The sequence below is a fragment of the Dermochelys coriacea genome, chromosome 10 (genome assembly GCF_009764565.3).
Source record: "Dermochelys coriacea isolate rDerCor1 chromosome 10, rDerCor1.pri.v4, whole genome shotgun sequence".
NCBI lineage: Eukaryota > Metazoa > Chordata > Testudines > Dermochelyidae > Dermochelys > Dermochelys coriacea.
Window position 1 is genome coordinate 85,820,150 of NC_050077.1, and position 488,077 is coordinate 86,308,226.

The window sequence follows — 488,077 nt, forward strand, 5'->3', positions numbered from 1 at the left end:
TCCCACCTCTGGCCTCTCTGTCTCTGGTATCAGCGCCCTAGTGGCAAACGCAGTTTATTCCCCTTCCCAGGGGATTGGAGGGTAGCTGCAGGCATGCTGGGGATCGAGGGGTGCCTGGGGGAAGGGCCAACGGAGGGTCCCTTGCTGAGAGCTCTCCTGTTCTCTCCTGCAGCCTGTGCTCTGGGATCTGATCCAAGGAGGAGCGGGTTCCCCGGTGCTGGAAGTCCTTGTGCAGGTACTGACCCCGCTCAGCAGGGCCTGGGAGCTATTTCCACTCCCTCCCTGACAAGAGCCCCTCCCCACAGCCCCAGATTCCATAGATGCCCCTGGGTAAGGCGGGTGCCCTGTACTCCAGTAAGACACTTGCCACTTTCCTGCAGCCCATGCACCTTGCCCTGGCACTAGCTCTTGTGTTTGATGGGGATTCCAGCCTACTCGGCTTGCTGGGCCCTGCCCTGGCCACGCAGCTCCGTGGGCCCCGCTGTGATGCTCTGTCCTTCCCCACAGGAATACCTGCAGATGCCGCAGGAAAATTTCCAGCAGCTGCTGCTGTCGGCGGAGAGCGAGGCAGTGCATTGCTTCCTGTCCCTGCTGCACTGCTCCTGGTCTTCGCTGCAGGTGGGCAGCATGCACCTGGGGGATGGGGAGGGAGGTCACTGGTGCCTTAGAGATGACGGTGCATTGTGGCCACTGACCCACGTTAGGGGGTCTCCTCGTGTGGACATGGGGGGAGCTGCCACAGTGTGGGGAGCCCTAACCGGCTGATCCCGCAGGTTCCCATGTCGGATGAGCAGGCGCTGCAGTCTCTCGCCTCGCAGCTGAAGGACCGGTTCCCCCAGCTCACCCCGCAGCTCTTCGTTGACCTGTCGCAGTTCATACCGTTCATGGTCGTGTCCGACATCATGAGGGTCCCACCTGCCCTGCTGGCCAATGAGAGCGTGTGAGTGAGGCCCTGGAACGTTCCCCCATAACACCCCCTGCCTCAGCCCTAGACCCTTCTCACCCCAAACTGCCCCACAACTCTGAGCCCCTGACACCTGGTAATGCCACTCCCACGGTGAGCCCCAGTGCCCCGCATGCCGCATAACCCACTCACCCTGCCCCCCATGGCCTGTAGTGTGCCCTGGTCCCCTCACACACCCACCAGATCAGCCACCAGCACTTGGTCACGCAGCCCCTGCTCTGACCCCCAGCTCTGAGCCCCCTGCACCTGGTCACGCAGCCCCTGCTCTGACCCCCAGCTCTGAGCCCCCTGCACTGGTCATGCAGCCCCTGCTCTGACCCCCAGCTCTGAGCCCCCTGCACCTGGTCAGGCAGCCCCTGCTCTGACCCCCAGCTCCCCCATGGCCTGCCTTGCAGAGGCCGTTCTGTCCAGTCCAGCATAGGGGTGCTCCAGGGCTGAGGAGTGGGTACTGGGGTGCCTCCTGGGGATGCTGGGGGAGGGGAGCCAAGCCAGCTTGGCAGTGGGCGGGCTGAGTTCAGTGGGGTTCTCTCTAGGCCATGCCGGCTCTAACGTGCCGCCCCCTCCAGCTTAGCTGCTCTGGGGAGTCACAGCGCCCACATGAAGCTGGTGCAGAAAAGTGCCTTTGCCAAGCTGCTGCTGCAGGTTCAGCTCCTCGGGGCTGTGCCCATGTGGCGCCCAGGCTTCCTCCCCACCATCCAGCCGCTGCTGCCTCACCTGCCACTTCATCGCTTTGTGCAGCTCAGTCCTCAGCAGGTGGGATGCAGCATCGTCCAGCCAGAGGGCCCAGCGGCTCAGCAGTGTCAGAGCTATGGCCCCATGACAAAGTCACCGCTGGTGGGGGGCTGATCCCATGTCTGTTCTGTCCTGGGCCAGTGGCTCTGTCGCAGGGGGCCATTTCTGTATCACTCCCTACCTCCCAGGCTCAGTCCCAGTGTTCGCTCATCCCCAGGCCTCAGGAGCCTCCCTTCCAGGCCCTGCACCCCCATGAGCTGAGACCCCTCCAGGCCCTGCACCTCCATGAGCTGGGACCCCTCCAGGCCCTGCACACCAAGGGCTGGGATCCCCCCATGCCCTGTGCGACGGTGTTGCCTGTGGAAACCCGCTGAGGTCACTTAATCCGGGTGAACTGCAAACAGAACGGGGCAGACAAACCCCAGACACTGGTGGTTATTCCAATACTTAGATTTACCCAGCCAGCACAAAACAGCTTCTATAGCACCTTCCTGGTTACTCAGATGTCCAAATCATGCAGTTCCCTTAAAGTATCCAGCCTCAGGCCTCCATCCAGACACACCTGTCAAACATAGGATGATAAATTCTGAAAATCTTATTTCATCACATAAAAGCAAAGGTTCTCCTGACCCCAAGGGACCAAGCCCCAGACTCTGGTCAAATGATAACTCAGATCTTACCCCAAATACACGCTTATAGTCACTTCTTACTAACTAAACTAACATTTATTAAAAAAGAAAAGAGAAAGATAGTGTTGGTTAAAAGATCAATATACAGACAGACTTGAGTTCAATTCTTGAGGTTCAGATACACGGCAGAGATGAGCTTGTAGTTCCCGAAATAGAAATAGTCCATAGGTTATAGTCCAATGTCCATATTCAGGGTGACTTCAGTCAGTGACTGGGGATCTCAATCCTTATGGCCTAAGGTTCCCCTTCTTGAAACCCAAAGCAGATCTGAGATGAAGAAGGATCGTGTCCCAGGGTTTTTATACATTTCCTGCACCTTTTGGCCTGAGAAAACAATAGACTTAACTTTCCTTCTTCCAAACATCATGGCAATTAGCACAGGAAAATTTATTCATTAAACAGTTCAGATACAGTTTATCACAACCTTCAAAGAGACAGAGACAATAATACTATTTCACTCGAGTATCTTCCTAAATACTAATACTCCTTTTTTTAAATCTTTGAATCAAAGCTATAGCCATAGACAAGACTTGTTTGCTTACATCACAAGACCTGAGCAAAATCTACTCTTCTATCTCTAACAATGCAGGCTGCATTTCAAAGCTCTCTTCATTTCCATCTCTTCCTAACCAGTCTCTAAAGTTTGGCCATGGGTCAGGTCAGTCTGTGAGTTGATTAACTCTTTCTGGCTCTGTCACCGTTCAATGAGACGTATTACACTCATAACGTCACACTGTGCACCCCAAAGGCTGGGATCCCCCACTTCCCAGGAGCCTCACCTCCAGGCTCTGCACCCCCAAGGGCTGGGATCCCCCCATGCCCCTGGCAGTTGAGTATTGCAGAGGATTTGGTGGTGATGCCCCTTGAGTGCACTAGGGCTGTCTCTGCTGCACAGATCCAGGGGCTAGCAGACGGTTGGCAGGATGTCCGGCTGGGGCTGGGCCAGGGGCGCCATGTGGCACATAGCTTGATAAACATGCGCCGTGGGGCTGGTGAGGAGCAGGTGCACAGGTGAGAGGAGCCCGCGGGGGCTTGGGGAAGTCATGTCATTGCTGCAAGGCCTGAGGGGGGTCGTGGGGCTTGTGTTGCCATGTAGGGGTCGTGTCATCATGTGGGGTTTGTGTCATTGTGGGGAGGTTGTGGGAGTCGTGTCATCACTGCAAGGCCCGGGGGGGGGTGTTCGTGTTGTCACTGCAGGGCACGTGTGTGTGTGTGTGTGTTTGTGTCGTCACTGCAGGGCCCGGGGGGTGCGGAGGGGTCGTGTCATCACTGCAGGGCCCGGGGGTGTGTGTGTGTGTGTGTTCGTGTCATCATTGCAGGGCCTGTGGGGTGCGGGGGAGTATTTCATGTCGTCGCTGCAGGGCCCATGGCGTGGGGTGAGGGGTCGTGTTGTTGTTGCAGGGCCCATGGGGGGAGTCAGGTCATCACTACAGGGCCCGTGGGGGGTCAGGGTGATGCCATTCTTTGGGGCAGGCTCACTCGTGGGGCCAGGCTCCTGCCCCCAATTAAGGGACTTCTCTTCACTCTCCAGGTTGGGGGTCCATGCTTGCTATCTGAGCCCTGAAGAGCTGCAGGCCCTGGCCCACTGCGTTACCCCTTGGGGCCGGTGGAGCAGAGCCTGCTAGCATGTGCTGCCAATGGGGTGCTGCGGGGGCTCCTGTGTGTGCGCCAGCAACATGACTGTCCTGCCCCGAGCCATGGGGCCAGCAGGACATAGGCCCAGGCCTAGCCTCCCTCTGGGAGGGAGCAAAAGCCCCTTGGAAGCCAGCCTCGGGGCAGAGCCAGTGCCAAGTGGCGAGGCAGAGAAGTCATCAGGGCCGGGGCTGGGCTCCGCATACCATCATGCCCGGAGCCCAGGGGCCGTAGCATGAAGGGCTTGGCTCGGGGGGCTGCTGGGGTGAAGGCTGAGTGGCCAGGGCCTGTGTTGGTTGGCTCTTGCTCTGAGCTGCGGGGGAACATGGCTGACAGGCAAACTGCTGGCTGAGCTGGCTCTGTTTGCAGGGGTTTAAAACTTCTCCAAGGCACAAATCCTTTGTCCTTGGATGATTCGCTGCCGCCACCAAGTTTCAGAGTAGCAGCCGTGTTAGTCTGTATTCGCAAAAAGAAAAGAAGGACTTGTGGCACCTTAGAGACTAACAAATTTATTTGAGCATAAGCTTTCGTGAACTACAGCTCACTTCATCGGATGCATCCGATGAAGTGAGCTGTAGCTCACGAAAGCTTATGCTCAAATAAATTTGTTAGTCTCTAAGGTGCCACAAGTCCTCCTTTTCTTTTCACCAGCAGCGGGGGGGGGGGGGGAAGGAGGAAAACCTTTCATGGTGCCAAGCAAGGTAGGCTATTTCCAGCAGTTCACAAGAACATCTGAGGAACAGTGGGGGGTGGGGTGGGGGGGAGAAATAACATGGGGAAATAGTTTTACTTTGTGTAATGACTCATCCACTCCCAGTCTCTATTCAAGCCTCAGTTAATTGTATCCAGTTTGCAAATTAATTCCAATTCAGCAGTCTCTCCTTGGAGTCTGTTTTTGAAGTTTTTTTCTTGAAGGATAGCCACCCTCAGGTCTGTAATCGAGTGACCAGACAGATTGAAGTGTTCTCCAACTGGTTTTTGAATGTTATAATTCTTGACGTCTGATTTGTGTCCATTTATTCTTTTATGTAGAGACTGTCCAGTTTGACCAATGTACATGGCAGAGGGGCATTGCTGGTACATAACGGCATATATCACATTGGTAGATGCGCAGGTGAATGAGCCTCTGATAGTGTGACTGATGTGATTAGGCCCTATGATGATGTCCCCTGAATAGATATGTGGACAGAGTTGGCAACAGGCTTTGTTGCAAGGATAGGTTCCTGGGTTAGTGGTTCTGTTGTGTGGTGTGTGGTTGCTGGTGAGTATTTGCTTCAGATTGGGGGGCTGTCTGTAAGCAAGGACTGGCCTGTCTCCCAAGATCTGTGAGAGTGATGGGTCGTCCTTCAGGATAGGTTGTAGATCCTTGATGATGCGTTGGAGAGGTTTTAGTTGGGGGCTGAAGGTGATGGCTAGTGGCGTTCTGTTATTTTCTTTGTTGGGCCTGTCCTGTAGTAGGTGACTTCTGGGTACTCTTCTGGCTCTGTCAATCTGTTTCTTCACTTCAGCAGCTGGGTATTGTAGTTGTAGGAATGCATGATAGAGATCTTGTAGGTGTTTGTCTCTGTCTGAGGGTTTGGAGCAAATGCAGTTATATCGTAGAGCTTGGCTGTAGATAATGGATTGTGTGGTGTGATCTGGGTGAAAGCTAGAGGCATGTAGGTAGGAATAGTGGTCAGTAGGTTTCCGATATAGGGTGGTGTTTATGTGACCAGCGCGTAGTAGCACCGTAGTGTCAAGGAAGTGGATCTCTTGTGTGGACTGGTCCAGGCTGAGGTTGACGGTGGGATGGAAATTGTTGAAATCATGGTGGAATTCCTCAAGGGCTTCTTTTCCATGGGTCCAGATGATGAAGATGTCTTCAATGTAGCGCAAGTAGAGTAGGGGCATTAGGGGACGAGAGCTGAGGAAGCATTGTTCTAAGTCAGCCATAAAAATGTTGGCATACTGTGGGGCCATGCGGGTACCCATGCGGGTACCCAGCCACCACCAAGTGATTTAGACAAAGAATGAGGGAAAGGACCACTCGGAATTCCTATTCCCCCAAAATATCCTCCCAAGCCCTACACCTCCCCTCCTGCTTGCAGGTCGCCTACGCGCTGGCGGGTTTGTTGCGCTCTGCCAGCCTGGCTGCTGTCTGGCCGCGGGAGCTGCATGCTTGGCGAGGCATTGTTCCAGAGCTGGGGGCGAGGTTCCTGCAGCGCATGTCAGCCACACAGGTCAGAGCTGTCCTTCAAGAACTGCAGGCTGCACACCTGGCACCTGCCCAGGTGAGTACACAGCCTGCTCACTCTCCCTGAGCCCCAATGCCTCCTGCTGTCTCTCATACCTGGAGCCGCACCTGGGCACCAGGTCACACCATGCAGCAGGGACGTGGTCTGAGGCAGGCACGTCTGGGACACACTGCTGGCTGCTAGAGGCCCTGTGTGGGGAAGGAGGGTGACCAGCCCAGCCTAGCCCAGCCACCTGGAGCCTTCATGGGCTTGCCAAGGTGCTCCATGTACCAGGGCATACCAGGAGCTCACTGTGTGCAGGGCACACATTGCTCTGTACAGGCCGCCCTGCCCACGGGCAGCTGGACATCACCACCCACTCTGGCAAAGATCAGGGAGCTGAGTGCTCGGGCGGAACCACAGGATCAGTGCTACACCCCCAGTTTTGGAACAGTCCCCCAAAGGGGCTCACTCACCCTTCAGGGTTGGCCGTGCAGCCTCCCTGCCTCTGGAGACTGAACCTCTGGGGCTCCAGCCCTCCTGCTTCACAGCGTGAGCTCTGCCCATTGAGTCCAACTACAACAGCCTGTCAGAGACTTGCCCACTCTGCAGAGACTAAGCACCTCGCCCAGCAGCTGCAGGGACACACACGCTGTGAAAACAATCGGGTTATAGTCACCTGGACACAGCCTAAGAAGGCCTTCAGGCAGCACAGAGAAATGAAGGTCCATGCTGGTCAGCCCAGAACACTTCACCAGCCCTGCTGCCGTGAAGCCCAGTTTCAGGCTCAGTCTGTCTCTCTCAGGCCTGGTCTGTGCTAGAAAATCAGGTTGGTTTAACTGCATCAGCCAAGAGTGTGAAAAGTTCACCCCCCTGAGTTAAGCCAACCTGGGTCCCGGTGTAGACAGTGCCTCCTGGGTAGATGGATTCCTACCCAAGGGAGAACCCCTGCATCGGGTCAACAGTGTCTGCACTGAAGCGCTGCAGGGGCACAGCTGGGCTGCTGGAGCGTTGGAAGTGGAGACAAGCTCGGTCTGAGCTCCTTCGTCAGGTCCCTGGTGAGAGCCTCGACTCCCTCCAGCAGCCGGCTCCTGTCCTTGCACCTTCTCCAGTCTTTGGGCTCGAGCTGGCACTTTGTGGGGAACTTCAGCTCCCTTGGGGTCCACATCAGTGACCTGGCAATTGGGTTTCCATGGAGATGAGGTGGGGCCCTGAGGGCAGACAGTTTTCCCCCCTCCCCCTCCCAGTAGCCATGCAAAATACAGGGGAAACTGAGGCACACATTGGATTCAAGACAGTATTACAGAAAATTCCCACTCTATCACACATACCAATGGCCCTGCCAAGCCGCCCAATGCTGCAGCCTGGGCAACCACATACAGACTGTCACAGAGTTACCAGGCAATGCTCTGGAACTACTTCATAGGAAGCCAGTTAGGGCTCTGGGGGGAGCCTTTTTTTTTTTTTGAGCAGACTGTCTTCAGGGCAAGAAGCTTACACAGCTTTGACCTTCCTGGGGCTGAACTTGGAGCATTCAGCATCCCCTTTTTACACCGTGCTCTTCCCACCTTGAGTCCGCCCAGGCGGGGTCCTGGGGAAGCCAGAGGGTCCTGCACCCCAACTCCGCAGTCAGACGTGACTCTCAGCCAACCAGTAAAACAGAAGGTTTATTAGAAGACAGGAACATGGTTTAAAACAGAGCTTGTAGGTACAGAGAACAGGACCCCTTAGTCAGGTCCATTTTGGGGGACAGGGAGGCCAGAGCCCCATTTGGGCCTCCCTCCATTTTCCCAGACAGCTTTAAACTGAAACTTTTCAGCCCCTCCTTTTGCCTTTGTTTTTGTTTCCCACCTGCCGGAAGGCCACCTGATTTTTTTGTTTTTTAACACCTTTAGTTGGCACCTTTGCAGAGGAGGGGCCCAGGCTATCAGTTGCCAGGAGCCAGAGTGTTGGCCATTTTCTGTGCAGATTCCTGCCCACTAGGGCTTTGCAACAATCACACACCCTTATTCTACCACCTAGATACTTAAGAAATGCATAGGGGAAACTGAGGCACCTACCCATTATTCAGAGAAAACATTAAGAACAGTTCCACTTCATCACACTGACCCTGATGCCACAGGACTGTGCAGGGGTCCCTGCCCTGCAAGCTGCCTCTGGCCTGGCCCGCAGCCCTAGGCTAGGGTTCCGCCTTCCAGCTCTTCAGAGCTCATCTTTTCTTCCAGGCGTCTGTGCTGCTCACACAGGCTGTCTGGACCGAGAATGTGAGTGTGGGGCTCTCCCCAGACCAGCCACCCCGACTCCCCTGAAGTGCTCTGCAGGGTGGGAGCATGCCCAGTGTCCGTAGCCTTAGATGTGATGCCCCCCTCTCTCATGCCCTGTTAAAATTTCCCTCTGCTTTGGTAGTGGCCTTCCACCCCTAGGCCCCCCACTGGCACCCTCAGGCCCCAACCCTCCCTGCTGTGGGCACAGACCCTTATGCCCCCCCAGCCCTCCCTGCTCTGGGCACAGCCCCCTTGCCCCCCCCTCCTAGCTCTAGGATGGACACCCCCCAGTCTCGCACCTCCCCCCTCCGAATCTCCTCCTCTGTTGTTTGTCTGGCAGGTGACAGAGGGTGTGGTGAGCAGGCTGTGCCCCCTGCTGCCAGGCCTTGGGCCCGAGTCCCTCCAGGCCATTCCCACTCCCACCCTGGCCCAGGCGTGTGAATGCTGGGCCACTGCTCTGCCTCTGCTCTCAGCCCCCCAGAAGGCAGCCCTGCTGCAGGCTCTGCAGGTACCTGGGGGCTGGAGGGGACACTGAGGGCTGTAGGGCAGAGAGGAGAGGGTCTGGGGATGTTGGGCTGGGGGGCAGAGATCGGGGCACTGGAGGTGCAGAGTGGGCAGGACCTGGGGGGGGGTATTGAGGGGCCTGCACAGATAGCTGTGCCAAGCCTGCTCCCTATGCAGCAGGACCTGGCTCTCGCTCTACCCGCCAGGCCCATGGTGCCATATTCTGCTCGGTCACAGGCTCTGTCTCCCCCGCAGAGGCTCAGCCGTGAGCAGCCGGCCCGGAGCATCTGTCCAGACTGCCTCCTGTCCTTGGCACCCCTCAAACTCCTGCGCCTGGAGGCAGCGACTCTGCTGGGGCAGAGCGGCCGGTTCTGGGAGCTGCCCTGGTCCCAGCAGCAGGTAACATGCTGTCGCCAGGTTTGGAGGGGGGAGCCAAGCTCCCAGGGCAGAGCCGGGCTGAGGGCTCTGGGCTGCTGTGCCTGGCTGACCCCTCCCCTCCCTGCTTCTCCACAGGCTCAGTTCCTCTGGAGGAAGGTTGAAGCTGGCACCAATGTGAGCCAGGGTACGATTCGGTGAGGCACCGTGGCGTCTGGCCTCACCAGGGCTTGCTCTGCTCGAGTGGGGTGGTGGATGAGGTGCTGTCTGATGCTGTCCCCTTGGCAGGGCGCTGGGGACTCTGGTGGCTGGCATGGGCTGTGCCAACCTGCAGCAGTTCAGTCGGAGGGCGGATTTCCTGGGGGTTCTCCAGGTTCTCTATGCGTGTCCCAGCAACCTGCCTGGGAGCCTGGTAAGAAATGAGTCGCTCACTGTGACCCTGGCCTGGACGTCCGGTGCCCTCTGCACTGTGATGGCACCCCCAACCCCGCTCTGAGACATGTGTTGTGGACCCCTGCCCTGGCCGGGTCCAGGCGAGGCTGTGTGTCTCCTTTGCCTAGCCTCACTTTGTATCCTCAGAGGCGGTGTGTCCGGGAGGAAATCTGCAGGCGGCCGGTACTCTCCGGGGCGGAGCTAGTGTGGCTGGGACCAAAGTTCCTCATGGATTTACCGTAGGTTGTCCTGCTGATTCACCTGCCTGCTGCCATGGGGCATTAACAGCTGCAGGAAGAGTGCTGGGTGCTGAGCCGGTCCCCCTTCCTCTCCCACCTGGGTAACCCCCCCCCACACACCTGACTTGCATACCCCTCCCTGCTCTCACTAGTACCCCCGCCAGCCATGCATGGATACCCCCTGCACTGGGACCGCTGCTTGGTGTCACAGATCTGATTGGGTGCCCCCTGCTGGCTACCACCACACTGTTGTGCGGGAAGTCCAAACCTGCAGGGTCCACCCCTGCCCCAAGCTTGGAGTCCCTAGGCAGACTCTAGGGTACAGGCCCGCAGTCTGGCCAGATGCCTGATTCCCACGGGTGCAGTGCTGACTGTGCAGACCCCCCTGCTGGAGGTCACCCCAGAGGGTGGCCTGCTGAGGACGAGGAAGCTCCCGGCAGTCTGAGCACAGACACACAAGGACACAGAGCCCAACACGTCTCTGCTCTTGGCATTCAATTCCCAGGAGGCAGATGGGGAGTTCGCCCCCAGGACCACTGAGTCTGAGCCATCAGAGCCAGGATTGCGAGTCCCAGCTCTGCCTGAGCACCCCACACCCTGGGGACTGGATTCCGGGAGGCTTGAACTGCCCAGGGACCTAGCGGCCTGGTCCCTTCGCAGCAGCCTGGCGGGAGCTGAGAAGGGGAGTGTGACAGACCCCACTGAGGCTCTGTGCTAAGGTAGCCCCAGCCCTTGGCCCTGCTAGTCGGCCACGGTAGGGCAGAGGGCTTTAAAAGGGGGAGGCTACAGTCATCAAGGGGGACGCTCTGGTATGGGAAGGTCTGGAGTGGCTCCTGAAGCAGCAGGAGGAGCCCCCACACCAGACATGTCCCCCCCCACCCCTCATGAGAAGCCCAGCAAGCCCAGGGGGGGGCAAGCCCAGGAGGGAGTTACTGGCGGTGACTTGGCCAGAAGGACTTCAGGAAAGCTGCTCTCCAGGCACCCTTGAGGTTAGATGGCACTATGCTGGAGGCTCCTGTCTCCAGAGGGAGGAGACAGCTCACCGGCCCTGGGCGCCATACCCCTCGCCTTCCTGGTGCCGAGGGCAAAGGCCAGGCACAGCCGGGAGCCGGCTTCCCCCAGCCGCCGGCCCAGCCAGTATAGCCCCAGAGCCTGTGGGGAGCAGTCCCCACAGGACCCTTGCCTTGGTGCCCCAGACCTGTGGGTGCGTTTCCTGAGTGCCTGCTGGGCCCTGCCTTGGGCCCTGCCCCACCCGACCCTGCACTTCTCTGTCCCAGCCCCTACCCTCCACCCCTTGCCTGGCTCTGCCCCACCCCATCCCAGGCCCCACCCCATCCCAACCAGAGTCCTGCCCTGCTTCATGCCCTGCCCTGCTGTATTCTTGGCCTTTTCCGTCACCTGGCTCTGCCCTGGCCCATCATGGGCCCTGCCCCCCACTGGGCCTTGCTTCCCCCCCACCCAGGCCCTGCCGGTTGCAGTGAGGCGTCTCTGACTCTTTCAGAGTGAAGCTTGTGGACAAACTGCCCAACAGCTCAGTCAGGCTGATTTTGGACTATGTGAGCAGTCGCCCGCAGAGCCTGCTGGCACTGCCACCCCACCGCCGGGCTGCCCTGGCCCACAGGGCCCTGCGCCTCCTGGTAAGGAGGGAGGGGTTCACGGCAGGCAGCTGCAGGGAGGGCAGGGCAGGGCCTGACCCATTCTGCCCCCTTTCCTGCCAGCAAGCGCCGACCGAGACCGAGATCCCAGGCGAAGTTCTGGACCTTCTGGGCCCGCTGCTGGGGTTCCTAGACAAAGGGCTGCTGCCCACATCCAGCCCGAGAGCCTGCTGCTGCACCTGGAGGAGCTGCAAGTGGCCTGCCTGGCAGAGGGGTTTGCTCAGGAGCTGGGGAGGCTGCTGCTGACGGAGCGGGTGCTAGGGTAAGTTGGGCCCCAGCCCTGCGCAGCCAGCCCCGGGGCCACTCGCTGCCTCTTCCTGCCTCACCCTGCTCTTCCCACGCACCCCACCGCAGCACTGGAACCTCCCTTCCCTCCGTCTCCCTGCCTGTCCTTCTGCCCATCCCTCTGTTCCTCCCGCACTTCATCCCTCTCCCAGGTCTGTCCCTCCGCCCGTCCCCTCCCTCCGTCTCCCTGCCTGTCCTTCTGCCCATCCCTCCATTCCTCCCGCACTTCATCCCTCTCTCAGGTCTGTCCCTCTGCCCATCCCCTCCCTCTGTCTCCCTGCCTGTCCTTCTGCCCATCCCACCATTCCTCCCGCACTTCCTCCCTCTCCCTGGTCTGTCCCTCCGCCCTCCCCTCCCTCCGTCTCCCTGCCTGTCCTTCTGCCCATCCCTCCATTCCTCCCGCACTTCCTCCCTCTCCCTGGTCTGTCCCTCCGCCCATCCCCTCCTTCCATCTCCCTGTCTGTCCTTCTGCCCATCCCTCTGTTCCTCCTGCACTTCATCCCTCTCTCAGGTCTGTCCCTCCGCCCATCCCCTCCCTCCGTCTCCCTGCCTGTCCTTCTGCCCATCCCTCCATTCCTCCCGCACTTCCTCCCTCTCCCAGGTCTGTCCCTCCGCCCGTCCCCTCCCTCCGTCTCCCTGCCTGTCCTTCTGCCCATCCCTCCATTCCTCCCGCACTTCATCCCTCTCTCAGGTCTGTCCCTCTGCCCATCCCCTCCCTCTGTCTCCCTGCCTGTCCTTCTGCCCATCCCTCCATTCCTCCCGCACTTCCTCCCTCTCCCTGGTCTGTCCCTCCGCCCTCCCCTCCCTCCGTCTCCCTGCCTGTCCTTCTGCCCATCCCTCCATTCCTCCCGCACTTCCTCCCTCTCCCTGGTCTGTCCCTCCGCCCATCCCCTCCCTCCGTCTCCCTGCCTGTCCTTCTGCCCATCCCTCCATTCCTCCCGCACTTCCTCCCTCTCCCTGGTCTGTCCCTCCGCCCGTCCCCTCCCTCTGTCTCCCTGCCTGTCCTTCTGCCCATCCCTCCATTCCTCCTACACTTCCTCCCTCTCCCTGGTCTGTCCCTCCGCCCATCCCCTCCCTCCGTCTCCTTGCCTGTCCTTCTGCCTATCCCTCTGTTCCTCCCGCACTTCATCCCTCTCTCAGGTCTGTCCCTCCGCCCGTCCCCTCCCTCCGTCTCCCTGCCTGTCCTTCTGCCCATCCCTCTGTTCTTCCCGCACTTCGTCCCCCTCCTCGGTCTGTCCCTCCGCCCGTCCCCTCCCTCCGTCTCCCTGCCTGTCCTTCTGCCCATCCCTCTGTTCCTCCCGCACTTCGTCCCTCTTCCTGATCTGTCTCTTTGCCCATCCCGTCGCCCCATCTGTCCCTTCGCCCCATCCCTCTGCCCATCCCTCCATTCCTCCCACACTTTGTCCCTCCGCCCTTCCTGGGTCTCCTCACCCTGCCTGTGCTTCACCCTGTCACCCCATTGCCCTGTCCCTCCACCCACCCCACACCAGCTGCACCCGATCCCTTTGCGTGTCCCATACTGGCCAGGCTGGTCCCTGCCCTCCACTCCCCACACATCTTGTGCTGGGGCCCACCCCTCTCCTCTGTCCTGGGCCCCTCATGCCAGCTGGGCTGTGCCCTGCCCTGCCACCCCCCATGCCGTGCCGTGTCCTGCCCTCCCCTTCACCCACACATCCTGTGCTGTGCCCCCCCTGTGTCCTACACTAGCCACCTGTTCAGGTGGGTGCTGCAGCAAGCTCCATGCTCAGCCCTGCTCACTCTTCTGTCCCCCAGGAGGTGCGGAGCAGAGACACCCTGAAGCAACTGCTGCAGAGCCAGCGGGAGTGGGAGCAGAGTGAGCCAGGCCGGCTGTAACAAACCCCTGGTGCCCAGGGAAGGGTGAGTAGCCGGAAGGAGGCGCTGGTGGCCTGGCTGGTGAGGAGCAGCCTGGTGGGGTGACAAGGTGAGACTGCGGGGTCACACAGCCCTACTTGCACTGCTGGTGCTTGGCCCATCCCCTCCCCCAGCACAGTACCATCACCTTTCCTGCTCCCCTGGGCAGCCCACCCCAGGGGATGCCATCTCCATGTGTCCTTCCCCTTTATTTAGGCCTTATTTCCAGCCTGACTTTATCCAGCTCCAGCTGCCAGACCAGAAGGCTGATCCCAGCTAGGTCAGTGCCCCCATGAGGGCTTCCCTGGAGGTGGGTGGGGAGGGGGTGTTTGCCTGGGTCCCCTGTTTGACAGGGCCCCCAAACCTGGTGACGTTACGACCTGGTGCATGGGGATGCAGCACCATTGAGGTTTGCCCGGTGGCCCCTCTCTCGTCATGATGGATGGATGGCCAGCCAATCATGAGTGGTGCTGCGAACTTCTGCCCCGGGTCGCAACACCTGCAAGGTGGGTGCTGGGCCCAGTCCCACAGAACAGGAGCCGCCTCAGCAGGTGAGTGCAGGCCAGGCCCCCTTTCAGACCTGCCTCCCAACACACTCTCCAGGGGCTCTCCTCAGGGGTGATAGGTTTGGGCGGGGGCGGAAACTCAGTTTCAGATTTTGCTCTGGGCCCCGCAAAATCTCTGTGCATCCCTGATCACCACCACCGCACTGGACCAGACCATGGGGTCCACCTAGCCCGGTCCCGCCTGCGCTGGTATCTGGTGCACGGTTCGCTTTGGGGCTGGGCTATGGGGTGGGGGAGAGCCTGGGGTGGTGACCAGCCCTGCTCCATGTCCCTCTCCAGCTGGGCTCCAGGACATCGCTCTGTCCCCACTCGCCCCTGAGCAAATCCGGGCGCTGACCCCCCTGGCCATCGCGGTGATCCCTGCACCCAAATTCACTGTGAGTTGCAGCCCTGCTTGTGCCCACAAAACCCCTTCTTCCTGCACTGCCATGTGGCTGGGACCTAGCTCCAGCATAATGAACCACAAAGCTGAATTCTGTCTGGGGACAAAGGAATCAAGTCTAAGGAGGTGGGGATTGGGACCTCTGCCACGGGCAGGGCTTGCGGGGGCCGGGGAGTGGGATTCCCCCCACCCACTGGGCAGAGCTCAGTGGGGCAAGGAGCTGGGATTCCCCCTGTGGGCAGAGCTCAAGGAGCTTGGTCCCACCCCAAGCAAAGTTCAAGGGGCAGGGGGCTGGAACCCTTCCATGGGCAGAGCTCAGGGGAGCAGGGGGCTGGGACCCACCCACCCTGTGGGCAGAGCTCAAGGGGACAGGGGGCTGGGATCCTCCCATGGGCAGTGCTTTGGGGAGCAGAGGGGTGGGACCTCCCCCCCACATGGACAGAGCTCAGGGGAGCAGGGGGCTGGGATCCACCCCGCTTGGACAGTGCTTGGGGGAGCAGAGGGCTGGGAGCTCCCCCACACATGGGCAGAGCTTGGGGGCACAGGGGGCTGGGACCCCCCCCACCCCATGGGCAGAGCTCAGGGGGACAGGGGGCTGAGATCCTCCCATGGGCAGTGTTTGGGGGAGCAGAGGGATGGGACCTCCCCCCCACATGGGCAGAGCTCGGGGGGGGGGCAGAGGGCTGGGATCCACCCCCCATGGACACTGCTTGGGGGAGAGGAGGGCTGGGAGCTCCCCCCAACATGGGCAGAGCTCGGGGTGGGCAGGGCTGGGACCTCCCCCCTCACATGGGCAGAGCTCGGGGGGGGCAGGGGGCTGGGACCCCTCATGGGCAGAGCCAGGGCACTAGGGGGTTAGCCCCGTGGTAGTTCTGCTGACCCAGGTACTGTTCCAGCGGTTCTGTGCTGCGTGTGCTGTGATGCTCCGGCTCCACAGGTGGTTTTCAGCTCAGCCCAGTTGCTGGGCTTCACCAGCGCTCAGGCCTCAGCTGTGACCCCCAGCAGCACGCGCGGCTCAGCACCGAGAAGAGGTGCGCAGTGGCCAGTGCCCAGTACGAGGGGGAGGTCGCCCAGGATTGTAGGGGTGAGAGTTCAGCTCCTCGCACCCCCCGCCCACACCTATCCCCACCCCCTGCCCCCAACAGCTTCTCCTGAATGTTCCCAGCCGTGCCCCACATGCCACTGCCCTCTCCCTCTGGCGAGCTCGCAGACGCCCTGTGACAGGCATCCACCTCCCCTCTGGGACTGGGTGGCAGGACACACAGACTGGTCTCAGGGGTATAGACTAGCAGGCCCCGTGTATCATGTGATTGCAGGGCTGGGGTATTGCCCTGGGATTCACCCTTTGCCACAGGATTGGGCCCAGCCTCTCATCCCTGCTGAAGAGTCAGCCCTTGAGCCCCCAGGCCCACCCCACAGAGCCTGGCATCAGCCCCCACGTGTGTGGTTGTGTCTGCGTGTGCTCAGGGGGCTGAGCATGCCCATGGGCTGCGTGTGCAGTTGTCTGTGTGCCCAGGGGGCTGGGCATGCCCATGGGCTGAGCATGCGATCATGTCTGCATGTGCCCGGGGGGCTGGGTGTGCAGTTGTGTTTGCGTGTGCCCGGGGGGCTGGGCGTGCACGCATGGGCAGGCAGGGCATTTCCATGACCACAGACTAAGGACGTGTGCCGTGGTGTTAGGGACGGTGGCGGCACAAGGCCCAGGGCTCCGGGAGGAGGCAGCTGTGCGCTAATGTTCCTTTTCCTCCTGCAGGTAGGAATCACGCCCGGCCCCATCCTGGCCCCAGCGCCTTGGCACTGCTCTGTCTGATGTACAGCCTTGGGTGAGAGGCGGCTGGGCCCTGTGTTTATAATAAACCCTTCAGCCTGCTGCCAGCTGTGCTCGCTGATCCTGCCGCGAGCGCCACCACCGCTGCCTGGATCGGGAGGCGCCGGCACCTGCAGCTGGCTCAGCCAGGGAGCTGCAGCCTCTGCCACTGAGCCAGTCTACAGGGCCTGGCCTGGAGCCCTCTCCTTAAGCAGGGCCAGGAATGGGCTCAGGGCGTCCCAGCCAGGGGCCAAGGGCCCTGGGAAGCTGAGACAGGAGCCCCAGAGGAGGCTGGGAGCTAAGAACCAGCCAGAGCCAGGCTTACAGCAGCAGAGGTTTATGGCGGCTGATGCAGTGCATTGTGGGTAACACAACACACCAGTCAGGCTCCAGGGAGGGGGATGGGGGGGCTCCGGGGATGGGACCCATCCAGACAGAGCTCGCGTTTAGTGCCTGAACTGAGGAACAGGCGAGGGGATGCGGATTTCCTGGCCCCTCTCCAGCCGCCGCTCACAGTCGATCAGGTAGTTCACTCCATCTATCACCAGCTGCACCAGCTCCACCTGAGGCAGGAACACAGAGCCTGAGTCAGGCGCCTCCTCTTCCCGCAGCCCAGGGGCCACGGCTGAAGCCAGTAGCCCTCTGTGCCCACACAGCACTTCCTTGGTAGCCCTCCCCGAGCACGGCCTGGCTCCTGTAAGGCGCTGGGCATGCAGTGATGCTACTACCTGGGCACAGCAGGCCCTGCACACCCATAAGCACGGGACATCCTTGGCTGTGGTAATCGCAGGTGGCACCCGCAGCTCAGCCTAGGCCCCCCGTGCCAGAGGACACCATTCCAGACAGCAGCATAGCACCCTCATTCCTTCACAGCCCTCCGCTTGGCTCCGTCCGTGGGCCAGGAGCCCAATGCTTCCCTCAGCTGGCTGGGCTGCAGTTTGCCCTCCTCCCCCATGCAGACAGGCGAGCGCTTGCATTCTGCACCACCTTGCTGGCAGTGCCCTCCCGTGCCAGACTTTGCCAGAACATCGACCCAGGCAGGTACCTCAGATTTTCCCAGGCGATCCAGATTGGAGATGTCAAAGGTGCTGCCAGTGGTGGCCGTGTCCACCCCGCCCGTCCCACGCTTCTGCAGCCGCAGGTTCTCCAGGATCTTGGCGAATCGGGTGTCCTGGAAATGCAGAGAGGCGTTGGGTCAATGCCTTGTGAGGGAGACTGGGTCCCTGCTGAGGCAGTTGAGGAGAGCAGGGCTGGGGCCTCTGGAGCTAGGAGCCTGGAGAGGCTGCCAGGCCTGGGTGTGGGACAGGGGAGCCCAGCCAATGAGAGTGGGGAGTCTCTTCCCTGTAGGGCCCTTTGATGAGAGCGCAGGGAAGCCCTGCCGTAGGGATTGTTCCCAGAGATGGGACGCAATCTGGTCTGTGGCTGGGCCCAGGGCCACCTCGGATCTGTGTCAGATGGAGCTGTCTGCACTGCTCCTCACGCCAAGCAGCTGCTGTATCTGTCCCATAACTTTGAGAGAAGCCCCAAATCCCGGGACCCTCAATGGGTGTTCTCCTGGCTTTGTGAGGTCTGACCTGCCCCTAGGCTCAGCCCTGCTCTGAGCAGCTACAGCTGCAGTTGTACCTTGCTCAGCAGCGGCAGTTTGATGTGGACCCCTGCACGCAGCCCAGTGCCCAGGTTGGACGGACACGTCAGGATGTAGCCTAGCCTCTCGTTCCACATGAACTCCCAGCCTCGCTCCTGGATTAGTCTCTCCACCTGGAACCCAAGAAACAAGTGCAGGTCAGCCTCCCGGTCAGCTCTCCCAGCACTGCCCAAACAAAGCCTGGACCGGCTGCTACAGAGCTTGGGGCTCAGCAGCCCCTCCAGTGTGAGCCACTGACACTGGGCACTGTGGGCTGAGCCTACCCCGCAGAGGGCCATTTCACTGGGCAAACCGGGAAGGTCAGGCCGGGGTGGACTTGTGCTCACCTCCTTCAGGCCCTTGCAGAACCTCTCAAAGACCCGCTTCATGTTGCCGCCCTTCTCCATGGAGATGAGGCGGGTGTGATCCTCCTCGTTGATCCAGATCAGGAAGGTCTTCTCGTTATTGTGCCTGGGGGAGAGGACAGTTTGTCAGCATCCAGAGCCACAGCTGGGCTGGTCAGATGCTGGGCAGCTCACAGGCAGGAAGTGCCCAGCAAGGGTCAGCCCCTGTGACAGACTAATGGTGGGAGACTCTTGGGCCAGCTCTGGCTTGCAGGTGGCACCGCCATCTGGGAGGAAAGCATTGATACAGCCCGCTGGGGAGCCAGCGAGGTCCCAGCAACCAGGCCAAGCCTGCATGCCGTCTGGGCCGAGAGCCCTGATCCTGCCCCTGCTGGAACGGAGCCAGCTAGATCCCAGCAGCTGCAGCCAAACCCTGACAGCTACACGGCAGTTAAACAGTCACACACCCCCAGCCAGTGGGCTCAGGCTAGCCACGATGTGTAAGTGCAGTGGGGACACTCCCTAAGGCAGCATGTCTCAAACAGCCACCAGTGCATTTGTCTGCAGCCACAAAACTCCACAGCATGGTCAGAGATTGGGGGGGAGCAAAGCCACGGCCCCTCCTGGCAGCACACAGCTATTGCTCCTGACTAGCTGTTCCCAAGGCAGTGGGATGTGCCACCTTGGGGTTTGCGCTGGCACCACCAGCAGGGTCGATGCCCTGCACCACGCAGCCTCCCCAGGGCCTCTGGGCAGTGCCTCTGGAGACACGAGGGGCCAGTGTGTGCGGCTCCAGAAGCAGCTCTTGTCCATGGAGGTGGCTATAGTGTTTGGTCACTGGGGCTCCCCCGAGCAGCTCCCCCACTCCAACCTGCCCAGGGCATGGGGAGCTTGGGACACTGCAAGTGACTGGTGAGTTCCCCCCCACCTTCCCCGGGGCCATGGGCTCTCGCTGAAGGGTTGCAGGGGGCAGGCAGAGAGAGGTTTGTCAGAGCAGCCACCAGCAAGAGTTGGCGGCCGCACCTTGAGGCCACCAAAAAATTGGTTGTTAGAATCCCTGGGCTAAGGGGTCTGGGAGAGCCAAGTTTGGCCCCTACAGCACAAAGAAGCCACAAATGATTTCTCTTGGAAAAGCAAGCGCCTTGCTGGGGCCTGGTTGTAAGGGGCGGGGGCAGCAGGGGTATGAGACGTGTGGGGTGTGAGTTTATATGCATTTGCCTACTGCCAAGTGTAAACATGTAGGAATGATTCTAGGCCATGCTCACAGACTAGGGGACTCTTCTGGGAAGCAGGGCTCTGAAAAGAGGTGGGCGTCCTGGTCAGCTGAACAAGAGCTCTTAGTGCGATGCTTTGGCCAAACGGGCTAATGCGATGTTGGGATACATAAACGGGCAAATCTCACATCAGAGTAGAGAGGGTTTTTAACATCTGTATCTGGCACTGGTGGAGTTCTGTCCAGTTCTGGTGCCCACTGTTCAAGAAGAATGTTGATCAGTTGGAGGGGGTCAGAGAAGAGCCCCGAGACTGATTAACAGGTTAGAAACCTGCCTGGTAGTGAGTGAGTGGTGACATTGAAGGGCTTAGATAACTTCCAGTTGATCGCTCTGATGATAAAGTCAGCCCTCAGGAGTGTTTGAACTGGGTGTATGGAGGAGGATGAGAAAGATGATGGGAGGGGGGTTGTAGAGAGGGGGATGTGGTCATGGTGGGCGGGTGGAGGCCATGTGTTATGGGGGGCTGGTTGTAGAGGGAAGTGGCTATAAGGGTGTGTGTGTGGAGGGGAATGGGGGGGTAATAGGAGGTGTAGTTCTGGGTATTGTGCTGCCTTGTGTGGCCACGGCAACTGGCTAAGGGCAGTGCCTGGAGTCCTATTGGTATTTCTGCCAGGCCCCTTTGCCCCACAGGCTGTGTGCTGTCAGCTGCCCAGATGAAAGCAGTGGATCCATACCAGATTCCTCGGGCATCGGGCCAGTCCCGGGCCATTCCTGATGCCGTCAGTAAGGGGGAGACGGGCTTGTCAAAGAGGAAGTGATCCTGCGAAAGGAGGTGGGGTGTGATCAAGACACCCACAAGTAGCGTTCCCAGGGGATACCCTGCCCAGACCCTGAGCTCTGGCCTCTGCCCTCCCCTGTGCCCCTTCTGATCAGCTCCCCAATCCAGGGCGGACCCAGCTGCCTTTGTGGCCTGCAAGTTGCACTCTGGGAGCTGGGAACATCAGGGGCAATCTGTGCTGTAATCACTGGGCAGGGCCAACTCCCAGCAAGATCGACAGTGGCTGTCCCTAAGGATCCCCTTCATTAGAATCCACTCTGGGGCTGGAACTGCTCTGGAGCCCCAAGAGGCTATGGCTGGATCTGCCCGGAATTGCCCCAGGTCCAGAGGCTGCAGGGCCCAGCAGGATGCTGGCAGCACCCATGAGGCCAATCATAGGGAGACAAGGAGTGGGAAGTGCTGCAGGAGGTGCTGGGCTGCAGGGTCCGTGGCCCTTGGGACTAAGCAGCATGGCTGTGTTATTCCCCTCTGCAGCCAGCACGCTGTGGAGCCAGCTAGATCCCAGCAGCTGTGCCCAAGCGTGCGCACAGTCCGGGAAGAGAGCACCAAGCCAGCCTGCTGCAGAGCCAGCAGTGCAGCAGATACCATCTGCCATGCAGGACAGGGAACCTGGGTGGGGCAGGCCGGGGTAGCCACTGAGGAGTGTGAAGGGCAGGTGGACAGAGGGTGGGAGGGGGATGCAGGCAGTGGCAGGGAGAAGAAATGGGCAGAAGCTGAGCTAGTATTTCTGGGGTTCTTTCTCCAGGGCACCTGCCAGTTTTGGCCCATCTGTGTCATACCCTTCCCCTGCCTCCAGCAGCCCCATGGCTGGCCCTGGCCCTGTCCCACTCCCTGGAATGGCCCTGATGCGTGTGTCCCCCATCACCCCATGTGGTTGCTCACATCAATGAGCTGCTGCTGCTCCTTCTCCGTCATCTCGCTGAGGCGATAGTACCGGCCGGCCAGGTCTCCTGTTAGGCCGCTCAGGGCATCCACAGTCACCTTCTCCACCTCTCTCCTCTCAGCGCGGGTGCAGGCGGGGGGCAGGCTGAGCCCGCGGATGCTGCGCCCTGTCCGGACCCGCGATGATAGGACGTAGCGCTCATCGAAGTAGCCGGACTTAATCTGGGGGTAGAAATGGGCTGTGGGAGGTGACAGTCCCAAGATGGGAGCGAGCCTGGATCATCAGTGAGGAGCAGATGGGGTGGGGAAGGGAAGCCAATCCTGGCTGGTAAGAGCTGGGTCAGTCCTTGTCTGAAAAGCCCCTCAGATGGTGAGATGTGGGGGTTACAATGTGTTCCCCCTCCCCTGCGCCCCCAGGGCTGCACCAGCATCTGCAGCAAGTGCCTTGGGACTGAAACAAGTGTTGGACTGCTGATTTTTTTGCCAAAAGACTCATGCCTGAGGGTGAGTTGGTGGAGTCACATTATGTGTGGGTGGAGCCTAATGATAAGTGGGTGGAGCCAGGAGTTTTGCCCTCAATTTCCCATTCTGCCCAGTTAGGGGTTAGAGCAGTGTCCTCCCTGGTGCCAGGGGTACTGGGCTCTGATTGTGCCTGTATGTCACATTTTGGGGTGCAACCCAGACCGGCAAAAGGGCAGTTATGGGCTAGCACCATTAACTGCCCACAGGGCTGGGCTGCACAACTAGGTGCTTGTAAGGTTTCCCAGGGCTTTTGACTTTCCCTACGGGAGCTTCCCTGTCCAACTTTCCCCTTGGTGGGTTCCCCTCCAGGACAGCTCCTTATGCACTTTGCAGCAGAATCTGCCCTCTGCTCATCTGCAAACTCTGGCAGCTGACAAGTGGGATAGTGTCCTCAGTCCTAGGTACTAACTTCCAGCTCTGAACGTGAGCGACTTTCCTCCGCTCCATGGCCCCCCACATCCGAAAGCACACTGCTTTCTTCTGCTAGCCAGAGCTAGACATTTCTTCCCTCCCCCAAGCAGTCTGGGTCTTCCCCATGCCCTTAAGGGTCCCAGAACTATATTCCATTTCACCATAGGGTCCGACGTTCACAGCCTGAGTCACGGGTCAGCCGGCATTTCCCAGCAGCATTTCCGTAGGAATGCAGGCCAACATCCTGTCTAAGCCTTCCCGCTTAGCCAGAGGTATAGGAATTTTATATCTGCCCAATGCCAGGCATTCTCCCTCCCGGCCAGGTAACATGCCAGTCTCTCTGACCATTCTTTCCCTGGCCAGAGAAATCTGGGCACTGGGTCCCTGCTCCTGTGCATTCTTTGCCATTCACCTTGGTAATGGTCATAAATTCCACAGCCACTGTCTCTGAGTCAGGCCTCACAAAATTAACGAGGGGCCCCGCAGGCTTCTCTGTGTTAATGACAGCTGCAGTGATCTGGGTTGGGCAGGGTGTGGGCTTATCTTCTCTTAGTTTAGAGCCGTTATTGCTGGTAGCCCCTTCTTGGACTGTGCTCCGGAAGAGGGGGCCTGTGATGGTGGTTTCTAGCAAGGGAGCAAGACTGGGGAGGTGAGTGCCTGGGCTCCCAACCCCCCTTTCTCTTCCCAGGGACAAAATGCCTCCCTCACTTAACACTGGGCTCCTGCCCTTTCCTCTGCGGCTTGCACTCATTGGCCGCGCCGGCTTGTGCACAAGAATCAGCCGGAGGTGCTGTTTTGGGGACAGGCCAGGGATTTATCCCAAATAGCTTGTTTGGCTTCTTCAGAACATTGCTCCTGTGCAAAAAGATCAAACAGCTGTTCACAGCCCTCTGCCTCCTTCCCCTTGCCCCCAGTTTCATCAGACCACATGGCTTATACACACCATCTCCAGGACTCAGCTTGTCCTTCATTCTGAGGTTTCAAAATGTTCTCCTCACCTCAGGAGCCACTGAGCCTATGCAGTGTGGCCTCTGTCAATTCTCCATCGTTCAATGCTTGTGTAATTTCCGTTCCATTAAAAACATGTAAAGCTGCCCCGAGTAACTGCTACGGAACATTGGGCCCTTATGAACCTCCCAGCTGGGTGCTCCTTGGGGAGAGAGAGCCCCTGTGAGCTCTGTCCATGGCTTCCCCTCATGTCCAGGCTCTGCAGTCTCTCCTCCTTTGTCGGTGGCTCCAGGGATCACTGGTGCACAGCTGCTACTGCTCTTTGGCTCCGCTGTCCATGTCCCATTGTTGGTATTCACACTCTCCCTCCCTTTGTTCTGGTTCCTATTTCTGCTATTCTCTTGCTGCTTTCTCAGCATCTCTTGTTAGGGCTTTTTGCTCCTTTCCTACCTTAGCTAGCTCCAGCAATGGTTTTAAATGCCCTTTGTTCTGTAGTTCTCATGCCCAAAATAGACACAATAACCCTGTAACCTTTCTCTGACTGCTCCCAGCCTGAGCACTTGACAATCACTTACACGGTTTTACCAGTACTTAGAGTGGAAAATTTCAGTCCACACAGCAAGCCAGGTGCAAATCTTGTTTGACTACGAAACGATGACAGCTTGGCGTACAACTCAGACCAGTGAGAGGTTGGCTCACCGCTTGTTCCGTAACCCCGTAAAATGCTCTGATGCTGTAGCTCCCTGTCTGGACCCTCCCAGCCAGCAGACAAGCCCGCAACTCTGACTCCAGCAGCTGGTTTGTTACACCCCAGCCACTCTCTGTTCTCCACCAGCCTTGGTGACTGTTCACCAAGTCCCCCCAGTCCCAAATTTCGTCAAAACTGTCTGCCCTGAAGCGTCCAGCCCTCTCCTGGAACGTTCAGAGGAGTAATAAGATCTGTTGGTCTGTTGAAGAGACAAAAGCACAGCAGCTTGTTGCTTTAACTGAAGCTAACAAGCACCTCAAGTCAAACACAGCACTGGGCTGGCCTAGACTCCAAGTAAAACGTGTATTTAATCACAAGATCAGTTGTAGTGAGTTCCAGTGTAAGGGATAAAATCAGAAATGGCTACAAGCGAATAAAACACGTGGTAGTGACTAAGACTTACCACCACTCCAGCTTTGGATCAAGGTCAGATTTTTACCGCACATCCTTCCAGCAAGAGGCTGCCGCCCCTGGGGGAGGGGTTCTCACAAAGTTCAATGTGCTCAATTCCTTTGTCTTCTTCAGTGAACAATCACTGGGGGCTCTTTGCCCCTCTCTTCGCTAGCCCAGTGAACTACTGAACTGGCCCCTCTCAGGGTCCCGTGCCCCAGCTGCAGGAAAGGTGCCATGGAGTCTGATGAAGAAGACTCCATGCTGGTTTCTTCTCACTGCTGCTTTCTACAACACAAATTGATCTGTCCCTACAGCCTCCGATAGGCCAGTGAAGACCACTTGATGGTGATTGTTAATTGTGATTGCACCTGGAGGGAGGGAGGTCAGCCTTTCCTTTGTCTGGCAAACACCTGTTTACCCACTGCCAGGCCTGTCTGCTTGAACCATACCGTAGTGCCATAGTTCCTTTCCATTTCCTTTCCCTTGGGTGTTTATGGTACATGCTCCATGCAAGACTATTATTGCTCAGCGTGTTATCGATTTTCCAATGACACCTGACACAACACTATTAGATACAGGTTAGGACATAAGGGAGTTAGGGACACTGCAGAGGTCAGGCCAGCTAGAATCATTACCTGACACCAGTGAGCCCTGGCCCTCTGGCACTGGGATGCTCTTAAGGCTACAGCGTTTGACCCCAGGGTGTTACGCACCTTACTGGCATCCAGGTCCGTGGGGTGTTTCATGGTCCGTGGGTTGTAACCATTGTGTCTCTCCTGAATCACAGGGTCAAATAGGTCTGCAAACACCTGGCAACAAGGCAGGGATTAGAGAGAAGTCCTGGGGAGCAGGGGGCCATCTGCCTGCTGGGGGATAGGCCTACTATCCATTCTGTGCCTGGCCCAGCAGTGCAGGGAAAGGGGAGATGGCCTGTCCCTGCAGCACTGTCCTGCAGCCCGAGTGCTCCCTAGTGCATCTTCCATGTAGGGTCCAGTGCATCTTGTAATGCTGACCTTCCCTCCACCCAATGGGCCTGTGGGCCTCACAGGCATTGCAGCTTAGCTGCAGCCTCTTCCCAGGGAGAGGCCAGTGGAGATAGGGATTGCAGAGCAGGGACAGAGAAGAAACTGACTGGGTGAATGCACAGGGCACAGGCAGGCCAGGAACCCAGGGGAGTTCAGAGATGGCGCAGCAAAGACTCTGCCTGGGACAGAAATGAGGATGTGGCAGCAAAACACTAATCATCCCAGCCACCCCCAGCAATGTCCTAAACCAAGCCTTGCTCCCTCCTCCCCAGAGCACTGCAACCCCCAGAGCCCCAGTGCACCCTCCTACCTCCATGTCTACCCCTCCAGTGCTGCAACCCCTGCCAATGGGGGGTTATGGGGTTAGAGTGTAGGGTCCCTGCACAGTGGTGGGGGTGTTTATGGGGTTAGAGTGTAGGGCATTCACAGGCAGTGATGGGGCGTGTATGTGTTTACAATATGGGGGCCTGCGCAGTAATGAGTGGTTAAGGGGTTAGAATTTAGGGACATCCCTTAAAGTAGTGGGGCGTAATGGATTTAGAATAATAGAATTATAGAAATGAAGGGCTAAAGGGACCTCAAGAAGTCATCATGTCCAGCCCCCTGTGCTGACGCAGGACTGAGTAAACCTAGACCAGCCCTGACAGGTGTTGTCCAACCTGCTCTTAAAAACCTCCAGTGATGGAGATTCCACAACCTTCCTTCCAACCTCTGGAAGCCTGTTCTAGAACTTAAACACCCTGAGAGTTAGAAAGTTTTTCCTTATATTTAACCTAAATCTCCCTGGCTGCAGATTAAGCCCAACACTTCTTGTCCTACCTTTGGTGGACATGCAGAGCCATTGATCCCCATCCTCTGTATAACAGCCCTTCACGCAATTGAAGCCTGTAATCGGGTCCCCCTCAGTCTTCTTTTCTCAAGACTAAACATGCCCAGTTTTCTTAACCTTTCCTCACAGGTAATAAGAATGGGAAGACTGGGTCAGACCAAAGGTCCATCCAGCCCAGTGTCCTGTCTTCCAACAGCGGCCAATGCCAGGTGCCACAAAGGGAATGAACAGAACAGGGAATCACCAAGTGATCCATCCCCTGTCACCCATTCCCAGCTTCTGGCAAACAGAGGCTAGGGACACCATCCCTGTCCATCCTGACTAATAGCCATTGATGGACCTATCCTCCATGAACTTATCTAGTTCTTTTTTGAACCCTGTTATAGTCTTGGCCTTCACAACATCCTCTTGCAAGGAGTTCCTCAGGTTGACTGTGCATTGTAAGAAGAATTGCTTCCTTTTGTTTGTTTTAAACCTGCTGCCTATTAATTTCATTAGGTAGCCCCTAATTCTTGTGTTATGAGAAGGAGTAAATAGCATGTCCTTATTTACTTTCTCCACACCAGTCATGATGTTCTAGACTTTGATCAGATCCCCCCTTAGCCGTCTCTTTTCCAAGCTGAAAAGTCCCAATCTTATTAATCTCTCCTCATACGGAAGCCGTTCCATTCCCCTCATCATTTTTTTTTTGGCCTTTTCTGAACCTTTTTCAATTCCAGTATATCTTTTTTGAGATGGGGCATCCACATCTGCATGCAGTATTCAAGATGTGGGCGTACCATGCATTTATATAGAAGCAATATGATATTTTCTGTCTTATCTATCCCTTTCTGAATGATTCCCAATATTCTGTTCACTTTTTTGACTGCGGCTGCACATTGAGTGGATGTTTTCAGAGAACTATCCACAATGATGCCAAAGTCAGGTTTTCTAAACCTTTCTCATTTTTGTTGCTCTCCTCTGGAGTCTCTCCAATTTGTCCACATCTTTCCTAGACGTGGTGCCCAGAAGTGGACACAGTGCTCCAGCTGGGAGAATCTCACCAGAACGAACAATTACCTCCCATGTCTTACATACAACACTCCTGTTAATACACCCCAGAATGGTATTAGCTTATTTTCAACTTCATCATATTGGTGACTCACATTTAGTTTGTGATCCACCACAGGATCAGAGCCGCTCAAGGAACCAGAACAGCTGTGCCACACCCAGCCACCACAGGTTGCACCTGGTGAGCCCACGCTTCTTCATGGGGTCAGAGTGCAAGGAACCCCGTGTGGTGACTGGGGCGGGGTGGTGGTTACGGGATTTGAATGAAGGGAAGCCCTGTCTGGTGACTGGGGCTGGGGGGGAAGCCCCATGTGGTGACTGGGGCAGGGATTATGGGTTTAGAATGAAGGGAAGTCCTGTGTGGTGACTGGGGTGGGGGAGAGAAGCCCCATGTGGTGACTGGAATGGGGGGAAAGGGGGAAGCCATGTGTGGTGACCAGGGTGTGGTGGTAGTTATGGGGGGTCAGAATGAAGGGAAGCCCGGTGTGGGTGTGGGGTGGATTTATGGGGTCAGAATGTAGGGCAGGGAAGAAGCACGTGTCAATACCTCTGGCCTGCCCTTTGGCCAGCATCAGTGGTTGGTATAGGTTAATGTTCAACAAGGCAGACATGCCTTTAGTTTAGAACAAGTTCCCCAGATTCTAATAAACCAGGAACCACTTGAAGGAGCAGCCAATGGCCCATCTAGCTCACTACTGGACTCCATGTTAATGGGCTGGAATCCCTCTCCCCTCCCCCCACCCCGCCTCTTGAGCCCCATTGGGTCAGAGGTATAGCCCTTACAGTGCCCAGTGCTGGGTGTGTCCGGAAGGATCAGATGTCCCATAATGCACCTGCTTGTGCAGTGCTTTTCTGGAGATGGGCAGGTCATCCTGACCCCAGCTGGTGACCCCTGGGCCCTTAAAGCAGGAGGGCTAGGAGCCCATGTCCTTGCAGATGCTATTCTCCATCAGGTAAATGTCTGACGGTCAGAGGTCACAGTGTGTTGAGGCCAAGGAGATGCATGCTCAAGCTACGGGTGATGGTGCAGGGCTCGCAAGTGCTGTGGGCGTGAGATGCTGTCTGGCTGAGGCTGGGGGTTTTGTGCTACTAAGATTATTATGCAACGCTTTAGAGTTGCTCTGCAGCTCTGGCAGCTGCTCACCTCGTAGGACTCTTCATCACCAGCTACCATGCCCACAGTCTTAATGAAGGGATGCCCAGGATTGTCCACGCCTGTCTGGATGCACTGGTCCAGGGTCCAGCTATTGGGGGTGGTTTTATCGCAGAGCTGGGCGTAGATGGCAGGGGTCAGGTTACTTGCCATGCAGTTGTTGTGTTTCCGGAGATCTGGATATTCGGCGCTGTGGGGAGACCAGAACATGGGGAATGTTTAACCCTCTGGGCTGGAGCACTGGCCTTTTTTGGATATCAGTGTGTCCTGCTCGTGTGTCAGGGCACTGGGATCTGCTCCCTCTAGGCTTTCCACGTCCTCCGCCCCCAGTGGAGAGGAGGCCTCAGTGGAGGGAATACCACGTCAGCCAAGATTGCTGCTGGCCCCTGCAGACTGATGGTAGCCTAGCTGAAGCAGCAAGCTCATGGCTTCCCATATGTGAATGCCAAGGATCTCCTTCTCTGGCCCCATGCAAGGCACTGGCTCCTCTCACCTCCTTCCAGCTCCAGTCTCACTGCTACCTCCTCTGGCCTTGCTCCACCTCACTCTCTCCTGCACTCCACAGTGACTCTTGCCCCTACCTCCCCTGCACTGCCCCGTGCCAAGAATTGCCTCCCTGCACTGAGGTGCTGGACTCCACCCCTCTCTGCTCAGCCTCTACTCCCAAGTCACTTCCACCAGGCGCAAACACAACCAACTCCTCCCTGGCCTGCCCCTCTGTAAGCACCTCTGGGCGGAGGCTGTGTTCCCCTGTCCCACACAGCGCTGAGATCACTGTTGGGGCAAAACAGAATAAATGTCTTTCCACTCACCATCCATGTGTCAAGAAAAGGGGAGCCCAGGTTGGGCTAGTGGGGGGCTGCAGGGCAGGAGTGAGGAGAATGGGCAAAAAGGGTGCTGGGGCTGCTCTGGCAGGAGAACCCAGCCCAGGTTTTCTGAAGGCTTTAAGAATTTGGGAGCTTCCATTTTGGTTTATTTCTCCTCAGATCCATATTTTCTTCTCTTCCAGTCAATAGAATTAGGTGTCCAGCCTGCTCTCCACAAGCCCACTAGCCCCCGTCTGCATCTTTAGCCATCCACGGCTTTTGAAAATCTGCCCCCACATTCTATGTGTTTTGTACAGGGTCAAGCACATGGATGGTTCCTAATAGGGATACATCTGTGAGCCACTGCCCCTGGGGTCCCTGCACCCCTTGGCTCCTTTGTTGAGGTTACCTGCTGATGTCTGGGCAGGAAGGAAGGGATGAGCAGAAGGACAGAGAAGGAGCCAGTGACCCCAATCTGCAGCTGTCAAGAACTGCTCCCAATGGTGCAGTTTATTTCATTAGGGAGATGCTTGCCTTTAATCAGCTTAACAAGAGTTCTTCTCTTGACCTCATTCTCGGCTTAGAGAAGCTTTGTGCTTTTCCTGTGTTCACTGGGGGCTTGGCAGGGAGGGCACCTGGCCACAGCCTCTGTGAGCTGAACCCTTCCTCCTGGTAATGGGGCAATCTGAGCCAGGCACCTGTTAGCTCAGACAAAAGGGCGAAGGGCTTGACATGAGTCTTTCAGTGCTAGAAAGCGGCTGCCGTGGGTCACGGGGCCAGTCTCCATCCTGGAGAGCATAACCTGTCCCCGGCCCCCATTGTAGGTACGCTGATCCTAGTCGGGGGTGACAGAGGTTCCCAGAGCATTCCCATTCCTAGGAAAATGCGCACAGAGGTGGCCGGTGATTCCCACTGCAAACAGTGTGTTCTAGCCCCGTGAGGGCCACCTCGTCAGGCTATTGGAGGGAAGCTGGGTGGGAGCTGGATGCTGGGGGGCCAGAGCTCAGCAGACGTTGGCCCGCTGAGGTAGGTTCCTGGTATTTGGGAGCAGCATGCTTTACTTCAGCACAGGCGCTGCCCTCTGGGCATGGCGTATTTGTAGCAGTCACAGTCCTCTTCTGTCGCTGCCTCCCCCACCTGGCATCCAATACAATGCACAGCTCTGTGAGTGCAGTCGCCTCCACTGTGGGGCCCCAGGAATGTGTCTGCCTCTCTCGCCTACATGGGAACAGTGGGTCCTCTGGCTGGGCAAGGCCCTGCAACTTCTCTGAATCCAGGGTGGGGAGAAAGGGAGGGACAGCTTCTGCTGACTGCTCTGAGCAGACACCACTGGCCACGGGCTAACTGCTCCATAGGGGGACTAAATCCAGTCTGCTCCAGGCTGAGCGCTCTTTCTTCTCATATGGCCTCAAGCTGGCAGGAGTAGGGGCTGGCAGGAGTAAAGCTGGTCCAGACCATCTCAGCTCCAAGAAGAGTGTGCCGCACCCTGCAGCATAGCCTGGCTGGTTCCAGTGTTCCTCACACTGGTGTTTGCCCTCTGCCACAAGCTAGCTATTGCCCCATGTACAACCTGACACACCTTGTCATGGACACACGCTGCTGGTCCCAGATGTGCATCCACAGCCTCTTCCCCATGACATTGTGAATTCTAGCTGGGCAGATTCCCCAGGGGAAGAGCGGGGAGCCCCCGGCCCTTTCAGTGTCTGCAGAGCTGGTGGAGCAGCTCCAGCCGGGGCTGGACATTTCAGCAGAATGCAGCTTCTTGTAAGGCGTTAAGGGCTCCACTTGTAAAGAGCTGCCAAAGGAAACCATCTGCAGGGCACACATAGATTCATAGATTCATAGATACTAAGGTCAGAAGGGACCATTCTGATCATCTAGTCCGACCTCCTGCACAGTGCAGGCCACAGAATCTCACCCACCCACTCCTACGAAAAACCTCACCTATGTCGGAGCTATTGAAGTCCTTAAATCATGATTTAAAGACTTCAAGGAGCAGAGAAGCCTCCCTCAAGTCAACCATGCCCCATGCTACAGAGGAAGGCGTAAAACCTCCAGGGCCTCTCCATCTGTCCTGGAGGAAAATTCCTTCCCGACCCCAAATATGGCGATCAGCTAAACCCTGAGCATATGGGCAAGATTCACCAGCCAGATACTACAGAAAATTCTTTCCTGGGTAACTCAGATCCCATCCATCTAATATCCCATCTCAGGGGATTTGGCCTATTTACCCACACGTTTTGATTAGTCCTACAAAACCCATGGAGTGTGCCAAGTACTCCTCCTGAGCCCCCTGCTGGCACCTGTTCATTGTGTACTATCTGTCCGTCACAGCCACAGAGCTCGCCTGTACGAAGCGGGTCACGAACTGATACTGTCAATCTCCTAGGAGAAAGCATCATGGCATCTGGGGCTCCAGTTACTGGCTGCTGAATACTGGGGGGACCCCCCATTTGACCTTTGCAGGGTTGCCTGTCCCAAACAATCTTGACTCAGTCCCCCAAATCAGGAGATTGTGTTAAATCTCCTTTTCAGCCATAATACATATTGGGTTCTTGTACTTTGGCTTGTGGTCTGTGAGCCTTTGGGGTCCTGTTCAAGGCAAGGCCAAGTCAATAAGTATAGGGCAATTCTCAACAAAGGAGCTTATTTTTGGAATTTCATGTACACTCCCCCATCATAGATCATTAGAAAGCTTCTGTTATGTATGTTTCGATGAGGTATGATGTGGAGCTGTTGAGTGGTGGCATAAGCCTGTAGGTGAGGTGAAACAACGGTACCCAAAATAAAAGACATTTTTTGCACAGTTACAGAGACTGCAACATGATTGTGACTGCCGTTATTACTGGTCAGTTTCAAAACCTTAATATGGGGTTTGGGTCAATACTACTAAATAATATATCAAAAGATTTGTGTTGGTTTTCTATCAACAAGTTTTTTTTCTCAGAAATTAAGCTGTTTAGCACGTGGCAAAAGTGGTGAATATCAACATTTTGCAATATACTAACATGAAATATTTTCACAACACATATTTTTAATTGTCAAAGGATCTCACGAGTGATTACAATAGTTTTCTATATTTTTCAACTGAAATTTGCTGACCAGTTCAGCGTCACACTGAATATTGTGAACCAGTAGCCATAGATTACATGTTCTTAGTTTGTACTGCATAGTGGATAGATGTAAATATACATGAACTTATCTAATGTAATCTTCTCCAGCTGTAAGCTTTGCTCCATACAAAATAACATCTAGTCTGCCTGGCAAAAGGTTTTAGTTTGTAATTGCCTATGCATGCAATACTAGCCTTTGAAATATTCTAGAAACTAGCTTTGTAATTCAGTGATATTTTTAGGCACAGGTCAGCATTAGTGTTGGAGATGACAATTCACAGCTGCATATTGCACTTGGATCAAAGTGCTCACTAAACAAAAATGGCAAGTTGGATACTAACATACAGATTTGTGCTAATTTAGATCTGTATATTGTACAAAATGAAATATAACAATATTCTCTGGGACTTCTACCTCAACAGGGAAGTTATAATATATGAAGACATGGAGGATACAAGCCCCTTAAAGCTTACATCAAAGAGAGAAAAGGAGTACTTGTGGCACCTTAGAGACTAACAAATTTATTAGAGCATAAGCTTTCGTGAGCTACAGCTCACTTCATCGGATGCAGCTCACGAAAGCTTATGCTCTAATAAATTTGTTAGTCTCTAAGGTGCCACAAGTACTCCTTTTCTTTTTGCGAATACAGACTAACACGGCTGCTACTCTGAAACCTATCAAAGAGAGAGACTCTTCACAAACTTTGAATATGTGTTATCAGTCAAGAAAATTAAAAGAAGGCAAAACTGTCAAAAGCCACCAGTGCTAGTCAGAATTTGGTGATGCCAGCAGCAGAAAGCAGGAGAAGTGAATTCTATTGGTGGCTGCAGGATGAGTTTTCTAGTTTAGATGATATGCCACCAATGCTCTCTCCTGGGGGGTGCTTTCAGAAATACACAAGGAAGTTGAATTTGGCACATGTCAGAGTTGTATTGAACCCAGGAAAGACAAATTCTGAATCTGGTCAGAGAGCAACCTGTTCACCCACTTCTATAGCCACCTGAGCAAGCACATCTTCCAGCAACTGGTCCTATTGCAGTGCTTTGCCTGAGAGAAACCCACAAGGGCAAATTTCATAAAATAGAAACATTTGAGAGAACAATCTGAGAGGAGATGGTGACATGTTGCTCAGAATATCTGGGAAAGACAAACTGCATCCTTAGCAATCAAATCACTCACCATGACTTTCTTCCTACTTTAGTAAAACTAATCATAAAGCAAAACCATCCAGTTACACTGCAACAATAGTCAACTTGTGATATGGCATTTTCTGAGCTGATTGAAGAGAGACAATGAGCTTATGTACAACAAGATCCTTCATGTCCAAGCGCCTTCAAAGATATAAAGCCCTACTTTCCTAAGATGTGGAAACTACACACTATTACAGGCAAGGTGAAAAACACTATATATGGTTCTGCAATTTCAGTCCATGCACAGCATGGACAAGGCAAGTCCACCATTGTTCTATGCAGCACAATAACATTAGCTGGTATAATCTGAAGCAAGAACTTTATCTACAAAACATTTGGATGACTTTTTTTCTGGTGAGTGAGCCTGACAAAATGCTTTCAAATGAAGAAGTGGCTTTGAATAGTACCACTTTAATCCTTTGGTCTGAAATAGGCAAAATGAAATCCTCTGAATATTATCCAAAGCCAGGTGATTGTAGTCTACAGAGATGAGTCACTTTTGTGCCCTAACTGGTGCAAGATTTTGTCCTTTCTTTGACAGATAAAGAGGCACATAATTCAGCCAGCAATGAGCATCCAGAGTGCATAGTATTTAACAGTTCCAAAAGTATCACATGAATGCTCATAAGCCTTGCTGCACAGCCACACTGCGAGTCTGGGTCTTCCAATTGGACAAACCCTGAGCAGATCAGTAGTGACTACAGGGCTCTGGGGGCCAGACTGAAGGGGCAGGGGCACAGGCTGTGTTCATGTCCATCCTTCCAGCTGAGGGTAAGGGCCCAGGCAGGGAAATGAACATCCTGGAGATGAATGCTTGGCTATGCAGATAGTGTTGATGGGACAACTTTGACTTCCTTGACAATGGGATGCAGTTCTGAAAGGAAGGTCAGGTGCATCCCATCTCTTCGCAGCAGACCAAGAGGCACCAACTAGCAAGTTAGTGAGGAGGGCTGTAAACTAGGTTCAAAGGGGACAGATGACAAAAGCCTTTAAAAAAGATGACTGTAAGAGAGGGTTGAATGTTGGGGTGGGGTGGAGCGTATGGGAAATTACAATAGAAGCATCAAGAAAGAAATCAATAAGGGAATCTGCTCAACATCTTAGATGTCTATATGCAAAATAAAGGAGTATGGGGAAAAACTGGAAGTATTAGTACATCATTTAGCTTATGATTTAATTAGCATCACAGAGGCTTGATGGGATAAGTCTCATGACTGGAAGATTGGTATAAAGGGGTATAGCTTGTTCAGGAAGGACAGGTGGGGTAAAAAGGGAGGTGGTGTTGCATTGTACATCAAGCATATACACTCTTTCTGAGATCCAGAAAGAGGTGGGAGGTAGACCAGTTGAGTAAAAAGGGGTAAATAAGCATGACACTGTGGTAGGGGTGTACTGTGCACCACCAAATCAGTCACAGGAGGTGGATGAGGCATTTCTAGAACAAATAACAGAAATTTCCCAAACACAAGGCCTGGACTCTACCTATCCAGACAGCTGTTGGAAAAGTTGTATGGCAAAACACAATGTCCAATAAGTTCTTATAATGTTGGGGCCTCTGTGTGTCAATCCCCATGGAGCAGAGAGATGTTAATTAGGGTGAAGGGCTGAGCTTCAACAGAAGATGTTATGATCTTCCCAACAGGAAAGGTTGAGTGATACCAGATGGACTCTTGTGGCTTGTTGCAGCTGGAAGTTCCCTATGGACCTTCAACAAGAGGACAAAAGACTTTTGTCGTGGTTCTGCCTCCTCCCGGTGAAAATGCATCAAGCAAGAGACTCCTCCCATCAACTGAGCTTTGCAGCTGAAGGCATGTGGGAAAAGGAGAACACAACCCCTAAAAAGAAGGAACTGATTATCCCTGCTGCTTGGACTATGTATGTATAGGGGTTGCCTTGAGGCAAAAGCAAGAGATCCCCAGCCACTTAGGTTGGGTTAACACTAAAGGACAAATAGAGCTGACTGATTATAGAAGCTTCTATTACCTCTAGAAACCGAAACTAACTCATTTGTCTGTTTGCTTGCTTTAACTTTGTAAATAATGCTCTGATTTTCTTTTCCTATTTGGTTAATCTGTATGGGATTGACTACAAGTACTGTCTTTGATGTGAGATCTAAGGTGCAACTGACCTGGGGTAAGTGACTGGTCCTTTGGGACTTGGGTAACCAGAATATTACTCAAAAAGAACAGGAGTACTTATATCTTCATAGATTCATAGAAACTAAGGTCAGAAGGGACCATTCTGATCATCTAGTCCGACCTCCTGCACAAAGCAGGCCACAGAATCTCACCCACCCACTCCTACGAAAAACCTCACCTATGTCTGAGCTATTGAAGTCCTCAAATTGTGGTTTAAAGACTTCAAGGAGCAGAGAATCCTCCCTCAAGTGACCCGTGCCCCATGCTATAGAGGAAGGATAAAAACCTGCAGGGCTTCTTCCAATCTGCCCTGGAGGAAAATTCCTTCCCGACCCCAAATATGGCGATCAGCTAAACCCTGAGCATATGGGCAAGATTCACCAGCCAGATACTACAGAAAATTCTTTCCTGGGTAACTCAGATCCCATCCATCTAATATCCCATCTCAGGGGATAAGGCCTATTTACTCTGAATATTTAAAGATCAATTAATTACCAAAATCACATTATCCCATCATACCATCTCCTCCATAAACTTATCGAGTAGAATCTTAAAGCCAGATAGATCTTTTGCCCCCACTGCTTCCCTTGGAAGGCTATTCCAAAACTTCACTCTCTGATGGTTAGATACCTTCATCTAATTTCAAGTCTAAACTTCCTGGTGGCCAGTTTATACCCATTTGTTCTTGTGTCCACATTGGTGCTGAGCTGAAATAATTCCTCTCCCTCTCCAATATTTATCCCTCTGATACATTTATAGAGAGCAATCATATCTCCCCTCAACCTTCTTTTAGTTAGGCTAAGCAAACCAAGCTCCTTAAGTCTCCTTTTGTAAGACAAGTTTTCCATTCCTCGGATCATCCTAGTTAGCCCTTCTCTGTACCTGCTCCAGTTTGAATTCATCCTTTTTAAACATGGGAGACCAGAACTGCACACAGTATTCTAGGTGAGGTCTCACCAGTGCCTTGTATAATGGTACTAAAACCTCCTTATCCCTACTGGAAATGCCTCTCCTGATGCATCCCAAAACCGCATTAGCTTTTTTCACAGCCATATCACATTGGCAGCTCATAGTCATCCTATGATCAACCAATACTCCAAGGTCCTTCTCCTCTTCCATTACTTCTAATTGATGCATCCCCAGCTTATAACTAAAATTCTTGTTATTAATCCCTAAATGCGTAACCTTACACTTCTCACTATTAAATTTCATCCTATTACTATTACTCCAGTTTACAAGGTCATCCATATCCTCCTGTATAATATCCCAATCCTTCTCTGAATTGGCAATACCTCCCAGCTTTGTATCATCTGCAAACTTTATTAGCACACTCCCACTTTTTGTGCCAAGGTCAGTAATAAAAAGATTAAATAAGATTGGTCCCAAAACTGATCCCTGAGGAACTCCACTGGTAACCTCCCTCCAACCTGACAGTTCGCCTTTCAGTAGGACCCTTTAATCAATTCCTTATCCACCTTTTGATGTTCATATTGATCTTCTTACTATATCTTCCATTCTATGCATCCGATGAAGTGGGCTGTAGCCCACGAAAGCTTACGCTCAAATAAATTTGTTAGTCTCTAAGTTGCCAAAAGTACTCCTGTTCTTTTTGCGGATACAGCCTAACACGGCTGCTACTCTGAAACCTGTCTGAATATTGCTGTGATCCTTTGTGATGGATGGACTCTTACACCAAGGCAGGCTCATCTAGGTGGTGAGATAGCTTAGAGCACCCAAGGGGACTGTCTATGGCTTCATGTTCAAGCTGTCACAGTGCCTCAGGGGTTTATATTTGGTAATTAGTTGGTGCAATCTAAGTACTGTATAGAAATCATTGCCAGTCTGGAGTTTGTGCCCTGGTTCCTAACAGCCTGTCCTGAGGTTGGTACTTATGCTCTTGAATCAGCAGGCAGCGTTGCGTTGCATTGCCTTAGTCCTCCTACATTAGCATGAACCCCTGTGACGTTATGAGTGTAATATCTATACCTTATTCCCTGATAACCAGAAACTTCTATGCCTAAACTCTGTACCGTTTTCTTTTTACTTCAACATTATCTTAATAAAATTATAATATCTCATTGAAAGGTGACAGGGTCAGAAAGAGTTAATTAACTCCCAGACTGACCTGACCCATGGCCGAACTTTAGAGACTGGTTAGGAAGAGATGGAAATGAAGAGAGCTTTGAAATGCAGCCTGCATTGTTAGAGATAGAAGAGTAGATGTTTGCTCAGGTCTTGTGATGTAAGCAAACAAGTCTTGTCTATGGCTATAGCTTTGATTCAAAGATCAAAAAAGGAATATTAACATTAACAATTAACATTTAGGAAGATACTTGAGTGAAATAGTATTATTGTCTCTGTCTCTTTGAAGGTTGTGATAAACTGTATCTGAACTGTTTAATGGATAAATTATCCTATGCTAATTGCCATGATGTTTGGAAGAAGGAAAGTTAAGCCTATTGTTTTCTCAGGCCAAAAGGCTGCAGGAAATGTATAAAAACCTTGGGACATGATCCTTCTTCATCTCAGATCTGCTTTGGGTTTCAAGAGGGGGAAACCTTAAGTCATAAGGATTGAGATCCCCAGTCACTGACTGGAGTCACCCTGAATATGGACATTGGACTATAACCTATGGACTATTTCTACAAGCTCATCTCTGCCGTGTATCTGAACCTCAAGAATTGAATTCAAGTCTGTATGTATTTTGATCTTTTAACCAACACTCTCTTTTCTTTTTTAATAAATGTTAGTTTAGTTAATAAGAATTGGCTATAAGCGTGTATTTTGGGTAAGATCTGAGTTATCATTTGACCTGGGTCTGGGGCTTGGTCCTTTGGGATCAGGAGAACCTTTTCTTTTATATGATGAAATAAGATTTTCAGAATTTAACATCCTATGTTTGACAGGTGTGTCTGGATGGAGGCCTGAGGCTGGATACTTTAGGGGAACTGCATTTGGATGTCTGAGTAACCAGGGAGGTGCTATAGAAGCCGTTTTGTGCTGGCTGGGTAAATCTAAGTATTGGAATATCCACCAGTGTGTGGAGTTTGTCTGCCCCATTCTTTTTGCAGTTCACCCTGATTGACCACAGCGGGCTCCCATGGGCAGCACCGTCACAACCCCTCACTCATGTCTTTCCCTAGTGGCCCCAAACACAGCCCTGACATGCTGGAGGTGGTAGGGGGCAGAGATTTGGGTGAGAGCACTTGGGCCAGTCATTGAGGGCAGGGGTGAAGGTGGGGAGAGGGTTCTTAGGAAAGCAAGCCAGACCAGGAGCACACGTTCCAGTCATAGGATGATCAGGGTGACAAGATAGCAAGTGTGGAAAAATAGTTGCCTATATAAGACAGCCCCTAATGTTAGGGCATCTGGTCATCCTAGCAGTGGGCCATGTGGATAACTCATGGCTGCTCTGTCCAGCTATGGGACCTTTCCCATGCTGTCTCAGGGCCTATGCCTTTCAAAGTATGTATAGTGCCCATGCCCCAGCTACCAGCCTAGAGCCAGAGGGTTAAAAGAGACCCAAGGATCACCTACTCTAACCCTCAAAGAGTCGAAGGCTGCCTGTCACCTCCACGCCCCGGCCTGTGGAAAGTCCTCCCCCAAGGGTCAAGCTCATCGTGCAGGAACTACAGCTTCTTCAGAGCCTGGCTCCAGCCCCCTGGGAGCTAAGGCCCAGCCCTCCCCAGGGCCACTCCCAGGGCCAGGGGCTGCTCCAGGGGCCCTGGGAGCATGAAACAGGGATAGACCTTGCTGCAGCCAGGTGGGCTCAGCCAGAGTCTGCAGGGAGGAGAGGTGTGCTGAGGCAGGAGGTGCTCTTAGCTCCAAGGCACAGAGAACTCCCTTGCCCAAGGTCTGTAACCCACAGACCTTGGGGTGGAAGGAAGGGGGGGATCCCAGGCCGATCTTCTGCCCCAATCACTAGCACCCATAGGTGCTGGAATGAGGGTGCTGGGAGGCTACCACACCCCCTGGCTTGCAGTAGTTTCCATCCCACACAGGGTTACCGTTTGGTTCAATGGCTCTCAGCCCCCCACAGTACAAACGGTTCCAGCCCCCTGCAGCCGCTGCCGGCCAGGACTCCAGCCCCTGCTAGCACTCCAGGAGCTTTTCAGCCAAGGCAATCTCCAGCCAGAGGTGAGCCCCCACAAAACGATCCAGCCTCCCCGCAGAGCGTCCCCAGCGCCGCCAGACCCTGCCTCTGGCGCAGGGCCGCAGCCACCCGCCCGGCCCCTGTACGCTGGGCAGGCGAGGGCAGGGGCAGGGGCAGGCCCCGCGCCGGGCGGGTTACCCAGCCAGCCAGCAGGCGCCGGGGGAGGAGAGCCGTCCAGTCCCGTCCGGCTCCAGGTGCGCTCCCGCCTGCGCTGCCCGGCCTGCCTGGGGCAAAGCGCTGCTCCGCTGGGGGACAAAGCGGGGCGCCGGGAGCTGCAGCCGGCATAGCCGGCCCGCCTGCCGCATTCTGCGGGCAGGGCTCAGCGCCCGGGGTTCCAGGCGCTTTAATCCGGATCAGCGGGTGATCCCTGGCCCCATATGCTCCTCCTGAGCATCCCGGTCCCGGAGCTTTCCCGGCCGGGAGCCAGGACGGCTCCGACCTTACCCCGAGGGAGACGCAGCGGAGCTGGGCTGGGGATATTCCCCGAGGGGCCCGGGGCAGACATTGGTCCCTCTCCGCCGCAGCCGCCGGGGGAGGCGCAGCCCGAGCTCTGCAGCAGCTACGTGAGGGCTCGGGAGCCAGCCGCAGCCCGCGCTGCCTGCAGGGAGCCAGGCCAGCTGGGACCGACTCTTCTCGGGGGCAGTCCGGGGCTGGGCTTCTTCCCACCCCAACCCCCACGGGCCGGAGCGCCGATCAGCCCGCCCTGCCCCCAAAGCGTCTGCGCCCCCCGCACCCAGCCCAGGGCGCTTTCCCCAGGCTCCAAGGGCGCCCCCTCCCCACACTGGGAGAGCGAAGCCCCCCTCTAGCTTTTGCACGAAGCCCAGGGAGGGTCCCGGCCGAGCAGCGAGCCCTGCCTGGTACCTTGGTGGATAGCGGCGCCGCTGCCTCTCGCCAGCGCTGACAGCGTCCTGGGTGAGCAGGAATCCGGTGGCCAGAGACCCGGCTCCCACCACGGCCAGGAGGCCGGCGGATTTGCGAGCGCACAGGACGCGGGCGAACGTGCCAGCCATGCTGCTGGAGCGGGGCGCTAGGAGCTCGGGGAGGCAGCCGGGGAGCGCTGGAGCCAGGCGCGGAGAGTGCGAGAGAGACGGGGGGGGGGGCAGGATGTGATGGAAATAGGAACCGCTCCGCACAGGGGTGGGGGCGGGCAGGAGAGGAGATTACAGCGAGCCGCAGTGAGCTCAGGACCGCAACGTGCCAGCCTGGCCGCCCCAGCCTGCAACAGGCAGCCTGCCCCCCACGCCCCGCGGTCCCGGGCACTGCCCCCTGCACCCGCCAGCCACAGCCCCTCGCCGCGCCCCCTGCGGCCCCGGCCCCTGCACCCCCCCTCCCCGCTCCCCCTGCGGCCCTGGCCACTGCCCCTCCCCACAGCCCCTCCCCGCACCCCCTACGACCCCAGCCACTGCAATCCCACTCCGCAGCCCCTGGCCTCTCCCGTCCGCTGCCCCGGCCATTGCCCCCTGCACCCCCCCCAACAGCCCCTATCCCTCTCTCCCCGCCCCCGCCCCTCCCCGCGCCCCCTACGGCCCCGGCCACTGCACCGCCCTCCGCAGCCCCTCGCTGCTCCTCCTGCACCCCCCGCCACAGCCCCTCCCTGCGGCCCCTGGAGCCCCCCCTGTTTTGTTGCCCTCCCCCCACCCCCTGCAGTGTTGCCCTGCCGGTGCTTAGGGGACCGGAGCCGTCCGGCCCCGGGGATGTTCGCTGCCCGGGTCTCTCGGGGCAGGACCGGGGGCCGCCTGGGGGCTCGGCGCTTGGCGGCGGTTTCCTGGTGCGGGCGCCTGGGTCAGCACCCGGGCTGTGGACAGCGCAGCAGGGCTGGCCGGCGAGCCGGGCCCGGGAGCTGAGAGCGGCCGGGGGAGACGGGCTCGGGGCTGCGGGGAGGCTCAGAGCTGGAGGCGGGATGCGACACTGGGCGAGCCCCGTGGCCCGCGCCATCCGCCCCCCTGGTCCTGCTCTGCTGGCCCTGCTTAGCGCACTGCGGGGCCGAGCTGCCCCTGGGCGAGGGCAGGCTGGGGAGTCTGTGCTGGGGGGCAGGGTCGGTGCGGAAGGCGGCCGGAGCAAAGTCCAAACGCAGAACTGAGCTAATAAAACACACCTAGAAACCGCTTTCCAGCCAGGCCCTGGGCAAGCCCTGCCATGGTGCCAGACGGCTGGCTGAGCTGACCACCCCCCTTGTGCCACGAGTCTTGCGGGGGGACATAGAATCGCAGGCCTGGAAGGGATCTCCAGAGATCTCCAGTCCAGTCCCCTGCACGCCTGACAGGACTAAGTATCATCTAGACCAGCCCTGGCAGATGTTTGTCCGACCTGCTCTTAAAAACCTCCAGTGAGGGAGATTCCACCACCGCCCTGGGCTATTTATTCCAGTGTTTAACCACCCCGAGAGTCAAGGAGTTTTTCCTAATCTCCAGCCTAACCCTCCCTTGCTGCAATTGGAGCCCATTGCTTCTGGTCCTGTCCTCAGAGGTTAAGGAGAAGAATTTTCCTCCCTGCTCCTTGTAATGGCCGTTTATGTATTTGAGGACTATTCTCATGTCCCCTCTCAGTCTCCTCTTCTCCAGACTAAACAAACCCAATTTTTTCAAGCTTCCCTCACAGGTCAGGTCTTTTAGAGCTTTAATCGGTTTTGTTGCTCTTCTCTGGACGTTCTCCAATTTGTCCCCATCGTTCCTGGAGTGAGGCACCCAGAACGGGCCAAGGCCCAATGAGCACGGTATGGAGCAAGAATGACTTCTCATGCCTTGCTTACAGCGCTCCTGCTAATACAGCCCAGAAGGATGTTCGCTTTTTTTGCAACAGTGTTACATTGTTGACTCATATTAAACTTGTGATCCACTGTGACCCCCGATTCCTGTCCTCAGGACTCCTTCCTAGGCAGTCATTTCCTTTACCATAAGCAGCTGTGGAGTTTTCCCATAGGCAGGGACCTGACTCCTTCCAGCCCTGCAGTTGCCCTGGCAAGTTTCTCTGTTTCTGAGTCTATTGCTGCTTATTGACCTGCCAAAATGTTGTGGGGCTTTGGCACTTCTAAAAAATTGGCTCAGTGTGTCTTGATTGGCACACACAAAAGTGGAGGCACTCAGCAATACAGGTGACAGTGCAATGACATTTGCCCTCTGAATGTGCTGCCACTGTAGAGCTCCAGGGAGAGCTCACATGCCTTACCCGCCCCGCCCCATGGCAGACTGCGCTGCACTGCAGTGAGCCATGGAGGGAGGATGCTTATGCCCCTCTGCTCCAACATTGTAGAGCCCTGAGGCTGTTCTATGGTGCTCCTCGGGACCAGGTCAGCTCTTGGTCGTTCATGTATCAGGGAGCTTACAGCCAGATTTGTGCCCCACTCCAAGATGTACCAGGCAACAAGTCTCTTTCTGCAGCGGTGCAGCAGTCCCAACCCCTACAGCAACTGCAACTGCTCTTTGTGCTCCACCCCCAGCTCCTAGCAGTGGAGCCGTTTCTCCCTGAGCCATTTTCCTAGGAGCCTAGGAAATGAGGGAGGTGGGAAGGAAGGGGATCAGGTGATGGTTGGAAAGAGTGGAGGAAGAAAGAAGATGGGAGATCTCAGCCCTGGATACTTGGGAAAGGAGGCTGCTGGTGTGGGAGGCAGATTTTGCCTGATAATGTTCATTTTGCAATTTGCACAGAGCAAATTCAGAGGGGAAAGAAGGTGTAAATGTTTAACCAGGAGGACAATTGGAACAATTTCCCAAGGGTTTTGGTGGAATCACCATTACTGACTATTTTAAAATCAAAATTGGATGTTTTTTGTTTCAAATATATGCTCTGGTTAAAAGGGACTTATTTTGGGGCAGATCTCTGGCCTGTGCTATATGGGAGGTCAGCCTAGATGATCACAGTGGTCCCTTTGGGTCTTGGAGTCTGTGAATCCATGTAGAGGGCAGAGCAGAGATGGCTGCTCTTAGGGGAACATGGGGATACTGTACTTCAGGAGGCTGAGTCTCTCCTGGGGCTGGTTAGCATGCCTGGAGAGTGCACACACTGCACACCCATTAGAATGGCATACATTTCTCCCCAGAGCACTGGCCCCACTTCACAGGCAGTGCAGAGGGGAGGTCTCACCCCTTTCCTACCTATTCCCACCCTTTTCTGGGTGATTTGCTCCCAAGAGGGAGCCAGGACTTAGCTGTGTCTTGTCACAAGGCTGGGACTAGGGGAAAATTGGTATGAAACAGCCAACAAGACTGGGAGCCCTCTGGGGCAGGGACTCTCTGTCACTGTGTTTGTGCAGTATTATCAGCACAGCAGGTCCTCCTGATGGTGGCTGGGACCTCTAGGCGCCATGATAATAAAATAATAGTTAACAAGATGTGTGCTTGTCTTTTCATCTACAGTTCCTGTGTGGCTTTCCTTTTCAGACTGCAAGCGCCGTGTAAGCTTTTCAGTGGAGCCTCTACCTGGCGCTTCAGCCTCCTGTGTCTCTTCTCTAATCCCCGTGGCAGTTTGTAAGGTGTGCAGTGCTGCTGGACAGTTGGCTAAGGGAATGAATTATTTATTTCAAATGTCACCTCTGTCTTTTACACAAAAGGTGGGAGCCTGGTTCATAACACTCCCTCATACTTGTCCATTTATCTTTGTGTGATAAGCAAAATAATCCATTCCTCTTATGGAGCTACCTTATCAGCCAGCTGAGTAATATTGCAACATTCCTATCTCTCCTGAGTTCTCCTCTGCTTCATCTCTCTCCCTCTGTTACACACATACCCTATGGTCTGGCTCTTCCCCTGCCCCATAGTGGGTCACACCTACCCCTCTGTCACCCCAGACCCTTCTCCCCTGAGACGTGAGCTGCAGGTATCACACTTCCTTTCTTCCTCTCTGTGGTACCTATCTGGGACATGCCTTTCAGAAATAACATCCTCTCTTTCTCTCTCACTGGATTAAAAATGCACAATGAGGGTAAGATAGAGCAGAACTTCAGGATATGAGTGGCATTAGTTACTTTACTTAATTAAAGTCAGCACTGAGACAGAACTGTGTCTGTCTTTGCTCTGTTCCAGCGACCTTGGTTCTTTCTGCTTAGGTTCTTCTATTTGCATTTCTTGATAAACTGCTGCTCTAAGGTGTGTCTGAGCCATGTTTACCTGTTGGCAGGTGCATGTAGGTGGTTGCTGTCACGTAGTTACAATGACCTTTGGCATCAAGTGCAAGTGCGTGGTAGGAGCTGAAAGCTGCCAACTTGGCTTGGCCTTAATGAGAAACTCAGCATGGAGGAGAGAGAAAATCTGGATTTACTAGTTAGTTTGGTGACTGCCTCTGACTACTAACTTCCGCTAATGCCCTTCTCTCTACTGTTACCTTGTCCTCCCTCCTCCCACTAGGTCTGTTTCCTCACCTGTTGCATATTGTCTCAAACCTTGGCTGTGACCTCTCTGGGGTAGGGGTTGTCTCTTAGCCCTGTGGTAGTTCTCTTTATCTGGAGTATTTTATGCATATTTAAAGGATCATGAATTTATCAGTTAATAAAGAGGTTGCCAACTGTAGTACATTTGTTAATAGAAACCCAGATTCTGTCATATTAACTCAGTTTATTAGGTGAGTTGTATTTACAGAGTCACCTGGAAAATACCAACATTGACAATTGCTTGGTGTAATTAATTCTGAGACAAACTTGGCAGACCAGGGCACTATTGTACAGTTATGGATACCAACCATGAGCCATAACTACTCTCTTGGTGGCTTTATTGTCAAATACATCAACAATTAATGTTAACTTATTTCTGATAGTTTATTGTCAGCATTTTACATCCAGAAATGATGGAGCAAGTAGTGTTCCTTTTGTGCCTGATCCTACTCCCCTGAGGTCAGAGTGAGCTTTACCATAATGCCTTAGAACAGCGGGCCAAACTATGGGGTGGGCCTCCCAAGAGAGGCATGGGAATGTGTCCAGGAAGGCACAAGCTCTGTGCCCCCCCCCTTTTTTTTTGTTAAGAACTCTGGTTGTCAGTCCCGGGTGGCTGGGCTCATGCAGAAGGGCTGTGCACACCCAGGAGGTGAGGACAGCTGGAGCCCCGCCACTCTGGGACTGAAAACCAGTGACCCACTGCCCTGGGCTAGGGCTCTCCTCCTCCCTTCCCCTGTCAATCCCTCACCGGGAGACAGTGGGGCTATGGCTGTCAGTCCTGGGGTGGCAGTAGCAGCGCAGAAGTAAGGGTGGCAATGGGATGCTAAGTCTGCTGTAAAAAGTGATGAGAAATATCAATTTCCATGTTGCCTCCCTTACTTCTGTGCTGCTGCTGGCTTGGCTCTGCCTTCAGAGCTGGGTGCCTGGTCAGCAGCCACTGCTCTCTGCTCTGCCTTCAGAGCTGGCTGGCGGTATATGTACTTGGTGTGTGGGGGAGACGGGGGAAGGTGTGTAAACAGCTGCAGAGACAAAGAAGAGGGGCCCAAGCAAATAAGTTTGAGAACCATTGCCTTAGAGTATATATATGCAGACAGCATATAGAGAGAGAGTGTTCATGTATATAAACAGTGCAGACTATTGCACATAGGAATTGTTATGCCATACATAGCTGGAGAGTTACAATAAGAAAGGCAGCCCGTCTTGAGGTGAGGACATCAAGAGATAAAGAATCCACAACTTTCACTGGAAGCTTGTTTCAAAAGTTAAATACCCTCACTGCTGAAAATCTGTACTAATTGTAATTTGAATTTGTCTGGCTTCAGCGTCCAGCCATAGGTTCTTGCTATGCCTTTTTCCACTAGGTGAAAGAGACCTTTAAGATCTGATGTTTTCTCCCTGTGAAGATACTCATACCTAAACAAATCACTTCTCAATCTTCTTTTTGATAAGTTAAGCAGACTGAGTTCCTTCAGTTACTCATTGTAAAGCATTTTTTCCAGCCCCCAAATATTATTGTGCCTCTCCACTATCACTTTAAAAATGTGCACACCAGAATTGGATGCAGTGTTCCAGTATTGGGGTCTCACCAATACCATACAGAGGCATCCGATGAAGTGGGTATTCACCCACGAAAGCTTATGCTCCAATATGTCTGTTAGTCTGTTAAGGTGCCACAGGATTCTTTGCCGCTTTTACAGATCCAGACTAACATGGCTACCCCTCTGATATAGAAGCACAGTCACCTCCCTATTCCTATTCATGATCCCCCTGTCCTATGGATGTATAGCCAAGGATTGCATTATCTGTTTTTGCCACTGCATCGCATTGGGAGCTCATGTTCAGCTGCTGGTCCATTATGACCCCTAAATCCTTCTCAGAGACACTGCTTTCCAGGATACAGTCCCCCATTCTGTAGGTATGGTAGGCATTCTCTGTACCTCTGTATGACCTTACCTTTGGCTGTATTAAAACACATTTGATTTGAATAGAAGCAGCTTACCAAGCAAGCCAAGTTTGCTCTATATGACTATCCTGTCCCCATTATTGTTTACCAATCCACCAAACTTTGTGGTATTCATAAATTTTTTCAACAGTGATTTTATATTTATTTCCGAAGCATTGATAAAAATGTTGAATACCATCAAACCTAAAATGGACCCCCCCACACTTGAAACACCCCACTTGAACCCCACTTAAAACACCCCATTCAGTGATGATTTCCCATTGACAACTAATTTATTGAGATCTGTCAGCCAGTTCTTAATCAATTTTACATGTGCTTTATTGATATTGTATGATGTAAGTTTTTAACAGAATGTTGTGTGATACTAAGTCAAATGCCTTACCAAAGCCTAAGTATATATGTCAACACAGTTAGCTTTGTCACCCAAATTTGTAATCTGATCAAAGAATGAAATTATGTTCATTTGACAAGACCTGTTTTCCTTTATTGATTGAATCCTGTATACATTTTTCAATTATTTTGCCTGAGACTGATGCAGTGGTGAGCTGGAGCCAGTTCGCACTGGTTTGCTAGAACCGGTTGTTAAATTTAGAAGCCCTTTTAGAACCGGTTGTCCTGTGAGGGCTTCTAAATTTAACCACTGGCCAAAAGTGGTGCCTTAGGCACTGACTCCATGGGTGCTCCAGGGCTGGAGCACCCATGAGGAAAATTTGGTGGGTGCAGAGCCCCCATCGGCAGCTCTCCGCCCTGCACCCAGCCCCAGCTCACCTCCATTCCGCCTCCTCCCCTGAACGCGTGCCCCACTCTGCTTCTCCGCCCCCCCCCCCCGGCTTCCTGTGAATCAGCTGTTCGTGCGGGAAGCCTGGGAGGGCTGAGAAGCAGGCGGTGGCTTCGCACTCAGGCCCACGGAGATGAGCTGTGGCGGGGGGGGGGCGCAAAGAGGGCCACCTGCGCCACAGCAGGTAACCCGGGGTGGGCCATGCAGGGGAACTGCTCCCCACCCCAGCTCACCTCCAGAGGGTATTGGGGATGTTAAGGAAAGTGGGGGGGTTGGATGGGGCAGGAGTCCCGGGGGGCAGGGGTGGGCCACAATCCCCTTGTGGGGTGAGGAGGGAACCAGTTGTTAAGATTTTGGCAGCTCATCACTGGACTGATGCCATGCTGACTGGCAACCTAAGTCATCCTGCTTGTCCTTGTTGAATCTTGGCACAACATTACCAATCTTCCAGCCTCCTGGAATTCCCCAGTATTCCCAGATGTATTAAAAAATCACATAAATGGGCCAGAGATTTCTTCCATCAACTCTATTAGGACTCTTAGGTGTAAGTTATCTAGCTGAATGTAAGATCTTGGTCTCTGCTTGGTCAGAAATGTAATTACCTGTTTTCACAGCAGATGGAGGATTTCATGTCCAAAGACTCTTACTTTTCCCAAACTTTGCTCCACCTTAAATACAAGACTGTAACGCACATACTCTAAAAACCCTAAAATGAAGAGATGGGGTATATTGAAGGCTTATAAATCCTGAGATATGTTGCTATTTGAGCAGTGACTGCCTTCTGAGTTCTGAGAGTACAGAACCTCTGTTAGATGGGGTGGGATCTGAGTTACTACAGAGAATTCTTTCCTGGGTATCTGGCTGGTGAATCTTGCCCACATGCTCAGGGTTCAGCTGATCGCCATATTTGGGGTCGGGAAGGAATTTTCCTCCAGGGCAGATTGGAAGAGGCCCTGGGGGTTTTTCGCCTTCCTCTGTAGCATGGGGCACAGAAGTGAAAGTAAGCCGGCACATCCCGATATGACGTACCGGCAAGCCGGTGCCCCAAGCCCTTTAAATTGCCTCCAGAGCCCCGCTGCTGAAGCCCTGGGGTAGCGGCTGCAGGGCTCCGGCAGCTATTTAATGGGCCCAGGCCTCCCGTTTCTACCTTCACTGGTTACTTAGAAGTCCCTTTAAATAGCTGCTGGGGCCCCGCCATTACTACAGGGCTCTTGGGGTTATTTAAAGGACTGGGGCAGTAGAGGCAGGGAAGCCGCAGGTCTTTAAATAGCCCCCAGAGCCCTGGGGTAGCAGGGGCTCCAGGGGCTATTTAAAGGGCCAGGGCTCCAGCTGCCTCTGCCGCCCTGGTCCTTTAAATAGCCACTGGAGCCACGCCACTTCTCCAGGGCTCCAGCGGCTAATTAAAGGTCAGGGGCAATAGAAGCAGGGGAGCCCCGGGCCCTTTAAATAGCCCCCAGAGCCCTGGGCTGCTGCTACTACCCCGGTGGGGGAGGGCAGGAGGAGGAGGAGGAGAAGGGGGGACACTTACCTTACAGGGTAGGCTGGGGCTGGCTCTGGCTCTGACCCGCTCAGCCCAGCCCTTCCATCCTAGGCCCTGCCCCTTCCGGGGGCCAGAGCTGGCCCCAGTGTACCGGTAAGTCACTCGACTTACTTTCACCCCTGAGAAAATATGACCTATGAGGGAAGATTTAAAAAATTGGTTTTCAAGGAGGAGGGAGGAAAATTCTTCTCCTTAACCTCTGAGGATAGGATAAGAAGCAATGGGCTTAAATTGCAGCAAGGGAGGTTTAGGCTGGAGATTAGGAAAAACTTCCAAACTATCAGGGTGGTTAAGCACTGGAATAAATTGCCTAGGGAAGTTGTGGAATCTCCATCATTGGAGATTTTTAAGAGCAGGTTAGAAAAACACCTGTCAGGGATGTTCTAGACCAGTGCTTCTCAAGCTATCTGATGTGGGGGACCGGCAATTTTTTTTCCAATGTGCACGCAGACTGGCAGCTGATTGCTCACAGACCAGCATCAGTCCGTGGACCAGCACTTTGAGTAGCACTGGTCTAGATAATACTTAGTCCTGCCAGGAGTGCAGGGGAATGGACTAGATGACCTCTTGAGGTCCCTTCCAGTTCTATGATTCTATGATGTATCTAGGCATAAAAAACAAGATTTATGGATCAATTCACTCAGCCCTCTAGTGGTAGAAAGTAGTCTTGAGAAGGGTTGCAGAAGGATGATGAACGCATCCGATGAAGTGAGCTGTAGCTCACGAAAGCTTATGCTTTAACAAATTTGTTAGTCTCTAAGGTGCCACAAGTCCTCCTTTTCTTTTTGCGAACCTACAACCCTCTCTCAATGGGGCGGGGGTGGGGAATCAGAGCCAGTGAGCACCACACAACTAAAAACTATCTAAAAACTATTTCCCCATGCTAATTCCCCCCCCCCCCTGCTGTTACTCACACCTTCTTGTCAACTGTTTGAAATGGGCCATCCTGATTATCACCACAAAAGCTTTTTTTCTCTTGCGGATAATAGCCCACCTTAATTGATGGGTCTCGTTAGGAGTCGGTATAGCAACCCCCATTTTTTCATGTTCTCTGTATCTATCTCTATCTATCTATCTATCTATCTCTTCCCACTGTATTTTCCACTGCATGCATCCGATGAAGTGGGCTGTAGCCCACAAAAGCTTATGCTCAAATAAATTGGTTAGTCTCTAAGGTGCCACAAGTCCTCCTCGTTCTTTACACAAAAAATAGGCTCTGCTGGCCTGGCTACACAAGGGAAAGCACACTTTCTAGGTAGCTTCATCTGATTGCAACTTTAAAACAGACCCACCCACATATATATTTGCATTCAGTAGAAAAGGATGCATGGTTTTACATCAGGAAAATAACACTAAGAAAAGTTTGGTATGACAAACTTTGCCCTTGTAATACATTTGTTAAGATAAAGACAGTAGCCGCTTCAGAATGTTCACACACACAAGTTATTTTAATGCAATTATATATTTTCTTTTTTTAGAATAAATGTATACTAATGTTATCAATCACATGATGTCAGTGCTAGTTTTTATTCTTAGATATCAGCCTGTTGCTAGATACCTTGTGACTAGAATCAGCTATTTGGAGACAGAGGGATTGTCACTTCTGGTCACATTTAGCTTTCCATCTGTGAAAGGCTGCTTTCTGCGTGTAGACCCGCAATTGCTAGGAGTGTATTTCAGTTCTGTTGTGCACAGTATAAGCCGCAGCGTACTAAGATACTCCAACATCTCAGGACCACACTTTGAAGATAGGTGCCAAAGGAAAACAGTTCAACATAAGGGGTCAATTTTTCCCCAGTCAGGGCTACAGTGTTTTGTACCCTCATCTCTCCACTGGACAAAATTTTCTCCGGTCCACCCAGGAGGCGGACCCCCCTCCAGGAGGAGGATGGGGGGTCCTGAGGCGCCCCCTCTCCAGGGTAGTGGTGGGGGGGGTGAGGCGCCCCCTCTCCAGGAGGGCGGTGGGGGGGTCTGAGGCGCCCCTTTCTAGGCGGGGGATGGGCAGGGGCTCTGAGGCGGCTCCCTTCTGGCACTACCCGGTTCAGCCGCCACGGCTCTGCGGCCCAACCAGCCTCACCCCCTTCATGTCCCGCCCCCGCCTCTGCTCATTGGCTGCATGTGACAGTAAACACGCTGCGATTGGCTAGCAATGGCTGACAGGTTAGGTTGCGCCCGGAGGGTGGCAGGTGAGTGCGGGGAAATGGCTGCGCTCTGCGATTCAGAGCAGTAATGGAGCCGCGTGCCGCGGGGCCGGTCCCGGGAAACTGGACGGGGAGGGGGGAGGTCGGTCGGTCCCGGTCCCGGTGGGAAGGGGGGAGATTGGTCGGTCCCGGCCCGCCGGGGTGAGCAGGGGTCGATCGATCCTGGGGGGGACGGGGAGGGGGGAGGTCGGTCGGTCCCAGGCCGTCGGGGGGAGGCCGGGGTCGGTCCCGGGGCGGAGTGAGGAGGGGGTTGGTCGGTCGGTCCCGGGGGGGGGGCCCGAGGCGGCGGGGCGGGGACGGGGAAGGGGATGAGGCCGGGGTCGGTCCCGAGGAGGGGGTTGGTCCCGGGGGGGGCCCGAGGCGGCAGGCCGGGGTCGGTCCCGGGGCGGAGTGAGGAGGGGGTTGGTCGGTCGGCCCCGGGGGGGGGCCCGAGGCGGCGGGGCGGGGACGGGGAAGGGGATGAGGCCGGGGTCGGTCCCGAGGAGGGGGTTGGTCCCGGGGGGGGCCCGAGGCGGCAGGCCGGGGTCGGTCCCGGGGCGGAGTGAGGAGGGGGTTGGTCGGTCCCGGGAGGGGTCCTGATGCGGCGGGGGGGGTCGGTCCCAGGGCAGGGCGGGGGGTTGGTCCTGGGCCGTCGCTGCTGCGTGTGGAGGGAGGGCGCGGTTTTGGCGGGGCTGAGGGACTATGTCTGGGGCGGGGGCGCGGTGTACCCGGGGCCCCAGCTAGCTCGCAGACCCTCGCCGCCGGCCACGGGGTGTGGTTTGGGGTTGTCCCCCACCTCAGTCAGAGGCTGGGGGAGCAGGTCACCCTGGCCTCCACTGGCTGCGCCCCTTGGTGCCGGCCTCTGGCCACCTCTGCTCCCTTCACTCCTTTCCTCTTGCGCTCGCTACCTCTGCATCTCCCAGAGCTCTGGCCGGTTTGGGGAGCCAGGAGGTGTGAGCTGGGCACCAGGCTCATGGCTTTATAGGAGGACGCTCCCTATTATCCGCAGCCTGACAGTCACTGCCTGGGTTGCTGCTGAAGCCCTCTGGGATTCTTTGAGATGGGGGGGAGCTGATCCCCCAACAGTCTTTCAGGGCTCTCCTCTGAAACAGCTGTCATTCACCTGCGGACTGGCCAGCTTTTGAAGGGTATCGGTGCCAAAAACTGCTATAATGGGCTTCCTCCGCTGTCAAAGTCTCTCAAGCATGAAATCAATAATACTCAAGTTTAACAGAGGTTTGAAATTCCATTAAATGCACAACAAACAATTTCTGCTGTGCCACAACACTGCAAACTGCTCCAGTCCTGCTACTCTGGAATCTCTTTGTTAGGTCTTTATTTGACCCTCATGAGGTTAACTTAAAATAGTAGGAGAATTGGGCTCTTACTGCAAAGGTTGACACTAGTGGACAGTCCAGAACATATGTAACTTGAGCCCATCCCCTTCAATCTGCAGGCCCTCTTACATTTTCCTGTTCAAATCTTTATTGGTGTAGACAAATCTTTGAGTGGGCTAAGACTTGTGAGGGGTTTGTGTGGAGAGAGCCCTTGTTCAAATTTCTAATTGTGGACTTGCTTAGTGTTCAGTGGTTTGGAGTGCATCACCAGAGTGGCAGAAGAATCAGCATAACCAAGATTCAGGCAAACCCGGGTGGTGTGTGAAGCTGAAGGAGAAATACTTTGCATTTATTTTGAAAGTAGCAATGACCTTCCTTGACAGGTTTTGAGAAGTCAGGTGTGTCCAGGGTCTTCCCCCTGAAGCGATGTCCTTTTTGGAGCACTGTGTGCTGTTGTCTTTGCTGAGAAGATCAGTAAGGTTAGAAACCAAGCCTTACCCTATGCCGTGGCCCGCTTCCTACGCGGTATGGGTGTGGTCAAGGAAGGGGCCCTTCTCTCCACTTTGAATGGCAGGGAGCAGCGGTTCGGGGTCCCTTTAGCTCTCCAGAAAAAACAGTGAAGTTCCACTCCTGTTGGGAGGAACAGCAGTGGCAGCAGGGGTCCTCTCCTGCCTTGGCAGAGAGGAAGGAATGGCAATAAGGGGTGGTGGTTACCCCAGCAATGAAGGCGTGTCTGTCTGAGGAGAGCAGTGTGTCTAGCCACTTCTTCTTCCCCTTCCACATGGACCTTCTCTAGTCTAGGATTTAAAGTTATGATATTAACATGTTGGGTAACGTTACACTCTTAAATCCTAGTCTAGACAAGGCCAAACAGTTCTCTGCTAGTGGTGTTGGTGAGGCCCCCAAAGTTTTGGGTCATGGAGTTCACTACCCCATTGAGGTGCCTGCAACAGTTCACCTCCTGAGCTAATATAGACTGTGCAGATTTCAGCAGACATCACTACATCTGCTACTCATTTTACCTCTTTTAGGTTTGTCCTCACAATCATGAGGGCTAGAAACTCATTTTTAAATGAAAGCTGAAATGCTGAAGGTATCCTGTGACTTCAGGAGCTGGGGTTTTAGGCCTATAATCTATGCCTTTAAGATGGCTTTGGTTAGAGCGACACTCTTGGACCAAACAAAAATATCAAGTTGAGAGCAGAAAGCATCTGCTGCCTTTGCTGAGTTGGATTGTGTCTCATGCTGGTGCATGCTGGTGATCTTTCATGGGGAGAGGGACTTGGAATTATAACCTGCAAATGGGGCCCTTATCAATGAACCAATTATCAATACTTCCTTTTGTGGGAATGCCCACTCGACTATTTTATTATTAAGCATTTATATTATGTTAGTGCTTAAAGGAAATGAAGAATGGCCTAGTGTGGATAAGGCACTACCGGTGGAGTCAAGAGACCTGGATTAAATTCCCAGCTCAGTCAGACGTCCTCTGCGACTCTGGATAAGTCGCTTTCTCTGCCCTGTGTTACAGAGCTATTGTGAAGATCAAGTCTTCAAATGATTGAGAGGCTTAGATGCTGTGGTAGTGAGGGCTATATAAATACCAAGACAGGAATGCTGCAATCAGGGTGTGTGGTCCCATACAGAGACTGTTTCTGTCCTGGAGATTTTATGATCGAGAAGACCAAGGTGGATTTGATTTAAATGAAATTGATTTTAATCATGATTTAAATCACTAGTCACAAAGACTCGATTTAATCATGGATTTCTACATAAAAGTGCATTCTTGTTGGTTGTTATAACCTTAATACATAGTCTTCACAACTCGGCGATAGATGAGACCCAAACTGGGTCTCTCTTATGGCCTGCTGCCATTATAGGTTTTCCCTTCTAGTGAGAGAATGGTATGGTAGATCTCAATCAATGAAGGCTACACTCGAGAAAGACCTCAAGACTTCTGGAATATGCTGCTCAAACAGTTTCACTTTTGTTTCTGCTGCCTGTCCCTCCCTTCTCACATTTATCTCCAGACTTCTTCTCCTTGTCCAGATCGATTCCACCCCTAACAATCTTCTATTCAGTGAACTTTTTGAAACTTTGCACTTTTAGAGAGAGGTAAGAGATTGACTCTGTGTACACAAATTTGCAGAGGGACAGTAGGGTTGAGGTCTGTTATTTCTCAGCTCTGTATAGTTGTTTGTTTGTTTTTTATTTAAAAACATTTTTGCTGTTAACAAGCATGTTATCTCTGGAGACACAAATCCACAGTTTGAGAACTGCAAAACTAAGCATCTCTGATGGTATCTTCTAGACGTAGCACTGAGTCCCATTGGGTAGATAGAAAGATTAACCTAAATAATCTATACAGAAGCCCCTGGAGCCCCATAAAATTGGGTCTCTAATCTGTGAACGATTGGAATTTATTTACAAAACTTTTTTTAAACATTACATGAATATATTGTCTCATACTATAGAATTAGAAATTATAATACCTATTCCATGATGAGATATCTTTGAGCTATCATGTATCTTATCTTTAGATGGGTTTTTTCCTCAAAAAGCATTTTATTAAAAAATCCAATTTAAATTAAAAAAAATTATTTTTTTTTTAAAATCATTGATTTTTATCCACCCTGGAGAAGACACACATTGACAAAGTGTTGGCAATGGCTATATAATACAAAAGCAATTGCATATGGTGTGCCATGGTTCCACCTCTGCTAGAGAAAAAGATCTTGAAGCCAAGGATTAATCCAGTTACATGGTTTCAGGCCTTCATTTTCTGGGAGAGGGTATCTGATAGAAACTTTACATGGGGCTGATGTTGGTGTCAGTGTAATGGGTGCCCAATTGTCTTTGCAGACTGCTGGATGAAATTATCCCAGTCTGTAGATCATGGTGATGTAAATTTTATCTAAATTAAGTGCAGTGCATTCCCTTAAAAAATGTCTGTCTCCTACTCCTGTCTACTTCTCACTGCTTCATTGTAACTGGTGGAGTATCAGAGGGAGTGCTAATATCCACCGGGCATCATCAGTTTGTCACTGATGCTACTCAGAGCAGGTCTAGATGACATGGTGGTAAAAGAGCCAGTGGCGGCCCGGGCTCTGCTGGTGCACCTACTGTAGCTATCGTTGTTGGAGCTGGGCTGGCAGTGTTCATGCAATGATGAGAGGAGTTTTAGGGGTTGGAGTGGGTTAAGGTGACATGGAGGCCTGGAGACGGAGGCGGCTGCATATAACAGCTCTCTGGGGTTTGGTCTGGCCCTAGCATAGTAATAGTTATCCACCTAGAGGAGAGCCAACTTGCTGCTGCTGCTGCTGGCTGCTTCTTGCTCTTCTCAATCTGTGTTCCCCTTGACCTTAGTGCAGCATTTGACATGGTGGCCCACTCTCTTCTCTCGAACTCGGCTTTCTATGGTGCTTCTGTTCCTGGCTCTCTCCCCTCTGTCTCCATAATTATAGTTCCTGTGCACCAAAATCCTTCCTTTATGGAATCCTACTAGGTTAAATTCTTGGGCCTTTGCATTCTGTCTACCTGCTCACTCTCTGTCATCACTTTATAATTCTAAAGAATACCTACTGCTTATACTCAACTGTACCTATCTTCCAGCAGCTTTAATAATTCCACACGCTGGGCCGTCTTGGCCTGGTAAAATTATGGCTTCATCTCTTGCGAGCTAAATGTCTGAGCCTATAGTAACTCTCCTGAGTAAGAGAAACCTCCTCAAGTACCAGTCCATCTCTTCTATCACCCATTTGCATTCACTGCAAATTATAACAAACCAAATTAAGCTATATGGGTGTAAAGCACTCTTCTACTGATTTGAGTCTCCACGCAGGAAGGCTGCACTGAATTAATTAAATTGATTTTGATTGCTGTGATTTCTCTGTGAAACCTGGGTCTCCTAGATAGGAGTCTGCAGAAGTGGAGAGTAGTTGAGTTGTTTCCTGGTCACGGCCCATTTAATGTGTGTGGAAGGCTTGTGGCGCCGTGAAACTACTTTTAAAGTAATGGTCCAAGATTGCAGCCAGACAGAATGGATGAAAATAACAATTATTTAAAGAACAACCGTGTTGGATTTAAAGCTATTTTTAATTGAACCTTTTTAAAAATTTGTGTTTAAACTGTGTGGAAAAACTATGCCTGCCTGGGGAGTGCATACAAAGGGGTGCCTATTTTTTTGTAATTGAGCTCTAAGTGACCTACTTATGATTTAGATCTCAGGAAATCTTGACTTCCAGTCACATGCTCTAAATATTGCTTCCCATTCTCCATGGGGTGTCTTGAAATTCTGCTACCCCCCACCATGCTAACTTAACTGCCTTGTGTGATTTGTCTTTTTGTTTTTTTTGTAGGCCTTCCTGACTGGCGAAGGGATTGAAGCTTGGGGATTGGGAAGCAGTTTTCATTCTCTCCTTAGCTCCCCCCCACCCTCTTGAGTATCAGCTGGTGTCCTCAAGGATGGGAGATTGATGTAGTCAGCAGTCTGGAACGTACAGCATTGTAAGGGCTAAGTTTCATCACATCCAGCTCATTAACTTCCGCAATGACACCATTCCCCTCCCAACTAGTGCAGATGGATTAATTGCATATTGGAGGTGCCTGTTTGAAATGGCACTGGATGCTGTGCTCCCCCAGCCTGCTCTTGGGGCACTAATATCATTGGCTTCTGCCCCCACCCAGCCTAAAGTCGTCTTCCTCCAGCCCCAGGCACCTTCCACCAGTACTGCTATTACATTCCTGGGTTCATTCACACAGCACTAGTCCGGTCCCACCCACCCTAGGCTCTCTTCGGTAGCATCAGCCCTGGCTTGCTCCCCATTGTGGGTTCTTTTTTATCCTGGTTTGTACATGATGATTCCAGAGCGGGATGGTCGGCCACCCAGGCTGTAATGTCGTCCCTGACGACCTCCCATGAGAGCGAGAACTCCACTCCCAGGTTTTTTGTTGGTACCAGAGATGATGAGACAGACTTTCTGGGATCAAACATGAAGACAGATGAGATCGATTTCTTTGAGGACGATGAGGAGTCAGAGTCGGTAAGTAGGTCCTGATGCTATGGAGTGGGGTGCTTGTGTGTGTCCCATGTCCAGCTTTCTTCTCAGTTGCTTAGTTTTTACATGTGTGGTTACTTTTGAGGTTCCAGGATGTCACAACCTGCAGGCCATACAGACCAGGCAGTGTACATAGTAGTATGGAAATGTCCTAGATCCGCATCACTAAGGCTATGATTTTCTCACAGAGATCATGGAAGCCATGGAATTGGTGACTTCCTCTTCAGCTCCTGGGAGCTGCAGGGTCTCTCTGGCAGGGCCCCCCTGTAGCTCCTGGCTGCAGCAAGGGAACCCTGGAGTTCCAGGCCACCTGCGATGGGGCCCCCAGAGCTCTGAGCTGTCCAGGGGTGATGGGGGGAGCCCGGAGCTGAGCCCCCCATTTTGTCACAGATATTTTTAGCAAAAGTTATGAACAGATCTCAGGCTTCCATGAGTTTTTCTTTATTGCCCGTGACCTTTCCATGACTTTTACTAAAAATATCCATGACAAAAATCTTAGCCTTACCCAACACCAAATGCAGCACGATTGCTCCACTGTTCTCCACGTAATGCTCGGGCAAATTCTAGGGTTTTCTCTTTCAGGTCCTTTAAATCGTGGTAGCAACAGGGTGGGCCTGGCTGCTTCACCTTTATATTGGATCATAGATCATCTGTACCCTGATATTACAGGCTGCAGAAAAGAGTAATCTCCTTCTGCTTGTGACTGCTTTCTTTTGCCTCTGTTTGCAAACCCCCTGACTGGCCTCTCTCCCAACCTCCTTTGTAAGTGGCATTAATTCAGAGGCACAGGCACTGCTGTACCTTTTCCTTCCTTTGGAGCTCTATTACCCCTTTATCGTTCTTAGTTACTTGAAGAAATTCACCATGAATTTCCATGCATTTCAATTTCCACCATGCAGACAGATGGCACTGAAGTTACCACATGATGGTGTTTTCTGTGTGGCGCTGGCTGGGGGCCCTCTGGGGGGCTTTGCAGGACTTCCATCTGTAGCTTTATGGGTTCTGACCCTTTGGCCTCGGGTGTGTGATATGGGTTGAGCCTCTGAGGGTTAATGCAGACAAGTCTTGTACCATAAATAGAAGGGGGAGCTGTGTTCACATGAAGTGTGGTGAGGGACTGGATGGGAATAAGCAGAATGTTTTCTTATGTGAAAATGATGAAGTAGCTCCCTAGAGATTTCTCTGTCTCTCTTGCTGCTGGAGGGAGGGTGTCAAAACTGACAGGGTTTCAAGATGTTTTCTTGATATCTGGTTTATTAATGTGGTGGTTGGGGGCATAAGGGATTTGAATCTCTTGATCTCTCCTCTTGCCATATTGTCCTGGATTGTAGTGTTCATGTCACTGCTTCATATTTGCCTGGGGCACATAAGATCCTAGATGGAGGTTGCAGAGCATTTCCTATTGTAAGTATTTCCTTTAACATATTGGTGTGGGTCAGTGACCATTACAAGGAGAAGAGAGAAAAATTGTTCTCCTTAACCCCTGAAGATAGGACAAGAAGCAATGGGCTTAAATTGCAGCAAGGGTGATTTAAATTGCAGCAAGGTTGGACATTAGGAAAAATTTCCCAACTGTCAGGGTGGCTAAGTACTGGAATAAAGTGCCTAGGGAAGTTGTGGAATCTCCATCATTGGAGATTTTTAATAGCAGGTTAGACAAACACCTGTCAGAGATAGTCTAGATAATACTTAGTCCTTCCATGAGTGTGCAGGGAACTGGACCAGCCCTTCCAGCCCTGCGATTCTATGATTCTGTCTCTTCTAAATACCCCAGAAGCTTATTGTCAAAATCCTTCTAAACTAATAAGATGGTGTGACGTTATTGACATAACCTGGGACCGTATAGATTATGGGCATCAAGCAGACCTGACACCAACTTGTCTGGGTGTCACCCAGAAGCATAGCATAAGTTTGAAATACAGACAGTACAGAGCCAATATTCATACCTTCAACTATAAAAATGGTACACACATACAGATAACATAATCATAACCAACAAACCATAACCTTGTTTTAGATACCTCATTTGACCCTCTTTATATAAGATTTTTTGCCACTACAGGACCTTGGTTGCAACAATGATCTATATGTTCCCAGTTATGTCAATAGCATCACAGATGGTTTCTCTGAAGATCCCATTTGTGCAGGATTCTGACTCCCGGGTCTAAGCTCTTTATTAAGAGACCAGTAGAACTCCTCTGACTCTTTTAATGGTTTTTACCCTTGCGGCCAGTGATAGTGGGAGTAGAGTGCTAGCCAAGCCCCTTACCGAATGCTACTCCCATGTGTAGATGTTGACCCTTGAACGTTCCAGTCAGTCCCTACTCTTTCCTTGCTTCTGTTGGCAAAGAAGCTCCCCGCAGGAGGCTGGCCTCATCATCTCTGCTCCAGTCCTTCTAAAAGCATACTGCCATGCCTCATCAGGTAGAAACATTGGCACAACAAGGGCCAAGCTATTTAAAAAACAGTCATTCTAGCAGCTGCACTGGCTGTGACTGCTGGAGTCAGGTTTGCAGAGAATTCTCATTCTGACTCCTAGTTTTCATACACTCTTAATCTGAAACATTTGCATTTATCTGAATTCTCCTGTTTGTGGTATCTTGTCATAGGGGACTTAAAAAAAAAAAAAAAAAAAAAAAAAAGAGAGAGAGAGAGAGAAAAGGGATGGGAGGGGTGTTTGCGCAAATTTTCTTGAGTTCTTTTGGTGTTACTGGAGGGGAATAGGGGAGGAAGTTACCCACAGTTTTTAAGAATAAAAAAAAAATTATAAGCATTTTTGCAGATTCAGCCCATGAACTTTTTGGTAAAACTGCTTTTAAAGATGGCAGTTCCTAACTGCAGAATGAGTGCTGTGTGGAAAGGAGCATGTGCAAATCCTCATGCTTGTCCATGGTCTGTGTTTACTTGGCTGTGTATGTGCTTGTGTCACCAATGTGTATGTGTGCAAATCACTTTTTGCATGTGTATGCAAAGAGGAGATGTTAGAACCACATATTAGATCTCTCCTTTTATAAGCTTGTAATGCTTTAGAGAGTGACTCTGATGCTAGTTTCAGAGTAGCAGCCGTGTTAGTCTGTATTCGCAAAAAGAAAAGGAGTACTTGTGGCACCTTAGAGACTAACACATTTATTAGAGCATAAGCTTTCGTGAGCTACAGCTCACTTCATCGGATGCTAGTGTAGGTGTTCAGAGATAGGAGGGAGAATCTTCCGTGTGCTGGAGAATCGGGTGTTTTAATATGCTTTTAATAGTTTCCACCTGCTGAATCCTGTGTCGTGGGTGGGATCTAAAGAGAGAATGAAGCATGTGTGTGGGTTGGGGAAAGCCCCATGTCTGTTCACAATTGCTGCCTCTATATGCCATTTGCAATTTGAATACATTGAGCAAGCTGGCTCAATAACAAGCTTCCTGCTTCTCCCCTCAGCCTCCAGAACGGCAGATTGTGGTCGGAATCTGTGCCATGACCAAAAAGTCCAAGTCAAAGCCCATGACCCAGATCCTGGAACGTCTGTGCAAGTTTGAGTACATCACAGTGGTGATCATGGGTGAAGATGTCATTCTGAACGAGCCAGTGGAGAACTGGCCTCCTTGTGACTGCCTCATTTCCTTCCACTCTAAAGGTAAAGGTCTGTGGCAGCCCCTGCCCCATAGGCCTGGCAGCAGGGAACTTGCATTAATAGCACCTTTTGCTGTTTTTCAGGATTCCCTCTGGATAAGGCAGTTGCTTACGCCAAGTTGTGCAATCCGTTTCTGATTAATGACCTTGATATGCAGTATTACATCCAGGACAGGTAGGGGTTCAGTGCCTGGAGAATCTCCTTCCTTCCCTTCCTTCAGGGTGAACTGCCTGGCTGACTCCTGGTCTCCCTCAGAGTGCTGTACAAATGCTGCTGCTGCTTCACCTTCCATGTACTAGTGGGGGTAGAATGGATGGAGGGGCCTTGGTTGCCTCTATTTAGCAGGTTTCTGGGACATGATCTCCTCATAACTTCCAGGTGGGATGATGTAAGGGGAAGGAATGGACTTGCTCTGATGGAAGCAGGTGTATTTTGATATTTCCTGATTAGTACAGTGTGTGGGAGGGGCAGAGTGAAGTAGGACAAGGGAGTGAGCTCACACAATGAGAGATTGGAGTGATTAGTGAGGACAGATCAGATCCTGGTGTATGGAAGCAGGGAGTGGCAGCAGCAAGGGCAGGTGAGATTCTGGGGATGGGGTGGGAACAGCCAACATTTTTGTAGCTAAGTGCCAAAAGGTTAGACTCCTGGAGACTTAGCACTTACTTAGGGGGTCTGAGCACTTGCAACTCCCAGGAACACCAGCTGATTTGTGGGTGCCCAACGCCTAACAAATTCAGGCTGTATATCTAAATATGGATTTAGAGGTCAGAGTAGGCAGCAAGGTTTGAAAACTTTGGCCTTGGATGTTTAGGGGCTAGAGTGTCACACCCAGCCCTCCCCTCCAAATTTGCATTCCCAAAACGCTGCCCTGGAGTTGTGTGACTGACATGCCCTCAAGCTCTGATTGGCAGATGCAAAGAAGGTAGTTATTGGTGTGAAAACCATAGCTTCCCCATTTGGGACCCATGAGTGTGAGGACTTTGCTGCTGTTGGGTGTCCCTGACCAGGGTGGAGGTTTCTTGTGGTATGGTCTCTACCACGCTTACTTGTTGCTGTCCAGTGCTGGAGGGTGTCGAAGGTGGTGCTCTGCTGTGCCTAGGTGTCCAGGTTGGGTGGGTGCTGGTGAGTAGGATGGGCACCCAGCTACCATTAGATTGTGACAAAGTGGGAATATTTTGTAATATTTTTGAGTCCTGTTTGTGCCTCAGTTTCCCCTATATGCTACATTGTTACCCAGTGAGGTGGAAAAGGACTGTTTGCTCTCAGGGCAGGCTGAGTGACATAGGTCAGGGTGCTGCCCAGCTGTCTGGGCCTTAGTCTCCATATCAGTGGAGCATCTGAGAAGCCAGTGGCAAATCCAGTTGCCAGGACGTTGACACCTAGCAAGCAATGACCCAGAGGGATATGGACTTCCCCACCTCTACTTAGGGAAGCTGAACAACAACCCCCAGCTTGAGATCAAAGGACAGGAGAGGCATGAGGTGGGGGATAAGAGCTGGCAGCTGAAAGGAGTTGGGGCTCTCACCTGGTCTGATGCAGGAGATCAGACAGCAAGACAGACTGAGCTTGAACCAAGGGGTTCACTGCAGCATGGCTGGGCTTGGGCTGGCCAGAATGGACTGTGCTTTAACCTTCAGTTCTCTATACTACCCTAAAGCCTCCCTAAGCTGTGTTCCAATTGATTAATAAACCTGACTGTTTTTAGAAAGTTGTGAGTGTCACTACAAATGCTGGGTGAGGTGCATTAATTCCCTAAGAGTGTACAAGTCTCCATCAGGAGTCTGAGTTGGACTTGCTGCATGGTGCTTACGGTGGGAAGCAGGGGGGCTGCAGGCTCAGAGGTACAGTCTTAGGAGGTGGGGAAGCTCCGTGGCTTACCCTGGAGGAAGAGTGAGACCCCCTAGGAGATCTGGCACACTGAAGGCCAAGAGACCTCCAAGAGACCGGGAGCCATAGCACTAGTCCTGTGGATCCATGACATAGGCATCCTAAAAAAAGAAAAGGAGTACCCGTGGCACCTTAGAGACTAACAAATTTATTAGAGCATAAGCTTTTGTGAGCTACAGCTCACTTCATCGGATGCAAGTGAGCTGTAGCTCACGAAAGCTTATGCTCTAATAAATTTGTTAGTCTCTAAGGTGCCACGGGTACTCCTTTTCTTTTTGCGAATACAGACTAACACGGCTGCTACTCTGAAATAGGCATCCTAGTTCAGGATGGGCAATGCTTTGCTGCTCACAGGCATTCCAATCAGGGATGGGAGGTAGACATCTCTGGGCAGGTGCATGGCCTCTCTTAGTGTCATGACTGGGGCTTGGGCAGTCAGGCGCAGTGGTCACACAATGTGGCATGCTTAGTGACAAGAGTAATGGCTGTTAGAGGCTAGGAACAGCTCCGACAGTCAGGAACCAGGGGTCAGAGCTGGGGTCAGGAATCCAAGAGCAAGCCGAGAGGCAGATCCATTGCTACAGCTGGCAAGGGGGTCCACCTTGCTGCATAGGCATTCCTGGAACTCCTCTTGGGCTTCAGTGGGACGGCTGGACCAATAAGGGACCTCAAGGAAATCTGTTGGTCTGGGCTTTCAAGGTGTAACTTCCTGTCATGTCTGTCTATGTGGTGATGCCTGTGGTCCTACCATGGCTCCCGGGTGGTGGCATGAGAGTGCCAGCCATCCTGCAGACCTGGGTTCTAGTCCCATCCATTCTGAATCTCAAACATAGACCTTGTTGTATTCTCTCTACTTAGTGATAAATCTCCAAGTTTTGTGTCGAGGTCACAGCCATGACCTTTCTGCCTATTGTGTTGGCTGCCGCTGACTTCTTGCCCTGTCCCTGCAGGCGAGAAGTGTACCGGATCCTGCAGGAAGAGGGCATAGACTTGCCCCGCTATGCTGTGCTTAATCGAGATCCTGATAAGCCGGATGGTGAGTGTACCCAGGAGGCAGTGGGTGTGACAGATGGCAAGTTCATCTTCCCAGAGAGCTCCGCTTTAGGTGGCTTGGCCTCGGAAGAGTCTGGGAATAGAGCTCGGGTACACAGGGATACTGATGCTTCTCAATCTCCATTTACAAACAAACTAGTGTGCCTGGCTCCCCTGTCTGCCCTTGGTTACCAAGGCCTCAGAGGGCCAGCCTGATGCTATTCCCAAGTATCCTGTGCAGCACACCCCAAATGCCTGGGCAGTGTGGCTGTGATCAGAGCTGACTCCACCAAAGGAGTGCTGCCAAGGATGGTGCTAAAAGGGACTTGCTGTTAAAGATCAGACCTTAGTGGCAAGCCTGAACAGACATGATTCGCAGTCTATGCTGCTGACCTGGATGTGGGGTAGAGGAATGAGGTGGGGAGGGAGTGGTGAGCTGGATCCTCTGAAGCGGGCTTTCCTCTTTCCTGACCTGCTCCTGCTGTGCTTTGTCTGCAGAGTGCAACCTAGTAGAGGGAGAGGACCAAGTGGAGGTGAATGGAGCCGTTTTCCCAAAGCCGTTTGTAGAGAAGCCAGTCAGTGCGGAGGATCACAATGTTTATATTTACTACCCAACTTCGGCAGGTGGGGGCAGCCAGAGGCTCTTCCGGAAGGTGAGGGGAACTCCATTTGCCACTGGCCATTGACTGTGGGGTAGACACTACAGAGCGTGCCTGTCGGCCTATAGATAGAACTCCCATGTGCCTTGAGGCCAGAGGTGCACCACCGGAAGGAAAGTCCTTGGGTCTAGGAAATGGTTGTGGGGCCTCCTGGAGGGAGTGGTGGGGGAATCTGGTTTCAAGCTGACTGAGATTTTGTTGCTTGTTAAATGCAAACACCTATTAATGCCATGTTAAGAACGTGTTGTTAAATCACAGTGAGTCAGGAATTGCTGAAGAAACGGTTCCAGCAGCAGTGCCTATGTGCTCAATCACACCACACACAGTAATAGAACAGCCCAAAAAAACCCTAGTAGATTTAAAAAAAAAAAAAATGTTGCTCAAGTGCTCATCCCATCAACATGATCACTAGAGGTCATGGATAGTACCAGCTAATGCAGTTTTCATTCAGGATGCCTTAGCACCCAAACTTCATGCTGGGTGTATCTACGCTACAGAATTAACTCCAGTAGTCTACCCTTGAATGATTTCCTTGGAGGTTAACCTATCACGAGGGAGAGTGTCCACCCTACAGAATAACAGCTGAGTGCTGGTGGATCCATGTTGGAGCTCTGCTCACTTGTGTGGCAGTGCTAGGACTTCTGGAGGCACATCTAAAGGTTTCCTACCCTGCACATCACCAATCCCTCTATGAATACTGTGTCTCACCCTGGTGCGCACTCTGCTCTTCACGTCTGGTGTCACTCTTGAGGCTTTACTTGTTTGTTTTTATCCCTTCCCCCATGCTTTGTCTGGTTTTGTTTAGCTTGTGCATTCTTTAGGGCAGGGAGCACCTTTTCCTCCAGGTTTTAAATATGCCTAGCACAATCCAAATACTAAATTGTCAAACAAAGACTATTTAAGTACTATTCAAGTACTCCTTTTCTTTTTGCGAATACAGACTAACACGGCTGCTACTCTGAAACCAAAGACTATTTAATGACAGTTAAGGTTGCATCAGAATATGCTCCACCCACCCAAAACCTTCACAACATGGAAATAGGTTGGGGGAAAGACTTGTGCATTTTTTTTTCCCACCTTTATATTGCCTACAGTGCTGTTAACGCTACACTCCAGCACTCCATATGGCTTTCACTTCTTTTCCTAGTAGCAGCCATGTTAGTCTGTATTCGCAAAAAGAAAAGGAGTACTTGTGGCACCTTAGAGACTAACAAATTTATTAGAGCATAAGCTTTCGTGAGCTATAGCTCACTTCATTGGATGCATTCACCAGCGTATCAAAGATGCACAATAATTCATTTACTTCTGTATCAACTTGTATCAATAGATGACCACATCTGACTCCCACGTTCCATGCAGCGAGGAAGTTATTCTGCCTTAGCAAAGTTGAGGGCACTGCTGAAATTTTGCATTAATGACTTCTTGTTTTTGCATTTCCCTGACTGACATCTAAGTTGGGGGTTTATTGTCTTAGTCAATGATATGAGTAGTGAACTGCATGGGAATTTAAACAGAGGATAGATGAGGTTAGGTTTGAACTTTTGGTCTCCTTTTTTTTGCCCTCAGAAGTGAGTGGTGGTGTTCACATATGACAGATTTGCTGTCAAATTGGCAAGTTTGGCATAGCACATGAACTTTCAGTTATGGGTAAAAAGTTATAAAATGCTCTATAGACAAGCGTGGCAATTGTATAGCTGGTATTTTGAGCAATTGGTGCATTAAGAGCAGCAATTTGGCTGGAGTGCTGTAGGTTTCTTGCAGAAGGAGATACAAAAAGGTGAGATGTGAAAATGCCAAGAGGTGATTTTTGAGCTCTTGTTCTCTCTGTATTGAGTTACTTTTCCTCAAACCACCAAGAAATTCAAATAGTGTCAATTTACATTTTGTGGATTGGTTTTTATCATATCAATACAATTTTTTTAAAAAGTAAAAGTTTAAAGTTTCCTTTAAATTGAAAACTTGTGACTTAGTATGAATTATGGAGTTAATACTAGCACCTTCATAACTACAATATGTGGCAGCTATTATCCAATAAGTTCTTTTAATGTGCTGGGGACAATGTCTTGTTTCAGCAGGTGGAGGAAGTAATTAGGGGACAGCCACTTTAGATTTGATTCTGACAGACATAGAGGAATTGGAATTAGTTGTGATTGAAGGTTGAAGGCATTTTGGATAAAAGTGATCATGACATGATAGATTTAATGGTTCAAAGGAAAGGAAGGAGTGAGAGCAGCAGAATGATGATGGATTTCAAAAATACAGAATTTACAGACTCAGAATTGGTAGATTTTCTTTTCATGGGACCTTACCTAAGGGGAAAAGTTGTTCAGGAGAGCTGACAGTTTCTCATAGATAATAACGGCAGAACAGCAAAAAGGAAACCTATAAAATGTGGAAACATGGACAAATTGCTAAGGATAAGTATGAAAGAATAGCACAAGAATGTAGTGACCGAATTGGAAAGGCTATGGCACAAAATGCATTATCTACAGCATGGGACATAAAAGGACATAAGAAGAAGAGGTTCTATAAATATATTAGGAGCAAGAGAAAAATAAAAGTGTAGGTCCACTATTTAGCAAGGAAGGAGACCTAATAACAGATGATGTCAGAAAGGCTGAGAGAAAAGCAGTACTTGTGGCACCTTAGAGACTAACAAATTTATTAGAGCATAAGCTTTCGTGAGCTACAGCTCACTTCATCGGATGCTGAGGTGTTTAATGTCTAACTTGCTTCAGGCCTCACTAAAAAGGTTAATTGTGACCAGATGCTTAGCACAATTAACATTTAACAACGAGAAAGGAATGCAAGCCAGAATAGGGAGCGAACAGGTTAAAGAATATTAAGGTAAATTAGATGTATTCAAGTTGTCAGGGCCTGACCAAATTCATCCTCGGGTACTAGTTGAAGCAATCTTGGAATTGTTAGCGATTATCTTCGAGAACTCATGGAGGATGGGTGAGGTGCCAGGGAATGGAAAAGGTCAAACACAGAGTCTGCCTTTAAAAAGGGGAACAAAGAGTACATAGGGAATTATAGACCAGCCAACTTAACTTGATACCTGGAAAGATACTGGAACATATGATTAAAACATCAATTTGTAAGCTCCTGGAGGATAGAGTAATAATAACAGTCCATATGAATTTATCAAGAACAAATCACACTAAACCAACCTAATTTCCAAACCCATGAGGGATTGTCTGGGTTTACTTGGCCTTGCCTCAGTGCTGCAGACTGGATTAGATGACCTCTTGAGGTCCCTTACACTCTTGCATTTCTGTGATTTCATACCCAGTTTCAAGGGTCCCATTCCATTCCCTTTTGCTGCAGCCTTTTGGATTAGGTTGTTCCCAAGGAAATGCTATTGCTTACATTTCCAAGCTCTTGTGTGGCTGAATTTGATTTTATTTAAACTTCCCATTTAGCTCGTTGTTAGGCAGAGTCCAAACAGTGGAACACTTTATCATGAAAGAGGAGAGTTTGAAGGGAAAGTACTTTTCCCTGTGTGCTGCTAGGTGGCTTGCTGTGTGTTTATATGAGAGAGAGACACTTATCCACCGTCAAGCAGACTGACAAACTAATAAGTGCTGTTAGGGTGCCTGGCCTGTGTGGTTCTTCACTCTTTTTTTCCCCCTGCAGCAATGGATCCTGCATGAGCATATTTTAGCTCACACTGAACACCTCCCTTTTTACCTCCTTTTGAGGTTCTCTTCATCTTTTGTTTTCAGATCGGTAGCCGGAGCAGTGTTTACTCTCCTGAAAGCAGTGTACGGAAAACAGGCTCGTACATTTACGAGGAGTTCATGCCTACAGATGGCACTGATGTCAAGGTGAGGAGAAGGCTGGAGTGAAAGTGAGGGATGGCTGCCTCCTTGGCCAGACCTTGGGCAGCTGTGGTCTTAGTAGTCTAAGAACTCTGCTGAGAACTCTTTGGAGTGTTCCCTCCGGAGAGTCACTGACATCTCTGCCTGATCAGGGTGAGGATTTAATGCTTGTCTGCTTCAGACATTTAAAGAGGAGAGTGTGTGGCACCAAACCTCCTTCCACTTCTCCATATGTCTGCAGCCCAGCTGTGTCCTGGTGGGTTCCAGTTAGTTTGTCTGCTCAGCTGTAACTTTTTGGAACCTGGCTAGATAATCCGGTGATACAGGCCACCTAGCTCACCACTGTCTCTGCCCAGGTGTACACAGTTGGGCCGGATTATGCCCATGCGGAAGCCCGGAAGTCCCCTGCTCTGGACGGGAAGGTTGAACGGGACAGTGAGGGGAAAGAAATCCGCTATCCGGTCATGCTGACTGCCATGGAGAAGTTAGTTGCCAGGAAAGTCTGTGTTGCCTTTAAGGTTTGTGCATCTCCCATTCTGTAAGAGTAACAGACTGTTCCCTGAAACATCCTGTTTGTGCCCCAGGCATCCACTTATGCCACAGCCTGTCACCCCAGTGGCCCGGACACCCCTGTGGCCAAGGTCTGTAACCAGTCAGGAAAGCTGAGGGGACACAGGGGTGGGGGGAGGAAGGGAGCGGCTCAAAAGTTTTCTGTGTTCTCAACTACATGTAGGCTGAGAACATTTAGCCTGCTTGTGTTACATTGGTTGGTGTCACTCTCTAACTTGTGGCCTGCCATCTGCTACTCCTCTGGCCTGTCCCTTCCTTCACTACTCTTTCTCACTCTCATGTACATTTTGGTGCGTGTTTTCCATCACTTTTTCAGTGTCTGTTTTGCTGTTGGGCCTGTGTACATTAGATGCTTTTTGGCATTGCTACCCCCTGGTTTTGGTCCAGTGCCTGCATGTGGAACTGCTCCTTGCGTTTCTCAGGGGTTCAGCACCAGTGTGGTTGCACCATTTAGAGCCTGTCTTGAAAACCTCTTCCTCTGTACCATTAGAGTAATAATGTGGATGGGAGACCCAATCATTGCAGCTGCACTGATTCAGCTGTCTCTCTTGATGCACACATCCAGACATGTTCTTCAGCCATGGTCACTATTCCGATGCCATTATCACAGCAGCCACCGACACTGTCCACGCCACTTGGCCCCTTCAGACTACCACACGTGGTCCCCCCCACCCCCCCCCATCTGCACTCATGGAACTGTTGAGACCCACTGCGGAGCTCTTGGTTCCATACTCCAATTCCCTGCTGCTCTCTGGTCCCCTGGACACCCAAGTCCTACCTTCTCTGGCAGATGAATGTCTCCTGCTCCTTCCTGAGTGGCACACTTCTTCCACACGATTTGCACTGCCAGCACTGTCTGCTCCACCCCTACCAGACCCACTGAGGCAGATTAGGTTTTGAGGGGCCCTGGACCAGAGCAAGTCGGGGGGGCCCCCTCGCCACCCCTTCCGCCTGCAGTCTCTTTCTGCCCGCCCCCCCCCCCCCCAGCGTTCCTGCCAGGGAGTGGGATCTGGTCGCGGGGGCTTCCCGTGCTCTGTGGCAGGAGAGGCAGGCAGGTTGGGGTGCGGGGGTGCCCATTTTTCCAGGGCCCCAAATTGGCCATGGCCTCTGGGCATGGGCCCTGTTGGCCCAGTGGGTAATCTGCCACTGCAGACCCATCCTCTGAGTCTGAGTGCTTCTTGGAGCCAGATCCCTCCTTTTCACTTGCCCAGTCTCACAGTCCAGATCCCAGGTGCCTACCACCGTATCCTCATTGAGCCATGGTTCCCTCCGGGGTCTGCCACTGCACAGCGGCCCATATGCTTGGTCCTACTAGCCTCCATGGGACCTGTACTGGACCATAGTGTGCCACTGGTGGCATCCTGCCGAGTATCTGCTACCTGCACCGCATCCTCCTCTGTTTATTGTGAAGGGGAGGAAGACATAGTGCAACTGGTACTTTGGGTTCCTGTTGGAGCCTGTTCGTTGCCAGATGAGGCACTGATCCTGCTCTCCCTCTCCTCACCTGATTACCGTAAATAATACCACAACCTGCTTCGTCACGTGGCCTTAGCTTTTGGGCTCATGCGGGAGGAGATCCAGGATAAACACTACCAGCTCCTGGACCTCCTACAACCACCAGGACCTTCACCAGACTGCCCTCCTCATCCAGGAAGCTATCCTGCAACTAGCACAGATGGTCTGGCATATACCAGCCTACTGTGCCCCTACCGCCAAGCACTTGGAGAGAGGCGATACTTTGTCCTGTCTAAAGGCACGGACTTCCTTTTCACGCACCCACCTCCCAACTCGCTGGTGGTTCATGCAGCGATCAAACATGCTCGCCAATACCACCTCAAGTCACTTCTCTGGACAGGGCAGCCAAGTAGTTGGACCTTTTGGATAGGAAGGTCTACTCTTCTGTGGGACTGCAGTTCGGTATTACCAACTACCAGACCCTGTTGGAGAAATATGACTTCCTCCCATATTCAAAGCTTTCAGAGTTTCAGGCTTTTCTACTGCCAGACAAACAGCAAGACTTCCAGGTGCTGCTGGACGAAGGTCAACTGCTCACCAAGGTGAGCCTCCAGACAGCTGTACGTGCTGCCGACACTGCATTATACTCATTGGCGACTGGCATAGTACTCCGTCACAACTCCTGTCTCTAGTTGTCTGGGCTCCCTAAGGAGGTCCAGGCCATTCTTGAGGATACTGGAGCAGCATCGACCCGCACGGGCCTCTTATACCCTTGGAAGCATCCATGGACAAGGCACAATGCACGTGCGCGTCAAAGGACATAGTTACAATACAAAACTGTTCTGGCTGCAGTGCATGGCATGAGTGCACATCCACATTTGGAATTCAGACCAGGACCACATATCTCGAAGAACCTCCAGTTACTGGTAAGTAGCCTCCTTTTTCTAGCTCTTGTGGTTGAGGAGAAAAGCTTGTGGGAAAACAGTTCCACACAAATGTCATGGCTGTGGAATTGCAGAACATATGGGACCCTGTCTGTATGGAACCAAACCTATCCACAAGTTCCCCACTTTTGAGCTATATGCCAGTGAGACCAGGAGTCGGACAGCGTCTGAGGGGTTACGGACCAAATGAATTGGGCTATGTATTGGTATTGTTATGACCTAGCAGACATTCATGTACATTTTGGAGATGTCCAGTGCACTCAGCTGAGACTTAAGACAGATTACATAGTAGTTGTGCTGTCTTCATCATAGGACTTTGTAATGCTGCTTCTTAGAGCTCTGTATGTGGCTTTTTCCCTCAGCTGAGGTTTGAGCTCAAAGGACTTAGAGCAAGAGTGTAGTCATTTCTCATAGACTCTTGACATGGCACCCAGAGATTATGCTGCTTGTGACTGCTGTCTGCTGTCCTGGTTCACTTACTCATGGTGCAGACCCTTGATTTGACAGGTGTGAATTGATCTGACAGGCTTATCTGAAAGGGCCAATTTCTGGCAAGTAACTCCTCGATCTCTTTCTCCCAGAATCCATGAAGTGTGTGTATCGGTGGTGTGGGGGTGCTGAAGCAAGAGAGTCCTAGCCTTCCTGCCAGAGAAAGCAGAGCTTGGAAGGCCTCTGAGGAGCCAAGTTGCACAGTGTATTGGCTTGGCCTGTGCTGCAAAGTCCTCTTTCACAGCTGCTGGGCTGCGCCGGGCCTGTGCTACCTGCCCCATACCCTGAGATTTTGGGGAGGTTTGTCTGAATCCCTTGCCCTTTGTTTCCTTCTCATGCAGCAGACAGTGTGTGGGTTCGACCTTCTGCGGGCGAATGGCCACTCCTTTGTCTGTGATGTGAATGGGTTCAGCTTTGTGAAGAACTCCATGAAGTATTATGATGACTGCGCCAAAATTCTTGGGTATGTAAAGAGCTAAAGCCCGGGCGTGTGCGTGCGTGTGTGTGAGGGAACTCCTCCAAGTATGTTGTATAACCCTGCTCGCCTTATGTTGGAGAGTTCGGCAAACTGCTCAGCAGGGAACAATTGCTTTGTATTTGAAACTTGTATGTGCTTAGGATGGGGAAGCTCCAGGTGTAAGGGGTTAATTTCTCTCAGATGCAGATTTGCCAGCCGATATTGGTATCTTCAACTGTAGATGAGTTGGCCTTCTTATAACCTACGAACCCAGCTACTGTACTGGAGATACTTGGAAAGTGTTTGTTTGGCCTGATGCAAAGGATGCCAACACCTGCCACACTCTGGAGCTCTCCTGCTGGGTCTGTGATGTGACAAATCTGACTTGAGAGTGTGTGCAGGACTAAAGGAAGCATCGTCTGTGGCATAATGGGTTTTGAGCAAGGCTATGGTGGAGGGGGATTCTAGGGGAGCTTGTCACTAGGTGCAGATTGCTAAGGGAATGGAATTCCTGTGTTCTGGTCTGTTCCAGGAATATAATCATGCGGGAATTGGCTCCCCAGTTCCAGATTCCCTGGTCCATCCCAACGGAGGCAGAGGATATTCCCATTGTCCCCACAACTTCAGGCACTATGTGAGTATCTGTTAGCTCCAGCAAAGGGTGCCCCCATGGGTAGCCAAGGATTGCCATGCTCCCCCTGAGCATTGTGCTTTCCCTCCAAGCATTTGGGTCTGTGCAGAACACAGAGACTGTAAGGCACTAGAGAGACCTAACCAAGCTAGGGGAGGGCAGCACAATGAAGGATGAAATTGAGTGTTGAGAAATGCAAACTAATGCACATTGGAGGAATAATATGAACCACTCGTATGTCTTCAAGGGTTCTAAAGTAACGATATCCACTCAGGGAAGGGACATGGGTGTCATGGTGACAGCTGCGTGAGCCCCCTGCTCAGTGTGCAGCTGCAGTCAAAACAAACCTGGTAGGATACTGAGGAAATGGGATGGATAACAATATGGTGAAAGTATCATGATGCCATTATATAATCTGTGAGATGTCTTCATTTAGAATACTGTGGTCAGTTCTGGTCACCCTGTCGTAAAAAGGTTGTACCAGAAATAGATAGAGTGTAGAGAGGGGTGATGATGAACAGGCGCCTGACAAAACTGTCCTGTGAAGAGAGAGAGAAGATTGGAATTGATTACCTTAGAGAGGAGACAAATAGGAGGGTAGGATAAAAATATACAAAATAATGACTGATCTGGAGAAGGTAGAACAGGAACTTCTCTTATTCTTGTATTCTGGGAAAGGTTGTCGAGAACAGTCAATGAAATTGAAAGGTGGCAAATCTGAAGTTGATGAAAGGAAATATTTTTTTCACACAAGACAGCCTTTAGAATTCAGTGCCACAATTGCATATTGTGGCAAAGTGCTGCATAGGACTCAAAAAAAAGACTGGCCATTTATATGGATAAGCACAGCCAGAGTTACTGTGGTAATTATTGAAAAGTTTTGGAAGCAATGTCATCGCTCCTGCTTCTGGACATAAGCTGGCCTAACTAATGGGGATCAGAGGAAACTGGCTCTGGGGCAGGCTGTCCCAGAACTGCCTGGTGCATGGTTTTTCCGTTTGGTCCTGGCCAAAGGCAGAGGCCGGTATCTCAGTGGTCTGGTCCAGTCTGGCCATTCCTGTGTTCCCAAAGTGGGATTGTGCACTTCCTGAAAGCAGTTTGGCACAGTCCAAAGTCCTGTTCCTACAGCTGCCCTAACATCTGGCCCAGCTCACGCCACCAGAATCTCCTGCTGCTTCATGCTTGCACATCAACTTGTGAATTCTGTGACTCTGTCTGCTGTGGTGTTAATGTGGCTGTAGCATTTTGACTCCTATCCTGCAGGCTCTGAACTTGTGTGCCAGTCTGGGTTGGGGTTACCGCATCTGATGATGGGGATTCTCCCAGATCTGATGTAGGATTTCTAATACTGAAGCAGACTTCTGAGATCATGGGGGCGAAAGGGGTTTCCACGAGACTGGGATCTGTCTCCTTGTGTTGGTGTTGGTGTAGGTGTTGGAATGGGAAACGGAGGAATATATGGAAAGGGTGCTGTCTCCTGACGGCGTATGCTTTTTGGTTTCTCCCACGCTAGGATGGAGCTGCGCTGTGTTATTGCAGTGATACGGCATGGAGACCGCACCCCCAAGCAGAAGATGAAGATGGAGGTTAAGCACTCTAGGTAATGGGGTGCAGCAGAAGGGGTATGGACTCTTGCAGTCAAGAGAAATTATAGGTAGAGGGCTTAGCTGCTGAGGTCATGGACCAAGCATGAGAGCCCACTGCATGGGAAGTGGTGCTTTCTCTCGCTCCATTCAGAGCTAATACCTTTCACTCAGTCAATCTAGCCTGCCCCAGGAAGCTCCTGCATTTTCCATGCAAGCACTGGGAGAGGGCAGCTCGGGATGAAGGCTTGTTCGAAGTAGATTCCAAGATTTTGGAATTTCTGCTGGCACTTGCAAAGGGAAGGGCCCCTGTCAAGGAGAGAAACCATTGGCTACTCTTTCCTTCTCCTAGTACAGGCTGAAAGCACCTGTTTTCCTGGAAATTCTCGGGGCAGGAATGAGTCTGTAGACATGCCAGCTCTCACTAAAGAGGCATAGCTGGGTATGTAGGGATGACCATCCTATTGGCATGAGAAGAACTGAAAATCTGACTAGGTCTGTCTGTCTGTTTAGGTTCTTCGAATTATTTGAGAAATACGATGGCTACAAGACGGGGAAGCTGAAGCTGAAGAAACCAGAGCAGCTGCAGGTGAGGGGAAGATCTCCCTGGGGTCACTGTACAGAAGACCTGGGTGATCTGGATCCCAGAGAAAGCTTTACGTGGGGATGGTCAATGGGAGGAGCACTACCTGAGCACTCTCCCCATCACATACACAGCAGGTCATGTCACTAGCTTCCAGCAGGAACTGCTCATGGGCAAGAACCTGAGGAAAGATGAACTGCTGTAGAATCACAATAATGTCAGTCCTGCTGCTCTCCCATCGCGGTGCTGTCTTGGTGAGAGAGCGCCTCAAACTTTGACAACTGGAGGAATTGAAGGCTTGTGTTTGTTTCTGAGCAGGACAGAGCTGCAACCTGAAAGTGGAAGAAACCAGAACTGGTCCTAACTTATCCCAGCTAAAGCTGTGTCTTGGACAATAAAAATGTCCCCACAGATGAATGTGGGAAACCGTTTCAATGATGTGAGCGGCCATGGGGCTAGGTGCATGCTATCTGAGTGCCTATCCTCCCTGGGTCACTGGAAGGAGAGTGGGTGACTGTGGGGCTGGGTGTCCATAGCCTTGGGGCACTGGAAGGGTAGGGGGTGCAAGCTTTCTGGGTACATGATAGATGGTGCTTGTTATCCCTGACAGGAAGTGCTGGATATTGCACGCCTGCTAGTGGTAGAGTTGGGAACTCACAATGACTGTGAGATCGAGGAGAGGAAGTCCAAACTGGAGCAACTAAAAACTGTCCTGGAAATGTGAGTAAGAGCAAGTTACGTGAGCTGGAAGCTCATGTTAGGGCTACCTACTCCCTGGCAGATAATAGTGCAGCTACAGAAGGAAGACGAGTTACTGAAGCACTGTGTACTGGTCATGTCCTGCCTGGCCAGTCCCCTAGGGGTGAGAGAGGCTGTAGCCTCCTTGTAGGCAGCAGTATCTGGAGGATGACACCAGTGAGGCTTGCTCTGAAACTCAAGCACCACTTCTTATTTTTTGGGCACTGTAAGCATGTCGTCTCCTGGCTTTCGTGTAGAAAGGCCCAGCACCCTGACCTAGCAATGCTCTTGTGACAATAGGGAACTTCCACTGCTGGAGAAAAGGAAAAATCATCCCCTTGATGTACAGCACTTGTGCATATAATGTCCTCTGTCTAGAGATCTGCAAATGGAATGGAGGTAGCTTTGCTCAGTGAGGTTGTTCTAGCACCAAGAGTGCAACAAAAGGAAAACTGAAACCTTGATGTGGGCCTGGTGAATCAGGTACCTCTGCGAGGCAAACAAGGCCAAATCCAGAATAGCCTATGGGGCCAACATAACAGGTGACATGGTGGTCTTATGGCACCTCCTAACATGCAGAAGCCCAAATCTAATAAGTAGACCAGATTTCACCTTGTTTGGGCCTAGGAGGCAGAACTATGGGACCTTGTATTTATCTGTCAAAGGTATAGATAGAAATTAGTGTCCAGAGGGCTTCAAAGACTCTTAATTTCTGAGTCCAAAAAAGTCTTCTGTTTTCAGACCATTTTGTTAAATGAGGCAGCAGGCAAACCTGCCAGCTTTGTATGCTGGGTCACAGATGTAGAGCACCAGTGCATAACTTGGCCACTTAGTGGTGCTGCCAGGAAATGAGCACGTCCAAGGACTGTAAGAAGGGCATTGCAGGGAGCTTGAATGTCCCTGGCTATGGGGCCAGGATATTGATTTCTCTCCCTTTTTGACAGGTACGGACATTTCTCTGGCATTAACCGCAAGGTGCAGCTAACCTACCTGCCTCGTGGATACCCAAAAGCTTCCAGTGAAGATGAAGGTTAAAAAGCCCACACACACTCCCTCTGACTGGTTCTAATCCCTGGGGCTCAGTACCTGTATGCTACTCTGTCACCCCAGCTTGGACTGCACCTTTGGGGTGGTGGGAACTGAGCAGAGTGCTGGTCAGAAGGACGAATGCATGCCTCATCTGCCACTATGGCAAGGCCTAGTGGAGCTAACGCGTGAATGCTTTATACCATACCCCCATCCCTTGGGGCGGATTGGCGTTCACATGCTCTGTCTTTAACTTCTGTCATTAAGACTGGAAATTTGACCCTTATGTCCCCAAAATCCAGAGCCTCCTAATCATGCACTCACTGAAGTCCATTAGACAGGCTCTCGTTGATCCAGCACCCACTGAAATCATGCCCATGCTGAGACTCCTCTGCCACTGCGCTGTAGGCCACCTGGTCTCTGGAGCTTGTGCCCCTATTTTACAGTATGGTGACTGCCTGTTTATCTGTTTTAGATGCCCGTAAGGAGCCCTCCCAATCTCTGCTACTGGTGCTGAAATGGGGTGGAGAGCTGACCCCAGCAGGAAGGGTCCAGGCAGAAGAGCTTGGTCGGGCCTTTCGCTGTATGTACCCTGGAGGCCAAGGTGAGCTTTCCCTCTTGTGCTGCTCATCAGTTCTGGTCTCTGGCTGTACACAGAGGCCACACATAGCCTGCTAATCACCATTGGTGACTGGATGCATGCATGCATCTGAATACTTTATCTTGATTAGGCTCTAGTAGCATATGTGGCTCAGGGCTGCACCACTGCTTTAATTCAGCAACTATTTCTGTTCTGTGTTTGGAAAGAAGAAGGATGATGTGGTTGTGTCACATGAGGATGACTAACTACTTTCCAGTCCATTGTAACAGAGGAGGATGTTAAACAACATCTACTAGGGATAAATGTTTTAAAATCCAGCAGGTCTTGAGAACTTGCACCCAAGAGTCCTAAAAGAGTTGGCTGAGGAGATCTCTAACCTGCTGATGTGAACTTCCAATAAATCTTGGAATACTGGGAAAATTCCAGAAGACTGGAAGAGTGCTAATGTGCCAATTAGAGAAAAAAGGGAAAGTGGGATGACCTGGGTGACTATAGGCTAGTTACCATTATTGAAGAAGTAGACTAGGAATATAATTAATGCCAATCAACCTAGTTTTATAGAGAATAGGTCTTGTCAAACAAACCTCTGATTTCAGTCTTTGATAGTGCAAGTTTGGTTAATAAAGGTAACTGGATAGATACAAGACTTTGTACCACACAACATTCTGATTTGAAAAATTAGCAGTATGTAGCATTCATAGAACACACACTAAATGGATTAAGAACTGAGTGACAGATGTCAAAAAGTGGTGGTCAATGGGGAAATCATCATCAAGTGGGGGTATTTCTAATGGAATGCTGTAGGAATTGGTGGAAGTCAACTTTTCCATCAATACTTCTGGAAACACTGCTGATAAAACTTTGTGGATGACACAGATTGGTGGTGTGGTCAATAATAATAGGACAGTCACAAAAGCTGTCCGGATAGCTTGGTATCATTCAATGAAAATGCACTTAAATACAACCAAATACAAAGTTATACATCTGGGAGCAAGGAATGCAGATCATGCCTGCAGAGTTGGGTCTATATTCTAGAAAGCAATGACTCTGAAAAGGATTGAGGGGTCACACTGGACAAGCAACTGAATATAAGTTCCCAATGTCCCAATACAGTCTCTCACATTATTCTTGCCAGCAAGTTAAAAAAAAAATATGGATTGGATGAAAGGACTATAAGGTGGATAGAAAACTGGCTAGATTGTCCGGCTCAACAGGCAGTGATCAACTGCTCAGTGTCTAATTGGTGGCTGGTATCAAGTAGAGTGCCCCAGGGTTCAGTCCTGGGGCCAGTTCAACATCTTTATTAATGATCTGGATAATGGGATGAATTGTGAATTTGCTGAGGGTACAGGTGATACTAAGCTTGGGGGAGAGGAAGATATGCTGGAGGGTAGGGATAGGGTCCAGAGTGACCTAGACAAATTGGAGGATTGGGCCAAAAGAAATCTGATGAGGTTCAACAAGGACAAGTGCAGAATCCTGCACTTAGGACAGAAGAATCCTATGCACTGCTACAGGCTGAGGACCAACTGGCTAAGCAGCAGTTCTGCAGAAAAGGACCTGGGGATTACAGTGGATGAGAAGCTGGATATGAGTCAAGTGTGCCCTTGTTGCCAAGAAGGCTAATGGCATATTGGGCTGCATTAGTAAGAGCATTACCAGCAGATTGAGGGAAGTGATTATTCCCCTCTATTCGGCACTGGTGAGGCCACATCTGGAGTATTGCATCCAATTTTGGGCTCCCCACTACAGAAAGGATGTGGACAAATTGGAGAGTCCAGCGGAGGGCAATGAAAGGGCTGGGGCACGTGAATTATGAGGAGACGTTGAGGGAACTGGGCTTGTTTAGTCTGCAGAAGAGAAGAGTGAGGTGGGATTTGATATCAGCCTTCAAGTACCTGAAGGGGGTTTTAAAGAGGATGGAGCTTGGCTGTTCTCAGTGGTGGTAGATGACAGAAAAGCAGCAATGGTCTCAAGTTGCAGTGGGGGAGGTCTAGGTTAGTGTGATGTTATTGTCATAACCTGTGACCATATAGATCATTGTTGCAAGCACTGTTATATATTTGCAGCAAATATTGTACAAAGGTTGTCGTGTAAGGTGTCTATGGAAAGGTTATCTGATATCTGTGCAAGCAGTTTGCTGTAACTGAAGGGTGTAAAAGTAATTTGATCAAGGAAGTTTCAGTTCCTAACCGCCAGAAATTTTCTGTTGTGAATGGATCCATTGACATTTTTTTTTCCTTTTGAAAGATCCCATGTGGATAGCTTTAAGACGATCTCAGATGAAGTAAAAGCTATTAAGGAATTTAAACAGCCCTATGGTCAAGTGGCTGTGTTTGGCCAGCTTGTTGGAAAGACAATGGTGTTGGAACAGGAATGTCTCCATGCTAATTCTTTAAGTGAGCAGCCTGTGCTTCAGGGTCTAAGGACAGATTTGGTTACTAGTGTTTCAGAGCAGAACAGTTTTATGGCTGAATGCTTAAGGATGTAGGGAAGAGCAACCAAACTCTCTCTCTCAAGGTCTTTGGATTTGTGTGGTATCTCTTTAAGACACAGTCCAGCCTTGAAATTGGTAGCAGCTGAGAATTTAAAAGCTCGTGTTTGTGTTGATGCAAATTACCTGACTGACTGACAGGAAGAGGAAAGACTTGCTAATAGCTGCAGAGAGTCCTGTGGCACCTTGTAGACTAAACCCACGAAAGCTTATGCTCCAATACGTCTGTTAGGCCATTTCTACCCTACCCGCGGGATTGGCGGGTAGTGATCAATCTATCGGGGATCGATTTATCGCATCTAGCGTAGATGTGATAAATCGATCCCCGATCGCTCTGCCGTTGACTCCGGAATTCCACCACGGTGACAGGTGGAAGCGGAGTTGACGGGGGAGCGGCCATGAGGACACAAAGTAAGTGATTCTAAGTCGATCTAAGGTACGTCGACTTCAGCTACGCTATTCTGGTAGCTGAAGTTGCGTATCTTAGATAGATTTCTCCCCCTCCCCCCCCGCCCCCGCTAAGTGTAGACCAGGCCTAAAGTCTATAAGGTGCCACAGGACTCTGCTGCTTTTACAGATCCAGATGAACACGGTTACCCCTCTGATACTTGCTAATAGCTGTTAGCACAAAAAGCACACCCAATCAGCCAGTAAATTCTGTTAAGCAAGAGAAATCAGGGTTTGATCCTACAGGACAAGGAGAAAAAAGAAAACTTAATTTGGCAAAGGAAGCCACAGATTAACCCTAAAATGCCAAAACACGAATGGTATTGAGCCAAAGATATGGCATGACAAAAATGATTGTAAATGGACACTTGCAATGGATTTGTGGCTATTGCTAATGGTAAATTTTGTAACTAATGTATTGCTGTTACCAAGAACTGTAAGAATGTACAATGTGCCTAATCTTTTGGAAGATGCATAAAAACGCATGTTAAAAGGCCTTGTAATGCTGGTGTTTCAGTTAGTGCCTGTAAACAGTCTTGGAACTTTTCACAGGAGAAAAGACATTCCAAACCTAATGTGCTATATGAGAGGGGAAACCGAGGCACACCACCATATTGCTTTCACAGCTAAATGCCAAGATTCCTGTATTATGAACAACATTTAATATCTACATTGAGTCAATATTCATTGGGTTCCAAACACTTGCCAGAGTTTGTGTAGATAAAGTAGCTATGTTCTGTAGCTCTTGGCAAGATCACATAGACATACAGGAACCATGCTGCAAGAGCAGATCCAATCCAATATTAGTCTACTCAAGTTTTACCTTGAGTTTATAAAAGGATTCAATCATGCTATTGAACATGGTTTTGATAAACCATTTCTGTTATATCCAAATACTAGCTGTAGTGAGACAGAACCAAGAATGGGGAGCTCTTGGGATGCAGTCAGTGATGTTTGTGTCATCCCTTCCTGCATCAATTTTGCATTGGGGTGTGACGTTACTGTGACCATATAAATAATTGTTGCAAATGCTGTTATATATTTACAGCAAATATTGTACAAAGGTTGTTGTGTAAGGTGTCTATGGAGAGGTTATAATTTGCTGATTATGATTATGCTATCTGTATGGGTGTATCATTTTTGTAGCTGAAGTTATGAATATTGGCTACGTACTTGTATATCAATGAGTTTTGATTCTAAGTAGCCTCAGTGAAGGTCAGCTTCTTGAGAAGGGACTATTCTTAGAAAGTGCCCAATCAAGAAACACTTAGCTGACAGTGAACTTTGGGAGAGGCCAATCCACATCTGAGCTTTCCTGGGAACGTTCAAACTAACAGGTAAACAATGGCATCTGCCTTTTAAGAACAGAGCCATGCATGGACATGTGGCTTGCCCATGTGACTCCAGGCTCTATCTTGCTGCTCTGATCGTCCACAGGGCAGAGGATATAAAAGGCTGCTGCATCTCCTCCATTTTGTCTTCAATCCTGTTTCTTGCCTCTGGAGGAACTTTGTTCAGCACTTCAGTTTATAGCAAAGGACTGAATGACCCATCCCAGCTGTGGATGTACTCCAGAGACTTGATTTGAACCTGCAGTTTATTCTATCACTGCTACAAGCCTGAACCAATAACTTTGTCATTATTGTATGTAGTTGATTTCATTTAATCAGTTATAGCTCTCAACTATATTTCTTTTTATAAATAAACCTTTAGATTTTAGATTCTAAAGGATTGTCAACAGGATGATCTGTGGGTAAGATCTAACTTGTATATTGGTCTGGGGCTTTAGGATCAAGAGAACCTTTTTTTTCTTTTACTGGGATATTGGTTTTCATAACCATTCATCCACATAACGAGTGGTACTGGTGTGATGCAGAGAAACTGGAGTGTATAAGGTAGTTGCTTGTATGACTTTTATGATTAGCCAGTGGGGTAAAACTAAAGTCCTCTCTCTCTCTGGCTGGTTTGGTTTGCCTTGGTGTGAAAGGAACCCCAACCTTGGGTGATTTTTACATTTGTATATAGACTTTGGTGAGACTGATACTGGAACACTGCATTTAGTTCCGGTATCCACAATTTAAAAAGAATAATGGAAAAATTGGTGGACGTGTAGAAGAGAGCCACAAAAATGATTTGATGGCTGGAGAAAATGGCCTATAGTGAGACTTAAGGAGCTCATTCTGTTTAGCTTATCAAAAAGAAGACTGAGAGGTGACTTGATCTACAGGGTTCTTTAATGTAACCAAGAAAGGCAGAACAAGAACCAGTGTCTGGAAGCTGAAGCCAGACAAATTCAAATGAGAAATCAGACCATTTTTGTTTAGTAGTGAAGGTGATTAGCCATTGGAACAAAGTGTCAAGGGGGAAGTAGTGGATAAGGTGGGTTCATAAATGGTTGGAAAATTGTTCCCAGAGGGTAATTGACTATGAACCACTGATAAACTTGAAGGGCATATTGAGTGGGGTCCAGCAGGGATTGGTTCTGCTCTGTTTCTGTTCAATCTCCATCAGTGATTTAGAAAATGGCATAGAGAATACACTTAACATAAGAACATAAAAATGGCCATACTGGGTCAGACCAAAGGTCCATCTAGCCCAGTATCCTGTCTTCCAACAGCAGCCAAAGTCAGGTGCTTCAGAGAGAATGAACAGAACACTTAATCATCAAGTGATCCATACCTGTCACCCATTCCCAACTAATGGCAACAGAGTTTAGGGGACACTTCTGAGTATGGTTTTGCATCCCTGCCCATTCTGGCTAATAGCTATGGATTTACCCTCCATGAACTTATCTAGTTGTTCTTTTGAACGCTGTTATAGTCTTGGTCTTCACAATGGCAAAGAGTCTTCTTCTGGCAAAGAGTTCCACAGGTTGACTGCACTGTGAGAAGAAATACTTCCTTTCTTCTTCAAGTGCATGCTCATATCAATTCCAAGTAGGTAGGTAGGTAGAGTGTGTGTGTGTGTGTGTGAGTGCATGGCTGTTGGAAACTTTTTCCCTAGCAGCTACCCATCAGGTCGGCTGTGGAGCCCCCTGCAGTGGCGCCGATATGGTGCTCTATATACGACCCTGCCGACTCGACCCCCCCCCCTCCCCCACAGTTCCTCCTTACCGCCAGTGACAGTTGCTGGAACAGTGGTCCCTTGCTAGCAAGTGTCCCACTAATCCCTAGCTCTTCTACTTATCTTTGTGTATAGTTACCCATTGTTAGCTAATCGTTCTTAGTTTTTAATTGTAGTCATTAGTGGTTGAGGGGAATTCCCCTCCAACGCGTGCCCCGCAGGGCTCCAGGGCTTCGAACCCTGTAGCTGCTGCTTCAAGTCTATGCCCACGGGCGACCCCCACGACTCCTGCCTTCAGCATCTGGGAGAAGCCCATCAGTCAGACAAGTGCAAGATCTGCAAGGCCTTCAAGCCTCGCACTAGGAAAGAGAGGGACATTCGATTTAAAACAACTCCTGTGGAGTCAGCCCTCTATCTGCAGCAGGACCCGGCCCCGAGCACCTTGGTGCAGAGTGCTCCTCTGGTGGTGCTATCCATGGTACCGAAAAAGGACTTGGCATGCCTACCCAGGGGCCGGCAGTCTCCTGGGCCTCAAAAGGGTTCACCCCGGCACCGCTCTCATTCACCAGGTGCTGTATTCAAGATGTGGGTGTACCATGGATTTATATAGAGGCAACATTATATTTTTCTGTCTTATTATCTATCCCTTTGTTAATGATTCCCAACATTCTGTTAGCTTTTTTTGCCTGCTGCTGCACATTGAATGGATGTTTTCAGAGAACTATCTACAATGACTCCAAGATCTCTCTCAAGTGGTAACAGCTAATTATGACCCCATCATTTTATAGATATAGTTAGAATTATGTTTTCCGGTGTGTATTACTTTTCATTTATCAACATTGAATTTCATCTGCCATTTTGTTGCCCACTAATCAAGTTTTGTGAGATCCCTTTGTAGCTCTTCATAGTTTGCTTTGGATTTAACTATCTTGAGTAGTATTGTATTATTTGCAAATTTTGCCACCTCACTATTTACCCCTTTTTCCAGATCATTTATGAATATGTTGAACAGCACTGGCCGCAGTACAGATCCCTGAGAGATCCGTTCTGAAAACTGACTATTTATTTCTACCGTTTGTTTCCTGTCTTTTAACCTCTTACTGATCCATGAGAGGATCTTCCCTCTTATCCCATGACTGCTTACTATGCTTAACAGCCTTTGGTGAGGGACTTTGTCACAGGCTTTCTGAAAATCTAAGTACACTATATTCACTGGATGTCCCTAGTCCACATGCTTGTTGACCCCCTCAAAGAATTGTAATAGACTTGTGAGGCATGATTTTCCTTTACAAAAACCATGTTCACCCCCTCCCAACAAATCATGTTCATCTGTATGTTTGATAATTCTGTTCTTTACTATAGTTTCAACCTAATGAAGTTAGGTTTACCAGCCTGTAATTTCCAGGATTGCCTCTGGAGCCTTTTTTAAAACGTATAAAGTTTGCGGACGATACCAAGCTGGGAGGGGTTGCAAGTACTTTGGAGGATAGGATTAAAATTTTAAAATGATCTGGAGAAATGGTCTGAAGTAAATAGGATGAAATTCAATAAGGACAAATGCAAAGTACTCCACTTGCGAAGGAACAATCAGTTGTACATGTACACAATGGGAAATGACTGCCTAGGAAGGAGTTCTGCGGAAAGGGACCTGCGGGTCATAGTGGATCACAAGCTAAATATGAATCAACAGAGTAACGCTGTTGCAAAAAAAGCAAACCTAATACTGGGATGTGTTATCAGAAGTCTTGTAAGCAAGTCATGAGAAGTAATTCTTCCGCTCTACTCTGTGCTGATAAGGTCTCAACTGGAGTTCTGGGTGCCACATTTCAGAAACAATGTGGACAAATTGAAGAAAGTCCAGAGAAGAGCAACAAAAACGATTAAAGCTATAGAAGACCTGACCTATGACGGAAGCTTGAAAAAATTGGGTTGGTTTGTTGTGGAGAAGAGGAGACTGAGAGGGGACATGGCAACCGTTTTCAAGTATATAAAAGATTGTTACAAGGAGGAGGGAGAAAAATTGTTTTTCTTAACCTCTGAGGCTAGGACAAGAAGCAATGGGCTTAAATTGCAGCAAGGGTGGTTTAGGTTGGACATTAGGAAAAATTTCCTAACAGTCAGGGTAGTTAAGCACTGGAACAAATTGTGGCATCTCAGTCATTGGAGGCTTTTTAAAAACAGGTTAGACAAATACATGTTGGGGATGGTCTAGTTATTACATAGCCCTGTCTGGAGTACAGGGGACTGGACTAGATGATCTCTCAAGATCTCTTCCAGTCTTACTCTTCTATGTTTCTCTGTGTCTTGATTTTTTCAAATCAAGACTGGTACATTTCTGGAAGATACTTTCATCAAGCACAAGTTATTGGGTTCCATGCAGGGGTGGCTTCAGATATATACAGGAAGTGAGACTTGATGATCTAATGGTCCCTTCTGGCCTTAAACTCTGAGAGTCCATTAAAAATGCTTGACTTCGGACTGGCTGGCTCCAGCTTTGTGTGCACAAGGTATCTTCATGTGCCTGCACAGTGAGATGTTTGCCATTCTTGTTCTGATGTGCAGGCTTGCATGCTGTTTCCAAGAGCCTTGCTGCTTCGCTACTGTAGTTTATGAAGTCTGTAAATATACATAGTGCTGCAGTTTACAGTATAATGGAAACCAGTGGGAGTCAGACAAACCTGGAGACAATAAGGGCTATGCTGGTGCAACTAGAGTACGTAACTAATTCCGGCATCTCTTCTCTGCCTCTCATCCTGTAACAGTCTTGTCTCCTTTAAGAAAAGGCTTTCTGATGTGTAGTCCCTAGGAAATGTGTGTAATTACACGAGTAGGTAGAGAGCAAGCCCTGCAGGGAGAAGAGGGGGGGAAAAAAATAAAAGCTAGGTCCTGTTGTGTACTCAAAATGAGACCTGGGGGAGAGCAGGTTGTCTCTCCACTGTGAGACCTGCCGGGAACAGCAGTGGCACTTAAGTTTCTGCTGGCAAGGACCTGGGTGTGGAGTCTGAGTGTGTATATGGTCAGAAGCTGGTGAGAGGGGCAGGGACTGCCTGGTGCTATGGTGGGCCCCTGAAGCCAAGAGATGTAATGACTACGGCTATGTTTTAGTCACGAGTATTTTTAGTAAAAGTCATGGACAGGTCATGGGCCGTAAACAAAAATTCATGGGCCTGTGACCCGTCCATGACTTTTTTTTTTTTTTTTTTTTTTTTTACTAAAAATACCTGCCCTGACTAAAACTTGGCCAGAAGGACACGGGTGCTTGGGGGTGGGGGGGTGGGACAGGACCCCTGTGGTGTCATGCAGACAAAACTACACAGGATCGTTTTAGGGAACAAGGCAAAGATGCCACGTTTATTTTGATAACAATTTGATCTATAACCACTAGCTCATACATCTCCTCCCCCCCCCCCCCCCCCCCACACACACGTTCTACAGCTGCTGGATAGTTACCACTCCTGAACGTAGCTTGAGTTCGTGGCTTGGGATCGTAGCTCGTGGTGGCTAACTGGCCAGGAAAGCCGGGCTGGATCTCTGTCGGGCATGCACTAGGATGCCGCTCCATGTTGGCAGCAGAACGTTACCCTCCAAAGTCTTCCATCTCAGCCATCGTTTTTGTAGGCTTTAGTTTGAATCAAGAGTCTATAGGTCTTGCTGTGTCACACTGCCTCTGGGTTCGGTGTGATCGATCACCCATCAATGGCAGACATGACTTTCAGCCTGGGACCTGGCTTTGATGTTCCTTCAATTGTACCTTTTTGTCAGGGCTGTTGTCTGCATCTACAGCCTTTGGTGTTTACACTTTATTTCATCAGGACGGGCTGGGGCTTGAGGTTGATTCCATCATCCATACATACCTCATTCGCACATCTAAACTAATAAGATTACATCAGTGTTTTGCAAAATGAAGGTTGCAGCAGGCTTTTACAAAATGGAGTGAGCATTTTAAAATGGAGTTTGTTACAATATGGACAAGTATAATGAATGGCAAACAGTGAGCAGAAGTTATAATGTTGAAATAGTGCAAGTTTCAGTGATTTAAGCAGCAATTGGATTGAAAGTGAAATTTACAAGGGCAGCTGGCTGAACAGCTATGGCTCTTAATAAGCATCTTAATTGTCAATTAGCTAGTTATTGGGGTGACCGATTTTATGAATGGATGTTGTTTCATTCATAAAACTTTTCTTATGAACAATTTCATTTATCCGTTCTACAGCAGATGCTGGAGGAGCGGGGAGCTGGGCTGTGGCGTGTGGCCTGGGACCCCTGCTGGTACCGGTGGGGGGAGTTTGGCAGAGGCTTCCTACTTGTCTCCACATCCCTGCAGCTCCTAGGCGGCAGAGGCTCCACTGCTCCCGCCACAAGTGCTGGCTGCCGCAGCAACCATTGGCTGGGAACTGCAGCCAATGGGAGTGGGTCTGCAGGCAGTGCGCGACATGGAGACCCCTCTGCCATCTAGGAGCTGCGGGGGTTCATGCTAGTGGGAGCTGGGGGGCCCCCCCACCCCAAGGTAAGCATTCCCCAACCCCTGCCCCTAGCCCTGAGCCCCCTCCCATACACCCAAACTGCTGCTACTGGCCCTGGGGCTGCCCAGCTTGCACCGTCCTGGAGCTAGCACCAGCCACTGTAGAAGTCACGGAAAGTAATGGAATCCTTGACTTCCATGACAGACTCGCAGCTTTAGTAATGACTGGTCACTGTCCCTAGAAAGAGGGCTGTGGAAGACGGAGGACATGCATGGACAGAAAGGGGTTTGTAATGTAAATAGAAGTTAATTTAGTCTGTTAATAAACCAGACCCAGGAAGAGAAGATTTTATTTGCAACTCTAGTCATACAGTGTGTGATTTCCACCCCCCCCCCCGACCCTCTGAGGCTCTGGTAGAGACGGGTGCTCCCCTGATGACACTGGGTAAACTGACCCTGAAGTTTGTCGTTCAGGGGCTTGTAATGGGCTGTCAATAGGAATGGCTCTGAGTATCCAGGTGTCTTCTTTAGCCCCTAATCATTGACTCAGGGGTTTGTTCCCTTCAAGTAATTAAGGGCTGTAGTGGGTTTGTGGTCATTCCTCCCCCTTTGGCTCAGTGGGAGGCCCCTGCGCCTCACTAAAAGGACCCACTCTAATAGCAGTAACTTGTTGACGCCAACCCTTCCTGGATATGATTTTCTCTGCTCCCTGGCCCAGTCCAGCTAGGACTACATGGATTGGTCCCATCCTGCAGTGGATCAGTAGAACTCTTAGCCTGTTTTTTCAGCCTGTGCCAGGGCCTTCCCTATCACAGCTGCATTCTGTGCAAACCCAAAGACTGAGTAAGTGTGTATGTGACTGAACTTTGCAGAGAACTGTCACTGTCTCAGGAATGACAGGTTTCAGAGTAGCAGCCGTGTTAGTCTGTATTCGCAAAAAGAAAAGGACTACTTGTGGCACCTTAGAGACTAAAAAATTTATTAGAGCATAAGCTTTCGTGAGCTACAGCTCACTTGAATGTATCTGTTCCCTAAAGGAGTAGAATTTTGGAGGTGCATTTAACTCCGACAGATCCTAGCAGCTGACAGCTGTTGGTATTTGAAAGTTGTGTTTGAGTCTCTGCTCTCTGTTCCAGGTGACTATGCTGGCTTCCCAGGGTGTGGCCTGCTCAGACTGCATAGCACCTACCGTCATGACCTCAAGATCTATGCTTCAGATGAGGGCAGGGTTCAGATGACGGCAGCAGCTTTTGCAAAGGTGACTCCTCTCTTATGGCATCTGCGCAGTTCACAGCCATGTCTGCTGCGGCCCAGATAACCCAGAGGTGGTTCTTGGCTGTAGTGCTGATGGCCAGCAGCAAAGGATCTACACCATCTGGTGCTGCTACAAAACTCAACTAGATAGGTCTTAATAATGATTTTCCTTTTAAAGCAGGCCCAGGTGATATGCAGGGTGAACTCTCCTGTGGGTAACCCCTTTGCTGTTCTAATGGGGGTGTCTGAGACTGTCCACACTTCACAGAGACTGTACATTTGCATGGGGCAGCACTGGCAATGCAATATGACCCTCATATTTCTGCTGCATTTGACAGCACTGGATCAGTAGTTGAAGCCTGGTAATGAATCAGTCAGATCCCTGGCGGAGTTATTCATCTGGTATCCTGGGTGTGCATGATGCCAGAGCCATTTGTATGCTTCTAGGTATTTGTTGCTTAGAAGGTTATTTCTCAGAGGACCGCTTAGTTTAAGGCAGGATGGCCAGCTGTGGCTCATGAGCTGCATGTGGCTTTTTTACATTAAAATGCGACTCACGGAGCCCCTCCCTCCATTCTCTGCTTACCAGATTGGGCGGGAGCTTGGGGGTTCTGCCCTGTGGCAGGGTGGTGGGGTTAGGGGCTTCTGATCTCAGGGCTTCAGCCCCACAGAGAGAGTCTGCCAGAGCTTGAGGCTTTAGCCCCACTCCTGCTGAAGCCCCAAACCCCAGCGGGCACTTCCTGTGGGGACTGAAGCCCCGAGCCCCGGCAGGCATGCCCCAGCTCTCGAACTTCTGAAGATTTTCATACGAGGCTTGGAGACTCAGTAAGTTTGGCCACCCCTAGTTTAAGGTTTGTGTCTCTGGTAACCACTTGGTTGTAAATGGGCAGTGAAATGTTCCAAATGACAGTGTGGGGTAGGGATCAGGTTGGGAGTGTCTGTGGATACCATGCAGACAAATGGGAAATCCTAGTGTCTTCTGGAATCTGATTTGCAAGGAGCTTTCATTGTATAAATGATTCCACCCCTTTAGAAGTCAGTGACTCAAGGGTGCATTAGGCAGCCAAGGACTGCTCCAGCCAAAACCAACAACAGTTCTTTGGCACTTTCCTAAACACTGTTAAAACCATCCTCAGCAGCTAGGATTTCATTTGGTGACTTGAAGGAGAAACTAGTCATGAAATTTGCTAGAAAGTGTGCTGGCTTGTGTTCCACTGAGCTGAAATCCTCTCCTGTTCTGCTCTAGGGTCTCCTGGCTCTGGAGGGAGAGCTAACCCCCATCTTGGTGCAAATGGTAAAAAGTGCCAATATGAATGGGCTGTTGGACAGTGATAGCGACTCCCTCAGCAGCTGCCAGCACAGAGTGAAGGCACGGCTGCATGAAATCATGCAGAAGGATGCCAAGTTCTGCGAGGAGGATTATGAAAAGGTAACATAAGAACGGCCATACTGAGTCAGACCAAAGATCCATCTAGCCCAGTAAGCTGTCTTCCAACCATGGCCAATGTCAGGTGCCCCAGAGGGAATGAACAGAACAGGTAATCATCAAGTGGTCCATCCCCTGTCACCCATTCCCAGCTTCTGGCAAACTGAGGCCAGGGATACCATCCCTGGCCATCCTGGATAATAGCCATTGATGGACCTATCCTCCATGAATTTATCTAGTGGTTTTTTTTTTTTTTTTTTTTTTTTTTTGAACCTTGTTATGGTCTTGGCCTTCACAGCATCGTCTGGCAAAGAGTTCCACAGGTTAACTATATGGTGTCTGAAGAAATACTTTTGTTTGTTTTTAAATCTGCTGCCTATTAATTTCATTTGGTGACCCCTAGCTCTTGTGTTATGAGAAGGAGTAAATAACAATTCCTTATTTACACCAGTCATGATTTTATAGGTCTCTATCGTATTCCCCCCTTAGTCATCTCTTTTCCAAGCTGAAAAATCCCATTCTAATTATACAGAAGCTGTTCCATACCCCTAATCGCTTTTGTTGCCCTTTTCTGAACCTTTTCCAATTCCAATATATATTTTTTGAGATGGGGCGACCACATCTGCACGCAGTATTCAAGATGGGTGTACCACAGATTTATATAGAGGCAATATATTTTCTGTCTTATTATCGATCCTTTTCTGAATCATTCCCAATATTCTGATAGCTTTTTTGATGGCTGTCGCACATTTGAGCAGATGGTTTCAGAGAACTCTCCACAATGACTCCAAGAGCTCTCTTGAATGGTAACAGCTTGTTTAGACCCCATCATTTTATATGTAAGGATTATGTTTTCCACTGTGCATTTGCATTTATCAACATTGAATTTCATCTGCCATTTTGTTGTCCACTCACCCAGGTTTTTGAGATCCCTTTGTAATTCTTCAGTCTGAGACTTAACTATCTTGAGTAGTTTTGTATCATCTGCAAATTTTGCCACCTCAGTTTACCCCATTTTCCAGATTGCTTAAAAATATGTTGAATAGTACTTTTCCCAGTACAGACTCCTGGGGGACACCACTATTTACCTCTCTCCATTCTGAAAACTGACTATGTATTCCTGCCCTTTGTTTCCTATCTTTTTTTCACCAGTTACTGATCTACAAGAGGACCTTCTCTTATCTCATGACCGCTTACTTTGCTTAAGAGCCTTTGGTGATGGACCTTGTCAAAGGCTTTCTGAAAATCTAAGTACACTATATCCACTAGATCCCCCTTGTCCACATGCTTGTTGACCCCCCTCAGAGAATTCTAGTAGATTGGTGAGGTATGATTTCCTTTTACAAAAAACATGTTGACTGTTCCCCAACAAATTTATGTTGATGTATATGTCTGACAATTCTGTTCTTTACTATAGTTTCAACCAGTTTGCCTGGTACTGAAGTCAGGCTTACCAGCCTGTAACTGCTGGGATCACCTCTAAAGCCCTGTTTAAAAATTGGGGTCACGTGAACTATCCTGCAGTCATTTGGTACATTTGATTTAAATGATAGGTTACAAACCACAGTTAATAGTTCTGCAGTTTCACATTTGAGTTCCTTCAGAACGCTTGGGTAAATACCATCTGGTCTTGGTGACTTATTTAATTTATCAATTTTGTTTCAAAACCTCCTCTAATGACACGTCAGTCTGGGACTGAGCCATCCCAGATCTTGCTGAATCTGGAAAAACCTAATGTGCCAGTATTAAAAAGGATGAACTGAGTGGTTCTAGTTCAGACAGCCTAACATTGAGCCAGGCAAAATGTGGAAAGGCCGATACGGGATGTAATCAGTGAAGAATTAGTTAGTTAATTCCAGTCAACATGATTTTATGGGAAGTAGCTAACCCAATATCGCTTTCTAATGAGCTTACAAGTCTGGTTGACAAAGGTAATAGTTTTGAGATAATATACTTAGACTTCCGTAAGGCACTTGGCTTAGTCCCATGTGACATGATTAAAAGATTAACACTGTACAGAACCAATGTAGCCCATATTAAATGGGTTCAAAATTTGTCTCCTACATCTCAAAAAGAAATTGTAAATGGGGACCCATTCTGTGGGGTCCCTCGGATCTGTTCTTTACTCAGTGCTAATCGCTATCTTTACCTGTGATCTAGCAGAAAGTATAAAATAATTACTGGTAAAGTTTGCAGGGGTCACAGAAATTGGTGGAAAGGTAAATAATGGTGGGGTCAATTCTACAGAGGGATCTGAATCGTGGTAAGCTGGGCTTCTTTGAACAGCATGCATTTTAGTACATCTAAATGTAAAAGTTACACATGTAGGAACAAAGAATGTAGTGGGTCATGCTTCTGGGAATGGGGAGTATTTTGGAAAGCAGTGACTCTGAAAGGGACTTTAGGTCCTAGTGGATACCAGCTGGACATGAATTTCCAGGGCCTTGCACTGGTTAAGAGAACAAACGCAATCCTTTGGATGCATAAGCAAGAGAATATCAAGTAGGTGAGGTGCTGTTACCCCTATATGCAGACCATTAAAGATCACTGTGTCCAGTTCTGGTGTCAACACTTTAAAAAGGATGTTGATGATAAATTGGAGAGGTTCAGAATGATTTGAGGTCTGGAAAACCTGCTTACAGTGAGAAACTAAAATAAGCTCAATCTATTTATTTAGTTTTTCCAAGAGAAGGTTTTTGATGGTGTGATCACTATCTTCAAGTAACTGCCCGGGGAAAAGGCTCGTGATAGTAGAGGACTCTTCAATGTGGCAGACAAAGGCATATCCCAATCCAGTGGCTGGAAGCTGAAGCTAGAGGAATTCAGACTAGAAATAAGGGTGTAAATTGTCAACAGTCAGAGTAATTAACAATTGAACAACTTGCTGGGTGATATGGTGGTTTCTCCATCACTTCGATTCTTTTTGAATTAAGACCAGATATCTTTTTCTAAAGGATCTGTTAGCCAGAATTATAGGCTGATGCAGGGACCACAGGGTGAAATTCTCTGGCCTCTGTTATGGGGGTGCTCCAAGTAGATTATCATAATTCTCTTCTGGCCTTAAAATCTGACTCTTGAATCTTATTCTGCATGTCATTGCCCATGTCCCAGAAGGGCAGAGACAGGATTCTGACAGTGTTTTATCTTAGTGATGGTGGTGGCCTAAATGCAGTGATTCCCCCCTCACTGCCATATGTCACATGTGCATACACATCTTATCAGGGCCGGGCCACAGGTGGCTTGTGTACACTGGTCAGTTATTCACTTGTGGTCAGGAGACAGTAGCGGAGTCGGGGTTAAATTGGGTCAGGGTACCATAAAATGATAGCCAGTTATCACTGGTGCATCCGCAGGTGTTTGATGAGACCGATCTGAGATCCATAGATCTTGTCTCAATTGAGACATTCATTTCCCAGTGGAAGGGGCGGATCTGGATCATAGAGTCAGGCTGTGCCACGTTCTTTCCTTTCCTGTTTCCTGTTGTCTCCGTTGATCTCAAAATACTGGGATCTTTTTTCATTTTGGTTAGTCAAGGGCATCCCAAGAGTTGTCAATATTGCACTTCTTCATGTTAATTTTGAGGGTGTCTTTGAAGTGCTTCCCCCGCCCCCCCATATCAATTGGCCATGGCTCAATTGTGAGAACATGACCTGCTTCGGGAGTCAATTTTGTGGCATTCAAAGAACGTTCATTGGGCATTCAGCCCAACAGAGTTGGTGGTGAATGATCATAGCTTCAATGCTGGAGGTTTTGCCTTGGGACTGAACACTGATGTTGGTGTGTTGGGCATCCCACTTGGTTTGGAAGATCTTGCAGAGGCACCGTTGATGGTATCCTTCAAGACTCTTGAGTCTACTGTACATGACCTTAGTTTTGGCACCGTCATGTCTACTGTACATGACCTTAGTTTTGGCACCGTACAAGAGAGCAGGGATAACAGCCTGGTACACGAGAAGCTTGGCTTGATTCTTGATGTCACAATCTTCGTAGACACGTTTTCTAAAGCAGCACTGGCACATTGAGGGTGGTGGTGAATTTTCTTGTCGGTGTTGGCTTTCTGCTACAGATAGCACTTACTTTACCTCAGCAGCTCGACAGTCTCCAGGGTCTCGATTGATCTGAATTATGGGAGCAGGATCCTGGTGATATGGAGCCTGTTGGAGTGTATTAGTTTTCTTGGTGTTTAATGTGAGGCCAAGTTGGTTGTATGCCTTTGTTGGCCTCTTCCTCTCTGAGGTGAAGGGGACTTCCTTCCCACACAAGCATCGGGCCTCTTCCTCACAGGTCTACTTGGAGCAGTCATGGCTTCTGTGCATGGGAAGTAAAATAATCAAGCCTGGATCCAGCCCACTCCATGTACGTTGACAGGACCCAGACTCCTCTGTACTAATGAAGCACCTGGCAACACTTGCCCTCATCAGCATCTGATGCCCTGGGAATAAAGCATGGTACTCAACGTGGGGATCAGGGACAGATCCTAGAGGTTATGACCACTATTCCTTTTCTTACAACTAGACTGGGGGAGGGTCCCCCAAACGTTTTTCTCTTGTAACCTGAGATCTCAAAATGGAAGAAGCCAAGACCCAGTAGAGAAAAGGAAATGGCTTCTGTCAAAGTTGCTTCCCCACTCTGAACTCTAGGGTACAGATGTGGGGACCTGCATGGAAAAACTCCCTAAGCTTATTTTTACTAGCTTAGGTTAAAACTTCCCCAAGGTACAAATTATTTTACCTTTTGTCCCTGGACCTTATTGCTGCCACCACCAAGTGTCTAACAAATAACAGGGAAAGAGCCCACTTGGAATAGTCTTTCTCCCCCAAAATCCCCCCAAGCCCTACACCCCCTTTCCTGGGGAAGGCTTGATACAAATCCTCACCAATTTGCATAGGTGAACACAGACCCAAACCCTTGGATTTTAAGAACAATGAAAAAGCAATCAGGTTCTTAAAAGAAGAATTTTAATTAAAGAAAAAATAACAATCACCTCTGTAAAATCAGGATGGTAAATACCTTACAGGATAGTCACATTCAAAACATAGAGAATCCCTCTAGGCAAAACCTTAAGTTACAAAAAGACACAAAAACGGGAATATACATTCCATTCAGCACAACTTATTTTATCTGCCATTTAAACAAAACAGAATCTAATGCATATCTAACTAGATTGCTTATTAACTCTTTATAGGAGTTCTGACCTGCGTTCCTGCTCTGGTCCCGACAAAAAGCAACACATGGAGAAAACCCTTTGTTCCCCCCCTCCCCGCAGCTTTGAAAGTATCTTGTCTCCTCATTGGTCATTTTGGTCAGGTGCCAGCGAGGTTATCCTAGCTTCTTAACCCTTTACAGATGAAAGGGTTTTTCCTCTGGCCAGGAGGGATTTAAAGGTGTTTACCCTTCCCTTTATATTTATGACCGCCTCTCACCTATGAATACCACCTAGCTCCTCTTGGAAGGTCTCTGCTGTACCATAGAGAGAGACTTTTGCCGACAGGCCAGGTGTGTCTTGGAGGGTCACGGAAGCGTATGCTGTTGGTGGTGGGTGTGTAGGATTAGTTTGTCAGTTGCACACCATTTCCAGAAGCTTAATTGCTGGGGCTGGGCTGGATGCTCTGTACTCTCTATATGCATAGACACTAACCTTTTTGTGTTCTCTTTACTCTGCAGTTAGCACCTACAGGCAGCATCTCGCTGGTCAACTCCATGACTTTCATCCAGAACCCAGTAGAGATCTGTGACAAGGTGTTTGCCCTGATCGAGAACCTCACTTCCCAGATATGCAAACGTCTGGAAGATCCCAAATCTGCAGGTGAGCAGCTGGGCTTGGGAAGAGGGTTGTCCAGAGCAGAACCCTCTAGATTGGTCTGTGCAAGCAAGAGCTCTGAGCTGTATAAATATGTGTCTGCAGTAAAGAGGCCTAGAAAACGCACACTTGGAGAGAGGCTTGGCTAATGCATGAAGGGAGCAGTTGGACTCAGCTGAGCAGCATAGTTCAGCTCCGGTGGAGGAGCCTTCGAAAGCATGGTAGAAAGCTCCAGTTCTTTAAAATTATATATATCGAGTCTGGTCTTCATGCTGTTAATCTGGAAGCTCCCATTCTATTTTGAACCATGTTCTGGAAAGCTGTAATGCCAAGGAGCCGGATTGCTCTGTGTTCAAGGTGTTAGTGATTACTGTTAGCAATGCAGACTTCTTGGGTGTGACTGGGTTTTCCTAGCCCATTTGTGGTATTTGCTATGAGGCTGTAGGTCTTTCTGTATTTTTCATTTCCCGGCTGGAATCCCAGTTATTGGAAACACGTGCAATCTTGTCAGTTGAAACTCAAATAAGAGTAGCCTGGGTGTGAACATAGAATCATAGCAATATGGGGCTGGAAGTGACCTCAAAGTCATCAAGTCCAGCCCACTGCACTGAGGCAGGACCAAGTAAACCTAGACCAGCCCTGACAGGTGTATGTCCAACCTGTTCTTAAAAACCTCCAATGAGGGAGATTCCACAACCGCCATCGGAAGCCTTATTCCGGAGCTTAACTATTGTTTAAGCGAGAGATTTTCCTAATATCTAATCTAAATTTCCCTTGTTGCAGATTAAGCCTATTTCTTCTTGTCCTACCTTTTAGTGGACATGCAGAACAAATGATCCCAGTCCTCCTTTATAAGAGCCATTATCATATTTGGAGACTTATCAGGTCCCCCCTCAGTCTTCTTTTCTCAAGACTAAACGTACTTGCTGTTTTAACTTTTTCTCATAAATCAGGATCTCTAAATCTTTTATCATTTTTGTTGCTCTATTTTGTAGTCTCTCCATTTTGTCCACCTCTTCCTAAAGTGTGGTGCCCAGAATGGACACACTACTCCAAATGAGACCTCACCAGTACCAAGTAGAGCAGGACAGTTACCTCTTTTATGATTGCATATGTCAGTTATGTTTAATACACCTTAGAGTGATATTAGCCTGTTTTGCAACTGCTTCACATTTTTGACTTGTGTTTAATTTGTGATCTGCTAGAACCCTCATCCTCCCCCGCCCCCCCGGCCCTGATTCTTTTCAGCAGTACTACCACCTAGCCAGTTATTTCTCATTTTGTAGTTGTGCATTTGGTTGGATTTTTTTTTTTCCTTAAGTAAAGTACTTTGGTGGTTTCATTTTATTGATTTCAGACCAGTTCTCCAATTTGTTAAGGTTGTTTTGAATTCTGATCCTGTCCTCCAAAGTGCTTGCAACCCCTCCCAGCTTGGTGTCATCTGCAGACTTTATAAGCATACTCTCCACTCCATTATCCAAGTAATTAATTAAAATATTGAATAGTACCTACCCAGGACTGAACCCTGTGGGATCCCACTAGATACATCATAGAATATTAGGGTTGGAAGAGACCTCAGGAGGTCATCTAGTCCAATCCCCTGCTCAAAGCAGGACCAACACCAACTAAATCATCCCAGCCAAGGCTTTGTAAGCCGGGCCTTAAAAACCTCTAAGGATGGAGATTCCACCACCTCCCTCGGTAACCCATTCCAGTGCTTCACCACCCTCCCAGTTTGACTATGACTGATTTGATAACTGCTTTATGAGTACGGTCTTTCAACCAGTTGTGCACCCACCTCATAGTAATTTCATCTAGACCACATTTCCCTAGTTTGCTTATGAGAATGTCATGTGTGACTGTGACAAAAGCCTTACTAAAATCAAGATACATCCTGTCTACTGGTTCTCTTCCCCCCACCAGGTCATAATCCTTTCAAAGAAGGAAATTGGGTTGGTTTGGCATAGTTTATTCTTGACAAATCCATGCTGGCTATTGCTTATAACCCTATTGTCCTCCAGGAGCATAAAAATTGATTGTTGAATAATTACCAGGTATCGAAGATAGGCTGACTATTCTATCATGCTTCAGGACCTGCTTTTAGTATGTCTACACTGCACTTTAAAACCTGCAGCAGTGAGTCTCGGAGCCTGGGTTTGTAGCTCTCAGGCTCCTGCTAAGGCACTAAAAAGAGCTGTGTAAACATCTGGGCTCAGGCTGGAGCTCAGGCTCTGAAGCCTGGGGTCATGGGTGTGTTTCTCCAGCCCAAGTATGGACGTCTACAGGGCTCTTTTTAGTACAAGCCTGAGCCTGTAGCCCCGGCTCTGAGACTCTGTACTGCAGGTTTTCAAACAGTGTAGAGAGAGCCTCTGTTCTCCTTTTTTAAAACATATTTGTTTTGTTCTTGCTGCTCTTTAGACCTGCAGCTGTACCACAGTGAGACTTTGGAGTTGATGCTGCAACGCTGGAGCAAGTTGGAGAGAGATTTCCGCATGAAGAATGGACGCTATGACATCAGCAAGATCCCTGATATCTATGACTGCATCAAATATGATGTACAACACAATTGCACTCTGAAGCTGGAGGGCACTGCTGAACTCTTCAAAGTCTCCAAAGCCTTGGCAGATGTGATCATACCCCAGGTACAGTCTGGCTCGACTCTTTCCCCTCTCTCCTAGGAGTGGCGCTCGCTCTCAATAGTGGAAGTGTCGAGCATGGGTCTCACAAAGGGATGTGTCTTCAGGCCCGTGTTAGGTTTCCCCACTGTGTGAGCAAAAACCAGGAAGTGATTGGTTGGTGTTTATAAGAAGATTTCACTGTATTGAGTCGTTCCTACTTCTTCTGCATTTTATCACTTGTGGGAGCAAGGCAGCTACTCTGCAAGCCACCCATATCTTCTAGAGAGCATTGTCCACTGGGTCAGCTTGTTTCTTCCTTGCCCTCTTTTCCTAGCCTTGGAACCTTTCTGGCTAAGGTAAGTAGCCCTAACTACCTTACAGTTCCTTCTAAGCACTGAAGGTGCAGAAAGCTTAGATCATACACAGTGTTCCGCGTGCTTATCTTGTTGGATTTTTTTCTTTTGCCATTTAGGGGCAAATTTTGTTTATAGTTAAATTATCAGCCAACTAATCTGATTTCTTAAATGAAAAGTGAAGAAGATGAGATGTCCATCAGGCATGGGCTTCCTCTGGACTACCACGAGCAGGAGGGTAGGCTCCCTCACAACCTCACTGTCAAGGGAGACTCTTCAGGCCTGCTAAGCTAAGGTTAGCCCATGTACAAGTCCAGTGTCAATGTACAGGATTGGCCTGCAGAGAGGGGAAGGCTGCCTCAGACCCCAGCTGGTGGAAAGGCTCTTCAGGCCCAGTTGATTAAGTCTGGCTATCAAGTTAAGGATCTGCTCCCGATTTAAGATCCCTGGATAAGTCCAGCTCAACCTAGCAAACCTGGCTGTATGCCTAAAGTGGCTCCTGAAACGTCAGAGGCCATTGTCTACCTCTAGAACCAAAGCATGGATCCAGCCAGCATGAGGATCCAACCCCTTTGAGTAGGAAGTGTCCCTTATCTAGTGATTCTGTGCCCACATAGGACTATTTAGGCTGAGGCCCTGGACCTGTCCTGTTCAATTGAGCCTGGTATTGCAGGTGTAATACACTGTGATCTTTAGAGAATTGCTTTTACTGGCTATGTGCCCAGTATGGGGACGTGAGCATCCTTGCTGAGATCTTTCTACCAGTGGAAATTGGGAATCACATTGCAAACTTCTAATTGAGTTCAGGATGGTGGATTTCTGTTATAGGATGGAGTCTTAATGATGGTCTTCCTGTCTGGTCATGTTAACATGTAAACTCTTGATGCCCTGCTTGTCTAGGAGAGGGTTTTCCCCTTTGATGCCCTGTCTTTCAGGCCCCCTCCTTGAAAGTCAAGAGTGGGACAGAATCCATTTATAGACTCTCTTACTACCAGAAGCCTCGGCAATCAGTTTATTAGGTTCTAAAGCTGTGTTCCCTTATTCCAAGAAGGGCCCGTTGTGGTTCTGTTTGGTTCCTAGCCTATCCCCAAGGGCTCAGCTGTGCCACAGAAATTCAACCTCCAAGGATTGGGTTTGAGAATCTAGCACTGGGGGTCTAACCCACTCAAAAACTGATGCCTGGCTCATGTCTGAGGACATGAGGTGATAGACACCGACTCCATGGGTGCTGAGGAGCTGGAGCACCCACAGGGAGAACTTAGCGGGCGCTCCGCACTCACTGGCAGCCAAGCTCTCCCTGCCCCCTCCTCCTCCCTCGAGCATGGCGTCGTCGCTCCTCCCCCTCCTAGCGCTTCCAGCCTGCCGCCTAACAGCTGTTTGGCGGCGCTTAGGACTTTCCGGGAGGAATGGGGATGTGGCACGCTCAGGGAAGGAGGTGGTAAAGAGGTGGGGCAGGGGTGGGGACTTGAGGGAAGGGGATGGAATCGGGGTGAGGCCGGGGTGGGGACAGGAGCGGAGGGGAAGTCGGTGCCTATGCATGAGGCTATGATACAGCCTTTTCCCCACCTAGTCTTTTTGTTCTAAGGCATCTTATGGATCCAAAGGCTTCACTATTCTGCCATCTTCACAGAAAAACAAGCCTCAGAGGATCTCAGACTCAAAGGATATGATGAATCGCTCCACAAGGGGCTGCCTGTTGGCTTCAGAGTTTTTCTGCAGCTGTCACCACTTGACTGGCCCTCTTAAGGTGAGCTGGGCTCAGCCTTCTCTGCGATGGAGCAGTTCCCCCAGCTGATCCTGACTAGCTGGGAGTCAAGAGGCTCAAGTCAATTATCAGATCCAAGTGCAGAAGAGTAGGGTGGCCTTCATCAGGGTTTGGATAGTTGCTGGAGGGAGAGTCCCTCCTGTGACTGACCCTGAAGGGAGAGGGCAGCAGGAGAGGAGGAGGCACTTGTGGCAGGGATGGAAAAAGGCCATCACTCAGACAGCCTGGAAATAGACTTGGAATAAGGATCCTGCCTGGGGAGAATCTGATTTGGGAAAGGACTTTGGGATGAAGCCCTGAGGGTAGAAGCCAAACCTGCAGGAAGAAAGTCCAGAGGTCTGTGAGTGAGAGGGGCAGCCCAGGAGGGGTGGAAGACCCTGTTTTATGCTCTGATCAGAGTCTGCTTCTTGCCAGGGTCTCCCTGAGAGCAGGTGGACCTGTCACAGGACTGTTAATGCTAGGAGGGAGATGCTGTGCCACAGCAGGCCACACGGAGTTGCAGGGAAGATGCACTGCTGCCTCAGCAGCCCTATTGCAAAGGTGAGAAGAGATGCTGGGAACTCTCCCCTTGTGTAGGAAAGGATCCACGGAGAAGAATGTGCTGTCAATCCAATTTGGACCTACTGCTATTGGTGAGGGGCCATGAAACATACTTTGATATCCTCTGGATCTGGCCACATGAATGTGCTAATGGCTGTTTGTCTCTGACCTCTCCATAAGAGGGAATATGAGCAGACCATTTGTGTTTTCAGAGCTACTGACCTCAGATTTATCTGCTTAAAAACCAGGAAGTAAATGTTTCAATTCTGATTCTGGAGTGGCTCCAGCATGAAATACACAGCAATCCGGAGCATCTGTGCTAAGCATATCTAGATACCATAGAATTTTTAGCACTGTTATTGTGTCTTTTGTAGTCCGCATATGGATAGTAGAAACCCCTAAGACCTCCCATTTTCTGCTTTACCAAACCCTTCTTGGAGCTGATGGAGTACACAGGGTCTGGTGGACAGTCAGGCCCAGAAATTGACAAGAGCTTCTGTAAAAAAGCTTTGATTCCTCCCATCAGAAATGCACTGTATCAAGGTTTTTATTTGTAATATAAATAAAAACCTCAATACAGTGCATTCCAGATGGGAAGAATCACGGGGGGGGAGCGGTTTAAAAAGAAAAATCACTAAGCTTAAGGGTGTGTGAGGTTTGCTGCTTGGTTGTAATACAAATAAAAGCTTGCCAGCTATCATACAGTGTTGGCAATTGGAGCACCTGGCATGGGGCAAATGACTGTCTGACTGTATTAACACCCTGGAGGACATAGTACTTGTTATCAGGTTTCAAAGGCAGAGCTCAAATTTCCAGAGGTGTTCGAGAGGTACTCACCCTTCTGTGCAATAGTAATATCAAAACTTTAGTCTTGAGAGATGGCCATTTTCAGATCTTAATCTATCTCACTGAACATAACCTCTGGAGTCCAGGAAGAGCTCTACCAATAAAACTGCATCTTACCTTTGGCCTTTCTTTGGCAGCAAGTGTTCCATTAAATGCCTGGCTTTCATGAATGTCTGGGTGTCTTCATCTGTGTCCATACTTGACCTTCAGTAGGGTATGCAGATGATTTGTCTCTAGTCTTTTATATAAACAGACACTTTCATCCACACTTAGGTTTGGCGGTGAAGCCTTGATATTTTCCAAACCTGCCAAACTTTCCTGTTGTGAATGGGTTTGTTACTTGTGCAGTTACATGATAACTTTAAGATCAGGCTATGTCTAAAGCCTCAGCACAGCTGTTCATGCCTGTACCAGGGTCTCATCTACCAGAGGGAGATAAATTATTGACAGGCTCTTTGAGCAGAGTTTTTATTCAATACCACAAGTGCTCTTTTCAAAGTCTCTATCTTGATTTTTATCTGCTTTTTTGCAACTGGGGTAAATAGCAACTAATAGAGCTGGGCAAATAGTTGATTTTTTCAGTTTGATTCAGATCCCTTCTGAAAATAGATCTTGTCAAAACTAACTTGATACCTTTTTATGGGGAGAGGGATGAGATTACATGTTTGGTTGACAGAGGTAATAGTGTTGACATACTTCTATAAGGCATTTTATTTGCACAGCATGACATTTTAATTAAATACTAAAATAATATAAAATTAACATATACATATAAAATGATGGGGTCTAAATTAGCTGTTGCCACTCAAAAAAGAGATTTTGGAGTCATTGTGGATAGTTCTCTGAAAACATCCACTCAATATGCAGCGGCAGTCAAAAAAGCGAACAGAATCTTGGGCATCATTAATAAAGGGATTTGATGATGATACAGAAAATATCATATTGCCTCTATATAAATCTATGGTACGCCCACATCTTGAATACTGCTTGCAGATGTGGACACCCCATCTCAAAAAAGATGTATTGGAATTGGAAAAGGTTGAGAAAAGGGCAACAAAAATGATTAGGGGTATGGAATGGCTGCCGTATGAGGAGAAAGTAATAAGACTGGGACTTTTCAGCTTGGAAAAGAGACTACTAAAGGGAGATATGATCGAGGTCTAGAAAATCATGACTGGTGGGGAGAAAGTAAATAAGGACGTGTTGATTACTCCTCATAACACAAGAACTAGGGGTCGCCAAATGAAATTAACAGGCAGCAGGTTTAAAACAAACAAAAGGAAGTATTTCTTCACACAGCGCACAGTCAACCTGTGGAACTCCTTGCTGGAGAATGTTGTGAAGTCCAAGACTATAACAGGGTTCAAAATAGCAGTAGATAAATTCACGGAGGATAGGTCCATCAATTAGTATTTGCCAGGATGGGCAGGGATGGTGTCATTAGTGTCTGTTTGCCAGAAGCTGGGAATGATCGAAGGGAATGAATCACTTGATTACCTGTCTGTTCGTTGCCTCTGGGACAACTGGCATTGGCCACTGTCGGAAGACAGGATACAGGGCTAGATGGACCTTTGGTCTGACCCAGTATGGCTGTTCTTATGTTCTAACATTGCCCACATTAAATGGATTTAAAAACTGGCTGGCTGATTAGGTCTCAAAACATGATTGTAAATGGTGAATCATCCTCAAATGGGAATGTTTCCAGTGGGGGTCCTGCAGGGATCGATTCTTGGCCCTATCCTATTTAACATTGTTATGAATGACTTGGAAGGAAAAAACATAAAGTTTGCAGATGACACAAAAATTGGGGGAGTGGTAAATAACGAAAAGGACAGGTCACTGTTCAGAGAAATCTGGATTGCTTGGTAAACTGGGTGCAAGCAAACAACATGTGTTTTAATATGGCTGAATGTTAGTGTATACATCTAGGAACAAAGAATATAGGCCATACTTACAGGGTGAAGGGTTCTATCTTGTTAATCAGTGACTCTGGAAAAAAAAATATGGGGGTTGGGGTGAATAATCAGCTGAACATGAATCATAGGCAATTTATTCCAGTGCTTAACCACCCTGACAGGAAGTTTTTCCTAATATCCAACCTGGCTCTCCCTTGCTGCAATTTAAGCCCATTTCTTCTTGTCCTATCCTCAAAGGTTAAGGAGAACAGTTTTTTTTTCTCCCTCCTTCTTGTAACAGCCTTTTACATACTTGAAAACTGTTGTCATGTCCCCTCTCGGTCCTCTCTCTTCTCCAGACTGAACAAACCCAATTTTTTCAATCTTCCCTCATAAGTCATGGTTTTTAGACCTTTAATCATTTTTGTCGCTCTTCTCAGGATTCTCTCCAAATTGTCTACATCTTTCTTGAAATGTGGCACCCAGAACTAGACACAATACTCCAGTTGAGGCCTAATCAGTGCAGAGTGGAAGGGAAGAATTATTTCTTGTGCCTTGCTTACAGCACGCCTGCTAATACATCCCAGAATGATGTTTGCTTTTTTGCAACTGTTTTACACTGTTTGACTCATATTTAGCTTGTGGTTCACTATGACCCCCAGATCCCTTTCTGCAGTACTCCTTCCTAGGCAGTCATTTCCCATTCTGTATGTGTGCAACTGATTGTTCCTTCATAAATGGAGTACTTTGCATTTGTCCTTATTGAATTTCAACCTATTTACTTAAGACCCATTCTCCAGTTTGTCCAGATCATTTTGAATTTTAATCCTATCCTCCAAAGCACTTGCAACCCCTCCCAGCTTGGTATCATCCCCAGACTTTATAAGTGCACTCTCTATGCCATTATCTAAATCACTGATGAGGATATTAAACAGAATTGGACCCAGAACTGATCCCTGCGGAACCCCATTCGTTTTGCCCTTCCAGCATGACTGTGAACCACTGATAACTACTCTCTGGGAACGGTTTTCCAACCAGTTTTGCACCCGCCTTATAGTAGCTCCATCTAGATTGCATTTCCCTAGTTTGAGAGGTCATGCAAGACAGTATCAAAAGCTTTACTAAAGTCAAGATATAACAAGTCTACCGCTTCCCCCCCCCCCCCCAAAAAAAAAAAAAAAGCTTTCCTTGACAGGGTAAAGAGACTTATCAGGTTGGTTTGACGCGATTTGTTCTTGACAAATCCATGCTGACTTTTACTTATCACCTTATTATTTTCTAGGTGTCTGCAAATTGATAGCTTAATTATTTGCTCTATTATCTTTCTGGGTACAGAAGTTAAGCTGACTGGTCTGTAATTCCCTGGGTTGTCCTTATTTCCCTTTTTATATATTGGTACTATATTTGCCCTTTTCCAGTCTTCTGGAATCTCTCCAGTCTTTGATGACTTTTCAAAGATAATCGCTAATGGCTCAGATATCTCCTCAGTCAGCTCCTTGAGTATTCTAGGATGCACTTCATCAGGCCCTGGTGATTTGAAGACATCTAATTTGTCTAAGTTTTAACTTGTTCCCTGTTTTAGCCTCATCTGATCCTACCTCATTTTCACTGGTATTCACTATGTTAGATGTCTAGTCATCGCCAACCTTCTTGATGAAAACCGAAACAAAGAAGTCATTAAGCATCTCTGCCATTTCCACATTTTCTGTTATTGTTTTTCCCCCTTCATTGAATAACGGTCCTACCCTGTGCTTGGTCTTCCTCTTGCTTCTAATGTATTTGTAGAATGTTTTCTTGTTACCCTTTATGTCACTAGCTAGTTTGATCTTGTTTTGTGCCTTGGCCTCTCTAATTTTGTTCCTATATACTTGTGTTTGTTTATATTCATCCTTTGTCATTTGACCTAGTTTTCACTTTTTGTAGGACTTTTTTTTTGGATTTTTAGGTCATCGAAGAATTCAGGATTACTTTCAAATTCTCAACCAGTTCCTCCCTATTTGTCAAAATCAAATCTAGAACAGCCTCTCCCCAGTAGCTTTCTCCATCTTCTGAAATAAAAAATGGTCTCCAATACATTCCAAGAATGTATTGGATAATCTGTACCCTGCGGTGGTGTTTTCCACAACAGATGCTGGGTCGCTGAAGTCCGCCCCTCACCACCAAGTCCTGGGCTTTGGGTGAGTTTGTTCTTTGTTTTTAAAAAAAAAAAAAAAAAAAAAAAAAGCTGCCGCCTCCTCTCCGTCCTGCTTAGCTGGTCGGTAGTTGGGTCCGGCCACGACACCCCCTTGGTTTTTTACCCCTTTTACCTTTACCCAGCGCCTCTCAATGAGTCTGTCTCCTGTTTCCCTCTCAACCCCCGTCCAAGCGTGTCCATTTTTAATATATGCCCAGTGTGACACTATGGCCAAAAGAGAGAATGATCCTGGGATGCATAGTCAAGGGAAAGTTGAGTAGGAGTAGAGAAATTATTTTACCTGTGTATTTGACAGTGGTGCGACCACTGCTGGAATGCTACATCCAGTTCTGGTGCCCACAATTTAAGGATGTTGATAAATTGGAGAGGGTTCAGAAAAGTCATGAGAATGATTAAAGGGTTAGAAAACCTGCCTTCTTGTGATAGACTAAAGAAGCTCAATCTATTTAGCTTAACAAAGAGAAGGATAAGGGATGACTTGAATACAGTCTGTAAGTATCTACATGGGGAACAAATATTTAATAATTGGCGAATCAATCTAGCAGAGAAAGGTATAACATGATCCAGTGGCTGGAAACTGAAGCTTGACAAATTCAGACTGGGAATAAGGCATACATTTTTAACAGTGAGGGTAATTAACAATTGGAACAATTTAGCAAGGGTCATGGAGGATTCTCCATCACTGACCATTTTTAAATCAAGATCGGATGTTTTTCTAAAGCTCTGCTCTCAGAATTATTGTGGGGAAAGTCTGTGGCCCGTGCTATACAGGGAGGTCAGACTAGATGATCACAATGGTCCTTTTAGGCCTGAAATCTGATTCTCCGTATCAGGCAGAGGAGGGACTTGAACTGGGGACTTCCTCATCCCAGCGGTAGGGGAAATCTCCTCCCTTCCCACTCCCCCAGGCCATCTGGAGAATCTAGACCTTTACTTTTGTCAAAATGCCTAAAGTCGAAACACAGACCTTTGTCAGGTTGATTTTAATATTACCAAAGCACTCTTCTTTGGTTCAGTCAAAATTATTTGGCTACCAAAATTATTGGACACCCCCCCCAAAAAACCCCAAACAAACCAACACCCCAAAACAAAAATTACCCGCTTATCTTTTCCCACCCTGGAAAATGCACTTTGTTCATGGCTTTGACCCAAGGACAAGCAAGAGCTAACATCAATAACACAGATCTTTTCCTTTGCTAAGAGCAGGAATGTCTCTTGATAGTCTATTGACTTGGTGATCTTTCAGATATTGGTTACATTGGTACCTAGTTGCTGTCACTAGCCATGATTGAAGGTTGACTGTTCTGTTGTTCAATTTCCTGGGTCTTAAGATGACTAAGAAGTCTTGCTCCTTGAGGTGGGCATCTCCATTCAGGTCTGAATTTTCTCTGGTCATCTGCTTGACTCTGAAATGCAGGAACACTTCTCATAAGGGTGATGCTGTGCTCTGGACAAGCCTGTTGAAAAGCAGGAGTTGCTGATCAATCAGATCTCCTTTTCAGAGGTGTGGGTTTAAAATTCCCAGATGAAAGGATGTGTCTGAGGGAGGTTGGGACCACCTCCCCTTGCATGCACTCAGAGCCATGCATGAAGGGAGGGGTGGGGTGGGGAAAGGGTAAGTGGCTCCTGGGGACACTGCTTGCTCATATATTCTGGAAGCTTGCAGTGGAGGAGCCTCAATTGCACAAGTGTGGATATTCAGAGGCTCATCTTGAAGGAATCTGGTTACATGCAAGAAGCCTTCATTATCTGTATAAGGATCTGGCCCTAAGAAGCCAGTGTCAGTGTCTGTCTGGTGGGTACCAGTGACATAAGGAAGGATAGGAGAGAGATCCTGGAAGCCAAATTTAGGCTGCTAGGGAAGAGATTAAGTGCAGGATTTCAATGGTAGCATTTTCTGAAATGATTCCAGTTCCACACACAAGGCTAGTTAGACAGGCAGAACTGCAGGGTCTCAATGTGTGAATGAGACAATGATGTAGGAAGGAAAGATTCAGGTTTATTTGGAACTGTTGGGAAAGGTGGAGCCTGTAGAGGAAGGATGGGGTCCATCTAAACCAAAATGGAACCAGACTGCTGGCATGTAAAATTAAAAAGGCCATAGAGGAGTTCTTAAACTAAGGTGTGAGGGAAGCTGACAGGTGCAGAGGAGCATACGGTTCAGACAGAAATCTCCCATAGGGGAGGACCTATTAATGGGGATTCTCTATCCTAGTAAAGAGGAGAGTTTAGAAGTTGGTAAAGTAAAAGTAGGAATTGAAGAGAAACAGTCAAATGAAAGAGTCCCAATTCAATATCATATGAAGGCAGACAACTTAAAAGTGACAAACGTTTTAAGTGCTTTATATGCGTTTATATGCATATTCCTAGAAGTCTAAATACTAAGATGGATGAACTTGAGTGCCTGGTATGATATGAATAGCCTCATTTAGTGGAATCTCAGAAACATGGTGGAATGATGACAATCAGTCGGACACTGTAATACCAGGGTGCAAAATATATAGAAATGATAATCTAGATCATGCTGGTGAAGGAGTGGCACTATATTTATTTGAAAGAAAGCATAGTCAAATATAGTAAAATTGTTAAATGAATAAACTGCACCGTATAATCGCTAGGGATAGAAATTACATGCTTGAATAATAAGAGTGTAGCAGTAGGAACATACTACCAACCACCTGACCAGGATGGTGACAGTAATTGTGAACTGCTTAGGGAGATTAGAGCGGCTATAAACATAGAAAACTCGGTAATAATGCATGGTTTCAACTATCCCCATATTGACAGGGTATATGTCCCCTCAGGACAGGATGCAGAGATAACGTTTCTTGACACCTTTAAATGACTGTTTCTTGGAGCAGCTAATCCTGGAACCCACAAGGCAGGAGCCATTTCTTGATTCACTCCTAAGTGGAGCATAGTCTCTGATCCAAGAAGAAAAGGAGTACTTGTGGCACCTTAGAGACTAACAAATTTATTATATGCATCCGATGAAGTGAGCTGTAGCTCACGAAAGCTTATGCTCTAATAAATTTGTTAGTCTCTAAGGTGCCACAAGTACTCCTTTTCTTTTTGCGAATACAGACTAACACGGCTGCTACTCTGAAACCTCTGATCCAAGAGGTGATTATAACTGAACTGCTTGCTAATAGTGACCATAATATAATTTAAATTATAACATGCTTGGTCGGGGGAATGGGGAAATACCAAAGAAACCCACCACAGTAGCATTTAACTTCAGAAAGGGAAATGACACAAAAATGAGGAAGTTAGTTAAAAATAAATTAAAAGGAACAGGCACAAAAGTGAAAAGCCAGCAAACTGCATGGAAGCTTTTTAAAAACACCATACTAGAGGCTCAAACTTTACCCCAAATTAAAAAGAATAGAAGGATAAAAAAAATGGCTACACAATAGAGTAAAACAAGTAGTTAGAGGCAAAAAGGATCATTTAAAAATTTGGAAGTAAAATCCTACTGAGGAAAATAGAAAAGAGCATAAACTCTGGCTAGTCAAGATTAAACATATAATTAGGAAGGCCAAAAAAGAATTTGAAGAGCAACTAGCAAAAGACTCCAAAAAATTTAAATACATCAGAAGCAGGAAGCCTTCCAAACAGTCATTGGGGCCACTGGATGATCAACGTGCTAAAGAATCATTAAAGGAAGACAAGGCCATTGCAGAGAATATAAATGAATTTTTTGCATTGGTCTTCCTGCAGAGAATGTAAGGGAGATTCCATAAATACTAAGGTCAGAAGGGACCATTCTGATCATCTAGTCCGACCTTCTGCACAACGCAGGCCACAGAATCTCACCCACCCACTCCTACGAAAAACCTCACCTATGTCTGAGCTATTGAAGTCCTCAATTCGTGGTTTAAAGACTTCAAGGAGCAGAGAAGCCTCCCTCAAGTCACCATGCTACAGAGGAAGGCGAAAAACCTCCAGGGCTTCTTCCAATCTGCCCTGGAGGAAAATTCCTTCCCGACCCCAAATATGGCGATCAGCTAAACCCTGAGCATATGGGCTAGATTCACCAGCCAGATACTACAGAAAATTCTTTCCTGGGTAACTCGGATCCCATCCATGTAATATCCCATCTCAGGGGATTAGTCCTATTTACCCTGAATATTTAAAGATCAATTACTTACCAAAATCACATTATCCCATCATACCATCTCCTCCATAAACTTATCGAGTAGAGTCTTAAAGCCAGATAGATCTTTTGCCCCCACTGCTTCCCTTGGAAGGCTATTCCAAAACTTCACTCCTCTGATGGTTAGAAACCTTTGTCTAATTTCAAGTCTAAACTTCCTGGTGGCCAGTTTATACTCATTTGTTCTTGTGTCCACATTGGTGCTGAGCTTAAATAATTCCTCTCCCTCTCCAGTATTTATCCCTCTGATATATTTATAGAGAGCAATCGTATCTCCCCTCAACCTTCTTTTAGTTAGGCTAAACAAGCCAAGCTCCTTAAGTCTCCTTTCATAAGACAAGTTTTCCATTCCTCGGATCATCCTAGTTAGCCCTTCTCTGTACCTGCTCCAGTTTGAATTCATCCTTTTTAAACATGGGAGACCAGAACTGCACACAGTATTCCAGGTGAGGTCTCACCAGTGCCTTGTATAATGGTACTAAAACCTCCTTATCCCTACTGGAAATGCCTCTCCTTATGCATCCCAAAACCGCATTAGCTTTTTTCAAAGCCATATCACATTGGCAGCTCATAGTCATCCTATGATCAACCAATACTCCAAGGTCCTTCTCCTCTTCCGTTACTTCTAATTGATGCGTCCCCAATTTATAACTAAAATTCTTATTATTAATCCCTAAATGCATAACCTTACACTTCTCACTATTAAATTTCATCCTATTACTATTACTCCAGTTTACAAGGTCATCCAGATTCTCCTGTAAAATATCCCGATCCTTCTCCGAATTGGCAATACCTCCCAGCTTTGTATAATCTGCAAACTTTATTAGCACACTCCCACTTTTTGTGCCAAGGTCAGTAATAAAAAGATTAAATAAGATTGGTCCCAAAACTGATCCCTGAGGAACTCCACTGGTAACCTCCGTCCAACCTGACAGTTCGCCTTTCAGTAGGGCCCATTGCAGTCTCCCCTTTAACCAATTCCTTATCCACCTTTTGATGTTCATATTGATCCCCATCTTCTCCAATTTAAGTAATAATTCCCCATGTGGCATGGTATCAAATGCCTTATTGAAATCTAGGTAAAGTAAATCCACTGCATTTCCTTTATCTAAAAAATCTGTTACTTTTTCAAAAAAGGAGATCAGATTGGTTTGGCACGATCTACCTTTTGTAAAACCATGTTGTATTTTTTCCCATTTTACCATTGACTTCAATGTCCTTAACTAATTCCTCCTTCAAAATTTTTTCAAGAACCTTGCATACTACAGATGTCAAACTAACTGGCCTGTAGTTACCCGGATCACTTTTTTTTTCCTTTCTTAAAAATAGGAACTATATTAGCAATTCTCCAATCATTCGGTACTACTCCTGAGTTTACAGATTCATTAAAAATTCTTGCTAATGGGCTTGCAATTTCAGGTGCCGATTCCTTTAATATTCTTGGATGAAGATTATCTGGGCCCCCCGATTTAGTCCCATTAAGCTGTTTCAGTTTTGCTTCTACCTCAGATATGGTAATATCTACCTCCATATCCTCATTCCCATTTGTCATGCTACCATTATCCCCAAGATCCTCTTTAGCCTTATTAAAGACTGAGGCAAAGTATTTGTTTAGATATTGGGCCATGCCTAGATTATCTTTAACCTCCACTCCATCCTCAGTGTTTAGCGGCCCCACTTCTTTCTTAGTTTTCTTCTTATTTATATGGCTATAGAACCTTTTACTATTGGTTTTAATTCCCTTTGCAAGGTCCAACTCTACTCGACTTTTAGTCTGTCTCACTTTATCCCTACATGTTCTGACCTCAATTATGTAGCTTTCCTTGCTGATCCCTCCCATCTTCCACTCCCTGTATGCTTTCTGCTTCTTCTTAATCAGCTCTCTAAGATGCTTGCTCATCCAGCTTGGTCTACAACTCCTTCCTATGAATTTTTTCCCCTTTCTTGGGATACAGGCTTCCGATAGCTTCTGCAGCTTTGATTTAAAGTAATCCCAGGCCTCCTCTACCTTTAGATCCATAAATTCTTCAGTCCAATCCACTTCCCTAACTAATTTCCTTAATTTTTGAAACTCAGCCCTTTTGAAATCAAAAGTCTAGTTGCAGATTTATTTTTGTTAATCCTTCCATTTAGTTTGAACTGAATTAGCTCATGATCACTTGAGCCAAGATTGTCCCCTACAACCATTTCTTCTATGAGGTCCTTGCTACTCACCAAAATTAAATCTAAAATGGCATCCCCTCTAGTCGGTTCAGCAACTACTTGATGAAGGAATCCATCAGCTATCGCATCTAGGAAAATCTGAGCCCTATTATTATTACTAGCACTGGTCCTCCAGTCTATATCTGGGAAGTTTAAAGTCTCCCTTGATCACGCAGTTTTCATTAGCATTTACTTTATTAAAAACATTAAAAAGGGCTCTATCCATATCCAAATTAGATCCCGGAGGTCTATAGCAAACTCCAAGCACTATCGTAGGAGAGGCTTTACTAGTTATCTTCCCCAATGTAATTTTTGCCCACACGGACTCTGTCTTATCCATTGCATCGCTTCTTATTTCTTTACATTCTACCTCATCATTGATATACAATGCTACTCCACCACCTTTACCTTTGTTTCTGTCTTTCCTAAACAGCACATACCCTTCAATACCTGTAGTCCAGTCATGACTACTATTCCACCATGTTTCTATTATCCGTATAATATCTGGTTTCACTTAGAATCATAGAATATCAGGGTTGGAAGGGACCCCAGAAGGTCATCTAGTCCAACCCCCTGCTCAAAGCAGGACCAAGTCCCAGTTAAATCATCCTAGCCAGGGCTTTGTCAAGCCTGACCTTAAAAACCTCTAAGGAAGGAGATTCTACCACCTCCCTAGGTAACGCATTCCAGTGTTTCACCACCCTCTTAGTGAAAAAGTTTTTCCTAATATCCAATCTAAACCTCCCCCATTGCAACTTGAGACCATTACTCCTCGTTCTGTCATCTGCTACCATTGAGAACAGTCTAGAGCCATCCTCTTTGAAACCCCCTTTCAGGTAGTTGAAAGCAGCTATCAAATCCCCCCTCATTCTTCTCTTCTGCAGACTAAACAATCCCAGCTCCCTCAGCCTCTCCTCATAAGTCATGTGCTCTAGACCCCTAATCATTTTTGTTGCCCTTCGCTGTACTCTTTCCAATTTATCCACATCCTTCTTGTAGTGTGGGGCCCAAAACTGGACACAGTACTCCAGATGAGGCCTCACCAGTGTCGAATAGAGGGGAACGATCACGTCCCTCGATCTGCTCGCTATGCCCCTACTTATACATCCCAAAATGCCATTGGCCTTCTTGGCAACAAGGGCACACTGCTGACTCATATCCAGCTTCTCGTCCACTGTCACCCCTAGGTCCTTTTCCGCAGAACTGCTGCCGAGCCATTCGGTCCCTAGTCTGTAGCGGTGCATTGGATTCTTCCATCCTAAGTGCAGGACCCTGCACTTATCCTTATGAACCTCATTAGATTTCTTTTGGCCCAATCCTCCAATTTGTCTAGGTCCTTCTGTATCCTATCCCTCCCCTCCAGCGTATCTACCAATCCTCCCAGTTTAGTATCATCCGCAAATTTGCTGAGAGTGCAATCCACACCATCCTCCAGATCATTTATGAAGATATTGAACAAAACGGGCCCCAGGACCGACCCCTGGGGCACTCCACTTGACACCGGCTGCCAACTAGACATGGAGCCATTGATCACTACCCGTTGAGCCCGACAATCTAGCCAGCTTTCTACCCACCTTATAGTGCATTCATCCAGCCCATACTTCCTTAACTTGCTGACAAGATGCTGTGGGAGACCGTGTCAAAAGCTTTGCTAAAGTCAAGAAACAATACATCCACTGCTTTCCCTTCATCCACAGAACCAGTAATCTCATCATAAAAGGCGATTAGATTAGTCAGGCATGACCTTCCCTTGGTGAATCCATGCTGACTGTTCCTGATCACTTTCCTCTCCTCTAAGTGCTTCAGGATTGATTCTTTGAGGACCTGCTCCATGATTTTTCCAGGGACTGAGGTGAGGCTGACTGGCCTGTAATTCCCAGGATCCTCCTTCTTCCCTTTTTTAAAGATGGGCACTACATTAGCCTTTTTCCAGTCATCCGGGACTTCCCCCGTTCGCCACGAGTTTTCAAAGATAATGGCCAAGGGCTCTGCAATCACAGCCGCCAATTCCTTCAGCACTCTCGGATGCAATTCGTCCGGCCCCATGGACTTGTGCACGTCCAGCTTTTCTAAATAGTCCCTAACCACCTCTATCTCTACAGAGGGCTGGCCATCTCTTCCCCATTTTGTGATGCCCAGCACAGCAGTCTGGGAGCTGACCTTGTTAGTGAAAACAGAGGCAAAAAAAAGCATTGAGTACATTAGCTTTTTCCACATCCTCTGTCACTAGCTTGCCTCCCTCATTCAGTAAGGGGCCCACACTTTCCTTGGCTTTCTTCTTGTTGCCAACATACCTGAAGAAACCCTTCTTGTTACTCTTGACATCTCTTGCTAGTGCTCCTGCACTAGTAGCTCTAGTTCCTCCATTTTGTTACCTAGGCTCCTCGCATTGGTGTACAAACATCTTAATTTTTGCTGTTTGGCCTCGCTCACATTTTGTACCCTATTAGGCACAGTCATTCTACAGCCAGTATAACCTATTAGACTAGTATCCACACCACCCTCGCTCCTTATATATATTCTCCTACCCACGGCTGTATCCTTTCTTACTTCGTCTTCTTCCCTCTCAATGCTAAAATCTGGCGTGGAGATTACCTGGACATCTCCCAACCATCTCCCCCGAATTCCTAGTTTAAAGCTCTCTTTATCAGTTGTGCCCGCCTTGATCCTAGAAGTCTGTTTCCTTCCCTACTCAGATGAAGTCCATCCCGAGAGAACTGTCCTCTGTCTGTGAATGCCTCCCAGTGGCCATACATCCCAAAGCCCTCCTTATAGCACCACTGCCTAAGCCATCTGTTGACAGTCATAATCTTGTCACACCTTTGCCCTTCTCTAGGAACAGGAAGGATCCCACTAAAGATCACCTGAGCCTCAATTTCCTTAAGCATCTTCCCCAGCCTAGCATAGTCTCCCTTAATACTTTCCAGCGAGAATCTATCCGTATCATTTGTTCCCACATGAAGGATAATTAGGGGATTCTTTCCCGCTCCCTTTAGGATCCTTTTCAACCTCAGGTCTACATCCCGTATCTTAGCATCCGGAAGACAGCACACCCTTCTATTCTCTGGATTAGCTCTAGTTACAGGCCTGTCAGCTCTTCTCAATAAAGAGTCCCTGATCACATAGACCTGCCTTTTCCTGGTGACGGTGCTATTCTCCAGTCTCTCCCCTGTTCCCTCTGGCTGCAAGTTCTTTCCATTCCTGTTTTCCCTTATAATCCTCTTCAACCCATCCTGTATCCTCCTGGGGCTCATATTTGGTGTAGTCTCCCTTGACTCTTCCGCTTTTCATAGATTCATAGATACTAAGGTCAGAAGGGACCATTCTGATCATCTAGTCCGACCTCCTGCACAGCGCAGGCCACAGAATCTCACCCACCCACTCCTATGAAAAACCTCACCTATAGGTTTTCCTATAGGACTAGCCTCTCTTCTCTTCTTCCTTACCCTTCCACCTTCAATAAGTACCTGCTGAGCCCCTTATTCATTTTCCAACTCTGCAAACCTGTTCCTAAGCTCTATTTCTCCTTCACTCGCCCTTCTTTTCCTCTGCCTGGTTCTTTTAGTCACATGCTTCCACCGACCACTTTCCTCACCCATTCTCCCCTCAAAATTCCACAGCCCTGCTTCCATCTGTGAGTCTGAGCTTTTCCCTTCAGATACCTCATATCTTTGTTCCATCATCTGCTCAAACCCCTTCCTAAACTCAATGAGACTTTCCACCTGCATCTCCAAGCCTCGGATCTTTTCCTCCATCAACTCTATCAGACGGCATTTCATGCAGAAAAAACTCTTACCAGGTCCCCCCTCCAGGATCATGTACATACCACAGCTTCCACATCCAGTCATCCTCAATGTGTCTTCCACTACAGGAGTCACTCCCACAGCTGCCTCTGTATCTGTCATCACCTACGTCCTGTTAATCTGGGAAACACAAGCCACGCCAAAAAGACCACTCCCCCCAGCAAAAGCAAACCCCAAACAAGCACCGCAATACAAACTCCCACTCAAACTCCCCTGTTTACAGCTCTGTTTGCTAGCTCCTGTGCCACTGCAGCTGTCTGAGCCACTTCCACTCTTGAGCCATTCTTTTTAGGTGACAGATCTGAGGAAATGTCCCAGATGGACATGTCAATAGAGGCGGGTTTGTAACACATTGGTAAATTAAACAGTAATAAGTCACCAGCACCAGATGGTATTCACCCAAAAGTTCTGAAGGAACCCAAATATTACATTGTAGAACTATTAACTGTGGTATGTACCCTATCACTTAAATCCACTTCTGTGCTAGCTGACTGGAGGATAGCTAATGGGATGCCAATTTTTAAAAATGGCTCCTGGCAATTACAGGCTGGTAAACTTAACTTCAGTACCAGGCAATTTTGGTTGAAACTATAGTAAAGAACAGTGTTCTGATATGTGTCTGATAATTCTGTTTGTTTGGAAAAGAGTTAACACTGCTTTTGTAAAGGGAAATCATGCCTCCCCAATCTATTGGAATGCTTTGAGGGGGTCAAGAAGCATGTGGGCAAGAGTGATTCAGTGAATCTAGTGTAGCTGGACTTTCAGAAAGCCTTTGACAAGGTCCCTCATCAAAGGCTCTTGAGCAAAGTAAGCAGTGATGGGAGGAGAGGGAAGGTCCTGTCATGGATCAGTAACTGGCTAAAAGACAAAACACAGGGTAGGAATAAATGGTCCGTTCTCAGAATGGAGAGAGGTAAATAGTGGTGTCCCCCAGGGGTCTGTAGTGGGACCGGTGTTGTTCAACATGATCATAAACGATCTTGAAAAAGAAGTAAACATTGAGGTGGCAAAGTTTGCAGATGATACAAAATTACCCAAGATAAGTCCAAAGCACTCTGTGAAGAGTTACAAAGGGATCTCACAAAAGTGGGTGAGTGGCAAGAAAATGACAGATGAAATTAAAAGTTGATAAATACAAAGCAATGCACATTGGAAAACATAATCCCAGCTATATATACAAAATGGTCTAAATTAGCTATTACCATTCAAGAAAGAGATCTTGGAGTCCTTGTGGATGGTTCTCTGAACCATTTGCTCAATGTGCAATGGCAGTCATAAAAGCTAACCATGTTAGGAACCATTAGGAAAGGGATATGTATGACAAAAAATATCAATAATGCCAATATATAAAGTCATGGTATGCCCATACCTGGAATACTGTGTGTGGTTCTGGACTCCACATCTCAGAAAACACATATTGGAAATGGAAAAGGTACAGAAAAGGGCCACAAAAATGATTAAGGGTGTGGAATACCTTCCATCTGAAGAGAGATTAACAAGACTGGGACTATTCATCTTGGAAAAGAGACAGTTAAGGATGGGTATTATAGAGGTCTATAAAATCGTGAAAGGTGTGGAGAAAGCGAATAAGGAAGTGTTATTTACCCCTTTACATAACACACAAAGCAGGGGTCATCCAATGAAATAAATAGGCAGCAGGTTTCAAATAAACATTCACACAACGCTCAACCAACCTGTGGAACTCCTTGCCAGAGGATGTTGTAAAGGCCAAAAGTATAATTGGACTAAAAAAAGATTAGAGAAGTTCATGGAGGATACTCTATCAGCCAAGATGGTCAGGGCTGCAACCTCATTCTCTGGGTGTCCCTAGGCCTCTGACTGCCAGATGTGGGGCTAAATGACAGGGAATGGATCACTTGATGATTACCTGTACTGTTCATTCCCTCTGAAGCTCCTGGCATTGGCTGCTATCTGAAGACAGGATCCTGGGCTAGATGGACCATTGGTCTGACCCAGTATGGCTGCTGTTATGTTCTGTTCTTTCTGTTACTATTGCAGGAATATGGGATTAATAAGGAGGAAAAGCTAGAGATTGCTATAGGCTTCTGTCTTCCTCTCATCAAGAAGATCCAGTTGGACCTACAAAGAACCCATGAGGATGAATCTGTCAACAAGCTGCACCCCTTGTAAGGACCTTGCTGCATGTTGGCACTGGTCGGGGACACTCTGTGCCCTGAGAAGGCCATGCCATACGTTGACCTAGATGGATCAACCAGTGATGTTAAATGAAGGCAGTAGTGCATCGTTGCGGGGAGAGGGAGTGTTGCTGCCTTTATCAGAATGTGCAGGGGGAGCAGGTGTTTGGTTGGGGAGAGGACTACACCATTCCTACAGGCCTGTTCCTTAGGATGCTGTGTAGCAGGCAACTTGCTCTTCGCATCTTGCTCTGCCTCCGCTACCATGAAACGTGGGTGTATTTATCTCTGCAGAATTATTTCACTCTGTTAGGCATGCATGTTTGAGAGAGTCCATATGAACTACATTGTGAATAACACTGGGGCTGGTTTCGTTTAGGTACTCAAGAGGAGTCCTGTCCCCAGGTCGCCATGTACGGACACGGTTATACTTCACCAGCGAGAGCCATGTACATTCCCTGCTCAGCATCTTCCGCTATGGGGGGCTCTTGGATGTAAGTGTGCCAGCCGTACTACAGGGTAAACCTCCCCCTTTCTTCATCAGCCCTGTCTAGGGTGAACAATGTGTGGCTGCAGATTACCCCTTCTAGCTAACTCCCCACCAATGACTCATACCACTGGCTTCTGCCCAGCGCTATCTCTGCTGTGTTTGCATGTTGGGGCTTATTTTCATCTTTGGCAGGTGGAGGGTGGTTTTTGCTAAGGGTGTGATTCTTGCTCCATGTTCTTGCTGAATAATACCTCATTCCAAGACCAGCCCCACTGATTTTAGTGGGGAACCCGGTGGGAGTCTGATTTTGGTGGCATAGCTCATGGAGTGCTCCCCACCCTGCTCTTGGAAGGGAAGGGAAGCTGATTCCTCTTGAGCAGGGCCAAGCTCCGCTCTAGAGACTTTCTTTTGGTTCCAAGTCAATGACTCAAAGTTCCCTGGAGTAAGTGAGCTGGAATTGCAGCTACTCTAAAGTGGGTGCATAACTGGTTGGAAAGCTGTTCCCAGAGAATAGTTATCGGTGGTTCACAATCAAACTGGAAGGGCATATCGAGTGGGGTCCTGCAGGGGTCAGTTCTGGGTCCAGTTCTGTTCAATATCTTCATCAATGATTTAGATAATGGCATAGAGAGTGCACTTATAAAGTCTGGGGATGATACCGAGCTGGGAAGGGTTGCAAGTGTTTTGGAGGATAGGATTAAAATTCAAAATGATCTGGACAAACTGGAGAAAGGCCTAAAGTAAATATGATAAAATTCACTAAAGACAAATGCAGGCTACTCCACTTAGGAAGGAACAATCAGTTGCACACATGCACAATAGGAAATGACTGCCTAGGAAGGAATCCTGCAGAAAGGGATCCGGGAGTCAGTGGATTACAAACTAAATAGGAGTCAGAGTAATGCTGTTGCAAAAAAAGCAAACATTCTGGGATGTATTAGATTCATAGATACTAAGGTCAGAAGGGACCATTCTGATCATCTAGTCCGACCTCCTGCACAGCGCAGGCCACAGAATCTCACCCACCCACTCCTACGAAAAACCTCACCTATGTCTGAGCTATTGAAGTCCTCAAATCGTGGTTTAAAGACTTCAAGGAGCAGAGAAGCCTCCCTCAAGTGACCAGTGCCCCATGCTACAGAGGAAGGTGAAAAAGCTCCAGGGCAGATTGGAGAGGCCCTGGAGGAAAATTCCTTCCCGACCCCAAATATGGCGATCAGCTAAACCCTGAGCATATGGGCAAGATTCACCAGCCAGATACTACAGAAAATTCTTTCCTGGGTAACTCAGATCCCATCCATGTAATATCCCATCTCGGGGGATTAGGCCTATTTACTCTGAATATTTAAAGATCAATTACTTACCAAAATCACATTATCCCATCATACCATCTCCTCCATAAACTTATCGAGTAGAATCTTAAAGCCAGGTAGATCTTTTGCCCCCACTGCTTCCCTTGGAAGGCTATTCCAAAACTTCACTCCTCTGATGGTTAGAAACCTTTGTCTAATTTCAAGTCTAAACTTCCTGGTGGCCAGTTTATACCCATTTGTTCTTGTGTCCACATTGGTGCTGAGCTTAAATAATTCCTCTCCCTCTCCAGTATTTATCCCTCTGATATATTTATAGAGAGCAATCGTATCTCCCCTCAACCTTCTTTTAGTTAGGCTAAACAAGCCAAGCTCCTTAAGTCTCCTTTCTTAAGACAAGTTTTCCATTCCTCGGATCATCCTAGTTAGCCCTTCTCTGTACCTGCTCCAGTTTGAATTCATCCTTTTTAAACATGGGAGACCAGAACTGCACACAGTATTCTAGGTGAGGTCTCACCAGTGCCTTGTATAATAGTACTAAAACCTCCTTATCCCTACTGGAAATGCCTCTCCTGATGCATCCCAAAACTGCATTAGCTTTTTTCACAGCCATATCACATTGGCAGCTCATAGTCATCCTATGATCAACCAATACTCCAAGGTCCTTCTCCTCTTCCGTTACTTCTAATTGATGCATCCCCAGCTTATAACTAAAATTCTTGTTATTAATCCCTAAATGCGTAACCTTACACTTCTCACTATTAAATTTCATCCTATTACTATTACTCCAGTTTACAAGGTCATCCAGATGCTCCTGTATAATAGCCCGATCCTTCTCTGAATTGGCAATACCTCCCAGCTTTGTATCATCTGCAAACTTTATTAGCACACTCTCACTTTTTGTGCCAAGGTCAGTAATAAAAAGATTAAATAAGATTGGTCCCAAAACCAATCCCTGAGGAACTCCACTGGTAACCTCCCTCCAACCTGACAGTTCGCCTTTCAGTAGGACCCGTTGCAGTCTCCCCTTTAACCAATTCCTTATCCACCTTTTGATGTTCATATTGATCCCCATCTTCTCCAATTTAAGTAATAATTCCCCATGTGGCATGGTATCAAATGCCTTACTGAAATCTAGATAAATTAGATCCACTGCGTTTCCTTTATCTAAAATATCTGTTACTTTTTCAAAAGATTGGTTTGGCACGATCTACCTTTTGTAAAACCATGTTGTATTTTGTCCCATTTACCATTGACTTCAATGTTCTTAACTAATTTCTCCTTCAAAATTTTTTCCAGGACCTTACATACTATAGATGTCAAACTAACTGGCCTATAGTTACCCGGATCACTTTTTTTTCCCTTTCTTAAAAATAGGAACTATATTAGCAATTCTCCAATCATTCAGTACAACTCCTGAGTTTACAGATTCATTAAAAATTCTTGCTAATGGGCTTGCAATTTCAGATGCCAATTCCTTTAATATTCTTGGATGAAGATTATCTGGGCCCCCCCGATTTAGTCCCATTAAGCTGTTTCAGTTTTGCTTCTACCTCAGATATGGTAATATCTACCTCCATATCCTCATTCCCATTTGTCATGCTACCATTGTCCCTAAGATCCTCTTTAGCCTTTTTAAAGACTGAGGCAAAGTATTTGTTTAGATATTGGGCCATGCCTAGATTATCTTTAACCTCCACTCCATCCTCAGTGTTTAGCGGGAGTGTCATAAGCAAGACACAAGAAGAATTCTTCCGCTCTACTCCATGCTGATTACGCCTTAACAGGAGAATTCTAGAACACTAGAATTGTAGTTCTGGGCGCCACATTTCAGAAAAGATGTGGACAAATTGGAGAAAGTCCAGAGAAGAGCAACAAAAATGATGAAAGGTCTAGAAAACGTGACCTTTGAGGGAAAATTGAATAAATTGGGGTTGTTTAGTCTGGAGAAGAGAAGACTAAGGGGAAGCATGAGTGTTCAAGTACATAAAAGGTTGTTACAAGGAGAAGGGAGAAAAATTGTTCTCCTTAACTTTTGAGGATAGGACCAGAAGCAATGGGCTTAAATTGCAGCAAGGGAGGGTTGGGTTGGACATTAGGAAAAACTTCCTAACAGTCAGGGTGATTAAGCACTGGAATAAATTGCCCAGGGAGGTTGTGGAATCTCAGTCATTGGAGATTTTTAAGAACAGGTTAGACAAACACCTGTCAGGGATGGTCTAAATGATATTTAGTCCTGCCTTGAGTGCAGGGGACTGGACTAGATAACCGCTCCAGGTCCCTTCCATTCCTATGATTCTTTGTATGAGTGGGTCCCTTCAGTGAGAAGGAAATGGAAGGGCCTGGCATTTGGAGACGGAGCCCTGTCTCTCCTTTGATAAGAGTAGAGCCTAGAATTTCACATCACCACAGAGCTTGAATCGGAGAAATCTTTCCCCGAGCCTCGATGGTTGGTTGGCTCTATATACACTCTCTCTTTCTCTCTCTCTCCCTCCCTCCCTGTGGGTATTAGAAGGGCTAAAAAGTGCACTACCTCACAAACAGCTGATTGTGTTCTTTGGTTCGCTTTTGTCTCCTATCGTGCTATTTCTAGAAGGTTTGCATGTGTTAGGGCTTATTGAGCAGGTTCAGGTTCATGTGCCTGTGGCAGCTCTCTGTATCTGAGGAAAGTGGCCATATGTGACTTTGACCAGGAAGTTAGATAATGTGCAGGGTGTTTTTCTTACACTCCCCATCCCCTGTGGTATCAGGGGATACTGTATTGCGGGGCATGCTACCTTGGGGGCATGGCTGTGCCCTGGTGAGAGCTCGGGGGACACCATGCTGCCCTTCCCATCTCACAATGGCATGTCCAAAGTGTTCTCCAGTTTTTCCATACATCATACCCTTTTATAAGAGCAACCCTCCTTCCTTTCCATTCTTCCCCCTCCATTTTCTTACTGCTTCTTGCAAATATTTCATTCTGCAGACCACCATTTGAGAACCAACATATTAGGGAAGCTGTTATTGGTTATGCTCCATTTCTCAGCATGACATTAGCGGGTAGCCTGCTGCTGGATGTGCTAACATCTGAACACTGGCTGTAACTGTAGTCTGAGTGTCCCTTCCCGCCATCATTTCTTTCTGTAAACTCCTCTCCCTCCGTGTGAGGTTCTATCTGCAGATTATCTGAGTGAGGTGTTTCTGTGCTGACAGGGATGTTACACTGTGGAGAGGAAATCCTCTCAGACCCGTTTCACTTAGTGCTGCCAGTTGTCTGCCATTGCTTATCCCATGCGACTGTTTATGTGTATGTATCAGGAGTCCAAGGACCAGCAGTGGAAGAGAGCCATGGACTATTTGAGTGCTATCTCAGAACTGAACTACATGACCCAGATTGTTATCATGCTCTACGAGGACAACAACAAGGTGAGGGATCTAGAACTAGAATAAAATCTTTCCTCCTGTGATGTGAGACAGTGGCCACCAGGATCCAGCACTCTGTCTTTGCCCAGGTGACAAGGTACTGGCATTGGTGGGCCTCCTGTCATACCAGGCAGTGAGCCCCCAAAACTGATTGCACATTTTCTTTCTGAAATGTGAGATGGGGAGTCTCCTGAGCTGAAGAGCCTAGGGCCAACAGTTCCCATCTGGCGAAGAATCTGTAGACCAGAATCCTTCCTTTAGTTAAGGGGATTTTGAATTGATATTTAAAAATACCTGCTTCTGAGCAGCCGCTTCCAGTCACAGCGTTAATCTATGACTAGCTGAATCTATGATCAGACACCTCTGCTATCTGCTCCTTTGGCTGGGAGCATCCCAGAGGTGCTGGAGGCCAGACGTAACAGCCTTTTATTAGTGGTGGTCTTTGACCACTGGGGAAAAAGAGAGAATACCCCCCTCTTCTCCCAGTGCATTGTTAGAAGAGACCGCATCATCTGTAAGTGGTTGGAGTAGAGCACTTGGGGTCAGACCTGTTGTAATAGGTTGGCTGTGCTCTTCCACTGACCCACAGTGTTATCAGGTGTTGGAACTCTGTAGGGAAAGGTTAACTGAGCCCTTCTGACTCATTGTGGCAGCTACCACTCGTTAACCCACCCTTGATTTAGGGGGAGTGAGTGTGGCCCTCTGGTTAGTGGAATGTAGGGGCTGAGCTCTCCTAGGGGAGAATAGCCCAGCTATGGCATTTGTGGCTAATATTGTGTTAACTTATCGATAAAGATAAATTAATCACTGAGCTAAAAAGTAGTGGTTGCCTAGGTATAAGTGAACATGACCTAATTACATTTGTTATCTGTAAACAGAATATTGTCCTAACCAGTAATATATTTACTTGGCACTTTGAAAGAGCCAATTTCCCAAGCTGAAAACAATTATGCTTAAAATTATGATTAACAGTGATTTAGTAGGAAAAACTTCAAACAACATGAATGATAATTGGAAGTTGTTTAAAAATTCTTTTAGTAGATGCCCAAAAAATCAAAATTCCCCAATCACAGAAAAATTTATCCTGATTTAAAAAGGGAAAAGAGAAGAGCACTATGGAATTGCATGCACAAATGGAAAAATGGGGAGGTTGACAGCAATGACTTAAATGATGGGTTTGAGGCAGGAATCACTGGATGAAATTCTATGGCTTGCATTATACAGAAGGTCAGACAGGTGATCATAATGATCCCTTCTGGCCTTAAAATCTATTAAATTAGCAGTCCTTAGAAAGGGATGGATAATAAGACAGAAAATATCATGTTGCCTCTATATAAATCCATGGTACGCCCACATCTTGAATACTGCATGCAGATGTGGTTGCCCCTTCTCAAAAAAGTTATATTGGATTGGAAAAGGTTGAAGAAGGGCAACAAAAATGATTAGTTTCAGAGTAGCAGCCATGTTAGTTTGTATCCATAAAAAGAAAAGGAGTACTTGTGGCACCTTAGAGACTAACAAATTTATTAGAGCATAAGCTTTTGTGAGCTACAGCATCCGATGAAGTGAGCTGTAGCTCACGAAAGCTTATGCTCTAATAAATTTGTTAGTCTCTAAGGTGCCACAAGTCCTCCTTTTTAAAAAAAAAAAAAAAAAAAATTATGGGTATGAACAGCTTCCATATGAGGAGAGAGTAATAAGACTGGGACTTTTCAGCTTGGAAAAGAGACGACTGGGGGATATGATTGAGGTCTAGAAAATCATGACTGGTGTGGAGAAAGTAAATAAGGATGTGCTATTTACTCCTTCTCATAACACAAGAACTAGGAGTCACCAAATGAAATTAATAGGCAGCAGGTTTAAAACAAGCACAAGGAAGTATTTCTTCATACAACGCACAGTCAACCTGTGGAACTCCTTGCTGGAGAATGTTGTGAAGGCCAAGACTATAACAGGGTTCAAAAAAGAACTAGATAAATTCATGCAGGATAGATCTATCAATGACTATTAGCCAGAATGGACAGGGATGGTGTCATTAGTGTCTGTTTGCCAGAAGCTGGGAATGGGTGACAGGAGATGGATCACTTGAAGATTACCTGTTCTGTTCATTCCCTCGGTGGCACCTGGCACTGGCCATTGTCAGAAGACAGGATACTGGGCTAGATGGATCTTTGGTCTGACAATTTTTCATTGTGAAATGCGGACAGTTGATATGGGATGCCAGAGGAATCAATGCCAAAAGTCTGTAGCCAATAGGATTCAGAGGACAATAACAGAATTTTTTAAATATTCAGGAAAAAATTCTAGCAATGGTGTAAGTCTGCACTAGATAGAGATGATAAAATTGCTAGTAATAATGCAGAAAAGACAGAAGTATTCAATAAATATCTTTGTTCACTATTTGAAAAAAAGAGCCAATGGCTGGAAGCTGAAAGTTGACAAATACAAACTAGAGTATAAGGTGGGAAGTTTTTAACAGTCAGGGTAATTTAACCCTTGAAACAACTTGCCCAGTGATGTGGTGGATTCTCCTTCAGGGGGCGGTCTTCAGATCAAGATGAGGTGTGTCTTTCTCAAAGATCTGCTGTAGCCCAGCCAGGAGGCATCCTGGGTGAGGTTCCCTAGCCTGTGTTGTCCTAGAAGTCATAATCTATAAAGCCAAAGTCCAGGAAGGTGTAAGACTTGCTCTCCCTAGTGTGTGGTCCGTTTTGAAGGGAGGGCAGGTACTGTGTCTCTGGATATGTTTGCATAGCCCAGTCCTGTTTGGGTCCTCCAGGCGCTACTGTGATAACAGTAATACTGAGCTCTGTGCTACTAGGTGAGACATAAAGTCCAGGTTAGCGTGTCTGTGCTTGTCTCATTGCTTCTGCATTTCCGCCTAAGCGGTGTGCTTGGGGTGTGTGCTATTTTGGCATGGAGGAGAGACGGCAGAGGGCCATTACCACAGCCCACACTGAAGTTGGGGCTGATTTTTGTGTTCTCAGGACCCATCTTCAGAGGAGCGTTTTCACGTGGAGCTTCATTTCAGCCCAGGTGTGAAGGGATGTGAGGAAGATGGAAGTGCCCCTACAGGGTTTGGCTTTCGGCCTGCATCAGCAGAAGTGAGTCTGCAGTCACTGTGTCCTGTTTGAAGGGCCTGCCTGTGTCACTGAGGCATAGGCCTGGTGGGAGATGGAGTAGAGCACAGCAACTGCAGTGCCCCTGTGGGAAAAGCAGCGCGCTAATGAAAGAGAGGTGAAGCCACAAGCCCACCTCTTTCCCATCCTTAGAAGAGAGGTTGGGACCCAAATGTGCTCAGGAGAGCCCTTGTGATCCTGGGGGGGCAGGCTCTGGTGTGCTCACAGCAGGGCCAGGTGCAGTCTGATCCAGAATCCTTTGTCACACCCTGACAAGCACATACCTAGCAGCTCCCCTGCATTCTGCAGTGCCTCCGCCAGCCAGCAGTGGCCATGTCTCGGGCCCGCTCTTGCAGTAGCGTATCTGGCAGTTGAGGGTTGTTTGCAGGGTTGAGTTTCCTGGCTGGCTGGGTACTTTGTCTCCGGTTTCAAGGCTGTGTGTGGGGAGATTACAAGTGTCTGTCTGGAATTCTGCTGGGCCTGTTTTTTCCTCTCAGTAAATCCCACCTGGGCCTGCATTGCTAGTTGTGTTAGTGATGCTACTAGTATTTCTTTCATGCAGAATGATGATAAGAAGCCAAACCAGGGCAGCATGGAGGATCTCTCCAAAGTGAAGAGCATTGATGGGACAGACCAAGCACAAGAAAGGTCATCCCAGCCCTCTGAGCCAATCTGCATTCAGCGGAGATCGCCCTTGATCCGCAACCGGAAAACTGGGTCCATGGAGGTAATGGGTCGGGTGTAGTTTCAATTGCTCTGATCTAGTTGTCTTGCCCAGACTTGGCATCTCAGTTTTACCATTGCAGAAAATCTGTATTTTCTGGGACTCCCCTTTTAACAGTGCACCAGGGTCTGAGTTACTGCTAGGAAAGGAGTTAGGGCAGTGGTCACCAACCAGTCGATCGCAATCCAGTGGTTGATCCTAGAGAATCTCCCAGTCGATCTTGATCTCCAGCGGTGCAGTGTGACTGTTGCTAAGGCAGACTCCCTGCCTACCCTGACCCTACGCCGCTCCCAGAAGTGGCCAGTGCAGCCCTGCAGCCACGGGGGCAGGGGTCTCCCTCCATACACTGCTCCTATCTTCAAGGGACTGCCCTCGCATCTCCCATTAGCCAGGAGAGCTGTCAGGGTGGTGCTTGCAGAGAGAGAGAGAGAGAGAGAGAGAGCGCGCGCATGGAGTTATGTGCCTCACACCCCCTCCAGGGGCCACGGTTGCGTTGGCCCCTTCTGGGAGTGATGTGGAGCTGGGGTAGGCAGGGAGGGGTTCGGAGTGCTGGAGGTTGGAATGCAGGAGTGGGTTTGGGGTTCTGGCTCTGGGAGGGGGCTCAGGTTGGGGCTTGGTGTGCAAGAAGGGGTTCAGGGTGAAGGAGCGGGTATGGGGTGCTGGCTCCGGCACTTACCTCTGGCGGCTCCCAGTTGGCGGCGGGCACGGAAAGGCGAAGGCAGGCTCCCTGCCTACTCTGGCCCCACACCACTCCCTCCTAGAACTTGCACCCCCTTTGCATCCCCAGCCTGCACCCAAACTCCCTCCTGGAGCTTGCACCTCCTCCTACACCCCAACATTCTGCCCCAGCCTGGAGCCCCCTCATGCACCCAAACTCCCTTCTAGAGCTTGAACCCCTCACCCCCCGTCCTGTACACCGAACCCCTTGGCCCCAGCCCAGAGCCCACACCCCCTCCCAAACCCCAGCCCCATCCCAGTGAAAGTGAGTGAGGGTGGGGGAGAGTAAGCAACAGAAACAGGGCGGGGGGATGGAGTGAGTGGGGCGGGGGTTTGGGGAAGGGGTGGGGTAGATTCTGGGTTGCCTTTAGATTCAAAAAGTGATCTTGGGCATAAAAAGGTTGAAGGTCACTGAGTTAAGGGAATAATGTGTCAGATGGGAAAGCAGGTTTATTAATAAGTGCAGAGTGGTTAGATGGCTGACATACTGAACTCCTTGAAATACCTTCACTGAGGAGAAATACAGGAAAAAGGTTTGGACAATTGGTGAGGAAAGACAATTGTGTGGAAATGACTATGGGTGAATTGCAGCGAAGGCACGCTGGGGAAATGCTGAATAGGCACATTCGCTGCATTGTAGGGTATTAGCGTAACTACGTGTCAAAGTAAATGTACTGTTGTCACCTTCCAGGCTGCATTGTTTTAATTCATTTCTTCTTGGGCGTCTCATGAAGTTGAACTGGAAGGTGCCATGTGGCTGATCTGTCTCCTGTAGGATCATGGGAAGGGGTGGTGCCTGTTGTTTGTGATTTGTGTTGGGCAGTGGAGGTTTATTGCAAAGTTCTTAATCTGCCATAGGGCTGATGTACTTATAGGCAACTGAACTGAGCTGAGTTGACCTTACTCTCTGTCCTCAGGCTCAGTCTGGATGGGCTGTCTCAGTGTTGGGGACTTAGCTCACAGGTATCCAAATCCCCTTCAAGCTGCTTTCAGCACTGTGTGTCCTCCCTTCTGGGATTAGTCACTTGCCTTGATTCCAGCTGTTTTCTTGGAGGTGGGGGAAGGGATGTTTGTGGCTGAGGGATCTGTGGCTGTCTTGGGCCTTCTTTATTATAGTCAGCCATGAAATCACAGATGCCTTTTTGGTGATTGGCACACAATAAATTAACCATGGTCCGGGGAGGATCCTAGGATGATCCAACGGATCTAATGTACTTGGATTTTCAGAAAGACTTTGACAAGATCCCTCACCAAAGGCTCTTAGGCAGAGTAAGCAGTCAAGGTATAAGAGGGAAGGTCCTCTCATGGATCAGTAACTAGTTAAAAGATAGGAAACAAAAGGTAGGAATAAATGATCTGTTTTTATAATAGAGAGAGGTAAATAGCAGGGTCCCCCAAGGGTCTGTAGTGGAACCAGTGCTGCTCAACACATTCATACATTATCTAGAAAAGGAGAGGAGCAGTGAGGTGGCAATATTTGCAGGTGATAGAAAATTATTCAAGATAGTTAAGTTCAAAGCTGATTGTGAAGTGTTGCAAAGGGATCTCACTAAACTGGATGACTGGGCAAGAAAATGGCAGATGAAAGTCAATGTTGGTAAATGCAAAGTAATGCACATAGTTTTGTATGTATAGTTGGAATTATGTTTTCCAATGGGGTCTAAATTAGTTCTTACCACTCAAGAAAGAGATCTTGGGGTCATTGTAGATAGCTTTTTTGAATGCCACTGCACACTGAATAGGTGTTTTCAGGAAAACTAACAATGTCAAGAACCGTTAGGAAAGAGATGCATAATAAAATAGAAAATATCACAGTGGCGTTATGTAAGTCCATGGTATGCCCACACCTTGAATACTGCATGCAGTTCTGATTTCCCCATCTCCGAAAATATATGTTAGAAATGGAAAAGATACAGAGAAGAGCAACAAAAATGACTAAGAGTATAGAACAGCTTCCATGTGAGGAGAGATTTAAAAAAAATGGGGACCTGTTCAGTTTAGAAAAGACGACTAAGGGGGTAGAATATGTTAGAAGTCATCTATAAAATCATGAATGGTGTGGAGAAAGTGAATTGGGAAGAGTTATTTACCCCTTCTCATAACACATTGTCATCTGGTGAACCCTGGTTCTTAATAGGCAGCAGAGTAAATAAACAAAATGAATTACTTCTTCACACAGTGCACAGTCGATCTGTGGAACTCATTGCCAGGGGATGTTGTGAAGGCCAAAACTATAACTGGGTTAAAGAAAAAATTAGAGAAGGTCATGGAGGATAGGTCCATCAGTGGCTATAAGCCAAGATGGTCAGGGACATAACCCTGTACTCCGAGTGTCCCTAAACCTCCAACTGCCAAAAGCTGGGACTGGATGACAGGGGATGGATCACTTAAAATTGCCCTGTTTTGTTCATTCCCTCTGAAGCATCTGGCACTGTTAGAGACAGAATATGGGGCTGGATGGATCCTTGTTCTGGCTCCGGCATGGCTGTTCTTATGTAGAAACAACTGCACTTGGTGGTGGTGACATAAGTTGTGTGTGCCCTAGAGGGGAAATGCTCAGTGATCAGAGCTGGAGCGTGGGAGTTCTATTCTCAGCTTTGTGTCGAGTTCCTTAGGGGAAGATTTCTAAAGGTGCAAAAGGCAGATCAACACTTAACTCCCTGTGACTACCAGTGAGAATCAAGCACAACTTGGCTCTTTGTGCCTGTGAAATTGTCCCTTCCACGCAGTCTTTAAAATGAGGTGCATCCTCTCTACCTCTTACTTACTTTTGTGAAGTCCTTTGAGAGTGGTGGGTAGAGTAGCCAGGAATCCTTAATGGTGCAGTCAGCATTCTTTTGTTTTTACAGGTGCTGTCCGAGTCCTCTTCCAAAACTGGAGGGTATCGTCTCTTCTCCTCCTACTCCAGGCAATCTTCCGAAATGAAGCAAAGTGGCCTAGGTACGAGCCTGTACTCGACCTGTCCACCTGTACCTCTCTGTCTCTCTGTGTGTGCATCTATCCATCCCGCCACATGTACATCTGGCTCAAATTCCATGCATGTCTGTGTATATATTATGTCCTCTTATGTAATGTTACAGCATACAATAAGTTTCCTGTATAGTTCTCTATCTCCTTCATTCCTCAGCCCCTGACACAGCCAAGGTTCTTGCTGCTGAAAGTGCACACGTTACCTTTATGAATCTGCTGCAGGTTGCAGAGCAGGTTTCTGCTCCCATGGTAGCGTATTTCATGGTGCACTATTTTATCCTCAGCAGAGGGAGGGAAAGTTACTAGCCAAATCTGAGATCTGAAACTGGCATGCTTTTCATATCACAGCTGGGTTAATTTATTCATTTACCAGGCTCTTCCCATAGATGGATTGTTGTCTATAATTCCTTCTTCCTCGTGTTAAGATTTTTGGCCTCATCAAGGAAATGGAGATCACTCACCAGCCACTGTCTGTTCAATGGTGACGGCTCATAGCACCCATCACTCATCTGATTAGCTTTTCATAGCTAGAGTGCCAGTTGAAGCTGAGGAAAAAACTTCTGGGCACTGTTTGCAAGTATTTTTAGCACAGATTCCCACTGAGTATCTGTGGCCTGGGCACTGAAGTCAGATTGTGTTGGAGCTTTGTCGTGCTGCCTGGTAGAGCCAAACATTTGGTGCCAGGTTAAGAAAGCCATTACTGTGCTGTCCTGTCAGGCCAGAATTTGAATTTTGTTGCTCAGAGTCTCCTAATGCTCCCAGAACTCCTGATGCAGAAGCAGAGTCAAATTCTCTATCCAGAGCCCAAATCTCTGCTGCTGACTGACTGCCTGCAAGGTGGAACCTTTATAGATGCAGATAATGATGGTTTAGAAGGATAGCACATTTTTGTGGGAGATTGCAAACTATCCATAAAACAGCTTCATGCAAGGTGTTCACTCTGGACAACACAGAAGGAGACTGTTCCAGCACCTGCTTCTGTCTTTGCAGTCCTGGATAATTTCCTATATCTAAAAGTCTGGCAGTCCAAAGGGAAAGTAAATGAGCATGTGCACTTTGTTGCTTTTATTTATGTTGTATGAAGAAGTCCCAAAGGGTTTTGTCAAAAGAAAATTCTGCTTTTTTTGTTCTTTAACATTATAAATTCAGTTCTTGTCTCCTTGGAAGACTCTATGGCCACTGTAGAACTAGTGCAACTATAGTATTGCAAGAAAGTGAAACCTGAGCAATTGAGAGGGAAAGGGAATTTTCACCACACTGTAAAATTCTGTGTTTGGTTTAGCAGTCATTGAGCTCCAAAGTCTAAGGCTATGTCTACACTGAGATCAGAGGCCCACAGCTAGCCTAGGTCAGCTGACTTGGGCTCACAGGCCTCAGGCTGGGGAGCTATAAAATTGCAGTGTGGACATTCAGGCTTGGGCTGGAGCCTGGACTTTGAGACCCTATGAGAGGGGAGGGTCTTAGAGCCTGGGCTCCAGCCCAAGCCCAAATGTTTACACTGCAGTTTTCACCCCTGCAGCCTGAGCCCTGCGAGCCCAAGTCAGCTGACTGGGCTCTGAGACTTGGTGCTGTGGGTTTGTATCTCCGTGTAAATGTACCCTAGAATGTTTAGGAGAAAGGATGTCTTTGTTAAAGAGGCAGACTTTTGAATCTTTAATTTAGGTGGAAGAGTTCACATTTAAGCTCCAAGAAAGTTATCCAGCAAAAGCAGGGTAGACCAGACTTGATGTTTCTAAAGTAAAAAAAAAAAAACTTCACAAGCTTCAGACCTTTCAGGTTGCCATTATACACCAGAAAGCGGCAAAGTAGGGGCAAACCAATTTTCTTAAACATCTTTGCAGGTCACCTTTGAGGCATGGCCAAGGTCCTCCTAGCAACAACACTAGTTTAAGTCCCTGTTCTCTGAGTTTGACATCCTATAGCCAAGAGATTTCTAAAAGGCCCTGAGTCTTTCCTCCCCATCTGTGCATGAACCCACTCTTAGGATTTGAACTTAATTCTCACCCAGTTAACGGAATCTCCTTTTGAACCGTTAGGTTAAGGTTGTTTTAATGTCTGTCCCTGAAGACTGAATCCTTGATAGTGGTAATATCAGCGAGGAGGGTTAGAGAGGTTCAGGCATTGATGGCTTGTCCTCTGTTTAGTATTTTATCAAGATCTGCTATCCCTGACTCTGTGCTCTGGTGCTTTCCCTAAATCTCACTCCGTGTTGGAACAGGCTGCTGCAGGCTCCACTGAGGTGCAGAAAAGGCCCTTAACTACTCTGAGTCTATGGATCTTTAACTAGATTGTCACTACAAAGCCACTCTTCTCATTAGTCATCTGCAGCGCAAAGTCTCAGCAATACTGAGTAAGCTGGAGGAACAAATGTCACCAAGTGATCAGTTTGGTGAGTGGGGCATGTGTGACCCCAGTGTTCACTGCTCTCCAGAGGTCTCTGCATCTGCACTGAGGGATCTGTGCTGGTGAGTTACTTGGGGAGCCATGGTTGCTGGGGATGCACCTTTCTTCTTAGGTGGATTTGGATTCATAAAAACTCATAAACTTTAAGGTCAGAAGGAACCATCGTGATCATCTAGTCTGGCCTGCTGCACATTGCAGGCCACAGAATCTCACCCACCCACTCTTTTTTAATAGACCCATAACCTCTGGCTGAGTTACTGGACTCCTCAAATTATGATTTAAGGACTTCAAGTCACAGAAAATCAACCATTTACACTAGTTTAAACCTGCAAATGACCCATGCCCCATGCTGCAGAGGAAGGTGAAAACTCCCCAGGGCTTCTACCAATCTGACCTGGGGGAAAATTCCTTCCTGACCCCAAATATGCAATCTTTTAACATGTGGGAAAGACCTAACAGCCAGACACCTGGGAAAGAATTCTCTGTAGTAACTCAGTCCTCCCCATCTAGTGTCCCATCACCAGCCGTTGAGGGTATTTGTTACTCGTACTGATAGATTGGCTACATGCCATTGTATGCATTCCCATCATACCCTCTAAAAACTCATCAAGCCCAGTCTGGAAGCCAATTAGTGGGTTTTTTGGTTTTGGTTTGTGTTTGTTTGTGTGTTTTTTTTTTTTGTTTTTGTTTTTGTTTTTTTTGTCCCCATTGCTCCTCTTGGAAGGTTGTTCCAGAACTTCACTCCTCTGATGGTTAGAAACCTTCTTCTAATTTCAAACCTAAACTAATTTGACAGCCAGTTTATATCCATTTGTTCTTGTGTCAGCATTAGCGCTTAACGTAAATAACTCCTCTCCCTCCCTGATATTTATCCCTCTGATGTATTTAGAGACAATACATCTGTTACCTGTTCATGGGTGTCTTCCTTCCTAATGACAGGTCTCAGAGTAGCAGCTGTGTTAGTCTGTATCCACAAAAAGAAAAGGAGTACTTGTGGTACCTTAGAGACTAACAAACTTATTTGAGCATAAGCTTTCGTGAACTACAGCATCCTATGAAGTGAGCTGTAGCTCACGAAAGCTTATGCTCAAAAAATTTGTTAGTCTCTAAGGTGCCACAAGTACTCCTTTTCTTTTTCCTTCCTAATGCGTTTGTCTGCTTTTATTGAAACTTAGATTCATCCCCCTTCACAATCTGAGATGTGTGTTCTCAATGTGTGGGGAGGAGTAGGAAGGACAGCTGGTCTTAGTCTGGCTCTCCCTCTGGCTTGGGCTTCAGCACCTATTCTTGTGGGTGGGTCTGTTAGTCACTACTACCTGTTGCTACTGCTGGGCTTTGAGCAAGTCCTGCTCCAGTGTCAGGCTGTGCCTACTTCCCCACTAAGTGGCCTTGCCAGTGACTGGCTGGTGGTGTTTCTTAATCTATTGCCATGGAGGGAGAAGGATGAGTGCTAGTACTCTAGCATAAAACCAGAATGGTTACAAACACAAAAGGTAGAAGGCAGGAGAGGACCCTTGATATAGTGCTGTTACCATTCCCCCCAGCCATCATCATCATAAGTTTGAGTCGGGTTTACTCTGCTGGAGCCCTTAAAATGTTCCACTGGAAAGGGGGAGGGCCATAGTCACAGCTTGAGAGATTGAGGGGCTGGTTATGTAGAGTCTTTAGGAGAAATGATCCATATAAAAGCATTGCAGTTCCACAAGCTCGTTCTCCAATTGTATTGAGCTAGCCAGATCAAAGGATAGTCATGTATCTTCTCTTCCTTGCCATTACCTTCTTTTCAGCCAAGTGATTAGACATAGAGCTCTTGCCACAGTTTATTTGCCTCTTTGTGTTCTATTTCTGCTGTTTGGTGTGATAATTGCATTGTAGCACAATCTCTAAGTTCACCCTCTGGGAGCTGTGATCTCCCCTGGCTGCCCTGGGAGGTGTTCTCATCCCTGTGTGCCTCTGTCCTCTTAGCCGCTTGCTGGCTGACCAAGCCTGATGCCTCTTCTGCAGCTTTGCAGCAACAGATGGTTCCCAAATAAGTTGTTCTGGTTGTATGAACTGAATTAACTCCTTTTGGAAACTGATGGAAAAATAGTATCCTCTTATGCTAAGTTTCACAATTTCAGGATAAAATTACAAGGCTCATCTATAGTCGTGTTTCAGGAAATGAATGAGTTCTAGAGTTAGGAATCAATTTCCCTATATGGGATAGTATTGCCCAGTGAGATCTGGAAACAATGTACATTTTTCTTTGAAGCATCTGGTCCTGGCTACAGCTGGAGGCAGGATACTGGACTAAATGGACTATTGGTGTGATCTAGTGTAGCAGGGAGAGGGGGATACCAAGTGGATGGGCCACTCTTCTGATTCAGAATAACAGTTCTGAATTGGCCTTTGATGTGATAGCATATGGAAATTTCTTTTCCTTGGGAAGGATATTTTCTGCAGGCTCTCTCTTTCTCATGACAGGAAATGTGCTGTGTTGAGCTAGCTGCTTCACACTCAGCAAACACTACTCCTTTGAAAAACTAAGAAAAAGGAATTTGTCTCTGGGTGGAATGGAGAGGTGAGTCCATGAACAGACTAAAAATCCCAGAGTGCTGTGCAGTTTACTGAGGCTCAGCCAGGAGAGGGAAGAGAAAATCAAACGACATATGAGAAAACAAAATAATGTTCCATAGATGCACCAGGGGAATCTCTGATTTAAACGGGGAATTTAGAACTGGTGTCAAATGGCAAATTGGGAGGTCTGGAGACTGAGCCCCTGTTTCTCTCTGGAACAGATAATGACAGTGCCAACTTTCATCACTCTGCCTGCTCCCAGTAAGGTTCAGATCTCCAACTGAAGGGTTCATCTCTCGGGGTGAGGAGTTTGCGTTCAGTCTTACGTACAAAGCAGGGCTCTGGGTGGGAAAGATTTTGCATCCCTCTATCAATTCTCTTAGCAAGGGTACCCTGATGAAGAATTCTTATGCTAGGGCCCTGAGGAGTTCACTGAAGACAGAAGCAAATAGACGTTAGCATAGAAAAATAGGCCATCACTGTACATCCTTATCTGGATCAGTATGTCCAGTGCTGGGTTCCTTGGCTGTAGAAGAACTCAGTTTGGAAGGCCCAGAGACAGAACAGTGAGGGTAGTTAGTACTTGATGAGAGACTCAAAGACTAAATTTGCTGCATTTACTCTGGGGGAATAAAAAGAGTTGGGAATATGAATTAAAGGTAATCTGTCTGAAGTGAAGTTATGGGTATAATCGCAAAAATTGATCAGTCCTGAATTTTGATGCTGCCCCATCATTTGAAAACAAGGGTTAGTCAGTTAAAGGCCAATAAATTTAAACTCAATCAAAAGATGTTTCTCAGGGTGAGTACTCAGCATGTCATGAGATGTCCATGAAACAGCTCCTATGATGGGTTTTAAAAGGGCTGAATCATATATGATCCTGAGTAACGGTGGCAGTGCAGAGAATAGAATGTTATCAAGTTAAAAAAGGAGGAAAACTTTAGACCAGTGTAAAGTCAACAACGTGTAGGTACCAGGATATGTACTGCTCAGGGAGTGTGTAGTGTGGTTTTTTTTGTTTGTTTTTTGTTTTTTGTTTTTTTTAAAAGAGGGTGGGTATGTGGGTGGGAGAGCATGCACCTGCCCCACTCCTGGGGAGACTCCCATCTTGGGAGAGGGGCTTACACTCTGCTGCATCGACAGTTTATCCATATTGTAGTCCAAAATTATTAACAAAATTGCTTTCCTCAACTGACATGAACCATGTTCCAAATGCCCAACGATCAAGCCACCACTTAAGCCACATTAATTACCATGTGGAGTGCAGAGCATTCCAGGAAGCACGGTGGAGCTGAGAAGCAAAGACCAGTGTTTGGGTGTCCAGATGGCAACTTCTTTTGGCCTGTTTTTCAGCATGCTGAGCTCATATCACTCTGACAGAAGTCAATGGGAGCCAAGGGTGTACAGCGCTTCTGAAAATCTTAAGGGATTCTCAACTTGGGCACCCAAAATCAGACTCCTTTTGAGAATTTTGACCTAAGTGACTGCACACAATGAGTCTGTGGCAGGGTTGGGAATAGAACGATGACTTCCTAGTTATCTGTCTTTTCTACAGACCATCCTTCCTCTGGGTTTATAGGTTATAGTTTTACATATAATGTAAAAGGTCATAAACTTACTATGCTAATGTAAGTTGAATCTAGATATGCACTACCAACTGCCTGGAAAAAAGGGCCAACAACTAATTGTAGATGGTAAAAATTTAGGACACTTAATTTATGGACAAACATACTTTATAGAGGCATCCAGAACAGGCAGAATGACACCATGTGTGGCAGTCATTTTCAGACTCTCAACAAAACTCTTGGCTTAAAAAAAAAAAACAAACAAACAAACCACACAATGTATTAAGAACAGATTTCTAGCTGAACATATAACCGTGGATGCAGAAAGCAAAGCTGTGGTTTAATTAGGGTTGGGTTAGTTTTATTTGGGTGGGTTTTGTTTTGTACAACTGGAAAGTCTTAACCGAGAAAGAAAACCCTAAGTAGGTCTGCAGAGAGACAGTTGGGGCATAAATGGATGGTTTGCAAGCTCCAGGACTCAGGCACTACTCGTGTCCTGTGTCCCATATATCTTCTCACAGTTTGTGAGGAACATTGTGGGTCACTTGGCCTTTCTCTGAAATATCAAGGCAGAATCCTGTACTGGAGGGACCTGTGTACTGATCAAGGGCAGCAGCTTGTATATCTGAAAACCTGAAAAATGGCTCTCTGGATACAGATTTCTTTCCCCAGTGCTGATGGATAGAGGTCTGGCACCAGCAGCCCAGTGCCTGGTATAGTGACACATCACCAGCTGGGCATCCAGTCTTTTCTCTGCACTCAATAGAGCGATGAGCAAGCTTTCTGTTTCCTGATCAGCAGATTCCTCAGTTCATTTGAAAAATCCTCATTGGGCTGTAGACACTCGCTCCTCCCTAGATTTATTCCCTGCTTCCTCCTCCTCTACGCTGCAGTGATGGCTGCTTCCTACAGAACTAGCGAAATCTCTTCACAGGAGAACTGGAGAGAGGGCAGAGGGGCAGCGCTTGCAGTTGGTGCTTGCATATCCAGGGGATTAGGTATCCTAAATAACTAAAATGGATGGGAAGATATCCTAGCGCTCAGACTGGTCAACATCAGTCTCCTGGGTCAGGAGGCGGAAAGCCAAGTGACAGTAAACCCTTCATGGTTGGTTATCTTGCAGTAAGGCAACTTTCCTCATCTCCAAATACCAAGATCCCCATGTTGTGCCCAGTGCTGATCCCCTTTGGAGGGGATTGCTGCCTCCTCTGGCATCAGGCCCTTCTGGAGATTCATCTCCTGGAGATGGGCAGATTTTTTCTAGTAGTGCCCCTATGGGTGCTCCACTTTAGGTGTCTGTGTGCCCTACACCTCTAAATCGGAGATTTGTGGTAGGAGTGTCCTGTTGAGCCCGTGCATGTGCTCTCCCTCCCTCGTGGTCTGCCTGGAGGCTATTTAGCACTGCACAGGCAAACCCCCGCTCACTTCCTTCTCTACCGCCTTTGGTGTCTGACCCAAGGAGCAGCTGTCCCTTCCTTAGCTGTGTCATTAGCATAAGTAGTGTTTATTTTGTTATCTTTGTTCTCCCTAAAAGCACTCAAGCTAGTGTTTTTGTTTTATTTTATTCCTTTCGTTTAAAAAGAAAAGAGAAAAAGGAAAAAAGAAAAGGAGTACTTGTGGCACCTTAGAGACTAACAAATTTATTTGAGCATAAGCTTTCGTGAGCTACAGCTCACTTCATCGGATGCATTCAGTGGAAAATACAATGGGGAGATTTATATATACACACAGAGAACATGAAACAATGGGGTTTTATCATACACACCGCAAGGAGCATGATCACTTAAGATGAGCTATTACCAGCAGGAAGGGGGGGGGAGAAGGAGGAAAACCTTTTGTGGTGATAATCAAGGTGGGCCATTTCCAGCAGTTAACAAGAACCCATCACTCTCACTGATCTTGGCGACAGGCCAGTCCTTGCTTGGAGACAGGCCCTCAACCTGAAGCAAATACTCACTAGCAACCACACAACAGAACCACTAACCCAGGAACCTATCCTTGCAACAAAGCCCGTTGCCAGCTGTGTCTACATATCTATTCAGGGGACACCATCATAGGGCCTTATCATATCAGCCACACTATCAGAGGCTCGTTCACCTGCGCATCTACCAATGTGATATATGCCATCATGTGCCAGCAATGCCCCTCTGCCATGTACATTGGTCAAACTGGACAGTCTCTATGTAAAAGAATAAATGGATACAATCAGACGTCAAGAATTATAACATTCAAAAACCAGTCGGAGAACACTTCAGTCTCTCCAGTCACTTGATTACAGACCTGAGAGTGGCTATCCTTCAACAAAAAACCTTCAAAAACAGACTCCAACGAGAGACTGCTGAATTGGAATTAATTTGCAAACTGGATACAATTAATTTAGGCTTGAATAAAGACCGGGATTGGATGTGTCATTACACAAAGTAAAACTATTTCCCCATGTTACTTCTCCCTCCTCCCCACCCCCCACTGTTCCTCAGACGTTCTTGTTAACTGCTGGATATGGCCCACCTTGATTAACACCACAAAAGGTTTTCCTCCTTCTCTTCCCCACCCCCCCCTCCTGCTGGTAATATCTCAAGTGATCACGCCCCTTGCAGTGTGTATGATAAAACCCATTGTTTCATGTCCTCTGTCTGTGTATATATAAATCTCCCCGCTGTATTTTCCACTGAATGCATCCGATGAAGTGAGCTGTAGCTCACGAAAGCTTATGCTCAAATAAATTTGTTAGTCTCTAAGGTGCCACAAGTACTCCTTTTCTTTTTGCGAATACAGACTAACACGGCTGCTACTCAGGAAAAGAACTTCACTTTCCTTCCCTGTCTGGGGGCATTTCACTCCCACCCCCTCCAGGCATCTAGTAGACTCATAGTTTTTTGTTTTTTGTTTTTTTTTTTAACAACTGAAAAAGAAAATTATGTTCTTCTGTATATTCCTCCCTGCTAGAGGATGACAACCCCCTGCCCAGGGGCTTGCTTAGCTCTCTCTGCTCCAAGCGGTGCTTCTCCTGCCAGGAGTCAGTTCCTGTAATGACACTGTGCCTGGGAGACCCTCACAGAAGTGCTTTACCTGCCACACCTAAAACTGCAGCCTCACAGGAGCTGGGAGCTGAAGTCAAAATTCCTCCCTATAGAGAAAACACTTCAGTCTATCCCCGGAGCCTTCACTTCAAAAGGGATCGAGTGGTGAAGAGGAGAAGAGAGGGAGAGAGAGAGAGAGAGAAGAAGAAGCAACCAGCAGACTCCTCCGGGCACCTGGCCAGCCAGAGGGGTGTTTCCCAGTGTGGCCATCTTCATCTCCGCACAGATCCCTGAGTAGCTGGCCACATGAACTCAGTTGCTGCTCCCCTTCAGCACCCAAGCTCTGGAAGCTGAAACCTGAGAAAGGGCTTCCAGCTGTGAGCTCTGCCCTGCTCTGCTCTCTGCACTGACAGGGGGCTTCTGTAAGCTCTGTGCTGCTCTGAGCTCTATTCTGGGCACCTACTGCACCCAGAGCGACACAGAGAAGCTCTGCTTTGTCACCGAGACACCAGAGGCTTCCACTGTCATGCTCTGAGGCAATGATACCATTCCCTAAGGAGAGGGGACAGTTACCATACCATCTCTAAAAGAGCGGCATAGAGAAACCCTTTGGTACCAGATGCAACAAAACTCCCATCTAGGAAGTGTTCTGCACCTTCCCAACCGTTGATATCTACTACAGACACTCCTCTGGAGTTCCGATGAGCCCATGGTAGCACAGGTGCTCTGATACTCTGGAGATCTGTGGCCTCAGTACCCAGGGAGAGACAATTACCATATTGTCTCTAAAAAAAAGTGGCACCAACAAACTTTGTACTGGGCAAAACTCTCATTTAGGGAGTTCTCTGCCAAACTGTCGGTACTGACAATGTACCATGGACCCTCCTCTGTGGTACCAAATGAACCCATGGTCCTTCATGACTCTGGTACCCTGGAGACCTGATGATTGGAGAAGAACCACAATCCCCATTACTTGGTACCGGGACCCCAGTATCAAGCACATCCAGGCACCTGGGAATCACTCTTAGCACTGGGCTGTATACTGCCAATACCCCAGTCAGCGGCACCCTTACCCGCTGACGAATCTGACACTGGCCAGGAGGAGATCATTCTCTGGCCCCTCAAGGTGGCCCACCACCACACTACAAGGGTCATCCCCAATTCCATCACGCCAACTGCACGTGCCTGCCTCTCCCTCCCAAGGCCATATTGTAACTCTTTGGGTATATACACACACATGGTGCGACTGTCTCCGGTTTCTCTCAGGGAGTGTCCACCAGATGGTTTGCTACAGCCTGGCACCTGAGCCAGGACAGGAGAAAGCTTTTTCAGAACGGGAAAGAAGGGGGAAGAGGGAAGGGGGGGGTGGAAAAACCTGAAGAGGAAGCTACCTCTTCAGCACACTTCTCCTCATCTCTCCCAGATGAGACTGTGCTGCCCACCCCTCATCACTAGGTGAAGATTTAAGAACTTTCTGGATCTTACCAAGAGGGTGGCAGATGAGCTGCAGATTCCCTTACAGGAGGTGGCAGATACACATCACAAGTTCGTGGAAATTCTGCACACTACCTTCTCATCTAGAACTGTCCTCCCAATTAATGAGCTGATTTTAGCTCCTACCAAAATCATCTGGCAGAGCAAGCCTCCATCGCACCAGCCAGCAACAGAGTGTAAACAAAAACAACCCTACATCTCTACCCAAAGAGGCAGACTTTGTTTTCAACATCCGCAACCCAATCATCATAGTGGATGTGGTTAAAGCATGAAGCAAGCAATATAATGCCAAGTCAACTCCATATGCTCAGGCTTCCCAAGATGGTATATTCATCAACAACATTACTGTGTAGAGTCATAAATTACTGAACTGTCATGGCCAAAACAATTTTGTTAATCTTGGGAAACCCAGGATGTTTCTGAAACATTATTGGAAACACAGAAAGAACAGGTTCCGATCATTCTTAGAGCAGGTCAGTTAATAGCCAGACTGGTCCTAGAGACACCACTGGATGTAGCTGTTACAGCTGCCTGCCCAGTCTCCATGACAGTGGTACTGAGGTGGGTTGTGGGGTTTTTTTTTTTTTTTTTTGTTCGCTACACCTCTCTAGATTGCCCAAGAGATACAGACTTCCAATTTGAAGGGCCAGATTCTTTGCAGAGAAGACAGATTTTTTTTTTTCCTCTCCACATTCTAAAGGATTCTTGGACTGCACTACACTCCTTAGGAATCTACACTGTGGAACAGAAGAGAAGATATACCTCTCAACCACACCACAGATCACAGTCTTCTCAATACACTGTGGCTCATAACAGCACAGAGATGGTGAGTAAGAGGCCCAGGGTTCAAAAGTGACAACAATCTGCACCCCAGTCCATGACCTCTCAAACTGCCTCTTATAAGCACTTTGATGAGCTGGTCGGGGGCCTGAACAATGATACTTTACAGCATCAGCTGCCATTTATACACCTGTCATGCCACTCAGAAGTCACCTTACCTTGATTCACCGCAGTTAGGACCAGCTCTAGAGCAAAGAGATTGATTGATTTCTAGCCCTGAACCTACAGGGTGCTTACTTTCATATCTCAATACAACCATTGTACAGGAGATTTCCTACTGCTTACCTTTTGGGGCAGGATCATTATAGGTACAGACTGCTCCGCACAGGGTAGTCTCCAAGGGTCACTTCATTGTAGTGGCATACTAACTCTCTGGTACAGGGTCTAGACTTTATCAGCACCAACCTGATGCAGTACAAGAGAGCACTCCTCTCACTACCCCCACTTCACCACCCTGGGACACGTCTCCCTAATATGCTGGGGAGCTCCCCTACACAGCAATACAAAAGATCTTATGATGGACTTAATGTGACCTGTATGTTTTGTATAAACTGCCAAGGAGCTGCCAGATCTCCCTCCTCTGCAAGACAGCATTCAAACTTTGGAATTGATGCACCCATCACAATGCGCTCATCTCGGCTGACTGTCTACAAGGGATACAGGACGGGATAACCAACAGTCTCAGTTGGAATTTTCTCATGACAATGTGTGTATACTGCATTCAGAGATGCTTCAAGATACAGCCACCCTTTGGGGAAACATTCACTGGTGGTTGCCATCATCTTCCCAGTGGACAGGGCCCACTTGTATGTCTTTTCTCAGTTTCTTACCCTATCCAAGATTCTGTTGAAAATTCAACTAAACAAAGCGAGAGTTATTGTGATTGCACCTCTTGATTATGACAAGTCTGGCTCCCTTACCTGACGCAGATGGCAATATGCCCTCCTCTTCCTCTGACGTCAGCCCATTTCTCACCCTCTCTCTCTCTCAAAACAGTGGGCTGACCCTTCACCCCAACCCATGGGTCCTCTGCCTCCAGGCTTGGATCTTTCTTTGTTCCAAGGCTTAGAAGCAGAATGCTCTGACAAGCTGAAACACATGTTGCAACACAACCACAAGTTGACCACTCCACGTACCTATCTACAAAATGGAAACTACTCCAAGTTTGTACCATTCCAAATGGACAGACCCAACCTCATCTTTCCTCCCTCTGATTTTGCACTATATTTTAAACTCACTCAGCTCCCTTAAGGTACATCTCATGGTGAAAATGGCTTCTCACTTGCAGTTTGCTCAACCACTAATGCGTAGACTCTTTAAGGGCATTGGGACTCTCTTCCCCCATGTGACACCACCCGCTCCAGCCTGGGACTTTAATCTAGTTCTCAGGGCTTGGACTAGACCTCCCTCCGAGTCCAGGGCAACTTGTTCTCTTTCACACCTGTCCATGATGACAGCATTTCTAATTGCCATCACCTCAGCTAGGCACATAGGAGAAATAGCGGCCCTGATAGCGCATCCATCATTCACAGCCTTTGTCTGTCTTTAAAAAAATAAAATAATAATAATAATTAATAACAACTCCTCTAAGGCCACTTATCCCAAGTTTTCCCCTACTTTTTCTGCTCTTTCCATATGAATCAACAGATCCATCTCCCTGTTTTTCCCCAAAACCACATTGTGACAACTGGGAGACAATTGTGCACATGCTAGATATTAGAAGGACATTAGCATTCTACTTGGACAGGACTAAAGACTTCAGGAAATCCCCTAAACTCTTCTGTTCGTCCACAGAAAGATCCAAAAGCTCTGATATCTCCTCAAAGACTATCCAAATGGGTCTCTAGTTGCATTAATCACTTAGCAAGGGCGCAACTTGCTTCCGTCCATACGCACTCCATGAGATCATTTCCTATCTCAATCACATTCCATAGGAATACCCCTATCTCCCCAATCTATAGAGCAATGACTGGGGCCTCTGTCCATACTTTCGCAGAACATTAGGCGATCACTGAAGATTGGCTGCTGACACCATCTTCAACTCCAGAGTACTCTCTGTAGTAAAAGACTCCGCTCCGAAGTCCCAGCCTCCAGTGGTGGGTACTGCTCCGGAGTCACCTAAAGTGGAGCACCCATAGGGACGCTACTCGAAGAAGAAGAAGAAGAAGAGAAAGTTACTCACCTTGTGCAGTAACAATGGTTCTTCGAGATATGTGTCCCTATGGGTGCTCCACAACCCGCCCTCCTCCCCTCTACTTCAAAGTTCTCAACAGGGCTCTGTGGTAGAGAAGGAAGTGAGGGGGATTCACCCGGGCAGGGCTAAATAGCCTTGAGGCAGACCATGCGGGAGGGAGACACATGAGCAGGCTCAATGGGACACTGCTACCAAAAATCTCCAGTTAGCGGTGCAGGGGCACACAGACCCCTAAAGTGGAGCACCCATAGGGATACACATCTCGAAGAACCATTGTTACTGCACAAGGTGAGTAATTGCCTCTTACTCCCCCCCCCCCCCCGCTAACTCTGCTGATGTCGTCTGTAGCTGCATGCTGTGGAGACATAATACTAATGCCCTCCCACGCCTTTCCAGGGTCGCAGTGTACAGGACTATTTAGCACTACTGTGCTCGGAGGCTCCTCCAGTGCCCCAAACCTTCAGGACTACGCACGCAGCCATGGCAAAAAGTTCGCCGCCAGCCTGACATACAAAGATGGTATGAATGTTCTTTGTGTAGCAGATAATTGACTTGTGGAACTTGCTGTCTAAAGATGTTACTGAGGCAAAGATGTAGTAAGATTTTCCAGAGAATTAGACATGAATGAATTGAATATCCTCTGCACCTGCACTAATCACAGTCACACTGAATTGTTATGTATTGCTCCAAGCAAGCTGACAGTATCCGCTCTTTGGAGGTGGATTACTGAGCTCAATGGGCCATTGGTATGTCCCTGTGCGCTTAGAGGTTCCGCTCGCTTGTCTCAAATAGTCCTACTTGTGCTTTACTTCTAAGCCCATAAGAAGACCAAGTTATCTACGTGTGAAGCTGGGGCTGCCTTGTTAGCTGAATGACATGCATGGTGAGGTCAGGCTGGGGATTTTTGGGAGGGGGAAGTGTATGGAGTTATGGGCATCTGTGGGAGAACCTCTGGAATGCACCCACATCCAGACATTTCTGTACACCTGAGGTGCTGATGTGGGTGGTGGGTAGGATGCTGGTAGGAGATTGCAAACTCTCATCACTATTGCTCACTTACTTCAGAAGCTGCCTGAAAAATCTGCAATTGAATTCCTAATGAAGATGACCTGATAAAATCAAACATTCAGCTCATTGGTTTAAGTGCTGGCCCGTACTCTGTCAGTGAAGGGGAACTGTCCGGTTAACATATTTAAATAAGAATAGTCATTTTTATTTTATACAGTACTTAGGGTGGTGGCACCATGGGGGCTGGAACAATTTTTATAGTGGGGGTGCTGAGAGCCATTGAACCAAACCGTAAACTCTGTATATCATAGAAACCACTTCAAGCCAGGGCATGCGGCAGCTCCCCTAGCACCCTAGTTCCAGCACCTATGGATTTCACTGCATCAAGGACACAATGAGGCAGTTCTGCCTCTAGGGACTTGGTGTAGAAGCTGGGATATTCTGGGAGATGTGAGGGTGCGATAAAGTTGGAGGATTGTTTATTTTTCCATGTTAGCTCAGTTCTTGTGGCCATGGCCCATTGAGTGGGACAGAATGGAATAAAGAGAGGGAGCTGGTCTGGCAAAATACTCTGGGGAAGGCATTTGCAAACCAGAAATCCACTGGAACTTCATGGAGAAGTTGTATTGATCAGTCTGCTGAGAGGTTTTCTATGCTGCTCTTCCGTCTTTATTACAAGAGACTTCTGCATAATACTAGGTCTTTGTTGCCTCTGACCTGAACTGCTGCCTGGTCAAAGTCATAATCATTTGCACAGCCACTGATTGTGGTGTAGAACATAATAGGGAAGCTTGTCTCCATGAGCTGCATAAAGAATGGGAATTCCCTAATGCAGCATAAGGGTGATAGATATCAGGAAAGCAAACTGGGGGAAACTGCAAAACCTTCTCCTTGTTTGCTGTGGTGGTCTAGCTATGTTGTTCCCAAGGTATTGGCGAGAAAGGGTGGGTATGATGATCAGTGCCCCCATAACATACCTGTCGGGATCCCTGGATCTTACACGTGCCCATCACGATGTGGCGTATTGCATCCAGTGTACTAACTGCCCCATAGCAACTCGCTCAGACTCGCAAAGGAAAAGATAAAAGACAAACCCAGTATCACTCCTAGGTGAACACTTCTCACAAAGTGATCACTCTGTATCTGATCTCTGTCCTCGTCCTCAAAGGAAACCTGCACAACAACTTCAAAAGAAGAGCTTGGGAACTTAAATTCATAACTTGCTGCTAGACACTAAAAAAGACACTGAATTTATAGCTTCTTACAAGAATCTGTAGCTTGCTAACCCCCCTTGTTTGTCCTATGACTGCACAGGTATTAACAGGCAATTTAATCTTGAATAATCTCTTAGATTATGTGTTTAGCTACTTATGCTAAACAATCTCTTCCACCTTGTATTTAGCGGTGACACTCTGGATACGTTTCCCAGATCTGAAAAACAGTTTTGTGTAACTCAAAAGCTTGTCTCTCTCACCGATAAAATGTATTACCTCACCCACCTTGTCTCTGTCAACCTTTTCCTATCAGTTCTGAGTTGCCCTCGGTGGCTATGGGTGGGTGTGGGGGGCGGGGGGGAAGAGAAGCTGTGCTGGTTATGCAATAGGTCCCAGAGCCAATCTGCCAGTATAGGGCAGGCTAGCTCAAGGCATCCAGTGTGGAGATACAGGTGAGGAGACTGGAAAGAATAGCCTGTGTCCTGGTATTTTTTTTCTTCTGTAGCTTCTAGGCACTTTCAAAGTTCAGAGGCAGTATTATTCCCATAGGGAGAATTGACTTGGTGCAGGGCATGCAGCAAGCTGGTAGCAGTCAAGAATAGAACCCAGGTCTCCTCAGTCTTGGCCCTGTGCTCATTCACTGCCTGTTGAATGCTGCAGCGTGTATGCTGGGCAGCTGGGGCCTGCCTACAAACTCGATTTGTACCATTGGTTGCTTATAGTCAAGGCCTGGGCAGTTTCCAGCAGGCTGGGTCTAAATCCTGTAGCAAAGTCCCTGCATTCTTTGGCATTCTTGTGGAGTGGATAGATAATGAAACAGATATAAAATGTTAGAAAGTAGAATTTTATTTAATTCAGTATGAAGGCGACTAACCTGATCAAGTCACTCGCCCCAGAGTTATTTATTTTGGTGTTAAATTCAGTTTCTTTCTCATTGGCTCCATGCTTTTCTGCTCTGCCAGGGCCAGCAAGCTGCATTGTGGAAGTTGTGAGGAGGAAGCTGGACGTTTTAGTAGCTGCATAGAAAGCTGTTGAGGCTTTCGGGTCCTGGGGGGAGGCACTTTGGAAAATGAGACAAGCCCTTTGATTGGGTGTTTCTGCAATGAAGTGGTTTAAATACCAGCATTGCTAATTATCTTCTTTTGATTTCAGAGTTACCAATCAATAGAGGTGAGTGAGGCAGTTCAGACAACAGTTTAGAAACATAACAATAAAAATAAAACTAAGGGCTTGTTTACACGGGGTGGGGTACGGTGGGGCTTTATAGTGGATAAAATCAAGTTAATATGGTTTGAAAACACTTTGAATACATGCAACGCCATACCATCACTGTTCACTAATTACACATTTATCGCAAACCCTGAGATCTTGCAAAGTGCTTGATGTTTGCTTCGAATCAGATTAGTTCATCTATTGTTTGTGTGGATGCAGTTGTTGCACACTTCTTTTTACATGATTCCAGTGGCTTTGCAGGTTGACCTTACTGACCTATAACTTTACCTGTGTACCCTCCCTGCTCTGGTGTCAAGTTTCCAGGACTATACCACCTCCCTTTAGAAGCTGACACAGAGCCAGATTTTGCCCATTTGCTCCTGGACTCCAGTATATCATTTTTTGCAGTGTGACCACCATAGCGCTTCTGAAGCCCTACAATATGCTCTCATGTGGCCGCTTGGAGCCGTGCTGAGACCCTGGATCTCATTGCCATCTGGGGAGAAGCTGCAGTTCAGGAAGCTCTTGTCTCTATGATAAAGACCTTTTTGTGTACATTGCAAAGTAGATGTCTGCAAGGGGTCACGACCAGGATGCCAAGCAGTGCCAGATAGAGCAAGCAGCTCAGGAGAAAGTACATTATAGCATGGGACAAAAGGAGGCAATATGACAGGGGATGTGACCTGTCCATTTTTTGATGAACTAGATAGGATTCTACACAATTCTAGTCCATCCTGTACAGACACCGTTCGGGACCTGCTGCCCGCACCCCCCTTCTGCCCCAATGAAGACCAGCCAGACACATCAGAGGATGAGCAGGAGGATGCCAGAGAGGAGTTGTCTCCTGAGAGCCAGCACCTTTTTGGGACTCAGGACCCTCATGCCAGCTAGCTGCAGTCCCAACCTCCTGCAATGGACCGCGATTCCTGCCCTGCATTGGCTGAACCCATGGCCCAGACAGAAACCCATTTGGGACTGAAAAAGCACATTCCTGGGGGGAACTTCAGCATGTAATTCTACAATCTATTATTGTGCCACACTGCTGTCCGGAGCCATTGTAGGCAGATGTGAGCTAGGAGCCCTTCGGAGTAGCCAGGCCTTGCCTCCCTTGACTCATGCTGCCCATTGCCCACTCACCCTCCAAAGTGTTTCGAAAATGGTGGCTGCTCCACCAGGCAGTCAGCCTCTGTGACATGCTAAAACCATGACTATTGATGTTTTCAGGTCCATGGCACATGGAGGCCACTTGCCCATCTGCCTGTCTTCCTTTCCTCTTCCCTTGTCTTCCTTGACTACTGAAACCATCCCCATCCTTCGGCCCTCAATATGGCAACTAAATGGATGAAGTCAGTCTCTACACTGCCTCCCCTCCCTCAACAGATTTGAATAACGAAAGCATTCATTTCTGCAAAAAATCAAGTTTACGGAGACGGTAGTTGCAGAAAAAGGAGTTTGGTGAGGGCTCATAGTTTACATGAGGTATAAATAAGAACATATGAAAGGTCATATTGAGCCAGACTAATGGTCCATCTGGACCATTATCCTGTCTCTAACAGTGGCCAGTGCCAGATGCTTCACAGGGAATGAACAGAAAAGGCAATTTTGAGTGATCCATCCCTTGTTATCCCATCCTATCTTCTGGCAGTTGGAGGTTTAGGGATACCCAGAGCATGGGGTTGCATCCCTGACCATCCTGGTTAATAGCCACTGATGAACCTGTTCTCCATGAACTTATCTAATGCTTTTTTGAACCCAGTTGTACTTTTTGTCCTTCACAGCATCCCCTGGCAATGAGTCCCACAGGTTGACTGTCCATTGTGTGAAGAAATACTTCATTTTTGTTTGTGTAATCTGCTGCCTACTAACTTAATTGGGTGACCCCCACCGATTCTTGTTATGTGAAGGGGTAAATAAATAATACTTCCTTATTCACTTTCTCCTCACCAGTCATGATTTTATAGACCTCTATCCTATCCCCCTTTAGTCATCTCTTCTCTAAGATGAACAGTCCCCGGTATTTTTAATCTCTCTCTATATGGATGGTGTTCCATACCACTATTAATAATTTTGTTGCCCTTCTCTGTACTAATATCTTTTTAGCGATGGGGCTACCAGAAGTGCATGCAGTATTCAAGGTATGGGCGTACTATGGATTTATATAGTGGCACGAATATTTTCTGTTTTATTATTTATCCTTTTTCCTAATGGCTCCTAACATTCTGTTTGCTTTTTTGAGGGTCACTCTACATTGAGCAGATGTTTTCAGGGAACTATCCACAATGACTCCAAGGTCTTTCTTAAGCGGTAACAACTAATTTAGACCCCATCATTTTGTATGTATAGTTGGGATTATGTTTTCAAATGTGCATTACTTTGCATTTATCAATGCATATTGTTGTTGAATTTCATCTGCCACTTTCTTGCCCAGTCATCAGATTTAGTGAGATCCCTTTGCAACTCTTCAGTCTGCATTGGACGTACAAAATTACTTGATAGTTATCACCTGCAAGTTTTGCCACCTCACTGTTTACCCCTTTTTCCAGATCATCTATGAATATGTTGAACAGCATTGGTCCCAGTACAGATCCTTGGGGTACCCTCTCTCCATTGTGAAAACTGACCTTCTGTTCCTACCCTTTATTTCCTATCTTACTGATCCATGAGAGGACCTTCCCTCTCATCCCATGATTGCTTACTTTGTTTAAGGGTCCTTGGTGTGGGACCTTGTCAAAGGCTTTCTGAAAGTCCAAGTACACTAGATCTAATAGATCACCCTTTCCCACATTCTTGTTGACTCCCTCAGAGAATTCCTAATAGATGTCTGAGGCATGATTTCCCTTTACAAAAGCCTGTTGACACTTTCCCAATGTATCATATTTATCTATGTGCCTGATGATTCTGTTCTTTACCGTAGCTTCAACTAATTTTGCCTGGTACTGAAGTTAGGTTTACCAGTCTGTAATTGCCAGGATCGCTTCTGGATCCTTTTTAAAAAATAGCTGTTACAATAGCTATCTTGTACAGAGGCTGATTTAAGTCATGTGTGGTACATCATAGTTCTGCAAATGCCTTTACGAGACATGCAAGCTGCTCCCTGCTGAGGAACAAATGCCCTTCAATATGCATTCTAACTGATGATCATTGTATTGCTCTATTTATTGTTCTCTGTATTTGCTCTGTTTGCTGGGGAGATGTAGTAGAACTTAAGACTGAGAAATTCTTCGTTTAGTTTTGCATGTTGTAGGGAATGAATGCTTGCTCATGCCCCAGGTATAGCTTTCAATCTCCTTCCACTCCTGCAGCATTTCTGGGGGGACCATCCTAGTGAATAACTTCACAGCATATCTCAATGTCTGCTCTCTGCCTCCTAGTCAGGCATTCTCTGCCTCTGCCCCAGTGCAACATCCTAGTGAATCAGGACAGCCTAATGGGGGTTGTTGGGAGGATTACTAGCCAGCTCACCCCTGAAGCCTCCCATAAGCCCCCTTTTAACCTTGTCAACATCACAGAAGTGCCTCCAGCACACAAACAAAACAGCAAAACCAAAGTGGAAACATAATTGTAAACCCACCCCCTTCAACCCCCTAATCTTCCTAACAGCATGTTCAGAAATCCCGATACACCCAGCACCCCCCTCACACATAGACCACTTTACCTCACGGTGTCTCCTTCCAATCCTGGGGGAACCTCCAAAATGGTAAGTCACATAAAGAAAAAAACATCATGGCCTGTCTGGAATATGACCAACAAGCAATTGCTTTTTGGTTTTTTCCTCAGTATAGCCACAGGATCTGCAGTGGCCAGACTGTCAAAGACAGGGCTTTTCTGTACTGCAGAAAGGCTGGCCACCTGAGTGGGTGGAAATCATAGAATCATAGAATATCAGGGTTGGAAGGGACCCCAGAAGGTCATCTAGTCCAACCCCCTGCTCAAAGCAGGACCAAGTCCCAGTTAAATCATCCCAGCTAGGGCTTTGTCAAGCCTGACCTTAAAAACCTCTAAGGAAGGAGATTCTACCACCTCCCTAGGTAACGCATTCCAGTGTTTCACCACCCTCTTAGTGAAAAAGTTTTTCCTAATATCCAATCTAAACCTCCCCCATTGCAACTTGAGACCATTACTCCTCGTTCTGTCATCTGCTACCATTGAGAACAGTCTAGAGCCATCCTCTTTGAAACCCCCTTTCAGGTAGTTGAAAGCAGCTATCAAATCCCCCCTCATTCTTCTCTTCTGCAGACTAAACAATCCCAGCTCCCTCAGCCTCTCCTCATAAGTCATGTGCTCTAGACCCCTAATCATTTTCGTTGCCCTTCGTTGTACTCTTTCCAATTTATCCACATCCTTCCTGTAGTGTGGGGCCCAAAACTGGACACAGTACTCCAGATGAGGCCTCACCAGTGTCGAATAGAGGGGAACGATCACGTCCCTCGATCTGCTCGCTATGCCCCTACTTATACAACCCAAAATGCCATTGGCCTTCTTGGCAACAAGGGCACACTGCTGACTCATATCCAGCTTCTCGTCCACTGTCACCCCTAGGTCCTTTTCCGCAGAACTGCTGCCGAGCCATTCGGTCCCTAGTCTGTAGCGGTGCATTGGATTCTTCCATCCTAAGTGCAGGACCCTGCATTTATCCTTATTGAACCTCATTAGATTTCTTTTGGCCCAATCCTCCAATTTGTCTAGGTCCTTCTGTATCCTATCCCTCCCCTCCAGCGTATCTACCACTCCTCCCAGTTTAGTATCATCCGCAAATTTGCTGAGAGTGCAATCCACACCATCCTCCAGATCATTTATGAAGATATTGAACAAAACGGGCCCCAGGACCGACCCCTGGGGCACTCCACTTGACACCGGCTGCCAACTAGACATGGAGCCATTGATCACTACCCGTTGAGCCCGACAATCTAGCCAGCTTTCTACCCACCTTATAGTGCATTCATCCAGCCCATACTTCCTTAACTTGCTGACAAGAATGCTGTGGGAGACCGTGTCAAAAGCTTTGCTAAAGTCAAGAAACAATACATCCACTGCTTTCCCTTCATCCACAGAACCAGTAATCTCATCATAAAAGGCGATTAGATTAGTCAGGCATGACCTTCCCTTGGTGAATCCATGCTGACTGTTCCTGATCACTTTCCTCTCCTCTAAGTGCTTCAGGATTGATTCTTTGAGGACCTGCTCCATGATTTTTCCAGGGACTGAGGTGAGGCTGACCGGCCTGTAGTTCCCAGGATCCTCCTTCTTCCCTTTTTAAAGATGGGCACTACATTAGCCTTTTTCCAGTCATCCGGGACTTCCCCCGTTCGCCACGAGTTTTCAAAGATAATGGCCAAGGGCTCTGCAATCACAGCCGCCAATTCCTTCAGCACTCTCGGATGCAATTCGTCCGGCCCCATGGACTTGTGCACGTCCAGCTTTTCTAAATAGTCCCTAACCACCTCTATCTCTACAGAGGGCTGGCCATCTCTTCCCCATTTTGTGTTGCCCAGCACAGCAGTCTGGGAGCTGACCTTGTTAGTGAAAACAGAGGCAAAAAAAGCATTGAGTACATTAGCTTTTTCCACATCCTCTGTCACTAGCTAGCCTCCCTCATTCAGTAAGGGGCCCACACTTTCCTTGGCTTTCTTCTTGTTGCCAACATACCTGAAGAAACCCTTCTTGTTACTCTTGACATCTCTTGCTAGCTGCAGCTCCAGGTGCGATTTGGCCCTCCTGATATCTTTCCTACATGCCCGAGCAATATTTTTATACTCTTCCCTGGTCATATGTCCAAGCTTCCACTTCTTGTAAGCTTCTTTTTTATGTTTAAGATCCGCTAGGATTTCACCATTAAGCCAAGCTGGTCGCCTGCCATATTTACTATTCTTTCGACTCATCGGGATGGTTTGTCCCTGTAACCTCAACAGGGATTCCTTGAAATACAGCCAGCTCTCCTGGACTCCCTTCCCTTTCATGTTAGTCCCCCAGGGGATCCTGGCCATCTGTTCCCTGAGGGAGTCAAAGTCTGCTTTCCTGAAGTCCAGGGTCCGTATCCTGCTGCTTACCTTTCTTCCCTGCGTCAGGATCCTGAACTCAACCAACTCATGGTCACTGCCTCCCAGATTCCCATCCACTTTTGCTTCCCCCACTAATTCTACCCGGTTTGTGAGCAGCAGGTCAAGAAAAGCGCTCCCCCTAGTTGGCTCCCCTAGCACTTGCACCAGGAAATTGTCCCCTACGCTTTCCAAAAACTTCCTGGATTGTCTATGCACCGCTGTATTGCTCTCCCAGCAGATATCAGGAAAATTAAAGTCACCCATGAGAATCAGGGCATGCGATCTAGTAGCTTCCGTGAGTTGCCGGAAGAAAGCCTCATCCACCTCATCCCCCTGGTCCGGTGGTCTATAGCAGACTCCCACCATGACATCACTCTTGTTGCACACACTTCTAAACTTAATCCAGAGACACTCAGGTTTTTCCACAGTTTCGTACCGGAGCTCTGAGCAGTCATACTGCTCCCTTACATACAGTGCTACTCCCCCACCTTTTCTGCCCTGCCTGTCCTTCCTGAACAGTTTATAACCATCCATGACTGTACTCCAGTCATGTGAGTTATCCCACCAAGTCTCTGTTATTCCAATCACGTCATAATTCCTTGACATCACCAGGACCTCCAGTTCTCCCTGCTTGTTTCCAAGGCTTTGTGCATTTGTATATAAGCACTTGAGATAACCTGTTGATCGCCCCTCATTCCCAGTATGAGGCAGGAGCCCTCCCCTCACAGACCTTCCTGCCTGTGCTTCCTCCCGGTATCCCGCTTTCCCACTTACCTCAGGGCTTTGGTCTCCTTCCCCCGGTGAACCTAGTTTAAAGCCCTCCTCACTAGGTTAGCCAGCCTGCTGGCAAAGATGTTCTTCCCTCTCTTCGTAAGATGGAGCCCGTCTCTGCCCAGCACTCCTCCTTCATGGAACACCATCCCATGGTCAAAGAATCCAAAGCCTTCTCTCCGACACCACCTGCGTAGCCATTCGTTGACCTCCACGATTCGACGGTCCCTACCCAGGCCTTTTCCTTCCACGGGGAGGATGGACGAGAACACCACTTGCGCCTCCAACTCCTTTATCCTTCTTCCCAGAGCCACATAGTCCGCAGTGATCCGCTCAAGGTCATTCTTGGCAGTATCATTGGTGCCCACGTGGAGAAGCAGGAAGGGGTAGCGATCCGAGGGCTTGATGAGTCTCGGCAGTCTCTCCGTCACATCACGAATCTTAGCCCCTGGCAAGCAGCAGACTTCTCGGTTTTCCCGGTCAGGGCGGCAGATAGATGACTCAGTCCCCCGGAGGAGAGAGTCCCCGACCACCACCACCCGCCTTCTCCTCTTGGGAGTGGTGGTCGTGGAACCTCCAACCTCAGGACATCGCATCTCATGCCTCCCAACCAGCGGAGTCTCCTTCTGCTTTCTCCCCCCAGACATATCATCTGGTCCACTCTCCGCATTGGTACCTGTGGAGAGAACATGAAAGCGGTTAGTTACCTGTGTCTGTGTTACTGGAACCCGGACATTCCGCTTACCTCTTCTGGAGGTCACATGTTGCCAAGCTTCTTCACTGGCCTCTTGGCTCCTCTGTGCAACCTGCTCTACATCTTTAGAGCTTTGTGCCCCTAGAAGGCTATCCTGAGTTTGGTCCAGAAAATCCTCAGTCTCTCGTATACAACGCAGGGTCGTTACCTGTTGCTCCAGACCTTCAATCTTCTCTTCCAATATGGAGACCAGCTTGCACTTTGTACAGACAAAGTCGCTTCTGTCCTGTGGAAGAAAGACAAACATGGCACATCCAGTGCAGGTCACAACAGCTGAATTCCCCCCTTCCATATTACCTACCTACTACGGAGCTTTCTCAGAGACGTTGGCAAGATGTAAGCCTCACTGGGCTCACTCCAGGCGAACTCCCAGGCAAACTCCTGCTGTGAGCTGCTCTGCTGTCCCCGCTGCTCCGCTGGTTCGCTGCCGCTCAGCTGGTTCGCGAGGCTCAGGCTATTTTCAAACAGCCAGGCTTCCCTGACGCAAACACACAGACACCCTAATGCCCGCCCCCTGCAGGCTAGCAGCCAATCAGACACTCACTCAGGCTCTCTCCCTGCCCTCCCAGCAAACACACGCTCGGATACTTCCTCAGCAAGCAAACACACACACTCGGATACTTACCAGTCCCAGGCAAACTCCTGCTGTGAGCTGCTCTGCTGTCCCCGCTGCTCCGCTGGTTCGCTGCCGCTCAGCTGGTTCGCGAGGCTCAGGCTATTTTCAAACAGCCAGGCTTCCCTGACGCAAACACACAGACACCCTAATGCCCGCCCCCTGCAGGCTAGCAGCCAATCAGACACTCACTCAGGCTCTCTCCCTGCCCTCCCAGCAAACACACGCTCGGATACTTCCTCAGCAAGCAAACACACACACTCGGATACTTACCAGTCCCAGGCAAACTCCTGCTGTGAGCTGCTCTGCTGTCCCCGCTGCTCCGCTGGTTCGCTGCCGCTCAGCTGGTTCGCGAGGCTCAAATGGAAAGACCCTGGACGAAATGTTGTAGCACTCATGGCGGAGTTGCAGAGGAAAACTGAACTGACTGGAGGCTGTACATCAAGAATCATAGAATCATAGAATCATAGAATATCAGGGTTGGAAGGGACCCCAGAAGGTCATCTAGTCCAACCCCCTGCTCAAAGCAGGACCAAGTCCCAGTTAAATCATCCCAGCTAGGGCTTTGTCAAGCCTGACCTTAAAAACCTCTAAGGAAGGAGATTCTACCACCTCCCTAGGTAACGCATTCCAGTGTTTCACCACCCTCTTAGTGAAAAAGTTTTTCCTAATATCCAATCTAAACCTCCCCCATTGCAACTTGAGACCATTACTCCTCGTTCTGTCATCTGCTACCATTGAGAACAGTCTAGAGCCATCCTCTTTGAAACCCCCTTTCAGGTAGTTGAAAGCAGCTATCAAATCCCCCCTCATTCTTCTCTTCTGCAGACTAAACAATCCCAGCTCCCTCAGCCTCTCCTCATAAGTCATGTGCTCTAGACCCCTAATCATTTTCGTTGCCCTTCGTTGTACTCTTTCCAATTTATCCACATCCTTCCTGTAGTGTGGGGCCCAAAACTGGACACAGTACTCCAGATGAGGCCTCACCAGTGTCGAATAGAGGGGAACGATCACGTCCCTCGATCTGCTCGCTATGCCCCTACTTATACAACCCAAAATGCCATTGGCCTTCTTGGCAACAAGGGCACACTGCTGACTCATATCCAGCTTCTCGTCCACTGTCACCCCTAGGTCCTTTTCCGCAGAACTGCTGCCGAGCCATTCGGTCCCTAGTCTGTAGCGGTGCATTGGATTCTTCCATCCTAAGTGCAGGACCCTGCATTTATCCTTATTGAACCTCATTAGATTTCTTTTGGCCCAATCCTCCAATTTGTCTAGGTCCTTCTGTATCCTATCCCTCCCCTCCAGCGTATCTACCAATCCTCCCAGTTTAGTATCATCCGCAAATTTGCTGAGAGTGCAATCCACACCATCCTCCAGATCATTTATGAAGATATTGAACAAAACGGGCCCCAGGACCGACCCCTGGGGCACTCCACTTGACACCGGCTGCCAACTAGACATGGAGCCATTGATCACTACCCGTTGAGCCCGACAATCTAGCCAGCTTTCTACCCACCTTATAGTGCATTCATCCAGCCCATACTTCCTTAACTTGCTGACAAGAATGCTGTGGGAGACCGTGTCAAAAGCTTTGCTAAAGTCAAGAAACAATACATCCACTGCTTTCCCTTCATCCACAGAACCAGTAATCTCATCATAAAAGGCGATTAGATTAGTCAGGCATGACCTTCCCTTGGTGAATCCATGCTGACTGTTCCTGATCACTTTCCTCTCCTCTAAGTGCTTCAGGATTGATTCTTTGAGGACCTGCTCCATGATTTTTCCAGGGACTGAGGTTAGGCTGACCGGCCTGTAGTTCCCAGGATCCTCCTTCTTCCCTTTTTTAAAGATGGGCACTACATTAGCCTTTTTCCAGTCATCCGGGACTTCCCCCGTTCGCCACGAGTTTTCAAAGATAATGGCCAAGGGCTCTGCAATCACAGCCGCCAATTCCTTCAGCACTCTCGGATGCAATTCGTCCGGCCCCATGGACTTGTGCACGTCCAGCTTTTCTAAATAGTCCCTAACCACCTCTATCTCTACAGAGGGCTGGCCATCTCTTCCCCATTTTGTGTGCTGTGCTGCAGCTCCAGAGCCTGTTCTGCACAGATCTCAAAAAGGGTAACTCTCCCTAGCCTGAAGTTCTTTTGCCACGGCTAGTCATCCCAGGCTTGCAGAAAGTCCTCTCCCACCGATCCACACTGGTTTCCCAGGACCATAGATTGTGCTGAGAACGGTGTAACTCATCCAGCAACTGGTCCTCTAGTTCACGCTGGTCGGCAGGGTCCTCTTCCTCCTCATTCTGCTCCCCCCACTCCAGTATGTTCTGCTGCTGCCATATAATATTCTTCTGCTTGTCAGGCGATTTGGCAAGTGAAATGCCAATTTCATCTGGCTTTAGTGCAATATTGCAGCCCGGGCAGGCTCTGAATATTCACATTTTCACTATAGCGGAATGGAGCGTTGTTGAGTTAATGCTGACTGAGCAATTTGAAAACAGCACAAGTCTATCAGGAAAGGAAGGATGGGGTGGAGAATGCAGAAATGTAGAATTAAAAAAACAAAAACAAAATAGAACCTACCTGGCTTCCCACGATTCACAGCAAAAACAATCCCAGGATGCATGCTGCTCAGCAGCAAAACAAAGGACCTTTCAAGAAGACTGCACCCTGAGTTTGCAGCAAACTGCTGCAGTGTGTTCACACAATGTGAATTGAAAACGGAACAGGTGTTCCGTGTGCATCCTGTTGGTGCGATTTGCATACTGTGAGTTATCTGATGCACATCAAACAGCTTTGGATTAAACTAGAGACACAACCTAAGATTCTGGAGCACAATTCTGGACCAGTGGGGGCTTTTGCTTCTCGTTTCTGTGGCGGCTGAATTGCAGAGTACATGGTGCCCTGTTTGTAGTGCTTTCCTCCACAGACTCATTGCTGCTCTATGAAGTTGAATTGGCTTTATTTCTTTTCAAAGTCTCCTTGTTGGTGACTGGGAATAAGATATGGAACTTTTCACCTCTACATTACTGGTGTGATGGAGCGCAATCCACTAGTGAGTGAAAGTCATCAGTGGTATCGCCTTCTGTGAAGTAAGTTGGTTGGCCTCAGGCCAGTTCCTCATAGCCAGCCGTTGAGTGGGGTATGGAGACTGAATGTCACTGTCTCCTCTAGAGCTGATTTATAGGGTCAAGGCTGAAAACACTCTCCAATTTGAGTGCAAATGGATGGGAATCTTGTCCTGCTTCTACCTATGCTGCACCTACCCAGGAATAAACAGAGCAATTCAGTTTCCAGGGCCATCTAGACAGCAAGGGAAATATAGAAACGTCCGTGAGCCCTTGAATAAAATTAATTGTGGGGGCAAGTCAGCAGTATTTCCGTAAACATAGCCAGCAGCATGATCCAGACATGAGGATGAGATGGCATTGATGCCAACTGAATTAGAGCACTTGTGGAAGGGCAAGGTTGTGTGTAGCTCTTATGGCTCTGGTAAAAAGGAAGCATGAAACAGACACTCTGAGAAATGAAAACCTTTTTAATTCGCACGCTGTGGTGGAAGTCTGACCAACTGGACTCTATTCCCCCAAGCTATGAATCCAATCAGCCTTTTTCTCTTCGGATTGTGCTGGCCTGTCCCTTCCCACACGGCCTGAGGAGCTACCTGCAATATTCCCCATGCCTCACTGCAGACTTCTCTGGTAGATTTATGGAAATAACAAAACTGTACCATGAAAGCCAAGCCCTTTTATGCACCATCTGTTTTCAGTCCCTCCCTCCCCAGTTACATAACTTGTGTGAGACAGCTTTGCTGCCTCTGTGGCCAGGAACCTGGCCTGGCTCATGCCCAAAGGGATCCTTATGGGGCCCAGCTGAAGCCCAGCTGTGCTTGAGGTGCCATGCCTGGCCTGTATCTGGGAATGCCTCATGGGACGAGGTCTGGGGGCACCCACTTAGTCTGTTCAGTTGTAAATTTGGCTTTCCTTTTTAATTCATAAAGCTCTCTGCTTACCACAGATTCCGCAGGGGACACGCTGAGGCTACCGTGTCCTTTATTTTGAATCTTCTGTTCCTGTAAGGGGAGAACAGCCTTAGGCACTTCACTTCTCCCCAATAAGTTCTGAGTGGCTTGGCCTATATTGTACTGCTGCGTTCTGTTGTGTAGCTTTGTGCTATACTGACTCTGAGAATGTCCTGGTCACCTGTGCAGAAGAGCCCTATCTCTTCCCCCAGCTATCTCTAGTAGGACCAGTCCATGCACAACTCAGAGAGCAGAGTATCTCTAGGCAAAATGAGGTAGGAGGGCAGGGAGTCCCTCCCGTGTATAAGAACGGGGCTGAAGAAGTGTGAGAGCATTGCAGGGTATCAGGAATCGAGACTGTTAGTGGGCATAAGTGCAAGGGAGGCAGAGAGCAGGTATAAAGAGGGACCTGCAGGACTCTGTCAGGTGCTGCAGATGCAAAGAGTGTCAGGAGAAGTGTCAAGTGGGAGCGGGTGTCTGGGGGTCAGGCAGATGGATAAGTGTGAGTCTATCAGGCAGGGATAGTTGTAAGCATGCAAAGTCTCAGGGCTCCTTAGAAGCAGGTTATTAACTGAGATGATCTGTTTTTATTTCCTCAGAGCTCTTGTCTATGCCAGCCGTAAAACGATTTTCTGTGTCGTTTGCAAAGCATCCGACTAATGGTACGTTTGCTTCCTTGATTCGACGTTTCCTCATGCTTCTAAACTCATCCTCGCGTTCCGTTCTCTCTGCACGTCATTCTGTGTACCCCTCCCTTCAGCCTTCTCATGTTCCTCTGCGCGTCTGTGTATCTGGTGTCCAACTGTTCCACCATTTTCCCTGTTGTCTCATTGTGACTAACCTGCTCACTTTGTGTTACTGTCTGTGAGGGGCCCAGGCCTGGGCAGGCTGTTAGAATCCTGGCAGCCTGTTTATTCCGACTGACCAACCAAATGTGAGCAAACAAGAATTGGATCCTTTAACAGTTTCAAATTCTGTACTGGCGTCAGCGTCTTCCCCCATGCTCACTCTCCATCTCACTGATGGTGTGGGAGGCATAGCCGTGCAAACCCTGCAGCACAATCTGCCTTGATAGTCTGTATCCTGAGAGAAGCAATGAGTGGCTCTCTAGTCCGCTGTGCATGGCAGTGGAGGAAGAGCGAGGGCAGCTCTGGGGTTAGATGGCGTTAATAAGTGAGGCAAAGGCAGCCTCCAGCTGGTGGCCGTGGAAAATGCAATCTACTGAGGTGAGAATAAAAGGATAAAACAGCAGGGATCCCTAGCATTTCCTCTAACCAAGCTGCCCCTCAGCACAGTGGCCTTGGTAGCTCTGATTCTCTCCTGGTCTCCCACCTGCACAGTGTCGCTTGCAATGCTAGTCCCTCTCATGTTCCCCCCCCCACACCATCTCTCTTCATCCCACACCCAACATGATGGCATTGGTAGGGCAGGTCTCACCTTTTCACATGCCCCCTTCCCCCAAGCATGGTGTCATTGGAGAATTCACTTTTAATCACACAAACAAATATGGTCCCAAAGGAAGGTTGTGGAATGTTCACTGACATTCAGAAGGGCAGCGCCTTGCTCCTTTGCTGTGGGAAATCTTCCCCACTGAACCCATGAAACTCAGAGACTGGGCTCCATATTTGTTCCCCTCTTCTTAGCCAGGAGGGAGGGCAGCTGTACAGTCTGCTTTGCTTTCCCCACCCTAACAGCAAGGAATAGGGGAAGAGTGGCCCTGCTCCTTGTGTGCTCCAACTCCCCTGTTCTGTGTAGCTCCTAACCTGATGCTGATTCTGTGCATCTTTAGATGTTATGAAGACAGTTGGTTCTCCTGGTCTGTCAAATGGCTCACAAGTATTTGCTCTCTAAGCCTTGAACATAAATGTTCAGAAAAATTCTGTTTTACAGCTAACATTCCTACCCATTCCTCATGGATAGGGAGTGGCTGGGACTGGAGCAGGTTATTAAGAGTCATGAGTATAAGTACTTCTCTCTTAGTTGGAAGAAAAGGAGTACTTGTGGCACCTTAGAGACTAACAAATTTATTAGAGCATAAGCTTTCGTGAGCTACAGCTCACTTCATCGGATGCATTTGGTGGAAAAACCCTTAGTTGGGTTAGACTGTCTCTTCTCAACCTGAATGCTGGTGCTCAGTAAACACTCTGTGATCTAGAAGATGAATCTAAGAACAGAAAAGAACCATCATAAAGCACAAAGCTAGAGTCTGGCTAGTTTCAGAAGGGTGTGTTTGCACAGCCAAAGGTCTGCACGGGCTAGCCTGCCTGCACTGGTTGGATTTGTGCTGGGTTCAGGTTACAAGAACAGGGAAGACAGGGCAGCGTGGGCTTCAGCATGGATAGTTCAAGCCTGACACAGACCCTGAGTAATGCTCGGCAAACTAGTGCACTCTGAATGCTGTGCTATGCGTCTTAGCTGCTGCTGTTACCCACGCAAGTGGGATTTTTGCTAGCTCAGGTAGTTTAGCCTGTGTACAGCTTCTGGTGTGTAGACATACTGAGTCTCCAAGCAGGTCAGACCATGGGAGAAATTACCAGGTGGACTCGGTCTCATTCTGTGCAAAGGGAGCAGCTGCATGGCTCATTCCAGTATTTTTCTGAAAATAGTTTGGTAAGACATGTGGCATGTGGAAGCCAAGCTCTTCCTTTATGGAGCAGCCTTCCATAGGCCTCCCCCCACTGTAACAGCAGCCTGATGCCCATAGAGAGAGTATAGAGGGAAATAGGGCACCCACAGTTTGTGTTTGGGGAAAAAAAAGTGCTCAGAGCATAGGGCTCTTTAATCCGTCAGACAGAAACAACATGAGATCCAATGGCTGGGAGGTGGAGCCAGACAAATTTATAAAATACTTTCTACAAATACATTAGAAGCAAGAGGAAAACCAAGGACAGAGTAGGCCCGTTACTCAATGAGGGGGGAAAGACAATAGCAGAAAATGTGGAAATGGCAGAGGTGCTTAATGACTTCTTTGTTTCGGTTTTCGCTAAGAACGTTGGTGGCAATGGGATGTCTAAAATAGTGAATGACAGTGAAAATAAAATAGGATCAGAGTCTAAAATTGGAAAAGAACAGGTCAAAAATTACTTAGACAAGTTAGATGTCTTCAAATCACCAGGGCCTGATAAAATGCATCCTAGAATACTCAAGGAGCTGACTGAGGAGATATCTGGGCCATTAGCAATTATCTTCCAAAAGTCATGGAAGACGGGAGAGATTCCAGAAGACTGGAAAAGGGCAAATATAGTACCCGTCCTTAAAAAGAGAACTAAGGACAACCCAGGGAATTACAGACCAGTCAGCTTAACTTCTGTATCTGGAAAGATAATGGAGCAAATAATTAAGCAATCAATGGGCTTAAATTGCAGCAAGGGAGGGTTAGGTTGGACATTAGGAAAAAACTTCCTAACTGCCGAAGTGGTTAAGCACTGGAATAAATTGCCTAGGGAAGTAATGGAACCTCCATCATTGGGGATTTTTAAGAGCAGGTTGGACAAACACCTGTCAGGGATGGTCTAGATAATACTTAGTCCTGCCTTGAGTGCAGGGGACTGGACTAGATGACCTCTTGAGGTCCCTTCCAGTTCTATGATTCTGTTAAATGCAGGCTAGAAATCAGGTGCACATTTTTAACAGTGAGGGTAATTAACCACTGGAATAACTTACCTAGGGACACGATGCATTCCCTGTCTAAATCCAGACTGGATATCTCATTTGAAAAGATCTGCTGTAGCTCGACCGCAAGCGATGGGCTCGATGCAAGAACCACTGTGTGAAATTATCTGCCCTGTGCCAGAGGCTGGACTAGATAATCATAATAGACCGTTCTGGCCTTAAAATCTGTGACCCCAGGAGGAACTGGGCACCAATATCACGAATCCCACAGTGTGTGAAGGGAAGGAATTTAGTTGTCTTTCCACACTGCCTTGAGGATGACAATACAATTCTATGGAGTGGGGCTGATACGTTTCCCAGTGTTTCTTGGCACTCTCATCTTCTTGGAGAAAGATCTTGGAGTCATCGTGGATAGTTCTCTGAAGACGTCCACCCAGTGTGCAGCGGCAGTCAAAAAAGCAAATGGGATGTTAGGAATCATTGAAAAAGGGATAGAGAATAAGATGGAGAATATCTTTATTGCCATTATATAAATCCATGGTTCACCCACATCTTGAATACTGTGTACAGATGTGGTCCCCTCATCTCAAAAAGATATACTGGCAATAGAAAAGGTTCAGAAAAGGGCAACTAAAATGATTAGGGGTATGGAACAGGTCCCATATGAGGAGAGATTAAAGAGGCTAGGACTTTTCAGCTTGGAAAAGAGGAGACTAAGGGGGGATATGATAGAGGTCTATAAAATCATGAGAGAAAGAGGGGTGTGGAGAAAGTGAATAAGGAAAAGTTATTTACTTGTTTATATAATATAAGAACTAGGGGCCACCAAATGAAATTAATGGGTAGCAGGTTTAAAACAAATAAAAGGAAGTTCTTCTTCATTCAGCACAGAGTCAACCTGTGGAACTCCTTGCCTGAGGAGTTTGTGAAGGCTAGGACTATTACAGTGTTTGAGAGAACTGGATAAATTCATGGAGGTTAAGTCCATTAATGGCTATTAGCCAGGATGGGTAAGGAATGGTGTCCCTAGCCTCTGTTTGTCAGAGGGTGGAGATCACTTGATCATTACCTATTAGGTTCACTCCCTCTGGGACACCTGGCATTGGCCACTATTGGTAGACTGGATACTGGGTTGGATGGACCTTTGGTCTGACCCAGTATGGCCATTCTTATGTTCTTATGGGGGCTGTAAATAACTTGTGCCCCTCTGCATTTTCAGAACCTCCAGGTGACCTGTTCTCAGCTAATTTCTCAGCCTCCCTGCTGGCTATTTTCCACCCTTGCTATATTCTCCAAACCATACATTTTTCTTCCCCATACACAGCGCTCAGGATTCTGGCACCAAAGGCTGTATCTGAATTTCTTGGTTCAGTGGGAGAAGGGCCAGGCCTGGGGCTACCTTTCTTGTTTTGTAGCCTGGCCTGGATCTTAATTACACACAGGGTAAAAATGTGTTCTTGGGGTTTGTTCACTTTAGAAAAACTAAAATCTTGGAAAGAAACAACCTAAATGTAAACGAGCTCTTCAATGGGATTATACCCTGGGGGCTGAAGGTTCAGCGTATTGGGTGGTGAGGAGAGTGCTCTTCCTACTCTTTGGGGCTGGGGGTTCAGCACATGGCCTTTTCCCCACCTGTCTCCATTTTCTCATTTCTCAGCTACCTTCTCTCTCTCTCTCTCTCTCTCTCTCTCTCTCTCTCGTCTTCTGTGGTTCCCTTCTCCTGTAGACGTGCTTGAACATCACCGTGTTGCCCAGCTGTTGTGCCGTTTTTCCTCTGACTATGCCATGAGACGGAATATCTCCTTGGATGCCACTCTGGCCCACCACCTACATCAGTGTTCCTACCACCTGCGTCTCTTCAGGAGCTGGCTGATCTCAGGCCAGGATGACTTGGAGTGCCTCTACGGTACTGCACGCTGCAGCTGCCTCAAGCCCACGCTCTTGTAGCTGAGCGGGGGGTGCTGTCTGCTTGAGAATGCAATGTATGCTGTGCTTTCTAAAGTAGGGAAAGCATTTCCCTCTCTGCCTCTCTGAGAGCCTCGGGTTGGTGCTGCAGTGAGGCATGTGGGTGGTTGCATCAGGGCAGTTTTGGAGCCTGAGGAAAGTACTTTCCGTGTAGGGCTAATAACTTCTGTGTAGCTGGTAACTTTGTGCTCTTCGTCCTTGGCAATTGCACAGTGCCTCCTTCCTCTAGTCAGAGTGGGTACTTGTGCTTCCCTTGTGGAGCCATGGCCAATGTGGATTGGGGTGCTTTCATCTGTCTCAGACACTGCTCCAGCAGCTTGATGGACTTCTGATATAACACTCTTTCTCCCCATGCCCAATCCCCAGAGAAGTGTAATCCCTATTTCCCTTCAGTTTAATAAAGGAGGTGAGGTGGATGACTGCTGTGTGGAGAAGGATGGAGAATCAGGAGACATATCATAAGAATGACTGAGCAGCCTGAAACCCATGAGATTAAACTGTTGCTTCTTTGAGTAGTGTGCTTATGGGTGCTCCATGTCAGGATGTGCGTGTGCCTGTGCGCTCTAGATTGGAGACATTTTGTCAGCTGTGTCTGTGAGTTTGTGCCAGTGCCTTAGGCACCCTCATGTTCTAGTACGAGGGCATATAGGGAGGGGTGGACCCGCTGCCATTCCCGGTTCCTTCTCAATCACTTGCAGTTTGAAACCGAGCATCACAGGGTTTGCTAGCTGGCGTCAAGGCTGGCTACGCCTCTTGTGAAAATTTTCTTTTTCTTAGTATTTTTTTCTTTATTTTTGTTTAGCACAATTTGTGCTTTTTAATAGGTTCCCCTCCCTTTCTCTCTTTTGCCCAATTCAGGCCTTTGATCCATGGGCTCAAGTGTGGGTTATGCCCAGGCTGTTGGGCTTCAAACCTGCCAGGCCTGCTATAAATCTTTCCCCCACAACAATGGACATTTAAGCTGCCTCAGGGAGTCTCACGTCCCTTCCAAATGTCAGATCTGCTCAGGGTTTAAGAGTAGATCTAAGAAATTGAGAGAACAGGCTCAAATTCCTGTTAATGGAGACACCCACAGGATCTGAGTCATCCCCCTATATGTCAGATGCTTAGAGAGCTCTGGTGACCGTCTCTTCTGTGATAGTAAGCAAAGACCTGGGGGCCCTTCGGAACCGTCTAAACCATTGAAGAAGAGAACGCCACCTTTCCCAGAATAGGATAAGAGAAAGGGAAAGTCAACCGCAGTTGTCCCCCATTACAGGTACCTCTGAGGCTCCCATCCCCTTTGGAACTGAGACCACAGCGCTCGCTAAGGTCACTATGCTGCATATCAAGAAACCATCTGGTAAATTACCTGAAGTGGTACTTACATTGCCACTGGACTCCCATGCCTCCAAGATGTAAGCACTCCAGAGCTAAGCCAAAATCATTGTCTGTGCTGCCTCTAGCAACCGGACATAAAGGACGTGCCAGTTGTACTTTTAGTACCATCTCGGTACCACTAGATGTAGTAAGAGGCCCTGAAACATAAACCCGTGTATCAGAGGCCTGGTCTGAGACCTAAAGCCTGAACCAAAGTACTTCCAGGCATTGCTAAGCAAAGCTGAGCTGTGAGCCAGAGGCAGGCCCTAATTGCAGAACTTGGGAAGAAAAGGACACCTAGAAAGCACGCGCTAATGATATAAGTGGTAATAAGAGGAAGGTGTGCCAAGATGGCACCTGGATATCCCGGTACGAGGGCACTTCACACAGATAACAAGGAACAGCCAGGTGCATCCCAAAGACAGGGTCAAAAGGACAGCATGATGGACAGAACTGTTTGTTTGAACCAACATGATCAAAAGGGGAGACAGCACTCTAATGAGTCAAGGGACTGTACCTCAATATGTCAGTGGGGATGAATTAATCTGTCCTGCAACGGTATAAAAATAGGTCTGGGAGAGCATATCTTTTTCCAGCCTAGGGGGCAGTGGAGTGTCCTGCCACTGACTGAGCTGTGCCCATTGTCTATAGGAAACTATTACTGTGCTTTTGTTTGACCATAAACCTGGCCGGGTGCCTTCGTACTTTACTAGAGTCCGTGATCTTTGGGGGTTCTCTTGGGGTCTGCTGTGTCCGCTATCTGCGCAGAGCCGGGGCAGCACACAGAGGGAACATGCATGTAGCAAACTTATCATTGAACCAGAGCAGAGCACCTCACGGGTGGCTACCGACACCACCAGATATTCTGACTCCCAATGTTTCCTACCTGGGGTCCCCAGTACCATCCAATCTTTTGATCCATGTGGACCTTTGGATCCTGGAATACCCTGAGTCACCTCTGTTGAGGGATACTGAAAGACACTCCCCACTGGTGTACGGCCTCATCTGCTGGAGTCTGCATTTCCTCCACTACTGTCTTCAACCGTGTCTCATCCTCCAGTGCCATCACAGCCTCCAGTCCTCCCTTGAGGGTACACAGACACACTTCTCTCTGTTACTGACTCAACACTGTCTGGTACCTTCATATCAACAGCTTCTAGTATTGATGCAATTACAGGCCCCTTTTTGGGCCCTGGTACCGACTCAACCACCGGTACCGACACCATTTGCCCCTCCAATTGAAACAGAAAATGACGCATCTAATTTTGAAGTGTCATAAAGCATTCCTCTTTTCAGCTTCCTTCATTCAGAGCACCTCCTGATCATGGAATTCCTATCCAGGCAATACCTCTGAACCCTGGCAAGGACAACAGTGGGATCCTGTCCCTTACAGCCACCGTAGTAGGCTTATTGGAGCACTGGAGCCCCTTATGGTGACCAGTTCTACAGGTCCTATCTCGTAGGAGGGCACATCAAGAGCAGCAACTGGCACCCTTGGGTTCTTCCACACAGCAGGATCTTAGAGGGAAGCAAGAGCAACCTATGGAAGAAGAAACTTTGCCTTCCCATACATCCTCCTGCTCCCCAGACAAGGCTCGTGCCTCCCTCACCATCTTATGCTGACAGTTTCAAGAATTTCAGGATCTTGTGAAGCATATAGTGTAGACCCTATGTATTCCATTGGAGGAGATACAGGAACCTCAAACACTCCTTGATGGACATCCTTCACACATTTCCTTGGAGCAAAATTGCCTTTCCCATTAATACTGCTCCACTGGCCCCTGCACGTTCTGTGTGGCAAATCCCAGCTACTATACTGCCTACATAAAAGCTGACAGACAAAAAGTGCTACTTCCCTCCCGAAGGATCAGAATATTTCTTTTCCATCCTACACTCAACTCCCTGGTTGTGGCAGCAGTCAGCAAATGGAACAGACAACATCTGTTCCATTCTACTTTGTCTGATAAAGAACAAAGAAGGCTGGACCTTCTGGGTATGAAAAAGCTACTCTTCAGCCATGCTGCAGTTCAGAGCAGCCAGTTACCACGCCCTGATACCACAACACAATTTCATGAATTCTTCCCAATTTTCATTCTTTTGTTGACCACTTGCTACAGGATCAGAGGGAACAACTTCAAGCCCTCATAACAGCCTCACTAGAAGCCACAGACACAGCTGCTCATTCCCTGGCTACAGCAATAATCATGTGCAGAGCTTCTTGGCTGCAGTCCCCGGTCTGTATTGGGAGGTACAAAATACCCTCAGACCTTCCCTTTGAGGGACCCATGTCGTTCAGTGATGCCGTGGATGGGTCCGTTCACTCTAAGGACTTTTAGGACATGCTACAATCTCTGGGCATCTATACACCTATGGCAAAGAGAAAGTACAGTAGGTTGCAGGTGGCTCAGTGGTCAAACCCAGTCCACTGCCAGCCCACAAGAACTGCTGAACCCCCAAGGAAGAAGCTCACGTTCTCTGAGAGGACAGTCCTCTGTTGTGACCTCCCAATTGGCAACATCTTCAAAACAACCATTTTGACCTGGTGGTCTTGGGTCATGAACTCTCTCTCCTGCTCCAGATTTTACACTGCATGTATTCCACCTCCTCCCCTATGGGGACCGTCTGACCCATTTCCTTCCTTTCTGGGAGCCCATCTCCTCAGACAGATGGATTCTACAAGTGATTTCTACAGGTTACTCCATCCAGCCACACTCCCTCCCTCTTCAGGGACTCCTCTGATGGGAATCTCTTGAGGCAGGAGATACAATCCTCCTAACACTGGAGGCAGTTGAACCCGTCCCACTGGTCTTTGTCAGGAAAGGATTTTATTTCAGGTACTTCCTGGTCCCAAAGAAAAATGGGGGATGGAGACTGGTTCTGGACCCAAGGACACTAAACACCTTTGTCCATGCTCAGCAGTTCAAAATGGTAATCTTAGTAGTGATGATTCCTCTCTGGAGTCCGGATTTTGGATTGTCTCCCTCAGTCTCAGAGATGCTTATTTCTATATAGCTATACATCCTTCACACAGACATTTCCTATGCTTTAGGGTGGGCAGAGACCACTAGCAGTGTCATGTCCTACCTTTTGGCCTTTCCACTCCTCCAAGGGTCTTATCGAAGTTGTGCTGACCACCACAGCCCTTCTTCATCAGATGGCAATAATCTTTTTTTCTTTGTGGATGATTGGCTCCTGAAAGGTCAGTCATTTCTCGAAGCAGACTGCAACCAGCAAGGCCCTATCTCTGTTCCAGTCACTGGTCCTCCACTTCACTCACACCCACCCCATGAATAGATTTTGTGGGAGCTACTCTGGACTCCTCCACTGTCGGAACATACTTGCCCAGGGACAGATCTGACCCTATGTCCAGCCTTGCCTTGACAGTACAACAGAGCCAGCAAAAGCTTATGTGCAACATCTGGGCCATATGGCAGCCTGTACATTTGTGATCTCCTTGGCAAGACTATGCTCCTGGTGTCTTCAGGCCTGGCTCAGAACCATTTACACCTGCAACAAACACCGCCTATACAAGCCAGTGCCCGTACCCTGGAGGGACTGCTAGTCTCTCTAAATTGGTGGAAGGATCTGCAGAACATGTGCATAAGGGTTCAGTTTTTACAGCCCTCTCCACAAGAATCATCACTACAGATGCCTCTGATAGGAGGGGGTGCACGCTTTCAAAACCTTCATAGCCAGGGCAAGTGGTCCCCTTAAGGCAATCCTCCATATTGATATATTAGAGCTCTGAGTGGTTCATTATGTTCGCCAGCACTTCCTTCTACACATCAGGGGCCTGTCAATCAGCATGCTTCTCTGTAGTCCAGCACTAATGTATTATATTTGTTGGCAAGGAGGAGCAAGATCAAGCAAGATCCTGATCCTTATGCACCGAATCCATAAAATTGTGAATCTGGTGTGTATCGGTGGTTTATCTACCAGGACAACTGAGCGCAGTAGGCATTTCAGCATCGAATGCAAGTGGGAACTGAACAATGAGGTATTCCAAGAAATCTCTCTTACCTGGGGCCATCCACAGACCAAGCTCCTTGCAGCTCTATCCAATGAAAAGTGCAGGCAATTCTGCCTGAGGGAAGGGCACAGCCACAACTCAATGGGAGATGCCCTAATTATTCCTTGGCCTCACACAGTGCTGTGTGCTCATCCTTCTGACTCCCCTATTGCTCAAGGGTCTGAACAAATTGAAACAAGAAAAATTAGTAGTTATTTTCATACCTCTGCCATAGCTGAGAGAGAGAGGTATGGTTCCGAGAGCTGGTTTGAATACCTCCGACTGCATCTCCACCTTCCCCTGACAGTGACTCTTCTCACCCAAGAGTTGGGCTCTATCACCCTCTGAACCTCTCAGCATTTCACCTCCAGGAGTGGCTACCAGATAGCTCTCTGGTATAGAATTATTTTGCTCTCCAGAGGTGCAAACAGTGCTGCTTCACAGCAAAAAACCTACAATGAGAAAAACTTGCCTGCAAAAATAGAAATGCTTCTAGAGTTGGTGCAGTCACCAGTCTCTATTTCCTCTTGACTCCCGTCTAACACACGTTCTCGATTACCTCTTCAATTTAAAAACTACAGGATTATCTCGGCGTTCAATTAGAGTTCACCTAACTGCTGTTGCAGCCTTTCGCTCCCCCATTGAGGGACTTTCAATTTTCACCCCCCAACCATGATGAGGTTTCTCAAAGGCCTCTTCAACCTATTCCCTCCAGTTAAAGAACCAACTCCACCATGGGACCTCAACCTAGTCCTCAGTGCATTGAGGAAATCCCCATTTGAACCTATGGCAAACTGTTCCCTCTTCCATCCTCTTAAAACCTCATTCCTTATAGCCATCACCTTGGCCAGGAGAATAGGGGAGCATGAAGCCTTGATGGCTGACCCGCTGTGCGTGGTGTTCAGTTATGCCAGGGTGACACTATGTCCACACCCTCACTTCCTTCCTAACGTAGCCTCAGAATTCCACATCAACCAACAGATTCACCTACTGGTGATTTTGTATGCTGGGGTGCAAGAAAAGATCTTGCCTTTTTCAAGACAGGACTGGGTCCTATAGGGCTACACTGAGACTTCTTATCTCAATTGCAGAATGCATGAAAGGATGGGGGATTTTCACTCACTGTCCAAATGGGTTGCAGGATGCACCTTAACCTTCAACGAAGATTAAGCAGTTTGCTCCCCTTTGAGAGTTATGGCTCACTCCAGCAGGGCTCAATCTATCTCTGTTGCCCTGCTGAGAAACATACCTATCCCAGCAGAGCAGCCACCTGGTCTTTGATATGCATTTTCTCCCAGCACTATGCTCTTGTCACTGTTCCCATAGCTGATGCGGCTTTCGGTGACCCTGTTGTATGATCTTGACTGAATCTACCTCCTCAGCACCCTTCTCCATGTGGAAGGTGCTGCTCAGGAGTACCCCTAGGGACTCTGCTTGAAGGAGAGGTTACTTACCTTGTACAGTAACTGGAGTGCTTCAAGATGTGGGTCCCTATTTGGTGCTCCATTACCCATCTGCCTCGGAGTCTCTTGGTGAATTTTTGTCATTGAAAAGGAACTGGAGTGGCAGCAAATTTGCTCCTCCTATATGCCCTCATACTAGAGCATGAGGGTGTCTAGGGCATAGGCATGGACCCACGGACACTGCTGACAAAAAAAAAAAAAAATCTCTGATCCAGAGTGCACAGGTGTGCACACATCCTAGCATAGAGCACCCACAGAGAAACAGATATCTCGAACTCCAGTTACTGTACAAGGTAAGTCCATGCATTTCCAAAGGAGAGGTTAAAGTGAGATGCTTGAGGGAGGTGTGCTGCTTTTCAGAGAGGCCGGATTAATGTAGGACTGGAGAGCTGCTTGTGTGTCTGCATTGCATGGCATCTGTTTCATTTATGGGAATTGGTCCCTGCTTATAAGGGAGTGGGCAGGGAATTTCAGCATCAGATCTAAATGGTGTGATAGCTTCCTGTTCCTCTGGGTGTTTCTCATCTTCAGGAGTGTGGAAATCTTGGGGGTAGTGCCTTTGGCTGGTTTAAAATGGGTAGGAGGGGATATCCTTTTGTGTGCCTTCCTCTGTAGCATGGGGCACGGGTCACTTGCTGGAGGATTCTCTGCTCCTTGAAGTCTTTAAACCAAGATTTGAGGATTTCAATAGCTCAGAAATAGGTGAGGTTTTTCGCAGGAGTGGGTGGGTGAGATTCTGTGGCCTGCATTGTGCAGGATGTCAGACTAGATGATCATAATGGTCCCTTCTGACCTTAGTATCTATGAAATTATCCATCTGGTGCTGGCCAGCCAGATATTCTTACACCATAAAACCTGCTGGTGCATGTGGTTTGCTGAACCGTGTGTGTTGTGTTGCATCGATCTGCTTTTCCTTTCTGAATTGAAGGAGAAAGGGGACAGGTGCAAAAAGATTGGCTTTTCACACTGTGAAGAAACAGACCCCAAGTTCTGAAGATGCGGAAGGAGGGGGATTTCTGCAAAACAATCTGGTTTTTCTCAATATGGCCCTCGTCATCCATCAAGAGATGAGGAGATGGCTATTGCTGTACCAATGTGATTAGAATTATCCTTGGTCTCCTAGCAACAAAGACTAAAAAGAGGCAAGATTGCTTCAAGGGAAGAAGGGATTGGACAAACCAGGCTGCTCTGAAGCCAGAGCAGAGAGCTGTCCCTGCTGGAGATCTCATCGATCTCTTTCCTGTGTCTGCTAGAGCTCAAACAAGAGCCCAAGCTTTGTCCCCTGATATCCCAACCATTGTAGCTGGATGTTTTGAGGGGTCATGGAGCGTGTTTATTGTTAAAGCACAAGAGAGGTATGTGTCTAATGCTAAAGAAATTAAAAACTAAAATAGTTCAGTGTTATAGTTTTGAGTTGTAAAGAGAAAGCTAGTGATTTAAAACCCACTTAATTAGAACATTGTAGTTAGAGCCAAGAAGAAAAAAATTGACAGGAGAAGTCAGAAGATTGCAGTCCAAAAACTGATGTATCCAAGTCTTGAATAAAAACTTACTTTTTAACAAAATAAAATATTGGCATAGATGGAACAGATTTTCTTATGGAAGTTGTGACAGGGATAATGCCTTCAGTGACTTAAAGAAAAGGAGTACTTGTGGCACCTTAGAGACTAATTTTGTTAGTCTCTAAGGTGCCACAAGTACTCCTTTTCTTTTTGTGAATACAGACTAACGCGGCTGCTACTCTGAAACCTTTCAGTGACTTAAAAACTTCTGCTCTCAAATGTTATGACAGTCCTCATCTGTGTGAGTTCTCATTAAAGATTCAAATATAAAAAAAAAAAGTTTGAAATTTTTACAGCAGGTTGTGTCTGATTTCAGTGGTCAAAGCAAATGTTAGAACAAGGTTCAAAAGGTGAAAATATACGACTCTTTTAAAGACCGTTCCAAACTGTCCTCTAATTAACTTCAAACTTAAATCATTGTGGAAAGACTACACAGAAGAATATGCAGAAAGCTGTTGTTGTTCTTCAAGGGCTTTTGCATGTTTCCAGGCCTGGCCACAAACCGAGTGAAGCTCACTCAGTCACTCACTCAATCAGCCACTCAGACTGATTGATTTATATTTCAGAAGCCGGTTTAGTTAAATTGGTGCAATGGGATGATGCCTTGGCACCTCACACCTTCTGGAAAATCATCTCTATCAGTATTACCGAAGAACCGTGGCACTGGGAACACAACACTGCTACCCCTCAGGGAAGTTCAATCTTTAGTACTTCTGGATGGATGAAGTTGATACAAGGCCCTCTCTTACGGCTACACATACAGAATTCCTTGCCTTCTTTGAAACCTGGAGATACAGATTTTGGGTGCTATACCTTCTAACTTCTTAATTTTGTTCTCTTGTTTGAGTGTTTCCAGGGCACTTGCATCAAGTTTTCCAGCCTTTCTTTGCAGCTCTGAAAGCTAGAAACTATTTTTAAAAAAGTTTTTTAAAGCTGGAATTCTTCTGCAGTCTCGATCATACAAGATGCGACTTTAAGGAAAACACCATCCATTACGAGACTCTGATGTGTTTTGAGCCTCAGCTGTGCTCGGCTGTACTTCTCAGGCTTTATCATCCATGGCTGAGTTGAAGACTGAGGGCTTACTATTTAAAGGACATGGGCACTTTAGTGTCAAAATGAATAAGGTGTGAGAGAAACTGAAGAACACCTGGGCTACAGTGCTCTCTGCATTTATCTCAGTCTACTACCACCCTGGAGAAGGCTCACCAGCTTTGCTGTCAGATTACCACAGACAGTTACCGCATCATCTTTACATGTGGTCTGGGGAGGTGTGGGGAGGAGGTGAGCCCCTGCTGCCCATCATTGTAGAATCAGTGCCCCCTCCATGTACAGTTAATAAGAACAACAGTGAAGGCCTTTTTGGACTTCATGGAATCTCTAGCTTTCTTCCTTTTCAGGATAAATTCTGCTTAGGGGACATTTTATATGTTTAAGGTTCTTTTTTGGAAGGGATGTAGCATTTGGATAGATGGAGATGTCTGGTTAAAGCTTGTGTGTAAAGAGCAATGGGATGCCATATGCAACCAGATGTTTCAAAAATCTTATTCCAGCAGGGTGTAGAACTGCTCGATCAGGGCTACTGCTCTCTCTGTGGCCTGTTTCAGGCATTTCTGTATTGCTGAGAATTGTAGAGCAATTACTTGGAGTTCACTCCACATATTCACCAAGTACTATTTGCCCACTCTGATTTTGGGCTGGAGAGAGTGGTGCTACAATCTTTATTTAATTGAGAATTCCTCAGCCCACCTTCCACCTGGTCTGGACAGCTCATGAATCTCCCCAGAGTGGGAATGCTTAAAGGCCCTTGGAGGGGTTACTTAACTTTTCTGTCCCTTCCTTTCCTGCTCCTGTGACTCCTTAATACGTCAGTCATTTCATCCACCAGTGAAATGCAGCTAATTCTGGCATGCAGTGTGACAGTCCAGCCTGCCTGTGGCTTAATGGTGCTCAGCAATGTACACAACAATGTGTGAGCAAAATGGAAGAATACAGTATCCATGTGAAACTTCAGGGGGTATAGTCCTAGCTAGGATATAATTACTCGGTTGTAATATGGCTGGGGCTGAGCAGTGAGCATCTCAAATTTGTTTCTCATTTAGTAGCACTGTGCTCTCTGCCACTGCTCTGGGACATAGGTGCAGTACCGACTGAAATGGAAGAGTGCTCTGTACTGAGTCACCTCCCCCACTCTCTGCAGTACATGCACTTTTCTTGGAGTTCTGTATCGAAATAGTTTAATCAGAACTGAGTCTGCTCAACATCTGAGGTCTATTGAGATTGTCCCTAGATCTGTTGTTTACAAACCCATGTTGCTTATTGTTTTACATAATCCTCTATCTTTTTACATGGTTTTCTCTTAATATTTATTGTATATTTAAACAAATAATAAAATTTCAGCAGCAGCTGGAGTTCTCTTTTCCCGTCACTGCACAAAAATTTGGGAGCTGTATCCACACCATCTTTTTTTTGTCTAGTGAGGATTAACTGGGTTTGGGATTCACACCAGCTACTATAATGAAAACTTCATTAAGAGTTTTAGCAGACATATGCAGCATCCGTGCCGCTCCTTGGCTGGGGTTGGCTTTGGGGCATTGTCCACCCATCCTTCAGTGTGATGTCGCTTGGTGCCAAACCAGCCTGAATTAGCAGTGAATGAAAAGTGTACCTCTGGTTGCTTGGTGGTCTCTCTGTGTGCAGTTGGGTTTTTAGTGCACAAGTATCACAAAACTACCACCCAAATCCTGCCTTAAAACTCTCCTCTCCACAATGCCTACAAAAACCTCAACAATGGCTAGACAGCAGTGTGAAGCTGACAAGTACCCTCTCATGGTCACTGTCCTCCCGCATCTGTTGTCTCTCACTTATGACTTAAATCAGGTGTGGGCAAACTTTTTGGCCCGAGGGCCACATCAGGGTGCAAAATTGTATGGAGAACCGGGTAGGTAAGGCTGTGCCCCCGAAACAGCCTGGCCCCCACCCATCCAACCCCCCCTGCTCCTTGTCCCCTAACCACCCCCCGGGACCCTATCCCCTGACTGCACCGACCCCATCCACATCCCCACCCCCTATCCAATTTCCCCGTCTCCTGCCTCCCCAAACCTCTACTATCCAACCGCCCCCTGCTCCCTGACTGCCCCCCGGGACCCCTGCCCCATATCCAACCTCCTGGCCCCAGACGCCTTACCATGCCGCTCAGAGCAGCACGTCTGGAGCTGCGCCGCCCGGCTGGAGCCAGACGCGCTGCCCTACATGAGCATGCAGCCCCACTGCTCAGAGTGCCACCAGCCCGACGGCGTGGCTGCGGAGGAGGGGTAAAAGTGGGGAAGGGGCCGGGGGCTACCCTCCCCGGCCAGGAGTTCGGGGCTGGGCAGGACAGTCCCGCGGGCCAGATAACCCCACAGGCTATAGTTTGCCCACCTCTGACTTAGATTGTAGCTCAGGGGCAGGGCCCTCTTTGTTACGTGTGTATCTGTAAAGAGGTTAGCACTGTGGGGCCCTGATTCTTGATTGGGGCTCTAGACGCTCCTGCCTGAAAATAATAATAAAAATCTTTAGTAATACTTAGGCACCATAGAGGAGCCAAGATAGATAAGCGACATAAGCAAAAATAAAAGGAGTATTTGTGGCACCTTAGAAACTAACAAATTTATTTGAGCATAAGCTTTCATGAGCTACAGCTCACTTCATTGGATGCATGCTGTGGAAAATACAGTGGGGAGACTTATATACACAGAGAACATGAAACAATGGGTGTTACCATACACAATGTAACGAGTGATCAGGTAAGGTGAGCTATTACCAGCAGGAGAGCGGGGGAGAAAAAACCTTTTGTAGTGATAATCAAGGTGGGCCATTTCCAGCAGTTGACAAGAATGTGTGAGGAACAGTGGGGGGAGGGGAATAAACATGGGGAAATAGATTTACTTTGTGTAATGAAACATCCACTCCCAGTCTCTTTATTCAAGCCTAAGTTAATTGTATCCAGTTAGCAAATTAATTCCAATTCAGCAGTCTCTCGTTGGAATCTGTTTTTGAAGGTTTTTTTGTTGAAGAATTGCCACTTTTAGGTCTGTAATCGAGTGACCATTCAGATTGAAGTGTTCTCCGACTGGTTTTTGAATGTTATAATTCTTGATGTCTGATTTGTGTCCATTTATTCTTTTATGTAGAGACTGTCCAGTTTGACCAATGTACATGGCAGAGGGACATTGCTGGCACATGATGGCATGTATTACATTGGTAGATGTGCAGGTGAACGAGCCTCTGATAGTGTGGCTGATGTGATTAGGCCCTATGATGGTGTCCCCTGAATAGATATGTGGACACAGTTGGCAAAGGGCTTTGTTGCAAGGATAGGTTCCTGGGTTAGTGTTTTTGTTGTGTGGTGTATGGTTGCTGGTGAGTATCTGCTTCAGGTTGGGGGGCTGTCTGTAAGCAAGGACTGGCCTGTCTCCCAAGATCTGTGAGAGTGATGGGTCGTCCTTCAGGATAGGTTGTAGATCCTTGATGATGCGTTGGAGAGGTTTTAGTTGGGGGCTGAAGGTGATGGCTAGTGGCGTTCTGTTATTTTCTTTGTTGGGCCTGTCCTGTAGTAGGTGACTTCTGGGTACTCTTCTGGCTCTGTCAATCTGTTTCTTCACTTCAGCAGGTGGGTATTGTAGTTGTAAGAACGCTTGCTAGAGATCTTGTAGATGTTTGTCTCTGTCTGAGGGGTTGGAGAAAATGCAGTTGTATCGTAGAGCTTGGCTGTAGAAAATGGATCGTGCGGTGTGGTCTGGATGAAAGCTGGAGGCATGTAGGTCGGCATAGCGGTCAGTAGGTTTCCGGCATAGGGTGGTGTTTATTTGACCATTGCTTATTAGCAGCATAGTGTCCAGGAAAAAAGAAAAGGAGTACTTGTGGCACCTTAGAGACTAACAAATTTATTAGAGCATAAGCTTTCGTGAGCTACAGCTCACTTCACTGCAGCTGTAGCTCACGAAAGCTTATGCTCTAATAAATTTGTTAGTCTCTAAGGTGCCACAAGTACTCCTTTTCTTTTTGCGAATACAGACTAACACGGCTGCTACTCTGAAACGTGTCCAGGAAGTGGATCTCTTGTGTGGACTGGTCCAGGCTGAGGTTGATGGTGGGATGGAAATTGTTGAAATCATGGTGCGATCTCCCTGGCATTGAATTTCCCTCTTGGTAGTTTCAGCTGTGGGGTCAGAGTGGACATAGACCATAAGGACCCCTTTCCCTGCAGTCTGCAATGAAAGCCATTGGCTGGGGACAGTGTATGTGGAAGCTAGGACCTCATACTATTGTGGTCATGTAAAGGCCACAAATAATCTTCTCTTTGTTAAGCTAACTAGATAATTACAGGAGACAAGGAAGGCTAAGATAAGTTAAAGGGTGACTTGATCACCATCTATAAGTACATGGGGTCAGATATTAAGTAGTGGGCTCTTGAGTCTAGCAGAGACAGGTATAACGAGAGCCAGTGGCTGGAAGTGGAAGCTAGACAAATTCAGGCTGGAGATAAGGTGTGATTTTTATTTATTTATTTATTTTATTTATTTATTTATTTATTTAAATGTGAGAGTAATTAATCACTGGAACAGTTTCCCAAGGGTTGTGGTGGACTCTCCATTCCTGACAATTTTTAAATCAAGACTGCATGGTTTTCTAAAAGCTGTGATCTAGAGATTGTTTGGGGGCAGTTCTCCGACATGTGCTATGCAGGAGGTCAGGCTAGATGGTCACAATGGTCCCTTCTGGCCTTGGGATCTATAAGAACTGCTGCCCCTGCCCCCTCTTTTCATCTGCTGCTGCTATGCATGGAATACCCTCCCTGAGCTGGCCTGGAAGGCGTGCCCTCCCCATTCAATCCCTTTTCACAATCCACTTCTGCCATGATGCCTATGAAAAACTATCAAATGGAGACGTCTGCTTCCTCGACCGTCCCATGAAAAGCCCTTGCTCATTCCACTAGACCTTGCTTGGAAGCAGTGTAATGTGAGGTATCCTCTCCTCTTGTGGCTATTGTGTTACCCCTCTCACGTCTTGTCTAAATTTTGTTTGTAAGCTCCTTGGCATGGGGAAACCTCTCCTCTCTATTTTGGGAGATGTCTGGGAAGCCTTTGGGCACTGTTAGTCGCTGTGGCTGGGTGTGCACCTGCAGCAGGGTTGTAGAGTGCAGCTCTGCTGCTCTGTCTTCTTGAAAGGTTGCAGGGTGAGAGTGCACTAGGCTGTGGCATCTCCATGTGATGTGCTACTGTCAGCCTGCAAGATGATTCTGCATGCGCAAATACTGGTTCTACTTAGCTGGTGCCTTGCAGAGATGGGTTACATGACCTGACCACACCAAAACATGGATGGGCCATTGCAGCACAGAGCTGTTGGAATTGTAACTACACCAAGCAGCCTCCGTTTAAGACTCCCTGAAGTCTCTCAGTAGATACATGGCTTTCCACTGCTTTCAGGGTTTTTAGCCGCTCTATGCATGACATTTTTCATCAGTGAGGACAAATTACTGAGTCCCTCTCAGGATCAGAGGGGGCAGGTGTTGGGGGAGACAGGAACTTTCCAAGGCAGCTTGGAGGAGCCGGGGTGAATGGGCAGCATTGAAGTGGGGGATGGGAACCTGGGACAGCCTAGAAAGCAGGTGAAGGGAACATGGAGGCAGGAGTGCCTGGAACATCTTCCCCCATTCTGCCTTGGTCTCTTCCCGTCAGCCTCCTTCCTGCCGCTAGCAGTTCTGCGCTGGCTCAGAGCCCATAGAGGGGGACGAAGGAGGGTCGAGAAGAGAGACAGCATTGCTGCCCTCTGCCATAGTGCTATAGTGGCTCTGGGGTCAGAAATGTCTCATGAGGACTCCTGCATCCCTGCTGGATGTGAGATCTGAGCAAGGGCAGTCCAGTGAGTGAGTGTCTTGTGAAATGCATGGCCCTGGTAGCATTGGATTTGGTGGCTACTGGAATTGAGTGCGTAGAAGTTTGTGAGAGGTGCCAGGGAGGAACTGGGCTCTAGTGCAGCCTCCTTTTGTTTGTGGGGAAACCCTGCCAGGCCCATGTGGGCAAGAGGGGGCACCGGCAGGTCTTTGTGGGAATGGGCAGCTGCTGCTACTGCTTGCCTTCAGTTTGTAGTTCATGTTTCTTTAGTTAAATGGTGATATGGGGGCGGGGCACATTTTAGGACAGAGAAAAAGTCTCGTCACAAACTTAAGGCACCAGAAATGGGAGCCATTTTCCCATTAAGGTTTTGCTGACTTTCTCCAGAGGGGCTGCTATGAGCTGTTGGGCACATGATGAATTCTTCCACAACAACCAAACAAACGCCAGTAATTTAGTAAAAGGGCCACAAACTGGGCAGCAGAGAGGTGATGTGTGCTCCCCCCTCTGGCTGTGCATGCCTGTGCTCGTGCTCTTAGGCTTGTTTTTGCTTAGTGACGGTTTTCCTGGCCTAGATGAGGTGAATTTGGGTCTGGGGTTCATAGTGGACCCACCTTGTCTGGTTTGGGAGACTGCTTTCCTCTCCCCACTCAATGGTGAATGATCCTGCATGTGACCAAATCACTGTCTGCTGTATTTATTTTCTGCCTGGGTTTCTTGCAGGTTTTGAAGGCTGCTCCATGGTTCCCACCATTTACCCACTGGAGACCCTGCACAACTCCCTCTCTTTGCGACAGGTCAATGAGTTTCTGACGTCTGTGTGCAGGAGTTACAGCAACTCGCACGCTCGAGCATCCACAGGTACTGGTGGGGGAGGGCCTGGCAATCCCTGAGACCTTGCGAAAAGGAGGACGACAACAGGAGCAGTGGAAGATCCACTGGTAGGCAATGGGGCTGGCCAGGACACTGCGAAGTCCTGCTTATCCTCTGTCCTCCTTGTAGAATGGAGGGGCAGATTGAAATGGTTAAGGCTAGTAACAAATGCCAGTTACAGTAACTGCTCCAGAGCCTGCTGGTCCAGTGAGGTGTGTCATGGGTGGCCTTGCATGGTTAAGTGAGATATAAGAGGCAATCAAACAAAAGTAGCTTCTAACTGCATGTGGGGGTGGGCACTACAGGTTGCTTGTAGATCTGCAGAGGGCCTAGATTCTGTTGTGACTGGAGCAGCAGCCTGGTATTTTCCACTCTGGGGTGTTAATCCATGTGGTTGATGGAATTTGTGTGGCCTCATATGGATGTTCTGTCTCTTCAAGCTCTGTTTGATTCCATGATTGGAAGCCAGACACCTGGTGACCCCTTCATGCCTCAGAGAATCCTCTCATCCTCATCTCTGCCATTGCGCCAGCGCTCTGACAAACCGCCATGGTGTGAGTGTTTCCTTTCTCTTATGGAGGGATTGATTTGTGGTAACTGGGCTAAATGGTGGTTGCGGTGGGATGCCAAGATAATGGGCTTGCAGGATTTGCAGGCGGGAGAAGAATTGCTTAGGGGAGTTCCAGGGATAGACCTGGGAGAAATGGGATATAATTGAGTACAAAGAAAACATGTAGCCTGTCTACTGTATTGGGAAAATCTTCCTGAAGGAGAAAGATATCCATCTACCAAACAGTCCTGCAAGAGAAGGGGTGGAAGCTCCATCATTGACACATTAACAACTCTAGTGGACAGAGTCTCCCCAAGGATACTGTCGAGGCCACTCCTGCACTGTCCCGAGTGTAGGGATGGACTGGATGGCACCTAAGAGATGTTTCCGTCTCTAATGTGTCTGATTCTCCCTCACAACTAGCAGTGCCTTTTGATCCAGGAGGCCACGGTGTTCTCTTCTTTACTATTTTAGTTGTAGACTTTTCTTTGTCACTCATCACAGCCACAGCTGAGCTTCACAACCTCTTTGGGGCAGATGGGTGGTATTAACCCCCTTGGGGCCCCAGAGAGGGGACGGGATTCACATCGGGTTACAGAGCAAGCCAGTGACAGAACTAGGAACAGGAATGCAAAACTCTTGAGTCTCCATCCAGTGCTTTCACTGCACCTCCTTCACCCACCCCTTCTAAGGGTGGCTGAGGCCAGGACGCTCCCTCCATTTTGTTGTACAGAGAAGTGAGGGGCAGCACTTCTCACAGTGACACTGATTGCTTTTGAAAATAAGGTTCATCTCACCTCTAGGTCCTTTGTTTGAGTCTTTTCCCTGGTACGCGGTGGTCAAAAGTACGTCCGGCATTTCTGTCCTTGCTGGGGGTGGGAGTCTCCTCTCCCTCATGCTCCTTGGAGCTCATAGCAGGAAGGCAGGGCTAGGACCTTCTTCCCAAAAGTTACACCTCCAAGGTTCATGCCTTTGTTCTGCTCCTGGTCATATCTAACGCGGAATTCTCCTCATCACACCAGATTTTGAGCAAATAGACCTCTCTCCTGTGGGCTAGGTACTGGCTTTATTTTATTGGCTTTGTTGTCATGAAACTGGGGCTTTCTTCCTTCTGTACTCTCTAGCAACTCAGTATGGAGTCAAAGACTGAGGCAAGCAGGGCTAAGGCTTAGTGCCCCTGCTCTACCTACAGCTCTTGATTGTCATAAATCCCAGACCACTGGACAAAGCCGGAAGGCTCTGTGTGCCAAAAAGGTGAGGCTGAGGGAGGCCATGGAGGTGAGCAGGTGGGGTTCTCATCCTGGCAGATTGCACAGCTGCCATGCTCCCCTGTTCTTGTGGCATTCTCTGGACTTCCAGATCTAAAAAAAAACCCTTCCAGGGAGACAGACTCCTCCCTCCTCTGACACATCTACTGACCTATCCCGGGCAGGGGCAGGCAGGTGTGAACCCTTGCAATCTGGATCCTGGAGTCTGGTCCTGCCAACCTAGCATAAGAAGTGGGTTTTCGAGGTTTCAGGTGCCATCAGGTTTTTATTTTCTCTGAGCTTAGCAGCCTAGCTACTTCAGGAGATGCTGATGAAAAATCAGCATTCTTCAAGTGGCATTGCATATTCCCACTTACGGGTACTGCATCACCTGTTGGCACCTAATGGTAGAACCTTCTCTAAGCAATGCTCATTAGAGCACACATGCCCCCTTAAACTCTTCCTCTCAGAATGGCTATGTAAGGGAACAGCTGCTGTGCCAGATGGAGTTGAACCACTCCAGTCCCTTGTTAGTTTACAGTTTAGTTTTTAGTATAAAGTAGTTTAAGTGCAGTATAGTTATGACTAGGGCTGACAAGCAATTAAAAAAATTAATTGCGTGATTATTTGCACTGTTAAACAATAATAGAATATCATTTATTTAAATATTTTTGGATGTTTTCTACATTTTCAAATATATTGATTTCAATTACAACACAGAATACAAAGTGTACAGTGCTCACTATATTTTTTTATTTCAAATATTTGCACTGTAAAAAAACAAAATAAATAGTATTTTTCAAAATTCACCTAATACAGGTACTATAGTGCAATCTCTTTATCATGAAAGTTGAATTTAGAAATGTAGACTTGTGTACAAAAAATAACTGCATTCAAAAATAAAACAATATAAAACTTTAGAGCCAACAAGTCCACTTAGTCCTACTTCTTGTTCAGCCAATTGCTCAGACAAACAAAATTGTTTACATTTACCGGAGATAATGCTGCCTGTTTCTTGTTCACGTCACCTGAAGGTGAGAACAGGCATTCTTATGGCACTGTTGTAGTCGGCATTGCAAGATATTTATGTGCCAGATGTGCTAAAGATTCATATGTCCTTTCATGCTTAAACCACCATTTCAGAGGACATGCGTCCATGCTGATGATGGGTTCTGCTCGATAACGATCCAAAGCAGAGCAGACTGATGCATGTTCATTTTCATCATCTGAGTCAGATGCCACCAGCAGAAGGTTGATTTTTCTTTTTTGGTGGTTCAGATTCTGTAGTTTCCGCATCTGAGTGTTGCTCTTTTAAGACATCTGAAAGCATGCTCCACACCTCATCCCTCTCGGATTTTGGAAGGCACTTCAGATTCTTAAACCTTCAGTTGAATGCTGTATTATCCTTAGAAATCTCACATTAGTATCTTCTTTGCGTTTTGTCAAATCTGCTGTGAAAGTGTTCTTAAAATGAACATGTGTTGGGTCATCATCCGAGACTGCTATAGCATGAAATATGTGGGTAAAACAGACATATAGTTCTCCCCCAAGGAGTTCAGTCACAAATTTATTTAATCCATTTTTTTTAATGAGCATCAGCATGGAAGCATGTCCTCTGGAATGGTGGCCAAAGCATGAAGTGGCATATGAATGTTTAGCATATCTGGCACGTAAATACCTTGCTACACAGGCTACAAAAGTGCTTTGCGAATGCCTGTTCTCGCTTTCAGGTGACATTGTAAATAAGAAGCAGTCAACAATATCTCCCATAAATGTAAACAAACTTGTTTGTCTCAGCGATTGATTGAACAAGAAGTAGGATTGCATGGACTTGTAGACTCTAAAGTTTTACATTGTTTTGTTTTTGAGTGCAGTTATGTAACAAAAAAAAAATCTACATTTGTAAGTTACGCTTTCACAATAAAGAGATTGCACTATGGTACTTGTATGAGGTGAATGGAAAAATACTATTTTTTTTATCATTTTTACAGTGCAAATATTTGTAATAAAAAATAATAATGTAAAGTGAGCACTGAGCACTTTGTATTCTGTCAGGTTTCAGAGTAGCAGCCGTGTTAGTCTGTATTCGCAAAAAGAAAAGGAGTACTTGTGGCACCTTAGAGACTAACAAATTTATTAGAGCATAAGCTTTCGTGAGCTACAGCTCACTTCATCGGATGCATTCGATGCATGCATCCGATGAAGTGAGCTGTAGCTCACGAAAGCTTATGCTCTAATAAATTTGTTAGTCTCTAAGGTGCCACAAGTACTCCTTTTCTTTTTGTATTCTGTGTTTGTAATATAAATCAATATATTTGAAAATAGAGAAAAACATCCAAAAATATTTAAACAATAGAATACCAATTGAAAATTTATTAACAGTGCGATTAATCGCGATAATTTTTTTTAATCGCGAAGTAAACTGCGATTAATCAACAGCCCTAGTTATGACACTTCCTGTGCACTCTCCAACTCTCAAGCCCTCTGAGCATCTCCCCAAGTGTCCTGCCCCATCCGATGGACACTGACAGCATTCACAGACCCACTGCTTCCAAAGAAAGAGTACACCCCAGCTTATCAGTTGCACCTCAGATCACCACTCCATTGATCACATAGCACTTATACTTGATTTCACTGTAAACATAGCTAAATAAAGGACAGAGATTCAAGTGGCGGCAAGTAGAAGTATTGGAAACATGCTTTACATATAAAATAAAATTGTAACATGCATCCTAGAGCCTAGACTTAGTTAACAAGATTCTCTCCTGTCTAATCAGGTATTGATCACCTAAAATCCTTCAGTGCTTTGCAGTCCAGCATGGCTGTGACCTCTTTCATGAGATATTGCACTCTGAAATAGACCAGAACATTCTGTAGAATCATAGAATCATAGAATATCAGGGTTGGAAGGGACCCCAGAAGGTCATCTAGTCCAACCCCCTGCTCAAAGCAGGACCAAGTCCCAGTTAAATCATCCCAGCCAGGGCTTTGTCAAGCCTGACCTTAAAAACCTCTAAGAGGAGATTCTACCACCTCCCTAGGTAACGCATTCCAGTGTTTCACCACCCTCTTAGTGAAAAAGTTTTTCCTAATATCCAATCTAAACCTCCCCCATTGCAACTTGAGACCATTACTCCTCGTTCTGTCATCTGCTACCATTGAGAACAGTCTAGAGCCATCCTCTTTGAAACCCCCTTTCAGGTAGTTGAAAGCAGCTATCAAATCCCCCCTCATTCTTCTCTTCTGCAGACTAAACAATCCCAGCTCCCTCAGCCTCTCCTCATAAGTCATGTGCTCTAGACCCCTAATCATTTTTGTTGCCCTTCGTTGTACTCTTTCCAATTTATCCACATCCTTCCTGTAGTGTGGGGCCCAAAACTGGACACAGTACTCCAGATGAGGCCTCACCAGTGTCGAATAGAGGGGAACGATCACGTCCCTTGATCTGCTCGCTATGCCCCTACTTATACATCCCAAAATGCCATTGGCCTTCTTGGCAACAAGGGCACACTGCTGACTCATATCCAGCTTCTCGTCCACTGTCACCCCTAGGTCCTTTTCCGCAGAACTGCTGCCGAGCCATTCGGTCCCTAGTCTGTAGCGGTGCATTGGATTCTTCCATCCTAAGTGCAGGACCCTGCACTTATCCTTATTGAACCTCATTAGATTTCTTTTGGCCCAATCCTCCAATTTGTCTAGGTCCTTCTGTATCCTATCCCTCCCCTCCAGCGTATCTACCACTCCTCCCAGTTTAGTATCATCCGCAAATTTGCTGAGAGTGCAATCCACACCATCCTCCAGATCATTTATGAAGATATTGAACAAAACGGGCCCCAGGACCGACCCCTGGGGCACTCCACTTGACACCGGCTGCCAACTAGACATGGAGCCATTGATCACTACCCGTTGAGCCCGACAATCTAGCCAGCTTTCTACCCACCTTATAGTGCATTCATCCAGCCCATACTTCCTTAACTTGCTGACAAGAATGCTGTGGGAGACCGTGTCAAAAGCTTTGCTAAAGTCAAGAAACAATACATCCACTGCTTTCCCTTCATCCACAGAACCAGTAATCTCATCATAAAAGGCGATTAGATTAGTCAGGCATGACCTTCCCTTGGTGAATCCATGCTGACTGTTCCTGATCACTTTCCTCTCCTCTAAGTGCTTCAGGATTGATTCTTTGAGGACCTGCTCCATGATTTTTCCAGGGACTGAGGTGAGGCTGACCGGCCTGTAGTTCCCAGGATCCTCCTTCTTCCCTTTTTTAAAGATGGGCACTACATTAGCCTTTTTCCAGTCATCCGGGACTTCCCCCGTTCGCCACGAGTTTTCAAAGATAATGGCCAAGGGCTCTGCAATCACAGCCGCCAATTCCTTCAGCACTCTCGGATGCAATTCGTCCGGCCCCATGGACTTGTGCACGTCCAGCTTTTCTAAATAGTCCCTAACCACCTCTATCTCTACAGAGGGCTGGCCATCTCTTCCCCATTTTGTGTTGCCCAGCACAGCAGTCTGGGAGCTGACCTTGTTAGTGAAAACAGAGGCAAAAAAAGCATTGAGTACATGTACATGTAGCCAGGCATCTCCCATAGTTCTGGAGTCTGGGGCTGTTCTCCTCTCACTGCACCCTCATAGAGGTGGCTCAGTGTTTTGAGTCTGCGCTCCCTGGCTGTGCCCCCGCTGCTCTCACTACTTGCCGGATTCTCTGCTGCCTCCTCCACAGACACCGATGGCTTCTGTTGCTTTTGCGCTTCCTTTGCAATTGGAGCTGATTCTGCCCAGCTTTTGAGTGCAACATTCCCTCACCTTCCTGGCTCAGTTAATCCCATAGGGGTTTAACCCTCCCTGAGCCTCTTCTGCAGCATCTCCCTGCAGGCTCCTCTGTCCCTTGCAGCTATGGCAGAGCAGTCCAGAAAGCACAAGGTTTAATTCAAGCAATGCTCTATTTGTGAGGCAGCCTTCCCAGGCTTAGTAGATGGTGACTGGTGCCCAGTTTTCCGTCTCTCAGTCTGTTAGGTCCTGGAGCTAGGAGTCAGACAGGCAGGTGGAGCTTCCACCCACCAAGGCAGCCGCAACATCATTTGGGGGGGAAATAGACCAGGAACCCCAGTGCAGAGCAGGAAAGGCTCTAAAAGCAAGTAGGACCCTGATTACTTGACTCATGGTAAGTCCAAGGGGACCCCTGCAGAACAAAGAGCGGAGGTTTGTGGGGCCACAACTCTCCTCCCCCTTCAGTGAGTCTTCAGCGCCTTGAGGAAGGAAGCAGGGCTTCTAATCAGACTCCCTCCCTCCCAAGTCAAGCAGAAGGATTCTGACATGTCCCCTCTCCCCACAAATGGAGTGGATTCAGAGCCAGACCTCTGCAGAGGGCTCCAGGCCCTAAGGAAGACAAGCCATAAAAGGCCACACCAAAGCCACAGCAGAGCTTCTGTGCTCCCAAAGTGCGCTTAAAAAAAGTTAAATCAGAAAAGGAGAAAAAAGGAAGAAAAAACACAAAAATCCATGAGATACAAGGTCTGAACTCCTCTTCCTCCCCCTCCTCCACTGAGAAAGGTGAGCTGTCTGACTTTGAATCTGAACAGGGAGTGGGGGAAATGCAGCAAATTTCCCCCTGAAAAATTTCAAGCTATGTGCAGCCAGGTTGTTTCCATTATTCCAGTCCAGCCTGAGTGGGCTCCTGAGAATGAGCCTCAGAGTAAATTTCTTCCCACAAAATCCTCCCTTAAGGCTCCGACACCCGTGCACCCCTCTGAGGAGGAAGTGACTAGGGATGATGGAACAAGCCTGGTAAGAGCAAACACATTAACAAGAGCGTCTCAGGCTCTTTAACACTGAAAAACCAAAGGGCTTTGTTACTGACAGAGGGCAGATGCTGCTGCAGAGTCTCTTGCCAGGGATATGGCTGTTCCATCCAGGGGTGCTTAAGGTAGAACTTCCCCTCTGAGGGAAGGATGGCAATCACTCCCAAAAAGGACTTTGCAAAAAGAAAAGGAGTACTTGTGGCACCTTAGAGACTAACAAATTTATTGGAGCATAAGCTTTTGTGAGCTACAGCTCACTTCATCGGATGCATTTGGTGCATTTTTTTCCACCAAATGCATCCGATGAAGTGAGCTGTAGCTCACAAAAGCTTATGCTCTAATAAATTTGTTAGTCTCTAAGGTGCCACAAGTACTCCTTTTCTTTTTGCGAATACAGACTAACACGGCTGCTACTCTGAAAAAAGGACTTTGAGGCTCTTCTGACCTCAGACTGCCTGCATATGCTCTATGTTGTAGCAAAGTCCTACTTTTCTTGCTGCATGTGCATATTTCATTCTTGGTGGTGCATCAGTTTGGGTCAATCCACAAATGCAGTCCTAGGGATGTATCAGATAAGGCATTTACAGTAGAGATAGAAAAGTATTAATGCCATTGTACAAGGTGCTGGTAACACATTATTTGGAATACAGATGTGGTTACCCATGTTCAAGAAAGATGAATTCAAATTCAGGTGTAGAGAAGAGCAGTTAGGATGATCAGGGGGAATGGAGGGCCTGTCTTCTGAAAGGCGACTGGAAGAGCTTGGCTTGGTTAGTCTAGCAAAATGAAGGCTGAGAGGGGGTATGGTTACTCTACAGGTACATCATGGAGTATATAGCAGGGAGGATGAAGAAGTATTTAAACTCAAAAGACAATGTTGGCACAAGAATAAATTCAGGCTGGAAATTAGAAGGCTTCTAACCATGCGAGGCGTGAGGCTCTGGAACAGCCTCCCAATAGGAGCTGTGGGGCAAACAATTTAATTAGTTTTAAGAGAGCTGAACAAGTTTAAAAATGTGATTGTGTGACTGGGTTCTTTTGATGGTGAGTGGCAGGGCTCAGCAGCCATGGGGCTCTCTGCTCGTTTATTTCTAATGTTTCTAAAAGCTCATGTTTTGGCTGACTACCTGCTTGCGTGAGGAAGAAATCCCCCATCCCATCCTGCCCCAGTGTATTCCTCTGGTAACCCTGGCCTTCATAATTACCTTGCCAGCAGTTATGGATTGGTTTGCATTCTCAATTTAAAGGATGCTTACTTCTATGTCTCTAGCCGATATAGTCATCAAAAATGTCTGCATTTAATGGTGGCAGGGTACCATTTCCAGTACAAGGTTCTCCCATTAAGCCTGTCCACAGTGTGAAGGGTCTTTTGAAAATGCCTTTCTGTGGTAGCGACACATCTGAAAAGACAGGGTATTTTTGTTTACCCGTATTTGGAGGATTGGTAGCTAAAAGGTGCTACACGTGAGGGTCTGTCATTTCACATCACAGTTACAGTCTCCCTCTTTTTGGATCTGGGTCTGCTGCTTAATGTCAAAAAATTGAATTTCTATCAAGCTCAGAATTCCTTTTATAGGTTCTATGCTGGACTCAGTAGCAGGGAAAACTTTACTTCCAGAGGACAGGTTTCTAAAAATGGAGCAAGTGGCTTTGCGAATTCAAGCCTGCCAATCTTGGAAAGTGATCATCTTCCTGGATCTTATGGGCTTGACGGCAGCAACCACTTACATAACTCGGTTTTCTCATCTCTGAATGAAACCAGTGCTGCACTGGATGGCTCAGGTCTACATACCCAACCAGGACAGTCAGAAAATATTTGTCACCATGCCTCAGGATGTTCTAAATTCACTGATGTGATGGACAAACGGATCAAATACTCTGAGGCGTCCTGTTCAATCTTCCTTCACCCCCAGTCACGGTACCGTCAGATGCAGCCAACACTGGATGGACAGCTCATTTACTCTGGCTTACAATCTGGTCTTTTTGAGAAAATGTGTTTGGAATTAAGAGCCAGCCCATTTGACCCTCAGATCGTTCCTTCTTCATATAAAAGGGGGGAAGGCTGTTCAGGGAGCACTGGATAACGCTCCTGCTGTGCGTTACACAAGTAAGGAAGGGGGGCCTCATTCTTTCCAGGTATGTGCCAAGGTGGTCAGATTATGCGATTCACAAGATCTATCTAATGGCCCTGCATTTAGCAGACAAGAGCAATGTGCTAGCAGCCTCTGCAGGGACAGTTCTCAGATTCACGAGTGGTCTCTGAAAGATCCAAGTATGCAAGACATCTTCCCCTGTTGATGTTATCCCGATGTAGACCTGTTTGACAGCCAGTCAGTCCATTTCAGATGCCTTCCTTCTACGTTGGGGAAGGAGCCTTCTATGTATCCCTCCCTCCCCCAACACACCTTGATTCAGAAAGTGGTGACAAAAATTTGTCAGGACAGGGCAAAAATTATATTGATTGCCTAAGCCTGTCTGAGACAGCAGCGGTACATGAATCTGCATCAGCTGTCAGCAGGACTTTACATGCATTTTCCTCTGTGTCCGGATCTCTTGTTACAGCAACAAGGCAGGATCCTTCATCCAGATCCTCAGTCTCTTCATCTCATGGCCTGGGCTGTCAGATTTTGGCTGCTCTTAGTAGTCATGTTCTCGTTGGTTAGAATTAAGCAGGACATTCTATGAAAATTGCCTACTAAAAAGTGTTACTATTTAAAATGAGCTAGATATGTTGCTTGGATGCAGGGAAAATATGATTTTCCAGTTGCAGCTTCCATACCCAGGGCTCCCAGCCAGGCCCAGAGGCACAGTGCTCCCCATTGCTGTAGCCCTAGCCCCCCAGGAGCTGGCAGGATTGAGTGAACTAGCCCAGGGAGGAGGGGCTGGAAGGTTCCTCCCAGAGGCAACACGTGGTGTGGTCACTTGGACCCCCCCTCACATTGTGCCCCCCCAGGAGGCACAAGTCATCTCTGGTTACAAGTAAGGCCGTGTCAACATTTACAAGCTTAGAGCGGCACAGCTGTGCCACTGTGAAAGTGCTTGTTTAGCTGTGTTTTGCCGACGGGAGACTGTCTCCTGCCAACATAGCACCATGCACACAAGCGCTTATGCCAACAAAATTCATGTCGCTCGGGGATTTTTTTCACACTCCTGAACCACAAAAGTTTAAGTGCTAGTATAGATGTGGCCAAAGTAACCCTCATATATTCTGGACAAGGAGTAGCAAGTTATGAGCAGCTAGGATAAAAATTCACCCCGTTGGCATGCTCAAGGCAGAGCCCCAGAAATTCCATAGTTCTGCAGCCTTGGAATTTGCCATGGAATCCACCCCTTGCCAGAGAACCCTGTTCCAGAATCTCCGCTTTCCACATAGGAACTGTGTGAACCAGGCAGACATGAAACAATAGTGCAGGTAAAGTCATCCCCAGGGACTCTGCACTTTGGCACCTTAACAACATTGACATTTACAATGAGATAAACTAAACTAGTTAATAACTGATCACTTTAAACAAACATCCAGCTAAAGTGCTTATCCATAGTTCCAAACTGCCTCCCCAGCAACACAAGCTCCAGCTTCCCCTGGCAACCTCGTGGTGCACTTGTGTTGACAACACAGAAATATGTGGTATATTCAAAATTTGAAAATGGGCGGGAAAGCATAATATTAAATGGAACATCAAGGTGATAACCCAGGAGTGACTATACTGAATGGATTAATTATTTTTATAGTTAATTAAAAATCTATACCTTTTAATTTAAATTTAAGTTCTGCAGCTTTCCACTCTGGAATGCCACTGAATCCAGAGACTTTTTGCAGCACAATTTAGTTCTCCTGGCCACAGAGTTCATGAGGCCCTGACTCAAGGATACAACTCTCACAGATCTTGGGAGACAGGCCAGTCCTTGCTTACAGACAGCCCCCCAGTCTGAAGCAAATACTCGCCAGCAACCACACACCACACAACAGAACCACTAACCCAGGAACCTATCCTTGCAACAAAGCCCGTTGCCAACTCTGTCCACATATCTATTCAGGGGATACCATCATAGGGCCTAATCACATCAGCCACACTATCAGAGGCTCGTTCACCTGCGCATCTACCAATGTGATATATGCCATCATGTGCCAGCAATGCCCCTCTGCCATGTACATTGGCCAAATGTAGACACTGGACAGTCTCTACGTAAAAGAATGAATGGACACAAATCAGACGTCAAGAATTATAACATTCAAAAACCAGTTGGAGAACACTTCAATCTCTCTGGTCACTCGATCACAGACCTAAGAGTGGCTATCCTTCAACAAAAAAGCTTCAAAAACAGACTCCAAGGAGAGACTGCTGAATTGGAATTAATTTGCAAACTGGATACAATTAACTTAATGACAGGTTTCAGAGTAGCAGCCGTGTTAGTCTGTATTCGCAAAAAGAAAAGGAGTACCCGTGGCACCTTAGAGACTAACAAATTTATTAGAGCATAAGCTTTCGTGAGCTACAGCTCACTTCATCGGATGCATCCGATGAAGTGAGCTGTAGCTCACGAAAGCTTATGCTCTAATAAATTTGTTAGTCTCTAAGGTGCCACCCGATGAAGTGAGCTGTAGCTCACGAAAGCTTATGCTCTAATAAATTTGTTAGTCTCTAAGGTGCCACGGGTACTCCTTTTCTTTTTACAATTAACTTAGGCTTGAATAGAGACTGGGAATGGATGAGTCATTACACAAAGTAAAACTATTTCCCCATGGTATTTCTCCCCCACCCTCCACTGTTACTCTGATATTCTTGTTAACTGCTGGAATTAGCCTACCTTGCTTGTCACCATGAAAGGTTTTCCTCCTTTCCCCCCCCCGCTGCTGGTGATGGTTTATCTTAAGTGATCACTCTCCTTACAGTGTGTATGATAAACCCATTGTTTCATGTTCTCTGTGTGTGTGTATATAAATCTCTCCTCTGTTTTTTCCACCAAATGCATCCGATGAAGTGAGCTGTAGCTCACGAAAACTTATGCTCAAATAAATTCGTTAGTCTCTAAGATGCCACAAGTACTCCTTTTCTTTTTGCGAATACAGACTAACACGGCTGCTGCTCTGAAGCTTAGGGCTTGTCTGTGCAAACATTTAGTTTGTGGCAAGCTGGGGTGTGAATCACCTGCACTAGCCTGTCACAGACAATGTCCATGTGGGCTCTGGGTTTGTTAATGCTCTTTGATCCTGTCAGCTTTGAAATGGGACTAGAGCAAAGGGCATTAACGAACTGTTAGGCTGTAAGCAGGCTCCCCATGCATAGTTAGCCCGCAGCTAGTGTGTGGTAGATTCAGACCCTAGCTTTCCGCAAACTAATTGTTCACGTAGACAGGCCCTTAGATTATGTATTGAAGGTGATGCAGATCCCTGGAACCCTTCAATCCTCAGTAAGTTACAGTTCCCACAGGGCAATCTGTCTGCAGGTCTGAGTCCCAGTTAGCAGCCCTTAACTCAGTTAGATGCTATGGTCTTGCTGGGTTCTGATATGCAAGTCATAGTTTTATGTACACCTAAGCTTGTATCCATGCTAGAACCTACGTCTGACATGTTACAAGATCTAACTGGTCCACTTATTTAAATATTTATTCTGCATCCCTGTTCTTTGTAGCAGGAGTGCAGTAGTGGTTCTCAGTGATAGCTTCATCCAGGAGTACGTTTGCATGGGGGACACTATCCATAATGGATCCGTAATGCACATTTCACAAGGACATGATGGCCCTTAGAGTTCTGGAATCCCGATCAAGCTTTTATTTAGGGTTGACCGGGCTCATGAATTAGCACTTCCTTCTGTCTGGTCCCATGGCATCCCAAGGAGACACGATGGCCAAATCTCGCTGCATCATGGGCAATCAAGATACCTACCAACAGGAGAAAATAATTCAGAAAATCTATATCATGCTTTATTGCCTTTCACCCACCGCAAAATAAAAGAAGGTGACTATTCCATAGCCTAAGGCCAGGCTTCAAATTATGCACTACAAGACCAATGGCATCACTCTCTTTAGGGAGTGTACCTATGGGAAAAAAGTGCAGAGCAGCTACATGGGCCTTGGGCTATCTGTTTGTTTATGGCCCACTTACAATTTTTTGGACATGGTGGACATAATATTTGATAGTGGAGTCCTATAGTCTGCAGAAGGGTATAAATGAATAAAAGCATGTAATGGCTTGATTTTTCTTCCCTTTCCATTCCTGGGCTTGATGCTAGTTACGTCCACTATGTACAGAATTGCCAGATGTACTTTTGAGAAAGAGAGAGGTGGCTTTTATCTGTCAGCAGTGGTATACCTGGTGTCTCCCACCCCTCATCTGAGTTTAGAGCCACTGCTCTGAGACAGAAATATAAGCAGTTGAAAGCCTGTTGGGACTGTTACCCAAGGGGTTCATATGTTGGTGATCAGCTGCTTTTGGAAAAGATCCTGCATGATTACAGTAAGTTGTTTTTTTTAGAGCAGGTGGTGGACTGGTCCTACCCACCTTCCTGGCTGTTCTGGCTGCCTCCTCCACTGAGAGAGAACTGCCACATATACACAGTTACCAGACATAACTACTGAGAGAATCCGTGTATGCATTGCTCACTTCTGCTATGCTTGTAGGGACCTGTAGGTTTTCGCTCAGTTCCCTACAACCATAGCAGTTCCTAGCAAGTATATGTCAACATCCCAAAATCATCACCATCACAACTGCACCAATTGGCATGCTTATGGGAAGTCGCAACAGGGAGGCCAGGGCATGGATGGCCCCAAGGACCAACTCTGGTCTCTCCTGAACCATGAGGAGGGGATGGTGTGGAATACCTTGCCTGGCCTGTGGTTAAATAGACTCCAGTGCTGTCAGTCTGGCATCATTGGCAGAACATTTTGTTTTTCAAAGAAATAGAAGTGACAGTGAGATTTCCAGTCCCCTCAAACCTGGTTCAGTTCTGGGGGTTGGATGCACGCTGTTACGTCTGGTATAAAACCAGGAGAATGTTGTTCAGTGTGTGCCTACCTGCTGTTTACCAGTTAAGCCCAGACACTCCTCCAAGAGTGACTTCCACTTGGGTCCCACCCTGGTGCACAGTTCACTCAGTGCTGCCTTCCCATTGGAGGGAGCAGTCAGGTGCTGATGTCTGGGAATGTGCTACATGCCATTTAATAGGCTTTTCGGCACAGACTTTGGCTGAGGTTTTCAGCTAAGTACTGACTCTCTAACTGTTTGTCTGATGTTTTCTGGAATTGCTTTGCAGACAGCAGTGGCCCTTCCAGCACTGTCTCCAGTGCAGGCCCCTCCTCCCCGACCTCAATGGAGAACTACGCTCGCTTCGGCTTCACTGAGAAATCTTCCGTCAGTCCCCAAATAAGTGAAGAGCGACTGAACTGCCAGCCCCCTGAACAGAGTGAGATGGAGCCTTTGGGAGAGGCACTTGAGTTGGAGCTGGGTGGGTCTGCGCCCTTGATAGAGAACCCCCTGGGAGAGATGCCAGAACAAGGCCTGATGAGGGTGCCAGGGCTCTTGGAGGTCCCAGAGCCAAGCAAGGAGGAACCATCTGAGGAGGTGCCAGAACAGGGCAAGACCGGGGTACTGGAGCTGGGCAAGACCAGGCTGTCTAGAGAGACATCTGAAAAAGATGAGTTGGTGGAGCTGGAGCAGGGTGAGGGGAAGCCAGCTGGGGGAATGTGGGAGCTGGGTGAGAAAGGGAAGCTGGAGCCAGGTGAGAGAGGGCTGTCTGGGAAGATGTCAGATTCAGGTGAAGAGAGGCCAGCTGGGGAGATGTTAGAACCAGATGTGATCAGGCCACTAGTGCCAGGGGAGACATCTGAGCTGGATGAGGAGGAGCCAGTGATGCAGATCTTGGAGCAAAGTGAGGGGCAGCTGGTGGAAATACTGGAGAAGGAAGAAGAGCTGTCCACAGATAATGCTGTATCAGATCAGCATCCATCCAGTCAACCGTATCGGGACCAACAGCTGTCCAGTGAGAATAGTGTTGAGGATGAGCAGCCAGCTAGTCAGCAGGAGCTACAGAATTAGCATCTCCCTCTCTGGCAAGCATGCTGGGAAGAAAAGTGAATCCCTGAGACAGTCAATGTCTGGAAGCAGTATGGTTCCCCAATCGTGGAGTGGACTCGGCTGTGCCCAAGTCTTGCATAATGTTTCTAGCCCTCCAGTCGACCCGCTGGGCAGATGTTACATCACTCTCTGCACAGCAGCTGGCACTCCACAGCTCTGACTATAGGAGACTGGTCTATGGATCGTTCAAGGGACAGGGGAAAAGTCTGTTCTGTTCAGAGATACCAGTCAGCTTGTCACCACCTGAAAAGGGACACGCACCCCTGCCTTCCTTAAATAGAAAACCAAGTCAGCCCTGGGTGAGCAGGGGCAACTCCCACTGAAGTCATAGGGAGTGCTTTGGCTTGCTTTTTCAGTGGCACTGGAGCCAGGAGTGAAGGGGAGGTGGGTCCACAGCTGTCAGGGTAAGGAGGCCAAAGGAGGTGCCTGCTGCCTGCAGCTGGTGTCAGCCCACTGACTGTATGGAGAGGGGCACAGGGTCTGGCAGACAAGGGCATTGTGGCAGCCACAAGCCTCATCAGAACATACAAGAGCTGCATGTTTGTGCTGACCAGCTGCACTGTGTTGTTGGTCTCCTGCTCTCTGGCTGTTGGAATATACCAGGGGAGGAGATTTGAGGGCAGCTTGAGGATCTTGGTTAAGCTGCAGTGTCCTTGGAAGCAGGAGAATGATCCCGAGGCTTGGCAAGGGTGCACAATCAGTTTGATAAGAGTGCCTTTGCAAGCTGGTGGCTTCTGGAACAGAGAAATCCTAGCCTGCAGGTTCACGACAAGCCTGTTCAGAAATGGCTTTTATGTGATTGAATGAAAAATAGGTAACACTGAACATTGCCTGCTGCCAAACCAGCTCCTTCCTTCTGTGGGCCCTGCTGCCCCTACCCAGCCTGACTGCTTCACTTGCCAGGTCTGGTAACTGTCTGCTTCTCTCACCTCGCCTGTCAGTCACCCCCAGGTGGGGATGGTTGTGGGGGGCACAGAGGCAAGTCTGATTGTAGGGAGAAACACTGGTGGGGGGCATGGGACAGGGAGGGTAATGGGGATGCGATGGGAAGCTTTACTTGGAGCACTGCAGGATCATGTTGGGGACCACTGCTTGTGGGGGGACCCCTTTCAGTGGCTGCCCCTTGTGTGTTCCCTTTGGGCTGGGATTCTGCAGGGAGGGGCTTGGTGCCCACTCTAGGAGGGGTTCGCGGTGGGTACACAGACGGGTCTTTCTGGTCCTTGAGGGTTGAATGAGGTTTGAGCTCTGAACCCTGCGGTGACAGAAACAAAGTGCAACTGCTTTTTGAGCAAATCAGGTTTTATTTGTAAGACACTGATAAGGAGAAATCGCTATTGTGATTAAAGTACAAACTATTTAATATATATTTATGTAAATGAGCATCAAGCACAAGCCCAGAGGCATGGTAACTACAGGGGTCCTGCCTCCTGAGCCATTGCAGTTAGAGGATTCCCCATCTGCAGTGGCAGGGGCTGTGATGTCACCTCTTCAGAAAAGTGACAATCTGCCAGAGCAAGTGTATTCCTTTGTCCCGCCTTTAGGGCAGGACTGTATTTATGGTACAGGTTTGTATGTGTGTCTGTAGTCTCTGGGGAAGCTGTACCCAAAGATCTCTGTGCTATATCAGGATGTGTGTGTTCACAGTAAACATGCTACACTATATGTCTGGCTTCCATCTCTCTTACCACTGCAGCAGCTTGGGCAAAGCGCTGAAACCCCCAATGTGTCCAGCAGTCTGGTTTGTCTTTGAGGAGTTATTGCTGTATACGCTGCTGAGCTGAACTTGTGGATTCAGGTCAGACCACTGCACCTAAAGCTTCCTGAGCCCCCACAGGGGAGAGACTCCCTTCGTTGCACTTGGGATGATGGAGTGTTGGAAGTGCATGTGTCCGTGATATCTGTGTTAAAACTAGTGCCATTCATCTATTGGAGGGGATGAGCCCTGCGGGGGAGGGATAGCTCAGTGGTTTAAGCATTGGCCTGCTAATCCGAGGGTTGTGAGTTCAATCCTTGAGGGGGCCACTTAGGGTTCTGGGGCAAAAATTGGGGATTGGTCCTGCTTTGAGCAGGGGGTTGGACTAGATGACCTCCGGAGGTCCCTTCCAACTCTGTGATTCTGTGAGGCTAAGGCCTGACTCTGTCCCCCACCAAAGCATGACAGTGCCATGGCTTGGCTTGGCATGGTGTAAGGAAACCTGCAAAATGGGTGTGTATTTGGGGTGGAAGTTGGGTCTTGGATGTACAACAAAGGCCTAATACCTCTGAGACACGGAGAGGAAATCTGGTGTGGTTTTCACTCTGGGAGCGGTGGGGGTGTCAGCCTCAGCTTCCTGGATTTGGCAAGACCTAGAGAGGTGGAGCCTGCAAGAGCTTTTCCAGCCCTTGGTTACGTGGTCATTGAGGGCCAGGTAAGCCTTGTATACAGAGAGCTTGTGTCTCAGCCAATTGCAAGGTCAATACAGTTGGTAAAGAGGAAGTGCTGAAGCCTGGTGATCCAGTCTAAAAATGGGGTGAACTGGGAGGGTCCACCTTGAGAGTGGCACAGCCCTATGCTTTGGAAAGGGTCCCTCCAAGAGAGAGCTCCTAGGTGCAGTTCACTCCTGGCTGTAACGGCATGCATTAGGATACTCTCATTTTGTTTTTTCCCAGGACCCCTGCCTCATTCAGTGCACCATTTGTGAGGTGTTTGTGTTAACTGGGGCTTAGCGAAAACTTTTAGTCTCCATAAAACCCCTTTTCCCTGGTTCACAGGGTGGGACTGCTGCTGCCATAACCCTGCTTGGCCTTGACATATACCCCTGCATGTAGTGAGCTCTCCTGCTGCCACCCCTGAGGGTGCTGGAGTGGCAGGAGGGCACTTGCACTCTGACTGCCACAGGGTTGGATGACGTGGGAGTATGACAATCAGTGCCCTTCCTGCATTCCAGCTCCACTGTTGGCAGCAGGGGGAGATGAGGAGCAGAGCAGGAAAATCCTTGCAAAGGTTGCTAGTGCAGACGAGGCCAAGCAGGAGTACGGCAACACAAGCCCTAGAACCGGCAGGAAAATGTGTGCATAAAAGCTGACTTTTTTCTAATAATTCACAAGCAGAAACCCCCTCATCCACCCTGTTGCAGCCTCTTTCTCTGCTTCATGGCCAGTGCCTGTCCTGGGCCATTCAGCTGCAGGAGAAGGCACTTAGTTTGGTGGAGGGAGATACTGCTGGGACATTCCCCCTCAACTGGGTAATATCTAGCTACCAACTTGCTAGTATTTAAATCATAGAATCATAGGACTGGAAGGGACCTGGACAGGCCATCTAGTCCAGTCCCCTGCAGTCATGGCAGGACTAAGGATTATCTAGACCATCCCTGACAGGTGTTTTCTAACCTGCTCTTAAAAACCTCCAGTGATGGACATTCCATAACCTCCCTGAGCAATTTATTTCAGTGCTTAACCACCCTGACCAGTTAGGAAGTTTTTCCTAATGTCCAATCTAAACTGCCCTTGCTGCAATTTAAGCCCATTGCTTCTTGTCCTATCCTCAGAGGTTAAAGAGAACATTTTTCTTTCTCCTCCTTGTAACAACATTTTATGTACTTGAAAACTGTGTCGTCCCTCTCAGCCGTCTCTTCTCCAGACTAAACAAACCCCATTGTTTCAGTCTTCCTCAGAGGTCATGTTTTCTAGATCTTTAATCATTTTTGTTGCTGTTCTCTGGACTTTCTCCAATTTGTCCACATCTTTCCTGAAATACGGTGCCCAGATCTGGACAAAGTACTCCAGTTGAGGCTTTATCAGCATGGAGAAGAGCAAAAGAATTACTTCTCCTGTCTTGCTTACAATACTCCTGCTAATATATCCAAGAATGATCTTTGCTTTTTTTGCAACAGTGTTGCACTGTAGACTCCTATTTAGCTTGTGATCCACTATGACCTCCAGATCCCTTTCCACAGTACTCCTTCCTAGGTAGTCTTTTCCCATTTTGTATGTGTGCAACTGATTTTTTTTTCCTTCTTAAGTGGAGTACTTTGTATTTGTCCATACTGAATTTCATCCTATTTACTTCAGACCATTTCTCCAGTTTGTCCAGATCATTTTGAACTTTAATCCTATCCTCCAAATCACTTACAATTTCTCCCAGCTTGGTATTGTCCGCAAACTTTATAAGTGTACTCTCTATGCCATTATCTAAATCATTGAAGATATTGAACAGAACTGGCCCCAGAACTGATCCCTGCAGGACCCTTCCAGCTTGACTGTGAACTACTGATACCTACTCTCTGGAATCGTTTTCCAACCAGTTATGCACCCACCTCATGGCTCCATCTAGGTTGTATTTCCCTCCTCTAACATAGTGAGGAGGGCTTTAAACAAGGTTAACTAGGGGTAGGAGACCAAAGCCCTGAAGTAAGTGGGGACGTAGGATAGGAAGGAAGCACGAGCAGGAGAGCGCAAAAGGGGAGGGCTCCTGCCTCGTACTGAGAAAGGGGGACGATCAGCGAGTTATCTCAAGTGCCTATACACAAATGCAAGAAGCCTGGGAAACAAGCAGGGAGAACTGGAAGTCCTGGCACAGTCAAGGAATTATGATGTGATTGGAATTACAGAGACTCGGTGGGATAACTCACATGACTGGAGTACTGTCATGGATGGATATAAACTGTTCAGGAAGGACAGACAGGGCAGAAAAGCTGGGGGAGTTGCATTGTATGTAAGAGAACAATATGACTGCTCAGAGCTCCAGTATGAAATTGCAGAAAAACCTGAGCGTCTCTGGATTAAGTTTAAAAGTGTGAGCAAGAAGGGTGATGTTGCGGTGGGAGTCTGCTATAGACCACCGGACCAGGGGGATGAGGTGGACGAGGCTTTCCTCCGGCAACTAATGGAAATTACTAGATCGCAGGCCCTGATTCTCCTGGGAGACTTCCATCACCCCGATATCTGCTGGGAGAGCAATACAGTGGTGCACAGACAATCCAGGAAGTTTTTGGAAAGTGTAGGGGACAATTTCCTGGTGCAAGTGCTGGAGGAACCAACTAGGGGCAGAGCTCTTCTTGACCTGCTGCTCACAAACCGGGAAGAATTAGTAGGGGAAGCAAAAGTGGATGGGAACCTGGAGGCAGTGACCATGAGATGGTAGAGTTCAGGATCCTGACACAAGGAAGAAAGGAGAGCAGCAGAATACAGACCCTGGACTTCAGAAAAGCAGGCTTTGACTCCCTCAGGGAACTGATGGGCAGGATCCCCTAGGAGAATAACATGAGGGGGAAAAGGAGTCCAGGAGAGTTGGCTGTATTTTAAAGAATCCTTTTTGAGGTTACAGGGACAAAACATCCTGATGTGTAGAAAGACTAGTAAATATGGCAAGCGACCAACTTGGCTTAACAGTGAAATCCTTGCTGATCTTAAACACAAAAAAGATGCTTACAAGAAGTAGAAGATTGAACAAATGACCAGGGAGGAGTATAAAAATATTGCTCAGGCATGCAGGAATAAAATCAGGAAGGCCAAATCACACTTGGAGTTGCAGCTAGCAAGAGATCTTAAGAGTAACAAGAAGGCTTTCTTCAGGTATGTTTGCAACAAGAAGAAAGTCAAGGAAAGCATGGGCCCCTTACTGAATGAGGGAGGCAACCAAGTGACAGAGGATGTAGAAAAAGCTAGTGTACTGAATGCTTTTTTTGCCTCTGTCTTCACGAACAAGGTCAGTTCCCAGACTACTGTACTGGGCAGCACAGCATGGAGAGGAGGTGACCAGCCCTCTATGGAGAAAGAAGTGGTTTGGGACTATTTAGAAAAGCTGGACGAGCACAAGTCCATGGGGCCGGATGCGCTGCATCCGAGAGTGCTAAAGGAGTTGACGGATGTGATTGCAGAGCCATTGGCCCTTATCTTTGAAAACTCATGGCGATCGGGGGAGGTCCCGGATGACTGGAAAAAGGCTAATGTAGGGCCCATCTTTAAAAAAAGGGAAGGAGGAGGATCCGGGGAACTACAGGCCAGTCAGCCTCACCTCAGTCTCTGGAAAAATCATGGAGCAGGTCCTCAAGGAATCAATTCTGAAGCACTTAGAGAAGAAGAAAGTGATCAGGAACAGTCAGCATGGATTCACCAAGTCATGCCTGAGTAATCTAATTGCCTTCTATGATGAGATAACTGGCTCTGTGGATGAGGGGAAAGCAGTGGACGTTTTGTTCCTTGACTTTAGCAAAGCTTCTGACACGGTCTCTCTCAGTATTCTTGCCAGCAAGTTAAAGAAGTATGGGCTGGATGAATGGACTATAAAATGGATAGAAAGCTGGCTAGATTGTCGGGCTCAATGGGTAGTGATCAATGGCTCCATGTCTAGTTGGCAGCCGGTATCAAGTAGAGTGCCCCAAGGGTCAGTCCTCGGGCTGGTTTTGTTCAATATCTTCATTAATGATCTGGAGGATGGCGTGGATTGCACCCTCAGCAAGTTTGCAGATGACACTAAACTGGGAGGAGAGGTAGATATGCTACAGGGTAGGGATAGGATACAGAGGGATCTAGACAAATTAGAGGATTGGGCCAAAAGAAATCTGATGAGGTTCAACAAGGACAAGTACAGAGTCCTGCACTTAGGATGGAAGAATCCTGCGCACCGCTATAGACTAGGGACTGAATGGCTAGGCAGCAGTTCTGCAGAAAAGGACCTAAGGGTTACAGTGGACGAGAAGCTGGATATGAGTCAACAGTGTTCCCTTCTTGCCAAGAAGGCCAGTGGCATTTTGGGATGTATAAGTAGGGGCATTGCCAGCAGATCGAGGGACGTGATCGTTGCCCTCTATTCGACATTGGTGAGGCCTCATCTGGAGTACTGTGTCCAGTTTTGGGCCCCACACAACACAAGGATGTGAAAAAATTGGAAAACGTCCAGCGGAGGGCAACAAAAATGATTAGGGGACTGGAACACATGATTTATGAGGAGCAGCTGAGGGAACTGGGATTGTTTATTCTGCAGAAAAGAATGAGGTGGGATTTGATAGCTGCTTTCAACTACCTGAAAGGGGGTTCCAAAGAGGATGGATCCAGTCTGTTCTCACTGGTAGAAGATGACAGAACAAGGAGTAATGGTCTCAAGTTGCAGTGGGGGAGGTTTATGTTGGATATTAGGAAAAACTTTTTCACTAGGAGGGTGGTGAAGCACTGGAATGTGTTACCTAGGGAGGTGGTGGAATCTCCTTCCTTTTGAAGTTTTTAAGGTCAGGCTTGACAAGTTCCTGGCTGGGATGATTTAGTTGGTGTTGGTCCTGCTTTGAGCAGGGGGTTCGACTAGACGACCTCCTGAGGTCCCTTCAAACCCTGATACTCTATGATAGTTTGTTTATGAGGAGATCATGCAATCCAGTATCAAAGCCTTACTAAAGTAAAGACATACCACATCTACCGCTTCCTCCCCCCATCCACAAGGCTTATTACCCTGTCAAAGAAAGCTATTAGATTGCTTTGACATGATTTAGTTCTTGATAAATCCATGCTGACTATTAATTATCACATTATCTTCTAGGTGTTTGCAAATTGATTGCTTAATTATTTGTTCAATTATCTTTCTGGGTACTGAAGTTAACCTGGATGGTATGTAATTCCCCAGGTTGTCCTTATTCCCTTTTTATAGATTGGCACTATATTTGCCCTTTTCCAGTCCTCTGGAATCTATCCCATCTTCCATGACTTTTCAAAGCTAATCGCTAATGGCTCAAATATCTCCTCAGTCAGCTCTTGAGTATTCTAGGATGTATTTCATCCGGCCCTGCTGAGTCAAAGACCTCTGTCTTATCTAAGTAATTTTTAACTTGTTCTTCCATATTTTAGCCTCTGATCCTACCTAATTTTCGCTGGCATTCGTTATGTTAGATGTCCAATCGCTGCTAACCTGTTTGGTGAAAACTTTGAAACATTTAGAGTAGCAGCCGTGTTAGTCTGTATTCGCAAAAAGAAAAGGAGTACTTGTGGCACTTAGAGACTAACAAATAAATTTGTTAGTCTCTAAGGTGCCACAAGTATTCCTTTTCTTTTTTGAAACATTTAGTACTTCTGCCATTTCAACATTTTCTGTTACTGTTTTTCCCTTCTCATTGGGTAACGGGCCTACCCTGTCCTTGGTCTTCCTCTTGCTTCTAATGTATTTGTAGTATGTTTTCTTGTTACCCATGATGTCTCTAGCTAGTTTCATCTCATTTTGTGCCTTGGCCTTTCTAATTTTGTCCCTACATACTTGTTTAATTTGTTAATATTCATCCTTTGTAATTTGACCTAGTTTCCAATTTTTGTAGGACTCTCTCTTTTGAGTTTTAGATCATTGAAGATCTCCTGGGTAAGCCAGTGTGGTCTCTTGCCAGACTTCCTATCTTTCCTACCCAGTGGGATAGTTTGCTTTTGTGCCCTTAATGTCTCTTTTTGAAAAACTACCAGCTCTCTTGAACTGCTTTTTCCCTCATCTCCTGAATATTTAGATAGGAATTGCAGCTGGCTTGAATGCTGTGCTCTGGCTCATGGGCACACAGCCCCTCCCCTTGATAGGGCTTTTCTAGCCCACTGTGCTCACTCAGGGGCTCTGCGTGGGACTGGCCCACAGCAGCACTCAGCTGCTGGGCTCTGGAAGGAGCATCCCTCTTCCTGGCACTGAAGTCCTGCCTGCTTTATACTGCTTCCTTCCTCTAGGTGGAGCCAACTCTTCACTGTCCCTTGCTGTGAACTAGGATTTTAAAGATCTAGAAGATGGCATGCTCCAGAACATTCCCAGCTCCTATTAACTGCAGGGGTTGCTGGATGACTCTGGCCCAGAACGGTCCAGCCAGAAGTGCTGCTAGCTCAGCAGTTCTCCTCTTAGCCATTTGTTGTCTATCAGCCCTTAGAAGGCACTCTGGGAGGGAGTGTGCCCAGGGTAGGGAAGACCAGCTCAATTGCTTTGTGAGGCATGTGTTGGAATTTGGAATACACTCACCTGCACTCCTTCACCGTGCTGCCCAGACTCACAAGATCCCCAGGCCTCAAACACTGGGAGAGATTGGGGGTCCTGCCTCCAACACCTCTCCCTGTTTTTTCAGCCAAGGGGAAGGAGGCTGCCTTTGCCCCACCTGCTGCACTTTCGAGCTTCTCTTCAAGGTCAATGAGCATCATCTGCTGGCATCGCCATTGTCACTGTGGCAACCAGACCTCTCTAGGCAGCAGGAGATGTTTCTCTATAATTGTTTTCCTTTCTCCTGTTGCTGGGGCAGGGTGAGATCTATGCATCTCATCATACTGGTAGGAATAGGAGCCTCAGCCAGGACTGAGCAACTGTGCCTCCAGGGCATAAGAAATCAGCTCAGCCTGCTCCAGTTCTTCATCTCTAGCCACTCATGCTGCTCCAGGAAAATCTCAGCAGCAGCACTGTGACCAGCTGTGTGGGGAGCTGTACACACCACAGCACAGAGGTACTAGCTGTGCCCATGTGAGGGTGACAGAGGCCAGCTGGATTTCCAATCTGACTGGATTCTACTTGTCCAGTTCTTGCTCTGTACCGGTGTAGTGGAGGTGACCAAAGTGCAGTCCACTGCCCAGAAGACCTAATTTTATAATAGCCTACCAGTAGGCAGTTCAGCGGGGGGAGGGAGGGGGAGGGTTCGCATGCCGTGAGAGGAAGTCTCCACTGACAGCCCCCAGGCTGCTACAACTGGCTTTACTTTGTCCTAGTCAGTTGCAGTCCTCAGGCTCCTCAACTTCACCAGCTTGTGGGTGGCTCCCAGCCTCATGTAACAGCTGTGGTGCTGGGTTGCTCAGCATAAGGTAGCTCCCCAGAGAGCAGGTTGAATGGAGCAGATGTGTTGGGAAAGTGCTCAAGGTGCTAACACACTGAATCACCCAAGTGAGTGTCCTTAACATCCCAGGAAAGTGGGCTGCTTCCTTGTGAGTCATACACATGCAGCCTGCGGGGTCAAAGTCAGTCTCCCATGAAGCGCTGCCTGATGAGCAGGCAAGCTGCCTGGCACAGAGGCTGTGACTGGTATCAGGTGCATTGATAGCAAGGCTTCAAAGGCTGGCTCTTGTGCTACTGCATTGCAAAGTGAGCTGGAGGCTGCTCAAAGCATCAGTTGCTGATCTCCCAGTAACCTCCCTTCTATCCCAGGAAGTACTGACTGGTGTAGGGCATCCCCAGTTCCAACCCTTCCTCCTCAGGGAGATTAAAAGGCAGAAACCTTGTGAAGGAGACCAGCGGCTGGGTTGGGGCAATGGAGCAGCTGGTAAGGGATGGGGACAGAGGCAAAGAAAGAGAGTCGCCAAAGATGGGGGATAGGGTGTAATTTTTATTGATGCAAGGGTATAAAATACAGTGCCTGGATAGAAGTAGTAGGCACATTTTAACCAATTTATTGAAGTTTCAGCTTATAGCCAGTGGATCTCATTTTGCCTTTGCTAGATTGAGGAGCCCTCTGCTATCTGAATTCTCGGCTTTCTTAGCTAAACTAAAGAGACTGAGCTCTCTTAGTCTCTCATTGTAACTCACTTTTTCCAGACTTTGGAGAAGTCTTGTCGTTTTGCTGAACCTTTGACAATTTATCAAAATCCTTTAAAACCTGGACAAGCTGTGTCCTGAGAAACCACTTCGAAAATCAGTGGCAAGAGGGTTTCCTGCCCTGGTGCAGAATGGGATGGAGTTGAGGCTGGAGACCATTAAAAGCTGATTTGTTTCATCTGTGACGCCAGGTGTCTGGAATGCCAGATGCAAGAGGTAGAGCCAAGTGCTCTCTACAGCTTGGAGAAAGAGCACGTGGGAGGGGGAGCCACAGTGGGAAAAGAATTGGGCTTGGTACATCTCATCTGCTTTCTGATGGATAAAGCCACTAGGAAAGGGGTTTTCCACCTTTCAAAGAAAAGGTGTATTTTTTTTTATTTCCTTCCTGCAGCCACCTCTCCCAGGAAAACCAAAGCTCTCGGGGAATCATGGACATTCAAAGCCAAGTGCTAGAACAGATATCTCATTATTGTGCAACTGTTTTTGTGAGCCTGACAAACTCGTTTGTAAATGCATTTTTTTCCTTCCCTTTGCAGTAGTAGCTGTATCCCCTGGGCTAAGAGGGGCCTTCTAGGGGCAATGGGAGGAGCTGCCCCATTCCCTTCTAGCCTATTTGCTGCCCCTCTCAGAAGAAAGGGGCAGGAAAGAAATGCACAGAGCAAGGGAGCAAAAGGAGGCCCTGGTGGATAATAGCCCTTTAAACAGCTATTGAGAAGCTCTAGAGGGAGCTAACGTGCGTTCATTAAATCTGCCAAAGCCACATCTCTGGTTCCTCAAGCTCAAACTGGTGTTACCCTGGCTCTCTCCAAAGGCTTTGAGGCTGCAGCTGTGATCTGGGCCGGGTGGTGACTGGTAGGCACTGCTGCTTTGGGATCCACAAGTAGAGAGTCTTGATCATGATGCACATGTGCCCTACATGTGGGAGTTTGGAATGTTTTTACCAGCAGTGTCTGTTAGGGGGCCAGGCCTGTGTTCTGCACACCCTTGCCCTCCCCCTTCCAACAGGGTAAAGGGCAGAGTGACCCCAGCCACCACTCAGTTCCTTCTTACCACCTTCAGCAGCAAGTCAGAACAATTTCAGTGTCCCTGTAGTCACTAGAGATTGTTTGTTACTGGTCGCAGTTACTGCAGGTATTACATGTTAGTGTTTCTGGTCTTGGCCTGTTGGTTTAACAAACAAAAAAAGCCACAAAATCTACATGAGATAGCTGATCCCAGGTGTTCAGTTTCATGGCTGAATCCATGTCCCCAGGTTTAAAGACCTTTCTCTCCCATGGAAGGATAATTTCCCTGTGGGATGAACACCTGAAGGGCCTTTACTATTTGGGGAGAGTCGTATCTCCTCTAAGTGTGCAATTTGCAAATCTTTTAGCAAACGCACACACAAGGCCAGAGAGTCAGTGCTAAATCTTTACCTCATGGAGCAGTCTGAGGGGAGCATCTGATTCACAGGTATGCCAGACAGAAGTTCCTGCCTTTTTTCCAGCAAAATATACTTCCAGTGCTCCGTCTGCTAGAACTGCCTAGAGTGCCTCCCCCACAGCACTTTGAGAGCTTCTTTGGTGTTGACTCACCTGGGACCATTCTCAACAGAACACAGATCTCCAGTACTGACAATATCTAAGGGGGCATTTTCTACCCCTGCAGGACTGAGTCACCCTGGAGTTCCTCTTCAATGTGTCTGCTTCTGCTATGATTTCAAAATCATCTCTGGTACCCCAGTCCTGGGTACCAGTGATGAAGATCTCACTTCATCCACCTGAGAGTCCAAGGAAATCCATGGTTCCTACTCAAGTCTCAGTGGCTCCAGGCACTGCTTCTCCACGAGTAGGTTTTTCCTCATTTGCAGCCATTTCTAGCAGGAATCCTTCTAGACCAGCACCCTTCCTACCTGGCCGACTTAGGGATAGGGAAGGGCATAGATTAAATTCTTCCCGTCTACAGAGATCAAGTTCCTGAAACTCCACATGCTTCATGGATGCATACTCCTTTGGCTTTCAAACTTGGCCATACTGGGCAGGAGATCATCCCAGAGGAGCAGCAACCGCTGAGTGAAGGAAGGACATAGAGCGTCAGGAGGGCCCATCAGCACCTCCATGCTTTCGATCAACCCCTCCCCCCCCAGCTGACACAGTGATTCTGTTTGTTCCTGCTACTGTTGATGACTTCAAGTTATTTCAATAATTGTTTAAAAGATGATAGAAATCCTTGAAATTCCTCTTGAGATGGTTCAAGAGAAGGCTTATACATTTTTTGAGATTCTGTTACTGGCTCCTCAGAACTGTAAAACTTTGCCAGTGAAGAAGGGGATTTTAAACCTTACTAAGAATTTATAGGCTCCCCCAGCCACCCTCTCTGCTTCATTGAAATGCGTGGATTGGAAATATCCGGTTCCATCTGAGAGTTTGGAGTATTTTGATATTCACCTTGTTAGTAATCACTGCAGCCAATGAACAATCTAAGCAGTTTACAAAGGCTGCCCCAAAGGTCAAAGAACCAACCTCTGAAAAAAAGCAGGACTATCAGTTGCCAACACATCCCTGCAGGCAGCTTTAGATGCAGGGGACACAAGGGTACGATATATAGCAACTGGTGGCAAGGAGGAGGGCCTCATCTGTATCTGGTTTTACCTAAAGAGGTACAGACACCCTTTGAAGATTTACTCTTTGATGGACAAGACCTAGTTAATTCAAAAACTGATCAGGCTTTGTACTCATTAAAATGCTCCAGATCCCTGCTTAGATCACAATGTATCCAGAAAATGAGGAACATATAATTGCGGTCACCTGTGAAAGTTTGGTTTAAGTTACTTACCAGCATCACACAGGAACTCTGGCAGAGGCTGAGATTGAATTCAGTTCTCCAGCTTGGCAGGGCTGGAATAGAGAGGTGGATCTGTGAGTAATCCGCATAGAGCAGGTTAAATGTCTGCTTGTGGATGAGCTTGGTCTGAGACAAAGCATAGAGGGGGAAGAGTAGAGGAGCAAGGACAGAGCTCAGTGGGACCCCCACAAAGCATTGATGAGGGCATGAGTAGGACCCGCTGAAGGAGTGAGTAGAGAACCAGGAGAGGCCAAGATTTCCGGAAGAAGTGTGCTTTGCTCCAGGGACTAATCTCCCTCAGGCACTGGGAGAGCTAGGAGAGCATGAACTCCGCTTGGGATATAAAGCTGTATCTTGTGGCCGTTTGAGTCACCCTCTCCAGAGCAGTTCTGTGCATATGTTGAATAGAATGGGGGAGATGATGGAGCCCCATACTCCCGTACTCGACTGTACACAACCTTCAGCCACATCACAGAGGCCACATACCACAATATTCCAGGTGTCCCCTGTCCATTAGGAGTGCCGCCTTATCTGCAAGGCTGAGCCATAGCTCGTTGGACAGGAGAGCTGCTGAGGTCAGTGTATTATGATTCATTGCCAATAATTATGCAGCGTACACATGCCTTTAGCATGCTGTTAATAGGCTGCACTCTGCTAGGAGGGTGCGTGAGGTGACAGTTTAACTAAACCAGGGTGAAAAAATGAAACTTTTAACCCATTTTTAACTTTAGGTGCCTCTAGAACGTCGGCGCCCCTTGGCATGTGCCAAACTGGAAATCTGTCCCTGTCTGAGCAAGCTGTTTGCCCTTTCCATGTGGGTGATTGTGTTTCCTAGAGCAGAGATACTGCCTCCTAGTGAACATGGCAGCTGGCAGCACTGGGGATAGACTGGCAGAGGGGCTGTGACCCACTGTATCAGTGTCACTGTGCTACAGCACCACAAGGCGGCAGTGGGTTCATTAGCATGACAAGCACACAGCTCCTGGCTAAGAGCAGTCATTGTTTACCAGGGACTCAGGGTGCTGCTGCCCACAGCCAGCTGCCCCGTGACAGAGCACGCTCTATGGGGGAGACAGAACAGTGCCAGCTTTCAGCAGAGCCTTTGTTTAAGTCAAAAGGAAAAACAACCTAGCAGAGCAGCCAGCATGTCCTAGGAGACGCCGGCGGACTCTGGTGAATTCATTACATCAGTCAGGCCTCACTGAGGCCCTAGTGGAAATTGAGGGAATGTTGAGGGTGGGGAGGGGATGGACCCCAGCTGCTGTCAGGTCTGCTGCTGGCAAGCCTGCCTTGGACAGTGACCATCTGGGCATACAGTTCATACAGCAGAGGCCTAACTTCAAGGAGAACACCAACATCTGTCTGGGCTGTGCTCCAAATTGGGGCAGTGGGAGCTGAGACCCACCCCTGCCTGTAATCAGCACTTCTGACAATTAGGCAGACTTTTCTGTGACCTTTTCTCCCAGATGGACACTTTCAGAAGCTGCTGCCCCAAGCAAAAGATCCAGCTGACTGGTGAGGGTAGGCAGGGCCTCTTCCTATCAATCAGCTTTTGGACCCATAGGACCCACCGTGGCTATCTGCACTGAGGCAGAATTAGAACCAGACTGTAACTGAGTTTGTAACTGATGCAGAGGACCTGCGTCTGTTGGTTTGCCCATGCTTATTGTTCACAGATGTAAAAGCAAGTGGATCCAAGGAGATCTGTAACTCTTAGAGAACCTGAGTGCTCTACTCGTATGCAATGATCCTCTCTCATGGTGGATGAAATAGCTTCTGCAGCTAGGTTCAGACCAGAAGAGCATCGGCTGCATCTGATGAAGTGAGCTGTAGCTCACTAAAGCTTATGCTCAAATAAATTTGTTAGTCTCTAAGGTGCCACAAGTCCTCCTTTTCTTTTTGTGGATACAGACTAACACGGCTGCTACTCTGAAACCTCTCTGTACCCTGTGACTAATCCTTCTACGATGGATCAGAGAACTCCTCTGTAGGGAACAAACCGAGGGCCACCCTCTGGCACCACATTTTTGATCATACAGATGTCAGGGTAAGAAATCCTGCACCTTGACTTTTTCCCCCATTTGCAAAGATCTGGAGAAATGCTTTAAAGAATGCCAGCTTGCCAACTCTTCTAGCCCTGAATCTGCCAGAGGGGAGGAATGGGTTTGGCAGGAACAGGGGAAACTGATGGGCAGTGGGGGTGAGGTTTTTATTGCTGGGATTTTAGGGTGGTGGAAGAGCGGGGCTTTTGTAAAGCCCCCAATGGCAACTGATGGGGGTCTGTTGCTGCAACACAGCTGTTAAGAAGGGGAGTAACAATTTTTTGGTATGACAGACGTGCAGAACCAAAGGCCAGTCTGACAAAGGCAAACAAGATTCCTGGGAAAGGACAGGGCTAGCTGCAATTCAGTATGAGTCTATAGGTCCTACCCTCACCTAGCAAAGCCACAATCGTATTTTGAACTAACAAACTCCATGTGAGAGGTGAAAATGTCATTGTTCAAGGAACAGAGTGGCCACATCAGAGCCAGCAGGTAGCCAAAGCCCAGAGCCTTAAAGATTAATTAGGCCTCTATCTTCCCTTGCTTTCAGTGGGTGTGAGACACACACAGACCTTTTGAGGGTCTGGGCCTAAGTCACTGTAATTCCTGGTTGAGACACAATACATTTGGCCTGGAGCCAGTCACGTTAATGGATGAGTGCTAAGAGAGCCCATCAGCTACAGATGGGACCTCAAAGTGTTTCAGGTACATAAATTTTGAAATTAAAAATGGAATTAACCAGAAAGGTGTTATGGAGAAGGGTAGCTAGTGACTGCGAATGGGGGACTGGTTATGTTAATGCCTTTATTAAGCCTGTGCACATGCACAGTGGCAGCTGGCTGTTTCCAGAAGCCGGAGCAGACTCAGACCAGGGTTTCATGCAGTTAACTTAAATGCTGTGGCTTCTCTCTGGCCAGACATGACTCCCAAGTTCTAACTGACAGTTACCTTGGGCTCCTTTGGGGGGTGCTCCACCTTGGCCCTCTGCAAGCTGCTGTTTCTTGATTACCCCATAGTTCTTCTTTGAGCACTGGTCCCTCTGTGTATTCCACATGTGGGCACGCATGAAGTTGGAAATCTTTCCCTGACTAGGCCACCCTGTGATGTAAATCACCCTAGGGAACAAGAAGAAACCTGAGGAGGAGGTCAAGACTCAGGAGAAAGAGGACTATTTCTCCAAAATCCACAAAAGATCTCTCAACCCTTTCTAGCCATCTATGCATAAGGATCTATTGTCCTCCTCACATGACTTCTGCTGCAGTACCTTCTCCTGATGACTTAAGTCCTGTCAGTAGTTGCTGGGAAGGACAGCGGACATTCTGGACATGGAATTACCTGAAGTGCAGGAGAAGCAGATACAGTATTTGACATTCTTCATTCTGACCCTAGCAGGTTGGCAATGCCAAGAATGGAAGACTCCCAAGGCAGATTGCAGCGTCTCTATCTCCAGTAACCAAATGAAAAAGCTGAAATACCAATTTCCTCAAAAATGATTTGAGTACTTCCCCTCTTTTTAGCAACCATGACCCCTTGTTTTTAGTAGAATTACTGCTTCTAAGGATAGAGTACCTCTAAGTATGGCCTACAGTCTTTGTTCCTAAATGTATAGGAATGCTAGCTGTATTAAAACACATATTGTTTGCTCGTACCTAGCTTACCAAGTGATCCAGATCACTCTGATCTGTCGTCTTCATTATTTACCCCAATTTTTGTGTCATCTGCAAACTTTATCAGGGATGATTGCATGTTTTCTTACAGGTTGCTGATCAAAATGTGAAATAGCATAGGGCCCAGAACCAGTCCCTGTGGGACACCACTAAAAACACACCGGCTCCGTGATAACTCTCTATTTACAAATACAGTGTGAGACCTATCATTTAGCTAGCCTTTAATCCATTTAATGTGTGCTGTGTTAATTTTTTGTAGGGAGCCAACAGTCAGGGAGGTCATGGGTGTATAATGTGTGTGGGAGGGGAGGGGAGGGGGGCAGAACCCCACACAAGTTATGCCCTGTCTCCTGGTGCCTATATGCTTGAGATGTATAGAACTGCCCAGTTGCATAAACAGTTGGACAAACTTAAATGGAACAGTTTACAAAAGCCCAAGACGTTATTTTTTGCAACTAATGTGGCTTTATTATTGTGTCAAGCTTCTCCCTTTACAGCAGTTAGTTACACAGTGTTGCACATGAACATGGGGGAAAGGAACTAAAATCAAGGAACTAAGGTCAAATAGTAACATGATGCAGAAGAAAAGAACCTGGGCGCTCTGTTTTTACAACATTCAGCACAGAAAGAAGCTAGGAGCACAAATTGCCAGCTCAATACAGTTAAGACGTTCACTTTTTTATTATAATTTTAAAATATTTTGTACCTATTACATACGGAAATATTACACATGGTCGTCCACATGCAGAAACAAACAAAAGCAGAGTTTAAATGTTTCTCTACTGTAGTGTCATGGTACCTCTAGGTTGGCCTATGTCCCATAGGCTAACTCAGCCTCAGGTCTGCAGCCATTTGCTGGGGAAGGCAGGGCTTGGCCCTGTTATAAAGGGGGTGGGTTTTTTAAAATGTATTTTCCCATAAATTTTGAGGAAGAAGGCAAAAAAAGCTGAAGACAGCACACACTGCTACAAAACTCTTCAAAAAGGTGTGAAAGAGACTCCGGGCAGGGAGGAGAGTGGACGCTGGGGTAAACTGCAGAAGGGACACAGCTGCAGCAACTAGGAGCGTGTCCTGGGGTGGGCAGATACGCTCCCAGCTGCTCTTCCTTCCTGGTGAATGCAGGTGCCCCTAAAGCCCTACTGTCTCTCTTATTAGTCAGAATTGCTTCAAGTTGAAGAATGAGACATTCATATGAGGGTCTAGCTAAAGTTTAGTGCATTAACTTTTTCTGCCTAGACACTCTGCTGAGGAAACGAACTCAGTAGCTGAGCATGCACCATTTGTTCCCTCTTCGAACCCAGAGCTGAGTGTGCAAGGCTTCCAGGCACCAGGAGTTGGCTGACAGCCAAGCACAGGTAAACTGGGTTAACTGACTTCTTGAATGACCTAAAGTGAAAAGCCCAAAGACAGAAAAGAGGCCAATGGAAAAACAGATTGGATCTGTATCACTGCCTGCCTGTGATTGGCTGTCATAGCTGACATTCATACATACTGACTCAATCAGTTTACAGAGAATAACATTTATTCTCCTGGTAGACACACTTTGGACCAACGAGTTTAAAAAAAAACCAAGAAAATACAATGCAGGAATTTAATAAATTTCCAAGCAAGAATCTCACCCTCAAAACAAGGGCTGTAGCTAAAGGGCCAGCTGTGCTGACCGGCCTCAGCTCCTTTAGATACAGCAACCCTGCTTTGTAGCCTGTGCGGAAACCCCTGCGGCTGCCAGTGATACTTCGGTCATTTCTCGATGGTCTGTCTGTTCTTTAAATTGCAGCATCTGAGTATTCACAATGAGATCCCTCAAAACCACATGGTGCCATGTTAACATGTATAAATTAAAATATTAACTCCATACAAAATGCAGCTTAACACGAAAAATAAATATATAAATTAGAGGGCAAAATAAATCATTTCCATAGAAATCCCATTTAGTCCTCTAGCAGCAGGATTTTCAGGCAGCATTTTCTCCACACCAGCTGCCCAGGAGCGGCTATTAGTTTGCTAGTGGCACAGATTAGCATGTCCCAGCCAAGCATAGCACAAGGACCTGGGCTCCTACCAGAGCGAGGCCCAGTGCCAAGTACTAGCACTGACACAACACATAGTTTGAGCTGTGGGCCAAGATTTTCATCATAGCCTTTTTATGTTATAGCCCCTCCAACTGCTTCGTGTCTCTGTCTTGCTAAAAAAAATCCTCCCTGGTGCCATGAGCAGCCTGACATGGCTCTGCAAAGACCAATCAGTGTTAAACATGTTGGCAGAGCAGCTGAGCACTAGTGCTTGAGCAGCCACTTTCACTGCCTCACGTTTATGGCCCTTCATGAGCTGAGCCTGGAGCCTGAAAGGGCTTTTCCATCACTAGCTTATACAATGCTCTGATGTATTACTCAGCAGCAATGGAGCACCCATGCCATAAAGGCAAGAATCTGTTAAGATAGCTATGAGAGCGCATCCCTGCTACCCCTGGTGCCTCAGTTCCCTATTCCTCCTCCTCCTCCTCCTCCCACTCAAGAAAGCCTTTGGTTCATAGGCCACAACAGTTCTTAGGCAAATCCTGGTCCAGCAGCGGCCGCCGTTGTCTTGAGCCCTTCTGTTTAGGTGAGTTGGGGATTGTGCGTTTGGATACCCTTCTGACTGGGACTGTTCACGTGGCAGTCCCTCGATGACTCCTGCAGTCACACTGCTGATGCTCAGAAGTACAACGTTAATCACTTTACAAGTGCAAAGCTGCAGTTAGCAGATTAGGAATGTGCTCTTTGTAGCTAAGAATGACAAGCCAATGCTCCACCAAGCCAATTTATCCTTCATCACAGCTCAACCATGGCGAAAAAGATGAACGGGTAACCTAGTGATGGGTGTCCAACAACTCAGAGCAGAAGCCTCTGGAATTAGATAAACACAGCCATGCGTAGTTGGAGTCCAGTTCTCTTTTCCTAGCATGCCTCATGTTCTGAGAGCTGGAGGAATGGCCTTCTCTTTTTGTCCAGTTATTTCAGAATATTGACACCAGAATCCCTTTGCTCCTCTCTCACTCCCCTTTTCCTCTATTTCACAGTCTCTCCCACACCATGACCATCACGACTATCTTCATGCAGCAGCAGAGTTACAGGCCAAAGGAAACATTTCATGGTGCTACAAGCCAAGTGGCAGTGCAACCAGGGCAAGGGAAGGAGAGCAAGTGCTCACAGCATCAAGGCAGCCAAATTATTCTACAGCGACTATAGAGGCAGCAAAATAAACCAGGGAAAGAGAAGCTGGCCCTGGCCTGGTACTGCTCCTTGCATGACCTCTCAGTTCTGCACAGAATCTTAGAGACCTCCAGGCTCCTCTTTCAAAGCATCCAGTGTTGAGCTGGATGAGTCCTGAATCTCCTGCAAATGGGAACCACATATAGACCAAACCAGAAGAGAAGAACTGGACTATGATGAGATGGTAGCTCTGAGTGCTGCGTGGTGGTGGACAGCATCAAGGGATGAGAGCCAGGTGCTGGGAGACTCAGAACTCAATTTTGCAGGCGGGGAAGGATTCATCCTGCATCACTACAGTGCTGCTGCTCGCTAGCACCATGATGTTCAGCTCCTGCTGTTTCTCATGGGTTTGTTGGTACCATTCACGTGTCACCTCAGTGTCATGTGTTGGAATCAGCGTCACCTGGAAAAGACAAAAGAGAAAACTGACAGCACTGCTACTCTCTGGTTTAGTGCACCAACAAATTGTGCCCACATAATTCTATAACCGTTACTCTGGCCTCATGGCCTTGCCTGCTCATTTTTCCATCCACCTGTTACATATTGTCTTTTAAACTAGAACGACCTCTGTGCAGCATCCAGCACCAGGGGGTCCCGGCCTGTTGCGGCACGGGCACTACCACCATATAAATAATACTAAGACGAAGAAGAACAGAAAGGTAAATGAGGGAGGGGGAGAGGCTGTGCTGGAGAATGAGTTGGTCAACAGCAGCAAAAGTAGCAGCAACTCTGTGTTCACAAGGGCTCCAGTAATGGCCGTGGAATGACCAGAAAATGCCACACAGCCTGTGTGTCACCTTACCCAGGTGCGGAACATGTCAGCTCCAGAGCCCTGGTGTTTGAGGATGCGGTATCTAGCAGAGCAATTTGGACAAATGCACACTCTGCTCTAGTCCTGCCTGCAGGAACAGGCACCACCCAGGCTCTCACTGAAACCTTGTAGGCAGAGGTGGGTAATATAAGGAATATTTGTTGATGGTTTAAGGAGCTAATAGGAAGTTATTATCAGAACAGGTTTGGAATTGTGATTGCAACACTGTCCCCACTGCCAGGGTGGGAAGTGGGGTGAGTGACCCTGTCCCTGATACCACGTTAGGGCGCTACTCTGCTGTCTTAGGGTTTACTTTCCAGCTGGTTTCTGCCAGAGGACAATTTCTGTTTCCTCCTGCAGAGGCAGGAGGAATGAGTGATCTTTAAGTGAATGAATCTCAGCATAGGGAAAGAGACTGTATCCCCCCCCTTTTCTCCTCATTCCTACATTGTTCTCCTGTCCCTAGGCTACTGACAAACGGGACCCCAAATGGCAGGGAAGGAAGAGAGGTTGCTAAGATTTGACAGTGACTGGCGCCTAACACTGTACAGTGAGAAAGCCCCAGTCCCATTTGTTTCCCTCTAGTGCTCCATCATGCGAGATTTTTTTCCTCTGTGGATCAGTATTGTAATAGGCACATTCTCACTAGAGTTCCATCATACAGTGAACATCACACATTCCTGGGCATTTAAGTCACTTGCCTGTAAGTTCTCACCCCACTGGGACTTTCCTTCCAGAAGTGCATCCAGTACCACACGGCTGGGCTCCCCATTGGCTGGATCATTGCCACTCACAACATAGTATGAAGCTCGGACCCGCTTGAAGAACTCCAGGTCTGTGTTCTTCCCACTGCAGTGGTTGGGGATGTAGGCCAGGTCCACATAGACAGGTGGTCCAGGGGGCACAGAGAGACTGCTTTTGGGGCTACTGGAAACTTTGGAAAAGAGAAATCAGATGCTAACAAAACCCTGAAGCATCTGGAATGCAGGAAGATTTCCTGAAGCTGCAGAGACTAAGTTAAAGGGAATGAGTTGGCTCCTTCTCTCTGCTACTGAAAGGAAATAATAGTGGATGGTCTGTCCCAGCAGTAGCACAGAAACTAGGTGGGAAAGGGGAAAGGTCTGCAATTCTTTAGTACCGGACTGAGCAGCTTTAGAATCAGGTCCAGAATGGCCTTTGCTGCAGAACGGAACCAAATTCCCCTTTATTAGCTTTGGCAGAGTCATTAGTCCAGTCACTATCTGGCTAAATAGCCCCAGTTTCGGTTTCTTAACCTATCTTGGCTATAGCAATATGTCCTGATTTCCTTTATCTGACAGCCCTCGGGAATCTACAGTAACATCTCTAGGAACTCCTGCCTGGCTCTTAATGATTCCTAGCAGTTCTTTCTGATGGCTGGCTCATGTTCTTCATCAATATTTCTGCTCCTTCAGCATGTTCCTTCATCGTTTCTGCATCCTTCAGTCATTGGGTTAGAGATGTTCCCAAGTGCAGAGGCATAGAGTCATACACACATTTAGACAAGGCCTTAACATGGAGATATGTGAATACATGCCCATACTAGTGTAGACACATAGCCAAATGCACACTGCCAACCAAACAAACACACATTGTAGACATACACAGGCAGTATCATCTATATAGACACTAGAAAATATGTGAGTGCACACAAGTATGTGAATACAGCATGTGCATGCATTTACACACACATCACACCCCAAACATTCTTTTTCTCCATATGTCTCTTAGGCCTTTAACTCTAAAGTTCCCACGGTGTTTGGGCTGATACATGAACTGTTCTGTCAATAAAAAAAAAAAGTCTGAAAGGGAAGAAAGAAATGAAGAGGCACAATAAAAAAAAAAAAAAAGCTCTGCCCCCATTTGCCGTCCCCGCACATAATCCGTACGCCTCATTTTCTTTCCATAGCCAATTCATGGCAGCAGCCAGGCTAAACACCAGCATTAACAAGAGACAAATAGCTCAGGGAATGTACAGTGAGTACAGAATCTGTCCCTTCTAGCCTGCGCATGTGAAGCTGACTGACATCACTCTTAGTGAGGCATTTGATGGCCTGGTGGCTCATTACACTTTCTAGTGGGCAAGTGACAATACCTCCAAAGCCACCTAATGACATAATCTTCTCCCCTCCCCTTTGTTTGCCTGACCTCCCTCCCCTCCTACAAGTCTTTCCTCCTCCCCATCACGTTTCTCTCTTGCTCTCCTTGTCTAACCTCTTCATTTGCCCCAGTGATTCCAGCCCACTTTACCTCCTGATCCCCTCCCCCCCCCCCCACACACACACACACCTCCCTCCCGTACTCTCCTCCTTAACTCTCCTCTGGCTCTTTCCCCTCACAATACAAATATGCTTTAGTCTCTCCCAACTTGAAAAACAAAAATCTCAATCCTGACCCAAACGGTCTCGCCAGTTGCCACCCTATCTCCCTCCCCCTGCCTTCAGCTCATTGAACCGCTGACTGCCAGATGCTGGGACTGGACGACAGGGAGGGATCACTCAATAAATTGCCCTGTTCTGTTTATTCTCACTGAAGCATCTGGCATTGGCCACTGTTGGAAGACAAGCTACGGGGCTAGATGGACCATTGGGCTGACCCAATATGGCTGTTTTTGTGTTCTTACGAATGTACTGGTTACAGTGCCTCCCCTCCAATTCCAGCTCAGATGTGCTCCAATCCAGTTTCCACTCCCTGCACACCACTAAAACACTTTTGGCAAAGTCTCTAATGCTCTCTGCCCACTCACAGCTCAGAACCAGTGCTCTAGCCTCACCCACCTTCACCTGTCAGCTGCCGTCAACACCATAATCAGGCTCTTCTTGACAGCTTGTCCTCCCTTGGCTTCTGTGACTCTGTCCTATCCTTGCTCTTTTGCCGTGTCCTTCAGAGGATCCTCCTCAGCCCCCTTTCCCATTTTCCGTTGGTGTTCCACAGGGCTCTGTGCTTGGCGACCTTCCTTTCTCCCTCTAAGCCTTATCTCTGGATAAGCTCATCTGCACATACAACTTCAACTCCTATTCCTATGTGGATGACTCCCAGAGCTACCTCTACTCCTGAACTGTCTCTAATTGGCCAATCTAAAAATCTCAGCCTGTCACCTGACATCTCTTGGGGATGTCTAGCTATCAGTTCAAGCGCAACATGGCTAAAACAGAGCTCCCAATCTTCCAACCCAAACCCTTCCTGCTACCTCCTATCTCGATCACTGAGGCCACCACCACTATCCTGCCTGTCATGCAGGTTCATAACCTGGGCATCATCTTTGGATGTCATTGCTCTAGGACCTCACATTCAGGCTAGGTCTCAATTTTGCGGATTCTTTCTAACAGTGCTGAGATACAGCCTTATCTGTTCACACAGCTAACAACTGTCATCCAGGCTCTTATCTTCTGTCGTGATTACTGCGCCCTCCCTCTAGCTGGCGATGATTAAATAACTCTCGTTCCACTCAAAGCCATGCCACTGCAGAAACCTCGTCCTTAGTCTGTCACTTTGCCCATGTCACCCCTCTCTTTGGATTCCTTCCATTGGCTCCCCTTCTCTAGTGCATCAAACATAAGTTACTTATCTTCACGTTCAAGGCCCTTGATGGCCTAGCCCCGCCCTACCTAGCAGCGCTTATTCACTAGCAAGATATAACTCCTGCCTCCAATAGGCCCAGGATGCCAGCTGCCATCACCAATTTGTTAAATTTTCAAACATCTTTATGCTTCCTCCCTTGTTGCCCCTCATGCTTGGGAGGCACTAGCCATAAACCTGCCCCATGAGCCACCTTCAAATGCCCCCTCAAAACTCTCCCGTGCCAGAATTTCTACAAAAATCTTGACAATGGTTTGTCCGCTGATGTACTGAGACCACTGCTCATCATGATGACCAATAACGTTTGTTTCCTTGTGCCCCCCCACATCTGTTTGTATCCAGCTGATGTTGCTTGTTTTATACTTAAATTGTAAACACTTTGGAGCAGGGACCATCTACATGTTCTGTGTTTGTACAGCGCCTAGCATGCTGGGATCCTGATGCATGAAAGGGGCTTCTGGGCACTACCCTCATACAACTAATAACAGTTGGCCTCCATGATGGCACTCTTAGAGTACTCAAGGGCTGCATGGACCATGGGGATTCAATTTCCCTCTCAACTGCTTAAACTGGTTCCTCCAGTAGGACTGAGACATAGTGGCAGGGAGTAGTTTGTGGGGGAATCTCGCCTCTACACTGCATCTCTTCTGGGGATGCAGAGAGGATTTCAGTCTCCAAGACTGTCAATCAATCTGGCATCTTCCACTGTGGGAGGAGATGCCAGGATGACCAAGGTTCTATACTACTCACCCCCCCAGTAATTTCGGGAATTAATTGTGGAGGATACTCCTATCTAGTCTCTGCTCATAGTTACAGAGGGAAGGCAACATCTCTGCACCCAAATGCACTCCTAGTGTCATGATCAGTTCAACCCTGGAGAATGCAGTAACAGCCACCATAGCTAGGTGTCTTATCCCACTGTTAATACTGTAGTAAGGTAGGTTCTGCTTATCCCTCTGAGACCAGAGAATTCCAACTACTAATCACCCTGTGGGGAACATACTCCCTGTGTGTATAATAGAATCTAAACACAAAGGATTTAAATTACCAGCTGTTTGGCTTCACTGCTACTGACATTCCCTGCATTTTTTTTTTTAAATCATTGCCTATCACAATCCCTCAGCACTTGCAAACTCACTCTGACTTGCTAAGAAGTGCTCATTAACTGCCACTCAGTGCTCTGAATGGTGAAGCAAATGCTTACATTTTAGTGCTTTGCTTATTGTTTAAGCAAAAGAGAATTCTCATTTGGGGAGGGATTTCTTACCAGGGTTTGTTTTGATGCCATTAACAAGGGTCTTGCCCGGGTTGCTGTGATTGCTCCGGGATAACTCATCCTTCTCTTCCATGTGAGAGGGCTGCACTAATTGGGTACGTGGTTTTGACTGCTTCTCTCCTCCGTCTCGCTCTTTTTTTGCAGTGGAAGATTTTGGAGACCTGTCTAATGGCTGTTTCACAGGTGTGGGAGACCGCTTCCCTTTGACATCTAGTTTCCGGGCAGGTGATGATGATTTGGGTTTACTCAAAGGCTTCCTCACTCCTTTGCTCTTTTCTTTCAGATCCTTTTTGGATATTTTATCAGTTCTGCTCACATTTTGCTCATTTACCAGCATTTCAGGGTCCACCATGCATACATCTGGATGAGGGGGATGAGGATGGGGATCTATCATTGGAACAGGTTGTGGATCATGGCTAGACCTTGTGCTGCCATGATGCGAAGTGCCCACAGCTTTGTCTACTGGGAGGAAATCTGCATCTTCATCTGAGTCCATGGCAGCATCGGCTGTGATGGATGGACATTCCTCTGTCTCTGGAGGGACATCAGAGTCAGACTGGGAGGTTCCAGAGTCACTCACTGATGTGGGAGGGGTTTCCTCTACCATCGTGGCTTGTACATGGCTACCAGTAGTGTGGTGTGGCCTCCCCTTCACTGAAGGATGTCCTTCATCCTGTGAGAGGTCACTGTCATCAGAGAGGTCATGAGGACTTGGGTTGATGAATGATGGAGACAGCTCACCCTTCCTCTGTTTATATTCACAGGAAGAGAACTTCTGCTTGTTGTCAGAGCTGGCTCCTAAACACGGCTCTACCTCATGGGAAGCATCTCCGTGTTCCTCAGTTCTTCCTCCCCTTTGTGCCTCTGGAAAAAAGGGCTGGTAGGTATGCTCAGGGGACATCAGTGAAGAAGGCCGGCTCTGCTTAGCCGTATCCTCTTCCCCCAAGGATGGTGACACAGTCCAGTCAGAATCAGGAAATGCTTTCTCATCTTTCACCTCTGCTGCACTCTGCACACTTTGGAAAGCTTGCGGACTTGTGCTCACTTCTGTTGGGCCATTGGTTGTGGCTGCTGTTTCTTGCTGATGAGGAGGAAATGATGTCAGTACATCAGGAAGTGAGGTCACTGCCATAAGCATTTCAGTGACAGATGAGTGTTCTTCTGGGCTGGCTGCACAACTTTGCTTTTGTTTTTCTGTGGACAGTGATGATGTCCGTGTACTTCGGCACACAATTCTGCATGGCAGCGTGTTATCCACATCACATGTGGATGCAGAACCACGGTCCTCAGCAGACACAAACCCTTCCGTTTCAGCTGGATATGTTTTGACAGAATCAGCCGGAATCAATGGAGACACATCCCACAGGCTCCTGGTGTCTGGCTCTCCTCCTGCATATGTAGAAAGCATGTGGGAGTAGAAGCTTTCTGCTGTAACATGTATCACAGGGGTGGTGGCTTCAGGAGATGCATCCTCTGAGAGTCTGGGAGAGTCATCTTTTGCCTGCTGTTGGGATGCAACTTCTCTTTCCACAGCCCCAGAGAACAACTTGTCTTCTTTATATGGGCTCAGTGGTGAAAAGCTAAGGGAAGATGAATCTATACTGGTATCTTTTTTAGAAACCTCCAGGTACTCATCTTTCTTCCCCTCGTCTGAGGGCAAAGCATCAGGAAATTTTAAAATAAGAGATTTGTCCCCTAAGTGGTATGTCTCATGTCCAAACACAATGGATGGGTCATGTTTTTCTAGAGAGGAAAACTCAAACCCAGATGAAGAGAAATCCATTTCTTTACTTTGCAGTGCCAGACCCTTTTGATGTTCCTCTTTCACATATTTAGCAGTAGACTTTAAGCAAATATGTTTGTCTTTGTCATAGCCCTCAGAAGCAGTCTCTGCATGGTGATAATCTGTTAGTAGAAAGTGTGCTTCCTTTGGGGACTTTTCAGGATCTGTTCCCTGTTGCAAAGAAATTTGGCTTGAATAGGACATTTCTGATGCCCAAACATCTCTGCATGTATCTGTCAGGGTACTGTAGCCAGCAGTACCTGCCTCCCTAACTGTTGCTGATTCAGTTTTCTCAACTCCAAGTTCCTCTTTCTGCATTGGATCACAAGGGGAGGAGGCAACTGATGTTGACAAATGAGACTCTTGGTGCTTGTCCTGGTGAAGCAGCTCTGATACCTGGGCCATCTCCATTACTGAAATGTCTGCATACACTTCCTGCTCACTGACTTTTTCTGGTGCTTGGGGAGGGCTGGGCAATTTGGACTCCTTTTCAGATTTCTCCTTGGCACCTTTTTCTAACTCTGAGTCACTGGTGCTCTCTTCTCCTCGTCCTGCTTTCTCGTAGTATAAGTCTTTGGGCTGAGGCTTCATTGGTGACAGAGATCTCTGCTCCTGGCTGACTGAAATTATGTTTTCATCTGGATGAGCATCTTCAATGTAGGGAGCTCTTTTTTCTTGATAAAATGCATCTATGGTGTGTTTAGGAGGAGTGCACTCACTGCTTCCAGGAGAGGAAGGAGGCAGGGTCAAATATGGTTCTTTTGGTGTGGCAGTTGATGAGCTCAGCCCATTCTGTCCTTCCTGCATTTCCTTGAATCTCAAGTCACTGGGCATCCCATGCTTATCTGATTCTGTCAGAGATGAATATCTTTCATGGCTGTCTGTGTATGCAAAGGAAGAATTCACTTTATCTTTGGGGGAAGTTGGGGATGACAGCTCCTTTTCAGCAGAGGTGTAGAGGCAAGACTCTTCTTCTTTTGCAGAGATGTGATAAAGTAGCTGTTTCTGAGAGACAGATACTTTCTCTGTCTTGGAGGCCACAAATATAGGCTCCAGCTTTTCCTTATCGGGGTGACCTAAGTTGTCCACATCCTTCAGGATACGGCTCGGAAGCCCAACTCCAGACATAACTACCTGCTCATAGATGTCAGCATACTGGAAAGTCCTCTCATCAGGGTAGGGTGTTGGTTCCCTTTCTTCCTGCTTTAGCTGTTTAGCATGGTCATCTCCTCTGAATTCAGAAACCTCTTTCTCAGAAGGACTGGAAGAGCTCCGAGTGCAAGACTCTGTATGATATTCCACTTGGCTGAAAGAACCCATGTCCTCAGAATGGCCTATAATGTTACTGCTTCTTTTGGGATGATATGGTCTTGAAAAAGAGTGCATGCTGTCCTCTGATGCTGCATCACTGTCTTTTGGGGAAGCTGCTACATATTCATATTCTGCTGGGCTTGTAGAGTACAGAAGAGCAACTGCTGTTGCACTCTGCTCTTTGCTTCCTCTAGGGTCATCATGAGCCTCAGTGGTTTTGCTTTCAGCATTCTGCTCTATATCTAGTAGGTATTTAGAGTCTGATGTTTCTTGGTTCAAAGCATAGTCATCTGGTATCTCCACTCTGGCCCCCTGCAGAACTTCAGCTTGCAAAGCTGGTTTGCTTTGGTTTGTCATGAAATGTTTTTCTAGTTCTTGTGTACTTGTGTCCGCCTCCTTTTCTAGAGCACTAGATGATGCAGGCAGAGGAGATACTGTCAGTGCTCGGTCTAATGATTTAGCATATAGATCCAAGACTGCTTTCTCCTCGTGATCCAAGTAGGAGTAATCTTGTTTAGATGGGAACAATGATTCTTCCCTTCCTTTTGCTGCACTTGATGGTTTGACCTGTTTTTCTTCTATACAGACATGCTGAGAAGATGGGGTTGCTCTAACTACTTCTGATTTTTCGGAAGAGGTGATCCCAGGAGGGGCTATTCCCATTTTATTTGGTTCCAGTGACAATCCTTTGTCCTCCCGCAGTGCAAATTCTTGTTCTTCTGCTGAATCCACTTTGAAATGTCCAGCTTCTGTTTCTTGAGGCACAGGCTTGTCTTCACCATGACAGAGGTAATCTTCTTTCTTAGGAAGTTGGCCTGCCTGCCTGGGGGCATCTTCTTCCTGGAAATATCCATATTCAGAGTCTGAAGTTTTCTTCTCTACTGTTTCCAAGGCATAATCTTCATATGCCATAGAATATATAATCTTTTCCTCTTCTGTTATGGTAAGAGAAGATTTTTTTTCATATTCCTGAACCTCATCCAAAAAAGTGCTCTCTCTTTCCTTATCATACTTCTGTTGGCTTTCCTTACTTGTTCTCTCTTCCACCTCCTCTGGAAACGACACTTTCTTCTCATAATTTAGATTTTTCATATAAATATCTTCCATTTCCGGAGATTTTTCTTCTTTAGTTTGTGTCTCGTCCATGAAATCACAAGATTTGACATCTTCAGAGCAAACGCTTGAGGACTCTTTATCCTGAACTCGTCTGGATTCTGTTAAGCGTAAGAACTCGGCATCTGGAAAAGTTTCCTGAGAGCACATTTCTAAAGCCTCTTCTCTGACCAGGCTCATTTTGGTTAAAGAAAACAATCTGGTATCTTCTGGAGATATTTCTGCAGAAGAAATTTCTGTGGGTAGTGTATCTTTAATTGGGCTGTGTTCTGGGCAAAGAGGGGATTTGGGTTTTTCTTTAATGATATCTTTGGCAGAAGTTTCCAGTGATTTTTCACTTGTAGCTGGGCTCTGCTGCATGAAATGCATGGGTATGACAGCTTTTGGGGAGAATTCATTAGTGGATGTGGCTAGAAATGTTTCTTTAGCAGGGCTCTTTTCTGTAAAAGTAAGAGACTTAGTGTCTTCTGGAGAAGTTCCTTTAATGAAAAAGTCTGGAGATGTTTCCTTACCAGGACTCTCTTCAGTGAGAGAAATAGATTTGGTGTCTTCTGGAGAAATGTCTTTAATGGAAATGTGGGTAGATTTTTCTTTTTCTAAGCTATGTCCTGTGAAATATAGTGGTTTCCCTTCTTCTGGAGAAGCTTCTCTAATGGAAATATCTGAAGATTTTTCTTTACAAAGACTTTCTTCTCCAAAAGAAAATGATGTGGAATCATCTGGAGATATTTCTTTAATAGAAATTTGTGAAGATTTATCACTTTCAAGTTGGCTTTGTTCTGGAACCTCAGCATTTTTGGGAGATATTTCTTTGGTAGAAACTGGCTCTTTAGCTGTGTATTTTGCAAATTCTAGTGAAACGTCTTGACTCATTTCAGTTTCTTTAAACTCCGCCTCCTTTTCTGGTTTTGAAATGTCTGTGCTAGGAATGTACAGATTGGAATCATCCTTTTCACTAATTTCAATGGTTTCCTGTTTGTGATAAGAAATGTGTGACAGCTGTTCCTTTCCAATGGGCAGTTCCTGCTTTTCCTTACTGGGAAACATGGACTCCATAGGCAGTAGCACTTTGCTAGCTAAGTCAGGCTTCTCCTGTATAACAGAATGCAATTTGTTTTCAGGGATATCGTTAGCTGCAGGTGCCTCAGCTTTTTTAAGTGGTTCAAATTCACTCTCAGCTCCTTTTTCTACACCAGAAGTTTGTCCTTCACCTTTCTTTACAGAATTATCTCTGGCTTTTTCAAATAACTCCGATTCCACAGTTTCCAATTTCTCCTCCATAGGGGACTGATGGAAAGGTGTGTGTCCAGCACTGGTGGGGCCAGACTGTGTTGGAGATGCCATCTTGACTGTGCTATCATCAGGACTTATGCATCGTTCCTCAGCTTCTCCAGAACTGGAGTCTACCTGGGAAAGTTGTGTTTCCCCTGTGGATAATAGCAACATGGACGCTTCTGTGTGGGATTCAATTAAAACATCAGCCAGGTGCCCTTGTTGAGTAAACAGCTGGGCACCATAATGCCCTCTGAGTTTCTCAGGCATCTCAATATTTGGAGTCTCATCTTCTTCGTCCTCTTCTGCCTCTTCTTTCAGGCCCTTCTTATGAGCTTGGAATTTTCTCTCTCCTTCTGCTAATGCCTGGAAGTCTTCAGAAGGCGGAGATTTAAAGCATTTGTCCTCCTCTAAAGAGGATGTTGGAGAGATTGTGCCAGCAGAGGGAACATAGTCTAGGCCTTGGGTGGCTTCTGTCCGAGAGGAAGGTATGCTGTTTACTGTGTCCAGAAGTAACGAGCTTTTGCCAGTCTCTTCTGTTTGTGGAGCTGTTATGGATGCAACAGACTGATCTTCTGCTACTGAAGTGGCAAAAGAGGAAAGCTTGTCACATTCTGTAACAGACGTGGCAGAGGACACATGCTCCTCTTCAGCCAGTGGGGCTGCCACAATACTTGTAGGATACACAAGGATTTCAGATTCTTGGCTGATGTAGCCCTTGGCAGCAATATCAGTAGTGGAGGTGGCTTGGATACCATGTACTGCTTCAAAAGAGCCTGGGTGATCAGGCACAGAAATATCATATGCACTAACATCATACTTCAAGTGTGGGATCCTCTCTTCCTGTTCGTCATGTATTTCCTCATCAGAAATGGTCTGTTCAGTTTCTGAGTAGCCAGGGATGGTTTCATCCTGGATGTATGAAATGTGTTCTGCTGAGGCTCCTGGAGGGACAGGTGCACTTCTCAGGTAGGACTCCTCCTTAGTTACCTCCTTTTCAGGTAAATTGCTTTTCTCACCCATTTCCTCACTGAACTCTCTTTCCTTTTCTTTAGCAGTGAATTTTATGCCTTTCTCCTCATCGTGGTGTAGATGATAGAATTCTTTAGTCTTCATCTCCTTTTCCTCTGTGTATTGTTCTTCTGTTTCTTCCAGTTCTGCCTTTTCTATCACATCTTCTCTCTTTTCCTTTTCACTTTCCTCACCTGTATCCATCCCCTCAATGTACTTTTCATAAGTCTTCATTTCTCCTTCCCTTTGCTTTCTGTCCAAAGATATTTTCTGCTCTTCTTCCTTCTCTTTGAGTGCTGGGGTCTGAGCTTCTCTTGCTGCTGTTTCTGTGTGTGTTGGTACTTGCCCTCTCTCACCTTTATGAACCTCTGATAGTAGCTTGGCTTCCTCCTTTCTTTCAACTTTTTCTGCAAACTCTCCCATCTCAAGAGGTTCCTCCAGGGCCGCTCCTTCATCCTCAATTTTTTCAGCCTCTCCTGCTCTCACCTCTAGCTGATGGACTGGCTTTTCCTCACATGGCAACTCTCCTTCCCTATCAATAGTGATGATTCCCTCATCTGGGGAATCTAGAGGAGTCACCTTTATCAAGATGTTGTCTTCCAAAATTAGAGCTTCATCAAGGTGACTCTGAGCAGTCATATCAGGGACCCTCTTTCCTTCAGTTTCAGGTCCTCTCATGACTGCATCACTCACTTCAATATCAGTTATTTCCTGAGCCACCTGCAGCTCCACCTTCTCTTCATGATTCAGATCCTCAAAGTCCTTCGTCAGGTCCTCTGGTGAAGACAGGACTAATCTCCGCTCAGCCATGTCAGCCATTCCTGGCTCTTGCTGTACAGGTCTCTTCTGCAGTGGTGACATCTTCTGTTCCAAAGGTGCTTCCTTTTCAGCTTTGACTCGAGTTTTTTCAGTTTTGATTCTACCTGGAACTTTTGCCTTATATAATGTTTTCCTGACTTCTGGGGTAAATGGTTTTAAGTCTGGTTTAGAAATTTTTTTCAGCTCTGGTTTGGCTTCTTTCTTTGAATCTTTTTTTTCTTCTTTCTTTCCATCATCTTTTTTAAAGTCCTTTCTCTCTTTCTTAATCTCTTTCTTTTCTTTGTCCTTCTTCTCATCCAGTTTAGACACTTTCTCTTTGAGGTGCTTCTTGCCAATCTTGTCTTTGGTTAGTTTCCTTCTCTCAGCTTTAAGGGCATCACTTGATTCTGTCTTTATCTTTTCAGGTTTAGCATATTTCTCAGGAATTTTCTCAGTGTGTTCTTTCACTTTTTTCTCAGTTCTGGCCTCCTTTACTACCTCTGGTTTTATCTCCTTAGCCCCATCCTCATTTGCCTCTTCTTTTCTGGCCTGCTTTGTTGCAGCTGGCCTGGGGGAAGATTTCAGACTCTCTTTGCTGTCAGTTCTCTGTTTAATCTTGGTCTGCTTCAGAGAAGGTGTAGGCAGGCCAGAAGATATATCCTTCTGAGTAGCTACTGGGTACCTCAGAAAATCCAGATGCTTGAGCTTCTCAAGACCTTCCAATATTTTATTTTGTGGAGCATTTCCAGGAAACAAAACTCTTATTATTTTTTCTGTTGGGCTTGCTGGCAGCCAAACCACCAGGGCTGTGATGGAGGTCAGATAAGGGACAGAAATCTCACCTTCTTTCCCATTTGCTAGAATGATGCCAGTCTTTGCTTTGCTATTACCAGCCCATTTCTGCATTAGAAACTGCATCTCCTTACTTTCCTTGACAGGATTCAGGATGTACATGTCCAACTTACCAACCCCCATCTTGTGGAACAGAGTAATGGGGTCGATGGTGTTACTCACCACCCTGTAGAGGGGCTCTGATTTAATGCCGAGTTTATTCAGGTACTGCAATGTCAGGCAAGCCTCTTCAATGCTTCTCTTTACTTTCATGGATGATTCAGGCATCTTAAGCTTTTCAGGAACATTAAAAAAAACAACCCCAAGTTCTGGAGAGATGAGATTCTTCATCCAATCACTGTAGTTGGTGGAGCCCTGAGATTGCTCCTCATCCTGCTCAGAAATCTTCCTCTGCAGAAGCCCATTAATGCCAGGTAGGTTGTCTGCCCCAATGTGGGTCAGGAGAATGGAGTCAATTCTGTCCAGATGCCTGACCAGCTTCCAAAAGCAGGATTTCCTCTCAGAGCCACCATCCACTAGGATGTTAAATCCATTGACAGCAAACAGAGCAGAGTCCCCTCTCCCTCCGGGGAATATGTAGCAGCAGGGCTTAGACAGTTTCAGAAAGCCTCCAGAAGTGGGAGGTTCCAGAAGATCAAATGGAGTTGGTACATCTACAGTCTCAGAGACATACTCTGCAAACTCAGAGACCCCATCCATCTCAGGTAGGACTGGGTCAGGGTTCAGTTTCAGATTAATAAGCTGCTGGAACTGGGGATGTCCAAGGTTGCTCCAGTCTCCCTCTCCCAAACAGGACACAGTGAGGGAAGCCTTGTTATCTGGATCAGTATTGCTGAGAAGCTGGGCAACCTATTGAAACAGACAAGAACAATCACAGTCAGACACAGAAGTGAGACATTGCAACATATAATTTTTTTAAAGCAACGATTAATGTGGAACCATTAAGGACTTCGCTGACGTATTGCAAAAGAGGACATGTCAGAGGGCAATGCCGAGCTGCATCACTCTTTCAGACAGGCACAATGCTTCTAGCAGGCCCCTGAGAATGCAGCTGTTGGGCCAACTTTGGCCAATATGAGGTATTGGCCAGAGCCTTGGCCTTGCTCTCTCTTTCAAAGCCTAATGCTACTGAGTGGGGGCCTAGTCAGGATGAGGTCTTTTGCTTCCTTAATGCCAGGACTGCAAGAGCAGAGACACAAAGGGAGGGGTCTCCTTGTCCTCTTCCCCCCCTGCCAACAAGGGCACAATCTGCCCCTAATCATGGTGTGTAAAAGCAACTGTTTCCTATTGGTTTGGGAATCCTCTCCGTCAGCCCCACTCTTTTTCCAAAGCACACTCTCGTGGTTTCCTACCAACTCTCACTGGCTGGCCATTATCCCATCATCTTCTTTGAGTAATTTCCCAGTTTCCTAGTTATTGAAACTTTAGTTCCTTGTTGCTGGGATTTTCTTTTCTACTCAGATTCATTGTCTCTCCTGACCCAGATTTTAAAAGGCTGGGACATCATTGCTAATTTGGAAGTGTTGCAATCTATCATCTGATTAAAAATATAGAGGCAAGAGTTAATATCTGTTTCAGGAGTCCTTAGAACTATGCAGATATGCAAATACATTGACTAAAGCCATATTAAAAATTAAACAGCTTACATTTTATGAATTTTAGAGTTAGTGATAATATTTTGCATAGGATGCTTTTGCCTAAAGAGACCCTACTCAGCTGATGTCTTGACAATCTGACCCCATGAAGGAGTGGAAGCAAATAGTAAAGTTGAGAAAACCCAGAGAATATATTGAGAAAAATAAGCTCTGAAATCCAGATTTCCAGGCCTATACATGCAGTTATGGTGATTGTGTCCAGACGGTTAATCTACCCTCCTAGCCAGTTAGCTGAATGTCTCATTACCACAACTACCACAAATGCTCATTTAAATCATGTGCATACAATTTTGAAAATGTGGGCCCTAGTGCTTAGTGAATACTGCAACCAGATCAGAAACATCTGGAGCAGGGCTTGAAACTGTCAAAGCGACAAAATAGTGTATCTGAGCGGTAATGAGAATAAATAATAATACAGCTTTTTAGAGAGAAACCAGAATACAGCTAAATAAATACTAGAGTGCATTTCTAATTATCCAAAGATCTCAAAGCTTTAGACACACACTAATTAACTCTCACAAACTGTAGTGTGTGTGTGTGTGTATGTGTGACAGATAGATAGATAGATAGATATAACATTCACTGGATAAATAGTAAAACTAAGGAAGAGGATCACATTTTCCAAGGTGGCACATGATTGTGGTGGCTTCAATATTTGGGTGCCCAAGCTGAGATACTTTAAGATTTTTAGAAAAGCCAGATCACCTGACTTCTGGAAATAGGGCAACTCTGATGTGTCGCAAACTGGGCACTCGAAAGTTAAAGCACCCCCAAATCACTATTCACTTTGGAAAATTTTGACCGGTGTCTTGCCCAAGGCCCTACAGTAATTTAGTTCAAGAATTAGGAGAACCGAGAGCCAGGCTTCTGACCAGTATGCTGGGGTATCTGTGAGCTGGAAATGGAGCCCAGGCCCCCCTGGTCTCTGCCAGCTGGAGGTGAATCCCTGGTTTACTATTCATACTCGCCTCGGGATCTGCAATTATCTCAGCAAATTTCTGATAAGTGAAGGTCCCAGTTTGCAGGATCAGGTCTCCTTCTTGGTCTGAGCTCTGACCACACAGGAGCAGTAGTTTGTAGGCAGATGAATCACATACCAGCGATCGGACCTATTATCGTAAGACAGAAAGTTGTCAGCACTCAGGTTTGGAGTTCTGTGGTTCTCTGGGTTTCTCACCAGTTCCACAGTCTCAACCAGTGACAGGATCCAGAACATGAGCGTCTAGTCCAGGGATGGGCAAACTTTTTGGATCCCTGACCCATCCAACCTGCCCCGCTCCTTGTCCCCTGACTGCCCCCCCTCCCGGGACCCCCCGGCCCTAACCCCAGCTAGCATCCCTGGCTGGAAGCTCAGGGGCCGGACAGGACAGTCCCACAGGCCAGATGTGGCCTGTGGACCGTAGTTTGCCCACCTCTGGTCTAGTCCCTGGTCTAGAGCAGTAAGAGGGCTAAGTCATGCTAAGAGTTCAGGCCCAAGCAGCTGGTCAAAGCAGGGCTTTTCTACATAAAAGATAGTTGCTTGTAGAGACAGAAGCACTCAAAGATGCCTCTGCTGCCTGCCTGACCCAGCTCCAAGCCAGGCTGGGCTTTTCAAAAAAGCACAAGGGAGTTAAGTACACAAGTTCTAGAAGCTCTTTTGCAAACCCCACCTCCAAAGCAGCTGCATACCCTTGCTCCCAATCCTCAGCCTCTCTTTGGGACAAGAACCAGCAGAGGCCAGGGATAAGGAGAAGTTTCCAGCAGCAGAGTATTAACAAAGCTTGCTCTATTCAGGAATCCCATCCAGCTCCACCGTCTCTCACGGGCTGAAGCCCTCCCTCCTTCCTGCTAAAAGAGCTTCACAAACGCTCTAGTGATTAGGCAGTTCCCAGGAATTAGCATTCTTCCTCAGGGTTAATGTGTGGCATGGCACTGGCATGTGTTCCTTTATCTAGAAATAAGCTGGAACGTATGGCAATGGTGCAGCATGGATCTTCCTGCTGGGTAAACACACTGAGCACACAGTCTGGAAGTAATTCTGCTGGCTGCACACCTGGTCTAGGAAAACTGCTCATGAAGGGTGGGAAATGCTCTATTAATGAGCTAATGCTTTGGCTGTGCTTGGGTCAGCATAGGCAGAACAGCTGATGTGGAGAAAATGCCGGGGTCGTCCCATTGCAAGAGGTCGTTCTTGGTCCTTACCTCAGAAACAATGCTCTCCACATTGGGATTGACCAGGATCACTGTCTCCAGAGTCTCACTCCGGTGATGAAGGGTCCTTTGGCCTAGGGAGAGGCAAGGAGAATGGAAGGGAGGAAAAAGCCTGCTGGGATTTTGCCAACAGCTCCGTCCCCAGTGCTTCACTTTGCTGCAGATTTTCCCCTTCCCCTTGGTTCCAAGGCCTCATGTCATGTTCAAGGGTGTAGTTAAACTCTTGGCATCTAACAGGCCAGGGTCGTGCCCTTTCCACACAAAAACAAACCAGGCTTGTTCTGACCCAATACAGGTGCCACCCTAGAACCCAACACTGTGTAGCCCATGTGGGCTCTCCCCTATGCTCATAAATGCCAGCAGACAGTGGGGCCTCACCTGCCTACTCATGGTTTTTAATCTAGTTTCAGTGCAGTTGCCAGGGAGATGTAGCTTGAGAAAGTAGCCACGTTGTGGTTGCTATGGGGCTTTGAGAGCAAACTAATGGGAGCTGACTCAACTGTTCTTGCCCTTCACTGGGGACAATGCAGTCCTTGAGAGGAATTTTTTGTCATTCTCGGGAAGTTTTCTGACTCACAGTCTGACTTAGAATCATAGAATGTAAGACTAGAAGGGAGCTTGATAGAGCAGCTAGTCCTGACCCACCACACCGAGTATTATCTAGCTCATCTCTGACAGGTGCTTGTCTAACCTGCTCTTAAAAACTGCAAACCTCCCTAGGCAATTTGTTCCAGAGTGGGGCAGAGCACATGCTGAAGTTAGCAGGTGGGATTAATTTCCTTCATCCGCTGTAGCTCAGTATGATTTACCAAGGTTAAATTAGGTGTTATCTGGAGTTCTTTGAGATGTGTAGGCTCTAGCTCTATTTCACTGCTGGTGCACATGTGCTCCACGCACCTAAGACTGGAAGACTCTTGCTAGCAGTTCCATTGGTCTGTACTTGCACCTCACTCCTCTTTGTGTTCCAAACCCAGGATATGAGGGTCAGCATGGACCATACACTCCTCCAGTATCTTTATACTGCTAATAACCCTTGGAGAGCCAGAAAAGGGGAAGGAGAGTGGGCACCCTTTCTGACATTCTGCGAAGAACACAAACAATCTAGACTATTTCTGAAAGGCTCCTTTGCAGGTAGAATGCCAATCCTTGCACATCTAGAGAGTACAGCCTGCTATCCTTCACAAAGCTACATGCCTCTGCTGAGAAGACAAGTAAGCAAATAGTCTATTTAGATGGAATTCCAAGATCCCTGTGAGAATGAATTTTAGGAATCCCTATGGAAGATCATGTAAAGCAGATTAGTCATAAGAGCCTCCAAACTCACCGACTCTTCTGGCTGAAGTGGTGGCCACCAGAAAGGGAAACTTCCGACTCTAGGGGCAGTGCTGTTGGTACTCAGGATCTTATGATGCCCTGGCTGGTAAAAGGTACCAGTGAGTGACTCTCCTTTTCCCCCATGCGCTGGACGATGGTGTGGAGAAAATCGGGGATTCCAGGCCTGAGAAGCTAGCAGTTCCCTCACAAGCAATGTATCTATCCCCAGACGCAAGAGGAGGGCATGAACTCCTTTTTTTTTTTTTTCAGCACCAATGATGATGGTCTTTGATACCAACAACTCCTTACCATGGTGTGATGGTGCCATCAGTGTGGGAACTGTCCACTTTCATTTCTCACTGTACTTGGGACAGTCCAGCTCCTGCAGATAACACTGGTTTTGGGATGCTGTTGCTCTTCAGAGCCAGGAGATTAGTACCACATTCCTTGTGAGCTCCTGACACAGTGTCTCACCTGACTTGGAAGGTGTTGGAGAATAGGTATTCTTCTTGGATGAGGACATGGAGGGGGATTTCTCTCACTTCTTGGGAAAGTGTTTCCTATCCACCTCTTGCCCTTTTTTGGAGGACTTTTTTTTAGTTCTACTCCTATCAGCCCTGGAGCCAGAGATCACTGTGCTCGGAGGGGGCGCTACCCAGTTTCTCTGCAGAATGTACTGGGGGAGGGTGGGTCTGATAGCCCAGGGTCAGACTGAGGCCTTATAGCATGAGCCATTAAGAATTTCTGAAGCCTGTACTCACAGGCTTGACAGGTTTGGCTTGGGAAAGAACAGCAAATCCTGCACTTTGAGGGGCTGTGAGCTTCCCAGAGGCAACAGAGGCATTTGACATGGTCATCATTGACTGGGAAGACCCCATGACATTTAGCTTTTGAATCCCGAGAGCTTGGCCCCCAACTGCTAAAAACTATTAGCTAAGAGTTATCTATAGATATTTATAGTTTGATGCAGAGGATGCTAGCAAACACTACAGACACTGAAGAGATGCTGTCTCAGACCATGGATGGCAGAAAGGAACCAGAGAGGCAGTCGGTACATGCTGCCTCTTATACTCTCAGTTTGGAACATGAGGAGGAGTGGGGCACAGGTATGGAGCAGTGGACATTGCCGGCAAAAATCTTCTGGACTCAGGCCCATGGAGCGCATGCGCACCAAGTAGAATACACATAGGGACCATTACACAGAGAACACAGGGATTCTCAGATTGCATCAAACCACTGGACCATCTAGCCACATGTCCTGTTGCTGACTTTAGCCAAGATCAGCTGCTTCAGAGGAAGAAACCCTACAGCAGGCAGTTCTGGGATAGTCTACCCCATGGACAGTTTACTCTTACTGCTCTTAGTTAGGTCAGCTTGTGGCCCAGGAGCAGTTACATCCCTTCCAAAGCTTTTTTTTTTTAATCATTACAGTTATAACTCTGATTATCCTGTTATTCATATAACTGACCGATCCTTCTTGGACTCTTGTTAAGTTCCTGGCCTCAATGGCAGATTGACTCAAAAGACAGGATAAGTATTGAGGGAACCAAGATTTCCATCTCATGGATTCATGGGTCATGATTTTGAATAAACACATTCACTGGCCCTTTAATATACTGTCTTGGAAAGGATGATGAGACAGACCCTCTGCACAGGCACATAGAAGCAAAGATGGCAGACAGGAGAACTTCCACTCCATCTAGGAGAAAGAAAATTCTAAAATGACTGGTAAAGGCACAAGAGACTGGAATCATCTCTAGAAGCTTTTGAATGCTTACATCATTTCTATTTCACAGACGTGATTCCACAAGTACTGAAGAGCCTTTCCCAGAGAAATACAAGGATGCCCTTTTAACAGCCCTGTAACCATGCTCTCAGATGAAGAGCTTTCTGATCTGAGTTCAGAGGCAAGAGATCCAGGCTCAGGAGAAGCACCAAGTGCAACTGGGGCTAACAGAATTGAGAATTGCAACTGGAGCAAGCAGAATCACTCTGCTGAGTTCCAGCCAAAAGTTCAAGAGAACTAGCAGTAAGAAAGAGAGACGTGGGGAATGACAGACAGTATTCAAAAAAGAACTAGATGCGTTCTTGGAGGATAGGACCATCAATGGCTATTAGCCAGGATAGACAGGGATGGTGTCCCTAGCCTCTGTTTGACAGAAGCTGGGAATGAGTGACAGGAATGGACTTGTTCTGTTCACATGCCCTCTGGGGCAGCTGACATTGGCCACTGTTGGAAGACAGGAGACTGCACTAGATGGACCTTTGGTCTGACCTAGTATGGCCGTTCTGATGTTCTTATTCATATCCACAGTGCAGTACACTCTCTTAACATCAAAGTGGGAACCTAGAGTACAACATGAAGGCCCAGAGCCCAGGAGGTGATAGATCAAAACACCAAGGAGAGCAGTATCCAAAGGGATTTCCCTCTTGATCTTGAGATCCACATCCTTGGTGGGTCCAAGGCCAAGGCAGCTCAGGGAAATGTAGGTTACCCTAAAGACTTTGAATATGAGCATGTTGGACTCATACCTGAAGAGCCCACTACAGACAGCTCCCTCTGTAGAGCCTATTCAGAAGAAGCCAGTTCCACAGGCCTCTTCTACACAGGCAAAGAATTCAAATGCACAGGTGGGGGGTGGGGTTCTTTACGCTTATTGTCAAAAATTATTTAAATCAGAAATAGAGAATCGAGTAACTGAGGTTACAGAAAGAGTCATTTATACTAATGGAATGAATCCCACAGCACTTTGTCCCACAGGAGTGCTCTGGCAAAGGGGAGAGATACGCCTGAAAGATCGCACTGTGATCACACTTGGCCCTTGCTCTGCCTGGCTCCCACTGTCAAGAGTTTACAGTACACAGAAAAACAGTCTCAGTTTGGTGAGAGCCACAACCTCAGTCACCTGGAAGATATTATTAATGAACCGATTATTGGTTCACCATTCTGGCTTTGCGCTCTTTAGGCCTTGTCAAATGATACTCACGAAAACTATATATTAGCTGCAAACCTCTTCCCTGCATATTATGAAACATTAAGGTTAAAATTCCAATTGCACGAGTCTTAATTTTAACTTTTCACATTCCATGTATGTTCTGTATTACCATAATCACCACAAGGTCTGTGCAGTCAAACATAGGAATTGCCACACTGGGTTAAACCTTTGGTCTACTGAGTCCAATATCCTATCTTGGGCATCAGCCAGCACCATCAGGTGCCTCAAAGCAAGGTGCAAGAATCCCACAATAGCAGATGTGGGATAATCTATTTGTGAAGGTCTCATTCTAACCCCTAATAGTGGAGATTGGCTTTGGCTCTGAAACAGGAGGTTTGTCTCCTTCTCAATACTCTTATTCTTCGCATTAATTATGACAACTCTGGACAGTCTTATCAGTAGAAATAATAATATCACCTAGCTCTTATATACACTTTCCATCAATATATCTCAAAGCGTTTTACAAAGCAAATTGGTATCACTGTCCCCATTTCACAGATTGGAAAAGTGAGTCTCAGAGAGGTGAAGTGATTTGCTGTCACCCAGCAGGCCAGTGGGAGAGTTAGGAATAGAATGCAGGTCTCCGAAATCCCAGTCCAGCACTCTATTCCATAGGCTACACTGCCTAATCCAGGGATTGGCAACCTTTGGCACACAGCCCGCCAGGGAACATCTGGTGCAGGCCAAGGGATGTGCTGGCCGCCCTTCCCATTGGCCTGGGACGGCAAACTGCGACCAGTGGGAGCTGTGATCGGCCAAACCTGTGGACGTGGCAGGTAAACAAACTGGCCCAGCCCGCTAGGGGCTTTCCCTGGCAGGCCGCGTGCCAAAGGTTGCGGATCCCTGGCCTAATCCATCCCCTCCTCGACTCTTGCTAAATTTTTGGCCTCAACAATATCATGTGGCAGTGAGGTCCAATGTCTAATTACATATTGTATGACATAGCATTTCCTTTTAGTGATTTTAAATTCCCCACTTTTCAGTGGCAATGAGTGTCCCCTTGTTCTTGTGTTATGAGATCAGGAGATGAGAAGCTCCTGATCTCCTTTCTCTAAACCATTCTTTATTTTAGACTTTTATCATGTCCTGTTTATTGGTGTCCTTGACAAGGTAAACAAATCCCAATCTTTTTAACCTCACTTCATAAGAGTTTCTCCAGCCCCCTAATCATTCTTGTAGCCCTTTTCTGAACTTCCTCAAATTCTGTTACATCCTTTTTGAGATGGTGTGACCAGAACTGAACTCAGCATCCAGGTGAGGCCAGTCCATAAAGGTACATAAGGGCATTGTAAGAGTCTCTGCATTATTCTCCATCTTGTTTCTTATGCATCCTAACATCTTGTTTGCTCTTCTGATTGCAGCTGCACATTTAGCAGGTCTTCATAGAGCTGTCTACAGTGATGCCCAGGTCCTTCTCCTGAATTGATATAGTTAATATAAAACTCTGTAAGGTGCATGAGAAGTTTATTTTCCCCCATCCTCTCAATGCGAAATACTTCACATTTGTTAATTTTTTAATGTCCTCAGTCACCATACTGCTCATTACCTCAACTTCGTTAAGTCCCTTTGAAGTTCCTCACACCCTTCTCTGGACCTAAATCATTGTGTCATCTGTAAATTTTGTTGGCTCACTGTTCATGCCCTTTGCCAGAGCATTAATAGATTAAACAACACTGTACCTAATGTGGAATCTTGAAGTCCCTACTGGTCATCTTTTGCCATGATGAAATTTGACCATTTATTTCTATGCTCCTTCCTATCTCTTAGAAGGTTTTTGATTCATGACAATACTTTGCCTCCCACCCCATATAAAGGGCTATATATAATATGGCCAGACGAAGGTTTATGTATACAGGTACACAATTCTTCTGATTTAGTCTTGTTGGAGGAGCAGCACCAGAAAAGGGCAGTTCCTTTCCACGAACTACGTGCTGAGTCACTCAGCTTTGAGTGATTGTACCAGAAGGCACTTCTCGTTGTAGCTTCACTTCTAAAGGATCTCAAGGAGTTTTACAGTTTCTCTATAAAGGGATCCTTTCCCCTATACTGCAGCAGCCTCTTGGGTGGAATTCAGCAGCCACTAACACTACAAAACAGTGTATAGGTGCTAAAGTGAAGATTAACTTCTCCAGCTGACACTACAGGGGAAAACTTGCTGCAGTTACTGCCATACCATGACCTCAATATCCTGACTCGCTGTAGCTCACGAAAGCTTATGCTCAAATAAATTTTAGTCTCTAAAGTGCCACAAGTCCTTTTCTTTTTCCTAGAGTTTTTCCTCAAAAAGCTCTTCCTGCAGTGAGGCCCTGAACCTCTGCAGCTGCTTGGCCTTCTCCCACACTTCAGCATGGCTCTGAGCCACACATTACAGGACTCAAGGCCTTTCTGAATCTGTATAAACAAAAGGCCACATTTGAAGACAGCCCTGGCTTTGCATGAGTGATCACTGGGTGCATATATTTGCATAATTTAGCATAGTCTTCTGCAAACTGAAAGGCTTCCATCTACTTCATTTTTAAATGACATCATCACTCCGAGATGGTAACTGGCTCTTTTATAAGGAGGCTGAAAAATCTCCAACTGTAGCTTCCTCAGTGCCAGAGAGAAAAAGATTTCAGTCCCAAAATGGGTCTGTTCAAAGAGCGAGAGAACAACATATTCATTCCCACTCTGGCACTGTAATGCAAATTACAAGGAAGCAGCCTTTGGGGAGCGTCATTATAGAGGCCAGAAAAAAAGTTTTGCACAGAATATTGAGAAAGGCTCCTACTTTTATCCCATATGTTACACACACCTTCCCCTCTCTTAATGCAAGATGGACTCACTAATTGAAGCGTTAAAGAAAGCCCGAGAATTGGCTGTCAGCCACAGATGGGGTAGCGCTGCCAGAGGGGATGTTGCAAAACTAGTATCAGGACAAGCTGTTCCCTAGCCCATTATGGGGGGCACTGTGCTGATGGAAAGGGTGGCTCCACACTGGTGGCAGAGGGTCCCACCCATGCTGGAGAGGTTGCTCCCTAACCTGGTATTACAGGGGATCTGAATTTCTAGAGCTAAGAAGGAGGATGGCCTAGTGGCTAGGGTACTAGCCTGGTACTTGGGAGATCCAGGTTCAATTTCCACGGACTGCCTATGTGATTTGGGAAATACTGCCAGGCACTAGGGTGCTCAAAGTCACAAGTAAGGGGCATCAGCAGGTCTGTAAACCCAGGAATCCAGACAGGCGGGCCTGCTGTGCGGGTTGTAATGGGCCTGAATGGCAGTGCCGCCCAGAGGATTCAGGGGGCCTGGGGCAAAGCAATTTCAGGGGCCCCTTCCATTAAAAAAAAGTTAGTTTTGCCGCCCAAAGCGGCAAAGAAGAAAAAAGAAAAGTCGTGCCGCTGAAGAAAGAAAAGGACAGGAGGACCCACTGTCAAATTGCTGCAGAAGCCTGAAGCGGAGCGATTGAGCTGCCGCTGACGAGGAAGAGAGGGACTGAAAGACTTGCCACCGAAATTGCCCCTACCCTGTCTCCAAATTGCCCCACTCACCCCCCCCCCGCAGGCGGTCCTGCTGAGAGGGGAAGTGCTGTGCCTCAGGCCTGCTGAGGGTTGTAGTGGGTCTGAGGGGAGGAAGTGCTGAGCATGGGGCCAGCTGTGGAGTTGAGGTGCTGAGCATGGGGCCGGCTGTGGGGTTGTAGTGGGTCTGAGGGGAGGAAGTGCTGAGCATGGAGCCAGCTGTGGGGCTGAGGTGCTGAGCATGGGGACTGCTGTGGGGCTGAGGTGCTGAGCATGGAGCCAGCTGTGGGGCTGAGGTGCTGAGCATGGAGCCGGCTGTAGGGTTGTAGTGGGTCTGAGGGGAGGAAGTGCTGAGCATGGGGCCAGCTGTGGGGCTGAGGTGCTGAGCATGGGGCCGGCTGTAGGGTTGTAGTGGGTCTGAGGGGAGGAAGTGCTGAGCATGGGGCCGGCTGTGGGGTTGAGGTGCTGAGCATGGGGACTGCTGTAGGGTTGTAGTGGGTCTGAGGGGAGGAAGTACTGAGCATGGGGCCGGCTGTGGGGTTGAGGTGCTGAGCATGGGGCCGGCTGTAGGGTTGTAGTAGAGTCCAGAAAGACGAGATCCTTGGCAGGCAAATCCCATAACTGTGCTATCTGTTTTTTGGCAGCAGGAGCTAGCTGGTGAGTGGCATGTCTGTGGGAGGCAGCCTGGCCTTGTGCAAGCAGCATAATTCTGCCACTGCTCAGACATCAGAGAGAAAACAAACAGGAACATCTGACTGTTATTTGACCTTTCGAAGAAACATGGGAGTCTGCACAGTGCTGGCTTGAGCCCCAGCAGTGGCTGCTATCCCATTCCCCATCTCCACTCCCAGGAATCTGTCTGTGTGGGGAAGGCTCATGCCCATATCCCGAGTTCCATTCCCCACTCCCAAACTGGAAATCAGGCCACAGTTTCTCAGACTCTAGTTCCCTTAACTCTAGGAGATGGTGTCCCACACACCCCAAGGGTATCAGCAACATAGTGAACTCAGATTCCAAGACACTGTAACGCCCATATTGGCTGCACCACCAGCACTGGAGATAAGTGTTATATCTCACAGACACTGTGATGACGGGCATGGTATAGATATAAGCGGTCATCAGGAAGAATCCCAAGGGGGGGGGGTTGTGCACGCACACACATGGATCATTCACACACACACTGAGCTGCAGCTACTTCTACGGTAGGGCACAGCAGCTGTTTAACAACCCCACAGCAACACAACAAATTTTGGAACAGAAAGTGAAGAGGAACATGTGTGGTGGTTGTTCTTTTGCACAGTATTCAGAAACTATTGCTGTCTTCAATACATACTTCTCACCGTGTGGCTTTTAGAGAGGTATGCAGCAGCCTCTCCCATCTTTTCTCTTGAAAAAGCCCAAGTGCTCAGAGCCCACACAGGTTGAGGGATGAGAGAGAGGTGGAAGAGCACTATCAGGATATTTATTGCTCAACTCCTGTTGGTGCAAGGCAGGATTATTCACTACAGTTAGTTCTCCAGGCTTCAGTCCCAGTTTTTCAAGTGATGGGACTCTGTTCTCTTCCCTGGGGACACAGACATGGGCACATCCTACCCCAAATTACTCACAGTCTAAATAGACAAAACAGACCAAGGGTGAGAGAGAAAAAGGGTTCTCTCATTTTTACAGATAGCGAATTGTAAAATTTAATGGTCCACAATCTGGATACCTTTCACTGTCAGGCTGTATTTCTGAAAACCCTAAATTTTCCTTTGATTAATTTCAACCCATTCCCAGAATTTACGTGTCTTGGATCCCCAAACAATTCTTCCTGCTTTGGTTTTCCATCCTCTCTAAACTTGATCATGTTTTTCACACTATTCTCAGTGTCTGGCCAGATGATACATATCAGAAACTCTTTTAATCTTCGCTTTCAGTTTTGTTGCTCTTCTGGGATTGAGGTGGCTAGACCCACAGAGAAAGCAGCACATCACCTTTGTCCCAGGACATTATGCCCCAGCACATGAGGCCCAAATGTACTTGGCGTTTTTTTTGGCAGCTGCAAGCGTATTCATATCTATGTACTTTTCTCTATCACTCCTACATCTCTTTCAGCTATTACTACTTTCCTAATATTCCTGTTGAATGGGCATGGTTGGATTAGCAGCACTTTCCCAAATGAAATCTCCTCTAGTCATTTCCCTCCAAAAATTCCTTTCGCTGTAGGTCCTTTGGATTATCCTTTTGTCCATTGTGGCTGTTCTGAACATCTCATAATTTACTCTAATCAGTAAATTTAATCAACACAGTGTTTACATCCCATTCCAGATCACTAGTAAAGATATTAATTAAAAGTAGGGCTAACCTGGTACCTGCAGTTACCCACTAAATACCTATCCCCCTCACAGATGAACAGAATACAACAAGGCACATCAAACTGCTTCATAATGTTGGACCACAGTTTAATAAAGAGATTGTTGTAGCAACCTCCCCCTCCATTCACTAGCACATGTGATAATTGCAGCAACTGCTTACATGAAAAAGCAGTACAGTAGAACCTCAGAGTTACGAACTGACCGTCAACCACACACCTCATTCAAGGTAAGGAAACTGTTTCTGTGTGTGTTTCATTTAAATTAAGTTAGTTAAAAGCAGCATTTTTTGTCTGCTGAGTAAAGTTTCAAAGCTGTTTTAAATCAATGTTCAGTTGTAAACTTTTGAAAATACAGCCATAATGTTTTGTTCAGAGTTATGAGCATTTCAGAGTTACGAACAACCTCTCTTATCGAGGTGTTCATAAGTCTGAGGTTCTACTGTATTAACAAAGTATGGTACAGTATTTTTAGCTTTTTTAGTGCACTTCAGCATTTGGAAACAGCTGTACCCAGCCAGTACTCTATGGACCACCAATACATGATCTGCAGAGCTTAGTTTAAAACGGCTACAGTACATCTTTATTTTGTACAGCATCTATTTTTGGATCCACAGATACTTTACAGAGAGAAATAATAACCAGCGAGGGCGAGGGAGTCACAGGTATTGGCAAGGAGAAAACATCTTCAGTCGGTATGTGAAATCAATCAAGAGTCAATGGGCAGGGCTCTCTACAGAGGCTCTCATACTAACAGTGACGGGATAGGCCAGAGGTCAATAAGAACATAAGAACGGCCAGACTGGGTCAGACCAAAGGTCTATCTAGCCCAGTATACTGTCTTCCGACAGTGGCCTATGCCAGGTGCCTATCCCTGCCATCCTGGCTAATAGCCATTGATGGACCTATCCTCCATGAACTTATCTAGTTCTTTTTTGAACCCTGTCATAGTCTTGGCCTTCACAACATCCTCTAGCAAGGAGTTCCACATGTTGACTGTTGTGTGAAAAAAATACTTCCTTTTGTTTTAAATCTGTTGCCTATTAATTTCATGTGGTGACCCCTAATTTGTTTGTTATGAGGAGTAAATAATACTTCCTTATTTACTTTCTCCACACCAGTTATGATTTTATACACCTCAGTCATATCCCCCTGTAGTCTCTTTTCCAAGATGAAAAGTCCCAAACTTATTAATCTCTCCTCATACGGAAGCTGTTCCATACTCCTAATCATTTTGGTTGCCCTTTTCTAAACCTTTTCCAATTCCAACATATCTTTTCTGAGATGGGACGACCCACTTCTGCATGCAGTATTCAAGACCCACACCCACATCTGCATGCAGTATTCAAGATGTGGGTGTACCATGGATTTATATAGAGGCAATATGATATTTTATGTCTTATCTATCCCTTTCCTTATGATTCCCAACCTTCTGTTGCATTTTTGCTGCACATTCAGTGGATGTTTTCAGAGAACTATCCACAATGACTCCAAGATCTTTCTTGAGTGGTAATAGCTAATTTAGACCTCATCATTTTACACATATAGTTGGGATTATGTTTTCCAATGTGCATTACTTTGCATTTATCAACACTGAATTTCATCTGCCATTTTGTTGCTCAGTCACCCAGTTTTGTGAGATCCTTTTGTAGCTTTTTGCAGTCTGCTTGGGACATACTGCTAAATGACAATGCTAGATGAGCAGAGAAAGGCAGTAAAGACGGTCTCTGAAATGTGTGGGAACAAGACCATGGCGGATTCTAAAATGAAGGTGATTTTGAACTGGATCCAGAAATGAATGAAGAGTCACTGGTGTTTGAACATAGGGATATTATTATGCGCATGGTACTTTTCAGAGCTTTAATGATGATGATGATTGGTAAGTATTTGTATTGTGGTGGTGCCAGAGGTCCCAGTCAGGATCAGAGCCCCTTGATGTTAGGCAGTGTATAAGCATGTGGACAGAAACAGTCCCTAACTTAAAGAGCTTAGAATCTAAAAAACAATACAAACGGGATAATAGGATACAGCTTGCAAGCAGAGAGATGACATATTCTGACTCTAGTGGAGGAAAGCATTGAGTATGTGCTAAAGTCCCACTAAAGTCAATGCTTTCCTAAACTCAGGTTAGGATGTAGTGCTTTGCCAATGAGAAAATGGACAATAGCACTGTACACAGTAAGTCTAGAGAGGTGACATTTATGAATGTCACAGAGAAAAGAGAAGCAAGAAGAGATGACATTGTTACCTTGTAGCTCTGTGTTCTTGGGGAACCAGGGCGCAGTACCCACTACACCCCGGACTCACGAAAGACCTTCTTTTCCCCCCCTACCCTCCGCCAGCCTCTGACTGAACCAAATCTGCATCAGAAGAAAGATTTACAAAAAGCAATGAAAAGAAGGGTGACCAAATAGCAACTGTGAAAAAACGGGACAGGGGGTGGGGGGTAATAAGCACCTATATAAGAAAAAGTCCCCAAAAACAGGACTGTCCCTACAAAAATGGGACATCTGGTCACCCTAATGAAAAGGCAGTGGGAGATGCACCTAGACCCCTGGGATATGGATGACAGGATTAAGGAAACTCCCCTAGCCTCATTTGCATCGAAGATGGGGCAAGGAGGCATCTCCAGTAGCATTCAGAATGGAGAACAGAGATTCCAAGGCAAGAACCGCATGAAATTCTGGGACCAGAAAAGCAGGGAAACACTGCATGATGGGGAATCTCTGCTCCAGATGTTAATGAACCCAGCCTACACACACCAGCTCAGCAGTTATCAGACCAATTCTAGTAATACATCCTTTATTCGCAAAAAGAAAAGGAGTACTTGTGGCACCTTAGAGACTAACAAATTTATTAGAGCATAAGCTTTCGTGAGCTACAGCTCACTTCATCGGATGCATTTGGTGGAAAAAACAGGAGAGATTTATATACACACACACAGAGAACATGAAACAATGGGTTTATCATACACACTGTAAGGAGAGTGATCACTTAAGATAAGCCATCACCAACAGCAGGGGGGGGAAGGAGGAAAACCTTTCATGGTGACAAGCAGGTAGGCTAATTCCAGCAGTTAACAAGAATATCAGAGGAACAGTGGGGGGTGGGGTGGGAGGGAGAAATACCATGGGGAAATAGTTTTACTTTGTGTAATGACTCATCCATTCCCAGTCTCTATTCAAGCCTAAATTAATTGTATCCAGCATTCCACACAAAGATGGACTACAAGCCGTCAGGAACAGTATCCCCGATACTGTCACGGCTAACCTGGTGGCAGAACTTTGTGACTTTGTCCTGACCCATAACTATTTCACATTTGGTGACAATGTATACCTTCAAATCAGCGGCACTGCGATGGTTACCCGCATGGCCCCACAGTATGCCAACATTTTTATGGCTGACTTAGAACAACGCTTCCTCAGCTCTCGTCCCCTAATGCCCCTACTCTACTTGCGCTACATCGATGACATCTTCATCATCTGGACCCATGGAAAAGAAGCTCTTGAGGAATTCCACCATGATTTCAACAATTTCCATCCCACCATCAACCTCAGCCTGGACCAGTCCACACAAGAGATCCACTTCCTGGACACTACGGTGCTAATAAGCAATGGTCACATAAACACCACCCTATATCGGAAACCTACTGACCGCTATTCCAACCTACATGCCTCTAGCTTTCATCCAGATCATACCACTCGATCCATTGTCTACAGCCAAGCGCTACGATATAACCGCATTTGCTCCAACCCCTCAGACAGAGACAAACACCTACAAGATCTCTATCATGCATTCCTACAACTACAATACCCACCTGCTGAATTGAAGAAACAGATTGACAGAGCCAGAAGAGTACCCAGAAGTCACCTACTACAGGACAGGCCCAACAAAGAAAACAACAGAACGCCACTAGCCATCACCTTCAGCCCCCAACTAAAACCTCTCCAACGCATCATCAAGGATCTACAACCTATCCTGAAGGACGAGCCATCGCTCTCTCAGATCTTGGGAGACAGACCAGTCCTTGCTTACAGACAGCCCCCCAATCTGAAGCAAATACTCACCAGCAACCACACACCACACAACAGAACCACTAACCCAGGAACCTATCCTTGCAACAAAGCCCGTTGCCAACTCTGTCCACATATCTATTCAGGGGATACCATCATAGGGCCTAATCACATCAGCCACACTATCAGAGGCTCGTTCACCTGCGCATCTACCAATGTGATATATGCCATCATGTGCCAGCAATGCCCCTCTGCCATGTACATTGGCCAAACTGGACAGTCTCTACGTAAAAGAATGAATGGACACAAATCAGACGTCAAGAATTATAACATTCAAAAACCAGTTGGAGAACACTTCAATCTCTCTGGTCACTCGATCACAGACCTAAGAGTGGCTATACTTCAACAAAAAAGCTTCAAAAACAGACTCCAACGAGAGACTGCTGAATTGGAATTAATTTGCAAACTGGATACAATTAACTTAGGCTTGAATAGAGACTGGGAATGGATGAGTCATTACACAAAGTAAAACTTTCCCCATGGTATTTCTCCCTCCCACCCCACCCCCCACTGTTCCTCTGATATTCTTGTTAACTGCTGGAATTAGCCTACCTGCTTGTCACCATGAAAGGTTTTCCTCCTTCCCCCCCCGCTGTTGGTGATGGCTTATCTTAAGTGATCACTCTCCTTACAGTGTGTATGATAAACCCATTGTTTCATGTTCTCTGTGTGTGTGTATATAAATCTCTCCTCTGTTTTTTCCACCAAATGCATCCGATGAAGTGAGCTGTAGCTCACGAAAGCTTATGCTCTAATAAATTTGTTAGTCTCTAAGGTGCCACAAGTACTCCTTTTCTTTTTGCGAATACAGACTAACACGGCTGCTACTCTGAAACATCCTTTATTGATATCCAGAATAGTGAAGCTCCCTAATTACATTGTGAGCTCCCTCCAAGGAACACCGCCCATAGCCAGGAATGATCAGCTCCCATGGTCTAGCCTGAACAAAACAACTTTGGTATATTCCCTTGTTTACACATAAACAAATCTTGTGTTCTCCCTTGAACCATTGTTGTTTCTCTACAAAAACTCCTACCCACGCTCAAGTAAGTGCTCTGATGCCTGGATCCAAAATCTGAATCAGTTCCATTGGGACTTCATCTTCTTCTGACTGATCATGATGGGGGCTCTGCCTGACTCCAGCACTCCGGACCCTCAACTACCACCACCACCTGGGACCCTCGATCGATTCAAGCTTCATGGAGTGGTGAGAACCCAGCTGGCTCTCTCGCTCTCTCAGCTCATGCTGTTTGACTAGTCTGTCTCACTATTTTGTTATAGACCATTTTAAAAAGCAATTCAGTGACTCAGCCATTTGAGAACAACTGTTTTAATCTCCCTGTTATTAATGAGCCAGCCTTTTCGCCTCAATCCCCACCTTTCTGGTGCTTGTTAAAACCCTCTCACACCCTTCCTCCCTGTGGCAACATTAGCTGTGTCTGTTGCAACCTTCATCTTTTCCATGACACTCTGCCTTGTCTGGTTGCCTCCTACTCCTCCAGTCCCATGATAGACATTTACTAACCTTGAGGGGACCGTGCTGGCCATTGCTAGCTCCTTATAATGTTCATTTTCAGTGGAATTGTATCTGTGATTTGCTGCCAATATCTTAACAAGGGGACCCCACAAAAATATCCCTCTTAATCCTGAAATAAACTCCATGTGCCAGGTTACAGTAGGCAAATGAAATAATTCATTGTTTTTGCATTTAAGCAATGACACTTTCTTATCAGCAGAACCAAGAAATGCTGCAACACAACTGTGCAACATTGCTTGATAAAGATGTACTTGGCTGGGAATATTACATTTTGCTCCTGAAGGTTTTGGTGGTACAACTCAGGATCCATCTTGTTTCATCTGAAGTGTAAGGTGAGGTGAGAAGCTTGTAGAATGACCAAGAAGTGTCCCTCCCCTAGGGATTCTTTTAAAAATACAGGTACCTGTCAACTGATTAAATCTGATGCGTTACTGTGCTATTCAACACTATGTTTATGATTCTCACATATAAGATCTCTCTTGCAGGAAGGATTTAGTTGTACCAATGGAGGGGATAATTATCAGAAGCGGGGAAATCACCCCAAGCTTCCCTCCAGTTTGCAAATTTCAGGTGGCATATTTTTGGCAAAGGCTCCCAAGGAACCCTCTTGTTCCTTACTGCATTTTGGAGTTTGTTCAAATGCCCCAAGACTCATTCCCACTCATGGATGTTAATACTTCCTCATACTGCTCCCTCCTCACTAGCTTTTCTTATCTCCAAGCCTCTCATCCTGCTGCATTCTGGGAACCCCCAATGCCTCACTATGCAGAATGTCATCCACATCTAAAATGAAGGCAATAAAGTAACCATGGCAGAAGGAAAGAGAAGCATGAGGGCCCACTTCCCTCAGTTACCAGCCTCTGACTTGAAACCAGCTATCCTCTACCTCTGTCATTTCTTCTGACTTTGCAGGCTTGGATTTTGGGTGCCACCTTGCAACTTCTCTACATGGTCTGGATTCCTGGGGTTTGATTTACAGCCTGATGTGCAAGGCACTCTTTCACCTATGTCTACAAGGTTATATAAATGCACATAGCACTTGGGTCACCCATGTCCATTCTATTAGCAAATGCCTTGTTATTCTGTGTTCAGTACTGAAAATATATCAGCTGGAGAGAACCAGAGGTGCTCCCCCAAGCCCACATCACACTGGGTTCACCCTACCCCATGCATCACAATGGGGACAATGCATCTCAGTCAATGCCTTTCATCAGGCATATACATAGAGCCCTGCAAACCTTCAGATACCCACTTTACATCTGTGGATATCCATGGACCTCATTTGCAGCTTGTGGATGGATGTGGATCCAAATTTTATAGCTAGAGCCCTGTAAATCTGCGGATATCCGCTTTACATCTGCGGACATCCGCAGACCATGTTTGCAGATCATGGATCGGATACGAATAAAAATTTTGTAACAGTGCAGGGCTCTACATATACATCCCCTTGCCTCATACTGAACTCATGCCAGCCCTCCCTTCACAACAGGTAGACTCACTTTCCTCATGTTATCTGACCATGCTGGCTCCCCCCACCGCATTAGTCAACACTCAAACCTAGCCCTGATCTTAAATCCACTCACTCACCTGCACTGAAAAAACAACGATGAAACCTTGTGGAACTTTAGAGACTAAGAAATTGTTGACACTACATGTTGCAGATACTGCTGGAACAATGGGTGCCCCATAATCTGTCCTCCCCTATTATGTCCCAGACAGATTAGGTAAGTGGAAACCAGGTGGCAATAGGCTGTTTCTTCCTCCAAGTTTGATGTCATCCCCAGATTTGAATATGGGGGAATTTACACCAAAGAAACACATGACAAGGAACAACCCTGAGCAGGCAAGATAGAGTAGCATGGTATTGGGCACAACATAAATGTCTGACTGCCAGCGACACTGAGCCCAGCTACCATAGTGCTCAGACACCATTGCGGTGGGCCCAGTATCAGAACCTGAAGAGAGCCACACAAGGGAAAAAGAGGGCTTAGGAATCTCTTGGGTTTGTTTTTTAGTTAGGTGGTAAAAAAGCATCTAGAACAGGGGTTCTCAAACTTCATTGCACCGTGACCCCCTTCTGACAAAAATTACTACACAAACCCAGGAGGGGGAAACCAAAACTTGAGCCCACCTGATCCCCGCCACCTCAAGGGATGGGGGAGGCAAAGCCAAAGCCCAAGCCCCACCACCCCAGGGCAGGGAAGCCAAAGTCCAAGGGCTTCAGCCCCAGATGGGGGGCCTGTAACCTGAGCCCTGCCACCCAGGGCTGAAGCCCTCGGGCTTGGGCTTTGGCCCCGGGTGGTAGGGCTTGGGTTTCGACACCAAGTGATGGGGCTTGGGCTTCACCTTAAGCCTCATGGTGCAGCAAGTCTAACACAGCCTAGTGACCCCATTAAAATGGGGTCCTGACCCACTTTTTGAGAACCCCTGCTCTAGAATCATTCAGCAAGACCTGGACTGGACTGAAAGTGGCAGGGAAGCATCACTGCTTAGACACTGACAGATGCTTCAGCCCCTAAGGCAGGCCCCCTGGGGAGAGTCACCGCTTTAGATAAGAGGTACAGTACCATACTGCAGCCATACACTGAGACCTGAACTCCCAAACCTCATGGCATTGCTCCACCGCCACCCGCCTCTTCTCTGAATGACAGGTTTCAGAGTAACACAGGTGTTAGTCTGTATTCACAAAAAGAAAAAGAGGACTTGTGGCACCTTAGCGACTAACAAATTTATTTGAGCATAAGCTTTCGTGAGCTACAGCTCACTCCATGATAAGCTGTAGCTCACGAAAGCTTATGCTCAAATAAATTTGTTAGTCTCTAAGGTGCCACAAGTACTCCTTTTCTTTCTCTGAATGAAGATTCTGCCATTTAGGTGAATTTCCCTGGATACCTTACTTCATATTTCCTGACCCTAAAGTCACAATCCATTTGTGTGTGCCCATTTCCCCAAATCTTCCTGCACGGGGTGAAAAGTTTCCATCTGAACTGTGAACTGCTTGTAAATATCCAGACCTCACAACTAGTTCTACTTTCAACGGCTTTTAAATGTGTTATAAATTGCATTAGGTCCCAGCCCTGGGCATGGGGTCCCCACTTATTACTCCTCTGCATGAGGACTCACTGCCGTTAGATTGTACTCTGCACTGCCTGCCTGTTTCACTCTGGTAGAAGTCAAATGTTTAGGCGCTTGCGATGGTACAAATAAATGATAATTATTATGAAGATCTGACACCAAAAGATATTGAAGACAAAATTGATGAACTAAAGGCTGGCAGAGTTCCCAAACCTGGCCCAAGAAATGGATGCTTTTCTTGTGAGCCAGCTGGTGGTCTTACTTCTCTGACTGAACCACCCAAAGGACCTGGATTTGGAGTTCAAGCAGACCTCTAAGCATTTCTGTAATAAGTTATAAAAACATAAGTTGTCTGAAAATAAAACACCTTTAACCTAAAAAAAAAAAACCTCTCCAGCCATCTCATTGTCTTACTGCTGATGCCTATAGCTGTAATCTCATTTGATAGCCACCTGTGTGTATCTTGCAAAAGGCTCCAGGTGAATGTAAGCCACTGATCCAGCTATCACTTATATTCTGTTTCAGAGTAGCAGCTGTGTTAGTCTGTATTCGCAAAAAGAAAAGGAGTACTTGTGGCATCTTAGAGACTAACAAATTTATATTCTGTGTTCTTCCTCCAAAGAATGCAATCAGCTTTGTTTGAATTGATCTCTTTCTCATAAGCTCTGGGCAGAACTCTCACTTCCATCCAAGTTTATCCATAAGAAGCCATTTCAGGAGGCCACCAGAAACATAGCTAACCAGGTTGTAATTCTTGGTTTCTCTCCCACTTCTCCTTTTAGAGATTGGTGCCACAAGTGTCTTCTGAAAGGCTCAGACAACAGTCAAGCAACATACAATATAAAGATGCTAAGGGCTATTCTGTTCTAGTTCTTAATCATCTAAGATTCTGTTTTGGATCCCATCTGATACAGGCAGGGGTGAGGCACTTGGATCAGGATGCATGAAATAAAGTTCAGAAAGAGCAAGTGAAAAAGGAATTTAGGCAAAATCTTTTTAGGAATTATTAAGGTCATTAGAAGAAGCAAATGACCTGGACTTGCGAAAAGGCAAGGCACTATCTAATTGGTATGATCTATTTGTACGTCTGGTACATTATGAAAAATAGGCCTAACCCTCCACAGACTGGATCTCTGCCTTGAAAAGAATAACAAGGCAGCAGTGCCCTGGAGGCACTAGTGCCTAGATACAGGAACCGGCTGCTCAGGGAAATGTGCTAGAAACTGCAAACTCATTGTGCATCACTAATAGCAGCTTCGGGAGAAACCTTACTGTCCTGAGATCAGAATTCAGCTTGTGAAGTGTGTTTTGCTGCATGGGGTGGGGCGTCTCTTTATTTAACACTGTTAATGTCCACCCTAATGATGAACTGGACCCCTCTCCTTCCCAGAAGAAAAGAGGCCATAAGACAGTCTGGTTTGTGCTAGATGAATATCTTCAATAAAAACAATTTGTTAAACTGAGACTTTGAGGCATTTAACTAACAAGAGCCCACATCCCAGGTAACTGGATTTAGCAGATAGACTCAGGCTTCCCAAAAGCCCTTTAGACTTGCTAGTCTTCTCCTCCTGTGCTGGGCTTTATTCTGTGCTCCGGTTAGTGCTGACAGAAGACAGCAGAAATGTGTCATTCTTTAGTAACAATAATCATCCAAGGTCCTCCTCCAGCATCTTCCCTCCAAGGCACTCAAAGGCCAGAGACAGGCCTCTGATGTTAGTGAGTCACCAAACTCAGTTAGGAGCACATGGCCAAGTGAAAGTCAGAGGGACTTGTGCTCCCCTAAGTCACTTAGATGCTTTGGAAAATACCCATTTGAGAGATGGGCCCAGCAAGATTTAAAGGTCAGTTTCAGAGGTACTAAGCACCTGCAGCTCCCACTGACTGCAGAGGAGTTGGGGTACTCAGGCCCAGGATATACACAAAGATTGCTGAAGAGCTGGGCACAGAGAACAAACATTCTGACTTTAGTCTTGAGCCACAAGACACTTGGGGGGAATGAGGCATTCTTGGCAGGAGCACAGCCACTGTACATTAATGAGTTAAAGAAGGAGCGTGTTCGAGTGGAGGTAGACTCCACTCAGAAGGAAAGCATATGTGTTTGGAGGAGGAATCCCAAGGATTGAATCAGCAGCTCAAAGGGGATGCAGAGAGAAACTGGACACAAACTGGGAATTGGAATAAAAATATCTTGGTGCCTCCCCCAGGGTTTCCTCCCAACAGCCACACAGCCTGTGCTGGAATTCAGGGCATGACAGGAAACAATTCAACTGCAAATTTTGTCTAATTAATTTTGAAGCTATCTTTGGAAGAGAAAAGAACCCTCCTTTCCAATCCCAACAAACCCTCCCCAGAAACACTTACAGTGATTCAACTCGCTCTTTTCTCTCCCTCATCTGCTGAGTCCACAAAAACTGCCCAGTGACCAAGGGATTGCCAACTGCTGGCCCAAAGACCATATTCCCCATAGACTATCCCCTGGCTCACAGGCCATCAAACAACAGGTCCAATCCCCATGAGCATCCTGAGGCAGCCTCTCACCTGGCTACCCAGTCCTTATGAAATACCCACTGGTGGAGGCCCCACAGACACTTCCCCACACTAATAATCCTATGTACCATTCAAAGGCAGGCACACAGTAACACAAACTATCCACCAGCCAAGGGATGCAGGCAGATTCCCCTGATGTTTTCATAATCTGTTTCCAGACAGACACATCATAGGGTCTTTTTTCTTTACTCAGCAGTTTCCCCTTCCTTTTGTGAGGCACAACGATCCTGGGCGGCTCACTGAGAGGAAGACTCTGTGTGCAAAGAACATAAGACTAACTCCCATAGGAGACTATGTGCCTGAAAAATCCCCCAGATGAATTCTGCATATGCCTCCCCTGCACCTCCCACGATCCAGAGCCCTTAGGCCCATATCCACCATGCCCACTCCAACCCCACTAGATCAGTCACAGCTGCATTCCTGGTGCACATCCTCTCCCTTGCTTTTACCTGCCTGTACTGGCCATTCACAACCCATAGCCCCTGTGCTTGAATTGTTATACATCCCACATCCCCCACACCTGCTAAGGATACATCTTCCTGGTCAATGCTGTATTCATGGCACTGACATGGGGAGGAGCAGCAAATGGGGCTGTGCTCTGCATGCTTCACCTCAGGAAATTCTTCTCATGGATGTTTTGGCCTGGGAAGGAACAACTCCAGACCCATACATCTTTCTGTGCCCACACAGACTAAATGGGGCATAGAAGTGCCTATTCATCTCCTCTGCCTACTTGTATTAACATCTATGTGAGAGGAGGAACATTTAGCTGAACTGCAACCATGGGGCAGTGGGGGAGGGAGGGGCAGCACCAGTCTCCTTGCAGCAAGAGGGACCCCCCCAACCCATCAGCCTCTGCAGACAGAAGATGGGACCCTGGTCTGCCTGAGATGATGCCTGGCCTGGGGGGCTCTTCCCAGTGGGATCAATGCTGTTGGGAGTGGGATAAAGCCCTGTCCCTGAGATCAGAGTGTGAGAACCAGAGAGCTTGTCTTTTCTGCAGTCAGGAGCCAGCAGGCACCAGCTGCAGAATTTGCCGCAGTATAGTGTGTGTGTGTGTGTGTGTGTGTGTATGAGAGCGAGAGAGAGTGAGTGTGCAGCAGCCATGCTCCTCCCCTCCAACCTCCTCCCTGTGTGATAAATTTGTCTAACTCCCTCCCTTCTTCCCCGCTCCACTCCCACTCCAAGTCCCAGCCTGATCAAACCCAGCCCCTCGCCCTGGTTCCCCTCCCCCACTTAATTAAGAAGTCTTTTGTTGGCTTCACCAGACTTTCAATTGCTCCATCACTGTTCAGCAGGGTTTGCGTCTCCCTCTTTACACTAACCCCACAACAGCAGCCTCTGGCCTGTGCTCATGGGGCCAAGCCTGCACGTGGCCCTTGCCCTCTGATTCTGTCTAGACTAGGAGAAAAGCTTGTATTTAAAAATATTTTAACTGACACATTCTTAACAGTAGCATTCACAGGGTTTAACACCTTCATAATATATTAGCTAGTGGTGGTCAATCAGCTCTGGACACGCCCTGTGAAACTAGAGCCCTCCACTTTGCTGATGGGACAATGGGTCATCTCCGCCCTGTAACCTTGGGAATCCAGGACAGGAGCTGCATGCAAGGGAGGGGCTCACCCAGTGCAGTGTCTGTGCTAAAGGGAAGGCACAACAGGGGCAGGGACTGCCAAGGACAAAGTCTGGGAGGACACAAGTGCTTCACTCTCTTCTCATGTCCAAGGAACTGAAAATCTGAACATTATCATTAGCATGGATACAGGGCTGGCACGACACACACCCAGGACAGCAACATCAACTCCACACACCCAACCACTTCATTCCTCTGTTTGGTGCCCTGGAAAAGCTGCATCACTCATACATTTCACAGGCAGCTTCCCCTTTTCCTCCCCCACAAACTGGAAGAGTTTGGATGCTTTCTGGCTTCCTGTAGTGGAAGAATGAAGTGTTGAATAGCTCCAAGCCAGACTTTAGTTAATGCAAGGATACTGCTGTGTGTGTGTGAGAGAGAGCGAGCGAGCAAAGGGGGCTCCCAGTACCCTTTCCAATCTATTAACAGCCCTGTATTCCACCTTGACACCCTCATCCTCTTCCTGATTAGCATTAGCCTCATTCCAGCATCAGCACCATACAGACACTTCAGTCACCAATTCTTGCCCACCGGAGTGCCTGTGAGACGCCATGCCGCCCCAGGTAGAGGGACCAGCACACTACCCTCAGGCAAGGCAGTGCTGACACAAGCTCTGATGCTGCAGCACACTCCAGGTTCCTGGCACTCAGTATTTTTCCCTGGGTCCTACCCTGTGTTAGCCATCCTGAGATATGTCTGAGCCAGAGAGACAAGTGCAGAGAACAGCTGAGCAGTCAGAGAATCCAGAGACTTTCTGTCCCTGGGGCACTTGGGACAAGAGCAGCTGGCAAGGGGCGAGGTCCTCATATAAAAACTAGCTCTGCCTGCAGGCACCTTACCCTCTTGTCACTGTTCTTTTCTGTCCAGTCCCCATGCAGCATCCCCTGCCCTATTTCAGCAGATCAAATAGAGAAACTGCATCTATCAGGAATCACTGCAAAGCTCCCCCAGGAAGTGTGATGGCAGATCTAGCAACCACGCCTCAGCCACAGCAGGGTGACATCCAGTCAATTGCATTCCCTTGAGATCAGACACAGCAGAGCTGGGACAGCAGACAGGGTGGATCTCCAGGTGCCACATATTATCCAGATTTCCTGTGAGCACCTCCAGATGGAAGGAACCCCCTACCCCAAAGTGATAGTTGTTTTGGGGTACCCTTAAACAATCCAGCTGGGAGCTAAGCAGTGTCACCTCAAGAATGAGGCCAATCCTGGCTATCTCGATCCTGCACGCCACCCCCTCCCCATCCCATTAACTCTCAGTCGCCCTGGAACACCCATTCACACCAGGCTGAGTGCACAGGATGGGAAAGAGTAGTCTGCACGTACCATAGGGTCTTGGGATGAGCAGCCCATGGAAGTAGCAGCCGCTGCTCAGGATGCCCGGAGAGTCACAGATACAAGCCAGCTGCAGAAGGCAGCTGCTATGTCAATGCAAATCGGGGGCGGAGCTGGCCAGCCTCTCTCTGACACCCATTCAACAATGCGCCAGGCAGACTTAACCCTCTCTGGGCCAGAGTCTTTGCCTGGAGAACACCCGGAACCAGAACCTAGTCCTAGGCACCCCCCACCCCTGCTGCTCCCTGATCATTAACCCTCAGGGAGGGGCCAGAGCCCAGCCACTGCCACGAGCTCCCTGTTAAAACCATGGGTGCCAGTGCCCAGCACCAGGCACCTCTGTGTCTTCTAATTGAGCCCTCTGGGTACCAAGCCTGGCCCTGGGCACTTCCACACCATCCTGTTAACCCCTTAGGTACCAGAGCCCGCCCCAGGTACCTCCACACCATCCTGTTAACCTCCTGGGTACCAGAGCCTGGCCACATCCACCTCCACACCATCCTGTTAACCCCCTGGGTACCAATCCTGACCCCATCCACCTCCACACCATCCCGTTAACCCCCTGGGTACCAATCCTGGCCCCAGGCACCTCCAGACCATCCTGTTAACCCTTGGGTACCAAAGCCTGGCCCCATCCACCTCCACACCATCCTATTAGCCCCTTGGGTACCAAAGCCTGGCCCCATCCACCTCCACACCATCCCGTTAACCCCCTGGGTACCAATCCTGGCCCCAGGCACCTCCACACAATCCTGTTAACCCCTTAAGTACCAGAGCCTGCCCCAGGTACCTCCACACCATCCTGTAAACCCCCCTGGGTACCAATCCCGAACCCAGGCACCTCCACACCATCCTGTTAGTCCCTTGGGTACCAGAGCCTGGGCCCATCCACCTCCACACCATCCTGTTAGCCCCTTGGGTACCAGAGCCTGGCCCCATCCACCTCCACACCATCCTGTTAACCCCCTGGGTACCAGAGCCTGGCCCCATCCACCTCCACACCATCCTGTTAACCCCCTGGGTACCAGAGCCTGCCCCAGGTACCTCCACACCATCCTGTTAACCCCCTGGGTACCAGAACCTGGCCCCATTCACCTCCACACCATCCTGTTAACCCCTTGGGTACCAGAACCTGGCCCCATCCACTCCACACCATCCTGTTAACCTCCTGGGTACCAAAGCCTGGTCCCATCCACCTCCACACCATCCTGTTAACTCCTTGGGTACCAGAGCCTGGTCCCAGGCACCTCCACACCAACCTGTTAGCCCCTTGGGTACCAATCCCGGCCCCAGGCACCTCCACACCATCCTGTTAATCCCCTGGGTACCAATCCTGGCCCCAGGCACCTCCACACAATCCTGTTAATCCCCTGGGTACCAATCCTGGCCCCAGGCACCTCCACACAATCCTGTTAACCCCTTAAGTACCAGAGCCTGCCCCAGGTACCTCCACACCATCCTGTAAATCCCCCTGGGTACCAATCCTGACCACAGGCACCTCCACACCATCCTGTTTACCCCCTGGGTGCCAGAGCCTGGCCCCATCCACCTCCACACCATCCTGTTAACTCCTTGGGTACCGGAGCCTGGCCCCATCCACCTCCACACCATCCTGTTAACCCCTTGGGTGCCAGAGCCTGGCCCCATCCCCCTCCACACCATCCTGTTAACCCCCTGGGTACCAATCTGGCCCCAGGCACCTCCATACCATCCTGTTAACCCCCTGGGTACCAATCCTGGCCCCAGGCACCTCCATACCATCCTGTTAACCCTCTGGGTTAACCTCTTAGGTGACAAAACCTGGCCCCAGGTACCTCTATACCACCCTGTTAACCTCTTAGGTGACAAAGCCTGGAATCAGTCTCAATAGCCATTAACCCCTTGGGTGCCAGAGCCCAGCTCTAGGAATGGCCACATATTCCTCGTTCATTAATGCCCTGGGTGCACCAACTCTCGGTGTCCCAAGAGGGGAGCTCTGATACCTCATTAGCAACATCAGAGCTTTCCCATGCCTTGAAATCCATGCAACTGGGTAAGGCTCCTTGCCCAGACACTTTCGCAGCTTATTTTTATAAACATGTTTCTGACCCCCTTGCAGGCAAGTTGCTACTTTGTTCAATGGAGGAAAGTACGCTTCCCACGTTTGGAGGAGAGCCTGTATTTGAGTTAGCTTTCAGTTAGTATTTCAGAAAGCTTATGCTCTAATAAATTTGTTAGTCTCTAAGGTGCCACAAGTACTCCTTTTCTTTTTGCGAATACGGACTAACACGGCTGCTACTCTGAAACCTGTATTTCAGTTATTTCCAAGTTGTGCTGGGGCCTCATGTCATGCCGAAACTATACAGAAATCTCCTTAATTAGCATTTGAAATATTGGCCAACATTTTGACCCACAGGCGCAATATTATCCACCCCAGCCAGATGGGGCTTATTAAAGTCCGACATGGTTCAGATAACTAAAAACAGTTAGTAGCTATAATAATCACACAGTATGAGGACGCTGACTCCTAAGCACTTCTGCCTTGGATGCAGAAGAGGCCTTTGATCACATGAACGGGGAGTAAATGCTATAGACCTTCCAGAGCCTGATTTCAGACCTGTTTTTAGATGATGGGTTAAACTTCTATATAAGGACCCCACATCTCTAATCTTAACCAATGGCATAATTTCACAATCATTTAATCTTCTCTGAGGTACCATATAGGGTTGTCCACTATCCCTTCTTCTGTTTGATCTGGCCCTAGAGCCCATGAAGAACACTACAGGCTCTCACCTAAACATTTGGGTATTAAGATTGGCCCACTGGAGTACCATTAGATGTTATATGCTGATACCCTTCTGTTTATAATGAACCTTGAAATCACAATCCCTGCCCTTCTTGCATTAATCCAATACTTTGGCTCACTTTCAGGCTGTAGCATTAACTGGAAAAGTTAGAACTACTTTAGATTGCCTGGCTGCCTTTTAGCAGGGCTTTCTCCCAGTGGAATTTTCATAGGCAGCAAGAGGCAGTTAAATACTTGGGGATATAAATAGCAAGAAACCTTAAAAAAACTGAAAAAATGAATTTAGATTCTAACTTTCTGCAACTGGCACAAAACACCAATCAATGGAGGTGCATTCACTGAGCCTGGGTGAGGGGGATTAGTCCAGTTCAGATTAATGTTTTACCTAGATGTTTATACATTTTGAGTGGGCTTCCTGTCATCATCTCACCATTCTATTTTAAAAGCTTTAATAGGATTATCGACACTTTTTTATGGGGCCTAGCATAACACCCCAGACTATCTTGGAGGATGTTTCAGCTCCTTCCCATTGGAGGTGTCTTCAGACTTCCAGACCTTCATAACTATTATGTTGTCTGTCTCATGTCCAGATCTCTCACAGTTTGCAACACGTAAACAATAACATCCCTTATGGATGGGGATTAAAAGAAAATGAATTAAATCAATCCTCCTGTTGGGATCCTTATCCTACCCTACAGAGAAAAAGAAAATGCCCTCTGTAGTGGCCACTAGGAGAGTATGGACCATTTTGACCAACAGATTCCATTTTCCCTCTTCGCACCATACAAAAGCCACTACGTGGGGTAATAGTGACTTACGGATTGGCAACCCACCAAACATATGGAGGGAATGAACAGAAAGAGTAGGAGTCCTTTCTCAATTGGTTGGCGATGGGGGAATGGTTCATTTGAGGTGTTACAGCAGTATAAGCTACTAGCTACAGCAATATGGCAATATATACTGCTAAAACCTTTCCTGACCTACCACTTTGGCCCAACAGCCGGAGACTAACTGACACACCTAAAGTACAGAACGGTAGAGAAGCTCTGCAAACTTCCCAGACCCTATATCTACATACATGCTTTTCTGATGGAAAAGGTCTCTGATTCCTGAAGCGTCCACTAAATCCTCAGATCAGAGTCAGAGTTTAAGGCCAGAAGGGATCACCAGATCATCCTGTCTGACCTCCTGTGTATCACAGACCATCAGTACCACCCAGCATCCACACACTAAACTCAACACCTGAAATCAGACCAAAGCATTATAACCCCCAGGAGAGTAGGCTGTTATGAGCCACAGGCAGAGAATCGGAGAGACTGAGGTGCATCAACGTTAAGAGTCCCCACAAAGGCAGGGAGATGATTGAGATATACCAGATGATCTTGGCAAGTGACCTGCACCCATACACTTCAGAGGAAGGTGAAAACCTCCCAAGGTCACTACCAATCAGACCTGAGGAAAAACTCCTGCCTAGTCCTACATATGGTGATCAATTAGACCCTGAGTATATGAGAAAGAGCCAGCCAGCCAAGCACCTGAGAGAGAGACAATGCTTGGTGCCATCTCAGAGCCCTGACCCTCCCTGTCCAATGTCCCATCTTCACCATGGCTATCCCTGATGCTTCAGAGGAATGAGATTTAAAAAAAAAGAGAGAGAGAGAAAGTGCTAGATTGTCTTTTAAAAAGCTCCACAATGATTAATTATATTGCACAATGCAAAATTTTCTTCTATAGATGTATGTTATAATTTAATTCAACAACAACAGAAAGTATTTAGAATGTACTGGACACCACAAAGGCTACATACAATTAAAGCTCTTAATATAAGACCATAAGCTCTTCCTTCAGATAGAAGCTGACACTGTGGCAAAAATAAGGGCACACTCCTGCACATGTTGTAGAAATATCCTCCAGTTAAACAGCTGTGGAAAGCAGTTGACACTAGAATTAAAATGATTTTGGGCTTCAGCAATCAAACATTGGTAGAGAACTACATTAGGATATTTACCCACGAAACGGGGCCTCTCATCAGCACAGCGTTAATAGTTCCTGAGAGAAGCCATGATCATGAAGTGAATGATTTTACAGAGTTGGGAAAGTAAATCAATGCACAATGGTGTTCTGATCTCCCTGGCCTTGCAACCATCGAAAGGGTCATTGTCCTCTACAGGGATTAACTATGTGAGTTTAAAGATATCTGGGCTGCATTTTAACAAACCTTAGATTAAGGAGTTCCCAAAGGCCCAGTGTCAGGTCCAGATCTTCTGCTGCTTCCCCTTCTCCCTCCTTGACTCTTCACCCACTTCTTTTTCCTCCTGCTTTCACTCTTCTCCTCCCTGCCATGTCTGTGTTGTGCCCACATTAATTGTAAAGTTTTGATTTATCTGATTTTATAGTTTAATATTATGATTGTTAAAATGGTTTTTGCACATGTATGCTAACGCTATGCTGTATGTCACAGTTGATCATTGTCATGAGGCAAGTACATCCCGTCCCCGTTTGAGGCAGGGGAAGGAGCCTTATAGCACGAAGGCTGAGTCCACCTGACCATCCTTGGCCTCACGGTGGTATGGCCTAGTCACCGCTGCACAGCCCAATCGGTAGAGTCAATATGGCTGCCCTCATTAGTGTGGCCTGGTGGCCCAAGTCAATGTCGCTGCCCTCTCTTGCAGGGCTGAGTAATTGGATGACCAGAAGGTGATGGGCCACCACCCGGCGTGGTGGCGGCCAGGGTAGGAGAACTGAGCACTCCCTACTCCACTGGGTCACAGCCCAAGGCCTTGTCAGTGGCGAGTGTACTTGTCACTAGATCAGCAGGGATCCAACCGACACATGCTGACTTAGTTCCCAAGCCAATGGTTAGTCCCCTGGGAAACTTCCTATTGTGTCTTCCAGGGGCTTGGTCCAGAGATCATCCATGAAGCTCCTGGTGGTTCTGAGGTCTCCTGGGTCTCCTGGGTCTCCTGCAGGAAGCTGACTATCTGCCTGGGTCTCGGAGGACTTGGCCTCCGTGATCTTGGGCTTCAGCAGCTCACAGGGAGGAACCTGCAACATCCATTCTCTCTTCGGTGTTCGGCCCTGACTGAGCTGGGCTGTTCCCTTTTACACTGATGATCCAGTTGGAGCATGCCCAGCAGGGGATAGGGGGTGTCGCTTCCTCTGCCCAGAGTGCAGGGTTAATCCCTCTTTGTCCAGTGTGGGGCAACTACACCCCTCATAGTCATTTTAAGTTAACAATTTTCATTTTTCGTTTTCTTTTTGTATTGTGATGTTTGCATTGAAAAGTAAAAGATAATAAAACCTTAATAAAAAACCAACCAAACCCTGGGTGCCAGAGCCTGACCCCAGCACCACCACCTGTTCCTCATTTGTTAACCCCAAGGGTGCCGGAGCCCAACCCCAGCAACTCCACATGTTCCTCATTTGTTAACCCCCTGGGTGCCAGAGCCCGACCCCAGCACCACCACCTGTTCCTCATTCAATAACCCCCAGAGTGCCGGAGCCCAATCCCAACACCTCCACTGGCTCCTCATTCGTTAACCCCCATGGTGCCGGAGCCCAGGGACATCAGTGGGCTCATTCATTAGCCTTCTTGGTGTCAGAGCCCAGCCTTGAGTGCTTCTACATGCTACACATTAACTCTGTTGGTGCCAAAGCCCAGCCTGAGAAACCTTCCATATGCTCCCTCTTACTCCATGGGTGACAGAGTATGGCTTCATGACCCTCCTTGTACTCTCAACATCCTTCCCCACCAAGTGCCTCTGCACCCATTAACCTTAGTACTGTACCATTACCAGTACTGCCAACCTCAGGAGAGCAAAAAAAATCATGAGTCACACCCCCAAAATCACGAGATTGGCCTGGAAAATCATGAGATTTCATACCAAGGATATGTTGTGGGTTTTTTGAACTCCCCCTTACCAATTGTGTGTGCGTGTGTGTGTCAGTGTTCCCTCTAATTTTTTACGTCCATGTGCGGAATGGATTTTATGTGCACCAATATGGAGGTGATGTGCGACACATCACCTTCATATTGGTACACATAACAAAATTCATGTGGCGGGGGTGGGGCCAAGGGTCTTCTCAGTGTGGGAGGAGGCTCAGGGCTGGGGCAGAGGGTGGAGCATGGGGGGGATGAAGGCTCCGGCTGGGGTTGTAGGCTCTGGGAGGGAACTGGAGATGAGGGCTAAGGAATGCAGGAGAGGGCTCAAGACTGGGGCAAAGGGTTGGGTGCAGGGGATGAGGGCTCTGGGGTATGGTTGGGGATGAGCAGATTGGGGTGCGGGAGGGGGCTCAGGACGGGTGAAGAGGGTTGGGGTGCTGGGGGGTGTGGGCTCTGGGGTGGGGACAGGGATGAGGGGTTTGGGGTGCAGGCTGCCCCGAGACTGCTGTGAGGAGAGAGGACTTCCCCCAGCCCTCTCTCGTCGCAGTAGCTCAGGGTCAGGGGAGAGGTGCCTCTCCCTGGCCGCAGTAGCTCCGGCAGGGCTATGCTGGACTGAGGGAGGGGCTCCTCTCCCTGGCAGTCCGGCGGATCTGGGCCGGGGGAGGGGCTCCTCTCCCCCAGCCGCAGCAAGTCTGGGGCAGGTCCACGCTGGGGCCGGTGGGTGGGGGCGCCTCTCCCAGCCACGGCAGGTCCACGCTGGGGCCGGAGGGGGGGGGCGCCTCTCCTGGCCACGACAGGTCCATGCGGGGGCCGATGGGGGGGCACCTCTCCCGGATGTGGCAGGTCCATGCTGGGGCTGGCAGTTTTGGTCCCTGTTGCAGGAGCTCTCACCCCCACATCTGCCAGCCCCCTGCCCAGCAATTATTCTGTCCCCAACCAGCCCCTACTCACATCTGTTCAACCCTCACCCCCCATTAATTCTGCCCCCCATCAGTTCAGCCCTCCCTCAGTGAGCACCCCTTCTCTTACTGGGTTCTTCACCCCCCCTCTCCGAGTCTGGAGTGGGCAGCTCTTCCCCCTTCATCTCTTGCCAGGCCAAGTGCTGCAAGGAGAGAGGAGAGGCACTGTCCTATCCACATTACTCACAGGAGAGGAGGGAAGGGTGGGTGGAGCCCACCTGAGCAGCTAGGCTCTTTGCTCCCACCTCCACTCCCGCCCCCCTCGGGAGAATGGCTTTAGGTTACTATGGGAAGGGTTTCAGAGTAGCAGCCGTGTTAGTCTGTATTCGCAAAAAGAAAAGGAGTACTTGTGGCACCTTAGAGACTAACAAATTTATTAGAGCATAAGCTTTTGTGAGCTACAGCTCACTTCATCGGATGCATTTGGTGGAAAAAAATGCACCAAATGCATCCGATGAAGTGAGCTGTAGCTCACGAAAGCTTATGCTCTAATAAATTTGTTAGTCTCTAAGGTGCCACAAGTACTCCTTTTCTTTTTGCGAATACAGACTAACACGGCTGCTACTCTGAAACCTGTGTTTATGGGAAGGGGGAACTCTGCCTGCCATACCTCTGATTGGTTATTCTGCACCAGGAGGCAGGCAAGTGGGGCAGGAACCCAATCAGAGGGCTCAAATTCACCAGAGGACTGGAGCTTCTTGTGTCACTGGTCACCGCCAGAATGGCTTCAGCCCCGGCCAAAATCCCACCATTGCAAAAACATCACCATAGCTGGCAGCATTGTATTACTCTGACCAAAGCACTCCTTCATTGCTCTGCCCCTGTACATTTCACCACAGCTGCCAAGTTTTGTTAAGCTCTATGTGAGATTTTATGCATGTTATATAATGAACCCGTATTTGGCAAAGCTAAATGAGGCCCTACACTCCATTTAATGGCATTTCTCTGACTGTCTGCCTGTTGGTCTGGATGTAACGTAGTAACTTTTGAACACAGCCGCCAATTGCTTCCACAATTTCAGGGAACATTCTAAGCATCAGTGGGCACAATCCTATTGATTTTGGGTGAAAATTAGAAAACTGGAAAAGCCATCTGGAGAACCTTCAAAGACAGGCAGACAGACAATCAGCGAAATGCCATCAAATGGAGTGTAGGGCACACTCCTCTTTAAGTTCCTGCTTTCACCTTCCAAGGCTTCCCACCCTCCATTCTGAGTACCTGGTTCCCCCCTTTCACTGCTCTCCCTCCTCCACTCCCTCCCTCCCTGCTCTGGGGTGCTGCTGGTTACCCCATCCACATTCTCCCCCGTCCTGTCTTGGGTCTGCACTTTCTCCCCTTGGTCCCTGCTTCCCTTCTAAAAACCCTCTCTCTGATGCTCTCTTAGTTGTGTGTGGGGGGAGAACCAGGGACCCAGAGGGGGGAGTGTGTGCGTGGAGAAGCAGGAACCTGGATGGGGGATGAGAGTGAAGTATCATAGAATCATAGAATCATAGAATATCAGGGTTGGAAGGGACCCCAGAAGGTCATCTAGTCCAACCCCCTGCTCAAAGCAGGACCAAGTCCCAGTTAAATCATCCTAGCCAGGGCTTTGTCAAGCCTGACCTTAAAAACCTCTAAGGAAGGAGATTCTACCACCTCCCTAGGTAACGCATTCCAGTGTTTCACCACCCTCTTAGTGAAAAAGTTTTTCCTAATATCCAATCTAAACCTCCCCCATTGCAACTTGAGACCATTACTCCTCGTTCTGTCATCTGCTACCATTGAGAACAGTCTAGAGCCATCCTCTTTGAAACCCCCTTTCAGGTAGTTGAAAGCAGCTATCAAATCCCCCCTCATTCTTCTCTTCTGCAGACTAAACAATCCCAGCTCCCTCAGCCTCTCCTCGTAAGTCATGTGCTCTAGACCCCTAATCATTTTTGTTGCCCTTCGCTGTACTCTTTCCAATTTATCCACATCCTTCTTGTAGTGTGGGGCCCAAAACTGGACACAGTACTCCAGATGAGGCCTCACCAGTGTCGAATAGAGGGGAACGATCACGTCCCTCGATCTGCTCGCTATGCCCCTACTTATACATCCCAAAATGCCATTGGCCTTCTTGGCAACAAGGGCACACTGCTGACTCATATCCAGCTTCTCGTCCACTGTCACCCCTAGGTCCTTTTCCGCAGAACTGCTGCCGAGCCATTCGGTCCCTAGTCTGTAGCGGTGCATTGGATTCTTCCATCCTAAGTGCAGGACCCTGCACTTATCCTTATTGAACCTCATTAGATTTCTTTTGGCCCAATCCTCCAATTTGTCTAGGTCCTTCTGTATCCTATCCCTCCCCTCCAGCGTATCTACCACTCCTCCCAGTTTAGTATCATCCGCAAATTTGCTGAGAGTGCAATCCACACCATCCTCCAGATCATTTATGAAGATACTGAACAAAACGGGCCCCAGGACCGACCCCTGGGGCACTCCACTTGACACCGGCTGCCAACTAGACATGGAGCCATTGATCACTACCCGTTGAGCCCGACAATCTAGCCAGCTTTCTACCCACCTTATAGTGCATTCATCCAGCCCATACTTCCTTAACTTGCTGACAAGAATGCTGTGGGAGACCGTGTCAAAAGCTTTGCTAAAGTCAAGAAACAATACATCCACTGCTTTCCCTTCATCCACAGAACCAGTAATCTCATCATAAAAGGCGATTAGATTAGTCAGGCATGACCTTCCCTTGGTGAATCCATGCTGACTGTTCCTGATCACTTTCCTCTCCTCTAAGTGCTTCAGGATTGATTCTTTGAGGACCTGCTCCATGATTTTTCCAGGGACTGAGGTGAGGCTGACCGGCCTGTAGTTCCCAGGATCCTCCTTCTTCCCTTTTTTAAAGATGGGCACTACATTAGCCTTTTTCCAGTCATCCGGGACTTCCCCCGTTCGCCACGAGTTTTCAAAGATAATGGCCAAGGGCTCTGCAATCACAGCCGCCAATTCCCTCAGCACTCTCGGATGCAATTCGTCCGGCCCCATGGACTTGTGCACGTCCAGCTTTTCTAAATAGTCCCTAACCACCTCTATCTCTACAGAGGGCTGGCCATCTCTTCCCCATTTTGTGATGCCCAGCACAGCAGTCTGGGAGTTGACCTTGTTAGTGAAAACAGAGGCAAAAAAAGCATTGAGTACATTAGCTTTTTCCACATCCTCTGTCACTAGCTTGCCTCCCTCATTCAGTAAGGGGCCCACACTTTCCTTGGCTTTCTTCTTGTTGCCAACATACCTGAAGAAACCCTTCTTGTTACTCTTGACATCTCTTGCTAGCTGCAGCTCCAGGTGCGATTTGGCCCTCCTGATATCTTTCCTACATGCCCGAGCAATATTTTTATACTCTTCCCTGGTCATATGTCCAACCTTCCACTTCTTGTAAGCTTCTTTTTTATGTTTAAGATCCGCTAAGATTTCACCATTAAGCCAAGCTGGTCGCCTGCCATATTTACTATTCTTTCGACTCATCGGGATGGTTTGTCCCTGTAACCTCAACAGGGATTCCTTGAAATACAGCCAGCTCTCCTGGACTCCCTTCCCTTTCATGTTAGTCCCCCAGGGGATCCTGGCCATCTGTTCCCTGAGGGAGTCAAAGTCTGCTTTCCTGAAGTCCAGGGTCCGTATCCTGCTGCTTACCTTTCTTCCCTGCGTCAGGATCCTGAACTCAACCAACTCATGGTCACTGCCTCCCAGATTCCCATCCACTTTTGCTTCCCCCACTAATTCTACCCGGTTTGTGAGCAGCAGGTCAAGAAAAGCGCTCCCCCTAGTTGGCTCCCCTAGCACTTGCACCAGGAAATTGTCCCCTACGCTTTCCAAAAACTTCCTGGATTGTCTATGCACCGCTGTATTGCTCTCCCAGCAGATATCAGGAAAATTAAAGTCACCCATGAGAATCAGGGCATGCGATCTAGTAGCTTCCGTGAGTTGCCGGAAGAAAGCCTCATCCACCTCACCCCCCTGGTCCGGTGGTCTATAGCAGACTCCCACCATGACATCACTCTTGTTGCACACACTTCTAAACTTAATCCAGAGACACTCAGGTTTTTCCACAGTTTCGTACCGGAGCTCTGAGCAGTCATACTGCTCCCTTACATACAGTGCTACTCCCCCACCTTTTCTGCCCTGCCTGTCCTTCCTGAACAGTTTATAACCATCCATGACTGTACTCCAGTCATGTGAGTTATCCCACCAAGTCTCTGTTATTCCAATCACGTCATAATTCCTTGACATCACCAGGACCTCCAGTTCTCCCTGCTAGGAAGAAAGTAGGAAGTAGAAAGTAGGAAGTAGAAAGTAGGAAGAAAGCAGGATCCCAGAGGAATGTGGGAGAGAAAAAGGGGATGGTGGTGGGGGTGTGGAAGACACAGGGAACTACAGGTCATCTTATATAAGCAATGAAGTGTGCGACCCTTTAGATTCTACAAAAAAGAGAGATACAGAGCCTCTGGCATAGGGGGAGGAGAAACTGAGAAGCTACACAGAGCCTCCAACATGCAGGAGGTGGGGGGGGGGGGCTGTAGGGATTCCCTAAAATGGAGAGAGGGTGGCACACAGGGAGCTTGGGGGAGAATGGAGAGATGGAGGTGCCCCTGGTGTAAGCAATGAGCGTAGCCTATAGAGCAACAAAGCATGTGATTCTCTAGTCATATTGACAAATTATTTGTATATGACCCTAAACTTCAGCTTACCGTCAACACACCCTGCCCCAAGCAACAGCAGGGGCAGGATACAGAGCTGCACAGATCATGGCAGGTGTGGCATGTGGGATGGAGTCCTGGGGAGACACCAGGCTACAGGTGTAGGTAAGTTCCAGAGAACGTCGGAAGTTGCGGTCGGGTGGGTGCTGGATGGTGTGAGGGGGTCTCGAGGTGGATGAGAGAGTCCTAGAAGGTATCCAAGGATGACAGAGACTGGAACTGCTGAAGCGTGTGTGCAGTGCTGGATTAGGTGGGTGCTGTCCAGGGGTAGCTAGGTGCAGAGGAAGCTGAGAGCGGGGTGGCTGGTAGTTAGCTGTGGACGGAAGGCTGTCTGGGGTAAGCTGAGGCTGGAAGGCTGGCTGGGAGGAAGGGAGGGTGCTAGGGAGATTGGCACCAGTACTAGATCCCTCACCTTTTCCCTTGTAGCTGTTGCCACTGCTACCGCCTGGTCCTTCCTGCTGTGATCAGGGGAGGAGGGAAGTGAGGCCACATGGCTCCCTGGGAGAGCAGCTGCCACAACAACCTCTGGCGGTCCATAACAGCAACTGCAGCTGTCCCTGCAGCCCAGCTGGATGTGTAACAATGCATCTGGGCTGTGGAAACACAGGCAGGGCTGCCAGATGCATACCAGGCAAGGTGCATTACACCGGGAAGCCCTAACAACGAGGAGTCCTTGTGGCACCTTAGAGACTAACAAATGTATTTGGACATAAGCTTTCGTGGGCTAAAACCCTTCATAAGATGCAGGGAGTGGAAAATACAGAGGCAGGTATAAATACCAGCACATGAAAAGATGGGAGTTGCCTTATCAAGTGGTGGGTCAGTGTTATGCCCAAATAAATCTGTTAGTCTCTAAGGTGCCACAAGGACTCCTGATTGTTTTTGCTGATGCAGATTAACACAGCTACCCCTCTGAAAGCAGAGAAGCCCTGTTTCACTGTACGTAGATACTGCACAGATCCCTTCTTTTCTTCCAGTAGGTTTTAGCAACCTAACTGCCTCAGGGCTCTCTGTGCTGAAGGAATGGGTGATATGACTATTCGTGGCACCCCACTTTACTCCCTGTTTCCACAGGCCTCTGCTTTTAATGCCTATTTCAATATTTTAAGGCCAGAAGGGACCACTCTGATCATCTGGTCTGTCCTTCTGCATAACACAGGCCCCAGAACCTCACCCAATAATATGTGAGCAAAGCCCATAACTTCTCTTTGAGCTGTAGCATCTCTTAGAAGGAATGGGAGAGGCACAGGTAAAGGGCTGAGAAAATCATCCAGGGCACAGAGAAGCTCCTGCAAAGTAAAACTGCAGCTGTCTCACTTACTCCAAGATTCTGTCAGGTAAGCCAAAGAGGTGACCCACAGGAACCACTCCATGTGGGGACAGCTGGTGGGGGAGGGACAAGATGATTCACAGGAGGTTCTGCCACTATGGGCATGTCCGCACTGGACTTTTTTTTTTTTTAACCTCAAGTTGATTGCCAATAGGGCTTGACATAGGATAAAGTGAAAACATGTGGAGTGTCCAAATTAGCCTTTACTAATGTGCTAACCACTGTAAAGTAGCTGGCCATCAATTAATTTGAGGAAAGAAGTTTTCAGTAGACAAACCCCATGTGAGAATTAATGGAATGGACATAGTGACCCACAGATTTCACCTTCAATGATATGACTGTTGCTATCATTCTGTCCTGCATTTTGTGGAACAGTCCCACTTACTGCATGACTTGCAAAATATCTTGGGGGATGGTACATCAGCACATTGTGACACTGCTTTTTACCCAAGTAAATGCCTAATTATTTTTAATACTACTAAGTTCTTGCAGTAATTTTTCACAGGAGCCTTATGATTTGAGGTTCCCATCAATTTCTGAGAACCCAATCTGAGATATTTTGAGCCTGACTGACATAGATACTGAGGTTTCAGAGTAGCAGCCGTGTTAGTCTGTATTCGCAAAAAGAAAAGGAGTACTTGTGGCACCTTAGAGACTAACAAATTTATTAGAGCATAAGCTTTCGTGAGCTACAGCTCACTTCATCGGATGCATTTGGTGGAAAAAACAGAGGAGAGATTTATATACACACACACAGAGAACATGAAACAATGGGTTTATCATACACACTGTAAGGAGAAAAGGAGTACTTGTGGCACCTTAGAGACTAACAAATTTATTAGAGCATAAGCTTTCGTGAGATACAGCTCACTTCATCGGATGCTGTAGCTCACGAAAGCTTATGCTCTAATAAATTTGTTAGTCTCTAAGGTGCCACAAGTACTCCTTTTCTTTTTGCGAATACAGACTAACACGGCTGCTACTCTGAAAACTGTAAGGAGAGTGATCACTTAAGATAAGCCATCACCAACAGCAGGGGGGGGAAGGAGGAAAACCTTTCATGGTGACAAGCAGGTAGGCTAATTCCAGCAGTTAACAAGAATATCAGAGGAACAGTGGGGGGTGGGGTGGGAGGGAGAAATACCATGGGGAAAGTTTTACTTTGTGTAATGACTCATCCATTCCCAGTCTCTATTCAAGCCTAAGTTAATTGTATCCAGTTTGCAAATTAATTCCAATTCAGCAGTCTCTCGTTGGAGTCTGTTTTTGAAGCTTTTTTGTTGAAGTATAGCCACTCTTAGGTCTGTGATCGAGTGACCAGAGAGATTGAAGTGTTCTCCAACTGGTTTTTGAATGTTATAATTCTTGACGTCTGATTTGTGTCCATTCATTCTTTTACGTAGAGACTGTCCAGTTTGGCCAATGTACATGGCAGAGGGGCATTGCTGGCACATGATGGCATATATCACATTGGTAGATGCGCAGGTGAACGAGCCTCTGATAGTGTGGCTGATGTGATTAGGCCCTATGATGGTATCCCCTGAATAGATATGTGGACAGAGTTGGCAACGGGCTTTGTTGCAAGGATAGGTTCCTGGGTTAGTGGTTCTGTTGTGTGGTGTGTGGTTGCTGGTGAGTATTTGCTTCAGATTGGGGGGCTGTCTGTAAGCAAGGACTGATAGATACTGAGCACACTCAGCTCCAGCTGACTTCAGAGTTGCAACCCAATGTGTCTCAAGTCAGGCTCCCATAAACTGATGAACTCCTTATCTTCTGTACAGTTTTATCGTTCTTGCCCTCACTGCTATCCAGTGGTAGAGAGTATATATCTTTTTATCCGTTTTAAATGTGTTGCTTTTCAATTTCATTGGGTGTCCCCTTGTTCCTGTATTTAGACAACAGAGAAGTAGCTGATTTACCCCATTCAGATGTTTTCATTAAAAAGTGTCCACAATGATAGCCCGGTATTTTTACTGTATAATTACTTAATTTGGAACCTAGTAACATAAGAGTACTTCAGATTATTCCTTCCAATGAATGTTACTTTGCATTTGTCAACAATGAAATTCATCTGCCATTTTGCTTCCATTTGCTCAGCTTGGTTAGGCCCCTCTGACATTCCTCGCAGTCTTGGCTACCCTAACTAATTTTCAAAAAGAAAAGGAGTACTTGTGGCACCTTAGCGACTAACAAATTTATTTGAGCATAAGCTTTCGTGAGCTACAGCTCAAATAAATTTGTTAGTCTCTAAGGTGCCACAAGTACTCCTTTTCTTTTTGCGAATACAGACTAATACGGCTGCTACTCTGAAACCTGACTAATTTTTTGTCATTTGCTCTGCAAATTTTGCCATCTTAGTCTTCACCTCTTTTTCCAACTAATTAATAATACTAAACACCACTATTCCTAGTTGGGAACTATCATGAAGAACTAACCGTTAGCCTTTTGACATGTTGAAAATATACTATTTATTCATAATTCTTTGTTCTCCGTTTTAGCCAATTTCTGATCCATGATAGCACCTCACCTCTCACCCCATGACAACGTAGGGCTTGTCTACACTAGAAAGTTTCATTACTTTAACTACACTGATATATACAAAGCAGCAACCCTTCCAATCTACCCCTCCCCCCACACCAGTATGGACACAGTTATACTGATATAAAAGTGTATATACTGGGATATATTGTTCCAGTTTGAGAACCAAAACAAGCTTTACTGGTAATGCTTTTATACTGGTATAACCGTCTCTACATTGGGCCTTTTATGGGTATATCTATGTGATCAAAAAAAAAATCACACTGCTGACAGATGTTTTACCAGTATAATTTTAAGTTTAAACTAGCCCTTAGTTTCCTTAACAGCCTCTTCTATTTGCTTTTGTTAAAGGCTTTTTGAAGATCCAAATAAACCATGTCAATCAGTTCTCCTTTATCCACAATTTTGTTAACATGCTAAAGGAATTCTAAGAGTCACAATTTTCCTTTAAACAGAAGCTATGCTTATTTGTCTCTATCATTTCATGTTCTATCCCTCTTGCATGTCACTCATTTTGGTCCCAAAAAGTTACCTATGTTCCACACAAATGTAGTGTACCCTAATTAGTTTTCAACAATAAAAGTTATGTCAGAAATAAACTATGAACCTGAGGCTATATAGAAAGAGTTATTTACTTAAAGTGTGATGGGATTCATTCATTTAAAGTTCCTGTCATGAACAATTTGTCTCTCACTTTGGTTCTTTGTCACACACTGAGCCTCAAATTCCTTGCCAATTGAAAGGTGTGTCATGTTAATCTACTGTAATTTGAGAGGTTTCAGAGTAGCAGTTGCTGTGCTAATCTGTATCCGCAAAAAGAACAGGAGTGCCTATGGCACCTTAGAGACTAACAAATTTATAAGAACATAAACTTTCGTGGGCTACAGCCCACTTCATCGGATGCATAGAATGGAACATATAGTAAGAAGATATATATACAGAAAAGCTTCAAAAACAGACTCCAATGAGAAACTGCTGAGCCTGAATTAATATGCAAACTAGATACCACTAACTTGGGTTTGTATACGCAAAAAGAAAAGGAGTACTTGTGGCACCTTAGAGACTAACAAATTTATTAGAGCATAAGCTTTCGTGAGCTACAGCTCACTTCATTGGATGCATTTGGTGGAAAATGCATCCGATGAAGTGAGCTGTAGCTCACGAAAGCTTATGCTCTAATAAATTTGTTAGTTTCTAAGTTGTCACAAGTACTCCTTTTCATTTTGCGAATACAGACTAACACGTCTGCTACTCTGAAACCTTGGGTTTGTATAGAGACTGGGAGTGGCTGGGTCATTACACATATTGAATCTATTTCCCCATGTTAAGTATCCTCACACCTTCTTGTCAACTGTCTAAATGGGCCATCTTGATTATCACTACAAACGTTTTTTTCTCATCTTAATTAATTAGCCTCTTACAGTTTGCATGGCAACTTCCACCTTCTCTGTATGTAGGTATATATCTTCTTACTACCCACAGATCCTTAGATTGGAATTGGTTGACCAGATGAGAGTGGAGACAAGGATGCTACTTAAACTGGGCATACAGCAGTAAAGTATGATAATCAAAGTGGATGCGGGACTTATATTGTACCTAGAAAAGGAGTACTTGTGGCACCTTAGAGACTAACAAATTTATTAGAGCATAAGCTTTCGTGAGCTACAGCTCACTTCATCGGATGCATTTGGTGGAAAAAACAGGAGAGATTTATATACACACACACAGAGAACATGAAACAATGGGTTTATCATACACACTGTAAGGAGAGTGATCACTTAAGATAAGCCATCACCAACAGCGGGGGGGGAAGGAGGAAAACCTTTCATAGTGACAAGCAGGTAGGCTAATTCCAGCAGTTAACAAGAATATCAGAGGAACAGTGGGGGGTGGGGTGGGAGGGAGAAATACCATGGGGAAATAGTTTTACTTTGTGTAATGACTCATCCATTCCCAGTCTCTATTCAAGCCTAAGTTAATTGTATCCAGTTTGCAAATTAATTCCAATTCAGCAGTCTCTCGTTGGAGTCTGTTTTTGAAGCTTTTTTGTTGAAGTATAGCCACTCTTAGGTCTGTGATCGAGTGACCAGAGAGATTGAAGTGTTCTCCAACTGGTTTTTGAATGTTATAATTCTTGACGTCTGATTTGTGTCCATTCATTCTTTTACGTAGAGACTGTCCAGTTTGGCCAATGTACATGGCAGAGGGGCATTGCTGGCACATGATGGCATATATCACATTGGTAGATGCGCAGGTGAACGAGCCTCTGATAGTGTGGCTGATGTGATTAGGCCCTATGATGGTATCCCCTGAATAGATATGTGGACAGAGTTGGCAACGGGCTTTGTTGCAAGGATAGGTTCCTGGGTTAGTGGTTCTGTTGTGTGGTGTGTGGTTGCTGGTGAGTATTTGCTTCAGATTGGGGGGCTGTCTGTAAGCAAGGACTGGTCTGTCTCCCAAGATCTGAGAGAGCGATGGCTCGTCCTTCAGGATAGGTTGTAGATCCTTGATGATGCGTTGGAGGGGTTTTAGTTGGGGGCTGAAGGTGATGGCTAGTGGCGTTCTGTTGTTTTCTTTGTTGGGCCTGTCCTGTAGTAGGTGACTTCTGGGTACTCTTCTGGCTCTGTCAATCTGTTTCTTCACTTCAGCAGGTGGGTACTGTAGTTGTAGGAATGCATGATAGAGATCTTGTAGGTGTTTGTCTCTGTCTGAGGGGTTGGAGCAAATGCGGTTATATCGTAGCGCTTGGCTGTAGACAATGGATCGAGTGGTATGATCTGGATGAAAGCTAGAGGCATGTAGGTAGGAATAGCGGTCAGTAGGTTTCCGATATAGGGTGGTGTTTATGTGACCATCGCTTATTAGCACCGTAGTGTCCAGGAAGTGGATCTCTTGTGTGGACTGGTCCAGGCTGAGGTTGATGGTGGGATGGAAATTGTTGAAATCATGGTGGAATTCCTCAAGAGCTTCTTTTCCATGGGTCCAGATGATGAAGATGTCATCAATGTAGCGCAAGTAGAGTAGGGGCATTAGGGAACGAGAGCTGAGGAAGCGTTGTTCTAAGTCAGCCATAAAAATGTTGGCATACTGTGGGGCCATGCGGGTACCCATCGCAGTGCCGCTGATTTGAAGGTATACATTGTCACCAAATGTGAAATAGTTATGGGTCAGGACAAAGTCACAAAGTTCTGCCACCAGGTTAGCCGTGACAGTATCGGGGATACTGTTCCTGACGGCTTGTAGTCCATCTTTGTGTGGAATGTTGGTGTAGAGGGCTTCTACATCCATAGTGGCTAGGATGGTGTTTTAGGAAGATCACCAATGGACTGTAGTTTCCTCAGGAAATCGGTGGTGTCTCGAAGATAGCTGGGAGTGCTGGTAACGAAGGGCCTGAGGAGGGAGTCTACATAGCCAGACAATCCTGCTGTCAGGGTGCCAATGCCTGAGATGATGGGGCGTCCAGGATTTCCAGGTTTATGGATCTTGGGTAGCAGATAGAATACCCCAGGTCCTGGCTCCAGGGGTGTGTCTGTGCGACATCTTCATCATCTGGACCCATGGAAAAGAAGCTCTTGAGGAATTCCACCATGATTTCAACAATTTCCATCCCACCATCAACCTCAGCCTGGACCAGTCCACACAAGAGATCCACTTCCTGGACACTACGGTGCTAATAAGCGATGGTCACATAAACACCACCCTATATCGGAAACCTACTGACCGCTATTCCTACCTACATGCCTCTAGCTTTCATCCAGATCATACCACTCGATCCATTGTCTACAGCCAAGCGCTACGATATAACCGCATTTGCTCCAACCCCTCAGACAGAGACAAACACCTACAAGATCTCTATCATGCATTCCTACAACTACAGTACCCACCTGCTGAAGTGAAGAAACAGATTGACAGAGCCAGAAGAGTACCCAGAAGTCACCTACTACAGGACAGGCCCAACAAAGAAAACAACAGAACGCCACTAGCCATCACCTTCAGCCCCCAACTAAAACCCCTCCAACGCATCATCAAGGATCTACAACCTATCCTGAAGGACGAGCCATCGCTCTCTCAGATCTTGGGAGACAGACCAGTCCTTGCTTACAGACAGCCCCCCAATCTGAAGCAAATACTCACCAGCAACCACACACCACACAACAGAACCACTAACCCAGGAACCTATCCTTGCAACAAAGCCCGTTGCCAACTCTGTCCACATATCTATTCAGGGGATACCATCATAGGGCCTAATCACATCAGCCACACTATCAGAGGCTCGTTCACCTGCGCATCTACCAATGTGATATATGCCATCATGTGCCAGCAATGCCCCTCTGCCATGTACATTGGCCAAACTGGACAGTCTCTACGTAAAAGAATGAATGGACACAAATCAGACGTCAAGAATTATAACATTCAAAACCAGTTGGAGAACACTTCAATCTCTCTGGTCACTCGATCACAGACCTAAGAGTGGCTATACTTCAACAAAAAAGCTTCAAAAACAGACTCCAACGAGAGACTGCTGAATTGGAATTAATTTGCAAACTGGATACAATTAACTTAGGCTTGAATAGAGACTGGGAATGGATGAGTCATTACACAAAGTAAAACTATTTCCCCATGGTATTTCTCCCTCCCACCCCACCCCCCACTGTTCCTCTGATATTCTTGTTAACTGCTGGAATTAGCCTACCTGCTTGTCACTATGAAAGGTTTTCCTCCTTCCCCCCCCTGCTGTTGGTGATGGCTTATCTTAAGTGATCACTCTCCTTACAGTGTGTATGATAAACCCATTGTTTCATGTTCTCTGTGTGTGTGTATATAAATCTCTCCTCTGTTTTTTCCACCAAATGCATCCGATGAAGTGAGCTGTAGCTCACGAAAGCTTATGCTCTAATAAATTTGTTAGTCTCTAAGGTGCCACAAGTACTCCTTTTCTTTTTGCGAATACAGACTAACACGGCTGCTACTCTGAAACTTATATTGTACCTGTTATTCAACTGGGCTTGAAGAGCCTCCCCCATCAGCCAGGGGTCTGACGCAGCTCTTCTGCCTTTGCAGGGTCAGGTGATGCCTGTGACACACCTTTCCCTTTTAAAGTTTTAAAAAGAAAAATTTGCTGAATGACAATGTAACGAAAGACAAAAATAGCTGTCAAAGCCAGGCAGAAGAAAACAAAAACAAACCAGGGAAGCACTGAGGACACTGAGTATGTTCCACTCTCTTTGTACCCTCTAAATCAGAAGGACCTGAAGGGTGGTGGTTGGGGTCCATTCCCTTTTTGTTTCCCTGACACCCTTATGAAGTGAGGGAAGGCGGACGGAGGAGTGAGTGGCCCCCAGCAGACACCGCTCTCAGAGATTCCAGACGTTCACAGACCAAGTGGTTTGACCCCACGGTTGGATACGCAGAAGCCTACTCCATTTTAAAACAATCCCTTTACCTAGCTTTCTTGGTACTGAAGAAAGGCACACTGTGTTGTAATTCCATGGATCACCCCAACAGCCTGTTTTAAAGACAAAAAGAAAAGGAGTACTTGTGGCATCCGATGAAGTGAGCTGTAGCTCACGAAAGCTTATGCTCTAATAAATTTGTTAGTCTCTAAGGTGCCACAAGTACTCCTTTTCTTTTTGCGAATACAGACTAACACGGCTGCTACTCTGAAACCTGTTTTAAAGACAGGCACACTTAAGATCCATTAGTCTTCTAGAGTACAGTTGCCTATTGTAATCAAGAAATAGATTGGAGGAAGAGGGGCAGTGATGGCACTCTTCCATGCTCTGCCACAAAATAAGCTCCCCCCAAGTGTGTCATCAAAATGAGAAGTTTCTCGCAGTAGAGCTTATACATGTCCAAAATGATTGTGCAGCTCTCTGGGCTCCTTCAGCTTGGCTCCCCCCTCATGGGGCTTGAACCTCCCCATGAGCTCACCACACCTTTTTGGCTTGGCTCCTTATTACTTGGGCGGAGGGGGAAATCAGGAGTCAGGCCCCCCAAAATAATGAGTGACTTAAAATTCACAAGATTTCAAAAAGACTGGATTCCTTTTATTTGCCTTCTGGTTATGGTTAACCCAGGTCACATTTTCAAGCTTTTCTCTGAGACCATGAGGGCTAAAAACTTACTTTCTATTTTAAATGAAAGCTGAGATTGTCATGAAATAAAATGATTCCAGGAGGTGGGACATTACGGAAACATCAAATATTGTCAGGTTTCAGAGTGGCAGCCGTGTTAGTCTGTATTTGCAAAAAGAAAAGGAGTACTTGTGGCACCCTAGAGACTAATAAATTTATTTGAGCATAAGCTTTCGTGAGCTACAGCTCACTCCTTTTCTTTTTATCAAATATTGTGAAAGTCTCAATAAAATCATGAGGGATGGCAATATTGTGAATGGGGCAGTTCACACCTCTCCAAGCTATTGTTCCAAGTTCTCTTCAGATGTATGTAGAAATCTTTGTATCAGTTAGATTCACATTTTTGAGATTTTCTTCACAACCATAACAGCTGGAGGCTTCTTTTTCCTAAATGAAAGCAGAGATTCTAGAGAACAAGATAGCAGCCTCAAAGAAGTGCTGGTGCATCATACTGGTGTGGACTGAACCAATACAGCCCTTGATTTTAATATGAGTTTGTTTATTATTGTTAGTATCTTATTTCTTGGCACTTTTGGATGAATCCCTCCAGACCTTGTGATCTGTTGTGCTGCAATCTATCCATCTAATCCAAAACCCTGCCTTTTGACACCTCTTTCTCTGACAGCATGTAATACCTTTTAAAAGAAGAAATAGCAAGGACAGATATCTCCCAAGAATCCTCTGTGATGAAAACAAAAAATCACTGAATTTCTCTGTAACATCTTCATTCTCTTTAAATGCCCCCTTTACTTACTGGAGGATCAGACCTACTGACTATCTCATACACTCCCTCCGTCTCATATACTGAAATAATTTTGTACTTGTTTTTATGTATTAGGCTCTTACAAACCCTTTTAGCTCACCTAATTTCCATTTTACATTTTACCTTCTGTAATTTTTTCTCCATTTTATTGGCTTTATTCGGGTTTTCTGAAGGATACCTGTTTGACTTGAATAACTTCCTGAACCTTTCTATTTAACCATTTTATTCCCCTCCACCATCATCCCCCTTCTGTTCCCTTTCTTCTTTAGGGATATCCATATCTTCTGATTTCAGAGTAGCAGCCGTGTTAGTCTGTATTCGCAAAAAGAAAAGGAGTACTTGTGGCACCTTAGAGACTAACAAATTTATTAGAGCATAAGCTTTCGTGAGCTACAGCTCACTTCATCGAATGCATTACGATGCATCCGATGAAGTGAGCTGTAGCTCACGAAAGCTTATGCTCTAATAAATTTGTTAGTCTCTAAGGTGCCACAAGTACTCCTTTTCTTTTTCCATATCTTCTGAGACCTTGTATGATTGCTTAGGCATTCTCTATGCAGTCTAAGGATTTTAATTCCTTCACTTTTGATGAGGTTCCACATTTTTTAAAACTTCTATCTAAAGTGTTGTGGCACTGTGCAAATTTTTGGGACATTTCTACCTCAAGGAACTGTTGAACTTAATTATATCATGCCATCTATTTCTCTGTGGCTCAGCTATAGTTAGGTGTTGACAACTGTGACACAGAGGTCCATGGGTGTTTCACTAGACTGTCAGCAACTCTTGTCAGGCCTGACATACTACACTTAACACACTGTTGTCATGATATATACACAAATGGTGGCATGTAACATATCATTGGAAAACTAATAACTCACTGATCATTAACATTCTTGTGTGATGTATGCACGAGGTGTGTACAGAGAGATAAGGTGGGTGAGGTAATATCTTTTATTGGACCAACTTCTGTTGGTTAGAGAGACAAGCTTTCAAGCTTACACAAAGTTCTTTTTCAGGTCGTGTGTACAGTTACAGATACGCGCTAGAATTATGCTCTGAAAATGTGTTTGGTAAGCAATGCATAGGTCCAGTTTGCCTTAAATACACATTCCTTAATCTGAATGTCTGACCAGGCTGGTTGTCAGGCAGAGATAAAGAAGGTATATTTACATAAAAAGCAAACAAAGCCATCAACCTAGTGAGTGGGGGAGACAGCCTCTTGCAGTGGTCTGAACCTCAAAATGATAAGCAACTGAATCACCTGATTGTATATAATATTACATGCATTATAAAAATGTATCAATAACATATTTTATGAAAGCCTGTGACATACTAATAATTAATATAATTGTGAAATGTATGCATTAACATTATATGAGAAGTTATGTATACTTATTGATATTATGCTTTCCTCTACAAAGAAAGAAACAGATTTTCTCCCAGACAAGAGAGAAAGGAGCATTGTTGAATCAAAACGATGGAAGCTTAATTTACCTATAAATCAGCAGGGGAGGAACAGCCCAAGGTCATCTTGCCCCCTGAAACAAGGTCCACGAACTCTGACAAATATAAGGGGAAAGAGAGCCATTTTGGCATCTTTTACCTAGGAAGACAAGGGAAACCAGCACCTTGTACTTCTGTGGAAGGTCCTGACTGACGGAAAGTCAGCCATAGCTGGAAAGACAGGTAAGAAAGCTACCTTGAGCCAAGGTGGTAGTTTGTTAAGCCTTAGCCATTAGAAAGTATATTCTAACTTTTATTTGCTTGAAACTATTTTTGTCTTTATCGCCTGTACCTGAACTCACTTAACACCTCACCCTTGTTGATTAAACTCATTTTACTTTTAATCTAAACCAACCCAGTGCTGTGTTTCAGTTGAAGTGCTTGTTAACTCCAGTTTAATTAATTAATTAATTGTGCTTCTCTCTGTTTAAAAGAGCAACACGCCTTATTACTTCTCTGAGTTTCCAGAAGAGGGCAGGACACTTCACAGCGAATGAAGTTAGGGAAATTTGGGACTGTGTATTGGAGTTAGCTTGCAAGCAGCAACCAAGGCTGATGGAGACGAGGATGGGGCTGTTGCATTATAGGCTGGCTGCTGGAGTCAGAGAGCTGAACAAGCACTGCACAACATACAGATGCTTGGGGAACTGCATGTTTGTCTGCTGGCTGTTGGTGTCCAGGCTGTAAGCCACAGCAGCAGAGCATTTAAGACATCCAGGGTTGTACAGTGAGGGATGTCAAAATCTCTCTCATTGGTCTAGGTTGAACCCCAAAATGTCATATGAATTCCTGTTACTTAGAATAATAGAATATCAGGGTTGGAAGGGACCTCAGGAGGTCAACTAGTCCAACTCCCTGCTCAAAGCAGGACCAATCCCCAACTAAATCATCCCAGCCAGGGCTTTGTCAAGCCTGACCTTTAAAAACTTCTAAGGAAGGAGATTCCACCACCTCCCTAGGCAACACATTCCAGTGCTTCACCACCCTCCTAGTAAAAAAGTTTTTCCTAATATCCAACATAAACCTCCCCCACTGCAACTTGAGACCATTACCCCTCGTTCTGTCATCTGCTACCACTGAGAACAGTCTAGATCCATCCTCTTTGGAATCCCCTTTCAGGTAGTTGAAAGCAGCTATCAAATCCCCCCTCATTCTTCTCTTCTGCAGACTAAACAATCCCAGTTCCTTCAGCCTCTCCTCATAAGTCACGTGTTCCAATCCCCTAATCATTTCTGTTGCCCTCCGCAGGATGCTTTCCAATTTTTTCACATCCTTGTGTTGTGTGGGGCCCAAAACTGGATAAAGTACTCCAGATGAGACCTCACCAATGTCGAATAGAGAGGAACGATCATGGCCCTCGATCTGCTGGCAAAGCTCCTATTTATACATCCCAAAATGCCATTGGCCTTCTTGGCAACAAGGGCACACTGTTGACTCATATCCAGCTTTTCGTCCACTGTAACCCCTAGGTCCTTTTCTGCAGAACTGCTACCTAGCCATTTGGTCCCTAGTCTGTAGCGGTGCAAGGAATTCTTCCACCTTAAGTGCAGGACTCTGCACTTGTCCTTGTTGAACCTCATCAGATTTCTTTTGGCCCAATCCTCTAATTTGTCTAGATCCCTCTGTATCCTATCCCTACCCTCCAGTGTATCTACCTCTCCTCTCAGTTCAGGATTAAACTGAGACTAGCCTCTCTTCATGGTTGCTCTGACATTAATTGTCCCAAGAAGCAACTGTTTAAACTGTTGAGAAATTGCTTGTAAATTTGGTCTCGTTGTGACATTTGACCCATTTATATGTGGCTAGCTGAAGTCATCCATTAGTATAATTATTTCAGATTTAATTGTCTCTTTGGCCTGCCTATCATCTATCCTTTACAACCTATTCTATCCCTACCCTCCAGTGTATCTACCTCTCCTCTCAGTTCAGGATTAAACTGAGACTAGCCTCTCTTCATGGTTGCTCTGACATTAATTGTCCCAAGAAGCAACTGTTTAAACTGTTGAGAAATTGCTTGTAAATTTGGTCTCGTTGTGACATTTGACCCATTTATATGTGGCTAGCTGAAGTCATCCATTAGTATAATTATTTCAGATTTAATTGTCTCTTTGGCCTGCCTATCATCTATCCTTTACAACCTATTCTGTCTTCTCCAAATAGTGCCCAGCCAGCTATTACAGTGTCCCATTGATTTGCCATTCCATCACATCAAGCTCCTCCTTATAGCTAGGCATTCTAATTTACCTATTTTGGCTTTTAAGTTTCTCACATCAATATGCAGATTCATAACATTTTAACTTTTGGCTATGTACCTACTTTTAAACTCTGTAAACTGATACCCTCTTACTTTCTCCAGATTTACCAATGTGATCTCAAACTGGCCCTACTACAGCTGTAATTTCTGTTCTTATTTTTTCCCAGATAAGGAGTTACTAGAAGTATCTTTGTCTGACCCATGTGATCATCAGCACCTGTCATTAACTTCCCTCCAGCTTCTATCTTAAATAATCCCCCAAACCCAATTTTCTGTGCCAATATGCTGGTTCCACTTTTGTCCCAGAACAGAAGGTTTTAAAAAGGGTGATCCTAATTTAACTAAGCAACTCATAAAAGCTTTAGGGAAAATGAAGGCAGATGACTTCTAAGAAGTCTCAATGGAAGGGGATAAAGAGGATTATGAAGCAAAGCTGGAAAAGGGTAGCAAATATTAGCAATGAGTGAAGGACAGGAAGGAACAAGAAAGGGGAGATTAAAGGAAAGCACCACATGGTGAGAACAGCAATAGGAACTTCACACCAGACAGCAGCACAAAACTCCATGGCATTAGGGAGGAAAGTGATGCAGCAGAGAGATGGATGATGCAACACAGAGTGGGGAGGGATTAGTGATCACAGTCCTGAGGCTTTTTAATATCACTAGACCTTAAGAACCATTTCTCCAAAATCCTGTTTGGAAGAGACACTCAAATACCACTGAAGAGGGAGAGTGTGATCCCCGCAAAGATGTCCTTCCTGGTTCCAGAGTAGCAGCCGTGTTAGTCTGTATCTGCAAAAAGAAAAGGAATACTTGTGGCATCTTAGGTGCCACAAGTACTCCTTTTCTTCCTGGTTCTGCTGCTTTGTCTGCTTCTGTCAGCATTAGTACTCATGCACACAGGGACATCCTTCAGGAAGAGGAATATTAGACCTTTTATGTATCTCAGAAAGACAGAGAGAAAAGGAAAGGCAGAAAGAAGGCCCAAGACAGACTAGAAATAGAAATAATAAAGAAATGGAACCGAGTCAGACAAAGTGAGTGACCCCGTGAAAACTGAAAGAGATGAGGTGTTATAATTCTGCCCCAACACAGAACAGCTCTCTTTTTCTTAGAAATGGTTTAACCCTCTCAGACCTCATCCCTTGCTTTGAAACCAGCTGGTCAAGCTCTTGTAACAGTCATCAGCTGCCTTGGGAAGGATCAGATTCCTGGGACATGGTGCTTTCAGCTCTTTATATCCCCAGGGCTTGAACAACAGAGTCAAAAGGGCTGCTGACATCCTTATGAAGAGGAGCTTCATTTCAGTGTCCCTGATTTGCAAGATGCCTTGTTATTTATACAGATAACAAATGCCATGCTGCTCTTCAGGAAGACCACTAGGACAGTGCTGACAAAACCACAACAGGGGACTATCAGACAGACAGACTAATAATGGGGAGCTAGCTGGGCAGAGTAAAGCTTGAAGGGACCATTAACAATACTCTGAAGATACTGCTCTTTCTGCGGCTGAGTGATCTAGTAAAAACATTTATATAAGGAGCAGGGTTTCACTTATGTACAAAATGGTCTGATTTTGACCAATATCTGGCTGTCTTCCTCCCATTCTCTCCTCAGTATAACAGTGCTTGAAATGGCCATGTCTGCAATGCCTGAGTTTCACTCACTGTGGACATTTTCTCTTGTATTCTCAGAATTGAATAGTTTATTGATATCCTCTCAAACTGCAGAGCCCACATCACTGAACTTATCACACATAGTTTTCACATGGATCCTAGCAGCACCCTGTACTTAGTGCATGCTGCTCTCAGAACAGATAGAAGTTTCAATGTGATTAAAAAGACTTGTGAAAAAGAGAGGAGCTACAGAGACCATTTGCAATAACTTCTAAAGAAGTTATCAGCAGTCTCAGCCACATAAAGTGGCTGCAGGGAGGCAACCATAACTCCCAGAGTGCTGTTCTTTCCAGGTACATTTCCATTATGGAAGGATAAAGTACAGGTCCCACAAATAGGCACTCAGATAAATTGTAAATCACCTTAGTCAGTTACAGATCAGTTCTCCCTAGCGGTGCATACTGGGCTAGAACTGGCAAAGACATGAGTTCAACATACATACTGTGGCAAATTGCCAGTACGATTATGATAGGTCCTGCGTTTCCTCTTCTGGGGGGTGGGGAGAGGGAGAAGGGGTGGTTCAGGGCAGTTTCCTGCTCCTGAATTAGGGTATCTACTGTCCCACTAGTAACCCAGAGAAGGGTAGTGGAGAGGGAGGGACCCAGGCCCGCCCTCTACTCCAGGTCCCAGCCCAGGGGCCCTAGGGATAGTGGTAAACCACTTGAACTAGTGCTTCCTTCCCCTGAGCTACTTCCCTCTCCTGCTCTTCAGCTTGTGGGGCTTCCTGCCCTCTCTCTCTGCACAAGCCAGGTGTCTCTTTACTAGGGTCTTGGTCTTCTAGCCAGCCATGGTACTTCTCCAAACTCTCCTCTACTTCAACTCCTTCCCCTAGCTGATTGAAGCAGGTGACTAGCTTCAGGTGCTCTAATTGTCTTCAGGTGCTTTTAATTAATCTATAGAAACCTTTTTTCCCTCTACAGGGAATAAGTCCCCTCATTCTGGGACTTACATATCTCTCCTATATCACTCTCCTGCTGCCTTCTGGCCATGTTGTATCACAATACATACATACATACATACATTTTCTGGGTGCCAATGTTCATTGTCAGGGAGACTGTACCCTTCCCTTCTTGTGCCCTAAAGTAACATTAGCTCATTGCTGCAGCTCACACTTTCCTTGCAAAGATGGAGCTCAGATGAAATCAGGAACTAAGGACAAATGGACATAAAATCGATAACTTGTGCTGAATTATTTATCTCCATGAACTATGAATAAAACTGCAAGTAAACCTGAGTCCTATCTTTAGAACAGTGTTCTCAGGAGACTTCCCTGGATGGGAGTCGAACTGTCTGCTGCAGGTTTACCTGCAGATTCTCATTAATACCAACATGAATTTCAGATGCTGAAATCCGATCTGCACATTTAGGCCATTCCCTCACCCACAGCCCAGTGAAAGATCATTCTATAACTAGCAGCAACCAACTCTTACATCCCACTGCCCCATCTACAGGGAAGCAACCAAAAGTCAGAGATGGGGTCAGATTATGACAGGGGTGGGCAAACTATGGCCCGAGGGCTGCATCCGGCCCTCCAGACGTTTTAATCTGGCCCCCGAGTTCTCCCCGGGGAGCAGAGTTGGGGGCTTGCGCTGCTCTGTGCAGCTCCTGGAAGCAGTGGCATGTCCCGGTCCCCCCCCGGCTCCTACACATAGGGGCAACCAGGAGACTCTGTACACTGCCACCGCCCCAAGCACGGCCCCACAGCTCCCATTGGCCGGGAACCACGACCAATGGGAGCTGCAGGAGCAGCACCTGCAGACAGGACAGCACACAGAGCTGCCTGGCCATGCCTCCGTGTAGGAGCCGGAGCAGAGACATGCCACTGCTTCTGGGAGCTGCTTGAGATAAGCGCCGCCTGGAGCCTGCACCCCTAACCCCCTCCCGTACCCCAACCCCTGTCCCAGCTCTGATCCCCCTCCTGCCTTCCAAACCCCTTGGTCCCAGCCTGGGGCACCCTCCTGCACCCCCAACCCCTCATCCCCAGACCCACCCCAAAGCCCGTACCCCCAGCCAGAGCCCTCACCCCTTTCCACACCCCAACCCCCAATTTTGTGAGCAGCCGTGGCCCGCCATACAATTTCCATACGTAGATGTGGCCCTCGGGCCAAAAAGTTTGCCCATCCCTGGATTAGAACAATTTCAGTGGGGCAGAGAGTAGGGTAGTTGGGAAGAGGCCATCTGAAGGGGGGAAAAACTGGGTTTATGCCCTTTTCCCCTTCTTTATTACAGATACAGTAGGCCTAAAAGGTATAAGACTTTTTTCCCCTTTTAATTTTTAACATAAGAAATTCAGGGCTCATCTATTGTGTTTTTTTCCTGGAAGAGTCTATTGATGACTGAAGTGCTAGTAGGTTTATGACATCAGGGAAACCACTGGGGAGAAAAGCAGTGTGTTTTAGATTCAGAACACTCTGCCTCTTTATTAAAGAGTTGAGAAAGTTCTCAGTCAAAATTTCAGTATCATCCAAAAGATCCTACATCAAGAACAGGCAGGGCCGGTGCAAACACTAGGCAAACTAGGCGGTCGCCTAGGGCACCAAGTGGTTGGGGGCGGCCAAAAGCACGCTCTGGGGAGGCGGTGGAGCGGAGGTGAGCTGGGGCGGGGAGGGCTGCCTGCAGCAAGAAACGGGGGGGGGGGGGGCGGCACACAGGAGAACCGCTCTCCGCCCCAGCTCATCTCTGCTCCGCCTCCTCCCCTGAGCACACAGCCCCGCTCTGCTTCTCTCCCTCCCAGGCTTGCGCGCCAAACAGCTGATTGGTGCCGCAAGCCTGGGAGGCGGGAGAAGCGGTGGCGTGCTCGGGGAGGAGGCGGAGCAGAGGTGAGCTGGGGCGGGGATTTTAGCATTTGACTACATTTGTTTATAGTTTAAAAAAATACAAAGTGGGGAAAAAAGGTTTTGCCTGCTGCATTCTCTTTGACATTCCAGGAAGGATTCAAAGGCTGCTCTGTTTGGCTGCTTATTTAGTGCAAATCCACTTTGCCTTTGGATCCACAAATTTGTACTTCAAGATTCTTGATCCCATAAACAGCCAGCAAAATGCAACCACACTCGTTTTAAAAATCAGAGTAATGGCTTTGCTGGGCAAAATTCTGACTGTAGAAATGCTACTGATGAATTTACAGATTGCAGTGATCACAACGCAGGGAAGAACCTAATGGACTGAAGAGAAGCATGAATTTAAGATTCTCTAGGAAACTGCCAAACTTGGAAAGCTACACTTGTCAGTGGAGTGGAAGCAAGAAAGCAACAAACTGATTAAGGACTAATTTATGCTGCACATAGTGGGCTACAGGAGGAAGTTTACCAACAAAACTATACTGGCATAACTCCCTATGTGGATTATTCCAAACTATGTATCCCCAAGGGGAGCTATACTGATCTACTTATACTGGTACAGTTCTGCTGCTAAATTTACCCCTGCTGACAAGCCCTATGTACTGCCTAAGGAAAAGAGGGGGCTAGGACATGCTAATTACCAATAGTATGTATTTCTAGAATATTCCAGACAGGTATTTATACCACATTCCCCACAGTAGTATAAATACCTTCCAGGAATGCGCAAAACAACGTGACTAGCACTTGTCACATACAGTTAATTCTCTCTCTCACCCTCTCCCCAGGAGGAAAGCTGTGTATACAATTAAAATTTTTGTTCAAGTATTTTCTTTTCTTTTTTTTTTTAGTAAGTAATATGTCCATGCTGCTCTGTGTTTATATGATAGAAGACAGCTCAAAGAAATGCATTTTGGACTTGGAATAAAGGTCTGAGTTTTGTAGTGATAATTCGTTCCTGAAGGAGCTCATTCCACAGTCTTGGACTGGCCTCTGAGAAAACTGTCTCTTCCATGGATTAGTTTATGCTTGCAGTGATGGCTCTATTAGGCCAGAACAGCAGAGTGTTGACCTCTGTCTTCATCCTGGAGCTTCAGGCTCTTTTACGTATATTGAGTGCCTTTATGATAACAAGCAAGACTTTGACCCATAACTAACTATTCTTTGGAAAGCTAGTGCAGAGAGAGGACACGGCTTATGTGCTTGTGGTAGCCAGTGTTGCTGAGGAGATGTGCTGCAGAGTTCTGTACTAGAAGAGTTTCACAAGGAGATGGCTTCATGCCCAGGTCTATCACATTCTTGTAGTCCAAATGAGAAGGGATGCATGTGTATATAAATCAGGCCAGGTCATTGTCCATCAGGATGGGACAGAGTGCCCTACCCAACCAGAGACAGTACAGAGTGCTGCTGACAGATGTTTGTTATGTAAGAGCTCAGCATTCTCCTGAATTACGGACTGAATTTACCAATTGTGGGTATGTGCCGTCAACCAGAGGAGACTGCAATACAGCAGCAAACTCCGCACAAGGCTTTTCTCCGTAACCAGCATCACCCCCATCGGACTCCATTTCAGCTTCAACCAGCTGTTCTTCATCCATGGGCTGATCTTATCCAAGCAATGTAATAACCTGGACAAACCATATGGAATTAAGATAAACTTTATTGAATAAGGATTAATTCTTTTGGGGCACGTTATATTGAAAATGCAATTGTTTATGTGTTATTGTAGGACTGTATGTAACTTTTCTAGGAACTTCAAAGGACTTTTGGGGACAGTGCACGTAAAGTGGATTTCCTAGGAAATACCTTGCGGGTGAAGGGAATACAAATGACCTATTTCTGCCCCTGAAAACTCCAGATCAAAGACCCCTCAACTGTATAAAGGGTGGACTAAACATGATATGAGTGTGCTTTTCTGAGCTGAAGTTGTGATGAATTGTGACCACAAAGGAAACCCATTAGCTGGGGTGCTGAATGACTGCTCCTGTCAGAGCCCATGTTAGGGTTGCGGGATTCTCTGGTAAGCTTATTAGCATGTGTATAGGTTCTTTTATTGTTTTAAGGCAGTGGTTTTCAAACTATTGTACTGGTGACCCCTTTCACATAGCAAGCCTCTGAGTGCAACCCCCCTTATAAATTAAAAACACTTGTTTATATATTTAACACCAATATAAATGCTGGAGGAAAAGCGGGGTTTGGGGTGGATGCTGACAGCTCACGCCCCCCACGTAATAACCTCGCACCCGACCCCCAGTTTGAGAACCCCTATTTTAAGGTATTTTTTTCAGTAACACTTTTACCTTAAGAATAAAATAGGCTTGCATAGGAAGTGCTGTGTGGCACCTTACAGCTGTAGCTATTACACGATTAACTGTCTCTAAAGAAAAAGCAAGATGGTATCCTTGGGCAACCTGCCTGTCCTGGGAATAATATTGTGATGCCAGGGAACTGTGCAGCCTGGAAATACCCCAGTCAAAAGGGAGACACACAGATCTTCCATCCAGGAAAGGCAACAGCTGGGGAGTTGGAAGCCTGAGAATGGCTGCCCTTGATGATCCACACTGCGGAAATACAGGTTTCAGAGTAGCAGCTGTGTTAGCTTGATTTCAAGGAAGAATGCACCCACTGTGCATGCAGATATTAGTATTTCTAGGTGCATACCTAATTTCACATTAACATTGGTCTGAGGACACCAGGAATATTAAGGATTTTTTTTTTTGGCAGGTACATCGGTTTTAGCTGATGTAATTGATATCTGAAGGAGGGCATAAACTGTTTGGACTATAATTTCCACTTTAAGACTAGTGGTATCTTCTAACTGAAAACTTAAATTGGGAAAATCACACATTTTGCGGAAATACAGGTGCAGTTGAACTGACACCTTCAACCAGAGGAGACTGCACCACAGCTGCAAATGCCTTACAGGGTTTCCTCTGCCACTAGCATCACTGACTTGTGGCTAGGTTTCAGCTTCAACTGGCTGTTCTTCAGCCATGAACTGATCTCATCCAGCACTGGGCCATCTAGGTGATAGTGAACCACTGGCATTAGTGAAGGGTAAATAGAGCCATGTGCCATCTGCAAATTGTTGGCTTATTGCACAGCCTCTAACCCGTTTATCTGGTGGCTGCATGTGGATGCTGAATAAGACAGGAGAGAGAATTGGTCCTTGTGGGACTCCACAATTAAGTAGTCTAGTGACAAAGGTGCAGTTTCCCATCACTACCTTTTGGCTACATCCCTCCATGAATTAAAACTGTTTTAGTATGTTCCCCTGGACTCTGCCACCTCTCTCAGGCAGGACAGCAGTACCTCATAGTCAACAATGTTGAACACTGCAGAGTGGTCCCAGAGAATGATAATTGATGTCTGTCCTTCAGCCACCAAGGAGGGAGACAAATTATTTAGGGAGGCACAAGGGAGTAGAAACTAGGCATAAGGGGATGAAATTCAGCAAAGAGCTAACTAGATGTTTTAGACTTTGGTGTTTAGTCTCCCCTAGGGAAGTGGTAAAAGCTTTGTCATTTCAAAAACTCAGCACTGGACTGGACACAGCACTAGTGAATACCCTAAGGACAGTTCGGCCCAGCTAGAGTAGTAGGGATGGACTAGTAGCTGACCTAAATAATAGAGCTTTTCTGTCTCTAAGGTCTATAAAACTGTCTGTGTCAGATTCCAGAAGTGTACTGGGAGCTTTAATGAACGAACAGGCTCCCCTGAGCTGCTGCAGCCATCTTCTTCTGTCTTGCGCTGGTTAACAAGGTTCTGGCTCACCAGAGGCATGTAGGCCCACTCACCAGGACCTCTGTGCTCCTCCAAACACCTATAGCCACCTTCCCTGTCATAAACCCTACCCCAGATTGCTCATGATGGGCCAAGGAGAGAAGTGGTGCAAAAGAGAAAGTTACAGCAATACAACCGCATAGTCAACTTAGCCATGAGCACAGCATGGTGCTTCTATTAAGAATTTTACTTTTCTTAAAAAAAAGAAAGAAAAAACAATTAATTTTTGCTTCATCTCTGGCAGAACTGAGGAGGGGTGGAGTGGTCTAGCAGATCAAATCTGGGAGAGCATTCACACGTAGGGGCAGTGGGACAAAAAGACAATGTTATGGCCGAAGACGATAGACAAGGCATCAAAGCTTGTATCTTAGTTAAAGATGACCTTAAAGGATAAAGGGGTTACTTAATAGAAGTAGTGCTTGTTTTCTACATGTCTTCCCTTCGCAGAGCTCTACTGTAGGAGTTATCTAAGGCACTTATACAGTCCCCATTACCACAGTATTCAACCAGCTCAATCTCAAATGTATTTATGAAGGACGTGGGAGCTGCCTGTAATATTTTATTAATATTGTATGTCCAGTATAGTGTTGTAAGGTGTAGGGAGTTAATTCCAACAGGAGCTAACTGCATGGAAGCCAGAAAGCTGACAATCTCAGATGACCCAAACAAATGCAGGCACAGGCACGGACTTTTTTTGCCCAGTGAGTGCTCCACCTCTTCCCACCTCCGCTCCGCCCCCTCCTTTGAGGCCCTCCCCACCCGCTGCTCGCTCCTCTCCAACCTCCTGCCCCCTGGAGAACCTCCAGACAGCCATTTGTTGATTGGCGGCCAGCCCCAGGGCCCCATAGAACAGCTGATCTGCAGCCAGCCCGTGAGACCCTACCAAACAGCTGACTGGCAGCCAGCCCTGGGTCCCCATCGAACAGCTGATCAGCAGCCAGCCCCAGGGCCATGGATCCACTGTGACTGGTGGTGTTTTTTCTCTGGCTTCTTGAGCCCTGGAGCACTAACTGAGGTGGTGCCTATGAATTCAGGTGTCATTTGCTTTTGAAGTTTACTTCACCTTATGCTGTGTTTTCTCATGGGAAGAGAAAATCCAGGTGGGAAACAAATAGAGAACATGAGGGTGGACAAGAAACAGGCCCTGAAGCAAAGGGGAGAGAGAGGCAGAAACTGCTGGGAAAGAGACTGAACCAGTCGGGCTTACTGAGTAATCACAGTGGGTAGAGGTGGGGTCTATAACCCAGGAACCCAATTTGGGAGTCAGAGAATCACAGGATTCCACCTCAGGACAGGTGAAATCAAGAGGCTTGTCACTTGGAGAGATTAGAGAAGGGTCAAGATCCAGCTAACACTGAATGGAGGCAGTATTTATCCTCACAAACGCCCATGATGAAGGGCAGTGCTATTATCCTCATTGTGCAGAAAGGGAACTGAGGCACAGAGACTAAGTGACATGTCCAAGGTCCCACAGGAAGTCTGTGACAAGCAGGAAATTGAAGCCAAGACTCCAGAGCCCTACACCAGTGCCTTAACCACTGGGTTATCCTTCCTCTCTAAAAAGAGTTGCATTACTTAGCACAGAGGATTATGAGGAGGAAACGTCAAGAAAAACAGTGTGGTTATGAATCTCTGCTAGATTGTCTCCCTCCCTGTGAAGGTACCATGGTAATCAATTCACGTCTGATTCTTCATTTTGACAGTCTAAACAGATCAAGCTCTTTGAGTCTCTCACAGTAAGACATTTTCTCAAGTCCTTCACTCATTTGTGGCTTTTCTCTGTACCCTCTTCAGTTTTTCCAACATCCTTTTTAAAACATGGACCAAAAACAGGTTTTGCTGAAAATCCTCACTGATGTTGATTGGGGACTTTCTCAGATGGAAGAGATGGGGGGCACAAAAGCCTCTCCCTGAATTGTTTTTTAGGCATTTGAATAAAATAGATATTAGCAAAACTTATTTTTAAAAATAAGTTTTGAACAGTCTGAATAAACAATTTTCCCACTGGTAATGAGGTTTAATTATAAGTATCACTAATGTAATAATGCTAACAGTTCTCCATTATTCCAGTGTCTTCCAAGAATAACAGGATAGACCATAATTGAATTTTTAATGTAAAAAAGAAACAAAGAAATCTTTTTCTGAAAAAACAAACAAATAGTCCTTTCAGGCCTTCTCCATGCACCATAAAGAAGAAGAAAAGGGCAGTAACTCATTTTTCCAATCACCTTTAATAAGCCTTCTGATGATATATGAGCCAAAATAAAATCCATCTCCCTCTCCGAGGACTGAAAACACTGCTATAAACCTGATACATGCAGAGAGAAAGTGGGTACAGTAAGAACAACAGAAATCAGAAATGTAGGACTAGAATGGACCTCAAGAAGTCATCATGTTCAGCCGCCTGCGCTGAGGCAAAACAAAGTACACCTAGACCAGCCCTGGCAGCTGCTTGTCTAACATTTTCTTAAAAACTTCCAGTGATGGGAACTTCACAGCCTCCCTTGGAAGCCTGTTCCACTCTTTATCTATCCTTACAGTTAGAAAATTTTTCCTAATATCTAAAGCTCCCTGGCTGCAGATTAAGCCCATTACTTCTTGTGCTACCTCCAGTGGACATGGAGAACAACTGATCATAGTCCTCTTTATAAAAGCCCTCACAGATTCGAAGACTCTTCAGGTCCCCCCACAGTCTTCTTTTCTCAAGGCTAAACATGCGAAGTTTTTTAACCTTTCCTCATAGGTCAGGTTTTCTAAACCTTTTATCATTTTTGTTGTTCTCCTTTGGATTCTCTCTAGTCTGTACGCATCTTTTCTAAAGTGTGGCACCAAGAACTGGACACAGTACTCCAGCTGAGGCCTCACCAGTGCCAAGTAGAGTGTGACAATTATCTCCTGTCTTCTATATGATACATCTTTTAATACACGGCAGAATAGTATTAGCCTTTTTCGCAACTGTATCACATTGTTGATAACACTCTTCAAAGGAGACAGCTGTGGTTCTCATTTATGTGCCTATGAACACAATAGCCAGCCAAGAGGTTGGTCCAACCACCTGCTCTGCTGTTCACTTCCTCTCAGAGAGGTCCTCATTAGCCCAGGAAGACATTGTGAATCACTCAATAGTTACAATGTCCATATATATGAATTCGCAAATGGAAGCCTGTTTGCCGTGGTAGTGCCAGGTCCTGACCATATGCAATGAGAGGAAGGCAGCACTGGACACAGTGTCCTGTCCCCAGATGAGATTGTCTCATACTGTTGGTGTTTTGCCAGCTTGTTACATTAGGTCCCATGATTTTGTGGCATTTGCATGCTGCTTTCAATCACACAAATTTCCACCTGACCTCTTTGAGAGCAATTCCCTCTTCCACGCACCAGAGGCAGTTGTTCCTCGTTGAGCCACTGTTGCTTCCTTCTCTTCACCCCCATAAGTCTCCAACTCAGTCACTGTTCTATGAACAAACAGCCCTGCAGGGAAGATAATGGGCACCTGTCCTGGTCCTGCCAAGCAGTTTCACCTCCCTTTGTATTCAGTGGTACAGTAAAAGGGTGAAGCAAGTGGGTAGTGAATGCCTGAAACCCCACTACCCTGCCAGCAGGTACTGCCTGTTAGTAGACCCCACTTAACTCTCTCCTGACTCACTGAGGCGGGAGCCTACTACCCCACCTGGGAATAAAGAAGGTAGAAATGGTTCTCTAGGGAGAGAGGCTCTAATGCAGTGGTCCCCAAACTTTTCAGGGTCATGCCCCCCACTCTCATCCTTGGCTGTGCCCCTCCCCCAGTGCCAGGAGCAGGGCCGCCCGGCTGACAGCAGGGGGGATGCACACAGGGTAAGAGGGGGCAAGGGTGGGGGCTGGACTGGAGCAGAGCTGGGATTGGAACAGGGCCCCGCTGTGCCACTCCAAACAGGGATGTGTGCCCCACAGTTTCAGGACCTCTGCCTCTAATGTAGGGCTGGGCAGTCCAGAAGAAAATGCTCTAGGAACAGCCCAGGCTAGGGAGAAGGTCTGAGCTGAACTTTCTCATATTGTAGGTTTCAGAGTAGCAGCCGTGTTAGTCTGTATTCGCAAAAAGAAAAGGAGTACTTCTTATATTGTAGATTCCTTATGACTAGGGGACTACCAAATTCACAGCCATGAAAAATGTGTCACAGACCGTGAAATCTGGTCTCCCACCATGAAATTAGTCTTTTGCGTGCTTTTACCTTATACTATACTGATTTCACAGGGGAGACCATCATTTCTCAAATTGGGGATCCTGACCCAAAAGGAAGATACAGAGGATCACACGGTTATTTTTTGGGGGTTATGGTATTGCCACCCTTACTTCTGCACTGCTGCCTTCAGATCTGGGTGGCCAGAGAGTGGTAGCTGCTGACTGAGGGCCCAGCTCTGCAGGTAGCAGCGCAGAAGTAAGGGTGGCAATACCATACCATGCCACACTTCTGCACTGCTCCTGGTGGCGGCTCTTCCTTCAGAGCTGGGCTCCCAGCCAGCAGCTGCCCAGCTCTGAAGGCAACGCCGCCACCAGCAACGCAGAAGGAAGTACTGCAACACCCTCTATAATAACCTTGCGACCTCCCCATAACTCCTTTTTGGGGCAGTACCCCTACAATTATAACACCATGAAATTTCAGATTAAAATATCTGAACTCATGAAATTTACGATTTAAAATTCCTACGACTGTGAAATTGACCAAAAGGGACCGTGAGTTTGGAAGGGCCCTACTTATGAATAAAGCCAAACTCCATGGACAGGGAGTCCACTCTGCATGGGGTGGGGACTATGTTTGCAGAACAGGTTAAAGAAGGCAACTGCATTCAGGAGGGAACAAGGCAGAGAATACCAAATCCTGGGAACTGTAGGCTCCCTCTGCATGGCTTAGCTGCCCTAGCTATACAACCTCCTCCCAATGCCTGTGGCTTCTCTATAGAGCTGCATGTTGCTTCTCTGCCAACTTCAGAAAGTTCTTAATGAAGGCACTGCAGCCTCTGCACAGGATCCAGTGGCTGTTGCAGGGACTGCAGAATGGAGTATCTAGTCCTCAGAGAACCACTTCCCTTCCACTGGCAGAAGATCATAACCACAGGGGGCTGCATGAGGAGGCAAGTGGAGTTCCCCTTTATTTCAGCAGTCAAGAAGCGGGGTCACAACCCACATCTCCATGTGCTCATGACAGTGGTAGTTTCAGCCTGATGTGCATGTACACTAGTAGATAGTAGGGCTTGGGCTCTCTCCTAGAGTTTAAAATATTAGAAGATAAACCAAAATGCTCACCCGCCTTTTAAGCCAAGCCAATCTCACAATTTCTTTTGACTTGTCTCAGGATGTATTTGCTCTGTAGGTTTCCAGTAATGCAAGCTGCAACCTCTCAGCTCTGAGATACATGGATCAGGGCATAATCTTGCAGCACAACAGTATTATGACATATTTGCAGACACAGGACTCCCAAAAGGATGACCCCTGGGATCTCTGCTCCTTTCTAGCACTCACTAAAGAAACCCCAAATAATAAAGATCCCAGAAACCCTGCAGGCATCAGCCAAGCACTGAATATCATCTGCTATTGTCAAGGCCTGGACGATGCTACCCTAATCTAGCTGCATTTAGGGTCAGGGCACTCCAACTACTTTTATGCACATTCAGGCCCAAAGGAGGAGGTCTCCCCTGCTTGATTAGTCCTAGCTGACTGCAAGATGCTCAAAGCTCATGCACGGATTCCAGGTTGATGGAAAAGACAACTGTCTTTTCACTGCAGTGATAAAAGATCCCCTCCATGAGATCACTTCCAGAAAAATCACTGACTGGATTGGTGCATTAGAATGCTGTAGAGATGTAACCTGGTGCAAAGGACAGATAGGAAGAGTACATGCTGCCAGATCTCCCGAAGTCATTGTGGACAGAAATATTTATCTTTCTGGTGGGTAGGTTTGTTTTCTGGATTCTCTTCTGAATCCCTTCATTTCCCCCCATGGCACAGTGTCCAGCTGTCCAGTGCAGAAGAGCCAGAGGGGATATTAAACAGCCACTGTTAGAAGAGACGAATACAGGTACAATACCCATGCTCCTGCAGAAGCAGAGTCTCCCTGGAACACCCTGCCATGAAACAAGGAGAAATTTGCTGGTTTATTTTTATATTTGGAATCTCTTGGGTCAAAGTTTCCAAGTAAGCAGCAAAACACTCCATTATCCCCAAATAAATTGAAGACAAGCTAGTGCTTCAACAGGCACATGCTTCCTAGTTTGAAGCTTCCAATAATGGTCATTAACCTCTTGGCTTCCAGGGTCAGGATCTCCCAGCACAGAGACATTTTTCATTTCTCAGTCATGATGCACAGAGGGAAATTCACTGCTCCTCAGTTCCCTCTTATCTTGGCCTCCCCAGCTAAAGAACCACTGGATCAGAAGAGGAAGGAATGTCTGCAGTCCACAGTTTTACATTCCCATTGAAGGCAAAGTCTGTACCTTCTGGCAGTGCCAGGGTTAATGAGGCACGGCAAAATCCTGGAACGCAGCCAATCACAGACTCAGGAACATCTGTTTTCTTAGGGAATTATGGCACTAAATTTACAATGGCACATGACAGCAATTAATCTGTGGTGAAACAGGATTAGCAGCCTCCAGCCACACTCTTCTATGTCTGTGCTCTCAGTCTGCACAAAATGGAAGAATTTATCTCCTCAAATAACAGTTGTGATTCTGGACAACCAGAGCCAGGCAGAGTTGCTACAGGGGAATCCTGCTCAAGTGCCTTCAGTCCAGCTAGAGGAGTGAGAGTTATTAACACAGTGGTGCCGACCCTTTTCAGACTTAGGGCCAAACATACATCACAAAGGTCAAGGGACCATAATCAATACTGAGGGCCTGTTCTGCTTCATACCAGCGTGGTGGAGTCCCTCAAGAGCACAGAGACAACAAAGCCACTCCCTACTCCTCTCTTCCTGCTGAGCCTGGGGCAGTGGTGCCCCCAGGCTACTCTAACCTGGATTGGGGTACAGAATCAGGGGACCATAATTGGTTACCAGTTAACTTTTTTCACTTTCTTAGGCTCCCCTAGACAGCTGTGTGGACACAGGCATCCAGCCTTTCTTAGGTACTGCCACAGGCTCAGGCAGAGCCAGCTGAGCTCTTATAATACTCTCCCTGTGGCTCTCACAGCCTGGCAAAGAAGCATACAATGGAGCAGCTGGAGTTACTCTATTTCTCCAAGATACAACAGGCAGTCAGCAGGGGAGCTGCAGTGGGTTGGGATGGAGTGCTCCCAATTCACCCCAGAGCTGGCCCTGTGACTGGTTAGGGAGGCGGTGCTCTCTACTTCCTCCTTAGAGCAGAATGACCAATTCAAGTACTTCAGTTTAAAAATTGCAGGGTGTGGCTAAGAAAGCATATCTTCAATTCTAAATCAAATACAGTAGAACCTCAGAGATATAAACACCAGAGTTACGAACTGACCAGTCAACCACATACCTCATTTGGAACTGTAAATATGCAATCAGGCAGCATCAGAGACAAAAAAAGAAAAGCAAATACAGTACAGTACTGTGTTAAATGTAAACTACTAAAAAAAATAAAGGAAAAATTTAAAAAAAGATTAGACAAGTTAAGGAAACCGTTTCTGTGCTTGTTTCATTTAAATTAAGATGGTTAAAAGCAGCACTTCTGCACAGTAAAGTTTCAAAACTGTATTTAGTCAATGTTGAGTTGTAAACTTTTGAAAGAACAATAACGTTTGTTCAGAGATACAAACATTTCAAAGGTGTTCGTAACACTGAGATTCTACTGTACACATTTTCTGGAGGGCCCTACATTGAACTCCACTACACTAGGTGGAACTAGAACACATAGAAAGAGAAATAAGCAGAAAACTACAGGCAGCCATTGGCTGATCTTATTTTTTGTATTGTCTTCCTACTTTTTTTTTTTAATAAACAAAAAGTTTTTGTACCACAACCTCCAGCCCCATACCGTTTGAGAAAGCCAGCTCTACAAGAACCACTACAGCCATGGAGATCAAACAAGAGGCAGTAGGGCAGAGAACTCCAAGGTAGAATATCATAGATTCCAAGGCCCAGAGGGACCATTGTGATAATCCAGTCTGACCTCCTGTATAGCACAGGCCATAGAACTTTCCCACAATAATTCCTAGAGCACAGCTTTTAGAAAAGCATCCAATCTTGATCTAGAAATAATCAGTGATGGAGAATCCACCATGATTACTTAACCTCACTGTCAAAAATGTACACCTTATTTCCAGTTTAAATTTGTCTACCTTCAACTTCTAGCTATTGGATCATGTTATATCTTTTTTTGCTAGATTGAAGAGCCCATTATCAAATATTTGTTCCCAGTTTAGATATTTATAGACTGTAAGCAAGTCAAATGCCTTATAGAAGTCTAAGTGTATTACATCAGAAGAGAAGGTTACTGAAGTGAGCTGTAGCTCACGAAAGCTTATGCTCTAATAAATTTGTTAGTCTCTAAGGTGCCACAAGTACTCCTTTTCATCTTGTGCAGTAACTGAGGTTCTTTGAGATGTGTGTTCCTGTGGGTGCTCCACTCCAGGTGATGGTGCATCCCTGCACCTTTGCTTGGAGAGTTTTGCAGCAGTGCCTATACGGGTTGCGCACGCGCAGTGCCTCCCTCATGCGCCATTGGCACTTCATCTAGCACGTGCGCAAGACCCGGATTCCTCAGTTCCTTCTCTGCCACAGAGTCTGCTTTAAAATCTGAAGTAGATGGGAGGAGGGTGGGTAGTGGAGCATCCACAGGGATACGCATCTCAAAGAACCTCATTTATTGCACAAGGTGAGTAACCTTCTCTTCTTCGAGAGATGTCCCTGTGTGTGCTCCACTCCAGGTGACTGTAGAGCAGTCACTTCCTAGGATGGTAGGGGCTTTGGAGTTGGTAGGATAAGTGATAATATGGCTCAACCCAGGCGAGTATCCATCTTAGGGCCTTGTATGATTGCATATGTTTGGCAAAGGTGTGTTCGGAAGCCCAGGTGGCAGCTTTGCCTAGGTCTATAAGGGGAATGTTGTTTAGGAATGCTTCAGATGCTGATATGAATCTAGTAGAGTGGGTCTTGATCCCTGCTGGAGGCTGTGTTTCTTTTAATTGACAGCACAGGTGAATACATCCAGATATCCATTAGAGAGTCTCTGCGTAGATATGGAGGTACCCTTAGAGCGTTCTGCGATGGATATAAAGAGTTTCGGTGAAACTCTAACTGGCTTGCTACTGTCCAAGTAGAAAGCTAGTGCTCTTCTAACATCGAGGGTGTGCATCATAGCTTCGAACGTGTTCTCGTGTCGCTTAGGAAAGAAAGGTGAAAGCTGTATAGGTTGATTAATGAATTTATCTTTAAAAAAGATAGCATATGGCCGATCTGCCATGAAAGCCCAAAATTTCTCCCACACATCTAGCAGATGTGATAGCTATTAGGAGTGCCATTTTCCTGGATAGGTGTAGTAAGGAGCAGTTTGCTAAGTTTGAACTATTTCTGAGTGAGAACCATTAAGACCAAGTTTAAGTCCCGGGATTGTGTGGGTGGTCTCACGTCCGGACAGATGGTTTGAATGCCCCTGAGGAATTGCTTGGTGATTGGGTGAGCAAAAATTGTAGTGTTGCCGATTTTTTGGTGAAAGGCGGTGATAGGAGATGTACCTTTATTGAGCTGATGGAGAGATCAGATTGGTATTAGACTACCTCCTGGAATTAAAACAATGGAAGAAGTGCAGATGTTGCATCAGTTTGTCTGGCGGTGCACCATGCTGTAAATATTTTCCACTTATGTAGGCAAGTGCTACGTGTAATTTGTTTTCTACTGTGGAGCAACAGCCTCTGGTCCTGTTCAGAACAACTTAGTTTGTCATTAGAGAATCATAGAGGAGCCATGCCTTCAGATGTAGCATCTTTATGTTGCAATTGACCCTCTCATTGTGTTAATAGGTCCATCTGGAGCGGGAGAGTGATGTACTGATACCACGCTTGTCTTCGCCATGTGGGGGCTATTAGGATGACTCTGTCTTTGTCAGTTCTTATTTTCTGTATTACTCTGGGTAGTAATGGTATTAGTGGGAATGCATAGAGAAAGTCTGTGTTCCACCTAGTCAGGAACACATCCCCTATTGATCGCTTCCCCAGACCTGCTTTGGAGCAGAATTTTGGACACTTGGTGTTGTAGGCAGTCACAAATAGATCTATTTGTCGGTGGCCCCATTTTCAGAATATACATTCCAGTATTGCGTTGTTTAATTCCCATTTGTGGTCATGGGGAAAATGTCCGCTGAGTTTGTTTGCTGTGGTGTTCTGGCATCCAGGTAGGTAGGAAGCCAAGACATGGATATTGTGTTGGATGTACCAATTCCAGAGTCTCATAGCCTCCGTACAGAGCGAGTGTAATCAGGCTCCCCCTTGCTTGTTTATATAAAACATGCAAGCAATGTTGTCAGTCATTACTCTTATGTTTTAGTTTCTTATAAACTGTAGAAAGTGGAGGCAGGCATTGCAGATGGCAGGGAGTTCTAGAAAGTTTATGTGTTGCCTTGTCTCGGCTGTGGACCATAATCCCTGAATTGTGCGATGTTGCATGTGTGCTCCCCACCCAACGAGGGAGGCATCTATTGTGATGATCTGTGATGGAGGATCTTGTGTAAACACAAAAAGAAAAGGAGTACTTGTGGCACCTTAGAGACTAACAAATTTATTTGAGCACAAGCTTTCGTGAGCTACAGCTCACTTCATCGGATGCATTCAGTGGAAAATACAGTGGGGAGATTTATATACATAGAGAACATGAAATAATGGGTGTTACCATACACACTGTAACAAGAGAGTGATCACTTAAGGTGAGCTATTACCAGCAGAAGAGTGGGGAGGAAAAAATCTTTTGTAGTGATAATCAAGGAGGGCCATTTCCAGCAGTTGACAAGAACATCTGAGGAACAGTGGGGGGTGGAGGGGTGGAATAAACATGGGGAAATAGTTTTACTTTGTGTAATGACCCATCCACTCCCAGTCTCTATTCAAGCCTAAGTTAATTGTATCCAGTTCATAAATTAATTCCAATTCAGCAGTCTCTCGTTGGAGTCTGTTTTTGATGTTTTTTTGTTGAAGAATTGCAACTTTTAGGTCTGTAATTGAGTGACCAAAGAGATTGAAGTGTTCTCCAACTGGTTTTTGAATGTTATAATTCTTGATGTCTGATTTGTGTCCATTTATTCTTTTACATAGAGACTGTCCAGTTTGACCAATGTACATGGCAGAGGAGCATTGCTGGTACATGATGGCATATAATCACATTGATAGATGTGAAGGTGAACGAGCCTCTGATAGTGTGGCTGATGTGATTAGGCCCTATGATGGTGTCCCCTGAATAGATATGTGGACACAGTTGGCAACAGGCTTTGTTGCAAGGATAGGTTCCTGGGTTAGTGGTTCTATTTTTCACTGAATGCATCCGATGAAGTGAGCTGTAGCTCACGAAAGCTTATGCTCAAATAAATTTGTTAGTCTCTAAGATGCCACAAGTACTTCTTTTCTTTTTGCAAATACAGACTAACACGGCTGCTTCTCCGAAACTTGTGTAAACAGGTTCTCTGAGCACAGGTTGTGTGGTTGAGTCCACCAGGTTAGTGAGTCCTTGACCTTGGGGGGCATCATTAATCGTATGTTTAACCTGTGTTTATTTGGTCTGTAGATGGTTGCTAATTTGATGGTGTCAAATTTGCAAATTAGGCCTGAACAAAGACAGGGAGTGGCACGGTCACTACAAAAAATAATTTTCCCTCTGTTGATACTCAGACCTTCTTGTCAACTGCTGGTAATGGGCCACATCCACTTTGATTGAATTGGCCTCGTTAGCACTGACCCCCCACATGGTAAGGCAACTCCCATCTTTTCATGTGCTGTATATTTATACCTGCTTACTGTATTTTCCATTCCATGCATCTGATGAAGTGGGTTATATCCCATGAAAGCTTATGCCCAAATAAATTTGTTAGTCTCTAAGGTGCCACAAGGACTCCTTTTATTTTTGCGGATAAAGACTAACACGGCTGCTACTCTGAAACCAAAGATTTAATGATAATCCATTTGTCTTGAGAAACTTTCATAAAACATATCAAATTAGTCATTCCTTCAAGCTCATCTTACAATTTTTCATTTAAAACACATGAAAATAGTTTGTCTAAATAACTGATTCTTAATCACATAATTGAAAAGAATTCATAAAATAATTTAATTATTTTTAAAACTGATCATAGAATCATAGAATATCAGGGTTGGAAGGGACCCCAGAAGGTCATCTAGTCCAACCCCCTGCTCAAAGCAGGACCAAGTCCCAGTTAAATCATCCCAGCTAGGGCTTTGTCAAGCCTGACCTTAAAAACCTCTAAGGAAGGAGATTCTACCACCTCCCTAGGTAACGCATTCCAGTGTTTCACCACCCTCTTAGTGAAAAAGTTTTTCCTAATATCCAATCTAAACCTCCCCCATTGCAACTTGAGACCATTACTCCTCGTTCTGTCATCTGCTACCATTGAGAACAGTCTAGAGCCATCCTCTTTGAAACCCCCTTTCAGGTAGTTGAAAGCAGCTATCAAATCCCCCCTCATTCTTCTCTTCTGCAGACTAAACAATCCCAGCTCCCTCAGCCTCTCCTCATAAGTCATGTGCTCTAGACCCCTAATCATTTTCGTTGCCCTTCGTTGTACTCTTTCCAATTTATCCACATCCTTCCTGTAGTGTGGGGCCCAAAACTGGACACAGTACTCCAGATGAGGCCTCACCAGTGTCGAATAGAGGGGAACGATCACGTCCCTCGATCTGCTCGCTATGCCCCTACTTATACATCCCAAAATGCCATTGGCCTTCTTGGCAACAAGGGCACACTGCTGACTCATATCCAGCTTCTCGTCCACTGTCACCCCTAAGTCCTTTTCCGCAGAACTGCTGCCGAGCCATTCGGTCCCTAGTCTGTAGCGGTGCATTGGATTCTTCCATCCTAAGTGCAGGACCCTGCATTTATCCTTATTGAACCTCATTAGATTTCTTTTGGCCCAATCCTCCAATTTGTCTAGGTCCTTCTGTATCCTATCCCTCCCCTCCAGCGTATCTACCACTCCTCCCAGTTTAGTATCATCCGCAAATTTGCTGAGAGTGCAATCCACACCATCCTCCAGATCATTTATGAAGATATTGAACAAAACGAATGATCTGATGATTGGCCATGAAAGGTATAATAGGGGTGAGGGGGCGGGGAGATAATTAGTAAGAGTTAATTTAGTTAGCCCTGTTAAGCAATTTCAAACCCCCTTTCTGTGGCAGGAACAATAGATACAAATATTCTTTTGGCAGTTTGGAAAGTGGCTGAAGCTGATAAAAGCACACTTTTCTGCTCACTCTAAGGAAAAAAAGTGCTTTTCTCTGAGCAGATTTGACTGTTAAATCTGAACCCCAATCAGAAAACTTGTTTTTCCTTTTCCAGAACAGGATCGTGACTCAGCACATACTTTTCTATCCATCAGTTCCTAGCAGAAACAGACGAAGCACATTTCGTTAAAGCCCTGCTAAAAAGGTGGAGTGATAGCCGATGTGAAGGCCTGGTCCATTACATCACTCCAGACTTGTTTTGCAATTAATACCACACCTCACTGGGTTAGCCAATCACAACGCAGGATTTTTAATCCTATTTTATAATGGGCTTTCACCAAATTTCTGTATACTGTCCACAAACCACTGCACCTCCTCCCCTGTGGCCTCCGTAAGGCAAACAGTACATACACCCTTCAATTCATCAAAATACATCCACTTACTTTTTCACTACCATCTCTTCCTCTTTCAAATGCTTCACTAGCTCTTAGTTTCATCACATCAAACACACACTTCTTGTCCTGATCTTCAGAGCCCTTCACAACTCTGCCCTCTACAACCTGTTCTCTCCCTGCAACCAAAGCCTCCTTTTATTACCTTTGGTCTGTTTCTCCAACAGCCTCTTCTGTGCTTGTTTTTGCACTGTACTTTATGCATGGACTGTCCCCCCATAATCCATAAGGCCACTTCCCTATCTCCTCCAATTTCTCCCCAAGAACCAGGTCTCCTATGATGCTGACAAACAATCAGCTAGCTAGTGACTGTTCATATGTTTGTCAGTCAGGGAGAGCCAATTTTATTTCCTGTAAAAGATATGGTACCCTCAGGACCATCAATAGCTCTATGTCAGAGGTGGGCAAACTACGGCCCACAGGCCACAACCGGCTTGTGGGCCCATCCTTCCTGGCCCTTGAGCTCCTGCCCAGGGAGGCTAGCCCTCGGCCCCTCCCATGCTGTTCCCCCTCCCCCACAACCTCAGTTCACTACAAGGGGGCAGGGAGCGGGGGATTTGGATAATGGGCAGGGGTTTCCAGGGAGCAGCCAGGGGACAGGGAGCAGGGGGCAATTGGATGGGGTAGAGGTTGGCGGGGGCGGTCAGGGGATGGGGAACAGGGGGGTTGGATAGGCGTGGGAGTCCCAGGGGGCCTGTCAGGGGGCAAGGGTGGGGCAGTCAGGGGACAGGGCGGGATGGATAGGGGATGGGGCCCCTGGGGGCTGCTAGGAGCAGGGGGTCTCAGGAGGGGGCGGTCAGGGGTCAAGGAGTAGGGGGGGTTGGATGAGTCGGGGGTTCTGAGGGGGTCAGTCAGGAGGCAGGAAGTGAGAGGGGGTAGATAGGGGAAGGGGGCCAGGCTATTTGGGGAGGCACATCCTTCCCTACCCAGCCCTCCATACAGCTGAGCAACCCCGATGTGGCCCTTGGGCCAAAAAGTTTGCCCACCCCTGCTCTATGTAATGCCTCCCCTCCTCATTTCCCTCTTCTCATTTGTCACTCACTTGTTCCAACTTGTCTCTGATTAGATTATATACTTCTTGGAGCAGCAATTGTCTCCTCTGTGTTTACACTACATCCTGCACAGTTAGGTCCTGGTTTTAACTAGGGACACAGTATAAATAAATATAAACAATAGTAATAATCTGCATAAGAATAACAGCGCAAGGACTCCCATTTGTAATCTACTTTCACACTTGGGTAATTCTTATAAGGAACTAAATTTATTATTAACTTAACCTGTCATTATGCAAGGCACTGAATTTAGCCGTATAGAGTGGAAATCTGTCAACTTCATGAAAAAATTTGTTAGTCTCTAAGGTGCCACAAGTACTCCTTTTCTTTCTCTGACAGACTGTATTTGTTACCTCTCAGATCAAACTTCTCAACTGGGATTCACTCTATTGATGGCTCCCCACTCAGCTGACCTCTCAGGGGTTTCTTACTCAGTTGCAGCAATAAGAACATTACACAGGTGCCCTGGTTCCTGAAGTACCGGTTGTTATTCTATGCCCCAGCTGATTCTATTTACTTCTAGTGATGCCCTCATTGCTGGATGGAATCAGTCATGCTCTGGGGTCTCTACCACCTCCCCACATTAAGCTCTCTAATACAGCCACTCTAAGTTGACGAGAGAGAGCTCTCCCATCGACTTAAAGCAACAGTAGCTATGCTGGCAGAAGCCCTCCCGCCAACACAGCACTATCCACACTGGTGCTTATGTCTGAGTAACTTATGTCGCTTGAGGGGGACGGTTTATTCACACCCCTAAGCGACATAAGATATGCAGGCATAAACTGTAGTGTACACATAGCCTGAGATTCTATAAGGTTTCCAAACTCTTGGTAAGTCTTCTGATAGGTAAAAAATTAAACAGACACTTTGGACATATCACACAAAGCCGTACTGCCTGCACCTCAACTTCAGCCAATAGATGGCAGCAAAACACACTCTTTCTGCCTGAGAAAGGCAAAGTGACACAGCGGGTCTGAGATCTCTTGTAAGAATGTCCAGACAGGTGTGGGCAGGGACTCAGCTGGCCTTGTCTGGCTCTCATAGCACATCTATCTCAATGCCAGCAGCCTGGCAACAAAGCTGAGGAAGCTCCATGTGCTGCAGCTTGGAGGTCTCAAATTCATTGTTTGTTCTTTTTATTATTTGTGCAGTCAGTTTGAAGAGCACTTTGCTGCCTTGAGGAGCTCAATCTAAATAGACTGAGACAGAGGATGGGAAAGAGGTTACAAGGAAAAGCAGAGAGGCTGAGCAGGGAGTTAGATCCTACTGTTAGTTTTCAGATTGTTTGGGATCAGGATCAGAATTTTCAACTGTTTAATGAGCTAATTCTTGTCTGCAAGGACGATGAGGTAGAGAGACTGCTATAGCTCTGCTGGAGTTATGGCCCTCCCTTTTCCCCCACTCAAAAAAACCCATCACAATATCCATCCATTCCCGCTCTTCTTGTAGGCTGGGAGTGCCCAGGGGCCTCTGAAGCTGTTGTGTGGTCAAAGGCACTGACTTTCTGTTTGAAACTACACAAAATGCCTGCACAGGCTCCCTGACAATAAGCAAACCTGCAAACTGAAAGACTTCTTAACACAGTTACATAGTCATAGAATCAATCATAGAATCATAGAATATCAGGGTTGGAAGGGACCCCAGAAGGTCATCTAGTCCAACCCCCTGCTCAAAGCAGGACCAAGTCCCAGTTAAATCATCCCAGCTAGGGCTTTGTCAAGCCTGACCTTAAAAACCTCTAAGGAAGGAGATTCTACCACCTCCCTAGGTAACGCATTCCAGTGTTTCACCACCCTCTTAGTGAAAAAAAGTTTTTCCTAATATCCAATCTAAACCTCCCCCATTGCAACTCGAGACCATTACTCCTCGTTCTGTCATCTGCTACCATTGAGAACAGTCTAGAGCCATCCTCTTTGAAACCCCCTTTCAGGTAGTTGAAAGCAGCTATCAAATCCCCCCTCATTCTTCTCTTCTGCAGACTAAACAATCCCAGCTCCCTCAGCCTCTCCTCATAAGTCATGTGCTCTAGACCCCTAATCATTTTCGTTGCCCTTCGTTGTACTCTTTCCAATTTATCCACATCCTTCCTGTAGTGTGGGGCCCAAAACTGGACACAGTACTCCAGATGAGGCCTCACCAGTGTCGAATAGAGGGGAACTATCACGTCCCTCGATCTGCTCGCTATGCCCCTACTTATACAACCCAAAATGCCATTGGCCTTCTTGGCAACAAGGGCACACTGCTGACTCATATCCAGCTTCTCGTCCACTGTCACCCCTAGGTCCTTTTCCGCAGAACTGCTGCCGAGCCATTCGGTCCCTAGTCTGTAGCGGTGCATTGGATTCTTCCATCCTAAGTGCAGGACCCTGCATTTATCCTTATTGAACCTCATTAGATTTCTTTTGGCCCAATCCTCCAATTTGTCTAGGTCCTTCTGTATCCTATCCCTCCCCTCCAGCGTATCTACCACTCCTCCCAGTTTAGTATCATCCGCAAATTTGCTGAGAGTGCAATCCACACCATCCTCCAGATCATTTATGAAGATATTGAACAAAACGGGCCCCAGGACCGACCCCTGGGGCACTCCACTTGACACCGGCTGCCAACTAGACATGGAGCCATTGATCACTACCCGTTGAGCCCGACAATCTAGCCAGCTTTCTACCCACCTTATAGTGCATTCATCCAGCCCATACTTCCTTAACTTGCTGACAAGAATGCTGTGGGAGACCGTGTCAAAAGCTTTGCTAAAGTCAAGAAACAATACATCCACTGCTTTCCCTTCATCCACAGAACCAGTAATCTCATCATAAAAGGCGATTAGATTAGTCAGGCATGACCTTCCCTTGGTGAATCCATGCTGACTGTTCCTGATCACTTTCCTCTCCTCTAAGTGCTTCAGGATTGATTCTTTGAGGACCTGCTCCATGATTTTTCCAGGGACTGAGGTGAGGCTGACCGGCCTGTAGTTCCCAGGATCCTCCTTCTTCCCTTTTTTAAAGATGGGCACTACATTAGCCTTTTTCCAGTCATCCGGGACTTCCCCCGTTCGCCACGAGTTTTCAAAGATAATGGCCAAGGGCTCTGCAATCACAGCCGCCAATTCCTTCAGCACTCTCGGATGCAATTCGTCCGGCCCCATGGACTTGTGCACGTCCAGCTTTTCTAAATAGTCCCTAACCACCTCTATCTCTACAGAGGGCTGGCCATCTCTTCCCCATTTTGTGTTGCCCAGCACAGCAGTCTGGGAGTTGACCTTGTTAGTGAAAACAGAGGCAAAAAAAGCATTGAGTACATTAGCTTTTTCCACATCCTCTGTCACTAGCTTGCCTCCCTCATTCAGTAAGGGGCCCACACTTTCCTTGGCTTTCTTCTTGTTGCCAACATACCTGAAGAAACCCTTCTTGTTACCATTCTCCAGGCATGCTGGAGCCACACTTGCTATCTGGCTCATGGGACAGTCAACCTAGAGAAACAGATGGTGCTGCTGGACTTAAGTGGATTGGCAGACCTGTGTAGGGGACCTCAGGGCTTGTCTACACAGAAAAGTTGTGCTGGTATATGCCAAAATGTGGATTTAAACTGATATTGTTATTCTGGTATAACCCCTTGGGTAGAGACTCTAATTTTGATATAACAGTAATCTTTTTTTGTTTACATTAAATACCTTCCAAAGCAACATTTTCTAAACCAAAAAAAGGCCCTCTGAACATTGGAATAGAAGGATCCACATGAGGGTTACACTGGTATAGATATATCAGTACGTATGGGAAAGTTTAACCATTTATAAAAGGCCTTGAGCTATAGCACCAGAATAGTACTCCACACCATATGTCCACATTACATTCCACTATACCCTGCATCAACAGATCCACTATTCATCTCTGACAGGACAGAGAACTGGACTGCATTACTGGAAGCAAAGGGATTGATGGTGCTGAAACAAGAAAACTTCACCCACCACAAATGATGAGGGATTCAACTTCTGAGTGGGCTGAATTCAGTGTCATAATGCATCTTGCTCACTCCAGGAACAGCATTATATGCATTTCAGTCAGAGGAAGGGAAGGGGGACTCAGAGGACATGCAGAGTAAACAGTGACGCCATGCTGGAGTATGTAGGGGCTGGAGGGGAAGTTGGATTCATTGAGAGAAACAGAGTGCACTGCTCTTAAGTTGGTACTAATACCACAGCTCAACTGAGGCACTGTGGCAGAGGCACTTAGGAAATGGAAATGGTGGCCCTAAAAATGGAAGCAATACCCTCATTAGTCTCAGCCCATCACATCCTCCCCACAATTTTACCAAAAAGACTCAAGCATCTTGAATAAGAATTTCTGAATATTAAATGATCTCCAGCAGCATCTCTCCCATCATGATGAAGGGACAGGGAATCAAAATGTAAGCTCCTCCAGCAGCCCAATGCTACTATTCCTATAATAGCAAAGTATTAGATCGTGCACATACATAGAGAGAAGCCAGAGTGGGAGTTTCTCAGTGACTTTAGTCTAGATCCTATTTTAGGCTGTGGACTGGCATGGCAGTCTAGGCTCCTGGTGATAATTACTATTCTAGTCAAAGAACTGGGATTTCAGTTTCCAATATTACATTTAAAAAAAATAAATCCCACTCATAACCACAAGCCAGTCTCTTAAGGAGACAGGCCTTTGTTCTCTGATGCTTGGTTTAAACCTCAAGCATCTGTCAAAGTAACAGCATAATTCAAACATAACACTTCATATTTATATGCAGGCGGAGAGACAAGATTAATAGAATATCAGGGTTGAAAGGAACCTCAGGAGGTCAGTTAGTCCAACCCCCTGCTCAAAGCAGGACCAATCCCCAACTAAAGCCCTGGCTGGGATGATTTGTCAAGCCTGACCTTAAAAACCTCAAAAGGAAGGAGATTCCACCACCTCCCTAGGTAACGCATTCCAGTGCTTCACCACCCTCCTAGTGAAAAAGTTTTTCCTAACATCCAACATAAACCTCCCCCACTGCAACTTGAGACCATTACTCCTTGTTGTGTCATCTGCTACCACTGAGAACAGTCTAGATCCATCCTCTTTGGAACCCCCTTTCTGGTAGTTGAAAGCAGCTATCAAATCCCCCCTCATTCTTCTCTTCTGCAGACTAAACAATCCCAGTTCCCTCAGCCTCTCCTCATAAGTCATGTGTTCCAGTCCCCTAATCATTTCTGTTGCCCTCCGCTGGATGTTTTCCAATTATTCCACATCCTTCTCGTTGTCTGGGGCCCAAAACTGGACACAGTACTCCAGATGAGGCCTCACCAATGTCAAATAGAGGGGAACAATCACATCCCTCGATCTGCTGGCAATGCCCCTGCTTATACATCCCAAAATGCTGTTAGCCTTCTTGGCAACAAGGGCACACTGTTGACTCATATCCAGCTTCTCGTCCACTGTAACCCCTAGGTCCTTCTCTGCAGAACTGCTGCCTAGCCACTCGGTCCCTAGTCTGTAGCAGTGCATGGGATTCTTCCGTCCTAAGTGCAGGACTCTGCACTTGTCCTTGTTGAACCTCATCAGATTTCTTTTGGCCCAATCCTCTAATTTGTCTAGGTCCCTCTGTATCCTATCCCTACCCTCCAGCGTATCTACCACTCCTCCCAGTTTAGTGTCATCTGCAAACTTGCTGAGGGTGCAGTCCACGCCATTCTCCAGATCATTAATGAAGATATTGAACAAAACCGACCCTTGGGGCACTCTGCTTGATACCAGCTTCCAATTAGACATGGAGCCATTGATCACTACCCATTGAGCCTGATGATCTAGTCAGTTTTCTGTCCACCTTATAGTCCGTTCATCCAGCCCATACTACTTTAACTTGCTGGCAAAAATACTGTGGAAGACTGTATCAAAAGCTTTGCTAAAGTCAAGGAATAGCATGTCCACTGCTTTCCCCTCATCCACAGAGCCAGTTATCTCGTCATAGAAGGCAATTAGATTAGTCAGGCATGACTTGCCCTTGGTGGGAATCCATGGTGACTGTTCCTGATCACTTCCCTCTCCTCTAAGTGCTTCAGAACTGATTCCTTGAGGACCTGCTCCATGATTTTTCCAGGGATTGAGGTGAGCCTGACTGGCCTGTAATTCCCCGGATCCTCCTTCTTCCCTTTTTAAAAGATGGGCACTACATTAGACTTTTTCCAGTCATCTAGGACCTCCCTCAATCGCTATGAGTTTTCAAAGATAATGGCCAATGGCTCTGCAATCACATCCACCAAATCCTTTAGCATTCTTGGATGCAGTGCATCCAGCCCCATGAACTTGTGCTCGTCCAGCTTTTCTAAATAGTCCCAAACCACTTCTTTCTCCACAGAGGGCTGGTCACCTCCTCCCCATGCTGTGCTGCCCAGTGCAGTAGTCTGGGAACTGACCTTGTTCGTGAAGACAGAGGCAAAAAATAGCATTGAATACATTAGCTTTTTCCACATTCTCTCTCACTAAATTGCCTCCCTCATTCAGTAAGGGGCCCACACTTTCCTTTACTTTCTTCTTGATACTAACATACCTGAGAAATTTCAGGTTTCAGAGTAGCAGCCGTGTTAGTCTGTATTCGCAAAAAGAAAAGGAGTACTTGTGGCACCTTAGTGACTAACAAATTTATTAGAGCATAAGCTTTCGTGAGCTACAGCTCACTTTATCGGATGCATTACTATATTACTATGCATTTTATACCTGAGAAAGAAACCCTTCTTGTTACTCTTAATATCTCTTGCCAGCTGCAACTCCAAGTGTTATTTGGCCTTCCTGATTTCACTCCTGCATGCCCGAGCAATATTTTTATACTCTTCCCTGGTCATTTGTCCAATCTTCCACTTTTGTAAGCTTCTTTTTTGTGTTTAAGATCAGCAAGAATTTAACTATTAAGCCAAGCTGGTCGCCTGCCATATTTACTATTCTTTCTACACATCGGGATGGATTGTTCCTGTAACCTCAATAAGGATTCATTAAAATACAGCCAGCTCTCCTGGACTCCTTCCCCCCCATGTTATTCTCCCAGGGGATCCTGCCCATCAGTTCCCCGAGGGAGTCAAAGTCTGCTTCTCTGAAGTCCAGGGTCTGTATTCTGCTGCTCTCCTTTCTCCATTCCTGCTACTGATCTGCTTGTTATACCAGTGAAGTGTGCACACTTAGTCTATGCAAAAGAATATATATTACTGTTACCCCATGCTTCCCTAGACCTCGTTTGTTTTACCAACCTGCTACATCTTGTCCTAAACTGAGACTGGGGAAGGCAGTGTCTTACACTATGTCTGTGCAGTGCCTATCAAATGAGGCCCTAAACTGGTAGGGGGTCTCTAAGCAATAATACAAAACAAATAAAATCATATTTCTTTAGTTCCCTTCAGAGGATCTCAAGTAGTTCATCTCTTAGTTTATAACAAGAGACCAGATATTTTACAGGTGGACAAATTGGAAGTATGGAGGAACTCAATTACTCATTCAAGAATGAGGGTTTCAGTGGCATAAGTGCAAACAGGATATAGGACTCTAGTTTAGGATTTTCTATAGTGCTCATCATTGTAGTGCCTAAGCACTTTCCAGGTAAATCAGGTCTCCGTGGAGAAGTCCATAGCAGACTCCATGGAATCTCCTGATCTTCTCCATTCCCTGGTTATGGGAAGCTTTGCTTGAGACATATACAGATTTTTTTTTAAAATGTGTTTAGAGAATTCTTTATCACATGCTGCATACACTACATTATTCCAGAGGAACACAACTGTTTTTGCAGGTCATGGATGGAAATCTGATTGCTGGACTATGTTTTCCTACATGTTTGTATGTGCTCAGTACAGCTGAGCCCCAAACCTACTTGGCACCTCATAGTGCTACAGCAATACAAAAAATAAATAAAGGAATTTAATAGGGTAGCTAGGTCTTTACCATTTGATGGCTTTGTAGATTAGGACCAAGGCCTTGAACTAGCAAGTGAAGTGGGAACCAGAGCCTCTACAGAGGTAATCGCAAAAAGAAAAGGAGTACTTGTGGCACCTTAGAGACTAACAAATTTATTAGAGCATAAGCTTTCGTGAGCTACAGCTCACTTCAAGGTAATGATAATGTACTCAAGGAGGCTCATCTCATTAAACTGGGCTGCTATAATCTACACAAGATGAAGCCTTGGTATTGCATCTACCTTCAGGCCTAGAGACAGTAAGTCACAGAAATCTAATCTGGAGGTGACAAACACATAGATCGTTGTGGTCAAATCTTTATCCAGTCAAACTGGAAGGGCATATTGAGTGCGGTCCCACAAGGTTCTGTACTGGCTCTGATTCTATTCACTATCTTCATAAATTATTTGGATAATGGCATAGAAAGTACACTTATAAAGTTTGTGGACAATACCAAGCTGGGAGGGGTTTCAAGCACTTTGGAAGACATGATTAGAATTCAAAATGATCTTGACTAACTGGTGAAATGGTCTGAAATAAATTGGATGAAATTCAATAAAGGGCAAATGCAAAGGACTACACTTTCGAAGAAACAATCAATTGCACATATACAAAATGGGGAAAGACTGCCTAGGAAGAAGTACTGCAGAAAAAGATCTGGGGGTTATAGTGGATCACAAACTAAATATGAGTCAATAATGTAACACTGTTACTAAAAAAGTGAACATAATTCTGGGATCTATTAGCAGGAGTGGTGTAAGCAAGACATGAGAAGTAATTCCTCCACTCTATTCAGTACTGATAAGGCCACAACTGGAGTACTGTGTCCAGTTCTTGGCACCACACTTCAGGAGAGGAATTAATCAAGTGTGTACATAGTAATACACAGAGCTTTAACTCCAGATATCCTGCTACTTTACAAAAATGCATCATTCTTATTATCCTCATTTTATCGGTAAAGAAACTGAGTCACAGGCTCACGTAGTAAGTCAATGGCAGATCTAGAAACAGAACTTAGGTCTTTGCTTTCCAGTTAAATATCCTGACCATTAGGAAAATGGCACCTTCCTTCAAGTACACACAAACACCTAAAAAGAGGAATCTGACAAAGTGTAATATGTTGATATAAAAACATCTTGCAGGCATAGATCACTGTGACAGTCTGTGCCCATATGTCTGATATGATCTATATTTAATATGTATATACATTTTGAGAAATTTAACAATGTGACAATTAGCCTGGGAACAGAGGCCAGTTCTAAATGCCTGGTGATAAGGCACTCTTTCAAAAATGCCAATGGAATTTAATATCAAGTACTTACTCATCATCTTTCCTTTCAGGAATGTGGAATAAATGCCTATGAAATGCAAATTGCTATTCTGTAAATAAACGTTCAGTTAGTCTTCCTCAGCCCTCCACACTCCCCAACAAGGTGATTACTTCTGGTAACTCTCTCATGAATGGGGAATTTAGAGTTTCAAACTATTAATTGCCTCTATAAAAAGATCTGAGAATAAACAGTTTGTATGAAATAATGTATTGTGCTGTAAAAAGGAACAAAACAACAATGCCTTAAATTATTTATCTGGGCACTGTTTAAAAGCCTATTTGCATATCTCTAGTCCCTCTAGAAGCCCTCCACCCTCACCAACAATTAGACCAGCAGTTTTAGATTAAATTCCTTTGCACTGATATGTATTTATGTCTATTGTTTCCACCTTCAGTGTTCATGTTAATGTCTACTCAAACCGGGAGAAGCAACTCACAGGAAGAACATGGTTGTTTTCTAAGTAGTAAAATCTTTACCAATTTCATTTCCATCCTCTATTCACCAACTGCAAACTCCAACAGAAAAGCAAAACAATGAATATAGATAAAAGGAAACTGACCTTTGAACTCTGAAGAAAACTGAGCAAGATGCTGACTTACAAAGAGTCTCAGTTGCTGATTAAGGTCACAAGAGGGAAGATGAATGTTCCATGAGCGAATTCCTGTCCAACAAGAAAAGTAGAATTAAGGCCTTTTTCCATGAATTCCAAAATCAGGAATGGAGGTGTCAATAACAGTCAGCCAGCTGATTATATGAAACTGATGCCTGTATATGCTATTTCAGAAGCCCATATTTAGGACCCATGGTGAACATTTTAAGAGACAAGGGACAGTTAGGCAGCCAATTCCCATTTGTTCCTTTACAAATCTGCACCTAGGTTATGGGGCAGGACAAGGTAGTAAATGAGTTTCCATTTTAGTGAGATTCCACAAACAATGACTAAACCAAATACACCACTGCATAATCAGGCAAATGCACTGTGGGAGTTTTACATCTTCTGAAGTGTTCAGCATTGGCTGTTGGCAGAGATGGGATACTGGACTAGTTTGACTATTGATCTGTTTGATGTGACAGTTCTTATAACATGTGTACCCCTCTGAGTCACAGTACAGACCATCCCCCTCAACTTCCTTTACCAAATCACTCTTCCAAAGCCATGGATCACCCTCAGACCCTTTGAGTTTGCTCTTTAATCTATATAATCTTTGCAAAATAATCGCCTTCATATCCCAGCAGGGAGTAGACTCTCTTCCCAGACCAGATGGCGTTACACCATGCTGGGGAAGTCACCTTCAGACTTTGGTGAGGAAGAGTTTCACCTTCTGGGTAGCACATACAGTGCTACAGGTAATTCATCTTCATGTCCCAACAAGGAGCAGCCACTCCCAGATGGCACCTTGCCACGGTAATCAAACTATTGGTACGTATGATAACTCCACCTCACCTTTCATTCGTTGCTGCCTCCAGCAAGCCAGCAGCAGCTTAAAGCCAGTGACAGAGTGTTATACAAGTCAAATACATAATAACTAAACTAAAGTTCTAAACTTTATCAGTACTCATTACATGTGTCCTCCCTACACCTTTGCCACCATCTCAGAGAGAAAATTCCACTCTTGTGTGATGGTGCATTAAAGACAGGGGGTCAAAAAAGCCAGAAAAAACTTAGCTCCACACCTGTCCCCACTCTAAAAGGAGTCTATTGCCAATCCCTGGAGGAGCAGGGGTACCAATCCAGTTAACTGCAGCAATCAGTTCTTGTTCTCCAGCACTATAGCTCGATTCAGGAGACAACCGTCAACTGAATGTAACATAGTGGCCACTGCTCAGCAGAGGATGCAAACTCAAATATCAGTGCTACTTCCAGAGTACAAGATGCAATTACAAAGCTCAGCCCCAGCCCTCAGCACATCACCAAAATGGGGTTAATAATTTGCCCCATCACAAACACACACGGCAAACAGTTTCAAATGCAGGGATTGTTTAGAATAACTCTGGATAATTTTTTTCTTAACTTGTCTATGGTCACAGCATACACTGCAAAGCAATGGTGCAGCAATGAAGTGACAGACCGCACTGCAGAAACGTATGACAAACTAATGGTACTCAGGATGCTCTCAGAATATCAGAAAAACCCATCATCAATTTTAGCAGCACCACAGGATATCAATTGTTCTTGCTCCTTTATGTCCCCACCCCCAAATAACAAACACGGGCCAAGAAATAAGAGATCTGCAATTCAGGAAGGGAACAGATTGAGGCAAGGCAGGGAAAATCAGTTCCCCTTTTTATAAAAATGGCCTTGATAAGCAAGCAGTGATTTAATACATGTGCCCAGCACAGGGGCTCTTTAATACCTCTGCAGTGTTGATGAGATGGAGCTGAATAGCAATCCAACCTGGAAGGGAACAGAAGGGAGGTGAGGTGGCTCTCTGCAGGACACATCCTGCTGATGCGAGCTGCTGTATCAGTCACAGTTTCTTGGCTGCAGCAACAGAAAGGGCTATTCTGGAGCACCGCTTGTTACATTCTCCTCAATGCAAAGAAGAGAGATCCTCTTTTAAACCCTGAGGGGAGAGGGGGCTTCTCATTCAGTATCTCATCTAATTTTCAAGTTTTTCCTCTGAGCAGCTTGGAAGTCATTCAGTTTAGTTTTTAAAATCATCCCTCATCTTACCGATGACCACCACCTCAAATGCTCAGCCCACTGCAGAGGGACCAGACCATTGCTCTACCAGATTCCGGGCCCCCTTCTCCTTACACAGATGTGTGCAATGTACCATCCTGAGGTTTCCTAACTGGTCATACTCTTTGAGAATGCTGCTGTCGCATGTACAGCATGGGTACAGGTCCACGTGACTTGTGGTACAGTTTCTCATATCCCATTCCTCATGCCCTTGCAAACTGACTGACTTCCTGCTGGGCTAATTGGCTTATAAGATTTGACATTTCCTTTTAATACCAGCTTCACTCCCTTGAGATATTCTTTCAAAACTGGACAAATCAAAGTAGAATAGAAACGTGACCTTCGGATCAGACTCTGCTTCATAGCATGTGAGAGTAGCCACTGTTCAAGTCTCACACAGAGAACCACATGATGCCATTGAAGCCGGGTAATGCTTAGGTATCAAGAACAATATGTTTGTTCTTAATTCTAGTCTAACTTGTGTGTTCTCCTGGACCACAGTAAGGGAAAAGCATACGTGATTAGTAGTCACATTCTGTAAGCGACTCTGCACACCTTCGAAGTCACACAGGGCAAGATTTTGGTGGTGTTTATTAGGAAAGTCCTCAAAGTCTTCCTCTTTGTATGAGAACACCTCAGTTTAGGCATGCACATAATAAAAAAGCAAAATAAGAATAAAGATTTATTAATTATTCTACCCTCAAAAAACATCCTACATCCCAATCACACTGTAGAGTAAACTAACACTTTGCACCAACCTAACTTTCAATCTCAGTGCTGCTGAGAAGTCCAAAGTCAATCTGATTTGGATCTGCATTCTAAACTCCTTACTGTCAAACAAACAAAAACTGTACAAAGGGCTTTCAGGGGACAACAACATTTTGTTGCCAATTAAGAGATGTTTTACTCAGTGTCTCCTAACTGATAAAATGCAATTCCTGATAAGCACTCCTCTGTTCAGCAGACTGATTCACTATCACAAGGCACCCTGTACACTGTGACCCAGCAAGCTGTATCACCTTTCTCAGTGTGTCATATCACATCTATGTGACCCTCTAGCTATGGATAAGGTTGCAAGTCTGTCACGGAAGTCACGGATTCCGTGACTTTCCATGACCTCTGCAGCTGGTGCTAGCTCAGGGGCTGCCCAAGCCAGGCAGCCCCTGGGCCAGCAGCAGCAGTTTGGGTTTGTGTGAGGGGGCTCAGGACTAGGGGCAGGGGATTGGCGGGTGCCAGGGCTGCTTGCCTCGGGGTGAGGAGCTCCCATTGGCATGGCCTTGCAGCTCCTAGGCAGAGGAGGGACCAGGTACCAGGGGGCTCCATGCGCTGCCTGTGCCCGCAGGGCCCACCCCCACAGCTCCCATTGGACGGGAAACACAGCCAATTGGAGCTGCGCAGCCGGCACTTATGGCAGGACCGGGAGCAGCACGTGGAGCCCCCTGGCCCTTCCGCCACCTAGGAGCTGCAGGGACACGTGGAGCCGAGTAGGGAGTCCCGCCAGCCCTGCCAACCCCCCCCTCCCCAGCAGGGGTCCTGGGCTGCGTGCTGTGGCCTGCCCCACCCCCCAACGCCAGAAGGGGTCCCGGGCATAGCACCACAGCCCCCCCACCTGAGCACCTGCAACCCCCGGCCCAAGTTTTAGTTAGGGGTATATAGTAAAACTCATGGACAGCTCACAGGACGTGAATTTTTGTTGACTGCCCGTGCTATATTCTCATTATTTGAGCATGGAATTACTATGCATAGAGATTTTAATGATATAGTTTGGTTCATTTAAGATTTTTACTTCATTTTATTCTACACTTTCTTTCACATATAGTGACACTCCCCCACCAGCATGACATGTTCTGTCCTTCCGATATATTTTGTACCTGGTATTACTGTGTCCCATAGATTATCCTCATTCTACCAAGTTTCTGTGACGACTATTATGTCAATATCCTCATTTAATAGGAGGCACTCTAGTTCACCCATCTTATTATTTAGACTTCTAGCATTTGTATATAAGCACTTTAAAAATTGTCACTTTTTAGCTGTCTGCCATTACATGATGTAATTGAATAGGACTCTCTTTCATTTGACTGTTTCTCATTAGATCCTACCCAAAAGTTCTGAAGGAACTCAAATGTGAAATTGCACAACTACTAACTGTGATTTGTAACCTATCATTTAAAGATAGCTAATCTGATATCAATTTTTTAAAAGGGCTCCAGAGGTGATCCTGGCAATTACAGACCAATAAGCCTGACTTCAGTACCGGACAAACTGGCTGAAACTATAGAAAAGAACAGAATTATGAGACACACAGATGAACATAATTTTTTGGAGAAGAGTCAAGGGAAATCATACTTCATCGATCTACTAGAATTCTTTGAGGGGGTCAACAAGCATGTGGACAAGGGGATCCAGTGGATATAATGTACTTAGATTTTCATAAAGTCTTTGACAAGGTTCCTCACCAAAGGCTCTTAAGCCAAGTAAGCTGTCATGGGATAAGAGGGAAGGTCCTCTCATGGATCGGTAATTGGTTAAAAGATAACAAACAAAGGGCAGGAATAAATGGTCAGTTTTCAGAATGGGGAGAGGTAAACAGTGGTGTCCCCCAGGGGTGTGTACTGGGCCCAGTCTTATTCAACATATTCATAAATGATCGGAAAAAAGGGGTAAACAGTGAGGTGGCAAAATGTGCAGATTACAAAACTACTCAAGATAGTTAAGTCCAAAGCAGACTGTGAAGAATTAAAAAGGGATCTCACAAAACTGGATGACTGGGCAACAAAATGGCAGATGAAATTCAACGTTTATAAATGCAAAGTAATGTACATTGGAAAACTGTAGAGGGGTGGTTACCTGCTCCTGCCCTGTGGGTTAAAAGCCAGCCCTGAGAGAAAGCCAGGGCTGAGTCCAAGAAAAGCTAGGCTGATTGGGGAGATGGTCGCAGCTGGGCCATGCCCCAATCAGGCCACAGCTGGGCCTATAAAGGGGCTGCTAGTCTGAAGCTTAGCCAGAGTCTCTCTCTGTGTTCAGAGAGGGAAGGGTCTGGCTACAGGGACCTGAGGAGGAAAGACCTTGGGAGCAGGGGAGCTCCATCCTGGACCCCCCCCCCCAGCTGTGAGGCCTAGATTAGGACTTATTAGGTACTGGGGTGCAAGGGGACAGCCCACGGGTAGACAGAGGCAGCAGATCCAAACCCCCTCACCTGTGATGAGTGACTGATACACTGCAGTCTGCCCCAGGGAGTGGGGCTAAGCAAAGACTGGCAGTAGCCAAGACTGAGGCGAGGTGGGGAGAGTGAGTGGGGGTTCCCAAGGGAGGGGAGACCCTCAGGGATTGTTGGGATTTACTGCCGGGGGCAGCATCTCAGACAAAAGGGCACCAGGTCTGGGAGGGACATGGGGACCAGTGACAGGCGGATCACCAGATGACAGAGGGTGCTCCAAAGGTTGATGAGCTAATTCCCAAGGACAGCCAGCAGGAGGTGCCACCGGGTGAGTCCGGCTCTATTACAAAAACATAATCCCAGCTATACATATAAAATGATGGGGTCTAAATTAGCTGTTACCACTCAAGAGAGAGCTCTAGGAGCCATTGTTGATAGTTCTCTGAAAACATCCATTCAATGTGCAGCGGCAGTCAAAAAAGCAAACAGAAGGTTGGGAATCATTCAGAAAGGGATAGATAATAAGACAGAAAATATCATATTGCCTCTAAAAAAATCCATGGTATGCCCACATCTTGAATACTGCATGCAGATGTGGTCATCCCATCTCAGAAAAGATATATTCGAATTGGAAAAGGTTTAGAAAAGGGCAACAAAAATGAAAAGGAGTACTTGTGGCACTTTAGAGACTAACAAATTTATTTGAGCATAAGTTTTCGTGAGCTACAGCTCACTTAATCAGATGCAAGTGAGCTGTAGCTCACGAAAGCTTATGCTCAAATAAATTTGTTAGTCTCTAAGGTGCCACAAGTACTCCTTTTCTTTTTGCGAATACGGACTAACACGGCTGCTACTCTGAAACCTGTCGTTTGTACAGTGCCTTGTAAAGTACACAATGGGGTGCCAGTCTTAGTTGGCCACAAGTATTACTGTCATAACACGATAAATATGCATGACCAAAAAGAAAAGGAGTACTTGTGTCACCTTAGAGACTAACAAATTTATTAGAGCATAAGCTTTCGTGAGCTACAGATCACATCGGATGCAGTGAGCTGTAGCTCCCGAAAGCTTATGCTCTAATAAATGTTAGTCTCTAAGGTGCCACAAATACTCCTTTTCTTTTTGCGAATACAGACTAACACGGCTGCTACTCTGAAACCTGTCATGCATGACCCGTAATCCAGAGCGATATCAAGCTACTTTCCCCTAGAGGGATGGGTTTAGAATCTAAAGATATCCCCAATTTCCAGGTCTAATAATGGTGTTTTAGTACACTGTTTAAAGCATATCCCTCTAATGGCAATAAAGGAATCTCACAAGCACAAAGACATTCTGGAGGGTCTCCACAGGTTTGACAGTGTTCTGACCACTTGAGACAACAATGCAAATATCTTTTTGCTCGAGCCCTTAATCATTGGGTTCTTCCTCCCCCTTTGGGCCAGAATCCACAGTCACATCGCTCGATAATCACTATCTCAGCCTATATTAGCATTGTAGGCCGAAATTTTTTTAACATGTTATTCTTGCAAGTCACAGTTACAGGATCTTCACCGCTCTTGGAACTGTTCCTAGTCAGGTCCCTAGGACCTGATAATTCAGCCATCTCAGAAAAAGTCTTCTCTAATCACAATGCCTCCACCCCCTGTACCATTTGCTTACAATCACAGGAAGGCTTCCACATGACCATCCCCAGCTGCTCAAAATGTTTACATAAGGGACAGTATAAACTCTTCTCTCTACTCTTCCTAATACAGGAGAAGGAGGGTCCCCCCCAAAAAAATTATGCATAAAGACTTTGTTTGCAGTATTGTAGCCATGTCAGTTGTACGATATTAGAGAGATAACGTGGGTAATATATTTTATTGGACCTTCTGTTGGTGAAAGACGCAAGATTTTGAGCTACACAGAGCTCTTTGTCAGGTCTGGAAAAGGTACTCTGAGAGTATGTCTGCACTGCAATGTAAGCCCAAGCTTGAGCCTGAGCTCAAGGCTAACCCCCCTTCCATCTAAACTGCAATTGGACTAACCCAGAACTTGGACGTAGGGTCCCGGGACCCTGCAGGGCTGGAGTATCCAAGGTCAAGTCAAGCCTACTGCTTTGCAGTGTAGTCCTAGCCCCACTTGATTCATGTGCCAGGAGTCATCCGGAAGTATCCCACAATTCCATGGGACAGCTTTCTTAGTCCTCTCGATCCCAACAATCTGCAATTCACTCTTCTGGCTGGCATTGCTACTGTTTTACGTGGGATATGTTGTCTGTACACATTCCCCTCCAGGCCTAAGAGTTTCATGTCGTTATATGGTAAAGACCGTAAGAGGCTTTATCTGATTAAGGAGCTGAAGTCTCTTATGTAAGGATGAACATGAGTGAGAGGAGCTTCGTCTTCCCCTACGTGACCCTACCAAAGCATTCACCTGGCACCACTCACTCCAAGCTGCTAACCTGTGCTTGGATGTCAGTGAATACCACTTAGAGGGGGTGTATGTCAGGCTCACAGAGCTCTTTACCCTAGATCCTATTTACAGACACAGGTAAGTTTATTAGTAAACAATGTCAGGGAACAGGGCTGTCTGAGGATAGCCCCAGGTCCAGCTCTAATTCCAGACTCCTTAGAGAGATCAGAGCAAAGTTGAGGTCTTTTATATGTCCCCACTCCACATACCCATGACCCCCAGCTTGTTCCAGAAGCCCCAGATCAATGGACACAAACATTTTTATCACTTTTTGACAGTATACATAACCTGACACTGATGGATTTGTACAACTCCTACACCCACAACTGCTGGGAAGAAATAAACCTCCTGACTTCCTCAACCACCTGGGCTGCCTTGAAATGAGGGCAGGGGCAAAGGGTAGAAACCCTGCTTGAGGCATCAGCCCTCAGCATGCCCCAGAATGGGGCAGGGAAGGGATGGGAGGAGCCTCGGTCTGAGACAGACCTCAGCAGAGCTGGGGCGGGAGGAACTAGGGCTGCAGTAAAGGGCAGGGTAAGGAAGGTGGTGGGAGGAAGAAATCCAGGGCTGCGGTGAGGGGAGGGATAACAAGTGGGGGGGGGCGGGGAGGGGGTTCAGGGTGACCGTAAGGATGGGATAACAAGCCAGAGGAGGGGAAGGTCCATCCAGAGTTGTGATGAGGGGCAGGGTAAGAAGCCGGGGGAGTGGAGGGGGGGAAAGGAATCCAGGGCTGCGGTGAGGGGAGGGATAACAAGCAGGGGTGGGGGGCGGGCTAAGAAGCCGGGGGAGGAGAAAGGAATCCAGGGTTGCGGTGAGGGGAGGGAGAACGAGCCAGGGCGGGGAGAGAGTAGGGGGTTCAGGGCTACCGTGAGGACGGGATAACAAGCCGGGGTGGGGGGAAGGTCCACCCAGGGTGGCGATGAGCGGCAGGGTAAGAAGCCGGGGGGGGGGGGGTTCAGGGCTACGGTGAGGGACGGGGTAAGAAGCCGGACAGGGCTGGCGGTCAAGCCCAGCCCCTGCCACTCACGCCCAGTGACAGTGCGACTCGCTGACGCGTCCCGGGCGGGGCTGGCCCGTCTCTGCAGCACCAGCCCCAGGCAGCCCCGCGCTTCTCTCCCGGAGCTGCCAGGGCAGCCGGGCGGGGCAACTGCCTCCGGCTGCCGCCTCGCCACAGCCCCGCCGCGCGCTTCGGCGCTCACTGCTCACCCCGCTCCAGGGCGCCCCGCAGCGCCCCGCGCTCCGCTTCTGTCCCGATCTCCCCGATCACGATCAGCAGCGCGTGCCTCCGCAGCCCCCAGCCGCGGCGCCCGCCAGACACCCCGGGCGCCGCCGTATCCATGGCAACCGCCCTGTCAATGATCTCCATGGAAACCTCTAGCCGCTACTGCAGCGTGAAGCTGGTGACTGGCGCGCGGCTCTTAAAGAGCCATCAGTCCCACGCTGATTGGCTGGGGTGGACACGTGAGCCAGAGATATTGCGGACGAGCAGCGGGGGGCGGGGTCCTGTGCTCTCGCTGACTCCACTCCAGCCTACGCCCTCACCCCCCTGCGTGCCGCACTCCAGCCTCCTGGACCCCGGGCTTCACGCGAGCTTCTTTCCCCACGTGGTCCAGCGGCAGGCGGAGGCGGGGGCTTTCCGCGCTGGCCTGGGCTCCCGAGTAAGGGCCGCGGCGCGGACCGGGGAGCCTTGGTCCGGTCAGGGCAGCGCCGGGCGGCTGATTGCCTTTTCGGTCCCGGTGTGTGGGCCGGGAGCTGCGCCCCCCCCGCCAGCCGCGGCCCCAGGGGGATTGCTCTGTGTGGGCTGGTGCAGTGAACGCTGGCTGGCGATAAGGGTCCCCCCTCCCCCGATGAGACCCCTGCCTACGCGTCCCAGGCCGAGGCGTCCATTGACGAGCCAGGGTTCCCACGCTCCTGGCTTGCACTATTGCCGCCTCCAGCCAAACCTGCCAACGCCAGGAGACAGGCTCCAAAAAAACCCATGGGGTTTAAAGAATTTTACGTACTTGTTTTTGAGGGTACATTCAGTTCACCTTTTTTCCCAGCTTTTCTCTGCAAACAACATGGCTAGAAACTTTGCTTTAATTTTTTTTAAAAAAAGTTTCAATTCTCATGTAATCCCATGACTGGAGGAGATGGGGATTATAGAAAAACATAAAAAAATTGCAGTACTCACAGTACAATCACAAGAACTGGTATTACTCAGAGTACACATTACCTGTGGGTTATTTCAATTTGTTCTTTGATTTTATCACTGAATTGTAAGTAATATGATTGGATTTTATTCCATTTAAGCAGGAAGTTGTCCTTGTTAAGGAAGGACTAGAGTTTGGGTCTCTTAACTGTGAGGCACATTATAATATCCCCTTGATATCAGAAGGGCTGGGGTAGCACTCAAAATATGGTTAAAATTTCTTCATTAAAGGCCAGATTACTGTGTCCCATGCTGCAAGTGCTTAAAATGAAAGATCCAGGAGGTTAGAAACATGTTAGGGGAAAAAAGGATCTTAATTCAGTACACAACTGTTGTATATGCAAAGACAACGAAGAGTCCTTGTGGCACCCTAGACGCTAACAAATTTATTTGGGCATAAACTTTTGTGGGCTATAACCCACTTCATCAGATGCATGGAGTGGAAAATACAGTAGGTAGATATAAATACACAGCACATGGAAAGATGGGAGTTGCTGTACTAAGTGGGGGGAGGGTCAGTGCGAACAAGGCCAATTCACTTAGGGTGGATGTCACCCATTTCCAACACTTGACAAGAAGGGGTGTGGAGTTTATGCCCAAATAAATTTGTTAGTTAGGCTCTAAGGTGCCACAAGGACTCCTATTTGTTTTTGCTGATACAAACTAACATGGCTACACCTCTGAAACTGTGTATATGATAGATAATGCATTCAACCTAGCCATGTCAATGGAGTACTTACGTACAATGTATGAGAGAGATTATCAAATAGCCCAGGTTCAGGGTATCAGCCCTTGGCATGCTGTGTAAAGGAAACTCCACCAATGGCCATTTTAGGATATAGAGTGTACGGATGATTATAAAGGCTTACAGTACTTGTGCTCTTCTGACAAAACAGTAGAGATTTGGCCTACGTTAATGCAGTTTAGAGAAAGAAGAGTCTTAAGTCTAGTGATTGTAAAACCAATGTAAGTAATAATCAGCAGTGTTCCCTAAAAATGTCAGTTCCTGTAGTCTGCAAGATTCCTGTTGAGAGGAGTTACTGCTTGAGAAGCATGACAGATAAACCTGTGTCTTTGCTTTCAGTGGGATTTTTTTCTTATAATCTGCCACGTCAACACTGAGGACACAAGAGAAAACTCAATTTGGAAGGAAGCGTTAGCATTTTGGCAAGTGCATGTGAGTCTTGCTATCTGTTGTGTCATGAGACACTAACAGCAACATAATCTGAAAAACAAAACAAAAATTGAATTTTCTCTGCTGTGTTTCCAAATGATTCAGGCTGCTGATGGTGTTAATAGGTTAGTTATTTTCCACACTAAGATCTTTAATAATCTGCATTAGTCTCCAGGAGATGAACTCAACTTGGTGTGATAGAAATTTTTATATAGAAAAGAGCTATGAAACCACAGTCTATGCACTTTATGGGAAATGAGCCTTGTAAACAAAGGGAGTCAGTGGAGCAAAGGGATTGAATTTATTTTTCTGTGCTGTAATTTGCCAGACTGCATCAGTTCAGCTTGTCTCAAGTCGTTGCACTGAGACAAGTAAATATGTAAATAAAGAGAGAAAACTTGCAGATACATTTGTCTTTCTGAAGAAATATAAGTGATTCTACCTTGAAAGTGGGACTGTACATCAGTAAAGAGAATCACTATGATCAAAGGTTTTCAGACCACATGATTCAAGTACCTTCTATTTTCAGAGGATTCATCTTACTACTTGAGGATTATTTTTTGACATCTCAGCTCTTCAGAGCTGCAGCTTTTCACTGCAGTGCAGAGAGGCTCCTCCAGCTGGCTCCCTACCAGAGGGGGAAAAAGGAACAGGAGACATACAAACTGGAGTGAAGACTAAAAACAATGCCCAGTCATGGTGCTGTTCCACAGAGACTAGAACCTCTAGGGAAGATTGCTTACGCTTACAAATGAGACTGTCCATTTTAAAGCAATCCCCTTTCTGCCCTGCCAGCAGCACACAGATGGAATATCTGGTAATCTCTTGCTTTCTAGTATGAATATACATATAATAGAATCTGCATAGTAATTGCTGTCCAAATATTTTACTTCAAAGAAGCTATGACAATCTAAATTATCTGAGGATCTGCCCCAAAGATTTTTTTTTACTATGTGATATTTATTGCTATCATATTATTATTTATTTGTTTGTATTGTGGTAGCACCTAGCAGCCCCAGTCAGGAATCAGTGGCCCACTATGCTAGGGACTGTTATACATATGTAATGAAAATAGGATTCCTGCCCCAAAAAGGCTTTACGATCAAAACGTCTGATGGGAGACAACAGGTGAATACAACAGATAGTGGGAGTGCAAGGTAACAGTGAGATATTTATGGTTAGCAGTAGTCATGAAAAGGGAATAAAGCAAATAGCCTCAAATCATAATAAAAAGGCTCTTGAATGTGCCAGAACAAAAGTAATCCCCAATATTTCAATTTTCCAGTCCTGTAGCCCAGGACCTACTGCTACAGAATAATCAATCAAACCAATCAATGTTCATTAAATGTCAATTCTCCCTAGCCAAAAGAGGAAAGGAGAAATGTCCATATGAATAAAGAAAGTCCTCTTGGGAACTGGAGACCTATGAGAGCATCTAAAAATGTTAAAACATTTAACCAAGTAAAATAAGACATAATACCAGTGATGGCAACTGTTACATGTCTAAGAAAAAGAGGTGAATTACTAATGTGACTTTTCTCCGAATGCATGGCCTTGATAGATCTCCATGGTGAGATCACCTGCCCAAAAGAACCCATTTAAAAGCAACTGGGGGGGAGGGATAGCTCAGTGGTTTGAGCATTGGCCTGCTAAACCCAGCGTTGTGAGTTCAATCCTTGAGGAGGCCACTTAGGGATCTGGGGCAAAAATTGGGGATTGGTCCTGCTTTGAGCAGGAGGTTGGACTAGATGACCTCCTGAGGTCCCTTCCAACCCTGAGATTTTATTAACTGGATGAGTGTCACAGGGTTCCATTTAAGGGTAAGCTTTGATCTAGCATATCCTCTAGCCCTTTAAGAGTAGGCATTCTGAGAACAGTAGACCCAGGGGGTCATGTCACTGCAGATAGGAAGTAAGGTTTGCTGAGTAAGCGGGCAGAACTGAGTAAGAAGCAGCCTTTATTTCAGAAGGAGAAACACAAGGGACAAAGCAAGATCTGGTGTGGGTCTCTCCAGTGAGGTAGAACTGAAAAGAGGAGTGCTAGTAACTGATTGGTGAAAGTTCTCAAGTACTATGGGTCTAGATAAGATCAGTTATGGGGCCTTGTGGAGAACAAGACTGGAAAAGGAGCTTGGAGGGGTTTGGAAGAGGACTTGTGGGGAAAGGCCAGGGAGAAGGTCTAAACCAAGATGCATTGTAGGAAGTAGCCCAGTGAAGCAGGGCAGTTTTGAGGTTAGGGCACATAGCTGCCATATGATTTAGGGTTCCAGGGCAAGGCACCTCTTCATGACACCAGCTAGAAGATGAAGGCTGGTTTGATTCCTTTTATAAAAGAGTAGGAGAATCCCTGTAGGAGGGAGTGAAGAACTATGCATTTGTCTTTTATTCGGAACATTTGTTCACCTTAAGAAGGAAAGGACTTTTGATTAGTCCAGTGTGTGAGAGGAAACTAAGGAACAGATTACCTGACCCTGACCCAGGCAACCTGATTTTATCACAGAGTTCACGTGGATGCCCTCTGCCCTGTTCCAGGTTTCTAGGACACACAATATAAAAGGTTCACCCCAAATTGTCACTTAACTCCTCTCTAACCCTGGGCATATCCTTTATATTTCCAGGGTGAAGGGGAAGAGGGAATGTTAGTGTGAATCTATGGAGGAAACATATTTGGAGGACAAAAGTTACTTCAGTATGTAATATTTTCTTCATCATGTGACTGGTTCCATAAATGGTCTGATTTAAATAAAAATCCATGATCATAGGCAAGAATTTGGCATGATATTTTAGGACAACTTCATCCTTACAAAAATGTGTATGAGGATGATCTGCCATCCAAGCCTGCAGTACTGGAACATTCTTAATAGAGTATCAGATATTTTGTGCTCTAACTCAATTGTTCTCAACGGGAGAGGGGTCCATGGGCCCTTTCAGGGGGGCTGCGAAGCCCTGCTGCTGAAACCCAGTTCCTGAGCCCCAGTGCCTTTCCCCCCGACCCCTCCGTGGGGCTGAAGCCCCGAGCCCCAGCGCCTCCCTGTGGGGCTGCAGCCAGGAGCAGCGTGGGGCTGAAACCCCGAGCTGCCCCCCTCCTCCCACTGCAGCTGGGAGCAGTGTGGGGCTGAAACCCCGAGCTCCCCTCCTCCACCGTAATTTGAAAAGGACTAACTTGTATGACAGTAGAGAGGTGTCAGATACGAGATCTGCTGTCTTCATGAGGCTCCTGGAAGGAGACTCATTCTCCCTACCTGGGGTAAAGGGGTCAGAAGCACACACCAAAGGTCATACTTGTGTAGCAAGAATGATCAAAAAAGAAAACGAAGATTCATAGCACTTAGAGATGGAAATATTCTTTTCGACCCCATCTAATGAGGAATGAGAAAGTATGACATCCAAACTGTCTTCATTCTATACAATGTGCCTCCGTATCTTTTGGCCCAGAACAATCTCAAACCAAGATCTATTGACAGAGTGCCGCCAAGAGGATCTGAGCACCATCATTGCCAGGAGGCATTGGAGATGGATTGGTCATGTGCTTTGGATGGAAACTGATTCCATCACCAGAGTAGCAATAAAATGGATACCTGAAGGCAAGCGAAAACAAGGCCGCCCAAATACAACAGGGCAAAGAGCTGTGAAAGCTGAGCTGAAAAACCTGGGGCACAGCTGGGGAACCATTGAAAGATTTGCCAGAAACAGACAGGAGTAGAGGAGCTTTGTCACTACCCTAAATGCCAGAGTTGTAATAGGAACATCATGATGACGAATTCTTCTTGACTTCACAGTTTCTAGAGCCAGGGCAAGAAGTCAGCAGGCGGATTCACAGGTGGAGTTGAGGGGTTATATGGTCAGAGTAACAGTCAAGGAAGTTGATCTTTCCAAATGTATTTTGTGCTGGTTGAAAAAGGGTTATGTTGGTGTCAGGAAAGCCAAGAAGGAGGATGCACTAGTCAAGACAGGAGATGATTAAGGCTTGGATGGGAGTTTTAGTTGTGAAGTCATCACAAATGCAGGAGAGAAAAAGAGAGCAAAAGCCAAATAAGGGAAAAGATAGGTGCTGGACTGAGCAGAGACGAGACAGTCTGACAGAGAAGTGGAGATACAGAGCAAATCAGCTAATTTGTAACCAGGACTGTAAATGTACTGACTTCTACAAGACTTTTAGGGAGGGGATTACTGGATGAGATGTAACGCTCTTACCATTTCACCTTCATGAAGGTGAAAGTAAAGTAAAGTAAAACAGGTGTCATGTTTTGTCGTCTCCTCTAGTCTTGCTCAGAGTGTTGTAGGTGAACATGAAAACAGAGCAAATTTCTTGGTTTACCTTAGATATCAAACTCAGAACAGGAAGTAGTTTCCAAACAGAGAGATCTTTTCACTGAAGAATGGATGTTGTACTCTATATTTTAAATGTTCTCTTTCTTCATCTGCTGTTTAGTCACCTAATTTATACCCTGTATCATAATCCTGTTGTTTTGCTCCAGGTTACAACTGGATTAACTTAACCTATAGGCAAGGGTGTGACACTCTGTACCTCAAAGCAGCACCCTGAAACCGCGATATACACCATTGTCATACAATTTAATTTTATACAAAGTATGGCTTGTGAGATATTTTAAAAGTCTTGATCTGTTGAACATTAATATGTTGGATTATATATGAAGTTATTAAGTATTGCTATGTGTGTGTTACTGAAATATGTTGTGAGGTTGGGAATACCCACAACCAATCTTTCAGGTACAACAATGGAGTATTCAGATGTACTGATCGCCCATTAAAGGGAATTCACTTTCCCAGCAGCCATCCCAGAGAGAGCACATAGACAATGGAGACTGCTTGACCAATGAAGGTGGATCCCCACCTCACAAGCATAGATCTTTCCTGCAAACTAAAAGAAACTATAAAAGAGGGGAAGTGACATCACTTGGCCTTACTCCCCCCATAACTGAACACCTGGAAACACATCTGGAGGACAAAGACTTTGAACCGGGGAGGGTGGTCTCAGGCTGGGAGGCACTTCCAGCCTGTATATTGGAGATTTGCAACCTGTTTGTACCATCTGCCAGGGTGAGACACTGCTTAATTCAAATCCTGTTTAGTTTGTAGAATGCAGACTGTGAATTTATTTTTGTTTCTTAGGTAACAAACTTCAGTCTGTATGCTTGCTACTTATAATCACTTAAAATCTATCTTTCTGTAGTTAATAAATCTGTTTTATATTTTACTTAAAACAGTGTGTTTTGTTTGAAGTGCTTAGGAAATCTACTCAGGTTACAAAAGCTGGTGTATGTCCACTTTTTTTTGTGGAAGTGGCGAACTGCATAATGCTTTTAAATCAAGATTGGATTTTTTCTGAAAACTATGATCTAGAAATTATCTTGAGAAAGTTCTATGGCCCGTATTATAGAGGCGGTCAGACTAGATAATCACAATCATCACTTCTGGCCTTGGAATCTATGCAAGAAAGGTTTAAAGTAGGAAGTCCATGGAAACTTGTAAAGAGAGAGAACCTTACATCAGAATCTGTGTCTCAGGGCTAACTTTGTTTTAAAAGGGCACAGGATTACTAGGAATTAAAGGCTCAGGAAGTAGAGTTCCTGCTAACTTGAAGAGTTTTTAGTGGCAAAATGTTTACAGTGTTACAGAAGAATCATCAGGTCTCCCTAAAACTTTCAGGCAGTCATATGATGAGACTGAACCCCGATTGCCATCCTAGTAACCAGCAGAACAGCTTTAGGTTTTGATGCTGAAAATGATTAAATTTGATAACATTATTTAACTTTGACAGCATTTCCCTGTAGAAATGGTTGGAGCTGCGCTGCCATTTATACTGTGATTTCTTGGATGAGCTTGGGAGGGGTCTATGAAGAGAGAAGCAAAGTGGAAAGGCTCTTTGTTCTGACAAACCACCCACTGCTCCTCACTGACCTCTTAGGCGATTTGTCAGGGCAGAGCTCCTCTTCCCTCTCCACTGCTTTCTTATAAAAGGCCCTGTAAGATGCTCTGTGTCTCCTGTGAGATCCTGAACACACTTAGTTTCCATCAGTGTTAAGACCTAAGCACATACCTCTTAACAACCCCCCCAACTCAAAGCTACTGCATGTTCTCAGTATACAATTTTCAAAGTCTCTTAGCTTTGTAAAATAAAAACAATTATTTTTCAAACTAAGCAAAACCACTAATCCTCAATTAAGACTATATCCAGGCCAAGTTTCAACTTGGAAACATGGAAAGTGATTCTATGGCTTGAAATATTTAATGAAGAAAACTATTTGTTCATTTTTCCACAATTAAAAAATGGTTGAAACAATGTAACTTATGTTAAAATAAACAATTCACCTTCAGGCAGAGAACAAGCATAGAAAATATCTGATCTGAATGCATTGGAAAGCTACTAATATGCAAAAATGGAAGATTATAACCAAGTATTCTGCAACCTTAACTCTAATTGTTGCTAACAGCCCACCTGCTCAAAGGATCTCCACACATAGCTAGGAATATGAAGGAAAGTGCAGTTCCTTTGAGCAAGTGGGGGCTGTTAGCAACTGCTAGAGTTCAAGTTGCAAAATACTTGCTGCTGTTCTCTTCCTTTCATTTTGTCTTACTGCAGGTGTAAGGTGATGTGTCATCCCTGAACTAGAGCCTGATTAATTTTTTGGCATTGGGAAGGAAGGGAGGGACAGGTCAGGACTATTTGGACACCCAGGTCCTCCAGAGGCTCCAGGGGGACAAGTACGCCCCCCCACCACCAGGCCCTTCTCCACCACCTCCTGGGCGGCGGCCTCCGATACTAGGAAGAAGACGACCTTTCCATACATTTTGGAGGTCACCATGATGGCCGTGGGCCCCACCACCCCTGCCAATGCCCACACGTAGGTTTCTACATGGGGCGAGGCGGGCACCAGGAGGCAACGGACACCATGTTTCCTAGTCAAGGTGGGGAAGGGGCCCCGGCCACTATAGATGCTAGCAGAGGCGGTGGTCGAGATGATGTGGCAGCAGGCGGGGGAGCTGCCGCCACCTGGGTGTATGTCCTGGGGGCTGGGGAGGGGCACTCGCAGAGCTAGTGGAGGGAGCAACAGGGAGGGATGCTGTGGCCAGTGGCCGGGTTGCAGCAGTGGGGGTAGCCCCTGCCACGGTGGCCCTAGTCTTTTTGGCGGGGCCCTTTCCCTTCTTTCTGCCCTGGCCTTTCGTGCCAGCTGGGGGAATTGGAGGAGGCGAGGGATGTGGCAGCAGCGGAGTTCACCCCGTTGCCTGCTGCTGCTGGTGCCCCAGCGGGGGTGATAGCAGGTGATTCGGTAGCGGTGGTTGAGGTAGAAGCTAGGGGAGGTGATGGGGGGGAGGGGTGGCGGGGTCCACCCAAGGGGTCCCACCCACTGTGTCCCCCATCATAATGAGCGGGGAGGGAGGGGAAAACACCAGAGAGAGGAGGGGAAAGGGGAAGCAGGTTGACCACTCTTCCCTGCTAGGTTGCTTAAGCCAGGTACACTTAGTCATTCCTATGCTAGGCTCCAGCCAACCCACAACCCAAGAGCTGGTCTGGAGACTTTTAGGGTAGGTATATAAGCCTCACAGGAGGCACAGCAGAGCAGCTCACCCTGATTCATGTTACTTGAGAGGGCTGTGAACTTGCTCCTGTCTGAGAATAGCAATGGATGTGCCAAACCTTAGCCTGCTCCAGCTTTGGTCTCACTTTGGTCTTGTTCCAACTTCATACTGGTCTCTTGATTCCAGCTGTGACCATTACGAATGACTGTCCTCATCATGGTTGCTGACTTGAAGGCTTGTAACATGAATATTGTTAATTCTTCTCCAGTAAGACTGTCCAAATAAAATTATTTCTATTTAACTTACAACCTTAGATGCACATACATAGCATTTTGGTATTACTGTATATGTTTTGATTTGATCAGGACAGCTAATCTGTTGAGAATTCTGAATTTCCTCATGTTTGTGTGATGAAAATCTGACTTAAGGTTGCATTAACCTGTTTTTTGCATATATTATAAACATGCGTTTATTAATCTATTTGTCATATTTATGGATTTACATATGCTGCAGTAATACAGACATAAATTTAAAAAAATATTTTGTCTGAAGGACACTACACAAAAGTGAATTGGCTTGCATTACATATGCTATCAACTCCAACCTCCTCTCAGTATTCCACAGTTTTAAGAGCAGCACAGCATTTGACAGAGTTCATTAACTATTGGTAATCTGATCATATACTTGTAAGTATGGTAGCTTGATTCTGCTGTAATTCAACATAATTAAAAGCAAACTAAATAGCCCTTTAAATATATACATAATCTGATTAAAGTAATAATTTAAACCAAAAATGAGTGGCTTTAAGAACTAGAAATGAGAATATTTTATAACAAAATATTTTAAAAATTTCCTGTTTTACTTTCCTTTCAGGAACTAGCTTCAGAAATCTGTGTTTCTCCTGCAAGAGTTGATGGCATCACTGACATATAAAGCAGTGGTTCTCAACCAGGCAGTACACATAATCCTGGGGGTAAGCAGAGGTCTTCCAGGGGGTACTGTGATGGGTTGGATCACAGAAACCCCCTCGGGGCTGCCAACTGATGTGCCAAAACTACTTCTGCCCCTGCTATGCCTGCCAGCCTGGGACTCCAGAACCCTGCCTGGTTGTGCCAGACATGCTTGCTGGCTACAAACACAGACCCAGGTTTGAACAACGTCCCACAAGCTGCAGGCTTAACTGGAAACAGTTTAAGAAGAGTTCCTGTCTCCACCACTTAGATGCCCAACTCCCAATGGGGTCCAAACCCCAAATAAATCCATTTTACCCTATATAAAGCTTATACAGGGTAAACTCATAAATTGTTTGCCCTCTATAACACTGACAGAGAGCTATGCACAGCTGATTCCCCCTGGTATTAATACATACTCTGGATTAATGAATAAGTAAAAAGTGATTTTATTAAATACAAAAAGTAGGATTTAAGTGGTTCCAAGTAGTAACAGACAGAACAAAGTGAATTACAAGCAAAATAAAATAAAACACGCAAGCCTATGTCTAATACAGTAAGAAACTGAATACAGATAAAATCTCACCCTCAGAGATGTTCCAATAAGCCTCTTTTACAGACTAGCCTCCTTCTAGTCTGGGTTCAGCAATCACTCGCACCTGCATGGTTACTGTCCTTTGTTCCAGTTTCTTTTAGGTATCCTTTGGAGACGGAGAGGCTATCTCTTGAGCCAACTGAAGGCAAAATGGAGGGGTCTCCCAGGGATTTAAATAGACTTTCTCTTGTGGGTGGACACCCTTTCATCCATGCATGACTCAGAACTTACAGGTAGCAGCCATTGTTCACATGCCCAACCCCCACTCCACTCCTTCCCCTAAGGACTGCAACAGGGGTAGGGCACCCTGTACTCACTGGGCGGCGGTAAGTGTAGCAACCCGGTCCTCCAGCCCAGTCCTCGCCGCTGGCTCCCAGCCGTGCTGCCAGTGAGTGCTGGGGGGAGGTTCCCCCCTGCCCCCCAAAGCTGGGAGCCAGGGGAGCAGTGAGCGCAGGGTCAGTCCTGCCTTGCACTCACCGGGCCGCAGGAAGTGAAGCGACCCAGCCCCAACCAGGTCTTCTCTGCCGGCTCCTGCTGGGGGGCAGTTTTCCCCTGCGCCCCAAGCCTGCTCCTGCCCCCCCCACAGAGGCCTGGGGCTGCGTAGGGTACCAAAATGGCTAGGAACAGCCCTGAGTACATCCGAAGCAGCAAACTTGCCAGCGCGTGGGGCCACTGGATAATCAAGGTGCTAAAGGAGCACTCAAGGAAGACAAGACAGTTGTTAGAGAAGCTAAATGAATTATTTGTATCAGTCTTTACTGCAGAGGATCTGGGGGAAGTACCCACACTCAAGCTTCTCTTTTTAGGTGGCAAATCTGTGGAATGGTCCCAGACTGAGGAGTCAATAGAGGAGGTAAATTAAATAGCAGCAAGTCACCAGGACCAGATGGTATTTACCCAAGAGTTTTGAAGGAACTCTTACATGAATTTGCAGAACTACTAATTGTGGTATGTTTCAGAATAGCAGTCGTGTTAGTCTGTATTTGCAAAAAGAAAAGGAGTACTTGTGGCACCTTAGAGACTAATAAATTTATTTGAGCATAAGCTTTCGTGAGTTACAGCTCACTTCATTGGATGCATTCAGTGGAAAATACAGTGGGGAGATTTATATATACACACACACACACACAGAGAACATGAAACAATGGGTTTTATCATACAAACTGTAAGGAGAGTGATCACTTAAGATGAGCTATTACCAGCAGGAAGGGGGTGGGGAGGAAGAAAACCTTTTGTGGTGATAATCAAGGTGGGCCATTTCCAGCAGTTGACAAGTATGTCTGAGGAACAGTGGGGCATGTGGTGGGAAATAACATGGGGAAATAGTTTTACTTTGTGTAATGATCCATCCACTCCCAGTCTCTATTCAAGCCTAAGTTAATTGTATCAAGTTTGCAAATTAATTCCAATTCAGCAGTCTCTCGTTGGAGTCTGTTTTTGAAGTTTTTTTTGTTGAAGAATAGCAACTCTCAGGTCTGTAATCGAGTGACCAGAGAAATCGAAGTGTTCTCTGACTGGTTTTTGAATGTTATAATTCTTGACGTCTGATTTGTGTCCATTTATTCTTTTACGTAGAGACTGTCCAGTTTGGCCAGTGTACATGGCAGAGGGGCATTGCTGGCACATGATGGCATATATCACATTGGTAGATGCGCAGGTGAACGAGCCTCTGATAGTGTGGCTGATGTGATTAGGCCCTATGATGGTGTCCCCTGAATAGATATGTGGACACAGTTGGCAAAGGGCTTTGTTGCAAGGATAGGTTCCTGGGTTAGTGGTTCTGTTGTGTGGTGTGTGGTTGCTGGTGAGTATTTGCTTCAGGTTGGGGGGCTGTCTGTATGCAAGGACTGGCCTATCTCCCAAGATCTGTGAGAATGATGGATCGTCCTTCAGGATAGGTTGTAGATCCTTGATGATGCGTTGGAGAGGTTTTAGTTGGGGGCTGAAGGTGATGGCTAGTGGCGTTCTATTATTTTCTTTGTTGGGCCTGTCCTGTAGTAGGTGACTTCTGGCTACTCTTCTGGCTCTGTCAATCTGTTTCTTCACTTCAGCAAGTGGGTATTGTAGTTGTAAGAATGCTTGATAGAGATCTTGTAGGTGTTTGTCTCTGTCTGAGGGGTTGGAGAAAATGCGGTTGTATCATAGAGCTTGGCTTGTAGACAATGGATCATGTGGTGTGGTCTGGGTGAAAGCTGGAGGCATGTAGGTAAGTATAGCAGTCAGTAGGTTTCTGGTATAGGGTGGTGTTTATGTGACCATCGCTTATTAGCACTGAAGCGTCCAGGAAGTGGATCTCTTGTGTGGACTGGTCCAGGCTGAGGTTGATGGTGGGATGGAAATTGTTGAAATCATGGTGGAATTCCTCAAGGGCTTCTTTTCCATGGGTCCAGATGATGAAGATGTCATCAGTGTAGCGCAAGCAGAGCAGGGGCATTAGGGGACGAGAGCTGAGGAAGCGTTGTTCTAAGTCAGCCATAAAAATGTTGGCATACTGTGGGGCCATGTGGGTGTGTATATAAATCTCCCCACTATATTTTCCACTGAATGCATCCGATGAAGTGAGCTGTAGCTCACGAAAGCTTATGCTCAAATAAATTTGTTAGTCTCTAAGGTGCCACAAGTACTCCTTTTCTTTTTGCGAATACAGACTAACATGGCTGTTACTCTGAAACCTGTCGTATATTTGTTAGACGCTTGGTGGTGGCAGCAATAAAGTCCAAGTGCAAAAGGTAAAATAGTTTGTACCTTGGGGAAATTTTAACATAAGCTGGTAAAAATAAGCTTAGGGGGTTTTTATGCACCTCAGCAGGTTACATCAAAGAGGAGCTGCAGTGACTAGGCACTGGGATGCCTGTGCCTTTAAGAAAAAGCATTGGAATGCGTGTGCCTCTGAGAACCCAGCCCTGGGAAGCCCATGCTGAGAGGTGCTGGCTGTGGCAGGGGAAATAAAAAAGCCCCTCTGCTCCATCCACCCTATTGTTTGCTAAACACTGGTGTCTCAGTCCACGGGGGTAACTGTTACCCCCTCTGCCCCTGCCTGTGTCAGGGTTTTGCCCTCTGGCAGCGCCTCACCCTGGGCTTAACTCCGTCTCTTTCTCCCCTCATTCCTGATTTTGCCTTCAGCCCTATCCTAACTCTGCTTCCAGCTGCTTGACTCCCCTTGACCGGTCAATTTTCACTCCCTGCTCAGACCCTGGCCACCCCCTCCTCTGATTTGCCCCCTTTTCCATCCCTGTGAAAAGCAGTCAGCAGACTCTTACTGCTAATAAGGGCAGTAGCTTCAGCGGATCTTACTGAGCATGCTCAGTTCTTATGCGCATGCTCGGTACACCCTAAGTAGCCCATTGCTCCGGGGAGCAGTTTCCTGTAGTACACCTGGCCCGGGGCTTGCGGGAGGCACGCCCAGCCGCCCCCTGGGAGCGTGCATCGGGGGCAGCCCCGCCTCTCTTCCTCCGCAGCCGCCCCGGGCCTGTGTCCGTCCCGCCCGCAGCTCCTGGGGCCTGGTCCGGTCTCTGCCGCGGGAGCCGGAGGGGGCGGGGAGAGAAGCTCTGCGTTGCTGTGGTAACCACGCAGCCGTGCGTGGGGCAGGGCGCGCTGCGGCGGCTCCCATCGGCGAGGCTGAAGCATGAGCAGCCGCGGGAAGCAGGCAAGCGGCGGGGCTGAATGCGGCCCTGACTAGGGGGGTCGTGGGGCGGGGTGCGCGGCGCGGGTCCAGACGTCCCGATATTACGGGGGCCACCTGGCTTTTAGGGGCTTTGTTTGAGGTAGGGCCCTATTGCCCCCGTCTTGATTTTTCACACTTGCCACCTGGGCACCCTGCCGGGGGGGGGTGTGAGAGCTGGGGTAGCCCGTGGGTGACGCGGGATGAGGTGAACCGGGGCCGCCGTGTGCGGGTCCAAACGCGGGGCCAGATCGTTGCCCAGGGCTCAGTCCTGGTAACTGCCTCTCTCTTGTCCCTCCTCACCTTGCAGTCCCCGAGGGGCAGATGGCGCACGGGCTCTGGGGAGGTGAGAGACGTTAGATGGGACGGGGCAGATGTGCCGTGCGTGCAGGGAGTAGGATGCAGGATGGGGAGGTGTGGGACTGGGCACCGGTTCTACACAAGGAGGGGTGTGAGAGCTAGAAGCTCTGGTTTGGGTGAGTGCCTGCATGTGCTAGTAGCCATCTCCTGTTTCTGTCTAGGCACCAGAGGGAGACAGAATAACTTCCACAGTACCTGGAGCAAGTTCCAGCTGCACTGACCCCTTTGTCTTCTCTCTTTAGGGCAGTGGATGGACCCCAGCCAGAGCCAGCTAGATTTAGGCTTCTCTCAGCAGGACACTCCCTGCTTGATAGTTGAGGACTCCCAGCCAGAGAGTGCAGTGATCGAGGAAGACACTGCTCATGGCTGCATCAGCCTGCTAGCCCTACATCTTCCCAACTGCAAGAGCCCAGTACTGGTGAGTGGAAACTCCTTTGAGGGAGGTAGGAAGGAAGTGAAATACAAGTTTCTATCCAGCAAGTATATGTGTGTTTTCTTGGGCTGTGTGGGAGAAATAAGCTCAATTTAGGCTGAATTCTCTCCAGGTGCCTAATGAAGAACTGGAGATGTAGAAATCAGGTGCATGTGTTTTTCAGGAGATGATGACCAGCCCTCAGGGTAGCAAACTGGCTGCTGGTGGAGGAGGAGGAGAAGACAGAGGCCTTGAGGAAAAACAGCTCACAGGTGAGGGAGCATAAGTAACTTTACCATTTATTTATCTTTGAGAAGTTAACATTCTCCGATTGCTCTAAAATTCATTCTCCTGCAATGCTTGTGTTGATGAGACATTTGGAGGTTGCTGGCTTTGGAGAGGATGGTACAAGGGCTTTGGGAATTATTGTGGAGAGCTGAGTATCAGAGCATGTGACCCTGGAAGGGGTGAGTGGGCTAAGCAGGTATAACAGTGAGCTGTTCTTGTCAGAGCGCTGCTGACTTCCTCACTCCTGTGTCCGTCCCTATAGCTAGAAGTTTACCTCTCATCCATTCTAATGGCCTGTTATGTTTTCAGAGCCCATGGACAGTTCTACCCATCAGGACGTGACAGGTTCAGTCAGCCAAGTTATTGATCGATTGCCTCAGCCTACCAGGAAGAACAGGTGGATAGAATATTTCTTGTCTTTGTCCCTGTCCCCATCTCCAACTCCATTTCTATTTGTCTTAGAGGGATTATCTTCATGACCTTTTCCCCCTTATGTGGTGGCATAGGCAGGAATGCCGGTGCTGCTGGGGTTAACTGATGTGTAACAGTACAATAGCAAATCAGTTCAGAATGCAGAAGAAAACCCTATTTGTGAAATTTAGCACATTTCCTGGATATCTATGTGATCCTCTGGGATGGTTCAGATGTACCTAATGCGGTTTTGGGATGCATCAGGAGAGGCATTTCCAGTAGGGATAAGGAGGTTTTAGTACCATTATACAAGGCACTGGTGAGACCTCACCTAGAATACTGTGTGCAGTTCTGGTCTCCCATGTTTAAAAAGGATGAATTCAAACTGGAGCAGGTATAGAGAAGGGCTACTAGGATGATCCGAGGAATGGAAAACTTGTCTTATGAAAGGAGACTTAAGGAGCTTGGCTTGTTTAGCCTAACTAAAAGAAGGTTGAGGGGAGATATGATTGCTCTCTATAAATATATCAGAGGGATAAATACTGGAGAGGGAGAGGAATTATTTCAGCTCAGCACCAATGTGGACATAAGAACAAATGGGTATAAACTGGCCACCAGGAAGTTTAGACTTGAAATCAGAGGAAGGTTTCTAACCATCAGAGGAGTGAAGTTTTGGAATAGCCTTCCAAGGGAAGCAGTGGGGGCAAAAGATCTATCTGGTTTTAAGATTCTACTTGATAAGTTTATGGAGGAGATGGTATGAGGGGATAATGGGTTTTGGAAAGTAATTGATCTTTAAATATTCAGGGTAAATAGGCCTAATCCCCTGAGATGGTATATTAGATGGATGGGATCTGAGTTACCCAGGAAAGAATTTTCTGTAGTATCTGGCTGGTGAATCTTGCCCATATGCTCAGGGTTTAGCTGATCGCCATATTTGGGGTTGGGAAGGAATTTTCCTCCAAGGCAGATTGGAGAGGCCCTGGAGGTTTTTCGCCTTCCTCTGTAGCATGGGGCATGGTTGACTTGAGGGAGGCTTCTCTGCTCCTTGAAGTCTTTAAACCATGATTTAAGGACTTCAATAGCTCAGACATAGGTGAGGTTTTTCATAAGAGTGGGTGGGTGAGATTCTGTGGCCTGTGCTGTGCAGGAGGTCGGACTAGATGATCAGAATGGTCCCTTCTGACCTTAGTATCTATGAATCTACTGAGGAACAGCCCTGAATTCAAGGGACACTGATTTCTTTTTTTTTTTTTTTAAAGATGCTGAGGGTGTCTGAGGGACTTGTGTGAACAAAAATAAAAATAAGAAAACAGCCTGAAGAAAAAACCCAGTGTGCTATATTTCTGACTGTCCAAATCATCTCTTCTCTCCACTGCAGGGTTCCTGAGATGGTAGCAGCTGCTGCTGAGGAGGCAGGTGAAGATGCTGCACACTGCACTACCCACTTGCTGGGTGCTGAAGGTAATTCTTCTGCTCTAGAGCCTTCCGTGACTTCCTCAGAGCATTAAAATCTGCTTGGAGCTCCACTAGCATGTGTGTGCATTATATAATTTTCCCCTTCAGCAGGTTCACTGTTTCCCATCAGATTAAGATAATATGAAGCAACTGTTAAGAAATCAACAATTCGCCTAGAGAGCTCATCCCCAAATACTTTGGGGCTTTAGAAATCAATACTGATTGTGTGCCGTGTGTTTGAAAACCACCAGTTTTCTACCCACCCATACACCCTCTCAGATGTCAGTGGAGTAATTCTTATCCTTGTGCTGGCTCAGGTCTTTAGGACAGGAAGGGGCTTAGGAGGGGCATGGAAGTAGCCAGATCATTAGAAAATAGTTGTTTTTTTCCTAAAAGTTTGTTATGCTAGCAATAAAAGAAACTTGATGTGATGGTTGTCATTAAAAGTTAGCGTTTACCCACAAGTGCTACACTTGGAGGCTGAATTACCACAATTATTTCCTGGGATACTGTACACTACCTGATACCATTGTTTGGTAACTTGTTGGCAAATGATGGCTTTTTAATGTCAACCATTGTACCTATTATGTTGTTGGGTTTTTTTTAATTATTAAAGAGGGGCTGTGCAGCTTTTGTAGAGTACTGAGAGCAGCTGAGTTTTTCTGTCTCTGTGGGTAGTTACTCATAGTCATAGTAGGTCCTTTGTGTCCTCTGTCTGGGAACGTGTCTGTGAGCTAGCTAACTATTTTGTTTCAGTGTGCAATGGGTGTTTAATTCTAATGGCAATTTGTACATAAATTATTTTTTTCTTTATGGATGTTTGGTGCTAGACTCTGGCACATCGCAGGTGGGTTTTGGAGCTCTGGAACTCTCACAAAGCCAGGACTTTGAGGGAGACTCAATATTGAACGAAGAGGGCAGAGGGCACCAGCTTCAGCCATCAGGCACTGTCCCTACCTGTTCTAATCCCATGAGGAATGACCCTAATGAGGGTATGTAAATGGTCTTGTTCATAAAGACCTTTTCCTTAGATGGTAAATTTCTCTCTGCTTCCTTTTGAGTTGTAGATGGCATGTTTCCTCTGATAGGAAGTACAAGATCAGGAATGATATTAAAGCTGCCCAAAGCTTGAAAAGGAGAATTCTGACTTCCTGTTTCCTTCGGCTTGTTCTTTCATTATTGTGGTGTTGCCCAAGTGTCAACATCTGTGTCTTTCTGTGAGTGCCTCTTTTCTTAACTAGCTTCTAACAATCCAGAACATCTGACACTGAATCTATTCTTTGCTACAGATCTCACAATCCCTTTCTAGTTTTCTCTATCAGTGGACCTTCTATATTGTAAATTCATGACAGGGTTGTGTTGATATCTGTGTAATGTGAAGTGCCAAACACACTCGTTGATACTTGTCAGCACAGATTATTTAAACTGAGTAACAAATGTTTTCTGTGTCTCCTGCTAGAGCTGCACATAGTTAGGAGTGAAGCTCTGTCCGCTGGAGAAAGTTACACAGGTGCACAGTGCCAGCAAGAGAAGTCTGGAAGGTAAAACAACTGCCCTCTCTGTAGGTACCTTGGGTGGGGGCATGCAGAAGGAGGAAAGCTGAGAAAACAGCAAGGATTACTCATTGTAACAATGTGCTGCAGGGCCCTCTTGGCTCCTGCCCCTTGGGCTGATTAAGACCAAGAGACCCTGGGCTCAGTAACCACTGGTGCAGTTTATTTACAGGCTGTGCTCCCACCACTTTTTCACCATTTAAGTAACCCTTTATCCTCTGCAGGCGGAAGGAAGGAGAGAGCTACCTCCCTGCTTCCACTACCTGCCTTTTCCCTTTCTTCCTGCCGCCCCCGGTTTTTATACAACCCCAGCCTAATTAGGCAGCAGCTGTTTCTGCTTCCCAAATTAGGGCCAGGTGGTCCAACCAGCTCCAATTCACCTCCCTTAATTGGAGCTGGAGTGACAGAGGGCTGGCTCAGCAGTTCTGGTTCAGTGCCCTGTCACACTGCTTGAGAAGAACTTCCTATAGTGGAAGTTGCTGAAAGGAATGTCCCAGTAATGGTGGCTGAGGAGAGCTCCCATCCTTTCCTGGCTGGGAAGGGGGTGGGTTGGAAATGATGCAGGAGCATTCAAGGAAACATGACCCCTTTTTTAAATATGTGGCAATGCAATAGGCTAGAAGAAAATGTTAGTGTTTCATTTTTAACTTTAGAAAGCAATATATTTATTAAAGGACATTTTGAAACCCATGCCACTGTCTGTCCCTGTTTTCAGGGAATTGGCTGTGGTCTTTCGGAAGTCTAATGATACTCCCAGCAGGGACTCTGTTGGGTATTGGAGAATTTCACTGTTGTAAGTTTTATAATAAGTTGTTTAACCAAAAAAGTTAAGTTTTTTTTTTTTATTAGTAATTCTTAATTATAAAACTTATAGCAGTTAAACTCTCCAGTTTCACTGTTAACTAGCAAAGTGTATTCTTTAGGTTCCATTTGCATTGTCCAGTTTTCATTATGACCGCTTCCTGTTCAATAAGTAATAGGGCTGTCAGGTTCATTAAAAGATACCATTTATATAAATATTTTTGCATGTTTTCCACTTTTTCAAATATATTGATTTCAGTTACAGCACAGAATACAAAATGTACAGTGCTCACTTTGTATTTATTTTTTATTAATATATGCATTGTAAAAAAGAAATGGTATTTTTCAGTTCACCTAATACAAGTACCGTAGTGCAATCTCTTTATTGTGAAAGTGCAACTTACAAATGTAGATTTTTGTTGTTGTTGTTACATAACTGTTTTGTTTTTGAGTGCAATGTAAAACTTTAGAGCCTACAAGTCCACTCAGTCCTCCTCCTTGTTTGTCTGAGCAATTGGCTGAACAAGTTTGTTTACATTTGCAGGAGATAATGCTGCCCGCTTCTTGTTTACAATGTCACCTGAAAATGAGAACAGGCATTTGCATGGCACTGTTGTAGCCGATGCAAGATATTTATGTGCCAGATACACTTAAGATTCATATGTCCCTTTATGCTTTGACCACCATTCCAGAGGACATGCATCCATGCTGATGAAGGGTTCTGCTCAATAAAGATCCAAAGCAGTACAGACCGATGCATGTTCATTTTCATCACCTGAGTCAGATGTCACCAGCAGAAGGTTGATTTTCTTTTTTGGTGGTTCACGTTCTGTAGTTTCTGCACCGGAGTGTTGCTCTTTTAAGACTTCTGAAAGCTTGCTCCACACCCCGTCCCACTCAGATTTTGGAAGGCACTTCAGATTCTTAAATCTTGGGTCAAGTGCTGTAGCTGTCTTTAGAAATCTCACAGTGGTACCTTCTTTGCATTTTGTCAAATCTCTAGTGAAAGTGTTCTTAAAACGAACAACATGGTGAGTTATCAGCCAAGACTTCTGCCATATATTTCATGTTGTAGCATGCAGGTAAAACACGGAGCAGGAGACATACAATTCTCCCCCAAGGAGTTCTGTCACAAATTTAATTGATGCATTATTTTTTTAATGAGTGTCATCAGCATGGAAGCATGTCTTCTGGAATGGTGGCCACTTTGTATTGGTGTGGTGTAATGGTGGTGTACACTTTGTATTCTGTGTGGTAATTGATATCAATATTTTTGAAAATGTAGAAAAAACAAAACAAAATATTTTAATAAATTTCAATTGGTATTCTATTGTTTAACAGTGCGATTAAAACTGAGATTAATTGCATGAGTTAACTGCAATTAATTACAGCCCTAATAAGTAATGTTTTAAAATTCTATTTAAAACCTGTTTTTTGCAACTTTGTAATGAGCTGAAATCAGAACCTTGAGTTTACTTTTTATTATAAAGTGTTTAACTCAGCTTTAAATTCTATTTACCCCCACCCCATATTCATCTTGGGCAGGTGTATTTTGACATGGGTAAAAATATTTTATTTGTCCCTGTTATCGTGGTGAGGACAAGTGAGAAGATTTTTGTACCTGGTCTGGTAAATATTCATGATAGTTCTGCAATACTACTATAAATTGAATTTCCCAGGTTAGAGGTTATGTCTAGCTCTCCCAGAATTCCACAGCAACACAAAGAGATCAGCAGGATACAAATGTCTGTCTGTGACGTGCTTGAAAGTGGGTTGCAGGCTGAGAAGACACCTGATCCTGGTCTGCAGGAGTCAGAGATTTTGTCAACTCAGGAAGATATGTTTCCCCAGAGCCACACAACAGGTAAAAATAGACCAACTAATGCCAAAGTATCCATCCCAAGGGAGCAGTCACTGTTCTATTATTTAGCTGGGGGCTATGCATCTGTCACAGGGTGACTGGCCCCTTTAAGAGGAAGTAAGGTCCAGCGCAACTGGATTGATTATCTGCTGCCCAACTGGACTTGAGGGAAGGCACACGGGGCTTATAAGGGTGGTTGTCTGCAGCTGCCTGGAAACACTAGGAGTAAGAAAGCTCCTATGAGGCCCTGAATCAGCAGGGGGAAGTCATCAGAGGGGGGAAGTCCAATGGAGAAGGCCAAACTCTAGGCACAAGGTGCTGGGAGATCAGGAAGACCAATCCTCAGCGGGAAGGGCTATGCCCAGCTTGGGTTTGGGGCAAAAATATTGAACTGTAACGAGACGACAGACCCTCAGCCTAGCTGAAATTGGGATGAAGACTTCATAGGTTTTAACTTTGAAAGACTTTATACAAGATTTAAACTGGATTCCAGATGGCAAAATGTTTGAATATCTCGACTGTATGGACTTTTTAAGGGACATTACTGGGCAGATGTGCCCTTTGACGGCATCTTACAGGGAAGCAGGTTACAGTGGGCAGAATGCTTTGGGTGTGTTTTGATTAAACTAATGTTTCTGTTCATGTGAAAGTACTCTGGAAAGCAAAACACAGCCTTCACCTGTGTGGGGAGCGTTCAAATGTTCTCTCGTTGTTCTGAGGTGAATCATAATAATGTCATTAGAATGGGTTGTTTGAGTATTCCTCACTTTTCCCTGCATGCTTCCCCCCCCCCCCCCCCAAAACATGGCAGTAAAACTGCTAATCGTTTTTATGTGACACTAGAAAAAGCATGGGCACATATTTTAAGCCTTGTCCAGGTTGGGGAAACTTACCCCAAAAATTCCTATTAGTTCAGCTGAACTGGCATTATAACTGGTACAAGTGCTAGTGTAAAGGCTCCAGCAGCCAGAATAATTTTTTACCATATTTCAGTTACACTTGCCTTTCAGTAAGTTTAGCAAAACTTGGCTGTATGAACAGGAATATACAGAGGAGGAATAGGGAAGTTGTGTATATGTAGCACTGATGAGACTACTACTGGAATATTGTGTCCCCTTCTTGTATCCACACTACAAAAGGATATTGAAAAATTGAAGAGGTTTCTGAAAAGAGTCATAAAAATGAATTGAGGTCTGTAAAACATGCCTTACCATGAGAGACTTAAGACATTCTACTTAGTTTATTGAAAAGAAGTTTAAAAAGGTGACTCGATCGTGGTTTAAAGGCTGGGTCAAAACAAAATTGCACTGGCTTAACTAACAGGTGTGATTTTTAAACCGCTTTAGTTAAATTGATATAACTTTGTTAAACCTTCTGGATGTAAAATCTACTTATCTAACGAAAACGGTAAAAGCAGTAAGTTTTCTTCTTTGTTGCCAGAGCCTTGTCTATACTAGTGCTCCCACCAATTCTAACATTGATTTGGCTGAGCTGGTACTGGAACCATTGAGAATTTTTTCCTACAATTCTTTAGTGTAAACACTTATAATCAGTATGAGAGAGCAGGCCACTTTTGCCAGCCAGTAACAAGTCTTTTATCTTTTAGGAATATGACACTTGCATTTCATGTGCCTTGGAGCTGTGGTTCCAAAATCCCTTTTTGTCTCACTGAGAATATTGGTCTTTGTCAAACTGGGAGGTAACTTTGCAGAAGTGAAACTCATCACTCATGATTTTATCTGGATAACTTGCTTTATAATAATCCAGTCTGTTTCCTCTTGCTTCAAATAGCTTCAGAGAGTGACTGTACCATAACCAGGGTGGAAGTGGGAGGTTCCGTGGCGTGCACCCCTGCTGGCACACTGCACCTCCTGCATCTCTCTGTGCAGGGGTCCCTTGGTCAGGAGCGTCTTTCCACGTAAGCAAAAAAACAAAACAACAACACAACCCCACACAACATCTCTAATATGCACTTGTCCTGCATGGGATGAAAGTCACTGAGACAAACAGCCCAGCACAGCAGGTGGGGTTAAATCTTCCAACATGGATTACATTGTAATTGTGGTTTTCTGCAAACTGAAGTCTTTGAAGCTTAATAGCTAATAAGTATAATTCTGGCTTTTCACATGGGTTTCCATGGGGGGGAAGACACTGGGCTCATTGGTAACCTTTAGCTTTCCTCAAGGGGAATAGGGGACCTTACAGGGTTTTCTGTTAGATGAGTGGGGACTTCATGCTGATTGGGAGAGAATTATACTCTTTTTTGCCTTTTGGTTCTATTCAGGTTATGCCAAGTTGCAGGATGTAGAGGAGTTGTAAAATCTGTTTGGTTTTAGCCTCCAAAGTGATAACTAAAAAATTAAGCTACATTATTTTACTTTCTATCAGTTTTCCTGAACTCCCAATAGCTTTCTTGAGGAAGGTGTCCCCAGCTCCATGCACACTTCAGGATCTCCTTGCTAGCTGTCTCTGAAATAAACTTCAGTGCAAAGCTCACTGAACGGGGATTCTTCAGAGTGTCTACCTACAGCTGAGAAGAGGGTGATGTAAAGAAGAGGGTTTAAAACTTGTTAGGCATTGAGGATCTATTTGGGGAAAGGAGTGCCTACACAAAAGGAAATATCTCCATTTTATTCAGAGGAGCCATACTTCTGATGCAAAAACACCTTGTTAATTTTCTGTGGCTAGGGTGGAGGCGTATAGTTTAAATTAGGAGAAACTGGGAGGAAGTTGACTGGTACTAAAGATGACTGTGGTCAGACAAAGTCCTCTGCTGATGATACAAAGATAACTCTTCCGGTAAAGGATAGAACAGATTGCTTCTTTTGACCTGTGAACTGGATCAACTCTTCCATTCCCTAGGATAGACATTCATATCTTCACCAAGCACTAATCTCCTCTTCATCACCGAGTCCCCCACTTTACCAATCAGCCTATCTTGAGAGAGACCAGGTATCTGCCTCTTGCCTGCTGCCCACCATCTTATGCTTCTGAGACTTCCAGACCATCAGTGTTAGCGACTTCTCTTCCACCCTAGCTTGCTCCTCTCTGTTGTCTCTTCCCATGACATGGTTGTCAATTCTCTGCATTCTACACTCCCCTCCACACTTGATTTCTTTGCCCCTCTCTCCCATCACACGGTCCGCCCTAGCTCTTCCCCATCATCTGCGTCCTCCACTGCCACATTCTCACAGCAGAACATCTGGCAGTAGTTCAGTGAGCCTGGTCACTTTCTCCACTACTATTCTCTCCTCCTTCAGTTCTGCTACCATCCTAGCCAAGCCCTCTGCTTCTCCACTCAGATTCCCACGTGCGCAGTTCCACTCACCTGTTCACCACCTTTGACTCCTTTCTCAAGCCTCTCCCCAGCCCCACTTCACTCTACACAGGAGTTTTACTGATTCTCCTTCCCCCCTTCCCCTCCCCCGACAAAACTGCCAAATTTTGATACGACTTCTAAGCCTTCCTTTCCTTCCCACCACTTTCCCCATTGCCCCTGTCACTAATGCAGGAGCTTTTCATCTTCTGGTGTTGTCCTCTAATCCTTCAGCCTACCCTCGTAACCCCACCCAGGTCCCAATCTCCCTTTCACCCATTCTTCTCTTCACCCTTTGTCCTTATTAATCTGTCTCTCTTCTCCTTCTACTGTACAAGCATGCTTTAGTTTCCCCCACCTTTAGAACAAACAAACAAAACCTCCGCACAGTTGATCTCCATGTAGTCCTGCAGCTACTGCCCCATCTCTTTTCTCCCCTTCATGTCTAAATTAATTGAACAGACTGTTTACAGCTGCTTTCTGGAGTTCCTCTCTTCAAATTCCATCCCTGACTATCTCCAATATGGCCTTTTTCTTTCCCCTGCACACCTCTATCATGTTTTCCTGGGCTACAGTTCAGAACTGGTACTCCATCCTCATGTGATAGAAGGATACGAAACAATGAATGATATGAATGATTCCCATTTATCTCTTCTCATAATAGAAGAAACAAGGGGACATAGTTAAACTCAAAGACAGCAGTTTAAAGTTGTTGAGAGGAAATTTGTGTACAATGTATAACTAATCTGTAAAACTCATTGACTTCAGTGCTATCTTAGTGCGCAATCTGATTTTTACTAAGATCTTGCCTTAACATGAGGAGTAATGCACAGTTTCATTAGGTAGAATAAAAACAGGGTACAATGGACTTGAGAGGCTTGGGTTCAAGTACCTGCCCCACCACAGACTTCCTGTATGGCCTTGGGCAACTCATTTAGCCTGTCTGTCTGTTCCCCATCTGTACAATGGGATAATAGCATTTCCCTATCACTGTGAGGGTACATTCATTAAACATTGTGAGGCATTCAGGTGCTTTGATAATGGGGAGCATATAAGTACCTGAGATGATAAATAAGGGAACATGCTTCAGAGCATAAGTCAACCACTAACTTCCTCTCTGGGCAGGTTTCTTTTTAACCGAAGGATGTTATTGCATAACTTTCTACCCCAGAGTTCCTTGCACTTTCCTCAGAAGTATCCAATATTGGCAATTATCTGAGACAAGATACTGAATTAGATGTCTCTTCCATTCTTGATAGTTTTTTTTTTTTTCTGTATGTCAGTACAATGCTTGTTTTCACATCTGTCAAGTTATTTTAACTGCAGTCTGAATACGTAGGATTCTCCCTGCTTTTGGGCTTTGTTGTGATCTGTAGACTGTTGCTACATGGAATCTGAGCTGCGGGTCCCCTGCCTGTACTCCTCTGCAGTCATTTGAGGGATTTAGGCTCATTGGCTTGATTGTGTTAGCTGGTGAAGCAGGCTCCCATTGTGAAAGGCTAGAGCTACTCTTGTGGAGTAAGAGAAATAACTAAAGCATTAAGTGATCTGTGATTTTATTTATTTATTTTATGTATTCCTCTGCAGTTATTCTTCAGACCTAATTACTCCTTCTCCTGATGCCTTTAGATCCCATCCTCTTATCTTCCCCAGCAGTCCCACAGAACAGGAAGAAACAAAAGGTAAAACTTCTGTGAATACTGATCTGGTTTTGGCTTTTCCCTATACATACTCCTCCAGCCTGTGTGTGTAGTTTCCTCCAAACACTGCTTAGAATCATGTCCATATGGTAATCTGCATAACAAGCACCTCTCCTTCTCCCCCTATACAGCTGTTCCTCCAGAGTCTTCAAATTTGATTGATTTCTTAAGTGCACATGCAATGGGCCACTCCTGCATTGGCTTTCCCTGCACCTTTGGGAGAAGGTGATAGCACATGAAGAGTAGGGGATCATCAGCTAGTTTTCCCCCTTCTCTCTTGGTAAAGTGGGGATGCACTGAACACAGGATGCTGAGGGCCAGTTGCCATTGTGCTCCCTTGGAGGCAAGGCATTCATGCAATAGGATAGTTACTGCAGAGTAGCAGGAATCCCTCTTTGCTTATGTATAAATATATTTGGAGGGGCGGGGAGCCGACACCTACATTAAAGAATCACTGTACCTTAATTCAGACCCCTTGTACATTATAATACCATCTTTAATTTTATAATCACATACTACTGTTTCCACAGGACCCCTGCCTCATTTAGTGCATGGAAAGGACAGTGCTCAATGAATGGGTAGTTATTCAGTATTTTTCTTTACCCCCCCCGATACTTGATATTTTTCTTATCTTTCTCATTCAAAGTGACTCCAGGCCGTATTAAAACATACACTATCCAAACCCTGCACTGAATAGAAAATTATTAATTTCCTCATGGGTGTTGCTATGATGTATTCATTGTAGCATCTGGGGCTTCAGACATTATTTTCAGATGATTCTCTTACCAGTACCCATGCAAAGTCAGATGGTGGTATCCCTATTTTACAGATTAAGAACCAAGAAAGTGACGTTAAAGCCAAAGTTATCAAGTGTTCTCTAATTCTGAGTGCCCAACTTAGACGCTTAAAGCTTGATTTTTTTTAAATAGTACTTAACGTTTTTTAGCACCTTTCCTATTCAAAGCACATAACCCCTTCGACTTCATGTACAGTTGAAAAGCTCAGCATTTTTGCAAATGTGGCCCCAGGTGTGTCAAGCTAGGCTCCCAGAAAATTAGGAACACACAATTAGTGACCACTGGTGGAAGGATTGATTTCAGTGATTTGCTCAGCATCTCGTAGGAGCTTTGTGGAAAAGGCAGTGGTAGAATCCAGTTCTCTAGGATGGCATTCTAATGCCTTAACCATTTGTGGTGGTCTTCTTCACTCGTGGGGAGCATTGCCTAGTAGTCAGGGGCTTAGGCCCTTTGACTTGCAGAGGGGTTTTTGGTAGGGGGACTGCGCCTTCCCACTCCAGCCCAGGGCTCTGTAAGGGCAACAAAAGGGTCTAATGCCCAGGAGTGCCTTAAGGCTGCCTTCCCTGGGCCACTTCCTATCATCTGTCTGTTGTTCACACTCTGTACAGGAAAGCATGAAGGGGGTCACTTCACTGCATGGCACCTCCTTGTGTCCAGGCATGGCAGCTTTCTCCCTTTTGGGGCATCAGCTGATTCCTCCATGCCTTGGCCCTTTGGTCAGTTCAGTTCTAAGTCTCTTCCCTTCAGGGGCAGTCTATAAACAAAACACAGAATCAATACACACAAGCTGGGTTAGTATGTGAGAGAGGGAAATGCCTCCCTCTGAGTTTATCAAAAGTAGGTCCTCCCTTCCCTGGGGGGGGGGGGGGGGGACCTTCAAGCAGCTGTGGATGGGAGATATCCTGCTTTCCCTCAGGAGCTGCAAGGTGTAGGTCCTCTCTCTTCCCTGGCCTGCCCACAGGTGAGCTGTTCTGCTCCTTTTAACTTCTTCTCCAGTCTGTGCTGAGCTCAGAGCAGCTCCTGAGCCCCTTGTTGCCCGGTATATGGTTTGTATATGCCATCATACCATGAGACAGTCTTTATTCTTTCTGCAATCCCCTCTTTGTTCACCACACACCTTCCAAAGAAGCAGGGAACCTATAGAAAACATCCTCATTTGTTACACAACCCTGTTTCATTCCTTAAGCACCATCCAGCCTGTGCACTGAAGGAGACGGGTTCTATGGAAAAATAGTATGTGATTAAAGTCCGTATTATCATCATGGAGCCACAGAAGGGGCTGAATTATGTTTGCAGAGGCAACCCTAATCTTACGCTTCCTAACTTCTGAGTACATGACTTTGCTACTTTAGTGTTCTTTTAACATTTTTAGGGCCTTACCAAATTTAGTCCATTTTGGTCAATTTCACAGTCATAGAATTTTAAAAATAATACATTTATGATTTCAGCTATTTAACCTGAAATTTCACAGTGTTGTAATTGAAGGGGTCCTGACCCAAAAAGGAGTTGCGGGGGGGTCACAAGATTATTGTAGGGGAGGTTACAGTACTGCTGCCCTTACTTCAGTGCCAACAGCCGCCACCACTCTCTGGCAGCCCAGTTCTGAAGTCAGCACAGAAGTAAGGGTGGCAATACCGTGACCCACCTCTCCCTCAAATAATCTTGTGACTCTCCTCATGCAACTACCTTTTGGGTCCGGACCCCCAATTTGATAAACACTGATCTTCCCCCATGAAATCTCTATAGTATAGAGTAAAAGCCTACAGAAGACCAGATTTCACGGGGGGAGACCAGATTTCATGGTCCGTGATGTGTTTTTCATGACCGTGAATTTGGTAGGGCCCTAAACATTTTTAATGCAATTTCCCAAGGGGGGTGGGTGGGTGTGTGTGTGTGTGTGTGTGTGTTGTTTTATTTTTATTTATTTATTTATTTATTTATTTTTTTAAAGACAACTGAAAAATGCACAAATTCAATCAGACAGATCAATATTGATCCCCATATAGATTGTTAGCAGGGTTGGGATCTTTAGCTCCACAACACAGACCTCTACAACTTGAGCTAACTGAATGAATAACTGGTAGCAGCAGTAGGCTGTTATCTTCCATGTAGACAATCCACTGGAAGAGGGAGAAAATGTGTTTTGCCAGTGAGTTCATGCCTATTTGCTTGACAGCAGAAGAATGTTTTGTCTCTGGAATCCTGGATTCATTTCCGGGCCCTGGAAGGAAATGTTCTCTAATGGTTGGATCCATCTGTCCCTGTTTCTTTGCCCCCCTCTCCCTACTCCTTCACATTTTTTCATTGCTTCCTGCTTTCTCCTCAGTGCTGCCTGGGTGCTAATAGGAGACACTGAAAAGGAGGATGATCTAATGGTCATGGTGCTAGCTTAGGACTTGGGGGATCTGGGTTTATTCTCTGCTCTGAGCAAGTCATCTTGGGTAAAATTTTCAAAAAATGCCAAAGTCACTTTTGAAAATGGCATAGGTATGCAGGAGCCTAAATCCAGATGACTCAGTAAGACTTAGACTTCAAGTCCTTTTGAAAATGGCACTTAGAGATTTTTGAAAATTTTACCCTTAGTCTGTCTTTCCCTCAGTTCCCCATATGTATAAAAATATTGCTTGGGCATGTAGGAAAGATATCAGGAGGGCCAAATCGCACCTGGAGCTGCAGCTAGCAAGAGATGTCAAGAGTAACAAGAAGGGTTTCTTCAGGTATGTTGGCAACAAGAAGAAAGCCAAGGAAAGTGTGGGCCCCTTACTGAATGAGGGAGGCAAGCTAGTGACAGAGGATGTGGAAAAAGCTAATGTACTCAATGCTTTTTTTTTGCCTCTGTTTTCACTAACAAGGTCAGCTCCCAGACTGCTGTGCTGGGCATCACAAAATGGGGAAGAGATGGCCAGCCCTCTGTAGAGATAGAGGTGGTTAGGGACTATTTAGAAAAGCTGGACGTGCACAAGTCCATGGGGCCGGACGAATTGCATCCGAGAGTGCTGAGGGAATTGGCGGCTGTGATTGCAGAGCCCTTGGCCATTATCTTTGAAAACTCGTGGCGAACGGGGGAAGTCCCGGATGACTGGAAAAAGGCTAATGTAGTGCCCATCTTTAAAAAAGGGAAGAAGGAGGATCCTGGGAACTACAGGCCGGTCAGCCTCACCTCAGTCCCTGGAAAAATCATGGAGCAGGTCCTCAAAGAATCAATCCTGAAGCACTTAGAGGAGAGGAAAGTGATCAGGAACAGTCAGCATGGATTCACCAAGGGAAGGTCATGCCTGACTAATCTAATCGCCTTTTATGATGAGATTACTGGTTCTGTGGATGAAGGGAAAGCAGTGGATGTATTGTTTCTTGACTTTAGCAAAGCTTTTGACACGGTCTCACACAGCATTCTTGTCAGCAAGTTAAGGAAGTATGGGCTGGATGAATGCACTATAAGGTGGGTAGAAAGCTGGCTAGATTGTCGGGCTCAACGGGTAGTGATCAATGGCTCCATGTCTAGTTGGCAGCCGGTGTCAAGTGGAGTGCCCCAGGGGTCGGTCCTGGGGCCCGTTTTGTTCAATATCTTCATAAATGATCTGGAGGATGGTGTGGATTGCACTCTCAGCAAATTTGCGGATGATACTAAACTGGGAGGAGTGGTAGATACGCTGGAGGGGAGGGATAGGATACAGAAGGACCTAGACAAATTGGAAGATTGGGCCAAAAGAAATCTAATGAGGTTCAATAAGGATAAGTGCAGGGTCCTGCACTTAGGATGGAAGAATCCAATGCACCGCTACAGACTAGGGACCGAATGGCTCGGCAGCAGTTCTGCGAAAAAGGACCTAGGGGTGACAGTGGACGAGAAGCTGGATATGAGTCAGCAGTGTGCCCTTGTTGCCAAGAAGGCCAATGGCATTTTGGGATGTATAAGTAGGGGCATAGCGAGCAGATCGAGGGACGTGATCGTTCCCCTCTATTCGACACTGGTGAGGCCTCATCTGGAGTACTGTGTCCAGTTTTGGGCCCCACACTACAAGAAGGATGTGGATAAATTGGAAAGAGTACAGCGAAGGGCAACAAAAATGATTAGGGGTCTAGAGCACATGACTTATGAGGAGAGGCTGAGGGAGCTGGGATTGTTTAGTCTGCAGAAGAGAAGAATGAGGGGGGATTTGATAGCTGCTTTCAACTACCTGAAAGGGGGTTTCAAAGAGGATGGCTCTAGACTGTTCTCAATGGTAGCAGATGACAGAACGAGGAGTAATGGTCTCGAGTTGCAATGGGGGAGGTTTAGATTGGATATTAGGAAAAACTTTTTCACTAAGAGGGTGGTGAAACACTGGAATGCGTTACCTAGGGAGGTGGTAGAATCTCCTTCCTTAGAGGTTTTTAAGGTCAGGCTTGACAAAGCCCTGGCTAGGATGATTTAACTGGGACTTGGTCCTGCTTTGAGCAGGGGGTTGGACTAGATGACCTTCTGGGGTCCCTTCCAACCCTGATATTCTATGATTCTATGATTCTATGTAAAATGGGGTTAACACTTCCTTACTGCACAACAGCTGTGTGGGAGAATAATTACGTTAAAATTTTTAGGTGCTTGGATATTAGGATAATGGACCATAAAAGTACCTACAATAGATCTTAAAAATCTTGTGGCTGGAAACAGAAGCTAGATAAATTCAGATTAAAAATAAGGGACTTTTTTTGGGTACTGTAATTAACCCTTGGAACAATTTCCCCAGGGCCATGGTGGGCTCTCCTGCACTAGGAGTCTTTAGATCAAGATTGTATGTCTCTTTTCTAAAAGATCTGCTGCAGCCCAACCAGAAGTTATGAGCTGGATGCAAGAATCACTAGGTGCAATTCTCTGGCCTGTGTTACACCAGAGGTCAGAGTAGATGGTCATAATGGTGCCTTTTGGCTTGAAATACGAGAGACCACAGAAGACACTTTCCCTGCTCTGTTTTGGTGCCCAGTGCCACAGCAGACCCCAGTTGCTGGGAGGAGCAATTGCAGGAAAAATTCTGCACGGCCCTGAAATAGTGTGCTCAGTTGCTCTGTGGTACGGTGCATGCATGGTTCAATTGACATTTAGGAGCTGGGTGGGGATGGAGCATGCTCAGTGTGGGAGAATAATGCTGCCAGACTCTAACAACCTCTACTGAGCATGTGCAAAACAGATTTTATTTTATTTTCCCACAGGGGGTTATAACATGGTACATTTAGGTTTATTTTCACAGGGATGGCAAAACGCACATCCCTGAGACCAGGGCAAATCCTCTGTCAAATGTCAAGTCCCTTATTCAAAACAGAGATGTGGTAGAATTTCTCTAACAAAATGGTTGCATGAATTTTTTAACATGGGCAAATCATTGTTTCCTAACCTGGTCCTAGGAAATGGCTGAACTGCTTTTGCTGATTCTTCCCAAAAGAATTCAGCTTGAGACAGATGCCTCGTATGAAAAATTTCAACACAAACAGTTAGTTTGGCAAAGCTATCAGCAACTAAAAACTGGATCTTCTAATGGAATATGCTAACCATTAATTTTAAGGTGTTGCTTGCAGCTATAATTAACTTTTTAATTTCCGTCTTTTAAATCAGATGAGCATATGGATATATCTGTTCCAGCAGAAGGAGGAGACCTTCTACAGGAGAAGCAGAAAGGAGATGAGCCAATGGACACTGGCAATCCACCTGTCCCACCAGGACCTCATGTACTACCACAGGTTTCAACTCCTGTATCCCAGAGTGCCCCAGCCTTTGTTCCTGGATCCTTCTCTATACCATCACAACCAGAGTTTTCCCATGTGGGTATTGAAGTGGAATTTCCCCCCTAGTTTCTTCCTGTACCATGTTCCCTTAAGTTTTGGTACATGGTTGATTGTAGGGGATTGGTTTCTGGCTCATTCTCTGTACCCTGATGTGTGGGGTTCTCCTGCTTAGTTGGCTATAGAGATCATCCTCATCCCCGCTAGTCATTCTATAGTATTCTATTACACCCACCATGTACCATTGTATCCTTGGAAGAAAACTGCAATGTGATTTAAGAGATTCTTATCTGATTTATTCTTGGTGCCTGTCTTTTAGTCTGTCCTAGGAAACGCATGAGATTCTCTTTACAGTGTCTTTGGAAGTCTCTTTCTGATTCTGATTTGCAAATCCTATGTCTCAAACTACATCCTCAGGCTAGTCTTCTGCTGGGATATGTCAGTAAAATGGGGGCTGTGTGAGACCCCAGCACCACTCTTGATTGTGGAGAGAGTGAAACACTGATATTTTGTAGTACTGCGTTTAAAACGTAGTCTTTTAAGACCTATAACTAATCATTGCAGTTTTCCTTTAAGAATTTCCTGTCTAATGTCATTTTGGTCTTTCCCTTGCACCTTTTGCTACAGGAAGTGAGGTATCCTTTTTGAATAGTAGACTCGTGTGGCTTTTTTATGACTTAAGAAGACTTCTTTTCATCCACCTAGGAGTAGGTGGGGGGGGGGGGGAGTTAAGGTTTTATTGGGAGAATTTAACCAAGACACACCAGTTAATAATGTCTCTTCCTGAGGAAAAGGTTACTTTGGTGCTCTGATATCGTGGCTGGTTGCTGCTGTAGAAAAACCTAATAGAGCACTTTGCATAGTTTCATAGCACCCGGCTGACAACATAGCACATTTCTTCCTTCCCTGTGTTTATGCTGGGGGGTGTGTCATGTGAGATCAGAGAGGTATCCATCATCGCACCTCTGACCACACAGTTATCTCTTTTGAGATGATGATGAATGATGGTCACTTCCCTTCACAGCAGAAGGGCAGTTATTGCTCAGATAAGTGGAAAATAGTCCCCTTAAAACTTGAACAGGAGTACTTGTGGCACCTTAGAGACTAACTAACAAATTTATTAGAGCATAAGCTTTCGTGGGCTACAGCCCACTTCATCGGATGTTAGTCTCTAAGGTGCCACAAGTACTCCTGTTCTTTTTGCAGATACAGACTAACATGGCTGCTACTTTAAAACTTGAGTTTCTGGATGAATTTTCTATGTCCCTGAAACCAGGTCACTTGCTAAGAGATAGGGCTGCTTGTGTGGTGTTTGGGTGCCTGATGGATGAATCAGATGCCAAGCCTGTAGGCTGGCTAGAAGAATGTAAACTATAGAGTTCTTTATTTTTCTTCTTTTTTTATCCTTTTTAGGATATTTTTATTTCAACTCAGAGTCTGGAGGAGAAGCCTAGTGGAGAAGAGAAGAGTGGAGTTTTACCTGGTTCATACTTGTCAGCAGATGTCTCTGAAACCACAGAGGCTCTGCCAAAGATCCCCACAGGAGATCCTGAATTTTCCTGTAAGCTAGTACTCTCTGCAAGTGAATGCAGCCAGCCCACAAAGACAGAAGGCAACGCAAGCTCTCTGAAAACCAACCAAGACAGTGAAAACACACAGGTTGAGATGGATTCTACACTGCAAGCTTCAGAGCTGAAACCCTGTTCCACAGAAAGTTACAGTGTACACCTGAGGCTGAGTGAGGACAGCCAAGCCCTGCTCAGTGAAAACTGTGAAAAGCCAAAAAGGGAGGCTGAGCGAGCTACAGGCGAACCTATCATTTGTCCTGTTGCTGAAGGTGTAGCAGCAGAAGGGTCTGTAGCACAGCTGGCTTGCATTGATTTCACATGTGATTCTGGAAGTCAGAAAGCTGCAACTCTGTCTGTTCAGTCTGAGACTTCAGCACACACACTGGGTCAAGAAGCATTGACTGAGATCAAGGAAAAGTTATCAGGAGAGGAGTCTGAATTTGAAGCAGTACCTGAGACTCTATGTGAGGAACAAGGAGGAGAAAGGCAGGCAGAAGAGAAGCAGCTAAATGAAGATGGATCCTCTGACCCTCTAACTCTGTCTCCGGAACTGATTCTTGTAAGGGAAACACAGGAACGTGAAGACCAGGAAGTGATGGAAGTGGAATCCAGTGAGGCTTTTGGCAAAAAGTCAGAAAAACTATGTGACCTGAGCCATGGGTTGGTACAGATGGATCCAGAGATCAGGAAAAAAGAAACCTCTAAAGATTCTAATGTGGTCGCTGAAGTTAAAAGCATGAAGGATCTGTCCCTGAAGCCTGCTCCAGAAGATGTGTCAAAGCTCAGTGAAGTTCCCCCTCAGCCTTTTGTGGGAGAGCCGTTGCAACAACAGGATGGCTCATTGCCCCAGGTAAAGGTGGATGTTGCCCCAGGATTAGCATCCTGTACCAAAAAGTGTCCAGGCAGTCCAGGGAACAGGAGTCAAGCTGAAGGTGACCTGGAATTGAAACAAGTTCAGAAGGATCAGCAGTCACCTCCAGCTCCTTTAAAGAGAGGGGATGAAGTGCCAGCAACACCGCAAGAGACCCAGCAGCCACTTCTGATGACCTTGGAGAAGGCAGCAGATATGCCTGAAAAACCATTTAAAACAAGTAATCTGGAGCAGGAAGAGGAGAGGGCAGCTGACCAATCCCCCTGTCCATCCAGTGGTAAGTGTATTTAATGTAGTAGTTCTTCTCTGTCTGTCTAACGTGTGTTTGTAATGCAAAGGAACAGTTTTGTGTAATTCTCAAAGCTTCCCCAGTAGGGCTGACCCCATGCTATCTAAGGGGCATATTGTCTTGCAGTGATATCTAAGTGCAGAGCTGCTCCAGGACTTGATACTACTTGCATAACATGCATTTTTTTTCTCTTCTTGGTTGTGCTGATACCATCCTCAACACTAAGGTAACTTCTGCGGGTTCCCATTTCCTTCTTTCCTAACCACTCCTTCACTCCATTATTCTGGGATTCTGCTGCCACACAACCTTGAAAACACAGAACACTCTCACACTGGCAAATGCTCAAGGATTTTTAGGACTTAGTGCTTTTGTTCCTAGTGGAAAAATTAATCACGGAAGGGAGGGGACTCCTGTGGGAGTCTCATAGACTTTAAGGTCAGAAGGGACCATCATGATCACCTAGTCTGACCTGTGGCTTGCCCACTCCTGAAATAGACCCCTAACCTCTGGCTGAGTTACTGAAGTCCTCAAATTATGATTTAAAGACTTCAAGTTTCAGATAATTCACCATTTACATTAGTTTAAACCTGCAAGTGACCCATGCCCCAGAGAATGCAAAAAACCCCAGGGACTCAGCCAATCTAACCTGGGGGAAAATTCCTTTCACCCCAAATATGGCAGTCAGTTAGACCTTGAGCTTGTGGGCAAGATCCACCAGGCAGATACTTGGGAAAGAATTCTCTGTAATAACTCAGAGCCCTCCCCATTCATTGTTCCATCTCCAGCCTTTGGGGATTTTTGTTACTGGCAGTTGCTGATGGACCACATGCCATCATAGGCAGTCCCATCATTCCATCCCCTTCATAAACTTATCAAGTCTTGAAGCCAGTTAGTCCTTTTACCCTAACTACTGCCTTTGGAAGGCTGTTCCAGAACTTCCCTCCTCTGATGGTTAGAAACCTTCATCTAATTTTGAACTTAAACTTGTTGATGGTCAGTTGATAGCCATTTGTTCTTGTGTCCACATTGGCGCTTAACTTAAATAACTCCCTCTTCCTCCCTGGTATTTATCCCTCCAATGTATTTATAGAGAGCGGTCATATCTCCAGGCCTCTCTTTATTGCTTTCATAATCTTCTCTTTGCATTTTCATGTTGAGTTTCTTGTTGGAAAGAAAGAAGTAACTTTGAGGTAGATGAGGCTCCCACTAAGACTAGATAGTGAGGGGGCTTGTAGGGGAGAGAGAGAATGGAATCACCATGGTTTGGAAAGTCTGTATTGCCAATACCAACACTGCTCCTGGATCCTCCATCTGCTCCTGTGTTCAGACAGAGAACCTGACCATGGATGCCTCTACCCAAGTCTTGGTGTGGATTTGCAGAGGCTGTGGCCTTTATTTCCTCATCATAGAAAGCCAGGCTGGCGAGACCATGCAGTGTGGCAGGTGCCTAGTGGTAGACTCTCTCAGGCAGCAGGTGGAAGAGCTCAGGAGGAGGTGGCTAAGCTGAAGAGCATCCATGCACATCAGGAACTCCTTGAAAATTATGCATATGAAGACCTACAAGGTTAATTAAGCAATACAACTGGAGAGGACTTTGGAGGATAGAGCTAAAATTCAGAGGGATCTTGATAAAATTGGCAAACTGAGCTACATATGACAAAATGAAATTCAACAAAGACAAATAAAAGGTGCTACACTTAGGGAGGAAAAACCAAATGCACAGATACAGAATGGGGGACAACTGGTTTGGCAGCAGCACTGCTGAGAAGGATCTGGGAGTTGTGGTGGATTACAGCCTTGACATGAGTCAGCAATACAATGCTGTTGCAAAAAAAGCAAATACAATTTTGGGTTGCATTAACAGGCGCATAGCATGCAAGTCATGGGAAATGATAATACCACTCTACTTGACGCTGGTTAGGCCTTAGCTGGATTACTGTGTCCAATTATGGTCACCGATGTATAGAAAGAATGTAGAGAAACTAGAAAAGATACAGAGGTGGTTGACAAAGATGGCCAAAGGGATGGAATGCAAGCCATATGAGCAAAGGTGAAGGAGCTGGGTATGTTTAACTTGGAAAAGAGGAGATTAAGGGGAGGACATGATAGCCGTCCTCAAATACTTGAAAGGTTGCCATAAACACAATGGAGAAAACCTGTTTTCTCTTCTCTCAGAAGGCAGGACAAAAGGCAATGGGTTCAAACTGTTGATAGCAGTTTTTGATTAAGTCTCAGAAAAAACTTTCTAACTGTAGGACCAGTAGGAGAATAGAACAAACTGCCTAGAGTAGTCATCGAAGCTCCTTTGTTGGAGGTTTTCAAAAAAATGCTGAATAGCCATCTTTCTTGGGTGGTTTAGACACAACAAATCCTGTATCTTGGCTGGGGGTTAGACTAGATGATACTTGTGGTCCCTTCTAGCCCTATGGTTCTAAGATTCATCCATGTGGGTACTAATCATACTGCGAAGTATGACCCTGAGCAGATCAGAAGTGACTAGAGGGCTGGGAGTGAGGGAGAAGGATTTGGGGGTTCAGATGGAGTTCTTGTCAATCCTTCTTATCAAGAGTAGGGGTCTGGGCAGGGACAGACGCGTCCTGCAGATGAATACGTGGATGGTGTCACCAGGAGGGCTGCAGCTTCCTCAACCATGGGATTCTGTTCTGAGAAGGACTGCTGAGCAGAAACAGGGTCCACCTAGCAAGGAAGTATCTTTGGATACAGACTGGCTAACCCAGTGAGGCAGGTTTTAAACTAGGTTTGATGGGGGCAGGACACAAACCCACAAGTAAGTCCAGAACATGGATACCTGGGAGAAGAGTCCCAGTCCCAGGAGAACATAGGCAATCATAGCAAGAACAAAGGCGAGATGAGGGAATATGGAAGGGAAATCTAATGAACGTCTTAGATGTCTGTGCATTGAATAAAGAGTATAAATAATAAACGGGAAGAACTAGAAATACTAATGAATAATCATAACATAATTGGTATCAGAGACTTGATGGGTAATTCACACAACTGGAATATTGGTGTAGAAAGGTACAGCTTGTTCAAAACGGACAGGCAGGGAAAAATGAGAGGCAGGGTTGCCGTGCATGTCAATGACTACATTTGCACTGAGGTCAAGATTAGGGTGACCAGATGTCCTGATTTTATAGGGACAGTCGCAATATTTGGGGCTTTGTCTTATACAGGTGCCTGTTACTCCCCATCCCCATCTCTATTTTTCACACTGGCTATTTGATTACCCTTGTCAAGATAGAAGTGGGAGGCAGACCTGTTGAAAGTCTCTGGGTAAGGATAAAAGGGGTAAAAAACCAAAAGTGATGTCATGTTAGGGCAGTGGTTCTCAAACTATTGTACTGGTGACCCCGTTCACACAGCAAGCGTCTGAGTACGACACCCCCCCCCTTATATATATATATATATATATATATATATATATATATATATATAAAATGTGTTTTTAATTTAACACCATTATAAATGCTGGAGGCAAAGCGGGGTTTGGGGTGGAGGCTGACAGCTCGTGACCCCCCCCCCGCATGTAATAACCTCGTGACCCTCTGAGGGGTCCCGACCCCCAGTTTGAGAACCCCTGTGTTAGGTGGTCTATAGTAAACCCCTAACAAGGAAGAAGAGTAGATGAGGGTTGTGGATTTTTTGTTTTGTTTGCTTTTTAAAACAACTAATACAAAATCATCCAAAGCACGGGACTTGGTGGTGATGGGGGACTTGAACTACACAGATATCAGTTGGGAAAATAATACAGCAGAGCACAGATTATCCATCAAGTTCTTGGAAAACATTGGAGACAACTTTTTATGATGAAGACCATAAGCACATTATTTAGGGAGATGGAAGAGAAACATGGAGAAGTGTTGTGTGTGTATGTGTGTATATTCATATTCTATTAGGAGTTGAATATGGAAATGCATAGATTCCAAGACCAGAAGGGACTGTTGTGATCATCTATTTTGACCACATGGATAACAGGTGAGAGAACTTCCCCAAAATAATTCCTAGAGCAGATCTTTTAGAAAAACATCCAGATTTGATTTTGAAAATTGTCAGTGATAGAGACCCTCCCATGACCCTTGGTAAATTGTTTCAATAGTTAAGTACCTTTGTTGTTAATGCACATGTTATTTCCAGTCTGAATTTGTCTAGCTTCAACTTCCAACACTGGTTCATGTTATACCTTTCTCTGCTAGATTGAAGAGCTTGCCGCTAAATACCTGTTCCCAATTATATACTGTAATCAAAGTCATCCCTTAATTTTTTCTTTGAACTCCTTGAGGCTGTTTAGCATAACAATCACTATAAGGCATGTTTCTAATCCTTTAATCATTCTCGTGGCTCAGCTCTGAACCCTCTCAGTTTATCTACATCCTCTTGAATATTGGACACCAGAACTGGGCATGATATTCCAGCAGCAGTCACATCAATGCCAAATACAGAGGTAAAATAACCTCTCTACTCCTAATCAAGAGTCCCCTGTTCATGCATCCCATGATCTCATTAGTCCTTTTGGCCACACCATTGCACTGGGCGTTCAGCTGATTAGCATGACACCAGATCTTTTTCAGAGTCACTTTTTCACAGGATCGTGTCCCCCATTGTTTAAGTATGGCCTGCACTCTTTGTTCCTAAAGATATACTTTCACACTTAGCTGTATTGAGGGGAGGGATAGCTCAGTGGTTTGAGCATTTGTCTGCTAAACCCATGGTTGTGAGTTCAATCCTCAAGCGGGCCATTTAGGGATCTGGGGCAAAAATTGGGGACTGGCCCTGCTTTGAGCAGGGGATTGGACTAGATGACCTCTGAGGTCCCTTCCAACCCTGATATTCTATGATTAAAACACACATTGTTTGCTTGCGTCCAGTTTACCGAGTGATGGAAAAACTTGTCTTATGAAAGGAGACTTAAGGAGCTTGGCTTGTTTAGCCTAACTAAAAGAAGGTTGAGGGGAGATATGATTGCTCTCTATAAATATATCAGAGGGATAAATACTGGAGAGGGAGAGGAATTATTTAAGCTCAGCACCAATGTGGACACAAGAACAAATGGGTATAAACTGGCCACCAGGAAGTTTAGACTTGAAATTAGACAAAGGTTTCTAACCATCAGAGGAGTGAAGTTTTGGAATAGCCTTCCAAGGGAAGCAGTGGGGGCAAAAGATCTATCTGGCTTTAAGATTCTACTTGATAAGTTTATGGAGGAGATGGTATGAAGGGATAATGTGATTTTGGTAAGTAATTGATCTTTAAACATTCAGGGTAAATAGGCCTAATCCCCTGAGATGGTATATTAGATGGATGGGATCTGAGTTACCCAGGAAAGAATTTTCTGTAGTATCTGGCTGGTGAATCTTGCCAATATGCTCAGGGTTTAGCTGATCACCATATTTGGGGTCGGGAAGGAATTTTCCTCCAAGGCAGATTGGAAGAGGCCCTGGAGGTTTTTCACCTTCCTCTGTAGCATGGGGCACGGGTCACTTGAGGGAGGCTTCTCTGCTCCTTGAAGTCTTTAAACCATGATTTGAGGACTTCAATAGCTCAGACATAGGTGAGGTTTTTCGTAGGAGTGGGTGGGTGAGATTCTGTGGCCTGCGTTGTGCAGGAGGTCAGAATAGATGATCAGAATGGTCCCTTCTGACCTTAGTATCTATGAATCTGTCCTCTTCCTTATTTACCATTTCCCCTGATTTCTCTGTCTGCAAATGTTATCCGTTTTTCTATGTTTTCTTCCAGGTCATTGATATGAACATACAAATGGTCATCTAGCCAAGTATCCTGTCTTCTGACAGTGGCCAGTGCCAGATGCTTCAGAGGGAGTGAACAGAACAGGGCAGATTTATCAAGTAATCTATCCCTGTCTCCAGTCCCAGCTTGTGGCAGTCAGCAGTTTAGAGAATCTCTGAGGATGGCGTTGCATCCTTGACCATCTTGGTTAATAGCTATTGATGGACTTCTATCTTCCCATTAACTTCTCTAATTCTTTTTTGAACCCAGTTATATTTTTGGCCTTCACAACATTCCCTGGCAATGAGTTCCACAGGTTGACTGTGCATTGTGTGAAAAAGTACTTCCTTAAGTTTGTTTTAAACTGGCTGCCTATTAATTTCATTGGATGACCCTGGTTCTTGTGTTGTATGATAAAATGTTAAATAGCATAGGACCAAAAACTGATCCTTATGTGACCTCACTAGAAATGCACCCGTTTGATTCCCAGTTTGCAATTACATTTTGAGACCTACCAGTTAGCCATCTTTTAATCTGTTTAAGGGGATAGAAGTGGATAAGGGGGAGCAGTAGATATGATATATCTGGATTTTAATAAGGCTTTTGATGCAGGTTTCAGAGTAGCAGCTGTGTTAGTCTGTATCCGTAAAAAGCAAAGGAGTACTTGTGGCACCTTAGAGACTAACACATTTATTGGAGCATAAGCTTTCGAGAGCTACAGCTCACTTCATCCAATGAAGTGAGCTGTAGCTCACGAAAGCTTATGCTCTAATAAATGTGTTAGTCTCTAAGGTGCCACAAGTACTCCTTTGCTTTTGATGCAGTCTTGTATGACATTCTTATGAGCAAATTAGGGAAATATGGTTTAGATAAAATTACCATAAGGTGGGTGCACAACTGGTTGGAAGACCATACTAAGAGTAATTCTCAATGGTTTACTGTCAGACTGGGACTACCTATGAAATGGTTCAGTCCTGGTCTGGTACTAGTCAATATTTTTGTTAATATTCCCTCCATGGCTGATGGAGCAGAGAGTATGCTTATAAAATTTGCAGATGTCAAAATGGGAGGGAGTTGCAAACACATCAGAGGAAAGAATTAAAATTCAAAGTGACCTTGATAAATTGGAGAATTGGTCCGCAATCAGATGAAATTCAATAAAGACAAGTTCAAAGTATTGCACTTAAGAATGAAAAATCAAATGCATAAATAGAAAATTGGGAATAACTGGCTAGACCGCAGTCCTGCAGGATTGTAAAAAAGGCTAATATCGTTCTGGGGTGTATTAACAAGAGTATTGTATGTAAGAAGTGAGAGGGTTTCACTCTGTTTGGCACTGGTGAGGCCTCAGCTGGAGTAATGTATCCAGTTTTGGGCACCACGCTTTAGGAAAGATGTGAACAAACTGGAAAGAGTTCAGAGGAGAGCAGCAAAAAGAAGGTATAGAAAACCTAGCCTGTGAGGAAAAGTTCAAAGAACTTGTCCTATTTAGTTTAAAGAAGAGATGGCTGAGGAGGAAATGTGATAAGTCTTCATATATGTAAAAGGTTGTTATAAAGAGGACTATGATTGTTCGCTATGTCCACTGAAGGTAGGACAAGAAGTACTTAGCCTAGTTTTCAACAAGGAAGATTAAGGTTAGATAGTAAGAAAAACTTTTTAACTATAAGGATAGTTAAGCAGCAGAATAAGTTACTTAGGTAGGTTGACTTGTTTAGCCTAACCAAAAGAAGGCTAAGGGGAAATATGATTGCTCTCTCTAAATACATCAGAGGGATAAATACCAAGGAGGGAGAGGAGTTATTTAAGTTAAGAACCAATGTGGACACAAGAACAAATGGCTATAAACTGATCATAAACAAGTTTAAGCTCGAAATTAGATGAAGGTTTCTAACCATCATAGGAGAGAAGTTCTGGAACAGCCTTCTAAGGGGAACAGTGGGGACAAAAAACTTAACTGGCTTTAAGACTGAGCTTGATAAGGTTTTTTTTTTTTTTTTTTTTTTTTTAATGGAGGGGATGGGGCTTCTTATGATGGCATGTGGCACATTGGCAACTGTCAGTAGCAAAAATCCCCAACATCTGAAGACGGGACACTGGATGGGGCGGGCCCTGAGAATTCTTTCCCAGGTATCTGCCTGGTAGACCTTGAGCTTGTGGGCAAGATCCAGCTGATTGCCATATTTGGGGTTGGGAAGGAATTTTCCCCCACATGGGATTGGCTGAGACCCTGGGGGTTTTTCACCTTCTCTGCAGCATAGGTCATGGGTCACTTGCAGGTTTAAACTAGTGTAAATGGTGAATTCTCTGTAACTTTAAGTCCTTAAACCATGATTTGAGGACTTTAGTAACTCAGCCAGAGGTTAGGAGTCTGTTACAGGAGTGGGTGGGTGAGGTTTTGTGGCCTGCAATGTGCAGGAGGTCAGATTAGATGATCACTATAATCCCTTCTGACCTTAATGTCTATCAGTTGTAGAATCCCCATCACTGGAAACTTTTTAAAAACAGGTTAGAAAAAAACATTTGTCAGGTATGCTCTACGTGAACTTAAAACTGGCTTAGCGCATAGTCATGGACTAAGTGAGCTCTCGAGGTCCCTTCCACCCCTAAATTTTTGTGATTCTATCTTCGGTTGTGCTCTGCCTCAGTAGGGACTTCTGCTAGCACAGGAAAGCAGCAGTTCCTTTACTAGACTGGATCTAGATATCTGATAGTAGGACAGGATTGATTGAAAACAAAATAATGCTTTGAAAGCAGTTCAAGGTTTGGGCGAGAAAGTAGAGGTTCTTGAGGCCAAGGAGACTTAGTGGCCTCTAAATATCCAGGAATAATTTCCGATGTTGTAGTAGTAGTTATTTTATTCAGAGGTGACAGTGTGCTCAGTGCTATATAAAGATTCCTGATCACTGGGGAGTCTGGTCTCTTACTTTGGATTAACAGGACGCTCCTTCTGCCCTTCTTCAGTTGTCTTTATTGCTTGGCATTGTGTAACGTACCAGATATTATGTTGTCTTAACATGCATCACTTCCTGTACTAGATAGAATCTGACCCAGTCAAGGGTTTTTGTATTGTCCCCTATTGGCTGAACATTGCAAAAGAGGTAGTAGCCTTAATACTAGTAAGATACTGGATCAGAAATTCTTTGTGATTGCGCTTGATTGTGCATATCCATTTCATTTCAGGTGCACCAGTGTCAGAGAATTTCCCCTTAGTAGTACTTGTCAAGGCAGTGCATGTGTCATCTGCTGCCTTGTACTGCTGCGTGATGGTTTCTTCGTGATCCCTGTGGTCAGTAGTCAAAGTGTTAGCTTGCTTCTACAAGTGTTTTTTCTCAAGGAAATTGTTCTTGTGTATATAGTTGGTACATGATTTTAGTAATTGTATAGTAAGTATAGATTAAACATAGTTTAGTAGTTCTTGCAGAGTCCCACTTGTTCTGGATCCTGATGCCCAGTACCTGGGGATGCCTTAGTTTCTGGGCTTTAAGCCTTGCACTGGTTGCAGAAAATCTATGCAAATGGGTGAACCGCATTCTTAGTGTCTAAAGTGCCTTGGCAAGGGTCATCTGAGACAGTACTAGATCTGCAGGGACTTCATGCCCCAAACTAGAAAAGATAGGAAGGTAAGGCTTTGTCACCTTCTCATGGAGGCTGTCTTGTGTTCACCTTTAGAGACTTTCTGTTCAGGGTGAGGACTGAGTGTTCAATAAGAAGTGCTCCTCTGAACGTTTGAGTCTCAGCACCACTCTCCTTTCTTGGTGCCAAGGAAGAATCATTGGCAGGATGCTTAGAAGGACTCGTCTTCCAAAAGATCAAGGTTTCCAACACCATCAACCAGCAAAGAAGCTGAGAAACTGGATAGAGTGTCCTCAGAGAGGAGACACTCCCTGGTGCTGATAGCACCTCAGGTGGGGTGGTTGACTCCAGCTGTTGCTGGAGCACTTTCTCACTTCATGGTGCCAACCTTTCAATGCAATAGCAGCCGTATCAAGGGAACCTCTGTGCCAACAACCCTGGAGGCATATGCAGCTGCTTGGAATCTCCTGTGCCTCTCAGTACTGGCCTCTCCAGTGGTTCAGGAGACATCTTGTCTGGTACTGATAAACCCTTAGTCTGACTTATCTTCCAGAAAAGATCAACTATCAGTACCATGATTGGCTTCGCTCCCTCCTGCACCTCTTTGCCTGGTACTGCCAAGAGACAAGCCTAGTATGCTTTCCTCAGTACTGTCATGTGTATCAGCCTCTGGATAGGAAGTGTCACTCTCCATCCTGGGATTTTTGCCCTTGGTTTCCAGCAGGAGTTCCTCATTGGTTGAGGAACATGGATCATTGGTATGGAAGAGGTTGGTGCCCAGTGCTCTCCCAATGGCCATATTGGAACTCATTGGGGTTTCCTCCCACCATCAGATCCTCCCCTCACCGTACTCCTAATGCCAGGATAGTGCATGCTATGAGACGTGCAGAGTCACTGCTGGTACCGAACTGGGTACTGAGCACGTGTAAACTGCCCCAGTGGAACCTCCATTGGAGAAGTTACTGGAGGCTCCACCTTAATCTGCTTTGGCTTCCTCCTCATCCTCCCCAATGAGGTGGTAGTGTCCAGGGGCCTTACCTCTTCAGAATAATTACAAGGCATATCAGGACCTGTTGAAGAGGGTGGCCTCCAGACATACAAGTGGAGCTGGTTCAGGAGAACTCGCGTCGTGTGGTGGATATTTTGGTTTCAACAGGGCCCTCCTGCATTGCTGTCCCCATAAACAAGGCCATTCCAGGAGTGCTTTGTGAAAAACACCATCTTTTCTATCAACAGTGGTCAAACGGATTGAACGGAGGTACCATGGCTCCTGACTGGGGTATGACCACTTTTACACACACCCCACCACCACCAGAGTGCTTGGTGGTTTGGCAGTGAATGAGAAAGAGCATGACTGGCAGCCTGCTTCTAACCCAAAGTTGAGAGGCAAAGAGACTCATCTACAGCCGTGGATTCCATATCCTGAACCAGCAAGCCGTGCTGGGAAGATAAGATTTCTCCCTCTGGTACAATGTTCTCAAAATTGCAGACATGTTATCAGAATGCCAGATAAGAGTTTCAGGCAGTAGTGGATGAGGGAAAGCTGGTGGCTAGGACCTCTGCCTCATCCAAAGCAGCCTGGAGAGAGAGAGTGTAACTGTTGCCATGGCATCTGCTGTCACAATATGTAAGTGTTCATGGGTCCAGTCATCAGGTCTTCCTGGATAGTCTGTTGGACCACCTGTGGATCTCTCCTTTGAGGGTCTAGCCCTTTTTCCCCCGGGAGACTGACGATAAACTCTGCCGTCTCAAGGGATACTGTGAAGTCTTCGGAGATTTATGCTTCACTCCCTAAAAAGAAGCAATTCCATCCTCAGTCATTTTACTGTTACCAACCCTTTTTCCCTATGTAACCTGACCAGTCTTGGTGTGACTGGAAGAGTCATAGGAAGAGACTATCCCCCTCCCCCTCATTTTTCATCTGCTTTGAGAGTCATCCAGACAGCCTGAGAATGCTATGCAGTCTGTTTGACTGCCTGGTTTGAGGACAGCTTACCAGTTTACCTTATATCCTAGCCCTGTTTTTTCTAACTAGTTATCCCATTTCCTAAGTGTTTGGACCCATACTACCACAGGTTGGTGGGGGTGGGGTGGGAGGGGTGGTTCTCCACATATACCTATTTGCAGCTCATTACGACAGAAAGTGTCACTAATTTTGTTCAAGATCAGGCCACGGTCCCGGGTCCCGGATGGATGCTTTCCTGTTGCTTGGAAAGACAAACTTATGTATGCTTACCCTCCAGTTCCATTCATTCCCAGAGTAGTGTTAAAGAACGTGCTCTCATGTTCCTCAGCACTGGCATGGCCTTGTCAGTATTGGTTTTCCACTCTGCTGAGCCTTGCAACCAGCGCTTCATTAACATTAACACCAGAGCCACACCAGATCTCACATGACCACAGTAGTCTCCTTCATCCCAGCCTAATTGTCCTTCATGTTACAGCCTGCATGTTCCATGATTAATGCCTCAGGTGTTCAAGGGATATGCAGAATTTACTCATGAATAGCAGTAAACCTTCTAGGTACATTTACTTGCTAAGTGAAAATGGTTCTCGTGATCTCGGCAAAAAAAATATTTCTCCCGTCTGGCACCTATACAGCATGTTCTGGATTATGTGTTATACATGGTCTTTCCATCAGGGTTCACCTGGCAGCTATCTCCGCTTTCCGCCCTGCACTTGATGATCAATCACTTTTCTCCAATCCCCCATCACTCAGGTTTTTGAAGGATCTGTTCAGGTTATATCCCCAAGTAGAGGGTCCTATTCCTCCTCAAGACTTAAACCTTAACAATGGTGCAAGGTCCACTCTTTGAACTGCTAGCCACCTGTTGCTTCCTCTTTGAATGGAGGCAGCCTTTTTGGTGGCAGTTACCTCTATGAGGTAATCAGGAGAATTGAGAGCCCTAGTATCTGACCAGCCATATACAGTCTTTTGGATGAGGGCGTAAGTACCTTGTCCTCACAAGATTTCTCATCACAATGGTTTCTTACGTCTCCATCAATCAGTAGTATACTTACCAACTTTCTTTCCTAAGCCTCTGACTCGTAAGGATGAGGAGAGACTTAACACTCAGGATGTCAGGAGAGTGTTAGCTTTTTACTTGGACAGGACTAAATTGTTTAGGTCATCCTCAACAGTTCGTGATAGTCATGGATAGGATCCAGTCTCCTCACAAAGAATCTCGTTATAGATTTCCTCCTGCATATGTTTATGCTACAGCGTTGCCAGTGTAACTACACTAGCAGAGTGAGACTGCCCTCAGTGAGATCACAAGCATCTTCTGTAGCATTTCTAGTTCAAATACCTATACAGGACTTTTTTAGAGCTGCAACTTGGTCATCAGTATATTCTTTTGCATCTCACTGTGCCATCTCTCAACAGGCTAGAGACCATGCCAAATTTGGACGTGTCCTTCAATCATTATTTAGGTAGACTCCGATCCCACCTCCAGATTGAACTGCTTTTAAATCCTCTGAAGTGGAATGGACGTGTGCAGTCAATTGTAGAAAAACGGTTACTAACTTGTCCTGTAACTGTTGTTCTTTGAGATGTGCTGTGCATGTCCATTCCACGACCCACCCTCCTTCCCCTCTATACTGGAGTCTGTCTGGTAAGAGGAAACTAAGCAGAGTCGGGGAAAGCTCTGCCCTTTATACCATTGTGCAGCACTATGAGGAAGTGAAGGTCTATGCATTGCTCTGATAGGTGGTGCTAAAGCAGAGGTGGGCAAACTATGGCTCGCAGGCCCGTCCTGCCCCGCCCCTGAGCTCCAGCTGGGGAGGCTAGCCCTTGGCCCCTCCCCCGCAGCCTGAGCGCGCTGCACTGCATCGCCAGCTCTCTGGCCCGCCGCTCTTGCCGGGCAGTGCGGTGGCATGGCTGGTTCCGGCATGGTAAGGGGACAGGGGCTTGTCAGGGGTGTGGATAGGGGTTGGGGCAGTCAGGGGACAGGGAGAAGGGGGGGTTGATAGGGGGGCAATTAGGGGTGGGGGGGTTGGATAGGTCAGGGATTCTGAAGAGGGCAGTCGGGGTGAGAAGTGGGAGGGGGCAGGGGGCCAGGCTGATTGGGGAGGCACAGCCTTCCCTACCCGGTCTTCCATATAGTTTTGCAACCTCGTTGTGGCCCTCAGGCCAAAAAGTTTGCTCACCCCTGTGCTAAAAGAAAAATCTCATCTGACACACTGGGTGTGCACACCTTGAGTGGAATGGACTGGACATGTGCAACACATCTTGGAGAATAACATTCCAGAATAGGTTAGGAACCATATTTTCCCAGCTGTTATCCCCAGTGTGGTTAAGTAGTCATTGTGATTGTCAGGTAATTTGTGGCTGATTTTGTTTTTACTCTGCTACTATTGAATTAGGCCTTGTCTATGCTACAGAGTTTTGTCAACACAAATTACACCAACATACAGTCACTGTGTAATTAAACTGCTGTTGCATCTCCACACTATGCATCTTGTGTCAGTGGAACACATCCACAATAGCAGCTCTTGCATCAACATAGAGCAGTGCACTGTGGATAGCTATCCCACTGTGCAACTGGTCACAGGGTGCTTTGGGAGGGGTTGCAATGCTTTGTGGGGGCAGGTACAGCATCACATGATGAAGGTTGCTCAATCCCATCGTTCCATGGCTATCTTACTAGGTTGCTAGCCGCTTTTCAACTGCCCTGGTAACCTGCGAGCCAGCCATCTCTGTCAGAGAGCCTGGATCCTGCATGGTGTTCAGTATTGTGCTGTGTGTTATGAACACAGGGCTAAAAGGGGAGCCCAGAGGTGGGCTGTTTGGCGTGGGATGCCTTCAAGGAGCATATTAACACTGAGCCACAGTAATGTGTGGTGTTGTAGTGTGCTGAGGCTGGCATCGTTTCTTTGCACCATGCTAGGAACCATGTAATGATTGTTGTGTGTGCCTGAAAAGTAACACATTGTAAATCACTTTTTAAAGTAGCACTTGGTAATATGATCAGCTGACATTGCTGAACACTAACACACTTCTGTGGGCTTTGTGTGTGTGTGAGAGAGAGTTTGAGAGCAAGAGACTGTGTGTGTGTGTGTGTGTGTGTGTTCGGGGAGAGTGTGGCATGCTGTCTCTCTAAGTTCAGACAGCAGCCAGAAGCAACCAATCCTGAGCCAGAAACTGGTGCACAGACAGCTGGTGTCCACCTGTCTTCCCAACCCTGACATCAGCCCCCACCTCCCTCCCTGGCTCTGCACAGCATATCAGGAGTCTCTTCCCCCGCCCCCCTCCTGCCTGCAGCAATCTGTCCTGCCTCCCTGCCACTGTGGTCCTAGTGTCAGGGAGAGCAGGATTCCGTATTTGATGTTTTGATTCCATGATTCCTTCAGAGTTCTCCCACAGCCCCAGGAATCCACCCCCTCCCCTGTAGTCCAGGCAGGAGTGAATTTGCTGCTGGGAGCCAGCATGCTCAGCTGGGCAGTAGCTATGTGAACTTTCCAGGCTGAGCAGTTTCAAAACTTTCTGGGGCTTTGAAAGGGGAGGGGCACATGCTTGTGTACCTGGGCGCAGGGCAGCGGAGTTCAAAACAGTGAGCAGAGCAGTCACGGTGGGCATTGTGGGATACCTTCTGGAGGCCAGTTACAGCTGTGTAATGAACAGTGTCTGCACTGATGCTTTATCAATCTAACTTGATTTTATTTTGTCTGCAAAGCAAAGCGGGAGAGTTTTGTCGGCAGGAGGAGCATTGTAGTGTGTATACCTCCACTGTTTTGTCAACAAAAGCTGCCTTTTGCTTACAAAACTGTCTTGTAGACAAGGCCTTAACCATCCTTAATTCTTAAAGCATTGTAACAACTTTTTTTATAGTTATTGAATATAAGTCAAATATGAAGAACTCTTAGTAATGAAACAATAATTTTCTTGAATTTCTTATGCTCCATTAGCCTTGCTGCACTCAGTTGTGTATTCTCCAAGATAATTCAGTTTGCAAGAAGGTTTGAATAGCTTTTCTGAATCTAAATGTGACTTAAACATTATTTTAAAAAAAACCTAAACTTTTATTTGAGAAAAGAGACTTGCCTTTCAGGGGATTATCTTGTCATTCCACTCTGAAAGCCATGTCATAAGGGCTCCATTTGTTCTGCGACACAGTGAGATCAGATTCTATGGTAGCAACCCCTTTTGCTGTGACAGCCTTAAATTATTCAATTGCCACCAAATATGTATAGTTTCTGGTACTTCCCCATCCCTAGCAAGCTATGTCTTGTAGTTGAAAATTCTAAATAATATAAAATTAGTTGGTAATCATTTTTCAACAATGTTTTTTTTTCTCAGTTTATTTCCCTCAGATTTCTTTATCCAGGGAAACTTTTGTGGCTGTGCTCTCTAACTCTTTTTTAAATGTCAAGCTGTCACTTCTCAACAATGTGTTTAGACCTGTCTAGAGGGCAGCCAGCTGTTGTGTAAGTTTAAGATTTGTAAAGCTTTCTGCACTTGTTCAAAATGGTGCTTTATCTTCAGAATATTATTTCAAGCTTTTCCTTCCCTCCCACACAGCTCTTCTAATGCACTTCAGTCCTAACCTGCATTCCTGCCCTCTCTTCTTCCACCCTTTTTTCTGTTACAGTGCCAGGTATACCTTGAACACAACACTCCTTTCTACACATTACATAACCACTACCCACATTTATTTGCGTAATTCATCTCTCCTTTTGTTAGAGTGTGGAGGAAGGTGTATGAAGCTATGGTTGTGGCCCAAGTCTCCCACTGGGGAATTCTTTCTGGGATGACAGATTTGTAGGGTAGAAAGACATGAGTTGTGAAGACCTTAGATTCAGAAAAGCTATTCAGTGGAGTAGTCTGTTTGAGATCAGTAACTTGTTTATTGGAGAGCACTCACCAAATCTATTCTCCAAACACTGCACTGGGGTGTCCCAGTTCACTGCAGAAGCAGGATGAATTCGTCCCCATCCCTAGTGAGCTCCAGTGCTCTCCACGTATATTCAGGTACAGTCCTCTCCTGCAGATCACTAAATCTGCATCTCTCTTTAAGGAACCCTGTTTCATTTCACTTTGCCAAAGGAAGGTGATGTCATTCAGCCCTTGACTAGTGTGACCCCATCTCTTATTGGGCAGCTTAAAATGGGACCCAGAAGACACAGCACTCCTATCGGTGAGTTTGAATAGAATGGCCTCGATTTGAAATGGGAGCAGATTTGGAAGCGGACTTGAGTCTTGATACAGAACTTGATTAAAGCCTTAAACCTAATTTAGGGGCTGGTATGGGCTGGCCCTGTGCTGTGAGCAGGGCATGTTCACCTGTCACAATTTCCCATTGGTACTCTGACCCTGGTCATCACTCATTCAACCAAACATTTCCCCCTTTATATGTAATCTCTACTGTACCACAGGTGGGTGTGCCTATCTTGTGTCTTGCCATGAATTCAATATGCATGGTGCTGTCAGTCATAGGCTCCTGGCAATAGGACTCAAAAGGCCCTCCTAGTCCAAATCCTTCCCTTTTGCTATGGCAAGATCATTTCCTGTATATACTGTTTTTTGCCTCATCAGGCAGCATCCCATGTGATGTCTGACTTAGTAGTTGACTTCTATAGTGGTGTCTGTAGTGGATGATGGAACTAGTTGGCCTTTGGCTAAGGCTGTTGTCACTACTACAGAACTGAATCCCTGACACATTCTTAAGGGCAGCCTGATAGGAATGTCCACTGCTATGCTATTTGCCACTGAAGCATACAATTGCGCCACTCCTAGGCACCCACAGGGAGCTGAACCCAATGTAGCAAACACTACACTGGCTATTTTCACTTTGTATTTTGTGCCTTCTTTCCTTTCTCATTTTAGTGGATGGCAGCTGCCCAGATAGAACCATAATAACCAGCGATGTCACAGCAGAGGGCAGTATTGGGACCAATGATGTCACTGTGGAGAGCGCTATGGCATCAGCAGATGTGTTGGAAGAGTGTGAAAAGGGGGATTCTGATGCAGCTCCTGAGGCTGATGGAAAACTGAGTCTTCGAATGAACCTAGCTACCCCTGTGAGCGAGGAGAGTGAGGGGAGTCTGCCCTTCAGTCTGGAAAGTAAGGGAATGGAAAACTGGGGAATATGTAGGTGCTGACTGACTCCTCACCCAGGGATACCCCACCCAATGCCAGTCACTTGACAAGGGCTTGGAATCAGATTAGTTTGGAGAGCTGCTGGCCTCCTCTCACAGGAATCCTTTTTTTAGTTCCATTGCACAGTAACTTCTAAGAAAATAGTGTGTCCTGCATCTGAGAGGGGTATAGAGACCCCACTTAGGTGGGGGAGGGGAGCTCATGTCTCATTGGCATTGCAGTGAAGCAGAGGGACTTCCAGGTGGAGGGAGACATTCCTACGGCAGGAAGCTAGGTTTGTGTGTTTCAACAGAGTTGGGGGGCAATTAGGAGATGTGATCCCAGTTGGCTCTCTTGAGAAAAGTGTAACTTCAGTATCTGAATGCTGCTCAATCTGTGTAATATGCTCGAGTATTCATACAGGCTGAGGGTTGTAGTGGGTAGCTGAAATGGCTGGTTGAGGGGGGGATAGGATGGTTTCGTATCTATCTTCTCTTCTGTTGCTCAATCCCTCTAGCTGCAGAACTCATGGGGGCAGGAAGGCTGTTCAGGTGTGATGCTAACAGGATTCTTTCTCCCCTCCCCCATCTCTTTCAGAGCCTGCAGCCAGTGAAAGGAAAAATGGATCCTCAGCTGTTGCTGGGGCTGTTGCCAGGTAACTACTGCTTGTTGCCAAGCAGAGTGGTTGAACGCAAAGTTCTTGGTAATGAGAGAAATGATCATCTACCAACAGCAGGAAAAATAAAAATGAGACCCAGCAGCATGGAGCTGGCTCAGCCACTGCTTTTGCCTTAACCCCTTGCCTCCTGCAGTGATGCCTCTGACGCAAGGCACTTGCCTTGGTTCAGGTGCCCCCACCTGCCATTTTATTCTGGCTTGGGGGCTTCCTGCTAACTTCCTACCTTTCTTGGCCCCATGGGGCCCTGGCAAAAGTGGAGGGGCTAAAATGGTGGCCCACCAGGATTTGGTTGTGAAAGATTCAGATTGTTTGGGGAGGGGAATCCTGAAATAAGTGCTATTAAGAGACCTTTGCCACAGAATTGCTTGCTGTGTGTGAGCGTTGCCATCACTCATTTTTCTGAGAGTGGGGAAGCTTTCTAGTTGTGTGGTGAGTTTGACCTTTCAGGTGTGTTGTGAGCTTGTCATCTCAGGTTTTTTTTGTTTGTTTTGTTTTGTTTTTTTTTTGTTTTTTGCTGTGTCATGAAAGCTCTTATCAGCTCACACTGGGAAGAGGAGGATATTAAAATGTAAGGTGCAAATTATCTAATATCGCCACCTTGTGGCAGCAAGGGAGTACTGGACAATGATACCATACTTTCTCGAAAGCTAGTGTAATGCTGACATCATGCTTATTGCACTATCTCAAGCTACTGAGTTTCTCCTGGCTGGCAAGAAGGGGCTGAGACAAAGGAAGTAGGCAACAACTTTTTACAATTGTGAGTTGTCTCTTGACCCAGGAGAGCTCTGACCAACTCCAACTGCTTTCATGATTTATGGCACAACAAATTAATCAGCCTAAAGGCCAGTCTTTTGTTGGTTCTAGTGATTTTAGACATTTCTCCTTTCCAATGACAGTACTTTCCTAGTTCCTGTGATTGTGACCTGTTTCTTTAATCTGTACAACTAGCTCACAGAAGAGACTGTCTGTGTTTAGTCGTGTCTGTGAAGTACGACGAGAGGATGAGGCCAGAGGTCATGATCTTCCTGCTTCTCCATTTAGGTATAGAGCTTTGCATTTTATTCTTGTTTGGCCCTGTAGTGAGGTCCCATGTCCCTTTTAGGAGCCCTGTGCTGTGTCACTGATTCTGGGGTGACCTCTAGAGAAAGATGGGGGGGCACTGTGTGCATGTACTGAGTAATATGACTGGTAGGTGTGGGTCATGCAGTAACCAAGCTGTGCTCTCTAGCTTTGAAGTTTGATGTGAGGATTGCTGCTGTTACAGCTGGGTGAGATGCCCAGAGCCAAAGACAGTGTTGTAGGTGGGGTCATTCAGAAGCCATCCATACAAGGGCTATTGCCTCCCTGCCCTTTGCTTATCCTGCCAAAAATTGCATGGTCTTATTTGTTACCATATCAGCTATTGTTTCTTGTTTTTTCCAAGTCATTTTTTTCCTCACACATGCAGCTGGCTATCACCAAATTAAATTGAAAGGGTGTTAGAGATGCTTACTGGTAGCTGTTAGATGACAATGCAGTATAACTGTGTAAGCCACTAGCACCCAGAAGCTTTTCACTCCTGCACCTTGCTTGACATCTGTTGATTGAGGAGTGAGATTACAGGGGTATGGGCTCTCACATACAGCAGATTAACATACATAGTGTACAGCATTATTAATCATGTTTGTTATGGCAGTGCCTATGGACTTACCAAGATTGAGGCCCCATAGTACTAGACACTATACAAACACAGAGCAGTAGGTAGTCCCTGCCCTGAGAAGATTAGTCTATCTAGACAAGACAGACAAAAGGATGAGATACTAGCAAATGCCATGTTTGTTTCACTACCTTTTTTTTTTTTGTGGGGGTGTAATGGGGTTTAGCCAAATGGCAATACAAGGAAAGGGAGTGGGGTGACAGAGATAGAGCAGGAGAAAAGAGGGGTATGTGTGACGTGAGGCTGAGGTGAAGAGACTGAGAATCAGTGTGGGAGTAGGTTGGGGCAAATGGCCAGTCAGCAAAAGGTAGATAAAGTCTAGTCAAAACTTGAGAAAATATTAGTGTTTGCTCCTCTACGTCGTCTCCCAGTTACCTTTCTCATTGTCCTTAGCCACTGTAACACCAAAGGAACGGTACAGTAAAGTGTGATGCTTCCTGAAGATTGGATAACTACCAGTAGGGCTGTGTCTAGTTAGTATCGGATACCTGGAGCAAAACACACTTCAGTTAATGCTTTAGTTTGTGCTAAGTGTCATCTTTGCCACGGGTTGGGTCACTTTGGAGGTGCTGACATTTCAAAGGAACATTGGCACTTATGGGAACATTGCTGTGTTTAGCTACAGGAAGGGTGTAGCAGAACCACCAGTTAATCTGTTCCCAATGCATAAAACTAAGTGATTCTTATGCACTCCCGACAGATTATTAAATGAACATCACATAAAAAGCCACGGGGAGTCCTGCTTGCGTGTGGTGGGTGCTTGGGCACCCATTGCTTTGAACATCTTAATGTTGATCTTCATGTGATTTGGTTTGCAGGGGGAACCTGTTCAGTTTCCCAAGCACACAGGAGGAAGAACAGCATGATGATCCTGAAGCTTGGCAACAGGGTCAGAAGCACACCCCTTGTGGGGAAATTAAAGTTTCTCAGCCCACAGAGCAGGATTCCGGACATCCGCCATCCCACGCAAAAGAGGGAGAGGCTATGGAAGTTGATATTGAAAGAGATCTGGAAAAGGAAGGGAAGAGCACACAGGAGAAGCTGAGTAAGGCTCCGGCAGCCCAAGAGAGGGATAAGGACCAGCAGATGTGGACTGGCACCAGTAACAAAGCGGTCCAAACTACAGGAGGTTCTCTTTTGGCCCCAGCAGCTGTGTCAGCAGCAACACAGACAGTGATGGGAGTGAGAAGCCAGATAGAAGTGGGAACGAGCATGGCTGGGCAAAGGCCTGGCCAACAGGATGCCAAGGTCCAAACTGAGGAGAGTGGGGAGAAGCTTGTGAGTGCCCCTGGAGATGACACTGAGTCTCTGCACAGCCAGGTGAGAATGAGCAAGAGCTCAGGTTGCTTTTATGTAGTTTCAAGCCCCTAGGTTCTGAAATTGAAGACTTTACTGCATTAGATATGGAAATAATACTCCAGTCAGTACAGTATCCATTTGGTGGTTTTACTTTGCATCCTCAGCCCTAAAGTTTGAATGTACCAAAACTGCAATGGAGAAGTAGTCTCAGTGGGTGGGGAGAGCTGTGTAGTGGAAGGTTGGGCATCTGTCACCTGGGGAGGTGTATGGCTGGTGACTGTTGCTTTTTTGTACCCAGGATACAGGTAAGGTAATACATTTCCTCTTTCCCTCTATCTGCTGGGCAGGGGTGGAAGTAACTTCTTGAGGGAAGAGGTTTGAACTCTTCTGCACGCAACCAGCCCTTATCACTGTGACTTCATCCAATAGCCATGGATAAGCATGTTCATGGAGTGTTCCTGGAAAGAAATACCTTTAAAATGTTGTTCTATTAAATTTTCTTCCTGAGATGAACCCAGTGAGAGGAATGGAATGGACTGACCAAAGCCTCAGAACTATTGTAAGGAAGTGTGCTTACTTGAGAAGACCTCAGCATTGGGGTCACATTCTGAAGGTTTTTTCACAACCATAAGGGCTAGAAAATATGTGGTGGTTTTAAATGAAAGCAACTGGTGGATTCTCTGGCATACTCCAAATCTGAAGAAGACACAGGGCCCTGGATGTGACTGTTAGGTAAGAAGATTCCTTGATAAACTTATGCAGATTGAATTGACCCAATTGGGTATTTTCATAGTTTCCATCACATCCAGCTTTGATTCCTTCCGTTTACTCCAGTCCTGTGGCACCCTTGCCATTGGACTACCTCAAGGAGAAGCTGAATATGATCTGGATGTTCCCGTTTAATCACCTAGCTTCCTGTGCAAGGGGCAAGGGACTTGAGGCTGAGCAGGGGTTAAGCACTCCTGGGGAAAATTAGAAGTCGGCACCTGTGTGTTGAAGCTCATGTTCTTACCTTTGTTTTGTGGTATCATATTATACATGCATTTTCTGTTTTTATACACTTTTTGACATTATTTTACGTGCCAATAATTTAGTTATGGATCGCTGGTTAAAACGTAAAAATAATGGTGACTCAAGTGAAGGTGCATCATGCTCGAGTGAAACTACTCAAACACTTGAACTAAAATGCAAAATACATAAGTACTGTGACGAATATTTATTGTTTGGATTTACAAGTTCAGATTCTGAAGACTGGCAGGAAGCACAATGTGTCCTCTTATGAATGATTATCCAACAAATGCATGAAACCAGCCAAATTTCACCAGCATCTAGAAACTAAATATAAGCAAAATATGAACCAATCTTTTGAATTTTTCCAAAACAAGCAGCGAAAACTATGTGCAAGCCAGAAATCGATAACAAAAAGGCTGTGTTTGCTTCTTATCAAGTATCCCTGCTCATAGCAAAGGCAGGGAAACCTCACATTATTGCACAGAAACTTATTCTGCCTGCTGCAAAAGCAATGACCAGTGCAATGCTTTGGGATAAAGCTGCAAAAGATTTAAATTTGATCTCACTATCCAACAACACTGTCACCTGTAGAATTGAAGATATGTCTGTGAATATAAAAGAGCAGTTAATTGCAAGGGTATACAAAAGCCAATATTATTCACTGCAACTGGATGAAAGTACGGATGTTTCTGGTAATGCTAATTTGCTGGCATTCATTTGATACGAATTCGACAGTAAAATTAACAAAGATTTCCTATTTTGCCATGCATTACCAACACATGCTACCCCTGAAGCTGTGTTTAATAATCTGAATAATATCATAATAACAAATGAAATCAAATGGTCAAAATATGTAGGAATCCGTTCTGATGGGGCTTGTGCAATGTCAGGAAAGTACAGCAGACTCATTGCACGCGTTGAGGATCTGATACCGACAGCTATGTGGAATCATAAGTATATACCACGAGACTCATTAGCTGCGGGAAAAATGGCAGGAAAACTGAAGACAACGCTGGATGAGGTGGTGAAAGTGGTCAACTTTTTATGAAAGCTCATCCGCTAAATTCCTGCATCTTTAATGCCCTTTGCGATGACATGGGTAGCGATCATAAACGGCTTCTTTTACATTCATAAGTGCATTGGTTGTCTTGTGGGAAAGTACTCAACCGCTTGTTTGAGTTGTATGATGAAATATGAATATTTTTCATAGATACGACATTTCAACTGAGTGAGCATATCGGTGATTTTTCGTGGTTAGTTATGGTAGCGTACTTGGCCGATATTTTCACCTATTTGAATGGACTAAATTTGAGCCTACCAGGGGTAGCTGTGCCCAATATTTAAAGTTGAAGACAAAGTGGAAGTGCTGATTTAAAAAATTGGACTTTATGGTCAATTTGTCTTCAGAACTGTGTGTATGAATCATTTCCAATGCTGAATGATTTTCTTGAAATGTCTGAAGAAAAGCTGTGTGATGAAATACAAAACGTTCTTATTGAACATTTGCAGGTTTTGAAGAACAACTTCAGGGATTATTTTCCTCTTCCCGATTCCGGTAACAATCCATTCAATGTTAGATGTCAATACCACCAAAAGTTTAACTTCATCTGAAGAAAATTGCCTTGTGGATCTTTCGTGTGACACCTCTTTGAAATTGATTTTCAATCAGTACAGTCTGGTAGACTTTTCGTTATGTCTGAGACCTGATTATGCCAAACTGTCAACCAAAGCGTTCAAGTATTTAATGCCATTTCCCACAACATATTTATGTGAATGGGCATTCTCTGCACTTTTATATGTGAAATCAAACTACAGAAACCGACTGACTGTAGAAGCAGATCTAAGAATACAACTTTCCACCAATGAGTCAAACATTTGTGATCTTGTTTCGGCAAAACAACATCCTTTGCATTAAAGTTTTGTTAGCTTGTGTGGTTTTTTTATGAAGTTTTCTTTATTTTTATTATCATTAAATCTAAATAGCTAGAATAGTTCCTTACATAAATGTGTCTGGGTATCTGTCTAATAAATAATAATAAAAAATGTTTGTGGTACAATAGTTTATAAACAAAAAAATTAATAGAGCTTTTCATGAACACTGAATTTTTTCTTCAAATGTAAATAACATCAGTAGGCTTGGGGGTCCGAGAATTTTTAAATAAAAGTGGGGGTCCTCAGGTTGCTAAAGTGTTTGAGAACCGCTGTCCTAGACTATTGTGATATCAGATGTAACTCAACCACTTTGCATGCAACAGTTGCATTGGTTATGAGGGACACTGCACAGATAGTGGATTACTTGACGCAACTGCCTCACTTCTGCAACAGCACGGGCTTCCAGCTTCGAGTATTATGTAACGGATTGGGCTTCCGTTACCTTGAACAGTTTATGAAGTCTTCTGCACAACAGTCCTGAGGCAGCCCAGAATCAAAAATGTTGTGGAGAAGCCTGTGTGTGGAATCATGGCAGAAATTTGATCAGAGTCTGGTGTTAAAACAGTTTTTTGAATGTTGTCTCCTGGTAATATGGTGCTCACAGAATTGCACAACAAAAATTTATGCAGTGGGGTGGCTTACTTTCATATTTATTAGTTCATTTTGTTGTTGCAGGGAGAGGAGGAGTTTAACCTGCCCCAGCCACCCCGAGGCCACGTCCAGCATCGCCATATGCGAACCATCCGTGAAGTGCGCACAGTTGTCACACGTATCATCACAGATGTTTACTATGTAGATGGTGCTGAGGTAGAGCGGAAGGTCATTGAGGTAAATACAATTTCAGGGGTGAATGTGGTGATCTGTTTGCTGGAGGACAGATTAAATCCAAATAAGCAGGGACCTTGGCTGCTGGTATTTGTGTGGCCACAGGAAACAGCAGAGTTAACTTAACAGGCTGCCATGCTCTGGCACTGATCTTTTTGCTCACCCCCTATCAGATTTGAACATCTTTCATTAAGAATCACACCGTGTATAAAAGAAGCTGCTTCCTTGTGTTGATGCCACGTTTCTTGTGTGTTGACCGTATTACACCATGCTGAAGTAATATCTGCTACCCACAACATTGAGGGTTTCAGAGGGGTAAAACTTCCAACAGGGAACAACAATCTCTTTGGTGATTTAACAAAACTGTGTAACTTGTTGCTGCATTATAATCATTCTGGAGCTAACATTTCTCTTGGGAGACTGAGGAATCAGTAGAAACCTCTTTGATTGCTTTGCCAGAGCAAGTGACTTCGGAGGGGTTTCCATTCCAAACCCTAATATCCTATCAGAGTCTCAAAAATATTCCCTTCAATGTTCCCTCTAATTTTTCCCATCCATGTGCAGAATGAATTTTATGTGCACCAGTATGAAGGTGATGTGTGGCAGGGATGGGGCCGAGGGGTTCGGAGTGTGGGAGGTGGTTCAGGGCTGGGGCAGAGGGTTGGGGTGCAGGCTCTGTAGTAGGGCCGAGGATGAGGGTTGGGGTGCAGGCTTCCCAGGGCTGTGGTGGGGAGAGAGGACTCCCTCCAACCCTTTCTTTCCACAGTGGCACCTGAGCTGGGGGAGAGTCTCTCTCCCCCCCCCCCGGGTCCTGGGGCTGCTGCAGCTGGGGAGAGTCACTGCAGCCCTGCACACCCCATGCCCCTGAGTGCAGTGTGCACACCTGTGCAGCCCTTGGTGGCCTCCTGCACAGGTGCGCACCTTAGAGGGAACATGGCTTGGGGCATTAAAACATCTTATGCTTTCAGGCTGAGATCCATGTTTTTATATCTTACAAAATCAGTTGAGCTCTTATATGGCCCTATAGAAATGAGAGATTAATTGCTGCTGCTGCTGTGTGAACATACACTACATTAAGAAATAGTGTGCCTTTTTGGTATTCGGACAACTGGCAGGTTAGATTTAAATTGCAACCATCTCTGGGACTCTGCTGTTGCTGAGAGTGAGGAATCTTAGGCCTGTCTGAAGAATGGTGGTTTGGAAGGTGACTGACTGAAAATTAGGACATGTCTAAATGGTGAGTTAATGCATGGTAAACTGGGGTGTGAAATCTACAGTGACCCAGTATACTGTGCGCTGTCTGCATGATGGATGCATAACTGGTTGGAAAACTATTCCCAGAGAGTAGTTACCAGTGGTTCACAGTCTAGCTGGAAGGGCATATTGAGTGAGGTCCCGCAGGGATCAGTTCTGAATCTGGTTCTGTTCAATATCTTCATCAGTTATTTAGGTGATGGCATAGATGCACACTTACAAAGTTTGTGGGTGATACCAAGCTGGGAGGGGTTGTAATTGCTTTGGAGGATTAAAATTCAAAATTATCTGGCCAAACTGGAGAAATGGTCTGAAGTAAATATTATGAAATTCAATAAGGACAAATGCAGAGTACTCCACTTAGGAAGGAACAATTAGTTCCACACATACAAAATGGGAAATGACTTCCTAGGAAGGAGTACTGCAGAAAGGGATCTGGGGATCATAGTGGATCACAAGCTAAATTATGAGTCAACAGTGTCACGCTGTTGCAAAAAAATCAAAGATCATTCTTAGTTGTATTAGCAAGAGTGTTTGTAAGCAAGACATGAGAAGTAATTATTCTGCTCTACTCTGCACTGATTAGGCCTCAACTGAAGTATTGTCCAGTTCTGGGAGCTACATTTCAAGAAAGTTGTGGACAAACTGGAGAAAGTCTAGAGAAGAGCAAAAAAAGCGATTAAAAGTCCAGAAAACATGGCCTGTGAGGGAAGATTGAAACAATGGGGTTTGTTTAATCTGGAGAAGAGAAGACTAAGGGGGGAGGAGGTGATAACAGTTTTCAAGTACATAAAAGGTTGTTACAAGGATGAGGGAGAAAAATTGTTCTCCTTAACCTCCTGAGGATAGGACAAGAAGCAATGGGTTTATATTGCAGCGAGGGCAGTTTAGGTTGGACATTAGGAAAAACTTCCCAATTCCTAAATCAACAGGTAGTGATTAACTGCTTGATGTCTAGTTGGCAGCTGGTATCAAGCGGAGTGCCCCAGGGGTCGGTCCTGGGGCTGGTTTTGTTCAACATCTTTATTAATTATCGGGATGATGGGATGAATTGCACCTTCAACAAGTTTGCAGATGACACTAAGTGGGGGGAGAGGTAGATACGCTGGAGGGTAGGGATAAGGTCCAGAGTGACCTAGGCAAATTGGAGGATTGGGCCAAAAGAAATCTGATGAGGTTCAACAAGGACAAGTGCAGAGTACTGCACTTAGGAAGGAAGAGTCCCATGCACCGCTACAGGCTGGGGACCGAATGGCTAAGCAGCAGTTCTGCAGAAAAGGACCTGGGGATTACAGTGGACGAGAAGCTGGATATGAGTCAGCAGTGTTCCCTCATTGCCAAGAAGGCCAACGACATATTGGGCTGTATTAGTAGGAGTATTGTCAGCAGATCGAGGGAAGTGATTATTTCCCCTCTGTTCGGCACTGGTGAGGCCACACCTGGAGTATTGTGTCCAGTTTTGTTTTCCCCCCACCACTACAGAAAGGATGTGGACAAATTGGAGGGAGTCCAGTGGAGGGCAACGAAAATGATTAGGGGCTGGGGCACATGACTTACGAGGAGAGGCTGAGGGAACTGGGTTTATTTAGTCTGCAGAAGAGAAGAGTGAGGGGGAATTTGATGGCCTTCAACTACCTGAAGTAGGGTTCCACAGGGGATGGACCTAGGCTGTTCTCAGTGGTGGCAGATGACAGAACAAGAAGCAATGGTCTCAAGTTGCAGTGAGGAAGGTCTAGTCTGGATATTGGAAAACACTATTTCACTAGGACGGTGGTGAAGCACTGGAATGGGTTACCTAAGGAAGTGGTGGAACGTCCATCCTTAGAGGTTTTTAAGGCCTGGCTTGACAAAGACCTGGCTGGGATGATTTAGTTGGTGTTGGTCCTGCTTTGAGCAGGAGATTGGACTAGATGACCTCCTGAGGTGTTTTTCAACCCTAATTTTCTATGATTCCTAACTGTCAGAGTGGTTAAGTACTGGAATAAATTGCCTTGGGAGGTTATGGAATCTCCATCATTGGAGATTTTTAAGAGCAGGTTAAACAGACACCTGTCAGGGATGGTCTAGATAATACTTAGTCCTGCCATGAGTGCAGGGGAATGAACTAGATAAGCTCTGGAAGGGATCTCCAGAGGTCATCTCCTTCCCCATCCCCCCAATACATAGCTTACACCTTTTCAACAGCACTGACAGTATCAACACTGGAACTCAAGTTGGCTTTTTCCTCCTCGGGAGATTCAGACCATTGGAAGAACTGCTCCTTCTGTACCGCCCTTATTCATTTCCCACAGCCTTGGGACCAGCCTTGGGACCAGCCACCACCTCACTTGACTCAGTCACTCAGACTCCTATTACCACCTGTTGACTCCTCCTACTGGCCATAGTGAGGGCCCTGGGATCAGTTACCCCTCTTCGGAATCTGTCCAATCTGGTAGGGAGTTGCCACGTGCCTCCCCCCACCCCACCCCCACATTAATATACTAATTAACAAATATGCTAATAACCATCAAATCTACTCCTGAATCTGATGGAGGAGGAGTTCCTTCTGCGAGACTGCCCATTCCACTAGGCACAATCCACATCTGTTGCCCTGCTTTAGAACATGCCCATTGCAGACATTTGAAAAGCTGATGCTTGGTCATTGTGCACACTTTTTCTCAGCACCATGCTATTGTGCATGCTTCCAGGGCAGATGCAGCCTTGGGTGCAGCTGTTCTCCGATCTGTACTAGATCTCTCCTCAGCACCCACCTCCATTATTGGGATACTGCTTGGTAGCCACCTAATGTGGAGCACCCACAGGGACAAATACTCGAAGGAGTAGCTACTTACCTGTAGAGTAACTGCAGTTCTGGATGTTTTGTCTCAATTGGCACTCCACTTCGCCCTCCTTTCCCTCTATTTTGGAGTCCTTGCCATGCCAAATTTTGTAATTGAGAGAGAGTTCCATATATGCCCTCAGATCAGAGCACGAGGATATACAGGATGCAAGTGCAGACCCCATGGGCACTGGTTCCAAAAATCTGATTGAAAGAGCACGGGGATATGTATACACACTTAAGTGGAGCACCCTTAAAAACGAAACATTTAGAAGAATTTCAGTTACTGTAAAGGTAAATAACCTCTTGTTTTCCAAAACCACCTCAAGAGGATCACCAAGAGCTGGACATTCAGGAGAAACAACATAAACTGTTGAACATCCTTCACACAGCAACAATGGGCATGGTAGCAGTGTCCATTAATGAAGGTCTCCTTGAGCCTGCTAAGATGATCTGACATGTTCTGACTTCCATCCCACCTACCTCAAAGAAAGTGGACAGAAAATAGCAAGACCCCACAAAGGGATTTCAGTTTTTCTTTCAGCGCCTGACCTCTGACTTCCTGGTGGTACAGGTGATTCAGTAGAAATCGAAAGAGCTTCTAAAAATGCCCCGTTAGAGAAGGATTTGAAAAGATTGGATTTCTTTGGCTGTGAGACCTATTCCTCTACCTGCCTCCAAATGAGGGTGGTGGATTTATCAAGCTTTGCTCTCAAAGTATGACTTTCTTCTTTGGGGGAGACAAAGATGGACCACTTGCCACAAGACCAGCAGGAGGAACTGAGAACCTTGATTGCAGAAGGACCACTGATGGCCAGGACCTTCCGCCAAGCCACTCTGTATGCCTTGGATATGGTGGAAAGACCATGGCATCCACCGCTGTCGTAAATCATGCTTCTTGCCTCCATCTACAGTAGGTGCAAACTGCCACAGAGGACCTCCTGTTCAAGGGAGCTGATCTGTTTGCCAGTATTATGGATGAAGCACTCCACAGTCATAGGGACATTAGGGCGATTCTTCAGTCATTGGAGCTCTTGTATTCCCATGTCACAGAGAAAGCAACAACAGAGACAGCAGCCTTATTGCAACTGCAAATGCCAGCCACAGTAGTGCACATCTGAGCCCCTGCACAGGAGAAGGAGATTCCACAGGCATCGGTCAACAGCTCCACCTTGCTCCATCTGACATACATCAGAACTGGATTTTGGAGGAAGGTGCAGCAAGTGTCTAGAGCCCTACGGAACCTCCTACAAATCCTACTTTCCTCACCCTGTTGGGAACCTTTCTTCTTTTTGCTGGAAGACTGGATGAGAATATCTTAAGGACCCACTGGCCTGAGGTTAGTAAGCCCAAGTGTATTCCATTCGGTTCCAGTCTCTGCCTACCCCCCACTTCCCTGTCCCTTTTCAGGGACCACTCTCTTGAGTCTTCTGGAATAGGAAGTGAACTCCTTAATGCATCTTGGGGCTGGGGAGGAAGTAGCCTCAGAATTCAAAAGAAGAGGCTTCTATTCCCTCTACTTTCTGGTTCCAAAGAAGAAAGGGTGTTGGAGGTTAATCCTCGACCTTTGAATTCTCTATCTTCATTCAGTGTTTCTGATTCATTATGATTACCCTAACTACTGCTATAATACCCTCCTTGGTTCTCTTAGACTTTCAGCTCTTGACCTTCAGGACACGTACTTTCACATCTCTATTCACCTGACTCACAGAAAGTAACTTAGATTTTTGTTTTGGATCCTTCATATCAGTATTGATGGAAGCATGAAAAGGGATCAATTTTTATAACTTGCCTTGGTGCCTCTTAGATTTAAAGCTGAAATCTAACAAACTAGGTTTGCCAATTGGATACGTGTTTATAGCCAATGTAGAATGGAATATTTTAAGATAGTCCTTTTTTATTTAGTCCAGGGACTGTTGGCTTACTAATGTTGTGGGTTTTTTTTTTAGTTTGGGGTTTTTTGTTTTTTTGTTTTTTTTGTTTTTTTTTTTAATGCTGGGTTCTTTTCAGGTCAGCTTTTAACTTGAACAATATTTCTTAAATCAGGACACTTGCTTATTCTTCAACAAACAATTTATTAGTTCACCCAGAGCCACATTACTATACAATCAACAGTTCAGCATTCCAGTATAGACATAAACACTGTTCTGGGTGTGTGCTATACACACAATAAAGTCTTGCAAGCTATTATCAGACTGTAGAGTTGAGGTTCAGCAATTACACCAAGAAACATGGCGATTATCAATATTTCTTATGACATTAACTTACAATAATCAGTTCAGTCCTTTTTAGTACCCAACACATTTATCACACTTCAAAGGATGCTCTTGTCTTTAAGGCATTTTTAAGAGGGTGGTTATCTGTTTGAACAGATTTGTCCAAAAGGTGCAAGTTTAGAACATCAAAAGGAATTACTTAATGTTGTTGTAGCCTACAGGTATATGTATTTGCTAGGTAAGACATAGGTATAAGTTAAGGAAGTAATGCAATGTGTCTACGAGCCTGCAAAACAATAGCTTAGCTAAACTAGTCAAGGCCTAAAAAGTCTTAGCACAAGCTGCTAACCAAGAGTAACTCGTAATCAGAATCTGGGAATGGGCGACAGGGATGGATCACTCGATTACCAGTTCTGCTCATTCCCTCTGAGGCACCTGGCATTAGCCACTCTTGAAAGACAGGATACCGGGCTAGATGGACCTTTTGTCTGACCCAGTATGGCTGTTCTTATCATAAGATAGAATGCTGTAATGACTAAACTGCTGATTGGTAACCATAAGATACACTTGTTGATGCCAGCTTGAGATATTTTAAGATGGGAACATAAGCAGAAATCCAACCGTGCCATGGTAACTAATTAACACACATGCTAATAAGCTTGAGATAAAAGGCCTAGTAACTTGTGGGAAAAGAGCACTCCAACATTCGTGGGGTGTGAAAGTTCAAATAAGGAAATGGATCTGAAACCTCTAATGAATATGCATTAGCGTTTTATGCCTTAGTATAGGCCTCCAGAGCAGATGCAGTCTTTGGTGAAGCTGTTCTCCCTCTGTACTGAATCTACCTCCTTAGCAGCCTCCTTTGCATTGAGATGTGGCTCAGGAATCTCCTCATGTGGAGTGCCCATAGGATAACTCCAAGAAGGAAGAGGTTACTTACCACGAACAGTAACTAGAGGTCTTTGAGATGTTTTGTCCCTATAGATGCTCCGCTACCTACCTCCTTTTCCTTCTGCTTTGGAAGTCTACCATGCTCTGAGGTTGAGAAGGAAGTGGGGTGGTGCGGTCTGCTCCTACCTATATGCCCCCATACTGGAGCACAAAGAGGCATATGGTGTAGGCCTGGACCTGCAGGTACTGCTAATGAAAAAATCTTCAGGCAAGAGCGTATGAGTACACGCATGCCCTCATGTGGAACTTCCATAGGAAGCAAATATCTCAAAGAATTCCAGTTACTGTACAAGGGAAGTAACCTCTCATCGCTCACATGGAGCTCGTCCAGCCCCTTTCTGAGATAGGGTTCCCTTTCTTGGGCTGGACTGATGTTTTCCGGTTCACGTGATATGAACATGATCCCCTCTTCTCTCTCAGCTCTCTTATCTGACCACTAGAGACCCTCCATCGACATAAAGCTTCTGTCTCTTATAGACTGACCTCTCCTTTTCAGGAAACTGAAGAGCCCATAGTGGAGTGCCAGGAGTGTGAGACCGACATCTCTCCCTCCCGAACAACAGGGGGCTCGTCACTGACCTCGGGGGACCTTGGTGACATCAGCTCCCTTTCATCCAAGGCCTCAAGTCTCCATCGTACATCTAGTGGAGCCAGTAGTGGCCTGTCAGCTACACATGGTGGCAGTAGCTCAGGGAGAGGAGCTGGATCTTTCAAAGGGAAAGTCAGCGGAATGGAAGCTGGAGAGTTTGCCTTGCCCAGTGGTAGAGGAAAATTGAGGTGTGTGTAATGCCTTAGGGACAGGAAGCCAGATGCTCCCTTGCGGGTGGGGTTGGGGTAGGGTTGCCAATTTTGGTTGGATGTATTCCTGGAGATTTCATCACATGACATAATCTTTAATTAAAGTTTAATCTTTAATTCCTGGAGACTCCAGGCCAATCCTGGGGGGTGGGCAACCTTAGGTTGGGGAGAGGGTGAGCTGCTAAGTGTCATGAAGACAAGTGGATGGTGACTGCCCTAAGGGTGGGGTATTGCATACATTTCCTGGGAGGGATCTGATTTGATACATGGAAAAGGGAAAATCTTCTGTTCTCTTTATTTTTCCCAACCCCTCCTTTCTTCCTGAAAGGACAGGATTTGCCTCCCCTTGGTGCAGTGCTTCCCATAGACTTCATGAAACTCTGCCAGCAAAGTAGCTGTCAGGCAACTTCTCACCAGAAATCAGGGACACAATGAAACTTGGAGGGAGTGGATTTGCTGATGGCTTCTTCTAGGGCAGTGAAATAATCTCACTTAATTCCCTAGCCCTAGAAAAGGAGCTGGCCAGCCAGGGTCCCCTCTCAAGGCTGGTCAGACAGGAGCAACAGCATGTGAGGAGGATGAAGACCCAGCACTTGGCTTCCGACAGGGTGGGAAAGCACCTCTTACACCCCGTGGGCGAGGGAGAAGGGGCCGCCCACCATCTCGAGCAACTGGAACAAGGTACCCTGGAAAAGTAGGGTGGAACCGGGTCTCTTTTTTGAATGAGTGAATAAGGAGCAGGTGGCTGCATATGATGGGAGGAGTGGGTGAGAAGGGGCTCAGTGGGGAACTGCAAGGGTTCATGGTTAGTGGGGGAGAAAGGAGTGGTTGTGCAAGTACCCAGCTTGGGAAATCTTCCTTTGGTACATGATAGTTGCTTTCTCTGCTCCCATGGAGCTCACATCTCTTTTCTCTCCCTTTCCCAGGGATGCAGCTGGGAGTGGCCTAATAGGGGTGGAAGATCTCTCGACTACAGCATCACCAGAGGAGAAGCCCTTTGTGCGCATTGTGGTTCACCCACCAGATAGTGGGGACAGAGTTGATGCGGCTGGCCCTTGTACTTTGCGCCGAAGTGACTCTCCGGAAATTCCCTTGCAGGTGGTGGCAGGTCCCTCGGACAGTGCGGACTTATCCTCTGGGAGCAGCTTTGTGGGCCTGCGAGTGGTAGCCAAGTGGTCCTCAAATGGCTACTTCTATTCTGGGACAATCACCCAGGATGTTGGGGCAGGGAAGTATAAGCTGCTCTTTGACGATGGATACGAGTGTGATGTCTTAGGCAAAGATATTTTACTCTGCGATCCCATTCCACTGGAAACTGAGGTGACTGCGCTCTCTGAGGATGAGTATTTCAGTGCAGGTAACAACAGCTGTGCTCCTGCAGCTCAATTTCTCACTTCCTTTCTGGTCTGAAAAAGACCAGTGACCTTGGTCTTGGTCTAGGTCACTGCATCCAGCAGGAACTGTCTGCTGGGAGGTGGGTGCCAGGCTGAGGGGTAGAGTCAGGAACATAACATAAGAATGGCCTTACTGAGTCAAACCAAAGGTCCATCTAGCCCAGTATCTTGTGTTCCGACAGTGGCCTGTGCCAGGTGCCCCAGAGGGAATGAACAAAACAGGTAATCAAGTGATCCATCCCCTGTCGCTCATTCCCAGCTTCTGGCAAACAAAAGCTAGGGACACCATTCCTGCCCATCCTGGCTAATAGCTATTGATGGACCTATCCTCCGTGAATTTATCTAGTTCTTTTTTGAACCCTGTTATGGTCTTGACCTTCACAACATCCTCTGGCAAGGAGTTCCACAGGTTGACTGTGCACTGTGTGAAGAGTCAAAGATCTTGTCAGTAAACAGTTCTAATTTGCTGTCTTGTCAGGTGTGGTGAAGGGACACCGGAAGGAGTCTGGAGAGCTGTATTACTGTATTGAAAAGGAAGGCCAGAGGAAATGGTACAAGCGTATGGCAGTAATCCTGTCCTTGGAACAAGGAAACAAACTTCGGGAGCAGTTTGGGCTGAGTCCATATGAACCAATCACACCCCTGACCAAGGCAGCTGACATCAGCCTGGGTAAGAAGTGGCTGCATTGAACTGTTGGGGGCTTCCCAAACTGCATCCAAACCATGTATTACTCCAGGTGTGAAGCCAATAGAACCATAAGCTGACAACACACTGACTTTGCTAGTCATATTATGTCTTTTTGCAGCCTTGAGGTATTGCACTGTATCCATAAGAATTCAGTGGGAACTGACCCTGGACAGGCCCTCATCATGCCTTTGCTGCTTCTGCTTTCTAGTGCTGCTCCAACAGCAGTGTGTGGTCGCTGCACAGGTGTAATTCACCTAGAAGGAACAGATGCCCAGAGTGGGAGGTGACTGGAAGAGCAGGGAGCTGCAGAGGATCCGTAGTACTTGCCTTAGCTCAATGAAGGGATGTCATGATGTCTGCCCTCTGAAGGCAGATAAGGAAAAGTGAGTCTCATGGGGAGTGAACGAAGACGCAAGATGTAGGAAAGCTGATTCTCTCCCCCTGGGCCAGGAGATGGTGTGAAGCTCTGGGTGTTCCGCTTATGAGGCTGGCTGTCACTCTGGGATGGGTGATGCTTGTGGGTTTGGTGAGGGGGAGCGGAGATGGATGACTGGCCCCTGGCTTACTGTGGTTTAGATAACCTGGTGGAGGGGAAGCGGAAGCGGCGCAGTAACTTTGGCTCACCCAGCACTTCCAGCAGCAGCACTACACCCACTCGCAAAGGACAGGAGAGTCCACGTGTCGCCCCAAGTCTGCCCTCTGGGAAGAGGAAGCTACTTGCCTCTGAAGATGAGAGATCCCCAGCTAAACGAGGGCGCAAGTCTGCAGCAATGAAACCTGGTAAGAACCTTCCATTCTGCTCTAAGTAAACTCGGGGGCTGCAGGCTTCTCTCCCTGCATGTGAAAGTAGACCTTTCTCCTGAGCAAATGTGTGGAACCCACAGCCTCTGTGTTTGAGGCTGTCCTTCCCCCTGGTCATGTATAGGCTCTTTTACCTTGGACGGAAGGATTAAAAATAAACTGCAATGCTGTCCCAAGTTCTGCCCATTCAAGATGTCCTTTGCAGAGTATTGTTCAGATCTTAGTGATGTGATCATCCTCTCCCCTCCCCCCTTGTATATTTTGATCAGCACTGAAATACCTAACAGTATTGACATTTCGATTGACATGATTAGACTTCAGAATTAACACTCATGGAGATGAGTGGGACAGCTGTCCATTTTCTGAGCTATTGTTTCAGGCTGTCTGCACACTCTAGCAGACGTTGTGCTAGATACACTCCAGTTACATTTTGAAGATTCTTTGCAACCATTAGGGCAAGAGACTTCTAACTATTTTTTTTTTTTATTCTGGAGCACAAGGTGGCATCCATCAAGGAAAAATACCAGCATGGTGAGACATCTGGAACTGCCTGAATTTATCCCTGGTGCCATTGCATTGGGTGATCCGATGCTGGGGCTTTCATAGCAGTTCCTTCTCTCTACAGGGGCTGTGAGGGCAGGTGAATTTGTGAGCCCCTGTGAAAGTGGAGATCACACAGGAGATCCCTCGACACTGGAGGAGCATCATGGGCCATTGCCCCACAACAAGACCCTCTTTCTGGGCTATGCTTTCCTTCTCACTATGGCAACCCCCAGTGACAAACTGGCTATTTGCCAGAAACCATCAGATGGTCCTGCAGGCAGTAGTGAGGAAGAGGAAGGTGAGATGAATCTTCCCCATTGTATTTCCAGGTGGAATCGTGTAGGTTAGGGAAAGGGGCTGGGTTGTATCTGCTCAGGCATGTACGCAAATTCATGTTGTCCCCACTTCTTTACTGTTTATCTCATTGTGTGTTAGGCCCTTCACAGAAATGAGCACAGACCCAGTCTCTGCTTCAGGGAGTTTAGCCTACAGTGAAGGGTATGATGTCGGGAAGGGGAGGCAAAGGATGAGAATTATGGTAACGATTGCAGGCTCTTCAGTCAGTGAAGGAAATGAAGATGGTGTTGCGGCTGGCATTACTGGCAAATTGCAGGAGGAGATATGGGAACAGAGTCTCTCTGACACAGGATGGGGCTGAGTGACTTAAGGCTTGAAAGCAGGAATAAGAGGCTTGAACCTGCCTTTGGCAGATACAGTGGTAATATGCATGAACTTGATGTTTTGATTTTAAAAGCAGCTGTTCAGATTCATGAGTTACTTGCGTGACCAGTTTGGCCAGCAGTGTGCTCAGTTCTCTGCTGTATCTCCATGGGGTGCTCTCTGTCCTCACCACATCTTCCTGATACTAGAATCTCTGTGGGGTCAGTTTCAGAGTAGAGGCCGTGTTAGTCTGTATACACAAAAAGAAAAGGAGTATTTGTGGCACATTAGATGCATCCGATGAAGTGAGCTGTAGCTCACGAAAGCTTATGCTCAAATAAATTCGTTAGTACTTGTGGCACCTTAGAGACTCCTTCTTCTATTTTTTTTTTTTTTTTTTTTTGTGGGGTCAGTCTGTCCCTTTCTGGTGGGCTGAGGGAATGGGCTGTGCATAGCTTAGGTAGCCAAGGCTTTTAGCTCTCTTCTCCTCCTGTTCTAGAATTCTCAATTCCTTGCAACAAACAGTACACAGCATTGCAGCTGCGAACTGGAGCCGGCTACATCCTGGAGGACTTCAATGAAACCCAGGTGAGGACATGCAGTCTGATTGCCCAAAATGCATTCCTATAGAAATGGTGAGGAGCTGAAACTGTGTAAGGGGAGGGAGCAGTACAGAGCAGGGCAATTGGAACCATGTTGTGATGGGTAATGTAAGCAATGTTTGTGTAATGCCTAGAAATCTTGTGTCTGTGGGGAGGGATGGGCTGGATGATAAAGTGGGGTCCTAGTCTCTGAATAGGGCCCATGCACCTTTTTCTTCCTCTTTTGATCTTTCCACAGCATTTGATGCTCTTGATCAAAAGTCACTGACAAGTGCAAGATAATTCACATTGGAAGAAATCATTTAAACTGCTCTTGAACCTCATGGGTTCTAAATTAACTATATCCACTTAGGAGGAGACCTGGGCATTGTTGTGGACTGCTCAAAGACTGTTGTGAATAGAGATTGAAAAAATTCAGACTGGTTTAGAGAGGAGACAAAAAGAGGGGATGTGATGAGCTCAAATTCAGTCTGTCTCCTTGATGTCTGTATGACATCTAAGGAAATCGAAAGGTAACAAATTTAAAACCGATAAAACAAATTCTCTTAACAGTTGTCTGGTCTGGAGACTGACTAATTCAGTTAACCATTCTCACAGAGTGTTTTGCTTCTATGCCACCGTCCATAGTGTTTCTCGATAGCTTTGCCTCATGGAGGGAAATAAGCCACAACCCCATAGGTGCTGTGGGCAGCTCTCCTCCTTTCTCTGCACCTCCCTCCCCACAAGAGCTTAGAACCATCAGGAATGCCCTTAGATGCTTTTCCCCTCCCTTGACCTCCTCTGCTGCCTTAGTACAGTTGGGCAACAGGCAGAAGTGGTCTATATCAACAGGCAAGACAGGACCTGTAGTTCCACTGTGCAGGCAGACGCCACCAGAATCGTTCTTTGGGCAGAAAAGAAACCATTCTCTCTCAGGACAGCCTATGTCAAGAGCAAGTTGAACACCCAAGTCAATTGGCTGAGCTGCTGTACTCTTTCCCCAGGGGAATGGGAACTGAACAACAGGATTCCTCCTCTAGTGCTTCTCAAATGGGGCTCTCCCCAAATAAATTGGTTTGCTTCCAGCAAGAACAAAACATTGGATCTCTTCTGCTCCAGGCGCTGGAATCAACAGCCGTGAGGACAGATGACTTCTCATTCAGCTGATCTGACCTTCATTCCTCTGCCTTGTCTCACCAGAGTTGCTCAGAAGATCATGTTGGAGAGGGTTAGGGAATCCCTAATAGCCCCCAGCTAACCTTACAACTCCTGGATCCTTTGACTCCAAAAGTGTCTGTGAACTCCTTGGGAGCTACCTTTCTCGGAAGATCTCCTGATGAAAGGCCCAGTGAAATACAAAGATCCAGACAGCTTCCAGCCTGAGGGTTTGAAACTTGAGGTTAAATCTCCAAATATTTGGATACTCTCAGATGCCTTTGTGGGCTTTCCATAAAAGATTCCACCTCCAGAGTTTAGAAGATCTTTAAGTCTTGTATCACAGCGTGAGGTGGTCTTTTAAGAGGGCTGAGGGCTCAGCTGCACCAGAGTTTGCCTCCCTCCCCACATGGAGGCAAAGAGTCAGCTGACTAGGAGCCAGACCCACTGAGGGTGTAAAGACAGTCGTCCTGGGAAAGAGACAGACTACTGGTGAATGGGTGTCTGCTCATGCTGTTCCTGAAGAGGCCAAAGAGGGCTGCACTGTGGCAGAAGGCATGCTGCTGCTAAAGGAGTGCAGAGGCAGGGTGAAGAGACCAACACCAGGAAGAGTGGTGATCTATTGGAAGCTGGGAGAGCCAAGCTGAGAGGGATTGCTAGGAATCAGTGTTCTTCGAAGGGTAGGAGGCCAGCTAGGAAGGCTGGTAATGCACTCTTTCCCAGGGCCTCTTCCTACAAGTCCTTTTTTTGTTTGGTTACAGGGGCAGGCAGTCCAACTCTTTAGGGGGTCCCAGGGCTCGGTACCATTGAATAGGTTGGGCTCTGGGTTCCCCCATACTGCCACCTTATGAGATGAGTGGTAGACTGATAAAAGCCCAAGAGGGCCATAGCAGAGCTTAGAAGCAGAACAGAAGATTTCTTGGACTTTAGGACCCTGGAAGGGGTGGACTTTTCAGGCTTAGGCATATGACCAAGTCACCTTAACCACCTGATTTCACAGAAGACTGGGGGAATATACTTCATGTGCGATGCCTAAGTGGATGGCTAGCGGAGTGTAGTCCTTCAGGGAGCAGCTGCACACCTCTCCTTGCGCCCTGTGTGCCTCCTGACAGCTCTTAATTGCACTTTTTTTTTTTCCTCGAAAAAGTTTTTATGGAAGGATACTTCCTGCTGCCTAGGTAGTACCAGGCTCTGACGCTTTGTCTGTTTGCCTCCCTCCAGTGTAACGCGGCATATCAGTGTCTCCTGATTGCAGATCAGCACTGCCGAACCCGGAAGTACTTCCTGTGCCTTGCCAGCGGAATTCCCTGTGTATCTCATGTCTGGGTCCGTGATAGTTGCCATGCTAACCAGCTTCAAAACTACCGTAATTACCTTCTCCCAGCTGGCTACAGCCTCCAAGAGCAAAGACTGCTGGAGTGGTAAGCACTGAGTAACCAGGATCTGAAGGCATAGGTAGGGTTAAAGTAAGAGGGTTGTTGTGAGAATAAATACACTAGTGATTGGGAGGTGCTGCACTACTGTGATGATGGGAGTCCTATAAGTAACTAGATGGGGAGGGAACATAGTTCCCTCCCCTCTCCCTAATGTGTGGGTGCAATACTTTGGGGTTGTGCAGTGAGCAGACCATCTCCTGTGACAATCTGCCTTTAGCCCTGGACACAACAAGAAGCAGACTGAAGTAAGGAAGAGAAGAGCAGCTGGAGCTGTCTAACAGAATTCTCTAGTTGGGAAGGTCTGTGTCTATAGCAGACACTATATTTTCTCCTACCCCACCCCACCCTAATAGGACAGAAATTATTCTCTGCACCATGTGATCCTGGGCTTCATCAGGACATGGGCTTTTGGGGAGCAAACGGGTTAAATACATGCAGTTGGGCAGAGGGACCTGTATTCCTCACTCTAATTTCTGGGGCAGATTCTAGAACCCCCCAGCTTTCACCGGCCAATCTCTTTTGTCCCCTCTGCTTACCTCCTGTGCTTCCATATTCTGGGGCCAGTGTTTCCCAGGTGCTAGAAAAAAGGGAATTCAGAGGAAGGTTGAACTCCAACAGCATGAGTGAAGGAAGATTAGTTAAAATCAAGGACAACTTGGGAGGGCCCCATGGAAGAGACTTGAAGATGACTGAAGCAAGTGATTTCATGAGTGAGTGAAGAAAGGGAAGGGTGGACATAGGCCCAAATAGAGGGTTTTTTCAAGTCTCAGAACATTAGAATGACTTGTGAACAGGCAATTACTTGGTTTGACAGGCGCCAGATGGGTTACCCAGCCCATGAAAACTAGCAGATCTATTGTAAAATTTGAATGACAATTGTAGTTGATTAAAGAAAGCAGCAGATGTTGGCTATGGACTTGAGTAAAGCAGCTGATAGGTTATCATATTCCTTGAGATTGGCTGTGTAGTGGATGCAGCAGAGTTGCACAACAGTATCTATTTTATTAAATATTAATGATCTGGTAAGGGAAAGGTTAACATGTTAGTTGCACTAGCAAATACATAGTAAACTGAGAGGACAGAAAAATAGAGAGGGAACTAGAAAAAGACTGTTGTTTCCTGCATATTTCCAAGGAGATTCTTTGGGGAAAATGCAGCTAATACATCTGGGGAAGAAATAACCCAATGCTCCCAAATACTCAGTGGGAAGGAGAAATCTGGGATGCAGGAATGTGGGCTTTCAATGAAATATGGCAGTAGGAGTTCTGCAATTTTGGTTTCATAAACAGTGGCATCTTAAATTTTAGTTATCCTCTTAATTGAATAGGGAAGTGACAATCCCTCTGTATGCAGCTCTGGTGCATGCATCCAGGATATTGGGTTCAGCTGCAGGCACCTTGCTACCAGAAAGATCTTAAATTAGAAGAGGACAACACTAGTATACTTTGTTTCAGCAATGCCCTCCAGTCACAGCTTTTCTCGCCCTGCCACACCCCTCTCTCTCCCCCGACTGAGAAGGGATGGTGGCATTGCGGCTAAGGCATGGCCTGGAACATGGGAGATCTGAGTTCATGTCTCAGCTCTGCCATAGATTCATCATGTGACTGAGCAAATCTGTCTCTGTGCCTCAGTTTTCCTATCTGTAAATGGGGTTAATACTTCCTTACCTCAAAGGGCTGTTGGGAGATAAAATTATTGATGATTGTGAGGCATTCAGATATAAGGGTGTTGAGGGTCATATAACTAACCAGACAGGCTACCAGAGTAAATGGCCCTAGAATTAAGTTACTGTTTTGAGTCTGTAGGGATCTGCCACATCTATCCTCCTCTCGTTCCTTTTCCAGGCACCCCCGAGAGAACCCCTTTGGTAACCTGAAGGTTCTTCTAGTATCAGACCAACAGCAGAACTTCCTGGAGCTCTGGTCAGAAATCCTCATGACAGGGGGAGCAGCATCAGTTAAACAACATTACTCGAATGCCCAGAACAAAGGTACCCACCAGCCAGAGAGCCTCACATCCAGTAGTTGGGACTTCAGTGCCTGTGCAGTCTTGTGTGGAGTTTAAACTGATTTTAGAATTGACTTGATCAGGGGCTTAGGCTGTTTGTAGGTGAGAACAGGAATGGGGTAGCAGACATAGGGTAAGATAACTGATAGCCCTCTGCCTGGATAAAATGGGGAAGTCTCCACTCTTCCACCGACTCCATTTTGGGAGTGAACTTTTGCATTCTGCAGTAGTTCAGGTGGTGGTCTAGTTTGTGCTTTTAGAAGGGGAAAACTGGGTCAGCAGTTGCTTCGTTTCTGGGTCTGCTATCAGGCAGTGAATCTCCTCTCCCTTCAGTCCCTCTCCAGGAGAGGTAGTGCGGGTGACCTGTGAGCCATGGAACTCATGTAGGATGTGGACCCAAGCAGCTGCTTGTTCATCTGGCAAAGGGCAGCCTTGTTTTTTGATTTTCGGCACTTGAGGCTCCATCTGAGCTCAAACTTAGATGTGGAATACTTTTAACTTTACAAGACATAGAATTTTCTGACTAGGGTTGCTGGACCAGTGAGACTGTACATCTCTTGACTGCAGGGAGGGTGGAGTCTTTTTTCTTTTTCCCCTGACAATAGCCTGTGTCCTGCTCCCTGCAGATATTGCTTTGGGGGTGTTTGACGTGGTGGTGAGTGACTCGTCCTGCCCAGCTGCTGTCCTGAAGTGTGCGGAAGTGTTACGGCTGCCTGTTGTATCGCAGGAGTGGGTTATTCAGAGCCTCATTGCTGGGGAGAGAGTTGGCTACAACCAGCATCCAAAATATAAACATGACTATGGCCCCTGCTAATCCACTGTGTCCTGCCCTCCCTGCTGGTGTGAAGACTGTGTTTTTAATCAGGTTTTAAATGTCTGTGTTTTACTGGCCACATGCATGGATCACTGTATATAGTTTTATTTGCTGGACTTTTATGATGAAATAAATGTTGAATCTCTTGTGGTAACACTTTTTTTCCCCTCATATGAGCCTGTGACTTGGCTCCTTTCAGGGGCAGATGGTGGATTGCAGCTAAATTTCTCTATGCTAAACACCTAGTTACTTTCCTAGTTGCATTAAAGGTGGCTACCAGGTCTAAAATCTCAGCCTAAGTAAGTCCAGAACAATGAACTGAATACTCTATTTGACTGTGGGAGCGTTCACCCCACAACCAAGTGCCAGGTCTAGTGGGCACTGAGTACTGCCTTTCTGTGTGTGCGTACTGGTTAGGATGTACATGTCTTTTGCTGAGCAGCCTGGTTTGCTGATGTGGCTCTCTTTCCAGGATGGGTTTGAGATGAAAGTGGGTGAAGGTGTGCTTGGCACTGTTGCGATCCTGGAACTCTAAGGTAGAGCAAGTGCTATCTTGCCTGCCCTCCTGTGACCATTCTGGTTACTGTTTCCTGGCATGTGTACTAGACGCTGCAGTCTGGCAGGGCTGATACCAGAGAAGGCACACAGACACTGGGTTCTGTTTATCTGTGTTGGGAGTGCAGGATAGAGCAGAAAATTGGAACAGGCAACAGTGTTTGAAGGGTTAAAGTTATCTTTTAAGTAGGGGTGGCAAGCAGTTAAAAAAAATTAATGGTGATTAATCACAGTTTTAACTGCACTGTTAATAGAATACAATTTATTTAAATATTTTTGGATATTTTGAATTATAGGCTGGGGGTGCAGGGCTCCTGGCCGCCCACCTCCTGTCCATGTCTCCTTCCCTCCCTAGAGGTATGTGATTAATGCATTAATTTTGTTTTCAGTTTATCACAGGTGTTAAGTGTGATTGACAACCCTACTTTTAAGATTCCAGGTATGAGGCAAGCCATTTCCTCTGCAGGAACAGTGCAGCATCTGGCCCCCATCACACAACCAAGCAGTTACCACACAGTGACACACAGGCCTTAGTCAGCTGCACTCCGATACCAAGACCTCATATAATCCATAGCTGGCAGAAGGCTGTAGGTACAAAAGAGGTTGAGTAAATTGTAGGGCTGTCAAGCAATTAAAAAATCTTGATTGATCGCACAGTTAAACAATAACAGAATACCATTTATTAAATATTGATTTTTTACATTTTCAAATATATTGATTTCAGTTACAACACAATACAAAGTGTAGAGTGATCAGTTCATATTATTTTTGATTAAATATTTGCACTGTAAAAACATACTATTCAATTCATCTAATACAAGTACTGTAGTGCAATTTCTTTATCATATCTCACATGAGCCATTGTGCATAAAGTACGTCTTATGTCATTCATATCATAAGCATATTTTCATAAAGAATATGGAATGTAATGTCAGATACCTTTGCATTTTAAAATGAACAACATATGCTGGGTCATCTGAGACTGCTATAACATGAAATATATGGTAGAATGCAGGTAAAATAGAGCAGAAGACATGCAATTCTCCCCCAAGGAGTCCAGTCACAAATTTAATTAACGCACTGTTTTTTTTTTAATGAGCATCAGCAGCAACGAAGCATGTCCTCTAGAATGATGGCAGAAGCATGAAGGGGTATACAGATGTTTTTAGCATATCTGACACGTTAATGCCTTGCAATTCTGGCTACAAAAGTGCCATGTGAATGCCTGGTTTCACTTTCTGGTGACAGTATAAATAATGCTCCCTGCTTCTTATCTCCAGTAAATGTAAACAAACTTGTTTGTCTTAGTGATTGGCTGTACAAGAAGTTGGCCTGAGTAGACTTGTAGACTCTAAAGTTTTTTACATTGTTTTGTTTTTGAGTGCAGTTATGTAACAAAACATATCTACATTTGTAAATTGCACATGCAGGATAAAGAGATTGCACTATGGTACATGTGTAAGGGGAATTGAAAAATACTATTATTTTTACAGTGCAAATATTTGTAATAAATACAAAGTGAGCACTGTACACTTGTAATTGAAATCAATATATTTGAAAATGTAAAAAAAATCCAAAAATATTTATTAAGTTTCCAATTGGTATTCTACTGTTTAACAATGGGATTAAAAAGTGCGATTAATTGTGATTAACTTTTTTTAGTTAATTGTGTGAGTTAAATGTGATCAACAGCCCTAGTAAATTATTGTGCCTGCTGGCATAGCTGTACATGATCAGAGGTGCTGCAACAACCAGCTGAGACACTGATGAAGGAAAAGCCTCCTCTCTGCTGCAGGAAAGTGATGTGATTGGAGATGTGTGTGTGAGCCTGCCCAGCTTGATCGCTCTCTACCCCCCCCCATCCCTCGGGCCCCACTTTCTTCTGATCTAATAGTTTGAAGACCAAACCATTTTAAAACAAAAACCTCTGCTAAACTGTCTTGTAATCTGCTCCTGTGGCCATGACCTCCACAGCATGATGTATTGTGTCCCTTTTCTATTAATCTGTTAGATATTTTCTATTAGCCTCCCAGGCTTCTTTAGTTGCAGGCTTAAGTGCAGAAGAGACCTGTTTGCTTTTGGCTATCTTCTGTCTCTTTTCATACTGAAGCAATCAGAAGAATGAGAAATGGGAGAGAGAAAAGATAAATTAGCACCTCACCTCAGAGACGGGACTGTGATAAAGTTATCAGTGAAGAACTTTGTTCTTACAGCCCACCACTATGGATAGACCAGGATTGAGTTTGCTTCTGACCCTAGTGGCAGGATAGACAAAAATTATAATAATTTATCTTTACCTTTTTCCTTGTTACAGTGGCAGAAACAATGGTCTGATTTAACCTAATGCTATAGATACTAGAGAAAACACCATCCTACCCAGCTCCTGGACCAAGCAGGCTTATTGCATGGCTAAAGGCAAGAAAATGAGCTGTGCTGAAGGAGAACTATTGGCTTGGAAAGTGGTTACCGTAGTTTCCTGAGGGGACAGTCTTTTCATTTGTGACCTTAGCAAAAAAAATCTAGGAATCCGCTCATGAAATTTGCTGATGATGCATTGGAGAAGAGGATTGAATTATTTTACACAGTGGTCTCCACACTTTTGTGGGTTGTGCCCCCCAGGGCCTGGGTAACTCATTTGCCCTCCTGCTGGGGCTAGGGCTGCAGCTCCCCATGGAGCAGGGGGGAGATGCAGACAGGGGAAGGGGTCTGAGAGCCTGGGGCTACAGCAGGGGCTGGGGCCATGGTGGGGGCTAGCAGCTGGGCACCCAGGACCAGGTGCGGGGTGGGTACTGTGGATAGAGTGGGACTGGGTGGTGCTTCCCATGGGGGCTTGTCCAGGCCTGCTACATCCCCCTGAACATTCCTCCATGCCCCCCTGGGGGGGAGGGCACACACCCCACAGTTTGGGGACCACTGAACTACAGTAATGAAAATGGGATGAAATTCAATAGTATAAAGTGCAAGATAATACAGGTAGTAACTAACAGTGGTCCTATAAGCTAGGGAGTGCATGAAGTGGAAACAGAGAAAAAAATTGTAGGTGTATTAGTTGATCATAGGATGACTATATTCCAGTAGCGTGATGTGACTGTGAAAAAGTCAAATACAAAGCTGGGAAGCGTGAGGTGAGGTATTTCCAGCAGAGTGAGGGAAGTATTAATGCCATTGTACAAGGACTGGGAAGACCTCATCATGACTACTTTAAACTGGCAAAAGAGAGGGTACTAAGATCAGGGAAACACCGCCTACCTTGAGAGGAGATTAAATGACCTGGGTTTAGTTAGCCAAGCACAGTGAAGGCTGAGAGGAGATAGGATTGCTTTATAAATACAGTAGATGGTGAACACCATGGAGATGAATTTAAGCTGAATTACACTTAGTATAAGAACAAATGGGTATAAATTGGCCCTGAGTAAATTCAGGCTGGCCAATTAGAAGGTTTCTAACCAGCAGAGGACTGAGGTCCTGGGACACCCTTCCAATACGAGTTATCATGGCAAACGATCTTCCTAAATAAGAAAGAACTTGATAAATTTATGAATGGGTTTTTATGATGGAGTTGCCTGTGGAGCACCAGACTTAACTTTGATGATCCATGCAGTTTAAGTTTGACTGTCCCAAGGATTTTAGTTGCCATCACTAGTTGAGCCTCTTCACCTCCATTATATCCAGCTTAATTTTTTTCCTTTCTAAATTATAGCTCTCCCCCCCCCCCCACTGCACTAAGTAATTCATTTGCAGCCATGCATCTTTCAGCTACTTATAACTTACCTCCTTCCTTAGTCATCACTTAGCTAAGCTGTCTGTGTTTTTAAGTTATTTTAATCTTTCCTTAATCAGTCCCAGCAGCTCCTTCATGCTGCTTTGTTGAACTCTCAAGGTTTCTATTGTTTTTGATAAGGTACATAGAACTCAGGCTCTTCCTCTTATATTATTACTCCCTCTTGGGCTTGCACATTCTATCCTGCTGTCCCCTATGCTTGGAAAACTCTCCCATTGTCTAGTCAGAGTGGATGGATGTTTTTCAGTTTTATTCTTTTGTGCATTTTAGTTGGCTAATTAAAAATCCCCCAGTAGCCTTGGCTATGCTGAAATTCCACTCTTGCTTTCTCTCAATGGCAGTGAGCTGTAGTAGGCATTGTAGTTTCCCTTTATTCTTTGTCTTAACTTGAGGTTTTTTTGCCTCTTGCACCACTGTTGCAGGGAGCTCAGTGTTGTATATGTCAGACATAAGGCTCCCTCTCTCTGATTCAAGTGAATTAATACTCATATGTCAAGAGTGTTCAGGTCACCCAGATCAAACTAAGCACATTTTTTAAGTTTGTGCTATGTTGGAGAAAGCTATTTTTGCTCTTATAGTGCCCCATCTATCCTGCTATTCTAGTAGTAGCCAGAGCAATGTCTGTTACAAGGAGCTCCTGCACTGTGCCTCTGAGCAAAAACATGCTTAGACCTAACCACACCACTGCCTTTACCTCTCCTTGGGTTAATATAAAATTCTCTTTTCAAAGAAAGAAAGCTTGCATCAATAATTCCATATTTGTCTCTCTTGCTCAAACAAAGTGCAGTGTTCATTTGCACAAGCCTTAGGCTATACAGACACTGTTAGTTGCCTAATCAGGCACTACAGCAACATACACCTACCACCCAGTTCTTGTGATTTCTCCCTGCTGCATCAGACATACCTGCAGATTTGTCTGAATCTGAGATCATGGCAACTGCAAAACGATTTATTGTATAAACTGAACCCTACGCAAACAGTCGGATCCTTTTACCATACACAGGCATTTTGTAGGATACTTCTCTCTCTTTGCTTTCCTAGTGACAAAGGTTAACGGTTCCGCTGAAGAGGTAGGAGGAGCTGTGTGATCTTGCATTTCCTCCTCTTCAGAAAATGACACCCGGCATGAAGCACAACAGGGATACAGAAATGCCACAGGAGTGTGCTCCCACTGGGGTGTTCAGTCAGTGGAATGGCTCCCTGCAGTCACGAGGAGCACTGACTGCATAAGACATTCTCCCCATTAGTTTTTTCCAAAAGAGATTGATACCTGGCAATAGTTGACTATAAACAGCTATTGAGGAGGACTTGGCCAGGAAAATGCAAATTCCCTAGGAACAGGACCAATGGCTACATACACTCCCTGCAGCAGCAGTTGTTGTCCTTGCTACATCTTGCTGTGTGCTAGTTCTCAGCCAAAAAAACTGGTCTAGGTGCTCAAACCCCAAAACTGCAAGAGAAGAGGAAAGAGACACCATTAATTACATACCCTAAGAAATTCTCTCCACTTGAACAATCTACCCAGTTGCATGATCAGTGAACACCACATGGTAGGTAGCTTGCATTGATCCCAAAGTAAATGTACAAACAGTGAGGAAGAGGTAGCTATGGTGTGTGGCACTAATTCAGACCCACTGGCCCCATCATGTGGCAGCACTTTAGTCCATGTAATGCAGATTTGAGCCTTTTGATACAAGTAATTTTGGGCCCAGATGGAAAATTACAAAGTCTTCCCACGACAGAACCTCTTAATAAAATCACTGAGAATTAGTTCACAAGTATGCCTCGTTTTTTTGCTTATACAGACTAACATGGCTACCACTCTGAAACCTTAATCTATTTGTTTCAATAACCTCAAAGTAGAGTTGCTGCTACCACCAAGCCTGATGCCCTTACAAGCATCAGTGCTGCATATTCCTACCTGCCCAAAGTCCCCCCAGCCTGGGTGTAGTATTTGTTGTAGTCCAGGCGGAGCAGCAGCTGAGCCAAGTCGGAGTTTATCTGGTGGTTGCGAACGCTGGAGAGAATCTTGAAGAGGAGCGAGGACTGACGGCTGAAGCCCTGCAAATTACAGAAGACTACCAGAACTAGAGGATGCTAAGGCTTCTGTGGCTTTGTCCCCCACCGCTGCCAAAACAATCTTTCAAGGACCTAAAGTGACATTTCCTTCCAGATACAAGTGGCCTTTGACAGCAAAGTGACACTGTGCCATCTCCACTGTAAGGTAAGCTAGCTATTATCCCCATGACATTCTAGTGCTTGATACAACAGGGTGAAAATACAGACTCTGAGACTCACAAGCTGCTTTTCCCAACTCCACAACCTTATAAAGTTTATTGCAAGCTTGTATTTGCTTGCTCAACACAGGTGACTTGAGATTGCTGGCTGCAGCTCTGCACTCATTAGTTCCTTGTACACAGCAAGGGGTAGGGCCTGGCTGCTGCCTTGCCTGCACAAGAGTTGCCCCAGTTTAGCTAAAACTTGTTTTTAATTTTAGTTTAGCTTAAAACAAATTCCTGATGACATAGGGTGGCTACTCTTAACCCTAAGTAAGTGTCCACACAGGGATTTGCACTGGTTTTACTAAATCAATTAAAAAAAATAACTCTCATATAGTCAAGCCTAAATCCAAAATCAGCTGTTTGTCATGTCCCATGTAAGCACACAGCAGGAAGGAGGAGAGATCTGGATGGACAAAGACTCACCTTTACCAGGATGCTCAGCTGTGCAGCTCCACGCTCATCCAATGGGCCCAAATTCTGACTGACCAGAGAACAGAAACTGTGACAGAGATCCAGGATTTCATTCAGGCAATGGAAAACCTGCAGAGAGAGTAAGTCATAAAGTAATTTTAAAATTAGATGCCAAAAACAATGAGGGCATTTTCCAACATTGGTTTATTGGGTCTTGCTTGACCTGACCATTTTAAAAACTGCAGGAATATCCTAAGAGGAGAAGGAACATAACATAGTGTCATTTGCTGCCCTCCCTCCAGTACCTTTATACCTTTCGAATTCTTCCACTTTAACTCACCCTTTCCTTTCCTTAAAGCAATGAACAGAGAGCCCACTACTTCTACACATAACCTCTTAAAATTATGACACTTTAATATGGATAAGCGCTGTAATATGGGATATTTTGAATCAAACTTTTCTTATTTAGAAAGCTGATTATCTAAAGTCATACTAATAAAGTTGAAGGGAACGCGGCTTAAATGTAGCCTAACTGAGTTTTTTGTACGAACGAGAATGCTGCCACAATTTAAAATGCGAGTGAAAACAATTTTTAAACAAACATTCCGCTGCAGGTGTTTGAAACACAAATGTAGCAATAAGAGTCTGAAAGATTTTCATCCAGTGAGAAACACAAAAAGAAAGTAGCATAAATAGGACACTGACTTTTAAAACTCACTTTTTACAATCTGTTAGGGACTCTAACAGAAAAATATTAGGGGTATAGATATAAGATTCCCTGCTGAGTCACCTAGCAGGACTAATGATCTGAAAAGGAGACAAAGGAAGACTAGAAATTTGGGATGAATAAGCAAAATAACAAACTACCATACTGGGTCAGACCAAAGGTCCATGTAGCCCAGTATCCTGTTGTCCAACAGTGGCCAATGCCAGGTGCCCCAGAGGCAATGAACAGAACAGGTTATCATCAAGTGATCCATCCCCTGTCGCCCATTCCCAGCTTTTGGCAAACAGAGGCTAGGGACACCATCCCTGCCCATCCTGGCTAATAGCCATTGATGGACCTATCCTCCATGAATTTATCTAGTTCTTTTTTGAACCTGTTATAGTCTTGGCCTTCAAAACATCCTCTAGCAAGGAGTTCCACAGGTTGATTGTGCACTGTATTGGAAAAAATACTTCCTTTTGTTTGTTTTAAACCTGCTGCCTATTCATTTCATTTGGTGACTCCTAGTTCTTGTGTTATGAGAAGAAGTAAACAGTTACTTTCTCCATACCAGTCATGATTTTATAGATCTCTATCCTATGCCCCCTTAGTCGTCTCTTTTCCAAGCCGAAAAGTCCCAGTCTTACTACTCTCTCGTCACACGGAAGCCGTTCCATACCCCTTATTTTTGTTGCCCTTTTTCTCAACCTTTTCCAATTCTAATACATCTTTTTTGAGATGGGGCAACCACATCTGCATGCAGTATTCAAGATGTGGGCGTACCATGGATTTATATAGAGGCAATATATTTTCTGTCTTACTATCTATCCTTTTCTTAATGATTCCCAACCTTCTGTTTGCTTTTTTGACTGCCGCTGCACATTGAGTGGATATTTTTCAGAGAACTATCCACAATGACCACAAGATCTCTTGAGTGGTAACTGCTAATTTAGACACTATCATTTTATATGTATAGTTGGCATTATGTTTTCCAATGTGCATTACTTTTCATTTATCAACATTGAACTTCATCTGCGATTTTGTTGCCCCGTCCCCCAGTTTTGTAGAATTCAGCTTGGGAAGAAGGCACAATTTTTTTTTAAACAATGATAGTCATTTTCTTGCTGTCTTTAGATCCAGCCTGGTGCTTTTCTGGAAAACTTGCTTTAGTCAAACAAGTTAGCAGGCTCAATGAAGGGTAACTGGGTGAAATTTTGTGGCCTCCAATATATGTCAGAGGTTAGGGTAGATGATCTAAGGGCCCATCTGGCCTTAAATGCTGTGGGAGAAAAGCAGCTAATACTGCTACAGAAATACAATCAAAGCCAGGGAGAAACCTAGAATACCATAATATGTGTGTGAAATATAATATGGCAGCAAAACAGGCCATAGCACTTTTAGGCTACATACAAGGAAGCAACAGGTCTCAAGTAGTAAGGTGCCAGTTTCCCTTTGAGGCTTTGAGGTGATCACATCTGGGATATTACATAAGAATATCTTATGTTTTTAAACTCTGAAAGAAAGTAATGGGGGCCCTATCATAATAGAGGTTTAAACCTGGACTATACAAGGTGCTAGAAAATGTACTTGCACTGTCCACTGCTTGTGGGAATGGACAAATATTTTAATGACCCATCCTACTTTTTGAGGTCACTAGGTGTGAGCAGCTGAACTGTTAAGTTTATCAGATAGACATTAGTTAAACAAACACTGAAGCCATGAACCGGAGGTGGGATTTAGACTGGCTGGTAGATAATTTGATTGGACAACTGAGCACTCATTTGGTATAAAAATCAAGATGTTAAGAACAAAGTTATTCAAAACACCATGGATATGAAGAGAAGAGTGTTTAATTGCCTATACACCTATGCTAGCAGCCTGAGTAATAAGAGGAATTGGAATTATTCATTTGAGCATAAATTAGACCTATGGTATTACTGAAATCAAGTAGAAAGACTTGCATGATGGGAATGTTAAAATCACTATTTAGGAAGTACAGCGTAGGGGAGAGGGCACACTGTCAAAAATAGGAACACCTGTTTAAGTCACTGACAATTTTGAAGCAAATGATCTTGAATGCTTACAGATAAAGCGTAAGATGGGGCATTAGTTGGTATCTGCTGCCGACTACCATGTTACATTAAGGAGCAGGATGACCCTAGCTGCATTACCCTGGGGGACTTCAATCTGAGCTGCAGGATGGAAGTCTTATCCTACCAGTATTAAAATGTCCTTTAAATTCCTAAAAAATTATGTCAATTTCCTAGCTCATGCAATGATGCATCCAACAAGAATTCTATATTAGACCTCATGTTGACAGATAAAGGAGTTTGATAAAATTTAGTGGTTGCGTAAGTGCAAATGACGACGACTTGATCATACTATTTGTACATAATAAATGTGAAGCCCAAACCGGTAATATATAAAACTTGGCACTCTAAGAAAGCCAGTTTCATAAACCTGGATACAATTATGAGACATATCAGCGGAGAGAATTTGCACAAAAAAAGGGGAATAAGTTGAACTATAAGAACATTTTACTAGATGTTCCAAAACCCACAATGGAGAAAAAGACTCCACTGATTTAAACAAAGAAAAACCAACCATGGCTTAGAGGGAAAGTGAAAGCACTGATAAAAATAATTACAATTGGAAAAAAGGGGAAGTTGATAGAAATGAATTGTAGAAATTTGGTAAGGGAAGCAAAACACAAGAAGAAATATATGGCCAGCAGAGTTAAGGACAATAAAAAAGGAACCTAAAAGTGTATTCGGAAGGACAAAAAATCCTAAATGGTCTGTTGGTCCATTACTAGATGGAAATAGGAGAACTGTCACTGAAGAAAAAGCAGAAGTGTTCATTATGGATATTTCTGTTTCATATATTTGAGAAAGCTAGATGATATAATCACATCATATGGTGATGAAATATTTTCCATTCTAACAGTAACTCAGAGTATATTACAGGTTTCAGAGTAGCAGCCGTGTTAGTCTGTATTCGCAAAAAGAAAAGGAGTACTTGTGGCACCTTAGAGACTAACAAATTTATTAGAGCATAAGCTGTAGCTCACGAAAGCTTATGCTCTAATAAATTTGTTAGTCTCTAAGGTGCCACAAGTACTCCTTTTCTTTTTTCAGAGTATATTAGTAGCTGCTTTAAGTCATTTTAAAATAAATAGGTCCAGATTAAAAAACACATAATTGCAAATTAAGAGGACTGAGAAGCTCTCTGGACCATTAATTTTGATTTTCAGTAAGTCTTGGACACAGGGGAGGTTCTATTTACTTGCTTCCTGTCCTCTGGAATGGTTGTTATGGGACTCTTAATAAAAAGAATTAAAGGAGGGTAAAATAAAAAACATGGGTTCATAGGAAACAGATCCTGTCAAACTAATTTGGTACATTTTTTTAGATAAACAGGTTTGGTTGATTATATCAACACTATTACCTTTTCCTTCTGTAAGGCATTTGACTTGGTATTACACAACATTTTGATTAAAAAACTAGAAAGATACAAATCAACGTTGCACATATTAAATGGATTAAAAACTGGCTAACTGCAAGGCCTCAGAATGTAACTGTGAACAGGGAATAATAACTGAGCAGATGTGTTTCCAGTGGAGCTCTGCAGGAATCAGTTCTTAGCCCTACCCTGTTTAACAATTTTATAAGTGACTGTCCTAAAAGAAAAACTGAAAGTTTGTAGATGATAAAATCTAGGGGAGTGGTAAATAAGGAAGGAGGACAGATCATTGATATAGTGATCTGAACATCTTGGTAAGCTGGATGCAAGCAAATAAGCATTTCAATATTGTGAAATGCAAATGTAGACATCTAGGAACAAAGAACATAGGCCATACTTGCACAATGGGAGACTCTACCCTGGGAAGCTGTGATTCTGAAAAAGATTTGGGGGCATGTTTGATAAGCAGCTGATCATGAGTGCAACACTGGGCCAAAACAGCTAATGCAATCATTGAATGAATAAATAGGGGAATATTGAGTAGGAGTAGAGAGGTTATGATACCCCTGTGTTTGGCACGGATGCAACTGCTGCTGGAATACTGTGCCCAATTCTGGTGTCTACAATTCAAGAAGGAGATTGAAAAATATGTCTTATAGTGAAAGACTGAAGGAGCTCAATTTATTTAGCTCCTCAAATAGATGGTTATGGAGAGACTTGAGTACAGTCTAAGTGCGTATACAGGAGAACAAAACTTTGATAATGGCCTCTTCAATCTAGCAGACAAAGGTATAACAAGATCCAGCTGCAGGAAGCTGAAGCTAGACAAATTCAGACTAGAAATAAGGTAACTTAACAGTGAGGATAATTGACCACTAGAACAACTTATCAAGGATTGTAGTGGATTCTCCAACACTGGACATTTTTAAATCAAAATTGGATGTTTTTCTAAGAGATGCTTCAGTTCAAACAGGAATTAGTTATGCAGGAGATTACAGATGATCACAGTGGTCCCTTCTGACCACCTCTATATGAATATGGGAAATGTTATTGGTATATCATATCTATTCACAATGGAATATAAAACCCCTGGGGTATCTTGTGGAAAAGAACCAGAGAGCAAAATCTACTTACAGGTTTGAGCAGGATAAAGGATTGAGCCAACAGGTTACTTAGGAAGTGATCATGAGCCAATCGGATGCTCTCAAAATCCCGAGTGGAGTTTATCTGCAGCAGAAGCTGTGAGAACTGAGACTCCAGCACATCCACCTGATAGGCAGATACAGAAATTTCATTAGTACCATTCTTCCTTACCTGCTGGGAGCAATTCCATCTCTATCTAGCCTCCTCAACTTGCCTGCAGCAAGAGCTAGAAAAATCTCAGGAGTGCCTTACCCAGACGAGTCTGAACACTTTCTGTCTGAACCTTCATCTAGGATCTGTGATTTACTGGTAGAGCTTGTCAAAAATGGGCCATTTTCTGCCCTTTCCCTCATCCCCTCCCCCACCCCGAAATTTCTAAAAACCAGTTTGAAGTTCTCACAACCTTTAAATTCTGTTAAAATATTTAATTAAAGTCTCATCCACTTTTTTTCCTACTGGCAAACCATGAAATATTGGATTCTAAAGCAGGATTAGCAATTTAGTTTTTCTATCTTTTAGCTACTTAATTATGTAACATTTCAAGAGTTTCACAAAACAAAGTTAATTTGCCCCTTTGTAGCTCTCACCCAAATTCTGGAAGCCAACCTGAGTCCCATACTGTTGTCATTAGCAGTCCCTATGTCCACATGCAAGAGGCACTGAGACTGCCCAATTAAGCTAATTGGAGAAAATATCCGATACAAGGTTGGGGAAGTTAAATATTTTTTTCAGTTTAACTATCACTTGAGGGGAGAGTTAAATAGTTATTTTCTTTGGAGGTTTGTGACACTTTTTATATAGGTAATATTCAACAAAAAACTGAAAGTTAGGTAACCTCTGCACTTCAGAATCAGTTTTCTTCTATAGTTGTCTTGTTCATCCCTCATGCTACCACTTTCATTTCACAGTGCCAGTAGTGATTAACAGCTAATAGTCTCAAAAAATCCTGGCAACCAGAAGTTCCATTTTTACCCATTGAAAATTGCAGTTTCAAGCTCGGATGTTTAGAGCAGTGGTTTTCAACCTGTTATCCTTTGCAGACCCCTTAAAAATTTCAAATGGAGGTGCAGACTCTCTTGGAAATCTTTACCATAGAAATGTGATTTTCCACCTGGTGGTCCACAGACTATGTTTAAGATAATAGTCTGCGGAGCCCAGAGGTTCATGAATCACAGGTTGAAAACTATTGGTTTATAGCATTGTTTCTAACAATGCTCAAAACAGCAACAACTAAACTGAGGATGCGGCTGAATTTGTAGGAGAGAAAGGCAGGATGGTATCAAACACCATCTTGGCTACCTATGAACACTAGGTATCACTGGAAAGCTGGAATTCCTGCATAGCATTCACTTATTGCTCTGTTCGCTCATGAGATCACAAGCTTTAAGATAGTCACTGGTCCCTCAGCTCAGCAGTTCTGCTTTGGCACCAGTCCAGGAATTAACTCTTGCTTGCACTTTTCAGTCCTTGTTCTCCCTACCCTATCCACCCTTCTCCCCTACAACCTGCAGGCAAACTCCCCAGGAAAAGATGGTGTGTGGCATAATCTGAGTCTTGCTGTAGAGGATTTAGATGCCTGCTCAGTGCCTCCCCTTCATTTCCCTCTTCCTGTTTATCTGCCTAAATGTCACACCACGTCCTCTTCTGCACCCTGACCTGCAGATAGTACTGAAGATTATCCACAAGGAAGGCCATGTGATCCCTCAAACGCCACTTGATGGCATCAGTTCTGTTGGACTTCAGGTGCTTGCGCTGCATCTGGAGAGCCCAGCAATGCTGCAACTCAGCCTGGACCCGCCTCACACTCAGCAGGTATTTGAATACAACGTTGTATCTGCAGCCAAGACAAATATCAACCATTCAAGAAAAAGAGAGGTTTCCTTGGAGCCCAAGTCCCACACCAGACAAAGGCTGGAACATGGTCATGAGATGACAAGCTGGAGAGCTGAACAGGTGGGGGTATGGCCCAGCCCTGTAAATAGAAACGTTTTTTGTCCTTAATGACATTGAACTCATCATGTAGCCAAGATTAAAAAAATCCGGTATATTGAGAATACAGAGGTGAAATGTATTTATTAATGTTGTGATCCAGAGCTACTGGCCTCAGGGCTGCAAGATATTTAGCTTGGTCAAACAAGGCCTCAGGCTTAGAAATAGGCTGACATGAGTAGCTAACCGATGAGTAAGGCTGCAAGTTTGTCACTGATTCCATAACTTTCCATGACCTCGGGAACTTCTGCAGTGGCCAGTGCGCCTGGCTCTGGGGAAGCTCAGGCAGCCCCTACACCAGATGCACCGGTTACTGCTGAGGCAGTCTCAGGACACTGCTCCCCCACCCCGCCACAGCAGAGTTTGGGTGTGGGAGGGGGCATGGGGTTGGGGCACAGGATGGGGTGAGGTGGGCTCTGGGTGGCGCTTACCTGGGGGGCTTCCTGGAAACAGCGACATCCCTCTCACTCAGATGCTAGGTGGAGGCGTGGCCAGGGAACTGCAGCCAATAGGAGCTGTGAGGGCAGTGCCTGCAGGCAGAGCCAGGACACAGAGCTGCCTGGCGGTGCCTCTGCCTAGCAGTGAGTGAGGGGGATGTTGCCGCCTCCGGGGAGCCCCCCAGGTAAGTGCTACCCAGAGCCTGCCTCACCCCGTCCCCTGCCCCCTCCCACACCCAAACTGCTGCTGGGGGGAAAGGGGGGGAGGCATGGAACCAGGTAGGGAGCCTGCCGACCTTGCCAATCCCCTCCCCCCCCACCAGCAGGGGTCCCAGGCCATGTGCCATTGCCCACCCCTCCCCCCAAGATTTATTCACTGGTATTTTTAGTAAAAGTAATGGACGGGTCACGGGCCGTGAATTTCTGTTTACTGCCCATGACCTGTCCGTGACTTACTAAAAATACCAGTGACTAAAATGTAGCCTTACTGCTGAGTCACCCTGTCACAAAATGAAACAGTCACAGGAAAAGAAGTGTTAACTGCTGATATTTAGAAAATATATATTGCAATGTTCCAGTTAAAGCCAGTTAGAGTATTTTGGGAATTTTTGCAGACATAGGGTGTCAGTAAAGTGCTAACCACAAGTTGTTATAGTGACTGAGTAATGTAAACGTTAATGGGTATAAAAGGAACTAACAGGTTAATCTATGGAAAATGGGGCACGCAAAATTTAGTGGGGTATGGAAACAGATTAAAATATAGATTAAATCTACATAAATACGTATGAACCCAAGTAGGCATCAGCGTTACAGATTATAAAAACTCTCAGCCTGTGTGCCTTGGGAGATAACACAATGAGACCCACTGCTGGTGGTGATAATGAGGAGGAGGAGGCGATCACGACTGACTCTCAAGGGTTAAACACTTTTCACTCTATCTGCTGTAGTATTTCAGTGTTTGTGGAACTATTCAGCTGCTTAGTGGATTTATCACAAATCCTTTTATTACAAATTGCAATAGTTTCTCATGTGCTCCTCAGGTCTCATGTTCTAGTGATACTGGGAATAACCTTCCTGTTGCTGTAGCCACTTATCGACCAATATGGTCTGAGATTAATCGATACACTTATCAGGCTACAGTGGTTCTCTGCTAGTGCTCTGCAGGAGTTTCACCATGAGGAGGAAGGAGTAGAGCTGTAGATGGACAGATTTTTAAGGGAGAAGCAAATCTAGCAGTACCATACCGCACTCGTCATGACATCAGCAACAAGTGGCCATAACGTAAGTAAGTTGTACTGAATAATTTGGAGAACAGACAAAGGCACTGAAGCTCTTTTCCCTTCATTCAGTGTGAAGGGCAGAGAATCGCTGTGTGCCTGAAACTTCAGAGGTGGGATGCCTACAGCGAACAGACTAAGATCTGGTACTCACTTCTCCAAGACAGCAGGAGTGAAGAGGATATGCAATGGCCACTGCACTTTATAAGAGAGTCCCAGAGCTGCCCAACCAGATGTGGGGGCTTCACGGGGAGATAACTCCCGGGAAGGCCCTTCCCGAGCCTGAGAAGCATCTGGAAAAGAATGGAATTGCTGAACTTTAACCCATGTACAGATTTAGTGGGGAGTGACATAGCTGGTAATAAAGGGAAGGACTGAATGAGGAGAGGCAGCAGTGGCAGGGCATCCAAAGGTATAATGTGGTGTGCAGGAGGGAGGAGTAACTCCTGAGTCATGAAGGCGAAAGAGGAGAGGGTGCACAGAGAGTTATGATTTCTTAATCCTAAAAGTCTGCAGTATGAATAGAGACTGAAGCAAGCCAGCACCACTACCCCCACCCTTAGCAAGCAGGCACAACTCAATACCTTTATGCTCTTTTCCATGATACTCAATGGTAAGGTGGACTAAAGGTAGGAGATTATCATCATCTAGCAACACCTTGTGAGCAGACTGCTGGAACGCCACATTGACATCTGATAGGGAAAGAGCATGAGTGTCAAAGAGCATCAAGGTGCAACTGACACCAACCACAGAGTTGCTACGGGGCCAGAGGCTGAGAATTCTACTCAGTCCTTAGTAGCTCATGCTGGGACTCAATGGCAATCTTCTAAATTGCAACTAGTTCCCATCCCTCTCAATGATTTCCTGCCTCAGCTTTGGAACACTGACCTGCCCTACCACATGGGATACTTGACACAGTCATGAAGGGATGGCTAGTCTGTATGACATTCTACATTCTAGTTCAGCAACCTGCATGTAATCATCTCTAAGAAGTAAAGGGGGTGCTTCTGTATGCCAAGATGACAGCTTCTCTCTCCCAGTGCACTAATCCATAGATATGACCTCCTCGTGTTTGCAAAGTAATTTACCAAATTACTAGGCAATTGTTTGGTAAATTATCGATATAAGAGAAGGAAAAGCCCTTTTTAGATCCAATTTAGTTGATCTTACTCTGGACAGTGCAGGGTTGTTCTTTACAGCACACTGCCACCTACATCTGCTTAGCTCTGATGTCATGGAGACTATCCAGAGCAATGTTAAGACAGCTGCATGCTGCAGTGGGAAAATACAGGTTCATCCTTGGTGACTGCTCAAGAAATTGTACGAGTCTCCCACTTGCTGTGCTGGGCAGGGCTGGCTGTCCTCTTGCCACAGTGGGCAGAGCGAGAAGGTCTTGGCAACTGAATTATGATTACTCACCATGTTCAGTTACAGCTGTGGGTGGGGTTTTTAACATGTGCTGTGCAGTGTCTATGAAGGCTTGGAACAATTCTCCTCTCCCCAATAGATAAAAATCCTTAATAATCTGTGAAGAAAAACATTTAAATTCAAAACTCTAAAGAATTGAACAGAAACTATAAAACCCACACTTGCCTTTCCTGGTTTATAGTGTTTGCTTTCATTACTGGATGGATTGCAGTTTGTACCATTTTAAAGAGCAGCTGTACAACCTGAATCTCCAGAGCAGGATTTCTGGTTTTGGGAAGAATCCATTTTATGTCCCAACGGTCTGTGGTGTCTTGCCATCTCTCCAAGATGCAGATGGCAAAACACACCACTCGGGTGAATCCTAGAGAATGACTCTTATGGAAATTAGAGACATGTAGTCTAGATAAAATTACTATAAGGTGAGTGCACAACTGGTTGAAAGACCATACTCAAAGTAGTTATCAATGGTTTGCTGTCAAACTGGAAAGACATATCTACTGGGGTTCCACAGGGTTCAGTCCTGGGTCTGGAAGTCTTCCATATTTTCATTAATGACTTGGATAATGGAGTGGAGAGTATGGTTATAAAAGTTGCTGATGACACCAACCTGGGGAGGGAGTGCATACACTTTAGAGAACAGGATTAGAATCCAAGACAACATTGACAAATTAGAGAATTAGTCTAAAATTAACAAAATGAAATTCAATAAAGACAAGCGTGAAGTACTGCACTTAGGAAGGAAAAAATCGAACACGCAACTATGAAATGGAGAATAACTGGCAAGGTTTAGATTGCTAAAAAGAATCTGGGGCTATATTGGATCACAAACTGAATATGAATCAACAATGTGATGCAGTTGTAAAAAAGGCTGATATTCTGGGGTGTATTAAGGGGAGTGTTGTATGTGAAACATGGGAGATAATTGTCCTGCTCTTCTCAGCCCTGGTGAGGCCTCACCTGGAGCACTGTCTCTAATTCTGGGAGCCACACTTTAGGGAAAATGTTGAAAAATTGGAGAGAGGCCAGAGGACAGCAACAAAAATAAAAGGTTTAGAAAAACTGATCTATGAGTAGGGCCCTACCAAATTCACAGTCCATTTTGGTCAATTTCACAGTCATAGCATTTAAAACATAAATTTCATTATTTCGGCTATTTAAATCTGAAATTTCATAGTATTGTAATTGTAGGGTTCCTTACCCAAAAAGGAGTTGGGGGGGGGAGAGAAATCACAAGGCTATTGTGGTGGGTGGGGGATGTTGCAGTACTGCTACCCTTACTTCTGCACTGCTGCTGGTGGCAGCATTGCCTTCAGAGCTGGGCAGCTGGAGAGCAGCAGCTGCTGGCTGGGAGTCCAGCTCTGAAGGCAGAGGAGCCGCCAGCAGCACAGAAGTAAGGATGGCATGATATGGTATTGCCTGCTGGAAGAGGCACTGCCTTCAGAGCTGGGCACCCAGCCAACAGCCGCCACTCTCTGGCTGCCCAGCTCTGAAGGCAGTGCAGAAGTAAGGATGGGAATACCGCAACCCCCCCAAATTAACCTTGTGACTCCCCTGCAACTCCCTTTTGGGTCAGGACCCCCAATTTGAGAAACACTGGTTTCTCCCATGAAATCTGTATAGTATAGGGTAAAAGCACACAAAAGACCATATTTTACAGGGGAAGACCAGATTTCACCGTCCATGATGTGTTTTTCATGGCCGTGAATTTGGTAGGGCCCTATCTGTGAGGAAAGGTTTAAAAAAAACTGGGCAAGTTTAGTCTTGAGAAAAAAAGATTTGGCATGGTGGGAGGTGGAGACCTAATAACAATCTCAAATACATGAGGGGCTGTTTATAAAGAGGATGATGATCAATTGTTCTTCATGTCCATTGAAGGTAGGACAAGAAGTAATGGCCTTAATCTGAAGCAAGGGAGATTTAGGTTAAATCTTAGGAAAATTTTTCTAATCATAACAGTAATTAAATTCTGGAACGGGCTTCCAAGGAAATTTGTGGAATTCCCATCATTGGAGGTTTTTAAGAACAGGTTACCAGCAGTTCTCAAACTGTGGGTTGGGACTCCAAAGTGGGTTGTGACCCTGTTTTAATGGGGTTGTCAGGGCTGGCATTAGACTTGCTGTGGTCGGGGACTAAAGCCAAAGCCTAAGGGTTACAGGCCTCTCCAACCTGAAGCCCTTGAGTTATTGCTTTGGACCCCCAGCCAGGGCCATGGGCTTGGATGGGCAGGCTCAGGCTTCAGTCCCCCACTCCTGGAATCGTGTAGTAATTTTTTTTTTGGTCAGAAAGGGATCGCAGTGCAATGAAGTTTGAGAACTCCTGGGTTAGACAAATCTGTCAGGAATGGTCTAGGTTTACTTGGTCCTGCCTCAGTGCAGGGGACTGAACTTGATGGCTTTGAGCTCCCTCCAAGCCCTACATTTCTCTGATTCTATCGTAGACCCTGAAAGATCATGCCTTGCTCTCCCATTTTTAGGATATAGGAGGCGAGAACAGCTTTGTCCAATGGAGGCAAACACAGAAAATGAGTGTGGACACTGGATGGGAAAGAACTAATTTAAAAATTTCTCAATTTCAGCTTTTTCAGAGAAATAGTTATGTTACCTTCAGTTGTCCTAGTAAATCTGATTCTTCTACCATCAGCTTCCATAGGTGCTAAGGAGAAACCAGAACATGCTCAGCAAAACCCAGCACCAAAGACTCAGTGTTCTTAGCTGAACCTATTCAATCAGAACATTAGCTACCACACTCAGAAAACCATGATGATGAGCATGGAGTCTATATATAACTGAATCCATCCAAAACTAGGGCAGAATTAGAAGAGGGAGTATCTGTTTGCTGGCAGCCCATCTTAGTAATTAAAGAACCCTCTAACTCACACCATCATGATTACTTTTGGCAGCAAACTGAAGCCAGGATTTCTTAAATATCAGTCAAATACAAGTAGCTATTATAAGAAACTGTAATGGAGTCAAACTCTGTTACCAAACCAATTCCATCCCCCCTCCTAGGAAATGCTTTATTTCAACTTACTTCCCTCAGGGGGATGGCTTGGGAAAATGGGCAGAGCTAGCATTATTCCTTTGAGGTTCCCATTGATATGGGCTCTACTGACAAGTTTTATAATTAAGACAAAACTTCATTAAAGTAGTTTCTTCAGGTGTTTTGGACTGTAACTCTCCTTGATATGTATATTTTAACTAAGTATTTAAAAGTATGGAAATGAAAAAATAGGAGGGTAGGTAAATATTCAAATACTCACTTTTCATATAATCTGGTAAATAAATGTACAAGTACACTATCATAATACACATTCAATAAACAAACATCCTCTAGCATTATCCTCTCTCAGTACAGTTTTAGAAGTCAAAAACCTTTAAAAAGTCTGAATACTAACTCCTTTTTTTCATTCCCACAGCAAATAAGCAATAGTCGTCCATTAATTTCCTTGTCTCACTAAAAATTGACATGCCCTACAGCTCAGGAGCCTTGTAAAGTCTCCAGCTCCACTGCCTGTTCCTTCCATGCCTGTTCACCTCATGAGCTCTAGAGGGTGTCCCATCCTCCCCAGAACTCACTCGCTTTGCAGGTTCTGACACACACCATCTTCTAGAATCAAGGAGCTCTCCAGGGGTTCATGCTTCTGTCCCTAGCTTTTCTTGGGATCTAGTCAGCATTCCCTCAAGCACATTCCCTCCCAAAAGATTTGGTCCATGTGGTGTTTCTATGCTGCAAAGGGAGAGGCATAGGGTTCCAAAGTGTTTAAGCCCCTGGTAGGAGTTGTGGACCCAGGACCCCGATATGTTGGATTACCTCAGCAACTGTGCTCCGAATCCAGTCAACCACAGCCTCAAAGTCCACCAGACTAAAGAGTGGCTGCTGCTTGAGGCGGTGTAGCTCTGCAGCAAAAGTGTCTTCCTGGTTCTTCAAGATAGAGCCTACCCAGAAAAGGGAAGAGCATCTGGACTGAAGTAAAACAGTACAAAAAAGCAAGATACTTTCCAGGTAAGCTACTAACAGACTGTTCAGCAGCCTTTGCCCAGTAAAGTTGTGTATGTGGATTGCCTAGGAACATTTTGCCATTTTGCCTTCATGCTCAAAGTCGCTTACTCATTGGACAACAAATACTTCTTACCTACAGCTCTAGGCCATCTGGTAAGTGGAACATTTCCAGAGAGCCTACAGCATGGCTTGTCACAATAGCAAAGCATCTGTCACTCTGCAAGCAATGATGTTTCCTGCTAGTTCCATCCCAATCCAGGATTCAGATCAGATTTTCTGACCAACTAAACTAAAAACCAAGCCCCTCTCTCTTACTGTCTTTGGCCTTGTCTACACAAGAATACTGAATGAAGTGCATCCTCACTAGTCACCCTCACCTGGTCTAAGGTTTGCCTTTGTGTCTACATTGCGCACCCCCGTCCCCCAAAACCAGATGCAGGCTCATCTTGGCCGGCTCAGCGGTGACAACTTAGTTTGCTGGTTGCAAGTCCCATTCTGTTTCTACCTCCACACCATGCCCCCTTTGGGAATGGCCCCCCGACAGAATCTCTCCTACCCAGGAGTGGACTCTGATCCTACTATCCTTTCTCCCCCATCCATGCTCTCTCACATGTACCCTGCCCCACCAATAATAAACCCCCCTGCTTCAGCTGTGCCACACCTCAGCTGGCAAGACACTGATGGTTCACCAGCTAGTATTTACTCTGACAAACAGCAGGTGGATCATCAGAGCAGGAATACCAGCTGATGATCCATGGATGAATTGCGGGATGGGGTTGAGAGGTGGTAGCTGCACTCCTCACCACCCCTCAGCTACCAGCTCCATACCATCTCTTACTGCACCTGGTAGTGGCAGACACTCTTGTGCTGGCAAACCAGAGTGTGTCAGCTGACTCGCTGAGGAATGGTTCAGTTGGAACAGAGGGGCATAAGCGAGGGAGATACCGTGAAGGGGTGTGGCAGTGTACACTCCCAGTGGAATCACCACGTAAAGACCTTTGAACCCAAGGTGGGAGGCTCTCCAGGATGCTTGATGGGGGTCCACTTCTGATGAAGAGGAAATATTAAGGGAGAATGAAGTGAGGTGGGGGGAAGGAGGGGGAATTCAGGAAGTTTGCCAGCAAAGGAGCTGTTGATTTTGATAGTGCACAGATTTTACTGCATCCACACAGTCAACTGTGCTACAAAGTTTCAGGGCTAAGTTGTACTAACTATTGCCTCCCCAACAATTGTCAAACTTTTACATGTGATCCTAATAGCTATGAAGTCATTTGTCCGGGGTGGGGGATGGACACATGACCACTGCTATCCCTGTACTGGCATCTGTATGTGACTCCAAAGCTGAGAGATCAGGGATGAGTGAAAATGTGAATGGAGCTCTGTGATAGGTCTCAGAGGAAAGCATTCATTGCATCAACTCTGAGAGCTTGCCTCATCTGATGGAACAGGTTTCTACACCATAAGGAGCTAGAACAGCATTTATATCACTAACAAGACTGGATACTGATAGTTACTCTAAGCCTCTTTATAGCCAACTTGTGCCATGTCGCTTCTGCTGGAAAGTTGTGAGATATGGGGTGTTGGGGAAGACAGAATTTGGGCGTCCTTCTGGCAGGATCTTAGGTGTGGATATAGACGAGCTTTTCTCTATGAAACACTGAAGGGTGAGTCAGCCAGAAATACCTGAATACACACTCTTGGCTGCTGTGATAACCACAACTTTAAGAGCTAAATGGGAGGGAGTAGAAACCTCCATGGCTTCAAAGTAAGTGCTGGTTCTTGTACTGGAGGTGCACCAGCTATTTAAAACTCTTCTCTGATGTGTCCAGACAAACCAAAGATCATAGTATTGAGAGATGGGGTATCATACAACCCTTTGGAAAGTACTCTCCAGTTAATCAAAATGAACAAAGACCATGGGGAAGCCAAGTTCTGGCAAGGAGCCAAGTAAGCCAGGCAGCTGTTTCCTACCTTTTCTGGTCAGGTTCACATTTTGATTCTCAAACATCTGTACTGATTCTCCCACAAAGAGGATTTTCTCAGCAACCCGCACAGGTATGTATGATGGTAACATTTCCACTCGCAGAGAAAACTGTTTCAGAGATGGTGCTAACATGTTCTCTTCCTCAATCAGGCGCTATCACAACCCCCAACGAGTTGAACGGGGAAGCAGTAGAAAACACAAGGCCAGGAAGAAAGAGGCATTGGGGGAACAGACAGAAAGAAAGAAAGAAAGGTGCCAGGGACGAAAAAACAAGAGAGAGGAAAACCAATATAAATAAGGTGGAAAAAAGGCAAACCCACCCTACATTATTAAGATACAGGTAAGTCTAACTTATTCCAGTGATGTTTTAGCCCATTTCTAATCTATACCAGCAGCCTCTCACCCTTTCAGTAATTTGTTTCCTTGAAAGCTGCATATGAAAGGCTTTTTGAAAATACAGTGCTATATTAACTGGTTCTCTTTTATCCAATATTCTGTTAACATATTCAGACATTCTGTAAAGTAGAAATGGATGATTTTCCTTAACAGGAGCAGTGCTATTTTGTCCTTATGTTAATCTAGATATTTCATAACTCTCTAATCAGTATTTCAACCAGTTGTCTTGCTACTGATGAGTAAAGTTCACTGGTCCATAATCCAAGGATCACCTCAGTACCATTTTTAAAGAGCTGAATTGCTACTCTCTGGTTCTCCAATTTAATAGCTGATTTCAGGAAGTATTTGCATATTTTTGTTAACAGTTCAGCCACTCTGTTCTCAAGTCCCTCCAGCACTCTTAGATGAAGACTGCTCAGTCCTGCTGACTTATTCTTAATTTATCAGTTCATTCTAATATCTCCCTCCTCTGCTGACACCTCAATCTGAGGATGCCTCATCTTTATTATCTGAAAAAAAGTACCCCTCAGGAAGGAATCTCCAATGTTCTCTGTGGTGAAGACTGAGGAAAAGATATCATTAAGCTCCTCTGCAGTGCCTTTATTCTCCTTAACAGCCCTTTCATCTCCTCGGGATTGTGCAGACTTACCAATTCTCTGTCTTCCAATAGAATATACTGAAAGAATTTATTTGTCTTTGGCTATCTGCCTTTAAAAATCCCTCTTAGGTCCGTCTATCTGTGTATAAGCTACACTAAGTGTGGTTTAGTCCCCCTCTAGTCTCCCACCAGCGGCTGGATCAATGAGTCTGCTACTGCCTCCAAGCAATTCCCATACACGCCACACTTTGGTAACAATGCCCCAGTCAGGTCATCTGAATGGAATCTGGGAACACTGGATCTTAAAACAGCAGCCTCTACTGTTTGAGCTAAAGGACCAAGTTCATCAGTTTGAATTCAGTACCAAACTCAAACCTTTCTGATCTGCTAGAGAAGGACAAAGAGCTATACTGTGTTAGGCCGCATAATAGTACACTTTACTTGCTGTATTCAGTGTTGTGCACAAGTGAAGATGATGTGGAAAAATTCTATCAGGAGCTCAAGGAAACCCTCGCTCAAAAATCCATATATACGATTGTGAAGGGAGACTTCAATGCCAAGGTCGGAAGAGGGAAAGGCAGCGAAAAGTTCATTGGAAGGTATGACATCAGCGAATGGAATCCATAAGGAGAGCGCCTGGCAACTCTGGCGGAGACTAAAGAAATGTTAATTGATAACACCTGGTTTAAGAAGAAGGCCAATAGGAGGTGGACATGGATCGCACCCAATGCGAAGAAGAACGAGATAGACTATATTCTGATTGATAAGCGGTGCATCGTAGAAGACATTTTAGTAGTGCTATCATTCAACACCAGTAGTGACCATCGCTTGCTCAGAGCAAGATTCAACTTCAACAAAAAGATGAAAGCGCTACAGATGGCAAATCAGAGACAGCACCCCGAAAATATTTGACGAGGTAATCCTGAAAGCAAACATTTTCAAAGACTGAAGCCTCACCGATAACTGATGAAAAACTTTGCTGATAAGCTGAGGTAATGCATGAAATTAGCCTAGAAAGAAAGACCAAGAAGAGCGAAGGGAAGAATCTCAGAGGAAACGAGGAACTTGTTAGAGAATGCGGAGGAATATGAAGCGAAATGTCGACAAACTCGAGTACTCCCTCCTCTGCAAGCTGATAAGACTAAAGGAGGACTTCGAGAAGTACCGAAAGACTTCGAGAAGTACCAAAATGAAAGGCTCTTAAAGATGGCTAAAGATCGCAGAAGTCTCAAAAAATGCAAATGGGAATTGATGCTGAACAGGTTGACAGTAACAGCACTGAAGAACAAGGACGGAAAAGCAGTAATTGACAGAACAGGGATGGAAACGGTCTGCAAAGATTTCTACACCGAATTGTTCACGTCTCAAACGTCACACTACCAATGCTTAGACACCAACTAACGCGTACTCCCAGTCCTCATCAGCGAAGTTTGACATACAGTTTATCAAATGATGGAAGGAAAAGCTCCAGGAAAAGACGGACTTACAGCCGAGAAGAGCTAGAGGCCAAGACCTCGGGTAAACCCTTACTCAAAAGGTTTTAGCCTTACTTCAAAATGCAAAAATATCATCATTTTGCTGTACAAGAAAGGTGATCACGAAGATCTGAAGAACTACTGTACAATATGCATCCAAGGGTGCTGAGGAAATTGGCTGATGTGATTGCAGAGCCACTGGCCATTATCTTTGAAAACTCAGGGCGACTGGGGGAGGTCCCGGACCATTGGAAAAAGACAAATATAGTGCTCATCTTTTAAAAAGGGAAGGAGGAGAACCTGGGGAACTACAGGTCCATCAGTATCACCTCAGTCCCTGGAAAAATCATGGAGCAGGTCCTCAAGGAATCAATTTTGAAGTACTTGGAGGAGAGGAAGGTGATCAGGAACAGTCAACATGGATTCACTAAGGGCAAGTTATGCCTGACCAACCTGATTGCCTTCTATGATGAGATAACTGGCTCTTGACTTTAGCAAAGCTTTTGATACTGTCTCCCACAGTATTCTTGCCAGCAAGTTAAAGTATGGATTGGATGAATGGACTATAAGGTGGACAGAATGCTGGCTAGATTGTTGAGCTTAACTGGTAGCGATCGATGGCTCAGTGTCTAGTTGGCAGCTGGTACTAAGAGTGCCCCATGGGTCAGTCCTGGGACCGGTTTTGTTCAACATATTTATTAATGATCTGGATGATGGGATGGATTGCACCCTCAGCAAGTTCGCAAATGACACTAAGCTGGAGGGGGGGAGAGGTAGATACACTGGAGGGTAGGGATCGGGTCCAGAGTGACCTGGTTTAGGGTTAGGGTTTGGGCCAAGAAATTAACATGTGCCACAATCGGGAAAGCAAACTCTCGCGAAGAAAGAAAACTGATTGGCACACATTCAGTTCTATCAAGAATGTCCAAGGAAAAAAAAAACAAGACAACACATTCCATCCTCTTCAACTCAACAGTACTGCTGGCAATGTTGTACAGCAACGAAACATGGGCACAAAGATAGAGGAGCAACAACTGTCTGTCATGGAGAGGCTGATGGAAAGAATTTTGGGGATTTCAACCTGTGACCAAGTCCCCAGTGAAGTGATCAGATAGACTGGAGTGCAGGACATCATTGTTGAAAGCAGGTACAGTAAAATGCGATGGGCCAGGCATATAGCTAGGCTCACTGGCAACTGATGGACTGCAGCTGTTGCTGAGTGGTACCCACAGGAACTGAAACAACCACTCAGATGACCTCCAAAGAGATGGGAAGATTTTATTGTGAAAAGGCATGGCCGCACATAGAATCATAGAATACCAGGGTTGGAAGGGACCTCAGGAGGTCATCTAGTCCAACCCCCTGCTCAAAGCAGGACCAATCCCCAACTAAATCATCCCAGCCAGGGCTTTGTCAAGCCTGACCTTTAAAAACTTCCTAAGGAAGGAGATTCCACCACCTCCCTAGGTAACGCATTCCAGTGTTTCACCCACCCTCCTAGTGAAAAAGTTTTTCCTAATATCCAACCTAAACCTCCCCTACTGGAACTTGAGACCATTACTCCTTGTTGTGTCATCTGCTACCACTGAGAACAGTCTAGATCCATCCTCTTTGGAACCCTCTTTCAGGTAGTTGAAAGCAGCTATCAAATCCCCCCTAATTCTTCTCTTTCGCAGACTAAACAATCCCAGTTCTCTCAGCCGCTCCTCATAAGTCATGTGTTCCAGTCCCCTAATCATTTTTGTTGCCCTCCGCTGGATGTTTTCCAATTTTTCCACATCCTTCTTGTAGTGTGGGGCCCAAAACTGGACACAGTACTCCAGAAGAGGCCTCACCAATGTCGAATAGAGGGGAACGCTCACGTCCCTCTATCTGCTGGCAATGCCCCTACTTATACATCCCAAAATGCCATTGGCCTTCTTGGCAACAAGGGCACACTGTTGACTCATATCCAGCTTCTTGTCCACTGTAACCCCTAGGTCCTTTTCTGCAGAACTGCTGCCTAGCTATTCAGTCCCTGGTCTGTAGCAGTGCATGGGATTCTTCCGTCCTAAGTGCAGGACTCTGCACTTGTCCTTGTTGAACCTCATCAGATTTCTTTTGGCCCAATCCTCTAATTTGTCTAGATCCCTCTGTATCCTATCCCTACCCTCCAGCATATCTACCTCCCAGTTTCGTGTCATCTGCAAACATGCTGAGGATGCAATCCACACCATCCTCCAGATCATTAATGAAGATATTGAACAAAACCGGCCCGAGGACCGACCCTTGGGGCACTCCACTTGATATCGGCTGCCAAATAGACATGGAGCTATTGATCACTACCCGTTGAGCCGGATGATCTAGCCAGCTTTCTATCCATCTTATAGTCCATTCCTCCAGCCCATACTACTTTAACTTTCTGGCAAGAATACTGTGGGATACCGTGTCAAAAGTTTTGCTAAAGTCAAGGAACACCACATCCACTGCTTTCCCCTCATCCACAGAGCCAGTTATCTCATCATAGAAGGCAATCAGGTTGGTCAGGCATAACTTGCTCTTAGTGAATCCATGTTGACTGTTCCCGATCACCTTCCTCTCCTCCAAGTGCTTCAAAATTGATTCCTTGAGGACCTGCTCCATGATTTTTGCAGGGACTGAGGTGAGGCTGACTGGCCTGTAGTTCCCAGGATCCTCGTTCATCCCTTTTTTAAAGATGGGCACTACATTAGCCTTTTTCCAGTCGTCCGGGACCTCCCCAGATCGCCATGAGTTTTCAAAGATAATGGCTCTGCAATCACATCCGCCAACTCCTTTAGCACTCTCGGATGTAGTGCATCCAGCCCCATGGACTTGTGCTCGTCCAGCTTTTCTAAATAGTCCCAAACCACTTCTTTCTCCACAGAGAGCTCGTCACCTCCTCCCCATGCTATGCTGCCCAGTGCAGTAGTCTGGGAGATGACCTTGTTCGTGAAGACAGAGACAAAAAATAGCATTGAGTACATTAGCTTTTTCCACATCCTCTGCCACTTGGTTGCCTCCCTCATTCAGTAAGGGGCTCACAGTTTCCTTGACTTTCTTCTTGTTGCTAACATACCTGAAGAAACCCTTCTTGTTGCTCTTAACATCTCTTGCTAGCTGCAACTCCAGGTGTGATTTGGCCTTCCTCATTTCACTCCTGCATGCCTGAGCAATATTTTTATACTCCTCCCTGGTCATTTGTCCAATCTTCCACTTCTTCTAAGCGTCTTTTTTGTGTTTAAGATCAGCAAGGATTTTACTGTTAAGCCAAGCTGGTCGCCTGCCCTATTTACTGTTCTTTCTACACATCGGGATGGTTTGTCCCTGTAACCTCAATAAGGATTCTTTAAAATACAGCCAGCTCTCCTGGACTCCTTTCCCCCTCACGTTATTCTCCCAGGGGATCCTGCCCATCAGTTCCCTGAGGTTGTCAAAGTCTGCTTTTCTGAGATCCAGGGTCCGTATTCTGCTCCTCTCCTTTCTTCCCTGTGGCAGGATCCTGAACTTGATCATCTCATGGTCCTTGCCTCCCAGGTTCCCCTCCACTTTTGCTTCCCGTACTAATTCTTCCCGCTTTGTGAGCAGCAGGTCAAGAAGAGCTCTGCCCCTAGTTGGTTCCTCCAGCACTTGCACCAGGAAATTGTCCCCTACACTTTCCAAAAATGTCCTGGATTGTCTGTGTACCATTGTATTGCTCTCCCAGATATCAGGGTGACTGAAGTCTCCCATGAGAACCAGAGCTTGCAATCTAGTAACTTCCATTAGTTGCCAGAAGAAAGCCTCGTCCACCTCATCCCCCTGGTCCGGTGGTCTATAGCAGTCTCCCACCACAACATCATCCTTGTTGCTCGCACTTCTAAACTTAATCCAGAGACTCTCAGGTTTTTCTTCAGTTTCATACCGGAACTCTGAGCAGTCATACTGTTCTCTTACATACAATACAACTCCCCCACCTTTTCTGCCCTGCCTGTCCTTCCTGAACAGTTTATATCCATCCATGACAGTACTCCAGTCATGTGAGTTATCCCACCAAGTCTCTGTTATTCCAATCACATCATAATTCCTTGACTGTGCCAGGACTTCCAGTTCTCCCTGCTTGTTTCCCAGGCTTCTTGCATTTGTGTACAGACACTTGAGAACTCGCTGATCGTCCCGCTTTCTCAGTCTGAGGCAGGAGCCCTCTCCCCTCGTGCTTTCCTGCTTGTGCTTCCTCCCGGTATCCTACTTCCCCACTTACCTCAGGGCTTTGTTCTCCTTCCCCTAGTGAACCTAGTCTAAAGCCCTCCTCACTAGGTTAGCCAGCCTGCTTGCGAAGATGCTCTTCCCTCTCTTCGTTAGGTGGAGACCGTTTCTGCCTAGCGCTCCTCCTTCTTGGAACACCATCCCATGGTCAAAGAATCCAAAGCCTTCTCTCCAACAGCACCTGCATAGTCATTCGTTGACTTCCATGATTCGATGGTCTCTACCCAGGCTTTTTCCTTCCACGGGGAAGATGGACGAAAACACCACTTGCGCCTCAAACTCCTTTATCCTTCTTCCCAGAGCCATGTAGTCTGCAGTGATCCACTCAAGGTCATTCTTGGCAGTATCATTGGTGCCCACGTGGAGAAGCAGGAAGGGGTAGCGATCAGAGGTCTTGATGAGTCTCGGCAATCTCTCAGTCACATCGTGAATCCTAGCTCCTGGCAAGCAGCAGACTTCTCGGTTTTCCCGATTGGGACAGCAGATAGATGACTCAGTCTCCCTTAGGAGAGAGTCCCCGACCGCCACCACCCGCCTCCGAGAGAAGGAAGGCCAGGATAAGAGAAGAATGGAAGACGTGTTGTGATTGGCGCAATATATATGAGGGCTGATGGACCAATCGATTAAGGTGATCAGGGTAATGTAGTATTGGTCCCAGGATATTAGAGAGACAAGGTGGGTGAAGTTATAACTTTGACTGGACCAACTTCTGTTGGTGACACAAGCTTTTGAGCTTTTACAGAGCCTTTCTTCAGGTCTAGGAAAGGTGCTAAAGTGTCACAGCTAAAAGTTTCCCAGACCTGAAAACTCTGTGTAGCTTGAAGTTGGTCCAATAAAAGATATTACCTCACCTACCTCCTCACTTTACTTGGTGTAATTTGATCCTTTCTAATGGCCTTACTAGAATTGAATCTCCCTTTTCTGAAGGATATCTGCTTAGTTTGAACCTCTTGGACTTAGCCATTTATCCATGCTAAACTTTTCTCCTTTTCTAACTTTCCTGCTTCCTTTCTTGTTTGATATATGTGCGCCTTATGTGTGGCATAATCCTTAAAACATTCCAAATCCCTCACCTCTTTGACCTCACCAGTCCTTTTTGCCTAGTTTGTAGCTGCATATTACAGTATTTCATTGATTTGTCATCCTACCATGGCTTATGAATGCCCGTTAAGTCATGGATCTTTCATTGAAGCAGAAAAAGGCAGATTTCTGACTACATTCTCTAATGCTCTGAGAATGCCATGTTTTAACCTGCAATCTCACCAGGTCCTGCAGCTCTCGCAGCTGTTTTCCTGTTAGTCCCCCAATTCCCAGGTCGTCGTCCTCTTCTTCAGGCTGGGCAGGGACATTCCCAGAAGATGGGCCCTGTTTAACAAAGAACTCTTCATGTTGATCTAGGAGCAGTCCATGCAGCATCCAGGCAGAGAGCTGCTTATACATGACTCCATGACACACAGCCAGGATCCTGGGGACCAAGCATAATGGAAAGTGAAAGAAGGCAGTGTATATAACAATCAGAACGAAATACACACCACATATCCTAAGGAGGTCATTCAGCATGGTGAGAGCTGAAGTGCTAACAAGTGAAATTTGCTCATGGAGGAAGGTGGGAGGCCTCGAGTGTGCCATTAAAGTACAGTTTGTTTACCTCCCTCACACGAAATAGGATCAAACTGCTCCTACTCACTTAGCTGCCATGTTAGCAGCTCCATGAGCTGCACCTTGAAAGTCAGTGCCCTAATTTCCTCCTCCAAGGGAACCCATTTCTGGTAATATTCAACCAATCAAATCACCCCATGTCTGAATCTCCAATCTATATTCCAGGGGGTCAGCTGACACAATGGAACTTCTTCCATTGCAACTGCCATACAAATTGCATTAGATAAGGGGAAAAGTGTGGGGGTGGGAAACAGACTTAAAAAGCCATCCCTAAGCCAGTCATAGCTTTCCCTCATTGTCAGTCTCAGCAGAAAGGCCAGGGAAAGTAAACTCCCATCTACCGTAGGAAATGCCTCATAAGCTCAGGAGTGAGATTACTGGCAGTTCAGTGTGCGAAGGAAGCTTGTACTGCAGCTGTCTATGGTGTACTTAGCCTGTACATAAACAGAGGACTTGAGCCTTCAGGGCTGTCAGCCTAGCATTCCACTCCTGCCTTTCAGATTGCACAGAGCTCTTGTTAGACACATCTCTATTTGCTATAGCTAAAGAGAGAAGATATTTTGGCACTAACTCCAGCTGTTACAAGAGCATAATAGCCAAGCAGTAGTATTAGTGAATCTTCTTACTTTTCCAGTGCACTACGCACAGGGGGCAGCCCCCCACAGCTGTGTTTATGTACAGTCTCCAGGAGCTGACAGCCATGAATCTGCAGAAGAAACAAAGTGGTCAAACTGGATTTGCAGTGAGAAATCTTCCCTTGATTCTGTACCCAAGTTTCAGATGTTCAAATGCTACACTTACAGCTGAATGTACAAAGAAGGCTTTGCAATGACAAAGGAAATGGTGCATGGGTCTCAGTGAGAACTGGAAGGGAGGGGAAATATGGATAGTAATTCCATGCTTGAATAATAATATAGCAATAGAGATATATTACTGACCACCTGACCAGGATGGTGATAGTGACTGTGAAATGCTAAGGGAGATGAGAGAGCCTATTAAAATAAACTCAATAATAATGGGCAATTTCAACTATCCCCATATTGACTGGGTACAACTCAGGATGGGAGGCAGAGATAAAAGTTTCATGACACCTTAAATGACTGCTTCTTGGAGCAACTAGTCCTGGAACCCACAAGAGAAGAGGCAATTCTTGATTTAGTCCTAAGTGGCGCCCAGGATCAGGTCCAAGAGGTGAATATAGATGGACCACTTGGTAATAGTGACCATAATATAATTAAATTTAACATCCTTGTAGTGGGGGAAACACCATAGCAGCCCAACACTGTAGCATTTAATTTCAGAAAGGAGAACTACATAAAAATGAGGTTAGCTAAACAGAAATTAAAAGGTACACCACCAAAAGTAAAATCCCTACAAGCTGCATGGAAACTTTTTAAAGACAACATAATAGAGGCTCAACTTAAATGTATACCCAAAATTAAAAAACATAGTAAGAGAACCAAAAAAGGGCCACCATGGCTAAACAACAAAGTAAAAGAAGCAGTTAGAGGCAAAAAGGCATCCTTTAAAACATGGAATTAAATCCTAGTGAGGAAAATAGAAAGGAGCATAAACTCTGGCAAATGAAACATAAAAATATTAGGAAGGCCAAGAAAGAATTTGAACAGCTAGCAAATGACTTAAAAAGTAATAGCAAAAATATGTTTAAAGTACATCAGAAATAGGAAGCCTGCTAAACAACCAGTGTGGCCACTGGATGATCTAGATGCTAAAGGAGAAGTCAAGGACAATAAGCCCAATGCGGAGAAACTAAATGAATTATTTGCATTGGTCTTTACGGTTGAGGATGTGAGGGAGATTCCCAAACCTGAGCCATTATTTTTAAATAGACAAATCTGAGGAACTGTCCCAGATTGAGGAGGTTTTGGAACAACTTGATAAACTAAACAGTAATAAGTCACCAGGACCAGATGGTATTCACCCAAAAGTTCTGAAGGAACTCAGATGTGAAATTGCAGGACTACTAACTGTAGTCTGTAACCCATCATTTAAATCAGCTTCTGTACCAAATGACTGGAGGATAGCTAATATATCACGAATTTTTTAAAAGGACTCCAGAGGTGACCCTGGCAATTACAGGCCGGTAAGCCTGACTTCAGTACCAGGCAAACTGCTTGAAACTATACTAAAAAACAAAATTGTCAGACACATAGATTAACATAATTTGTGGGGGAAGAGTCAACATGGTTTTCGTGAAGGGAAATCATGCCTCACCGATCTACTAGAATTCTTTGGGGGGGAGGGTCAAAAAGCATGTGGACAAGTGTATTTAGGTTTTCAGACAGCCTTTGACAAGATCCCTCACCAAAAGTTCTTAAGCAAAGTAAGCTGTCATGGGATAAGAGGGAAGGTCCTCTCATGGATCGGTAACTGGTTAAAAGGAAACAAAGGATAGGAATAAATGGTCAGTTTTCAGAATGGAGAGAGGTAAATAGTGGTATCCCCCAGGGATCTGTACTGGGCCAAGTCCTATTCAACATATTTATAAATGATCTGGAAAAAGGGGTAAACAGCTAGATGGCAAAACTTGCAGATAATACAAAACTACTCAAGATAGTTAAGTCCCAGGCAGACTGCGAAAAGTTACACAAAAGGATCTCTCAAAACTGGGTGACTGGGCAACAAAATGGCAGATGAAATTCAGTGTTGATAAATGCAAAATAATGCACACTGGAAAATATAATCCCAACTATACATATAAAATGATGGGGTCTAAATTAGCTTAAAGAAGAGATCTTGGAGTCATTGTAGATAGTTCTCTGAAAACATCCACTCAATGTGTAGCAGCAGGCAAAAAAGTAAACAGAATGCTGGGAATAATTGAGAGAGGGATAGATAATAAGACAGAAAATATCATATTGCCTCTATATAAATCCATGGTACACCTACATCTTGAATACTGTGTGCAGATGCGGTTGCCCCATCTCAAAAAAGCTATATTGGAATTGGAAAAGGTTCAGAAAAGGACAACAAAAATCATTAGGGGAATGGAACAGCTGCCATATGAGAAGAGATTAATAAATTTGGGAGTTTTCAGCTTGGAAAAGAGAAGACTAAGGGGGGATATGACTGAGGTCTATAAAATCATGACTGGTGTGGAGAAAGTAAATAAGGACATGTTATTTACTCCTTCTCATAACACGAGGACAAGGGGGTCACCAAATGAAATTAATAGGCAGCAAGAAAAGGAAGTATTTTTTCACACAATGCACAATCAACCTGTGGAATTCCTTGCGAGAGGATGTTGTGAAGGCCAAGACCATAACAGGGTTCAAAAAAGCACTAGATAATTTCATGGAGGATAGGTCCATCAATGGCCATTAGCCAGGATGGGCAGGGATGGTGTTCCTAGCCTCTGTTTGCCAGAAGCTCAGAATGAGTGACAGGGGATGGATCACTGGATGATTACCTGTTCTGTTCATTCCCTCTGGGGTACCTGGCACTGCCTACTATCGGAAGACAAGATACTGGGCTAGATGGACCCTTGGTCTGACCCAGTATGGCCATTCGTATGTTCTTATATACCCTCCTCTCACGCCCCACATAATGGCCCAGCAGACTTGTAGACTCCAACACACAAGTTCTCCCATAACCCCCTGTTACTGGCTAGAGGACAGTTTAATTTCATGGACTGTGAAGTCAGAAATCCTGCTTCTCCTGCCTTGTCTTTTGGATTTATAAGACACAAGAAAAAGAAATCCCAGTCACCAACACACAGTAAAGGTGGCAAATGTGCTCCATACTTTTCTACTGTGAATTAAATGTGATCCAAGACAAAGACTCTGTGCAGTCCCACCCCCAAAACTTATCTGCTTCCATCCTTGCTCCAAACCTTTCCCTCTGTTTCTCCATTCAAACCCGTCTCAGAATCTCTTTCCCCAACCACAGAAATGCACAACCTTCCATTCCCACCAGCTCCAATTACAGCCTTACCAGCTCACTCCCTCCCCCCCAAATCTGTAAATTACCAAAGGGAAAATAAGGGAATTTGATATCAGTACACAAGCTTCATGATGCTGGGCTATGTCCAGCATACAATTTTTCTGCCTTAGTCTCTCCATCTATTTATGTAAGTGATACCAAATGAGCAGTGTCCAAGATGCCTCACTGACATTAGTGAAAAACCAATCCATAGCCAGTAAATAGATAATCTGCTCCATACACAGGGAGCACATATGGATGGTTCTGACCAAGCCAGCGCCTCATTCTTGCTGATTCTCAAAAACCTTCCTTGGCCCGAACCATGCAGTCTTCAGGAGGAAGATACAAACTCTGAAAGGAAAAGCAAATGTTTCTTGAGGAGCCCCATCTACCTATCTCCGACAAGCTCTGTCAAACATCTGGTTCACTTTACCATCATGCAATTTTAACTAAAGGGAATGGATGGGAACAACAGATTCTGCTACAGAGAAACCAGCTCCAGTAACCAGCTGGTTACTATACCTTCTGGGTCTTGATCTGCTCCACCACAACCATCACCGAGGGAAAGAGGAGTTGGAACTGCAAAGCAAGGACCAACATGTAAAAATAGGGTCCTAAGTAGCGATATGTAGGGATGGGGCATTTAGGGGCTAGTATGGACAGCAGCTGGTTGTGGTAGTTTATCAGTCTATCACCTCACTGGCCTCACTTAGTGTTCTGGATGTCCCTGGAAGAGAGACCATGGCTTCTGCAGAGAGGACATGATGATTATACCAGGATACCGATGATGTTACTCTACCTTAACATCAACAACTAGATTGAACAGTGGAGGGGATGCTTATCCGGAGAGTCTCTGGTCACTTAGTAAGGTTGGCATGGATGACATGAGTTGTGCCAATGTGCTAGAAGTGCTGTCTAGGTGGGTACTGAAGTCTCTCAAGTTGATAAATTTAGGAGACACTAATTTGAGGATAGGAAGAGCTGCACAGGCTTCCCTCTATGTTGCAGCTAAACTCTAAATGGGACTTTTGGAGGCAGAGAGAAACTGTTGGATGGTTAAAGCGGGAGCTATTGTATCCCTGACAGGGCAATGATGCATGCCTCCCCAGCTGACATCTAGTCAAAAAGGTTCCATGGCCACATAGGCACATGACCCCAACAGCAGCGCTCCATGGTGAAAAAGTCATTAAAGAAAACAAAATGATATGTAATCTGAGAGCTAGAGCTGCTTAAAGTCAAGTGCAGACTGTAGCTTTCCTAACATTTCTGAAGTGTGATACATGCTACCAGCTATTTTGATTTTGCATAAAGGTGGAAATGGGAAAGGAAAATCTATTTCTTACAAGTATAACTACACCATATTAAAAGCTAAAGATGGCATTAATACAACTTTAAGTGTATTTAAGTGCTCAGAATTTAAGAGTACAAACATCAGAAATTAAAGTTTTAGTAACAATGGTAGCTCTGCAACACTACACATGCTGTATATACCAGTAGTAAGATCACAACAAATGCAACATACCTGATCCAGGGAGTAGTTAATGTGGGAGATGGAGAGGTGAGGGTCAGCCAGGAACTGCAACCACAACAGAAAAGTTAGTAAAAACCAAAATAAGTCTCTAATCTATAGCACTAAACCTTGGTGGAAAAAGGTAAAGAGCAGAACTGTACCCTCAAAAGTCCCAATAACTTTAGCTCACATAGATCTTTTCACAGAGACTTTTGAATCATATCCCCCTTCAGGCTGTTACTTTGATGAGAGTGAGCAGCCCATGCAATCACTGGGCATTGACTCAAAGAGAATCTACCCAAGAGATGGCGTAACGTCTACCAACTTGGCTGACACACCACAGATTTAACCAAGGTCCTTCAGAGCTTGACTTAGAGAATGAGGATCTGAATCTGAGGACTGTGACACTTGCATTCTCTATGGATCTGACAGAGTGGATCAGACGCAGAGGGGGACATGTAGCACACTGACCAGTGGGTTATAGTGGAACCTCACAGCAGCAATTTGGAAGACACCCCTGCAGTGGAAATGAAAGATTCCATCCCATCTTTGGCTGCTTCTTGTTAGCTTATTTGTTACTGAAGAGACAAGTTTCCACTGCACAGTATTTCAGCTCATAACATTGAATAGAGCACAGCTTCTTCTTCCAATTCTCTCCCTTACCTCCTGCTCCAGGTCAAGCAATGCCTGTCGATAGGGCTGCAGCACTGAATCGAGCCCTGTACAGAAGGCCCGCAAGTAAATCCCATGTAACCCACACTGGTTCTGCTGGGAAGGGTGATGATCCTAAAATCAAACAGTACGTTTTGAATTAGCCCCAGTACACTGGTGAGTGGACTGGGGACTAAGACCCAGATCCCTGAGATATTTAGGCACTTAGCTCCCATTGATTTCAACCTTCAGCACCTAAATATCTTTGAGGAGCTAGGCCTAAGTGACTCAGTGGATAGATGTGTTCACCACTAAGTCACCAGTTTAAACATAGTGAAGCCCATCTTAAACAACCACTGAAAGTACCAATAAAATCAGCTGTTAATCAGAGGTGGGTCAGCTGGCAAAGATGGAGCAGAATTGTATTCAGTCCCTTTGGATGTACAAGGAACTCCTGAGACAGAAGATTGCATAGTACAGTGACCATTTGTACATTTCACTTTGTGCGGACATGAACTGTTCACAAGTGGAGCTCAAACTACTTTGCAAACTGTAACACAGCCTTGCCATCCCTGTGGGATAAGTGAGCATTATCGTTATTTTACAAATCCAACCAGTCTGTTAGTAACAAGAAATCATTATAACCTATGTTAATGCTTTTTTTTTTAAACCAGAATAAAAGATTTGAGTCCAGTTTTGAATAAGTAAGTATCCATATCATGCCAACATACATAGCTTCCTGCCTCTATCTATTTAAGGGTTTTCTATATAGTCAGCATGGTAGTATTTAAGCACCTATCAGATAAATTTAGGCTTGCACTGTAAAGCCAGTAGTGGATTCATGAGTCATTTGCTCTTCTCTCTTCCTTGCTGGAAGACTGCTTGGCATGCATATGTATGTTTCTCCTCCATCAGTCTACTCTTCCCTCTCCCCCCTCCCAATTAATTTGGTTAAGGTGGGAAAGATGTGAGATTGTATTCTGGAAAGCAGTGTCTCTGAAAATTATGTGGAAGGTCATTGTAGATAACTAACTGCACATGACCTCCTTATGCAATGCTGTTGCAATACTGGGATGTATTAACACAGGAATAAGGTAATATTACCTCTATACATGGCATTGGTGACCCCACTACTGCAGTAGAGTGTCCTGTTATGGTATCCACTTTAAAAAAGGATGTGGTCTAGAAACCCTGGTTTACTATTAAAGGCTAGAGAGAAACTTGATATATGTAGCTTATCAAAGAGATATTTAAGAGACAACTCTACCAGTCTATAGTTACCTACACAGGAAGAAAGCAACTAATATTAGAGGGCTCTTTAAACTAGTTGACCAACTCATTACATGATCCAGTGGCTAGAAGCTGAAGTCAGCAAAGTTCAAAATGGAAAAGAAATGCAGCTTTTTAATGAAAGGGTAATTCACCACTGAAACAGATTACCAAGGGACGTGGTGGATTCTTCATCGCGGACTTTTAAAAAGATCTGATCTAGCTCAATGCAGAAATCACTGGGTGAAATTCTATAATCCATGTTATGTGGTAGTCAGATTAGAGACACAATGGTCTTTTCTGACTTTAACACACATGAATTAGTCGAAAAGGAGTATCTTGATGACGTATCTATTGACATTAAGACCGCACGGACCATGAAGACCAAAATCTTTTCTTAGCACTGTACGTAGTTAATCCAGTTCAAGACTGAGATACAATGATAAGGGAAAATATGGAGGAAAGTTTGTACCACATTTTCTGGGCTGTACCTATTGTGTGGCTAAAGGACTGCAGCCTCCAAGACTGTCTGTCAGCTTTCTCCAGCAATTTTTTTTTAGGACCTCAAAGGCTGAAATGGGACCCTGGTGTTTAGAGTGAAGATGCAAGTTAATAAGCTTTACCTTTTATCAAGACAAAGTAATCCTACCCCTCTAATATCCTTTGTTCATTCCCTTTGTTCTGACATTCTCATTTCTACAACCTGGTCGTTTGTTCCATTGCGGTGAAGGCTTCAATGAGCACAGAGGGCCTCTAATTAGATTTCTGCAGCTCTATCCAAGTTTATGCTTGCAAGTCTTTTAATCCATTCCATTAAACAAGACTGAGCTGCTCCATGCAGACAGCATCAGCCTTTGGGAGCAGGCTAGGTTGATTCACAAATGCAGAGAAAAGCATACCGAGTGACCTTGACTGAGGGGAAGAGAAAGTGTGCCTGAGAGGGACCTTACCGACTTCACAGTTCAACTGGTTATGGAAGAGTCACCCACTGCATAAGATAGAGAGCTACACGATCCCCCACCTCATATCTCCAACACACTCATCCTGTGGTTTCGCATCTTTGCTCTTTCTACTTCCCCATTCTAGACACTTCCAAATAAGTTATATAAACAGAGCAGTGAGGTATTTAAACCATAGCAGGAAGGAACTCATTTTTAAGACTACTACCTAAATGTGTTTTAATTTTTTACTGAAATTTCATTACTCTGTATGTACAAGTCTAACATATAACTAGAGAGGGTTTCACAATGCTATTTTTAGTGTGAACCTAACATGGAAAGAGTAAAAACATAGTGGCATAAATTTCAGAGTGGGAGCTATTGCTTCTTACAGAAAGTAGTTCTCTAGTTCAATAATGAGTTACTGAGTAAGTAAAGTTGAGAAACAGATTATCCCTGGAAAAAGCTAAGTCTTGTGGAGAGAAAGTAGTTTTGTCCTTTCTGAAGTCTATTTTTCATAGCAATATTATCCCATCCTGAGGCAGCTTAGTTGATAGATTTTGATTTGAAAAATTAGTTTAGCCATAAGTGTTTCTCTATCCTTTCATTTGTGGGGCTTAAGACCTAATTCAGCCCTGGCAAAAGCACCACCCACTGACTTCAAATGGGAGGCCAGATGCTCAGGGAAGTGCTGAAGTGGGCTCTGTCTTTCTCATTGGGCAGATTTTTCTGGAGACACAGTGTGATAGGTTTGTTTATTGCACATTAGCAAACTGAAGGACTATTGTCTAGCAGGGTAACAACTTAATAAGCCTCTGGGGTAGGCCTCATTTTATACGCAATAATCAATATATTACGGAGTTTAATTACAGGCACATCCTAGGATGACCAGACATCCCGATTTTACGGGACTTGTCCCGCATCCCAACCTTACATCGGTTGGGATGCCCTTTGTCCCAGTAGCGGGACCGTCCGGACTGCAGCTGCAGTGCCACCGCTCACCGCTTCCTGGTACGGCTCCCGGCACCTGCCCAATGGCAGGAGCGCCACGTGCTGCAGGGGCAGGGCTTGTAGGCACCAGGAGCAGGCAGAGAGCCCTCCGCCCTGACCTGACCTGCGACCCTAGGAGCCAGAGGGACCTGCCTGCCGGATGCTTCCCAGGACGGAAGCTGCCCCAGGTAAACACCGCCGGGACTCCCCACCTTGCCCCCTGGCAGGTTCCTCTGGCTCTTAGGGTGGGGGGACTCTGCGTGCTGCCTGTGCCTGCAAGCCCTGCTCCGCAGCTCCGGCAGCTCCCATTGGCGCTTTTCCCAGCCAACGGGAGCCACAGAGCTTGCGCTTGTAGCGGGAGCAGCAAGTGGTGAGTCTGGAGACTCCCTTCACCACTCTCACCCTAGGAGCCAGAGACCTCCCAGCAGGGCTGGTGAGTGCAGCCAGGGAAGGGGGCAGGGTGTGATGGTGAGTGTCTGGGAGGTGTGTGTGCGTGGCGATGTTGGGCTGTGAGAGTGTGGAGGGCGCTGGGCAGTGGGGGAGGTTTGTGTGTTTTGGGGTGCTGGGCAGTGTGGGAGATGTGTGTGTCAGGGCACTGGGGGTCTGTGTGGGGCATTGTGTAGTTGTGGTGGTGGGGCTGTGGGGAAGGGCACTGGGAGGGAGGAAGGGAGGGGAAATCTGTGTGTATTGAGAAACTAGCAAGTCGGGTTCTGTGTGGGGTGCTGGGCAGCTGTGGTGGGGCTGTGGGCAGGGGGGTGCTGGGCGGTGTGTGTGTGTGCACAGCACTGCATTTATGGTGGAACGGTTGTAGGGGGGCTCTGGGCATACTGGGTCCAGGGGGCGCTGGGCAGGGGAGCTGTGTGGCACAGCATGGGCCCACCCCCAACAGGAAGGGGCACGCTGGTAGCACAGGGCCAGGTGAACCAGTGTGCCTCTGGCTCCGGTCGCTGTGCGCCTGTGTTCGTCTCTCCCCCCCCCCCCCCCCGTGTCTTGATAGTTCACACTCGCGATCTGGTCGCCCTAGCACATCCAGACCGGTGTGAGAGAGGCAGGGGCCACTTCCCCCCCCCCACACACACACACACCGCAGGGAGCTGAGTCCTGACTCCGAGGGCTCAGGGGGTGGAGAAGGAGCGCGGCCTTCCCCTGGGGCTCCCGTGGGGCCGGAGAGGAAGGGAGAACTCAGCCCCTTGGCCCGCTCCCACCTGCTGTTGCACGTGGCCCGTGTACTGCTCGATGAACTCGGTGAAGCGAATGTAGTCGGTGCCGAGGCGGCAGAGCCGGTTCAGGACGCTGCTCTCACTGGGGTGCAGGAACGGCAGCTCCTGGGACACCTGCGGGGAAGCGAAGCCGGGTGAGCGCAGGGCCCCAACGGGGGGGGGGCGGGGGCCCGGTCCGGGCGGTACCTGGAGGCCGCTTCTCTTGCTCCAGGTGAACGCGGCCCCGGGGTACCCGCTCAGCGCCAAGAGCAGCTCGTGAATCATCCTGGGAGCTGAAACCAGCGGCCGACGGCTTCCATGCGCCCAGCGAGTTCCGCAAAGCCCCCTGGGAAGTGTAGTCCCGGTCCTCTCACAGATCGAAGGGGAAGTCTGCTCCCGCAAAGGCCACTGGGAAATGTAGTTCCCGACTGAGGCTCGTGGGAGGCAAGCGCTCGACTTTCGAAGGACCCCGGCCTATGGGCGATCTCCACAGTGACAGAGCCTGTGTGGGGACTGTCCTGATCGCCTCCATGGCCACCCCGCCGGTGAGAGGATCCTCTGGGGAAAAAGGACTTTTTTTTACTTAGCGTGGGAACCGATTTGATGGAACTCCAGAGAAATCTGCCCTTCCTGCAGCCAGGAAGCTGCAGCTCCAGAGGAGAACCAGTGTGGCCAGCTCCTGAGATTTTGTCACAAGTCTTGTCATATTTGGGGCTGTTCCTAAAGCCCCCGCTGCTGACATTGAAGATTGTGTGAGTATCTCAGCTTTCATTTAAGAAAAACGTTCTAGCCCTCGTGGTTGCAGGAAAAGCTTCAAAATGTGAAGCAGGTGCCCCCAACAGCACAGAAACCAGAAGGCAAATAAAACGCACACCAAATTTATTATTTTTAAAAAATCATTGTTTTTAAAAATCTCATCATTTTGGGGGGGTTGACTCAAGAGCTTTGAATGGCTGGGTTTGATGATACTGGGAAACTCCTGAGAAGGCTGTAACAGCCAAAAAAGGCTTGGGGGGGAAGGAACCCCATCCCAACACCTGTAACTGCAAATGTTGCCATCTGTGAGTATCAGACTTTGGAGATTCCTCATTGCGTATAAGCATTGGGCTGGTGAGATTCCACAATCTCCGTGAATGTCGGGGATCCTACACCCCAAATCAGTACTCTCTATGGTGTATCATGCAGTGAGAATCCTCCCCCCGCCCCCCAGCCTATGAGTCAGTGGGGATTTACGCTGAATGTATCAGAAAGTGGTTCCCACCAGACATTACAGGCAGTGGGATTCACCTTGTGTGTCAGGCAGCTGTTGTGTTCTTTCTGCTGGCTCATGCTGGTACTTGAGCAAAAGGGTAAAGTGTACTTCCTTAGTGCAAATAATTTGCATTTTACAACACCATTTCATCCTGATTAATCTGAAATCACTTCTTAATCAATGTATACCATAGATCAAGCAACCTTTAGATGCAACAGTATACAACATGCTCCATCACAGTGGGGGTGTTGGAATAAGTAATGTTATTTGGTGCTAAGACAAGTGCTTTATAAAAGTCTAAGTATATACCAATGGGGTTACCTCTATCAACCAAACTTGTACTCTCATTAAAAAATTAAATCAAGTTTGTTGGACAAGACCTATTTTTCATAAAATCGTTTTGATTTGCATTAATCATTTTCCTATACTTTGATTATTTATTGATTTGAATCCTGTATCAGCTTTTCCATTCTTTTGCCTGGGATTGATGATGGGCTGACCAGCCTTTAATTGCCCTTTTCATCCTGTTTCTCCTTTTGAATATTGGCACAATAATTTGTACTCTTGCACTCTTATTTCAAAGTGTATTAAAATTAACTCAAATGGATCAGATATCTCCTCAACCAACTCTTTTAGGATTCCTGGATGAAAATTATCCAGGCCTGTGGATTTAAAAATATTTATCCATACTAGATGCTCTTTAACATCCTCCTTAGTTACAAATGAAAAGTACTTCATCATACTCATGTGATATGAATACATCATCCAGCTTTTTCCAAATACAGAACAGAAATAATTAAGGAACACTTCTACCTTTTCTGCATTATTATTGACAAGTTTACCATTTTCATTTAACAATGGACCTTATGCCATTATTAAGATTTTCTTTATTCCTGTCATACTTCAAAAAAATCTTTGGTTGTCCTTAGCCCTGCCAGCCATGGACTTTTCCCCGTTGTCTTTACCTTCCTTCAATTTTCTGCACTTCATTACTTATAATTTATACTGATTACTATCTGCTTCACCTGTTTTCCATTTGTTATATATAAAGGTTTTTTTGTTTCTAATTGCTGCCTTCACTTCCCCTCTTAATCAGGATTGGCCTTTAACTAAATTGTCCTCTGTTGTGATTGTGGAATTGTAGCTCTTTGGCTATCTAGTAAATTCTTAAACAACCCCCAGTGTTCCTTTAAATTTTTCTGTCTTAAATTTTTCCTTCCAATCAATTTTGTGTATAATTTTCCTCTGTTTGGGGGGCAGTTAGTCCTTTTGAAGCATCAAGTATATTCATTACTGGTTGGAACTGTCCTCTCCTTACCCATAATTTAATATAATCAGCTCATGATCACTGGTCCCTAGGCAACCACCAACTTCCAGTCCATTAATTCATCTTTATCCATCATATTGAGGTCTAAAATAGAGTTATCCCATATTGGATGCAATACCTATTGTGTCAGAGAATTATAATCTATAATTTTTAGAAACTTCAGTGTTGTTTTACCACTAGCAGCATGAGACTTCCAGAATACGTCTCCCAGATTAAAATCTCCCATCATAATACAGTTTTTCTTTCCACACATTACATACAGGTGCATAAAGAATAACTCATCCAATTCTCTGGTTTGATTTGGTGATCTGTAAGGCTACAATTTTGTCATGGATATTTTTAGTAAAAATCAGGAACAGATCATGGGCAACAAACAAAAAATCACGGAAGCCATGACCTGTCTCTGACTTTTACTAAAAGCATCCATGACAAAATGGAGAGAGAGGAGGGTCCCACACCTTGCAGTGGCTGGGAGCTGCAGGGACCCTATCAAGGTTCCTTCCCCACTCTGAACTCTAGGGTACAGATGTGGGGACCTGCATAAAAACCTCCTAAGCTTACTTTTACCAGCTTAGGTTAAAACTTCCCCAAGGTACAAACTATTTTACCTTTTGCCCTTGGACTTTCGCTGCCACCAAACGCCTTTCCCCCCAAAATCCTCACCGAAACCTTGCATGCCCCCCTTCCTGGGGAAGGTTTGATAAAAATCCTCACCAATTTGCATAGGTGACCACAGACCCAAACCCTCTGATCTTAAGAACAATAAAAAAAAATTCAGTTTCTTACAAGAAGAATTTTAATAGAAGAAAAAGTAAAAAGAATCACCTCTGTAAAATCAGGATGGTAAATACCTTACAGGGTAATTAGATTCAAAACATAGAGAATCCCTCTAAGCAAAACCTTAAATTACAAAAAGACACAAAGACTGGAATATCCATTCCATTCAGCACAACTTATTTTCTCAGCCATTTAAAGAAATCATAATTAACACGTATCTAGCTAGATTACTTACTAAATTCTAAGACTCCATTCCTGTTCTGTCCCCTGCAAAAGCATCACCCAGACAGACCCAGACCCTTTGTTTCTCCCCCCCCCCCCCCTCCAGCTTTGAAAGTATCTTGCCTCCTCATTGGTCATTTTGGTCAGGTGCCAGAGAGGTTATCCTAGCTTCTTAACCCTTTGCAGGTGAAAGGATTTTTCCTCTGGCCAGGAGGGATTTTAAAGGTGTTTACCCTTCCCTTTATATTTATGACATGCCCCCCAAATCACAGATAGGGTGAAACGCTGGCTGGGATTTCTTCCTGGAGCTCTAGGAAAAAACAGTTCAGTGGCAATGCCCCAAGACCTGCTTTCCCTAATAGGAAGTGAACTAATTTCCTGTAAGAAAGCGGAGAGAGCAGCAGAGCTGCACTCAGGATAGGAAGCGCCTTAGGAGTGCTGGCTTCCCTGAGTCTGGAAGGAGGGTGCCAAGGGACGCTCTGAGAAGCGCTCAAGGGAGCACAGGCTGGCCTGCCCGGGGCTACAGAATACCTTGTCTTAGGAGCCTTACCACTGGCACTTGTCCCAGTTTCTTGCCCCAGGGTGGAATCCACTTTTTCTGCAGCTTCTCCAGAGCCTCCTGCAAAGCCCCGAGCTGCAAAGCACAAAAGGGTTCTGGTGGGTTCGGAGCAGGCAGCTGACTTGTGACGACCCCATCGACCCCGTCCCACCGGATGCTGTCGGCCCCAGCCCCTTCTGCCTCCTACCAAGCTGGTGTTGGTATGTCGGTCAGCCCTGCCCGCCCCCTCGGGCTGGCACTCACCAGCTCCTTCTCGCTGGATGGAGGGAGCTCATGGGCCTAAAAGCTCCGGAGTGCCCTGGTCTCCAGTCCCCAGTCCCCAGGCGGCGGCAGCAGCCACCTGGGGCTGTCCATGGTGCTGCAGCTGCGTCCAAGCTCGGGTTGTGCCGGCTCCGCTCTGAGACTCCTCTCCGATTCCTCCCCGCAGTGACGCCCCCGTGGGCGCTGTCCTGAGAACCGCCAGAGAGCTCGAAGGGCGGCGGAACTAGTCGCTCCTAGACCCGCGGGCCTGGGCACCCCGCACTGGATGGCAAGGCAAAGGAAACTCGGGTCGCACCGGGCTCAGTCCTTGTGCGAGCCCCCCGTCCTGCTATCACCCTCTGCAGGGTGCGAGGGTCCACGGGCTGGAGTCAGTGCGTTCACGCATTGGGCAGGAGAGGGAAGCGCGATCGCTGCCTGGCTTTTAGAGCCGGGGCGGCCTGACAGCCCATTGGATCAATAATAGGGTTACTGCTGCTGTTTTCCATCCAGTAAGTGTCAGTCGCTGTGCGAGAAGCTCTGACTCTGCTACAGGGCTCTTACAATCCCGGGTAAAATGCTGAACCGGTTACAGTCAATGGGAGTTTTGTCACTGCCTTCAATATGGCTAGGATTTCACTGGGGGTGGGAGGAGGACGGGACACACAGCAGATGAGACCAGTGCAGCTCAGACAAATCTGCCTTATTTTCATATTGAGCTCAAATTAACTTCAGATTTTTTATTTTCATTTTCTAAAGGAAATCCAGGGGGTCAGAAACTGACCTGTACAAGCAGCAACAGCCCCTCCCATCAGAGAGAAGGACCCCTCAGGCACCTGTTGGGTTACAGAGAGACCAACATAGTTAATCTATACAGGACAGGATCCTACAAGCCATGTAGATTACTCCACAGGTAACACTGGTTTCTTATTCTCCAGTTATTCATAAGCATAACAGGCAAAGCTGATAATAGGTGAAATTCACCCCTGTGCTGTGGGCCACCACCAAGGCCTAGGCACTACTTTAGTCCTACTTAAGTCATATTTTGGGGGCTTATGTGAAGTGCTGCCTAGTCCTTGTGTTGAACCTCTGTGCAGGGCTGAGCTCCACCTTATTTGTTGGTGTCTGTGCCTAGATTTTCTATCCTAGAAGAGAGGGTAAGGTACATTAAGGAAAGTATCTCCTTGACTAGGAACTGAAATACTGCCATTACACATTGTTACTGGTTGAAATCATTTACCAGACAACACTGCAACTTCAATACAGTATTTAGTGCCAGCAATGTGCTCTACACTATATTCTACACAAAAATAGACAGTCCCTGCTCCCAAAGAGCTTACAGTCGAAAACCACAGAGACAGAGAAGATGGACATAAAGGAAAATCCGGAGGTGGGAGTAACTTTTTGTCATGAATAAATATACACTTATTGTAGGCACTGGGGAAGAAGCCAGACCTGAACTGACAACTGCAAAATATTTAAAATTGAACAGCTAACAGAGAGGTAATTTCTCTTCCTCATCTGGTTTGGGTTGATCCTCTATCACTAGAATTTTTTCTTATTAATCTCATTAAACAAACACTGGCTATTGAGAATTACAAATATACTGCTGCTTGGTGTGTTGCAGAGTTTCACAACCCTGGCCTACATCCAAGATTCAAGTGTTGTCCAGCATCCCACTGAGTATTACTGTTAAGATTTTTTATGCATAGTGACAGCCCACAGAGTATCAAACATTCAATTAATTGACACAAATGTAGCAACTCCTTGGGCAGTAAATGTGCAGTTTAGAAAGAATTGCAATTTAGAAGTTAATTTACTATTTTATGTGTGGATGAGATTTTCCCAGGAAGAACAGATTAGTTCTAAACTCAGAATGTGAGGATTATTTGTAAAAACAAAACATTAAGGCCCCCCTTCAATTTTGGGGCAGATAGTCCCAGGCTGGTTTCTTGGACACTTATTGGACCAACTTTTTGTTTATCAACATTGTCTCTAGACAAAAATAATTATTTGCTATAATTTTATTTTGATTTTTAAAATCTTTTCAACTTTCTTAATTGGAATTAGAGTTTGCAAAAAAGAGTCACTGTGGTGAAAACTTGAGCTCAGTGCGCTGCAGTGGTAAAAAAGGCTAACAGAACAGTAGGAACTATTAGGGAAGGGATAGAAAAAAAGACAGAAATTATAATGCCATTATATAAATCCATGGTGTGCCTATATCTTGAATACTTGTGTTCATTTCTGGTGGCTCAATCTGAAAAAAGATATAGTGGAACTGGAAGAGATTCAGAGAAAGGCAACAAAAATGATCAAGGGTATGGAATGGCTTCCATACAAGAAGAAACTAAAAAGATTAGGGTTGTTCACCTTAGAAAAGAGACAATTAAGAGGCGATATGATAGAGCAGAGGTTCTCAAACTGGGGGTCGGGAGGGTCGCGAGCTGTCAGCCTTCACCCCAAACCCTGCTTTGCCTCCAGCATTTATAATGGTGTTAAATAAAAAAAAAGTGTTTTTAATTTATATGGGGGGGTCACACTCCAAGGCTTACTATGTGAAAGGGGGCACCAGTACAAAAGTTTGAGAACTACTGTGATAGAGCTCTATAAAATCATGAATGGTGTGTGTGACAAGGGTGTGCCAGGCCCTGAGGTCCCCTGCTAGATCCTACACACCCTGTTCCAAAAAGGGAGCAGTAGAGGTGAGTACTCTGGGCGGCATAGAAAGGAGCTGCAAGGGAGCATCCAATCAGGGAGAGGCTTCAGGAAAGATATAATCTGCGCCTAGCAGGCTCATATAATAGGGTCTGCAGGTCTAGAAAACTTCAGTTGCTGCCTGGAGCTAGAGAAGTAAGAGTGGTGGCTGGCTGAAGAAGATGCATTAGCAGGGACAGAGAAGTTGCTAGATGGGACTGCGGGAGCAAGAAGTAGCTCCTGGCTGGTTTCTGGGACTTAAGCTGGAAGAACTCTGAGGTAAGGTCGAAGGTGAAGGGGCTGCTTGGGAAGTGTTCCAGGAAACAGTACCAGTGGCTATTCATAGGGTCCCTGGGTTGGGGCTCAGAATAGTGGGTGGGGTGGCTCTGCCCCCAGCCACAGGCAGAGTGGCCTAACCTCCGAGAATGGAGTGTAGAAGGCCCAGAGAAAGGGGCTGAAGACTGATGAGGGTCAGCATTTGTGGACTCTGATACACCACTCAGAAGGAGAACAATGTGAAGAGTGACTCAGCTGGAGAGCTGGGGTCAGAGACACTGTTCCCTCTAAGCTGTGCGTGTGTGCATGCGCACACAGATCCTAAACCCCACGCACACAGCGAAACACCCCGCGCACACAAAAATTTGCACAGAAGCACAATTTGCACAGAAGAATTTTTTTGCACACACAGCCTGTCAAAAATTTAAACAGAAGAAATTTTTTGTGCACACAGCCTCAAAAATTAGAGGGAATGTTGGTCAGATACTGCCACCAAAGGCAAAGAGTATTCAGGGAGGAAGCCCTGGGAGCATGGCGCCATACCAAGGTTGAGAAACAATTGAAAGCAAGCCCAGGACGGAGCTGTAGACATTAGTAACTGAGGATCTGGGGATAGAATCATAGGACTGGCAGGGACCTTGAGAGGTCATTAGTCCAGTCCCCTACACTCATGGTAAGACTAAGCATTATCTAGACCATCCTTGACAGGTGTTTTCTAACCTGTTCTTAAAAATCTCCAATGATGGAGATTCCACAACCTCCCTAGGCAATTTATTCCAATGCTTAAATACCCTAACAGTTGGGAAGTTTTACCTAATGTCCAACCTAAACCATCCTTACTGCAATTTAAGCCCATTGCTTCTTGTCCTATCCTGAGAGGTTAAAGACAACAATTTTTCTCTCTCCTCCTTGTAACAACCTTTTATGTACTTGAAAACTCTTATCATGTCCCCTCTGTCTTTTCTTCTCCACGCTAAACAAACCCAATTTTTTCAATTTTCCCTCATAGGTCATGTTTTCTAGACCTTTAATCATTTTAGTTTCTCTTCTCTGGACTTTCTCCAGTTTGTTCACATCTTTCTTGAAATACACAATACTCCAGTTGAGGCCTAATCAGCACGGAATAAAGTGGAAGAATTACTTCTAGTGTCTTGCTTATAACACTAGTGCTAGTACATCCCAGAATGATGTTTGGTTTTTTTTTGCAACCATGTTACACTGTTGACTCATATTTAACTTGTGATCCACTATGACCCCCAGATCCTTTCTGCGGTACTCCTTCCTAGGCAGTCATTTCCCATTTTGTATGTGTGCAACTGATTGTTCCTTCCTAAGGGGAGTACTTTGCATTTGTCCTTATTGAATTTGATCCTATTTACTTCAGACCATTTTTCCAGTTTGTCCAGATCATTTTGAATTTTAATCCTATCATCCAGAGTTCTTGCAACCCCTCCCAGCTTGGTATCATCAGCAAACTTTATAAGTATACTCTCTATGCCATTATCTAAATCATTGATGAAGATGTTGAACAGAACCAGTCCTAGAACTGATCCCTGCAGGACTCCACTCGGTATGCCCTTCTAATTTAACTATGAACCACTGATAATTACTATCTGAGAATGGTTTTTCAACCAATTATGCACCCACCTTATAGTAGCTCCATCTAGGTTGTATTTCCCTAGTTTGCTTATGAAAAGGTCATGTAACTATTGGCCACCCTATCACTACTAAGCTCGTATCTTTTTAGATATCCCACACTATTCTAGCCTCATGTCAGTATTTCCAGTGGAAATATGAACTGCTTAATACAAGTCCCATTTATCTTTTATTTCCTTTCCCATTCAGGGATATCTCCCCCCTCCTCCTGCCATTTTGGGAATCCTTGTGTTTGTTTGTTTATTTTTTTAATGACCAAGGGCATCCCTAGCCTTGGAGGATGGCAGATTCTCCTTTGGTAAGGAGATTTCAAAATAAGTTAGGAAGTGCCCTGCTGGCTTCTTTTCTGTCTGTATTGTATTTCTAAAGCACCCCAAACTACAGTATCTAGTTGTGAGCATAGCTCACCTCTTGGGATTTTACTCTTAGAACATCAGACATCTATAAAGACATATCTGAGCTCACGTTCCCTTATTCAGTTTTAGGGCATGCAGAAGGCTGAACAACATTCGATAAACTGTCAAGTAAAGACAACAAGACAAAGAGTTTAAAGGAGGAGATATGATGCTGGGAGAAGGGAAGAATTCAGTAATAAACACAATGAAAATAAGAGAAACATACAAGGGACATTGTCTCCCTAGCTACTTTTATGTCACATTGACACAAACCAGAGGCTGACATGATGCAATTTGCTCCAGTCTCTTGTGCTCGAGTGTGATCAGAAAAGCCAGGGGCAAATGGAGAAAGGAAATGGCTCATATGGGCATTGTTATATAGGAAAATACCAAAGCCCTGCAACATTCTCCAATGTTTATTATTGTTTTAAAGAGCAGATGAGTCAGACATAAAATGAAAAGGTTAACTACAGCTTCCATTGGAGGAACATGGCAGATAAGCAATTAATAGGCTGACATTTCTCATAGCAAACAGAAACAATATCTGTAATTCTAGCATTGATAATAAGTTCTTATTACTTCTGACTACAGGGATCAAAAGATGGGTGGAGAAAATACATTCTCTACCAATCTTTAGATGCCATTGTCTCACAAATGATGTATTGGATTTATAATTTTAAAAATATTTCAAGTAAAAATGATCAGAAATTCAAATCTCTAACTATTTCACCATGCTGGGACTCATCTACAATATTTTATAATTGTGAAAGAGAGAGTTAAAAGGAGTCTTGAAGAGGGAAAGTATCTACCAATTACTAGAAAAGGAGTACTTGTGGCACCTTATAGACTAACAAATTTATTTGAGCATAAGCTTTCATGAGCTACAGCTCACTTCATCGGATGCATGCAGTGGAAAATACAGTGGGGAGATTTTATATACACAAAGAACATGAAACAATGGGTGTTACCATACACACTGTAACGAGAGTGATCAGGTAAGATGAACTATTACCAGCAGGAGAGAAATTTGCAAACTGGACACCATTAAATTAGGCTTGAATAAAGACTAGGAGTGGATGGGTCATTACACAAAGTAAAACTATTTCCCCATGTTTATTTCCCCCCCCCCCCCCACTGTTCCTCACATGTTCTTGTCAATTGCTGGAAATGGCCCACCTTGATTATCACTACAAAAGGGTTTTTTTTTTCTTCTGCTGCTGGTAATAGCTCACCTTACCTGATCACTCTGGTTACAGTGTGTATGGTAACACCCATTGTTTCATGTTCCCTGTGTATATAAAATCTCCCCACTGTATTTTCCACTGCATGCATCCGATGAAGTGAGCTGTAGCTCACGAAAGCTTATACTCAAATAAATTTGTTAGTCTCTAAGGTGCCACAAGCACTCCTTTTCTTTTTGCGGATACAGACTAACACGACTGCTATTCTGATACCAGTAACTGTAGTTTTTCAAGAGTGTTGTATCTGCATAGTCACACTTGGGCTGAGCTAAAGGAATCTTTTAGAAAACACCTCTTGAGCACCTTGTGGCAGCTGTGAGACTGAGACGTTATGCAGCCCTCAATAACCACGGTTCCTTCCACTAAATCCCTGAGCCCTTAAGAGACTAGAACTTTGAGGAAGAAAGGAAATTGGGCAGGGAATATGAATATGCAGAGGCAATACTCCTGAAGAACCACAGCTATTGTAAGTAACTGTTCACTTCTTCTAAGTGATCCCTGCAAATTCCCACTTGAGGGAGGGTCTAGCTACAAGTAAAATCCCCAGGAAGGTGGGCTGCAGATTCACAACTGAAACAAAGTTTGTAGAACTGCCCTCCCAAAGCGAGCATCAGATCTAGATGCCAACTTCAAGAGGTAGCTCTCCATAAATGTGTGAAGAGAGTTCTAAGAAGCAGCTCTGCAGATTTCTATGGTGGAAAAACTGAGATAAACCATAGGTGCTGTCTAGGACAGTGTTCTAAGGCTCCCAAGTTGTGTCATTTAGCTAAGGAATAACAGGTACAGTGGGGGCTCCCTTCTCTGCTGTCTGTAAGAGTTTGGAACAATCCTTTGGGGAGGCAGGAATTCACCCAGGAATCACTTCAGTGCATGGATTTATTCCAACACCTTTATTGGCATAAACAGAACCCAAGTATCATGGGAAAGGTTAGACAGTGGGAGTATAAGATAAATCCAAAGTGCCTAAAAGGAACTCTGTCTCTATCCATCACAGTCTTGACAGCCCCTCCAGCCTGGCTCTTGAGTCTTGGATAAAGGCACATCCTTCCCTTTTGGTTGTAGTCAATTATGTGCAGTGTAGATTCACAGAAACCAGATATTCAAGTTGCACCCTGGGCCTGTCCCCCAACCTCAGACTCTCGTCTTGCTGTATCCCTGAAGCAGCAGCACCCATAGTACCTTCTCAGATGGCAACCCCATCCATCAGTTACAGGAGGGGTAGCAGCAGGAAGGAGGGGTGGGATTTCCTGCCAACTCTCTAGACAACCAGTGTCCTGGCGGAGATGGGTGAAGAGGCCAGCTTCTCTTGTCTAACCATTCCCTAACCATTCAGGCTCTAGAGGCAAAGCCAGTTTTCACAGCACAGCTGCTAAGCTCTGGAATGGGGACTCCACACAGGTCTCAATGCATAATCTGATGCATTTAACAAAACATTGTGCTGAAATGGCAGTCTCTTAGCACTGATCCAAAAAGTTATTTGTAAGTAACCACTTAGAAACTAAGAATCAGTTCAGACCTCACCATTTTCCATTCCAGCACAAGGCCATTCCTTCAACCTGCTTTCACTAATAAATAAAATCACATATCATAAAAAGGGCTTGTATACAAAGAAAATTATTTTTCCTTCCTAAGTGTCATATTTTGCACTTGTCTTTATTGAATTTCATCTTGTTGATTTTAGACTAATTTTCTAATTTGTGAGGATTGTTTTGAATTCCAACCCTGTCCTCCAAGGCAACCCCTCAGCTTGGAATCATCCACAAATTTTACAAGCAAACTCTCCACTTCATTATCCAAGTCATTAATGAAAATATGTAATAGTACCGGACCCAGGACTGAGCCCTGCAGGACCACACTAGATACACCCTCCCACTTTGACAACAAACCATTAGTAACTATCTTTGAGTGTGCATCAGTTCACCAGTTGTGCACCTATCTTATAGTAATTTCATCTAGATCACATTTCCTTAGTTTGCTTATGAGAATATTATGTGAGATTGTCAATGGTTCCTACTCCTGTAGCTAGCCATGGAAAGGAAGGGACTGAGGCAACTGGAGATTGCACAGCCGTTTTATAACCTTGGATCTGAACATTCAGTGCCAGGAGGGGGCACTTGCACATTTTCACTGAATATTGGTTTCCTGGCAGGTTCCCAAAGCTGAGAAGCTCCAGGGGAGAGGGAGCCTATGCAGAGCCTTTGTCAAGGTTCCTTCCCCATTCTGAACTCTGGGGTACAGATGTGGAGACCTGCATGAAGACCCCCTAAGCTTATTCTTACCATCTTAGGTTAAAACTTCCCCAAGGCACAGATTCCTTTCTTGCCTTGGGATTGCTGCCACCACCAGGTGATTTAACAAACAATCAGGGAAAGGACCACTTGGAGTCCTATTCCCCCAAAATATTCCCCCAAGCCTACACCCCCTTTCCTGCGGAAGGCTTGAGCATATATCCTCGCCAATTGGTTACAAAGGGACTACGGATCCAAACCCCTGGGTCTTAGAACAATGGAAAAATCAGTCAGGTTCTTAAAAAGAAGGATTTTATTTAAAGAGAAAAAGGGTAAAAGAATCACCTCTGTAAACTTAGGCTGCTAGTTAACCTTACAGAGTAGCAGAAAATTCAAAGGGCACAGAGGAACCCCCTCTAGCCTTAGTTTCAAAGTTACAACAAAACAGGAATAAACCTCCCTCTAGAGCAAAGGGAAAATTCACAAGTTGAGAAAACAAAGAAACTAAAGTGCCTTGCCTGGCTGTTACTTACAAGTCTGAAATATGAGAGACTTGTTTAGAAAGATTTGGAGAACATGGATTGATGTCTGGTCCCTCTTAGTCCCAAGAGCGAAGGGCCACAGAAACAAAGAACCCAAAACAAAACCTCTCCCCCACACCAGATTTAAAAGTATCTTTTGTCCCCATTGGTTTCTTTGGTCAGGTGCCAAGCAGGTTACTTGAGCTTCTTAACCCCTTACAGGTAAGGAGGAATTTAGGCTATCCCTATGGTTATGACAGCCTACCTCAAAGAGAAGGAGTAAAATATAGAAAAGCTCTAGTGTTGTCAGAAGCAGGTTACGGTACAATGAAGTTTGAGAACTGTAGTCCTCAATCAATTCTAAATGGTTTGGAGAGACTCTTCCATCTTACTAGAGAAATGGGGAAACAAGAAGTGTAGCAAAAAATCAAGTGGGTGGGATTAAGATTAAACAAAATGGAGCAGCTGATGTGAAGTTTGTCTGCATGCTGTAAATTGTTGAGCTGGAATAGAATGGTTCTCCAGAAGACTAAAACCAAAATCCTTTAGGCTCAAATGCCAAGACAGGGTACAGATGATTTTGTTCAGAATCCATACTCGAAGATGGGGAAAAATGTAGGTTCTGTTTCCCAGTTACTTGGGTTTTACTTTGTCTGGATTTTCAAGAGATTTTTATTCAGTGGTATCTTGTGTTCAGTATTATACATTTACATATTCCAGGGAATCAACAATTTGTTTTGTTTACATAACAGCTGCCATACTAGGTCAGACAAATGGTCCATGTAGCCCAGTATCCTGATTCTGACAATGTTCAGTAGCAGGCCTTCAGGGACAGTGTACAGAACAGGGCAATTTTGGAGTGATCCATGCGTCTTCCACTCCCTGCTTCTGGTAGTCAGAGGTTTAGGGTTGCCCAGAGCATAGGGTTCTATCCCTGACCATCTTGACTAATAGCCATTGATGGACCTATCCTCCATGAACTTATCTATTTCTTTTTTGAACCCATTTATTTATTTTGACTATCACAACATCTAACTGCAATGAATTCCATAGGTTAATTGTTCATTGTATGAAAAAGTACTTTTTTGTATTAAACCTGCTGTCTATTACTTTAATCAGGTGACCTCTGTTTTTTGTATTTTGAGAAAGAGTAAACAACACTTCAGTCTTCACAGCTGAGGATGTGAGGAAGATTCCCAAACCTGAGCCATTCTTTTTAGGTGACAAATCTGAGGAACAGATCAGAGGTGGTTTTGGAACAAATTGATAAATTAAACAGCAATAAGTCACCAGGACCAGATAGTGTTCACCCAAGAGTTCTGAAGGAACTCAAATGTGAAATTCCAGAACTACTAGCCATAGTCTGTAACCTATAATTTAAATCAGCTTCTGTACCAGATGACTGGAGGATAACTAATGTGATGCTAATTTTTAAAAAGAGCTCCAGAGGTGATCCCGGCAATTACAGACCTGTAAGCCTGACTTCAATACTGGGCTAATGGTTGAAACTATAATAAAGAACAATATTATCAGACATATAGATAAACATAATGTGGTGGGGAAGAGTCAACATGGTTTTTGTAAAGGGAAATCATGCCTCACCAATCTACTGGAATTCTTTGAGGAGGTCAACAAGCATGTGGACCAAGGGGATCCAGTGAATATAGTGTACTTAGATTTTCAGAAAGCCTTTGATAGAGTCCCTCACCAAAGGCTCTTACACAAAGTAAGCTGCCAAGGGATAAGAGGGAAGGTGCTTTCATGGATTGGTAACTAGTTAAAAGATAGGAAACAAATAGTAGGATAGGATGGTTAAAAGATAGGAAACAAACAAACAAAAATGGTCATTTTTCAGAGTGGAGAGAGATAAATAGTGGTGTCCCCCAGGGGTCTGTTCTGGGACCAGTCCTATTCTACATATTCATAAATGATCTGGAAATGGGGGTAAACAGTGAGGTGGCAAAGTCATTGTGGATAGTTCTCTGAAAACATCCACTCAATGTGCAGTGGCAGTCAAAAAAGTGAACACAATGCTGGGAATAATTAAGAAAGGGATAGATAATAGGACAGAAAATATCATATTGCCTGTATATAAATCCATGATACGCCCACATCTTGAATACTGCATGCAGATATGGTCGCCTCATCTCAAAAAAGATATATTGGAATTGGAAAAGGTTCAGAAAAGGGCAACAAAAATGATTAGGGGTATGGAACGGCTTCCGTATGAGGAGAGGGTAATAAGACTGGGACTTTTCAGTTTGGAAAAGAGATGGCTAAGGGGAGATACAATTGAGGTCTATAAAATCATGACTGGTGTAGAGAGAGTAGATAAGGAAGTGTTGTTTACTACTTCTCATAACACAAGAACTAGGGGTCACCAAATGAAATTAATAGGCAGCAGGTTTAAAACAAATAAAAGGAAAAGTATTTCTTCAAACAATGCACCGTCAACTTGTGGAACTTCTTGCCAGAGGATGTTGTAAAGGCCAAGACCAGAACAGGGTTCAAAAAAGAACTGGTTAAATGCATGCAGGATGGGTCCATCAGTGGCTATTAGTCAGGATGGGCAGGAATGGCATCCCTAGCCTCTGTTTGCCAGAAGCTCAGAATGAGCGACAGGGGATGGATCACTGGATGATAACCTGTTCTGTTCATTCCCTCTGGGGCACCTGGCACTGCCTACTGTTGGAAGACAGGATATTGGGCTAGATGGACCCTTGGTCTGACCTAGTAGGGTCATTCTTATGTTCTTATGTTGGTGTAAAGGTTTTCACAGCCCTTAGTGATGTAGCTAGGTCAACCTAAATTATAGGTGTAGGCCACCTTAGATAAGTTGGAGGAGAATTAGAGCAGAGTAATGAAAATGAGTAGGGGATTGAAGGAACTGAGATGCTAATAAAGATTAAAAGGGTTAAATATGTTTAGCCTGAATAAATGGAGAAAGGCAACATAGTTGTCTACAAGTATCTGAAGTGTGACATTTCCAATACAAAAGAAGAATTTGTTTAAGGTGACACACGGTAAGTGGGATGAAATTTAGAAGTAGAAAATGTAGGCTGTTGGGTCCAAGTTTTCCCCTCAGGCCTGGTCTATACCTAAAACTTAGGTTGACCTAGCTACATTGCTCAGGACTGTGAAAAATTTAACACCTTATGCGATGTAGGTAGGTCCACCTAACCCCACTGTAGATGCAGTAAGGTCAACAGAAGAATTCTTACATTGACCTAGCTACTGCCTCTTGGGGGATGGATTTATGCTGGAAAGAAGAAAGTAGCGCTGTGTGAGGCTCAAATTTTGGTATAGCTATTTAGTGCCTCAAAAAGCTGCCTTGTTACCTTGTTACCTCCAGGAGTCACTTTATCAGGGTATTGTTGTGGTAACCACTGCTTGATGAGGCCACAACAGAATTGTAGCAGTAAAACTCGGGCTGCAGGGGTTTGCACGGGGTCGGAATGGAGCCTGTGCCTCCCTGGCACCCTCTTTCATCGGATATGCCCCATGTGTGTGCGCAAGGAGCCACTGCCCGTGGCAGCTCCAGTTCCTGAGTCTGCCTGCTGCTGTTTCTTCGCTAAAAATAAGATAAGCTTTTAATAGTTAAGTATACATTGGGCAAGGGTTGAAATCACTATTTTGTGATTTGTGCCTCACCTGTCAAAGTCACAAGCTGTCACTGCCCCAACCTCACCGTTGCTCCTTCTGGGATTCTTTACCCCCTCTCCCAGGACTGTGGGGCTGAAGTGGTGTCCCTTTCCCCCCCATCCAGGCTTGCGGGAGGGCAGCTCCAGGGTTTCTTCACCCCTATCTGCCCCTTCACAGACCTGATGTTGCAGGGAGGGAGGAGCAGAGGAACTGTCCCTTGCTTCACTTGGTCAGGGGAGGGGTAGAGAGCAGAGCCCCCCTGAGCTGCCAGGTTCTTTCTGTGCTTCCTTCTCCCCTCCTGTGAGAATGGCTTTGGGCTGCTGAGGAGAGGGGAAGCAAGAGCTCTTCCTGCCACTGCTCTGATTGGTTGCTTTCCCCCAGGAGTTGAGCAAGTGGGGGAGGCAGCCTATTGGAGTGATTTTTTTCTCCCCCAGCCAGGGTTCAGATTTGTTAGTGGGATGGTGCTTCTTGCGTCATCACCAGCCTGGCTCCAGAGCCAGCCAAAATCCCATCACTGCAAAAACACTGTGAGATCCGATCATGCTGCAATTCTTGCAACTCTCTCTGCTCCTCCTTGGTGCCAGCTGGGGGATTGAGAGTACAGGTGAGACTGTTTCCCTACTCTGCTTCTGTGCATGGGGCCACAGAAGCCCCTGGTAGTTGGAAGGATCAATTGCAGGGAAAGTCCTGCTCAGCCCCTCTAGCCCTAAGGTTGCCAACTTTCTATTTGAAGAAAACTGAACATCCTTGTCCCACTCCTTTTCTGATGCCAGGCCCCCACTCACTCCATCCCCCTCCCTCCATCACTCACTCTCCTCCACCCACACTCACTCGCTCATTTTCACTGGGCTGGGGCAGAGAGTTGTGGTGTGGGGAGGGGGGTCATGGTGTGGGCTCTGAGCTGGGACCTAGATGAGGGGTTTGGGGTGCAGGAGAGGGCTCCGGACTGGGGAAGGGGCAGGGGGTTGAGGTATGGGAGGGTGTATAGGTTCTGGGCTGGGGATGTGGGAGGGCGGGAAGGTGGGGGTGAGGGCTTTGGCTGCAGGTACAGGCTCTGGGGTGGGGCCAGAGATGAGGGGTTTGGGGTGCAGGAGAGGGCTCCCAGCTGGGGCAGGGCATGGGGTGCAGGAGGTGGTAATGGCTCCAGCTGGGGTTGCAGGCTCTGGGGTGGGGCTGGAGATGAGGGGTTCAGGATATGGCAGGGGGTTGGGGTGCAGGAGGGAGTGAGGGCTCTGGCTGGGGGTGTGGGCCCTGGGGTAGGGCCAGAGATGAGGGGTTTGGGGTGCATGAGATGGCTCCAGGCTGGGGCAGGGGGTTGAGGTGCAGAGGGGTGAGGGCTCCAGCTAAGGGTGCGGGCTGTGGGGTGTGGCTGGGCTTTGGGGTGCAGGAAGGGGTATGGGCTCTGGGCAGCGCTTACCTCAGGTGGTTCCCAGGAAGCTGCCGGCATCTCCCTCCGGCTCCTAAGCAGACGAGCGACCACGTGGCCCTGCACACTGTCAAACACCTGCAGGCACCGCCCCCTCAGCTCCCATTGGCTGTGGTTCCTGGCCAATGGGAGCAGCTGAGCAGGCGCCAGGGGCAGGGGCAGTCTGCAGAGCCCCAGTGGCCGTCCGCAGAGCCCCAGTGGCCGTCCCTCCACCTAGGACCCAGAGGGAGATGCTGGTAGATTCCTGGGAGTCGCGCAAAGCCAGGTAGGGAGCCTGCCTGTGCTGCCGATTGGACTTCTAACGGCCCGGTCAGTGGTGCTGACCGGAGACACCAGGGTCCCTTTCTGACCAGGCTTTCCAGTCGAAAACTGGACACCTGGCCATCCTATCTAGCCCCAGGGATGGAACTAGGGTTGCCAACTTCTTAATTACACAAAGCTGAACACCCTTGCCCTGCCCCTGCCCCTGCCCCATCCCTTCTCTGAGGTCCCGCCCCCCACTCACTCCCCCCACCCCTCGGTCGCTTGCTCTCCTGCACCCTTACATATTTTCACTGGGCTGGGGCAGGCGGTTGGGGTGCGGAAGGGGGTGCAGGCTCTGGGGTGGGGCCAGAAATGAGGGGTTTAGGGTGCAGGAGGGGGGCTCAGGGCTGGGGTAGGTGTTTGGGGTGTGGGAGGGGGTGCAAGGTGCAGGCTCTGTGAGGGAGTTAGGGTGCTGGAGGGGGCTCCAACATGGGGCAGTGAGTTGGGGTGTGGGAGGGGGTTTGGGGTGCGGGCTCCAGCCAGTGGCGTTTACCTCAGGGGGCTCCTGGTCAGTGGTGCAGCAGTTTCCCTGCTGGCCATGGCTCTGCGCAGCTCCCGAAATGGCGGCATGTCCCCTCTCTGGCCTCCCTAGGCAGAGGTGCGGCCAGGAGATTCAACGTGCTGTCCCTATCCACAGGCACTGCCCTCGCAGCTCAGAGCAGGGGCTGTGCGCGGAGTTCCCTGATTACCCCATGCCTATGGGTTGGAGGGACATGCCAGCCACATCTGGGAGCCGCATGGAGCCAGGGCAGTCAGGGAGCCTGCCTTAGCCCCATTGCACCGCCAACCAGACTTTTAATGGCCCGGTCATCAGTGTTGACCAGAGCTGCTAGGGTCCCTTTTCAATCGGGTGTTCTGCTCAAAAACTGGACGCCTGGCAACCCTAGATGGAAGTTGCCCACAAATGAGATCTTCAGGGAATTTATCTGTCAAACTCCAAGTCTCTACTGAGCATGTGCAAACAGATTTCCAGAGACTTTTAACATGGCCAGACCTGGCCTTGATTTTTCACGGGAATGACAAAATGCACATCCCTGACACAAAGGTGACTCCTCTGTTAAGACTCTACTCCAAAGCATAGAGGTGCTAGAACTTCTCAACTAAATGGTTGTAAAAATTTAACAAGGGCAAAGCAATGTGGCTCTCTCTGATCTTGTTCTTTGAAATAGGTGAGCCATTTTAGCTGAAACTTTCATAAAAAAACAAACAAACAAAATTCAGTCTTAGGCAGACACTGGGCATGGAAAATTTGGCCCTGACAAATTAGTTAGAAGCAACCAAAAACTAGATCTTATAATGGGAAGTGTTAGTTAAGGTTCCCTATAGGTAAGACTGCGAGTCTGTCACAGAGGTCACGGATTCTGTGACTTTCCAGGACTTTGAGCAGCTCGGGCAGCCATGCCCTCCCCCCAGCAGCATCAGGGGTCTTGGGCCGTGTGCTGTCCCCCGTCCTTCCCCCACCATCAGCGGGGGTCCCGGGCCACAAGCCACCCCCCTCTACCCCAGAGCACCCACAGTGCCCCCAAGCCACCCCGTACCCCAGAACACCCAAGTTTTAGTCAGGGATAAATAGTACAAGTCATGAACAGGTCACAGCTGTGAATTTTTGTTTCCTGACAGTGACCTGTCCAAGGCTTTTACTAAAAATACCCGTGACTAAAATGTAGCCTTACCTATAGGTATTGTTACCAGCTCCACCCATAATATCAGCTGTCTTCATCTGTCCCACAATCCAGACAACATTAGTTGGCTGACTTCTTGAAGATGCCACAGCAGAAGTGGATCTTGAGGAAAGAGGTTTCCTAATGGATTAAAACTGGTCTGGATAAAGCACTGGAGAATTATTATTTATCATTAAAAGAGAGCCATAAGTACACAATACACTTGACAGGCAGGAAAAAAAAAAGCGTGCACTTATTTCTCCCCTTCTGACAGGCACTGGCACCTGGGTTTTATCGTATGATGGTGGTTGCAATGCAGTGGACCCAGTGTCATCTTTTAATTTTGCTAAGCCCACCTTTTTTCCATTTCCGTCCCCATTCTTCAAGCACAGAGTAGCTATCTGAAACCTGCTGTTGACCACAAATATATATAACAAGGGACGGCACATCTCTTTTTTGTAGGTTTTTTACAACTGTTTCCAGTGTTTTATTCTGTTCCTGTGCTTGCTGTCTCTGGACTGCTTGCTGCCTGTGAGGAGAGTGGGAGCATTCTAGGGCTCTGTGGCTTCTCCTGCTTCTTTTAACTTTTTATTTGTTTCTGTTACTTGCCCCGCCAGTTTTGTAGCTTGTTGTCTTAACCATTTAACAGCCATGATTATAGTTTGCAACAGTCTACATTTCAAGGCTACAGTCTCTGCCCTAGTATTACAGATTTCATTCCATATTTTTCCCCCACTATATTTTTAAAATAAATATGGAACTCCTTTACTAACAACCCAGCACGTCCATACCTTTATAAAACTCTGTGGAGATTTGCAGCGAGGGGATAAGGGAGTTCCCTAGGTGTGGTTTTCTGTCATGTTAGATTGCGATTGCTACAGAGGATGGCTCGTTTACTTACCAGATCAGCGGTCGTGGGTCACCAATGTGGTTAGATGTTTGTCTGCGTGTGTTCCCTCTGTATGCTGTCCCAGCTCTGCGCAGGTAGCTGGCACAGCAGACCTCCAATGAAGCGCCCAATGACCACAAGATCTGTTAACGTACGAAGGCACTCAGACAGGTTTATTGTCAACGAGGCACGGTATTAGTATCCCACAGACTACTAATACATTTTTGCCCATAACAATGGACCAGCTCAGCGAATGGCGGGATTTTCCGTTCCTCCCTAGGCTAGACAGAAACACTCCCTCTGAGATACCTCTTTATACATAGATACAAACAAGTTATATATTGTTCCTCTGATGTATCTGGGTGCCATCCTCTGATGTATTTGTGTGCTACCCATTGTCTTGTACCTGTTGGTTCGATCAAAACATCTCTATTCATCATGCTGTCATCTTGACCTTCTCTCTAGGATGTGTCAGCATGTTCCTGTTATCTTTGGGGAACTTGCTGGTATCAGGGTGTTCTGGTCCATCCTTCTGGAGTGTGTTTGCGTATTTATTCTTGTACCTCATACTACTTAGTAATGTGTATTTCTGTTATATCAGCCCCATTCTTGCCAGCTTCTGTGAGTGGAGCCTGCCTCTTGCTCACAACTTACCTTTGCTTTATAGCAGCAAAGCTGTGACCATTAATCAGGCCTCAGGCTTCATACCAGGCTTCTGATACAAGGCCTTATGTTTCAGGCTCTCTTCCTACTACACCAATCAAAAGCTATCCCAAAGAAAAAACAACCTGACAACAGATGTGGTAGGAGAGCAGAGAGATATAGCTTTCAGGATATAGTTACCCTCCTTGAATGAGAGCTACAACTTACAAAACAGACAGGCAGGTGAGTGTCCAACAGTAGTGGCTTATGCTCAAATAGAACCAGACAGCATCTGAGATGAGCATTTCAGGAGGTACATAGCTGAATTATACAGGTTGTATATGGTCAATGGGGAATGTAGATATCCTATATCAGTGCATTGATGGCCTAAGTCACTGCCTCCAGGACACAGCAATGATCAACTCCAGATCCTTGCCTGTGACTGCACTCCCTTACTCTACAAAACTGCAGCCTTCAGGACACAGGAAACATGTTCTCACTTGCATTGTGCGAGTTCATGAAAGCCAGGAGAAGAATACATTTACTCCTCTCAGTTTCTGTACTAAGAAACAGTTTCTGCCTCAAACAGTTTACAGGCTAAGGGACAAATTCTGTCCTCATTTATTCCCATGAAAATTCTATCCTAAAACATGTCGCAACAGCAAAGATAAGGAAGGGTCCGGGAATAGTTGGTGAGATGCAGGTGGGCTGGTTTGCTCAAAGAATAAGCAGTGGAGGGTCTCCCTCCACTCAGATGGGCAGAGACTCAAAATTTTGATTTCTTTATTTTTCAGAAGTTGTAAACATTTTTGCCTGCTGTTATTCATACCTTGATATCTATGCAAAGGTGCCTTATAATACCTAAGAAAGAACAGAAAAACTATTCCTTGTCCTCAAGGAAGCTTTGGTGCTTAGATATTTAGATCAAGTGAAGAATCTTTAAAGACAAATGTTGCATAGAATTGAAAGCTCCAGCCTAGAAACACAGGAAACAAGAAGTTCTGTATTTTTTTTCTTGCTTTCTTGCTTGTTTGTCCTTATCCTTATTTGCATGAATTTACGTGCAGTATATTTCTGCAGCCCCCTTCCCAACATACACACACACACACACACACACACACACACTCAAACCCCAAGCAGTTGTCTGACAGGCAATCTGTGACATTCTGATTAAGTCTTGTTCTGCATCAGCCAGCCTTGCTCTGCATCAGTCAGCCTTGCTGTGAGTCACTGGTATGATTGATGACCCATTCACTGCCACCAAATTCTCTCTTGGCTACTCCTTTTTCCTTAGCAGAAATCTGAAAATACCATGGTAGGATACTAGGATTGCTCAGTGCCAGATGCTGAACCCCCAGGGCTGAGCTGTCTATTGAAGTTAAACCCAATCTTAAAAGATTTCTGGAAGAAACACAGGGAGTATGGGAACTGTTGTTTGGTGAATATCTCTGCTTAGCTGGGCCTCTGTTCCAGTCAAGATTTAAAGGAAAACATCAACAATTAGTCCTAGCACTTCAGAGAGTTAAATAATTACTCTATAGGGATATTTTTTTTTCAAAGGAATGTGGCAGCTTTTTTCAGCAACCCCCGTGTGACACTTCTCTTGGGGTACCTAGAACTGTGAGCTACTGTGTTACCCATCTCAGAAAGAAAGAGTTTTGTTGCTGCTAAGCTGTGTTACTTCCCTGACACACCAACTTGTCTGCCTTTCCAGAAAACTCTATAGGACTCTGCCAGTCCAAACCTTGTCTTACAGATAACAACCAGTGAACCCCAGTTCCTGAGTTCCCCAGAGATATCTCTCTACAGGGTCTAGTTCCTCTCTGTGGACACTCACAGAAGTTATTAAGTTTGATGCTTCCAGAGAGACAGTATGTATATCAGCCTTTTAGGTTATCTGAGGTTAGCTCACTCTCCAGTTTAATACAAAGCTCTGAGATGTTTTTGTTATAAAACAAGAATAACTGTATTAACAAAGAATAGAGATTTAGTGATAATAGGTAAGAAAGAAAGAGACAGGTGTGGTTACAAGTAAAACAAAAAACCCTACACTTTCTAGTGACTAAAACATATTGTCTAAGTAGGTTTCTCACCTATTGTCAGTTTCCAGCTACTCTTGCCTGACAGGCCAAGGGGATCCACTTTTCATGAACTCAAAGGGTGCTGCTACCCTTTGTCCTCTAGGAAAGATTTGCTCAGGGATCCCATTTCATCAGAATACGCCATCCATACAATTACAACAGATGCATCACTGATCAGATAGGCAGCTCATCTGAACCAACATGCAATCCAAGGCAACAGGTCCCCTGCGGAAGCACATTTACACATCAGCCTGCTTGAATTACATGCGGTCTGCAATGTGTGCCTACATTTCCTTCCTCTTATAAAAGGCAAAACGATAAGGATCCTGATGGACAACGTTGCGTGTATGTTCTGTATAAACTGACAGGGTGGAACTCATTCCCACTTGTTATGCACCAAGGCCTTAAAACTATGGAACTGGTGCATAAAACACAACATCACTATTACAGCACCATACCTCCTGGGTCGACTGAACATGATGGCGGACACGTTAAGCAGACAGCTTTCCCAAGAGCATGAATGGGAACTGAACAACAAAATAACACAACACATTTTTCACATGTGGGGATCCCCATACATAGACCTGTTCATGACATCAATAAACAAGAAATGCCCAAAGTTTTGCTCACAAGCAGGACTAGGAGCATGATCCCTAGGGGACGCTTTTCTCATCAAATGGAGCACTCCTCTCCTATACGCATTTCCACTGATACCTCTAATCTCCAGAGTAATACATAAAATATGAACTGACAGGACCAAATTAATACTCATAGTACTGACGTGGTCCGGACAGACGTTGTTCCCTTACCTGACATGCATGGCAATTTGCACACCATTCACTCTCCATCGCCTCTGGAATCTTCTCGCTCAGGACACCAATCAAGTCCTCCACTGGACCTGGAGGAACTTCACCTGAAGGTGTGGTTCCTTCATGGCTCCATCACAACAACTAACCTGCTCAGAACAAGTAAAACTAGTGTTAATAAACAGCAGGAAACACAACACGAGTACTACTTACCTCTAATGATAGAATATTTATTACTACTAAAGAATTCAGGGCTTGTTACAAGCTTGCTTAGAGTTCATCTCACTGCCATCATGGCCTTCCATCCACAAGTAGACGGGACGTTGATATTCGCTTACACGATTACTAAGCGATTTCTAACGGGCATACAGAACATGTACCCAGATATCAGAGAACCCATGCCAGCACCTACAGGGACACACATCTCAAAGAACCTCAGTTACTGCACCAGGTGAGCAACCTTCTCTTACCCAGTTCCTAGGGCTCAGGGCATAATCTTCTGTGGGTTTATGGGGCCTTTTCCTGGTGAAAAAGCCTTACACAGTAATATCCGTTACCTCTCTTTATTAACAATCACTAAGCAGAATACACATGCTAAGCATACAATGCTATGCTTACCAACTCTGATCATGCAAGTGGACTTCCCTTGTTGGCCAGGCAAGGTCTGTCTCATCTGGGTTCCAGTTGCTGCATGTCATGGTCATGCATATGATTCTAGCAGCTTTGATCTTGGGCTGTGTCTTGGACATGAGTTTTTCTTCCTCCTCCTCCGTCTTCTTCTTAAAAAGAAAAGGAGTACTTGTGGCACCTTAGAGACTAACAAATTTATTTGAGCATAAGCTTTCGTGAGCTACAGCTCACTTCATCGGATGCATCCGATGAAGTGAGCTGTAGCTCACGAAAGCTTATGCTCAAATAAATTTGTTAGTCTCTAAGGTGCCACAAGTACTCCTTTTCTTTACGAAAGCTTATGCTCAAATAAATTTGTTAGTCTTTAAGGTGCCACAAGTACTCCTTTTCTTTTTGCAAATACAGACTAACACAGCTGCTACTCTGAAACCGTCTTCTTCTTGTTTCTTTTTCCTGCTTACCCAGGAGTTCCTGCTCTCCTTCTTGGATCCCAGTTTATATAGTGAAACTTGAGTCCTGCTTAGCTATACATTAACCAATCATTTTGCTAACGTATTACAAAGTAATTCTTTGACCAATCCTAACATATTGCAAAACAATTCTTTAACCAATCATACCAGACCACTTTAGTTGCTTTAAATCATGCAAAATTAGTTATGCAACAGACAGAAACAATCAAAGAACCAGACAGAAACCATACAGATAAAGAATAGAGAAATGGGGACCATAAAAGCAAAATAATAAAGAAGTATAAATATCACAATCACAACTGCTGGTAAAAAAAACAGGAGTACTTGTGGCACTTTAGAGACTAACATGTTTATTTGAGCATAAGCTTTCGTGGGCTAAAACTCACTTAATCGGATGCATGCAGTGGAAAATACAATAGGAAGATTTTATATACCCAGAGAACATGAAACAATGGGTGTTACCATACACACTATAACGAGAGTGATCAGTTAAGGTGAGCTATTACCAGCAGGAGAGAAAAAAAAAGTTTGTAGTGATAATAAAGATGGGCCATTTCCAGAAGTTGACAAAAATGTGTGAGGAACAGCAGGTGGGGAAATAAACACAGGGAAATAGTTTTACTGCTGGTAAGTGATTCCTTGCCAGACAGAATGCTATCAAACAAAAAGTTTTCTTTAAACTTCTTTAAGATCTGTTTCTTTATCTGGTGGTGGTGGGTACTATTAGGACAGAAGCGCCTTCTTAACAGCCTGATATTTCATTGTTTTAATGTAATTTAGATGGAATGCGAGGATATGACTTTCTGCTTTTTAGTTTATGGCTGCTGTTGTCCTAAGGTGGCTGCAAAAAATGGCCTCAGACCTTACACTAAGGCCCTGTCTCACCCTCCTGAACCACATGGACTCACATACACATGTGACACCCTTTGCAAGACTTCATCTTCAATTCTACAGGCTTGGCTGCTGATGGTCTGTGTTCCAGGTAAACAGTCTGGACAAGTTGGTTTCATTTCCTAATAGAGTACTAGCATTCCCACTCACCTGGTGGGAAAACAGACAAATTGGATAGGAGTTTCTTTCATCTCTCTTCCATCCATAAGATACCTTCCTGATAGGTTGGAGAACCCATCTAGAGTGTCAAGGACTTGGACTCTACAGGAAGCCACCTTGCAATTCAACCTGCTTAGAACTACATGCAGTACACAAAAGCTTACAAATGGTTCCGGCCTTTTATCTAGAATCTACACATCCAGGTCATGTCAGACAACATGACACCAGTTTTAATACATCAACAAGCAGGGAGAAACACTCCAGTGGACAGTTTCAGAAGGTTCGTCTCCAGAGACAACAAGTGGGAACTACATGACTCAGTGGTTCAGAGCATGTTTCAACAATGAGGGGATTCCTGCTGTGGGACCTTTTTAGATCTTATGAGAATAAAAAATGCCCAGCCTATTGTTCCCAAGCTGCCCAAAGCCAGAATTCCAGAGAGGATGCACTCAGAGTTCAATGGCCAGAACAACGAATGTGTGCTCTGTTGCCCATCGCACTCTTACCACGAATCCTGAGGAAGCTCTGACAGGACGAGGTGACAGTGATCCTTGTTTCAGAGTAGCAGCCGTGTTAGTCTGTATTCGCAAAAAGAAAAGGAGTACTTGTGGCACCTTAGAGACTAACAAATTTATTTGAGCATAAGCTTTCGTGAGCTAACTCACGAAAGCTTATGCTCAAATAAATTTGTTAGTCTCTAAGGTGCCACAAGTACTCCTTTTCTTTTAGTGATCCTTGTGGCTCCCACGTGGCCAAGGCAGTTTTGGTTCACCATCATATTTCCAGCTGACAACAAGCTTATGCATTTACATTCCATTACTGTCTGAGCTCTTGAGTTGGAAAGAGGTGCAGTCCTCCATCCCAATCCAACATCTTGCCACCTGGCCACATAGTATTTGGATGGACGACTAACTTAGATAGATCATGCTGTGCTGCTTTACAGTCAATCCTTAGCAACAGTAGAAAAGATTTTATGAGGACATGGTACACAGCAAAATTGAAGAGATTTTCTGTATGATGTTAACAACAACTATCTCTGGATGGTTCTGAGACCCCACTTCTCTTGGATTATCTCCTTTCCCTGAAAACATCAATATTATCGCTAAACTCCTTTAAGAATGCACCTGGCAGCTATCAGCCAGCCACAGTGAAATTCTTGAAAGGCCTTGTCAGAGACTTTCTTCTAGTGCTGAAACCAACCTTGGCTGAAATCTAGTCCTGTCTGCATTAACAAATCCTCCCTTTTGAGCCATTAGCTTCATGTTCATTCAGTTATCTAGCCATGGAAGCTGCTTTTCTTGTTGCCATCACCTCAGGAGAGTGTGAAAGCTGGAAGCTCTTATGGCAGACCTATCTATACAGATAAAGTTTCTTTGCTATTACACCTTAAATGCATTCTAAAAGTAGTCTCACAGTTCCACCTTAACCAGGTCATCCACTTACTTGTCTTCTACCCAAAGCCAAACACCAGCCAGAAGGAAATAAATCTCTGCTCTCTCTGGATATCTGGTGAGCATTGACTTCCTACTTACAGGAAACAAAACCATTTAGGAAATCTAAACTTCTTGTCTCCTTAGCCTCTTCTCTCATACATTTAGCAATCTCCTCACACAGACTTTATAAATGGATTTTGTGCTGCAGCATACTTTGTTACAAATTGACTGAGATCCCCACTCCACATGGTGTTAAGGCACACTCTCAACTAGGGCCCAGGCAGCCTGTGTAGTTTCCCTAAAAGATGAACCTATTCTTGAGATGTGTAACAGTAAGTTAGGGCTCAGTACACACCTTTTGCAAGACATTGCACCTCAGTATGGGCTTTGATTGAGGACGCCTCCTGCAACAGAGTAATCCCTTCAAATCACTAGTACAGCAGGGTTCTTAGCACCCACCACCTCAGGGAATGCTGCTTGTGAGTCATTTCAAGTGGAACACACATTAAGATGTATGGTCCCTAAGAACTCCAATTACTGTACAAAGAAAAGGAAAGGATTCAGAGTAGCAGCCGTGTTAGTCTGTATTCGCAAAAAGAAAAGAAGTACTTGTGGTACCTTAGAGACTAACACATTTATTAGAGCATAAGCTTTCATGAGCTACAGCTCACTTCATCGGATACAAAGAAAGTAATCTTTCTTTCCAATGGTAAGCTAGCACGCATGTAGACTTGATTGTTTTATTGTTTTCTCAGTAATGGTTTTGTCCCAAAACAAATGTACTATGAAATGCTCTGAAAGCTGGCTGGTCACTGGTAACCTGTCACTGTCTCTTGAAAGAGAGAGAGAGAGAGAGAGAGAAAATTGCAGGTGCTGGGCGAAAAGTCAGATCCACTGGGATGATCATAGTGAATTGCAGGGGGACTGCAAGCCTAAATACCTGGTCTGGAGGGAGAGAGATACGGGTCCCTGCTCCAAGACAAGTGATGGCTAAGAAGCCTGAGACATAATTGGATGCCCTTAAGGAGGCCAAGAAGGGTGTCACGGGTACAGTTAACCCTGCAACGTACAACAAGGTAGTTAAGTACACAGGGTAGCCAAGTGAACTGGCAGGCCAGCTGCCAAGGGGATAAGTACTTAGGGAGCTGCAGTTGTGATGCTTTTTCAGTGCGCCAAGACTGAAACACCTTGTTAACCCCCCGACACCTTGTCTCAGCAAGAGACTTGCTGGTGTTAATCTGAGTGTCTGCTCTGTGTCATCTCAGTCAGTTAGCTACCCAAACAGTCTTCTCAGGGCTCTGTCAGCCTTTGCGCCACATTGCAGATAACACTTGGTGTACCTCAGTCCCCAACACCTCAGAAGCCTCCCACAGTGGTGTGCAGCCCCTGTCATTGGTTTGCCATACCAGGATACAATCCTGGGGTGCCCTTTACAATGCTTTGCTGCTGTAGCCTTTACTTCTAGACAGCTCATAAAAAGCCTCCAGAACGTAAAGTGTGTGTGTGTTTTGCTGCCAGACACACATTGGTTCTTACCAGCCTGCTTATATTGTAGGGTGACCCCAATACACCTTCAGTCCTGGATTTTCCCCCAGAAAGATATGTCCTTTACTGCCCAGCCCTCCCCTGAATGCTACAAGCTTGTATAAAGTCCATAATTTATTAATAAAAAAAAAGTGATATACACACATCTTGTTATCCCAAATGAAATTTCCCAAACATTTCAGTTCAAACACACTGCATCAGATAAAACGAATGTATTAACTACAAAAGGAGAGATTTTGAATACAAGTAATGAGGTATAAAAGTCAGAAATGGTTACAAGAACAGTAAAGATAAAATATTTACTAATGCCTAACTTAAGCTACATTAGATTCAAAGCAAGGTTTTCTCCCCACATACTTCAGCAGATTACTGACCAAACTCTTAGATCAGGACCCCTTCTCCAGTCCAACACTGCTTTCTTTGTCCTTCAGGTACCATGAAGACAGAGAGAAAGAGAGGGGTGTCTTGGAGGTATTTCCCCTTTTATAGTTCTCTTCCCCCTTTAAGAAGCATTTTCAGCTGGGAGCAAGGCAACAGGCAGTCTGTATGGATGGTACTTCCTATTTCTTTTCTAAAATGTAGATTTTTCGCCCATGCCCTTTTTCCTGCCGAAGAATAATCACTTAGCAGGTAATGGCCCATTGGCCTTATTTACACCTGGCTGATGCATCAGCTTTCTCTTTGTTTCTGAGGAACTGGTTTGGACTTGGAACATGTGTTAGTAAAACCATTTTAAAAAAATCCTAAATGCTGTTAACTCTATTGAGCAAACTTAGTACAGAGGTAACTTTGAGACAACGTGCTGGGATGAAGTGGATTCCAGCTGAAGGACTGAGGAGGCTTGAGACTGTAGAGAGAATAGTAGTTTTCATAAAAAAAACTCTGATACATATGTCTCTGTGACAGGTTGTCACCCTGGGGTGCAACCTGGGAGCTGTGGAAACTGCTGGGCCCCTCTAACCACTCAGTTTGGTTGGCCCTGCTTACACTGCTTGGAGACACAGCCAGCCTAACCCAGGCCCTGTTATCACCCAACCTGACAGCAGATGGCACCACACACTGAAACTGAGCTACCTGAGACAGCAGTTTCACCCAAGCCACTCAAATACATGCAGCAGACAGCAGCCAATTTCCCAGCTTTCCAGACTCACCCCTCCCCGCCACACTGGAGTATAAACCCAAAATTATACCATCTTGCACTGCAGAGGGAACTATACAGGGTAAATTCATAACATTTACCCCCTCCCTCAATATGGAAAGGAATATGCAACAGCCTTTGCCACTGAGCTATCATTCCCACACACTGCACTCCAACTGACTGGTTTAGCTAAAGCAAAAACAAGTTTATTAACCACAAAAAATAGATTTTAAGTGATAGCAAACAGATCAAAGCAGATTACCTAGCAAAAAAACAAAAAAACACAAACTAAGCTTAATATACTAAATAGATTGGATATGAATAGCAGATTCTCACCCTAAGAGATGATACAAGCAGGGTGCAGATTCTAAAGGGGCAAGTTGCACTTGCTTTAAAGGTTGGAATCCCCAGGTGTTTGATTCACAGGCTAGAAATCCCTTTAGCCAGGGTTCAGCACTTCCCCCAGTTCAGTCTTTGTTCCTCAGGTGTTTCCAGGAGTCTTCTTGTGTGGGGCAAGAAGAACTTCAGATGATGTCACTCCCTGCCTTATATAGCTTTTGCATCGGGAACGCTTTGTTTCAAAGCTTGGTTCCTAAACCAGTCTGTGAAAAAAATACTGACATCCCAAGATGGAGTCCAGCATCATGTGGTCTGATCACATGTCCTTGCAGGTCATAGCCGCCATTACTCACAGGCTGTTTGGAGTGTTCTCAGAAAGGCTCTTCCCCAGGTGAGAGATAAGCTTCTCTCCTAAGGCTTATTGCTTTTTTCCTAATGGGCCATTGTCCTGAATAGGTCCTTCTCCACCCACTATCTAGACTAAAAGCATCTTTTCTAGAGGGCGTAACCCAAGTGTAACTACATTTGGAATACAGATACATAGTCAATATTCATAATTTCAGATACCAAAATGATACATGCATACAAATAGGATAATCATATTCAGCAAATCATAGCCTTTTCAATGGTTTCAGAGTAGCAGCCGTGTTAGTCTGTATTCGCAAAAAGAAAAGGAGTCCTTGTGGCACCTTATAGACTAATAAATTTATTTGAGCATAAGCTTTTGTAAGCTACAGCTCACTTCATTGGAAGCCTCTAAGGTGCCACAAGGACTCCTTTTCTTTCTCCTAGCCTTTTCAATGACACCTCACATGACTTATCTTGCATAAAATACATCATGGTTATGCTATGATCATATCATAATAATATCACTATGAAGAATATGGGATGCAGTGTCACAGTCTCCACCCAACAGTTAAAGCTGAAATCACTTCAGCTGGGCCAAGTGGTAGGAGCAGCTTAAACCTTCCAGAATCTGTGAACTCCACCAACCCATGCTAACAAACTAAGGGCATGTCTACACTGGCAAAGTTACAGCGCCGCTCAGAGAGCACTGAAGGAAAACTGCTGTTATGTGTTCATATGTCAGCTGCCTACGCAATAGCATGGTCATACTTGTGGCACTTGCAGCGGAATTTGGAGCATTGCACTCTGGGGCGCTATCCCACAGAGTATTTCTTCCTCTTCTGCTGCTAAGGGTTGTGGGAAGACAGAGAGGGTCGTGGGGCATCCTGGGTCCTGTCCCAATGTCCCGTGATGTATTGCTTCGCATCCCAGCAATCCCTGTGCTTCCATCCAAATTTGGCGCCATCTTTCAATGATTTGTGTACTGCACATCTTGCCTCTTCGGGCTGCAGGAATGGATCCTGAACTGTTGATCAGTATGCTGCTCGCTCTGACCAATACGTCATGAATGGCAGTGGAATTATTCCTTAAACTACAAAAGCAAGAGGAGTAGGTGACATTAATCTCGCCACTCGTACTAGCTATGACATGAGATGACTTGTGGCGTTCACAGAGGTGCTGACCATAGTGGAATGCCACTTCTGGGCTCAGAAAACAAGCACTGGTGGTGGGATCACATCATGATGCACATCTGGGATGACAAGCAGTGGCTGCAGAACTTTCGGATGAGGAAAGCCACATTCATGGGATTGTGTGATGAGCTCACCCCAGCCCTGTGGCACAAGGACATGAGAATGAGAGCTGCCCTGCCGTTGAAGAAGTGTGTGGCAATTGCACTGTGGAAGCTGGCTACTCCAGACTGCTACCAATCGGTTGCTAACCAGTTTGGAGTGGGAATGTCGACTGTTGGACTTGTTTTGACAGAAGTGTGCAGGGCCATTAATTGCATCCTGCTCCGAAAGACCGTGACTCTGGGCAACATGTGTGACATTGTGGATGGCTTTGTATAAATGGGCTTCCCTAGCTACAGAGGGGTGATAGATGGCATGCATATTCCAATTCTGCAACCAGACCACCTAGCCACCAAGTACATTAATTGGAAGGGGTATTTCTCAATGGTTCTCCAGCTGCTTGTGGATCATCATGGACATTTCACAGACATTAATGCAGGCTGGTCCGGAAACGTGCATGACATACACATCTTTCAGAACAATGGCCTGTTCAGGAAGCTGCAAGCAGGGACTTTCTTCCCGGATCAGAAGATCACATAGGGGAAGTTGAAATGCCCATTGTGATCCTGGGAGACCTTAATGCCGTGGCTTATGAAGCCATACATGGGGCAACTTAACATCAGCAAGGAGCAGTTCAACAGGATGAGCAAGTGCAGAATGACTGTTGAGTGTGCTTTTGGCCATATAAAGACCTGCTGGCACTGCCTCTGCCTCTATGGGAAGCTGGACCTAGCCAACGACAATATTCCTATGCTTATAGCCGCGTGCTGTATGCTCCATAATATTTGTGAAGGTAAGGGTGAAAGCTTCACTCAGGGCTGGACCACAGAGGCTCAGTGCCTGGAGACTGAGTTTGAAAAGGGACCAGGGCTATTAGAGGGGGATCAGGGATGCCTTGAGGCAGCAATTTGAAGCTGAAAGCCACTAGTATTTGTTGCTATGCTTGGGAGTGCAGTGGTTGTAATGCTAAGAGCTGACTGGTGAAGACGATACAATATGAAGGTTTAACATAATTGTCTGTTGCTTTGCAGGACTCTGTTTGCTTTCAATTAATAAAGATTGCTTTCAAACCAACACAATTCTTTTATTAAAAAACAACAACCGGAGGAGAGAGTCAAACAAAAAAACCCATCAGCAATGAGGGGGTTGGGGGGGGAGGGAAGGTCCCAGGAGGAGGTGGCGTCCCAGGACGGCTAAAGATTTGTGTATGTCCAGGGATCATATCCAAACTTCACCTTTGGAGTACAGTGGGTACTGTACTTCAGCAGGGCCAAACTGGTGAGTAGCCGCAGGGGCAGGATAAATCACTGTTCCAAGATCCTGCTGTACACTGGGCACGTGGCTCTTAGGGAGGGCCAGCACTGTAATGGGGGGCCTGATAATCATTCCTGTCCCCACACTTTCCACAGGATATGATCATTATGGAAAATATCTTGCTGCTGAGAGTGAGCAGAGAATCAAGGGAGGGTCCTCTCCAAGACTGCAGCTTCTACTCTGGCCCCTGTGCGGCTCGCCTGTGTGCAGCAGTGGTCCCCCCTCCCCGTGACGGCACAGTGGCATGGGAAAGTTACTGATAATGGGGCAAGAAACAAAGAACCTGTGGCAGCGGATTGCCCAGTATCTCCATGAGAGTTTCTAGGAGATCTCTGAGGCAGATTCCCATGAAGTGAGGGAGTCAATCAACAGCCTGTTCTGCCACTCAGACTAGACATGTGGTGGAACACAAGCTTGCTTTCTGCAACCCTCCTATCCCAACAACTTGCTTCAGTGATTCCCAAAATTAAATCCACTTAGTAGGGGCCTCCTCTCCTGTTTGCGCTTTGCCAACATCTGACAACTGTGACTGGCTAGCTTCCTCTGTGGTAGAAAAGAGTTCCTGGCTGCATGCATCTCTGACCTCCAAGCCATCCTCCGCCTCTGGGTCCCCCTCCCTCTCCACATCCTCATTCAAGATTTCCTCCTCCTGACTCTGTCCACTTTCAACTGGCACACAAGCCACTGAAGTTTCCACAGAGGTCTTTGCAATGGAGGTGGGATCACCGCTGATATCTTTATAGAACCGGCAGCTCATGAGCACAGCACTGGAGGGGCGGTTTGCCTCCTGCACCTTATGGAAGGCATTCCGCAGCTCCTTCACTTTGACCTTGCACTGCAGTGTGTCCTGGTCATGGCCCCTGGTCATGCATTGTGAAATCTGTCCATAGGTATCATAATTCCTATGGCTGGAGCGCAGCACGGACTGGACAGCCTCCTCTCCCCAAATGCTGACAAGGTCTAGCAGCTCAGCATTGCTTCAAGAGGGGGATTGCCTACTGCGTGGAGCAGGCATGGCCACCTGGAATGATGCGCTGAGACTACTGCACGCATCACCTAGCAAACAGGAAGGGGACTTTCAAAATTCCCAAAGAATTTAAGGCATGGGGATGACAGTTGGTCACCTGAGGGCAGGGCAGTAGAGTTCAAACCGATGACCAGAGAGGCGAGAACAGGCATTGTGGGATATCTACCAGAGGCATAGGCACCAACTTCCCCTCTTTCCTGTGAATGCTCGACCAGGCCCTGTCCCCACTCCACCCCTTCCATGAGGCCCTGCCCCTGCTCTGCCTCTTCCCACCCCTGCCCTGCCCCCATTCCAACCCCTTTCCCAAAGTCCCCA

General features: G+C 46.4%; 5 protein-coding genes across 44 annotated transcripts; 2 read left to right on the forward strand and 3 right to left on the reverse strand.

The window, feature by feature from the left end:
• Positions 1-16,933: 16,933 nt before the first annotated feature.
• LOC119862465 (creatine kinase U-type, mitochondrial) lies at positions 16,934-41,241 on the reverse strand. Its single transcript, XM_038419206.2, has 9 exons — positions 40,854-41,241; positions 28,584-28,782; positions 25,249-25,344; positions 21,514-21,735; positions 20,528-20,613; positions 18,583-18,706; positions 18,235-18,369; positions 17,657-17,782; positions 16,934-17,174 (listed from the first exon to the last, which is right to left on the reverse strand). Exons 1-9 carry the CDS (start codon positions 41,000-41,002, stop codon positions 17,058-17,060), a joined length of 1,254 nt encoding a protein of 417 aa, XP_038275134.1. The 5' UTR covers positions 41,003-41,241; the 3' UTR covers positions 16,934-17,057.
• Positions 41,242-51,749: 10,508 nt separating this feature from the next.
• Positions 51,750-267,867, forward strand: PPIP5K1 (diphosphoinositol pentakisphosphate kinase 1). Of its 22 annotated transcripts, none has more exons than XM_043494215.1 (32): positions 51,750-51,821; positions 57,511-57,658; positions 58,020-58,194; positions 61,634-61,829; positions 61,910-62,000; positions 64,667-64,752; positions 65,247-65,401; positions 69,136-69,237; positions 69,588-69,749; positions 73,031-73,152; positions 73,679-73,780; positions 75,291-75,377; positions 75,874-75,949; positions 76,554-76,663; positions 77,626-77,711; positions 78,183-78,311; positions 89,911-90,032; positions 91,275-91,457; positions 97,119-97,260; positions 99,673-99,896; positions 119,646-119,773; positions 120,162-120,276; positions 124,883-124,990; positions 127,972-128,088; positions 128,666-128,830; positions 132,394-132,484; positions 146,983-147,105; positions 162,819-162,881; positions 167,558-167,737; positions 183,788-183,925; positions 184,378-184,491; positions 267,602-267,867. In XM_043494215.1, exons 3-32 carry the CDS (start codon positions 58,048-58,050, stop codon positions 267,625-267,627), a joined length of 3,690 nt encoding a protein of 1,229 aa, XP_043350150.1. In that variant the 5' UTR covers positions 51,750-51,821; positions 57,511-57,658; positions 58,020-58,047; the 3' UTR covers positions 267,628-267,867. The 22 variants fall into 22 exon arrangements, with proteins under 22 accessions (XP_043350150.1, XP_043350153.1, XP_043350148.1 ...); XM_043494218.1 differs by lacking the exon at positions 267,602-267,867 and adding an exon at positions 246,014-247,747; XM_043494213.1 differs by lacking the exon at positions 267,602-267,867 and adding an exon at positions 216,362-216,837.
• MAP1A (microtubule associated protein 1A) lies at positions 217,085-330,958 on the reverse strand. 3 transcript variants are annotated; one of them, XM_038418595.2, is made up of 7 exons: positions 330,724-330,958; positions 321,780-321,881; positions 237,551-237,633; positions 236,338-236,478; positions 225,566-234,563; positions 221,403-221,635; positions 217,085-220,293 (listed from the first exon to the last, which is right to left on the reverse strand). In XM_038418595.2, exons 1-7 carry the CDS (start codon positions 330,881-330,883, stop codon positions 220,138-220,140), a joined length of 9,873 nt encoding a protein of 3,290 aa, XP_038274523.1. In that variant the 5' UTR covers positions 330,884-330,958; the 3' UTR covers positions 217,085-220,137. The 3 variants fall into 3 exon arrangements, with proteins under 3 accessions (XP_038274523.1, XP_038274526.1, XP_038274525.1); XM_038418598.2 differs by lacking the exons at positions 321,780-321,881; positions 330,724-330,958 and adding an exon at positions 261,913-262,012; XM_038418597.2 differs by lacking the exons at positions 236,338-236,478; positions 237,551-237,633; positions 321,780-321,881; positions 330,724-330,958 and adding an exon at positions 261,913-261,973.
• A 14,354-nt stretch (positions 330,959-345,312) lies between these two features.
• On the forward strand, positions 345,313-410,178 carry TP53BP1 (tumor protein p53 binding protein 1). Of its 13 annotated transcripts, none has more exons than XM_043493894.1 (29): positions 345,337-345,614; positions 346,232-346,407; positions 346,586-346,673; positions 346,999-347,086; positions 348,482-348,564; positions 349,389-349,550; positions 350,018-350,099; positions 350,827-350,904; positions 352,592-352,776; positions 354,565-354,691; positions 357,677-357,771; positions 364,174-364,379; positions 365,754-367,056; positions 383,403-383,522; positions 384,212-384,448; positions 385,061-385,118; positions 386,091-386,183; positions 387,657-388,158; positions 391,756-391,908; positions 399,641-399,921; positions 400,447-400,623; positions 400,869-401,299; positions 401,815-402,006; positions 402,601-402,804; positions 403,451-403,666; positions 404,528-404,616; positions 406,986-407,185; positions 409,045-409,190; positions 409,834-410,178. In XM_043493894.1, exons 2-29 carry the CDS (start codon positions 346,240-346,242, stop codon positions 410,019-410,021), a joined length of 5,952 nt encoding a protein of 1,983 aa, XP_043349829.1. In that variant the 5' UTR covers positions 345,337-345,614; positions 346,232-346,239; the 3' UTR covers positions 410,022-410,178. The 13 variants fall into 13 exon arrangements, with proteins under 13 accessions (XP_043349832.1, XP_038274500.1, XP_043349829.1 ...); XM_043493895.1 differs by having other exon boundaries at positions 345,606-345,732; XM_043493893.1 differs by lacking the exon at positions 345,337-345,614 and adding an exon at positions 345,744-345,975.
• Positions 410,179-410,906: 728 nt separating this feature from the next.
• Positions 410,907-452,817, reverse strand: TUBGCP4 (tubulin gamma complex associated protein 4). Of its 5 annotated transcripts, XR_006274786.1 has the most exons (20): positions 452,552-452,766; positions 452,351-452,479; positions 447,961-448,083; positions 447,310-447,363; positions 446,310-446,366; positions 442,472-442,551; positions 441,450-441,651; positions 433,463-433,628; positions 431,303-431,427; positions 430,094-430,144; positions 427,484-427,589; positions 426,649-426,756; positions 426,219-426,357; positions 424,018-424,195; positions 422,353-422,487; positions 417,063-417,179; positions 416,279-416,418; positions 415,722-415,807; positions 412,306-412,680; positions 410,907-411,161 (listed from the first exon to the last, which is right to left on the reverse strand). XR_006274786.1 is itself a non-coding variant. In XM_038419670.2 (18 exons), the coding sequence occupies exons 1-18, from the start codon at positions 452,627-452,629 to the stop codon at positions 415,795-415,797; spliced, it is 2,001 nt and encodes a 666-aa protein (XP_038275598.1). In that variant the 5' UTR covers positions 452,630-452,817; the 3' UTR covers positions 415,291-415,794. The 5 variants fall into 5 exon arrangements, 3 of the variants coding, with proteins under 3 accessions (XP_038275598.1, XP_038275599.1, XP_038275600.1); XR_006274785.1 differs by lacking the exon at positions 410,907-411,161 and having other exon boundaries at positions 412,172-412,680; XM_038419670.2 differs by lacking the exons at positions 410,907-411,161; positions 412,306-412,680 and having other exon boundaries at positions 415,291-415,807; positions 452,552-452,817.
• Between the last annotated feature and the right edge of the window lie 35,260 nt (positions 452,818-488,077).

Bases quoted from the DNA above. Each gene is read 5' to 3' on its own strand.
- LOC119862465 (XM_038419206.2), bottom strand. From the start codon at position 41,002: ATGGCTGGCACGTTCGCCCGCGTCCTGTGCGCTCGCAAATCCGCCGGC. The intron at 28,783-40,853 runs GTACCAGGCAGG...GTCTCCCCACAG, and splicing joins CGGCGCCGCTATCCACCAAG to CGCCGAATATCCAGATCTCC. The intron at 18,370-18,582 runs GTGAGCACAAGT...CTTGGGTTCCAG, and splicing joins TCTGCAAGGGCCTGAAGGAG to GTGGAGAGACTAATCCAGGA.
- PPIP5K1 (XM_038418422.2), top strand. From the start codon at position 58,048: ATGTCGTCCCTGACGACCTCCCATGAGAGCGAGAACTCCACTCCCAGG. The intron at 75,378-75,873 runs GTAATGGGGTGC...CTGTCTGTTTAG, and splicing joins ATGGAGGTTAAGCACTCTAG to GTTCTTCGAATTATTTGAGA. The intron at 91,458-97,118 runs GTAACATAAGAA...TTTACTCTGCAG, and splicing joins GCGAGGAGGATTATGAAAAG to TTAGCACCTACAGGCAGCAT.
- MAP1A (XM_038418595.2), bottom strand. From the start codon at position 330,883: ATGGAGATCATTGACAGGGCGGTTGCCATGGATACGGCGGCGCCCGGG. The intron at 237,634-321,779 runs GTCAGTTTCCTT...GCCTCTCCCTAG, and splicing joins GTTTTCTTCAGAGTTCAAAG to GCCAAAGGACCCTTCATCAC. The intron at 234,564-236,337 runs GCGAGTATGAAT...CTGTTTCAATAG, and splicing joins AGATAATTGCAGATCCCGAG to GTTGCCCAGCTTCTCAGCAA.
- TP53BP1 (XM_043493893.1), top strand. From the start codon at position 345,954: ATGGCGCACGGGCTCTGGGGAG. The intron at 347,087-348,481 runs GTGGATAGAATA...TCTCCACTGCAG, and splicing joins CAGCCTACCAGGAAGAACAG to GGTTCCTGAGATGGTAGCAG. The intron at 364,380-365,753 runs GTGGGTATTGAA...TATCCTTTTTAG, and splicing joins CACAACCAGAGTTTTCCCAT to GATATTTTTATTTCAACTCA.
- TUBGCP4 (XM_038419670.2), bottom strand. From the start codon at position 452,629: ATGATTCACGAGCTGCTCTTGGCGCTGAGCGGGTACCCCGGGGCCGCG. The intron at 424,196-426,218 runs GTGAGTACCAGA...TCTTGGCTGCAG, and splicing joins ACTCCTGCTGTCTTGGAGAA to ATACAACGTTGTATTCAAAT. The intron at 416,419-417,062 runs GTGAGTCTTTGT...TGTAATTTGCAG, and splicing joins AGCTGAGCATCCTGGTAAAG to GGCTTCAGCCGTCAGTCCTC.